Source organism: Puma concolor, chromosome B1, assembly GCF_028749965.1.
Source record: "Puma concolor isolate L17-30 chromosome B1, mPumCon1.1.hap2, whole genome shotgun sequence".
NCBI lineage: Eukaryota > Metazoa > Chordata > Mammalia > Carnivora > Felidae > Puma > Puma concolor.
This window is the reverse complement of record NC_141670.1, coordinates 201,840,151-202,325,542: the sequence shown is the minus strand read 5'-3', so window position 1 is coordinate 202,325,542 and position 485,392 is coordinate 201,840,151. Positions and strand designations below refer to the sequence as shown.

At 47.1% G+C, this 485,392-nt stretch overlaps 2 protein-coding genes and 2 long non-coding RNA genes across 11 annotated transcripts; 2 read left to right on the top strand and 2 right to left on the bottom strand.

Moving 5' to 3' along the window:
* Positions 1-23,921: 23,921 nt before the first annotated feature.
* On the bottom strand, positions 23,922-417,918 carry STK32B (serine/threonine kinase 32B). 7 transcript variants are annotated; one of them, XM_086705467.1, is made up of 12 exons: positions 417,706-417,913; positions 325,322-325,377; positions 293,525-293,676; positions 155,698-155,871; positions 99,580-99,617; positions 83,722-83,811; positions 57,855-57,958; positions 49,153-49,269; positions 47,163-47,288; positions 44,280-44,411; positions 43,501-43,565; positions 23,922-25,819 (listed from the first exon to the last, which is right to left on the bottom strand). In XM_086705467.1, exons 1-12 carry the CDS (start codon positions 417,755-417,757, stop codon positions 25,681-25,683), a joined length of 1,245 nt encoding a protein of 414 aa, XP_086561593.1. In that variant the 5' UTR covers positions 417,758-417,913; the 3' UTR covers positions 23,922-25,680. The 7 variants fall into 7 exon arrangements, with proteins under 7 accessions (XP_086561593.1, XP_086561596.1, XP_086561598.1 ...); XM_086705470.1 differs by lacking the exon at positions 417,706-417,913 and adding an exon at positions 414,315-414,597; XM_086705472.1 differs by lacking the exon at positions 417,706-417,913 and adding an exon at positions 409,358-409,473.
* On the top strand, positions 204,299-205,316 carry LOC147582123 (uncharacterized). Its single transcript, XR_015249850.1, has 2 exons — positions 204,299-204,898; positions 205,168-205,316. It is a non-coding gene; the product is annotated as an uncharacterized LOC147582123 (long non-coding RNA).
* Positions 417,919-443,805: 25,887 nt separating the features above from the next.
* On the top strand, positions 443,806-447,595 carry CYTL1 (cytokine like 1). The gene is made up of 4 exons (XM_025922354.2): positions 443,806-443,996; positions 445,580-445,624; positions 445,757-445,885; positions 447,026-447,595. Exons 1-4 carry the CDS (start codon positions 443,847-443,849, stop codon positions 447,107-447,109), a joined length of 408 nt encoding a protein of 135 aa, XP_025778139.1. The 5' UTR covers positions 443,806-443,846; the 3' UTR covers positions 447,110-447,595.
* A 2,058-nt stretch (positions 447,596-449,653) lies between these two features.
* LOC147582122 (uncharacterized) lies at positions 449,654-454,298 on the bottom strand. 2 transcript variants are annotated; one of them, XR_015250607.1, is made up of 3 exons: positions 453,809-454,298; positions 451,636-451,721; positions 449,654-451,364 (listed from the first exon to the last, which is right to left on the bottom strand). It is a non-coding gene; the product is annotated as an uncharacterized LOC147582122 (long non-coding RNA). The 2 variants fall into 2 exon arrangements; XR_015250606.1 differs by having other exon boundaries at positions 449,654-451,361; positions 453,809-454,295.
* Between the last annotated feature and the right edge of the window lie 31,094 nt (positions 454,299-485,392).

Below are 485,392 nucleotides of genomic sequence, written 5' to 3'. Positions count from 1 at the left end.
TACCGCTCTGAAGCTCAGCCTCTTCGTCTGTAAAGCAGGGGTCCTAATACCTACCTTAGAGTAAAGATGCCGTAAAGAGTGCGCATAGTGGCTCTTAGGTCTATCGCGTCCAATACCCTGTTGGCACACGATACATGTAGCTTCTTTGTTTTATTATATTTTTACCTGCTCACAAAATTGAGCTTTGTGGCTCCTTTCATTCCTGTTGACTCTCTAGGTGAAGACAGTGGCCCGGCTAGAAGGGCTGTTCCTGCCACCATACATGGAAACCTACTCGTGAGTGAGAAGCTCCAGGGAACTTGGATTGAGGGGACTTAGTTCAAGTTTGAGCTCCTTTACTTATAAGCTGCATGAAATTGAGAAAACGGCTAAACCTGCCTGCAGCTCGGCGCCCTGTGGATTCTGTCTACGATGACGAGTTTAGTCTGAGAGAGTCGACAGACACAAAAATAAATAAGTATTAAATACAAGGGATTAAATAGATATATGAGAACCATGCCGTGGGATTTGGGATTGAGAGCCAACCTGACCGGGGATATTTGGGAACAGCTTTATGTTTATGACCCCAAATCTTTGTCTCCAGGCTAGACTTCTTGGGTTCGAGACACTTACGTCTGTTGCTTGCTGGACATCTCCTCCTGGACCCCTCGTAGATGTCTCAACCTCAGCATGTCCAACCCTGAACTCTTCAGCTTCCTATAAAACCCGTTTCTGCATGGATGTCCCCTCTCTGGGCGGGTGGTTCCAAGCTGTCAGCCTAGACACCTTCCCATTTCTGAACCCCCAGCTATGGTGTCCGAATCGTGCTGATTGTATCATTGCATTAGCCTCGACATCTGTGTCCTCTTCTGCCCCCTATTCTGCCCAGGCCAGGGTATCACCACCTCTCTCCTGGTTGGAACTAGCACCTCCTTCCCTCCACACTGGCCCCAGTCACTTTGCTCCATGGTAGCCATATCTAAGTCACTCCATTGCTGAAAGACCTCCAAAGACTCTCTGTTTCTTCTAAGACCTCCATGAATTGTCCTCTGACTGCTTTCCTGGCTATGTCTGTAGAAAGAGCCCCTACTTTCCAAGGAACCATTGAGTGACAGTATGACAAAGGATAAGGTGGATCTGGGTTTGGATCTGCCATCCACTGGGTGGCCCAAGGGAAGCCACCGATCTTCTGTGGATCTGTTTCCTCACCTATTTTAAAGAGTTAATGAAATGATACCTGTAATGTGCCTGACACAGGGAACACACAATAAACGTTAGGTATTGTTATTGTCATAGAAAGCTTTTCTTTTTAAAGTTTTTTTTTTAATGTTAATTTATTTTTGAGAGAGAGAGAGAGAGAGAGAGAGAGACAGAGCACAAGCAGGGGCAGGGCAGAGAGAGAGAGAGGGAGACACAGAATCCAAAGCAGGCTCCAGGCTCTGAGCTGTCAGCCCGGAGCCCAGCGCGGGGGTCAAACCCAGAGGCTGCGAGATCATGATCTGAGCCAAAGTCGGGCGTTCAACCGACTGAGCCACCCAGGCACCCCGAAAGTTTTTATTTATTTAAAAAGTTGTTTTAGTGTTTGTTTATTTGTTTTGAGAGGCAGAGAGAGAGTGTGTGAGAGCAGGAGAGGGGCAGAGAGAGAGGGGAGAGAGAGAGTCCCAAGCAGGCTCTGCACTATCATCACAGAGCCCGATGTGGGGCTCAGTCTCACGAACCACGGGATCGTGACCTGAGCCGAAAGCAAGAGGTGGACGCTTAACTGAGCCACCCAGGTACCCCCGTCCTAGAAAGTTTTTAAACAGAGGAGTGCCGTTATCCAATGTGTTTCAGGAGGGTAAAGGCCTTGTGGAGGATGGACCAGAAGCAGAGACAGTTGCTTAGGCTTTTCATTGACTTCCATTCTCCAACACGCAGCTGCAGGTAGGGAGCGAGAAGGACCGGTCCTGTCCCTGCCTTGTGCGCACCCTTGCTTCTCTGGCCCTCGCTCACCAAAGGCAATGCCAGCCGCCACACCACGGACAACCACAACACTGACCGCTACCACCGAGTTCACCTTCATTTGGGAATTGTCCTCAGGGAAAGGGGTTTCCTCCCCCAGCCCCAGGAGATGAACCACACTGGCTCCCCGCAGACCGTGAATTTCGACAGTCTCTGAATTCTAACTGGGATGTGTGGACCGTTATATTTCATGTGTTTCTTGGATACAGCTGTGACTGTGCTTCAGTCTACCGAGTTGCTGTTTGGTTTTTCAGTCTTTAATGTTACTTTTTCCTCCATTCCTGCCTTCTTTTGAGTTGGGCATCTTTTATGATTCCGTTTTATCTTCTCTATTGAATTTCTGTATGTCTTTTTTTAGAGGCTGCCCAAGGGTTTACAATATACTCTTTTACTAAAGATTTTCCACCTTCAAATAGTCCTATCTGCCTTCACGAATAATATAAGAATCTTACACTGTATACCTAGGATTCCCTTTTCCATCTTTTCTGATGCTATTTGCCACATTTTGCTTCTATCTGTGTTCAACTCCCATATACACCAATATCATTTTACTTTTCAGAAGCAGTTATCTTTTAATGAGATTTAAAATGAGAAAATTGTATTTTGGGGGCGCCTGGGTGGCTCAGTCAGTTAAGCGTCCGACTTCGGCTCGGGTCATGATCTCATGGTTCGTGACTTTGAGCCCCACGTCGGGCTCTGTGCTGACAGCTCGGACCTAGAGTCTGCTTCCGATTCTGTGTCTCCCTCTCTCTCTCTCTCTCTGCCCCTCCCCCACTCACGCTGTCTCTCTCTCTCTCTCTCTCTCTCTCTCAAAAATAAACATTTTTAAAATTTTTAATAAATAAAATGAGAAAATTGTATTTTGTGTTCATGCAATATTTACAACTTCTGGTGCTTTTTAAAAAATGTAGATCCAGGGGCGCCTGGGTGGCTCAGTCGGTTAAGCGTCCGACTTCGGCTCAGGTCACGATCTCACAGCTCGTGAGTTCGAGCCCCGCGTCGGGCTCTGTGCTGACAGCTCAGAGCCTGGAGCCTGCTTCAGATTCTGTGTCTCCCTCTCTCTGACCCTCCCCCGTTCATGCTGTGTCTCTCTCTGTCTCAAAAATAAATAAATGTTAAAAAAAAATTAAAAAAAAATTAGATCCGTATTTCCATCTTGTATCATTTTCCCTCTACATGATGTCTGTAACATTTCTTCTAGTGCAAGTTTGCTTGGTGATGAATCTTCTCACCCTTTATGTCAAAAGTCTGTTGCCCTCATTTTTGAAAATATTTTTACTGAGTATGGAATTCTAGGTTTGCAGCATTTAAAATGTTCTCTTTCGCTATTCTAACGATATCCCTCTGTCTTCTGGCTTCCATTGGTTCTGACAAAACGTTTGTTGTGTTGGTTTAATGGTCCTCTCCATAATCTGTATTTTTTTCCCCTCTGCCTGTTTGAAAAATTTTTAATGTAAGAGCAGCCTCTTTTTTTCTTTTCTTCTTCTTTTTTTTAAATCAGAGGTTTTCAGCAATTTGGCCATGGCTGCCCTTGTGTGGTTTTCTCTTTGGGGTTTGCTGGCCTTTGGGGGACTTGTGCAGTTTTCATCAAATATTAGAAACATTTCGGTCTTTATACCTTCAAATAATTTTTTGTCCCCCTTTCTTCTCCTCTCCTTTGGGAGCTTCAGTGCCACCTGATCTGCCTTATGTTGTCCCAAACGTCACTGCGGCTCTGTTCTTTTTTCTCACTCAAGGATATCACATAACTTGCCATCATCATGTCTCTTTAAACTCCCCTTGGCTATGAGTTTCTTAGATTTTCCTTATTTGTTTTATTATTTTGATGTTTTATTTATTTATATATTTTTTAAATTTATTTTTTTTTAATTTACATCCAAATTAGTGAGCATATAACGCAACAATGATTTCAGGAGTAGATTCCTTAGTGCCCCTTACCCATTTAGCCCAGCCCCCCTCCCACAACCCCTCCGGTAACCCTCTGTTTGTTCTCCATATTTAAGAGTCTCTTCTGTTTTGTCCCCCTCCCTGTTTTTATATTATTTTTGTTTCCCTTCCCTTATGTTCATCTGTTTTTGATGGCTGTGGCAGTTTTGAGGAGCACCGGTCTGATATTTTGTCGAATTTTTCTCTGTTGGAATTTTCCTGATGGTCTTGTCATGATTAGACCAGGGCTATGGTTTCTTGAGAGGAAGACCACAGGGGTAAAATACCGCTTCATCACATCACGTCAAGGGGAGAGACCATCCACTCGACTTCTCGCCGTTTGTGTTGCCCTCGCCTGCCTGGAGGAGAGGAGGGCTTGGCAGGATTCTCCACTAGAGAGAGTCACCGTTCTGCCCCTTCCATACTGTACCCTTTGGAAGAAAGTCACTAGGCACAGACCACACTTAGGGAGTGGACAGTGGTGCTCTTGGAAGGTGGGGTGTTCGTATAAATTATTTGGAGTTCTTGTGCTGACAGATTTATCTCTTCTCTCCCACTTTCTTGTTTCTTTGAGTATGTCTTAATATCCCTATGGACTCATGATATTTATTTTAGACTTTGGGTTAGAACACAGTGCTCCTGTATTTATTTTGTTGGTCAGATCGTTCCAGCTCTGGCCCTGGCCACCGGGACCTATTTCCATTGGCTGCTGTGTCCCTTTGACATACCCCCCATCATTGCGGGTGTGTTTGTTTGTTTGGGTGCAGTTCCTTCCTTTCTGGCACCACGAGATTCTCCTGGCCCATCGTGGAAACTGGCCCAGTCTTAGAATCAGCCATGTCTCCAAGGAGTCCTACTTCCTTTTATCGGTGTGAGAAATGACTTGTCCCTGGAGAGTTCTTTACAGATGATTTTCTTTTATTTATTTATTAAAAAAAAATTTTTTTTTAACATTTATTCATTTTTGAGAGACAGAGAGAAGAGCATGAGCGGGGGAGGGGCAGAGAGAGAGAGAGGGAGACACAGAATCTGAAGCAGGCTCCAGGCTCTGAGCTGTCAGTACAGAGCCCGACGCGGGGCTCAAATTCATGAGCCGTGAGATCATGACCTGAGCCAAAATCAGACACTCAACCGAGTCATGCAGGCGCCCCTCTTTTCTTTCTTTCTTTTTTTCCCCTTGTGCTTTTCAGGAGCTTCCAAATTTGTTAAAATTTGCCTCTCTTGCCTCTGTAATCAGCTCAGAGTACAAAAATGGTATCTAAAATCAGAGAGTTGGGATAAAGAAAATAGTTTCCATAATTTACATTCTAATCATCTTCCTGGTTTATGAGTATCTAAAACCCACTTTCCATAATAATCATAAATCATAAAATTAAGTCTTCTTACCAATTCTTGCACCGTGGACTGCATAGGGAGATGTGATTGCTCTGTAGACAATCATAGTTTCAGAGACTGAGAAAAACCCAGATATTAGTGATTTATTTATTTATTTATTTATTTATTCAATATATGAAATTTATTGTCAAATTGATTTCCACACAACACCCAGTGCTCATCCCAAAAGGTGCCCTCCTCAATACCCATCACCCACCCTCCCCTCCCTCCCACCCCCCATCAACCCTCAGTTTGTTCTCAGTTTTTAACAGTCTCTTATGCTTTGGCTCTCTCCCACTCTAACCTCTTTTTTTTTTTTCCTTCCCCTCCCCCATGGGTTTCTGTTAAGTTTCTCAAGATCCACATAAGAGTGAAACCATATGGTATCTGTCTTTCTCTGTATGGCTTATTTCACTTAGCATCACACTCTCCAGTTCCATCCACGTTGCTACAAAGGGCCATATTTCATTCTTTCTCATTGCCACGTAGTATTCCATTGTGTATATAAACAACAATTTCTTTATCCATTCATCAGTTGATGGACATTTAGGCTCTTTCCATAATTTGGCTATTGTTGAGAGTGCTGCTATAAACATTGGGGTACAAGTGCCCCTATGCATCAGTACTCCTGTATCCCTTGGGTAAATTCCTAGCAGTGCTATTGCTGGGTCATAGGGTAGGTCTATTTTTAATTTTTTGAGGAACCTCCACACTGCTTTCCAGAGTGGCTGCACCAATTTGCATTCCCACCAACAGTGCAAGAGGGTTCCCGTTTCTCCACGGCCTCTCCAGCATCTATAGTCTCCTGATTTGTTCATTTTGGCCACTCTGACTGGCGTGAGGTGATATCTGAGTGTGGTTTTGATTTGTATTTCCCTGATAAGGAGCGACGTTGAACATCTTTTCATGTGCCTGTTGGCCATCCGGATGTCTTCTTTAGAGAAGTGTCTGTTCATGTTTTCTGCCCATTTCTTCACTGGGTTATTTGTTTTTCGGGTGTGGAGTTTGGTGAGCTCTTTATAGATTTTGGATACTAGCCCTTTGTCCGATATGTCATTTGCAACTATCTTTTCCCATTCCATTGGTTGCCTTTTCGTTTTGTTGGTTGTTTCCTTTGCTGTGCAGAAGCTTTTTATCTTCATAAGGTCCCAGTAATTCATTTTTGCTTTTAATTCCCTTGCCTTTGGGGATGTGTCGAGTAAGAGATTGCTACGGCTGAGGTCAGAGAGGTCTTTTCCTGCTTTCTCCTCTAGGGTTTTGATGGTTTCCTGTCTCACATTCAGGTCCTTTATCCATTTTGAGTTTATTTTTGTGAATGGTGTGAGAAAGTGGTCTAGTTTCAACCTTCTGCATGTTGCTGTCCAGTTCTCCCAGCACCATTATTTAAAGAGACTGTCTTTTTTCCATTGGATGTTCTTTCCTGCTTTGTCAAAGATTAGTTGGCCATACATTTGTGGGTCTAGTTCTGGGGTTTCTATTCTATTCCATTGATCTATGTGTCTGTTTTTGTGCCAATACCATGCTGTCTTGATGATGACAGCTTTGTAGTAGAGGCTGAAGTCTGGGATTGTGATGCCTCCTGCTTTGGTCTTCTTCTTCAAAATTACTTTGGCTATTCGGGGCCTTTCGTGGTTCCATACGAATTTTAGGATTGCTTGTTCTAGTTTCAAGAAGAATGCTGGTGCAATTTTGATTGGGATTGCATTGAATGTGTAGATAGCTTTGGGTAGTATTGACATTTTGACAATATTTATTCTTCCAATCCATGAGCAGGGAATGTCTTTCCATTTCTTTATATCTTCTTCAACTACCTTCATAAGCTTTCTATAGTTTTCAGCATACAGATCTTTTACATCTTTGGTTAGATTTATTCCCAGGTATTTTATGCTTCTTGGTGCAATTGTGAATGGGATCAGTTTCTTTATTTGTCTTTCTGTTGCTTCATTGTTAGTGTATAAGAATGCAACTGATTTCTGTACATTGATTTTGTATCCTGCAACTTTGCTGAATTCATGTATCAGTTCTAGCAGACTTTTGGTGGAGTCTATCAGATTTTCCATGTATAATATCATGTCATCTGCAAAAAGCGAAAGCTTGACTTCATCTTTGCCAATTTTGATGCCTTTGATTTCCTTTTGTTGTCTGATTGCTGATGCTAGAACTTCCAGCACTATGTTAAACAACAGCAGTGAGAGTGGGCATCCCTGTCGTGTTCCTGATCTCAGGGAAAAAGCTCTCAGTTTTTCCCCATTGAGGACGATGTTAGCTGTGGGCTTTTCATAAATGGCTTTTATGATGTGTAAGTATGTTCCTTCTATCCCGACTTTCTCAAGGGTTTTTATTAAGAAAGGGTGCTGGATTTTGTCAAAGGCCTTTTCTGCATCGATTGACAGGATCATATGGTTCTTCTCTTTTTTTTTATTAATGTGATGTATCACGTTGATTGATTTGCGGATATTGAACCAGCCCTGCATCCCAGGAATGAATCCCACTTGATCATGGTGAATAATTCTTTTTATATGCTGTTGAATTCGATTTGCTAGTATCTTATTGAGAATTTTTGCATCCATATTCATCAGGGATATTGGCCTGTAGTTCTCTTTTTCTACTGGGTCTCTGTCTGGTTTAGGAATCAAAGTAATACTGGCTTCATAGAATGAGTCTGGAAGTTTTCCTCTCTCTCTTTTTTCCTTTTTTTTTTTTTTTTTTTTCACTTACTTCAGGTTTAATTTGCTCTTTTTTTTTTTTCCAGTTCCTTAAGGGAGATTTGGAGTAGAGATCTTTTTTCTTTTCTAATCTAGGAAGTTAGCGCTATAAACTCCCCCCTAATGAATGTCGAGTCCAGTTGATTTCTTACTTCTCACCCTCATTTTACATTACATTTCCTGCTTCTCTACATGCCTGGTATTATTTAGTTGAATGACAATCATTTTAGCTTGTTAGGTGCTAAATATTTTTGTATTCATATAAAAAACCCTTAAGATTTGTTCTAAGATGCAGTTACGCACTTGGAAATATTTTGATCCTTTCCATCTGGTTTTTAAGATCTATTGGATGGGGCCACAATGGTGTTTAGTTTAGGGTTAATTATTCCCATATCATTGGGAATACATCATATGATGTAAGTACTCTACAGGATGATTCCTGAATTTCAAAGTTTTCAAGTCTGGCTGGCACTATTCCCAGCCCCCTGTGGGCACTGAATGCTAATCCCTCTAATCCTTTTGGGTGGTTCTTTCTCTGGCCTCAAATAGCTTTCTCACAGGCACCTGCTGACAGCACTGTACTGAGTAGTTGAAAGTGACCTTTTGCAAATCTCTGGAGTTCTCTCCTCTCCTCTACTCCTCCCAGATTCTGTGGACACCTTGAACTGTCTGGCTTCTGAGCACTGCCTCCTTAACTCGGGGAGCCCCAGGGCCCCACCTGGATTCCCTTCCCTGCAGCAGTGCCTAGCATGTCTCTCAAGGCAGAAATTGAGGGCAATTGTAGGGCTAACTTCATTTATTTCCTATCTGTCAAGGTCACTGTCCTTCATTGCCTAGTGTCCCTTGTCTTGAAAACTATTGTCTGTTTGTTGGTTTAACATTTTTAATGTTTATTTATTTTTGAGAGAGAGAGAGAGAGAGAGAGAGTGCGCAAGCAGGGGAGGGGCAGAAAGAGAGGGAGACACAAAATCCAAAGCAGGCTCCAGGCTCCGAGCTGTCAGCACAGAGCTTGACGTGGGGCTCAAACCCACAAACGGTGAGATCGTGACCCAAGCTGAGGTCCGGTGCTTAATGGACTGAGCCACCCAGGTGGCCCTTGAAAACTATTATTTGTACCTTTTGCCTATTATTTTTTTTTTTTCCAAGCGAGTAGGCTAATCTGGTCCTTGTTACTATAGCCTGGTTGTAAGCTTTCGACTAAAGTAGCTTTAATTTACCTGTCTCATCTCAGCAAGATTATGCATCTTTTCATACAATTATGATTCTTTTTGTCTTTCTGTAAATTACATATTCATTTCTTGGCTCATTTTTCCCTAGGGTGTTTCTTCCTCCTCTAGTTTTGGTGAACTCTATAGAGATTTATACACTAGAGATAATAACTCTTTGTTATTAATATGAAATTAAATTCCAGATATTTGCCAAGTATAACATTTGTCATTTAATTCTTATGGGTTTTGTCATGCACATGTTTTTGATTTTTATGTAAAAATATTTTCCCGAATTGCTTCTCAATTATTCAATGTATTTCTTAAAAAAACGGCTTTTATGTAAAACTATTTTTCCTTTTTGCATCTAAATGATTCGATAGATTTTTAAAATAAACAAACAACATAAATAAACACATCTGGTGGAAATCAAGCCATACAGATGAGCTTTATAAGCCCCCCCACCTTGGGTAAGGGGCACTAAGGCTCTGACCTAATAGCCGGACTCTTAGTACTCAGATTTTTTTTTCAGGGAAAATGTCTTTGAAATAAACTTGCATTGATTATCTGCACGTGTCTATATTTGAAATCAGTTGCTAAAGTTGGGTAAGGTGGAGCTCCGTATGCTGAATTCGGTTGTTCGTCACCTCCAAGCTCTAGTTTTGGAGAACTAGTCCCTGGGAAGAAACTCCAAGCGCAGGAAGGGAAGCAGAAGATTCCCATCCAGCTAAGACCCCGTGTGGGAGCAGGGAAGCACGGCTAGGGGAAAGAGGTGCCACTGTTTATTGAGCACCCGCTATGTGGCAGCCACTGTGGACGACGACGTTTGTCCAAGAGAAGGGCTGCAGCGGATGCAGCGGATATCGTGCTGTTTGCTGCTGCTTCGTCTTGGGGCCACCGTGCCTGAATTCGGAAACCCTCCCACCTTACCACCCCCGACTCCCAGCACTGGAAGTCAGTAACTCGCTTTCCCAGCTCCCCTTGCGATTCAGGGCAGGCGCGGGATCCGGCTCCACCAATCAGATGCACGGACGCAACCCTCTGACTTGGAGGAGCGAAGTGATTGGAGGAGGCACACGCTGCGGGAAATCCGCTTGCGCGTGAGAGTTACAGCCGAGGCTGCGTTTCGGAAGAGCAGCGGTGGGGTTCCGGGGCCCGGCCTCCTCCGTCCGCCCTGTGAGCCGAGATGTCTGTGCTCAGCGTGGACGTGGCACTGGGGGACCTTCACTGGAGGTGACCCGCGGGGGGACTGGGACATTTAGCCACCACCCCTGATCCACAGGCCCTTTGTGGGGGCTCGTCCGGGAGGTCCCTAATACCTTTACACTGGTGCTGGGGGAACCTCTGGCTGTTGTTGCCTGTTTTTTCAGGCTTGTCGGGAGGGAGACACGGTTGAAACTTGCAGCTTCTTCACCGCTGGCAAAGGGGGGGGGGGGAGGGAAATCAACATCTCTCCTTGTTTGCCGTAGAGAATCGGGTTGGCAGACGGTGAAACCATTGTGCTAATGGCCACCAACACTTCCCTTTGTTCATTGGAATAGGAGTCCAGCCTTTCCCCCCGCACCAGATGCTGTGCCTGGTGACAGATGATCGTGAGATGCAGGAGGAAAACCGGGATATCAAAACTCGGTGACCAGCGAGGCTATCAAAACGACAAAAGCCCCCCACCCACCACTCCGTGCGGTCTGGTCTGGAAGGTAATTGTGGGCGGGGTGCGCAGGGTGGGGTATTTGACATTACATGAAGCCCGACCATGTGAATTTGATCAATTAGTGGGAAGCGATTCCCTCCAGCCCCCCGGCAAGATCACAGGAAATTTGTTAGCCCTGAACGGGAATGCTTCACAGAAGAGAAGTCCCTGGAAGTGATATCCCCGGAACGCTTTGGCTCTGTTGTCAAGGGTTAGGGTCTCTTGGGAAAGGCTTTAGGGTTTAACGGTCCTCTCACCGTTATCTGGCGCCTGTATATTTAAAGCTTCTGCATTCGTCCATTCCTTCAACCAATACTTAATGGACGCCAGGCACTCACCGTTATCTGGCGCCTGTATATTTAAAGCTTCTGCATTCGTCCATTCCTTCAACCAATACTTAATGGACGCCAGGCACTGCCCCAGAGTCCGTGAACGGCAATGGAGACTGCTTACAGATTCCTCCCTGCGTGGGGTTAACACACTCACATCAGTGTCTCACACCACAAACAGCTCCCTTAAATATGTACCATTTTCCTTATGGAAACTTGAGGTTCAGGTCAGGCAGCCTGTAAGCCCTTCCCCAGCTTGTTCTCTGCAGAGCAGCAAGACTGATCTTTTAAAAACTGCAAATCACTCCCTGCTTAAAATCCTCCACTGGTTCCTCATCATTCTTTCTTTTTTTTTTTTTTAATTTCTATTCATTTTTAAGAGAGAGAGAGAGAGACGGAGCGTGAGTAGGGGAGGGGCAGAGAGAGGGAGACACAGGATCCGAAGCAGATTCCAGACTCTGAGCTATCAGCACAGAGCCCAACGTGGGGCTCGAATCCACAAACCACGAGATCATGATCTGAGCCAAAGTCAGACGCTTAACCGACTGAGCCACCCCAGGTGCCCCAGTTCCTTCCTCGTCACTCGTAAGAGTAAAATCCCAATTCCTTAACATGGGCTGTGAGGCCTTGAAGGATCTGGCTCCTCTTTGACCTCGTCTTGAACCTCTCCCCGACTTGCTTACCATAATTCAGTCACGGTTGTCTTCCCTCTATCCCTCCAGTGTGCCAGGCTGGATCCTGCCCCAGGACCTTTGCACCACCTATTCGTCAACACTCTACCCTCCATGAATTGCCTTGTTACCATTCAGATTTCAGTTCAAATACTACCTCTGCGAGAAGGCCTTCTGAGACTTGGCCTTAAATGAACTCACACCTATCGTTCTTTCCTGCAACGTTTGTTTTATTTTTCACATAGTGCTACCAGTCAGCTTTCTTGGTCACAAGCAATGGAAACCGATTCTGGCTGATGTTGTGGTGAGGAGGGAATCAGCCTTCACAGTTAGACATACTAGTCTGTTCTGTCCCTTACCAGCTGCAATGGCCTGAGACAAATTTCTTAATCTCTTTGATCTTATAAAGATGTGAGTCAGAACGCGTGCTTTCCCTGCTCAGTCCTCTAAAGCCTTCTCATCTCAAACAGAGAGAAAGCCAGGCTCCTTTCTCTGCCCTCGAAAGCCATACCAACTGGACCATTTCTTGCCTGACCTCTTCTTCCATGGTTTCCCTTTCGCTTTGCTCCAGTTTGTCGCAGTCAGACTTAATGCTGCCTCAGGGCCTTTGCACTCACTGATCACGCTCTCTGCAAGGCTCTGCTCTGAACATCAACATGGTTTGCTCCCTCACTCCTTTTACGACTTCACTCAAATGTTGTCATCTCTGTGAAACCTTCCCTGGTTGAAATTTGCAACCCCGTCCCTACCTCCTCCATACCCACCTCTGCTTTATTTTTCTCCACAGAACTCGTCAGCTTGCAACGTACTGTGTCGCTGGCTTGTTGGCTTATTTGCCTGTCTCCCCTCCGCACAGTGACCGCTCCGTGAGAAAGGATGCTTCGTCACCAGGGTGTTCTGGCAGCTGGAACACAGGCGCATGCAGATCCGGTGAGTGAATGAGTGAGCAGGGCTCACCTGCTTTCTCCTCCCCTCCCCGCCTTTAGCATTGTGAGGACTGAAGGGCTTAAGTCGTTAGAGTGTTTGGCACACGCCTGCAGGAGCTGGCGGTCTCGGGCTCGCCCCGTGCGGTTCGCAGGCGTGGCTACCCACTCAGGACGAGCAGCCCAGGAAACAGATTGATTGACACTCTTTGCCTCGAGCGGCCCGAGGGCTGTGTTTGAAAAAGTCTTGAGGCCAATAACTATGAGCAGCTGAAGTCAGTCCACTAGGTTAGTCCGGAGACAGCACTGGTCACATGGACGTTGCCCCCCCGGGGAGAAAGGACAGGGACACTCCGCTTTTTTTTTATTATTTTTATTTATTTTATTTATTTTTTTTAATGTTTATTTTGGGGACAGAGAGAGACAGAGCATGAATGGGGGAGAGGCAGAGAGAGAGGGAGGCACAGAATCGGAAGCAGGCTCCAGGCTCTGAGCCATCAGCCCAGAGCCTGATGCGGGGCTCGAACTCGCGGACCGCGAGATCGTGACCTGAGCTGAAGTCGGACGCTTAACCGACTGCGCCACCCAGGCGCCCCAGGGATACTCCGCTTTAGAAAGAAGCAGGACATAATCAATCCCTGTTCACCTGCGGAGCGGCTGGGCAGCAGAATCAGTGAAAACAGAGCCCCCCCCCCCGTTCAGCTTTTAAGAACACGGCTGTGCGGTGCCCCAGGAGCCTGGGTCCTAGATCTTACTATGTGACATCTGGTGTGATGGTTAATTTTATGTGCGACTTGGCTGGGCCACGTACTCAGGTATTTGGTTGAACATTATCTTGGATGTTTCTGTGAGGGTGAGTTTTGGATGATATTGACGTTTAAATCAGTGGACTTTGGGGCGCCTGGTGGAGCGTCCGACTTCGGCTCAGATCACCATCTCACCATTCGGGAGTTTGAGCCCCGCGTCGGGCTCCGTGCTGACAGCTCAGAGCCTGGAGCCTGCTTTGGATCTGTGACTCCCCCTCTCTCTGCTCCTCACTCACTCACACTCTGTCTCTCTCTCTCTCTCCCCCCTGGGTGTCTCAGGTTCTGCAAACAGGGCCGGTAATCGTGGTAAGCCTCGCTGGGTTAGCGTGAGCCCTTATGAGCTGGTGCGCATGCGTGCTGAGCGGCCGGAGATGCGGGGGCCACTACCAGCAGGATAGGGCCGCCCCCGAGCGCGTGGGGCCTGAGATAGTGCACGAAACCACAAAATGTGGCGGAGAGCACGTGAGGGCGGCAGGCTCGCTGCGAGTTCTCAGTGCCCGTCAATGGCATCGTCAACGTTTGTCAGTTGGTGGGATCTGATTCACAAGATGAGCATAAATGTAGCTCAGACCATAAGACGTCTAACACACTTTTTAAAATAGGAATTTACTTTTTGAGATGGTCAGGTGTCTGGGAACCTCAGTCACATGGAACCTCAGTCACATGGAACCTCCTGGCAAATCCAGGAATTGAGAGATCCTAGGGAAATGTGGGGCAGGGGGAGCCGGGAACACACAATCCAAAGCCAGAGAAATGGTTCTGTGGGAAGCGTCCCGGAAGGTATTCAGGTCCCTGGGCCCCCAGGCTGCCGGATCAGTGTCGTGTGTAAAGTAAAGCATCGGAGAATTAATGGACCTTCAGCCCCTTGGCGTTTCATCTTGTTCAGCTTTAGAATCCTGGTACCCAGCCCAGTGCCCGTCCTATGGGAAGGACTTAGCACTTCTGTTGAATTGCATGTAATGGCAAGAAGTTAATATCAAACGCAGGGGACTTGATGGATCTTGAAAACTAAAAGAATTTTAAATCTATTTAAAAGATGGCCTAGGGCCATCTTTATGAAGCATTAATCAGCTTTCCCCGTTTCTGTCTCCATCGAGGGCATCCATGCATCCTATAGAAGTTCTGGAATGCATATTTCAATTAATATTTTCTTTTCAAAGAGGCAGAGTGGTGTAAAAACTGAGCCATGTGAGAATGTTTGTAACTATTAGGCTCTCAGTGTATTTTATTTTATAAGCGTTTATTTTATTTAAGAGAGAGAGAGAGAGAGAGAGAGAGAGAGAGTGTGTGTGTGTGCACGTGCACGCACGCGTGTATGAGGTGGGGGAGGGGCAGAGGGAAAGAGAGAGAATCTTGGGCAGGCGCCGCACTCAGCACGGAGCCTGACTCAGGGCTTGGTCTCATGACTCTGTGATCGTGACCTGAGCCGAAACCAAGAGTTGGACGCTTCACTGACTGGGCCGCCCAGGCGCCCCTATTTTATAAGCATTTATTGAACACCTACTGCTTCCGGTAGCAGATGAAGGGACAGATGACGTTTAGAATATGCTTTCAGCCTGAGGGAGCTCATCGTGTAGCTGGGCTCCCGTATCTCACGGTATATATGGGTATACAAATAAGTCTGCTGCTGTCAACATTCACAGGTAGGTGAGATCCCTGTGGGCCGTAGAAATAAGGGAAGAGCCTCTTTGGGGAGGTGAAACTTAAACTGAATTATATCATGATGAGTTTGTAGGTGTCTTGAAGACAAAATTCACATCCAACTTTGAATGAATTAAGCTCCCGAAGTGTGACAGGTGGCAATGAGAACGTGTCTTCAAAGGCCGGTTTGGTCCGTGTCCCTGAGCTAAGTGGCCCCACAGGTTTCCTCATACCCTACCGGCCACGTTACACGGCGATTCACACATCTGAGACGGGTGTGCATTTAACCCAGACCCGGTCAGCGGTGCTGCCGGGAGGGCGCACCGTGGGCAGCTCAGGTCCCCGGGAAGCCTGCCTGGTTCAGGGATGAGGCGGAGAGGCGCTGGACTCTGCTGTCATAACGTCACCTCTTGGGAAGTGGGAGAGAAATTCTCTTGCCTGTGCAAACACCAGGCGCGGGGCACCAACCCCTCGCAAAGCTAGCAAATCCCGGCTGGCCGGAACGCGGGTCGGTGCGGAAGTCGGTAGCAGAGGCAGGGAAGGCGGAAGGGTATTTTGGCGCCGCCACCGTCACCGGCACGTCGGCCGCAAGGACAGTGACAGCAACGCCTTAGAAACCACAGTAGCGCGGCCGGAACTCCCCGGGGCTACGGCGTGTTTCCTTAGCTTGCGTCACCCCCGCTTAAGCCTCACGGGGTATCTGTTACGCACGCACACGTACGTACGTATACGTAGGTAGCAAGTATAAACTATCCTGAGATGTCGTTGCCGGACGGAGCGAGGATGCCAATAAGCCCTATTGCTTATTTTATCGATGTTCCACTGTGCCTGGAGACTCTCATTATGGAAATGAGCTGATTAGCCCCTTGCAGTTCTCCCCGCGGCTCCCCACCCCCCCCCCCCCCCAGCTGCACGTCCGACTTCTGTCTGCTACACCGCAGTCGGTTGTCTTGACTGAATGTAGGGAAGGTGGCTGTGCTCTGTCCGTGGTGTGATTCTAAAATCTGTAAACCAACGCAGTCACGCTGATTCTGTTTCTGTGACTGTAACGTCCTATGAGGCCACGTGGTTTGGTGACCAGCTGCGACAGTAGCCGAGGGGGAGGGGAGGGGAGGGGCGGGGGGGGGAAGGATTCTGGCCTCGGTCTGAGGTCTGGTTCTCTCCTTCGCTGGCTGCGTGCCTTCCACAAGTCACGCCCCCTCCCGTGCCTCAGTTTCCCCGCCCATAAGACAGGAAGTGACTGCGTCCCCCTCACTGGGTTGTAAAAGCTGTGTGAGCGTGTGTCGGCAGGCTGTCCCGCGTGTAGGGATCGCTCTGCACGCTCACTGTCACCACAGTCACAGGTCCCGTGTGTCACAGCCTCTCCACCCGATCCTGCTCCAATTCTCTTTACCCTCAGCTCTGGGAGGCTTCCTCCGCTTACTCCTCCAGCCCCCCGTTGAATTTATTATTTTGGCAATGATTTTTCTTTTCCAGGAACTCTTCCGTGTTCTTCCCGTGTTTTCGGAATAGCTTCTTCTCAAGTTCTGTGGCTGCGATACCATCTCAAATCTCTCTGAAGATACGAGTTCAGCCTTTCAGGGGTCTCTTCTCTTCTCTGAGTGGGCGCTTTCCTTTGGGGGGGGTTCTGTGTTTATCCCGCTCCCCCCCCCCCCCGGGGTGATGTTTTCCCCAAGGTCTGCCGATCCCGCCTGTCCTTCTGGTTTATCCGTGAAGGACCGAGCTGGCGGATAGAGGGGGCTCCGCGGCTCTCTGCCGGGTGCGTGTGTGACTGAGTTTGATCTTTCGGCTTCCCCCACGGAGGGCAGGTTGAGGCGGGCTTTCACCTGTGCGTGGGGTCTGTCGGCCAGCGGCTTGACGTCAGTCTGTATGCACTGGTACAGACAGAGCGCCCCTCCTTCCGAAGGCAAACTCTACCCTAAGCACCAGCCATCTGCAATTAGGAGGTGTAGCCTCGTCGGGCTTTTCTGTTTCTTTGGAAAGTGGAACTCAGCTGCAGTTTGGAAATAAATGCAGCAGTTAGTGGGGTGGGTGTGGAGGTAACAATGCTGGGGGTGCTGATACCCAGCTCTTTTGCTGACATATTTAAACATTTTTTAAAACATTTTTAAATGTTTATTTTTGAGAAAGGCACAGCATGGGTGGGGGAGGGGCAGCAAGAGAGGGAGACAGAATCCGAAGCAGACTCCAGGCTGTGAGCTGCCAGCACAGAGCCCGACGTGGGGCTCGAACCCACGAACCGTGAGATCACGACCGGAGCTGAAGTCGGACGCTTAACTGACTGAGCCAGCCAGGCGCCCTAAACATTTTTCAAATAATGATTTTAGATTTATAGAAGAGCTTCGATGGTAGACATAAAAGGATTCCTGTATACTGTCCGTTTGCCTCTTCCTAATGTCACACGCACGCTGCATTTGTTAAACTAAGAAATTAGCATTGCTACCTTACCATTAACGAAACTATAGGCCTTTGGGGTTTTTTTTGGATTTCACCAATTATTCCACTAATGTCCTTCCTCTGTTCCATGGGCCAGCTGAGGGCACCCCATTTCCTTTGTCTCCTGCGATCCGTGACACTTCCCCATTTCTCACGGCCACGATGCTTTGGCGAGCGATGGTCAGGAATTCTGTAGAATGCTCCTCAGTTGTGGTTTGTCTGGTGTTTTTTTATGACTAGACTGGTGCGGGGAATAAGTTAGGAATTCTCTGAGCTTGCACCAATGAGTTAACAAGATTTAGGATGAAAGCATCCGAGATTAGGTAAACAGGGCGGAAGCGTCCCCAGCAAAGTACAAAAGCAGAAAGCTGCTTTCACAGGACGGAGGGTCCAGAATAGGTAAACAGGGAAACAGGGCCAGAGACCACGGCAGGGCAAAGTTGCCCAGAGTAGAGCTGATCAGTGAAAGAAGGGAGCCTTGTGGACCCTGAGGTAGCATGCTCTATCTGCCTTGTTCCCTGGGCAAGTGAAGGTAAACAGACGTGGCATCTCGTGCCTGCCGTAAACAACCGTCTGCTGGGCGCTGCGCTTTTGTTTTGTATTGCCCTAAACCCTCACACCGGACATCTTCGAAACCCCCCTTCTCTCACACACACGAGTTAACGTTCACTGTTTCGTTGTCTCTTTCTGTGCGTCCATCACGTTTGTAAGCCTTCTGATCCTAATAAAAGCAGAGCAAGGACCCTTACTCTGGGCTCTCGTCTCCCCCTGGACATTAGCCTCTCTCGCAATTAATTCTGCGTCCGCTCTCTCGCCGGACAAGAGACAACTCCAGACTCAAAGTCTGCGACAGACTGGAGTTATGGATTTGGGGGAAGTCCAGTGTGGGAATGGAGTGCGCTTCTCATCACGTCCCGCCAGTGTCACCTGATACCAGTGTGACTTTTTGCAGGTGTTCTCTAAGCACCTGGTTTAGGTGGTGCCTGTCAGGTTTCTCCTCCACCACATCACTGCCTTTCCCTTTCCGTGTCCCGTCTGTGAGGAGTGAGTCTCTAGGTTCCCCCTGGCCGCTGTCTTCATTGGGGGCAGACTGGGGTCTCAGCCAAGTTTGGTGCGTTCTCAAGGGCTTTGGGGCTTGGGGGATGCAGAATGTCAGGGCAACCTCTTCCTCCAACTCATCTTTAGCATTGGAGATGTATAGGGGCACTTTTTCAGTTCATCACACGGAAAGCTACTCTGTGATTTGGGAAGAGGCCACAAAATAGGATTTCTCTGGGTCCCAGTTTGCCTCTTTTGAAAAGGGGTTGATGCTTTTGGCCTTGCAGAGATCTGGGGACCCAGTGGGACGGTCTGGGCAGAGGGGCTGGCCCGGGGCCTGGCAGGTGGTCGGCTCGCAGCAGATGCCGGTCCCCCATTGCCCCAGCCATCAGCGCTGTCTATCACCGCTAACATTTTAAAGTCCTGCAGTTTACTGTCACTGCAGAGGACAAACGACTCTGAGGAGTGCTTTTCACAGGACAGAATTTTTTCAATCTTTTTTTTAATGTTTGTTTATCGATTTAGAGAGAGAGAGAAGTGGGGAGGGACAGGGAGAGATAGAGGACCGGGAGAATTCCAAGCAGGCTCCAGACTGCCAGCACAGCCCGATGTAGGGCATGAACCTACCAACCGTGAGACCATGACCTGAGCCAAAATCAACAGTTGGATGCTCTACTGACTGAGCCACTCAGGTGCCCCTCATAGGATAGAATTTTAATATGGAAGAATGAAATATGAGATCACTATTTATGGCCCCTCTTGTCTCTCTTTGGCAAATCAGAGCCAGAAAGTTGTGTGTGTGTGTGTGTGTGTGTGTGTGTGTTTAAATATTAAAACTATAATATTTTCTTCAAATCCAGTGAAATTTGAGTTTCCCTTTGCTAAGAGCCCTGTGCTTAGCCCAAACCCGTTCCCCCCTCCTCTTTCCTAATGGACTTTCCCTTTTGTTCACCCATGTCGCTCACTCCTTCATCCAGCCTAAACCACTCACAGCACTTCCTTCGCCCATGCCAACGCTTGGTTCAGGATGGGCATGAGACCAGATTTTGACCAATGAGTCATCAGGGAAAGCTTGGGGGATTCTGGGAAAGACTTCCCTTTTTTGAGAGAAAGCTCCGGGAACACAGGATCCATCCTACCTCCCTGAATGCTCTTGTGTCTGGTGTGATGTGCTCAACTGTGGGGTCACCAGCCTGAAGATGATGCCAACCCATTAGGGATATCTGTGCAGAAGGGCGGACGAAACCTGGACCCTGGTGGTATCATTGATCTGTGGACCGTTCTGTGCCAGGAGGTCCCCTCCCCTGGACTTGCTGGGGATAGTACTTTTTTGTGTGCCAGGTGGTTAAAGTCGGGTTTCTCAAGTAAGAGTTTACTGAATGCATGAGCAAGTGTGCAAGTCCTCTGCATTTGTGTCTTGCTCTTCTGTTCCACAAAGGTTTTGAGGTGGCTTATATGGAAGAAACCCAATCGCTTAAAAAATAGACTTTAGGGGCGCCTGGGTGGCGCAGTCGGTTAAGCGTCCGACTTCAGCCGGGTCACGATCTCACTGTCTGTGAGTTCGAGCCCCGCGTCGGGCTCTGGGCTGATGGCTCAGAGCCTGGAGCCTGTTTCTGATTCTGTGTCTCCCTCTCTCTCTGCCCCTCCCCCGCTCATGCTCTGTCTCTCTCTGTCCCAAAAATAAAATAAACGTTGAAAAAAAAAATAGACTTTACAAGATAAAACATGAGAAATAGAGAAATGGTGAAATTAAGTTACAAGATCAACACCAGATACTCAACGCCACGCTGTTCTCAAAAATGAGCCTAATCTTGTCTCTTGGGTCCCTGTTAGCTAAATAAAGGCATTAGTAAATGTCACAGTGTCTTAGATCTGTCCTTCCTGCCCACACGGCCTCACCTGACTGGTCCAGGAGTCTCTGAACTGAGCTGGACTATCGCACTCTTCCGCTGGGGAACTCGTACCAAGGGATACACAGGATTCAGACAGGTGGCCATAGGCTCCGAAACTGTGAGATGATGAATCTTGGGAGCTGCGCAGGGTGATGAAACGGCTGGAAAAGCAAGTGTGCAGAGCAGGGCAAGAGCACAGCATGCGTATGTGAAGGTGGGGCTGAGGGGGGAGCTCTTGCAGCTTCAGAGAGCAAGGTGGCAACTGTGGCTGCCGGCTGACCCCCCAGTTCCCACGAGGGCATCTGAAGTGCTCCAGATGGCATCAGTAGGATTCCTCCTGGTCCTTCTGACAAATCTGCTTTTCCTTGAGCTTCTGGGTCTCTGTTCTCGATAATCATTGTTCTGAGACCAGGACTGATGAGAGGCGATAGCACCGAACCAGTCAGAATAGACTAGCTTGTGTGGCAGTAACAAATATCCCCCAAATCTCAGTGGCTTCAAACAGCAAAGACCTACACATAGCACACATCCATCACGGGTGGACTGCCGTGCTGCTACATGTCTCCTCTCTGGGACCCAGACTGACGAAGTAGCCTATAGCTGAATCATTACCAGTCACTGTGGCAACCGCCCAGTGGATTAAAAGTGGTTGGAAAGAGGAAATCACTTATTGTGGCAATGTAATTTCCTGCTTAAGCCATATTGAATTACTTGCTCTTCTTGGGAGGTGACCAGATTTCTTTGATGCCTTTGGGACTTGGCAAAAAAGACCTTAGCAACAACCTATAGGACATGGAACTAATTCTTCAAGAGGTATAGACATAAAGCATAATACAAGAAAGCAGGTCCGCCATTACATTCTGGTTGCGACCTCAAAGAGTGGGAAGTAGGTGAGAGTGGGGAAATTCTATCAAAAGAGATGTGGAGGAGGCTAGTGCGTAAAACTTGGGCTTATTTGATTTTGGTCTCCAATAGAGTAGGACTGTCCAAAGGTGATTTTCACATACTCTCCTCTGTTAGGTGTGGCTGTGATCAAAGCCTGCCCATTTCCCCCACAAAGAAGGAGGAATTTCTCTTCTGAATGGTTAGAATCTGAGTCACTGATGGGGCCACTATTACTAATGGCTGGAGCTGCTGTGCTTGGCGTCCTTGAATTGGATGGTGCCAAGGTCAAAATTTGAGAAGAGTCAAGGGTCTTGCTAAGACCCTAATCCTGGTCTTCTTGCTTCAACTTGAGCTTCTCACAGGGCTCTGCACTGGGGCTTTGGTGTTGATAGGGACGCTTGTTCACTGATGCCTATTTTGCTATTGTTTCATGAGCTCCTTTAAGAACCTGTTATAATGGGGTTTGGGGACATGGCGAAGGGCTGTCAGCACAACAGGATTCAGGTATTTCTCACCCTGCCCAGAACATCATCTGAGAGCGCCCCACTCTCACCCTTAATTGTTAAGAGTTGGCTAAATGTGACCTGTGAAATGAATTTCTATTAGGAAATGCCATTAAGTATAGAACATGGTTGTTCAAATAGCTTCCAAGAATCAGGACAATACAAAATGGCGGCCTTGACGCCTGGGAAGAGTCTGCGTGTAATGTGTCACTCTCGCTGCGGAGAGGAAAGGATTATAAAGTGTGTGTTTGGGGAACGTGGAATCAACACGAGGTGCAGAGACACTGAGAGGGAAATCCATTAATCATGTTTGTCCGTGCTTACCCAGGAAGAAAAAGCTGTGTGTGTTTTGTTGACAGTCAGTAATTAAACACGAGAGAGGCCTCATCATGATTTCATGCTCCCGGTAGGAAGAGGAAATGGTGAGAGACACAGCGCATGGGCTGAATCATCAGAGTGATAGGCGTTTGCTAAACGTGGCCAGAGCTGGGCGCCGAGGTGGAAGCGTCTGCACTCCTTCCACATCCATTGAGAACCTGCTGAAAGGCAGTTCGGTGCTGGGGGCCGGCAGAGCACAGCCCGCCCTGATGGTTTCAGAACCTGGCGTGGGAAAGAGGGTTTGGGACAAGATACTGTAATATCTGCCAGTGAACAGGAAGGGATTCACACCATCCAGCTTTGGCTTTACTATTACTCTAAATATGCACCATTTTTACTCACTGGCACAAGAAGCCTACGAGGTATTTCCATGGAGGCAAGGAAACCCTGTTGCCACCACCCGTCTCCAGTTTGTCCTATCATGCCCAGATTGCATATCACGATCCTCCTGCAAATTCTTGCTTCGGTGCAAATTTCTCTGATCAGATTGCTTGCTCAGCAGTATTGGGCTGGGCTACTCCTTGGGAATGGGTGTTTGCATGAGGGAGAAGGGAGGAGTCTTTTGGAACTTGGAACTCAGGGGAGATGGCTCTGAGGGGGTGGGTAGGGACTGCGTACTCCACTGGGTGGAGGGTGGAGAAGGGCAGCCCCTGGGAGTGCACTGGAGAGTGGAGAGAAAAATACCCAGGAAGTACAGTGGGGCCAGATGGCAGGCAGGAGGATGCCCAAAGCAAGCTTCACCCACCCCACCCCACCCCACTTAGCGTTGGGCTTGCTCTCATCTCATTCATTCCAAAATTACTGATTACCTCTTATGAGCCAGCAGAGTTGGGCCTGGAATATGGAGGCTGAGACACAGACACAGCCGTGAATAGGTCTTGGCCTCTCTCGGCTTGAAGGAGGATGAGCCATGGGCAAAAGTCGCCTTACTGTGCAATTAATGGCCGTCAGAGCCAAGGGAAAGTGAAAGTGCGTGAGCAAGCACGTGGAAAAGGTCATGTCTGGCTCGGGTTAGTCAGTGTGGTCAGGAGACCAGAAGCCATCGTGGAAGGGGTGGAATTGACCCCGGAGAGGCATGTATTTTGATGTGCGGGTGTGGGAGTTGAAAGGCATCCCAGGCAGGGACAACGGGGTGGGCAAAAGCAGGGAGGCGGGAAATCCAGAAGTCTGTGCTTTAGAGTACATGGTTTATCAGCACCCGCACATGTGCTGTATAGAGGTTTGAGCTGTGTAATTTGAAATTTTAAGAGTTTTTTTGCTCTAGGTGGAAAACTTTCTGTATTTTTTCTCTAATAAACGGATTGCACCTTTATAGTGTAAAATAATGATGGTGATGATGAGAGTAATAACGATGATAATAATACAAATTGGGATCGAGTTTGATTTTATTGGGAGTCAAGTAAACACATTACCAACTTGGTGTCCTCCCCCCCCCCCCCCCCCCGTCTCTATGTTTCCAATTCAACTAGAGCCTTTTGGCTCTAAGAGGAACACGGCCCCTCCCCACCCAACCCCGAACAAGAACAACGTCGCAAGAAGGAATGCCCAAGAAATAGTTTATTCTGAACAAGAAACAACATCAACTTAAACACAGCCAGGAAATCTGGTGTCTCTTGGGCTTACTTCTAGCTCCTGCCCCCTAATTCATGAACTCAGCCCAGCAAGAAATCCTAAGTGCTGCCCGGGTCACAGTGAAGAGAGAAGCAGCCCTGCGATTGCCTGGAGGGAACAGGACAGTGCCGGTGGGGGACGGAGAATGACGAGTGCGCAAGACAAGCAGACTGACGTGGGCAACGGAATCGAGGAGTAGGCTTGGCTGAAAGGAGGACTCTTAGGAGCATCTCCTTTTTGAAGGTTAAAGACAGAAAACCACACCTTCCGTTAAAATGTCTCTTAAGATTTCGGAGAGATGGCACGGACGGCCCCGAGGGTGAACTGATGATGTAAAAAGTAAAAACCGGAAGTTGGAAGGAAAACTAAAACCACAGCGGAACGTCGACAGGGATGGACGGAGTTCCAAGACTCCGGGAAGAAAAGCTCAAGGAAGCCAAACCACCGGACTCGTTTCTGTGGAAAGTGACCTGCCAAACGAGTGGCGTAGGGAAGTCTCTGCAAACGATGACGGTGACGCGGGCACAAAGTGCCTACCATGCAGTGGGTGCCGTGTGCTGGGCACGGGACACGCAGAATGCCACCGACTCCCGTAACCACCCTGCAAGGCTGGCTTCATCACCGCCGCTCTGAAACAAGGAAACGACACTGAAGCGATTATGCCGTTTGCCTAAGGTCTTCCGGTTGGTAAACAGCAGGGCTGGGTTCCGAGCACGAGCCTGACGCCGCGCGGAAGCTCGGTCCCCGGCGCTACGGCGTCTCCCCATCCAGAGGGCAGAGTGCTGCCCGCACAGGTCCCACCGCCGTTTGTTCCTTGTGCGACTCCACCGTCCTCCTAGACTCAACTTCTTGGTGACCCACGCTTCTTTGTTCCTCAATACAGAGCCACCTCATCCGTGGCACTTGGGGACCCTCTTTAAGACAATGCTGAGGAGGCCACTTCCCACCCTTCACAGGAAAGACGCCCAGAAAGGGGACGGGGACTCAGAATTTGGCGGTGGGACTGGGTTTGGGAGGAACTCTCAAAATGGTGGTCAGTGACTTGACCTTCTGAAGGGCATCCACCTGCCACGCCAGTGCGGGGTGTGGGGGGGGGGACCTGCTGGGATTACAGGTGGGAGGCGGTCTTCTGTGAAGAAGGGCAGACATGCACCTGTAGCATCAGGACCTAGGGGACCAGGCTGGTGCGCGGCCACGCCACCTTAGAGGGTCAGAAAGACTGGCCTCCCAGAGGCGGCAAATGAAGACACTTCCGGTTTTGCTCCAGGATGTGGGAATCGTGGGAATGGAGGGGGTGCCTAGTTGCCTTGTGGGATGGGAGTGGACTTCAAATATCAAGGTTCTATTTTGCCTGTGTAAACAATTTCATTAATGTCACAGATTTTGCATGTCTCCTACCTATTTGGTTTCTCCCAATAACCTTGTAGAAGTGGGACAGACAGCTGTTTTAACCCCTTTGGCAGATGCAGAAAACTGAGGCACAGGAAGGGCAAGGTTGTCCGAAGTCACGCAGAGAATCCGTCAGGCACCTGCGACCAGAACCCGGGCTTCCCAGCTCCAAGCCCAGGGCTGTCTCTGCATCTGGTGTTACCAGGAGTGAGATAGGGACCATCGTGGCACAGAGAGGGGCTTCCGGTGGGCAGGACGGGAATGCGCACAGTCCCGTCAGGCGGCCGCAGGCGGTGGCTTAGCTGCTGCAGCCCCGGGAGCAGGCGTGGCCCAGGATGTTGTTGTTGCAGCCATCCTGGAGCTTGCCCTGGGTCTGGCTCCCAGCTCGGCCCTCTGTGTCCAAGAGCTGGCTGGTCTGCCCCTGCTGCCTCCTCAGCCTGCAAATGAATACAGCACAGACCTGAGTTGGTGGCATAGAACGGAGGGTGGCGGGAGGTCCGGGAGACGCGTTTGGACAAACCGGGCAACTGGGAAGCCCTCGCCCACGCCGTCCCCTGGCTTGGGAGGCACAGCTGCTACGGGCCCAGAGTGTGGCGTCCTGGAGCCCAGGCGGGCCTGGGATCGAAGCCTGGGTCGGGTGCACTCCGGTGAGATACTTAACACACAGAGCCTCAGTTACCCTATCTCCGGAAAATGGGGATAATGATTCCTGCCTTATGACTCCCTGCGAAGTCTGCGGGAGATCATGGATGCGATTTGCAAAGCTCACACCGTCGGTGTCGGTGATGAGCCCCCGCGCATCATTCATTCACGCCTGTGATCGAATGCCCACCGATGTATCAGCCACCATGCAGGGGAGCAGGGGAGACCCTGGCCAGCAAAGTAGTCCTCTTGTCTGTCCTCTCGGAGTTTACCATCTAAACGGGCAATGGCCACTAATCAACTTATACCCCAAATACATATCCAAACAGATGAGCACCCAGCCTTACAAAATGGCCCACGACAAACTGTTAAGGGGGCGTGAGTCTCAGCCCTGCATTTCTTCACAGCTGGCCACCTGGTCGCCCTCCACAGCATCTAAGACGTCAACATCCTTCTCTTTGTGACCTGCAAGTTCACGTTCACGCATGATCCTAGAACTGTCACCGCGTGCATGGTGCAGGCAAAAAATAAAATGGGGACCTTCAGGGAGGGAGGGAGGGAGGGAGAAGTCTGAGACCAGGAAGAACACAGCTCTCAGCACTTGCTAGTTGGGCACCGTGGGTCAAGCTGCTGTCTTCTTCTGGGCCTCGGTTTCCCTCTAAACCTGGGATTATCCCATTCACTTGGCAGGAGGCTAAGGGAATCAGCATGTGTGTGAAATATCCACTATGGGGCTGGAAATAATAATATTGCCACAATTCTCTTTTTAAATTTTTTAAAAAATATTTTTTTAATGTTTATTTCTTTTTTGAGAGTGAGAGAGACAGAGTGCAAGCAGGGGAGGGGCAGAGAAAGAGGGAGACACAGAATCCGAGGCAGGCTCCAGGCTCTGAGCTGTCAGCACAGAGCCCGATGTGGGGCTCGAGCTCGTGAACCACGAGTTCATGACCTGAGTCAAAGTCAGTCGCTCAACCGACTGAGCCACCCGGTGCCTCTAAATTTTTTTTAAATGTTTATTTATTTTTGAGAGAGAGAGAGAGAGAGACAGAGTGCGAGCGGGGGAGGGGCAGAGAGAGACACACACAGAATCCGAGGCAGGCTCCAGGCTCTGAGCTGTCAGTACAGAGCCCGATGTGGGGCTCGGACTCCCGAACTGCGAGTTCATGACCTGAGCTGAAGTCGGACGCTTAACTGACTGAGCCACCCAGGTGCCCCATATTGCCACAATTCTCCTTGTTCTGAAGGACGCAGGTTTCAGACTGAATTTACTTTTTAACATTAGTAGCTTCCGTCCAGCAGAGTGTGGACCTATGAAAGATGTAAACGACAGCCACTTCACTCGGCAAACATGCACGTGACTACCACACAGTCATGGCCTTGACAGGTCACAGTGTGTGTGTGTGTGTGTGTGTGTGTGTGCGCGCGCACGCATGCTTGGTGGGGTCTTCTAGTGTCTGCAACAATGTGAGGGCTGGAGTGAGCTCTTCAGGTAATGCTGAAGTACCAGCAACAACACAGTATTTTTAAGACGGGAAACTCGGTGGCCACTGCCTCCTACCCTTGGGCCACCCGCAGGGCCGAGGAGCAGGTGTGCGGTCCCTGTGCCCCTGTGGCTCGCAGCTGTCCAGCTAGCACACCTGGGAAGGATGGTTAGGGCTCGCAGTCATCATCCTATTGAAGGAGGCGTCAGCACCCAGAGGGCGGCCTGGGGTCTAGAGGACAAAGTGGGTGGGGCAGGGAGAGTCTTTCTAGGATGAGGAGAGGGGGTGGTCAGACTTCCTGGGCAGGGCTGGGAACTTCCCGGGAACCTTCCTCCCCTGTCCCTTCTCTTTCCTCTCCTTTGTTTTAAGGGACTCTCTCAGGCACTCCTGGAAAGAAAATCAGATAAAAACTAGGGAAAAGTCGAAAACTCAAATGGCTAAGAACCTAAATGGCAGATGCCTGCACTTCCAAAGCAGGACGTTCCTCTTTGGTTCATAACTATAATACCATGTAATTCTCTGGGTGTATCACAAGATAAACACGAATCCCATTACCACTTTCTGTTAAATGTTCAAACACAGCAGAGGTAGCATTGCTGTCTCTACACCCCAGTCCTTCTCTAATTATAACACAAAATATAGCTTCAAAAGTTGCATAATAAAGAATGGAGCAGATGAGGGAGAGGTGGATTTGGAAATCTTGTTGGGGCAGGGAAGGTTTCCTGTAGGAGGCAGCATTTGAGCTGGGCTTTAAGGATTTGTATGGAATGGGGGTAGCGGGAGGGAGGCAGGGGTTCTGAAATGAAGGGACAGGAGTGAGGTAAGGCACAGAAATAGAACAAACAGAACACTGCTGTGTGGACCAGCATCCTCTCTGGAGCTGATGGTTTAGGCACTCTGGCCCCTTCTTTTGGCCAGAGTTGTTTCACGAGTAGAACCAGCAGCTTCAAGTCCACCTTCTTCTGTGGAGCGTCATACATCAAATACTGTGACCGTGAGTACCGGACCCTACAGCACTAACTGAATGAAGTACGGGTCATGCGTGCCCCTGGCAACCTACCATCAGATTCATTGTGAACCAAGGTGGCCGAATCAAGGAAGAGGGACCCTTCTCTGGGCATCCCCCCATCCACCTAGAGCCTGTGGAGCTGGGATTCTACTCGAGTTCCGGGAGACACCAAAGCCTGCATTCTTCCAACTACATCTGCAATGCCCCTCACCCACCAACATTCATCATCCATTCTCCACCCACCCAGGAAAATCCATCCATTTTCCACCCACCGATCCATATATTCATCCACTTATTTACTCATCTGCCTATTCACCTACCCCATCCGTCCATCCATCCATCCCCCATCCATCCACCCTTCCATCCATCCACCCTTCCATCTGTTCATCCATCCATCCATCCCCCATCCATCCATCTACCCATCCATCCATCCACCCTTCCATCCATCCGCCCTTCCATCTGTTCATCCATCCATCCATCCCCCATCCATCCATCTACCAATCCATCCATCCACCCTTCCATCCATCCGCCCTTCCATCTGTTCATCCATCCATCCATCCATCCCCCATCCATCCATCCATCCACTTCCATTATGTCCACCCATCTGTCCCACCCCCAACCCCACCTATTCATCCCTCCTCACCTGTTCACCCCTCACACCCTTACCGATTTACCACCCAGCCACCCACCTCCCATATACACACCCAACACCCATCCATCTGCCTCATCCATTGATCATCCCCCCATCCACCTAATTATCTACCTAGTCATCCATCCATTTCATCCATTCACTATACACTGATCTGTCGATCTCCTGATTTACCCCCATTTCCCCATCCACCCCCCTCCCATCTATCTCCTATTCATCTACTATCCATCCACCCATCACCCTTCTGCCTATCCATTCATCCATCCACTCCCATATTTCCATTCATCATTGCCACCCACCCATCTGTTCAATACACTTCCACCTACCCACCCACCACCAACCCGTGCATCCCCCTACCTTTCCACTAGCACTGTCTGTGGCTCACAGTTGAAGGGGCTGTGGAGCAGGGCAGAGAGAAAACAGCGAACATTCACTGTGATGAAGTCTCTGCTGGAAGGAAGTGCCACAGTGTAGCACCAAGGGTCTGGGCTTAGAGCCAGCCTCCATCCCTGGGGCTGCCACTTACGAGCTACGTGACTTTGGGAGGCTGGACTCCCAGGGCTATCGTTCTTCAAGACCCATGCTCTTTCCGTTGACTCCTATGCCGTCCAATCTGGACCTGGAGGGAAGAGAGCGTGGAATGATTTTTCCACGCTCTGAAGGAATTAGAATGGCTTGTGTTGCTGAAATAGGAATCCGTGAACCGAGAAAGAGATACGAAACCATATGGTTGTGGCCCTGAGAGCTCACTTCTATGACTAGCCCACAGCCCGGTTTTATCTGTAACGGGAAGAAATGAAAAAGGCTTTTACATATCCTACTAGGCAGAGCTCAAGTCTGCTGATGCAAATTGGCTGGTTATCCCTGCAATGGCAGGAACATTTAATTTTCTCAGCCAACTTGTCAAATTAATTGTCAGCTTTGTGGCCAGAATTCCGAGTGACAGACACAAGTTCCCTCAACCCCCCCCCCCCCCGAACTCCACCATTAGATGCTAGAAGGAAGCACTCTAGGATAGCAAACCTTGCCCAAGGAGAGGAGGACACACATTAAAATTCGTAATGAATCGGGCTGGAGGCATTTTTCAAAGGCAAAGCATCTGAGAAGAGTAAAATAAAATGATTAGCAATCAAAGTAATTTAAAATCAAGCTATATCACACAGGCTGGATGCAGTCGGCTTAATACCCAACATCCATCCAGTACGGGCTTTCCGCAGGTAAGGCCCTGCCTCTGACATGAGAGCCGGGTTTTCGTTTGTGCCATCAGCTTCGAGAAAGAAAACCATTTTAAAGCGTTTTCACACCTATTGATATCATCCCACTGGTTCTCCCCGTGTATGTTTCCTGGATTGTGTAGAAAGGTGGATGGAGAGGCAAAGGGGTGTATCGGGAGAGTGCAGGCTTAGGAGTCTCGGCAGAATTAGATCAGAGGCCAAGCTTCGCCATCACTGGCCGAGTGGCCGGGGACTTGCAACTTCTTCAAGTCTCTCTCTCTCTTCATCTGCAGCACAGGGACAGGAGAAGATGAACCACTGTGTGCCATCCGTCTGTCCCATAGCAGCTACTTTATAAAGGGCAGCTATTTAAAAACAAATTTTAATGTTTATTCACATTTGACAGAGAGAGAGAGAGAGATAGAGCACAAGCAGCGGAGGGACAGAGAGAAAGGGAGACAGAATCCAAAGTAGGCTCCAGGCTCCGAGCTGCCAGCACAGAGCCCGACGTGGGGCTCGAACTCACAAGTCACGAGATCATGACCTGGGCAGAAGTCAGATGCTTAACCGACTGAGCCACCCAGGCGCCCCTAAAGGGCAGCTATTTTTGCGATGATGATGATGATGATGATGATCGCATTGTGGAGATACTCTCATTTTGCAGATCGGGAAACTGAGGATCAGGAAGTAAAAGTTAACTGCCTGTCATAGTTCTGATGGAAGTCTCCAAGCATGGAGGCCCCCAGAGGTGGTTCTGTAGGCCACGTCCTGGGTGGGGAGGGGGTGAGGGCGGAAGAACTGGAGGAGTGGAGGGTACTGGGATGGGGTACACACGGAATGGCTGAGCGTCAGGACCCAGAAAGTGGGTGAAACAGGACAACGGGCTGAGTAGGACAGAATCCAGGCCCAGGAGTCACGGCGGGGTGCAGAGGGGTCCACAAACCAGGGAAGACCAGGGTGTGGAACCAGAGACCGGAACCAAGTCTTCTGCCTTGTTATGTTGTCTCTCATCCACTGGAAACGGCTGTCTGTGTCTACACAATACCCGGCACACGGTCAACGTGCCGGAAGGATGGGTGGGCCAAACAAAGGAATAAATGGCCACCCTTCATTAGCAGGGTGCTTGCCCAGAGGTTGGCAGGCTCTGTGTCACCGTCAACAAGGGGGAAGGAAGGCCAATTGTAATTAAATGAAACAACAAGTGTCCTCACGGGACACAAACTGGATTGTCATTTGCAGAACTGGTGAGTCTCAGCCCTTGTGGGCAACAGTTCACCTGAGTTAACATGCATGAAGCTCTTTTTTCTTGTAGCTGAGGGAGTTGGGACAGGTTGTTATTGTGTGTGTGTGTGTGTGTGTGTGTGTGTGTGTGTGTGTGAATTAAAAATTATGGCAAAATCATGTTTGACCCAGCACCTAATGGACATGGGCTGATAATTCTGTATATAATGAATTACATTAGCCAGCACTCGTGTGGCGTGCACGGATTACGTAGCAGAGGCCGTTAAGTACTTAACACGTGTGAACTCACTTGTCCCAGCAACCACCCTAGGAAGCTGGCATTTACATCCCATTTTTCAGATGAGGACACTGGCGCCCTGGCATGAGGCCCAAGGTCACAAGGCTAGCAGGGATCAGTATTCAGACCCGGTGAGTCTGACTCCAGGACCTGTGCTCTTAGCTGTTATGTATATTGCCTCTCTGTGGTTCCTAAAAACCAGAGTTGAAGTTCCAGGGAAGTTCTGGAAGAGCCCATGCCAAACCGAACAAAGGTTATCGGGTGGGGTTGGGAGGTGGATGTGGAAAGGAAGATAAATAGTCACTGGCGTGTACTCCGCAAGAATCCCTTCTCTGGCATCCCTGGCAGAGTCCACTCTGGGCAGGACCTTGCTGCTCGCCCCGCCCGAGATTTCCCGCACGGGGAAATAGCTCAGACCCTTAGAACCTTCTCCCACCTAGAACCGAGACAAATCTGCCGTATGCCAGCTGCTCTCCTTTGGCCGTTGGGGCGCTCTCTGGAATTCTTCTTTGTCTTCAATTCTTAGGAGCCCCCGGGGCTGACCATCTCCCGTTGTCCCCCCAGATCCACTCAACCCAGCTGGGAGCCTGGGAATCTGCAGCCTAGGAATCTGGTGGGGGTGGTGCATATCGAAGGCTCCCACGCCCTTGGCTTCAGCGAGCTTAGCCAAGGGGTGGGGGGCTGCAGAGATCAGGAGCAGGGGGAGTCAAGCTGGGGTATCTGTTCCCCAGGGGCTCCCTGCACCGTCTCCTTGAGCAGCTGGGAACACTGGAAGGTCACTGTTCCAGCTGAGGTGGCCGTGTCCCCTCTTCCCCCTTCTTCCAGTGTCCAGGTGGAAACGCGGTGGCTTCCGTGTAGCCCCAATCCACCGCACTGTGTGCGCGGTGGGACATACGGAGGGGCCTTTTCAAATAAGTCTCCTGGGAGTATTTCCTCTGGGATTCGGGCTGAAAAAACAGCTTTCCGGTCTCTGTAAGGTGTCTCTTCCTTCGGTAAAAACTCAGCGTAACTGGCTGTTCTACTTTGAAACCTCATCACTTCCTGGGAAGACAGCCTTCTCTGCAATTCTTATCTCACACATTCAATAACAGCCTTTGGCCAGAAGCCTAACAATTCTGTTTTATCTGCCGCTGCCTGAAGCAAACGTAGGGTGTGCGCCAAGGGTGTGAGATAGCAAAGTGGAGCGGATTGTCTTACTGTCCTCCCCCTCTCTCCACCCCTTTGCAAGCAGATCGGCTTGGGGCAAACAGCAGGGACAGCCATCCCGTGGGGGTGATGGGGATTGAGATGTATCGGGTGTGCGTTCTCATTCGACACCTCCTCATTCAGTGCCTGCATCCACCTTCTGGAGAAGAACCAACAGCACCCCCGGTGAGGAGAAAGGGCCGTCAAGATATAGCAGCTGGTGGTAGGTCACACGCTTTTCAGACCTGAGCCCAGACTCCAGTGAAGGACCCCGCTCTTCCTGCCTTCCCAGCGCCGTGCTTCTTCCTGCCCGAGCAGATTCCTCTCTGGGTCTAGAGGTGAGGTTGATCTTTTGTGTCTGAGCAGGCTGACGGGAGAGACTTCCCGGGTCCCCACTGGCTTGGGTGCACAAGAAAGGCCTGAGCCAGCAGCCTAGTGGATGGACAGTCACCAAACGTTCTGATCTGCCCGCTTCCAGGCGCCTGGCAGGATCTCGCTTCGGGGTTCCCGGGGCTGGGCGGGCTGTGTGACTCATTCTGGCCAACGAGTGTGAGTAGAAAGTGCGACCAACAGACTGGAGCAGTGCTGTTGCCAGACCCTCTCAGAGTCTCTTTCCTCTGTCACTGTGATGCTCCAGCGATGCTGGGGCTGGCTGGGTCCTGAGTGAGGAGGATGATGGCGCTGTGGGAGGAGCACCCCCGCCCCCCGCCCCGACCTGCCATAGACATTCGGTGCAGGTAAGAAACAAACCCTCGTTATGAGCCGCCGAGATGCGGTGTAGGCTCAGAGAGGGGATCTGGGGGTCCAGCCACCGGTCTGTTGGTGAATAATATGGCCTCAGTCTGGTTCTGGGTTGCAGAGTTGCCATGGTTGGAAACCCTGTGGCTCCAGACGGGAACGAACTCTTTGACACTTGAGGGGCCCGAGGGAGAGGTACACTTTGGGGCCGCTCACCTCCGTGCCTGGGCCATCAGCCCCGTCTGTCCGCTTATCCTCCCCACCCCCATCCATGCACGGTCGCCATGTTTCCCCCTTCCCAGAGGAAGAGGAGGTCAGATGGGAAGTCGAGGGGGATCACCTGCCCTTTCTTTGTTAATCTGCCCTAGCCCTCAACATGCACCACTCCTCCTTCTCTCCTCTGCCGGCCTCAGTTAACTCCACCCTATCAATCCATTTTCCAAGTGGAGAGCACTGCCTTTGTTTTGCCTTTGCACAACTCGGCCAAGACAGGAGCCGACGCCTTTTTATAGACCTTACCTTCCTCCTCTTAGCTATTGATGGGGTAAGGGCAGGCACTTGATGCAAGCGGTGCCAATCAGAATCCTCCTCCAGGGGCCAGACTTGATTGGTCCAGGGAATGTCACCTGACCCAAGTGGGGCCAATCAGAGCCATGTCCTGGGATTCTCGCATTTGAGATCCAGCAAGCTTTCTCCTTGGTGACTTTCCTTCAGCTTCCTCTTTTGTCTGCTTTCCTGGGTCTGGTGCTAGAGGTGGGAGGCTCGAGGTCTCCGCACTGTGTCTTCCACTGTGTGGAAAGAACGGGTTTACTGTAAAAGAAAACGACCTCAATGTACAGAGAAGCAGGACTCCTTGGAAGGAGGAACGAGCGAGAGTCCCATTTCACCTCAGCCATTTGCTTTTTTATCTCCAACCCTAGCAGCCACGAGGGCCTCAAGAGAATTCACCATTTATGCTGGTGTCTGTCTTTGTGACCTCCCAGGGCCACAAGTCTTCCAGGGGAAGCAATGGCACATAAGTGTATGGTTATTAAATGTATTAAAATATCACTAATTCATTTACATGTCAAACGTCCATACTTCAGAAGTCACTACAATTTTTAGTTTGCACTCTTTGTAAAATAACTTTTCTGAGACTAATAGGCACGCTTAACATTTTGGTTAAAATTTGGGAGGAATCAGGGCGCCTGGGTGGCGCAGTCGGTTAAGCGTCCGACTTCAACCAGGTCACGATCTCGCGGTCCAGGAGTTCGAGCCCCGCGTCAGGCTCTGGGCTGATGGCTCAGAGCCTGGAGCCTGTTTCTGATTCTGTGTCTCCCTCTCTTTTTCTGCCCCTCCCCCGTTCATGCTCTGTCTCTGTCCCAAAAATAAATAAACGTTGAAAAAAAAATTTTTTTTTTAAATTTGGGAGGAATCAAGGGTTAATGACTGCCGAGCACGGAGCCTTCACTGGTCCCTGGAAGGCGTGTATGCTCCTCACGGCTCCCTGGTGATGTACCAGCAACTGCGTGAAATATATTCCCTCAAAGTTTCGGAGACCAGACGTCTAACACCGAGGTGTCCGCAGGGGCCTGGGGTAAATCCTTCCTTGTGTCTTCGGGCTTCCAGTGTTTGCCAGCGATCCCTGGCATCCCTCTCAGATTGTGGCCACTTCTGTCTTCAAATGTCCCTCTCCTTAGAGAGACCTGTCATTGGATATACCTAGTCCAGTTTGACATCATCTTAACTTGATTACTTCTGCAAAGACCCTATTTCCAAATACAGTACTGGGTGGGGGGCGGTCAGGAGTTCATCATATCCCTTTGGGGGACACAAGGCAACCAACAAAAGAGCCATTTCAGGCGGAAAACATGAGGATTTTTCATAAGGATTCTGGGAGCGGCCCAGAGCTAGAGAAAGCGGAGGGCATTAACATTAAGGACCCGCAGAGAAGTTGCCAGTTGCCTCTAAGCACTTATTTCAGACCATCTTACTGTTTGTATTCTGTTTTTATTTATTTATTTATTTATTATTTTTCTGAATATGCAATTTATTGTCAAATTGGTTTCCGTACAATACCCAGTGCTCATCCCAACAGGTGCCCTCCTCCATTGTATTCTGTTTTTTACATACATTCTGAGTGACACCATTTGTTTGCTTCCCTTGGATATTTTAATTAAAGTTCTGACATTTAAAACAGTTAAAGGTAAGAGTCAGTGGAAAGAATACGAGCTTGAGAAACCCCGGACTATGTGGGATCCCAACTCTGCAAAAACACTGACTGCTGACTTCAGGCACCTGACTCCTTCTCTCTAGATGTCAACATTCACAAATCAAGGTTATGGTGAGGATTTATTTCAGATGAAATGTAACTGTACCAAGCCCAGCACATGGCATATAACAGGTTTTCAATATATTCACAAAGCGATAGTATTCTTTCATTTTATCGGCTGGCAATGAGATTCTTAGATGGCACAGAGAGAAAATTAGACCAGGATTAAAACAACAACAGTATTTACTTCAAAACAGACCATTAGATCCCTGTTTCTAATTTTCAAATTCATACACAGCCTCCTTTCACAAAGGACTTAATAAGGCCTATAAATATTCCCATACAAAATGGGCATATTTTACTCTGGAGAACTAATTGCAGGTGAAAGAAGATGGGACTTTAAATAATCGAAGTCTGAGGATACCAGTGACAGCATGTGCTTCTAAGAGAAACAGGGCTGTATGGATTCAGCTATTTGTGAGGGACCGTGTGTTGCCTCTTGGCCCACTGGAAACCTGCCATGCTGTATTTTCCGGGGTCTTTCACTGGGGGGTGAATGTGTCAGGATCAGTAGCCCTTAAAATTTTTTTTAAATGTTTATTTATTTTGGAGAGAGAGAGAAAGAGAGAGAGAGAGATAGCACAAGTGGGGCAGGGGCAGAGAGAAAAAGGGAGAGAATCCCAAGCAGGCTCCACACCATCAGCACAGAGCCCAACCCGGGGCTTGAACCCACGAACAGTGAAATCATGACCTGAGCCAAGATCAAGAGTCAGACGCTTAATGGACTGCATCACCCACATGCCCCAGGATCAGTAGCCCTTTTTAAACCAGGCTTCAGTTTCTCTTAAAGGATTTGGCAGAGGGCCCCGCCTCCCGTGTGACTTCCTGATCCAGAGTTTTCATGCAACTATCAGGATTCTGCAATCCAAGCACCTGCCGGGCCCCCTTCAATTGTGGCTGAAATTCCTCCCACTGTTCCAGGTCGCTGAGCTGATCTTCCCTGACCGTCTTCCTGGGCTTTGGAAAGGCGCCACCTTGTTTCACGGAGCAGCGATCCCGGAAAGCCTGGCCTCACCCACCACGGTCGTCTGTGCTCTTCTTCTCTGCCTCAGTGGGCAGTAAAGCCTCAAGACTCTTCTGAGATTCAGAGATGACACGACAGAGTTAGGCTTTTATCGGTTTCTCTGACTGTGAAATGGTATGAAAAAAAAATCCTATGAATGGAGCCGTGATGAGAACGGAATGAGCAGAGGGCTGCGGGTGCTCCCGCCACCCCATGGTGTAGAAAGGAGGTGCTCTCAGCTCTTTGTTGGCTCCCTGTCCTGGCTATGCTCACCTATAAATGACGTCGGGGCCACACAGACTGGACCGAAGACTAGAGAGAACCAAAATGCACTGGCCTTGACTTTGGAAGGCGGGGTCCTTGAAGTTCACCTCTTCCTAGCAAAGGGGGTAGAGGACATGCCAGTGGTGAAGGTGAAGGTTCCTCCTTTACTGATTAATTCACAAGATGCAGATATAACCTTTTCCTGCCTTCCCCATGGGGAAGAGATCAGAGGGGAGTCAAAGTCCTCTGCAAATGGCACAGACCTTGTAAAGTCAAGGCCAGCCCTTGATGCGGAGGCCGAGGGGCAGAGAGGCCGGGACCTGCCCCACCCCACTTGCCCCCCGTGCTCACAGCCCCGAGGGCAGCAGGACCAGGGCCTGCCCCGTTCATCCAGTTCCCAAGCCTGAAGTGAATCGTAACTTCACGCTGCTTAACCTCCATTCCCCCAGCAGTTCCAGGCCGCAATAGAGGGTCCCTATCTCACTGCCTGGGGTCTCCAGGGAGCCCCCCCCTCCCCGAGGAAGATGAGGTCACCAAACTTTAATCATGTTTTGATTATTCATCTGTCATTGTTCCAGGCCTCCCACCTTCGTCCTCAGCCGAGCCTGCAGTGGCTCGCTGTTGTGTTTTCTCAGGATGGGGAAGCAGGACAGACCGCTGTCACGTTAACTTGTACCATCTTGCACCTGGAACGTGTCCGGATTCACCAACACACGCCATCTACAGAGCTAGTGGAAACTCCTTGTTCCACATTAAATGTGCAGGGCGATGGACCGTTTTGCATTTCGATTTAGTGCTTGGACCCCGGAGCCTGATTACCTCCATGGAACCCCAGCCCTCTTAGTCATGTGCCCTCGACTCACGTTTCGTCTGCCCCTCTTCCCCTGTTACATGGGGGAGTAAAAGCGCCTGGCCCACAGGATGGACGTACTGACTGCATCGCATGGAGCAGGTGCCCAATAAAAAGGTGTCGCTACACGCGAGCCACTGCACCGCCTGGACGCGCTGGAGGCACACCTCAAAGACGCCGCTTAGGGAAAGTACCCCCTCCCTTCAGGTCCTCAATCCACCTGAGCGTGAGCCCCACGAGAACAGGGCCTTGCTCCCGGCTATGCCCGCTTGTATCCAACCCCCGGGAGATGCTGAGTAAACCTCTCCCGGACAGCTGGATGAACACACACGCAGCAGAAAGAGCCCAGGGTCTGGGGTTGGAAGATCAGATTTCAAATCCTTCATATCCCAGTTCAGACCTGCAGACGTTGGGAACGCTAATATGCCCCTCAGGAAAAGTGTGGCAAGTAAGGAGTAAGCAGTGACCCCCAACTGGGGGCAACTGGTCTGTTGGGGAACATCAGCCCGTGTCTGGGGTCAGTTTTGGTCGTGCTACTGGTGTCTAATGGGCAGAGGCCACGAAAGCTGGCAGGGCAGTCCCCACATCAAACAACTGACGTCAGTAGTCATCAGACGTTGACAGGGCCGAGGCTGACAAATCTGGATTAAAGGAACATGATCTGAAACCATAAAGTCCTACAGCAACGTCACTGACCATCGTTAACAGTATTAATAAGTACCACACATGCAGTAGCCCACATCTTTTTTTTTAAATTTTTTTTTTTTTCAACGTTTATTTATTTTTGGGACAGAGAGAGACAGAGCATGAACGGGGGAGGGGCAGAGAGAGAGGGAGACACAGAATCGGAAACAGGCTCCAGGCTCTGAGCCATCCACCCAGAGCCTGACGTGGGGCTCGAACTCACGGACCGCGAGATTGTGACCTGGCTGAAATCGGACGCTTAACCGACTGCGCCACCCAGGCGCCCCGCCCACATCTTTTAAATACAACATTTTTAGGGCCTCCAGACGTGGCTTTAATGTGATTTTTAAAATGCTGATTTCTTTACAAGATGACACAGATAGATAGGCAATTCAGCTCCTGAAACTCCTTTCTCACCAGGGGCTCCTTATTCTGCAAACCTCCGCCAAATGCTATTGAAAAGACCTTCTGGAAAGACTGCGCTCGAATCTCTGGCCAGAAATAGGAGGACAGGACCCACGGCGCCATTTCTCAAACTAATGGGAGCCTCAGCTGCCCAGGCCTTCGCATCCCTGGACCAGTCCCTGAAACAGATGCTCCACCTGGCTCGGCGGCCTCTTGCCAGTTGAGGTCTCAGCTCAGCAATAAAGTTGTGTTTCTAGAATATTAGGCAGTGCTAATTTGAATTTTGCCCTCTCTTTAGAAACTGAGGCCCAGAGAGGTCAGGCCCAGGGGCACGTCCTCCGCATCCCCACAGTGGCCTGTGCTAGCTACGAGCAGGCAAGGACACAGGGCCCGCTGGACCCACTTTGGTGTTTCAGGGTCCAGGCCGAGATTAGGGCACATCTGTTAAAGGACTGAGTGCGAATCTCCTCCAGGAGCTGGCTGATGCCCCCGGGTGCTGCCTGCTGAGGACAGCTTCCTCATCGCATGGGGGGAGGGGAACTTTTGTCTGCTCAAGAGCTCGTTCTAGCTGACGAAGCACACATCCAGGCAGCCGTGCAGGGGTGAGGCCCCTGGGAGCGCCCTTAAGCCCGTGAGGGCTCGGAGATGCAGGTCACCAACCCCAGAGCAAGGGAGACAGACGGCTGGGAAGGTCTGCAGTTTTAGATCGGGATTCTTGTGGCCAGCTCAGAACCAACCAGAAGAGGCCCAGTGTGGGCACGCTTGGTCTTTCTTAGCAGAAGTTCTCAAAGTACGGATCAGCATGACACCAAGAACATGTTAAAATGCAGATCGCCAGGCCTATTATTCTCTCAGCTTCTGGCTCAGAGGGCACTGTATCCGTTCCCTAAGGCAGCTGTAACACATCGCGAGCGTCTGTGGGGAGCGTCTGGTCCAGGCCCCTCCCCTGGCTTCTGGAGGCTGCTGGCGAACTTTGTGCCCTTCTCCCTGTGTCTGTGCCTCGTCTTATCAGGACACCAGTCCTATTGGATGATGGGCCCCTTACTCTGACATGACCTCATCTCAGCTGACCACATCTGCAACAACCCTAGGTCCAAATGAGGCCACGTTCTAGGATACTGGGGCTAGAACTCCAACATATCTTTTTGCGGGGTGCAATTCAACACATAACAGGTGTGGCAACCCTACATGCTAATACCCCCTACCCCCGGCTGGGGGATTTTAAAAAAAATTTTTTTTTAATGTTTTTTTTGAGAGAAAGAGCATGAGCAGAGGAGGGGCAGAGAGAGAGGGAGACACAGAAGCAGGCTCCAGGCCCTGAGCTGTCAGCACAGAGCCCGACGTAGGGCTCGAACTCACAAACCATGAGATCAGGACCTGAGCCCAAGTCAGATGCTTCACCGACCCCCCCCCCAGCCGGGAGATTCTGATGTGACCACGCGCTCCCTGCTGATTCCCTTTGCAGCCCAATGCACAGCGGCAGCCTGGCCCAGTGTGCTGTGAGCGGATGGCCTGGTCTACCGACAAGGAAAGCGACAGCCGCTAGCCGCTGGAGGCTGCCGGGGTCGGTGAGGCCCCAGGGAATGTGACGGGGAGCCTGGCTCAGCATCTCCGGGTCCCCTACCCAGTCAGGCCACTGGCCACTGGCTGATGTCAGATAGGAAGGTCCTATGTGCCAACGGGGTTCAGAACAACGTTGTTTCAGAATGGGGTGGGCGACAGACAGGTCCCATTTTTTTCTCTTGGTTTAGAAGGAAGACTCTTGGTTTGGGGCACACCGTGCTTGCGAATGGAGACATTGTACAGATGAGAAACTGCAGCAGAGAGGGTGGCGGTGGATGCCACGTGGTCCCCTTCCCACGTTCATCGTGGAGCAGGGATGCGGCTGGACCCGGAGGGGCCCACGCGGTGCTCAGACAGCATCCCGGGGTACGCAGCCGGGCCCTTCATCTGGATACTTGCACATGGCAGGTGGGAGCTAGCCTGGCAGAGCCTTCGGGGCCTGGGGAGGGAGAGGGTGGGCAGCCCAGGTGAGCAGGGAGGCAGGGATGCAGCCACCCCTGAGGCCAGCCGTCTACTTTCCTGTCTCCTGCTTCTGCACATGCCCATCCGCCCCCCACCCCCCGCCCCATCTGGAAAATGACTCTGTTCTCTCTCTTTGCTTTGCCAACTCCTGTCAGCCGCGCCAGCCTCCCTTTAAATGCATGACCACAGATCTCTGAGGAGTCTTCTGCATGGCCGGGCGACTTCCCCCATCAATTCACTTTTCCCTGTGAGAAAGAACATCTTACTGGTCAAAGCCACTATAGGGTGGTGGTTCTGCTAAGAGCAGCCAGATGCGACCCGTAAATAACCCAAGGAGGGGTATCTCATTTTCATGTTCATTTAAAAGGAAATGATCTGGGTTCTTTGGATTCCAGATGAAGCGTCTCCTGGCACACGGGACGGTGTGGCCGCCACGGCTGCCTATTCGGGTCCGTCACCGCTCAGCCTTTTCACAGGCTCACGTCTGCCATCGGGTGCTCTCTGAGGACGCCTCAGTCCATGCTTGAGTGGAGGAAGGGTCCAGAACGAGGCTGCCTGGAGCCCCGGTCCAATGTGCTCGAGCTGGTGTGAGCAGAAGTTCCTGGGGCCAGAGTTCTAGGCCGGGGAAGGGACCCTGCGCCCCAGAGGCGGCGGGACCGCAGGGAAAGGGTGGTGAGCTCGGAAAGCACCCACACATTGGCTGCCACCTTCCCCAGGTCTGACGGACTGTGGTCACAGAGGCCCTTCGCGTCCTGCTGGCCAGAACAGGGGGACTGGACAGACACGGGCCCCCAGTGGCGAGGCCTGCTCTTCTGGCCTGGTGTGCCCGCCTGGGCTGACCTGGGCACCTGGCCGCTAGTCGGAGAGCTGTGGCCGCCCGGGACAAATGTCGGGTTGCTGCTCCTTCGCCCGTCCCAGTGCCCCGTGCAGGATGGGGCCCTGCCCTGCCCAGCGGTCCACTGGCCAGAACCCACGCAATCCTGGACGGAGTCCCTCACCTTCCACTGACACCGTGATGTCCCGGGAGATCAAACTTCTTCACCAGCTGTGTCCCTTCGTTTTGCCTTTCTGTGTACCATCCTCACTCCTGGGGCCCCATGCCCTTCCCCTCCCCCCCCGCCTCAGGACTCAGTGGGGCATGGCAGCTTGGGAAGCTTCCCCGACGCCCGGCTGAGCCTGGCACCTGGTGTGAGAGCCGCTGCCTGGGCTGCCCTCTGGCACACATTCCTGCTGCTGTCACCTGCTGGGAGCAAACGTGGTGCCGTCCTGTGATGTCCAGGGCTCAAGCTGGCACTTCCCCACCTGGCTCTCCCGGAGCGTGGGAAGCACATCCCTTAGGCTCTGCAAGCCCAAGGCCTCGTTCAGTGTCGGTCACATGGAACGGGTCTGCGTCCAGTCCCATGTGTGGGGCTTCAGTCCCCACCCCACGAGCCCACTCCTGCCCAAATCCTGCTTTAATCAGTCCCAGTTGGATGAGCTCCTGACAGCATCCTGCTGGGATCGAGCCTGAGCCGTCTGTGTCCTTTGCTGACTGGCCCCGGTCATGCCGCCAGCTCAGAACCCACCCGAGCCCCTCCTAACCTGGTGTCGTCCCGGCTCCCGCCAGCCCGTGATGCCAGAGTCCCCGTCCGGCCCACACCAGCTCACCCCATTGAATAATAACGGTAACGGTAATCTTTGCATGAGGACTCCGACCTTGTCAGGCATCGTATCCACAATCTCATCTAATCTGCCAACAACCACACCGCAAGGAGAGATTTCCATTTTGTCAGTGCTGACAATGAGGCTCAGTGAGGTGTAGACTTGCCTCAGTTTACTCTGGAGGTGGCAGGCCCGGGGCGATTTCCATCCAGAGCTCGGGCACCGAACTGTCGGAGAGCCTGCGCCCTCTGCACCAGCCTCCCTGTGTGCCAGCTCAGCGTGCTACCCACCCCCCTTCCCGCGAAGACCCCGGGGCCCAGACAGGTGAAGTTGGCGCCCGGCTCGCACGGCGGAGGCGGGATTAGAACTCGGGGCCACCTGCTGCTTCCCTTCCAGCACCATGGCTGGCTTCGCTGGGCTCCAGGGACCACCGTTCTCCGGGGAGCCCTCGTGCCATCTGGGAGGGCTCTGCCCAGCAGCTGCCGGAGGGGGACTTACTTCTCTCTGTTGAATATGATGAATTCCTTCCGCACGGTCTCCAAGCACTGCTGCAGGTGTCCGTTCTGTCAAAGAGCAGAGAGGTGAGAGTAAATGACGGGGCACCATCCAGGGAGCCATACGACAAAGGCTGTGACGACCAGAGCTTGACCTCAATGGGGCTGCAGATGCTGGGGGCGGGGCACGAGCGACGTGCCTGGAGGGGCCCTGACTGCATGGGCGGCTGTGCTGAAGGGAACCCGGTCGATGAGGATGTTCATCTCGACCTAAGTCTGCAGCCATTACATCCAACCTGAAAGTCAGGTTAGAATGGAATATGGGTGGAAAATCACGAAGTGGCTTCCTAATCGCTTGAATGTTCATGAGACCTGATGAAGAAGCGGGATGGCGGGCGGAGCAGAGAATCTCAAGAACGTCCTGCCAAGGTGCCCATCCTCTTTGACAACAGATGCCAGACAGCTCTGTGCTCACAGGGGCGCTATTCCTGGTGCCCTAGATGCTGAGCTGTGAGCACAGAGCCCGACGCGGGGCTCGAACCCACCAACCGTGAGGTCAAGACCTGAGCCAAAGTTGGACGCATGACCGACTGAGCCACCCAGGCGCCCGGTCTTTCCGTTTTGTGCTATGAAAAGCCACCCAATCGCGGAGGCATCTTAGTGACTGCAAATGGAGGCATCTGGAGAGGCAAAGTGAGTTGCCTCCGTTAGGCTAAACAGCAGCCCCTCCCTCCTTTAGGCTCCCTGGACCCTGCGATTCCTGCCCCCGGGGGATCTGCTCACCAGAGGACAGCTGTCCTTTGTGCCGTCTTTGGACCTGTTCTTTGCCAGCCTCTTCTTCTTTTTGTGAAGTGGCCTGGATTCAAGGATCATTTCTTCAAGTTCAAATGTGGGGTCACAATTCAATCTCCCCTTCTGAGAGGAAGCAGAAAAGCAAACACGGTCTGTCTTGGTTGCACCCACCACTGGATTGTGTTCATTCATTCATTCATTCAGTCGATCGTTCATTCAACAAGTAATGGCTAACTACCACTGTGGGGTGTGCTGCTTCCGTTTTATTTCTGGGGAAGAGAAGCAACACCTTCTCGCGGCAGACATGTTCATTTATCCCCATGTCTCCTCCCCCGGCCCTGTTAACATCCACACTCCTCCTCAGCCTCCTTCCCACGAAGCTTCGTGTTTTGCCAGGCCCCAGTTCAGTCTCCCAATCTGATGCTATTCACTTATCACACACACATCTTCATGTCAGGACTACCTCTTCTATAAATGTAATTTTTAATAATTTAATTTTAAAATGCTATTTCTGGCCCATATCTGCCCAATTCCCCAAGCTGGTTCCCTCCTGCCCCTCCGCTGGAGCCAGGCGGGGCTCCGCCCACTTGGGTCAGGAGGAGTTTTGTGCCCCTGACTTCTGGGCCGTGGACCCAAGATCCAGCTGGTGGCTGTCGCTCAGGACGCCAGTCCTGTCAGGCAATACAGCCTAGTGGTTATATCATCCACAGTCTGGAGGTGCACGGGGACTTCTCCCCAAAAAGCCACTCGGATTTTAGGCCCAAGTCTTTCCTGGCCTGATTTATCTGCCATCCGTTCGTTCGTTCGTTCATTCATTCATTCTAATGCAGGCTCTGGATACAGATCCCTGAGGTTAATTTCTCACTGAGTAAATGTGGGTAAGTTCCTCAACATGAGAATACTTCTTGTAAGACCACTCCCCTGTTATGGAGTCTGTATGAGATAATGCTTGCGAAACTTTAGGCCGGTGCCTGGAACACACAGCACACTGAGTCCTGGAGGATTATGATCACTCGTTCACTTAAGACAATGACATGTTGAGAGCTTCTAGTGCCTTCTAGGGCTACCCATTGCTCTGGAGTGTGTCTCAGGCAGAGGCCAGCCGAGGCAAGTGGGCCCTGCCCTCTGAAGCTCTCGGGGGGACAGCAGAGTCACTGTAATAGAATGATATTAGCGGCCAGCGTAGACAGGCCTCTGTGTAGTGCAGGATCAGGGAGGCTGCGATTCACTCCAGGTAAGTCGGGGGGGGGGGGGAGGGGAGGGGGACTGTCCCATCGTAGACAATGCTTAAGTTTTTCTCTCTTCCAGAAGGCAGTTACTGAGACCCTCAAATGAGCCAGTCCCTGGGTTTGATGCTGTCTGGAAGGAGGGACGGGAGACTGCCGGGGGGACAAGGAGAGGAGCCCCTGTCCCCCCAAGAGGAGGAAGCAGCAGGAGCACAGGTTCACAGCTACGAAACAGTGTGGCCAGAGGGGACAACCACAGGCGTCTGGGTGTGGCCGAAGCAGGGTCCTCTGCCTGTGATTGTGTGGGAGTGTGCATGAGTGTGAGCATGCATGAGTATGAGATTTGCACGAGTGTGTGCGAGTGTGAGTGTGCATGGGTGCGAGGGTGCATGTGAGTATGCACGAGTGTAAACGTGCATGTGAGTAGGTGAGTGTGCACGACCGTGCTTGTGTGCGGCTGGGGAAGGGCAGCAGGTGAGGTCTACAAAGGCTGACAGGCGATCGCAGGCATTGGCCCCGAGGGTCATCCGGGCATCCTGCGCCCAGCCTTGGGGACGGCTCACGTGGCCACAGGGAGGCTGTTTGAGGCAATCTGTGCTCCGTATAAAGGACCACATCAAGATCCCTGGGTTTCATCCACCTGGCCTGAGCATGGCGGAAGGGGACCACCAAGGATGCTAGCGTATTTCTCTGGCACATCCAGAGCGAACATTCTGAGGGAGCCAACTGAGGGAGCCGAGACCAGAATCCCGGCGGATCTGTTAATAAAGTAGCGGTTCCGAGGTCGGTGTGGACCGAGGGCTTGCTGCTCCGAGCCTTTGGAGGCCTCTTGGCATTTACTCCGCCCAAGCGTGGGATGGATCCCTCTCGTCTCCTCATTTTGGGTAAAGAACCCCACTCCCGAGCACACCCGAGGTCACAGACGTGGTAGTGAACCCAAGTCTCCAGCCTGTGCTCCTGGCTGAGACCCCGCACTGTCCCTCAAGGACCCAGCTCTGGGTCACTAAATGTGCCTTTGTAGGTTTATTGGCTTTTTCTTTGCACAAACCCTTACTTAGCCCGCAGGCTGTCAAGGGGGTGGGGGGCAGCTGTCCCCAGGGGATGCCCCGCAAGGTCGGGATGTTTTCGGTGTCACAGCCGAGGAATGCTACCGGTATCTGTGGATGGAGTCCAGGGATGCACAGGACGGTCCCCCCCCCCCCCACAAAGAATCATCTGGCTCTAATGCCCCCAACAGCACAGTTGAGGAGCCCTGCTCTCATCTGCAAGCCCCCTGACAACAGGCACCAAGAGTGTTTTCTTTCCAGTCACCTCCTCAAGCCACACACACGGCCTGCGTCCGTAGGCGCTCAGCGGGTACAGGCTGGTGGGGCGGTGGGTGGCCGGATGAATGGGTAGGTGACGCACACGGTGGGTGTGACTCCATAAAACAAAGAACACTCCGTGCCCACAAAGACCTTCTGCAAGGAGAGAAACCTGGCAGATGAGGTCCAAATCCACACTAAGTCTCACTGCAATGGGCACGTTCCGGCACTCCTGTGGCCACGGCCGGCAGAGGCCTCCCGGACCAGCTTCTGTGTGTTCCTTCAGAGCAGGGCAGGGGACCCTGCAGAGGGATGGTGTGGCATGGGATGAGACCCTCACTCACACTGGGCACAAAGCCGGGTGTCAGCGCCTTCTCGAACACCGCATCCCAGTTCATGTCGGCCAAGTAGGGCGCGCTCTGGACGTCACCAAGGCTGGACAGACGGCTCTCGGGGTCCTTGGTCAGGAGCTGCGGGCAGAAGGCAGAAGTGCTTAAACATGTTTGCTTGAGGTGTGCGCCCCGCTGAGGTTAGCGGGGACTCTGAAGGTAGGAATCCTGGGAAAATGAAGGTGCCTCTGCTTTTTTTTCTTTTTTGAGAGAGAGAGAGAGAGAGAGAATGAGAATCTTAAGCAGGCTCCACGCTCAGTGCGGAGCCTAACCTGGGGCTCCATCCCTTGACTCTGAGATCATGACCTGAGCAGAAGTCGTGTCCGACTGAGCCCCCAGGCGCCCTGAAGGTGCTTCTGCTTTTCGTGTGCCATCAACACTGTGCTCTGGGTTGCTCTTGCCGGGAGCGTCACCTACACTCACCTCTTTGAGTGACGGGGAGGAACCGAGAGGTCAGGCTGCTTCCTCACGGTCACCCAGCAAGGGGCTCTTTGGCAGGGACTGGATTTCAGCCACCGCGCGGTCCTCAAGGACTGGCGCCCCATCACAGCCCATGCTCATTGATGTCTGCAGAGGCTTCCAATTAAATAGAAAGAGAATTGGCCACCTCATCTTGAGAGGGTCAGCTTGGTGGTGGAGCGTTCGAAAGTGTAATAAAATTTATCCCCGGACGGCTAAGCGGTGACCTCTGTGGCCTGATGGCGTGGCCTCATTTGTGGCCAAGGGTATGATTTTTAGTGTCTCCTCAAATAGAGTTTCTACTACTAAGGGGTGGTGCAGCATAAAAAGCAGCCCAGAGTTATGACCTTGCACCCACACGGGGCTTTCAGCTTTTCCAAAAACATTCCGGCTTGCCTTGCACAAAGAACTCCGGCGGGCTGCGGGAGGCTGCCTGCCTGTTTCCTCCTCTCAGATTAGGAAGAGCAAAGACACGCAATTCTTCCACGTGCAGATCACAATTAGGGTGGGACCCCAGGAGATTGGTAAGGACGTGGCATGTGCTAAGGGGGGGGGGTTGGCACCCGGCTGCCCACAGGTGGGAGCTGGAAGTCGGAACTCCACTGCCGGCTTGCCCCGCCCCGCCCCGCCCCCCCGACACTGTAGAAATGTCCCAGCTGCGCCCAGCCGGTGGGCTGCGGTCACACCAGTGTGAGGGCATCTGGCAGGGTCACCTCTGCTGGTCATGGCAGCCTCCTCCTCAGGGCCGCCCCAAACCATGGGTGCAGATTTAAACAGAGCCTGTAGGGGCGCCTGGGTGGCTCAGTCGGTAAGCAATTAATCTGTTGATTTTTGCTCAAGTTGTGATCTCACGGTTCCTGAGATCAAGCCCCAAGTCGGACTCTGCGCTTATAGCACGGGGCCTGCTTGGGATTCTCTCTCTCTGTCTCTCTCTCCCTATCTCTCTGTCCTTTCCCTGCTTGTGCTCCCTCTGTCTCTCTTTCTTTCTCTTTCTCTCTCTCTTTTCAAAATAAATAAATAGGGGTGCCTGGGTGGCTCAGTCAATTGAGTGTCCGACTTCAGCTCAGGTCACGATCTCGCGGTCTGTGGGTTGGAGCCCCGCATCGGGCTCTGTGCTGACAGCTCGGAGCCTGGAGCCTGCTTCAGATTCTGTGTCTCCCTCTCTCTCTGCCCCTCTCCCATTCACACACACTCTCTCTCTCAAAAATAAATATTTAAAAAAAATTTTTAAAAACCCCAAATACATAAACTTTAAACGGATACTCCACTCTAGTGCCGCATGGGAGATCCCCATTCAGGATAGCGGTTCTCCAACTCACTGGATGGGTGCCCACGTTCACGATGTGGCGTTAGCGCTCTACTGACTTGATCAACTCCACCACTGGCATTCTGTTCCCTCTCTCCTTCCAGAATTTGGTGGGATGCCTGCTTCTGCACTAAATGACTTTAGCCCCTGGGATTGGCAGGCTGGGGGCTGTCCCCTTACCTTCTTCAGCAGGGCGACCATGCCTCTGCACCACGTGGAGGAGTAGTGGACACGCTCCACCTTGAACATGTTGAGGATCTCATCAATGGGCGTGGCCGAGTGGATTTCATACGGTCTCTGCAACCAAAGGACCAGAGAGGGAATCCGAGAGAGGGCCAACCAGAAGACACCGCCCATGTGGTTAAACCTGTATATTTACAAGGGGGTGGTTTATTCTCTCCCTTTACGGAACAGTGGGTGTTCCTCTTTCACGGCAGAGCAGGTGGCCCAGACCCACGTGCCAACAGGGATCAGACCTGTAGGGTAGTGCCCGAACCCGGCAGGTGGGTGCTCTGTTATGGCCACAGGAGGTTAAATGACTTGGCGAGGGAGGTCAGGTAGCCACTAAGTGTGACAAAGGCGGGATCCGCATCCAACAGCCTAACTCCCGAGTCCCGACTCCAGGCTTGGGGCTGGGGTGGCTCTCGTCATCCACTGGACTCCCAGCCTCACCTGCGGTCGAAGTCCCTGCCTGCCGGTGGGCCTCAGCTCCACCTTTCCCCACGCTGGCTGAACCAGCTGGGAGTGAGCGGGCTGGAATCACCCAGGTCTGGGTCTGGCGGGGCGGATGGATGTGGGGAGGCAGGGCTTCTATCTACCACCCTCCCCCCGCGCCACCCCGACAGTGACAAGGCCTAACTCTGTTCTCCGACTGACCAGCTCAGCAGAGCATCAAACCTCCTGACTTGCTTTCCAAACATTGCCCTGGGCAGTTTGTTGCTTCTAAGAACCTCTCAAGACCTGGAACTTGGTTAGTCTTTCTTGAGTGGGACCCTGGGGACATGGCTGGGACAGTGTCTGAACATCAGCTCACCCCCTCTGCCTCGACCCCCTCCCAATTCCCTCCCCTTCTTTACCCTCCCCCCAGCTTCATGGGCCAAGATGCTCTGAGGTTTGCATACGGTCAAAGGCTCAGGGCTGGCATCGGCAGTCACTTCGGAGCACAGGTGGCGTAACAACTAGAGAAACTGAGAGCGAGGAGTTCATCGCCGTCCCTGTGAACCTGACTGCTGTGGGATTCCTGTAGGGGTGGGGTCCTTGAAGGTGGGCCCCGGCGGTCCAGCAGACCTCAGAGCCCAGTGACGGGCATGATGAGCCTGTCCATCCACAAACACTGACTAGAGACCAGCTGTGGGTCAGAGCCCGTACTGGGCTCACAGGGTGTGGGCTCCAATCCCGTGGAACTTGAATTCCCACGGGGCTGCTGCCACTAGGAGCCGCCAGCCAAGAAGGTGAGGGGGTCCTGAGCCCTGGGTGCACGACCGTTCCCTGGAACGTCTTTATCTTCACCAAACGGGGCTCCCCTGGGGAACATGCCTGCCCACGGGAGCGTGCCTGTGACTTGCGATGTGTCCACCCAGAAGGGCACCTTCTCCGGACTGGCTGCCTCCTCTTTCATCTGCCAATCAAGCTGGGAACTCTCCCTTTTGCCCTGTTAACATGTAGATCAAAAGCAAAACCTGGGGCTGCCTAGAAAGGCCGGCTACCTAGATGTGCTAACATTATTTACTGTATGTCTTCAAACACCGTCTTCCAATTTAATGGGAAGTGGAGGATAGTTCCAGTAACGGACGTTTCAGAATTTCCTCCCGAGGCTGCTGCCTGCCTCTGCCTTTGCCCCCATAACGGCTACCATGATTAGAAGTCGCAGGAATGAGCATTAACTGAGAGCGGAGATGTCGGTTTCTGGGCGGTTCAGGATCGCTTCTTCCCATCTTTTTGCCTTTGGAGAAAACCATGCCTCCCACCCTGTCCCAGCCGCACCTGGAAAACCAGCTGCTGGAGGCTGGAGGACCTCAGGCGATGGAGCATTCCCGCCTCCGCATCTCAGGAGTCGGGACACTGAGGCTGCGAGACCCACGGGGACCTTGCCGCGTCCCACAGAGATGCAGGATCTCCTTTGCCGCTCTTTCCTCGATGCCACCAGAGCTCACCATGCCGAGTGCCCAACCGGAGAACCAGCCAGCGACAAGCGTGATCCATCTGCCTCGCCACCCGACCTCCAAGCCGGTCACTCTCTAACTCTGTCCTTCTCTCCACTTCCGGAGGGAGCCAGACCAATAATAATGGTAACCCCGACAGGCCACGAGGCCAACACAGCAGTTAAATACGTTCCCAGCTAAGCGCGGAACACCGTGCGCAGAATACGCTCAGCGGCTTTAGGTTCAGCCTTTGTCCGTTCGGACGGCTGTAGAGAAACCCAGCTCCCTCTACAAGGATATCAGCAAATACTCAGATCGATATTCCATCTACTTGGGGTAAAGACTTCTATGGAAGCTTAGTTCGCACGCACCGGCCTTAGGATGTGTTGACTCAGGAAAGCAAGTGGCATTTCTAAGGTAAAGCGATCACATGAACCACTGGTGAAAGTGATTTTCGCAGCGGGACACCGGACAGACTCGTTATGGAGCACATGTGTGTCTCCATTCCAGAACCCCCGGTTTACAGAAAACCCCAATTGACTGAGAAGTGGAAGGGGGGGAACAGAATTGTTGCAGACTTGTTATTTGGACAGCCAGAGCTGAGCTGGGCTTTGGGGACCGTCCAATCCAATGTGTGTGTGTGTGTGTGTGTGTGTGTGTGTGTGTGTGTCCCACACCTCTTCCCTCCAGATCTCAAACGCGGACCAGATGAAAGCAAAGAACAGGTCCTCGGGCTATGAAACGTCCAAAGCCAGAGACATCACGTCCCCCTCCTCAGAACTGTTGAACTACCTGTGCTGGGTGCCAAAGGTCCAGGAAACGTGGCCTGAAAACCACGCGAAACCCCCGCTCCTTCCCCTCCCTTAATGGAGACGTAAAACCTGGAGAGTGAGGTCACAGAGTCTGTTTCCTCCCAGGTCCTGACTCCTGGCACAGTGCTCTCTCTGCTTTACCAAGGGACAAGACATCAGCGTTCAACCCCAGGACCACCTCCCTCCTTCCTTCAGGTTCACGTGCCAATAATTCCCCGGTTCTGCGGTCGAGCCTGCCCGTCCCGCGTACCCCAAGTTCTTTAGTTCTGCGCTCCACCCTCTAGGGGAGCTCCACACACCCTCCCTCTTTATTCTTCCCCTCTCTGCACCCCCAACCTTCTCTCTCAACCCGGCTGCAGGGAGAAGTGCTGACTGGGGTCAAAGACAAGGTCAGGGAGGTGGTTGGGATGGCACCACGGGTGGGGTTTGGGGGCTCACCCTTTGTCCACATCGAGAGCCCCACTCTGTGCCATGCAGTGCACGCGGGGCCTCATTCGGTTCTGGTTACCACACGGCAGTGGTTTGCAAACAGGAGCGATTTAAATTGGGTGATGTTTGGAGATATTTTTGGTTGTCGTGAGGCAGAGGGGAGATTTCTGCCGGCCTCTGGTAGGTGGAGGCCTGGGGTGCTCCTGAACGTCCTGCGCTGCCCAGGACGGCCCCCATCACAAAGCACACCCGGCCCCCCAGCGTCCACAGTGCCGAAGTCGAGGAACCCTGTCCCCTCATCCGATAGATGAGAAGTGGGCTCACCGCCGATCGTTCAGAGACTGCGCAGCAAAGCCGGGAGGTGAGCCCAGCAACGTGTGATTCCGAAGGACACCCTCGCTCAACCGTTGTGCTGACGCGGCCACAGACAGCACCATGATGCCTACAGGGTGAAGCCCAGTGCCTCCGGCTGTTCTCAGGGTCTTTTACGGGCCGTCCTCTGACTGTCCTGACTGCTGGTCCGTCAGAGATGTTTGCTGTGTCCACCTCAGCGGCCCTTCCCCATCTATACTCACACTGTTCCCTCCAGCGGCTCCTATGTGACCCGGCTTAAGCGTCTGCTCCCTCACACACTCTCCCATGCTCCTCTGAGCAAGGCCTCAGCACTTTATCTTCATCGACCTGTCTCAGGAGCATACTTATTTGATAATCAGCAAGCTTCCTGGGTGCCAGACGCTGTGTGTGCTCTGCCCACGTTTTCTCACGTCATCCCCGCCGTGACCCTGTGGGTCGGCCTCATAATCCCCATTTGATGAAGGAGGAAGCTGGGACTCAGAGGAACAAAGTGACCAAGCCGGAATCAGAGCACCGAGGTGCCTAGAGTGGGGAAGGGATGCGGACCTCTGTTCCCCAGGCCCCTGGGCCTTCCCGCCGGGGCTCACCAACCAGGCGGGACCCAGCCTCCACTCCCCGTGCCCTGTCTCCAGCTGTAAAGGGGCTGAGTCAGAGAGGACGCAGGCCTGCTGCTGGCAACCCCCCCCCCCCCCCCCCCCCCGGGGCAGGAATCACAGCAGGAAGCAGACAGTTGCTGACATTCATCAGGCACATGCAGGGTAATTTGCATCATCGAAATGACTTAATTCTCAAAGCAACCCTGTTGGGTAGATATTATTAATTTCTTTTTTCCCAGTTGAGACATGAGGATTCTAAGCACCTGATCTGTTTATTGGCTTTGGTTAAGATCACAGACGAGGCACCTGGCAGGGCCAGGGTGTGACCCTGTGAATTCCTCTAGGATCCTCTTTGTCTGCTAGGACAAAGTGGCTTTCAGGTGGGTGAGAGGAAACACTTTCTAGCCTTGCAAGCTGTCAAAAAATGAAACAGGTTCTATGAGCTCCCTGGATGCAGAGGGGAATCAGCCCGTAGGTGGTAATCACCTGTCAGGGATGCCTGGGGACATCGGCCATGCTGAGATCCCCAGTCCCTTCTCTGAGTCTGTGGGCAGGAAACCTCCTTCTCACACCTCTCCTCCCCCTGTTCTAATCAGAGGGTGTGGTCACCGTCTGGGGTGACCAAGGTGCCTGTGCTCTAAGAGGGTGACACTTTCTTGATCTCTCTTTCACTTAGCGTGCCTGCAGGGTGAGGACTGGGATCAGGCTGAGAGAACCTCCTTATGATCCTGGTCCAGGCTGCAAGATCCAACCAGGCTCCCGGATGCTCTGCATTTATGCAGAGAATGACACTCGATTAATGACACTCGATTCCTGGGCTCTCCCTACAGAGCACTGGGGGAGAGACAGCTGTTTCCCAGGTTGGGTCTAGAGTATTTCTGGGTCCCTAGCCAGCAGGCTGTATTGGTCTTATCCATTTCCCACCCACATATCTCATCCTTTCCAGCTGTAGATCGGAGAGCACACACTGGAAAGTTCCCATCATGACTTCCATCTTTTGGAGGTGAAAAACTCCCTGGCTTTGGAGGCCATCAAGGAACAAACAGGTGGATAATGACAGTGTCACTGACACTGACACAGTGTTGGAATTTGAGAAGGAAGGACAACCCCTATGTTTACACACTCCAGAGGTAAACTTAGGAGTGTTTTCTGGGATAGCTTTTTTTACTAAATGTGATTGTTTCCGGTATGAAAAACAGAGAGCTGAACAAAGCTGTAATCATCAAGACAGCATGGTATTGGCACAAAAACAGACACATAGACCAATGGAATAGAACAGAAACCCCAGAACTAGACCCACAAATGTATGGCCAACTCATCTTTGACAAAGCAGGAAAGAATATCCAATGGAAAAAAGTCTCTTTAACAAATGGCGCTGGGAGAACTGGACAGCAACATGCAGAAGATTGAAACTAGACCACTTTCTCACACCATTCACAAAAATAAACTCAAAAGGGATAAAGGACCTGAATGTGAGATAGGAAACCATCAAAACCCTAGAGGAGAAAGCAGGAAAAGACCTCTCTGACCTCAGCCGTAGCAATTTCTTACTCGACACATCCCCAAAGGCAAGGGAATTAAAAGCAAAAATGAACTACTGGGACCTTATGAAGATAAAAAGCTTCTGTACTGCAAAGGAAACAATCAACAAAACTAAAAGGCAACCAATGGAATGGGAAAAGATAGTTGCAAATGACATATCGGACAAAGGGCTAGTATCCAAAATCTATAAAGAACTCACCAAACTCCACACCCGAAAAACAAATAACCCAGTGAAGAAATGGGCAGAAAACATGAATAGACACTTCTCTAAAGAAGACATCCGGATGGCCAACAGGCACATGAAAAGATGCTCAACGTCACTCCTCATCAGGGAAATACAAATCAAAACCACACTCAGATATCACCTCACGCCAGTCAGAGTGGCCAAAATGAACAATTCAGGAGACCATAGATGCTGGAGAGGATGTGGAGAAACGGGAACCTTCTTGCACTGCTGGTGGGAATGCAAACTGGTGCAACCACTCTGGAAAACAGTGTGGAGGTTCCTCAAAAAATTAAAAATAGATCTACCCTATGACCCAGTAATAGCACTGCTAGGAATTTATCCAAGGGATACAGGAGTACTGATGCATAGGGGCACTTGTACCCCAATGTTCATAGCAGCACTCTCAATAATAGCCAAATTATGGAAAGAGCCTAAATGTCCATCAACTGATGAATGGATAAAAAAATTGTGGTTTATATACACAATGGAGTACTACGTGGCAATGAGAAAGAATGAAATATGGCCCTTTGTAGCAACGTGGATGGAACTGGAGAGTGTGATGCTAAGTGAAATAAGCCATACAGAGAAAGACAGATACCATATGGTTTCACTCTTACGTGGATCCTGAGAAACTTAACAGAAACCCATGGGGAGGGGAAGGAAAAAAAAAAAAGAGGTTAGAGTGGGAGAGAGAGCCAAAGCATAAGAGACTCTTAAAAACTGAGAACAAACTGAGGGTTGATGGGGGGTGGGAGGGAGGGGCGGGTGGGTGATGGGTATTGAGGAGGGCACCTGTTGGGATGAGCACTGGGTGTTGTATGGAAACCAATTTGACAATAAATTTCATATAAATAAATAAATAAATAAATAAATAAATAAATAAATAAATAAATAAATTTAAAAAAAATGGAAAAAGAAAAAAGAAAAAAAAGAAAAACAGCCGAGTATTTGCATAAACCTCTCCAAGGTGAAGCCAGACCAAGACATCTGTGAGAAAGGTTTACACGAGCACATAACAGGTGTCCTTTCACTGAACCAACCACTCTGTCCCCGTGCCGAAGGCTCCAATCCCACTGTGTGCCTGTCCTTCTTCTCCTGAACATGGCATTTGAATCTCTGAGTAGAAAACTCAGTCGAATTAAAAGTGACACAATTCATTCTGGAACCAGCAAGAGCCACTCTATCCTTGGGCCTTTTTGTCAAGTCCTCATCTTTGACTGCTCTGACCCGTGAGGAATGACAGATGTTAAACAAAAATGAAAACAAAAAGAAAAAGAACAAAAAACCCCACGGGCCCAAAATGTCGTCACTTAGAAAACGATAAAGCCAATTAGATCTGCAAATGTACCTGACTGATTTTTATTTAACACAGACAATGGACTTTCCGCTGGTGAACACCCAATCATGCCTGGGGCAACCGCTCGCCCAGGGTATCTGTGTGACTGAGAATATCAGACAAAGAGCATCTGAATGATGCCTGTGTCCTGTGGTCATACAGCGTTAGGGACTCTCAATGAAACCAGCACCAATGAAACCGGCAGATGACCAAGGAACCACCCAAAAATAAGATGGATTTTTTTCATTCAGTGCCTGAGAAAACTAACAAGTTCATATATATTCACATATATATATTTTAAATTCTAGACACATCACATATAGTAATTATGTTTTTGAGGCATTCAGAGGAGGTCACGGAGATCGGGAGCACACAATAGTTGCTTAAACTACAGGATGGAAAATAATAATATTTGCATTCCCATGGCTTTGACAGCTTGCAAACTCCTTCCTTCCTTCCTTCCTTCCTTCCTTCCTTCCTTCCTTCCTTCCTTCCTTCCTTCCTTCCTTCCTTCTTCCTCCCTGTCTCCCTTCCTTCCTCTCTCTCTTCCTTCCTCTCTTCCTCTCTTCCTTCCTTCTTCACCCTGTATCACACACACTGGCGCCCCCTGCCTTCAGGGAGTGCACTTCCGCTGGCCTGGATGTGCGTGGACACAAATGACTGTGACGCACTGAAAATCGTGGCTCTGGGCAGGGACACTGTTGCTGGACAAGGCAAGTGACACGCAAATCCCACGTCTCCTTCCGGCAGCACTGAGAGACCCTGCGGTAACCGCAGCTCCATGAAACCGACCGAAGGCTGTTACCCCGTTGCACCAACAGGGAAACCAAGGTCAAGGGGCATTGTTGGCAAACGATTCTTGTGCAGAGAACAAACGCCTCGAAATGAGCTCGTCATAATTCTTTCCGCCAAAGTAAAAATGAGTTATTAGTCGCCATTACTTGTCTTTGGCTATCGCATTCAGTGAAATACAAACAAAAGTACGTACCGAACGCCCCGATTTTATGGGACATCTACCTCTGTGCTCAGGGCAGATACAAGGGAAAACACATAAAGAGGAAAGGAACATGGCCTTATACTGAAAGAGCCTCGAAATGAGCTGGAGGGTCAGGCACGGATGCAGCGTCGTGGGATGAAAGACGGCAGCGTCTGAAACCACGATGCCGAGGTGCTCGGGGCATTCGAGCTGCTGGCCTTGACGGAAGATCTTCCCCGCTGGGACGTCCTTTTCCCGCCAGCAGAGTGAGGCGGCTGGACCAGGAGCTCGCTCGGGGCCCCTCTAATGCTCAGGGACCCCAGGCACACAGACGATCAGGACGGAGACCCGGGGCCTCTGACTCCTCACGCGTGCGCGCCTCCCCAGCCAAACGGCTGGCCGACAGCACCCCAGTCCGGGTGGACCTGAGCCCCTGCTCCCCGTGCTCCCCGTGCAGGCACACATCTTACCCAGCCCCGCAGCAGCTCGTAGGCCGTGATACCCAGGGACCACCAGTCGACGGGGTACGAGTAGCCGGGGCCTCCCTCCACATACACCTGGAACACTTCCGGGGCTGCCAAAGACAGGACAAAGACGATGTCACTGCACGTCACAGTTTACACTCACCGGCCCTCAGAGAGGGGACATGGGGACAGTAACCCAGCTTCTCGGAGGGCGGAGCCAGGACTCTGTCCACTGCACCACGTGGTTCCTGCCCTCTGTAAGCCACAAGTGGGTTCAAGAACAAGATGCGGGCATCCCCAGAAACACAGGTGTGTCCCCCGGGGAGGTACCCAAATGGGGTGCTCCGGAGCACCCAGGTGGCCCAGTCGGTGGAGCGTCCGACTTCGGCTCAGGTCATGATCTCGCGGTCCGTGAGTTCGAGCCCCGCGTTGGGCTCTGTGCTGACAGCTCGGAGCCTGGGGCCTGCTTCGGATTCTGTGTGTCCCTCTCTCTCTGCCCCTCCCCTGCTCATGCTCTGTCTCTTAAAAATAAATAAACGTTAAAAAACTTTTTTAAATAAAAGGAGTTTTCAAGAAACATTTAAAAAAATTAAAAAATTAAAAACCAAGTGGGGTGCACCAAGTGCGGGGTGGAGGCGGTCTGCTGGGGGGAGGTGGGTTGGGGGAGCGGGAATCCCAGGCAGCACGAACACGGGTGGGGTAAGATCTCAGCTAAGAGGAAGAAACCACACCTTGACAAATGTCACTCTGCTTCTGGCACTGACGCCGGGTCAGGCATGCCGACAACCGGGGACGTTTGGGACCCTTTGAGCCTGCTGCCAATCTCAGGAAACCGTTTTAGTTTAGCATAGGTGGGATCTACGAGGACCTCCCCGAGTTGGAAAATCCAGAGACAGAAGGCAGATCGCGGGTGCCCCAGGATGGGGGAGGGGCAGATGGGGGGTGACCACTGAATGGGTGTCCTCCGGGGGACATGACGACGTTCTGGAACTAGACAGAGGTGGTGGCTGGGTGGTGCTGAGAATGTACTCCATGCGACAGAATTGCTCCTTTAAAACGGCAAGTTTTGGTCTGTGAATCCATCTCACCTCAGCTGAGCGAAAAGTGAAGGCTGGACGGCCGAGTGTGCTGGGCCCTGATTCTTATTCTTCAGGGCACTGCGGTGGTGCTGGGGGGTCCCTTGGCCCTGAGGCGCCCTAACGTGCCGAGTGGTGGGGTCATCTCACTGCCTCGCCCTAAAATCAACGAGGCCAGGAGGGCATCTATGCTGTGATTGCTCGTCTCGGCTTCCAGAAAAACTTTGGGAAATGTGGATCCTTTCCAGCAAATTAATTTGCAGACGTAATTCCATTTTACAGTCGTCACAGCAGCCGAAATCTGTCCCTTGGAACCACAATGTGCTGTGATTAAAGAGGTCGCGACTCAGTTTTCAGAATGGCCTTCAGTGAGCATGGGAACGGGGAGGGCTGGACGAGGCAGGCGACACGGACGCTGGAATCTGGGCCCTTGGGCTGCTGGACACTTGCCCCCAACCAGCCGCCACACACCAGCCGCCCCGGCGATGCTCTCCACTTGCTTCGTATCTTAGAGGGCACACTCACCCATGGGTTCTCCTTTCCTCTTCACAAGAGCCCCCAGGGTCACATTTGCATGGGGCCCATTTTACAGATGAGGCTCAGAGAAGGACGGAGGCGTGAAGGAAGTCCCACAGCCAGGAGGTGCCAAGCTGAGGTGTGCCTTATACACTGGCAGAATCCCTGTTTGAAGTAACGTTTGTATCGATGTTTCTTTAAGCACAAAAAGTCACTCAGCCTAAATTGGGGGGAGGCAGGACTGGGAACCTGAGCAAATGTCCCCTTGGGTTATTTGAGCCTCACGAGGGAACTGACGTGGTGTGCTGGGAAACCGAAAGCAGGTCGGTGTGGCTGGAAAGGAGTTTAGCAAGTGACTTAAGCGTCTCTGTCTCAGTTTGGTGAAATGCGGATAATAAGAACGGTTTATTCACCGAGCCGTGATGAGGATTAAATACGACACTATGTGCCAAGGGTTCAGCCCGATGCCTGGCTGGTCCAGAGTGAGCGCTCCGGAAATCTCAGGCATGGCTTGCATTGGTAGAGTTGGCATTCAAATCTCTTCTCCCTGTCAGGCTTAGCCTCAACGCCGTCCACCCCATCACCCCGAAGCCTGGGGGCCACCCTAAACTTCATCCTCATGACCTATTGGTCTCCAGACCCTGACGTGCACATTTTTAGCATCTTTGTGTCTGCTCGTTCTTTCCGTTGTAGATCGACCTGCCTTCAGAGGTGGGGATCTTGCCTGTTCATTAGGCATCCTGTGAGCAGATACTTGATTCCTTTGCAGGTGCTAGCACCGAGCTGTGCTCCTCTGCAACCCACTGGATCCGACCATGAGCCTGAGGCTGGGCTCCGATCTTGAGGGACTTCCTTCCCTGCATCTCAGTCTGTGCACCTGGCCTCTTCTGTCTGTGCTGAGTGTTCTGGAACATGGCGCTGTCTGTGCGTTCCCAGGGCCTGGACAGCTCCCGGCCCAGCCCATGGGTTCAGTGAGTGCAGGAGGCAGGGACGCGCCCACGACTGCAGCGATGGCTGTGTGCACGGACGTGCTCCCCATAAATCCCTGACAGGTCCAGCAGCCCCAGCCCATTCAGAATTCAGGGTACAAGCAGCATTCCGTCCTGGCTGTCATGACCCATCAAGTGACAAATGTCTGTGGCCCGTGACTGCACTCCCAGAGACAGTGACATTCTTGCCACCCGTGCACGCTTGGTGCTGACGACAGAACGTGAAAAACATTTTTGTCATAATCCACATGCCACCGAAATGAGCGCTTTGGTGTCCTGGAATCACAGTGCGTCGAAGCGAGAGCATCGGGCAGATGTAAAGCTGGAGGTCAGGTACGAGACTCCTCCCGAATGTGGATGGGGGAAAAAGAACAACCAGCTGTCCAGGGTCCAGGCCGAGGGTCTTATGATGCCCCAGGCACCCAATGAGGCAGGTGCTATAATGATCTCCATTTTCAGAGGAGACAGTAGAGGCATGAAGGGGTGTGGTGGGTTGAATACTATCCCTCCAAAGCTATATCCAAGTGCTAACCTCTGGTACCTGTGAATGGGACTCTATTTGGAAGCAGCCTCTTTGCAGATATAATTAAGGACCTCAAGATAAAATCATCTCAAGATAAATTGTAGGGCCCACGCTAAACCCAATTACTGACGTCCTTATAGGAGAGAAAAGAACGGGGCTGGAGACACAGAGAGGGCCATGGGAGCAGGCAGAGACTGGAGAGGCCACAAACCCAGGAACCCCTAGAGCCAATGGAGGCCAGAAGAGGCAAGGAAGGGTCCTCCCCTAGAGTCTCCCGAGGGAGCACAGCCCTGCTGACATCTTGGTAACGATTTGGCCTCCAGAACGTCGAGGGAGTGACCTTCTCTTGTGTTTGTGTACTTTGTTGTACAGCCCAGGGAGATCACTAAGAGGGGCCATGGACTTGCCCCAGGCCATCTAGCTGGTGTGGCAGAGCTGGGCTTCGCCTCCCTCGGTCTTCTGACTCCAGAGTCCTTTCTCCTATACTAAGGTGACTGCCAGGAGTTACGTGAGGACGGGTCCTGATGCTCCCTCATGCCTTCCTTCCCTCCCAGGGCCTGGTGCTCAACCAAGTATACAGTAGGCATATAATAATGCACATCTGTTGGCTCTTTCACCCCTGATGCCATAAAGCCGGACCATGCCTCAGAAGTATAGATGGCTGGTGGCCTTAGAGTGTCAGCACGACAGAAGCGAAGGGTCCCTTGGAAACCATCTTGCATCGTCCCCTCCCTTTTGGAACTGGCCACAGGGCTTGAGGGGGAGGAATGGTTTGCCTCGGCCACCCCCTCGCTAGCCCTGCTGTTAAGTCTAGAACCCTGATCCTGACTCCCAGGTTCAGGGGATGCACCACTGTAACAGTTAAATTCCACCATCAGAGCCAGGTGACTCCACCAGGCACAGCTCCTGTACCCGCTTCCTCCTCTGTGTGGACTTACAGCCCTTGCTCAGATCTCCTGCAGCAGCCTCCCCACCAGTCCTCAGGCCTCCAGAGTCGTCTTCTCCAGTCTGTCCTTCTCAATTCTGACGGGGGAGCTGGCTTTCTGATCCGGGACGCAGGCCACGGTTGCACCCAGCTTAAAGGTCTCCCTGACCTCACGGCTGTTTTATGATCTGTGCTCCTGGGAATACCATCAGCTCTGCATGAGGCAAATACATTTTGGAGGAGGAAGGATTCTGAGGTCAAACGTGTCCGGGAAAAGACGAGGTTCAACCACGTTCCTTCCTGCTGGACTTCTCAGAGTCTTTAATGGGCTCATGTGCTTTGCTGGCTCTCAAAGGGGACCAACTCAATAGCAAACGTGGCTTGGAAATTTGACCTGATCCTGGAGTCTTTTTTTAAGTTTTAGTGGAGCGAGAGAAGGTACTAGGGCTGGGAACCTGTGCGGTTAGGTGAGCTGGACTTCTGGGGTCTGGCACTCGGGGTCCTTAGTGCTGCCCGGAGATCTTCTGAGCTGTACCATGCCCCTGGGGTTGCCCACACCACCCCGGCCTTTATCCGCACGCTGCTCGATGTTCCTAGAACTCCCCTTCTGTCTGTCTGTCTGTCTCTTGCTCTCTCCCCTCATTCAGTAGGCTCTCCCACAAAGGGTGCAGCTCCAGAGACACCGCCTCCAGGAAGCTGTTAGGTACCAGATGCTGCAAAGTTCTTTACATGCGTCCTGTACTCCTCAAAACACCTCTCTGATATCATTCTTTCTTAGGACCCCCCCAGATTAGATTTGGTTTTCCTCTTCACCCCACCTTCCCCAGGCATCTCTCCTTGACAACATTCCCACCCGCCATGCATTTTTGCTTATCTGTCTGCTTTTCAGGAGACTGTGAGCTCCCCGAGGGCAGGGCCTGTCACGGTCTCTGGCCTTGGTCTTCCTGTATCTCGGGTGTGGAGAAGACACGTGGGAAGGGTGTGTTGACTGACCAAATAAAGGAACGATTACAATACAAACAGCAAACTATGTACCTTGCTATGTGCCAAGCACTGTTCTTTTTTTTTTTTTTAATGTTTATTTATTTTTGAGAGAGAGTGAGCAGGGAAGGGGCAGAGAGAGAGGGAGACAGAGAACCCCACGCATGCTCTGTACTATCAGTGCGGAGCCCGACACGGGGCTGGGACTCATGAACCCTGAGATCATGACCTGAGCTGCCGAAATCAAGAATCGGACACTTAACCGACTGACCCACCCAGGCGCCGGGCCAAGCACTGTTCTAAGCTCTCAAAACATTGCTAATAAAAGTGGCTAATCTTTACGGAGCATTTGCTTGTACCAACAAGCCTTGTTTTATTTATTTTTCTTATTAAAAAAATTTTTTTAATGTCTATTTTTGAGACCGAGAGAGACAGAGCATGAGTGGGGGTGGGGCAGAGGGAGAGGGAGACACAGAATCCGAAGCAGGCTCCAGGCTCGGAGCTGTATGCACAGAGCCCGACGCGGGGCTCGAACTCACAGACCACGAGATCATGACCTGAGCGGAGGTTGGACGCTCAACCGACTGAGCCACCCAGGCACCCCCAACAAGCCTTGTTTTAAGAATTTGGCAAGGATAAAGTTATTTAATCTTCAAACAGCACAGAATTTGAGCTAGCTGCTGTTGAGTCTGGCTCAGGAAGGAATGGGATGGGTCAATGCTGCCACAGCCAGGACTGGGGTTTCCCTGGAGGACAGTGAGTGATGACAGCCCCGTGGAGGGGCAGCCCTGCCTCCCCGGGACAGCAAATGACAAACCAAGCAGGTGAGAGGAGTTGGTTATGACCTTGCCTAGAAAGGATGTCCAGGATCCAAAGTCTGAGTACCCCTATATTGGATTAGAGATGAACGGGGGTGCCTCTGCGGCTCAGTCGGTTAAGCATCTGATTCTTGGTTTCAGTTCAGGTCACGATCTCCCGGTGTGTGAGTTCGAGCCCTGCATCAGGCTCTGTGTTGACCGCGCAGAGCCTGCTTGAGATTCTCTGTCTCCTTCTCTCTCTCTGCCTCTCTCCTGCTCTCATTCACTCACTCTCTCTCTCAAAATAAATAAACTTTTTTTTTTTTAAGAGATGAACGAAATTCCTCAAGTCCTTCTTGATTAAAACTTCTGGCAATGACCTGGTGGGGAAAGGGCCACCCCCGAATCTATTTTCAGCCACTGGAAGCGACACCTCTAACCACCATCGCGATGCACAAATCAGTCACGCAGAGCTTTCTAGGGTGCAAAGTTCCTTCACACGTTATCCCCACCCAGCCCCAAAGCACCCAAGCCACAGATGGAGAAACTGAGTGGATAAAGGGGTAATTTCAGGGCCGTGGAGATGGTGAGTGGAAAAGCCCGGACGGGATCACCATCCCTACCACTTCCAGCCCAGGGCACGGTACAGCTGTTCGTTTGTTTCCATGAGTTGTGATTTTACTTACGACACCAAGAGCTGCAATACTAACGTGGCCATTGATTGAACATCGACCACGTGCTATAAGTTCTTCAAGGTTTTTCACATAGATTATTTACTCCTCAGCAAAGCTAATATTTACAGAGCATGAACTATAGTTTCACACTCCACTTGATCCTCGGAAGGGCCTTGGGAGGCAGCGCTATTAGGATCTTCAATCCTGGAAGCTGGGGTTTGGAGTAGTTAAGTAACAGGCCTGGGGGCACAGCCGGGAGACTCAGAGCCTTATCTGAACCCAGCGTCCCCTCCCCCTTTCTCTGGGGTCATCCAGAACGATGATCGGAACCTTGCTGGGTCTCCCTCAAAATCCAGACATCTTCCACCAAATTACACCATGTTTATGCTGAAATATGCTGAAAATAAAAATAATCCACATGCATTCATCCACATGCATAATGTATACTTTATATGTTTAAAAAAATTTTTTTTAACTTTTAAAAATGTTTATTGATTTTTTGAGAGCGAGAGACAGAGCGTGAGTGGGAGAGGGGCAGAGAGAGAAGGGGGGACACAGAATCTGCAGCAGGCTCCAGGCTCTGAGCTGTCAGCACAGAGCCCGACGTGGGGCTCGAACCCACAAACTGTGAGATCGGGACCTGAGCCAAGGTCAGACGCTCAACCGACTGAGCCACCCAGGTGCTGCTACTTTATGTGTTGTATATTCCAAAATCTCTACAAGGTCATTGCATTAAATCTGTTAATTCAACCGGGACTGAAACCAAGAGCGTTTATGAAGATCCTGGGATTCTATGTTTGAGGAAATTAGGGTTACAACTTCACCCGAAAGAAAAATAAATAAATGGTTCACCATGAACCTGCACGTTGATAAAAAAGGACTTAAAATCCTCGAATCACCTTCCTTGACAGCGTCTGTTTCCTTTCCTGTTCCATCCCCAGGAGCTTTCACAAGCCCAGAGCGTGTTGCACACTCCATGAACACTTGTGAGCGCACAAAGAAGCACGCTGGGCAGGCTTGGGGAGCCACGCAGCCCAGTGGCTCGGAAAGATCAGCCTCACCTCCCGCTAACATCTCCCCTTCCCCGGCAATGTAAACACGCATGTGGTGGGACCTGTCACCCCACGAGAACCACGCAGACTAAAAATATGGAAAAAAAATACCATAACCTCCTAAGTTATAATTATCACCCTGCTGATTTAGCTTTGTGGGTATGGCTGAAGGCTTGGACTGCTGTCCTGGAGTGTGACACACTAGCCAATGTCTAGCCCACAAGCCGACGGGCTTCCGGGATCTGTTCCTAAACCTAACTGCCTCCTTGACTGGGAACATACAATTGCCATGTTTCTGCCAAGAGGGGACCTTCGCGGTAATTTCCTCCCTCCCCTACGTTTTCTAGATGAAGGAGGTGAAGCCAGTTGGAGGGGTTCAGTGACTTCCAGTCCGGCTGGGACCAGAACCCAGATGTCCTGCCCACTGGTCCTTTCTTCGTTGGCAAGACCCCGTCTCCAGCTTGGAGGTCCTGGCCGGTGGGATGGCCAGATCTGTGCAGCCAACTGCCTCCTGGACACCTCCACCTAGAGGTCCCACGGGCACTGCACTCAACCCACCTGAGCAAGCTCTTTCCTCTCCAACTGCCCTCCTCCTGGGGTCTTAGCTCCAGCCCACGGTCGGCTCAGTTGCACGAGTCAGAACCACGGAGTCCCCGGGCTCTGTGCCTCCTTCAGTCTCTGCTTCTGATCATTTGATTGGCTCAAGACTTGTCACTTTATCTTCCAGAAACTTCCTCTCTACTCTGTTCTTGTTTTGTCTCTACAGGGACTCACCAGGGCCCCTCACCCACTCCAGCCTGGCATTCGAATCCCACCTCCATCTGAGTCAGTAGAACCAACGGAGCAGAGGGGTTAAAGGTGTGAGTGTAGCAATTTTTCAGGCCTGACAATGAACCTCAGTTCCCACACTTATGGGTCCAGTGGCCTTGTACAAGCTACGTCACCTCATATTTGTGCCTCAGCGTCCCTCATCGGCAACAAGGAGAAACAGTATTTGCTCCATAATCTTATCGTGATGACAGAATGAAGTTTCATCTGAGCACAGATTAAGTGCCAATAAATGCCACCTAATTTTACTATTGTTGTCTTGTCGTTATGCATGAGTTCAAATCTCTGAATTAAAATCACTCCAAGTTTTCTATTTGCTACAGAATAAAGTTCAAGCGCCCCAGCACGAGAATTCCTAAAATCCGGCCCCGACCTCATCCTGGGGCCCTGTCTTGATTCTGCTCATTTTGCCCAACTGCAAAAAATAGGATATACTTTATTTTTAATTTTCTGTGGCTTGTCTCATAATCTTTATTCTATTTTTTATACTCACAAACTCCTACTTATCCTTCAAGACCCAGACCAAATTTGACTCCCCCTGTGGAATGTTCATTGAGTACCATGCTGTTCCTCTGTTCTTCCCTATTACCCTCTCCTATTCTAGGGTCTCAGCAAACCCTGGTCTGTACCTCCCTGCAGCATTGATCATGCTATATTTTAATTAATGGCATGCATTTCCACCTTCCTCACTGGGATGTGAGCCCTTGGAGGGCAGGGATATATGATTAAGTCAGCCCCTGATGCTCAGGGATTAGCACGGAGCTGGTCTAGAAGTGGATGCTCAGTGCATCCGAGTAGCAGAGAAATTGGTCAGAGTCCTAGCTTCCAGTCTCAGTGGCTACCATTGCCAGCTGTTTGTCATTGGGCGAGGACTCAACCCCTGTATGAGTCTCAGATTCCGTGGAATAATAAAAGCCCCTACCCCATGGTGAGCTAACATAAGCGATGCATTTAATACAGGGACAGACACACAGCAAGTTCTCAACAGACGGGACCCAGTTATCGTTATACCAATTCATTATTGCATGAGCAATGAAATGCTTGCGAAAGTGAAAGCCCAGCTCACGGAGGTCCATGTTTTACGTGTTCCCCAAATGATTCAAGAGCTTCCTCCTAATTCTTTGCGTTAAAGCGTGCTGAAAAGCTGTGGGAAGCAGAGATAAGCAGCGTCCCCGGCTTTTGCCTGGATCCCTTGGGGGTCATTTATATTTCTTTGGCTCTCAAGCTAGCCAGATGAATTCAGGTGTCACATACTTGGAGAAGAAACGAAACTACGGCATCAGTCTGATCAATTCTCTCCTTCTGGAAACACCAGCAGCATTATTAACAACTGAAATGAAAGCATGTGAGACACTGTTCAGGTGTTGACCATTAGGATTTCATAAGTCTACACAAGAAGAGGAATGGAAGGGAAGTGTGATTGGCTAATAAGGAAATATGAAAATAAATGACATGCCAGAACCAGAAAACGACTTCATGCTAAACATGTCAGAATAAACTAGTCGCTTAAAAAGAAAAAGGACTTTGGAAGTTTTCCTAGAGAATGGTGTTCTAACTGGAAGCACAGAATTAGACTCAGGGCATTTTACACAGTCAGTATGTGAAACTGGGGATCTCACAGCACGTTATGCTGACAGAAAAGTTCACGGGCACCTCTATGGCTCAGTCGGTTAAGCATCTGACTCTTTACTTTGGCTCAGGTCATGATCCCACGGTTTGTAGGTTCAAGCCCACGTTGGGCTCTGTGCTGACATCTTGGAGCCTCCTTGGGATTCTCTCTCTCTCCCCCTCTCTCTTTGGCCCTCCTGCTCTCTCAAAAATATAAATAAACTTAAAAAAAGAAAAGTTCATTTATATAGTGTCTGTCTCTTAAAGGATTCCAAGATTCTCTGTTTATCCACGAAAATTAATGCTCTTAAAAATTTTTTTTAATGTTTTATTTATTTTTAAGAGAGAAAGAGAGACAGTGTGAGCAGGAGAGGGGCAGAGAGAGAGACACACACACAGAGAATCCAAAGCAGGCTTCCGGCTCTGAGCCGTCAGCACAGAGCCCGATGCGGGGCTCGAACTCAGGAACCTTGAGATCATGACCTGAGCCAAAGTTGGATGCTCAACTGACAGAGCCACCCAGGCGCCCTGAAAATTAATGCTCTTTAAAATGCCCCCCCGAACCTACCATAGGGTGAGAGACTTCTGTTACAGTGATTACCGAATTGCTGAAGGTTGTGTGCAGGCTTAAGTAAGAGAATAGAACCGCTGTCCAGATGCAAGGGGAATTCACCTCTCCTCACAGGCTCTTCTCTGCTGACCTCACTGTGTATTCATGAAGAGACTAGGAGGCTGTTGAAAGCTTCCCTTGATGCAGGATTGGGGAAGAGAAAGCAACTGCTTCTGGAGGGCACAGAGCTCTTCCAAGGTCCAGCTCCCCATGCCCCTTTGGAACAAAAGCCTTATAAAGCAGGAAGGGCGGAAGATTCTGTGACCACAAGGGCACAGGTGAATTCTCACTGAGCGTGAGAGGCAAGGAACAGAAAAATAAAATCTCTACCTCTGGGAAGGGACAGAAAATCATCCTGGGCTCAGACAATTCATGGTTGAGGCATGGAGAGAGGCAGGGTCAATGAGAAAGACCCATCCCCGAGACAAGATGTTGGGCGAAACAGAGCCCAGCGAAGACTGGCTGAGCCAAGACAACAGGGAACATGTAGTCCCCTGTGCCCTGCTGCCCCCAACCAGACCAAGTATCGAGTAACAAGAAGGAAGAGAAGGAACAGGAGTGAGACCTTCTCTAAGGCACAGGCCCATAGAGAAAGCCTGAAGCGGAAGGTAGAACAGGAACATTGAGGGAACACTAACTCGGGAGGAGGTGTGTTGAGAGTAACCATACTGACCCTGACTCAGCTCAACCCCTGATTAGACTGACTCAGTTCTTCCATACACACAACACTAAAGGCACAGTCGTGAGAGAGACACATCCATTTCCAGGTATAAACACTGTCCTACGTGAAATGTCCAGTCTTTCACCAAAAGCTGTAAGACACACGATGGAAAGAAAAAACAAAAATCCAGTGTGAAGAGACACAGCACTCAACAGAACCATGTTCGGATATGAACCAGATGTGAGAACTAACAGACAGGGAACTGAAAACATCTCAAAGATCTAGTGGAAAAAACAGTGCACATTAAAAAATGGGGATTTCAATCAAAAGATGGAACCTATAAAAGAATCAGATGGAAACTCTAACAATAATAAAAACAAATCAAAACATAGTGCCAGAGATAAGGCATGCTTCCAACATGCTTCACCAATAGACTTGAAACAGCCAAGGACAAAAGAGGTGAACTTGAAGGTAAGTCAAATGAAATTATTCAAAGTGGCACAATAAGAGAAAAAAAAGTGGGAGAAACAACAGAGAATCCAACTGCTATGGGGAAATATGGAAGGTCTAACATACATGTAACTGAAATCTCAGAAACAGAGAGAGAGAGAGAGAGACCGAGGGAGAGGAGAGAGAACGGGTCAGAAAAAATGTTTACAGAGATAATAATCAGGAATTGTCCAAAGAATTATGTCACCAAACCACACATGTCTAAGAAGCCCCAAGAACACCAACCAGGATAAACACAACATGACAAAAGAAACAACATGCATAAGCACATCGTACCTAAAACCAAAGAGAAAGAGAAAATCTTGAAGGCAGCTGAAGAAAAAAGGCATATGACCCACAGGAAAGCAAAGATAGGGATTATGGCAAATCTGTTGTCGGAAACATTGCCATAAGCGAGAGAGTGACATATTTAAGCACCGAAAGAGAAAAAAAAATTGAATCCAGAATTCTGTTAAGATCTCTTTTTAAAATGTACACAAGGGGCGCCTGGGTGGCGCAGTCGGTTAAGCGTCCGACTTCAGCCAGGTCACGATCTCGCGGTCCGTGAGTTCGAGCCCCGCGTCGGGCTCTGGGCTGATGGCTCAGAGCCTGGAGCCTGTTTCCGATTCTGTGTCTCCCTCTCTCTCTGCCCCTCCCCCGTTTATGCTCTGTCTCTCTCTGTCCCAAAAATAAATAAAAAACGTTGAAAAAAAATTAAAAAAAAATGTACACAAATGAAGACTTTTTGCAGCAAACAATAAAAAAATAAAAAAATGAAGGAATTCACTACCAGCAGACTTTCACGATAAGAATTGGTGAAGAAAGCCTTTCAGGTAGAATGAATTTGATATCCTGTAGAAACTGAGGCTGCACAAAGAAACAAAAAATACCGGAAGTGGGTAAAAGGAATGTAAATGTAAAATCAGTATTTTTCATTTTTAACCACTTTAAAATATAATTTACTGTCTGAAGCAAACATAAAATCAATTATTAATATATCTACAGCACAATAAAACAAAAGATAGGTGGGAGGAACTGGAAGTATATTCCTGTAAGATTTAAAACATTTTTTTTAACATTTATTCATTTTTGAGGGAGGGAGGGGGAGAGAGAAAGAGAGAGAGAGCGCACATGAGTGGGGAAGGGGCAGAGAGAGAGGGAGATTCAGAATCCAAACCAGGCTCCAGGCTCTGAGCTGTCCGCGCAGAGCCCGACGTGGGGCTTGAACCCACAAACTGTAAGATCATGATCTGAGCTGAAGTCAGACGTTTAACCGACTGAGCCATCCAGGACCCCTGTGAGATTTCTTTAAATGTTTATTTTTGAGAGAGAGGGAGTGCACGTGGGGGAGGGGCAGAGAGAGAAGGGGACAGAGGATCCAAAGCAGGCTCTGCGCTGACAGCAGCAAGCCTGATGTGGGGCTTGAACTCATGAACCGTGAGATCAGAACCAGAGCTGAAGTCAGACGCTCACCTGACTGAGCCACCCAGGTGCCCCTGCTGTAAGATTCTTACATTACACATGAAGCAGTATGATTTCAAGGTAGATGCAGATTAATTGATGGTGTATATTATAAATATAGGACAACCTCTAGCTATGATTTTTAAAAAAGAGGTAGGAATAGTAAACCAATAGGGAATTCAAGTGGGATCATACAAAATGGTGAACGAATCCAAAATAAAGCAGAAGAGCAGCAAATGAACAGAGAACAAATGGAACAAAGAAAAAGCAAGGTGATGGATTTCAATCCAACCATCTCACTAATTACATTAAGTGTAAATGGTCTAAATATCAATGGAAAGCAGAAATTATTAGATTGGATTAAAAAAAGGCTGCCTACATAACATGTACTTAAAATACAAAGATACAGGTTAAACATGAATGGATGGAAAAAGATATTATCAGGGGTGTTCTGGAACAGGCTTATCCCAGCTCATCTCTCTCCTACTCTGTGTTCGATAATGTCACACTGATAACTTGAAGTCAGTCATGGTGGGTGGACTTACATCACAAAAATCAGCAAAATCTACAAATCAGTGACTTTCTTCCTCTTTACCAGAGAGCTAGTTGTTAAACATTTACCGGCACCCCACTGGAAATACCATGCAAACATCAACAAAAGAAAGCTGAAGTGGCTATATTAATATCACACAAAGACACTCTTAAATACAAAGAACAACCTGAGGGTTGCCGGAAGGGAGGAGGGTGGGGCGATGGGCTAAATGGGTGATGGGCATTAAGGAGGGCACTTGGTGGGATGAGCACTGGGTGTTACACGGAAGCGAGGAATCGCTAAATTCTACTCCCGAAACCATTATTACACTATATGTTAACTAACCTGAATTTAAATAAATACATTTAAAAATAAATAACCGAATAAACAAACATTAAAAAGTTCATTTAAGGCCAACTGAAAAAAAAACAGACTTCAGAACATGGAAGAAGATGTTATGTAATGACACACGCAACAATTTAGCAAGAAGATGTAGTAATCCCAAAAATGTACACACCTTACTGCGGAGCATCCAACTATGTGAGACAAAACTGTAATGCAAAGAAAAATAGGCAAATTCACAATTACGGTTGGGGATTTGAACACTTAATGATAAATAGACAGAAAATCAATAAGAATAGGGGCGCCTGGGTGGCTCAGTTGGTTAAACGTCCAACTTTGGCTCAGGTCATGATCTCGCAGTTTGTGAGTTCGAGCCCCATGTCGGGCTCTGTGATGACAGCTTCGGGTTCTGTGTCTCCCTCTCTCTCTCTGCCCCTCCCTGGCTCATGCTCTGTCTCTCTCTCTCTCAAAAATAAATAACATTTAAAAAAAATAAAAAGAACAAATTAAACCCGAAGCAAGCAGAAGGAAGTTAATAAAAAAGATCAGAGCAGAAATCAATAAAACAGAGAAAATCAATGAAACTAAAAAGTGGTTCTTTAAAAAGATGAATACATGTGATAAACCTCTAACCAAAATGACCAGGAAAATCACAGACAAAACACAAATGACCAATTCCAGAATGAAAGAGGAGACATCACTGCCGAATCTACACTCATTACAAAGGTAACCAGGGGATATTACAAATGACTGTGAGCCCAAATATTTGCAAGGTTACATGAAATGGAGAAATTTCTTGAAAGATGTAAATGACCAAATCCTAACCAATATTTACTTTCTTCTTCTGACTTAAGGAGAAATAAACAGAATAGACCATCTTTATTAAAGAAATTGAATTCATAGTTTAAAAGCTTCCTGTAAAGAACTCTAGGCCCAAATATCTTCACTGGCCAATTCTACCAATTCTATATGTTAGAAAGAATACCAATTCTACAGTTTTTCCAGAAGTGGAAGAGGACAGAACATTTCCCAACTTACACTGCCAGTGTTACTGTGGTACCAAAATCATACAAAGATGCTACCAGAAAAAGAAAACTAAAAAACTCATAAAGCTAGGGGTAAATATTGTAAATGAGGCATTAGCAAACTGATTCCATCATTATATAGAAGGGAAAATACATTATGACCAAGTGAGATTTATTATGGAAATATAAGGAAAGTTCAACCTTCTGAAATCAGTCAATATCTTTCAACAGATTATAGAAACCACATGAGTGTCTCAGTGGGTTGAGAAAAGATATTTCACAAAATTCAACATGCATTTATGATTTTTAAAAACCCCAAGGAAGTTGGAAATACATGGAACTTCCTTAACCTGGTAAAGAATAACGAACTACAAAGAACCTTATAGCTAATACCAACATAAGAGTAAAAAAACGAAATGCTTTCTAAGATCAGGATCAAGGCCAAGTGTATTGAATGTTCTAGCTACAGCAACAAGACAAGAGAAAAATAAAAGGCATGCAGATTAGGAAGGAGGAAATAAAACTACCCTGATTTGCAAACATGATTACCTACATAGAAAGCCCAAAGAATTTACTGCCAAAGCTGCTAGGACTGAGAAATGAGTTCAGCAAAGTTACAGGATACAAGGTCAACATACAAAACTCAACTGTATCTCTATAGATCAGTAATTAATGATTGATAACTAATTTTTAAGGTTTTTATTTAAATTCCAGTTAGTTAACATCCAGCATAATATGGGTTTCAGATGTACAATATAGTGATTCAACAATTCTATACAACACCCAGTGCTCGTCATGGTAAGTATAGTCCTTAAGCGCCATCACCTATTCCAACCATCCCCGTAACCACCTCCTCTCTGGTGACCATTAGTTCTCTGTAGTTAAAGTCTGTTTCTTGGTTTGCCTCTCTCCCTCTTTTTTTCCCTCCCTTTGCTCTTTTGTTTGTTTGTTTCTTAAATTCCACATGCGTGAAATCATATGGTATTTGTCTTTCTCTGACCTACTTTTTTCACTTAGCATAATACTCTCTAGCTCCATCCACATCATTGCAAAATGGCAAGATTTCATTCTTTTCCATGGCTGAGTAATACTCCATTGTAAATATATATGCCACATCTTACATGCACCCCCATGTCTATAGCACCATTATCTACAATAACCAAGTTATGGAAACAGCCCACGTGTCCATCTGCTGATGAATGGAGATGGTAACTAGGTTTTTTTTTTTAATGTACCATTTGAATAGCACCAAAATCCATAAGATACTTAGGTATAAGTGTAAAAAAATATGTACAAAATCTGTACGTTGAAAACTATATTGATGGAAGAATCCAAGAAATCCTAAATCTATGGAGAGATACTCTGTGGTTGGAAGGCTCCACACTGTTTGGGTGTCACTTCTGTCTAAACTCATCTGTAGATTCAGTGCCATTCTAACAAAAACCCAGAGGTTTCTTTGTTTTGTTTTTGTAGAAATTAACAAGTGTATTCTAAAGTTTTAGTGAAAAGGGAAAGGATCTAGAATAGCCAAAATGATTTTCAAAAGAAGAAAAAAGTTGGAAGACTCTCCCTACCTGATTTCAAGGATTATTGTAAAGGTATGGGGAAAATATGATCTCAGGTAGGGCATAAACAAATAGACCAATGGGACAGGAAAGAATCCAGAAACGGATGTACACATTTATGGCCAATTGAGTTTTGACAAACTGCAAAGTCAACCCAGTTGAGAAGGAACAGTCTTTTCATCAAAGCATGCTGGAACTATTGGACAGCTGGATGCAAATGAAGCTTGATTCACACCTCACACCATATGAAGAACTAAATTAAAAATGCATGTAGCTTTAAGTAGAAAATCCAAAAGTATAACACGTTTACAAGAAAACAAAGGGAAAAAAAATCTCTGTGACCTCATGTGAGGAAAAGATGTTTAGATACAACACCAAATACACAATCAACACATTTTTTTTTAAATTGGACTGTATCAAAATTTAAAGCTCTGCTTCTAAAAATATTCTATTAAGGTGATAGAAAGACAAGCTACTGACTGGCCAAAATTTTTGCAAAACTTGATATCTAATAAAGGACTAATATGCAGCATATATAAAGAATTCTCAAAAAAGCTTGATTAAGGAAAGTCACTATGGCCAAATCATGGCCAAATGATATGAACAGAAGGTGTCTAGGTGGAAAATAAGCAAATGAAAATATGTAAAACACCATTAGTCACTAGGGAATTGTAAATTAGAACCACCACCTCCGTAATAGAATGATTAATAGGACAACAATAACCACAGGATAATAACCAGCATTGGTGAGGATCTAGAGCAACTGGAGCCCTCATGCGTTGCTTGTGGGATGTAAAATGGTCCAGTCATCCTGGAAAACAGCTCGCCAGTTTCTCAGAAAGTTCAACATACCCTTACCATATGACCCGGCAATCCTGCTTCTAGCTAATTATTCTAGAGAAGTGGAAACTTAAGTTCATATAAAAACCTGAATGCCGATGTTTACAGTGGCTTTATACATAATTATGTAAAACTGGAAACAATTCAAAAGTCCTTCAGCTGGTGAATGGATGAAGAAATCATGTATATTCATCCAGTGGTATTCTACTTAGCAATCAAAAGGAAAGCTACTGATACATGGATAAATCTCGAATACATCATTTGAAGTGAAAAAAAAAAAAAGGAAAACAAAACAGATTTGAAAGGCTATAGACAATACAACTTCATTTCTATGACTTTCTGGAATAGTCCAAACTGATCACTGGTTGCCAGGGATTGGGATGAGGGAATTTTGGGGGTGATGGAACTGTTCCAGACTCTCTTGCGGTGGTGCTTATATGACTGTGTCCAAATTCACAGAACTGTACATTAAAAGAGTGTACTTTCCTGCATGAATATTGTTACTCAAAAGTAAACATCTCGAACTACAGATTTATCAGGTTGATGATTTTTAAAGTGATTATCTACCTTACAAATAGCCAAGCCAATGCATGCAGGAAAATTATGTTTGTTCTCAGATGTATTTTGGAGCCATAGAACACTATTTGGCACATAGAAAGTGCTCAACAGATTTCTGTTGGATGGATGGATGGATGGATGGATGGATGGATGGGTGGATGGATGGATGGATGGGTGGATGGATGGATGGATGGATGGGTGGATGGATGAATGAATGAATGACAGGTTCTCAGGAAAGACACTGGGCACTGGAGCCTCACTGGCCTGGGTCTGAATGCTGGCTCTGTTACTCCCTCTGACACAAGAGTCAGCAAACTTCACTAGCCTCAATCATTTCAACAAGAAACATACTCCCATCATCATGATGGCTCCAAAGCCACACTTGTCTGCTCACTGCAGCCTCCTGCGGAAGGGAACTAACATTTGGTGAGTGCCGGCACTGGTCCCCCAGTGCACCCAGCATCCTCCAGCCAACCCTGCTCTGATCGTGAACCAGGAGCTGTTTAGGGTCCGTTTTCCCCGCTTGACTGTGAGCTCCGTAAGGCAAGGGGATTCCCAATCCAGGCTCTGGATTCCCAATGCTAAGCTGATACCAAATAATCAACCATCTAAACAATAACGACAGAAATAATGGAAATAATAACAATAACGCTACCAGCTACCAGTAGTGTGCATCTACTGTTTGTCAGGCATTACGTTACGTGCCTTCTACAGCCACGGCACGAAATCTTCACAGACAACTTACTAAGGCAGATTGCGAACCATCCACCCCATCTCTCAGATGAGGAAACTATCAGTTGGTCTGGCGGCCAACACTTCTTGAGGACTTGCCATGTTGAGCATGTTAACGTGCATATGTTGGGTAACGAGATCGGCCACTAGTGTGAGACACCCAGACTGCCCCACGCTGAGGCCACACTTCACCTGGGCCCACTCCTGGCTTTCAGCTCGTTCCGCAGTCCCTACCATGGCACTCAAGACCCTCATCTTTGGCCTGAGTACTGTCAACTCAAGACCCTCATCTTGGTTCCCACCCCACCCTGTCTTTTTCCATAAGCTATAAAAAAAATAAAACTGCATATTTCCCCCCTACACCATGCTGTTGCCTCCTCTGTGCCTTTGCCCTGGCTGTTGCCCCTGCCTGAAACGGCCTCTCCTTGTCCTTACCGAACAGGCAAACTCAGAACGCACCCTCAGAGTCTAACTCAGATTGTCACCTTCTCCAGGAATCTGTCTTGACAGGGTCCTGTTTACACCTGTGCCCACGCATCTGTCTGCCCCACTAGCCGGGGAGTCTCCGAGGCCCCGGAGAACATCACTCATCTCTTGAGCCCTTCATCTCCTAAATGTTCTGTAAATATTCGCTGAATGAACACTTGACTCTTCATTTCACCACAGATGAATAAACTCTGAAGCCCTGGGCGGCCGCTGGAACATTTCTGACTTCTAATCTGGCACATTTCAGAGAGATTTCTATTTTTCTCTGATTGTGAGTGCCATCTGCTCTTTTAATTAATGAAAATTCAGTTCCATGCAAATGCCTCTTCGAGGATCATCCTTCATGAGCAACCTCTGGGAGCTTACTCATCAGCCTGTTCTCTGAATCTGTGTTTGGAACATTCTGGGAGCTTGTTATTGGGCCTTTGAACTGAATCACGCAAGTGAACAAAATCGACCAAGCTGCCACTTGACCTCAGGAGTTTACAGCCGTGGGAGCTGTAGGGTTTGAATTTATTGAGAGAGCTCTCTCCCTCACCCCGTCCTCCCCAGTAAACTCCCATGGTGTCCGAAAATAGATCCACTGGGTAAATCAGTTGTGCCCGCTAAATCCCGTAAAACTCTCTCCTGTTCACGTGTTCATTAACATAGGGCTGAAGCTCCTTTAAATAGAAGGAAACCAGGAGCCCCGAATCCCACATACACTTGGGACGATAGACTTTTGTCTTGTGTGAGAAACACGGCTTTGCAACGCAGGAACTCCGAGTCAAAAGGCAGCTTGGTGTGTGGCAAAAGTGCGGACTTTGGATCCGAACAGACGTGGCTTCAAATTCTGGCTCCTTGACTTGCCAGCGGTGTAACTCTGGGTAGGTGAATCAACCTCCCTGGGCCTCAGCTTCCTCATCTATACAATGGAGAGATGTAGAAACCTCACATGGATCTTCCGAGGGTAGCTCAGGTGGTTAAGCGTCCAACTCTTGGTTTCGGCTCAGGCCACGATATCACGGTCTGTGAGTTCAAGCCCCGCATTGGGCTCCGCACTGACAGTGCAGAGCCTGCTTGGGATTGTCTCTCTCTCTCTCTCTCTCTCTCCCCACCCCCCGCCCCTCCCCTGCTTGTGCTTGCTCTCTCTCAAAATTAAATAGATAATTGCAATGACAAACATGTAGCAGGGTCACAATACGTGTTGGTTTTCTTCTCCCTTTTGGACGTGGGGCCCCTGTGGAGAGTGGCCAGCTGGGTCACCACTTGCCTGCTTCCCCAGAGGCTGGGAGCCAGGACATCACTGGGCAGTCAGGGAGTGAGGCTGGGGCAGGCCCGGTGGCATCTCTGAGGAGGTGCCGGAAAGTCTGATATGCATGGCGATGGAGCAGAGGCAGAGAAGAAAGGGCTGGTACAATACTAACCTGAATTTCTCCTGTGGCCTACGGTCTACACTCCTGGAGATCAGTCTGCTTTTTGGGGAATAGCTTAAAGGAAGTCAGAACTAACTTACAGGGTTACGAAGGCGGCTCCAAATGGGACACATTTCTCCTTATGTCCTTTCTGCCTCCTCACTGCCCTTCTGGAGATGATGGCTCGTTCAGTTCTATTGGCTGCTCCTGGCATGGTGTCCCCTGGGCCTCAGGCTTGGCACTCTTCCTCTCTTCTGTGTCCTCCCTGGGGGACCCTGTCACTGCCTCGGCTCTGCCGAATCTCAGTGCTGGTAACTCCCCAGTCCGCAATCCTGTCCACATCACTCCAGGAGCCTGGACAGCATTTCCCAGACACCTCAATTTCAAACTCAATTTCCTGGAACCCCACACACCTGTGGGCCCCGTTGTGCTTCCCACACAGAGGACATCACTATAGTCTACATCGCTGTGCAAGACGGAAGCCTGGGAGGCAGCCCTAACATCCCTCCCACTCCTGTTCTCCCACCCATTTGTTAAGTCAGTGGCCTCCTTGGACAGACTAGCCTCAGCTCTGGAACCTTCTGTAAAGGGATATCAGAAAGACCTTCAACAGTGAAAGCCGTATCGGTGTGAAGATTCAGCGTCCCAAGGGGACTATCTGAAGTGAACAGGCTCCCTTGAATGCATGCCTTCTGGTGTTCACACTGACGTGGGTCTGACCCTCATCACTGACATCTTTCCTCAGCTCTAAAATGGGAATGAATAATTGTGCCTGTTTGTGACATTAAATAAGACTGTGGATGGAAAGCACTTAGCTCAATGGCTGGGCACGTAGCAAATACTAAGAAGGACTATTTTTACCATTATTTGTGGCCAAATTTCACTTATTTAATAAATAAAAGATGAACGACACACGTAGTGAATTCTCAGAGGTGATGACATAGTTTTGAATCTCTACACATCGACGCATGTGAACTGACAGAGCAGATAAACAGCTAAGCCAAAACCCATGCGTGACACTTCCTACAAAACTAAGTTGTCTCCCCACAAGTCCCTAAGTGTAAGTACGTGAAAACAAACCAGCAATAGTGACAAGACTCCCGTGGTAGTGATTTCTGAACAGAGGGAAACAGAGAAGACACAGGACTGGATACGATGGGTTAGAGAACAGAGAGTGCCAACACAGCCTGCAAGAATTTCCTGGAAGGCCTAGCTGGCCAGTTTGAGAACAGTGGCTACAGTATGGAAGAGCCTATCCAGTCCAGTGCTCTGTGGGGGCAGGTCAGTCTGGGACCCCAAATGTCTGTCGTCCAGCTGGAGCTCCCTTCTAGAAGGAGCCCCAAGGAGAAACTGTTGAAAGTGGAATCAAAAGCTCAGTGGGACAGGGGCCCCCATGGACTAAAGAAAGAGATGTTCCAGATCAAAGTGGGGAAGGAGAACAGATCAGGAAGTCCCAGATAGCAAGTCCCAGTGGATTTGGACACTCTTGAAAACAACAGAAGATGTTCGATTAGAAGAGCTACCCTGGGGGCACCTGGGAGGCTCAGTCGGTTGAGTGTCTGACTCTTGATATTGGCTCAGGTCGTGATCTCAGAGTCATGGGATCAAGGCCTGCATCAGGCTCTGTGCTGAGCATGGAATCTGCTTAAGATTCTCTTTCTCCTCTCTCTCTGCCCCTGTCCTGCTTGTGCTGTCTTTCTTAAAATAAATTAAAAAAAAAAATTCAAATGTTTTTATTTATTTCTGAGAGACATAGAGAGACAGAGGATGGGGGCGCAGAGAGAGAGGGAGACACAGAATCCGAAGCAGACTCCAGGCTCCGAGCTGTCAGCACAGAGCCCAACGTGGGGCTCGAACCTATGAACTGTGAGATCTTGCATGACCTGACCTGAAGTCGGATGCTTAACCGACTGAGCCACCCAGGTGCCCCAATAAATAAACCATCTAATTAAAGAAAGAAAGAAAAGAAAAGCTCGCCTGAACCACATCATCATCCAAAAGTTTAGGAAAACTAATTTCACATTAAAATAAAGAAACAGAAAGGTATTGAAGTCAAATTCCATGCAAAGTTATCCTAAGAGGAAAGAAAATAAAGAGCAGAATAACTCACTTAACAATGACGATGGATCAGAAAGATGCACGACCCTCCATCCCAAAACAGAGGAAAACCGTGACCTACTATTTCAGAAGCATTAAAAGATGTGATTGGTTGTTTCATTAATGGTTACCCAATGAGTCAGCCCTTCTGGTATCCATGCCCCCTGCAGTCCCCTCCCACATGGTCTCTGGTCGTGGTCATGTGACTTGCTTTGGTCAATTGGATGTCAGGAAATGTGAAACAAGCAGAAGCTTGAAAGCATGTGGGAAGTGGGTTCTCCTTCTGGAAACCACTGCCACCACGTGAGCAAGCTCACTCTGTCCCCCCAGTGATGCAAGGCCACATAGAGAAAGACTCATTGAACTCAGCTGTCCTAGCTGAGCTCCGCCCCCAGTGGACCCCCCCAGTGGATGAGTGAGCCCAGCCTAAGCCAGCAGAGGAACCATTCAGGCAAATGGTGGGTTGTGAGACACAGCACGATGTCACTCCTCTAAGCCACTAAGTGTTTTTTAAAACAATGTTCATTTATCATTCTCCAAACTTATTTTTTTGTCATCTCCAAACTTCCTTTCTTTGTTTTTCATTGAAGTACAGTTGACACCCAGTGTTCCATTAGTTTCAGGTGATTCCACAATGCTATACACTTTATGCTGTGCTCACCACAGGTATAGCTACCACCTGTCATCATACAACGCTACGCAAGTGCCATCGACTATGTTCCCTATGCTGTGCCTTTCATCACGTGACTCATTTCTTCCCTAAGGAGAAGTGTGTACCTCCCCCTCCCCTTCCCCCATTTCCCCCTCCCTCCATCTACCTCCCCCTCTGGTAACCATCAGCTTGTTCTCTGAATGATGGGTCTGTTTCTGCCTTTTGTTTGTTTGCTTGTTTATTTGTTTTGTGTTTTAGATTCTACATATGAATGAGACCATATGGTATTTGTCTTTCTATGAGTTATTTCACTTAGCATAATACCCTCTAGGCTCATCCATGTGGTTGCAAATGGTGAGATCTCATTCTTCTTTATGACTGAGTAATACTCCATTGTGTATATACACCACATCTTCTTTATCCATTCATCCATCAATGGACGCTTAGGTTGCCTCTGTATCTTGGCTATTGTAAATAATGTCGCAATCCAGGAAGGGAACCTATATGTTTTTGAATTAGTGTTTTTGTTTTCTTTGGATAAATATCCAGTACTGGAATTACTGGATCATATAGTTCTAGTTTTAATTTTTTTTGAGGAGATTCCATACTGTTTTCCACAGCAGCTGCACCCGTCCGCATTCCCACCAGCAGTGCACAAGGACTCCTTCTCCACATCCTCACCAACACTTGTTATTTCTTGTCTTTTTGTTACTAGCCATTCTGACAGGTGTGAAGTAACATCACATTGTGGTTTTGACTTGCACTTCCCTGATGATGAGTGATGATGAGCATGTTTCCATGTGCCTGTCGGCCATCTGGATGTCTCCTCTGGAAAAAAATGTCTATTCATGCCTTCTGCCCATTTTTAATGGAATTATTATCATTATACAACAATAGAAGTTCTTGGATACAAACCCTTCATTAGATATGTCATTAGCAAATGTCTTCTCCCATTTTGTAGGTTGTCTTTTCATCTTGCTCATTGTTTCCTTCACTGTGCAGAAGCTTTTTATTTTGATGTAATTCCAATAGTTTAATTGCCTGAAAAGACCTATCCAAAAAAATGTTGTTATGGCCAGTGTTTCTCTGTGCTCTCATCTAGGGGTTTTATGGTTTCAGGTCTCACATTTGGGTCTTTCACCCATTTTGCGTTTATTTTTGTGAATGATGTAAGAAAGGGGTCCGGTTTCATTCCTTTGCACGTAGCTGTCCAGTCTTCCCAGCACCATTTGTTAAAGAGACTGTCACCTTCCTATTGTGTATTCTTGCCTCCTTTGTCATAGATTAATTAACCGTGTATGTGTGAGTTTAGTTCTGGGCTCTCTATTCCATCCCATCGACCTCTGTGTCTGTTTTTGTGCCGGTACCATACTGTTTTGGTTACTGCAGTTTGCAGTTTGCAGTATAGCTTGAAATCTGGGACTGTGATATTGCCAGCTTTCTTCTTCTTTTTCACGAATGCTTTGACTATTCAGGGGCCTTTTGTAGTTCCATGCAAATTTTAGAATTATTTCTTCTAGTTCTATTAAAAACGCTATTGGTATTTTGATAGGGATTGCACTGAATCTGTGGATTGCTTTGGGTGGTATGGACATTTGAACAGTCGTAATTGTTCCAATCCGTGAACATGATATAAGCCACTAAGTTTTGACTTGCGTTGCTACACAGTCATCAATAACTCATATAGACATTAAGAATTAATAATTAATATAGACATTAAGAAAACTATGCAAGACAAGAAAGAACAACATAAATTGGAATTTAAAAAACTCAGAAGTCAGGCAAGAAAATTCAGGAAAAAAATAGAAATAAAGGGAAAATTACTTCTGTAATAAATATTTTTCTAGAAAGCACACAAAGCAAATAAACACAACAATCTTTAAAAGAAGGAGAAAGAGAAAAATGAGGAAAGTTTTAAACAAATAAAGGAAGAGATACAAAATATTTGAAAATCACAAAATATTGGAGATTTGTAAAGGCCCCACATTCAGACAGTAGGTGTCCCTGGAGAAAACAAAGTAAGGAGATAGCATGCTTACTAAAAATGATACTTCCATCAAAGGTCTTAAAGAAAAACCAACTTGAAAAAACACATTGGAAAAACACTGTGTACCTAAGAATATAGACCCCACATGACCAATACCAAAGTTATATTTTGGCAACACCACTGGACATTAATAAAAAAGAAAAAAATGGTTTTGTCTGCTTTTTTTTTTTTTTTTTTCCCTGAAGCAAGGTTTTCTATCTGGGTAGGAGTCCTCTAGAAATCACAGGAGGAGAAGGTCTTCCTGGCAGGGAAGACAGCAAAGACAAAAGTGTGAGAGCGCCTGGCACCTACCGGGAGCGGATGGGGCCTGGTGTGGGGGTGGCAGGTAGGCGTGGGGGTGGGGGTGAAGCACAGGAACGCTGATGCCTCAGGCACTGGGCCTACAACACCCCAAAGGGGCCTGGAACACTCACCCATGTAGGGCTTGGTCCCAGCCATAGAGGAAGCCTTTTCTGCTCCTTTCACGATCGTCGCTATGTTGAAGTCTGTGATGTGAACATGTCCTGGAGATAGAGAAACAGAAACCCCAGTTAGCAAGAGCTGCAGACGGCTGGGCTATTTCCTTGTCTACTTAAAGCTGTGGGCTGTATGGTGGGTACAAGAACATATTAGAACTTCTACACAGAATACTATTTTTATCTGATACTTTGAAAATGTCTAGTTTGGGCAGCATTATTCACAGTAGACAAACTTAGACAAATTTAGGACAATGTAAGGTCCACCAATGGCTGCAAGGATAAGGAAGATGTGGTGTGTATAAACAATGGAGTACCATTCAGCCATGAGAAGGGAGGACATCCTGGCGTTTTTTTGACAACATGGATGGATCTGAGGATATCACATGCTAAATGAAATAAGCCAGATTGAGAAAGACAAATACAGAATGTATCACTTCTATGTGGAATCTACATTAAAAAAAAAAAGCGCACAGAAGCAGAGAATAGAAAGTGGTTGCCAGGGTCTGGGGTTGGGAGGAATAGGGAGAGTTTGGTCAAAGGTATAAAGTTTCAGCTGTAAGATGAATAAGTTTTGAGAATTTAATTAATAACATGGAGACAGTTAATACCATTTGAATGTGTAGGTATATATACACATACACACAAAAAATGTCTCAGTGATGTGCAAGTTTTTTTTTCTTGTTTGTTTGTTTAGAGAGAGAGAGAGAGAGAGAGAGAGAGAGAGAGAGAGAGAGATAGTGAGAATCTCAACCAGGCTCCACGCTCAGTGTGGAGTCTGATGCAGGGCTCGATCCCACGACCCTGGGATCACAACCTGAGCCGAAAGCTAGAGTTGGTTGCTCAACCGACTGAGCCATCCAGGCGCCCCTCTGCCAGTCTTACAATGTGAATTTTTGGTGACATATGCATATTACTTTTAAGTAAACAAATCTAATGAGGACATGATGCAAACGTTTATGGATTAAAAGTTTGGAGGCACTGACCCAGAGAGTAAAAGCTCACGGTAAATAAATGAAAAGGGTCAGTCTGGACTCCCTCACCCAGGAAGTTGAGTGGCCATGGCGAGGAGAGAGGGTGGAGAGAGGGTTTTCATGCCCAGAGGACACTCTCGTTCTGCTGTTTGCTATGGTCAGTGGGGGCCTGAGGAATCCAGTGGGGAGGTGGCTGGGTATTTGAGACCACCTTCCATTGAGTAATGGCAGCAGATGGGACACAGAGAGGCTGGGCGCACCCATATGTAAGTGTTTAAGAAGCCTGAGAAGGAAGTAAGAAGGACCGAGAAGGAAGGAGACAGGAGATGTGGGGTAAAGGGGGTGAAGAGAAGCAGGAAAGGAAGGGGGTGAGAGGGACAGAGTAGCATTCTGACAGTTAGTACTGGCCTCCCGGGGAACTTGGTACATACCAGAGCCAACCCTGAGACCCCTGAACGCCAGACATAAACGCAATCACATTTCTCTGTTTGTCATCACATCATGTGAAAATGGTTGGATTTGCACACCTGAAAGCTGTGTTCGGGATGCTGGGACTTAAACACCCAAGTGGCTTGCGTACAGAAAACTGACGTTGGGAGGGCCTGGAGGGAACCCCCAGGAGGTGCACAGACATCCGCCAGAGCAGGTGCCATGAGGCTCACTCGAGACGCGCGCCTGATAGCATCGGACGCAGTGGACAGAGAGAGCACCAGTGGGTTCACGTGCAAATCCCCAATCTCAGGCTTAGCTGCCAGCCCTGATGTGTGGGCAGGCTTCTGCCAGACGCTGTGTCCAGAGCTCCTGGGTGGGATGCGGCAGCCGGGTACTCCGTGAGGATGTCCAATTCCCTTCGGGTGCTTGTGGGTGAAGCTTAAGTCATCTAGCCAGGCCCTTGCTGGGAACCCCTTAAGGCCGGACGCAGCATGTGCCCACCCAGGGGGCTTCCTTAGAACATGCAGCTGCTGCAGCCTCTGGGGCTGGACTTGGCGTCTGTGCCACGTCCTACCCGCAGGGAGGCAGCATGGCCTAGCGGTGGGCACAGACTCTGAGCTACACTGACTTGCTTTGGGTCTCAGCTGGGCTGTGATTAGTTGTCTGATCTTGGGCGAGGCACTTAGTGTCCCTGGGCCTCATTTTCCTCGTCTGTAAAGTGGGGAGGGTGGCAGCGAAATACCCATCCCAGAGAGCGGCTGGGAGGAGGCAGGGATTAAGAAAAGCAAAATGCTACAGCGGCTGGCACACACGTTGGGTGGTTTCTCGTATGTGTTTGCTCATAGCTGTGTTATCCCGCCTCGGTGTGGCTCAAACCCCACCTTCTGCAGCCAGGGCCGGTCCGTCCCCCGCACCTGCCCAGGCCCCGTTTCTTTTTTTTTTTTTTTTTTAATGTTTTATTTATTTATTTTTTTTAAAATTTTTTTTTTTTCAACGTTTATTTATTTTTGGGACAGAGAGAGACAGAGCATGAACGGGCGAGGGGCAGAGAGAGAGGGAGACACAGAATCGGAAACAGGCTCCAGGCTCTGAGCCATCAGCCCAGAGCCTGACGCGGGGCTCGAACTCACGGACCGCAAGATCGTGACCTGGCTGAAGTCGGACGCTTAACCGACTGCGCCACCCAGGCGCCCCTGTTTTATTTATTTTTTAAAGAGAGAGAGACAGAGACAGAGACAGAGAGAAAGAGCACAAGCAGGGAAGGGGCAGAGAGAGGGAGACACAGAATCAGAAGCAGGCTCCAGGCTCCAAGCTGTCAGTGTAGAACCTGACACGGGGCTCGAACTCACGAACTGCGAGATCATGACCTGAGCCAGAGTCAGATGCTCAACCAACTGAGCCATCCAGGTGCCCCTCCCAGGCCCATTTCTAATACTAACAAACAAATCCACAGTCCCGTTGTTGACAGTGAGGCACGGGAGGGTCTCGGTCATTTCTGCCCGCGCACCTGTAGGCTTCCATGCAGAGCCACCACACGGAGAGGACCCTGAAACCCTCCAGTATGGCTTTAATTTGGTTTTCCTTCACTTCTCCCTTTCTTTAAAAAATATTAGTATTTGCATTATGAAAGTGACACCAGCTGATTAGAGTAAGTCAAAGACTGCAAATGTGCATCTGAGCCGCTCCCCCACCCCCACTCGTAACCACCAGGAGTCACCTGGTTCTCTGTCCTTTCTCCCTTTTCTGCATATGTGTCTCCACACATATTGGTTTGTCCTTACAGTCATGAGATCAAAGTCCATGGGCTGTTCCAGAAGTTACTTTTGCATTTAGCCATGCATCATGACATCTTTCCATTCACAGGTCTATGTACATAGGTCTGTCCTCAACGGCCTTACCCTTGTTCTCCATTGGAAAGAAATCCAATAATTTTGATGATTACTTGGTGATAAAACTTGACCTGAAACTTCCCTTCATAGTTCTATTTATTCCACTTACGGTGAATATTCATGTTTTGCTATAAAATGTTAATATATTTGATTACCAAATATATTTGATCCCCCTTGGTGATTCATTTAACCCCTATGGGGGTGTTACAAAATATATACTATGTGTTGCTTTTAAGTATTTTTATCTATTAGACATATATTCTTTTCATATTACTAAGGTATATGTTATTTAACATAAATATATTTTTAAGCTGAAAAATTCCGAGATATGAGAACATACCTGGCCCCAAGAGTTTCAAATAAGAAATTGTGGCCCTATAACTGCAAAGCATCCCATAGTGTGGTTGTATCATATTTTATTCACCAATCACCCTATAGGTTTGCAGTTTGGGTTGCTTACTTGTTTGTCTTGTGACTGTATCGGCCCTAGCGGTCTTGAGCATAGCGTTACATACATACAGATACTTTCATTTGACCGGATAAATCCCCACAAGTGGGACTGCAGGATCAAAGGGTTTGCATATTATGTTCTAAAGTTGTCATTTTTGGTACCCTAAACAGGATATGGGAGTGAGTATTTCCGTGCATTGTTACCAGCACTGTTCTCAATGATTTTACTTGTTGCAAATCACATGGCAAGGAATAGTAGTATCTCACTGAAGATGAGTCTGCACATTTTTTTAAGGTTTTTTTTTTTCCCTTTAATGTTTTTATTTATTTCTGAGAGATGGAGAGCATGAGCAGGGGAGGGGCAGAAGGAGAGGGAGGCAGAGGATCGGAAGAGGCCTCTGCACTGACAGCAGAAAGCCCGATCTGGGCTCGAACTCCCGAATGGTGAGATCAAGACCCGATCTGAAGTTGGATGCTTAACTGACTGAGCCGCCCGGGTGCTCCGATGCTGAACATTTCTCACATGATCAGTTACTAACTCCCTGGGAACTGTCTAGAATCCTGAATGATTTTCTTTAAAAAATTTTTTTTTGAAAATATTTTGAGAGAGAGGCAGGGAGAGGGGCAGAGGGAAAGAGAATCTTTTAAAACAATTTTTTTTAATGTTTATTTTTGAGAGAGACGGAGACGGAATGCGAGTGGGTTAGGGGCAGAGAGAGAGACCCACACAGAATCCGAAGCAGGCTCTGGGCTCCGAGCCGTCAGCACAGAGCCTGACGTGGGGCTCGAACTCACGAGCTGTGAGATTGGGAGAGAGAATCTTAAGCAGGCTCCACGCTCAGCACGGAGCCCGATGTGGGACTCCATCCATCGCATGATCCTGGGATCATGACCCCAGCTGAGACCTAGAGTCGGACGCTCAGCCGGCTAAGCCATCCAGGCCCAATAATCAATTTTCAACAAGAGCTGTGTCTATTAGACACATTTACACTGTGCTCTGTGTACTGCAAATATTTGCTCCTAGCTTGTTGTTTGTCTTTAGACTCTACTGACAGTACCTCTTGCCACATGAAAGTTTTAAAAATTTAAATAATAATAAGTTAATTTTATAGTTTGAGTATATTGTCCTTCTAATTTTCCAGAAACCTATTCCACCCCCAAATATTTTGTACAACCTTCTTTTTTTTTTTTTAATTTTTTTTTTCAACGTTTATTTATTTTTGGGACAGAGAGAGACAGAGCATGAACGGGGGAGGGGCAGAGAGAGACGGAGACACAGAATCGGAAACAGGCTCCAGGCTCTGAGCCATCAGCCCAGAGCCCGACGCGGGGCTCGAACTCACGGACCGCGAGATCGTGACCTGGCTGAAGTCGGCCGCTTAACCGACTGCGCCACCCAGGCGCCCCAACAACCTTCTATATTTTCTTAGAATACTTCTAGATCTTTTGTGTTAAAATCTCCCAGGGGCGCCTGGGAGGCTCAGTCGGTTGAGCGTCCGACTTCGGCTCGGGTCATGATCTTGCGGTTCGTGAGTTCGAGCCCCGCGTTGGGCTCTGTGCTGACAGCTTGGAGCCTGGAGCCTGCTTCGGATTCTGTGTGTGTGTGTCTCTCTATCCCTTCTCTACTTGCGCTCTCTCTAAATAAATAAACATTAAAAAAATCTCCCAATCATATAGAATAATTTGTTGTAACATTCTAGTTTTATTTCTTACAAATGGATGGCCAGTTGTCTCACCAATATTTGTTGAAATATTTCACCTTTCCCAATAACTTGTAATGTGACCCTCATTTTCTATCAAGTTCTACATATACAAAGATAGGATTATGGATTCTCTCTTGTGTTCCACTGACCTACTGTTTACCGCTGGGCCAGGACTCTATCAGTTTAATTACAGTAGATGTGTAGGCTGTTACAATATTCGATAGGAGTGCCTCACCTGCACTCGTGTTTCCTTCCAGTGTTTTTGTAGTGACTCTCAGGCATTTATTCTTCTGAGACGAGTTGTGCCCGGTTTTAGGAAATCCCTCCATGAAGTGTGACGGGAATTCCATTAACGTATACATTCATTTGAGGAGTGTGGACACGTCATTTTTCCACCCAGGGTCATGCCCGGCTTTTCATCCAGATCTTGCTTGATTCCTTCAAAATCTGTTGAGTGTTCTCTTCATTTACGCTCTGTAAATTCCTGGGTACATTCGCTTGTAGACAGGTATTACGTAGTTTTGGTCACTTTTTTGAATGAGGATATTTTCCATTTCTTTTTCTCCCTGGCTGTTTTCGGTAGAATGAAAAGCTACTGGGTTTTGCTTCCTCATCTCCAACTGGCTTCTCTGTTAATCTTCCATCACAAAAGCTTTGGTTATCTCTCAAAATCCCATCTTCCCTTCTCAGACAGCACTAGGATTGGTAGCTGGGTTCAGGGCTACCCCGCTAAAGGCTTGACTTCCAGCCCCCCTGCAGCTGGCTGTGGTTACAGGACCAGCTTCTGGCCAAAGGGTGGCAAGCAGAATGATATTTGAACTTCCAGGATATCTCCTTTGAAAGAATTCTCATTCCCTCCTTCCTCCCACCTTCCTTCCATTTGCCTATTACGTGGGTTTGGGAGAACATCCTTTGCCACACAGATGAGGAACAAGATAGAAGGAGGCTCCGCCCCTCTGAACATCATGGACTTCTAACAGAGAAAAAAGAACTTCCATTTTGTTTTATTTTATAGTCTTGGGAAAGCAGTTCATTTGTCTCTTAATGATAGCTCTCGAAGTGGAGTCTTGGTGTTTGTAGGCATAGAAGCACATTATCTGCACACGATGATGGCATTCTTTCCCTTGTTAAGAGGCTTGGAGCAGAGTGGTTAAGAACATAGCCTTGGGAGTTGGGTTGCCTAAGAACCAGTGGTTGGGCTCCTTTGGTAGGCATATGCTGTTTGTGGTCACTCCTACCTCCTGTCTTAGCAATTACTGGTCCTGGTACATCCGGCTTTGGGTCAAGTTGACCTTACCCTCCACTTTAGCATTTGACTCAGGATTATGCATATGACCTAAAAACTGGGGAGATAATTTTCCAGGGAGTTCAAGAAATGAAAACTTTTCAGTTCTTTTTTTTTTTCAGGAGGTACCTAAAGTAATATTCTGTCTTTGGCCAGTGTAAGGTGGGGATATGACCCCCAGAACTGTTAAAAGCCATTTGCTACCATAAAGAAAGGTAGTCTGAAGATGAAGCCTACCCATGGAGAAGGTAGAGCTGCAAGCATAGATGAGAAATGGTGCCAGAGCCTGATCAAACCCTGCCTGAAGCCGCATTCCAGTGGATTTCAGCTGTATAAGCTGAAAAACATCCTTCATTGCTTGGGACTATTTGAGTTCCTCTTTGCCATACATGACTGGCTGTGCATCACGGTTGACACAGCCACTTATGAGATTCGGGCAAGTTATTTCACTCTGGAAGCTTCCAGTCCCTCATCTGGTGAGTGGAACTAATATTAGTAAGTACATCATGGGGTAGCTGTAAGCACTAAACAGAGCAGTTAGGGACTGAGAATGTGACATTTGAACAAGGCCAGAAGACAGGGGTTGAGGGGGAAGCAAGCCATTGGACCATCAGGGGAAGACCGTAGTTGGCAGAAGCTGAGACACATACAGACCCCTCCGAGGGGCCAGCGAGGACGCCTGAGAGAGAAAGGGGGACAGGAGCTCAGACAGGGCAGGGTGGGGCAGACTGTGCAAGACTCCAGGGCTGGGGAGACGACAGTGGCTTTTCCTCCAAGTGAGGGAGTTCTGAGAAGGAGCCACATATCCAACTCACTTTTGAACATCGCTTTGCTGTGAATGGACATGGGGCCAAGCACCAAAGTGGGGAAGAGAAAAATGCAGCCTGTCTAGTTTGAGCCACTGGTTTTTAGGGTCGCATGACTGGAACAGACTTGGTGCCAAACCTCACGGTAAGCTTTGAAGTACGCTTGTCAGGAAGGTCTGACTACCCTCATTTTTTAACAGGAGAGTAACCTTAAGTCCCAGAGGCCAGTGTGCTGTGCAAGGTCACACAGCTGATCTGGGAGGAAGCTGGACTTGGGTCTCAGGCCTCATCCTGGTCGGTGAGCGTTTACCTCTGCCCCACACTGCCCCCTGCATAGCTGCACCAGACAGCCCTCTGCAGGGGCGGGCGGGTGAGGGCTCTGGGCAGGCCTGCTGAGGTTCACCTGGGACTCACGCACAGCAGGTGCGACAGACAGCAAATTCCACTTTCTGGTCCCTCCTCCCAGCCCCCAACAGTGCTAATTGATGAGCTGTAACTCCCTACTGGGCTTCCTTTAACAAACGAGTAAAGATGTGGGAAAGTGAAAATTAGTGCCATATGAGGTCTCCTATGGGTTCCTTCCCAGGAGAATGGAAATTTACGAGAAACTTGGCAAATATGAACTGAGTTTCAGGCTATTTGCTTTCCATAAATCGAAAACATTCAAAACTCAGCAAGAGAAGGAGCTCAAGATGTTGTGTGAGGCCCATCAGCACAAGTTTTAATGGTGGCAGCAACAATCAGAAGCCATGCTGCAGCCAAGGTTCCCTCCTTTCTCTGAATGCAAGGGAGCTCACACATTTGACACCATTGGAATGCTCGGCCCTCTCTTCTGCCTTGTAGACTTTCATTCATCCTTCAAAACCTGCCCCGAGACTTTGCATCTACCCTCTGCTTGTATCCTTCCACCAACAGGAAGCTCACTACCACAGGGGGTGGCATCTCTGACTGTGTCTTGTCTGCTCAGGTTCCTATGAGAATATCATAGGCTGGTGGGGGGTGGGCTGAAACATCAAACATTTATTTCCCACAGTCCTGGAGGCTGGAAATCTGAGGCGAGGGTGCTGGCACGGTCGGTCGGGTTCTTGGTGACGGCCCTCTTCCTGGTTTGTATGGCTGCTTTCCTGCTGTAACCTCACATGGTGGAGAGGCACAGCTCTGTCCTCTTCCTCCCTTTATAAGGGCACCGATCCCATGGTGGTGGCTCCAACCTCATGACCTCATCCAGATCCAGTTACCTTCCAAAGGCCCCAGCTCTGAGTATCATCACATTGGAGTTAAGGCTTCAACATATGAATTTTAAGCAGGGGGTGGGGGGCACAGCATTCCGTCCACAGCAGACAGATTCAGGCCTCTCCCCCCGGCCCTCCACGGCCCTCCACTGTCACGTCCCTCCTAGCATCCACCACACTGTATCTGTCACTTTGTCCGTCCCCTTGAGGCCAGGAATCCTGCCTTGTTCATCTCCGCCTCCAGTACCTTAGCAAAGGGCTGTCCTGGGAAAGGAACCCATCAAGTGTTTGCCGACTGACTGATTGACCAAATGAGAGACTGAATGAAAGAGATACGATAAGTAAATCCTGTTCCCTTTTCCCCCCCTTACTGCCTAGAGTGATATTTACAGGAGCAGATGACATCCCATGTCAACTTTTGGCTGCTATGACTGTAGTAATGTCACTTTCTCAGCCTGACCTCAGCTGGTGGGACCAGCCACCCCCTCCATGACTTCCGTAAACACAAGTGCTAATGTCAGAGCTGGTGCTATAAGGAGTTGTAACCGGGGCTATTTTCTGAGTATAAATACACAACAGCCATGTGACTTTCAAGTCACTTTCAAGTCTCACTCATTTCTTTATTCATTCAGCAACTGTTTATGGCCCGCACCCTGCCTGCATGTCTCGGGGAGGGGCTTGAAACCCCAATGTCGGTTATCTGTGTCATGAACTTAGGGGTGGGGATGGTCAGCGGTGCTGACGTCCCACCCACAGTCCCTCACTGGGGCTATAATTGCCTTGTCACCACCCAGAGTCACCTGAGCGTTACCAGTGCCATGACTATCGCTTTGCAAGTGTCTCTGGCACCTTCCCGATCCGTTCTGGGGAAAGGCACCCAGAGTCTTCGTGAAATGCGCTGCCTTTTCATTTACCCCCTCTGCAGCTACACTGCACAAACTTCTACTTCTGTTCCGCCATGACCCTTGCTTCCCTTCTCCCCTCTCAGCCCCTATAATGAAGTGACCCCACGTGGGTATTAACCAAATGCACCCGGGCAGCACATTCATCTCACTGGGACCTATGAGCCCACGCCTGGGGTTGCTGCTCAGAGGGGACAGTCAACCCCCGAATGGCAGGCTGTGTCTGGGAGCACAGTGACTTCTCTCTAGATCTGTCTCCTGGACGCCACGCCTCCCTGTGAATTCCCGGGAGTGAGTGTTAAGGCAGTGCCCACCAGGGGGAGCTAGACCTGGAGAGAGAATGGAAGGCAGTCCAGTCCACAAGAGGGGATCACCTTCCACATTACCCCCCCCCACCTCCCCCCCCCGTTTCCCTTTCATGAGACTTGGATTTGGAGCAAAGTCTCTTGTGAACATGTCTCTTCCTTCGCTGGTTTACAAGGTCTACATCATGCCTGAGCAGGGGCCAGACTAGGGCTGTGGAACAGAAGCCGCCGGATGAAGCCACGGCCGTGGGCTGCAGCCCCCTCCCCAGGGCAGGCTCTGGTGCACCCGCTAATCATAACTGTGCTTCTGAGATGTCACTGTGACATAACGCTGGCCCTGACCTTTCGCTTGGGATCACACACCCCGTGCGCTCTCCCCTCCTCCTTATCTTCACGGAGATCATAGCGGACTTACTGCAGGACAACAGAAGAAAGAAAGGGAGAAAAAGAAACCAAATCAAATCCCAGGGCACGAGCTTATCCAGGCTTCATCTGGCTGACGGCAGCAGGAAGACTGACTGTTTCAGAACATGTCTGCCTGATGAGAAGTGTGGTTTTCTTCTGCTTTGATTTGACCTCCTCCCGTGTCTTGGTCACGGGGCGGGGATTCAGGGCCATAGAACCTTCTGTGTGCTCCAGGCCCCGCTGTGCGCAACCAACAGCCTTCTGGGATTTCCTGAGCCCGTGGCGGAGATGTGGGGCCCTCTCACGCCCCGACCAGTTCAGGGACTTCCCCCAGGATAGACTGGGACTTCGTAAAGCCTTCCCCGGCATTTGCAGCCTGGTTCATCTGATGCCCCAGGGAATCCACCTCGCCCAAGGCTTCTGTGGGAGGGGTTCTCCATGGTTCTGTCTCTTCTTTTCTCTCCAGCCACCACGTTTCTGGGTGAGTCCCTGCAGGGTAGCCAAGGCTACTTGGCCAAAACACTCTCCTTCCACACTCTGGCTGGGCATGTAATTTCATGCAATCACATAAATTAATTACAATGAACACCATTCATAGGGAGGTTTTCATAGTGCTTTTCCAGCTGTGATCTGCTCTGTACGACTCTGTAGGACCAGGCTGGCGACGATCTCCTGACATTTAGCAGCCTTTCTTTTCCTTCCTTCCTTCCTCCCTCCCTTCCTTCCTTTTCTTTCTTTCTTTCTTTCTTTTTTTTCTTTCCTTCTCTTTCTTTCTTTCTTTCTTTCTTTCTTTCTTTCTTTCTTTCTTTCTTCTCTCCCTCCCTTCTCCTTCCTTCTTTCCTTTCTCCCTCTCCCTCTCTCTTTTCTTCTCTTTGCTTTTCTTTTTCCCTTCCCTTCCCTTCTCTTTTCCTCCCTCCCTACTTCCCTTCCTCCCCATAGCTAACACACAATGTTCCATTCGTTTCAGGCGTACAACTAGCGGTTCACCAAGCGTATACATTGTGCTACGTTCACCACATTCCACTCCGTCCTTTGCTACTTCCTGTATTCCAAGGGCCAGAGAAAGGGGAGATCCACATTTCCTGACTCTCTTACACCTTGGGTTCTGGATGAGATTTGTGTTCTGCCAGCGAGCTCTGCTCAGGAGAGGTTTGGAAGGTGGAAAGAAAGCAGAGGTCAGCTGTTTGGGGCAAAGCCAAAGGATGGATGAGCTGGATAGACAGGGGTCTTCGCGGAGGCAGGACTTTTGTTAAGGTGGCCTCATCACTGGTGTGAGCAGCTAGGAACTGAGTGTCCAGCCCAAGGTCTTAGAGCCAGAATCCAAGCCCCAGGCGGGTTTGACCCCGAGGCTCACCACCCCCCTTCTTCACCAAGCCACTTTCTCACGAGGGCACTGCCACCCAGACCGGTGTGTGCACAAGGGGTGTGCTGCTGGCCAGTGATGGAACTGCCTTCCCTCCAAGTCAGGGGATGGTCAGGTCGCCGCTATCCCCACAGGTCACCCTCCTGGACTCACTCCAGGATGAAAGCCTCCCCTCCACACACATGTGCACCCTGAAGCCGGGGGCCAGGCCACATGGGCCTCCAGCCCGGTGTCCAACACTGTTCTGGAAATCAGGAGCAATTAAGGGGATCATCAGGCAGAGCAGGAATTTGGACTCTGTGTCCCCAGAGACCTAGAAACTCATGATTTCACAAGGAAGGATCTCACGTCCGTAGACCCTTGGCCCTTCTCCACCCCTTCCTCACTGTCCCCCAAAGGAGGAAGAGAGGTTATGTGAAGGGTCATTTGGGGATGAACAAATTAGCTTTACTCAGTTTAGCTCTGCCCAGGCAGATGCAGGCCCCTCTGCTGGTCTTATATGAACAGTCTCTTACCCCACGTGGGTGTGGATCTGGGAGGTGAATCTTCCCCTCGCTGGGGTCTTGGAGAAGGAAGCCCTTTTGACTCACACAAAGCCAAGCTTTTGTCAGCAAAGAGGTGATATCTTGGCCCCTATCTGCCACCTTCTTGCTTTATTTTTCATTTGTTAAAATCCCATACGGAGACGATGGGGCTGAGATGTTCCCCCGCCCTCCAAATTCGTATGTTGAAGTCCTAACTCCCGTTAGTTCAGGAGGTGACTCCATTTGGGTAGGGCCATGGCAGATGTAACTGGGTAAGACGAGGTCACACGGAAGCGGGTGGGGTGGGCCCCTGATCCAGTAAGCCTGGTGTTCTTACACACAGACATGCACCTGGGGAGAATGCCACGCAGAGTTTGGAATTACGCTGCCCCAGCCCGGGGACCGGCAGAAGCTCACGGAGAGAACAGGAACGGACCGTCCCTGGTGCCTCAGAGGGGACACAGCCCCGTCCACACCTTGACCTTGGACTTCCAGACTCCAACAGTAGGAGACAATACATTTCTGCTGCTGGAGCTCTCCATCTGTGGGACTTTGTTGCAGCAGCTGTAGGAAACTGAGACAGGGGCTGTGTACTGGGGGCTTTCAGAGACTCCCACGCTGAGGCTAAATGACTCTCCCCTGGCATCGTGCTGCACGAGGACCGACCCTTCCCTGTGGCCCTTCTGAAAAGAACCACATTACCTACCACCTCCCAAGGACCCCCAGAGCAGATCTCAACCCCACTCCCGCACTCCGTCCTGAAACGCTCGGGACCCTGTCTACATAATGACACGCTGTGGCCCCTCCGACTTGGAAAGACCCCCGGCCCCCCACACTTCCTTCTCCACTCTCCAGTCCCTGGATCCGAGGCTTCAGAAACAATGCGCGCCCACCTTGTTGCTGCCCTGGGGTCTCTGCCTCCAGGGGCGACGGAGGAAGCCTGGAAAGCGTTTTGACAAGGGAGGGGGAGAGTCTGTGCTCCTGTCTGCTACCGTTTCGGGGAGTGCCCCTCACAATCATCAATAAATATGTCAGCAATGGAGGGTGAATTCTTTGAGACGAGTTCAGTTAAGGACTGCTCTAAAATACATCAATTAACGGGACATCTGAGGTACAGTAAGGCCAACAGACCAGGAGACAACTGCCACTGAAAGGATAGTTTGTTCTTGGACGTACCCAAGAGAAGGGGGTCCACCGTGCCATGGGGGCCGTGTGGAGGAGATCAGGGTCGGCCATGAGGCTGAGGGAGAAGGGCAAAAACGTGGGCAGGGGGCTTTCTGGTGGTTTCTGTGGGAAGGAGTAAGTGAGGCAGGGCAGGCAGGGTTAGGACTGGTCGGCCTGCATGATTTCAGCAGCTCTGGGGTGCAGGGACCGTCTCTGCTCGTCTGGGGCCTGGCCCTGGGGTGACTGGGGCAGGTGGATAGTGGCCCTGAATGTGAAGAAGTCGGGCATCAGAAGTCAGGAAGAAAAGGCACGGTTAATACAAGGAGAGGAAAGCAAACTCGGCTGCCGTGGCTGCTGTGTCACCTGATGCCCAAGATTGAGGGCAGGTGTCTCCTGCCCACGCGAGCTCCACCCTCCACCGCCAGTTGTGAAAGCGTGAACTGTGTGGGGTCTCATGGCCTCCTGCAGCGGAGCGTCCCCACTCGCCCCCAAGTGCCCTGTGAACCCCCCTCCCTCACACAGCAAGACCCAGGAAGCCCGCAGCCCAGTCCCTCCGCTTTCGCATGGCCCGGCCCCTGCCCTGGCCCAGCACGGACCTCAGGACCACCAGATACCTTGAAAATCCCCGAGGGGTCCCCCTCAGGACCCCTGAGAATGAGCGTAAAAGGGAAGGAGGAGAGGGATGGATGGAGATCCAGAGCTCAGGAACAAGGAGACACAGGGAAGGCTGCATGCCTGCGTCTCTGCGTGCAGTGGCCACAGGAACCAGTGGCCAGATCACGTATGAACTGTGGAGTCGCACAGGCCTGGGTCTCATTTCCTCACAGATAAAATGGCTGAGTTCTTCCGGTTAAGTCATGTTCACCTGCCTCTGTGATCCCACCCACCCTGCCCTGAGCAGAGAAGGGGCAGGGAGCGACTGAGGGAGCACCTTTTAGGTCCTGCTGGCGTGACAGGGGCGGACCCTCACTGTCTGTCTTCCACGGTCGCCGTGCCTGCCACGCCGCCCCGCTTCTGCCTTACTGCTGGGAAAGCCAGGGCCCACAGAGGTGGAGTGACTTGCCGAAGACACGCGGAGAGCCGGGGGGTCAGCTGAGCTCCACATCCAGGGATTCTGACTTGTATACGCTCACTGGAGCCGCGACCTGTATCCTCAGCTCTGCCCAGGCCCCCTGGTGTCCTGAGGTCATCACTGACCCTCCGGTCCGGAGCACAGCATTTCAACCCACCGCCCCAAAGCACCCAGGCCGGTTTCAGCTCTGGCAGGAGGTTCGAGCCCAGGTTCCACCACTCCTGCTCTCCACCTCCTGATACCAAGGAGCTTACACAATGAGGTAGGATTCCCTGAGCCTCACCGGTGACACAAACAGGCTTCCAGAGAGGCTTCTAGAAGGAGCCACAGCCTCCACCTCCTGGGGCCGGGGAGGGAGGCTGGGAGGAGCTGCGTAGAAGAGGCAGCAGTCTCACCCCTGCACGACACAGGAGCACCTCAGAAAACTCCCCAGCTGCTGACTCCACCCCGTCTTCCCCAAAGCCCTTGGGGGCTGAGGCCCCAAAGCCACGTCAGCAAAGTCAGTGTTCAAGGCTACAGGTGACTGTCAGATTGGCCGAACTGTGCATTGTTGGGCCACGCCCTGGAGTTACGGCCCGACTCTGATGGGCGTCACATCCCTGGGAGTGAGCCAAAGCAGAGGCCCAGGCCTGCCGAAGAAAGACAGGGAATGGCCTTTAATTCTTACCTAGTCCCCGCAGAGATTCCCAGGAGACCAAAGTTGGACATAGGAGCCCTCCTTCTCCAAATGGGGTCCACTGACCAGTAGCGTTGGCTTCACCCGGGAGCTCTTAAAATGCAGAATCCGGGCCCCACCTGAGACTTACTGAATCAGGGTCTATACGCACATGAAAGCTCGAGAAGCCGGGATGAGGGAAAGCGTGGCGGATTACGGATTACAGATTACGGATTTCTGGCTTGTGAGGCACATATGATGCCCTTTGATCTCCGTGAGAATCTGGAAGGCGGACACCATTTTATGTTTTACAGAAGACGAGCTTGAGGCTTGGAGAGGTAAGCACATTTCCTGAAGCCGCAGGTCCACAGGTGGGGGAGCTCTCCAGCCCTACATCTCATTCCCACCTCTGCCCCGTCCTCCTCACATCAGGACAAGAACAGCTATGCGGTCGGCCATGAAACCTTCAAATATGTTGGGCTCGGCTCACTGCTCAGGACATGGACCGGAAATTACACAGATGTTCACCCACCAGAATTAAACCAAAAAAGGCTTTCTAGCCAACCCTCAAATCCAACGCCCCAGGACCCCGGTTTCCCAGAGCCTCAAACTCCCCACTGCAAGTGTCCCTATAAAACACACGTAACAGGCTTACCGTGTTCATCCAGCAATATGTTGTCTGGCTTGATGTCTCTGTAAGAGAAAACAAAAAGGCTGAAAATGTGATTCCTGGAGTCTATTGATGAGCACATAACAAACATGACACTTGGGGACAAACGCCTGACAACACCCAGCATGCCTGTCTCTCCCTTGGCACGACATCTCAGGGAGCAGGGGAGTAATTACTATGATGATAGAGCACCTGTGCTCTTGCTTCCTTCTCGTTTCCTGGAACTGCAAGTCGACTGTGGGAATACCTTCTTCCTGAATGTTGTTGACAATTTCTGGTTTTGAGACTCCTAGGAGTATCTGCTCATTGAGCACCTGCATAGACGCTCCCCCCTCCTGATGGACTGTAGCCCTCCCACCTTGTTATGTAACCCCCCTGGAGGTGACGGTCTCTGCTCTACAGACACGGGAAGGAGGTTCAGGAAGACTGTCAACTTGTTTAGGTCAGAGATCAGCCACACCCAGCCCTCAGCCAGTTTTTGTGCAGCCTGCGAGGCTAAGAAGGGCTTTTACATCTCTCAGGATTCATAAAAACAAAACACGCACAAAAAGCAAAACCAAAAGGATGTACTACAGAGACTGATGTGGCCCCGAAAGCCTAAAATAGTTATTATCTGATCCTTTGGAGAGAAAGTTTGCTGGTCTTTTTTAGGGTGGGGGCGGGCGAGTTTCTGGAAAGTTCTGCCGAACATCGCCATTAGAGCGAAGGGCTTCCGACTCCAAGTCATGCTTATTCAAGGTGGGAGCTTGCCTTCTTCACCTCTGCACCACGTGCCTAGCACGATGCCTGTCGTCAGTAGACTCTGTCAGAGAAAAATCAGAGCTGGACAGTAGTCAGAGTGCAAGAACAGACTATACTCAGGACAATTGCAGCAGGGGAGACCTGGCCTCAATTCTGAATGCATCACGGACAAAGTGGGAATTTACAGCCAAGGAGCAGGTGGGGGTCATGGATACAAAGTTACTAACTGGAAACATCAAGGGAGGGGGATTCTGGGTAAAGCCACCCGCTAGAGGACTCTTGCCAAAGGCAGGCTGGGGCACTGGACATCACCTGGAGGATGAGGCACCTGACCAGATGTGGAGGATGGATGCTTCTGGCAAAACCAACATCACGGTCCTCCCTAAGACTGGACAATGCAAAGGTGAACAACAAAGCCCGAAAGCGGAGGACGAGTTGCAGAAGAACTCAGAAGAGCCTGCATGAAGTTTGGTTGAGGAGAAGGAGTCTTTGTCAACACACAGGAAACACGGATGGGGGAGTAATGGAAGAATAAATGTAACAACAACAACAACAAAAGCCTTTGAGAAACTCAATTGACATCTTCAGCCCCGATGTACTTATCATGAACATGCATACACTCCCCGAAGCTCGGTATTAAAACCACAGCCTTTAGAAATGCAAACCCCACTCATTCATTTATAATAAATGTCCAATCCTCTGAGACTAATAACAACTTGCTTCAAAATAGAAAACATTTGCTCCTGAGTTTATCAACTAGTAACTGTACCTGAAAACAGACGCTGGTTATTTGTAATCATGCAGTGCAGTGTCTATGGCTTTGGGGATGAAAGAAACACTCAACCTATATATTTAAACTTTTAGTTCCACTGTGACTTTTTGAGCTTTGAATATTGATGAGCATTCTGAAAATGGAATTTACCGCCCTGCCCCCACCACTGCCGAGTTCACAAAACATCCACAGTGGACAGAGATGATTCATGGAATCCCCATGGGAAGGATAAGCTTGAAAACTTATGAAATTAAAACAAAGGGCAGAAGACCCAGGGTCAAGGGTTTGTGCTTCAAACCAACAAACACTTGGTCCCCATGGAGGGCACCTCCCAGTAGGGCTCTCAAGAAAAGGGGAACTATTTGCAAATGTTGAACCAGCCCTGCAGCCCAGGAATAAATCCCACTTGATCATGGTGAATAATTCTTTTTACATGCTGTTGAATTCTATTTGCTAGTATCTTATTGAGAATTTTTGCATCCATATTCATCAGGGATATTGGCCTATAGTTCTCTTTTTTTGCTGGGTCTCTGTCTGGTTTAGGAATCCAAGTAATGCTGGCTTCATAGAATGAGTCTGGAAGTTTTCCTTCCCTTTCTAATTTTTGGAACAGCTTGAGAAGGATAGGTATTATCTCTGCTTTAAATGTCTGGTAGAGTAGAATTCCCCAGGGAAGCCATCTGGTCCTGGACTCTTATTTGTTGGAAGATTTTTGATGACTGATTCAATTTCTTTGCTGGTTATGGGTCTGTTCAAGTTTTCTATTTCTTCCTGTTTGAGTTTTGGAAGTTTGTGGGTGCCTAGGAATTTGTCCATTTCTTCTAGGTTGTCCAGTTTGTTGGCATATAATTTTTCATAGTATTCCCTGATAATTGCTTGTATTTCTGAGGGATTGGTTGTAATAATTCCATTTTCATTCATGATTTTATCTATTTGGGTCATCTCCCTTTTCTTTTTGAGAAGCCTGGCTAGAGGTTTATCAATTTTGTTTATTTTTGCAAAAAGCCAACTCTTGGTTTCATTGATCTGCTCTACAGTTTTTTTTAGATTCTATATTGTTTATATCTTCTCTGATCTTTATTATTTCTCTTCATCTGCTGGGTTTGGGGTTTCTTTGCTGTTCTGCTTCTAGTTCCTTTAGGTGTGCTGTTAGATTTTGTATTTGGGATTTTTCTTGTTTCTTGAGATAGGCCTGGATTGCAATGTATTTTCCTCTCAGGACTGCCTTCGCTGCATCCCAAAGCGTTTGGATTGTTGTATTTTCATTTTCCTTTGTTTCCATATATTTTTTAATTTCTTCTCTAATTGTCTGGTTGACCCGTTCATTCTTTAGTAGGGTGTTCTTTAACCTCCATGCTTTTGGAGTTTTTCCAGACTTTTTCCTGTGGTTGATTTCAAGTTTCATAGCATTGTGGTCGGAAAGTGTTCATGCTATGATCTCAATTCTTTTATACTTATGAAGGGCTGGTTTGTGACCCAGTATGTGATCTATCTTGGAGAATGTTCCACGTGCACTTGAGAAGAAAGTATATTCTGTTGCTTTGGGATGCAGAGTTCTAAATATATCTGTCAAGTCCATCTGATCCAATGTATCATTCAGGGCCCTTGTTTCTTTATTTATCCTGTGTCTAGATGATCTAGCCATCTAGATCCCATGTAAGTGGGGTATTAAAGTCCCCTGCAATTACCACATTCTTATCAATAAGTTTGCTTATGTTTGTGATTGTTTTATGTATTTGGGGGCTCCCATATCCGGCACATAGACATTTATAATTGTTAGCTCTTCCTGACGGATAGATCCTGTAATTAATATATAATGCCCTTCTTCATCTCTTGTTACAGTCTTTAAATCTAGTTTGTCTAAGTATGGCTACTCCATCTTTCTTTTGACTTCCAATAGCATGATAGATAGTTTTCCATCCCCTCACTTTCAATCTGAAGGTGTCCTCAGATCTAAAATGAGTCTCTTGTAGACAGCAAATAGATGGGTCTTTTTTAAAAAATCCATTTTGATACCCTATGTCTTTTGATTGGAGCATTTAGTGCATTTATATTCAGTGTTATTATAGAAAGATACGGGTTTAGAGTCATTGTGATGTCTGTAGGTTTCCTGCTTGTAGTGATGTCTCTGGTCCTTCGTGGTCCTTGCAACATTTCACTCACAGAATCCCCCTTAGGATCTCTTGTAAGGCTGGTTTAGTGGTGATGAATTCCTTCAGTTTTTGTTTGTTTGGGAAGACCTTTCTCTCTCCTTCTATTCTGAATGACAGACTTGCTGGATAAAGGATTCTCGGCTGCATATTTTTTCTGTTCATCACATCGAAGATTTTCTGCCATTCCTTTCTGGCCTGCCAAGTTTCAGTACATAGGTCTGCCACTAGTCTTATCGGTCTCCCTTTATAAGTTAGAGCGTGTTTATCCCTAGCTGCTTTCAGAATTTTCTCCTTATCCTTGTATTTTGCCAGTTTCACTATGATATGTTGTGTAGAAGATCAATTCAAGTTACCTCTGAAGGGTGTTCTCTGTGCCTCTTGGATTTCAATGCCTTTTTCCTTCCCCAGATCAGGGAAGTTCTCAGCTATGAATAGCCAAAGTAATACTGAAGAAGAAGACCAAAGCGGGAGGCATCACAATCCCAGACTTCAGCCTCTACTATAAAGCTGTAATCATCAAGACAGCATGGTATTGGCACAAAAACAGACACAGAGACCAATGCAATAGAATAGAAACCCCAGAACTAGACCCACAAACGCATGGCCAACTAATCTTTGACAAAGCAGGAAAGAACATCCAATGGAAAAAAGACAGTCTCTTTAACACTGGTGTTGGGAGAACTGGACAGCAACATGCAGAAGGTTGAAACTAGACCACTTTCTCACACCATTCACAAAAATAAACTCAAAATGGATAAAGGACCTGAATGTAGACAGGAAACCATTCAAACCCTAGAGGAGAAAGCAGGAAAAAACCTCTCTGACCTCAGCCGCAGCAATTTCTTACTAGACACATCTCCAAAGGCAAGGGAATTAAAAGCAAAAGTGAACTATTGGGACCTCATGAAGATAAAAAGCTTCTGCACTGCAAAGGAAACAATCAACAAAACTAAAAGGCAACCGAAAGAATGGGAAAAGATATTTGCAAATGACATATCAGACAAAGGGCTAGCATCCAAAATCTGTAAAGAGCTCACCAAACTCCACACCTGAAAAACAAATAATCCAGTGAAGAAATGGGCAGAAGACACAAATAGACACTTTTCTAAAGAAGACATCCAGATGGCCAACAGGCACATGAAAAGATGCTCAATGTCACTCCTCATCAGGGAAATACAAATCAAAACCACACCGAGATATCACCTCACGCCAGTCAGAGTGGCCAAAATGAACATATCAGGAGACCCTAGATGCTGGAGAGGATGTGGAGAAACAGGAACCCTTTTGCACTGCTGGTGGGAATGCAAACTGGTGCAACCACTCTGGAAAACAGTGTGGAGGTTCCTCAAAAAATTAAAAATAGACCTACCCTATGACCCAGCAATAGCACTGCTAGGAATTTACCCAAGGGATACAGGAGTACTGATGCACAGGGGCACTTGTACCCCAGCACTTTCAACAACAGCCAAATTATGGAAAGAGCTAAAATGTGCATCAACTGATGAATGGATAAAGAAATTGTGGTTTGTATACGCAATGGAATACTACATGACAATGAGAAAGAATGAAATATGGCCTTTTGTAGCAACGTGGATGAACTGGAGAGTGTGATGCTAAGTGAAATAAGTCAGGCAGAGAAAGACAGAGACCATATGTTTTCACTCTTATGTGGATCCTGAGAAACTTAAAAGAAGACCGTGGGGGAGGGGAAGGAAAAAAAAAGAGTTAGAGAGGGAGAGAGCCAAACCATAAGAGACTCTTAAAAACTGAGTATAAACTGAGGGTTGATGGCGGGGTGGGAGGGAGGGGAAAGTGCGTAATGGGCATTGAGGAGGGCACCTGTTGGTGAGCACTGAGTGTTGTATGGAAACCAATTTGACAGTAAATTTCATGTTAAAAAAAAAAGAAAAGGGGAACTAAGTACTTGTCAAGAATGGAGAGGGGCGCCTGGGTGGCTGTCAGTTAAGTGTCCAACTTCGGCTTGTGTCATGATCTCGCAGTTCATGGGTTTGCACCCCGCATCGGGCTCTGGGCTGACAGCTCGGAGCCTGGAGCTGCTTCGGATTCTGTGTCTCCCTCTCTGTCTACCCCTCCCCCGCTCAGACTCTCTCCCCAAAATAAATAAACATTTAAAAAAAAAAAGAATGGGGGCGCCTGGGTGGCGCAGTCGGTTAAGCGTCTGACTTCAGCCAGGTCACGATCTCGTGGTCCGTGAGTTCGAGCCCCGCGTCAGGCTCTGGGCTGATGGCTCGGAGCCTGGAGCCTGTTTCTGATTCTGTGTCTCCCTCTCTCTCTGCCCCTCCCCCGTTCATGCTCTGTCTCTCTCTATCCCAAAAATAAATAAACGTTGAAAAAAAAATTAAAAAAAAAAAAAAAGAATGGAGACAGAACAGTGAATGTTAAAGTGATCCTGTAAGGCCTGGCGTGACCTTGTTTTGGGGATGGGGGAGGAGGTGGCCGTGGCCCTCGGAGCATAAGCCCCAAAATGCTTGCAGGGACCATGGCCTCCTCTGATGCTAAAGGTGCTCTCTCGGGACTTTGCACCTACCCCCTTCTCTTCATCACTCTCTCTCTCCTCCTCCTCTTCCTTTTCTTCCCACCAACATTTTGCAAACGCCCGAGAGCTGGGGTTGCAGGGACTCAGCACACAGCCCCTCCCACACGAAGCTCAGAATCCATGGGGCTGAGACATGCGTGGGCTGGGTGCCACGTGCCTCAGCAGCATAGATGGTGTAGTGCAGGAGTGAGTGAGGCCACGAAGCCGGGAAGACTGAAGGGGGTTGCTGGAGAAGCAACAGCCAGGTACATTCAGACAGTAGGGATCAGGGTGTCAGAGCCAACGCGAGATGGGGGCAGACCTAAGGAGACGTCACCTCATGGAGTGGGGTGAATAGTGTCCCCCCAATATTCGTATCTACCCAGAACTTGAGAATGTGACTTTATTTGGAAACGCCACCTTTGCAGGTGGAATTAGTTAAGGATCCCAACATAAAACCATCTTGGGTTTAGGGTGGGTCCTCAGTCCAATGGCTTCTGTCTTTGCAAGAGAGAGAGAAGGGAGATTTGGACACACAGACATGAAGGACAGAAGAAGAGCTTGTGAAGACACGGCCAGCATTTGGAGAGACGTGGCCATAAGCCCAGCAGCACCAGGAGCCACCAGAAGCTGGAAGAAGCAGGAACGATGTCTCCCCAGAGCTTCAGGAGAGGCTCGGTGTGGCTGACACCTTAATTTCAGTCTTCTGGCCAGAAGTGTGAGATAATAAATTCATGTCGTTTTATGCCACAGGTTTTGTGGCAATTAGGAAGCTAACACAGCCGGCAGAAGGGGAGCTGACGGAGGGGACTGGCCGATCTCCAGTGGCAGCCGGGGTCCCCCCCAGACCACAGGGTGGCCTCAGACAGGCCCCTGCCCACAGAGTCTGCCGCCACCCCTGAAAAGCCCCGTTCACCGTCTCTCACGTCAAGAGGACCGAACAGGGCACAGAGGTGAGCAGCCTGGCAAACTAGAGAGAGAGGCTATCTGTCCGGTGAGTCCTTCTCAGGAGCAGACAGCCTGGGCTCCCAGCCCTGCCCACTGGGGCCACCCACCAGGGTGACCCCTGCCTGTGCTCCCGCGCCCTTCATGCTGCAGGGTAAATCTGACACATGCACACGTTCCCTCTGTGCCGGCTCTTAGCCTGGAGGTGAATCAACGGTTCTCCAGCATTTATGGGGTGTCCCCTCTGTGGTCACGGGGGACACAAGAGCCAACAAGACGGATCCAGCTGAATGGAGCTTGAGCTCCAGGAAGGGAGACGGGCCAGGAAGCTCGTGAATAAATGACCCGTCACAAGTTGGGACAAGTGCTTTGAACATCTAGAAACCAAAAGCGGTCCTGCTGTTGGTGGGAGGTCACAGAAGGACTTCCAGAAGAGCTGACGTTAGGTTAACATCAAGAAAGCATCAGTCATGGGCAACCTGGGAGCAAGCCCTCATTTTGCAGGTGAGGTGTCCGACTCTGTCCGAGAGAGAGCGGATCATTTGACCTATGACGCGGGTCCAGCCAAGGGAATGTGACGAAGGAGACAGGTGTCACCCCCAAGGTTCCATTCTCTCCGACTCCGTTTCCATCAGGCTGGAGTGAGGGATCCTCCCTCGCTGGCTCTGAGGATGGGCGCTGTCATATGTGCGCGGGACCCAGGGCGGGAGTCGCGGGTACCTCCAGCGGCTGAGAGCCAGCAAGAAAACGGGAGCTCAGCCTGCAGCCGCAGGGACGCGTTCTGGTCTGTCCACGACCGTGGGAGCTTGGCGGAGGTCCAGGAACGAGCACAGCCCGTGGGTACCTAGTCTGCAGCTTTGTGGCACCCTGAGCAGACGGGCCAGCTCGGCCGTGCCGGGGGCCTGACCCACAGAAGCTGAGGGAATAAATGTGAACCACGTGAGCTGCTAAATTAGTGGCAATGGAAAACCGACACACTATGATCTGGGGCAACATGAGCCTCGCTCCCTCACCGGAAAAATGCAAATCGCCCCCTCTCTGACTGTTGCTGGAAAAATCCAACGCGGTCCTACTGACGGCAGGCCTCCCTGTGCCGAAGGAGTGCAGAAATAAGCGGCAGGTCACTATCCCTGCTGTTTATTTTATTTTTTTTAATTTTGTTTTTTTCAACGTTTATTTATTTTTGGGACAGAGAGAGACAGAGCATGAACGGGGGAGGGGCAGAGAGAGAGGGAGACACAGAATCGGAAACAGGCTCCAGGCTCCGAGCCATCAGCCCAGAGCCTGACGCGGGGCTCGAACTCACGGACCGCGAGATCGTGACCTGGCTGAAGTCGGATGCCCAACCGACTGTGCCACCCAGGCGCCCCTATCCCTGCTGTTTAAATGGAGCTGGGGAGCACTCGGGCCCGTCGCCCGGCTTCTGGGAAAGTGAATGCGATGTCTTTCAGAGGAGCATCACCAGGCACACTCTGGCAAAGCCACGCAGAGGAGCCAGAGAGCCCGAGTCACTTGGGATTTAATAAGAGCATTTTATGAGCAGAGCATCTTATCAGAGCCCTAGGGCCGCGGGACTCAGGGCCGTTCCCTCCCGCTCTATTTTTCTCATTGATGATATCTCCGTGCCAGCACATCATCCCCTTCCAAATGGGCTCGGGCGTTCGGAACGCGCGTCAGGAGCTCTGCGTGGATGGGAAGGCCGTGACGATGTTTTCTGAGGACAGGCCCATAATTTCAGAGCCGGGCAAAATGGCACTTTGATGGAAAGGACGCAGGGGGGCTATAAAACCTGGTTCTTGCTCCTGAATTATTCTTCAGCCCCCAAATAAAACAAAGCATAAAATGTCAGCTGGGCTATTTTATTTTATTTAATTTATTTTTTTAATACGAAATTTACTGTCTATTAAAAAAAAAAAAAACAAAAAACAGCACAGAAGTGGCTCTGATCCTGACTGCAAAGGAGGGCGGAAAGGACATTTCTGCATGTGTCCCTCTGCAGGGACTTCAGAAGGCCCTCCGTCAGCAATCCTCCGCGGCAACGAAGAAAAACCGGATGGAAGAAGGGCCACGTTTGGGAATGAGAGCTGCGGCTATTTCACCGCCAGAGGCGGACGCGGGAGGTGTGCACGGAGGTGGCAGGTGGAGGTGGGAAGAAGCGAGTCCTGAGTGCCCCTCTCGCCAGCCCCGTGGCCCCGGCGCTCCACCCGCCACCGCGGGCCCGCTTTTCCTCACTCCAAGTCGGATGACACACAATCCGCGTAGTTACGGCAAGGATTTGTCTGCTTCAGTCACTTTCATTCTTGGTGTCGTTAAAGCACCTCGATGTACATCCTCTTGCAGGAACTGCCCTTTATTGTAACACCCAAATTCAACAAGCCCGTCGTCTGATCCAGAAACTCCTGTGACTCCCCGCTGTTCACCAAGGAGGACATCTGGGCAGCTCTGGGCACAGGGAGGACAGACCTGGCCTGACCCGGGAGGTGGGGGGGGTCGGCAGAGGCTGTGGTCAGGGCAGACGAGCTTACAGAGGCAGGCGGGGGCCACCTGTGAGGGGCATTATTTGAGGAGGAAGCCAACTTTAGGTGGTTAGGATGCAAAGCGAACTCTTGGGCCTTCCTTCTGGTCTGGCCGGACACTCGTGACCCACTTGATTTCGGTGGGGATTCAGGGGAGTGGTCAGCACAGGGCCATCCCCATGGGTGCCATGCTCTTTGTTAGCAGAGTGAGGCCCAGATGCTTCGAAGGTCAGGCTGGGCTAACACAACAGGCCCTGGGGGCAGATAAGGAGCCATCTTTGGGGCTCAGGGTGGGTAGGTGGGGGTCACCCTGACTGCTGACCTCCGTCTTAGCCGGCTTGAGCGGAGCCTGCACCCACCCCCCCAGCTAGCGGCGTGCCGGGGGCAATTCCACGCACATTTCGTGGCTTTAACACGGACTGCGCTTACTCTGCATCAGTACAATGGCAGCGTTTCGTATGTCACCTCACTTAGTTCTGACACATCTCTAGCAGATGTCACTGCTCCCATCGTACTGATGAAGAAAGAACTATTCACAGAAGGTCAGAGTTCACATGTTAGCAGATAAGACCCCAGTTGCATGTGGCCTGGTCTGTAGATCAATGTTCTCTGCCTGAGAGAGAAAAAAAACAAATCTCAAGAAAAAAAAAAAAAAAAACACGCAGGAGTTTCCAGAATCGATACTAGGCAGTAGTAAGTAATAACCGGAGAAGCACGCGCGTAATAAACATCTGATTTGATAAATACAATTACGTTACTGGTATTACAGGATACGTTTCCTTATAACAATGCCCGCACACGAGGACGCACTTCTTTTCTACTATGACCCGAATGGCTTTACAAGGCATAAATCTGACTCTGTCCCTTCTGACATAAATCCCCTTAATGGCCCTCTGGTACCTCCGGTGCCACTGGCCAGTTCTAACATAATCTCAAAAATAAAAGGTGAACACTGAGATGTGGTTGTCAACGTGGGCATCCATCAGCCGAGGGCATTAAAGAAAACTACCAAGGACCCCAGTGTAGTTGAACAGCAGGAGGAAGAGAAGAGGAGACATTGTAACCTAGAAAAGTCAGTCGTCAGGACACAACTTACAGCGTGATTGTCACAGACCCAGGCCCATGCGTGGACACGCGTCTAGCACACCCCACCAGAGGCCAGAGGCCAGGGCCCAGCAGAGCAGACCCCTGTGGCGCCCTGTGTCCTCCAGCTGTCCCCGGTCTTGTCTCTCAGTGGCACAGCCTCCCCCATACCCAGCAACCCGCAGGTTTTAGGACACGGTTCGACTGCAATCCCCTCCCGCACTACTGCCGTGGATCAAAGAGTGTCCCCCAAGTTCGTGTCTACCTGGAAATGGTGTCTTTGCAGAGGTCATGAAGAGGAAGGGGCACTGCTTGAGGAGAGCCCCACACCCAACAACTGGTGTCCGTATACAGAGAGGGAAAGACTCACATCCAAACAGAGAAGGCCGTGTGAAGACAGAAGTGAAGACTGCAGGGGAGATCTGCAGGCCAAGGTCGCCCGGGACGGCCAGGCACCGGGAGAGAGGGAGGGGCTGGGTTCTCCCTCTCAGCCCCAAGAAGGAACAAACATGTTGACATCTTGATTTTGGACTTAAAAATTTTTTTTTTTAATGTTTGAGAGAGAGAGAGAGAGAGAGAGAGAGAGCGCGAGCGCACAAGCAGGGGAGGGGCAGAGAGAGAGGGAGGGGAGACACAGAATCCGAAGCAGGCTCCAGGCTCCGAGCTGTCAGCACAGACCCCGACGTGGAGCCCGAACTCATGAACCATGAGATCATGACCTGAGCCGAAGTCGGATGCTTAACTAGCTGACCCACCCAGGCGCCCCGATTTTGGACTTTGAACCGTACGAGAATCAATTCATGTCTCAGGCCACCCAGTTTATGGGACGTAGTGTCTCGTTGGCCCACGGACCCTCCCTTCTGCCCCGTGCTCCAGACTGATGTCAGTCTGGCTGCCTCTTCCGGGCACGTAGCACGTGCGGCCCCATCTGCCCTCATAAACCTGATGCGCTTTCTGGGGCAGCCGTAACAAGTTACTGCAAACCTAGTGACCTAAAACAAAATGGATTTCTTTCTCGTACAGTTCTGGGAGCCAGAAGTCCAAAATGAGCCTTCAAAGGCTGAAATCAAGTGTCGACAGGGCTGTGTTCCTTCCGGAAGCTCTAGGGGAGAAGCTGTTTCCCTGCCCTTCGGCTTCTAGAGACACCCACGTTCCTTAACTGGCTCCCCCTCCTCGCCTCCCCTCATCCTCTTGCTCCGCAGGTACACCCCCTTCTCCTGACTCCGAACCTCCTGCCTCCTCCTCATAAGGACACCTGCGGTCATATTGGACCCACCTAGACCATCCAGGATAATTTTCCCAGCTCATGATCCTTACCTTAGTCCCACATGCAAAGTCCCTTTTGCTGTATAAAGGTGTCACACTCACAGGTTTGGGGGGATTAAGACATGGCATTGTGGGGGCGGGGGCATGATTCAGTCTGTATTGTGTCCCCCCGCAGAGTCAGGTGTTGAAGCACTGACCCTTAGGACCTCAGAGTGTGACTGTATTCAGAGACAGGGTCTGTAAATAAGCAATTAAGTTAAAATGAGGTCACGAGGCCAGGCCTGAATCCAATTGAACTGGTGTCTTTATAAGAGGAGATTAAGACATGCACAGAGGGGCAATCCTATGAAGACACGGGGAAAAGGCAACCACGTACACGCCAGAGATAGAGGCCTCAGGACAACCAACCTTGATCTCAGATTTCCAGCCTCCAGGACCGTGAGAAAGTAAATTTCTGTTTTTTAAAGCCACGCTGTCTGGGGCTATTTTGCTATGGCAGCCCCCACGAACTCATACTCATGGGCAATATTGTGATCCCTCTGGTCCCGGATAGTCAAACAGGCTGAGCACAGTGAGACGTTTCCCTGAGCCACAGTCAGTCCGTGGTAGAGCCAGGATAGACCAGTTAGAGACCCACGTCTTGGTTTAACAGAAGCGTTTTTTAAATGTGCACACAGCCTCGTAAGGGAGTTCTGTCTTGCATCTAGCTAAAACTTCATGCTGCGACCCCAGCCATTTTCCTTTCTCTTCATTATCTGGGGGAGAAAGAGCATCCGGTCAAACCGTGCGTGGGGGTTGTTCGTTTCCCTTTAATCCTGCAAAGAACAAACACCAGCATGGTTGACATTGATTAATCCAGTTCAAGAGCTGTGTCTCTCCATGGGGCCTCGATGTAAACTTGGTTACTACGGCAATTGCATCCAGCTAATTATCCCCAAGTATATCTCGTGGAGGTTTTTGAAGCTTTCAGCATTCACAAACATGGTCAAGGATGCACCGGGTTCAATTAATTCCTTCATGGACGGGTGAGCCTGACAACATACCCAACATGCCACCCTAGACGCAATGAGGGGGTCACGTTCCCGGTCAGGTCAGGAAGGGTCCATGAAGACCTTGGAGACCCATCCAACCCAGCGTTATCACTTTCCAGTTGCTACTAGAATTCAAATTGTAACAGTCTGTCCCGGAGTCAGCACGCTCCGCCAGACTGCCAACTCAAGGCAAGAGCCACTGCACGGCAAATGGAAAACAAGAAAAGCGCGAAAAAGGACAGGACGCTTGCCCAGACATCCTGTGCGGATGGATAAAACTTTGGTCCCTTCACACACGGACAATGGTTTAAATCCTTACTCTGTTACCACCTGGGTCTCAGTTTTCCTCATCTGTAAAATGGGGATAAAAAGAAATCATGTACACAAAAGACCTGGCTCAGTCCCTAGCATACAGTAGGTGCTCAATAAATGGTGATGATTACCCCCACCCCGAGGGAGTTCAGAGGAAACAGGATGCAGCAGAAAGGAAGACAGCAGAGCGGACCAACACGATTAGGAGCATCTCTCGGGTGTGCGCGGTTTTACAGTTCGTGAAAGCCCTTCCCATGTGTAATTCACTTAATCCACCTCACAGCCCTAGAGAACTGGCATTATCTTCTCTTTCTGAACAAGGAACTGAAGTCTAGAGAGCACCAGCAATTCCCCCTTCGTACGGCTCAGGTCATGATCTCGTGGTTCGTGGGTTCGAGCCCTGCGTCAGACTGTGCTGACAGCTCAGAGCCTGGAGCCTGCTTCGCGTTCTGTGTCTCCCTCTCTCTGCCTCTGCCCCTGCTTGCGCTCTGCCTCTCTTTCTCTCTCTCAAAAATAAATAAATGTTAACAAAAATTTTAAAAAGTAGCAATTGGATTTGAACCCAGCTCCTCTGATGCCCACCTCCGGCTCTTTCTGGTCCACGTTCTGGGTGAGGCAGAGCCTCTTGACCCACCTGCCCACGTGTCTGCACACGGTTCCTGTACCTGGAGCACTGCTGAGTCTCCGTCTGGTCAGCCCTCTGCCTGCCGACTTCCATGGGTCCCCCCGTGAAGGGCACCACGAGTGGGATTTGAACTTTGTTTTCCCAACTGTCATAAAACTAATAGCGTGGATTTTATCTGAGTCACTGACAAAGGTATTTCAGGGCTAAAAGACACCTAAGAAATAATTGTGTTTCTTATTATAATGAGAGGCTCAACTGCTTTCTCTAAATCACAAATAGGTGCATTTCAATGGGGCTCAGGTCAGGGTTGATCTGTCTCCAAGGCCAGTGCTCTCTGTACCTCTGAGAACTTGCTTTTCCTAAGCCCACCTCCCTGCAGACCACAGTTTACCACCACACAGCGGGCCGGGCTCTGGGGTCACACCGGATGTGAGCTCTTGTGGGCATTCTAGCACATTTATCGACATCACCCTCTGACAGCAATGGTCCGGGTGCTGAGGGTACGGCAGTGAACAAAACAAGGTACCCAGAGTCAATAAACAATGGCTTACATTGTAGCCATAAGGAGGTAAACAGGCAGAGTCAGACCGTGCACCGTGGCACTGGGGGAAAATCAGGGGAGAGCAGGGGAGGGTCCTGTTTGAGAGAGACAGTTGGGTGGGGGTCTCTGGAGACTGTGGACAACAGGGGGGGATGGCATGGGGGGGATGCAGCGAGGTGGGGGGGGGATCAGAACCTTCTATCTTTACTCTCAGTGTGACGCAATGACCCGGGGATCCTCGAGAACAAGAAGGCTGTGATCTGACTGCACCTCATAGCTTGTCCCCACACAGCCCTGGGACAAGGGTCATTATTCCCAGTTTCTGGTTGAAGAACATGGAACCTAATAGTGTTTGGTAAGTTGCCCAGAGTATGGCGGGACTCTGGAAAAGTCCCTCTTCCCTGATGTAATCACCCCATTTGTAAGAGTGGAGAGGGAGCCCCAGAACCTGCCTGGCTCCCAGTCCCTCCGCTGCCCCTTCTAGAACTCACAGCTCAGCTCTTCCTTGGAACATGTCCTTCACTGCCTGCTGTAACCCCAAGGGCTATCCATCGGGGACACTGCCCCCACCCCAGTCCTCTCTTGTGGACACTTTCCCATCACCCCTGGGGGCTCCAGGCTGGAGGAGGGCAGGTGTCCCCTGGCTCCCCATTTTCCTGTCCCTCCTTCTGCCTCAACTCCACTGCCATTGAAATTGGGGCCATCTGACAACTCTGTCTCCTCCCTTCCCTGCGTTAGGCCCCTGTGTGGGACTCAGTCCCTGGTTTCCTGCCTCCGTGCCACGCACCACAGGTGTGAGTCTCGTGATGCAGCAGCCACGTGGCTGGGCGCCTAGAGTCTCCAGTCCCTGACCTCCCGACCCGCAAAGGTCTGGGTGCCCACTCTGCCTCCACCATTCACCCCACAGTCACACCCCCGACCACTCGGGCACCACGCTCTGGACCACCCACGGCCACCTTCCAGCGCACCTGCCACTCTGGCTGGGTGCCCGGAATCTTTGGTCTTTCACCCACCGCATCCATAGTCTCATGATCTCGCTGCCCCCTCACTCTCCGCCCGCCAGGCCCCGTGTCCCCAGCTCTCACAGCCAGAAGTCCTCCGTCCTCATCCACACCAACTCCCCCAACCCTCGGTTCCCGATCCTGGTACAGCAGGTCAAACCCAGACCCTAGTTACCTTCTGCTTTCTGACGGCTGCCCTCCTGCACCTCCGGCTGAACACGGCTGCAGGAAAGCGCAACCACGACCCAGGGTTGGCTCTCAACTCCCTTCCCACTGCCCCCTGGCCCCTGATGGCACCCTCCCCACCTGCTCCCTCTCGCTCTTTGGGGCTACGTTATGTGCTTCTCTCTTCAAACCCCCAACACCTTCTGCCCCAAAGCCTGGGTTGGGGGGGGGGGACGCCACTGGCTCTGAAGTTTCTCACACCCGCCCCCAACGTGAGCGCCTCCTCAACCCTGAGGCCCCGCCTCCCCGCGCACTTCCTCGTAGCAGCCACAGGGGGCGCTCTCGGCTCACCGCCCTCTCCGGACTCCCCCGCAGCAAGACCACTTAGGATCAGCCCGCTCCCCTCCCCTCCCTTCCCTGCACTCGGCCAGAAGGGCTGCCTGCCCAGCAGCAAGGTCCCACCGAGCCTGGGCCTTGCGGTCCCCTGCCTGGAGGCCCGTCCCCCATACCCTGTGACTCCCCCCCTCTGCTGGCCCCTCCCGCTCACCCTCCTTGATTCCTCTCCATACCCCATCACCACCTGACCTTCTTACCCACTTGCTCTCGGTGTGTCTTTCTTGTTTGCGATGTAAACCTCAGACGGCAGGGACGTCCCCCCCTCCCCCCCCCCCCACGCTGATATGTCACCAGCACCTAAAACAGCGTCTGCCACAAAACGCACTCGGTTAACAGCTGTCTGGATGGTGGAGCGGACGCAAGCCCCGGCGCTCCCGACCACCTGCCTCCGCGGATTCCCCTTCCTCGTTTCTCACCACTGCCCCTCAGTCTGGCAACTTTGGGAACCAGGATCCTTAGGACCAACGCAGCCTCATCTCCATCCCAGACCAGGCGCAGCCTCAGCCTCCGAGGGCGAGGCCTGGGAACCTGCATTTTGGGGACAAGCCCCAGTGGGGGGGGGGTCTGATGCCTCCTGGGGCTTGAAAGCCCTGCTCTGCTAAAGGAGCAACTCAGATATCTGAATTGGCTCGCATCGGGCGGGGCGGGGGTGGGGGGGGGGGCTGAGTTCAGGGGAGTGCTGTGGGGGAACTTTTAGTCTTAGGAGACCTGGTGTGTCCGCACAGGGTCACTAAAACACAGGGCCCCGGTGGTGGGCTCTGATTCCTTTGGGAACCAGTTGGGATGCTGGTGTTACAGCTGCTGAGCCCTGGGGCTCGCTGGGAGCAGGAATGTTCAGTTCGATCGATGGGCTGGGGGTTGGGGAGGCGATCCTTGGCTCGAGGCAGGGGTGCACGAGTGACAGTGGACGCAGGAGTGACTGATTTCCCGGAGCTCTAAAGCAATGCTGATCCGCTGGCAGAGGAATCGCATACAGCACTGACACCCACCCACAGGGGAGGGCAGGACTCAGGGTGGAAACAAAAGAGGAGGGAGTTCCCTTCCCTGGTTGCACTAGGAACGCGGGAGCCCTGGGTAGAAAGCAGCACACACAAGGAGCATTACAGTGAATTAGTATTTCAAGAGTTACTATTTTTAGGGCCCAGTCTCTCTGTATCTTGTCCAAGGGGGCATACAGCCAAAAGGTGTAAGAGCCACAGGGGCCGAGTCTGCCACCCCTGGAAGGGACCCTAAATCTATGTGAAACAAGCTGGCCCTGAGGCTCATAACCTCTCTGTACCTCAGTTTCCTCTTCTGTAAGGTTGGGCAGTCATCACGCCCTCTCGGGATTGCTGTGAGGATTGAAAATGCCACAGGGTAAGAGCACCTGGGTGACTCGGTCGGTTAAGCGTCCAACTCTTGATTTTGGTGCAGGTCATGATATCAAGGTCGTGAGATCAAGCCCCATGTCTGTGCTGAGCATGGAGCCTGCTTAAGATTTTCTCTCTCTCTCTCTCTCTCAAAAAAAGAAAATGGATACAAAAGAATTAGCCTAATCTGGGCACCATGGTGAGAGCTTAACTAATATATCAAAAAATTTTAAGTAATTTAGAAATAAGAAAACCATCCGATTAGTTGAAGTCCTGAATGGAATGAAGTCTGACTTCCCCTGGCTAAAAAAAAAAAAAAAAAAAAAATTCCACAACAGTTTTGGACTTGAACTGTAACTCTTCACTGAGTCTCCATCCTGTAGATTTTGGACTTGCACCTCTACAACTGTGTGAGGCAATCCCTTAAAATGTATACATTATCTATCTATCTATCTATCTATCTATCTATCTATCTATCTATCTATCATCTGTTTATCCACCTATCTATCCATTAGCCCCCTGATTCCAATCTAGGCACCTGTTGCCAGAACCTGTGCCAGTAACCATATTAGCAAGGTCCCAAGGACATCGGGGAGCCACAAGGTGGAGGCAGGCAGGGGCAGAGAAGCTCTCAGAAAAAGAATTCAGAATTTGATTACAAATAATCCAGGTAGGTGCCATTTCCTAAAATCTATACCTCTGGGCAAGGCAGGTGTGAGGCAAGAGTTCCGTATAGGATGGTGGGAAGGGTGCAGGAGACAAAGGTGGTCAGCATCTAACCTGTATTGACCACCTTTTACATGCTACACACACATCATCTCATTTAGTCTAAAATCCCTTGGGGGTGGGGCGATTTTTCTCGGGTTCATGCTACAGATGACAAGGCTGTTGCTCGTTGTGACCCCCAGGTGACCCAGCATACCACGAGCAACTGATCCTTCACGAGCACCAGAGAGATGTGGGTTCAAAGTCTGGCTCTGCCACTGATGAGAAGTGTGACTTAACCTTTCTAAGTCTTAGAGTCCTCACCCATCAGTTGGGGACATTTGTCCTTCCTTGAGGGATGGCTGTAAAGATTAAGATCGAAGACCTAAAGTGACAGCACAGTTCCTGGCAATGGAGTCTTGAGAAATCACTGATTCCTTGCACTCACCACACATGTTCAGAGCTCACTATGTGCCAGGTGCTGCTCTCTACTCGGACTAGAATGGACAAAACCCAGGCAAGTTCTTACTCTCATGGAGGTTGCCTGCCAGTAGGGAGAGACAAGAAATAAAAACAGGTGATAAATATGGTCATTCACATTGTGTCACTGCAGTTCAAGATCTGTCCTGGGCAATGGGGCAGAGAGCTGGGGAAGGGGTGGGCTACCAGAGATGATGGTGATGGTGACAATGGTGGTGATAGTGTTAATGGTGTTGGTGATGATGGTGATGGTAGAGATGATGGTGATGATGATGGTGGTGGTGGTGGTGATGGTGATGATGATGATGATGAGCTATGGACCATGAGCTACCAGAGATAATGTTGGTGATGGTGATGGTGATGGTGATGATGGTGATGGTAGAGATGATGGTGATGATGATGGTGGTGGTGGTGATGCTGTCAACAGGCTGTTGGGCTATTGAGCAGGCTTATGAACTTCTCCAAGTCTCAAGTTCTTTACCACAAAGATCTTAAGCTCCATTTTGCAGGATACTGTGAGGATTACATGACTGGACTAGCTACATAATTGGTGGCGTCTAGTGTGAAAAGAAACATGCAAGGCCCTTGTCCAAATCTTAGCAAGAATTTCAAGGTGGTTACAGCAGAATGTTATACTAAGCACAGGCACTACTGAATATGGTGCCCCAGGTGGCCCAGCCATCCCTAGGTAAAGGCACCTGCACGTAGTAGGTTCTCAGTTGATGCCAGTCCCACTGTGAGGTGGGAATTGCGCTTCCTGCTTCCTATGAAATAATGAGGCTTGGCGAGTAGTTGCTGGCTCAAGAGCATATTGATTAGTGAGTGGTTGCCTAAGTTGCCCTCACCTTAGACATGAAGCTTTTCTCTACAGTATCTGTTCACACAATTAGACAAAGCATCAGTACAATTCCCCAATTCCCATATATCTTCAGAGCAACATCCTTCTATCTCATAGTATAATTTCAATGCAAAAGTTTGGCCTCTTTTGTTTTCTTGACTAGCACTGGAGAACTTCGGGAGAGGCCAGGAGGGTCTGGATTAGACACATAGGGAGGGATGTGTGGCCACAGGGTCATGGTGGCTCAGAAGCAGCCTACCTCATTCCATTTTCTATCTTACTTGATAAGAGAAGAGCCCATGAAATCGCTCGTGACCAGCTGGAGGACAGATCTATTTTGGGATGGCTTTACTAGAATAAACATAACCAACTTGTCCTTGAAAACCAAGAAGTGGGCTTGGGAGATGCCCTGGGCATGAGAATGTGGGTCTGTGACTCAGGCAGCCTCACGGTGAGCAGTTTCGTGACGTCCTGCTGGGACGATGGTGGCTCCCGCTGTACTCCCAGTGGTGCTAACACGATCAGTCCCTGGAACATGCACTGAGTGGTTCCCAGCATCAGATTCAGCTCCAAGATCATCCTAAGGACGCGCCAGAGGACCACCAGCCTTCTGTCTAGGTCTGCTGGGCTGCCACAACATAACACCACAGACCAGGGGGCTTGACAACAGAAACTTATGTCCTCCTAATGGAGTGTCTTCATATCCCCATTATGGAATGGAGGCTAGAAGTCCAAGATCAAGGTGTCGGCAGGTCGACTTCCTTAAGGCATCTCTCCCTGGCATGTAAATGGCTGTCTTCTCTCTGTGTCCTCACATGGTCATCCCTCTGTGTGCATCTGTGTTTAAATATCTTCTCATAAGGACACTAGTCAGACTGGATTAGAGCTGAGTCTGAAGATCCCATTTTACCTCAATTACTTCTTTAAAAGCCTGATCTCCAAATATAGTCATATTCTGACTTATTCTTAACTGCTGGGGTTAAAGCTTCAACATATGAATTTTGTAGGGAACACAGTTCAGCCCCAAACACGCTCTCATGGGATTATGTGAAGAGGAGAGAGCCCTCTTGACCTTGGGGTACAGAAATGGGGGTGGGAGCTGCCTACTCTGGACAGTTGTAAGAGAAATAGGGGTTCAGGAAAAGCCAGTTTCCCTGAAGTCAGGAAGGAGGCATGCAGTGAGCTCTAAGGATAAAGATATCAGAGAGAATTGTAGACTGAATAGTGGAGTTCAAGGGGACCCTGGTGACAGGTCTGGGAAGATGGAGAACAGAGAGTGGGGGGCAGCCAGGCTAGTAGAGAAGCTAACACCACAGGCTGGTTTGAATCCAGCCTATGAGATTGGTAATTATCTCATAAGGTAATGACAACTGGTAATTATCTCATAAGGAATAGTGAAAGATCCATATAGCATCGCAATAACTGGGTACTCTCAGCCTCATGGTTATCACTGACCAGCAAACGTGGGGAGGAGAGAGCTTGGTTCGGGCTGAATCCAGAGGTTTCTTCCTCTTGGTGTTCCTTTCCTACTGACCTTAGCATTGACCCCTGAAGTCTCTTTGAGGTCTATCAGCACAGCCCAGAGCTACCCAGTGGTTTCACTTGGCTGCACAGAGCCTATCACCTGCCCTCTCCCAGATCTCCCAATGGTTGGGCAGAACTGTCATACTCCTGTAGGGGAAGCATCTTCCACTTGGGGACGGGCATCAAGGTGCTGAGGGCCCATGCCGGAGAGGGTCAGAGATGGAAATGAAGCCTGGGGCTTTGGAATGGGGCTCCACAGAGACTCCTAGCCACAACCCCACCTGCTGGACCAGTGTTTCTCAAAGAAGGCTCCACCGACCAGCTGCAGGCATGCTGATCACACATGCACACTCGGGGGCCCCAACCCAGACACAGGAAGTCTGGATCTGGAGACCTGGCCGGTGGTCTGCTCTCCTAGCGTGGATTTGCACCCTCAAGTTTGAGAACCATCACAATGACCTCTGGTTCTACTCTCCTCTTCACCACTTTTTTCCTTGCCTGTGTTCCATTCCCACTTAGCCAGTGTTTCACAAAGTGTGTAACATTCCCAGTGGCCAGTATGATTATTTTGGGTGCTATGTGGACAGGACCCTACCAGACATTTTAGCTCTTTAGATTCTCCTGATCATGTCAAGAAGCAAGACTCAACCTGGCGGCCCTATATCTGCAGTATTAAAAAAATTTTTTTAATGTTTATTTATTTATGAGAGACAGAGGGAGAGAGAGAGAGAGACAGGGAGGGGCAGAGAGAGAGGAAGACAGGATTGAAAGCAGGCTCTGCACTGACAGCACAGAGCCCGATGCAGGGCTCAAACTCATGAACCATGAGATCATGACCTGAGTTGAAGCCTGACGCTTAACTGAGCGAGCCACCCAGGTGCCACCCTGTGCCCTTTTTATACAGAGAGAGTAGGACTCTGCTTATACTCTTGGTGGGTTCCCAATCTAACCCAAACTTTATAGTACTATTTCATTTTCATTTATTTTCTTTACATTTATATTAAAAGCAAGTAATATTGGCCATTTAAGATACTTATGTAAAGTCTTTTTAAAAATACATGCATTAAATGAAAGACAAAGAATCGGCAAAGAAAAATACCAAGGAGGCATTTGGTTGGAGGTGTGACAGGACACACACTGGATCTGAGGTTGGGAACCGTTTCTCTATCAGCCTGGAATGCAGTCTGAGAAGCTCAACCCCACGAAGCTGAGCTCTTAATGTTTTACCCCTTCTGCTGCTGTTTCAAATTTGAGAACTCTTTGTTATGCCTCAATAAGAAATATGAATTTTAATGGTGAAATTTTAGGCATCGGAGACATATTTTTTAAATTTGAAGGTATTTCTGAACACCCCACACCACGCAGAAGTCCCGCGACCTCCTAGAATGAAGCCTGACCGCGGTACGTAGAGGAACGCCATCCACATGCTCCATCAGCACAAAGATGCCAAAAGCTGGCCGGAAGCAAAGGGGCTGTGGGTGTGCCTGGGGGGGGTTCACAGCCCTTCTGAGGATGGACATGGGAGCTCACAGCCCCTTCCGAGGGTGGACAACTCAGAGGAGACTTGCTGCATTTTGGAAGCAGGGGGTCAGGGGACTCTGGGTAGACTGGGAGGAAGCGGGGAGCCCCATGAGCAGTGGGCGGGGTGGAGGGGGAGGCAGGTGCAATGGGGGAAGTGTCGGGATGAGGAGTGGGCTGGGGTGATACCTGCAGACACGGGCATGGCCAGCTGCTGCCTAACCAGGCCCGGGAGGCACCTGTCTGTGCTGCACTGTGGGCCCCCCCCGAACGGCCCCTGCCACCAGCCAGCCTTTTCCCACCTTGCCCTTTATTATGAGGGAGCACTTACCAGTGGCCAGCATTCATTAAAGGAAAACCTTTAAAATGAAAGACAATGACCAAAATAAACAGATAAAAGGCCCTCAGAGGACAGAGAAACAAATGTAGGGGAGAGGGAACTTGGAAATAACCGTAACTAATATCCTCAGAGAGGGAGAAGAAGATATTGCGCCCATAAAACACAAGATGCTATGGAAAAGGAACAATCAGAAAATGAGAGAGGCTCTAGTCGGAGAACTGCAAAACAAACCAAGAGTCGGGCTCGGAAGATTCTGAGGTCAAGGACATTTCCCAGGGAGGAGCCTAAGAAGTCCTGGAGATGGAAAATAAGGGGAGAAAGAGAAGCAGAGGGGATAATTCTAGCAAGTCCGACACCCAAATATTTGATAGGAGTTCCAGGAAGACAGGAGGTGAATACAGTAGGACCTGGTTCTCCTGGGGAGGAGGCTGGGGAAACAGATGTGCATGGGGAGGGAGGGGGAGGGTGTCCTGTGGGACCGCAGATAAACGATCTGCACAGGCAGAGAGGCCTGATGTGGGCGCAGAGTGCTGGCACTGAGGCTGGAAATGGGCAGGCAGGATGGTGTAGGCTGGGCCAGTGCAGCCCAGACATCCACCACGCAAGGCTATGAGGACCACAGGCCTTGGGCGGTGACTTTAGGCGCACACATGACCTCATTCTGTTGCACTGGATCACGGGGTGATAAAGTTCTTCTCTACCAATTCTCATTAGGTCAAAAAGCTTTCTCAGTTGGATCTGGAATCTTTTTAACATCAGACACCTGCTAATCTCCGTTTAACAAAGAGCAGAGAGCAGGACCACTGCCTTCCGCAGCAGGTGACAAGGGGTCAGCAGGGCTCTAGGGGAGGGTCCTTCCGGTGGCTCTAAGTGTTCTCTGGCTTGTGGCTGCATCACTGAACTCCCTGCCTCTGTCTTCATGGCCTTCTCTCCCCTGTGTCTTTGTGTGTTCAGTTCTGTCTCTGGTAAGGACACCAGTCATTGGCTATAGGGCTTAAGATGATTAGTTTTATATGTCAACTTGCCTGGGCCATGGGGTGCCCAGATAGTTGGTGCCCAGATATTCTGGGTGTGCACGTGAGGATGTTTTTGGAGAAGAACGACATTTGAACCCATACGCTGAGTAAATCACACTGCCTCCCCAATGTGGGAGGGCCTCCTCCAATCAGGTGGAGGCCTGACTACAGCAAGAAGGTTGCTGACCTTTTAGGAGAGAACTGTTTCCCACCTGACTGCCTTTGCACTTGAACTGAAATATCAGCTTCTCTTGGGTCTTGAACCTGCTGACCTCTGGACGCTAACTATACTACTGGCTCTCCTGGCTGCCCAGCTTGAGGACTAACCCTGTGGATGGGAGGCCCTGCCCACCTCTGTAGTCACGCGAGCCAGTTCTCTATCTATCTACCTATCTACCTATCTACCTATCTATCCATCCATCCATCCATCCATCCATCCATCCATCCATCCATCCTATTGGCTCTGTTTCTCTGGGAGCCCTGACTGAGACGGATGGGCAAGCTATATGCAAGAGTACTCACAAACTGAGGCCTCCTTATGATTCTCTGTTTCCTGGATGATTCCTGCTGATGCTTCAAGCCACAGCTAAAGCTCCCCACCCCCCACCAAGAAAGCCTTTCCTGTCCCCAGGGCTGACCCTACCGAAGCTCTAATCACATCTCTCAGTTGGTGTGAACAAAATGTGGGTCTACTAGGCAGCATTCAGTTCATCTTTGTTGACCTCAGGTGAGTGAAACGAGGGCTCACCACACCAGCTGTGGGTCTCATGTCTTGAAGGAGCTCAACTCTGTTGAACCCAATCTTACGCTTTATTGGGCTCATTGCAAAAAAACCCCTCTGCTTTCATGCTCTGGAGCATGAAACGCCCTGCAAAAATCAGTCTGAATTCAGGAAAGAAATACAGATGTGTGGTGGAGAGGAAGAGCTGGGACATCAGCCTGAAAGAATCTCCTTTCTCCTGCTGGAGGCTTGAGCCAAAAGTGCGGATGCAGTGACTGCAGCAATGATGGGGATGGAGCCGAAACCTTATTAAATAGTCCACTGACCCAGAAAAGATGAGAGCAGAGCTATCATCTTCTCCCAGTTAAACACTCCGAATGTCCTGCTCTAGCCTAGGATGAAACATTAGATTAATGACAATTCCCACCATAGGACGCCAGTACAGAACAGCGATGGCAAGGTCTCAAATGTGAACTAGAGCTAAGAGAGCAAGATGCCTTGAGTCCTGGCCTGCCCGAAGCTTCAAGACTCCTGCACAAAGAATGGATGGCACCGTGCTGTTCTCAGCAAATTAACCAAGTCCACGCACAACCTGGCTGAACGGAGGGGGCAGGAACCTGGGGGGTGGGGTGGGGGTGGAGGACCAGGTGGCAGTTTCAAAGTCTTGTTCATCGGCCAGAAATTCACTGAGATCGGCCCCCTACCCTTTGCCTCCACATTTCCCGCCTCATGCTGGCTACCATGGTCCCCAGTGCTCTGTCTTCCATTCTCAAATGTAAGTCCTTCTGACCACCAGTGCTCACCTCTCCTCAATGAGGTCAGTCCTCTCATTCTGGACCACTTGCTCTATCTGCTTTCTTGTCTGCAGGGATGAGTGGGGTCAACTCAAGTACAAGCCACCTGTTGGCCTATTTCCAAGGACAGAGAGAAGTGTCTTGTGGCTCCCAGAGGACAGCTCTATCATCGTCTGGCTGTGTTCTGCATGGAGGGGATGTCATCCCTCTACGGTACTGTCACCTCTTGGGACCCTGCCCCTCCCTGCCCTCCCTGCTCTCCTTGCCCCAAGTTCCAGAGACCAGAATCCTGGGATCATCCCACAAGATAATATGTTTGAAAAAATGTATATCCACTTTATTGCATAAGGGTTTGTGAAGTGGCTTCTACTACACATACATTAGGACTGGATTATAAAAGAAATACTGATAATCATGATAATGTGGGGGAAATAGAATGGGGGCCCTATGAACACTGCACCTACACAGCACTTTTGTATTAATTAGAAAGGCTCCCCTCCCTCTACAGACAGGGGTCAGCAACCTACCTCTTGGAGCACAAATCCTGTTTTTGTACATCAAGGTTTATTGCAATGTAGTGACTTCCACCAGTTGTCAGGTGGTCTATGAGTATCTCCACAGCACAGTGGAGGCACTGAGTGGTCATGACAAAGCCCCTCCAACCTAAGGGCTGGAATCCAGCCTCCTCTTTCCCATCTACTGCCCCGCCTTGTGTTATCTTCCCAGCCACCCTGTGAGGGCCGTAAGACAAGAGACAGCCCAAGAGTGACGAAGACTGTCTTCTTGACTCAACTTTAGATTGGCTCCTCTGAGCCCTCTTTTGCACCAGACCTTGTCCTGGGGCCCTGTGTTTGGCCCACGGGGTCCTATTTCAGCAGGAATTCTGCTGAGACAGTTTGGCAATAACTCCCATCCTTGAAAGCTGATCCAACTCTTCATGCCCACCCCTCATATCTGATCATGCTCATCTGTCTTCAGCGAAAATATCGTTGAGTTGGTTCAGACAGAAATCTATGTTTCATGTTTCCTCTTAGCAAATTTTCATCCATGATCCTCCATTCTGCTTCTTAGCTAGAAGTCCCCATCAGTCCCTTCCCGTATTTGGAGTTAAGCCCAATCCTTCTTCTTTATGGCAATAGCCTTGGCCTCTTGCAAAAGACCTGCCCAGAGTCTTTTTTACCATTCTAACAAGTGTGCTGTTCTTTCACAGAGATGAACACCTTACCTGAGGTCCCATGGCCAGTAAGTGGTGTCTCCAGGGTCCCCACCCAGGTTCTACGGCGGCCAGTCTAGTGACGTTGCCCTATGGCACCTGCCTCTCCAGGTAGGAATCCAAGCTCAGAAGCTGTTTGCACATCCTGAACTATGGAATTGAGTTGCAGGGTCACTTCTGCTTGAATAAAAAGTTGTTTCTCACCCCAGAAGTGTAAACCAACCTCTGACTCACTCTCCAGATCACAATCTTTACCGTCAGATGCCATCAGTCACTCTTTAGGATTTAACTCTCCCTCAAGGGTTTCCAAAGGGTTTCACTTGTTATTCCTTCATAAACATGGCATGCCTCCAATATAGCAGGTGCTGAGTTAGCCATGAGAGTGCCCCAGTGAGGGAGAAGATGCCTGTAAGAACCATCACTGATCTGCTTAACACAATCCTATTCAATGTGCTGGTTCGCAGCTACATAGGCATTAATCTTGGCCCATATCTGGGGAATTCCCCTCATGGGATCAGGATTGAGATCTTCATGCTGCCTGAGAAATGGCCACCAGGCCCAAGGAGTGGATGTGCCCGTTGGCACAAGTGGTCCGATCACCAACAGCCATTGGGCTCACCAAATCCTCACATAAGCAACAGAAGAGAGCAGAGTGGGGGAGTCATCAGGTGCAACATGCCTGCACAGAGAAGGGAGCTGTACTTTTTCCTCTCCTGCCATGAGCTGCATTTGGCCAAATACAAGTCAACTTCTGGAGGGAAATGTGAGCACGGCCAGTGTCTTATGTTATCTCTGCTTATCAGGCTATTTAAATCAGGTCATCTTTATTCTCAAATCCTTGCCCATTTGTGCCATAGCGAATGTCCTTTCTCTGTTGCAGAGCAGATTCCCATTTTGGGGAAAGTCCATTACGTCCCAGGAAAGGTTGACAATTAAAGTCCAATCTAGAGTTTAAAACTCCATTCTCATATAAGATTCAGAGCTTTGCCTTCCCCCATCACTGTAGGCGTGACTGAAGGACACAGAGGTAGGAAGGGGCTTAGCTGTGCTGTCCTTTGTTTTCCCTCTCTGCCCAGGAATGTGAGGGTGGAGGGAAGGGTCTGCCTCTGATATACCCCCAGTTCCTCTCTTTCCTGGGTCTCCAGCATGTGGGATCAAAGAAGGAACTTACATAATCTGTGGTTGAAGTGTGTGGGTATGGACAAGTCACCTAGCATTTCATTGTTGGTACAGGGGGGCTGCCAGCCCTCCCGCCTAGGTCTCTATCCCTGGATGCACCTTCTCTCCAGCATCCTACTCAGTGGTCCTCCAGCCCCCGATGAAATGGGGTCAATGAAAGCCAACTACATACTTACTGCTGGGTGAGGCTGCCGGCCACAGGGCTGGACAGCTCCAAATCCTTCTTTACGTGATGGAGAATCCAACCAGCCTCCTGCCATGTTCACTGTCGTGTTCCACTTCTGACCCCTGGGACCACACAATTTAAGCATCTTCCATCTGACAAATGGAAGGGCATAAAGAGCTATCCTGGGGCTCCCCTGGAGCATTTCTGAATCATGGGCCTTTCGACGGGCATCGACAAAATAAACATCGTCAATGTCTTATAAAAAGCCCGTGTGTTGCTTTTTTTTTTTTTTTTTTAATCTTAGTTCTAGGGGAAATGTGAATTATTTCCAGGCGAAAAGGGTGCTTTTCTTTATTCTTCTGAAACTACAATCTAAATATGGAGGGAAGGGGAAGGGCAGAGTCCCTGCACTGAAATCGGCAGATGCGGGCTTAAACTCCTCCCCCACTTAAATTAGCCTCATCACCTCCCACAAGCTACTTCAGCTCCCTGAACCTCCATGCTCAAAGCTCCTTAAGGGAGGGGAGTGGCAACTAACGCCCAACAGACATGGTGGGCGCGAGGGTTAACAAGATGGCGCGCGTAACAGAGCCAACAGACCCCGTGGTGCACCGGGTGTGCTGTCACGGGCAGCTGTCACCAGGACCACCATCTGTATTGCTTATTGCAACCTGTCTTCTGAAATTAGTAGTCCAGGAACTTGGCATCAACTTCGACAAAGACATGGTCAGGATCTGGCCCCCGGTCCATCTATGTAAAAGGCCAGGTGCTTCTACTCAATGCAAAACACTACAAGAGGCAGCCAGGAAGTCAGGTACGACTGATGCCATTTGAGTTGTCACCTGGGCCATGGGAGGGGGCCATCTGTGCTTCTTGTCCCCTTTAGTGGGACTGATATGAGAATCTCCTTTTCCTGCACGTGTTGCTTGGGTACCTCCCAGGCACTGAGCATCTTCTCACGCACGATTTCACTTCATTTCCACTACCAGCCAGGAGTGACCAATACTCACCCCGTTTTGAAGATGAGGAAAACGAGGACTGAAGAGATTGATAAACTTGTTCCCGTGACCCAGGGAGAAACTGGAAAACCAGCCTCCAAACTCAGTTTTCTTTAATAAAGATTTCACTCTGCTTTAATCTATCTGCCTGTCCAAGCCTTCAGGAAGGTAACAGGTGGCTTAACTCAACAACTGGACCAAGCAGCGGACAGGACACATGCTAGGAATGTCCTTGCAGCAACCCTGAGGTTCCCAGCACCATACCCACTTTCGAGGAAGAAAATGGGCTCGAGGCTCGGGACTGAAGCAATTTTCTGTGGAGCGCACCACTGGGTTCAATCTCCGAGGCTGGATCCCCCGCTCATGGCTTCTCATGTTCTCTTCCCATTTATCAGCCACCCAGCCTCCTCTGGAAGTAGATTCGGGGGATGCATACATCTTACAGAAATAAATACACAGCAAGAGGATACGTCCACATCGGTACGACTGTGAGCTGTCCAGAAAGTCAGCACACATCAGCAAACATCGCTGAGCACGACAGTGTGGAGTCCCAAGTTCTAAATCAAGACCTGTTATGCTGCCCTTTACAGTCCCACGCCCTCCTCGGTCTAATGTGTAGAAACACACCTCTGCAGTGAGCACACGCGCACATACGTGCGCATACACGCCCACTCTTTCCCTCACTCTTAAGAACTTCCTCTTTCCCCCCTGACTCACTAATCCATCTCGAAAAATGAGTAGTGCCAACCTTGGGAGGAGCTCCCAGGTTAATGTTCCAATACCCTCCGGGCATATCTGTGTTAAAACGTTAGGAATGGCACCTGCTGCCCGCCCCCCCCCCCCCCCCCGCCATGGGAATTCTCTGGATTTTCATGCAATTGGTGAAGTGGAAGGTTTTCAAACATGAAAATCTCTTCCCCAGCACAGCATCGAATTTCGCTGTAGAGAACAGAATGTGACTTCATATGCAGCTTTTTCAGAATGCACATAAGCAAGCTGAATGGTGCAGACAAGTAAGGAATCTTTCAATGAGAATGAAAATAGCTTGTATTTAGGATTTAATTTCAAGAAATCTTTGAGAGTCTTACTGTTCAATTCATTCACTCTTTCTAGGTCTTTCTAGAACCTACTGTATGCCAGGCACTGTGTTCTACCCTGAAGGGAGCAAGGTGCATAAAGGGTTCACACTAAGCCCCCAGTCTGGTGGAGGAGGCAGATATGTAAATAAGTCATTGTTGTCATAGAAATATGCAAAAGTTCAGTGGAAACACAGAAGAGGAAACAACTACATTGTTGAAAAGAATCTGGAAGGTTTCCCAGAAGAGGCAGTATTTTTTCCCCAGGAAGCGTTCATGGAAGAGAGGCATTCAGGCTGAGAACACTGTGAACAAGCCCTAATGGTCTGTGTGTGTATGTACGTGTATGTGTGCATATGTGTGCGTGTATGTGTGTATATGTGTGTATGTGTGGGTATGTGCATATGTGCTAATGTGAGTATGTGAGCACGTATGTGTATATGTGTGTGCATGTGTATATGTGCGTGCATGTGTATGTGTGTGCATATTTGTGTATGTGTGTGCGCATATGTGTGTGCATATGTGCAAATGTGTATGTATGTGTGTGCATGTGTGCGTTGTATGTATCTGTGTGTATGTATGTGTGTGTGCGTGTGGACTAGAGAACCATGTGTTTTCTGCTTAGCATGGCCTCCTGCCCTCTTCTTCTGGTTGCTTTGGGGAGCTCCTACCCCTCCCACTGTGGCCCCAGAGGGGCTGCCCACAGAGCTCAGAGGGGGTGGATGCATGGTTCAAGTTGGCTGCATCACAGTCTTCCATCCCTCTGGCTACCAGAATTACTTAGCGATAGTCATGTGACTCAAGCAGAACCAATCAGATGTTTCTCTGGGATTAATATATGAATTTGGTGAAAAGAGAAGACCACTTTCAGAGAGAGGATCTCTTTTGCACTGCTGGTGGGAATGCAAACTGGAAAACAGTGCAGAGGTTCCTCAAAAAACTAAAAACAGAACTACCCTATGACCCAGCAATTGCACTACTAGGTATTTATCCGAGGGATACAGGTGTGTTGTTTTGAAAGGGCTCATGCACCCTAATTTTTTGTAGCGCCACTACCAACAATAGCCAAATTATGGAAAGAGCTCCCAATGTCCATTGACAGATGAATGGATAAAGAAGACATAGTATACACATACAACAGAGTATTACTCGGCAATCAAAAAGAATGAAATCTTGCCATTTGCAACTACGTGGATAGAACTGGAGGGTATTATGCTAAGTGAAATTAGCCAGTCAGAGAAAGACAAATATCATATGACTTCACTCATATGAGGACTTTACGTTAGAAAACAGATGAACATAAGGGAAGGGAAGCAAAAATAATATAAAAACAGGGAGGGGGACAAAGCATAAGAGACTCATAAATATGGAGAACAGAGGGTAACTGGAGGGGGTGTGGGAGGGGGGATGGGCTAAATTGGTAAGGGGCACTAAGGAATCTGCTCCTGAAATCACTGTTGCACTATATGCTAACTTCGATGTAAATTAAAAAAATAAATTAAAAAAAAAAAAAAAAAAAAAAAGAGAAGACTCACTTGCACTGTGGTGGTCCAGCTGGGCAGATGGTAGTTTGGGGTTGCTGCCCATGGAAAAGAGCCAGTTCACCAAATGAAGCTAGCAGAGACCTACAGAGCAAGATCTCTCTCTGTCTCTCTCTCTGTCCGTCTCTCTCCCTCTCTCTCAGACTGAGCCTCAACAACATCAGATATGCTGAATTTCCAGATTTTTTAAATCAAATTTCCATTTTTTCTCAAACTGGTTGGGTTTGGGCTTCTATCAGTCTGAACTCAAAGCAACTTTGACAAGTTGCCATACCTTAGGGGCTTAACAGGATTCGAAGAAAAAATGCGAATTAGGATCGAATCATGACGGTAACAAGACATTCAGACTTTACTCTGAAGGCAGGGGGAGGCAGTGAACAATTTTGAGAAGCACAGTGACACAGTTCTATTTGTTTTATTTTTAATTTTTTTTAAGTTTTATTTATTTTGAGAGAGCGCAAGTGGGGGTGGGGGGACACACACACACACACACACACACAGAGAGAGAGAGAGAGAGAGAGAGAGAGAGAGAGAGAGAGAATCCCAAGCAGGCTCCATGCTGCCAGCACTGAGCCAGATGCAGGGCTCGAACTCACAAACTGGGAGATCAGGACCTGAGCCAAAGTGAAGAGTTGCTCAACTGACTGAGCCAACCAGGCACCTCCACGGTTCTATTGTTTTAAAAAGACATCTCCAGCAGGGGGATGAGTCAGGGTATCTTTCATTCATTCATTCGTTCACACAAATATTGGGGGAGCTTCCACTTACCGAGATGGGGTGGAGAGAGAAGGATGCGTATTTTGAAACTGATAATTTCTGATTCGTGCCAGGATGCAGTTTTCTGCTTTAGTAACTGAGATTATTTAATTAGCAAGGAATGTGGAATTTTTCTATGTTAAATGATGGAGTAAACACTTCAAAGCAGCGTCTCTCACGCCGCAAAAGCTCGCAGGTGATGGGACATGTGTCACAATTAGCAAGCACATCAAACGATAAAGAAAACAAAGAACAGTCACGAGAGGGGGGCTGGCCCACTGCATTTCTCCACGTCTAACTCTGGCGGGTTGCAGCAGCTCTGCTCTGCATGATTTCTTCTTCGGAGCCTTGAACCGGAAGTCATTCTGTGTTGGCCTAAAAGCCTCAACCTCTGACAACTCTTATAGTTTCTAAAAGAGGCAATGCCAGGTACAGAACCCGAGCCAAGGCCATGGGGCTGGCTCCAAGGCTGGAGTCCGTGTTTAATGTGCAAAGTCTGCCCAGAGCCCACAGGAGACACGTCACCGAGGCCCTGGACCCGGAGCTGGCACACGAGTGGCAGGACCTGCTTCCAGCCTTGGCTAACTCCGTGGTCGTGGCAAGTCACAGCCTCTCCCTCAACCTCCATTCTATCTGCAAAATGAGCGGAATCATAACATTTAGCCCAAGCTGAAGGACTGTTGCATGAATTAGATGAAATAATATAAGATTCTCTAAAGTTAAAATTCAAGCTATGAAAACATTTATGTAAAGCATGTATTTATATAAAAGGTGTATAATTGTTTTTAATTCAATTAGAATTAACAGCAAGTGTTATATTAGTTTCAGGTGTACGATATAATGATTCAGTAATTCTATACAGTTCTCAGGGCTCATCATAAGAGTAATCTTAATTTCCCTTCACCTACGTCATGCCTCCCCCCACCCACCTCCACTCGGGCAACCACCAGGTTGTTCTCTGTATTTAAGAGTATGGTTTTTTGTTTGTCTCCTTTTTTTTCTTTTTTGTTTCCTAAATTACACAGATGAATGAAATCATATAGTATTTGTCTTTCTCTGACTTATTTCACTTAGCATAATACACCCTAGGTCCATCCCTGTTGTAGTAAAAGCCAAGATTTCATTCTTTTTTATGGCTAATACTCTATTATACACACACACACACACACACACACACACACTCCATTATATACACACACACACTGTATATATATACAATGTAATATACATTATGTATATATACACATTATATATTATATATATATACATTACACACACACACATCTTCTTTATCCATTCATCAGTCAATGGACACTTGGGTTGTTGCAGTAAACATAGGGGTGCCTATTTCTTTTTCAATTAGTGTTTTAGTTTTCTTTGGGTAAGCTCAGTAGAGAAGTTACTGGATCATATGGGAGTTCTATTTTTAATTTGTTGAGGAACTTCCACGCTGTTCTCCATAGTTGCGGCACCAATTTACATTCCCATCAACGGTGCACTAGGGTTCCGTTTTCTCCACATCCTTGCTAATACTTGTCCTTTCTTGTGTTTTAGATTTTAGCCATTCTGCCAGGTGTGAAGCAGCATCTCATTGTGGTTTTAATTTGCACTTCCCCGATGATTAGTGATGTTGAGCATCTTTTCATGTGTCTGTTGGCCATCTGTGTGTCTTCTTTGAAAAAATGTCTATCCAGGTCTTTTGCCCATTTTTAAGTTGGATTATTTATTTTATCTGGTGTTGAGCTGTAGAAGTTCTTTGTATATTTCAGACATTAACCCCTTATTGGATATATCATTTGCAAGTATCTTCTCCCATTCAGTAGATTGCCTTTTTGTTTTGTTCATGGTGTCCTTGACTGTGCAAAAGCTTTTTATTTTGGTGTCGTACCAGTAGTTTAATTCTACTTTTGTTTCCCTTGCTTCAGAAGATACACCTAGAAAAATGTTTCTATAGCCAATGTCAAAGAAATTCCTGCCTATGGCTTCGGGTCTCAAATTTAGGTCGCTAACCCATTTTGAGTTTATTTTTGTGAATGAGGTAAGAAAGTGGTCCAGTTTCATTCTTTTGCATGTAGCTGTCCAGTCTTCCCAACACTAGTTGTTAAAGAAACTGTCTTTTCCTCACTACATATTCTTGCCTCCTTTGTCATAGATTAATTGACCATATAATTGCTTGTTCCTAGGCTCTCTATCCCGTTCCATGGATCTATTTTTGTGCCAGTGCCATACTGTTTTGATTGCTACAGCTTTGTAGTATATCTTGAAATAGAGGACTGTGGCATCTCCAGCTTTGTTATTATTTCTTAAGACTGCCTTGATTATTTGGAGTCATACAAACTTTGGGTCTATACAAACTTTGTTTGGGTCTGTACAAACTTGATTATTTGTTCTAATTCTGTGAAAAATGCTGTTGGTATTTTGATAGGGATCACATTAAATTTGTAGATGGCTTTGGGTAGTATGAACATTTTAATATTAATTGGTGCCTCCGATCCATGAGCATGGAATATCTTTCCATTTATTTGTGTCATCTTCAATTTCCTTCATCAATGTTGGACAGTTTTCAGAGTACAGGTTAAGTTTATTCCCAGATATTTTATTTTGTTTGGTGCAACTGTAAATGCGATTGTTTTCTTAATTTCCCTTTCTGCTACTCTTATTACTGTACAGAAATGCAATGCATTTCTGTATATTAATTTTGTATCTTGCAACATTTCTGGGTTCATTTATCAGTTTGAGTGGGTCTTTTGGTGGGAAAATGTGTACAATCTTATTCAGGGATTCTAGGGTCATGTGTCACACATTCTTGATAGTCAAGCACTGTGTTAGGCCTTGGGGCTACACTGATAATGGGAACATGGCTCCAAGCTTGTGGGGACAGAAACCAAGGGGGAGAAAGACATCAACCAACTATAAGGATGGACATGTGATAGTGGAGGACTGTACAAGCTACTCTGGCAGCAGAGAGGGCAAAACATGGAACTTCAAAGCCACGTGCTTCCCTCCAAAGTCACAGCCATTGTGGAAAGGATAACACTTGAGCTGGAAGTGACATCATAACAACAATGTTCTAGGGATAACTGGAGAGTGGGAGTTGGGGAGAAGCCAGGATACCACTCTGGGCAGAGCTGCCTCTCTCTGTGTTTTCATCCCAGCCTGTGGCATATAGTCCCTGCCTCAATGGTACTGCTGAGCTCCAGCTCTCACCAAGCCGGTCCTCTGAGGGCCCAGCTGCTGCAGAGATCTGGATCCAGGGCTCCATGACAGCACCTTCCCCATCCCTCTGTCCCTGTGTCCCTCCAGCTTCAGGGTATGTAGCAACTTCCTGCTGCTGCTAATTTCCATGTTGCCTCATCATCCATTTGCCCCTCAATATAGAAGAAATACATCCATGTCACCAATTCCCTGAACTAAGTTCCTCCTGTTTGAGATACTCAGGTGGTCTCTATTTTCTGCCTGCATCCTAACCTATATATACATATATATGTACGTGTGTATCAATTAGGCCAAGTGAACAATGATAACAGACAGAGGCAGAGAGGTGAACCAGGATTTTGAACCTCAGTGAACATGGAAGAGAGATTTGGGTGGGGGGGGGGGGTTCCCACAATGACAGTACCTGCTAATGTGCAAACAGCTCATGAGCAGATAGGGGCTTAAATGTATCCATTCGACTTCTGGGGCTTCACTGACCGTGTATGATTTGTTTGCGCCTTCGTATCTGCGATACCCATTTGAAGTCAAGGAACCCACGTAAAATTCCTGCTTTCAGCTCTGAAAGTTGCTCCCTGCGATATACAATTTTTATTGCTTTTTCGAAAAAATAGTTCACAGGGCTCCATATATCTTGATGGCGATGAAATCTGTCACGTTAAAAGGAAGTCTGTTTACCACCGCAGAGGAAAAAAAAAAATCTGGTTCCTGCCTCAAACCACTGAGAATTTGCAAGTTCCTTCCACGGTGGTAGAAGGAAGCAATCTCATTAGTGTGAGTACCAGAGGTTAATTCTAATGGTTAGTATCCTGCAAACTGACACATTGATTTCAAGTTTTCCTTTCACAGAAGTATCACACGACTTTAACACTCGTGGCCATATCCCCGGCTGCCCTGACCTAAGCTTCTCTCTCTTAGAATGTCTGCTGCATGTGGCTGTTACACGCATCTTCCCTGAGTGTGCTATTCCTCTCCCCAGGGTCTACAGAAGAAAGCCTGAATCCTTTAGCCCAGCAGTGAGGCTCCTCATCAGAAAACTCCAGCCCATGATGGCTCAGAGCCTGGAGCCTGTTTCAGATTCTGTGTCTCCCTCTCTCTCTGCCCCTCCCCCGTTCATGCTCTCTCTCTGTCCCAAAAATAAATAAAAAAAAAAAAAAAACAAAAACAAAAAAAAAACGTTGAAAGAAAACTCCAGCCCAGACGGTTTCTCAAAAAATTAAAAATAGAGTCACCCCACAATCCAGCAATTCCACTTCTGGGCATCATCTCTCAAAACTGCTCGGAGCAGCATTGTTAACGATAGGCAAAAGATGGAAGCAAACCAAATGTCCGCAGACAGATGAATGGATAAACAAAATGTGGTCTACCCACGTAATGGGATATTATTCAGCCTTCAAAAAAAGAAAGGAAACTCCTGGGGCACCTGGGTGGCTCCGTCCATTGGTTAAGCATCTAACTCTTGATTTCGGCTCAGGTCACGATCTCACGGTTGCGGGATCGAGCCCTGCACTGGGCGCTGTGCTGAGTGTGGAACCTGCTTGGGATTCTCTCTCTCTCCTTCTCTCTCTGTCCCTCCCCTTTCGTGCCCTCTCTCTCAGAAAAATAAAATAATATAAACATTAAAAAAAAAGAAAAAAAGGAAATTCCTACAACATGGATGAAAACGCAGGGCATTACGCTAAGTGAAGTAAGCCACTCAAAAAAGGACAAATCCTGTATGATTCCACTTCCATGAGATACCAACCAGAGCAGTCAACTTCGTAGAGAGAGAAAGTAGAATGGGGGTGCTGGGGGCTGGCAGGGGGGAGGGGCGGGGAATGGGGAGTTGTTATTTAATGGATATCTCTGGATTCTCAGTTTGGGAAGATAAAAAGTTCTGGAGATTGGTTGTAGAACAGTGTGAATGTACTTAACATTACTGAACTGTATAGCTAAAAATGGCTAAAATGGTAAACTTTACATGCTGAGTATTTTACAACTGAAAGAAAAACCATGAAAAGGACTCCAGTTCAGCCTTCCGGCTTCACCCTCTATTGGCTCTAAAGCTATCTGGTTGACACCCACCCAAAGTACCCGGAGCCTCCAAGCACATTTGATCCCGCTCTGCCTGCGTTGGTTACGCCCTCCCATACGCAACAGCTGCAATTATCAGAAGACAGCCGGCCCCTCACAGCAGAGCACACCCCCTCCTACTGCGCAAAGGGTTGTCTGATCTCAGCCGACACCTCCTCCCTAGGGTGGGCCCACAGTGACACTGTCCCTGACTTAGGGCTTCTTGCAAAGCATGCGGAGGTCGCTGCCTTGTTTTGTTGTAATTTGTGAGCCTGTCGGATCTTCCCCGCATTAGGTGTGGAGTACTTTGAGGACTGGCGTGGTTCTGCCCCAATTCTGTCACCCCAGAACGAGGCATTGGATCTGGCATCTCGAAGCAGGGCTTGCCAAATGGACCACAAGTGTTCTTTTGAGTCTCTCTTTCCAGGTAACTGAACTGTGGTTGGTGTGGCCAACAGGGGTATTAGGGCAGATCATCTGAGCCTCCATCGACTTGTTTCTCTGATGTCCAACAAGAGCCTTGCCTTCTCCTTGTCTATAGGAGGGAAGGCTGCCCCCCCCCCCCCCGCCAGTCCAGCTCCCACATAGCAACCAGAATGATCCTGTACAGAGCAGCAAGCACCCACCTCCACTGAACATATAGATCAAGTCATGCCACTGCTATGTTGAAAGCCCAGCAATAGCTCTCCACTCTCTCAGGATAAAAGCTGAAGCTGCTAAATCCCATTACCCTCTGTTTCACCTCTCTCCCTGGCCTCCCCCCCACCACTCTCCCTGTGCTCATACTGCTCCGGTCATGCCGATCTCCTCGCTGTTCCTGAGACACACCCAGCACGCTGTCATCTCGGGGCCTCCGTGCCGCTGCCTTCGAAAGGGTACCTCAGGATTGCCACACCTCACCCCTCACTTCCTCCAGCTCCCTGCTCACACGCCCCTGTATCAGAGATGTCTTCCTCTGACCACTCTCCTAAAGCCGAAGCAAGCCAGACCCCCACCCGTGGTTCACTCTGTGTTGCCACAGAATTTGACAGCACTTGTCATCCTCTGAGATGTTACATATGTATTTGTTTATTCATTTTCTGCATCACTCCATTAGAACACATGCACAAAGAAGGCAGAAACTTGATCAGGTCAAATGCACTGCTAGTGCTGCATCCATAGCCTGACATGATGTAGGTACTTAGTAAGTCACTACTGAGTGGATGGATGGATGGAAGGATGGATACATGGATGAACTGATGGATGATAGATGGATGGATGGATGGATGGATGGATGGACTGATGGATGGAAGGAAGGAAGGTAGGAAGGAAGGAAGGGTGGATGGGTAGATGGAAGGAAGGATGGATGGATGGATGGATGGATAGACTGATGGATGGACTGATGGATGGATGGATGGAAGGAAGGAAGGTAGGAAGGAAGGAAGGTAGATGGAAGGAAGGATGGATGGATGGATGGACTGATGGATGGGTGGAAGGAAGGAAGGATGGATGGATGGATGGATGGACTGATGGATGGATGGACTGATGGATGGATGGAAGGAAGGAAGGAAGGAAGGACTGATGGATGGACGGACTCATGGATGGATGGATGGATGGACTGATGGATGGATGGATGAATGAATACCTGTGGTGACTGCATAGTTGTCAGGTTTAGCACAAAGGAGTAATGCCACACCAACCTGTAAATATGGAAAATCTGCACCATCTTCCTTTCTTCTTTCCTTATCTCAATCCCCACATAACATTAAGGAATGATTTCAACAACCCTTGTGGTAACCGTCACAAGATAGAGCCCACATTTAATAATCTTGCACTCAAGGTCCTGCACAAAGAGACTTGAAGTAAACCAACCTGTTTTCTGTGTTAAGTCCTCCTGGAAACATGCTCTCCGCCATCTGTCCCTATTGTTAAAATGCTGTTCAGACTTCAAAGCCCATTTCCTCCCCAAACCTGAGCAAGGCATAAAGCATACGTGATCTCCCACTTCTCAGAACTATTGCGTTGTGTCCCCACCTATCTCTCTTATGATTCATATCTTTCCCACCCCTGTCTTTTCCTCATGTGTAAAAGGGGAGAGGGACTACACTGAGTTGTAATAAGATCCATGCACTGGCAACTGTGTGTACATATGTGTGTATATGTGTGCTTGTACATATACATATATGCATACGTACACATATCCTGGCACATGGTGGTGAGGTCCCAAACATGCTAACTATTCTTACTAATAACAATGTGCTCCTCCCATAGGACTGAGGCTTCTTGAGAGTTTTGTTTCTGTCCTTAATGCCCAGGCTCTGACCTTTCTCTGGTACTGTTTTTTGACTGACTGAATGAAGGATACCAGTTAGGGAAGGGATTCAGAGCTGAGGGGAACAGCATGGGAACAAGGCTTCAGAAATCTTCGTGTTTTTGCTGCGTGCTGACATTTCCAACGATGCTGACCCGATTTCCTGACACTGCATTCATTGAATTGGTTTTGAACTTCTTCTGTAAAACAGCCTCTAATTTATTGAATCCATTTGGAGGCTTGCTTTCTGCTTTCATATTCTGCTCCCAGATTTCATTCCAGTTTCTCTGACGTTAAGTTGAGACCCAGGTCCTTATTTCAAAAATTTATTATCGAACATAAACACTCTCTGCCCAACTGCAGGAGCAATTTACACCCAGCAGATGGAAGAGTCCCTTTAAGGGATAAATTAGATTCTCTCGTACATCACTTTTATATCATCACGGAGCCATAAATTCTCACAATGCTGGCCTGTAACAGAAGGCAAACCAAGCTCCGTGCCCGGAAATAACCAGGTTACTCCTGAAATTGAATTGGAATTTCCATCCCAAGTGACTCTTCTGCATGCCTTCCAGTTTTTTCCATCGGAAGATTTCTTTCCAGTTGCTACGACCCCAGTACCACGGTAATGAAGAGGCACGGCTGATGTGGGCCCTCTTGGACCTGAGGAGGATGGCAGGTTGTTCTTGGCACAGTGACGGCAGGGAAGGGTTGGGAGGACATTTAGACCGACAAAAACAGGTCCTATCGGTTTTATCGTAGGCTTATTGGTCATTATTGTTTTACTATGGATCTCACCGAAGGCTTGGAGTGTGCCAGACAGGCACTATGTCAGGAGTTCTAAATGGCTCGTTCATTCCATTTCCATGTAAGCCAATTTTGAAGGTGACAAAACTGAGGCATGATGAGATGAATTTTTCTGAGCTCTTACAGCTGGCATGAGTGGTGGCGTCAGGACTCCAAACTGGGCAGTCCAATCCAACGCGCATGGGTGACAGACATGACACGGGACAGAGCTGAGTCCAAGCACAAAGTGCCAAAATTTAGGGTGATGTTAAAGTGATTTCTATAACTCTGAATTTTTATCAAATGTATTTTCTTTCCTTCCAAGATACTGCCTCTCCTCAATCATGTAGTTTTCAGCAAAGAACTGGAAATATATGTATATGAAACATAATTTTAATCAGCATTAAAAATACACTAATTTCTATAGGAAAAAGGGACACTGCATTTGAATTCACAGATTGACGTATGCATAAATAAAACATTGCTGCTATAAAAATACAACTAACAAAAAATAAAGCTCCGGTTTGAGAAGCACCTTCCCTTTAGGGAGAAAGTTATTTACATCTTGATTTTCTTCATTAAAAGGGTAACCAGCTCTATTCCTAGGTATTTTACGATTCTTGGTGCAATTGTGAATGGGATCGGTTTTTTTATTCGTCTTTCTGTTGCTTCATTATTAGTGTATTAAGAATGCAACTGATTTCTGTACATTAATTTTGTATCCTGCGACTTGGTGAATTCATGTATCAGTTCTAGCAGACTTTTGGTGGAGTCTGTGGGGTTTACCTAACCAAAGATGTAAAAGATCTGTATGCTGAAAGCTATAGAAAGCTTATGAAGGAAACTGAAGAAGATACAAATAAATGGAAAAACATTCCGTGCTCATGGAAGAATAAATATTGTTAAAATGTCAATACTACCCAAAGCTATCTACACATTCCATGCAATCCCAATCAAAACTGCACCGGCATTCTTCTCGAAGCTAGAACAAGCAATCCTAAAATTTGTATGGAACCACAAAAGACTCCGAATAGCCAAAGTAATATTGAAGAAGAAAACCAAAGCGGGAGGCATCACAATTCCAGACTTTAGTCTCTACTACAAAGCTGTAATCATCAAGACAGCATGGTATTGGCACGAAAACAGACACATAGACCAATGGAATAGAACAGAAAGCCCAGAATTAGACCCACAAAAGTATGGCCAACTAATCTTTGACAAAGCAAGAAAGAACATCCAATGGAAAAAAGTCTCTTTAACGAATGGTGCTGGGAGAACTGGACAGCAACATGCAGAAGAATGAAACTAGACCACTTTCTTACACCATTCACAAAAATAAACTCAAAATGGATAAAGGACCTGAATATGAGACAGGAAACCATCAAAACCCTAGAGGAGAAAGCAGGAAAAAAATCTCTCTGACCTCAGCCGCAGCAATTTCTTACTGGACACATCCCCAAAGGCAAGGGAATTAAAAGCAAAAATGAACTATTGGGACCTCATGAAGAGAAAAAGCTTCTGCACTGCAAAGGAAACAATCAACAAAACTGAAAGGCAACCAATGGAATGGGAAAAGATATTTGCAAATGACATATCAGGCAAAGGGCTAGCATCCAAAATCTATAAAGAACTCACCAAAAACCACACCCGAAAAACAAATAATCCAGTGAAGAAATGGGCGGAAAACATGAATAGACACTTTTCTAAAGACATCCAGATGGCCAACAGGCACATGAAAAGATGCTCAATGTCACTCCTCATCAGGGAAATACAAATCAAAACCACACTCAGATATCACCTCACGCCAGTCAGAGTGGCTAAAATGAACAAATCAGGAGACCACAGATGCTGGCGAGGATGTACAGAAACGGGAACCCTCTTGCACTGTTGGTGGCAACGCAAACTGGTGCAGCCACTCTGGGAAATAGTGTGGAGGTTCCTCAAACTATTAAAAATAGGTCTACCCTATGACCCAGTAATAGCACTGGTAGGAATTTACCCAAGGGATACAGGAGTGCTGATGTATAGGGGAACTTGTACCCCAATGTTTATAGCAGCACTTTCAACAATAGCCAAATTATGGAAAGAGCCTAAATGTCTATCAACTAATGAATGGATAAAGAAATGGTGGTTTATATACACAATGGAATACTACGTGGCAATGAGAAAGAATGAAATATGGCCTTTTGTAGCAATGTGGATGGAACTAGAGAATGTTATGCTAAGTGAAATAAGCCATACAGAGAAAGACAGATACCATATGTTTTCACTCTTATGTGGATCCTGAGAAACTTAACAGAAGACTATGGGGGAGGGGAAAGGGGGAAAGTTAGAGAGGGAGGGAGGGACGCAAACCGTAAGAGACTCCTAAATACTGAGAACTGAGGATTGGTGGGGGGGTGGGGAAGAGGGGAAAGTGGTTGATGGGCATTGAGGAAGGCGCTTGTTGGGATGAGCACTGGGTGTTGTATGGAAACCAATCTGACAATAAATTTCATATTAAAAAAAAAAGATTCCAGATACAAATAAAAAAAAGGGAAGGGTAACCAGCTCATTGCAGAAAATTTCAAAATGGAGAAAAGAAGGAAAGGGATTTGATGAAATCTCCGTTCAATGCCAGCACAAGGGAAAACCTTCTTCGAATCTTTTTCTGTTTGATAACAGTGTTACGCAATTTCATAAGCTATAAGTTTTCTCTAAAGATCATAACAATAACTGCTTTTAATATTGCTTCATTTTCTTTTCTTTTCTTTTTTTTTAAGTATATTTCATGCCCAGTGTGGAGCCCAACACGGGGCTCAAACTCACGACCCTGAGATCAAAGCCTGAGCTGAGATCAGGAGTCGGACACTTACCGACTAAGCCACCCAGGCTCCCCAGTACTGCAGGGTTTTCACAGTTAGTGTTATACATACGGGTGCACAACCGTCTCAAGTCTTCAAAGGGGAGGTATACCGTTTACGAAGCCAATTTCTTTCCTTTGGGTTATTTTAGAATGATCAATTATCATAAGTAGTGCTGTGTTAAATATCCTCACACCTCGTATGCAGGCCAGACTGGAGCCATACCATACATTCCAAGAAGTGAAATCAGTGGGTTGAAGTGTATGAATATTCACAAAGTGCTTGAAACTTATTCTCAAATATATTTCCAAAAGGGTTGCTACAGTTTTTGCCACCAGCAAATATAGATTCAGACTTCCCAGAGAACGTTTTTCTAGAATGCTTTGTCTTGGGAAATACCCAAAAGCAAAGCCCAACCTAGGTACCATCATCCCCCCAAAAGTCTGGATGATCCTCAGGGACAAATTTTATCCTGGCTCCTCTGTGTTCTGAATCGCTTTCCACATGGCTCTTACCGAGCACTTCCCACACTGGCTGAGATGGTCATTATTTACGTCTGTCACCTAATCCAGCTGTGAGCCAGGGGGGAGGCGCACAGTAGGTGCTCAGTGCATAATTAAGAAGCATTTGGGTTCTGAAGAAAGGGACCACATACTTATGTATCAGGGTTTCTATCGCGCTGTCCCGCACACAGTAAATGCCAATTAAATACAGTAAAACCTTGGTTTGCGAGCATAATTCGTTCTGGAAACATGCTTGTAATCCAAAGCAGTTGTATACCAAAGCGAATTTCCCCATAAGAAAAAATGAAAACTCAGATGATTCGTCCCACAACCCAAAAATATTCACATAAAAATGGTTCCAATACTGTAACACAATACAAAATAATAAAGAAAATACAAAATATAAAGAAAAATAAATTGACCTGCAGTTACCTTTGAAAACCTTTGTGGCTGGTGCGAGGGAGACAAGAGAGGAGGGTTACTGTGTAGGATGACTTTCAGCATCACTAACGGAATCACTGCTGTCTATTAGCTCAATGGAATCTTCTTCTGCATGGGGGCCCTTGTTTATGCTCTCCTGGATGTTGACTACAGTATTAATAAACTCTTGTCATACACTGCATTTAATGTAACTGGCAATAAGGCAGCAGAGGAAAGGGTCTCTATCTGCAGGCAGCCTGACCTAGAACGGAGCAAAGCACTTCTAAGCTCACTCTTGTCTGGAAAAGCAAAGGACTGTCCACAGGTGCTTCGAAGTGACCAAAAAAAAAAAAAAAAAAAAAAATACACTAGTGTCAGTTGTGGGCACCTTCCAACGCTCTGAAAAATCACTGATTTCTGCCAAACACCACACCTGACACTGAGCATCCAAGCATGGGAGACGATCACCCACAATCCCACAGTAAGTGAGAGAGAGAGAGAGAGGGAGAGAATCATTGACTCAGTTGTGGTCATGTGACATTCGGCATCACGTAGTACTCGTATTACAAGACACCACTCGTTTATCAAGTTAGAATTTATTAGAAATGTTTGCTCGTCCTGCGGAACACTCGCAGAACAAGTTACTCACAATCCAAGGTTTTACTGTACTTACTAACTCAATGAATGTCAACCAGGGATTCGATGTACTTCAAAGCCTGCCAGGGCAGAAAGAACCAAGTCTCAGGATATGTTCTTTCAATTCCTTGGGCCTCACTCTCTCATTGAAGGTATAAACACTTATAAATACCTACTATGTGCCAGGACCTATTTTAGGTAACCAGGAAAGAGGTGATTCTGAAAGCATCTTGTGGAGCAGGTGCCCTGTACACAGTAATTAGCCTGAGAAAAATCCTCACTGAAGTATGAACAGAGCTCACGTGGATGCCCCGAGGAGAAGTCACCCAGAGAAAGGTGGTGTCTTCACACAGGGGCGGCCTGGAGCTGGAACGTGACTGCGGTCGGTTATACTGTGCCCTCCCGCCCCCAGAAGGTATATCCAAGTCCCAACCCTGGTACCTGTGAATGTGACCTTATTCGGCAATAAGGTCTTTTAAGATGTAATTCGATTAAGTAATTCGAGATGTGATTGCCCTGGGTTTAAGGTGAGCCCCACATCTTTCAGTTTCCCGGTAACCCTGTGGGAGGAGATCACTCCTCCTGTTAACACAGACAAGCCCTGGGGCACCTGGGTGGCTCAGTCCGTTAAGTGTCTGACTTCAGCTCAGGTCATGATCCCATGGTTGGTGAGTTCAAGCCCTGCGTCGGGCTCTGTGCTGACAGCTCAGAGCCTGGAACCTACTTCCGATTCTGTGTCTCCCTCTCTCTTTGCCCCGCCCCTGCATGCATTCTGTCTCTCTCTTTCAAAAATGAAGATTTAAAAATTAAAAAAAAAAGAGAGACAAGCCCAAATCAGAGAGGTAATGGACTTGCCCAAGGTTGTTTGCACCTGGCACATGACACAAGACCTCTCAGCGCCAGCCCTCACGGTGGTGAGTGGGGGACCACGACCCTGCCTACACATGGGGTGCCCTTGACCCCTCACCCTACGGTCAGGTGCAGAGTCTGGGTTTCTCTTCCTCACAATCACATTTCCCGCGTCCAACCACTCGGCAAGCTTAGGTCAGAGGCTTGGTTTGTTTGTTTACAAATTCCACTGGTCATCAGATATGACCCAAACTGGGAGCCAAGAAGGGCAGTCTACTGCCCACAACTCAACTAAAGCCCCTGAAGCCACTGGTTCAGAAAATCTTGGCTCTTCCCATCTTTCACCTACATTGCCATGACATGAGTTATGAGCCTTCGCCAAAGGAGGACATGGGGATGAGCAGCCCAGCCATATTTCCACACTTGGCATAATCTCTATTCCTATCACTTGGACAGACTTGATTTCCCAATTCACTGGGATTGGCCGACGAAAAGCATCATCCCAGCCTCATGTTGCAAACAGTTTCTTGGGAAAGGCACATGGGCAATTTTCCCAAATTCTCAGTTCACCTTTACAGAATTCAGAAGGTATAAACCTAAGACTGTGAGTCTATTTACCAAAAAAAAAATTTTTTTAAACCATAAACACACAAGCAATCCAAACTAAGGGCACACTTTCTCTCCCCATCAATTCATGCAAAACCTACTGGATGCTGGTGCCGTGCGCACAAGAAAATAAGCAACTCGCCAGGGAATGCCAAGAACTTCAAGGAGGAAGGAGGTTGCATACGATCACTTAAAGTAAAAGTTTTATTTGCGTGTGCGAGCAAAAACCAAAGAGTTTCGCCTTTCTATCCGTTAGTCACAGGACGTTTCCTTCATGAAAGCTTGGGTAGTGGACAGATTTTACTTGTAAATGAGTGGAGAAGTGGGCTATCAGTGAGAGTGTGGTGACGGGGCGGGGGGTACCTACTGTTTGCTCCCAGGTTAAGTTACTTTTCTCCATGAGACCCAGTGGTCTCGCCTGTATAAGGCAGCTGATAACGGGACCCACTTCAGTTGGCTGTTTTTGGGATTAGATGTGGCCACACCTGCAAAGCACTTTAAACAGAGCTGGCACATGCAAAGCGCCTGGCAAATGTTGATGGCCATGATGGGGGTAGCATCCGAGAAGCACGCTGGTTTCTGTTTTGTAACTTCCAATGACATGTTCTAAATATGGGGACTACCCACTACATTTAAATGCTAACTGCACATAAATGTGAACAAGGCTCAGTTCCAAGCCCCGCCCTGGAAAGGACTCACTTTCTCATCTTATTCCCACCCAAAGACACAAAATGTCAAAAATCTCATGGGTATATGCCTTCTTACATGCTAATATTTTTAAGATAAAATTGTCCGTGGCGAACATGAACGGTGAACTTAAAGAGGGAGTTTGAGGCATGTGATTTATTTTAATGGTTTCTTTATTTTCAAAAAGAGAGAGCGAGTTGGGAGTGTCAGAGAGAGAGAGAGAGAGAGAGAGAGAGAGAAAGAGAGAGAGAGAGAGAATTCCAAGCAGGCTCTGTGTTGTCAGCGCAGAGCCCAACGTGGGGCTTGAACTCACGAACTGTGAGATCATGACCTGAGCCGAAACCAAGAAGCGAATGCTTAACTGAGCCACCCAAGTGCCCCAAGGCATGTGCTTTAAATCAGTGGAAATGCTCACACTAATGGAAGGATTGTCCCTTATCTTTCACGCACATTCTTTTGAATCTTTTGAACTTTATTACACATATTATTTATTAAAAAAATAAGATCTGGGTGTAACCCTACACTCCACACCAAAAACAAATAAGTAAAAACAAAAATTGAAAAAAAAAAAAAGGATTCACTTCTTTATTTCCTCAGTGTATTCAATGAAGTGACAAAAAAAGATACATTTTATAAAAATCAGTATTTGTATACTTTTAAGCAACTTGTAGCAAAAAGGGTTGATAATGCTAGTTTAACTAAAGGAAGAAGCTTTCTGGTGTTTCAGGATTAAACTATTATTGGTCCTAGAGATAAAAGGTTTTTCCCAAAGTAAAAAACTTTACAAACAAATTATTCCTGGGAAAAATCTGACAGTAAGCAGGTATTTTGTTAAGGCTGAGTCCATTCAGCCCCCAACTCCAAGGCAAGGCTGGAGAGGTTTCTCTAGCACCTGATGGGACTCCTGTCCTGGGAAGAAGGACAACTGTGGGCCCGATGAGGTGAGCCATCGCTGGGACTTCTAAGTGTTGAGACTGTACATTCATTTACACATGAGGCAAAATCAGGGCCAAAAGCACAGGGATGCACAGTACAGACCAGCCACGCTTCATCCGGGGAGCTTCCCAAGGGAAGAAAACCCCCTGTCCTGGGGGTTTCAGGCAGGCAGAGCAAAATCTGATAGAAGTCACCCCACTGGAGAAAATTTTCTCCAAAAGGAGCTTGAAGATGTTGCCCCAAACCCACTCTGGTCAGCATTTAGACCACCTCTTGGTTCAAAACACCAATCAAAGGGCTGCCCTTCATAGGCTCGTATTTGTGCCACAGAATTGGATGTAAAACAGCCAGAAGAGGAGAGAATTCCTGATGACCTGACCCTCACCTGAGCCACAAGTTCCCTTCCAATCGGCTCATTTTCCCCGAGTGGATGGACGGAATGCCACAGCTCCTACCACGGACCACGGAGACTCTAAGAAGCCATTACTATTCATTTCCTTTTTTTTTTTTTTTTTTTTGGATGAAAAGTAAACTATCATACATCAAAAGAATCACGACTACATAATGGGGTAGACAGGAAAACATCAAGACGTTTTTACCCTCAAACATGAGATTTCAAAGGAGCTGCACGTCTGTGGCCCACGACTTTGGGCCCCAGCAGAGACCTTGGAGAGGCTGGCGTCTCAGATGTCAAGGGACCCACGGGCAGAAAAGTTACAGGAAGCAGAGCAAGGAATGGAGATGGACTTATCGAACGGGAACTTGTATTTGCGACTGATTTCAAGGAAGTCTGTCTTTCCTTCCTTTCTTCATTACTTCACTGATTCAGTAAATGGTCATGCTGGGCAACGGGTCAGGTGTTGAAAATCCGAAGATGAACAAGGTAGAAAAGATATCTGCCTCCAGGGAGTGGGCAGACAGGCAGGTTTCTTCTCTGGTTACCTAGAAACATGGTAAATGACTCGGTCACCCAGCTGGGATTGCATCCCAGGAAAGAAGTGGACGGTGGGCTTAGCAGGGTGGGGCACGGGATAAAGGCAGTGGGGACTCCCTCTGAGGAAGGGAGCGTCTGGTCCTTATTCTGGCTCTGTCTAGGGGTCACCCAGACAGGACATCAGTTAGTCAGGACATAACCTTGGCTTGCCTCTTGCGTCTGGGAAGGCAGAAAGGTGTGATGGAGAGAGACTCTGACTACAAGCCATATTCCAACTTCGAACCGCAATCCTGCTGCTTTTTAACAGTGTGACTTGGGGGTAGGAGCTCAACCACCAGAAGCTTCACACACCCATGGAACAGAGCCTGCCTTGGGGGCATTTGTCGTTAGATTCTCAAGTGCTTATGTTCACGCTTATACGTTCATGAACACTCATTCATATCAGCACGCTGTCAGCAGTTCAAGGCCATCTGAACAATAAATGGCGTGGCGGGGATCGGCATGGGATCCGGGGTCAGACGGTCTTGGCTTAACCCTGGTTCCACCATCTCCGGTTGGGGGCAGGGGGCAAATCACCCAATCTCTCTGCAAAATGCTGGTTGTAGTACCTAGCCCATTTTATTTTTTAAGAGTTTATTTTGAGAGAGAGAGGGAGAGGGAGAGAGGGAGAGGGGGAGAGGGAGAGGGAGAGAGGGAGAGAGAGGGAGAGAGGGAGAGAGAGGGAGAGAGTGCTGTTAGCACAGAGCCCAAAGCGAGGCTCAAACCCTCGAGCCCTCAGATCATGACTTGAGCTGAAACCAAGAGTCAGATGCTTAACCAACTGGGCCACGCAGGTGCCCCTAGCCCATTTGATTGATGCCAGGATTAAATAAGCTGATATTTGTGTGTGCTCTATCTATCTATCCAACACACACATTTGCATACATATGCACACGTACACATAAACACACGTGTGTGCATATGTGTGTATATATGTATATATGTACCGACATACAGAAGTTCAATAAACTTGATTCATTGTGACTTCTGCCATTCATTTGATCTTGTATGATTGGTCCTTCTGGACACCTCGTCCAGTGGCCCTGCCCTGGCTGAAGATCCTTCTTGGGAAGTGCTTTTGGGGCCTTCAGAAAGGCCATTCTCAATTACCAGCTGGACCATGTCACTGCCAAGCTTCAGCCCATCTGTGGATGACACCAGCAAGGGCCTCAGGGTGTGTTCCTCACCAACCTGAGCAGGGCAGGCTCTCCCCCCCACCCCCCCGCCCCCGCCTCTGCCCAGGCCTCCCACATCCGGGTGCTTCTGCCCGGTGCCTCCTGTATTCCTCCTTGGGGCTAATCCCTCCTTGTCCTCAAATCACTACAGGTCAAATGTCCCAGAGGAAGCCTCCCCAGCTTCCTCTGTGTCCCCTGCCCCACCCTGCATCCCAGTCTGGGCTGGGTGCCTTCCTCGGGGCTCCCGTAGCCACTGTGTGGCCCCCTGGTGTGGGTCCCCATCCTGAATTGCAATAATTTGACCCCCAGAATGGTTGCCTCTTCCATCTAGGAGAGCTGCGCATCATTTTTTCCCAAGGGCTGGCCATCTTCCTGGGTGAAGAACGAAGGACCGACACATACACTCTAAAAAGTAGATCTCTAATTGCTTGAGAACAATGGTTTATCTTCAACACTAAATGATATTCCCCTACTCAAGACACTTTCAAACTCAAGGGGTATACTCCGAAATACCCTGTGCTTTCTATAGATCTATAACGCCATCCTCAAAGGTGGGAGATTTGTCACCACCGAGTATATGAGAAAAGAGTAAACACCAGGTTCCATAGTCAGTTCTCCAGACAAAGCAAAGAGAATGAAGCTGCTACAAGTTGCCAGGCACAGCTAAATGCTTTATGACCTCTTGCTCATGGAATTTGCACAACAGCCCAATGAAGTCGGCATCATCAGGTCCGTTTTACAGATTTGAAAACTGAGGTCCAAATAAGCAGCTGGAGTTCAGTAACTTGCCCAAGGCCACCAAGACGGAAGACACAAGTTTCTGGTGATCCAACCGAGGCCTGCATTGGCAGAATGATTCTACAACTTTCACGTGTGGCAACTTTCAAGAAAGCAACATCCATTTGTCTGTATAAATATGGCAGCAGGGGTCGTCTGGCTGACTCAGCCGGCAGGCGGCGCATCTGCCGACTCTTAATCTCTTAATCTCAGGGTCATGAGTTTGAGCCCCACCCTGGGTGGGGAGCTTACTTAAAAAAATGTGGAGGGGCGCCTGGGTGGCGCAGTCGGTTAAGCGTCCGACTTCAGCCAGGTCACGATCTCGCGGTCCGTGAGTTTGAGCCCCGCGTCAGGCTCTGGGCTGATGGCTCAGAGCCTGGAGCCTGTTTCCGATTCTGTGTCTCCCACTCTCTCTGCCCCTCCCCCGTTCATGCTCTGTCTCTCTCTGTCCCAAAAATAAATAAACGTTGAAAAAAAAATTAAAAAAAAAAATGTGGCGATGGCAATGTCTAGCACAGAAGGAGCGGGAGATTCATAAATTCATCTGTTGAATGAACGCAACACATTGCACAGCATTATCATATATCCTTACGCCCGGCGTGTACAGCCCATAATTTCAAGTCTGAACGCACGTTGATGAAGGGACTTGTTGAATTACACAGGAGGGAAAAAAGTGGACTCAAATCCCTGCCAAGTCTACCATTTTAGAAATGGTAAGGTAGGTGGATTTTTAAACATTTCTCTACGTTGTGAGCTCGCTCCTTTTCTCCAGGGTAGATCTGGAGTCTGAGGGCAGATGATCTGATTTTTAAGTACAGTGACTTAAAAACACTGGCTGAAAGAAAACGTGGTTCCCGCCATCACGCTCATATGTCACAGTTCCAGTTCCTGCCTATCTTTGGCTCTGCTCTGGGAGGCTGGTACCTATATCTCACCAACATCCACGTGACTCCGTGTCTGGGGCAAACGAGGCCAACTGATCATCTTTTGCACACTAGTGCAGCAGCGGCTGTGATAATTCACGAATGACGTTTGTAAAACGGACCGGTCAAGAACGTGGTCCTTTGAGCACCTTCAAAGAACCCCGCCGGTGCAGAGGCGACGGCGGCATGGGGTGACCTTCCTCAACAAATACAGCACAGCGCTTACAGACAGAGTCTGGAGCCAGGGTTGCTGCGTGCAAAGGCCGATGAATGGCCACATAAATGGACAGCGGGCCTGCAGCGAACACGCAGCATTACACTGAACAACCCCTTTACGACTACGTATGACTACTATCATAACTTCCTCTTCCTCCTTCCTGATCTTGTTCGTTGTGTGACGCTAGCCATTTGTATCAAAATTAGGGATGCAAATAATCCAAGGAATCAATGGTTCTGAAAGTGATCTAATATAGAAACAACCCCTATCACTTTCTCCCCATCTCTCTCTCTCCATCCATCCATCCATCCATCCATCCATCCATCCATCCATCCATCTTGTCCAGGTGACAATTTTGGTAGACATAGCTCCTTTTCTCTAAATAATAGATAACTTTTGCATTTCAGGCTCCATCTATTGGCCTCCCACTGTGGAAAATGAGGATGTAACACTCTTCCCCCCCATCCCCCCGGCCCCCAGAAGACACGGTCATCTTCCCCTCTAGCCATTCCCCAGTGGAGTGTTGTATTTCTGGTTAGACTGACCTTCAGGGCTGCACGGATTATGATTGTATGGAGCGAGTTCACGTAATAAGCTGTGCTACAAACAGACAACATCCTGTGCAATGCCTCCATTCCCTAGAGTTAATAACTGTCTTTTATGTATTGTTGAGCTTTTTCCTAAACTTCTCATTTATTCAACTTCAGATGTTTCACCAACTAAATAACTTCCTCTCAAGGCATCCAGAGGCATCAGGAATCCCACCAGCCCATGATTCCTGGAGAAGTCTGCCCCAGGGTATTTCGATCCACTCCAGTCAGCACTGGTCAGGGTCTACACCGTGGGCACAACCGACAACCTGGGACCTCCCTTTATCACCATCCTGGAGACTCCCTATGCCTCTCTCCTCTGCTGGAGCCACACATTTTCCATTCCTTCCCCCTTCCTGATTTATTCCTTTATTTTAGTGGAGTCCACCTTTTTCTGATAGTTCCTCGAGAAAAAGGAAATGTAAGGTACATTTTTTGGAGACCTGAACTTCTGGAAATGTACACCCTCACACTTGATTGAGAGCATGTGTCCGCTGCCTTCTAGCACCTGATAAACCCCAAACACGTCTGATTCCTCAGCCTTCATAGACTGCTGTTCATCTGTGGAAGCTTATGGGACCTGGGGTTTGTCCTGATGGGCATCTTTCAATCTGGAAACTCAGCTCTTTCAGGTACAGGAGATATTCAATAATTATTTCATTGATCATTTCTCCCACTGTTTTCTCTCTTGTCTCTCTCTCTCATCTGAGGTTAGGATTACCAGACGGTTGTCTCATTTTCTTCTATTTCCTCTTGTATTTTCATTTTTTTAAATTTTTTAATGTTTATTTATTTTTGAGAGACAGAGAGACACACAGAGAGAGAGAGAGAGAGAGAGAGAGAGAGAGAGAGAGAAGGGGAGGGGCAGAGAGAGGGAGACAAAGAATCGTAAGCAGGCTCCAGGCTCTAAGCTGTCAGCACAGAGCCCGACGTGGGACCTGAACTCACAAACTGTGAGATTATAACCTGAGCCGAAGTCAGACACTTAACCAACTGAGCCACCCAGGCACCCTTCTCGTATTTTCTATTTATCTTTCTATATTATGAGGGATGTCAACTTTCTATAGTATGAGGGATGTCAACTTTGTATTCTAACGCATCTTTTGAGTTTTTCATTTCTACTGTCATATTTTTAATTTAGAAGAGCTCCAATGTTTTCCAAATTTTATTTTTTTAAAAAATTTTTTTTCAACGTTTTTTATTTATTTTTGGGACAGAGAGAAACAGAGCATGAACGGGGGAGGGGCAGAGAGAGAGGGAGACACAGAATCGGAAGCAGGCTCCAGGCTCTGAGCCATCAGCCCAGAGCCCGACGCAGGGCTTGAACCCACGGACCGCGAGATCGTGACCTGGCTGAAGTCGGACGCTTAACCGACTGTGCCACCCAGGCGCCCCTCCAAATTTTAAATAAACATGGTGATTCTTATTATGTATTTCTTATTATATATACATTTCTTATTATATAATTGCAAAAATCTTTTTATCCCTCTGGAAACACTGACCACGGTTATTTTGCTATTTTCTCCTCCTCGCATGGTGTCTATTTATTCCAAGATTTGTTTTTCCTCTTTCCATTTCATTGTTTGGACCTCACTGTTTGTGCCAGGAGATTTCCATATGTCTTATAACCCTTGGTCATTGGTTACCTAGTTGGCAGCTTACGACAAATGAGTGGGGCTTGTTGGCTGTGAACTACGTGCTAAGTGGTGGTGGGGAAGCTGTGAAGTCAAGTCTCTTTGCTCTTGGATCACCCCTTACTGAAATCACAGTTTCCTGCCTGGAGGAAGGTCTGAACATGCCACTCTTGGAGCCCAGCTGACATGGGGAGAGGTTGTGTATTTTAGCATCTGGTTGGTATACTCTTTCCTTCTAAGCTTATTTATTTATTTGGAGAGACAGAGAGAGCACGAGTGGGGGCGGGCAGAGAGAGAGGGAAACATAGAATCCCAAGCAGGCTCCGCGTTGTCAAGCACACAGCCTGACACAGGGCTTGAACTCACCAAGGGCGAGATCATGACCTGAGCTAAAATCAAGAGCCACACGCTCAACCGACTGAGCCACCCAGGTCTCCCAATACACTCTTTTCAATACAATGTCCTAACTCAAGTAAGCTTGGTGTACTTCAGTGCAAACCCTCGCTAATTTTTGCATCTTTAGGGAGCAAACATTATTTGTCTGCTTGGGCAAAATTACTCAGATGATTCCTCAGCCATCGAGTTATTCACAATGGACAAGCAGCTCTGGGTTCTCAATACTTCCTAAAAGGCTTTCAAACAGTTCACCTTACTTTAGCCTCCTTTTTACTTCCCTTCTTCCTTCCATATATACTGATGACGGTCAGTCCCTGCCCCTAGGGAGCACTCTTCAGCATCCATCAGCGCTCGGCTGTCCCCAGTGACAACCTGGAATTTACGTTCTTGGACACTAATCATCCACCACTCTCCGTTTTCCTTCAGAACCTCCCCCTGCCATGTTTTTCTCTAGTCTCCTCTTTAGTCTTCCCCATCTTTGTGAGTTTATCATTTACCGAACCTTCTTGCTGTCGTTTTACTGGAGTTCCAGGAGGAACACACTGTAGATGTGTTTGTGTGTGTATGTGTGTGTGCATGCTTAGTCTACCATTTTTACCTAGAAGGTCAAGTCTTTCTTTGCCATGTCTTCCAAAATCACACGTCATAAGGAGAGCAGTGAGGCACAGCGCAAGACCCAAGGTGAACAAGTCTGGAGCCACTCACGCCAGCCCCCTCCTCTGGAAAGAGCGAGAAGACTTTGCTTGGGACACCATCACTTTGGGAAGCCTCTGGCTGGCCTCCTGCCTCTGCAGACAAACTTGCTTTGCCGGCCTGCTTGGAGTGGCAGAGCTGTGCACGGGCAGCGGGAAGCAAGGGTCCTGAGCAAGGAGCAGAAACCCAGAGCTTATACCCAGAGCCCAGGGCCAGCCCCGAGGCGTTCCCAGGAGAAAGAAATCCTCCCCGCGGCACAGCACCGATTTCACGTATGGAAAGGAAGACAGTACATTCCCTCAGACTCCCAACTAATGCCACGTGACCTTTCTAACGTGAGACTGGGGGGCCAGAACATTCCAGCCTCCTGAAGTCACGTTGCAACGGAGAAGCAAAGGCCAACTACCAGCCACGTCTCTCCCCAGCGGGGTGGTTGCCTCAGATGCAGGTGACAAGGGAGTGGGCTGCCTTCCAGGGCGGGAAGAGGCTGTTCTGATGTTCCTGAGCTCCACCTGCTGCCCCTTCGGACAGACGTCGGTGAAGAAATGCCCCGCCCGGCCTCCCAGCGGGCCATGGCCCCCAGGCACCCCTCCGGCAGCCCAGGCACCTGTGGATGATGTGGAACCTCTGCAGATACTCCAGGGCCAGCGCCAGCTCGCAGATGTACAGCTTCACCGCCCCCTCCGTGAAGTGGACGTTCTGCTGCAGGTGGTAACGCAGATCTCCGCCCAGGAGCAAGTCCACCACCATGAACATGTCCTCCTCGTCCTGGAAGGAGTACCTAGGAGTGCAGAGGGACAGAGCAGGTTAGGGGACAGAGGTGCTCCAACGTCCTCTGGACCGATGCCCCCGTTTTACAGAAGCGTAACTTGAGGCTCAGAGAGGCACTGGTGTCACCGAAGTCACAGGGCTCTCGCAGACAAATGGCATTTTAACCAATGCCAGACATCAACACATGACTTTAAGTTTTAAGATGTTTTAGGGGCCCCTGGGGGGCTCAGTCGGTTGGGCGTCCGACTTCGGCTCAGGTCACGATCTCGCGGTTCGTGGGCTCGAGCCCCGCGTCGGGCTCTGTGCTGACAGCTCGGAGCCTGGAGCCTGCTTCGGATTCTGTGTCTCCCTCTCTCTCTGCCCTGCTTGAGCACTCTCTCTTGTCTCCTCAAAATAAATCAATAAACTTTAAAAATAGAATAGAAAATTTTTAAAGTTTTTATTTAAATTCCGGTTGATTAATATACAGTGTAGTGTTAGTTTCAGGTGTCCAATCTAGTGATTCAACACTTCCATATACCAGGTACTCATCACAACAAAGTGTCCTCCTTAATCCCCATTCCCCATCTCCCCCAGCCCCCTAACCACCTGCTCTCTGGTGACCGTAAGTTCGTTCTCTACAGTTAAGAGTCTGTTTCTTGGTCTGCCTCTCTCTCTCTTTTTTTTTTCTTCCTTTGCTTGTTTGCTTTGTTTCTTAAATTCCACATCAGAGTGAAATCATATGGTACTGGTCTTTCCCTGACTAATTTCACTTAGCATAATACTTTCTAGATCCATCCATGTTGTTGCAAATGGCAGGACTTCATTCTTTTTTTTTTTTTTTAATGGCTGAGTAATAGTCCAGTGTATACATTACTTTGTCTTTAGTACCTCCTTTAACTAGGTGTTTTTGGGACCTGAGGTAGGTACTCTCCAAAGCTGTACCCCCCTCCCCGACGTCCCTCTCTTCCCTCCCACCACACGCGACTCCCCACACGGAGCCTGGTTCTGCGCCCACTGAATGCAGTGATGTTCTGGCAAGTCTGCATCCAGGCCTGAAGGGAACCAGCAGCTTCTACTCGAACTGCCTTCCAGGACCTGGCCAGAGCCCAAGCCCCACGGAGAGGCCACGAGAAGGAAAAGAGGAGCTCCAGCCAACCGCCCTGGCTGAGCAACCAGGGACAGCCAGCAGCGACCGGCAGCTTGGGAGTTTTTTTTTGGGGGGGGGGGGAGGGGGTTGTCCGTTTGTTTGTTTCAGCAACAGAGAATGACACATTACTCAATTCATTTTTACAAAATGCATTCAGGCTTCTTCAGGACTAAAGAACCTCAGAATGGTGTTCAAACCTCGAAAGAGGAATCTCACCCTTGTAAAATGTTTTCACATTCCATACAGAACCGTGGGAAGTTAAGGGAATCCTGAGATACAACCACAGAATGACAGACTGTTTTCATGGGGGCTTAGACCTTTGACTCAGACCCTCGGAGATTAGACCTGGGCCATCCAGGCTCTTCCCCTCGTTCGACAGAAGAGCAAACTGGGGCCCAGAGGGAAGAAGGGACCCAGCGAGTCAACAAGAGGAGACCTGGGCCATCCAGGCTCTTCCCCTCGTTCGACAGAAGAGCAAACTGGGGCCCAGAGAGAAGAAGGGACCCAGCGAGTCAACAAGAGGAGACCTGGGCCATCCAGGCTCTTCCCCTCGTTCGACAGAAGAGCAAACTGGGGCCCAGAGGGAAGAAGGGGCCCAGTGAGTCAACAAGAAGAGGGGCACACGAACCCCAGACCCAGTCTCTCCCCAGCGCATTTACAACCACACACCACTAGGTGGTGCTGTGACGCACACACTGTGCTCCCCCAACCTGGGTGTGTTTCCTGGATTCAAGCGGCCAATATCTCATTTAGGATTTTGCATAGTGTTCCGATGGCACTAGCCCACATTTTCCTACCTGCCACTGCGCTGGCCCAGATTTGGCATCATGGTAATACCGGACTCTACGTTGAAGTGGGGCTCTTTGTCTCCATTCAAGAAGCGTCTGTGAAAAGCATCGCTAGTTTGTGGAAAGTCTGGTCTCAAAATGCCTGTCATGCCCACACTTCGGGTTCGCTGGGGATTCTCCCTCTCACTTCAGGGGCTCCTGCTGGCGCTGTCTAATGACTCCCGCTCCTCCCCTTCAGCAAAGAGATGAGCAGATGAATGGCCCCGGCTGACTAGGAGGTGTTTACACACGTCCCCTGGCTGCTGGTGTCAGTTCATCAGGACCCCTTGGGGTGCTCCCTGAGACGGATGAAATAAAAGCCTTCTCCTCTGGGCTTGCCAGGCTAACGCTGTGAAACCCTCTTGCCCCAAATGGGGGTAACAACCCACCTGCAGCGGGAAGTGGCAGAGGGTCAAACAGGGTGAGGGCTAAACACAGAGAGAAGCCTTGTTGGAGATGCTGGCTCCAGCCTGGACCTCAGAAGCCTGAACCTTACACTCACCATGCACAATGACGCGCCTTCTGACCTAAGCTACTCGACACGGTCTTTCTGTCATTTGGAACCCAAAGAGTCAGCTGGTACATCTCTCTGTGTATTTGCTACTGGAGAGGAGGGTTCAGATGCTCAAAAAGGAACCACAGGAATTAGCTCTAAATGCCTCCTACAGATGCCCAATTTGTATTCTGAGAGTTGAAGGACTATTGAAACATCACATGAATAACCAGTTGAGTTCTGCACCCTTGTTCACAGCTAAACTGTCAAAGGGCATCTCATTTGATATTCCGTCAGAACTCTTTGGAGGGGCAACGTGAATTTCTAGGAGAGAAACTTGCAGACCGGAGTGAATTTTAAGAGGAAATCCAACATGCGAAGAGAACAGAAATTTAAGCAATAACTCAGGTTGTTGTGGCTTTCTCTCACCACAGATCCAGTTTTTGCCCTGGGCCATGGACTCTACATCCCCAAGGAGACTCAGCACTGTTATTGGAGAACAGAAAATGACCTTTCATTTATCTCTGCAGCTTTGTGCAATGCTTCCTTTTGCCTCCTCTTGGGCTGGAATGATAAGTATGTTCTCACAATAATGCTGCACATTGTCATGGAAATGGAGATCACAAATGAGAAACCTGCACTCTATCCTGGTAACCCTGAGCCATGGAGAAATCAATTAGGCTCTCCTTCCAACATCAAAGAAGTTCAGGAGTTTGGAAGGCACCAGTTTTGGCTTGGATGCGGAAATATACCAGCACGCAGAACCCTGTGTCTGGTTTAAAAAAAATTTGTTCCTTAATTTCCAATCTTGCTCCAAAAAGCTTTAAAGGTTACTTGCAAAATACATATCATTTAACAAAATTAAAAGTAAGTAAGCCATAGATCGGGTCAAAGAATAAAAAAGGGATTCAAGAAACTGTAAGCAGGCAAAAATACCCCAATTCATGGTCAGCGAGCTCATGTGTTGGCCCCAAACAGGCCATAAATGTGTGTCTAACCTTTCCGGCAAGCAGAGAAACACAATCAGCCTTATGATCCAGGGTCAACGTAGAAACAAGAAATCAGTTGTTTAGGAAAAGCATGATTATTCCTGGTGCGAAGCCAGAAGGAACTTTCTCCCAGTAGATTCTTACAACGATGGCATTTTGAAATGTGGCAAACAACGATCTGCATGAAGTACCTCTACAGAGTAACACACTTAACAGGGATTTTTTTTGTACGATGTTCAAGAGACACTGAAGGCATCAAGGTCCGAGTCTGTAAAAGCAGCACCGCATGGAAAAAAGAGAGGTGGTCTGGTGTCATGCTCACGGAAGAGCTTTCTTACCCGAAAGATACATCTAGAGGAGACACCCGGTGAATGCCCTCAGGGACCGCGTCCCAAGTGTGGGATGGCCCACGCATCCACGAATCCTCAGAAGGCTTCTCTCACGCATCAGCCCGGTGCCAGAAGCTGGGAGTCAGTGGAAGAGGTCGCCCTCGATGGCTCGCCTGAGTTTGGGGTCATCAGAAGGGGGCTGGGATTTGATGTCATGGCCATGACTAGTGCCCTGGATCAACCCACTGCTGCAGATCCAGATTCACCCTGGACGTGGACCCCGCGCTCCCGCGTTCCCAAGGAGCTCAGTGTGGTCCCTGCCACCACCTCTCTGCTCTCGTCCACCCTTCTCTTCTCAGTGCGGAGCAGCGGGTCCCAACCAGGGGCATAGAACAACGTCTGGAGATGCTTTGGGTTGTCACAACTGAGAGGAGTGCTACTGGCATCTAGTGGGTAGGGGCCAAGGATGCTGCTAAGCCTTCTCCAAGGCACAGGGTGGCCCCTCACACAAAGAATGGCCCGGCCCCAAATGTCCACAGGGCTGTGGTTGAGAAACCATGGTTTGGATTCATGCTCCTGTTCTTAGAAGCCCTCCTCCCTAACCCTGGAAGACTGAGTTGGGGGACACTCCTTTTGGTCCTTGGTGCCCTATAATAGCACTGATAAGGCGCCTACCACGGGCCAGGTACTGTTCTACGTGCTTTATGTGTGTTAATTCATTTTATTCTCCCAACAGCCCTTTGAGGTAGGTACTAGCAGGAGCCACCTTGGACAGACCTGGACACGGAGGCTCAGTGAGGTTAAAGAACATTTCCCCAGGAAATGGAAGGGCTGGGCATTGAACTAACACAACCCATCTCCAGAATCTAGAATCCCTGCCTGAGGCTCTGGCAGCACTTTCCTCGTGGCTCGGGGACCCTCTGTCTCCTGGTCTCTTCTCCCCACCAGCCAGCCATCTCCGTGCACAGGGATCAGGCCTGTTTGACACTGTCCCCCTGCGTTTAGCACATTGCCCAGAGCATCATACACTCGGAATGAATGGGTCACAAACAGAGTACCCGTGGCCTGGGTGGCACGTTAAGTTAATCTGGTACTCCCTCCACAGGAGGCTGGGGCGAGGGGGAAGGCAGCACGGAAGGAGACAGGGAAGGTGGAGGGATGACTAGAGGCAAGTCTCTGCTGGGTGCTGGGCTCTGCATTTGGTCAAAGTCATTGCTTATCAGAGCCTCCTTTTCTCTGGCCTCCCCCCTCCTCACAGAGACCAGGACCTCCCACTGGCCTGAGAGCGACTCTCCCAGTCTCCCTCCAAAGCCTCACTCCTGTGCAGGGAGCAGAAGTGAACCGTCTGGTGAGCTGTTGGGAAGCAGCTGCCAGTGGGCTCAGCTAGCTCCTTCTGGGTTCCCGCCGGGCTTCTGGGTCTTCCCACAGAGGGTTTATACTCGGTCTGCTCCCTGTAATGGTCAGAGACCTGGCCAATGGAGAGGGGGCTTGCAAGGTGACCCCATATCCTTAGGGTGATTCCATTTCAAAGCCAAAGTGTTAGCAAGCCCTTGGGTGCAGAACGAAAGCCAAGTTCTTCAATCAACCGTGTCTGCAACAAAGCTGATACTTTCACTTCCACGTGCCTGAGCCCCAGGGCGTCTCTTGAGTGGTCCCAAACTCAGGTGGGAAGGAAGGGTGCTCTCCATGGACCTCCCATCATCCCTCAGCCCTCACCCCATTTAACCATGCAAGGTGGGCATTACGCCCCTCATTTTTCCAACAGAGGAAGCCAAGGCCAAGAGAGGCTGACCTGTCCCCAGTTGGGTGACACCCTTTCTTTAATAGCACGTCGGGTCCTCTAGAACCGGTGTCGGGAAGCTTGTGCACTGAAGGTCAGCCACGTTAACCATGGTGAGAAGACACATGAGTGCGTACGAGAGTTGCTGTGTCCAGGGGGAAATCCGAGTGGGAACACCTGACCCAGCTCCTCGTTTCTTTCTTTTTTTTTTTAACACTTATTTATTTTTGAGAGAGGAAGAGAGAGAGAGAGGGAGCGAGGGAGGGGTGGGTAGAGAAAGGGAGACAGAGAATCTGGAGCAGGCTCCAGGCTCCGAGCTGTCTGCACAGAGCCCGACGTGGGGCTCGAACTCATGAACCGCGAGATCATGACCTGAGCCGAAGTCGGATGCTCCACCGACGGAGCCCCCCAGGCACCCCCTCCTCTTGTTTCAGCTAACCTTGCTCTTACTTGGCGCCAGGAGGCCACCAGCCGACCACGTGTTGTCGGTGGCAGGGGAGGCATGGGAAGGAAAGGGCAGGAAGTCATAAACCTTTCTTAGTGCCCCAGCACCATGGTGCCACTCAGCCATTTAAGACACACGCTTTTCTCTACTTTTCTTCCCTGGGTTAAAGGGGCCAAGCCGGGGGACGCCCTGTGGGTTAGTCTTCTGGAAGCCCTAGCGGCCGGGACAAGTCGCGGGTCTCTGACATTTACCTCCTGCGTCCTTGTTGCGTGGCACCTGCCAGGACAAGGAGCCGAGCATCTCTCAGACCATTTCCTGTGCAGTCCAATCTCCAAGGGGGAGCAGACAGGGAGGAGGGCTCGCCGACCACGCTCACTGCCGGTGATTCTCAGCGATTGAATGTGCAGCAAGAGAAGGGCTAAAAATACCGTCTGAGGCTCAGGCATCCAATAATGGGATGCTGGGCCTTCCGTCCGCTCATTCTGTACACGTAACAAGGAGCTTATCAAATCTGAATTGTGCTTGATACACAGAAGTCTTTAATAACATCCACAATAACCTTTTTTTCGAAAAAAAAAAAATTCGAATTGAGCCACACAAGAGCTCAAGCCATTCATACATCCTGGCCCCCATTGTTCTCCACATCAAGCTGATTCTGTCCCTGTCCCCTTCCCAGAAGCCAGTGTTGCTGGTTGGCTTCCACCTGCCCCCTGCGGGCCAAGTGGCAGCAAGGGGACACTCTCAAACGCCATCCGGCTCCCCAGGTCCAGGCAGTTTGGGGCAGGAGGACTCCTAGGACCATGCGAAGGTGAAGGGAAGCCCAGGTTTCCTACCAGCTACCGCTAAGCATCAGAGCTTTGCAGACCATACCGTGTGTCGACCTGTGTAAATGCAGAACACTGTTGCTGTAGCTGCATCATTTCATGTCATTTGTATCCCCGCATGATTCTCAAGGTTTGCCAGTGGCTAACAAAGCAAGACTGATGGAAGAGACAGAGAGGAAAACTGTGGAACGGAGAAGTACGTGTGCTGAGCACCCGGACAAGCCGTGAGCAGGTAGCCTTGACCTCCCCAGTCTGAGCGAGCACAGGGCAGAGCAGAACCCAAACCTCTCCCTCGGGGGAGTTCCAAAAGAAATGTATAACCTGCATTTTTTTTTAAAAAAAGGGGCATTGAGTAAAAGAATGGGAAGTGAATTATGGTAATTCACACCGTGGGGGGCTTCCCATACACACTTGTATTCACGAATGGTCTGCAGCATTCTCTTAACTGTCCTGTCGTTATCTGCTTTGGGCGTCAGAGGAATACAAGCTTCATCAAATGAACTGGGACGCATTTACTTCTCTTCCATTTTCTGGAAGAGACCGCATAAAAAATTGGTGCTAATGCCTTAAATATTTAATAGAATTCTCCAGTGAAACCATCTGGGCAGGGGATTTTGTTTTCAGGAGCTTTTAAATTATGAATTCAATGTATTTCCTCGTTACAGGATTATGGGGTTAATTTTTTTTCTGGGCTCGGTTTTGGTACTTTGTGGGGTTTGAAGAATTGGTCCGTTTCTTCTACGCTGTCCAATGTGTGAGTATAAAATTGTTCCCAGTGCTTCTTACTCTCCTCTTCATGGCTGCGAGATCTGCAGTGATCGCCTGTGTTTTATTTCTGATGTTCGTGACTTGTCTCTTCCCTCAGCTTACATATGTCAGTCTCGCCAGAGGGTTATCAGTCTTTTTAATTATTTTTTGAAGAACCAGCTGACTGTTCCATTGATTTTTTTTTTTTCCTATGGTCTCCTATTTTCAATTTCATTGATTCCACTCTTGATTATTTCCTTCCTCTGCTTGCTTTGGGTTTATTTTTCTCTTTGTTTTTAAGTTGTTTTTTTTTGAGATCAACACTAGATGATTAATTTGAGACCTTTCTCTCTTCGAATGCAAGCATTTAGAGCTATTGACACTGCCATCCGTGTCGTAGCTGGATTCCACAAATTTTAATATGTTGTGTTTTCATTTTCATACACATATGTATCCTTATTTCTTTTAAGCCTTCTTCTTTGACCCAAGAATCATTAGAGGTTTGTGCTTAATTCTCAGTATTTAGATATTTGCTTGCTGTCTTTCTGTTACTGATTTTACTTTGTTTCTGTTATGGGTGGAGAACATGCTTTGTCATTTCATTTCTTAAAATTTGTCAAGGTTCCTTCTGCGGCCCAGGAATTGGTATATCTGTATGAATGATCCGTTGGGCCCTTGGAAAAGACGCATATCCTACTGTTAAATGATCTGTAAATGTCAGTCACGTGCTAATGATTGACAGTGTTTCAGTTCTTATATCTTCACTGACTTTCTACCTAGGAATGAATGTCCAAGTCCCCGGCGAAAATTGTGGATATTTTTTGCTTCTCCTTTCAGCTGTATCAATTCGCGTTTCATGTATTTTGAACTTGTGATGTTTGACTCATTCACAACTCATTCTTACTTGGCTCATTTTTAATATGGTATCATCCTACATCATATTATCATGCATAAATTGTTTTTGCTTTTTCATTGTTGTAAGTAATGCTACAATGAGGCTCTCGATACATTTCTTCTTGTGCTTACAGACACAAGATACTTTACTAAACAAATATTCACTGAGCACCCATGACATGTCAGACACGTCAGTCAGTCACAGGTCTATGTGTTTTAGATAATGCACATACAGAACAGAAACCATGTTCCCGTCTCCGTGGGATCTCCATAGGAGACATTAAGGCATGCTGATTAGGAGAATGAGGGACACTCTCGCCACTGTTATTCAACATAGTTTTGGAAGTCTTAGCCTCTGCAATCAGACAACACAAAGAAATAAAAGGCATCCAAATTGGCCAGGAGGAAGTCAAACTTTCACTCTTTGCAGATGACATGATACCCTATATGGAAAACCCCAAAGATTCCACCAAAAAACTGCTAGAACTGATTCATGAATTCAGCAAAGTGGCAAGATATAAAATCAATGCACAGAAATCAGTTGCATTCTTATACACCAATAATGAAGCAACAGAAAGAGAAATCAAAGAATTGGTCCCATTTACAATTGCACCAAAACCCAGAAAATACCTAGGAATAATCCTAACCAAAGAGGTGAAAAATCTATACACTGAAAACTATAGAAATCTTATGAAAGAAATTGAAAAAAAGCACAAAAAAAGGAAAAATATTTCATGCTCATGAATTGGAAGAATATTGTTAAAATGACAATACTACCCAAAGCCATCTACATATTCAACGCAATACCTATATTATAACAACACCAGCATTCTTCACAGAGCTAGAACAAACAATCCTAAAATTTATATGGAACCACAAAGACCCCCCAAATAGCCAAAACAATCCTGAGAAAGAAAACCAAAATTGGAGGCATCACAATCCCAGACTTCAAGATGTATTACAAAGCTGTAATCATCATAACAGTATGGCACTGGCACAAAAACAGACACCCATATCAATGGAACAGAATAGAGAACCCAGAAATGGACCCACAAATGTATGGCCAACTAATCTTTGACAAAGCATTAAAGACTATCCAATGGAATAAAGACAGTCTCTTCAGCAAGTGGTGCTGGGAAAACTGGACAGTGACATGCAGAAGAATGAACCTGGACCACTTTCTTACACCAGACACAAAAATAAACTCAGCATGGATGAAAGACCTCAATGTAAGAGAAGAAGCCATCAAAATCGAGGAGAAAACAAGCAAAAACCTCTTTGACCTCAGCCACAGCAAATTCTTACTTGACATGTCTCTGGAGGCAAGGGAAAGAAAAGCAAAAATGAACTCTTGGGACATCATCAAAACAAAAAGCTTCTGCACAGTGAAGGAAACAATCACAAAACTAAAAGGCAACTGATGGAATGGGAGAAGATATTTTCAAATGACATCTCAGATAAAGGGTTAGTATCCATAATATATAAAGAACTTATCAAAGACCACATCCTCCTCAAAAATAATCCAGTGAAGAAATGGGAAAAAGACATGAATAGCCACTTCTCCAAAAAAGTCATCCAGATGGCTAATAGACACATGAAAAGATACTCAACATCACTCATCATCAGGGAAATACAAATCAAAACCACAATTAGGTACCCCATCATACCTGTCAGAATGGCTAACATTAACAACTCAGGCAACAATGGATGTTGGTGAGGATGAGGGGAAAGAGGATCTCCTTCACACTGCTGGTGGGCAGGCAAATTGGTGCAGTCACTCTGGAAAACAGTGCGTAGGTTCCTCAAAAAACTAAAAATAGAACTACCCTACGACCAAGCAATTGCACTAGTAGGTATTTATCCAAAGGATACAGGGGTACTGATTTGAGGGGGCACATGCACCCCAATGTTTATAGCAGCACTATCAACAATAGCCAAAGTATGGAAAGAGCCCAAATGTCCATCGGTGGATGAATGGATAAAGAAGAAGTGGTATAAATATACAAAGGAATATTACTCACCTATCAAAAAGAAAGAAATCTTGCCATTTGTAACAATGTGGATGGACCTAGAGTGTATTATGCTATGCAAAATAAGTCAGTGAGAGGAAGGCAAATATATGATTTCACTCATATGTGAAATTTAATATACAAAACAGATGGACATAAGGGAAGGGAAGCAAAAATAACATAGAAACAGGGAGGGAGACAAACCGTAAGAGACTCTTCAGTATAGAGAACAAACTGAGAGTTGATGGTGGGGTGTTGGGTGGGGAAAAGGGCTAAAGGGGTGAGGGGCATTAAGGAGGGTACTTGTTGGGATGAGCACTGGGTGTTATATGTAAGAGATGAATCACTAACTCTATTCCTGAAATTATTATCACACTATATGTTAACTAACTTGGATTTAAATTTAAGATAATAAAAAACAAATAAACAAACTTAAAAAAATGTTAGTGAATAAACAAAATAGGAAAAATATAAAGAAATAGGAGACTTGAACTGCATTAGATCCTAAAGAACAAAAACAAAAAACTCCAGTACCATTGATAGAACACCCAGGCAATAATAGCCAAATATACATTCTTCTGAAGTACACATGAAGAATTATCCAGGCTAGACCATGTGTTAGACTATAAAACAAGTCTCAATAAACTTAAAATGACTGAAATCATATAAAGTATGTTCCATGATGACAAAGAAATGAATTTAGGTATAAATAGAAGAAAAGTTTGGAAGTTCACAAATTCGTAGAAAGTCAACAACACAATGCTAAGCAGCCAGTGGTTCAATGAAGAAATCACAAGGAAATTTATCTTTAAGTTTATAAACAGAAAACATTTTGAGATGCATGGAAACAAAATTGCAACATATAAAAATCGGGATGCAGCTTAAACACTCTTTAGTTACAAACATCTACGTTAAAAAAGAAGAAAAACCTCAAATCAATAACCCAAGCTTCTACTTTAAGAAAATTGAAAAAAGAAAAGCAAAATAAACCCCAAACAAGCAGAAGGAGATAATAATGATTAGAGCAGGATTTAATGAAAGGGAAAGTAGAAAAACAATAGCGAAAAACAACAGGAACAAAAATTGGTTCTTCGTGAGAGCAACAAAATTGCCATCCTTAGCTAGACTAAGGAAGGAAAGAAAAAAGAGACAAAGTATTACATTAGGAATGACAGAGGAAACATCACTACCAACCTTACAGAAATAAAAAGATTATAAAAGAATACTATAAAGAATTTTATATCGGGGCACCTGGGTGGCTCAGTCGGTTGGGCGTCCGACTTCAGCTCAGGTCATGATCTCATGGTTTGTGCATTCGAGTCCCGCATCGGGCCCTATGCTGACGGCTCAGAGCCTGGAGCCTGCTTCGGATTCTGTGTCTCCCTCTCTCTCTGCCTCTCACCTGCTCACGCTCGGTCTCTGTCTCTCTCAAAAATAAATAAACCTTAAAAAAAACTTAATAAAGAATTTTATATCAACAAATCAGATAACCTAGATGAAATGGACAAATTCATAGAAATATGTAAAGTATAAAATTTATTCAAAAAGGAATATAAAATCTGAACATTTTTATTCAGAGTTTTATTTAGAGTTTTAGTGAGTGAAGAAACTGGATTAGCAATAGTAATAATAACCACCCACAAAGTAAAGTTCAGAATAATATGGCTCCACTGGTGAATTTTACCAAACATTAAAGAACAATGAGCAACAATCCTTTGCAGATTCTTCCAAAAAATAGAAGAGGAGAGAATACTTCTCAACTCATTGTAGGAGGCATGTTTTACCCTGGTACTAAACTCAAACACATCACAAGGAAGAAAAACCACAGACCAATATCCTTTATAAATACAGACACAAAAATCCTCAACAAAATACTATGAACAGAATCCAGCCACATACACAATTATACATCATGACCAAATACAATTTATGGCAGAAATGCAAGGTTGGTTTCATATACAAAAGTCAACATGAAATAGGATATTAATAGAATATGATCATCTCAGTAGCCACAGAAGAATTTGACAACATTCAACACCTTTTCATGATAAAAGTGGTCAACAAACTAGGAAGAGAATAAAGCTCCCTCAACGTGATAAGAGTCATCTGCCAAAAACTCACAATCAAATCAGACTTAACAGGGCAAGACTGAATGCCTTCCCTTTAAGGAATAAGGAATAAGGACATCGGCTCTCACCACGTCTATTCAGCACTGTACTGGAGCTCTAGTCAGGACGATTAGGAAAGGAAAAAAGATACCTATATTAGAAAGGAAGTGAAATTATCTCCATTCACAAATTACCTGATACCTCACATGGAACATTTTAAAGAATCTACAAAAAGGAAATTCTTTCAGAATGAACGGGATCACGAAGGTCACATGAAACAGATCAGCAGACAACAACTCCAATGTATTTCTACATGCTGGAAATGAAGAGTCTGAAAATGAAGTTAAGAAGACAATTCCTGAGCAGGTACGGGGCGTGGAGAGGTGAATTTGGGGAGCAAGAAGGCGCGGAGGGTAGGGAACCGCTTTTGCCGGCGGAGAGAGGACAGAGACTGGGGAGGGGGGAGAATACGGGAAAAGCACCCCTCCCCAAAAGCAGCTGGAGAGAAAGTGGAAAATTGGAAACAGCCGCAGGGACAAAACTAAAAAGGGAGAAAGGAGAAAGGAGAGGGTTTAAATTCCATTAAGACTGTAAACAAGTGGAGCGCAAAGTCTGCAACTCTGCAGCTCCATACCTGGCGGTGCTCTGGTGGGAAGGGCGAATCCCCAGGAGCAGAGTGGGGTCCGGGTGGGTCTCGGGCCACACGGGGAAAAGCGGTTCCACCGCTGGAAGGACATTTGGTAGAGTATGCTGAAGCCACCTGGTGCCAGCAGACCCCAGAGAATGGCCACATTCGCTGGTGCCGGAACAAAGTCGTGGAGGGCGAAGCCTGGTGCCAGACGTATGTTGTGATTTTGCACAATCCCTGAAACGCTGCTGCTACAGTGTCTCGCGAACATTTTCTGGAACAGGCCGGCACCTGGCTGCAGTCTAGGGGCACCGGCAGCAGTAGGGTCCAGAGGGCATTCCTGGGTGCAGCCAACATCAGACCATTGCTCGGTGAGACCTTCCCGCAGAGGGGCGGAGACGGTCAAAGCCACCATCCTTCGGAAGTAAGGGGCCGGGGAAAACAGCCACATCTGAGACAAAACTCGGGAGAGAGGTACTGCCTGGGGCCTGGTCACGGAGAATGGAAAAGCGGGGCGTGGAGGAGAGCTGAAGACAGAGGACGGGCGCGCGATTGCTGATCCGAGAGAACAGACTGGGTGGCTGGGTGGCGCCATTTTTACCGCGCATGCGCATACGCACCTACAAGCGCCGCAACACTCCACCCCAGTAGGCTAGCAGCGCCATCTAGTGGAGAGCGGAGGAGTTACACCGAGCCCCGCCCAAATGGGCCAACTTCTCTCCTCAAGAACACAAGCCTCACCACCAGCTTAACTGAGTATAAAGAGCTACATAGACTGACCTCTAGCGGAAAATGAAGCAGTTTCAGTCCTACTTCAATCTGTTAGCAGCTTCATCTATTCAATTTGCTTTCTTTCTTTTTTTTTTTTTCTCTTTTACACTTTTCTTTTTCTTGAATACAGAAAGAGAAAAAAATCATTTCATTTTCAATTTTTATTAAAAACACTTTTCTTTAATTTTTATTACTATATTTTTTACTTTTGTGTACATTTTTTCAAATTCTATTTTACTTCCATCATTTTAGTTAGTCTACTTCAGTGTATTCACCTTTTCAAATTTTCAATTTCCTTTTTTCTTTCTTTCTTTTTTGTTTCTTTTCTTTTTCTTGAATGCAGAAAGAGAAAAAACTTCATTTTTATTTTCAATTTCTATTAAAAATATTTTCATTTAACTTTTGTACTATATTTTTTGCTTTTATGTAAATTGTTTCAAATTCTATCTTACTTCCATCATTTTATTTTAGTCCACTACAGTGTATTCACTTTTTCCAATTTTCAAATGATTTTTTTTCTTTTTTAGTATTTTTCTTTTTTGATTCTTTTCATTTTTCTTAAATACAGAAAAAGAAAAAATCCATATTTATTTTCAATTTCTATTAAAAATATTTTTATTTTGTTTCTACTATATTCTTTACTTTTGTGTATATTTTTTTCAAATTCTACTTTACTCCCCTCATCGCATTTTAGTCTACTTCAGTGCATTCATTTTTTCAAATTCTCAAATGATTTCCTTTTTTTTCCCTCCATCCCCTTTTTTTCTCTAATCTGTCAAACCACTTTCAACACCCAGATCAAAACACACTTAGAATCTAGCATCATCTAGTCAATTTTTGTGTGTGGGTGTGTTTTTAATTTTTAATTTTAGTATTTTTTTAATTTTAATTTTTTTTAATTTCAATTTTTCTAACTCATCAATTCCTTTTCTCCATTCAAAATGACAAAATGAAGGAATTCACCCCAAAAGAAAGAGCAGGAAGAAACGACAGCCAGGGACTTAACGAATGCACATACAAGCAAAATGTCTGAACCGGAATTTAGAATCACGGTAATAAGAATACTAGCTGGAGTCGAAAACAGATTAGAATCCCTTTCTGCAGAGATAAAAGAAGTAAAAAATAGCCAGAATGAAATGAAAAATGCTATAACTGAGCTGCAATCACGGATGGATGCAGCGGCAGCACGGATGGACGAGGCAGAACAGAGAATCAGCCATACAGAGGACAAACTTATAGAGAATAACGAAGCAGAAAAAAAGAGGGAGATTAAGGCAAAAGAGCACGATTTAAGAATCAGAAAAATCAGTGACTCATTAAAAAGGAACAACATCAGAATCACAGGGGTCCCAGAAGAGGAAGAGAGAGAAATAGGGGTAGAAGGGTTATGTGAGCAAATCATAGCAGAAAACTTTCCTAACCTGGGGAAAGACAGACATCAAAATCCAGGAAGCACAGAGGACCCCCATTAGATTAAACAAAAACCAACCATCAACAAGCCATATCACAGTCAAATTCACAAAATACTCAGGCAAGGAGAGACTCATGAAAGCAGCAAGGGAAGAAAAGTCCCTAACCTACAAGGGAAGACAGATCAGGTTTGCAGCAGACCTATCCACAGAAACTTGGCAGGCCAGAAAGGAGTGACAGGATATATACAGTGTGCTGAATCAGAAAAATATGGAGCCAAGAATTCTTTATCCAGCAAGGCTGTCATTCAAAATAGAAGGAGAGATAAAAAGTTTCCCAAACAAAAATTAAAGGAGTTTGTGACCACTGAACCAGCCCTGCAAGAAATTTAAAGGGGGACTCTCTGAGGGGAGAAAAGATGAATTTATATATATATATATATATATATATATATATATATATATATATATATATATATATAAATCAACAGCAACAAAGATTAGAAAGGACCAGAGAAAACCACCAGAAACTCCAACTCTACAAGCATCATAATGGCAATAAATTCATATCTTTCAGTACTCACTCTAAATGTCAATGGACTCAATGCTCCAATCAAAAGACACAGGGTAAAAGAATGCATCAGAAAACAAGATCCATCTATATGCTATTTACAAGAGACCCACTTTAGACCTAAAGACACCTTCATATTGAAAATAAGGGGATGGAGAACCATCTATCATGTTAATGGTCAACAAAAGAAAGCCAGAGTAGCCATACTTATATCAGACGATGTAGACTTTAAAATAAAGACTGTATCAAGAGATGCAGAAGGCCATTATATCATAATCAAGGGGTCTATCCACCAAGAAGACCTAACAATTGTAAACATTTATGTGCCAAATGTGACAGCACCCAAATATATAAATCAATTAATCACAAACAAAGAAACTCATCGATAGTAATACCATAATAGTAGGAGACTTCAACACCCCACTCACAGCAATGGACAGATCATCTAATCAAAAAAATCAACAAGGAAACAATGGCTTGGAATGACACACTGGACCAGATGGACTTAACAGATGTATTCAGAACATTTCATCCTAAAGCAGCAGAATATACATTCTTCTCCAGTGCACATGGAACGTTCTCCAGAATAGACCATATACTGGAATACAAATCAGCCCTAAGTAAGTACAAAAAGATCGAGATCATACCATACATATTTTTCAGAACACAATGCTATGAAACTCAAAATCGACCACAAGAAAAAATTTGGAAAGGTAACAAATACTTGGAGACTGAAGAACATCCTACTAAAGAATGAATGGGCTAACCAACCAGTTAAAGAGGAAATTAAAAAGTATATGGAAGTCAATGAAAATGGTAACACCACAACCCCAAACCTCTGGGATACAGCAAAGGTCGTAAGAGGAAAGTATACAGCAATCCAGACCTTCCTAAAGAAGGAAGAAAGATCTCAGATACACAACCTAACCTTACGCTTAAGAAGCTGGAAAAAAACCCAGCAAATAAAACCCCAAAACAGCAGAAGCCAGGAAATAATAAAGATTAGAGCGTTAATTAATTAATGCTGTCGAAACAAACAAACAAAAAAAACCACAGTAGAACAGATCAATGAAACCAAAAGCTGGATCTTTGAAAGAATTAACAAACTTGATACACCACTAGCTAGTTTGATCAACCTAGCTAGTTTGATCAAAAGAAAAAGGAAAGGACCCTAATAAATAAAATCAAGAATGAAAGAGGAGAGATCACCACCAACACAACAGAAATAAAAACAATAATAAGAGAATATTATGAGCAATTACATGCCAATAAAACGGGAAATCTGGAAGAAATGGACAAATTCCTAGAAACATATACACTACCAAAACTGAAGCAGGAAGAAATAGAACATTTGAACAGACCCATAACCCATATAGAAATCGAATCAGTAATCAAAAATCTGCCAAAAACCAGGAGTCCAGGGCCAGATGGCTTTCCAGGGGAATTCTACCAAACATTTAAGGAAGAGTTAACACCTATTCTCTTGAAGCTGTTCCAAAAAAATAGAAATGGAAGGAAAACTTCCAAACTCTTTCTATGAAGCCAGCATTACCTTGATTCCAAAACCAGACAAAGACCCCACTAAAAAGGAGAATTATACACTAATTTCCCTGATGAACATGGATGCAAAAATCTTCAACAAGATATTAGCCAACTGGATCCAACAATACATTAAAAAAATTATTCACCACGACTAAGTGGGATTTATACCTGGGAGGCAGGACTGGTTCAATATCTGCAAAACAATTAACGTGATTCATCACATCAATAAAAGAAAGGACAAGAACCATATGATCCTCTCAATAGATGCATAGAAAGCATTTGACAAAATAGAGCATGCTTTCTTGATAAAAACCCTCAAGAAAGTAGGGATTGAAGGAGTATACCTCGAGATCATAAAAGCCATATATGAACGACCCAACAATAGTATCATCCTCAGTGGGGAAAAACTGAGAGCTTTCCCCCTAAGGTCAGGAACAAGACAGGGATGTCCACTCTCACCACTGTTATTCAACATAGCATTGGAAGTCTTAGCCTCTGCAATCAGACAACACAAAGAAATAAAAGGCATCCAAATGGGCCAGGAGGAGGTCAAACTTCCACTCTTCGCAGATGACATGATCCTCTATATGGAAAACCCCAGAGATTCCACCAAAAAATTGCTAGAATTGATTCATGAATTCAGAAAAGTTGCAGGATATAAAATCAATGCACAGAAATTGGCTGCATTGCTAAAAACCAACAAGAAAGCAACAGAAAGAGAAATCAAAGAATCGATCCCATTTACAGCTGCACCAAAAACCATAAAATACCTAGGAATAAACCTAACCAGAGGTGAAAAATCTATATGCTGAAAACTATATAGAAAGCTTATGAAGGAAATTGAAGAAGACACACACACACACACAGAAAAAAAAAATGGAAAAACATTCCATGCTCCTGGATAGGAAGAACAAATATTGTTAAAATGTCAGTACTACCCAAAGCAATCTACATATTCAGTGCAATCCCTATCAAAATAACACCAGCATTCTTCACAGAGCTAGAACAAATAATCCTAAAATTTGTATGGAACCAGAAAAGACCCCAAAGAGCCAAAGCAATCTTGAAAAAGAAAACCAAAGCAGGAGGCATCACAATCCCAGACTTCAAGCCGTACTACAAAGCTGTCATCAAGACAGTATGGTACTGGCACCAAGAACAGACACTCACATCAATGGAACAGAATAGAGAACCCAGAAATGGACCCACAAACGTATGGCCAACTAATCTTTGACAAAGCAAGAAAGACTATCCAATGGAATAAAGACAGTCTCTTCAGCAAGTGGTGCTGGGAAAACTGGACAGCAACATGCAGAAGAATGAACCTGGACCACTTTCTTACACCATACACAAAAATAAACTCAACATGGATAAAAGACCTCAATGTAAGATAGGAAGCCATCAAAATCCTCGAGGAGACAGCGGGCAAAAGCCTCTTTGATCTTGGCCGCAGCAACTTCTTACTCGACATGTCTCCAGAGGCAAGGGAAACAAAAGCAAAAATGAACTACTGGGACCTCATCAAAATAAAAAGCTTCTTCACAGTGAAGGAAGCAATTAGCAAAACTAAAAGGCAACCGACAGAATGGGAGAAGATATTTGCAAATGCAGATAAAGGGTTAGTATCTAAAATCTATAAAAAATTTATCAAACTCAACACCCCCAAAAACAAATAATCCAGTGAAGAAATGGGCAAAAGACACGAATAGACACTTCTCCAAAGAAGACATCCAGATGGCCAACTGACACATGAAAAAATGCTCCACATCACTCATCATCAGGGAAATACAAATCAAACCCACAATGAGATATCACCTTACACCTGTCAGAATGGCTAACATTAACAACTCAGGCAACAACAGATGTTGGCAAGGATGCGGAGAAAGAGGATCTCTTTTGCATTTCTGGTGGGAATGCAAGCTGGTGTAGCCACTCTGGAAAACAGTATGGAGGTTCCTCAAAAAACTAAAAATAGAACTACCCTACGACCCAGCAATTGCACTACTAGGCATTTATCCATGGGATAAAGGTGTGCTGTTTTGAAGGGACACATGCACCCTCATGTTTATGGCAGCACTATCAACGATAGCCAAAGTATGGAAAGAGCCCAAATGTCCATCGATGGATGAATGGATAAAGAAAATGTGGAATATATATACAACAGAGTATTACTCGGCAATCAAAAAGAATGGAATCTTGCCATTTGCAACTATGTGGATGGAACTGGAGGGTATTATGCTAAGTGAAATTAGTCAGTCAATGAAAGACAAAAATCATATGACTTCACTCATATGAGGACATTAAGAGACAAAACAGATGAATATAAGGGAAGGGAAACAAAAATAATATAAAAACAGGGAGGGGGACAAAACAGAAGAGACTCATAAATACAGGGAACAAACTGAGGGTTTCTGGAGAGGTTGTGGCTGGGGGGATGGGCTAAATGGGTAAGGTCATTAAGGAATCTACTCCTGAAATCATTGTTTCACTATATGCTAACTAATTTGGATGTACATTTTAAAAAATAAAAAATAAAATAAAAATTTTTTTAAAAAATTTTAAAAATTTTAAAAAGAAAATGAATAAAATCATATTCATCCATTTAAGTGGAAGTAAAAATGGGTCAGAGACTTAAATGGTGCTTCAAAAAAAGTGAGACTATACAATTGATATATATATATATGTAACTACTGTATTTATATATAATTATATATATGTATGTGTGTGTGTATAATGTTACAATGTTTAGCCTCATTAGAGAAATTAAAGTATGACATCTCATCACGCTCAACGAAATGGCTAAAATAGGAACTACTGGCAATATTAAGACTTAAGAGTTGATGACGATGTGGATCAATGCTGTCTCTCATACTACTAATATAGTGTAAGCTGGAAAACTGCTCAAGTTGAACATCCATAAGCCCAATGATCCAGCAGCTTCATTGCTTCGTATGTGCCAGCAAAAATGTTTACCTGTCTGTACCAAAATGGATGCACCAAAATGTTCACAGCAAGAGTATTTGTAAATGCCAGAAAGGGGAAACAGTCTCATTTTTGTTATTTCAATAGACTAAACGTCCATTAACAGAGGAATGCCCCAATAAATAGTAGTGTAAATATATCATGGAAATACTGCTATACACAACAAAATTACTGGATCTCACAGATATAATATTAAGAAAAAGAAGCAAGAAGAATACGTACATAATACTGTTTCTAAAAAATTAAGAAACAGGCAATTTAATTTTTAAATTTAGAAGTCCCCAAAGTGGTGGCCTTCAAGGAAGGGGACACTAACTAGAAGCGAAACAGGACTTTGGAGGGCTGCAGAGTCAAGGTACATTCTCATGTGAAAATCAACGTGGACAAAATTTGTGTACTTCTTCACAGGCCTTATACTTGAATACAATTTATGTTAATTTCTCTGCTTTCCCACATTTTATGAATCACTTGATGTGATTAAACATTCTAGTTTTACTGCCAATTTGTTGGTTGTGCAATGTTCCTCAATGTCATTTTAATTGGCAAGTCATGGCTATGAATGTATTAGTTTGTAGGGCTACCGTAACAAAATACTGCAGATTGGGTGGCTTAACCAACAGAAATTTATCCTCTGACAATTTAGAAAGCTAGAAGAAGGAGATCAAGGTGTGGGCAGAACTGGTTTCCTCTGGGGTCTCCTTGGTGTGTCGATGGCCATCTTCTCTCTATGTCTTCACATGGCCATCCCTCTGCGTACGTCTGTTTCCAGACTGCCTCATCGTATCAGGATACCAACCCAACCTAATGACCTAAGTTAACCTTAATTACTTCTTCAAAGGCTTCATCTACAAATACAGTCACATCCTGAGATAATGGGGGTTAGGACGTCAACACATTAATTTTGAGTGGACACAAGGCAGCCCATAACAACGAATGAAGCAGATATCTATCCACAAATTCATTTGCCACTTGGGCCTTGTCCTCTGTGCACTGACTGTCTTTACTTGCTGCCCATTTATTTACAGGACTTTTTCATCTTTCCTTTGCTATTTATATAGTGGAGACCAACCTCGTGACATGGACATACATGGATAGTGCCTTATTCCATCCAATGCATTGACTCTTCCCTTTGTTTCCTGCGGAATTCTATTTCTATGCATTAGCTCTACTCGTTAATTTGTGTCTTACTAACCCTTTGATTGATTCACCAATGAGAGAGGTGAGCTAAGAGTCTCTCACCAAATGTTGGGTTTGTTATTTTTCCTTGTAACTTCAGCAATTTTTGCTTCACATATTTTTCAGTTTTATATCAGGAGCATACAAGTTCAGAAACGTGAACGTTTCTTACCATTATCCTTAAAAAAGTGTTTTGTGCTGGGATATCAATTTTTTCCTATATTCTTTTCCTGGTCTATCTTTTTATATCCTAGTATATTCAGTTTTTTACTGTCTTCATTTTTTTTTTCTGTGACTCTTGTAAATAGGCTATACGTAGATTTTTTAAATGTCCAAATGGAGGGTTAGGGAATTTTTAGTGAGATCAGCTTGCTTTCACCTATGGTGGTAACTGATACATTTTGAATTATTGTGATCTTTTCGTACAGTGTTTTCTATCATTTTTTTTCATACTTTTTTCTTCTCTATGTCTGCTTTGAACTTTATTGATTTTCTTTCTCTTTTTGGCTATATGGTCTATTTCTAAACTTTTAGTGCTTACATTTAAATTCAACATCCATACCTTACTTAACAAAACACTGAATTATATGAAGTAGCTTCACTATAATTATCTCTTCCTCTATATCCTTTATACTATTGTTACCTAGTCTGTTTTAAAAGTCTAGTTATTAGAATTAAATTTTATTTTTATTTTATTATTATTTTTTTAATTTTTTTTTTCCAACGTTTATTTATTTTTGGGACAGAGAGAGACAGAGCATGAACGGGGGAGGGGCAGAGAGAGAGGGAGACACAGAATCGGAAACAGGCTCCAGGCTCTGAGCCATCAGCCCAGAGCCTGATGCGGGGCTCGAACTCACGGACCGCAAGATCGTGACCTGGCTGAAGTCGGAGGCTCAACCGACTGCGCCACCCAGGCGCCCCTTTATTTTTATTTTAATCTTGTTCAATTTTTTCATCACATAAAAATATTTCAAATAATTAAGAAATATATATACCACATGTATCTGTGATTGGTGAATAATAAACCATGTAGCCACTACCCACCTTAAGAAACAGAACCTGATTCTGGGAAGATGGTAGAATATGGAGAACCAGAAATCTCTATCCCCACCCAGACAACAGTTGCGATGGGAGAATCTACCTAATGGAACTATTTTGGAACTCTAGAGTCTCATGAAAACGTACAACTTCCAGGAGAAGGTTTGGATGGTAAATTGTGGTTAATTTCAGTCAATTTTAGCTCTTATCATAGTAGTAGCTACCCATCCCCTAGCCCCAGCCCCAGAGTCCCCACCCCACTGCTCACACATTCCAGAAGTGACATGCACAGGGCTTGCAAAAGCCAAGATGGGCAACAAGGAGCCTGTTCTGCAAATATTGCAGATCTGTGCTCTGACTGCTGATTGCTGCTTCAAATCAGAGAGGTGTGAAGAGGTGGGTGGCACTGTTATTGCCTCTTCCCCCATTATTTTCAGCACCTGCCCCCTGCCCCCCAGTGACTGAAGTGACTTACAGGGGACTTAAAGGGCCAGTGCCCATACCACCCCCCCATTTTATTTTTCTCTTTTCCTCTTTTGGGATCCAGAGATTAAAGACTAGCCATTTAAAAACCACATATGCAAGGGGACATTGAAAAGTCACCATGCATGCACAGGGAAAGGTGCAGGCTCAGAAACAAACAAACAAACAAACAAACAAGCCTGAGAAAACCTTAAGTTTACACTTGGGGCTGATCGTTGGCACAGAGACAGCCTATGTGGGGGTTGGGGGACAAGATATCCTGAGGAAGGGGAAGGATCTGATTCCAGAGTTACCACATCATTAGACTTAAATGTCCAATTTTCAACAACAAAAAAATCACAAGGCATATGAAGAAATAGGAAATTATGGTCCATCAAAAGAGAAAAAAATAAAACACAACAGAAACTGTCCCTGTAAAAAGATCTGGTGGCAGACCTACTAGACAAAGACCTTAAAATAAGGCCTTACAGATGCTCAAAGAACCAAAGGAAAATGTGGAGTCAAGAAAACTATACGACAAGATGGAAATAGCAACAAAGGGACAGAAACCCTAAAAAGAATCCAGAAAGAAATTATGGAGCTGAAACATACAATAAATGACATGAAAAATCCACTGGAGGGATTCAGAGGCAGATTTGAGCAAGCAGAAGAAAGAATCAGTAAACCTGAAGATAGGACAATGGAAATTATGGAGTCTAAGAAACAGAAAGAAAATAAAAGAAAAGCAAACAGAACATAGTGACCTGTGGGCGACCATCAAGTGGACCAACACAATGTGGGGGTCCCAGATAGAGAAGGAAAAAAGAGGCAGAGAGCATATTTCAAGATGTAATGGCTGAAAACTTCCCAAATTTGATGAAACACAGGAATATAAATATCCAAAACACTCAACAAACTCCAGTAGGATGAACTCAAAGAGACCCACACCAAGACTCATTATAAATTGTTGAGAGATAAGGATGGGGTTCAAAAGCAGCAAGAGAGAAGCAACTTGCCACATACAAGGATCCTCAATAAGATTATCTGTTGGTTTCTCAGCAGAAACTATGAAGGCCAGAAGTCAGGCAGCTGATATATTCAAAGTGCTAATAAAAAAAAAAAACAAACACTAAACTGCCAACCAAAAATCCTATATCCAGCCAAACAATCCTTCAAAAAGTAAAGGAGAAAATAAGACATTCCCTGATAAATAAAAGCTGAGAGAGTTCATTACCACTAGACTCCTCCTCCAAGAAATGATCAAGATAGTCTTGCAGGTTGAAATAAAAGGACATTAGATAGTAGCCTGTACCCACATGAAGAAATAAAGGCTCAATAAAGTAAATACATGAGTAAGTATAAAAGCTGGAATTGTTGTAACAGTTTGTAATTCTACTTCTTGTTTTCTTTTTAAAAAATATTAATTACTTTAGAGAGAGAGAGAGCATAAGCTGGGGAGATGGGCAGAGGGAGAGAGAGAATCCCAAGCAGGTTCCATGCTCAGCACGGAATCTGCCACAAGGCTCAGTCTAATGACCCTGGGATTGTGACCTGAGCCGAAATCAAGAGTTGGACACTCAACTGACTGAGCCACCGAGGCACCCCTACTTCTGTTTTCTAAACAATATAAGAGATTAATACATTTTTGAAAAGCAATTATAAGCCTAAAAGCTAGTATTATGACAATTGGAATTGGCAATTCTGCCTTTTGTATTCTATATCTTTTCAGAGACCGATGTATTTTAAAAACATATTACTTTAAAGGGCACCTGAGTGGCTCAGTTGGTTAAGTGTCTGACTTTGGCTCAGGTCATGATCTCACAGTTTGTGAATTTGAATCCCATATCTGGCTCTGCGATGACAGCTCAGAGCCTGGAGCCTGCTTTGGATTCTGTGTCTCCCTCTCTCTCTGCCCCTGCCCTGCTCATACTCTGTCTCTGTCTCTGTCTCTCTCTCTCTCAAAAATAAACATTAAAAAATATTAAATTAAGTTGTTGGACACACCATGTATAAATATGTGATTTGGGGACATCAATACCTGAAAGGGGCAGGGTGGGGAGGGTGTAAAGGTGCAGACTTGGTGTGTGCTCCTACAGTCAACTGGTATGAACCCAAATTAGAGCAGTACAACTCTAGGATATTAAATGTAGCCCCTATGGTAACCACACGAAAGGCAATGAAACAGGAACTTAAATGTTTACTACAAAAGTTAAACACAAAAGAAGACAGCCAAAGAAGACACAAAGATCTATAAGGCACATAGAGAGCAAATACCAAAATAATAGAAAGAAATACCTTCTTATCAGCCAGCTTTGAAATGGAAGGAAATATTGACACCTACTACAACCGGGCTGAACCTTGAGGGCATTACGCTAAATGAGGTAAGCCAGTCACACAAAGACAAATACTATAGGATTCCACTTATAAGAGATACTTAGGGTAGTCAAAGTCTTAGAGATAGAAAGAAGGATGCTGGGATCCAGGGGCTAGGGCAGAGGGGATGGAGATATAGTGTTTAATGGGGAAAGAGTTTCAGTTCTGCAAGTGGAAAGACTTCTGGAGATGGATGGTGGTGGTGATGGTTGTGTAACAATGTGAATACACTTAATACCACTGAATCGTACACTTAACCATGGTTAGGATGATAACTTTTAGGTGTATTTTACTACAATAAGAAAATTCATATCAGCTCTTTGTATCGTTTTTTTGTTGTTGTTGTTGGACAAGTAAAACACCTCATGTTAATCTTCGCATCACAGCCAGGTAGGCAGGTGAAAAGAGATTCATCCACGTTACAAATGGAAGACAGTGTGTCTGAGAATGGACTTGCAAGCAAATGAAGAATCAAAGTCATCATCTTAATGTCCATTTTAACCAATCTGCTGGCACTCCACTAAAATTATTACTGTCTCATTGTGATGCTCTCATGCTTTGAAAGCAATTTAAGAAGAATAAATTGGGGAGCCTGGGTGGCTCAGTCAGTTAAGCGTCCGACTTCGCTCAGGTCACAATCTCACGGTCCATGAGTTCGAGCCCTGCGTCGGGCTCTGTGCTGACAGCTCAGGGCCTGGAGCCTGCTTCAGATTCTGTGTCTCCCTCTCTCTCTGGCCCTCCCCCCGTTCATGCTCTGTCTCTCTCTGTCTCAAAAATAAATAAATGTTAAAAAAAAAAAAGAAGAATGAATTAACTGAGTAAAAACAAAGACTAAAAACTCCAGACAGGTCGTTTTTTGTTTTGTTTTGTTTTGTTTTGTTTTGTTTTGTTTTGTTTTTGGTCTGGAAATGACTTGTTTCCTAGTAGTTCCTCTGATGCCCTGTACTGAAAATAAAAACTGAGATATACACTTGTACAAACAATAATTCAAATGAAGTCAGCAGGTTGAAGCCAGTCCTGGAATGAGCACTGATGTCACACTGTGCGCATACAACATGACAGTCCTCCAGTACAAAACTGAACGTGTGTGTTATACCCTATTTAAAAACAAAAACAAGTAAACCTGCTGCCTTTCTGATTCCCCACATTTATTACAAGGATTTAGAGTTGGAGAGAAGAAATTCAGTGAGATAAAAGTTTGGAGAAATCCATGCCAATTCCAAAGTCTGGCACTCATATTCAGTGGGAACTAGTCCAAATGCATGGCAATTAAACAAGTATTTATAGAGAATCCTCTATATGAGTCAATTAGCAAGGAAATTGGAAAACCCCACAGGCTTCTGTTCTCACTGTGAGGCAAGGGGTGGTGCTGCAGAAAAACACAGAGCTGGGCTTTTGGATAGAGCAGAGGGGGAGATCACAGCCTACCGTTTGCCAGTTGTACCTCTCTGGCCAAGTACATCAAGTCTTTGAGTTGCATTTCCCTTATTTGTAGTACGATTATTATAAAAATATTAACAAATCACAGTGTGCTTATGAGAAACATATGAGAAGATGCATATGTGGAGATAGTCTGAAAAACAGATGAAATCACTATTCATTAAAACAATAAATGACAGAAAAAAGAATTCGCCTGCATTTTAAGTCCTTCTCAGCAAAGAAGTATGATGTCTAACAATCCTTTCATTGAGTTCCTCCATGATTTGACATAAGAGACTCTGGAAACATCAAATTCTTTGTTTTCCAGCTGCAGCCCCAGAGAAACAGAACTCTTTTGTGACAAGACAGCATATTAATAGAGGGTCCCTCCCTGAACTCCCCAAGGTAGGATGTGAATTTTAACAAGTGCGTTCAATTTTTCAAAAGGCATCAAACTTGATAAGAATTATAAAATGTCTTTTAAAATGTAGGCTGACTGTGTTCTCACTTTCTTCTTAGGTGAAAAGAAATGCTTTGAGACCACTATAACAGATGACAGATATGATGTGCTGGGGCACCTAGAAGAGGTGGGGGGGACCAACGCATGGCCACAAAACTTGTCCTATTTAAAATGCTGGAAATCCTTCACGAGGCCCCTCTTGACTTCTCGAATGTGAGCGCTGACTTCTTGTCCTCACACGACCAGTGTTCTGGGCCCCAGCTATACTCAGTGTGAACCCCTCACATGGTGGTTCTTCCCATAGGGAAGGGCTTCACTTCAGCCCGCAAGCCAAAATGGATGGAGGGACAATGACTGCAGTCAGCAAAACATCAAAGCTAAGATTTGAGGAGTGAACATGAACATGAAGAGGGAACACGAGCCAACAAGGGATTCATGGGGGTTCAGGAGATGGGGAGGGGGCAAAACAATCCTGGAAGAGAGTGTGCCTTCTATGAGAAGGCATCTTCTTACTCCCCTGTACAGGCTGGTTAGAGAGCTCAGGTACTGAGCCAGAAGTATTTGCAATTAGAAGGTACTTGCATAAAAATTGATTAGTGGCAGTTTTAAATAAAATGAAAATGACAGACTCTTGAAGTCATAACTGGAAAGCAACGATCTACCATAAAATATGATCTGACAAATTGGAACAGAACCAATATACTCTATTTCTTTGTGATAATGAAAGAACATTAAGGATAGGTAGCAGCAACTAATCACCACTTAATAGCACCTAACTGATTTATTTATTTTTTCTGAATATTGTCCCTCCTCACCCATTGAAAGCTAGCTTCATGAGGGCAGGGGCCTTGTAAAAATCAATTGACCCTGTATTTGCAGATATATTTTTGCACCCTTGACCCTGTTCCATTGATCTGTTTGTCAATCTTGATGTCAACACTGTCTTGATTACTGTATATTTATAATAAGTCTTGAAATCAGATGGTATTAGCTTTGTAACTATGTTCTTAATTTTTAAAGTTATTTTCACTATCCTAGGTGCTTTGCATTTCCCCGTGTATTTTAGAATCAGTTTGTCAATTCCTACCCTAAGAGTTTGCTTGGATTTTGACTGAGATTGTATTATCTGTGCATCAACTTGGGAAGAACTGACACTTAGCAATACTGAATTTTAAGATCCATGAATAAGATATGCTTATTTAAGTCTTTTCTCTTCTCTCAGCAATGTTTTGTGGTATCCTGTGTTAGGTCTTTTACATGCTTATTCAGATTCATCTCTAAGTATTTCACATTTTGATATTATACATTTTTAAATTTTTTAAAAAATTTTTGATTATTTATTGCTAGCATATAAAAATATAGTTAATTTTAATATCTTGATCTTGTCTGAAACCCTGCTAAGTTCAATTATTAGTTCTGGACTTTTTTGTAGATTCTAACAAATTTTCTATATAAACAATATAATCATGTCATTTGCAAATAAAGAGAGTTTTATTCATCCTTTCCAATCTGAATGTTTTATGTATGTTTTTTCTTGCCCTATTGCACTGGCTGAAACCTCTAGTACAATGTTTAATGGAAGCAGTGACAGTGGATTTTCTTGTCCCAGATTTTAAAAGGAAACATTCAATCACTGTTCATTAAATATGGTATATGTAGGTTTTCTGTAGATGCCCTTTATTGGCTTGATGAAGTTCCTTTCCACTCCAAGTCTGTTAGGAGGTTCTACCAGAAATGGATTTGGTCAAATGCTTCTTCTATATGCAAGGAGATGATCATATTTTCTTTAGTCTGTGTATATGGTGGATTACACTGATTGCTTGATTGGTTTTAAAATATTAAACCTATCTTGAATTCCTGGGATATATATCACTTCGAAATATTGTGCGGTTCTTTTCATATATTGTTGGATTTGATTTTCTAAAATTTTGTGAAGAATTTTTGCATTTATACTACTGAGGAATAGTGATCTGCTCATATATATATATATATATATATATATATATATATACACACACACACACACACACACATACATATATATATATACGTACATATATATATGTACATATATATATATATTCTGTTTTCTCTTATAATGCATTTGTCTATTTTTCATATCAGGGTAAGGTTGGACTCAGAATAAACTGGGAATTATTCTTCTGCTATATCTTGAAGTTCTCTAAGTCCTTTTTCCTGCAATGTCTCATCTGCCATTTGTTCTATCCAATGTATTTTCCACATAAATACTACAGCTTTCATCTCTAGAAGTTTGAAACAGGCCTTTTTTATATCTTCCATGTGTCCACTTAACTTGTGGAACACAGTGAATACAATTATAACTTTTAATGTCCTTCTATGCTTTATATCATTTTTCCTATCTTTGATTGTTTCAGGCAAGAGTATAAATCTGGTTCCTGTTACTGCACTACGGCCAAAGCCCTTAGTTTACTTTCTGATAAAATAGATTTTCCAAAAGAAATGTTTATAGAATTAATTGTAAAATTCTCTAGATGCCAGGAAGGTAGAGTGACCAGAACAGAAAGACTCCTGCACTCATGGAACTTACAGTCTGGTTGGAGATGACAGCCAATCAACACGAAGGAAAAAATAATTATGGAAATGAGACCATTTCAGATAGTGTTAAGCAAATGACAGTGATATGATAGGGGCTGAGAGTGAGTGAGGGAAAACGCTTCATAGATATAGGTCCGGGGATACATCCCTGAGGTGGAGGGATTTGAGCTGAGTGTTGAAGAGGAGGTAACCATGCAGAGATCCTGGGGAAGAGAATTCCAGGCAGAGAGTCTGCAAGTACAAAAGGCCCGGATGGGGAATTAGCTTAGCATGTTGCAGTGCAAAATGAATGTCAGAGGGCTGGCTCTTGTGAGATTGCTGGGGCAGGCAGGGGCCAGATCAGCTGGAGTCTTACACACAAGGGAGGGAGGTATGGAGTGGAGGGCTCCAGCACACAGAGAAATATCAAAGTGAAGCTTTCTTTACCTTCCTCCCTCTAGAATGATGAACAGCAAACAGCAGTGAAATTGGCTCACTCTTCCTTGCGGCTGCAGAGCATTTTCAGCCCACAGGCTGCTGGCAGTCAGGATAGAACGGTTCCTAAAGCAACTGCTGTCCTGCACCTCAGCCAAGGCAACCTCCCGATGCATGCCCTGAGCACAGCTGGCAAGCTGTCCCCGAGGAGCCCATCACCACGCTCCTTACTCTCCATCCCAAGAGAGAAGTTGCAGAGATGCAAGCCGTCTGGCAACTGCCACATTTCCTCCCAAAGATGATGGAACTCAGGGTGGATGAGGTATTCAAGTATTCTCTTCTCATTAGGAAAAGAGGCACAAACGGCATCTCTTTGGAGTAGGTTGCCGTTTACAATAACAAGCAGACCATTTTCCAGTTTCCTTCCCCACACGCTGGTGCAATGTGTTCTCTCTCTCTACACTTTGGCTATGGAAACGGATGAGACATCCAGGGAACTACACAACCAGAATATGTGAATAAACTTGATTTTAGTCCCAGCCATGGGACTTACTTGCTCTGTGACCTTGGACAAGTCATTCAAAGTCATTCGATATATTTCTTCCTTCCTGAGATATGAGGATGCTCTCATCTTCCCACTCTCTCCCTGGGGAGCTGTTAATTAAGCATGTTCAAGGTACAGGATCCTTCCCTACTCAGACTTAAGGCTTAGGCACACACAATCCTCCACGTAAGAAATTGTGTTGCTAAGCTGAGAAAACTAGGGGCAACGGGGGGTGGGGGGTGGGGGACAGGGAAGGAATCAAAGTCACAGTCTGTAACAAATATTTTTCCTTTCATTCAATTCTGAAAATATAAAGACTGACCTGAATTTAAGAGTGTTATCAATGGCACTGCACCCACTGACTCCACCGTAACAGATACTGAGCAGTTCTTTCCCATCTACCACCCACTGCTCCCTAGGAATCGTTCAGATTTTCCTCCTTCCAGTTCAACAAGATGACTGAAAATGTGGTTTGCTCTTTTGCCAACAAGACATTTCCCATGTAAATGCCTCCTTCCAAGCATTCCATGCCCTCAATGTTTCATGATTCAGGGACCCATCCCCTGGATTCTATCTTGGCCCCTAGGAGTTTGGGTATTTGAGATGGGGGCCCCTGTGTCTGGCCTTTATTTAATCTGCTCTGCAGTGGGCAAAATTACTTTTTTTTATTTAAATTCAACTTAGTTAACATATAGTGTAGTATTGGTTTCAGGAATAGAATTTAGTGATTCATCACTTACATACAACAGCCAGAGTTCATACCAACAAGTGCCCTCCTTAATGCCCATCACCCATTTAGCCCATCCCCCCACCCAGCACCCCTCCAATAACCCTCAGTTTGTTCTCTGTATTTAAGAGTCTCTTATGGTTTGCCTCTTTCTCTCTGTTTTTATCTTATTTTTCCTTCTCTTCCCTTACGTTCATCTGTTTTGTTTCTTAAATTCCACATGAGTGAAATCATGTATTTGTCTCTCTCTGAGTGACTTATTTTGTTTAGCATAATAGTTCCATCTATGTTGCTGCAAATGGCAAGATTTCATTCTTTTTGATCACCAGGTAATATTCCATTGTGTGTGTGTGTGTGTGTGTGTGTATATATATATATATATATATATATATATATATATATATATACCACATCATCTGTATCCATTCATCAGTGGATGGACTTTTGGCCTCTTTCCATTATTTATGTATTGTTGAAAGTGCTGCTATAAACATTGGGGTACATGTGCCCCTTTGAATCAGCACTCCTGTATCCTTTGGATTAATACCTAGTAGCACAATAGCTGGATCATAGGGTAGTTCTATTTTCAACTTTTTGAGGAACCTCCACACTGTTTTCCAGAGTGGCTGCACCAGTTTGCATTCCTACCAATAGTGCCAAAGTGTTCCCCTTTCTCCACATCCTGGCCAACATCTGTTGTTTCCTGAGTTGTTACATTTAAAAGTGGGTGTATGATCCAAGTTCAGGCAAAAGATGCTGGAGGTTGAAAGAATTACAAGTAACTTTAGTTTTTTTAATGCTTACTTAAGTATAATTAACATACAGTGTTATATTAGTTTTAGGGTATACAATATAATGATTAACAAGGAAAGTAACTAGATTTGACCAAGCATTTTCACATTCTTTGTCTCATTTATTTCACTCTACAAGGTCAGTATAACTATTATTCCCAATCTACAGACAGGACATGAGCCTCAGAAATGTCAAGGGTAACTGTGGAAGGTCACAAAGACAGAGGGGAAGGATGCACACCCAGACAGCCATTCCAAACTCAACGTCCTCTAAGCCAGCCATGCTAGGAGCGAGCTGTAATTGAGGTAAAACACTAGATTAATATGAGACCATATTATTTTGATGTAGCCTACTGAAAATTTTCCCTTTCACTTTGTGATCCGTGGTGATTACAACAGAGTTCTTTATCTAATTTCTTCACCTTTCCCCAGAGTTCACACCACCATTCAGTTGAGTCCCATCTGTGAATTTAATTAACCAGCTCTGTCCCAGTCTTCCAGATCATTAATTAAGATCTTCTTTGAAACCAGACCTAACCCCTTTACCCTCGGCCATCCCCCAGAGACTTTCAACAGCTCTGAAGATAACTATTTATTTTAACCCCACATTATATGCTCAGTTTGCAAAAGAGAGTTTTATAAGTGCACTATCTCAAAAAGTTAATTTCTCCAGGGACAGATTGTGAGCCAGCTCTGAACATGTTTTGTCAAAATCCAAACACAAGAAATTGCCTCTATATGTTGTTGTTGCTTTTGTTACTACTAATTTTAGGTAATTAGAAAAATTGTTAAATAATTCACTGTAGCATCCTCTTGGTTTAAACCCCAAACGTATTTAATACACATGTATTATCAGGGGACTACATGTATATTAGCAAACAAAAATTACCTATCCACCCATCCCTTTCCCACAGTAATCTAAGATCCAGAGAGTTACCTTAAAGAACTAAGTCAAAATAAGGAGAAAACGTTTATGTACAAAGATGTTCACCACTTTATATATTATGAAATACTGGACTGATTCTATTATCTAACAATAGGAAAATGGGTAATAGGTTTTGGTGCATCCATATTATCGAATATTATCCTGCTATTAAAACCAGCACTATGTAATTACAGAGAAAACACTTGGGGTATGACACCAAGTGGAAAATAATGAGGACAAAAAAAATGCAAAATCTACAACAATTACATTATATAGAAATAGGTCAGTGCAGACAAAGACTGAAATGACCAGAAGCAAAAAAGTGAAGACAGTTAATTTAGAGTCACAAGACTGTGGAAAGGCTTAATGCATGTTTAATTTTAAGTTAGTATATATACATAAAAATATAAATAAATATATTGAGAGAATTAAAAAAAAAAAACAGAGGGAAGGAGGTAAACCATAAAAGACTCTTAAATACTGAGAACAAACTGAGGGTTGATGGGGGGTGGGGGAGAGAAGAAAGTGGGTGATGGGCATGGAGGAGGGCACCTGTTGGGATGAGCACTGGGTGTTGTATGGAAACCAAATTGACAATAAATTATACATTAAAAAAATAATAAAATAAATAAATACATTGAGAGAGTTTAAAATAAAAGGTTAGTATATATACCAAAAAAAAAAAAAAAAAAAAGTAACACTGCCCCAGCTCTAAATATTTCAGAAGTACCTTAGTGTTCGTGGTGTGGTCCAGGATATTTGTAGCAGCAGATCTCAATAGCAAAGGTGTCTGCCCATGAACCTTGGAGCCACCAATTCAGTTCTGAGGTACTTCTAATCGCCAGTATCTACATTTCTGTGCCAAAAAACACTGATCTGGACTTGCAGAAGGCCATGTACGCAACATGTGGGAAGAACCAAAGAATTAATACTTTCTTAGGAGTAGCTCTTGAGTACCCGTAGAGTCCTACAAATGTTCCTACGTTCTCAGGTGGTATAATTCTGAGATGGCTGGTTTGCATCATTCCTCAGATTCTAACAAAAGACCAAAGAAAGTCATTGGAGAAATGTTCTTCTAACATTTAGGACCACAAGAACTTGTTATCTACCACAGGAGATAGATGAGATATCAATTACTGACTCACACCATACACAAAAGATCATTTGAGATAGGTAACAGTTCTAGGAATTGAATACATTTCATAGAAGAAACACAGAAGACTCTCATTTGTGATCTGGAGTAGGTAAAAAGTCTTAGAGAGGGGACAGCAAGCAATGAACATAAAGAAAACTTGGTAAACTGTAGTTGGTCCAAATTAAATCTTACTCATCAAAGACACCATAAAGAAAATGAAAAGCAAGCCACAGACTGGTATAAAGTAGTCGCAAAATATGGAACTAACAAAGAACTTTCACCAAGAATTTAGAAAGGACTCCTACAATGCAACAATTTTTTAAAAAACATCCTAATTTTTAAAATGGGCAAAAGACTTGGACAGGCACATCACAAAGGTATTATATAAAAGCTAATAAGTAGATGAAAAGTTCTTAGCATCATCAGTATCTTAGCATTTCTCACTGGAGAAAAGGAAATGAAAACCACAGAGAAATACAATGCATGCTGACTAGAATGGCGATAATTAAAAAGGACAGGCAACCCTAAATGTTAATAAGGATGTGGAGCAACCTAAATTCTCTTAAATTACCATGAGGAGTGTAAAATTTTATGATAACTTTGGAAAACTCTTTGATAGTTTCTTGCAAAGTTAACCACACCTACTTACAACTCAGTAATTCAACTTCTGAGTGTTTACGTAATTGAAACAAAAGCATATGTTCACTAAAAGACTTCTACAGGAATGTTCATCATAGCCTAATTCATAATAGCCCCAAAAGGAAAACAACCCAAATGTCTACTAACGGGAGAATGGACGATCAAGTGTGGTATTTTCATACAGTGGAGTGCTGCACGGAACAAGAAGGAATGAACTACAGCTACACACACGGATATGCTTGAATCTCAAAAACATTAACATTGATTGAAAAAGGCCAGGCGCTTTCTACTCACATGAAATTCTGGAATAGGCAGAACTCATCCATAGAGGCAGAGATAAGAACAGTGGTTTGCTGGAAAGCAGTGATGGGGATTGACAAGGGAGGTACAAAAAAGAAATTTGGGGGTTATAGAAACGTTCTGTATCTTCATAAAAGTGTGGGCTACGTGGGCACTTTTCTTAAAACTGTTCAAACTCGCTCATGTGTCAAAGTCAAACAGTGCCCCTAAGACATGTGCATACAGCATATGGAAAATCTACTCTCTGGAAAAATAACAAGTCATGCCCTACAAAGACACGCTCTCCTGATAACTCTTCATTTTCCATCATGTGGTGATTTGCTAGTCTGAGTGCTTTTGCACAGATGGACGGAGGTAGTTCTGAGATGCTCGTGTGTTAGGGATAGAAAGTGGGATACCATCTCTGCATGCCTCTGAAGAGGTGGACATGAACACCACTCCAGCAGAATGCTGGATATCTGCAGTGAGAGGCTGCTGGGCACACATCAGCCAGGAGACCTGCCATGGCCTTAGGAAGCTGGACAGAATATGATCTTGTCATTGGCGAGAACCACTGCCTGGTGGAAGCCAAACTAAGTCTGAGGCACTCCATGATGATATGGATGAAATAGATGAGCCTGAATTAATGCCCATGGACCCTCCTCTAGGGAGAGGATCCCTTCTTGACTACCCTAATGAGCACCAACTCACATCAGCAAACATTTTTTTTAATGTTTATTTTTGAGAGAGAGACACACACAGAGCACAAATGGGAGAAGGGCAGAGAGGGGGAGACAGAATCCAAGTAGGCTGCAGGCTCTGAGCTGTCAGCACAGAGCCTGATGCAGGGCCTCAAACTCATGAACCGTGAGACCATGACCTGAGCCAAAGTCGGACGCTTAACTGACTGAGTCACCCAGGTGCCTCATACATATTCTGACCTTTACTGATGCTGGTACTACCCTTTAAAAGCACACAGTCTAGTGGAAAGAGAGCTCCACAATCCAATTTAATGAGATAAAGGTCTAAAACAGGGGTGTGGGTAGGAAATCATCAACAATTTAGGGCAGGTGGGGTAGTCACAGAAGGCTTCGGGGCAAAACTGATCTTTGTGCTAAGTCTGCACAACAATACAACTCAATGGCTTTACCCTGGTTACTAAAATAACAGAGGTTCATTGTGAAAAAAAAAGTAACAGAAAATAGGAAAGTACCTAGTATTAAGTGAACATGAACTTAGCCCCCACCATTTAGAGATACATTCTGTAACCGTATGATTGTGTCTTTCTTGTCAGATCTTCCCATCTTACACGCTTTCCATGTGTTTGATGTGAAATGGGATCATATGACACACGCTGTTAAAAATACTTAGCCAGAGGGGCGCCTAGGTGGTTCAGTTGTTAAGCACCTAACTCTTGATTTCGGCTCAGGTCATGATCTTGCAGTTCGTGAGTTCAAGCTCCATGTCGGGCTCTGCACTGACAGTGTGGAGCCTGCTTGGGATATTCTCTCTCTCTCTCTCTCTCTCTCTCTCTCTCTCTCTCTCTCTCTCTCTCAAAATCAATAAATAAATAAACTTAAAAAATACTTAACCAGATATTGCTGGTAGGTCTTCCTGCCTCTCTATGAGTCCACATGGCCATCTTTAATGGCTGTGTTGGATTCCACACTAGAAGCTGTATCCTGTGTTTAACCAACCTCGTGGGTCATTCACAATTGTTTTAAGTTGTTTAAAACCATTTATATTATTACACACATTTAGCTTGGTCTTGGAGAAAGGGGGGCTTCCTTATGACGTGAGAGGGGAAAGGCAGAAAGGACAGGAGACATGAAGCCATGGGGAGAAAGCACAGGGCAGGCATTTGGGGAACACCAGCCATCCTCTGAGGCCAGGGCACAGGATGCCAGTGGAGTGAAGGAGCCAAGACAGGAGAGGTGGATGTGGTCAAAACACGAAGGGCCTTCATGGCCAGTCTAGGGATTTGTACCACATCCTGAAAGCCATGGGGAGCGAATCAAAAATCTGAATCAGTGAAGGGACACCAGCATATTTGAGTTTTAAAAGGTCATTCTTTCCTTGCTGAGAATTTTGTTGCCTTATGTACTAATTAAAATCCTGGGTATCTATTCTCATCAGTTCAGGAAACACCTCCCACTCAAGACCATAGGCACTGAACATAAGCCAGAGGCAGCCAACAATTCCTTTCATTGAGCTTTGTTCCCTGTGGACATCTTGGCCTTTGAACAGCTGTACTTTGGGGCTTGGCTCAGTTTTCTGCTTTTTTTCCTTAAGCCTGAGCACCTGGCTCACGGGTTGCTTGGCTCAGAGACGTATTGGAGGTTTGGGCATATGTGGTTTTGGCTGACACTCTTTATGTTAGGGGACAACTGTAAGAAGTAAGACTGAGAGAAAGAGCCAGGAGACTAAGGTGACATGGGGTGAATGTTCTCCCAACCCAAGGAGATGTACGTTCTGAATAAAAAAAATAACCCAAACTTCTAAACAATCTGCACAAACTCAAAAGGAAGAAAGTTAAAGAAGGCAAGTGCCAGAAACCGAGTGGGATCTCCACGTCAGAGGGCTGAGTGGGAGATGAAGTCAAAAGGCTCACAAAGAATAGACCTTCAAGGTAAGGTAGAATTAGTCCAAATGGGGGAAGGAGATGGGGTGTTAGGCCCACATTAAATGTAAGAAAATAGGATGGAATGTTCCATGAGGCAGGGGGTCTTGTAGGGCTGCATGATTTAAGGAAAACACTTAAATCACCTCCCATACACATGGGGAAATGCCAAAAAAAACCCAAAAAACACAAAACCCACAACAAAACCCAACAAAAATGAAAACAACAAAAATAAAATAAACAAACAAACAAAACCCAAAAACCTTGCCATCCACTCTGGAAAAGTGGGAGAGGTCTGCAAGAACCAAAAAAGTCTGTATCAAATGTAGCTGGAAGCCTAAATTCACACTATTTGTCTCACAGGAATTTAACATAAAAACTTGAACAAGTGAAAACTCTAAGACATCAGCAAAAGAAAAGGTGAAACATTTCTACATCTCAGAGACGCAGGGAGAATCTGCAGAAGATTGCCTATCACAAACCTCAGCCGCACCTCAGATTGGAAAAAATTAGCATCCCAGAAAATGGAGATAAAGGAACAACCTGAAAAGGAGCTGAAGATAGGTATTTTCAAAATATTTTTAAAAACTAAAGAAAGAATAGAAGCTATACATCCAAAAAGTGAAAGAAATTGAGTATTTAAAAAATCCAAATACATTTGAAAGATAGTGAAATAGCCCATATTCTGTACTGGTCACTGTTCTGAATGATGGGAATACATCTCTGAGCAGAAAAGACAAAACCCTGTCCTCAGGGAGCCTTCATTTAGGAGGGGGAGACCACAAAGAAGCAAACATAAAAAGTAATTTCAGCAGTGCTCAATGCCACTTGATTGTACTACGACCAGTGGACATGTACATTGACCAAACATAAAATTAAATACGTGATACATTTACAGCCCGTGAGTGAAAAACAGGAGGATATTTGGTGGCATGGGTATGACACAGGGCACACTGAGCAGGCTCCTCAGTGAAGGAGAAGTGCTCGTTTCACAAGAATTTCATCAAGACTGCTTAGTCACACCTTCGTAAGCAAAACGAAGTCCTTGATGTCCCAACCTCTTCTGTTCTTAAGTTTGAAATAGCTTCTTCTCAATACAATACAAACCCAGGGTCTTCTCCAGAGAATTCTATCATTAGATGACATTTGCAATTTTTAATTTAAAGTTTATTGAATAATTTTAGATTTATATGATGCTCTAAGGGATAAAATATGGAGAGATCCTATGTGGCCCTTACCCAGTGTCCCCCAAATAGTAACATTTTACAAAACTACAGTGTGATATCAAAACCTGGTGGAGACATTGATATAAAACACCTACTTTACTTGTACTCATCTGTGTGTATATTTAGTTCTATATAGTTTTATTCTATGTGTGGGTTCCTGAATCCATTTTGCCATGAGTTTGGTGTTAGATGCTGGGTTTTTTATAAATGTTCTTTATCCAGTCAAGTAGTTTCTCTTTATTCCTAACTTGCTGATGGTCTTTATTATGAATGAATATGAGACTTTCTTAAGTGCTTTTTCTGTATCAGTTGAAAGATCATAAAATTATTCTTCTTTAGGTTCTTTACATGGTAAGGTATATTGACTAATTTAATGCTGCATGCTGAACTGTGCATGCTTGAGACGGATTCCACTTAGTCACAGTGTATGGTTCTTTCTAGACGTTGCTGGATTCAATTTGCTACTATTTTGTTGAGGACATTCGAGTCTACATTCATGAGCGATAATGATCTGTAGTTTTCTTTGTTTGTACTGTCTTTGTCTGGTTTTGGTATCAGGGTAATACAGGCCTCATAAGGTCACTTGGGAGGTGTTTTACACTCTTTCATTTTTCTGGAAAAGATTGTGTAAAGTTGGTGTTAAGTTTTCTTTAATGTTCGGTAGGATTCTCCAGTGTAACTTTCTGGGCCTGGGGACTTCTTCAAAAAAAAATTTTTTTAACATTTATTCCTTTTTCGAGACACAGAGAGAGTCAGTGTGAGTGGGGGAAGGGCAAAGAGAGGGGGAGACACAGAATCCGAAGCAGGCTCCAGGCTCTGAGCTGTCAGCACCCAGCTCTGAGCTGTCAGCACTCAACTGACAACACCCAGTGCTCATCCCAACAGGTGCCCTCCTCAAAACCCCTCACCCACCCTCCTCTCCCTCCCACACCCCATCAACCCTCAGTTTATTCTCAGTTTTTAAGAGTCTCTTATGGTTTGGCTCCCTCCCTCTCTAACCTTTTATTTTTCTTCCCCTCCCCCACAGTCTTCTGTTAAGTTTCTCAGGATCCACATTAAGAGTGAAAACATATGGTATCGGTCTTTCTCTGTATGACTTATTTCACTTAGCATAACACTCTCCAGTTCCATCCACATTGCTACAAAAGGCTAGATTGCATTCTTTCTCATTGCCACGTAGTATTCCATTGTGTATATAAACCACAATTTCTTTATCCATTCATCAGCTGATGGACATTTAGGCTCTTTCCATAATTTGGCTATTGTTGAAAGTGCTGCTATAAACGTTGGGGTACAAGTGCCCATATGCATCAGCACTCCTGTATCCCTTGAGTAAATTCCTAGCAGTGCTATTGCTGGATCTATTTTTAATTTTTTGAGGCACCTCCACACTGTTTTCCAGAGTGGCTACACCAGTTTGCATTCCCACCAACAGTGCAAGAGGGTTCCCGTTTCTCCACATCCTCTCCAGCATCTATAGTCTCCTGATTCGTTCATTTTAGCGACTCTGACTGGCGTGAGGTGGTATCTCAGTGTGGTTTTGATTTGTATTTCCCTGATGAGGAGTGACATTGAGCATCTTTTCATGTGCCTGTTTAGCATCTGGATGTCTTCTTTAGAGAAGTGTCTATTCATGTTTTCTGCCCATTTCTTCACTGGATTATTTATTTTTTGGGTGTGGAGTTTGGTGAGTTCTTTACAGATTTTGGATACTAACCCTTTGTCCAATATGTCATTTGCAAACATCTTTTCCCATTCCGTTGGTTGCCTTTTAGTCATGTTGATTGTTCCCTTTGCAGTGCAGAACCTTTTTCTCTTCATGAGGTCCCAATAGTTCATTTTTGCTTTTAATTCCCTTGCCTTTGGGGATGTGTCAAGTAAGAAATTGCTACGGCTGAGGTCAGAGAGGTTTTTTCCTGCTTTCTCCTCTAGGGTTTTGATGGTTTTCTGTCTCACATTCAGGTCCTTTATCCATTTTGAGTTTATTTTTGTGAATGGTGTGAGAAAGTGGTCTAGTTTCATTCTTCTGCATGTTGCTGTCCAGCTCTCCCAGCACCATTTGTTAAAGAGACTGTCTTTTTTCCATTGGATATTCTTTCCTGCTTTGTCAAAGACTAGTTGGCCATACTTTTGTGGGTCCAATTCTGGGGTTTCTATTCTATTCCATTGGTCTCTGTATCTGTTTTTGTGCCAAAACTAGTCTGTCTTGATGATTACAGCTTTGTAGTAGAGGCTAAAGTCTGGGATTGTGATGCCTCCCACTTTGGTTTTCTTCTTCAATATTACTTTGGCAATTCGGGGTCTTTTGTGCTTCCATACAAATTTTAGGATTGCTGGTTCTAGCTGCAAAAAGAATGCTGGTGCAATTTTGATTGGGATTGCACTGAATGTTTAGATAGCTTTGGATAGTATTGACATTTCAACAATATTTATTCTTCTATGCGCCAAATACGGGAGCCCCCAAATATATAAAACAATTAATCACAAACATAAGCAACCTTATTTATAAGAATGTGGTAACTATAGGGGACTTTAATACCCATCTTACAACAATGGATAGATCATCTAGACACAGGACCAATAAAGAAACAAGGGCCCTGAATGATACATTGGATCAGATGGACTTGACAGATATATTTAGAACTCTGGATCCCAAAGCAACAGAATATACTTTCTTCTCAAGTGCACATGGAACAATCTCCATGATAGATCACATACTGAGTCACAAACCAGCCCTTCATAAGTATAGAAGAATTGAGATCATAGCATCAACGCTTTCCGACCACAATGCTATGAAACTTGAAATCAACCACAGGAAAAAGTCTGGAAAAACTCCAAAAGCATGGAGGTTAAAGAACACCCTACTAAAGAATGAATGGGTCAACCAGGCAATTAGAGAAGAAATTAAAAAATATATGGAAACAAAAGAAAATGAAAATACAACAATCCAAACGCTTTGGGATGCAGCGAAGGCCGTCCTGAGAGGAAAATACATTGCAATCCAGGCCTATCTCAAGAAACAAGAAAAATCCCAAATACAAAATCTAACAGCACACCTAGAGGAACTAGAAGCAGAACAGCAAAGAAACCCCAAACCCAGAAGAAGAAGAGAAATAATAAAGATCAGAGCAGAAATAAACAATATAGAATCTAAAAAAACTGTAGAGCAGATCAATGAAACCAAGAGTTGGTTTTCTGAAAACATAAACAAAATTGATAAACCTCTAGCCAGGCTTCTCAAAAAGAAAAGGGAGATAAAAATCATGAATTAAAATGGTATTATAACAACCAAACCCTCAGAAATATAAGCAATTATCAGGGAATACTATGAAAAATTATATGCCAACAAACTGGACAACCTGGAAGAAATGGACAAATTCCTAAGCACCCACACACTTCCAAAACTCAAACAGGAAGAAATAGAAAACTTGAACAGACCCATAACCAGAAAAGAAATTGAATCAGTTATCAAAAATCTCCCAACAAATAAGAGTCCAGGACCAGATGGCTTCCATGGGGAATTCTACCAGACGTTTAAGGCAGAGATAATACCTATCCTTCTCAAGCTGTTCCAAAAATTAGAAAGGGAAGGAAAACTTCCAGACTCATTCTATGAAGCCAGCATTACTTGGATTCCTAAACCAGACAGAGACCCAGCAAAAAAAGAGAACTATAGGCCAATATCCCTGATGAATATGGATGCAAAAATTCTCAATAAGATACTAGCAAATTGAATTCAACAGCATATAAAAAGAATTATTCACCATGATCAAGTGGGATTCATTCCTGGGATGCAGGGCTGGTTTAACATTCGCAAATCAATCAATGTGATACATCACATTAATAAAAGAAAAGAACCATATGATCCTGTCAAGCGATGCAGAAAAAGCATTTGACAAAATTCAGCATCCTTTCTTAATAAAAACCCTTGAGAAAGTCGGGATAGAAGGAACATACTTAAACATCATAAAAGCCATTTTCGAAAAGCCCACAGCTAATATCATCCTCAATGGGGAAAAACTGAGAGCTTCCCCCCTGAGATCAGGAACACAACAAGGATATCCACTCTCACCGCTGTTGTCTAACACAGTTCTGGAAGTTCTAGCATCAGCAATCAGACAACAAAAGGAAATCAAAGGCATCAAAATTGGCAAAGATTAAGTCAAGCTTTCACTTTTTGCAGATGACATGATATTATACACGGAAAACCCCACAGACTCCACCAAAAGTCTGCTAGAACTGATATATGAATTCAGCAATGTCACAGGATACAAAATCAATATACAGAAATCAATTGCATTCTTATACACTAACAATGAAGCAACAGAAAGACAAATAAAGAAACTGATCCCATTCACAATTGCACCAAGAATCATAAAATACCTAGGAATAAACCTAACCAAAGATGTAAAAGATCTGTATGCTGAAAACTATAGAAAGCTTATGAAGGAAATTGAAGAAGATATAAAGAAATGGAAAAACATTCCGTGCTCATGGATTGGCAGTTAAATGTATTTTAAAAGTTGTCTCTGAGACTCACTAATTGATCCACGGGTTATAAATGAGTTTGTTGTTTAACTTCCAAGTGTTTGAGATTTTCCTTTTGTGTTTTTTATTGATTTTTGGTTTGATTCCATTACAATCAAATTATATTCAAAATGATTGTAATTCTTTTTCATTGCCCTAAGTATAGTTTATCTTGGTAAATTTTCCATGAGTGCTTGAAAAAAAAGCATATTTTGCTGTTGTTAGTGGTTGAATGTTCTATGTACATCAATTGGATTCTGCTGATTAAATGTTTTGTTCATATCTTCTATGTCCTTCCTGATTTTTGAAAGGGAGTTATAGTAAGAGGGATGTGGAAGTCCCCAACTATAATTATAGATTTGTCCATTTCTCCTTCCAGCTACATAAGATTTTGTTTCGTGTTTTCTGAGTTTCTGTTGTTTGGTGCATACATATTTAAGTTTGTCATGTATTCATGCTGGATTGATTCTTTTATGCTTATGTCAGGCTCCTCCTTGACGCAAAAAAAAATTCTTTGCTCTAAAGTCTACTTTATCAAATGTTAACATAGTCATTCTTTCTTTTTTAATTAATGTTTGCCAGGTACATCTTTTGCCATGCTTTTACTTTCAACCAACCTTTGCTGTATTTAAAATGAGTTTCTTTAAAACAGCAGATGGTTGAATTGTGTTTTATTATGCACTCTGTCATCCTTTTCATTTTCAGTGGTGTACTTCAACTATTGACAATTAAGGTAATTATTGAGATGTTCGTGCTTAAGTCTACATTTTTGTTTTCGGGTTACTTCTGGTTCTTGTTTACCTTTTTTCTTGCTTACCCGTGGCTTACTTGAACATTTTAAATATTTCATCTTTACTTATATGTATGGTTTTAAAGAATGTACCTCTTTGCATAGTTTCTTACCGGTCGCTCTGGCTAGTATAATATACATACATAACTTCTCACAGTCTACTGTTATCATAATTTTACTACTTCGGTGTAGGGTAGAAACCTCACACTTTCCTTTGAGGCTCCTTTACCTTACCCATTTTAAATATCATTGTCTTGAGTATCAGATGGTGTTGTAATTTTTGCTATAATCACCAAATATGATTTATAAAACTCCTGAGGAAAAGGATAACCTATTATACACACCCATATTTCTGCATTATTAACTCTTCCTGGTGCTCAAAAATTCTTTTATCATTTCCTTTTTGTTTGGAGAATTTCTTAAGCTAACCCTTAAGGGCATGACTGCTCATTAACAATTATTTTGGTTTTACTCCATCTGAAAAAGTCTTTCTTCCCCTCTCATTCCTGAAAGACAGCTTTATTGGTTATAGAATTGGCAGTGACCATTTTTTCCTTTCTTCACTTGAACAAACTTGTGCCACTTCCCTCTCCCCTCCACGGTTCCAGAGGACCAACCTGCTGACACTCTGATCAGTGCTTCCCTATAGGTAATATGACATTGTTCTCTCACTGCTCTCAAGATTTTTTCTTTGTCTTAGTTTCAGAAATTCATGATGTGCCTTGGTGTGGGTTTCTCTGTGTTTATCCTATTTGGAGGTTCTCACAGTTTCATTGTTTAGGTCATTTGTCAAATTTTGGAAAAAATCAGCCATTTTTTCTTCAATTATTCTTTCAGGCAGATTCTCTTTCCCATTTCCTTCTGGAACCTTGTCTTTTTCTTCTTTAAAAAACATTGTTTGAGTCTACTTTCTCTCTGATGTCCAGATTGGGTGAATTCTACTGATTTGTCCTCGAGTTCAGGGATTCTAATCTCTGACACCTTGAGTCCACCCAGTGACTTTGTAATTTGTGTTACTGTATTTTTTAGTTCTATAATTTATTTTGGTCCTTTTTCATGACTTCTGTTTCCTAGCTAAGACTTTCTATTTTACTTTTCATTTGTTTCAAGAGAATTTGTCATTGATTGCTGAAGCATTTTTATGAAGGCTGCTTTAATATCCTTATCTAATAATGTCAACATCTGATTCATCTCACCTTTGGCATAATTTGATTGTCTTTCTTATTCAAGTTGTAATTTTCCTGGTTCTTGGTACAATGGGAGAATTCCGATTGTATCATGGGCATGTCGCCTTATACTTGTCATCTTTTACTAGGAGACTCTGGGTTGTATTTAAATATTTTATTCTGGGAGATCGTCACCCTGTTTAGATTTAGCATGCAGGCGGGTCTTGGTATTCTTTTTCAGACTGTGATTCCAGTGACATTTTGGTTTTCAGAGCCTTTGCAATGTTTGGGTCTGCCTGATTCATCTGATGCTGCTGGGGTTCCCATGGTTCCTTGCTGTGGTTCCTGAGGGGATAGAAGGAGCTTCTCTAGACCAGAAACTGGGTGTCTCTTGGTGAGGGAGGGAACCTTGGGCCCACAAAGATAAAGAGACTTACTGGACCAGACTACCTGCTGCTCCCAGCAGTTTGGTCCTTCTCCTCCAGGGATGAGTCTCAGGCCTTGCAGTGAAGGAAAGCACCTCTCCTGGCCACTTATCTTAGTGGGGCTTCTGATTGGTGATTGATTCCTCCTCACCAGTTCTGCTGTGGTTACTGTGTATATTTAGCCCAGGAGGGAAATGAGCCTGGAATGCCTGCTGTTTCTAGGTTGGAGGTCAGGAGACAGAGTCTGGGTCACCTTGTTCATTGGATGAGGAACAAAAGACATTCTGCTGCTGTGCTGTTCCTTTTCCCTGGCTCCCAAACCAGTTTTCCTTCTTCTTAACACTTTTCAGAGATATCTTTTAATTATCTTCTATTATTCCAAGGACTTATAGTTGTACTTAGTCCTTGCTAAGTGGGAATAAATGAGTCTATGCCATTTTATCTGGACCAGAAGTCTTGACTTTTATACTTTTAAATGGAATTTTTTGTTTGTACTTATGTTCAATCAAAGACATACCAGAAAGCACATAGCAGTGCTATCTGTTAATAGCCCAAATTTGGAAACCACCTATAGAATTTTCATAGTAAAATAACTGTGGCATGTCCACATGATAGCACACTACTCAGCAATAAAAATGCACAAAATACATTTTGCTGCACAAAATACAGAATGCTGCTTGTTAAAGCAGCAATATGGGTGAATTTTTCAACGTAGTGTTAAACAAAAAAAGCCAGAGACTGAACAGAACATGCTTTGTGCTTCCATTTTATATAAAGTGCACAAAACGGATAGAAGTTGTCTATGCTTTGGATGTCAGGCTAATGGTGCCCTTGGGAAAGGGCCAGCGAGGTTGAGGGCTGTAAGAAGGGCTCCCACAATGCCAGTAATATCTCGTTCATGATCTGAATGCTGGTTACATGAATGTGTTCAATTAATCAAGCTGTACATTTACAATAGGTGCAATTATATATAGATTTCCCTAAAACATTTAAACAAATTATATGTCTGCTGGAAACTATAGGTTTTAATAGGTAAAGCATATAATAGATTCCCCAACCAGCACTGAGCTGGGAAAGAAGCTCTAGCTTGGGAGCTATTATGAACTCCACTGGCTCTTTGGATTTCAGTTCCTTTATGTGTAAAGCTATTGTCAGTTTAAACAGACTCCCTGAGAGCCTGATCCCAGCCAGGCACTGTGCTGGGTGCTTTCTGTACCACACTAGTCCCCGTAACATGGCTGCAAAGAAGATGTAGCCGATTGTCATCATTTGTGGTCCTTATGAAGTTGCTGTCAACATGGAATTAACGAATACCAAAGCACTGCTTCTACAGAGTTAGGTTCCTGTGAGCCTCTGGCCACAACATTCTCAGCAACCAATCAATTCATAACCATGTTTTTGTGAGTTTCTGTTTAAAGATACCTTTCAAATATGTATCATTCATTAACATTGAACTCACAGCCAAGCCCACCATACCTCATGCCTGAATGACACTTCTCTAACACAGGCAACACTCTGTCAGTCCTATCTTAACCTTCTTGTGATTACGAACACTGGACAGCATTGCAGCACTAGGCTGGGGGCCATTTAAAATAACAACAGCAACAATAAAAAGCATACACCTGTGAAAAGTGTGGCCCAAAGGAGACTCCAAGAAGGACACTTGTTGACAGTATGGAAGCTGACACAAAGCAGAGTGTCCCCTTGTTAAACCTCAGCTGGGAACTTGCATGCCAGGTTGACTCAATTTTTTTTTCTTTCTGTTCATATCCATGAAGGACCATGAAAGTGCCATAAATATGGGTTTGGGGGTTTCAAATAAATTTTAGTGAGTAGGCAGATTTGCAAATACAGGATCCATGAATAATGAGGATTGCCTGTATTCTCATCCACACTTTACACAGGCAAAAATTCAGGGTCAAATTTCTTCAGACACGGACCCAGTAAGTGGCAGAGTATGTTCCTTCCACAAGACAAGCGCAAGGTACTGTCCTGTCTCAGACGTTCTCTTGCCTTTCTGAACTCAGTAACTCCTAGGGTAGAGGGGCAGCCCTTCCCTCCTCTGAGTTCCAAAAGCAGTGATAAGGACATGATCACATTAACTGAGCACTTGTCATGTGCTGGCTTCTGTGCTAAGTGCTGTTTGAGTACTGACTCATTTAATCTCACACCCACCTTTGTGAGTCAGTTCTGTTGACATCACTACTGTAAATATGCACAGAGTGGGTAGTCAGTGTGGCCGCTGTCACCCAACTTGTAAGAGAAAGTTCTAGGATCCTATCACAGGCAGCTCAAGCCTTTGGCAGGTGCACTGCACACACAACCTTAGTACCTAATCCTAACCTCTACTGTTCACGCAACATGCTGTGTGGAAGTTACCTATTTGATTCTCTGCTTTCCTCCAAAAGACCGTGAGTTCACTAAAAACATTAGCCTTATTTTATTCCTCTCTGTGTCCCCGCCGCCTGGCCCAGATGCTAACATGCACCAGGAGGTCAGCAAGTAATTAGCAGATAAATAACCAAAGAGATGAACCAATGCACCTCCACCTCCGCCTTCCTGGTACCCAGCACAGGGCCTGGCACACAGGGGTTGTTCAACAAATATTTGCTCAAGAGGATGGTCAACATTTTCCACGAGCAGCATTACTTTCCAGCAAGAGAGGATACTACGTTCTCCAGTGCTTCTGTCCACCAGCTCTAGGCGGGCGACAGTGCCAGCCCCTCCTCTGAGCTGTGACAGGATGCCTCCTGGCTCTGAAAGAGTCCAGCTAATTAGACTCGTGTCTGCCAACAGAGAGAGTGGTCAAATACTGAGAGGAAACTGTTAGCAGAGAAGAGGAGGGTAAGGAGGCGGGGGGGACGGGGAATCAGCAATTTGTTAGAGGCAATGAAAAGGATCGCGTTATGCCTTCCGCTAAATTACTGCGTGTACTAATTGTATATGCACGAGTAATTGTTGGTGCTGCTCATTTACATTTGATTATTATATTTGTAGTTTTTAATTGCATTTGAATATGTGTGCTGCTAATACCGTCAGGATCATCATTAGCTGTCAGCAATCCTCAGTGCTGGTTCTGCTAATGAAATGCACATCTGCTACATTTTATCCAGATAACGCGCTGGCGAGAGCAGTGAGGAGAACAATACAATGACTACCACTCTGAGCGTCTACCATGTTTGGGGAGCTGTCCTAGGTGCTGATTCATAACAAACAGTGAGGCATGTTAAGCACGATAAAATCGAGGTTTATTCCTAGCTTGGTTCTTTACTACTGTGTGATTTTTTTTTTAAGAAACGGAACCACTCTGATCCTCAATTTCATCCTGTGTAAAAACGCATACTTGGCATAATTACTGTGAAAGTTGACAACAGGTTCAAGAGTCTGATGCACGGCAGGCCCCTAAGGAATGGTGACTTAGTACTCTCATTTATCCAGAAACCTGTGTTTCCACTGGAGCCAGCGTTGCTAAGGGCCTCATCAGCACTCACCCAAGAAGCCATAAGTTGTTAACCGATCTCACTGCTTCTTTCCTCTCTCCTCCACCTGAGCCACAGAGGCTCTAACAAATAAATCTGGAAGCATGTCTTTTCCATGTTCACAGGCTGTTGATGGCTCTCTGCAGCCTGCAGGGCAGAGTCTTCCTGTGCAGGGCCAGGCTGCAGTGATGGAGGCCAGGACACAGACCCCCCACAGAGGACAGCACTCTCCCCTCTAACTGCTGTCTGCCACCAACCATCAGCTGTTTTTAGAATTGCCTCAGCTAAAAAGAGCTGCTTTAACCAAAGTCACCCCTGCTGGGGGAGCCCACAACCACTGACGGGCCAAAGCGTGGGCATAAAATCCTGGCCCTGTCACCCCCAACTCGGGATATACCTCCGAAGAGCTGACCAGCTTCAGAATGCCCAGGGGGTCACATGAGGCTTCATTAGGACTGCACCCAAGCCAGATGCTCCTCTGTTCAGCCCTTTCTTTTCTTTCTTTTTCTTTCTTTCTTTCTTTCTTTCTTTCTTTCTTTCTTTCTTTCTTTCTTTCTTTCTTTCTTTCTTTCTTTCTTTCTTTCCCTTCCTTCCTTCCTTCCTTCCTTCCTTCCTTCCTTCCTTCCTTCCATCTGCTCCCCTCCCCAGAAGCTGATCCCCAGGGCATTCCCTAATCAGGTGCTCCCTAATAAAGCTCCCCCTTGCTAATTTCTACCTCAGACTCCGTGACCTAAGAAACAACTTGCAACACAGACTACCTCTCTTGACTTGTGCACCACCTCGGCTGTCTGACATGTGTGAAACATCTTTCCTTCCAAATAAGCCATTTGCTTCCCCAACTCTCTGCTGTTACATCATAACAGTCACCCGTACCAGAGGCCCCTTGAAACTTGGCAGCCTCGGGGTGCCTGGGTGGCTCAGTCGGTTGAGCGTCTGACTTCGGCTCAGGTCATGATCTCACTGTTCGTGAGTTCGAGCCCCACGTCGGGTTCTGCACTGTCAGCTCAGAACCTGGAGCCTGCTTCAGATTCTGTGTCTCCCTCTCTCTCTGCCCCTCCCCCGCTCACACTCCATCTGTCCGTCTCTCTCTCTCACACACACACACAAGTAAATAAACACTATTAAATAAAAAAAGAAAGAAAGAAACTTGGCAGCCTAGAGAGCTCCAACTTCTCCAATAGCTTCAGAACGAACGGTACCTCCTCTGAGAAGCCTCTCCTGATTGTCCCAGGCAGAGTTAAGTTCTGAGTCTGGAAGGCCTGTTTACGTCTCTGTACAGTGTTGATTGCACTATATATATTTTTAATTTTTAAAAAAAATGTTTTATTTTTGAGAGAGAGAGAGAGATAGAGCACAAGCGGTGGAGGGGCAGAGAGAGAGGGAGACACAGAATCCAAAGCAGGCTTCAGGCTCTGAGCTGTCAGCACAGAGCCCAACGCAGGGCTCGAACCCACAAACCATGAGATCAGGACTTGAGCCAAAGCAGGACGCTCAACTAACTGAGTCCCCCAGGCACCCTGAAGCTTACACTCTAAATAAGGTAGACAGTCAGTAAAAAGATGAAACTAAATATGTCTTTATTAGGTGCTATAGGGAAAAATTTAAGGGGTGTGTGCAGAATTTTGGGGTTGCTGTTTTAGCTGGGGTGGCCAGGCAAGGTCTCCTTGAGAAGGTGCCATCTAAGTGAAAACCTGAAGGAAGGGGGGGGGGGAACCCCTGCAAACAACTGAGAGAAGAGCATTCTAGAAAGAAGGCACAGCAAGTGCAAATGCCCTGCAGCAGGCATGTGCTTATCATGCCTGAGGAACAGAAGCCAGCAAGCCTGGAAGAGACTGAGCAAAATGGAAGATGAGCCGGAGCGACCACAGGGCCAGAGCATGCTGGGGTTTGCGGAGCACTGCAGGGAATTTGGCTTTAGCTCGTTGGGTGGCGAGCAGAGGAGAAACGTGACTTGGCTGAGGTCTTAATGGGATTGCTCTGCACACTGCACTGGGAATGGACCGACACGGGCCAGGGAAGAATCAGGACAAACAGGCAGGAGGCTGTGACAACCACCGAGGGGAGAGATGATGGTGGTTTGGATGATGGGAGCTGGGAGGCAGTGAGAAGTGACTGGACTCTGGACATCATAAAGAGAAAGACACGGTTTCCTATGGATTGGGTGTGGGGTGAGAAAGAAAAGAATCAAGGATAAGCCTGACATGTGGGGCCTCAGATGGGGGAGTCAAGGCTACCTCTATTGAGAGAAAGGTGCCTTCAAAAGAAACTGTTCCAGTAGAAGTTCAAGAATTTATCTTATATGTGTAAAGTTTGAGACAGGAAACCAGGAGGGGGCGGGGAGGCAAGTTCTGTAAGCCTGGCTAGCATACAGAAGCTAGTAAAACAGACACAAATCAACAACACTTACTGAGAGCTGGGTGTGTGTCGTGCACTGTTCAAATTACACAATTCTCCCCAAACCTGCAAGGAACAAACTATGACTCTTCCAAAGTGCGAGGAGGAAACTGAGACTCAGCAAGGTTACATAACCTGCCTGAGGTCACACAGCAGGTAAATGGCAAACCAGGACTTGAGCCCAGCATTGTACAGCCTGTACTTTTCACCCTGAAGCTCTGATACTTGTCAATAATGTCACCATTTTTGTTTTTCTTCTCTGACTCCATCCTCTCCACGCCAATAACTACAGTTATTAAGCACTAACTATGCTGTGGCACTGCTCTAAGTGCTTCCTATTTAGTATTCTCAGTGAACTCATCCGTAGGCACAGAGACGCAAAGTAAATTAGCACAGTCACACAGCCAATACAGAGGAACGGGTATTTGAACTCAAAGTCTGACCCCTTGGCCCACATTCGTCCTCATTTTATATATATATATATATATATATATATATATATATATATATATATATATATATATATATATATATTTTTTTTTTTTTTTTTTTTTATATGAAATTTATTGTCAAATTGGTTTCCATACAACACCCAGTATTCACCAACAGGTGCCCTCCTCAATGCCCGTCACCCACTTTCCCCTCCCCCCCACCCCTCATCAACCCTCAGTTTATTCTCAGTTGTTTAAGAGCCTCTTATGGTTTGGCTCTCTCCCTCTCTAACTCTTTCCCCTTCCCCTCCCCCATGGTCTTCTGTTAGGTTTCTCAGGATCCACATAAGAGTGAAAACATATGGTCTCTGTCTTTCTCTGCCTGACTTATTTCACTTAGCATAACACTCTCCAGTTCATCCACGTTGCTACAAAAGGCCAGATTGCATTCTTTCTCATTGCTACGTAGTATTCCATTGTGTATACAAACCACAATTTCTTTATCCATTCGTCAGTTGATGGACATTTAGGCTCTTTCCATAATTTGACTATTGTTGAAAGTGCTGCTATAAACACTGGGGTACAAGTGCCCCTATGCATCAGCATTCCTGTGTCCCTTGGGTAGATTCCTAGCAGTGCTATTGCTGGGTCAATGACATGGGAGCCACTGAAGGATTCTGAGAAGAAGACTGACATGATATGAGGTAAAAAGGTCCCATTGGCTACTGTGTTGACAAGAGACTGCAGGAGGCCATGGACAGAAGTAGGGAGACCACTAAAGGCTGAGGTGATGGTGCCTAGAAGAGAATGGTTATGGTGGACTGGAGAGGAGCTGCATGTTCTGGGCAGCACCTGGCATTCGTTCACTTGCTCATTCATTCATTCACTCACTCATTCCTTGGGTGTCTGCTTTGGGCCATTCATAGAGGCAGTTCCATTCCCTCCTGCATGAGGCTCCGTACTAGCAGCCGAGGATTGAGTGGGGTAAAGACAGGCACAACCCGCACCCTCACGGGTCTTACCACCTCACCAGGAAGGAGACAGGAAACTAACGACTACATGCATGCATTTGAAGGAGGTCAGGTTCAATGGGGCATGCATCAGGGGAGCCAATCCACTGTGTGTCCAAATTGAGTTCAGCTAACATATGGCCTGTAGGAACCCAATGAGAGAGTCACTCACTCAGGGGACAGCATGTCCGAAGGTAAAATTAGAAAAGTGGTGAACAAGCACTCAGACAGCAGCTGGGCCGCCAGAGAATTTGCGGTAATCTAAGTCTGCACTGAAGGACACCTGCTGGAGGATTTGGTGGAGAGGTGGGAAAGAAGGGTGGGGTCAGAAGGAGGGCCCCTGATGGACGCTCACCATGGGTCCACGCTTCTATGTATCAAACTCCTTCCTGCTCCATGCCCCCCACTTCCCTAGAAAACCTCAAGTCCTCCTCCTGGAAGTCCAAGTATGGACACTCTGTCAATAGTATTCAGTCTGCAAAACTTTCTGTCAATTGAATTTCACAAAGGACAAGTTTGCGAGGTGAACCATCGGCAAATTCCTGGGTGTTCCCAGGGGTGGCACGTTCTCTCTCTGGCTCCGTGACTACACCTAAAACACGGATGGGAGGCCTAATGAGATCAAGTGTCATCTCCAGAGCTCAAAGTCTCCAGTTTTCTTCCTCTAATCCAGAGTAATAGACAACTGCAGTAACATTCACATACCACATGACACTGGGGCTCACAACATCCTCACACGCCTTACGTACCATGCATACGACACTCCTTTCAACAACACCCTATGATGTACAAATTTCCCAGGAGACATGAACACACGTGTCTGCCATGGATGAGAATATTCACAACAGCTCCAAGTTATAAGCAACCCAAGTTCCATCAGTAGTAGAATCATTAAACAAATAATCATACAAAAGAACAGTTCGCAGCAGTGGAAAAGAACTGTGATATGACAGGTGAATCTCAAAGACATTATGTTTAGAGAAAAAAGCAAACAAAAGAATATGTATCCCATGATTCTATCATATAAGTGTAAAAAAGAGGACACACAAACATCTAATGATACAGACTGGGAAAGCAATAACCTCTTAGTGGGGTATTGACTGGAAAGGAACTTGAGGGAAACTTCTGGGATGGTGATAATGCTCCACATCTTTTCTCTAATTTTTTTTGTATTTATTTTTGAGAGAGAGAGAGAGGCAGAGAGGGAGACACAGAATCCAAAGCAGGCTCCAGGCTCCAAGCTGTGAGCACAGAGCCTGATGAGGGGCTCAAACACATGAACCGTGAGATCATGACCTGAACTGAAGTCAGACGCTTAACCGACTGAGCCTCCCAGATGTCCTACTCCACATGTTGATTTGGGTGATTGTCACTGAAGTACATACATATGTAAAAATTCATTCAGCTGTACGGTTAAGATTAATGTAGTTTGCTTTATGTCTGCTATCCCTTAATTTAAGAGTAAATTTTTTAAAAATTCTATAAGGTGATTATTAATTAACAGAAGGAGAAAAGCATATGATTGTAATGGTCTCAAAATAATACAAAACCTTTGCTGATGCAAGCTATTAATGTTGTCTTTTACACACCAAATCCCATTAGTTTTTCTACACACAATGACAACTTGATATGTAACAGACCTGCCCCCTCCCCAACCAACCCTGAACAGGCAATATTCCCTTGGTATATGATCCCAGAGAACTGTGTGCATTTTCCTCAGAGCTCTTACCTCAGTTTAAAGTAGCACACCATTATGCTGATTATTTAATTAATGTCAGTCTGCCCCACTGGGCTGTGAAATCTGGGATGACGTCTGATTTTACTCCCTGGGATCTCCAACCTCTTTACTCAGTGCCTACGGTGTGGAAGGTGCTCAATAAATATGTATTTAGTGAATGATGGCAACTAGGAATAAACTGAGAAGTCTATATATGGAACATTTAGCGAGGCTTGAACAAAACATTAAAGAAAAGCCAGGATCATAACACCCATTTCATTTCATGAGTCTTATCTTTTACCTTTATTTTTTGTAATCTTTAAAAAATGGGGAAAAATATGAAAAACTCTATCAAAGAACATAGCACATGTGAGGTCAGACGGCAAGACCCGACTCTGGTTAAGTCTACCGAAACCATATAGACCACATGCTGGCTACGCTTAAATTAAGCTCAATCTTAATAAGGAAATATTAACTAGAAAACCCCCAGATGTTTGGAAATGTAAAAATATACTTCTCAAAAATTCATGAGTCAAGTGGAAATTACCATGGAAATTATAAAGTAATTTGAACTGAATAATAATGAAAATATGACATATTAAAATTTGTGTGGGAAGAGTAGACTCAAGATGGTCACGCAGGAAGCTCCTGAACTCCCCCCTTCCCACGGACACAATACACCTAACACTACGTATGGAACAATTCCCTCTGAAGGGAACAAAGAAACTGATGAACAGAGCCCCCAGCACAAGGGGCAGACCAACATGGGTAGAAGAGGCAGAGATACAGTCATGCTAAGAAACAAAACCAAACCACAGGCCCAGAATTCCATGGCCACGAGGGATCTCAAAGGAATAGAACTTTCCCCAAGGAGCGAGAGATTCAAGATCCACAGTAGGCACCCCAACCCTTAGATCCTGCACAGGAGAGACAAGCCCCCACAACAGCTGGCTTTGAAAACCAGTGGGGAGAATGTCCAGGAAAACTATGGAACATAAGGAAAAGGAAAATCCTGTTCTTCAAGGGCTTGTGCAGAGATTCACTTGACCCAGAAACCAGTGCAAGTATCAAAAAGTACATAGGCTATAGGTGAAGGAGAAGTACCTACTAATCTTGAAGTGCCTGCTTAAGAGGAAGAAAGCAAGTGGGCCTCTCTCTGGGGACTGAGACTCCAGAAGCAGCCATTTTAGCTGCCATTTTTGTTATCTTGTGCCTTGCTGATCTCGGAGGTGGCAGATGCTATTCCAAATCCTCCCACTGCTAGTGCCCAGGAGTGCATCCTGTTGAGAGCCCTGCATGACCTTGTGCCTTGGCCAGGCCTTGCAGCCAACAGGATGATAACCCCACCCACCAGCATGCCCACAGCAGCCACAGCTGAGCCTTGAAGCCAGCTGGGTCATGGGCCACCCTTGCCCACCAGCATACCCACAGTACTTATGACTCCGTCACAACAGGAGGGTCCATGTGGCCCACACAAGAGACATGTTTGGAGCACCCTGCTCTGGTGGACAGAGGGGATAGTGCTTCTGGGCCCCATAGGACATCTCCTACATGAGACCACTCCTTCCAGATTAGAAGATGTAGCTAAACAGCTAACACACAAAAATACAGAGAGTCTGGCAAAATGAGGAGATAGAGGAATGTGTTCCAAACGAAAGAATAAAACAAAATCTCAGAAAAAGAAGTAAATGAAATGGAGATAAGCAATATACTCAGTAAAGAGTTCAAAGCAATGGTTGTGGAGATGCTTACTAAAGTTGTGACAAGAATGGATAAACAGAGTCAGAAGTTCAGACAAAGAGAAAACATAAAAAAGTACCAATCAGAGCTGAAAAATGTAACAATAGAAATGGGAATAAACAACAGATTAGATGATGCAGAAGAATGATCAGCAATCTGAAAGACAGGGTGGTGAAAATCATCTAAACTGAACAGCAAGAGAAATAAAAATTAAAAAAATAGATAGTTTGAAGGATTTCTGAGACAACATCAAGCACAGAACATTCACATTTAAGGGTCTCAGAAGGACAAGGAAGAGAAAGAAAGGGGCAGAAAACTTATTTGAAGAAATAATAGCTGAAAGCTTCCCTAACCTGGGTAAGGAAACAGACATCTGGGTCCAGGAAGCACAAAGATTCCCAAAAGAGATGAACCCAAAGAGATCCACGCCAAGACACATAATAATTAAAATGTCAAAAGTTAAAGATATGAAGAGAATATTAGAAGTTGCAAGATTCCCGTGATTCATTGTGGGAATCTATCCCCAAAACCAAGAGCACACTTTACACATTGTATGTTAGCCAATTTGACAATAAATTATATCAAATAAATAAATAAATAAATTCTAAAAAAAAAAGAAAGTCAGTGATTCTTAAGTAAATTCCATGGATTGAGTCCATAAATCTGAGTAAATATTTTGATTTCACACCACACACACACACACACACACACACACACACACAAAGCTGCAAAAGAAAAGCAAGTAGTTATGTATCAACCAACCCCATAAAACTGTCAGTTGATTTCTCAGCAGAAACTTTGTAGGCCAAAAGGGATATACATGATATACTCAAAGCGCGGGGGGAAAAAAAAAGGAAAAAAACAAGCAAGAATACACTACCTGGAAAAGCTAGAATTGAGAATTGCAAGGGACACAGAGTTTCCCAGACAAGCAAAAAGCTAAAGTACTTCATCATCACTAAACTGGCTTTATAAGAAATATTAAAAGTATGTCTTTAAGTAGAAAGGAAAATCCCATTATTAGAAATAAGAAAACATATGAAAGAAAAAATCTCACTGCGAAAGGTAAACATACAGTGAAGGTAGTGGTTCAACCACTTAGGAAGCTAATATGAAGGGTAAAAGCCAAAAAGTAGTAAAATCAACTATATCTACAATAATTAAGGAATGCACAAAATAAAAATATATAGAATATGACATCAAAAACATACAATATGGAGACAGTAAAAATGTAGTGCTTTTATAATGTGTCTGAACTTAAGTGATTTCTAACTTAAAATAGATTATTTGTTCTAGTGATTGTGTTAGATTAGTTGAGAAAGTACTGGACACCATTATTTAAGAACGATTTCAATTTCACAAAGGCAATTCAACTGTAAATACTATATTTGAAGTAATTTTTCTACATACGTAAAATTTGACAATAAATAAATACTGCTGTATAATATGTTGTTACATATGAATCTTACGATAATCACAAACCAAAAACCTATAACAGAAATACAAGAGAGAGAGAGAGAGAGACATCCAAACCTAACACTAAAGAAAGTGATCACATGATGAGGGATGAGAGCAAGAGAAGAAAAAAGGAACAGTAAAGAGCTACAAAAACAACCAGAAAACAATTAGCAAAATTGCAATAAATACATATCTATCAATAGTTAACCTTCAATGTAAACGGACTAAAGGCTCCAATCATGTGCCTTTGTGCATACAAAAGACTCACTTCAGATCTAAAGATACACACAGACTGAAGGTGAAGGGATGGAAATAAAATATTCCATGTAAATGGAAATGAAAAAAAAGAAAAGCTAGGGTAGCAATGCTTATAACAGACAAAAGAGAATTTAAAACAAAGACTGTAACAAGAGATAACAAAGGGCATTACATAATGATAAAGAGATCAATCCAAAAAGAGGATATAACAATTTCAAACATGTATGGACCCAATATAGAAGCACATAAATATGAGCAAATTTAATGAACACAAAGGGAGAAATAGTAATACAATAATAGTAAGGGATGTTAACACCCCATTTACATAATCTGGATATATATTCCAGACAGAAAACTGATAAAGATACATTGGCATTAAATGACACATTAGACCACACGGACTTAACAGATAAACACGTAACATTCCACCCCAAAACAGCAGAATACACATTCTTCTCAAGTTCACATGGAATATTCTTCAAGAGAGATCATTTGCTAAACCACAAAATAAGTATCAATAAATTTTAGGAAGGCTGAAATCATATCAAAGATCTTCTCAGACAACAATGATATGAAACTAGAAATTGATTACAAAAAAAAAAAAAACCTGGAAAAGGCACAAACATGTGATGACTATACAGCCAATGGGTCAACACAGAAATCAAAGAGGAATCCAAAAAATACCTGGAGACAAATGAAAGTGAAAACACAACATTCCAAAATCTGTGGGATACAGTTAAAAGCAGTTCTAAGAGGGATGCTTATAGCAATGCTTATAGCTCAACTAATAAGAAAAATCTCAAATAAACACTCTAAACTTACATCTAAAGGAACTAGAAAAAGAACAAACAAAACTCATAGGAAGAAGGAAGTAACAAGTATCAAAGTAGAAATACATGAAATAGAGACTAAAAGAAAAAAAAAAACAAGAAAAAAGATTAATGAAACCGAGAGCTGGTTAAAACAATAAACAAAACAATAAACACAATTGATAAACTGTTAGCCAGACTCATTAAGAAAAGAGAGGGCCCCAATAAATAAAATCATAAATAAAGAGAATTTACAACCAATACCACAGAAATATAAAGAATCATGAGGGTACTATGAACTATTGTATGCCAACAAACTGGGCCATCTAGAAAAAAATGGATAAATTGCTAAAAACATAAAATCTTCCAAGGGTAACTCAGGAAGAAATAGAAAATCTGAACAGACTGATTACTAGAAATGAAATTGAATTCGTAATTTAAAAAACTCCAAAAAACAAAAGTCCAGGGCCAGATGGCTTCACAAGTGAATTCTACCAAACATTTAATAAAGAGTTAATACCTATCCTCCTCAAATTATTCCAAAAACTTAAAGAGGAATGCTTACAAACTTATTCTATGAATCCAGCATTACCCCAATAACAAAACCAGACAAAGACACTATTAAAAAAAGGAAATTATAGCCAGTATCTCTAATGAATCCAGATGCAAAACTCTTCCTCAACAAAATATTAGCAAACTAAATTCAACAATACCTTAAAAGGATGACACACCATGATCAAGTGGGATTTGTTCCATTTATGCAAGGATGTTTCAGTATTTGCGAATCAAATAATGTGATTGCCACATTAAACAATAAAGGGTAAAAACTATATGACCATCTCAATAGATGAAGACAAAGCATTTGACTAAATTTAATAGCAATTTATGATAAAAACTCTCAACAAAGTGAGTTTAGAGGGAACTAAACATACTTCAACATAATAAAGGCCGGATATGACAAGCCCACAACTAACATCTTAATGGTGAACAGCTGAAAGCATGTTTTTCTAAGAAGGATGCCCACTCTTGCCACTTCATTCAACATAGTACTAGAAATCCTAGCCAGAGCAATTAGGCAAGGAAAAGAAATAAAAGACATCCAGATCAGAAAGGAAGAAGTAAAACTCACTGTTGTAGATGGCACAATTGTGTATGTAAAAAACCTAAAGCACCCACCAAAAACATATGAACAGGACACAAAATTAATATGCAGAAATCAGTTGCATTTCTATACACTAAGAATGAACTTAGAAAGAGAAATTGAGAAAACAGTTCCATTTACAATTGTATCACAAAGAATGGGATACCTAGGAATAAATTTAACCCAGGAGGAAAAGAACTGTATTCTGAAAACTATAAGACGTTGATGAAACAAATTGAAAATGATACAAACAAATGGAATGATACATAACGGTCCGTGGGTTAGAAGAATTAATATCGTTAAAATGTCCACACTACCCAAAGTAATCTACAGATTCAATGCAATTCCTTTCAAAATACCAATGGCATTTTTACAGGACTAGACCATATAATCACGACATTTGTACAGAACCACAAAAAGCCTAATTGGTAAAGTATTCTTGAGAAAGAAGATCAAAGTGGAGGTATCATGCTCCCAGATTTCAGACAATCCTACCAAGCTATAGTAATCAAAACAGTATGGGAGTGACACAAAAACAGACACAGAGATCAACAGAAGAGACAGCCCAGAAATAAACCCATGCTTATATGGTCAATTAATCTATGACAAAAGAGGCAATCATATACAATGGAGAATGATAGTCTCTTGAATAAATGGCGTTGGGAAAACAGGACAGCTACATGCTAAAGAATAAAACTGGACCACTTCCTTACACATATGCAAAAATTAAATCAAAATGAATTAGTGACTTAAATGTAAGATCCCAAATCATAAAACGCCTGGAAGAAAACTTGGGCAGTAATATCTTAGTGATTTTTTTGGTTCTATCTTCGTAGCTAAGGAGAGCAAAAGAAAAAATAAACAACTGGGATTACATTAAATGAAAAAGCTTTTGCACAGCAAAGGAAACAACCAACCAAATGAAAAAGCAATCTCCTGAACGGGAGAAAAAAAATTGCAAATGATACACTCAATAAGAGGTTAACATCCAAAATATATAAAGAACTCATATAACTCAATATAAAAAATCAATCTGATTCAAAAATGGGAAGAGGGCCTGAACAGACATTTTTCCACAAAAGATATGCAAATGGCCAACAGGCACAAAAAAAGATGCTCAACATCACTAATCATCAGGGAAATGCAAATCAAATCCATGGTGAGATATCTCACACTTGTCAGAATGACTCGTATCAAAAGGACAAGAAATAACAAGCGTTGACAAGGTTGTAGAGAAAAATGAACCCTTGTTCACTGTTGGCGGAAATGAAAATAGGTACAGCCACTGTGGGAAACAATATGTAGGCTCCTCAGAAAATTAAGACTAGAACAACCATACAATACACCAATTCTATTTCCAGGTATTTGTCCTCAGGAAATGAAAACACTAATTTAAAAAGACATATTCATCTCTATAATCACAGTGTTATTTAAAATAGCCAAGATATGGAAGCAACCTAAGTGTCCAGCAGTAGGTGTATAAATAAAGATGCTGTAGTATATATGTGCGAGGGAATATTACTCAGCCATGAAAAAGAATGAGATCTTGCCATTTACAACAATATGGACAGAGCTACAGAGTATTATACTAAGTGAAATAAGTTGGACAGAGAAAGACAAATACCATATGATCTCACTTATATGTGGAATCTAAAAACCAAAATGAACAAATGAAACAATATTCTGTTTAGAAGGTAGAGAATATTCTATATAGAATATAGAGAACAAACTGATGGCTGTCAGAAAGGAGAAGGTGGAAGAATGGATAAAATAGGCGAACGGTGGGGCGCCTGGGTGGCGCAGTCGGTTAAGCATCCGACTTCAGCCAGGTCACGATCTCGCGGTCCGTGAGTTCGAGCCCCGCGTCAGGCTCTGGGCGGATGGCTCGGAGCCTGGAGCCTGTTTCCGATTCTGTGTCTCCCTCTCTCTCTGCCCCTCCCCCGTTCATGCTCTGTCTCTCTCTGTCCCAAAAATAAAAAAAATAAAAAAATAAAAAGTTGAAAAAAAAAATAGGCGAACGGGATTAATAGGGTCAATCTTCCAGTTACGAAAATTCATGGTGATGTAATGCACAGCATAGGGAATATAGTCAATAAAACTGTCACAACTTTGTATAATGACAGATGGTAACTAGACTTATTGTAGTGACAATTTCATACTGTATATAAATACAGAATCACTATGTTGTATACCTGAAATGAATATAATATTATCAATTATTCTTCAATAAGAATAATAAAATTTGTGATTTAGATAAAGCAATGCTTAGAAGAAAATTACAGCCTTATGTGCATTGTTAGGGAAACAAATGCTAAAAATCAATGATACACTACACAGCTAAAGAAATCAGAAAAAGAGCATTAGAAGTCACAATTATGAAATAATTTTGTAAAAGGCAGAATCAGTGAAACAGAAACAAATGCCCAATATTAAAGACAAATGAAAATAAAAGTTAGTTTTTGGAAACCACATAAAATTGATAAACCTCTGGTAACATTTATTTTAGAAGTAGGAAAAAGACCCAAACAACATCAGGAATGAAAGAGGCATCCTTACAGATCCTACAGACACTAAAACTATCATAAAGAAGTTTCATAAATTAACTTGTGACAATAAATTTGAAAATCTTAGATGAATTTAAACTCTAGAGAAACATAGCTTACCAAAACTAATACATGAGGAAATAGAAAATCTGAGTAGTCCTATATCTATGAAAGAAATTATAAACATTTTGCCAGGTTCAGAGGATTCCAGATGAAAAAGCCTCTGCCCTTTCCCCAGAGAAATGCTCTGTCTCAAAAATAAATCTAGTCAGAGGAACAGGCTTAGTTCTATGAAGGCTTTCTTCAGACAGAGGTGGAGGGGAGGACACTCTAAGGCAGGGGGAACATAACCATCCAAGAAGCAACAGCAAGTGGATGAACCCTGTGCAGAGTCCTGGGTTCTCCAGAGGATTTCCAGGAGATAGCACTGGAAAAGGATGTTAAGACCAAATTTTGTAGATCCTGACAAGTTAGAGTGAAGAGCCTGTAATTATCTTGGTAGGTGTTTTGGAGCCCAGGAGCAGAACAAGAAATCCTTAGGAATACAAAGGTGGAAGTAGTGGCAGAAGGATTAAAAGAAGAAATGATTAGAGAGAAAGGGAAATGGTGACCAGGCATGAGGTTACAACAATTAGGGTGAGACAGAAAGAAACTAACATTAACTCAGATCCTAGTGAAAGCCAGGCAATATACCAGGCACTGCATTAGTCACGGCATGTAGCTCTCATACTGATTCTATGATATTACTGCCTCTGTTTTGCAGGTGGGGAGACCAAGTCATGGGCTAAAAATAGCTTGCTTAAGATCATACAGGTTTAGAAGTGGGACGACTGAGATTGGTATCCAGGGGTGACTCCGGCCCAGGTTCTTTCTCTTCATTCTTTTCTCCTCTCCTAAAAGTGAATGAGTGACATTAACAGCCTAGGGTAGATGGCGTGGGTAAGTATAACAGAGTGGACAGGCAGGAAAAGAGATCAGCGAAAGGGCTAGGGACAAAGGAAGACACAGGGCTGAAGGAGGTACACATCATCTACCTGCCCAGTATCATTCTCGGAGATGAAGTACAGCAGCACTGGTGGTTGTTACCATGGGTACAGAAGATGATCCAGCTTCTTCCAGTGGGAACAGATAATGGGACACTGTACCCATGAGTTCATTTTTCCTTTCTGTAAAATGAGGATTGGAGCTGCTTTCACAGGGTTCTTGTAAGGAGCAGAGACTCCTTGCCCAGCATGTCTAGTACAGGTCCCAGCACAAGGCAGACACTCACAAAATGGATCTATTGTGATCAATAATAACAGATGTCCAATAGGAATTTACGTCAGGGGAAAAGGGATAAAGGGCATTGACTCTGAGCATAGAAAAGCATCTCATCACAGAAACTCCTCCTTTCCTGTCCTGTTTCTGGAAGTGAAGAGGGAGCACTGCAGCCTACAGTCACCTGGGTTAGGCTTTGCCATAGACTGGTTGGAGATCTCCGGACTGAAGAAGTTCAAAGAGGATGAACTTGATAACATAATTCTTAAACATACCCACTTACAACTTGTATCCCCCCATGGACATCACCTACCCTCTGCATAACCTACTGAGAAGCAGCGAGGGAAGGATTATCAGTCTTATATCCTAGGTAAGGGAACCGGTGCTTATGTAAGGCTTGCCCTCTTATCAAATGTCACAAAACAAGTTAGTGGGAGAGCCAGGCTGAGAACTCAGGTGTTCAGACCCTGGGAAACAAGGCTGTTAACCTACCCCTGTGCTTGATATCTGGATCAAAGAAGAGTGAAACCATGCTGTGAGAATTATTTTGATAAACACTACGCCTATGATTTATTATGAGTTTTATGTTGCTTTGGGCTTTTGCTAGCCCCTGAAGATACAGATATATTTCCCCTTACTTCAATAGAATAACTGCCATCTTATCTTCTTGCAATTTTGTAATTAAATTTTCTTCTCACTTCCATTAAGCTGTAAGCTCCTTAAGAGCCAGAGCCACACTTAAGTGGTTCAACCACACTATGTCCCTGGTGTTCAATATAGGCTCTGACACACAGCATCCATTGAATAGTTTGCAAAGAAAGGAAAGAAAAAGGGAGAGAGGAAGGAAAATGGAAGGAGAGAAGGAACGAGGAAAGCAGAGTTGTTGGAGTTTGGGTTCTAGAAGCAGAATTCCTGAGTCTGAATCCCATTTCTCACCAATGGGAACCTTGGAAAGGCCACTTATCTGCCTAAAGAATCTAGACGTTCAGGGACCAACCTCCAACCAGCACTGTAGATGCGCTCCGCTGAATCTACCTTGCAGACGAGGGCACAGGCTCATGGGATTTTGGAACACACTGAGGTTTTATGGTGAGGCTGTGACGGAGCCTGGCTCCAAAGCCTTTGCTCCCCCATCTCAGCCTACAGCCTCCCCAGTTATGGTAGAAAACAGACAGACCCTTTCCCTATTAACTGCACTTGGGGGAGGCAGGTTTTCCAAGGTGACCAAACCTCCAGTGACAGAGCTGACAGCAGAATATTTGGGACACTATAAAGGCACCACTCAATTTAACATGAAAGTCTTCAGTGACTCATTTTAGGAAGAAGGCCAAGTACTTGCTTCTATCAGCTGGGATTAGGAAAAGGAATCAGAGTAGGACAGTCCTGCGAGCAAAATGATAGCACACGAAATACTGATGCCTTTATTCCTGACCATGGGCAAGAAACACAGCATTCGTTCATTCCGATCCATCCTTTGAAAGTGAATAATGAGGCTGAGAAGTCTTCGAATGTGACGATGACACCTGCTTCTTTCACCCTTCCCATCAATTACAATAAGACATCTTTTAATGAGCTCTACTATACGGAAGTTTCATATAAATTAGAAACAACACTCGCCTCTGGCTCCTTACTTCTGAATAAACCATGCTCTTTGCTGCCTGAGACATCTCACATATCACAGTGAATGGATCACGGACTTGGAAGCTCCCAGTTGAACTCTAATTCGGAGAAGGATGAGTCATTCATTTGCTTATTCATTACTGGTCTCTGCTCTCAAGGAGCTCAGAAACTGGTGGAAGTTTCGGATAGGTAAGCCAGTAGTTTTTAGAAGGTGTGGCGAGTGACCTGATAGAGGCGAACCTAGGGGACTCTGAGAGTTCAGTGGAAGCAACAATGAAAACAAGAGTTAGTGGGGTTGGGGTGGGCAGTCAGGGAGGTCTTCCTGGAGGAAGTGAGGGACAGATGAACACGAGTGGACTAGGAAAAGAAACAGACCAAAAGAGACTCTTACATACAGAGAACAATCTGAGGGTTGATGCGGGGAGGGTGGGGGAGAGGGGAAAATGGGTGATGGGCATTGAGGAGGGCACCTGTTGGGATGAGCACTGGGTGTTGTACGTACGTGATGAACCACGGGAATCTGCCCCCAAAACCAAGAGCACACTTTACACACTGTATGTTAGCCAATTTGACAATAAATTATATATTTTTTTAAAAAGTTAAAGTGGGCACCTGGGTGGCTCCGTCGGTTAAGCATCAACTTCGGCTCAGGTCATGATCTCACAGCTCATGAGTTCGAGCCCCGCGCCGGGCTCTGTGCTGTCAGCTCGGAGCCTGGAGCCTGCTTTGGATTCTGTGTCTCCCTCTCTCTCTGCCTCTCCCCTGCTCGCTCGCTCTCTCTCTCTCTCAAAAATAAATAAAACGTTAAAAAATAATAATAAATAAAAAAGTTAAAGAAACAGAGGGCAAGGCATTTCAGGTGGAGGAGGAACACACTGAAAGGCAAGAATTTGAGCCTCGTTACCCTGGAGGATATGCGTGGGGAAGGGTTGCAGCTGAGGAGAACTGCAACGACCAGATTACTTGGGATCTAGAATGCCTGCTCAGGGCTTGGACTTTATCCTGTAAGACACAGCGTCCCAGCAGATTCTGAGGGGGTGAAATTCGATGAGCACAATTGTGGTCAGTTAGGTGGGTCACTGTGGAGGCATCTGGAGACCAAACTGGAAAACATTTCAGTGCCCTGGGACTGGGAAGGATTACAAGCTTTGGAGCTGTGATAATCTAATTAAGGATGTTACACAGAAATGGAGAAAAAAGATCACATCCCAACATCTGCAAAACTGTTTACTAAGGAGTACATTAGATAGAGCAGAGATAGTATCGGGAAAGGAGTTTCCAGTGAGGCACACAAGTAAAAGAAGATTTTAAAAAGGTTAGATGTAATCAATTTAGCTTCAGATGTTTACACACCGATGCTAGAAGGAAGAAAAGAAAACACGCTTTATGGTCACAGACCACAGGTGCTTTCCTCTCTGCTAGCTTACAATTTCATGTCATCAGCAAACTGTCCGTGATGCTTTACTATTTTTCAGAGGAGAGAAGTGGAGCTTGGAGAAGTGGCCAAGGTCACCTGCTGAGCAGGCTGCAGAGCCAAGACCAAGGAAAGGAAAGGTTTATGTGACTGGAAATCCCATTCCCATCCCTTATGCCACTGCCACAGGCAAAGAGGCACTTTATAATGGACTGGGTGCAGCAATGGCCCCTATGTGTTGATATCCCCTCTCCCCACACCGTAACTCCCCACACCGACCTCCAGCCGCCATGTGACCTGCGCTGGCCAAGGGGATCACAGCACCCGTGACGCTGTGGGACTTGCAGCCTGCTCATGTGCCGGGGCTTACCCTCCACTGACTCTGCCCTGGGAGTGATCCTGAGCTAGCCGGCTGGAGGGGCGGGGGACACGTGGCCCAGGCTCCCCAGCCAACAGCCAGAACAACCCCCGGAAGCAAAGTCACTTCGCTGACTGATGACTGAGCGCAGAGATAGGAGAGCCCCCAGCTGGGACCACTCGGGCCACAGCCCAGTCAAGTTAGCCCCAAGTTCTGACCCACAGCATCATGAGCTCCATCAACGGCAGCCATTTTAAGCCCTAGTTTGTTTCGCAGGGGGTTGTTCTCTCACAGTTACTGGTGAATCTCAGCTGGTTGAATGCTCTACACTGCTGAAGAGTATAGGTTTGAGGCAAAGGAAAATCCTCCCCAGCCATTTGACTTTCCAGATAAAACTGTACTTTGGAAGCAGTTTTGCCAGCATTGTTTCAAGAAGCAATCTAGCTGGCCGACAGGGAAGGGGTGAATCCTTTCCCAATGATTTGAAAGAATTTTATCTATCCTTTCCGGCACCTGTTGTGCCTCCAGAGGCAGGGCCCAGTGGATTGTGGTTCGTTAATTATGAATCGTGGATCGTAGCTCCTGAAAAGCCCATGGAGCCTCTGGATATGAGATCGGCTGTGAGGGATATGCTTTTCTCTTCGTGTTGACTTAAGCCAAGCAAAGCTTTGTGTTTCCCCTCACAGAGTTGCTTCCGAGCCCATAAGTAATTTGATTCCACTTTTCATTTCCCTAAGAATCTAAAAATCATAAGGTCTGATCACATCCCCAAAGACTATGGTCCGTAGGCATCTCTAGGGTTAACAGAAATAACCTCATTGAACATTCTATTCTCTGTTTCCTCAAAAATACCATGTAAATGGAAGTACTTAGTGAACAGAATTGTTGTAGGGTTTAAAAATTTTTTTTAATGTTTTATATATTTTTGAGACAGAGACAGAGCACAAGGCAGGGGAGGGGGCAGAGAGAGAGGGAGACACAGAATCTAAAGCAGGCTCCAGGCTCTGAGCCATCAGCACAGAGCCTGACACATATCTTGAACTCAAGAGCCGTGAGATCATGACCTGAGCTGAAATCGACCTGAACTGACTGGGCCACCCAGGCACCCCATAGAATTGTTGTAGGGTTTAAAGAAAGTGTGTGCAAAAAATTAGAATAAATGCAGATGAAACCCTCCATAAGATACCATCTCACACCCATTAGGATGGCTTCCATCAATGAGTCAGGGGGATGAAAAGTTCAGCACAGGGAACATAATCATTAACATTGTAATAACAGTGTATGATGACAGATGGTAACTGCCCTTATTGTGGTGAGCGTTTCATAATGTATAGAATTGTCAAATAACTATGTTGTACACTCGAAACATTATATGCCAGCGATATTTTAAATTTTAAAAAAGAGACAGGGGCACCAGAGGGGGTCAGTTAAGCGTCCGACTGTTGATTTCTGCTCAGGTCACGATCTCACAGTTCGTGAGATCAAGCCCCACATCACGCTCTGTGCTGATGGCACGGAGCCTGCTTGGGATTCTCTCTCTGCGCCTCCCCTACGCCCTCACTCTCTCTCTCTTTCTCAAAATAAATAAATTTAAAAAGAGAGAGAGACAGAGACAAAATTGGCGACAGTGTGGAGAAATCAGAGCCCCGTGTCCTGTGGGTGGGAATGTAAAATGTAGGACTACTACGGAAAACAGAATGGAGATTCTTCAAAAACTTAAAAGTAGCATTACCATATGATCCAGGAATTCCACTTCTGGGTATGTATCCAAAAGAATTGAAAGCGGCATCTCAAAGGGATGTTTGCGCATCTGTGTTCACAGCACCGTTATGCACAATAGCCAAAATGTAGAAGCAATACAAACTTCATCTGGATGAATGAATGAACGAAATGTTGTGTATATACATGTACACACACATATATATATGCACACACGCACACAATCAAATATTATTCAGCCTTTAAAAGGAGGAAATTCTGCCATCTGCTATGGGATGGATGAATCTTGAGGACCTTATGTGAAATAAAGCCAGTCACAAAAATACAAGGGCTGCGATTCCACTTATATGAGGTCCCTAGGATAGTCACATTCACAGAGAGGGAAAGTAGACCAGGGGTGGCCAGGGGCTGGGGGAAGAGGGGGATCAGGAGTTGGTGTGCAATGGGGACAGAGTTTCAATTTCCAGTTTCACAAGACAAAAAATGTTCTAGAGATGGGTTGTACAACATTGTGAATATATCGGACTCTGTACTTAAAAATGGTTAAGATGGTACACGTTATTTGTTTTTTTATAATTGGAAAATGTAAAATAAAGATTCGAGAGACTGTCTGCCTTTAGTGCTCTGCAGATATGTATTAAGTGAAGAAAGGAAAGAATGCAGAAAGGCAGGAAGGAAAGGAAGGAGGGAGGGACAGTAACACCAGACCGCTTGTCACAGTTCCTTCATTAACCCACGTATACAACAAACTTCTGAGTCTCAGCTTCGGCTCTTAACATGTCTGACCTTAAAATTATCAACCTCGCTGGGACCCATTCTGGCAGCTGTTATATTTGGGTACCACCCAATGGCCTGAATTCTTTTGGGAAGGGAGATAATTAAGGTGGAACCTTCTGGAAACCACAAAGTTCAGTGAAAAGCCTGCCTACAGCAGCAGCAGCCATAGAAGGAGGAAAAGCAAGAGCAGTGGTGGCCACGCATGACAGAAATACTATTGTAACAGGGCACGGTATTTTTATACTTGGGAGTTTGGAAAACCTCTAAAATATCCAGCGTTAGCACTCACTGCATGAAAGGGTAAGTGTCTCAGGGCGTCTGGGTGGCTCAGTCAGCTGGGCGTCTGACTTCAGCTCAGGTCACGATCTCATCACTTGGGAGTTCGAGCCCCCCCACCTGGCTCTCTGCTGGCAGCACGGAGCCCGCTTCGGTTCCTGTCTCCCTCTCTCTCTGCCCCTCCCCAGCTTGTGCTTTCTCTCTGACTCAAAAATAAATAAAAGCATCAAAAAAAAGGGGGGGGTGTGTGGCAAGGGTCTCCCAAATCACCAATTCAGCTAACGTGAGCAATGACACTGACCAGCATCATTTTGCGGTGGCGGTCCTATATTTAGAAAGAAAAAGCAGAAACACCTGAATTTCTCTGACTCAAAATAGCAAAATAAGGAACATAAGATACACAAGGGCACACTGTGTCTCCAGGTCCCCTTCTTTGCAACATGAGAGTTCCAGAAGAGCATCGCAGCTGCCCCAGGGGCATAACTGACCCTGAAAGCACAGGACATTTGCACACCTGAATTCCTCAGTGTGGGAGACAACAGGCATCACCGAGGGCATGGGTTTTGGACACGTAGCCGCCTAAGTCTGTGTTCCACCTACTCCAGTCAGCAGCTGTTATACTTAACAAAGCACTTTATATCACTTTGGGCCTCATTTTCATACCTGTAAAATGGGAACATCAAGATGTGGCTTCTTAGCAATATGGCAGGTTGCATGTCCCAAAGACACCCACGGCGTTACCTTAGCAATGCTGGATGAAATAAATACATCCATAGCTGAGGTTTCCAACACGGACGAGATAGTTGGAAATAAGAGAGGTAGGTTGAAACTCAATCCCTGGCTGGCCCGGACACATTTGCTGATCTCAGAAAAAAAGAGACATGTGTTTCCATCATCCAATAGAGCCAAGGCCTTGGGCCCATGTGAGAAGAGTTGGAACTGAGATCCAATAAAGCCAGGCCTCTCTTAGGGCTACATTCTCAGTGATATAGCAGTATAGGAAAAAGAAACCTAAGAGCTACACAGAATTCATCGGGGAAAGGATACCCAAAGGAAAATTATCTTCCTTGGCCAGGACTCTGGAAGGAAAGAAACAAGGCACCTCCAAAAGCATAGAACGATAGGCCTGCCCTCCTACACTTTTGGTATTCAAAGGTACTCCCCCTCGTGATTGCCACCCCCTAGGTTCAAGAATTTACTTAAGTTGTTCACACTCTTTAGTGCCTGTCAGAATTGAGGACGAACACCTTTTGGAGGGAGAAACGATTAAAAAAAAATTATAGGTGAAATTTAAGTGTTTATAGATGAAAATAATGAGATGTGGGGGGAAATCCTCAAATATTTTTTAAAAGAAGTAGCCTCTTATGTATGTATGTATGTATGTATGTATGTATGTATTTTTAATGTTTATTTCTTTTTGAGAGAGAGGAAGAGAGTGCAATCAGGGGAGGGGCAGAGAGAGAAGGAGACAGAGGATCCGGCTCTGTACTGACAGCAGAGAGCCGATGTGGGGCTCAAACGCATGAACTGTGAGATCGTGACCTGAGCCAGTGGTGGATGCTTCACCGATTGAGCCACCCAGGTGCCCCCATCCTCAAACATTTTTATGAGGCTAGTAACATCTTGATACCAAAGTCCAGACAAGTGCACTCTTGTTTACAAGCGTAGTTAGCAAAAACTTCCTGAAGTGGAAATCAAAAAGAACAGCGCACAGAAAAATAATACCACAGGAACAGGTTGGGATTGACCCTATGCAAATGTTTCAATATAATAAAAATCCACTCCTACTGGAAAACACAGGCAGGACGCTCTTGAACATGGTCTCAGCAATATGTTTTTGGATCTGTCTCCTCAGGTAAAGGCAACAAAAGCAAAAATAGATAAATGGAACTACATAAAACTGAAAAGCTTTTGCACGGCAAAAGAAACCATCAACAAAATGCAAAGGCACCTTGCAGAAGGAGAGGAGATATCTGCAAATGATACATCCAATTAGGGGTCAATATCTAAAATACATAAAGAATTCCTACCACTCCAACTCAAAAAAACACTCTGATTAAAAAATGGGCAGGACCTGAAGACAGACTTCTTCAAAGAAGGTACACAGACACATAAAAAGATATCTGATGTAACCCATCATCAGAGAAATGCAAATCAAAACCACACTGTCACCTTAAACCTGCAAGAGTGGCTATTATCAAAAGGACAAGAGATAACAAGCATTGGTGAGGATGTGGAGAAAGGGGAACGCTTTTGCTCTGTCGATGGGAATGCACACCAGTGCAGCCGCTCTGGAGAACTGTATGGGAGGTCCTCAAAGTGAAAAACAGAACCACCATATGATGCAGAAATTCCACTTCTGGGTATTTATGCAAAGAAAACAAAACCACGAACTCAAAAAGACAGTACACCCTTATGTTCGTTGCAGTATTATTTACAATAAAGAAATGGAAGCAATGTAAGTGTCCTAATAAATGAATGGATAAAGATGTGGTTCATATAGATTATACATATTATATATGATGGAATATTACTCAGCCGTAAAAAATAAAACCTTGCCATTTGCAGCAATGTGGATGGCCCTAGAGGGTATTATAGTAGGTGTGATAAGTCAGACAGAGAGATAAATACCATATGATTTCACTTACATGTGAAACGCAAAACAAACAGAACAGAAACAGACTAAAAAATACAGAGAATAATCTGGTGGTTGCCAGAGGGGAGGAGGGTGGAGGGGAAATAAATAAGACACAGGCATGCAACATACTGCACAGGCAACATAGTTCATAATACCGTAAGAACTTCCCATGGAGACATGGCAGCTAGCTTATCTGTTGATTTATTGTCGATGATGATATTGATCATGGTGATCACTCCACAACATATATAAATGTCAAATCATTCTGCACTGCACCTGGAACTAATATAATGTTGTATGTATACCATAATTCCATGAAAATAAATAAACAAATGCCCTCCTCAACGGAGGGCACCTGTTGGGATGAGCGCTGGGCATTGCGTGGAAACCAACTGGACGATAAATTATATTTAATAAATAAATAAATGTAAAAAATGATGTTATAATGATGGTTGTGCAACTATATACACTAAAAGCCACCGAATTGTGCACTTTAAATGTGTGACTTGATATCTCAGTGAAACTATTATAAAACAGACAACAATGAAATCAATCAATGCAACAGGCCATATTCACAGAATAAAAGAGAAAACTATGATAGAGATTTAATGGATGCAGGAAAAATTTGCAGGATCCAACCCTCATTCATAATACTCACAAACCATATACTAGGAATTTATCTGATGAAGGGTTTTCTTTTTTCTGAACCTACAAGTATAATATATTAAAATCACTCTATTTAAGATCAGATTAAGACATTGTACCAAAGATCCCAGCCAAGAACAGTATAATGAGAAATAAAAACAAAAACCATAAAAACTAGTGAAGGAGAATCATCATTATTTGCAGGTAATATGATTGCTTACCTAGAAAAACCCAAGATCATCGAACATAAATTATTAGACTATTTCTGCATGCAAGACCAATGAAGGAAAGTAAATTGCGCTGTTGTCACAGGCAACAAGCAATTCGAACATATACAGTTTTAAAAAGATACACAAATATGAGATACCTAGGAATAAATTCCACAATTGGCATACAATTGTTTGTGGTGAAAATTATTTACGGAGAAAATTATAACGCTGGATGAAAGGCATTATAAAAGACATAAATAAATGGAGAGAAAGAACATGTTCATGGATTCAATAACATAAAAGTGTCAGCTCTCCTCAAATTAATCTATAAACTCAATGTGTTTCCCGTCAAAACCAGTTTTAATGGAACTTGACAAGTTGATTGTAAGTCTGTATGGGATTATGATGATATCCAAGATAAAATCTGAAGATGGACAGGATGGAAAGTCGTTACCAAGCAGAACCTGAAACTTCTTACAAATAAAGCTATAATGAGAAAGCAAGTGAGTGCCTAGCGGAGGGATAAACAAGCAGACCAGAGGAACAGACCCAAGCAGTATGGAAACGTGACAAGGGACAAAGGTGACATTTATAGGTCAGTGAAGCCAGATGTGGAAAAGTACAACCAACAAAGGAAAAGACTGGTAAATTTACTATATTGAAACGGAAACTTCTTGGGGCGCCTGGGTGGCTCAGTAGGTTGAGTGCCAGCTCTTGATTTCGGCTCAGGTCACGATCTGATGGTTCATGGGATCGAGCCCCACATCAGGCTCTGTGCTCACAGCTTGGGGTTCTCTCTCTCCCTCTTTCTCTGTCCCTCCCCCACATGCCCTCACTCTCTCTCTCAAAATAAATAAATCAACTTAAAAAAAAAACAAACCCTGAAATTTCTATGTGTCAAAATGCAGGGTAAAAAAGTTTAGGGGCGCCTGGGTGGCTCAGTCAGTTAAGCTTTTGAGTTCAGCTCAGGTCATGATCTCACAGTTCGTGGGTTCGAGCCCCACGTCAGGCTCTGTGCTGAGAGCTCAGAGCCCAGAGTCTGCTTGGGATTCTGTGTGTGTGTGTGTCTCTCTCTGCCCCTCCCTCACTCGTGCTCTCTCTCTCTCTCTCTCTCTCTCTGTCTCTCTCTCTCTCAGAAATAAACATTAAAAGAAAAATTTTTTAAAAAGTTAAAAAAAATAAGTTACATTCTTCAAGAATGCATTTGGAGTACCCCTGACTGACAAAAGATCCATATCCAGGTTGTATAAAGAACTCTTTGTTAATAAGGAAAAACAAAAACAATGGTCTAGAAAAAGAATTTAAAGTATAAAAGGGGTATACCACAAAGGGGTCAGCCTCGGAGGTCCTTTGGTCGGTAGGATATAGAGCTTCCCAAGAGACCTCCCTCGACTCAAATGTCAAAAATAATCCCGCGACGCGGTTAACATCATGGCTTTTCTAAACTGTGAGAAAGAGCTGAGGTGTAAAGAAACGTATCTGAACCGAGTTCCAGAAAGTGATGAGTCAGCACTGCAGAGGCGAACAGCACAGCTGTGCTCACGCCTGGCAGGGCACCAGGAGGAGGAGGACCCCCCCACAGATGGGAGTCGGGGGGAATGAAGTGAAGCTTTAGGGAACTTGGAACAGCCGTGTGTGTGAGCTGGTACGATGCATTACAACCTAAGGAGCACCAGCCACCGAGCGTGTCTGATCTACCCACCAGCTCTGTCCCAGGGGGTTACATCAAGCTCAGGGGACAGCTTGATGGGGGCTGCGAGGCCCTTTCTCTATGAGGCACACGGGGCCTTCCCCAAGTTCACTACCATTGCTCTCTGAAGGCGGCAGGGCAGCAGAACCGCCAGAGACAGGTCACAGGCATCCTAGACATGAGGTACTGGGGTGGGGGAAGCCCTTCTCGGGCATGCAGGGTGAAGGGACATCTCCCTAAGTACAGAGGGCTCGGGACAGCCATGGCGGAGGAAGAGAACCTCCCAGGGATACAAACAGCTAGAAGCCAGGCTGTGAAGCAAAGAGAGAACTCTCCCATTGTCCAGAAAGCTGGAAGCTCTGCTGAAGTGGAAAGAGGTTTCCAGAATCTCACTAGTGCTTAGCTGCCAAGCACAACAGAAAGGCAAGTCCTGATCCCGCAGCCAAAACATCTGACGCCAGGGGTGCACTGCGCCAAATTAAACTCCGAGAAAGCTGAGATCCCACTCAGCTATAGACCAAATTACTTCAGACTGTAATTTTTTTTTAAGTTTATTCATTTATGAGAGACAGAGAGAGTGAGGAGGGGCAGAGAGGGAAAGAGAGAGAGAATCCCAAGCAGGCTCCACACCGTCAGTGCAGAGCCTGATGCACGGCTCAAACTCATGAACCGCAAGACCTTGACCTGAGCCGAAATCAAGAGTCGGACACTCAACTGACGGAGCCACCCAGGCTGTAATTATTATGGCCTGTCATAAGAGCATACACCTTTCCGGACATAAATATTAGTTAATTCAGTACCTCCTGCTCTGGAACAATTTCTTGTAAATACTTTCAGTATCTACTGCTCCTGTAAAATTTCTTTGGATGCAATAAAATAACTACAAAACACACAAAAAATTAAAAAATGCTTATGGTTGGGGAAATAGTCTATGGCAGCACATAAAACATGGCCCAGAAGCTGGATGTATAAGAGAGACACTTTAAAATAATTATGGTCAAAGTGCTCAGTGATTTCACGTAAAAGATAGGGAATGTGTGTGAGGGGATGGGGACTTGGAACAGACGTACGGACTATAAACAGGGAGCCAAATGGAAAAGTTGGATATAAATGATACAACGTCAGAAATAACAGGCCATTATACGAGCCTAGGAACAAACTTGACTAGGTAGAGGAAAGAATCAAGTTAAGTTTAAGTCAGGGCAACAGGAAGATCCAGACTAAAATACACACATGTGCAAAAACAAGGGATAAAATTTTTTTAAAACACCACCAGAAGCTTCAAGGTCAGAGGGACGACGTTAGTGGATTAACATACATGTAATAGGGGTCACAGAAAAAAGAAGAGAGAGAACAGGAAGGAAGTATTGGAAAAGAAAGTGAGTAAGAAGTTCCAAGTCCCCTGAGAAGGGCAAATACGATGAAACCAGGTCTATGCAGTTACCAGGTGAGGAGGGGTGTGGTTTCGTGTAGGTGATTGATGGGAGGGGGGCGGAGGAGAGGGGGAAATGGGTGATGGGCATTGAAGAGGGCACTTATTGGGATGAGCACTGAGTGTTGTATATAAGCGATGAATCACGGGAATCTACCCCTGAAACCAAGAGCACACTGCATACAATGTTTGTTAGCCAACTTGAGAATAAATTATATGAAAGAAAGAAAGAAAGAAAGAAAGAAAGAAAGAAAGAAAGAAAGAAAGAAAGAAAGAAAAAGAAAATGAAAAAAAAAATTACTTCAGAATCACACACACAAAAATAAAAAAGAAAGAAAAAACCCCCAGAAACCAGGTCTAGGCACAAGAGAGTCAAACATCTCAAGGCCAAAGATAAAGAGAAACACGTCAGAGAAGGTGGGGAGGCAGACAGGATGGCAACTCAGTTAACTCTCCCATGAGGGCAGCTGACTTCTCACCAAGAAAAACGGAGACCGGAAGACAGGAGGGCATGTTTCATGTGGCAAAAAAAGAAACCTAAGTCAACTAAAGCCACATCCAATAAAAATACCATTCATAAAAAAGGGGAGATAAAAACATTCCCAGAAAAACGCTGAGAGAATTCATCCTCAGCATACCTGCACCTAAGAAACACTAAAAGAAGCTGAGCTAAAAGAAAGCTCCAGGGAAATGCCTACCAGATGGAAGGGCCAGATCAGCAAGAAGGAAGGATGAACACCCGAAGACACTTTTTGGGACGAGCACTAGGTATCGTATGTAAGAGAAGAAACACTGGGTTCTACGCCTGAAGCCAAGACTACACTGTATGTTAACTAACTTGAATTTAAATCTTAAAAAAATGACACGTTGGTAAATATAAAATATATAAAGGAAAATTTCAAAATAATTGCATACTTACCTGTCTATCTAATATGGTATACTTCTTTAAAAACCATCAACTATTTTTTATATTATTTTTTGTTTATTTATTTTGAGAGAGAGAGAGACAGAGCATGAGTGGAGGAGGGGCAGAGAGAGAGGGAGACACAGAATCTGCAGCAGGCTGCAGGCTCTGAGTTGTCAGCACAGAGCCAGATGCAGGGCTCAAACTCACAGACAATTATTAGATCATGACCTGAACCCAAGTTGGAGGCTTAACCGACTGAGCCACCCAGGCACCCTGAAAGCCATCAACTACTTTAAAATGAAATGACAATGACTGTGGGACTTAAGACCACATATGGAAATATACTCTAGGCCAACAAAGGCCAAGGGCAGGAGGGGGTCAGCAATAATTTAATAGTGTAAGGTTCTTATGTTGTTAATTCAGACTATAATAAAATTTGAAAGCAGACGGTGATAACTTAAAAATGTATCATCTCCAGAGTAACCATTAAAAGGAGCTACGGGTAAAAAACAGATGATAGAGTGGGATAAAAAAATTATGTTATTCACCCAACAGAAAGCATAAAAAGATAATAACAAATGGAATAAATATTAAACAAATGCCAAAATGGGAGACTTAAATCCAACCATATGAATAACTACATTAAATGCAAGTTTCACTGAACATGCCAGTCAAAAGGAAGAAATTGTCAGAATGAACAACAAAGCAAAACTAACTACATGGTGATTATAAGAAACACACTTTGTATGAACAGCCAAAAAAGTTTAAAGTAAAAGGGTAGGAAAACACATAAAATGAAAATGTCACCTTAAAATAAATGGAACAGATCTAATCATATCAGACAAAGCAGACGTTAAGATAAAGAATACTGCTGGAGATAGAGAAGACATTTCACAACGATAAGAAGACAAATTCTTCAAGAAAACATGGCAATTCTGAACCTGTATGCACCTAATAAAAGAGCTTCAAGATGCATGAAACAATCTGACAAAATGAAAGAGAGAAATCGACAAATTCACAAATATATGTGGAGATTCTGACAGCCTTCCTCAGTAATTTTTAAAACAGACAGACAAAAGAATCAAGGATTAGAAGACGTGAACATCATAACTAACCAACTTGACCTGATGGCCATTTGTAGAATACTGTGTTCGACACCTCAGAACACGTCTTCATTCTGAGTGCACGCGGAATATCCCCCAAGATGGGCCATATCATAAGCCATAAAACAAGGCTGAATAAATATCAAAGGGTTGAAATTAAATAGGCTATGTTTTTGATCACCACAGACTGAGTGAGAAGGCAATAACAGAGAGTTCTCTGGAAAACTATTTTCAACAACATGGATGGACCCAGAGGGTATTAATGCTGAGAGGAGTAAGTCAGAGAAAGACAAAAACCATGATTTCACGAATATGTGGAATTTAAGAAACAAATGAACAGGCCAAGAAAAAAAAAGAGACAAACAGAAAAAACAGACTCAAATAGAGAGAACAAATTGGTGGTTGCCAGAGGGGAGGTGAGGAGGGCAGGGGTAAAATAAAGGGTAATTAAGAGTGCGGCGCCTGGGTGGCTCAGCCGGTTGAGCATCTGACATCAGCTCAGCAGGCCGGATCTTGCGGTCCGGTCTGTGATTTCAAGCCCCGCATCGGGTTCTGTGCTGACAGCTCAGAGCCTGGAGCCTGCTTCGGATTCTGGGTCTCCCTCTGTCTCTGCCCCTCCCCCGTTCATGCTCCGTCTCTCTCTGTCTCAAAAAAAAAAGTAAATGTTAAACACAAATGAAAAACAAGCAAACAAAAAAAGAGTGCACTTATGATGAGCACTGAGTAATGTATAGAACTGTTGAGTCACTGTATTGTACACCTGAAACTAATGTAATGCTGCATGTTCATTATACTTCAATTAAATAAATTAAGGAGGGCACATTTTGGGATGAGCACTGAATGTCATATGTAAGAAAAGAATGGATTGGTTCTACTCCTGAAGCCAAGACTACACTGTATGTTAACCAACTTGAATTTAAATAAATTTTTAAAAAGAAACCAAAAAACTAACTAACTAACTAACTAAATAAATAAATAAATACTTAAACAATGCACCTAGGCAGTCATCAACTATTCAACCCCTCATATAAAGGAGAAATTATAAGGAAGAAGTTAAAACACTTTGAACTAAATGAAATGAAAACCAACACATTACTTTGTGCAGCTAAAGGAGTGTCTAGAGGGAAATGCATAGCTTTAAATCCTTGCATTAGAAAAGATGAAAGGTGGGAAATCCATGCTGTTTCCACAAGAAGCTGAAACGAAGGAGCCAATTAAATCCAGCATAAGGAGGAGAAGGGAAATAGCAAAAATAAGATTTTAAAAATCAATTAAGTATAAAGGAGATGAAATAGAGAAAGCAAATCAAAAGACCTTTATTTGAAATGACTAATGAAATTGAAAAATTCCTAGCAACATTGATCAAGAGGGGAAAATGGACAGAAAGCGGAATTTACCATCAAGAATAAAAACGGGAATACTACAAGTCCTAGAAACATTTAAAAAAGATAATAAGGGAATATTACGACCAACTATATACCAATAAGTTTGAGAACTTAGATAAAATTTCTTTAAAAATACAATTTACCAAAACTGACACAAGAAGAAATGGAGAATCTCCATAAATAAATTTCTTTTTTAATGTAAAAACAAATCCTGCAAAGAAATCTCTAGGAATAGATGGCTTCACAGGTAAATCTGTACAAATATTTATGCAAAACTCAACACCAGTCATACACAAATTCTTTAGCAAACAAAGGAGGAAGCATTTACAAATTAATTTTATGAGGCCAGCATAACTTGGGTATCAGAACTTTAAAAGATGTTAAAAGACAAGAAATTACTGAGGGTGCCCACATGGCTCAGTTGGTTATGCGTCCAACTCTTGATTTCGGCTCAGGTCATGATCTCATGGCTCCTGAGATCAAGCCCTGCATCAGGCTCTGTGCTGGCAGTGCAGAACCTGCTTGGGATTCTCTGCCTCCCTCTCCCTCTGCCCCTCCTCTGCTCGCCCCGCCTCTGTCTCTCTCAAAATAAGTAAATAAAAACCTAAATTTTTTAAAAATAAGTAAATAAAAGACAAGAAATTACTGGTAAACATCCACATGAACATAGATACAAAAATACTTAACATAGGGGCGCCTGGGTGGCTCGGTCGGTTGGGCATCTGACTTCGGCTCAGGTCACGATCTCATGGTCCGTGAGTTCAAGCCCCATGTCGGGCTCTGTGCTGACAGCGCAGAGCCTGGAGCCTGTTTCAGATTCTGTGTCTCCCTCTCTCTGACCTTCCCCCATTCATGCTCTGTCTCTCTCTGTCTCAAAAATGAATAAACGTTTAAAAAAAATCAAAAATACTTAACATAATGTTTGGAAATTGGATCTAGCCAAAAGGACAATACACCAAGATTAAGTGTGGTTTTCCTAGTAACGCAAGGTTTATTTAACATTCAAATTCTCATCAGTGCAATTCGCCATAGTAACAGGCTAAAACAGAAAACCTGCATGATCATCTCAGTACATGCAGGAAACAGTATTTGCCAAATTCAGGATCTAGTCATGATCTCAGCAGGGAGCAGAAGGGACCATCCTCAATCTGATCAAATGCATGCATGAAAAACCTATGGTTGACGCCATCCTTCAGGGTACAAGACTGAAGGTTTTCCCCAGTATCAACAACAAGGCAAGGATGTCTGCTATTACCACTTTAACACTGCCTGAGTATTATCGTCAGTCCAAAAGAGCAAAACAGCACCAGCACCGGCACCACCACGACTACTACAATAAAAGTTAAACAGACTTTGAAATACAGAGAACTGAGGGTTGCTGGAGGGAAGGGGGGTGGGCTAAATGGGTGATGGGCATTAAGGTGGGCACTTGTTGGGATGAGCCCTGGGTGTCATACGTAAGAGATGAATCACTGGGTTCTACTCCTGAAACCAAGACTACATGATGTGTTAACTAACTTGAATTTAAATAAATGAATTAATTAAAAAAAAATAAAAGGGAGCAGGAAAAAAAAACATACAGATTGCAAAAAAAGTAGTAAATCGTCCTTAGTGACAGATGACATGTAGTGTAGAAAACCGTGCAGAAATTAAAAAGCATGAAAACAAACACTAGAACTAATAAGTTAACGAGCAGAAAGTTCCCCTTTCTCCACATCCTCGCCAACATCTGTTGTTTCCTGAATTGTTAATTTTAGCCATTCTGACAGGTGTAAGGATGTACCTCACTGTGGCTTTGATTTGTATTTCCCTGATGGTGAGTGATGTTGAGTATCTTGTCACGTGTCTGTTGGCCATCTGGATGTCTTCTTTGGAAAAGTGTTTATTCATGTCTTTCGCCCATTTCTTCACTGGATTATTTGTTTTTTGGGTGTTGAGTTTGATTAAGTTCTTTATAGATTTTGGATACTAACCCTTTATCTGAGATGTCATTTGCAAAGATCTCTCATTCCGCCGGTTGCCTTTAAGTTTTCTTGATTGCTTCCTTCACTGTGCAGAAGCTTTTTATCTTGATGAGGTCCCAACAGTTCATGTTTGCTTTTATTTCCCTTGCCTCCCGAGACATGAGGAAAAGAGGACTTATAACAACAATTTTAAAAACATGAAAATAGGAGTAAATTTTAAAAAGATGTGCAAGGTCTCTTCCTACAAAAAAAATACTGAACAACAGCAAATAAGGCTTCAATAAATGGAGAGACACACCATTTTCATAGACAAATTCCCATATTCAAAAACATTTACGGGAGTCTACGCTTGAATCACTGTTCCAGCCACAAAAGGAAATCTCCATGAACCATGGACCCTATCTCCAGTGAGCAATTTACAAAGTAGACAAATGCAATACTGTGTAAGTGCTGTGAAGGAGAGATACACAGATCAAGGACACAAACTAATGCAGCAGCCTGAGGGAAAGCAAGCCTCCAGGAGGAGGTGAAGAGTGGGGGGTTAGCCTTACAGAGAATGGGGGAGTCCAGACAGAGGGAACAGACAAGATAAAGGTGCAGAGGTGTGAGAAGTCATGACGCATCAGAACAGACCATGTAGTTCAAATTGCTGGGACCAGATGTGCAGCTGGGGAATGAAGTTGGAGAAAAAGAGATCAGTGTCTAACCTTCAGGGTCACTCAGAAAAAGAAAACCCTGCCTCTGATTTATTATAGCCATATAAATAAAGTTGACAGCACCCAAGTTCTTTTAAGCTGTAGCATAATATTTATTTTATGACCCACTTCATATTAAACATTTTAAATGGGTATGCATATATGTATACAAAAATCCATAATTATAAAACAATTTTTAATTTATTTTTTCATGTTTATTTTTGAGAGAGAGAGAGCACAAGCAAGGGAGAGAGAAGGAGAGACAGAATCCGAAGCAGGCTCTGCACCATCAGTGAGCACTATGTGGGGCTCGAACTCACGAACCTCGAGACCATGATCTGAGCCGAGATAGAGTTGGATGCTTAACTGACTGTGCCACCCAGGCACCCCTAAAACAATCTTTTAATAGCGGTTACTTCCTAGGAATTCAATTGTAGGGCAGTTTTGGTTTCTACTTTGTGTAGTTCTTTATTATATATTTTGTATATACTTCTTTTTTTACATGTTAACAGAAATTGAATTATTTTTATTTAAAAAACACCTATCTTCCAAAATAAAACTATGTAGTGAGAAGAGTGGATCTTTTTAACATTTTGCATTTATGCAAATTGCATTCCTGTCTGTCTCATTATAAGATTGCTGGATTTTCATATCTGCTTGTATTTAAGTTGTTATTTTGGTGGATGTATTTGAAAAAAAAATCCAGCTTAACATAAATATGTATGAGTATTTTAAATTACCTTTCAGATAATTGTGGATATTCGTCTATGATATTAAACAAACTATACGATTGGATATACTTAAAAATATTTTTTTAGCGTGTATTTATTTTTGAGAGACAGAGAGAGAGAGCATGAGTGGGGAGGAACAGAGAGAGAGGGAGACACAGAATATAAAGCTGTGAGCACAGAGCCCAACATGGGGCTCGAATCCACAAACTGTGAGATCATGACCTGAGTCGAAGTCAGACGCTTAACCGACTCAGCCACCCAGGTGCCCCACGACTGGATATACTTTTAAGAAATATGAGTATAGGGGTGCCCAGGTGGCTGAGTCAGTTAAACGTCCGACTTCAGCTCAGGTCATGATCTCGCGGTCTGTGGGTTCAAGCCCCGCGTCGGGCTCTGTGCTGACAGCTCCGAGCCTGGAGCCTGCTTCAGATTCTGTGACTCCCTCTCTCTCTGCCCCTCCCCTGCTCATGCTCTGTCTCTCTCTGTCTCAAAAATAAATAAAACATTTTAAAAAATTAAAAAAAAAGAAATCTGAGTATAGTTGACACACGATGTTACATTAGTTTCAGGTGTACAAGATTCAACCTCTCTATGTTATGCTGTGCTCACCTCAAGTGCGGCTACACCTGTCCCCACACAGCGCTATTACGGGATCACTGACTCTATTCCCTGTGCTGCGTCTTTTGTCTCCACGACTTACTCATTCCACACCTGGAAGCCTGTGTATCTCCCCCTCCCCTTTACTCCCCGCTCCCATACCCACCCCTTCCCCTCTGGCCACCACCAGTGTGTCCTCTGTATTTATAGATGTTTCTGCTTTTACTTTGTTCATTTGTGGGGTTTTTTTAGATATCACATGAGCATGGTATTTGTCTTTTGAACTTGCCTTCGAGTCTCTTTCCCACAGCACCTGCGTCACCCCTCGGGACAGCCTGAGAATGGATGCCCCCTCCAGACTCAGCCCTGCCTGGCAGATGAGCGGACAGGATGTCCCCTGCATGTGCTCAGCATCCCATCTGGAGAGCCCTAAAATCAGTCTCTCTCCCCAGACCTCCTATCGCCAGGATGCTTAGCAGGACTCACAGGCTGGTACTTCAACATGGCCATACCTCCACATGGGGCTGAGCTCTGTTACCCTTAACCATCCCCCCATCCTCAGGGTACCAGCCCAGCTCTACCCGGGGAGGATACATCATCTGGAAAGAAATGATGCTGCCTTCCAGCCTGTCAGTCACTTGACATCTGTCCCCCCGGCAAACCTAACCTTAACCCCAACTCACTCCAATCCATCATTCAGCCAGCAGCCAGAGAAAGCTTTTCAAAAGAAAATACGATCTTCTCTCTTTGCTAGCTAAAACCCCCCAATGGTTTCCCAGAATAAAATCCAGACAGCTATCCCTGCTCACTTGTCCTGCTCTCTGCCTCCCTCTCTCTGTCCTCGGTGCTTGGCTTCAGTAACCCCAACCCTTCACGACTCGGGATAAACATCATCTCTTCTAGACAGATCCAAACTTTCCCCCAAAGCATTAACAGTTCTTTACCTGTTTTCCATAGTCTCTTTGTCATTTTCTGTTATCGCACTCAATTTATTCCTCATAATTACTTACTCATCCATATTCCCCACTACTTGAACTCCTTGAGATCAGGGACATGGGCGTGTTCCTATCCGCATCGTCTGATGCTGGCACAATCTGAGACACGCATTTAGAGCTGAGCACACACTTGCTGAGTGAACGAATAAATGAATGAATGATTTATTCTGCTCCGCTTTCTGGACACTACCTCCTTCCACTTGCTTAAATCATGCCTGAAGCTGTGACATCCAGGGGACACTCACTGCATACCGCCAGGACCAGTGACGGACGTATGTCCATTTCCCCAACCCCATCCTGGGTGCCCAGGCTTGCCTTCCTCTCTTCACACTGGCCCAAGAGGCCACTGTGCCCACAGACCAGGTGTTCTGGTCATCCCCTCCCGCTATTATGCCATCTGATTTGCCTCAGTCTCCCGTTATTAAAAGAGAGGGTTCAATTTCTTAGACGACTTGTAGCCCCCCGTCACACTTTACCTTCCTTCAGTGCAATGTCCTACCAGGAGGCTCCCTAGAATTGACTCTATTTCTGCCATGGAGGCCCCTACAGAGCAGAACACTGTGGGCACAGTCACTGACCTCGATTTGTTGGCCACTTCCCTACCCCTTCCCCAGAGGATAGATACCTGCCTCCTCTGTGCACAAGTATGAGCCTTTACAATGCCTCCTGCAAACATCAGCTACAGATGTGTGCTGACCTGTTTGCTGACCCGTCTGCATCCATCACCAGACGAGGCTCCTTAATTTAATCCACGGCCAAGAAGCCTTGTTGGGTGCCTGCTCCCCCCTCCGCGGCAGGTAGGGCTCACGTGTAATTCTTCTGTCTCTAGAAGGTCACCAGTGTCTGACAAGAGCAGACATCAGAACGTTTGCTCAATGAATGACTCAACAAACACCTACTTGGCAAGGACTGTGTGCGATGACGTCTTTGTTAAATGTTTTATGAGCTATTGCCAAGTCAGGTCTTCCCACCATTTTCTGGGCAATTAATTGTTTGATTCTAAGTGCTGAACTTTATATTTATCACAATGAAATTTTAAATGGCTGGGTTTGAACCCAGGACTTAAGCCAAGCAGGCACAAGTGAATCTCGATTTTTCTAGCCATGGTGTAAACAATTCCTTTAAAAAGGGTGTCACTTAAAATTTCTGTAGGGGGTTGAATTATGGCCCTCAAAAAGACATGTCCACATGAAATCTGTGAACACGAACTTATGCAGAAAGAAGATTCTTTGCAGATTTAACTAAGTGAAGGATCTCATGGTGAGATCTTCCTGAATTAGGGTGGGCTCAAAATCCAATGAAGCATCTTTTTTTATGTTTATTTATTTTTGAGAGAGAGAGAGAGAATGAGAGAGAGAGCACGAGCAGGGGAGAGGCAGAGGGAGAGAGGGGGACAGAGGATTCAAAGGAGGCTCTGTGCTGACAGCAGATAGCCCGATGCAGGGCTCAAACTCACAAACCGTGAGATCGTGACCTGAGCCAGAGTCAGACGCTCAACCGACTGAGCCACCCAGGCGCCCCAATGAAGTATCTTCCTAAGAGACAAAAAAGGGAAGAGAAGAAACAGAGACAGCCATGGGAAGATGGAGGTAGAGACTGTAGAGGTGTGGTCACGAGTCCAGGAGTGCCTAGAGCCTCCAGAAGCTGGGAGAGGCAGGAAGGAGCCTCCCCTGTAGCCTCAGAGGGAGCCTAGCTGTGCTGAAGGCTTATTTCGGACTCTGCCCTTGACAACTGTGTGAGAACGTGTGTCTGTTGTTTTACAACATCCGGGTTGTGCTATGGCAGCCAGAGGAAACCAACCCAACGTTTTAAGTCTCCTTCCACGTTTCCATCAAAGACTCCCACGTTCACAGAATGTGAACTTAAAACCACCTCGGATAGTTTTTAAAGTCTGTTTGTTTGTTTGTTTGTTTTGAGAGAAAGCGAGCACAAGCAGGGGAGGGACAGAGAGAGAGGGAGGGACAGACAGAATCCCAAGCAGGCTCCACACTGTCAGCGCAGAACCCGACACAGGGCTTGAACCCACGAACTGTGAGATCAGGACCTGAGCCGAAATCAAGAGTCAGACACTTAACCAACTGAGCCACCCAGGTGCCCCGACCTTGGATATTTCTAAATTAAACTCTTTCCTTTTCTACTGAGAAAGCCATGACCTAGAACAAGAAATCTGTGGGGTGTGGGATGCCCCGTGACTCTGATGTGGACCTAGTCATTCTGGTTCTCCTTCCATCCTGTCCCGGGGAAGACTCCAGGGGGCCCCTCACCAGAAAACTCACTTTAATTCCCCAACATCGCCAAACACGCCACGTGGCAGTAGAGACAGCCAGCAGAGACCCCACCCCGACATGCTCATCTCTGGGGGGCAAGGTGGCTCTGCTGTGACACGTCCTCGGTCAAAGCGTGCCGCTGCCTGGTCCCCTCCATGGAGACAATCTCTCATTAACCCTCACATCTGGATCCCGCCCGCATTTCCCTTTTTCTTTCGAAGATGCCCTTTCCATCCACCTACATTTGCAGTCTTCCAATTTCCGGCAAGGCCTCCGAGAAAACAGGTGCATGCCCTTCGCTCCCCGACAGTTCAACCCAGCCGCGCCTGCAGACCTCGTGGAAGAAGCCGGGTTCTTTCTTATGCGCCTCCTGGGGAGGAAAAGTCTTCACGGTCGCGGACGGAACGGAAGCAGGACGTTAATCACTAACGCCTGTGGATGTTCTCCTTGTTCACGCAGCATCTTCGGATCCGGTCCCTCCTGGGATGCTCCCGAGGGTGCCCCCCACCCCAGGCAGCCTGACTCAGGCTCGCTGCAGTGTCGGAGGACCCTGGCCTTCTGAGGCTGCGGTGGCTGTGACAGAAGAGGTCTGTCTGCTCAGCACGGCCCCTAGTCGCCTCTGGCTACTTGCTAATGCGAAGGAAGAGACAGCAGTCCTCTCTCCTGATGCGGCTGCCAGGCACAGGGTGCGGCCCCCCGCAGGGCAGCAGGGAGCTGGCAGGACAGCATGGCTAGCCACTCGGGTGATCCCATCCCGCTGGCCACAGGGCCCGGCCCAGAGGTGACCAAGACACGTGACCAAGGCCGGCCAGAGAATGCCCTTTTGAGGGCTGCAGGACTGGGCCTTCGTTCAGGCTGGACGTCCCTGGCAACCCCTGGAGGTTCTGAGTGATTCTTTTTCTTCTTCCCGCTTATGTGTTCCATGTCTCCTCCGACAAACCAGGTTCACCAGGGAGCGTCCTGGGCAGCGCAGTCCTACCAAAGGGCATAAAGAACTGATGATGTTGTACAGCTGCTTTTGACAAAGTGCGTAAGAGTATCTCTTTAAGCTGGGGCGCCTGGGTGAGGTCGGCGAAGTGTCCGACTTGCGCTCAAGTCATGATCTCCTGGTTTGTGGGTTCGAGCCCCGCGTCGGGCTCTGTGTGGACAGCTCAGGGCCTGGAGCCTGCTTCACATTCTGTGTCTCCCTCTCTCTCTACCCTCCCCACTCTCTCTCTCTCTCCCAAAAGTAAATAAACATTAAAAAAAAATTTAATATAATTTATTGTCAAACTGGTTTCCATACAACACTCAGTGCTTACCCCAACAGGTGCCCTCCTCAATGCCCATCACCCACTTTCCCCTCCCTCCCACCCCCCATCAACCCTCAGTTTGCTCTCTGCATTTAAGAGTCTGTTTTGGTTTGCCTCCCTCTCTCTCTGTTTGTAACTTTTTCCCCCCTTCCCTTCCTCCATGGTCTTCTGTTACGTTTCTCAAGATCCACATAGGAGTGAAAACATATGGTCTCTGTCTTTCTCTGCCTGACTTATTTCACTTAGCATAATACCCTCCGGTTCCATCCACGTTCCTGCAAATGGCATGATTTCATCCTTTCTCCTTGCCAAGTAGCAGTCCATTGTATATATAAACTGCATCTTCTTTATCCATTCGTCAGTTGATGGACATTTAGACTCTTTCCATATTTGGCTATTGTCAAAAGCGCTGCTATAAACACTGGGGTGCACATGCCCCTATGCATTTTTTTTTTGAAACTGAACATGAGTACATTTCCACCCATGTGTCGTGACCCACTGATTCCACTTCAGGGCATGTACCCAACAGAAATGTGTAGATATTTGCACCAAAAGACTGTGGCAGAAGATAATAGCAATACTGTTTGTAATAGCCCCCAACTGGAAATAACTCCAGAAAAGCCCATCAATGGTCGAATGAATAAATAAATCACGGTGTACCCACACAACGAAATACTACGTGGCAGCGAGAACGAGCGATCTGAGACTTCCTACACCAGCCTGGAGGAGCCTGAAAACACAGTGTCGAATGAAGTGATGCAGACACAAGCCTCCGTCCTGTGTGCCAGGCATGGTGCTGTGGGCACTTAGTCTCCATCTCATACCCACGGTATGACTGCACTTATAGAAGGTACAAAGGCAGGCTAAGCCAGTCTATGCTTTTCCAAGCTAGGACAGTAGCTATCTTTGGAGAACAGAGCCCGGAAGGGATCCTGGGGGGGGGTGCTGATATGTCCTTTCTTGTTCTGGGTGCTGGTTATACAGATGTGTTGTTCAGTTTTTGAAAATTCTTTGAGCTACAAACTTATCATGGGCACGCGTTATGTATTTAATTTTTCTAAAAGCTAAACAGCTTGATTTGATTTTTTAAAGCTTATTTGCATTTGAGAGAGAGACACAGTGAACACAAGTGGGGGAAGGGCAGAGAGGGAGAGAGGAGAGACAGAGAATTCCAAGCAGGCTCCACATTGTCAACACAGATCCCGATGTGGGGCTCGATCTCACAAAGTGCAAGGTCATGACTTGAGCCAAAATCAAGAGTCGGACATTTGACCAACTGAGCCACCCAGGTGCCCCCAGGCTAAACAGTTTTAAAGAGCAAAGGCTATTCGTCTGGGAAAAGGGGAGAGTTGGTGAGGAGGCACAATTGTAGGTCTTTACATTATCTGAGAGAGTGCCAGGGAGAAGACAGCATGAGGTTCAGCACAGTGAACGTGGAACAAGGAGAAGGGCCCAGAGACAGGCTGCAGCTGAGGATAAGTGTAAATTTTGAGAATCACAACTTCCTCGGTACGAACCAGGCGGCCCTGAGAGATGGTTCTGTCCACACCACAGCGGACGGCCAGTAAGAGTGCAGATGACCCCAGAGTCACCCTGCCCCATCCCCGTCTTCCTGGAGTCTTCTTCTCTTCTGTCTCCTCCTACTGGCCTCCTGGGTGTCCTGTCGGATGCTCAGCCCTCCCTGCCCACTGGAACAGCCGTGTGTGACAAGGACAGGGCTCCAGCCCACGTCTGCCTGCCAACAGCCCGTCTTCTCTCCTCTGTGTCCAGCTGCTTCTCTGTCTCCCTTCCAGAGACTCCCTTTCAAGAGGAGGAAGTTATATACCCAGGACCTGATGTGATGAGTCTGGTTAAGAATCTGAAGTACTGTTGGGTTCAAAGGTTCAAACTGAAGATTCTATTTTTAGGAAAACGAGATGGGAGCAGACTGTTCTTCACAGACTCTCCTCCACAATGACAAATACTGTATCCAGTAAAAATAACATGTTGTGTTATAAGTTGGCTTTATAAGATAATGATGCCAAGTGTGGGCAAATCTCTGACCTATCTGGCTAAGGTGTCACCTTCCATGCGTCTTTAATCCTCGTTGTGGGGACAAGACGTCAGATAAATCTGCTCAGTTGTTTGACATGGAGTCTACGATGAATAATCTAAAGAAGGAGGACAGAGGCGTCTGGGTGGCTCAGTCAGTCGAGCGTCCAACTTCAGCTCAGGTCACAATCTCACAGTCTTGAGTTCGAGCCCCGCGTCGGGCTCTGTGCTGACAGCTCAGAGCCTGGAGCCCGCTTCGGATTCTGTGTCTCCCCCTCTCTCTGCCCGTCCTCTGCTCATGCTCTGTCTCTGTCTCTCTCAAAAATAAATAAACATTAAAAAAAAAGAGGACAATGTTCTTTTTCTACACTAATATTCAAAAATTGTGGCTACCCTTCAGATGGTCCAGAAGGGCACTGGACAGTGTTATGGTAAAACCTCTAAGAGGAGAGAGGAAGGCACGAGAAAAAGGTCATCTACTTATAGAGTGCTATCTCCATACCTACCGCCGTTCTAAGCACCTGCCACACGCTACCGTGAACACTAAGACGAGACACACTGTCATCATTCCCTTTCCAAGGGGAAACAAAAATGGCAGAGCTGGGATTCAAAATCAGGTACTACGGTTCCAGAGAACAGGCTCGTGACCACCAGGCTAGGCCGCCCTGCACCGGCTGGATGTCAGGCGCCATAGACAGCAGCCTGCAAAACAACCTCACACAACAGGCAGCAAAGTACCCACTTCATACAGGAGGAATCTGACGTTTACAGAGGCTGAGCTTCTGGCCCCAAGCTGCCCACTACTAAAAGATGGCACTAAGTCTACCTCACCTCCACATCCACGCATGACAGGGACACATTCCCATCCTTTACCACGCCCTCTCAAGCAATCAGCACAAGACCTGTCACATAGCAGGCGCTCAGTTAATATCTGAGGAGTGAATGAATGAATTCTTACCACCCTTATTAAAGGACTCCTTCTACCTTGTATCTTTGTTCTTTCTCTCTCTCTCAGCTCCTTTGTCTCAAGATAGAATTCTACCGGTCCCTCCCCTCTTAAAAAAATCCTCTCTTGTCCCTACATCTTCATAAGACTATTGATTTCTCTCCCTCTTCTTATTCCCAGTCACGATTCTTTAAAGATTTGTGGACACTTGTTTCCTCTGCTTCTTCCCTGACCATCAGTCTTCAGCGCTTTCTAATCCGGCTTCTCCTTTCCACCCATGGGCATTCCATCAAGGACTAGTCTTTCTAAGGTCACAACCACCCATTCCTTTGATCGATCAATATTTACCGAGTGTCTCCTGTGTGGGGGGCAAGGCAGCTCGAGCACAGCAGAAGTCATTTATGAGCTTTTCACTTCTCGGAGCTCGGAAAGGCACAAATGAAACCAGTAACGGCAGGTGCGATGAGGGGTACGAAAGACGGGCATAAAACCCTTGCGAGAGAGAGACTTTCATGGGTGGCGGGTCCTCACTCTGGCAAGTATGTTCATTGTTGCACACCCCACAGGGAACTCTGGAGGATCTGGGAAATCGTGCCTTCGTCAGCAGGCTTACTTGATCACCTTTACTTTTTGTTCTCTGTCTCCACAAGTTTTTATATCCTTTTCCATGGAATCTAGATGTGTTGGTTGGCAGTTTTCCACCCATCCCTATGACAGCCAAACACTCTTTCCTAGTGTCCTCTACCTCTGCCATTCCAGAATCTTCTAGTTAATCAATTCCTTAAATGCTGAGCATCCGGAAGGTTCCATTCTGAGTACTTTCTTTATTGTCAAGTAATCTTATGGAAAATTTTCTGTGGATTAATCTATCCTTTGAAATAACAGCAGCTAATGTTTCTTGAGTGCTCTGTGCCCGAACCTGCTCTCAGTGTTTTACATACGTACGTGCGTACAGATGCTTCTTTTTCTTTTCTTTATTGGACTACGGTTATTTTTTTTATTTTTGCTTTTGAGTTTCTTTTTTTATTATTTTTTTAATTTTATTTTTTATTTTTTAAAATTTACATCCAAATTAGTTAGCATATAGTGCAACAATGATTTCAAGAGTAGATTCCTTAGTGCCCCTTACCCACTTAGCCCATTCCCCCTCCCACACCCACTCCAGTAACCCTCACTTTGTTCTCCATATTTAGGAGTCTCTTGTGTTTTGCCCCCTCCCTATTTTTATATTATTTTTGTTTCCCTTCCCTTATGTTCATCTGTTTGTGTCTTAAAGTCTTCATATGAGTGAAGTAATAAGATATTTCTCTTTCTCTGACTAATTTCACTTAGCATAATACCCTCCAGTTCCATCCACGTAGTTGCAAATGGCAAGATTTCATCCTTTTTGATTGCCGAGTAATACTCCATTGTGTACATATGCCACATCTTCCTTATCCACTCATCCATCGATGGACATTTGGATTCTTTCCATACTTTGGCTATTGTCGATAGTGCTGCTATAAACATGGGGGTGCACGTGTCCCTCCGAAACAGCACACCTGTATCCCGTGGATAAATGCCTAGTAGTGCGATTGCTGGGTCGTAGGGTAGTTCTGTTTTTACTTTTTTGAGGAACCTCCATACTGTTTTCCAAAGTGGCTGCACCAGCTTGCATTCCCACAGACACTTCTTAAATCCCGTATCACTATCCCAAACAAGCTCTCTAAGCTCTGCACCAGCCGTTCTCAAACTGTGGTCCTCCAATACCCTTTCAGGGTCTGTTCAGGTCAAAACTATTTTCATAATATTAAAATTTTATTCTCATGAGCGTATGGTGAAGCGTACTCTCATGAGCATATGGTGAAGTTTTCCAAAGGCTCTATGACATGCAGTGATGCCAAATCAAAATGAATGTGTGCTTGAATATTCTCATGTTTTCTAGAGTTTTCTAAGGCAATAGGTTTGATGTAGAAATATGTTCCTTTTCAGAGATGGTCTCAGTTTGTTTTAAAAATTTCTACCATGTCCTTATTAGCCATTTTTGGGTAATCCGCAACTCATTATCATCCAATAAATTGTTCATTTGAAATCCTGAACTTTTCCTTATATTTGGAAATACAAAAACTGTACTTTGTTGGGGGCGCCTGGATGGCTCAGTCGGGTAAGCATCTGACTTTGGCTCAGGTCATGAGCTCATGGTTTGTGAGTTCAAGCCCCACATCAGGCTCTGTGCTGACAGCTCACAGCCTGAAGCCTGCTTAGGATTCTGAGTCTTTCTCTCTCTCTCTCTCTCTCTCTCTCTCTCTCTCTCTGCCCCTTCCCCACTTGTGCTCTGTCTATCCCTCTCTCTCAAAAATAAACATTAAAAAAAACACTATACATTGTTGTCCTGTTTTGGAATAGTATTTAGAAAATGATTTCTACGTAGTTTGTAGAAAATAAAAAATATAAAATTCTAAACCTTATCTATAACTATTATTTTGTAACTTTGTAATATTTTGCTCTAAAATAAAGGAACATGAATTTACAACAGAGTTGACCCTTGAACAGGCAGAGGTTAGAGTACCAGCCCCCGTGCACTTAAAAATCCATGTGTGGGGCGCCTGGGTGGCGCAGTCGGTTAAGCGTTCGACTTCGGCTCAGGTCACGATCTCACGGCCCGTGAGTTCGAGCCCTGCGTCGGGCTCGGGCTGATGGCTCGGAGCCTGGAGCCTGTTTCCGATTCTGTGTCTCCCTCTCTCTCTGCCCCTCCCCCGTTCATGCTCTGTCTCTCTCTGTCCCAAAAATAAAATAAACGTTAAAAAAAAAAAAATCCATGTGTAGCTTTTGATACTCCCAAAACTTAACTACTAACAGCTTACTGTTGACTTGAAGCCTTGCTGATAACATAAACAGTTGAGGGGCGCCTGAGTGGCTCAGCTGGTTAAGCCTCCGACTCAATTTCAGCTCAGCTCATGAGCTCATGGTTGGGAGACTGAGCCCTGAATCAGGCTCTGCGCTGGGCATAGAGCCTGCTTGGGATTGTCTCTCTCTTGGGAGTGCAAACTGATATGTCCACTCTGGAAAACAGTGTGGAGTTTCCTCAAAAAATTAAAAACAGAACTACCCTATGAGCCAGCAATTGCGCTACTCGGTAGTTATCCAAAGGATACAAAAATGCTGATTCCAAGGGGCACAGGCACCCCAGTGTTGATATAGCATTATCGACAGTAGCCAAAGTATGGAAAGAGCCCAAATGTTCATCGACTGATGAATGGATAAAGAAGATGTAGTTTATATATACAATGGAATACTACTCAGCAATCAAAAAAAAGATATCTTGCCATTTGCAACAATGTGCATGGAATTAGAGTGTATTATGCTAAGCAAAATAAGTCAGAGAAAGACAAATATCCTACGACCTCACTCGTGGAATTTAACATACAAAACAGATGAACATAGGGGAAGGGAAGGAAAAATAACGTAAGATAAAAACAGAGGGGGAGGCAAACCATAGGAGCCTCTTAAAGACAGAGAACAAACTGAGGGTTATTAGAGGGGAGCTGGGTGAGGGGATGTGCTAAATGGGTGATGGACATTAAGGAGGGCACTTTTGGGGATGAGAACTGGGTGTTACATGTAAGTGATGAGTCACTACATTCTATTCCCAAAATCATTATTACACTATGTGTTAACTAACTTGAATTTTTTTTTAATATGTATTTATTTTTGACAGAGAGAGAGACAGAGCATGAGCGGGGGAGGGGCAGAGAGAGAGGGAGCCACAGAATCCAAAGCAGGCTCCAGGCTCTGAACTGTCAGCACAGAGCCCGACGCGGGGCTCGAACCCATAGACCACGAGATCATGACCTGAGCCCAAGTCGGACGCTCAACCAACTGAGCCACCCAGGTGCCCCTAACTTGAATTTAAATTTAGAAAAAAAAAGAAAAAAACAAGAAAAACAGTTCCCCCATTCTCTCCCTCTTTGCCCCTCCCCCCTCAAAAAATAACATAAACGTTGATCAACATATATTTTGCATGTTATATGTATTACATACTGTATTCCTGCAATACAGTAAGAAAATGTTAAGAGAATCATAAAGAACAGGAAATACATTTATAGTCCTGTGCCGTAAAAAATCGACGTGTAAGTGGACCCACACAAGTTCACACCTGCGTTGTACAAGGGTCAGCTGTGTATTTTTCTTATGTTTAAGGATAAATAATTAGCTTTAAAAAGTTTAGGCTACTCATCTCCTCAACCCCTAGCTGAATCATCTAGGTCTAAAGATGCCAAAAAAGACGAAGCTGTCATTTCAGAGAGCTCTGACTCATGGAAGAAAAAATCTACTGGAAAGGAATGAGGCAAGAATAAAAACAAACAAAACTGGGGCACCTGGGTGGCTCAGCCCGTTGGGCAACTGACTTTGGCTCGGGTCATGATCACGCAGTTTCTGAGTTCGAGTCCCACGTCGGACTCTGTGTGACAGCTCGGAGCCTGGAGCCTGCTTCGGATTCCGTGTCTCCCCCTTCTCTCTGCCCCTCCCCTGCTCACGCTCTGTGTCTCTCTGTCTCTCCGTAATAAATAAACGTTAAAAAAAATTAAAAAAAAAAAACCTGCTTTCACTCCCTCAAGTTCATAGATATCAATCATGCCTCTTATTGTGTTTGATGGAATACAGTATTTTGAGAACAGTACTGTGGTGCCAAACTATGGAATCATTACAGACCATTCAGAGTTGAAAGAAAGAAGAACTAATTATTTTAAACTAATTATGTTAACGTTCCGCAAAAGCCAAAAGGCTGTTTATTAAAGTTCTCCAAACCTTAAAATCAAAAAGCCACGGAGGCATGTTACGAGATATGTTAACATATTTCATTGGCTGGGGAAACATAGACGAGGGTTCAGAGGCTAACGGAGCCTCACGCCATTGACATTACTGAACACCTGCTGGCTGAAAAGGCAGCATTTCCAGTTTCCAACAACACAGCAACCCTTTGAATTAAATATTTAGTTGCAAACATGAAGACGGGAGTCAACCAACCAACTGTAGGACTGTACTTCTGTCTTACAAATGGCTGAGATCTATAGACACGGCTGGACTTAAACAGCTTTGTTTCTATTCCTCTGGTATCAGCACCAACTAATCATCCAAGAACGTCTTTGATGTAAAGACCTTGCAACAGTGGTCCTGAAATATCGTAAGCACTGGAACACTTTTGAATCCTGGGACATACTCTCACCGACAGTGCGAATGTAACGATGTGTAGAACCGATGGCACTTTGGCACAAATCAAAGTGACACCAAACTGTAGCCGTTCTCATTGTTTCTCACTGCCATGCACTCACAAATAAAAGCCAATTTCACTTAAGAGCGCACTGATGAAGCAGGGAAAAATACTAACCTCACTAAAGTATCTTTGATACATCTTCTGAATATCCTGTGTGACAAACGGGAAGTATGGGTAATACATTTCTTCCCAGAAAAACAGAACTGAACACTTCTGCAACTCAATCGCAAGCTGAACTAGACTCTTTTTTCAAGGGACACCACCTTTACTTTGGAAACTGACTGACTTACAAGACTGGGGATGAATGAGGTAACTGTCATCGCATGGAAAAAAAAAATGTCTGACTGTATTTGTTGCCGATGATAAAACTTGAGTTCTCAAGTGAAAATTAGACTTTTGAGAAACTTGCGTCCGTCACATGTTTGACAGCTTTCCAATAGTTAAAGATGCTGCTGGTGAGTTTAGTAGTGAAACTAATAAACGTGATTTTTAAATATTATATAATGGAGGGTGCCAACACATGGCGATTCTAAATAAACCAGTGGCAGGTTTCCAAATTGCCAATGTGTTATGTTACAAAATCATGCATACTTATGAGGGCCACTTAAATTTCAAGACAGATTAAAGGATTTTAAGGTAACAAAATGTGAGAAGTTCAGTATTCGGCTCAGAGATCTTCACTAGAAAGCCCAATGTGGCCTCAGCAGGGTGACCTAGGTGTCCCCTCCCTGTACCTTCTATCTGATCACTCATCACACCGTCCTGGCATTTCTTGCCTATCTGTGAATCATCACAGAAGAACTGTGAACTTACTGAGAGCTGGAACCATGTCCTATGAGTCTTTATCATATTGTTTTTCAAATTTTTATTTAAATTCTAGTTCACATGCAGTGCAATATAGGTTTCAGGAGTAGAATTCAGTGATTCTCCACTTACATACAACACCCAGTGCTCATCACAAGTGCCCTCCTTAATGCCCTTTGCCCATTTAGCCCATCCCCCCACCCACAGCCCCTCCAGCACCCCTCAGTGTGTTCTCTAACATTAAGAGTCTCTTATGGTTTATTTCCCACTCTTCTCTTTTCTCCCCCTTCCCATATGTTTATCTGTTCGGTTTCTTAAATTGCACACAGGAGTGAAATCATATGATATTTGTCTTTCCCTGACTGACTTATTTCGCCTAGCATAATAACGCACTGTAGCTCCATCCACATCGTCGCAAATTAAGATTTCACTTTTTTTGATGGCTGGGTAATATTCCATTGCATTTATATACCACATCTTCTTTACACACTCATCAGTCAATGGATATTTGGACTCTTTCCATAGCTTGGTTATTGTTGATTATGCTGCTATAAACATCAGGGTGCATGCACCCCTTCGAATCTGTATCTTCGTATTCTTTGGGTGAAGAACCAGTGGTGCAAGTGCTGGGTGGTAGGGTGGTTCTACTTTTGACTTTTTAAGGAACCTCCATATTACTGTCTTCCAGTGTGGCTGCACCAGTTTGCATTCCCACCGGCAGCATTAAGAGGGTTCCCCTTTCTGCACATCCTCACCACCCTCTGTTGTTTCTTGTGTTGTTAATTTTAGCCATTCCGACAGGTGTGATGGGGTATCTCATTGTTGTTTTGATTTGTGTCTCCCTGACGATGAGTGATGTTGAGCATCTTTTTCACATGTGTGTTAGCCATCTGGCCGTCTTCTTTGGAAAAATGTCTATTCGAACCTTCTGCCCATTTCTTAACTGAATTGCTTTTTTTTTTAGGATGCTGAGTTTGATAAGCTCTTTATAGATTTTGGATACTGACAGATGTGTCCTTTGCAAATGTCTTCTCTGATTCTGTAGGTTGCCTTTTAGTTTTGTTGACTGTTACCTTTGCTGTGTAGAAGCTTTTTACCTTGATGAGGTTCCAATACTTCATTTTTGCTTTTGTTTCTCTTGCCTCAAGAGACATGTCTAGTAAGAAGTTGCTCCAGATGAGGTCAAAGAGGTTGCTGCCTGTTCTCTCCTCTAGTACTTTGATGGTTGCCTATCTTATATTCAGGTCTTTCATCTTTTTTTTTATTTGTTTTTGTGTATGGTATAAGAAAGTGGTCCACTTTCAACATTCTTCTGCATGTTCCCATCCAGTTTTCCCAACACCATCTTTTGAAGAGACTGCCTTTTCTCCATTGGATATTCTTTCATGTTTTGTCAAAGATTAGCTGGCCGCTTAGTTGTGGGTTCATTTCTGGGTTTTCTGTTCTGTTCCACTGATTTATGTGTCTGTTTTTGTGCCAGTACCATACTGTCTTGAGGACTACAGCTTTCTAATACAGCTTGAAGTCTCGAATTATGATGCCTGCAGCTTTTCTTTTTGGGATTGCTTTGGCCATTTGGGGTCTTTGTGGTTCCGTACAAATGTTAGGATTGCTTGTTCTAGCTCCTTGAAAAATTCTGGTGCTATTTTGATAGAGATTGTGTTAAATGTGCTGATTGCTTTAAGTAGTATAGACATTTTAACAATGTTTGTTCTTCCAATCCGTGAGCATGGAATGTTTTACCATTTCTCTCTGTCCTCTTCAATTCCTTTCATAAGTGTTCTACAGTTTTCAGAGTGAAGATCTTTTCTCTCTTTGGTTAGGTTTATTCCTAGGTATCTTACTGTGTTTGATGTAATTCTAAATGGGATCAATTCCTTGATTTCTATTTCTGCTGTTTCGTTATTGGTGTATAGAAATGCAACATATTTGTATACGTTGATTTTATAGCCTGCAACTTTGCTGAATTCATGTATTAGTTCTAGCAATCTTCTGCTGGAGTCTTTTGGGTTTTGGATATATAGTATTATGTCATCTGCGAATAGTGAAAGTTTGACTTCTTCCCTGCTGATTTGGATGCCTTTTATGTCTTTTTGTTGTCTGACTGCTGAGGCTAAGACTTCCGGCACTATGTTAAATAGCAATGGTGAGAGTGGATATCCCTGTCCTGTTTCTAACCTCAAAGGAAAAGCTCTCAGGTTGTCCCCATTGAGGATGATATTAGCTGTGGGTCTTTGGTATATGGCCTTTATGATGGTGAGGTGTGTTCCATCTATACCTACTTTGTTGAGGGTTTTTATCAAAAACAGATGCTAGGTGCACCTGGGTGGCTCAGTCGTCCAACTCTTGATTTTGACTCAGGTCATGATCTCACAGTTCATGGGGTCAAGCCCTGCACTGAGCTCTGTGCTGACAGTGCAGAGCCTGCTTGGTATCCTCTCCCCCTCTCTCTGCCCTTCCTTTGCTGTGCCCTCTTTCCCTCTATTTCTCTCTCCCCAAATAAATACATAAACATTAAAAAAAAAAAAGAATGGATGCTGTATTTTGTCAAATACAGCTTTTTCTGCATCTATTGACAGGATCATATGGTTCTTACTCTTTCTTTTATTAATACTGTGTATCACATTGATTGATTTGCAAATATTGAACCACTCCTGCAGCCCAGGCATAAATCCCATTTGATTGTGGTAAATAATTCTTTTAATGTACTGTTGGATTCGATTTGCTGATAACTTGTTGAGAATTTTTGCATCCGTGTTCATCAGGGATATTGGCCTGTAATTCTCCTTTCTAGTAGGATCTTTGTCTATGGGTGTCTGTACTCCCAGTGCTGATCACAGTACCTGACACAAAGACCGAGGCCACTAATGGATGAACAATGGAGGGAGTGCTTCAGGACCCTGGACAGTTCCCAGGGAGCATTTCAGCTCTAATGCTTTCTGAATATCGAGAGTTCTGGGGTTAACCCTATCTTCTCTTTGGGATTCTCAATTATTAGGAATCCCTCACATCCCATAGACTGGCCTTTGTAGTTCTTCACCTAGAGACCGAATCCATTATCTGATTCTACATTCAAATGTATGTCCTCTCAACTTATTTATTACACACCTAATCCAAGACATAATCATCTCTCCCTAAAGCCTCCTAAATAGACTGCTTGCTTTGGCATCCCTATCTGTCTTCCACACAGCAGCCAGAGCAATCTTTTAAAAATACAAATAAGCGTGGTGAATTAAAGATGGACACAACTTTGTCACTGCTCCCATCAAGAGGTGTGATACGTTTCCTCTTCCTTGAGTCTGGGCTGGTCCATTGGCTTATGTTAACTAACAGAATGCAGCCTAAATGTCTCTGTGTAACTTCCAGAGCTACGTGTTAAAGAAGTCATATAGGTTAAAGGAAAAAATACAGAGAGAGAGAGACAAGCTGAGAAACAGACACTGAACTATAGAGAACAGATGGTCACCAGAGGGGAGGGAGGTGGGGGGATGGGTGAAATAGGTGATGGTGATTAAGGAGTACACTTGTTGTGATGAGCACCGGGTGATGCTGAATCACTATATTGTACATCTGAAACCAATATAACACTGTCTGTTAACTGGAATTAAAGTAATCAAAAAAGAACAGTCATATAGATTTAAGCAGGTTACAGAGCCCTGAAAGGTTGCTGACAAGGCACTTGACCCACTGATACATCACAGGGGAAAAGATAACAACAAAATATAGTAACAATAATAATAATGATAAAAATTTCCATTTAAGAAGGATCTTCAGAAGAGCCCAGACCTTCTCAGATATACAAATTTCATTATGTCTTAAAATCTTGTGAGTTTGGTAGTACTTTCCTTGCTTTTCCAAGCAAAGGCTGTGGCTCAGTAATTTTCAAATCTAAGGCGAACTGACACGGACCCTCTAGCTCCTTCCACCTTCCCTACCTGAAGGAGCAGCTCTCAGGTCACTCTTCCTCTCTATTTAGAAGTCATAGCAAATGCTCTCTCCAAGTCCGGACAGTGACATTAAGAGACAAGCCCAGGATCCACATAAGAGTGAAAACATATGGTATCTGTCTTTCTCTGTATGACTTAGCGGGAGGGGAAGGAAAAAAGAAGTTAAGAGAGGGAGGGATCCAAACCATAAGAGACTGAACACTGAGGATAAACTGAGGGTTGATGGGGGGTGGGAGGGAGGGGAAAGTGGGTGATGGGCACTGAGGAGGGCACCTGTTGGGATGAGCACTGGGTGTTGTATGGAAACCAATTTGACAATAAATTTCATAAAAAAAAAAAAAGAGAGAGACAAGCCCAAATGTTGATGAGATCTTATTTTCTCCAAATTATTAAAACCATATTTCAGATGCCACATGGTATGCCTGTGATTTCTGTCCTACCCTAAGAAACTCCCCATTAAGTACAAGGGCCAAATCCTGTAATTAAAGCCATATGTTAACCAATGCCCTAAACACATTTGCACATCCCCTCTTTCCAAGTTTTGTTGCTTTTCAAAACACACTAATGAGATAGAAAGGGACTGGCATCCCCATATCGCTTCAGTTGCAAAATCTGTGGTCAGTGCCACCTTCTTAAATGCTTCCTTCCCCACTGCCCCATGACCTCCATGTTCCCCACCCCTTCCTTCTCATAAAATGCAGAATGACCTCCCAGTAAGAGCGAATAAAAAATATTTTGGTTTTGTAGGTCAGCAATATTGTTATGAACTGTAAGTTACACTACAATCATCATCTTGCCTTTAATTCTGAAAGAATGCAAAACTATGTCTCCTATAATTTGAATCAGTGACTGCTTAAGGGAACCAGTGCCATGGTGTTATTAATGGAACAACACAATCAGCCTCAAGCAACCTGACCATTAGCAGTTCCCACTACTACGTAAGCCGGGTTTGTTGTATGTAAGCTATTTATTTACCGTGCCATTGGCACACACATACATAGAGAAGTCCTAAAAAGCTGCAGTGTTCAACACCCACACACATACGTGCACACATGCGCGCGTGCGCGCGCGCACACACACACACACACACACACACACACACACGCATGCATCCACCACCTTTGGGGAACTAATATTTCTGGATTACTCTCAATGCACAAAGAGCATCTAAGCTTCTCCATGAACCTACATTAGCTACTGGAAAAGAGTTCTAAATAAGACTTGATTGTATAAATGAAAACAAAATCATACCCACTCCACCTGGTTTAAAACCCCATGGCATTTTTAATGGCTTCCTATTTCCCTTGGAATAAAAACAGCCCCGTGAACTAGTGCAGAAAGCATCTCCAACTCCTGTAGCCCTCCCCTTCCTTTCTCCGTGTCCACGGCCCTGGCTGTCTACACATCTCACTGCCCATCTTCCCCCATGCTGTGCTCTCTCCAGAGAACCCTTCTTTCTCCTGCCCCAACCTCCTCCTTCACTTTTACAAGTCCCAGCTTCTTTTTTTAGGTCACAGCTCAAAACTGACTTCTGCAAGGAGGCCTCCCTGACTCTGATCCTTAGATTAGATAAAGTCCCCCACCTTATATTCCCAGAGTTTCTGAACCTTTCTCTGTCATAACACACACCTCGCCTTACTGTTTGTATTTCCAGTAAGTCCCACTGGACCATAAGCTCCATGAGTGTAAGAGCTCTACCTGTGCTGTTTATTGCTTATCCCTGGCAGCTAACAAGATGCCTAGCACCTAGAGAAAGGGATGCTTTGTCTTTAAGAGAAGTTCTCCAAGTGTGGTCCCCAGACCAGTGGCATTAGCATCTCCTGGAGATGTGTTAGGAATGAAACTTCTCTGGTCCCATCCAGACTTATGGCTCTGAGGTGAGAGCCAGCAGTCTTCAACAAATCCTCCAGGAGACTCTGAACCACATGAAGTTGGAGAAGTGGGTCTGTAACACGACAGGTGCTCACATTCCAGGAAGTCAGACTCCCACCTGTGCAACCACAAAAGGCCAGACTAGAACCAGTACGTGGATAGTCTTTGCTGATTTTGGATAAGGGCTGGGAGGGAATTTCTCATAGTGAGGAAAGTTTCATGACAGAGCGCCCCTGAGAAAGTGACCGGGGCACAACAGGCCCCTAATTGTGCAGGGGTCTTTTCTGGCTTGGAATTAGCACTCAGTAAATGTTGGCTTGAGCGCTGGAGAGGAGATTCCTGAGTTAGGTAAGAGAAGCTACTTTCTGAGTTCCTAGCATCTCTAAGACTCTGGAGACTCTCAGGGACGCCACAGTTATTTATGTTCTGAAGGTTTAAAGGAATGTCGCAAAGCTTGGAGTCGTTTGGGTTAAAACAACATCTACGGTTGAATGGAGATCACAAAAACACCAATGCTGGCCCGACCTACCCCAGGAGAAACCAGGCAATGAAGATTTTATAAATGGCTATAAATAAAAACCCCGATTAAATCCAAGAAGGAAACTACCTGACAGAACAAGGAAGCCCTGTGTTCAGGAGACTTGAAGGAGAGAAGTTGCCTCTTCCAGAAACCCCACACGCCGAAAGGAGTACGCTCCCACATGAGAGGTTCTCCGAGTTTACGCTTCGTCTCCTATTCGGAGCGGACTTAATAGCTAATCGTTTGGAGACGAAATGATGTTGGAAGCCCCGCAGTCAAATTAGAGAAAGATGTAAAATCGGACTGACATGACTAATACCTTTAAACTGCCCCCCCCCCCCCAATAACAACCAACACATCAACTCCCTAATTAGAAATCACAGTTCACACCATTGCCCCTGAAGCTTCCGGGATGGCTCCCTGCTGACTCAGAACTCAGCTGAGACACTGCTTCTCCAGAGTTCTTGACCCCCCTGCTGAAGAGACTTCAGCATCTTCTTGTGTCATTGGTTGCTTCTGAAATAAATAGTTCAGTGATGGTCCCATACAACGAATGGCTTGCTTCCACCGAAAGGATCTGCAAGATGTTGAGACCTGAATACATCTGCTACCCCATACGCCTCAGTGTCAAGCTTCTCAATGGATGACCCAAGCCATTCTGTGCATTGTTACAGTTCATGAACCAACAAGAAAAGTACAATGTAATGAGGCCTTTCGAGATGTGGGGTCTCTCGACTTGAAAATACTCTCTGGCTTCCCCTTAAAATTTTAACCCTCCTTCACATCTTTCTCATAATAAAAACATAAATTTGGAGCATTTGCCAATATGCAGCAAAACATACGGAAAAACCAAAATTCAAATGTGAAGAAATGAAAATTCAAATACACACACACACACACATATATATATATATATATATATATATATATATAGACACACACAGTCTCTCCTGAACGTATGAAAAATGCATAAGCAAAAGACCAAAAAGAAATGCTAAAACCCCTGTGATACAGACAGCCATTATCTGTGGGCTCATGAAAGATGTAATTTCTTCTTTTTTTCGTTTTTTTTTTTCAACGTTTATTTATTTATTTTTTTTGGGACAGAGAGAGACAGAGCATGAACGGGGGAGGGGCAGAGAGAGAGGGAGACACAGAATCGGAAACAGGCTCCAGGCTCTGAGCCATCAGCCCAGAGCCCGACGCGGGGCTCGAACTCACGGACCGCGAGATCGTGACCTGGCTGAAGTCGGACGCTTAACCGACTGCGCCACCCAGGCGCCCCAAAGATGTAATTTCTTCTTAATCTTCTTGCATTATTATCAGATTATAATAATTCATACAATGTGACTGAGATAAGGGTTGGACTTATAAGGGTTCTCTATAAGGAACCAAACGTCACTGGATCTAAATACCAGCATATCCGAAATCAGTACCTCACACCATACACGGAAACCTCTTAACTTGAAGTATCTAACGTGAAAAGCCAACCTTCAAAGTTCCAGAAGAAAATATAAGGAGATCTCATTATGACCCTGTGATTGGGAAAGATTTGTCAAAGCAGACATAAAGTACGCTAACCTTAAAAAGGAAAGAGATTGGCAATTTAATTCCATTAAACCTAAAATCAACTTTTCAAAAGTCACCATCAGATGTAAAAACTAGCTACACATGTTAAGAAGATATTCAACATATATGACCCCTTCCCCATCAATCAATAAGGAAATAGACGATCTTGTTAGGAACGAGCATATGGCGGGGCGCCTGGGTGGCTCAGTCGCTTAAGTGTCCGACTTCGGCTCAGGTCATGATCTCGCCGTTCCTGAGTTCGAGCCCACGTCGGGCTCTGTGCTGAGAGCTCAGAGCCTGGAGCCTGTTTCAGTTTCTGTGTCTCCCTCCCTTTCTCTCTCTCTCTCTCTCTCTCTCTCTGCCCCCCCCCCACTCATACTCTGTCTCTGTCTCTCTCTCAAAAATAAACATTAAGAAAAAAAATTTTAATAAGCAAATGGGATGAACATAGATGGTAGGGTTACAGTCAGAAACAAGACAGAGAAGGCTTTCCTGACAAGGCGGCCCTGTGATTTTAATGAGGCAGGCTTCCAGGAGCAGAGAGAAAGTGGAACTGGGGGGTGTTTTAGAAGTCCATCACTGAGCAGACGCCAGCTATGGTCTTCAACAATGACCTCTTGATCAGCAATAAACATGATAGTTGGATCTCATCAGTCTCACTTCTGGCTTCATTTCTCAATTTGTTCTAAGCCAGGGCAGGAAAAGAGAGGCAGAGGTACTATTTATTAGACTCAAACCCCAACAGAAAGGAATTTGGGTTTTAGTCTGGATGGTTTTGAACAAGGAGGGATGGCATGACCGGCTTTAGCTTTCTTTCTGAAGTTCATCCTGGTGGTTCTACGGAGAAGAGACAGCAGGGGCAATCGTGGAAGCCCAAAGATCACCAGTCGGCTTTCGCCACAACCCAGGACAGGTGTGAGGGTGGCTTTGTGACACAGGTGCAGGAGTAATAACCTGTCAGAGCCAAGAGGCTTTGCTGGGGCATTGGATGGGGGAGGGGCGGGGCGGAGGGGAGCAACATCCAGGATGAGCTCTGGAAGGAAATCAAAACCAAACAAAATCACGGATATGAAGCATCTGAAGACAGAGGCGCTAACTCACAATAGCTCTTAAATCACATCTATACATATATAATATACGGATTATGTATAGGGAAGGCATGAATGAATACTGCTCTGGTTTGATCTGTCAGAGCAGGGCGACAGAAAATACTTTGTAGATACAGAATAAGAAAGGGCAGAGAGAGGAAGCATTTGCTTGTAAGAGAACCAGGGCGAACCTTCTGCCTGCAATAATTCACGTCTCTCTGTCTGGGTCACCAAAAGCTGCTTTCCTGTCGTTCACCAAAATCTCTGGTGGGTCTGCTCGTCACTCGTGAACATTTCATCCTTACAACCAGCAGCCCCGGTCTAGTGCAAATATGACATTTATGCCCAAATTGAATGTGCATAAAATGTCACCCTACCCTCAGCCCCGCACAGCAACTTCCAATTATATCGTGTTTTAAGGGACGATGACAAATGTGGGAGAAATTGCCTAGTGGCCTTTGCTAAGATAACAAAATTGTAAAGTTGGGATTAAATCACAGGAAGGGCGTTCGGACTTGGGGAGATGCCAGTTAACTGATTAAGCAGCCACTGTGTGGCTTCTTCAGAGGGGCCACGGGGAAGGGGCTGGGGTTCACCCACATCTTTTGCACCCTTTGTGCCATCTACACATCACCCCTGCAGAGCAGAGAATCGTGAACCATGTCCTAAGAGCTCTTTATTAGGCTGACGGCAAGGCCACCAGCTGTAGAGAAGGAACGTTTGCTTTGAGAGGCGTCACAGCTGAGCGTTCCTTGGGCACATGACCCTGAGCCCCTGGGCCTGGATCCTGGTCTGCCACCCGGTAGCTGTGTCTGCTCGGGCAAGTTTTTCTGCATCTCATGCCTCAGTCTCTCCATCTGCTACACGTCAACACGAATCCCATGTGCGTGCCTACGAATTGTGAGGATTAAAAACGATGACCTATATATAAAACACCACTTCTTTGAGCTGTGATAACAAAACACCCTGGCCCAGGGGGCTTCAACAAGAAACGTTTACTTGTCTCACTTCTGGAGGCTGAAGTCCAAATCGAGCTGCCGACAGACTCCGGGTCTGGGCGACGTCTGCTTTCCGGTTCATCGCCACTTTCTCACTGGGTCCTCGAGTGCAGGAAGGGGCGAGGGAGCGCACTGGGACCTCTTTTTATAAGGGCACGAATCCCACCCACAAGGGCCCCACCCTCATGACCAAATTCCCTCCCAGAGGCCCCACCTCCAAACACCATTGTGCTGGGGATTAGGTCTGAACATACGAATTTTGGAGGGACACAGTCATTCACATCAAAAGAGTGCCTGATACCCGTGTATGCACAACAAAGACTAGCAGGTAATATCTTTTTCTAAAAAAAAAAAGTTGTTTAATGTTTTTGAGAGAGAGGGAGAGAGACAGAGAGAGAGAAAGGGCAGACAGAGGGAGACACAGAATCCGAAGCAGGCTCAGGCTCCCAGTTGTCAGGACAGAGCCCAACGCAGGGCTCAAACTCAGGAACCCGGAGATCACGACCTGAGCTGAAATCAAGAGTCAGAAGCTCATCCGACTGAGCCACCCAGGCGCCCCCAGCAGGTAGTATCTTTAAAGAAGCTCCACCCAGGGCATATTCTATGAGAGCTCCTGACACCCAGTAGAAGCCAAGCAATGGTTTATTGCACGGAGGTTGAATGATCATGACCTTCTCAATTTCAGTTTCCACACTGGTAAAAGGGAGTAGGAACATTAACCCCCAAGGTCGTGAGGAAGGGGGAAGGAACGTGGCAAGTAACAAATACCTGCTGGTTTATAAAATGGAATTTAGAAGCCCCACTCACGGAACTAAACACAAAATCGGGGAGACCTGCCATTTGGTTACTTGAGAGCTTGCCTGATTCAGTGCTGAAAACGCAAGTCTGTTTACTTTCCGAACAGCAGACTTTGCATTTTAAACTGTGACACAGAGATTGTGTGTTCATTTGTTTTTGTTGATTTCTCCCTGGAAGGGGATGATGCCTACCTCATGGGGTCATTATGCAGAGGAAGCGAATTAACACAAGAGAAGCCAGGCAGGTAGGAGATGCTGTGTATTGAGCAGTATCTCCTTCCCAAAAAACAAACCAAGAGACAATGTCCTCCAGGGAACCATGGCTGTCTCTCTCTCTCTCTCTCTCTCCCCCCGTCTCCCTCCCCTGACTGAGCCCCACAAGCCAGGGACCCAAGGTCCCCTGCTCCTCCCTCGTCCCTCCTAGTGACCCCCATGGTTTGACCTCAAATCACTGAAGGGGACGTAATTCTTCGGGTCATTCCACTATTGACGAGGCCACTTCTGATGGGTGCTGATATGAATCTTTCCACAGGACAGCTGTACTGCCAGAAAGCTGAAGATGAAGAAAGCCCTCTCTTTCTCTCTCCACCAGAATTACCAACCTTCTCCATTAGCACTGAACCCGAAAAGCCTTATCTGCTTAACTTCTTACAACATATACAAGGAAGAGGTCTGCAGAGTAATGGGCATCTGTGGAAAAGAGATTAATAGGCAAGTTAAGTTTCCTAGGTTGGAATATCAAAGTGGGTTCTCACTGCAGGACTTGTCAGAGCCTTTGGCATGTCACTATTCACATGGCTCTTCGGGAATGGGAATATAAGAAGTACTTCTAAAGCTTACTTGATCAGGCACACACCTCTCGGTAGAATACAGTTTTGCACGCTGTGGATCGACAGTGTTCCGAGGAACCGATATAAGAATGTATTAAATGCCCATCTACTGCCTTTGAATGCCTGTGGTACCTCCTGCTGGGCTAGGGACGACAGAGAACTCAACAGGTGGTCCCTGCCTTCGGGAAGCCGGAGGTCTAGTAAGGGCATGACTGACAAGTCAGTAAACCCACAAGTAGAGTTCATAACGCACACACACGAAGGATGCAAATGGGCCACAGTTCAGGCTTAGTTTGCGGAGAGGGCGGGACAAACACGGTTTCCGTGGAAGGGAAGTATTTGTGATCTGGATGAAAGGTGATCTGGCTAAGGTGGGAACGGGAAAAGACCGGGAAGTGGGAACAACAGCACAGACAAGGGCAAGAGGACTGGAGAACACAGGGCCCGGGTGGTTGTGCCGCACGAGGAGGGGCAAGGTATGCACGATGGGTCAAGGGCATTCTATAGAGAGAAAGCCTGATGATGCTGAGAAGGAGGGGGAGGAGGAGGAGAGGGAGGAGGAGGGGAGGGGGAGGAAGGGAAGGGGGAGGGGGAGGAGGAGGAGGAGAAAGGGGGAGAAGGGGGAAGGGGGAGGAGGGGGAAGGGGAGGAGGGGGAAGAGGGAGGAAGGGGAAGGGGAGGAGGGGGAAGGGGAGGAGGGGGAGGGAGAGGGGGAGGGGGAGGAGGGGGAGGGGGAGGAGGGAGGGGGGAGGGGGAGGAGGGAGAGGGGGAGAGGAATGGGGAGGGGGAGGGGGAGGAGGAGAAAGGGGGAGAAGGGGGAAGGGGGAGGAGGGGGAAGGGGAGAAGGGGGAAGGGGGAGGAAGGGGAAGGGGAGGAGGGGGAGGGAGAGGGGGAGGGGGAGGAGGGAGAGGGGGAGAGGAATGGGGAGGGGGAGGGGGAGGAGGAGAAAGGGGGAGGAGGGGGAAGGGGGAAGGGGAGGAGGGGGAGGGGAGGAGAGGGAGGAGGGGGAGGAGGAGGGAGGGGAAAAGACATGGAGGAGGGGGCAGAGGAGGAGGGGGAGCAGCTGATAACCATAACGATAAAAGTGCTTCCACTACTATGTTTGAACACCCACCACAGTCCACACCTGTGACAGGTGTTTGACAATTTCAGATCCTGTTTAGAGCTCTCAAGAACCCTCTGGGGTATGACAGGCTCCCCTGTGGCCGTGAGGAGTATGGGTTTTGGAAACAGAAACACCTGGGCTCGAACCCGGCTCCGCCATTTACTGACGATGACATGGGACAATGTGCTTAGCTCCTCTGGACCTCGGTCTCCACGAGACACGGTTTGTTATCTATTGCGTAGTATTGTTGGAAGCTGCCAGATAATATATCGAAAGCACTTGGCAACGTACCTGACATTTAGAAAGTCCTAGATCAATGCGCACTGGGCGAGGAAACAGAGGTCCAGACAGCATGAACAACTTGTCTAAGGTCTCACAGCTCATCAACGAGAGAGTGGGCATTTGGCTCCAGAGTCAGTGCTCACCCCACAGTGAGCTTTCTGCACTGTGACGGTGACGATGGTGACGAGGACGACGACGACAAACAGCCGATACGCACTGAGAGCTTGCTCACTGCCCCGAGTGCCTCACGTGTATTTATTTAATCTCAGCAACCATCCAATTCAGTAGGTGCAGTTATTACATCCACTTAACACATGAGGAAATGAGTCCAGCTCCAAGCTGCTCCCCATCCTGAGATGAAGGAAATGGCTCGCTGAAGAGCGAGCCGGGGGGCACGCCCATATTTCCCATTACTGAGCTGCCCCGATGAATGAGGCCCCTTTCCCTGGCGCCACACGCCTGTGGCTATGGAAGGAGGGGTGCCTCAGTCCTCACAGGGTCATTGGTCCTGACCAGACTGCATTCCTTTCCTCAGATGCACCTACATTTGCATACGTAGGCTGGGGATTCGGTCTGCGACATTATGCCTTTGTAACAAGATGCTATTTTCAAGGAAATGGCTGCTAGAGTGCATATGTGCTGAGCTGTGGGTGTGTGTTTGACATTTTAACTTTCTAATGGAACTGCTTCAGTGATGCATAATTTAAGCCTTCTAGGAATTTTGCTGTTACATGCAAACCAGGGAGTTGGCCTCTAAAAATTCACGTATTTGACCTAAATTCCTTGCATCAGCAACAAGAAACATATGGTCCTGGGAGAGGCAATGGCACAGGGGAGAGGGTCTGGGTTTTGGAAGTAGACAGTGGTGGGGTCCCATTCTGACTCCGTTTCTTTGGAGAAGGTTTTTTAAGTTTCCAAACTATTTTCTCATATGCAGACTGGGGGTGTTATACCTGCCCCGGGGGAGTGGGGGGTGGATGGTAATGAGGTAGGATGATGTAGATGAGGGAAGGAGCATGGAGATTAGAGCACAGTAGGCGTTCAACATAGACTGCTATGGTTGTCATTTCACCCTAATCAAATCAGTCCACTTCAACAACTGTTTACCGAATGGCATGATGAATTATGTGCCAGGCACATATACAAGAGAGAAGGGGAAACAAAGGTGGGTCCCTGCCTCCTTGGGACATGGGGATAAGGCGAAGCTAAAACAGCCTTACGAGCTCACTCTCCTGCACCTGTAATTCTCTTCATTGTCTTCAGCATTTCCACTGCCTGTTGTCCCAGTCAAGAAATACACACTCCACTTCCTCATACGAGGTCCCCCAGTTTCTCTCTCTCTCCATCCATCCCACTGTTAATGTCTCAGCCCTGCCTTGCACCTTCTCTGCCCTGAACTTCTGCATCTAAGAAACATGGAGGGGTGGAGGCCGGGACAGAGACAGAACACCCTGAACAAGGAGGAGGGGAGGGGAGGGGAGGAGGAGGAATGCCCCACTGAGCAGGACCTCAAAACCCAAACAAAGACATTTAGATTTTATGCCTGAAGGTAATTGGGAGTCATGAACAGTTCTCACAGAGGGAAGGAAGCGGTTTCTAAAACTGGAATTTAATGAAGGATGTTTGTGAAGCATTTCGATGATTTATCCGACATTGAACAAAATGATATTTACCAGATGGGATGATTTAGGTGAGTCAAGCCAGGATTCGGCTCTCTCCTCACTACCCACCGTGATCAGTGAGTTCCTAAGTGGATCTTCCCCCCGCCCCGCGCCACCTCCATGGCCAGTGGCTGGGACACCACAGGCAGAAATCCAAAGCCAGAGCTATAGACAGTGAGACTGAGTAGCCTTGTGCCATCACGGACAGAGCTCTCCCTCTGAAGTCAAGATTATGCCATCTAGACCTATGAGCTGAGTGACTCTAGTCAGGTCATTTAGTCTTGCTGGGGCTCAGTTTTATCACCTGTAAGCAAGAAAACTCCCCATGGCTGTGTGAAGATCAGACGTCATGACAACCACAGAGCGTTGTGTTTGCAGTAAAAACTCAGTAAGTCACATGCAAAACTTGGTTCTGCTCTAGGGCACAGACTGCAGTTTGTTCATATTTATCTCTGTATCACGTGTGTTTGGTGATCATTCATTCTACTGAGTAGTATCTGGTCCTCCTTCCTTTCTAGGCATGTGGTAGAAATACATTTTCGATCTCCTTGTGGCGGAAAGGAGCCCGATAATTCTGAGTTATCAGCAGAAATGGGTGTATGTCGCTTCTGGGCTGAGCCCTCTCTCTCTGGCCCCGACATGGACAATGCCCAAGATGTGCCACTGACCTACAGACCTGGGTCACTGTGACGACCAGGACCTTCTGCTAGGCCGGGTTGGATTACTGTAGCGTGAACAACCAAGAGGGCTTTGCTGTTTTAAGCCACTGAGAACTGGAGGTTGTTTGTTACTGCAGCCTGGCTTAGCCCCTCCTGACTGATACAGCAGTGCCCGTAACATAACAGCAAATCAGAATGTGTTCTTTTTGAATAAATATATATTAAAGGAATTGGGGACAAGAGAAGAGCGGGGAGGGAAAGGAAAGGAAATGTCCAGATGAAGGACAACAAATGTATGACAAAGGTCACATGACATCTTCTTCAAACTCCCAGAACAGGCAGGAAAAAGTGGTCACCATCCTCTTTTCCTCTTTCTATGTAGACCTGGACCTTTTCTCAGTGCTTCAGGCAGCTAAGACCAGCCCTTTGCTGTTGGCTAGAAAAAATAACAGGTCCGTTTCCCTCTTGGGTCTACTCCCACCAGCCTGGGTTGGGATAAGTGGCAGGGTGGCTGGGTCCTAGGCCCGGGGATAATCCAAAGGGCTTTAGTCCTCCACGAAGTTGGAGAAGGGAGACAGAGGAAGGAGGGGAAGGGCCAGATTAGGTGCCACAGGCCAAATATTTTAGGCTCTGCAGCCATACGGTCTCTGTTATGACTGCTCAACTTTGCCTGTGTCAAGTGAGAGGAGCCATATACAATATATAGACAAATGAACATGGCTGTATTCCAGTAAAACTTTATTTACAAACACAGGAGGCACTCCAGTTTTGGCCTGTGAGCCACAGTTGGCTGACCATACCCAGACTGAAAGCCAGAAACATCTAAAGCAGTTTGGAATCAAGAACGAGTTGAGTCTACAGTAGCACGTTGGCCCCGGCAGTAGCTGGCCAGAGTGGGAAACATTTAAAGATAACTAAGAAGAAAAGAGCAGAAGAGCCTGTGAAAGGGACAGAAGGCGGCCAAGGAACAAAGACAGAGGTGCTCCAGGCTCACCGCCCCCCCCAACCTGCTCCTTTCCTAGACCCCTGGCTCTGCCTCCCCTTCACAAGTGTCCCTGCCCATGTAGGTACAGAGTGGTTCTGGCTCATGCTGCCTTATTTCCGCAGAAACAGATCTGGGTTTATGAAAATGCTCCACAGATGGGCCTCTTCCTATCCCCCTCCACAGCTGCTCCCACTCTGCTCGTGTGCGTATGACTCACCGTCGGTCATTTCGGTTACCGAGGCCCCCATCCTCCAGCCCCGCCAGCCCCTCCATCTGCCAGGGCCCTCGCTCGCCAGGCCACCAGCTACTACCACTGAGAGATAATCACTGTGGTGGGAGATGACGTGCCTCCGCTGTTAGCTCAGGCCTGGAGAACTGTGGTGACGTCTCCACGCGATAACCACCATAAACGACTGACCACCGTACTGTTTCCAAGAAGCAGCTGTGTGATGCAGCACAGAGGCAGGGGATGCTGGAGGTGCATATTTGATAGGATGTTCCTGAAAATACATGCACGTGGGAAGCCACCGCCTGCCCTACAGCTAAGGCTATCCTTTTGTTGAGAAAATGTTGAGATCAAAAGGAAGATTCCAGTGAATTTCTACAAGAGAAGAAGGTCAGAGCTGTCACTGGAATATAAGGGATTTGTTCGTGTGAGTGGTTGTTCTTCTGCTGGGCACGATGGTATGAGAAGACTTTGGTTCAGAGTCTCTAACGGCTCTGTATCACTGTCACAGACTTGAGAAGGAACCAGCAAAGGGGACACTCCGGAACCAATCATTTGGCTTAACACCACAGCGCTTTTGATCTAACCCCCCAGTGGGAAAGTCCCGGTCCCTCACAGCCTGGATGGAGCTGAGCCCCTGGGAGCTAAGAATATTCCTTTTGGCCTAGGTAAAGACAACCCAGGTGGCCTGAATGAAGCCTTTGCCCCCAACCCGACCCTAACCTTGCATCCCAGTATCTTCTGATGGTGAGAGCATCAGGAGGGAATTGGTCTAAGGCAGGAGGGATTTTCCCCAAGGCCCAAGGTGGAGGGTGAGGGGTCTGTATAGTCCTAGGCTTCCCGAGGATTCGAGCCACCCAGAGGCACACGGTCTACTGTCGTCTCTGCCCCCAGGTCCCCCACGGTCACATCCATCTCTCCACACTCAAACCTCTGAAATCACAACTCAACTAAGATGAAAAATCACTCCTGCCATCACCAGAGCCCATGGAGGCAGAGAGCGGCCAGCCGGAGAAGCCCTCAAGGCTCCAGCCACTGAGTTGGGGCCATGGGCAACACCCCTCCTCTTCCATGTCTCCATGTGGCCCGGACACTGACTTGCCTTTGGAGAGAGGGAGGGAGGGGAGGAATCTTGAGAGCCCCACCCCCAACCTACAGCCACCAGAGTTTCCTAAAGGAGGAGGAAGAACTTAGAGCCAAGGACTGTATTTTTCCCAGGAACCAGGAGACTCAGATTCTTGTCCTGCCACTACCACTCATGTGCTCTGTGGTCCACATCCCCTCTCTAGGCCTCAGCTTACCCATCTGTAGCCCATGACAGTCCCAGCCCAGGGCACATGTTCAAGAAGATGTCCAAAGAAATGGATTATGGGAATCTCACCGGTTAACATCTAGGACTCGGTCCAGCTCTCGAGTTCTAGGTTTCTACCCATGATTCTACCCTTTCAGAAATACATTTTCTTCATTGGGCTTTTCCAGATACAGACCCTGAGATAAGGATTCATCCGCAGGTGATTCATTAAGGAGTGCTCCGAGGAAAACCAGCAGGACCGGGAGGCAAGGTGACATCAGGCACGTACGGTCCCAGCCTGATCCCACGGGAAGCTCCAGAGGGCACATCATACTTCAGTGCTAGAGAGCTGGGCGATCACAGGCCTGGGACCATCAGTCACAGGCTACAGGGCCACCGGGGAGGCACTTCTGGTTCTGCAAGCCACCACAGCAACTCCAGGACAAGGACAGCCCTCTGAAGAAGGTTGGAGGTGACGCATAAGGAAACTGGGGGGGAGTGGGCAGACAGAACGGACAAGAATGATCTCAAACTGGGGTGAAGAGCAACAAGATTGGGCTATAAATACAAAAGTTAGAAAGGAAACACAGAATTTGTAGGTTGCAGTGAAGAATTACTCAGTACCTACTGTGTCCCAGCAGTGTGTCAGGCACTGCGGATACAGACGTGGCAACAAAAGGATCTTGTTTCTGTCCTCACGGAGCTTAACACTGAGAAGCAGCCACTAATGGAAAGCGTGACCTAAATGCGTGTAAAGTCATAACAGCGGTTAAGTACTGTAAGGAAGAGGCAAACTCGTGTAGGGAGAACACATAAGGGGGGGGAGGGGAAACAGGTGACGCACACTCCCTTTTGAGAGAAGAGGTGTGTTCAAGCAAGCACAACCACAGTGGGCAGAGACAGATCAACCCTCCAGGCAGAGGGAACAGAGCGGGCGACCTGTTACATGAAAGACTGAGCGAGAAACCGTCAGAGACCAAACTCCTGGTCACTGAATCGTTCAGGAGGGAAAAACAGCACTAAAAGATCATCTGAACAGATGCATCTGGGGAAGGCGGGGAGATTACAGGTTGTGAAACACCTCTAAGGTCGGATACACCGTGTATAAATTATTTAATTTATTCATCCCAACAATAGCTTCATCTTTTTAGGGAAAAGTGCAGCTGAAGCCAGAAAGGTTGAACTACTTACCCAAGGCCACGCTGATTCGGAGTAGAGCTAGGATGCCATTTCCCATTTCCCATGTGTCAAAAGGCCAAGCCCTTTCCACAATTCCAAACCAAAGCATTGTTGCAAGTCGGGGGCATGCTAAGCCGAGGCTAAAAACAAGCTCATGTGTGTGTTTTTCGTAATCACTTTACTGAGGTGTAATCAACACGTAAAAAGCTGTACACATTTAAAGTACACAACTGGACAAGTATGTGCGTAAGTATACGCCCGTGATATCACCTCCACCATCAGGAACATACCCATGTCCACCACCTCCCAAAGTTTCCTCCTACTGCAATGATAATGATGATGATGACGATGAGGATGATGGTGATAACAAAGACGATGATGATGTGGGTTTAGAACACGTAAGATCTACCCTTGCTGCAAATTTTAAGTCTTCAACACAGTATGGCTGGCTACTGGTGCTTTACCATGTAGTGGATCCGCAGAACTTATTCATCTTCATGGGTGAAATTCTATCCACTTTGACAATCACCTGCTCCTTTCCCCCTGGCCCAGTCCTCGGCACCATCATCGTACCCTCTGCTTCTATGAGTTTGACTTTTAGATTCTACACGCGAGTGAGAACATACATACTTAATCTTCTGTGTTTGGCTAATTTCATGATAATGTTTTCCATAATGTTTTCCGGGTTCAGCCATGTTGTCACCAACATCAGGTTTTCCTCCTTTGTAAAGGCTGAAGAATATTCCACTGTGTGTGTGTGTGTGTGTGTGTGTGTGTGTGTGTGTGTGTCCACTTGAACGATTTCTGCTCTGACCTTTATTATTTCCTTCCTTCTGCCAAACTTGGCGCCCCTAGTTTGTTCTTTTTTTAGTTCCCTGAGGTTAAAATGGTTTGAGGTCTCACTTTGGTCTTCGCATAGACATTTATTGCCGTAAAATTCCCCTCTGACAAAGCTGCCTTTGCTTACATCACCTACGTTCGGCTGTGTTTGCTGTGTTTCCGTTTGTCTCAATATATTCTTTTATCTCCTTTTTGGTTTCTCTTTGGACCCACCGGTTGTCTGGGATCATGCTATTTCACGTCTATGTAGCTGCAAATTTGCCTCCCGTGATTCATTTCTAGTTTCATACCATCACGGACGGTAAAGGTATTTCGTATGATTTCAATCTTCTTAGCTTTGTGAGACTCGCTTCGTGGCCCAACATGTGGTCCTCCTGGAGAACGATCTGTGTGTGCCTGGGAGGAATACATAAGTCAGTCCCATGAGGAGCCACAGAGCCAGAAGCTGACGTCGACATCGGCCTCGTTAATTTAGCACCAAGCTCAGGTGTTCATGCCCAAGATGAACAGTAATAGTTGAAGCTGAGCTAACGGATGCAGAGGAGGGTCCTGAAGGAACAGACATCGGGGGACAAATAGGAACAAACAGCCCTGTGGCTAAAGCGCAGGACCTGGCAGATCCTCCACTTGGGGAACGTTAAGCACCACACGTAGGGACAGCGCCACGTTTCCCACCGGTCAGCTTAAGCAACAGAAGCAGGTGGACAGCCACACTGGCTTTCGCCCCAAAGCGTCCGGCACGGGAGAACTTTGCTTCCTTTTCTCGCCCTTCCTCGTACTTTATGACCAGGCTACAATCAGCTGGGAGGGTAAAGTTGGCCCCCCAAGAATCATCAAGCCACATGTGGACATCAAACAGAACTTTTCCTCAAGCAAGATGCTGGGCTGACAGCTTCCTCGGTGGCAACCACAGGACTGGGATCTCCCAAGGCCGGCGGTGAGGTGGGTGCAGGAATGCTCGCTTCACCCTCAGACACAGGTGTCCCCCTTGAGCACTGTCACCTTTCTGGACAGCAAGCTCACACCCCTGCCACTCCAGAATGTCTCAAAGAACACCGTTGGTCTCTCTCCTCCCCACTCACTCCCATCTCCTTAAAAGGTGGGGAGGCTCCTTCTACCTGGTCAGACCCTGACATTCATCCGATGGGTCTCAAAAAAGCAAGCCGGTGTGTATCCTCCTTTTGATTATTCCTCCATCCACAGAGTCCCACAGAGGGTCTGGCCTCTGCTTCCTGCACCCCTTCAATACGCACCACCTGGTGTTAAGGGGCCTAGGGGCTCAGTAATTTCAACCCTGCCTGGACTTAGAATCACCCTTTAAGTCTGGGTCCTGGTCAACCGAAAGCCCGCCGAGTGGGGTCCCAGCACCCACAGCTGGTAAAGGCGCCTCAATGATCCGATGCTCAGAGGGACTGTCTGGGCAAGTATACTCAGGGTCTGCCCACCACGACTCTTCCTACTTCTGCGGCTACGTCTGAGCTCACGGATCCCCACATCTCCACGAGCTAGAGGAAGGGGTTCCCATTTTGGCCTCTAGTCCAGTCCAAGCCCAACTTTGCAAACCTGCTTTTCGCAGCACCATGTGACGAGGCGCGGGGCTTCTGCCAACATATTAATAAAGCAGCACTCGTCCATCTGTCTCGGCATCCCTGTGGACCGCTCCATCATCGCCCCAGCCCTGGAGGGAGAAAAACAGCGTGGGAGGAGCCTGGGCACCGTGACTCGCTCGCAAACCGCATGGGACCATTTCAACCCCTTCAAAAACAGAGCAGCCTATTTCGGGGAGTCTTGGCCAGTTTCACAGGTGAGTTTAGGTAGCTTACAACATAAATGCAGAAAACAAAATGATAAAAATAGAGATTTGGGACCAAGGAATTTTAATGTCGAGGAGAAAGCAAGACAATTTTTAACAGGAGACCGGAGAAATACAGATCAAATTGGAGCAGGAAATGAACACAACCACTGGAGAATGAATGTTCGTCAACATGTCAAGAGCTCAAGCACCGTGTCACTTAACTAATGTTCATTTAAAATCTAAGAACTAGGGGCACCTGGGGGGCCCAGTCGGTTAAGCTTCTGACTTTAGCTCGGATCACGTTCTTGCCGTTCGTGGGTTCGAGCCCTGCGTCGGGCTGACAGCTCAGACCTGGGAGCCAGATTTGGATTCTGTGTCTCCCTCTCTCTCTGCCCCTCCCCTGCTCATGCTCTGTCTCTCTCTAAAATAAACAAACATAAAAAAATTTTTTAATGAATAAAATAAAATCCAAGAACTGGACATTAGTCCCATTTTACAGACGATACATGGAGTCTCAATAGACTGTCCTGAAGCCAGTGACCTGGGACTCAAATTCAGGCTTGCCTGTCTGGGGGTTCTCTACTGTCATGGCACCACGTGGCCTCTCTAACGTGGTTTAGCTCTGAGCTTCCTTTTAGTCAGAGGGGAGAGGATGACGCACAATTTTCATTATCAGAATGAGGGAACATTCCAGCTCCTTGGTAAAAGCAAATATCTTTTTCATGCACTAACTTCAAAAAAGGCATCATTCGGGTAGAGTCAGAGAAGGCTTCACCAACGAGCAAAGGGCGCGGTTTGGTGGTACAAAAGAGAGCTCGCCCGGTGAACAGGCGTAGGAGGGATTCAGGGACTTGGAACAGCACGTACAAACACCTGGACAGCTGTCTGGAACCACCCGATGCTGGCGCGTGGCTCCGGGGAGTCCAGCCCTGGTGGCGGACCATGTGACGTTACCTAATTTAATAACGTCATAAAGCCTAGTCAGGTTGGAAAACCAAAGAGGAGCGGAGAGAAAATTTAATTTAAAGGAGTGGAATAAAATCTTATTACAGCAGGCTCCACTAATTTGGAACAGGCAGTCTTTCAGCGAGGTAAAACGGAGCATTTCAGGAGCTGATTTATACCGTAAGCAAGATCGGAGATAGAGCTGATGTATAACGTAAGCAAGATTGGAGGCACCGGTTCAAAGCCGCAGAGGCTGGTAATTGGTTTTCAGATATCCGGGAGTGCACGGTCACATAGCAACAAAGATAGGCTAATGACAAACACTTAAGATATTCATTAAAAGAGGTTCCCATAGTACCGCTCCTGTCTACACCTTATTAGGCTCTCTACTTCCCGCACGTTGCTGGTGTACATAGGTCTGCCTCCCTGGGGCTCTTTCTGTACAAACAACCACCTTGCATCCTTAATTAAAACGACACTCATTGCGTGCCCCCGACTTTAGCTGGGCCTGGGGTAGAGACGGGTATCACACGCCACGCATCTGAATTCTACCGCCCCATAAAGGATCTCCGGAGGCTCCAGAGTCCTTCGAGATTAACACCTAGACACAAAACCTGGGACTGGCTCATGGTTCATGAGAAATCTCATTACTCCCAGTACAGACCTTGAGGGTGTGGGCAAAATGGAAATTGTCAGAGTGGTTTAGGCTGATTTTCCCTCTCGCTGCACCTCATACAAAAGTGCGTAACTCGGAGGGGAAGCAGGATTAACCACCTCTGTGTCAACGCGGCGCACGGCAGGAACGTTAAACCAGCTTGATGCCAAGACCTGCCATTTTTGTCTCCCACATGACCTATTCAACCTAAACGCGAAGTGAGGACATGTTGTGTTGTGTGCACGTGCCGTGAAGCCCAAGCTCTTGAACCTGTGCTCACGCTGCCCCTGCACCCAGGGCTTCCTTCTTCCTCTTTTCTGCTTCCTGAAATCCTGCCTCGTTGTTAGGATGGAGTGCAACGTCGTCACCCCCTGGACTGTCAGAATAAACGTGGACCACAGAGCTGACTGTGCTGGGGTAGGAGTGTGGGGCCCATTCCTACCCCCGCTCTTGCCACATTGACCATTCCCCCACAGGGTGAATTTCAATGCTTTCTTCTACTTGTCCTGCAGGACCCACCTCAAATATTCAGAAAACCTTTACTGAAATCATGATCAATAATCTTCTAAAAAAGATCAGTCTTACTGGGAATCCGAGATGTGTACTCAAACAATGTACCATCCAATTCGCTGCAGGGAAGGAGGTGAAGGAGGCATTCCTGCAGACTGCTTATCAAGAGGGCACATGCTAAAACGCAGTTATGGGGGGGGCGCCTGTGTGGCTCAGTCGGTTGAGTGTCCGACTCTTGATGTGGGCTCAGGTCATGATCCCGGGGTCACGGGATCGAGCCCTGTGTCAGGCTCCACACTGAGCGTGGAGCCTGCTTGGGATTCTCTCTCTCCCTCTGCCCCTCCCTCAGTCATGCACGCACTCTCTCTCTAAAATATAAATAAATAAATAAATAAATAAATAAATAAATAAATAAATAAATAAATAAATAAATAAAAACAGGGGCACCTGGTTGGCTCAGTTGGTTAGGCATCCGACTTCAGCTCTCGTGGTTCATCATGATCTCGTGGTTCGTGGGTTCGAGCCCCGCATCGGGCTCTGTGCTGATGGCTCGGAGCCTGGAGCCTGCTTCGGATTCTGTCTCCCTCTCTCTCTGCCCCTCCCCTGCTCATGCTCTGTCTCTCTCTCTCTCTCAAAAATAAATAAACATTTAAAAAATTAAAAATAAATAAGTAAAGAATAAACTGTAATTTCGCAGTATTTTCCAAAAACCTTTCAATCCAGTGTGCTCACTTCTAGGAATTAGTATTTGAAGAAAACCATCAGAGATGCCATGTTTTATAATCACAATAACAGCTAACTTTGGGATTTAACCATTGTTGGGCACCATGCCTCATTATACCTAGAGTTTGTGAGCTCTCCATCCTGAGAAGTGCTCAGGATGACACAGACGAGTATATGTCAGCCACCTTAAAGAGAAACTGACATGAGCAAGAATGCAGTGTGCTTTAGACATGGCTATTATTGTCACTCATGTCCTCTGGAAAACAACGACACGTGTTCTACCATGGAACATAACCCAGCAGGACTTCCCCCAGGTGGGATCATGCACTGTTGGTAAATTTAATAACACAATTAACCATACCTCTAGGTCAAGAAAACCAAATCTCTGAGCATCTTGGTAATTCTTCAAAAGGCATCTGATGAAATTCAAAATCGATTCCAAAGATAAAAAAATTCAAAATCGATTCCGGGAATGAAAGGATAATATCCTCAAGGCCATCAATGCAACCAAAGATGCGAACTAGTCAAGAGGCACAACTATTGGAAAACCAGACTCTGTTGACTTCTCAGTCAATTCTTCATTCATTCTCATATTTCCGGAGTGAATTCTTTGTGATCAAGTTCTCGTGGCTCAGAAATGATGCATTCATTTTGGAGAAGGAAGTAAATACACAACAGAGCAGATAAATAAACAGGATAATTTCTGACGGTGACAAATGCCCAGAAGAAAGCAGTAGAGAGTGGTGAGAAAGAGACCAAAGGACTCCAGCCACAGTGGAATCTCCCCACTGCACATTCTCCTTCTCCCTCCAGGGACCAAAGGGGCTCCCCAAAGTTCAGCGTGAAAACCATGGGTCAGTCTACCTACCCCCATGCCTTGTAGCAAAGTGCGACCGAGAGGAAGACCAGTGATGACAGAGGGTCAGCCCCGGACAGCAGGTGATCTACAGAGCCGGGCACCCCTACCAGCCCTGCCCTGTGTGATTTGCACAGGGCGACAATGCACCAAGGCCCATCAGCAGTATGAGCTCTCTGCCTGCCACACTCCCCACCTCTCCCTATCGCCCCACCCACATCCAATCCCTTCATTCATTTCTTACGTGCCCGCCCATGCAGGCATCCAAATGTGTAAGTTCTGACTTGGCATGGCTCTTGGCCCCAAGAACCTGAGGGTAAGACCATTTCTCAAGCCCACTTGTTCATGGTTTCTTCCAAACCAACTGAGGTCCCAGGGGACTGGGTGCCTGCTGCTTCTAAAGAGGTTTGAATGGGGCGTAGGGAGAAGCATGCCTCCCTTGGCACCCGCCGTTACTGTGGGTGTTGCAGATAATCCTGAAGAAGAGCAATGCTGCCCCAGCCCAACTCCATGCAGAGGAGCGGCTGCTTGTCTGCCCAGGACGGAGTCTCTGGGACGCTGCCTGCATTCCCCACAGGAGTTCTTCCTTCTGCTTTCTCACTTCCTGACAGCATATCCTACGTTGAATTTCTAAGAGTTGGTGTTAGTGGCTTTAAGCCATTTGGGGGGCAAAACCATAGGGTGGGAAAGGAATGAAAGAAAGAAGACGGAGGGATGGGGGGAAAGAAAGAGAAGACCCTTGCAGAGTGGTACCCGGCCCACAGCAGGCTCTCAACATCCAGTGTCACGGGGGCTGTGGGCCATGGATCGCAGGTGCCGCCACTGAGACGACCCCAGTGCCTTTGGCACGGCACTGAATGCCGTCAAAGGCGGAACAGGAAGCCCACTCAGTCCCACTCCTATCGCGCTTCCATCCTGATCATCGCGAGGAGAAAGACTGGCTTCGACGCTGGCCTGTCTCCACCACTCTGCCACTACCCATCAGTCAAACAACAAAACACTTGGTCTCAAGTTCACACCCTTGGCAGACGACAGTACTTAGCCGTAACTTAAGGACAGCGTGTAAGTTTCATGGTATATATTTCCCATTACACGAGAAATCGAATGGCTATGAAAATGTTAAGTCTGTAACATGCCCGCAAATGGTCCTCCGATACAAAGATGGTGTGCGTGTGACCGTGAGGGTCCATGAGGAACCAGCACGAGGCCTTCGCTTCCTTCTCCGTGACCTCACAGAGTCAATTTACCCGCTAGAAAGTGGATAATCGCTTTGCGGGGGCATTTCAACAACTGTTTTACTGGTTGCGATGTGCCTGGAACATGCCAGGTTGCTAGCATAGGAAGGAGGTCGTGGGGGCAGGGCGACAGCAGCCCAGAGGCTGGAGGAACAGGAATCTGGTAGAAATAGGTTTTACAAATGCCCCATTTCCCTCTTTAGTGTGAGCTAATGGCCTCAGACCTATCTTTCAGAAACCACAGTGGCAAATCAAACGTGCATGCCCTGCCGACCAAAAAAATACCATTCTGTAATGAATGAGGGGGGGAAATAATTAAAAATAAAAGCGGAAAAAGATTTCTGAGAGCAAGAAGCATTTAAGTGCATTGTTCTACTGCTGTGGCCCATATGCTTTGTGTATTAAACTCAGCATGTTAGGGGGGTAATTTATCATGCGTGCAAAGCGTGTTGCACTCTGCTAGGAGCTATGGGTAAAGACATGAAAAGGCCTCATCCCTGTCCTCAAGGACCCACTGGGGAGGACAGGTGGCTCCCTCCTTCCTTGCAAACTTCCCTCCCTCTTTTCTCTTCCAATCCCTTGAGAATCCGCTATGCCCCAAGCCATGGACTGGGTGCAAACATCCAATTCAACATAACCCATTATTATCAAGCGCCCACATATGCCTAATACTGGTTTAGGGCCTTTTAGACACTCTGAAAAACAAAAAGTCTACAAAGAAATGAGCAAACACGCTAACATCAGAGACAGACAGACAGAATATTTCTTTATTTACAAGCAAAACAGGACAGCACGACAGGCAAAGCCTCGAGCTACAAGAAGCTCACAGTCTGGCCCCGCCTCCCGTGTACGAACCAACGAGCCGCGGACCCCTCTTTCAAGATGCTCCGACGGAAGAATGACACGGCCACACGAGCAGGAGCCACGTGCTGCGGGAACAAAGATTTCTCCTTCTGAGAGGAGGCGCTCGGCAGGGATGGCTCTGAAGGATAAGGCTTTCTGAAAGTGGCTGCTTTTGTAAGTTTGCCGTTCAGTGTATCAACAATCCAGCTAACACGTTGGGCTTCTGAGTCAGCAGCCTTCCTGAAATCCCTTCTTGCACATGTGTCAGATGGACTGGGCTCGAAACACTGACTCTCCACCTTACTGGCCCCACGATGCCGGGGACGTTACTGTACCCACCATATCTCCGTCATGTCATCTACAGATCTACAGACCGAGCCAACCACTGCGTCCTTCTTTTCTCTTTTGCATGGGATGAAGGTTCACGATCTACTGGAGGGAAGGGGCTCGGGAGGCGGGGAGGGTGAATGAGGTCCAGTCTTGCAGAGGTGAAGTGACACGAGCAGAGAGCAGGATCCACCAGCACTGTGGAGGCCAGGAGGCAGGGAGGGGAACAATGGCCCACAGAGACCTGGGAAGGGCTCACCCCATGGCTGTTACCCAGGGAACCACAGCCAGAGTCTTAGAAAGGGCAGCGGCTGTGGGCACAGCTTCTTCAGGATCAGCCAGGCAGGGGACACAGTGGTGGGGAACAGGGGAGAGCAAAAGGCTCGACCTTGACCTTCCGGGGCCCTGGGGGCCAGGATGTTATGTTGTAGGAAGAGATGTGTGGAGACACGATGGTCCCACAGCAGGCATGCAGAGCAGAGGTCTGGCTGGGGATCCAGGAGCAGGAGGAATGACCCTCACGGTTCCTGGGGATGGGCGTTCTAAGAAAAGAGCACCGTTTTGGACGGGAGACCCTGTAAATCCCCACTGTGCCCTCCATGGGTTGTGCGGCTTTTAAACTGATACTTTCGTTTACTGCCACCTCTGAAACTGCTCCCCCAGCAGAAGCACCAACACCGTTTATCAGTAAACACACTTTCCTGAGAGCAGATGTTTATCACAATCTGTTTTCTGGTCTCTACTGCCCGCACTTCCTTCTTGACTTCTTGGGCACCGCGGGGCACCCGGCTGAGCGGGAAGCACGCACAGTGGCCCTTTCCTGTCCCCTGTGGTTTCTGCCACTGGCCTGGGGCACATGACTTAGCACGGGTGCAGAACGCAACACGCTTCTTCAACCACTGACGAGCTGCCTTTGATTTTACAAGTTGAGATGCATTTTCATTAAACCCGTTCTTTTGTGAACTTGAACACAGTGTCTGGGTCATGCCTCTCTGCTTATCAAAGCTGGCTGCGCCTGGGCCCAGCTCTTAGCCCACAAAGCAGCCTGTGGGTTGTCAAAGCTGACTCACAGAGCAGGAGACACAATCTAGACTCCTGGCTGTCAAATGATTAAGCAGCAAAAATCCTTCCTTGACTGAAACCAAAGGTAAAACAGTAACACATAAGTATAGGGAAAGCAGGGGCGCCTGAGTGGCTCAGTGGTTAAGCGTGGGACCCTTGGTTTCCGCTCAGCTCATGATCTCAAATGGTTCGTGAGTTTGAGCCCTGTGTCAGGCTCCACGGGGTGAGTGCAGAGCCTGCTTAGGATTCTCTCTCTCTCTCTCTCTCTCTCTCTCTCCCTCCAAATAAATAAATAAACTTTAACAATAAAGGCTAGGAATGTAGAAAGTGGCAGGATGGAGCCTGGTCCCTACACACTCAACCCCATCAGCTCCAGGACCCCTAAGGGACTTCCTGGACCCCCTGTGGAAACCAAGGGAAAACCAGTGGATGGAGCCCTTGGCTTCCAGTCCACAGCTGAGAAGACTGCAGCCCGGAGGAGGAGAACATCAGTTTTCCAGTTAGTGGATAAGATCCCAATGGCAGGTCTGTTTTCCCTTCAAACTTCCTTCATGGCTTCAAGCAACGTTTATGGCACCAGCCAGAAAAAGGAAAGCAGTGCCATGTTCTAGACACTGTCGCCTCTGGAGTCAGACAGGCTGGGCGTGAATCCCGGCTCCACCCCCTAGGAACTGTGGGGCCTGCACAGGGAGCCGCTCAGCTTCTCTGAGCCTCAGTTTCCCCATCTGTAACAATACCTGCCAGGGAGAGCTGCTGTGAGTCTTTAGGGCCATGAAACCCCAAAGCTGCCACCTCCTTGGGGAGCATCCCTGATGCCACCAAGGGATGCCAAATGTCCCCTCACTTCTCAGTCCCAGTGGCCTGAGCCTCCTTCTCAGCGCTTGCCAGAATCTTGAATTACACATACTTTTATCATTATTTGATTTTTGCTCGTGTCCCCCTGTAGACTGGGGAAGGGAACGTTCCACGCAGGCGAGGTCGTGTCTATTTTGCTCTGCACGTTATCACCAGCACGCCCACCCGACAGGGTCCTAGGGAAGAACGAATAACCCACGTGAAGCACTTGGCACAATGCCAGGTATCCAGCAAGCGCTTAATAGATGTCAGCTCTCCGAATCGCCACCAGCATTAACCCCCAGAATAGAAAAAGGTCACCTTCCTTCCCTAGCTCCACAAACTCACTCCGGATCACAAGGAGGGGGATGGAAACATCATGTGTTCGGCCGGTGCACAGATCAGCAAAATAATTCCTGCTGGGCTTGGGGGGCTGAAGTGTTCACCGTTGATTTTGGTTTCCAGGTCAGGGTGGGTCAGTGAAAAACCAAAGGAGCTGGTCACCTATGGCTCTCAGTGTAGGATTTCGGGGGGAGAAGGGGACATTGACCCATGCAGTTCACCCATTCAACAAGTACTTACGAAGCCCCTACTGGACGCCAAGACAGGCTTCCGAGTGCTGGAGACAGAGCAGGGAACATGCAGACGGATGTTCCCCCCGCCGGCCCCCCGCCCCGTGGAGCCAGCCTTCCTTCCCGTGTGCATGTGACACAGACACGGAAAGCAAGCAAGATAGAGACATCACATGCATTTTGTGTTGTAAGGCGAACCACGTGCCATAGCGGGTAAAGCAAGGAAGAGGGCTAGTGGACCAGGGACAGGCAGGGCGGGCTGACAAAGACTCAGAGAGGAGGTCACGGCGATCAAGATCGGAAGGAAGTGCGCCTGCAGGTGTCCAGAGATTGTCCCAGGAGAGCAAACACCTGGGGTGGCGGGGTGGGCGGCCCCCGGCTGCTGGAAGGACAACAGGGAGGAGCTAGAGAGCCACAGCCTCCGACTTAGTTACGCTCCCTGCAGCAGGTGAGTCCCCCCGCCCCCGCCCCGCCCCGCCACGAACGTGCATGACATCGCAAGGCGGTGTTTGTGTCTCTCTGGGATGTGAACTGCACACACCATTGCCGGGCTTTCACCCGCCGGACCTCATCTGCCTTGGCCTTCACAAAGCAGGGAAGGGAGGGAGCCACCGTCCCCGTTTCACAGATGGGGAAACTGAGGCTCTCCAAGAACACCATCCTAGGAGGGGAAGGACTTTTGCCACTTTCCATTTTTTTTTGTCCAGTAATACACCCCGCCACGTTCCCCTTCCTAATTCTCTTATGACATCCCTTTCCCTGAGGGTGGGTCTCGCCACTGACTCATTCCTGTGTGTGAGGCTTACCCCCCCGTCCCAGATCCCAGAAGTTGGGTCTGGATAGGGCACTGGCTTTGCTGTGAGATCTGGGACTCTCGGGATCGCGCTGGAGCTGGCTTATCCTGGCTCACGAGAACTGCTACGTTTTCAGCAGTTTTGCAAGCTGGTTGACTTCATGCTGTCAGCTTGAACTCAGCCATGTCTTAGTCCGTTCGGGTGGCTATGACAGAATATCACAGACGAGTGGCTTATAAACCATAGAAATGTCCTTCTCACAGTCCTGGAGGCCAGAAGTTCAAGCCGCAGACAGATCTGGTGTCTGCTGAGCGTCAGCTTTCCGGCTCATAGGTACCTGTCTTTTCACAGCGTCCTCACACAGACGGGGAAGGGGGCTCTTGTGGGGCCCCTTTTAATAAAGGCAGTCGTCTCATTCGTGAGGGCTCTACCCTCATGACTTAATCACCGCCCCAAGGCCTTCTCTCCTGCTACCATCCCACTGGGAGTCAGGCTTCAACATACGAATTTGGGAAAGACACAAACATTCAGTCCACAGCACGCCGTGACATCACAGAGATCAGCGAACTCTGCAATGCACGGCTTGCTCTGTTTCCCCGTGGAAAGCGGGATGTCAAGCACTGACTGCTACGTTCTTGCTTCCAGTCCCAACGCGGCCTCCTGTTGGCTCTGTAGCTTTGCATAAATTATTTAGGCCCCTAGCCCTTGGTTTCTCGAACTTTAAATGGGGCAGGGTAACATCCACCCTGCAAGACTGTGCTGAGGATTAATGAAGATATAATAGGGGGCGCCTGGGTGGCTCAGTCCGTTAAGCGCCCAACTTTGGCTCAGGTCATGATCTCACGGTTCGTGAGGTCAAGCCCTGTGTCGGGCTCTCTGCTGACAGCTCGGACCTGGAGCCTGCTTTGGATTCTGTGTCTCCCTCTCTCTCTGCCCTCCCCCACTGGCGCTCGGTCTTCTCTCTCTCTCCCAAGAATGAATAAACATTAGGAAAAAAAAGGTATAATAGGAAAGGAGCCATGCACCATACGTGATCGATAAAGGTGGTATTACTGATATTATCAGGCACTGAAGAAGTGTGGGCTGAATTCATAACTCCCGCACGCGCCAAGGACACTCCTAACTACAAAAAAACACGTGAGGGGCAGTCAGAGACATGGGCACATGAAGGTGTCTGTTGGGTCAGAAGGTGGGGAGAGCAGAGAACCCCAAAGACCATCAGCAGGTCTGAGGCATGTCTTCGCTCTTCCCATGACCTTGGGCAACCCCCTGACCTTCTGGGTGGATTGCAGCATCCCCCATTCACCCACAGGGATTGTCTGAGACGCCAGGGTCAGTGTCCCGGGCCCGGCTCCTCCCTGCCTGCACCCTGCGTCTGCACAGCAAGACCTCCGTCTCCTCACTCCGCCCTCTCCACAGGCCAGTGCCCACCCTCTGGATGTCCGAGAGCAGCCTGGGCCATCCTGCAATCCACAGGCACAACCCCAACTCTGTCCCCTTCAGAAGAGCAAACCTGTGGCCCTTAAACATAAAATCTGGGAAATCTGTCCCCTTGAAAGCACAAGCCGAAGTTACAAGCGATGTTAACAAATCCAAGAACAGTAAAGTTTGCGAAAAGGATCCAGGACGAGACAGCATCACCTCTTGCCCCCTTTTATTAAGGGAGTTTCCATGGTGATGGAGACTGAAGAAGCTACTGTGAACATTTTCCATCTGCGTGTCCCGGGTGGGCCAGGATATCACCTGACTCCAGCTCACGGGGGACATGAGTAATCTGTATTTTTTAAAGTTATCCTAGGACCCTAAAGGCTGACAGTAGTTACTCAAGACGTAAGGAAGAGGGCAGGGGAGCACATCAGCCGTGGCTTGATGTCTGTCCTCTCTCGTCTGCAAGTTCTGTGAAGGCAGAGTGACTCTCGCTCACTGTTCCATCACCAAGGCAGGCACAGCGTTGGCCGTATTGCATGTTGGCCCTTGACACTGAATGAATGAACTTAGCGAGCCTCAGGTGCTGGGGAGAGGCGTGGCCCATTCCCCAGGCGGCTGGCTGCTGATGGTAGAAACAGACACACAAGCACACAAATGGGACAGGGCTGTCCTGTGCTGTAACAACGTCCGGGAGGACACCAGCTGTGGGCGTGGCCAGCAGTGCCGAGGAGGCTTGATGCCTGGCCTACAGGATCCAAGAGGGCAAGATTTTCTTCATCCCTGGACCCTCAGAAAGTAATATAGTACCTCGTACACAATAAGGGTCCAATTAATACCCATTTAATGAGCGGATACTTGGGGGAAGATAAGCAGTTCTCACAGTGAACAAAGGAAGATGGTCCAGGCAGGAAAGAAAAAGCATGTGCAAAGGCCCGGAGACACGGAAACAGCAAGACGAATGACAGGTGCCACTAATCGATAGGTTTGGCTGGAACAGAAATGGACCAAGATGGCAGCAGAGGTTGGCGTCAGTGGGGGAGGCTGGTGCGCTGTCAGAAGCCAGGTCACGAGGTCACGGGGAGACATTTAGCCTGTGGGGTTTGGGATGCCATTGCCGGCTTCTGCGCAGAGATATGGCGACCTCGGATTTGCACGTGGATAAGATTTGCCCTGTGTTATAGGCTTAACGATTGTGTCCTCCCCACCCAGTCCCCAGCGGGATGGGATTTGGAGATGGGGCCTTTGGGTGGAGCCCTCATGATGGAATTAGTGCCCTTTAAGAAGAAACAAGAGAGAGCGTGTTCTCTCCCCCTCGCCCCGTGTGAGGACCCAGCAAGAACACTGATGGACAGCAGCACACCAGGAGAAAGGCTCTCTCCAGAACGTTCCCAGGCCGGCACCCTGACTGCGACCTCCAGCCTCCAGAACCACGAGAAATATGTTCTGTTGTGTAAGCCGCCTCGTCTGTCATAATCTGTGATGGCAGCCGGGAAGGACTAAGACACGCCAGGAGGGCACAGTGGTGATGGATAACCGTGGCTGAACGGAGAAATGCCGAAATGCCAGTTGGGAGGCTGTAGCAATAGTCAAGGCCAAGGATGATTATTTTTATGGAAATGAGGCTGTTCAGCGACTGATGACTATAAAGGGCTTTTATCCTTCACCAGAAGTTCCCGGTGGGGGCGGGGGGGGGTGCTTCCAGTCTCTATCCTCCCCCCTCCTGCAAAGTCCTTCCCACCCCCCTGCTTCAGCCAGGGCAGTTCCACATGTAAACACCTTGCACAGTTTCACTTCGAAGTCTCAACACTCAAAGATGTATCAGCTTCTACTTCAAGTGGTCCTTTCTTGGCTCCAAGTGGTGCACAGAGACCTGTGTCTTGACTCAGTCCGTGGCTACTCAGGGAAGGTTCTAGAAATCCACACTTGCTACGAGGACTGTTTAAAATGGGGCGGTTAAGCGTCTGACTTGATTTTGAGTCCGATCTCAGGGTCGTGGGAATGCGCCCCGCATCGGACTCCACGCTGCCCCTCCCCCAAGTTCGTGTGTGCTCTCTCTCTCTCAAAACAAAATTTAAAAAAATGAAGTAAAGTAAAGTAAAATAATTGTAGGTTGCCTGTCCTCATCCTGTCCTGCCAGGACATTCCCACAGTGACGTCAGCAGTAAAATGGGCAGGGGAGTCACCGGAGACATCGTAAATGCCCCATTTTAACAGCTACTCTAGTAAATACAGACAATCGGGTGAGAGGGAACGGGTTTTGAAAATAGAATGAGGGCACAGGTAAGCAGTCCAAGCGGCGGAGGCCAACCCGAGGGAGCAGGTGCTAAGAACATCAACGCCAACGGAGACCTGAGACCCAGTGGCCGCCTCTCGCCCAAGAGCCTGTGGGCACCTGCTCGGGAGGACCCCCACTGGCCCTTACAACCACCGTACGACATAGTTATCCTTCCTTCCCCATTTTACAAGTAAGGAAACTGAAACACAAAGAAGAGAGTCAGTTTGCTCTCAAGGGCTCCGTATTCCCCTGCCAGGGACACCACAACACAATTCCGGGACCTGGAAGGCTTCGGCCACAGAAGGTCATTTTCTTGCAGCTCTGGAGACAAGTCTGAGATCAAGGTGCCGACGTGGCTGGGTTCCGGTGACGCCCTCCTCCCTGTTTGCAAACAGCCGCCGTCTTGCTGTGTCCTCATGGCAGAGAGACACGTTTCATCTTCTAAGGCCACTGTCCATTCTGTCCAGGGACCCACCCTAATGACCTCATGTCACCTAATAACCACCTGAAGGCTGTCTCCACATACGGTCACACTGGGGGACAGGGCATCAGTGCACGGGCTGGAGGACAGGGGGACACGGTTCAGTCCATTGCAGCCTCGAAGCCTGCAAGAGCAGGGCCGCTCCAAGAACCCAGGAGGTCAGACCCGGAGCCCAGGTGCCGAAACGCGGCCCCCCGTCTCTCTCCTCCCCACGTCTTGAGGCCTCCCACTCACACACCTCCCGCACCCTCCTCCCCAGTGTCCCCTTTCCCCTTTGCCCTGCCCCAGAGAGCAGAACAGCATCGCTTCAGGACCCCCGGAGAGCACCCTGGATCATCCCAGGCTCGGGAGCACACAGCCTTCTTCATTCCTCGCACGCAAAACTGCCATGCAAAGAATCCGTCCCCAGCCTTCACCTCACCAGGTCGGGAACACGCCAGCAAGTGAGAAGGGGGCACAGTGAGGATTTCCGAGGCTGCAATAAATTCACCCTCCTCGTAACCGAGATGAAAAGCTGACCTGTAATCGATACAAAGCGGCAGCGTCCTCAGGACCCCGACGAGCAGCTCCACACGGCACTCCCTTCCAGCGGGGGCCAGAGAGCCAGCCAAACAGAGGCCCCGGCCCGAGGGTGTTGGGCAGGGGGCCGGGGCCTTCTCACAGCCGCTGTGGGGTCTGGGCTGACACCAGACACCCCGGGGCTCCGTCCTGTCTCCTCCACTTACTGGCGGTATGAGTCAGTGACCCCACCTGCATGATGGGGACGACAGTGTTAGGATGATAGTCGGAAACCAAAGAGGCCGTTCGGAGGACTGGGAAAGTTAAGGAAACTCCTCAAGACATGCTCGTGGTCATTCCCCGGCAGGAGCTGAAAACCTCAGGGCACGGCGGGATGGTCTTGAGTTTGAACTGCAATTCGATGGATTCCGGGAGGTAGTGAGCTGCTTTGAGCCCTGCTCTCCCTCTCTGACAAAGGGAGCCCACAGCCCTCACCTTGCAGAACGTTAGGACGACGGCAGCCTGCTGACAGGAAGCACAGGTGGCAGGCCCTGTACGCGGCAGGCACGGTCTCTACCACTCTCTGGAGCCAGGTGCCAGTCTCCCTCCGCAGGTCTCCGTAGCTCCTCCCTCGTCCTCCCTTCCCAGACGTACCCACCCCCTCCCCCCGCCCCACTGCTTCAGGAATGGGCACAGGACCCGAGCCAGGTCAATCCCACCATGACCTCGGCCCTCTGCCGGGCGGTTCCACGAACAGAAGTCAGGGCAACCCGTGGGCAGCACGAGCCGGGGGAAAGCAAGACGTAGAGGCCACAGGCAGTGGGAATTCTAGACTTCCCAGCTCTACAACCCAAGGAATTCTGTCGCGCGCGGGGGCAAGGTGAAGTTTCTGCATAAATCCTGAGCCATTCGGAACTCCGTCCTGCCCAACGGACTGGTGGGCATGGCACTCCTTTTCACTCGGAGCTTGAAGGGGCTCTGCCCACCCGTCATCTTTCTACTATCACGTATTCCCCACGCGCGCACGTACTCTCTTACTGTCAGCGGTATTTCCGTGCACGGAAAGCACGCCTTCGCTGCGCTCACTCAGCGGATTCTCCAAACAGTCCTAGCAGTAAGCCAGGGCATTTATTATCGCCATTAATGGGACATAGTTCAAGACGTGACTCCAAAGTCCAGCAGCCATTCACTGCCTCTTGCTCCCAATGGAAATGCAACACCACCAACGCCCAGCAACTGCACAGAGCTCCCTCTTACCCTGCGCATTCACGTAATCATGGGGGTGTGACATTTACCTGGGACTCGGAGCACATAAACACAGCATGGAAAGGTGGTGCCTTCCGAGGGGCCGAACCTAACACGTATCGCGCGTCCAGGCGTCCATCCGACCCCTGTGGTCCCCTGTAAGGAGTCCCCTGGAAAGGCTTCAGCTCAGACCTACCCATCTAAGCATCATTCCCACTGGAAACAGCCCTAAATCGCCCCTGTGCCAGGACACAGGCTAGACGTCTCACTGAACATGTCCATGGTGGAATGTTATGCAACGTTATGTAACTACTAAAAATCACTTACAAAGAATTCGCAATAATAAGCAGATCATGCCCCTACCGGACTATTAATTTGAGAAAGCAGAACACAAAATTGTCATGCATTCAGTCTTTTTTTTTTTTAATGTTTATTCATGTTTGAGAGATGGACAGACACAGAGCGTGAGCAGGGGAGGGGGAGAGAGCGAGAGGGACACAGAATCCGAAGCGGGCTCCAGGCTCTGAGCTGTCAGCACAGAGTCTGATGTGGGGCTCAAACCCACAAACCCCGAGATCATGACCTGAGCCGAAGTCGGACGCTCAACCGACTAAGCTACCCAGGCACCCTGTCATGCATTCGTTCTTCTACCAATAACATATATGGTCATATCGATACGAGAAAAGAAATACAAAGAGAATTACACACCAAAATGTAATCCAGGGGAGGTGGGATTCTGAATCACTGTTACCTTCATATGGATTTTATTTCGTGTGTTTTGCAATAAACGTATGTTGCTTTTCTGATTAGAAATTTACTCTTTAGGGGCGCCTGGGTGGCTCAGTCGGTTAAGCGTCCGACTTCGGCTCAGGTCATGATCTCACAGTTTGTGAGTTCGAGCCCCACGTCGGGCTCTGTGCGGACAGCTCCGAGCCCGGAGCCTGCTTCAGGGTCTGTGTCTCCCTCTCTCCCTGCCCCTTCCCCGCTCATGCTCTGTCTTTCTCAAAAATAAAAATAAACATTAAACAAAATTAGAAATTTCCTTTTGAAAAATTTCCTTCTAGAGTGATGCAACACGAGGGGGTTCACTGGTTGTTTCCAAATGACTGAAGTGTCTGGATCCCTCCCTGGATACTTGTACTTGTTACTCAGGCTCTAGCATGTACCACACAGGTAGGCTTGTCCCCATGGAGATGTGCGGCATTGGCCTGCATGGTTTTCTCAAGCAGGACAGCTGATGTCCCCTTGTTCCATCACCCTTGTTCGGAGGGCTCTGCGCGTGAGACACAACGGACATAACGGGTGATACCGTGGGAGGAAGATGAGCTAGACTCGACTTCCCCATCAGGGGTCACTTAGGATGTCCAATGGAGGTGCAGAATGTGTTTCCTGGAACAGCCTGTTCTGTCCCTTCAACAAAATCCCGCTCAGGGAACCTTGAGCAAATGCCTCCAACACGTCTGCAACCCGTGTGAGACTCTCAGAGACGAAGAACCAAGAGATGGCACCCCCTCCTTCAGGGAGCAAGCTATTCCTCGGAAAGCAGACAAGTAAGCCAGCGATTTGGATCCGGGCTCACTGCGGGAAAGGCTGTGCCGGTGGGTCAAGCACAGAGCAGGTGGAGACGGTGAGGGGCACTGAGCTGGCCCGTGGGTTAGGGAAGGCTCCCGCCCCGAGTGACCTCTAAGCAGGATGAAAGTAATGTGCAGGATTTGGTTAGAGGCAGCCGGGGGTGAGACGCACGTGGAAATTTCAGGCAGAGGAGATACCACTGCAAAGACACAGGGGCAGGAAACCACGAGCAGGCAGCATTTCTAGGATGCCAATTTAGAGCAGAGATAGTAGCCAGGGAGGGGATGGAGAGAAAGTTCTAGAACACGGATAATGGTAGGCCTTGGGCGCCATATTCGGAACCTGGAGTTCAGCACATCCACACTGGGCAACCCTCCTGAGGCTTTTTTGCCATCAACACTATGGGAGCTATTTTTTTAAAGAGTTCAATTCCCCTCTATTTGGGCTTCTCTTACGACATTCCACGTGTTTTCTTGGAAATACAAAAACCTTCCCTTCGAAATCTATTTTCAACACTGATTCATCACCTAAGAGAACAGAATTAAAATTAGAGTGAGCAGGTGCTAGGGTGCCTGGATGGCTCAGTCAGTTAAGCGTCCGACTGACCCTTGGTCTCGGCTCGGGTCATGGTCTCATGCTTTGTGAGTTCAAGCCCCACCTCGGGCTCCCAGCTGAGCGCACAGAGCCTGATTGGAATCTCTCTCTCCTCTCTTTGTCTCTCTGCCCCTCCCCTGCTGACGCTCTCTCTGTCTCTCAAAATAAATAAACTTAAAAATACATATTAAGAACAGCAGGCAGATTCTTCCAGATTTCACGAGAGCATGCACCCCACAAGACAGCCATCGGAGTACGCGCTCCGCAAAATACCCCGAAGAATATCCGAGCGCAGAAAGTGTCCTCGCTATGCCTCCACCAGGCAGAAGCTTCCCCCGAGCACGTGGCTCCATAGTGAGGCTGGCACAGGAGCCCCGCGTGCGATCACTCACCACAGGTTGACCAGGAAAGGGTGGTCCAGTCCCCGCATGATCTGCAGTTCCCGGAAGACGTTCCGTACTTCATCCCTCTCGATGCATTTCTGCTTGTTCATGTACTTCATCGCGTACATTTTCTTTGTGTCCCGCTTCTGCACGATGCATACCTGGGCAACGGCCAACGGGGAGAACATTCAGGCCAACGTTTACCAAAATGGAAGGAAAAAAAAAAAGTCAGCCCCTCCCCACACTCCTCCCTCTGGGCTTGAGTCTCTGTCCCGGAAACTTGCTGGCGGAGCAGGGCTGGCCAGGCCACGACCTCTCCTCTCCGCACCTGTAAGACGAGGCCCGGACCAGAAGCACCTGTTGAGCAGGTACTTAGACCGAGCGAGGGCTGTGTGCTGGCAAAGGAGCTGCGGATACAGCCTCAAGGAGCGCCCTCAAGGAGCGCACAGACCGGGAGGACAACAAACGCACCAATGCCTGCAGCCCCCAGAAATGCGGTGTCACTGCCCACCCGCACCCCCAGGCCCTCCCTGCCTCCGTGCGCACCTCTGCCGGCCAGCCCTGCTTTTCTGGGCTCAAGGATGCTCTCCGCCAAAAGTGCCCGCTTTGCTGCCCAGGCAGCAGACTGGCGACACTGGACAGTCAAGTCCTGCAGGAGCAGCATCCCTGCCCCCGGCCCCTTGACCGTCCCGTGGGGGACGTCTGAGGCTCCCGGAGTCGGAGGGAGAGCTGGCCCACGGGGCACCTGGCTCGATGGAACATCCTTACGGGCAGTTTGCTGCCTTTCCTCCCCTGACTCACCTCCCACCCCACCTGCCCCGTGCTGCTGTCACCTCTCCGGTGCCCCGGACTCAAGAGCCTCGGAGGCTGCTCCTGGCGACCCCCAATCTAAGGTGCTTGGGCACTGGGGGAGCGACGGTGGAGCGTGACACAGTGACGGCAGCTCCCCTATGCCGAGCGCTGGACTGCAGGCCGGACGCTGGGCAAAAGCTCTCCCTGGTAATCTGCTCGAGGGCCTCTCCAGTAAAGCCTCCAACTTTCCTCGAGCGGGATGGAGTGCCCCGAGGGCACTGATGAGGACACCCAGTGTCCAACGAGCCCCTAAGTGTCAGGACAGACAGCCAAAGCCAGACAGTCTGACTCTGGAGTGACCCCTTACTGGGGGGAGCAGGGGGCTAGTGGGAGAACAGGCCATCACCGACTGGCGTCTTTACAGTAAGAGAAGAGAAGGGAGAAGGCACAGAGGAGAGGGTGATGTGACCGTGTGGGCAGAGCTTGGGGAGGTGACATGTGAACAAGCCAAGGGACACACAGGTTTGCTGACTGCCCCCTAGGAGAGAGGCACATGATGGACCCTCCCTTGAGCCCTCGAACAGCGAGATCCACTTTTGTTCTAAGCTACCCAGCCCGTGGTTCTTTGTTATGGCAACCAGAGGACACGAAATGGTCTGTACATGTCCCTCACGGCCATCCACCTGTGGCTGAGCGACTCGGCCAAGCACCCCTGTGATCCTCACTCTCCCGCCCGTGGGCATCAGGACTGACCGCACCAGGTCTCCAGGCAGCTCCCCAAGGAGCCCAGCAGAGCGTGTGGTCCACGCAGGCGCCCGCTAAACGTGGGCTGGTGGGTGACGGACAGACCGATGCCTGGAATCCAACCCTGAGCCCTGGAGAAAGAGGAGGGGCCGAGGGCACTCAGCTCCCCAAGTCTGTGCTTCCCAGCACCCCACATTCCAGCCCAACCCCGAGGCCTGCGTCCTCTCTACATGAGTCCCTGTGACCAGAGCGATTCCTGCTATTCGGAGTTTAACGCGTGACATTTCAGACAAGAAAATTTCACTGTAATAGCTTCCTAACCGGTCGGTCCCACCTCTGCTCTGATCTCTGCAGACGTCCTTCTGCCTAGTGGAGGCTTCTGAAAAATGGGACTCGAAGCCCTTCAAGGGCTTTCTTTCGCCTTCAGGAAATTTTCAAGGTCTGTATCTTGGCATTCCTAGCCCTCCCTGCCTCTGTGACCCCTGACATGTGACACACACAAATACACACACCACCCAACTGTCTCCAACCCTTTAGAATTTCTTCGAAGAATGCCTCCACCCCGGCTGCCTTCTTCTTGTCCTTCTTGCCTCCTCCCCTACCATCTCCCCTGCTAACTCTGCCCATTCATTGCTTTCTTTAGGAAGCTTCCTTTTATCCTTAAAGACTGTATTTAGCACTCTTCCCAATGGGCTCCCGAAGTCCCTATTTTTTATCAAGCTACTTGACATGCTGGTTTATAAATCCTGTGCTGCTTCTTCATATACTGGATTAGGAATCACATGTGGCTCCACACCCTGGATTACGAACCCTGTGCTGAGTCCTACATGGGATTATGAATCCTGTGGTCCTCCATACAGGAGAGACAGAGACAGAGACAGAACAGAGATAGAGATAGGGATAGAGATACATATGTGTATTTATTCTTGAGAGAGAGAGAGACAGAATGCGAGTGGAGGGAGTGCAGGGGAAGGTGCAGAGAGAGGGAGCCACAGAACCCAAAGCAGGCTCCAGGCTCTGAGCTGTCAGCACAGAGCCCGACGCGGGGCTCAAACCCACGAAACGTGGGATCATGACCTGAGCCGAAGTCAGAAGCTTAACTGACTGAACCACCCGGGCACCCTGGAAACTCCTTTTCTTAATGTTTATTTAGTTTTGAGTGAGTGAGAGAGAGAGAGAGAGAGAGAGAGGGAGATGGGTGGAGACAGAGGGAGACGCAGAATCCGAAGCAGGCTCCAGGCTCCGAACTGTCAGCACAGAGCCCCACGTGGGGCTCGATCTCATAGACTGTGAGATCATGACCTGAGCTGAAGTCAGACACTTAACCCAATGAGCTGCCCAGGTGCCCCCATACAGGGGATTATAAATCCGTATTCACTGTCTGATAGTCAGAACCCAGGCATCATGAAGGCAGGGGCCACGCTGCCCGGTTCCCTATCCAACCCTAAATTCTCAGGGGCTCAGACATGTGAACTTGTCATCTTGGCCCTCTACTCCCAGCAGGAGCATACTGTATTCCCTCTGCTTAGAATCCTCTCCTGCAAGCCAAGCCCTCCATCGCCTCAGTCCCTGCAGGCATCACCACCTCCTGATCCGAAGGCCTCCCTGGCCCTGACCTCCAGGCCGGAGTTAGAGTCCACAAGGGAGCTGGATTTCATTTACAACTGTGTCCACCCTGCCCCATGTGGCCGCAAGCAGGTTGGCATTCTTGTGCCACTGCATTTGCAGCGTAAGACAAGGGGCTTCTGTTCCTCCCAGCTCCAAATCCCATGGCAACCACATGATGGGGGGGGGGGGTGGGAATCTATTGAATCCGACGCAGCATTTCAGCCTCATGAGCTCATGGCAGGTGCTCCAGAGGAGAGGTGGGCACTCCTCTCCACCATGTGACTGCCAGGGTCCAAGAACCTCCAACTTCAAAATAGAAGAGGTGGGTCCCCAGGGGCACCAGTGTTCCCTCTCAGGGCGGCGCAGAACCCTTTCCAGGAGAAATGACAGCTGATGAGGCAGAGAGTGAGCAATTTGGCCAAAGCCACCCAAGCTGCCAAAAGGCAAGCACCCAATTAACATTCCTCATTATTCTAATTTGATTAGGAACTGATGTTATCGCTGTGAATCACAATTTATCGAGACAAATAAACACATGCTGGCTAGACTGGATTTCAGGGGACTTGCTGGAAGAAAGGCGCATGTCAGGCAGACCATCTCCATCCGGGGGTGAAGGGGGCCGATGCGTACTGGAAACCTCCACAGCCCCGGCTTGGGGGTCCCCAGCCCGACTTCCCATTCAGAGTGCTGGTGACGTGGGTTCTGCAGCAAACCCAGAGGTCTGGGAGGGTCCTGGGATTTTGTGGTTTTTAAAAAGCTCCCCTGGGAAGTCTGAGGTACAGGCTGGTGGAGAATCCCCTTGCTGGACTCCAGGAAAGTCCCTGTCTGGCTGCATCGTCAGTGACCTTGGTGGTCAGCAACTCTAACCTCTACCTTACAGCTCAGGCAAGCCAGCCTCTGGGGTTCAGGTGACTCCAGAATCAGAGATCCAAGCCGAGCTGGGAACTCTGAGCTGTGCGGGTACAAAGGTTGGCACTGCCCTTCCGTGAGCCACCCTGAAGCCGCCCCCCCCCACCTCAGTCCCCTGCCAGACTCCGCTAATCTCTATGTGCCCACCCACCCCCAGCTAAACCGCGCTTAGTAAACGCCGTGGAGTGAATAAATTGCTATACGGTGCATTAAAGCACACTGGCTATGCTCGCAGAAGCAACACTCTGGGAAACAACCAATTTGGGGAAACGCAAGAAAAAAAAATCAGGATGAAATACATTCACTAAAGACAGTGATCATGCTGGATTCCATTGTTTAGACACCCTACGTGACAAGAAGACGATCTCTGGCAGACAATGATGGCGAACGACACAATACGCATCCTCCCCCTTCTTCCTCTATAATAGGACAACAATTTTCTTCAAGGAGGCAGTGTGATCCATAAACACTCACAGCCAGTGGATGCCATAGTTCTGGCCAATTAGATATTATTAGTCTGCTGGAGGCTTCTCGGATGTCTTGCTTTGGGGATAACAGGAAATAGCTACAGACGGTCCCAATTTTTTGTCCTTCACCACTTTTCTTGTCCTTCCTACCTTGAACACCTATGTAATGTCTGGGGCTGCAGCAGCCCTTTGTGACCATGAGGCCAAGGGCATCTCAGAGATGCCAACCCTGTTATCATGGGGTCACCTACCTTCAGATTTCTTGTTATGTGAGAAAAAAACACACACAAAAACAGCACCTTCTTTGTTTAAACCACCGGAAGGCAGATTTTCTGTTTCTTGCTGCTGAGAACATTCCCATCTAATATACAAACGATGTGGACACTTTTCACAGCACAGGAGGCTCATGTGGCGTCTCACCAATGGTGGCCTCACTGGAGTAACCAAAAGTTGGCCTCAAGAAAAATACTCATCTGGATGAGTAACAGTTATTAAATGCTTGCCATGGGCCTGGTACCATGCCAGCTATGAAGATGTGGCACCCTCCACAAACTCGAGGTTAAACGGGACCAGCAGACAACATTCAACAACAACAGCCAAAGTCACTCACCATTAGCCACTGGGCCCTCCGTGGCCTGGCCCCACCTTCTCTCCAAGCACGTCTGTGACTCTATTCCCTGCCCGGCCTCCCTGCCCTTCCTGGACGGGCCACACTCTTCCCCTGCAGATCCCAGTCTTGGGCCCTCACCTCCCCCAGGCTCTGCTCACGACTCATTTTATCAGGCAGGCATCCCAGACCTCTCTCTGTGACAGAGCAGACCCCTCCTCAGTCCCCATTTCCTCTACCACCTGCCCGGCTCCTGTCGCTGAACAAGCATCTTGGTTTATTGGTTTCTCCACAGTCAGTCCCCACTCCTGTGTCATAAACCCCAGGATAACGGGGACTTTTCTCTCTTCTGTTCACGGCTCTGTCTTCAGTGGCCAGACGGTGCCCAGCACACGGCAGGCACCTGGTTGATATGGGTGGCCCGCTGAAGGACTAAATGGATAGATAATGACCATTTAGGAAAAGGCAGTGATGTGGGGGAGGTTATGAGGCAGAAAGACCCAGAAGAGGGATCCTAACCAGGTTATGGGACTGGGGAAAGGCATTCTGAAGAGGCTGTGTCTCAGCCATCAAGGGCTGGCTTCATGAGAATGGAGGATAGTGAGGGAGAGAGGAGGAACTGTATCACCACAACCCCTCTGGGGGTGTAAGGAAACCGCACGTGTCACGGCGCACATTAGCATATGACAGCAACTTCCTCAACTTGCTTGTCTGCAAAATGGGGACAGGAGTGTACTTATCTTACGGAGTGGTTATGAAGGCTGCATGGTAATCGCTTTCTACATTATTTACTAATATCGTGATGAGGATCGTCATTCATATGTGTTCTGAGGGCAAAAGCAGAGAATGCCGGGAGGATGGGCAGAAGTGGTCCAAGAAAGGCCTTGGGAACAATTTCACAATTGTTATGATGGGGAACTTTATGTGTCAGCTGGGCCGGGCCATGGTGCCCAGGTATGTGGTCAAACATTATTCTGGATCCTCCGGTGAAGGTGCTACTGAAGGTAAAACTCAAAAGTGGATCCCGGGGATACAATTGCGACCAACTGAATGAGGGACAGAACAAGCAAGTCACGTGGAAAACCTGGGTTTGGGGAGGAGGGGAGTCTTTCTGACAGCAGGCGGAGGAGGCTTTGGAGGTAATTCCAAGAGCGGATCCTGTGTTTTGTAAATCAATCAATGTCACTGCTTATGTATTCGCTGATCCCCTCTTCCCCCGCCACGAGTGACAGGGGAGACCACAGTGTCAGGAAATGCCAAAAAAAGTCATGGGAACAAGTGCCCCAGGACACCCTTACTGCTGGAAACGTGGCCTTTCGGGTGAAGCAAGTTTGGAACCACTCCATGGACGAAGAAGGCCGGAAAACGCTCGTCCAGAGGACAGAATGAGACATCCTTATGGGAAGATGTCAGCAAATGCAAGATAGCTGGGAAGTCTGTCTGATGGGCCAGTAATGGCTCATTTGCTCTGGTCGATGCTTGAAAGCCATTCACGAGTGAGCCTGCATTTCCTGCGATATTCAGCTCTTAATAAAGCGATCCCCAGGAGCCGGCAAATTCCTCCAACCTATGCTTCAAGCCAAACACGACCTAATTAATATGAAATGACTAAATATTTCATTAAAAAGAAATGGATTCCATCTTTTATAAAAGATGTCGGCACAAACAATAAAGGCTTCTAGTAAAAGCATCGTGTTTAAGAATTCTAAAAATGACTCTTACATAAGAGGGACAGCTCACGGGCGCAGGAAGTCAGGCAGCTTGCCCAGAATCACCTGCGTAAGCCAGAATTCCAACTCAGCTCTGTCAGACCCTGGAGTCGTATCTCTCTAACCCCCTTGTGCTGTAAATTGATTAACTTGTGCGTTTTCCTAAAGAGAGCAACGATATACTCCGAGCCCTCATGGAGGCAGCCACGGTGCTGGCTGGGCATCTTACACACATCTGCTGTTACCTGCCCCACTGCCCGCTGTCCCTGCCACAGGGCCTTTGCATTCTGCTGTCCCTTTTGTCTACGATGTTCTTTCCCCCAGATCCTCACATGGTCTGTTTTCCTCTCGGCAGGTCTTGGCTTAAATGTCTCCTTCTCAGAGCACCCTTCCCTGTTGTCCTCTCCTCCCAGGAAAGCAGTCTCACCCCCCGCCCCCGCCCCCGCCCCGGGTTGCTGCGCTGTGCATTTTCCGCAGAACAATTATCATCACCACCTCACCGTGTTTGTTTCACGTTTGCGTGTTAGTCTTTGTCCAGCTTGTTCAGCGAACCATCACAAACAACTGGAACAATGCCAGGACAGAGCAGTTACCGTAAACATTTACCGTTGGATTCCTGCTGTGTATGCTACCATTATATTGGAGGCCCAGCAACCTTAAAAGATTAAAAAAAAAAAAAATCTAAAACACTAAAAAAACAAAACAAAACAAACAAAAAAAACCTAAGTCAAATGTTTCTACACATTCAAGTTTACATATAGAAAATCTCATCTGTTGGGGCGCCTGGGTGGCTCAGTCGGTTGGGCGTCCGACTTCAGCTCGGGTCACAATCTCGCGGTCCGTGAGTTCGAGCCCCGCGTCGGGCTCTGGGCTGATGGCTCGGAGCCCGGAGCCTGTTTCCGATTCTGTGTCTCCCTCTCTCTCTGCCCCTCCCCCGTTCATGCTCTGTCTCTCTCTGTCTCAAAAATAAATAAACATTAAAAAAAAAAAGAAAATCTCATCTGTTTATTTCCTGCATGGATTTATTGCAGTCTGGTCACTAAAGGGGTTAGTCTGGTAACAAGTGGATATATATTTTTTTACACCACGAATGTACACGTAGATGAAAGTGTGGAATGTGGAAGGAGACAAATAATAATGTGCTTGGGTATGGAAAGGATCACTGTTGCACAGTAAGGCAGAGCGGAGTCTGGAATCATCATGTGCCTCTCCTGTCCAGTCTTCTCCAGAACCTTCCTTTGAGGGACACAGAGAGCTATTATCATATAACTCGGTGCCACTTCCTGCTATTTTCTGCGCAGACTGCCTCTGGCTATTCCGTGAATTTTAATCAACTCCTGTTCATTTTGCTTCAACCCTGCGGTTCTTCAAGCCTAGGGCCCAATGGCCAACCCGAGAAAGGCACTTTTGAAGCAAACTTCTCAGAAGGGTCTGCCAAAGGTTCCTCTTCCTTCCTTGAAAACAATTAAGCCCCACTGACTTCGAAGGGAACTCAGAGCGGAACACTTCACCCTCTCTCTCTCAAGACACTTCCGGATGCTCTCTGCTGCTGCAGCCTGTGCTCGCTCCACCATTGAGGCGTCAGGGGAGCATGCGGAGGGCAGGGAGCGAGGCTGCAGGGGACCCGAGGTAGCCGGAGGGCCAGATGTGAGACACAGATCTGCAGCCAGGGGGACAGAGACACATCCGAGGACCCCAACCCAGAGACAAGCAGGTAAACGGTCAGCCAACCTCATCGGTCATCTGGCTAATTGCCAAGTTCCTCATTCACTTATATGTATTCATGCGTATGTGTGTATCATATACACAACATATAGGTATAGATATATACACCTACGTGTATAGGCATATACACACTGCTTGGTGGGTGTGTGTATATGTTTATGGATATATGTGGGTATATACGTGTATACACTGCTTGAGGCGTACCCATACATATAGACACGTATGTATGTACATATATATATACTGCTACATGTACATTTTAATACTACATATAGTATTAAAATTATATATTATATATTTTTATACGTCCTATATATGATGTCTAAAAGATATAACTATGATATATAAAATTATATATAATATAATAATAAATATATATTAATTATATTAAACATTAGTATATATAATATTAAATATTATAGTATATATATATATCAGTATACATATACGGTATTAAAACGTACAACATACAGCAGTATATATATATGTATAGTATATACACACACACATACGTATATGTATATACATATATATCTCTACACGTGAAGCAGTATATATTACTGCTTAGAGGGTATATATCTGTATATGTGTGTATATATTCACATACTTTATGTCTGTGTGTATGTATGTATACTGTGTGTATATATAAGCATATGTATCTACAGATGTGTGTATATGTGTCTGTATATGTACCTGTGTGTACGTATACTGCTTACTGGGTGTGTGTGTATATCTATCCATGCATGTGTGTGCATATATATACCGCATGTGTATATATGCATATGTATTTATACATGTGTATATACGCACTTATACATGCACATGTGTTTACATATGCTGCTTACTGGTAGCTGTATATATATATATAATATATAGTGTATATATATATATATTATATATATATACACATATACACATGTACATTTATGTGTGTGCATATATACACTGCTCAGTGCCTGTGCATACGTATCCATACACACTGTTTAGTGGGTGTGCATAGTATGCCTATGCATTAGGCATGCATGTGTATACATGAACATATGTATGTGTATATATACTGTTTAGAAGGTGCTGGGGGACACAAGAGTGAACTGAGGAAAACGCTGCTGCCCTCACAGAGCTTATGTTCTCGTGCATGAGACCAATAACCAAGAGGACACATGAATAAATACACAATGGAGTCCCAGGTAGCAACAGGTGCTCGGAAGCAAAGGGACTGGAACAGGTAAAGGATATGGGACACAGGGAAAGGTTATGGAAAACTCAGGGGTGGGTGGTCAAGTACAGTGGGTGCTCAGGGAAGACCCCAAGGGAGGACACACTTAGGCAGAGACCTGTATGGTGTAAGTGAGGTTTGCAGAGACCCGTGGAGAGCAATTAGGCCGAGGGGACAGCAAGCGTGCAGACGCTGAGTTAGAGTTAAGCTCAGCGAGCTCTGGAGACAAGAAGAAGGGAAGAAGGGCTGAGTGGAAGGAGCAAGAAGATGGAAGGGGCAGAGAGGGGTGTCAGAAAACTAGGCATGAGCCAGACTGTGGGGCCTTGCGGGCTGGCGTGGAAAGACTGGTTGTGCATTCTGAGCGGAAGGGCAGCTGCTGGACGTTTGGAGCAGTGACCACGGGATCGGGTTCATGCTTCACACCCTGCCATTTGCATGTGGACAGGCTCTCTCTTCTCTCTCTCATCCATTCACTAGGCAGCATTTATCAGGCCCTTACCGCTTGCCGAGCACTGAGCCAGGTGCTGACAGCTCGGGGCAATGAATACCACCAGCCCCAACTTCTCAGGAATCTCAGTCTGATGGTGAAGGCAGATGTGGTGTGCGATGACCAGGCACAGCTAGGAAAACCAGGCCTTCTCCCCGACATGTCGCTCCAGGTGGCTGCCCAAACCTTCCAGAACCCACCAGGTCACACAGGAAAATTCCAGGCATGCTGGCTTCAAGAAGACACAAAAGGCATTTCAAAATGCCAACCACGTGCCAGGCACAGTGCTGGGGCTGCACAGTCTCTGTCACTTATTTTCACATGAAACCTTTAAGAACACTCTGGACATCCCGGGGCAAACAGAGGTTTGCAGAAGCTATGTGATGGGTCCAAGTTCACATGGCCAGAAGTAGCAAGGCCCAGACTTCTCCACCTCGCTCACTCCTTCTTCTACGCTCTGCTGCTTCCAAAACAAAACATCATTGCTGCTGGACACTGATGGGGACTCCCCTCTCGACCGCCATGGTTTCCTGCTGGTGTGCATGTGAGGCAAGCAGGTTTCAATCCAACTTCAGTGCTGGGGAGGGACGCGTGGAAACAAGACAGGCTGTGTGTCGCCGTGGTATCCTCTCCAGGCTTCCGATTCATCCCATATGTAAAGGGGAGAGACAATAATGCCCAGTGCACTTGGCCTTTGGGGGAACAGGAGGATAGCAGGTGTCCGGTTCCCAGGACAATGACTCCAAGTTTCTGACCAGTCCGGACTCTGCAGGTGGCAAACGCTGGGAACCCAACATGATCTCAAGTAAGTGAAACAGGATGCCAGTCTTGGTAGCTGGTCGGGACAGTGGAGAGTCCAGAAGATGGCGCCTGTCCGTGTCCCCTCTCATTTGCCTTCACACCCTCCAGGCTGCTCACTGTGACTTCCGGGGGTGGGGGGAAGGGGGGGCTTCTGCTCTGAATGGGACAAGCCAGAGATGCAGGAGGCGTAATGCTTCTCGCAGCAGCCCTCCACCAAGGAAGAAGGAGGAACTGTGCATAAAAAAAAACATTACCTTCCCTACGTTCAGCTGCCCCCAGGGCACACTCTGTGTTGTCTCCCAGTGGTCCCCTGGAGAGGTGAGTCCAGGTGCCGAGCAGTTAAGTGGCTTCATCCCACACTCATCAACGGCTGCCCTTCTTTCCGTGTCTCACTCCCCTTCTCCTATAGGTCTTTTTTAGGGTTCACCTCCCGATAACCTGCTTGCACTTCAATATGAGCTACTGGAAGGACTCAAGCTCAGACGGTCGCCAGCAGGGCCCCCGAGGGCAAGGAAACCAAGGAGCCTAGAGTACCAAGTATGGGACGCAAGTACGCACCTGCACTTGCAGGGCCCTGGGGGCAATGCCTCCTTGAACGTTGTACCCAGGTGCCTCGCTTGCTCACTCTAGTCTGGACCCTACCCAAGGAGGACCCTCTCTTCTCCACCCACCTCTTGTATCTGTTCCGTTGTCCGCAGGCCTCATTCTTTCCTTCTGCAGATAGATTTTTGCCTTCACCAACCACCAACGAACACAGACGTGTTTTCTTACATCACGTCATTCACGAGGGGCAAAGCACAAGCCTTTCATCGCTGATTCCATGGTTACGAATGGTTGGTCTCTGGTCCCAAGGCTACTCCTCAGAGCAAGCACTGGTCTAGCTGAAGATGGTCCGTGTGGATGGCACAGCCACATCACGTGCCCCTCTCGGACGGTGAGCGGGGTGCCCTGGCTGCACGTGGAGTGGGAAGGTGTTCTCATTTAGAGAAAGGGATGTTACGATGGCAACAGAGGGGGCTGAAAAGCACACTGGACGGTCAGAAACTGCAGCCCCTACAGTTCATTATGGTTCTCTGTTCTCCTTCCATCTTGCAGATGAGAAAACAAAGCTTCAGAGTGTTTCCTGTCTCCAGGACCCACAACTAATACATATCAGAGTCAGCACGACCCTAAACCTAAAGTGTTTCCACTGGGTAGATAGACATTAATCTGTTGCACCATCCCTGTCCAAGAATTCAGTCATAGAAGGATTATTATTCTTTAAAAATCTCTGTAAATTCTCACTAAGATCAATGGGTCGGCCACCGCTGTTTGCTTTGGTACCGCACGGAAGAAGCACAACTCCTCCCAGAACGATAGTAAAATGAGATTTCTGTGCCTTCACATGTGCTCTCTCCTGATAACCAAGGCTATTGACATAGTTCAACAATGAAACGTCTTGCTTGAAAACTCTTCACGCCAGATCTCGAAGCTGCCAAAGGCAGGGAGCAAAGCCAAAACATCCATTCAATATGAGGAGGGTGGTTTTCCCTATCCTACGCCAGTCCACCTCCATATTGAGGTTAACAAGTCACCCAGACTTCATCTGCATCTACCATGAAAGGCAGTGATTATTCGGTATTTTGAGCAGAACAAAGCTAGGTTCTATTGCCTGAAAGTAAACGAACATCATCCTGAATCCTGGATGTTTGTGGACATTCTGCATGAATTTGGGTATCATCGAGAAACTGAGGCAACCCAAGAATGACTTCAAAACTGAGCCTCTAGAAAGCCTGCATTTTTCAAAAGATCCATGATCACCATTATTTTAATACATTTATGCTCTGCACTACAGGTTCTGAGAACCAAACCAGCAGGCATTGAACAGCAGCGCAGGTGTAGGCAGAAAATGTAGACAAAACTTTCAAGGATGACGACAGGATATAACCAATTCAGAAACCACGGGGCCACACGCATACAGATTTCGTAGGCTGCCATGAAGGGGTACGGACAATTCCGGACCAAACCGTCAATAATGTGAAGGTAAAAATGATATGCTTCTATGCCCACCGTGCTATGCTTCCTTTTTCCTTAAGCCATTAAATGCTCAGCATGAGGATGATAAACCACAGAAAGTAAAGGTTCAGTAGGATTTGTAAACGCCTGTTGTTGTTATGGAAGTTCAGCCGCTATCCATGAGATCACAGGCAAACTCCTAAGTTCTCTCAGCCACAACTCATCTTCTGAGAAATCCAGAGAAAGGGACCCTCAAACATGGCACATGAGGTCTGTCCAAATCTCTGCCGACCCCAAAGGATCGCTGTATGGGGCAGGCTGTAGTGAAGGAAAAAAACAGGCAGGCTGAGATTTGTGTGCCTTCCTATGAGACACACATGAATCAAACCAAGTTAATTGCTTGTTAACCATACATTTTCTAAGATGACCAAGATGCTGGAATTAGAATAAAGGACATTAAAGCAGTTACAGTGGCCATGCTGCATAAAGCAAAGGGCAATACAGTCGAAATAAATAAAAATACAGGAAATCTAAGAAAGAGAGAAAAATTACTTCTTAAAACCTCACGAACTTCCATTTAGGCACACATCTGAAAGTGAAAGACTGAAGAAAAATCTTAAAAGGAGACACACAACATACCAGATGGTAATGACTCAAAGTTTTATGACTTCTCAGCTGAAACTATGCAGGCCAAGCGACAATGGTACAAAATCTTCCCCGTAATGAGAAAAAAACTGTCAACCCAATAGTCTGTAATTCGGTAGAAATATTCTTCATAAAAGAAAATGAAATAAATAGATTTCAGATAAAATGAAATAGAGAATGCATTGACAGGAGACTTGCACCGTATTAAATATTAAGGGAAATTCTTCAGGCCGAATGGAAATGACATTAGAGAAAAATTCATGCTTTCATGAAAGATAGAAGTAAGTATGAAGGACTATTTTCCTCCCAATTAAAAAAAAACAAAATTACCCATGTTTTTAATATTATATATATGCATATTTATATTTAAAGCAAAAAGCTGTAATATTATATTGGAGATTTATAATTTAAGACACTATAATACAAGTTACTATAGTATAAAGTTTGACTGGGGTGGTAAGTAGACTTATATATAATTGTCAGATTTTTACATTTTATATGAAGTGTAAAATATAAATGCTAAGCAGACTGTGAAGTAAATTAAGGATATATATTATAATCCCTAGAGCAATAATTTTAAAACATAATAGAGAAAGTAAAGCTATAAAGTCAATAGGTAAATTAAATGAGGATTTTATATTCAATTAACCCAAAACAATATGAGAAAAAAGAAACAGAGAGAAGCAGAAAACAAGTAAAATCATGGTAGACCTAAATCAAACCATATCAGTAATGACATTTACTATCAATGAACTAAATACTCCAACTGAATAATGGAGATTGCCAGAATGGATTTAAAGAAAAGCAAGGCCTAACTATATGCTAAATATAAAAACACAGACAGGAGGGATGGGCTACATGGGTTATAGGGATTCAGGAAGGCAGTTGTTGTGATGAGCACTGGGTGTAATATGTAAGTGATGAATCACTAAATTCTACACCTGAAAATAAATGCATGGAAAAAAATATAGGTCATGGAAACAGTAAGCACCAATAAGATAGAACAGCTATATTAATCTCAGAGAAAATAAGCTTCAAAGTAAATACTAGATACTATTAGCAGAGACAAGAAGAACATATCACAACGATAAGAGGGTCAAGTCATCATAAAGACATAACAATCAGACATGTGTGTGTCTAACAACACATTCAAAGTATAAGAAGCAAAACCAACAGAACTAAAGAAAGCAGAAATATCTCCACGATGAAACTTGGAGATTTTACACAACTGTCTCGGGAATAGATAAAACGACAAGGTTTTAAAAATCAGTAAAGACACAGAAGACTGAATAACATTAACCACTTCAACTGATATTTATTGACTATCACTGCCAGTGACTTTAAGGTACATGTTTTTTTCAAGTAGGCATGGTGTATTCTAAAATAAGTCATAGACTGGGCATAAAACGAGTCTCAATAAATGTAAACGGATTAAAAAATATATATGTATATATGTGTATATGTGAATATATGTGTTCTTAGACATATGTGTATGTTCATACATGTATATATGTTCATACCTATCTATCTATCTATAGATAAGTATATCTATCTATAGATAGATAAATAGATAGATAGATAGATAGATAGATAGATAGATATGTTCTTAGACCACAATGGAGTAAATTAGAATCAAGAAAAATAAGAAGTTTAGAAAAAAACCTAAATGTTTGGAAATTAAGGAAACACATCTAAATAATTCATGGGTCAAAGAAATCACAACAGAAATCAGAAATATTATAAACTAAATACTAATGAAAATATGGTATTTCAAATTTCAAACATATCGCACACAAATTATGTGTGATATAGCTAAAGTAGTACTTAGAGGGAAATTTATAGCTAAAAAGTTATATTTTTTTAAATGTCTAAAATCTGTAACTGATAGTTCCATCTTAACAATCTAAGAATATAGAAACTGATCAAGAGAATAAGAGAAAGGACAACAAATTACTAATATTAGAAATAAAAAAGGAATTACCATTACAGATGGTATAGAAATTTAAAGGATTATAATGAAAATATTATAAATTACTTTACACCAACAAATTTATAACTTAGAGAAAGCTGCTAAATTCTTTGAATGTTTCAGCTTAACAAAATCCACACCAGGAAAAAACCCCAGAAAATCTGAATAGCTTTGTATCTATTAAAGAAATTGATTTTGGGGGGCGCCTGGGTGGCTCAGTCGGTTGAGTGTCCGACTTCAGCTCAGGTCATGATCTCACAGTTCATGAGTTCGAGCCCCACATCGGGCTTGGTGCTGATGGCTCGGAGCCTGGAGCCTGGGAGCCTGCTTCGGATTCTGTGTCTCCCTCTCTCTCTGCCCCTCCCCTGCTGATATTCTGTCTCTCTCTCAAAACTAAATAAACATTAAAAAAAATTTTTTTTAAAGAAAGAAATTGATTTTGTTGTCAAAAGCCTTTCCACAAAGAAAACCCCAAAACCCAATGGCTTCATTCATCAATCCTACCAAACATTTAAGGAAGTAACATCAATTTTACACAAACCGTTTCAGAAAATAGAGGAGGAAAATGTCCCGAATCATTTTATGAGACTAGTATAATCCTAAAGGAAGCTGACAAAAACATTACAAAAAACTGAAATTGCAGGTTAATATGCCTTTTGAACAACTGAACATAAATTAAAAATTCTCTACTAAGGTATTAGCAAACTGAATTCAACAATATTTAAAAGGATAAAACATACCCACGTGGGATTGAGCTGAGGAATGGGAGATTGGTTTAAAATCTGAAAATCAATCAGTGCAATTCATCTTAATAACAAAATAAGGAGAAAACAATATGATCATTTCAATAGATGCAGCAAAAGCATTTGACAGAATTCAACAACCATATATGATAAATATCTCCAGCAAACTAGGAATACAGAGTTGCTCAATCTGATAAACGGCATCTCTGAAAACCCTAATAATTAAATTTTGAGTGATTCTTACCCCTTAACATTAAGAACAAGGCAAGGATGTTCACATTCATGACTTCTCCTCATCAATGTACTGAAGGTTATAGCCATTACAATATGGGAAAGATTAAAAAAAAACATTGGGGAGGGGGAGTATTAAAACTACTTCTTTAGCAGATGTCATCATCGTTGACACAGGAAATCCCCAGAAAAATACAAAGCAACTATCACAACTAATAATTGAGTTACTAAGATTTCAGGATAGAAGATTACAATATAAAAATCAATTGTATGTTTATATCTAGCAGCAACCAATTAAATTAAAAACAATCCCATTAAAATTGTGTCTAAAAAATCCTCATGAACTATTTCAGGAAAATTTTAATAATTTTAATACAAAAAAACGGCAGCCCCTGCCCACAAAATTACAAAGTATTACTAAAAGAAAGGAAAGATTATCTAATAATAAGTAGTGGTAAGTAGAAATAAAGACATATACCATATTCATGGATTAAAAGTCTTGACACTGTTAATATGTCAATTGTTTCCAAATTGATCCTAGATTTAATGTAATCCCAATTATAATCCCACCAGGTTTTTTTTTGTAGAAATTGACAAGCAATTTCAAAATTTTTATGAAAATCCAAATACCTAGAATATTCAAAGCAATCTTAAAAAAAGAAAAAATCTGGAGGATATATACAACCTGGTTTCAAGACTCACTATAAACCTACAATAATTAAGGCTTGCATGAGGATCAACAAATACGTGAAATGAACAAAATAAAGAGCCTACAACTAGACCTCCCACTTATACAAGGTATCTGATTTTATACAAGGTCACCAAAGCAATCCAGTGAGCAAAGGCAAGTCTTTCCAAGACCCGGACATCCATCGACAAAGAAAATGAACCTCATCACTTACCTCGCACATACAAAAAGTTTAATTCAAGATAAATCATAGAACTATAGCCATAAAGCTTTTAGAAAATAAAGACAGTAAAACGTCTTCATGACTTAAGTATGTTTTCTTAAGCTAAGTTTTCTTACGCAAGTCACATAAAGTAATAACCTCATAAGCTACAACACTTAACAAGCTGATTTCATCAAAATTTAAAATTTCTGTGTCTCAAAATGCACCGCTAGTGAAGTAATAGGGAAACCATATTCTGGTTTAAAAAAAAAAAGTCTCATATCTGACAAAGGACTGGTATCTGTATATATATCCCTACAACTCAATAATAAAAAGAAATCAATCCCTTTTGATACCCTGTTTTCATCTCCTTTGGATATTTACCAAGAAATGGGATTGCTCGATCATATAGCAGTTCTATTTTTAATTTTTTTAGGAACCACCACACTGTTCCCCATAGTGGTCGAACCAATTTATATTCCCACAGACAGCGCACAAGTGTTCTCTCTTCTCTGCATTCTCGCCAACACCTGTTATCTCTGGTCTTCTCCACAAAACCCACTCTAACGTGACTGAGGTAACATCTCACTGTGCTTTTAATTTCTATTTTCCTCGTGATTAGTTGAGCACCTATTCACGATCCCGTTGTCCATTTGTATGTCCTATTTGGAAAAATGATGATTTAGTTCCTCTGCCCATTTTTTAAAAAAGCTTATTTATTTATCTTGAGAGAGAGAGAGAGAGAGAGAGAGAGAGAGAGAGAGAATGAGAATGAGCAGAGAAAGGGCAGTGAGAGGGAAAGAGAATCCCAAGCAGGCTCCATGCTGCCAGAGCTCAAACCCACGAACCGAGAGATCATGACCCAAGCTAAAAGCAAGAGTAGGACGCTGAACCGATTGAGTCACCCAGTCGCCCCACCCTCTGCCCATTTTTTAATAGGATTTTGTTGTTGTTGTCAATGAGTTGTAGAAGTTCCTTTATAGGTTTTGGATATTAACACCTTATGTGATATATGATTTGCAAATATATTCTCCCATTCTGTAGGCTACCTTTTCATTTTGTTGATTGTTTCTTTTGCCGCGCAGACGCTTTTTAGTTTGATGTAGTTACACTTGTGGATTTTTGCTTTTGTTGCTTTTGCTTTCGGCGTCCTACCCAAAATATTGTCGCCAAGACTGGCGTCAAGGTGATTTTCCCTACGTTTTCCTCTGAGAGTTTTACAGTAACAGGTCTCATGCGTAAGTCTTTAATCTGTTTCAAGTTATTTTTGTGTGTGAGCTATATAAGATAGGCATCCAATTTAATTTTTCTGCATGTGATTATTCAGTTTTCCCAAGACCATTTGAAGAAATTATCCTTTCTCCATTAAGTGTTTTTGGCTCCTTTGTCAAATATTAGTGTCGTAAAGGTATCTATCTGCACTCCCATTTCTACTGTAGCATTGTTTGCAATAGCCGAGATGTGGAAACAACCTAAGTGCCCATCAATGATGAATGGATAAAAGAGATGTGGAATACAATGGAATATTATTCAACGCTGAGAAAGAAGGAAATCCTACCATTTGCAACAACATGGATGGACCCTGAGGATATCATGCTTAGTGAGATAAGCCAGAGAGAGAAAGAAATACTGGAGGAGATCACATGGAATCTAAAACAGTTGACCTGGTAGAAAACAGAGTTCAATGGTGGCTGCCAGGGGCTAGGGGTAGGGAAATTAAGGAGATGTTGTTAAAGGATACACACTTTGAACTGGAAGATGAGTAAGTTCTGGAGATCTAATGCACAGCATAGTGATTATAGTCAACAATATTATGCACGTACAAGTTGCAAAGAGACTAGATCTTAAATGTTCTCATCACGACAAAGAAATGATAATTATGTGACATGGCAGACGCGTTGGCTAACGCTAGATGGTAATCACAATGCAATATATAAAGGTATCAAATCAACATGTACACCCTGAACTTACGCAATGTTATATGCCAGTTATATCTCCATAAATTTTTCTTAAAACACCACATGCAATAAAGATACTTGGAGAAGTGGGGAAAAAGACAATCAACTTTTTTTTCAAATATGTTTTTAATCTTTTTATTTTCTTTTTATTTTTAATAAATATTTAAATATTTTAATCTATTAATTAATTAATAAAAATAATTAATTAAAATTAATATTAATTAATCAAATACTTTTAATAAAATTTTAATTTATTTACTTTTGAGAGAGGGAGAGACAGTGCGAGCAGGGGAGGGACAGAGAGAGGGAGATACAGAATCCGAAGCAGGCTCCAGGCTCTGAGCTGTCAGCACAGAGACCGACACGGGGCTCGAACTCACAAACTGTGAGATCATGACCTGAGCTGAAGTCAGACACTTAACTGACTGAGCCACCCAGGCGCCCCTCAACCTATTTTTTTTTTTTAACAGCAAAATGTTTTGAAAAGAAATTTCACAAAGGAAGATACAAGACTGGCCATTAGCACATGAGACAAATGCTCATCAGTATTAGTCATCAGGAAATGCTAACTGAAGGCGCCCTGAATACTACGAAACACCCGTCAGAAGAGAGAAAGCAAAAATGTGCTGGCAAAGATGTAAAATGAGTCAAGCTTCTGGGAAGAATACAAAAGGGCACGACCGTGCTGGAAAAAGCCTTTGGGCTGCTGTGTACAAATCCAAACATACACCTAGTCCATGACCCAGCAAGCCAGTCCTAAATATTTACCCAAGAGAAATGAGGCCGTATGCTTACCAAAACAGACGACACAAACGTTCACAGCAACTGCATGAAAAATAATAAAGAGCTAGGAACAGTCCTAGAGTCTAGCACGATGAAAATGGATGACCAAACTGATCCATGAATAGAGTGGACCAAAAATTTTCCATAAAAGGAAGAAAGCACTGCTGCGAGCAACACAGGTAAACCTCACGGAGTGAGGCTGCAACGCCGTCACGCAAAGCGCAAAACGTTGGGAAGCCTTCCAAAACAGAGTGCTTATGGTAGGACTCCATTTGCAGGAAGTTCTAGAACAGGCAGATCTAATCCATGGAGGAGGAGTGGTTCGGGTGAAGATGAGTTTTGACTGGAAGCGGTCAACGGGGGAATTCTGAGCGGTGGTAATCTCCTACATCTTTGGGGAGATTCAAGTTACACAGATACATGCCTCTCTCAAACTTTGGCAAACGCACACAAGATTTGTGCATTTCACCATATGTATGCTTTCCATCAGATGAAAAACTAGACACATCTCTTGGCCAAAATAATTGGGGAAGGGTGCAGGGTTGTAGGTCGCGATCGCTTATGAACTCCGGACAGCAAAAACAGGATCAAAACAAGTTTATTACGGCCGGGCCAGACAGGGAAATACAACAGGTTCCAGCAGTCTGGCCCTGAACAAGCTTTGGGAATGTCTTATAAAGGCTGTATCAACCAACTGGGTTGCAAAGGGTGGCAGCTGGACATGGTGGGCACCAATTACACAATGTTATAGGTTTTTTAAATATAAGGCGGGCACCAATCACCCAGTGCTGAAGAATCTTAAAATATAACTTGTTGACTCTAGCCAGTTGAATGCCAAATCATGTGGTTTACGATATTAGTCTTCTATCTATTCGAACAAGACGCGGTGCCCGAGAACGGGGAAGGGTGATTACGCCAAGCAGGTTTACAGAAGCTCAAACAAGCAGTTAAGAGGAAGTTCTATTTCTCAGTAACTCGGCAAATGTGGTTTTAAGCAGAACTAATACCCAGGGAACAGAAACAGCACTTCTAGGAAAGCCCAAAACAAACTCTGGTTCAGCATCTCATACTCTGGGGTCCTTCTAAGCTTACACAGGTCATAGTTTACTCCTGGGCTACAGGAGGCTAGCTAGGTTTGCCCTTTACATGCAAATATCTGCAATGGACTACGAAACACATAAGAAAACAAGATGGATTAATAAATGGACGGAAGGAAAGGTATTTCCTAAAATACATTTGGTGGAATGTTACTGGTTGCACGTACGTGGTGGCTATGAGCGTTTACTATAAAATTCTTTCAGCCTGAGGCACCTGAATGGCTCAGTCAGTTAAGTATCTGACTTTGGATTTCAGCTCAGGTCATGATCTCACGATTTGTGGGCTCAAGCCCCACATCGGGCCCTGCACCGACAGCTCGGAGCCTGGAGCCTGCTTCGGCTTCTGTGTCTCCCCCTCTCCCTGCCCCTCCCCTGCCAGCACTCTCTCGGTCTCTCTAGAAATAAATTTAGAAAACCAAAAAAAAAAAAAAAAAAGTAAAATAAAGTCAAATTCTTTCGGCTATGCTGTATTTTTTTGCACATTTTCATACTAAAGTGATAGAAAATATTATACAGGCATCCAGTCAACCCTGTCCTTTACAGAAAGGGTACTTTTTGAAGTCTGGATTCGGCACCCTCCAAACCCACCCCTGTACACCTGTACCTCCCGGGATTTTCTCCATCAGTGTTCTTCAGACTGGACCTTCAGTATCGCTTTCTTTCTCTGCATCCTGCATGTATCCGAGAGATCCTCGAAAGCAGGCACCACATCTGGTCCATTTTTGTGACCTCGGAATCTAGACCAGGTCCCAGAACGAATGAATCCCCCGTAAGACGGGTGGGTGGGCAAGTGGATTGGTGGGAGAACGGATGAGGGAACAGATGAACAGAAGAAACAGACCTAAGCTGGTTAGGGTTCTCTCAGCCCCAGACAACTGCCAACAACTGGACAAGACTCAGGGACAAGAAAACTAAGAGAAAACTCAATGACAAGGGTAATGTTAGAGCCAGATCTAGACGGTTTCCAGGAGAATGACTGCCAGGCAAGATCATGACCCTTGCCAAGCCTGGTCCCGCCACTTGTCAACAGTGACAGATGTCATGCGCGGTGAGATGTCCCGGGAACGTAAGTGTACCTCCCAGCCCTGCCTGCCCTAGTGCTACACTTAGGTCCCAACACATGGCCCTTCATGCAAGAACCGTGTCACCTGCTTCCAAAAAAGCACATTCACTTAAAGCTCCCCCTACTCGACCCCCCGTCCCCTCGGAGGAACACTGCCTGAGCCCTGAGGGGTCGCCATCTACCAAGCAGCATTTGGGATTCTGTGCCGGGTACTCCACTGTGCCACCCCATTGAGACCTCCCACAGCCTGACATGGAAGATATGACACACCTAGTTCACACGAGCAAACGGAGGACCTGACTGTACAAGGCTGGCATTTGAACCCTGTGTGCCTGACTCCTGAGCGTCTGCGCTGAGCTGCCCTGTGCACCCAGAAACCCTGGCTGGCTGATGTCCCAGGGGTGGTAGCCATCCCAGGGGAGATCCTTGTTTGCCCGAGGATGTCGTGCAAGGATGGGGTGCTCCCTATGCACACAGATGGATCAGTCAGCCCTGGAACACCCCTCTCAGAGCCCAGCCCAGCCTTTTGAAAAAAATTGACAGAACAGGGGCATCTGGGTGGCTCAGTCGGTTGGGCGTCCGACTTTGGCTCAGGTCGTGGGTTCGAGCCCTGCGTCGGACTCTGTGCTGACAGCTCACAGCCTGGAGCCTGCTTCGGATTCTGTGCCTCCTTCTCTCTCTCTGCCCCTCTCCTGTCCATGCTCTGTCTCTCTCTCTCAAAAATAAATAAAAATTAAAAAAATTTTTTTAATTGATAGAACATATTAGTCTCAGGCATAGAATTTAATGATTTCATATTTGTAAATAGTGCAAAATGACCACAATAAATCGAGTTACCATCCATCACCATATACTGTTGTAGTTTTTTTCTCATGACAACTTTATTGTTTTTTTTTTTTAAGGTTTTTTTCCAGAGGCAACTGTACTTTATTTATTTTTTAAAAATATAATTTATCATCAAGTTAGTTAATACAGTGTGCTGTATAGTGTATACAGTGTGCTCTTGGCTTCGGGAGTAGATTCCCGTGACTCAAAGAGCCAAATTATGGAAAGAGCCCGAATGTCCATCAACTAATGAATGGATAAAGAAGATGTGGTTTACATATACAATGGAATACTACTTGGTAATGAGAAAGAATGAAATCCTTTCATTTGCAACAACGTGGATGGAACTGGAGGGTATAATGCTGAGTGAAATAAGTCAGAAAAGGACAGATATCATATGTTTTCACTCATACGTGGAATTTGAGAAACTTAACAGAAGACCATGGGGGAGGGGGAGGGGAAAAAATAGTTTCAAACAGAGAGTGAGGGAGGCAAACCAGAAGAGAGACAGCAGGCTGAGAGCAGGGGCGTGGGGACGGGCCAAAGAGGAGTCCAGGGGTGCATCTAGGAACTGGCCTGTGACCCGTGTGTCAGTCTGAAGGACCATGTGGCTCCCCCCATGAAACAGCGCCAACCTTAGTGACACTCTACCCTACAGTCCAGGCCTGGGGGACCGGTCATCTCTCTCCTGCAGGCCTGCCCTGAAGTATAAGTTATGGAAAGGGGGCCCAGGGGAGTGGGGGGTGGGGGGGGTGAGCCCCAGAATAAAAGCAGGAACGGAGGGTTTCACCAGGATTTCTAAAGCGGCACATGTCACATCTAGAGCACTATGTCCGAATAATCATTCACACGGTCAGATGGGGTTCAAAGTGCCCCCAAGCAGAGTAAATGCCTCTGAAACCGTTTCCTATGGCTTTAGTTTTGCTCTGGCCTCTTGCTAGTAAGTTCTTCCCAAACCTTCCTTCTCCCCACCATGGCTACCGCTTGCCCCTGCTCCTGCCTTTCTTTTTTTTTTTTTTTTCCAACGTTTATTTATTTTTGGGACAGAGAGAGACAGAGCATGAACGGGGGAGGGGCAGAGAGAGAGGGAGACACAGAATCGGAAGCAGGCTCCAGGCTCTGAGCCATCAGCCCAGAGCCCGACGCGGGGCTCAAACTCACGGACCGTGAGATCGTGACCTGGCTGAAGTCGGACGCTTAACCGACTGCGCCACCCAGGCGCCCCAACTCCTGCCTTTCTTACTGCACCATGTAGTAATCAGGATTCTCCAGAGAAATGGAACCGGTGAGATCAGAAAAACAGAGAGACAGACAGATTTACTTTAAGGACTTGGTTCCACAATTGTGGCTGGTAAGTCTGAATTCTGCAGGGCAGGTGAGCAGGCTGGAAACCCAAGACCTGGAGTTGCCACCTGGATGGAGGCAGAATTCCTTCTTCTTTAGGGGAACCTCAGTCTTTCTCTTAAGACCTTCAACTGATTGGATGTGGCCCACCCACATTATGGAGGGTCATCTGCTTTACTCTAAATCTACTGATTTAAAGGCTAATCTGATTTAAAAATTACCTTCACAGCAACATCTAGTCTGGTATTTGAGCAAATATCTGGGTATCACAGCTTAACCACGGAACACATAAAATTAGCCATCCCACACCATGTCATAATTTACTGTTTTTCATACCTGCTTTTTCAACAAGATTTCTGTCCTCAGGAAACCCCCAGTGTTGTCAGGAACACAATATAATGCAGCACATGGCCCTGCTCAGTGGCCCAATGAATGTCTGTTAAAAATGTTTTTTTTTAAATATTGAAACGTAATCTTTATTTTTGAGTGTCTGTTAACTTTACAAACAACCCAGTTCACTTGATAATGTAAATGGTCAATGATTTTATTTATTTTTTTATTATGACCAAATTTTTATTTTTGGCATTTTTAAATTTAAATTTTAGTTAGTTAAAAATAAATAAATGTTAGTTAATATACGGTACAACATTGGTTTCAGAAGAATTCAGTGATGTGATTCATCACTTACATATAACACTCAGTGCTCATGACAAGTGCCCTCCTTAATGCCCATCCCCCATCCAGCCCATCCCCCACCCCCTCCCTCCATCAGTTTGTTCTCTATTGTTAGGAGTCTCTTGTGGTTTATTTCCTTCTCTTCTCTTCCCCCCCCCATACGTTCATCTGTTTTGTTTCTTAAATTCCACATATGAAAGAAATCATACGGTATTTGTCTTTCTCTGATGGACTTATTTTGCTTAGCATATTCATTCCAGTTCCATCCACATCATTGCAAATGGCCAGATTTCATTCTTTTTGATGGCTGAGTAATATTCCATTGTATACATATACCACACCTCTATCCATTCACCAGTCGATGAACACTTGGGCTCTTTCTATAGTTTGACTATTGCTGATAGGGCTGCTATAAACATCGGAGTGCATGTACTCCTTCAAATCTGTATTTTTGTATCGTCTGGGCAAACACTTAGTAGTGAAATTACTGGATCATAGGGTAGTTCTGTTTTTCATTTATCAAGGAGCCTCCATACTGTTCTCCATAGTGGCTGCACCAGTTTGCTATTCCCACCAACAATGCAAGAGGGATCCCCTTTCTCCACATCCTCACCAACATCTGTCGTTTCCTGAGTACTCAATGTTAGCCATTCTGACAGGTGAGGTGGGATCTCATGGTGGTTGTGATTTGTATTTCCCTGACGATGAGTGATGTCGAGCATCTTTTCATGTGTTTGTTAGCCATCTGGATGTCCTCCTTGGGAAAGTGTCTGTTCGTGTCTTCTGCCCATTTCTTAACTGGGTTGTTTTTTGGGTGTCGAGTTTGAGAAGTTCTTTGTAGACTCTGGATACTACCCTTTATAAGAAATGTCATCTGCGAATATCTTCTCTCACCCCATCAGCTACCTTTGCGTTTTGTTGATTGTTTCCTTCACCGTGCAGAGGCTCTTTATCGTGATGAGGCCCCGATCGTTCATTTTTGCTTTCGTTTCCCTTGCCTTCAGTGACCTGTCTAAATGGTCAACAATGGTAAATGTACCTTGGCCCAGCACAGGGTACTTTCGGTATGGTGGCCAAAGGGTACTCTCAGCATGGCGGCCAAAATGACCTTCTACAAACTTTACAAACAGATCACGTTGTCCAAACCCCAGGGCCTTCCCTTCTCCACCTTCACCACAGTTCACTAGGTCCTACATGATTCGGTCCTTACTGACATCATCGACCTCAGCTAAAGCAGTCCCCCCACCTTGAAGCTCCTCAAAACTACCGACCACACTCCTAGAGTGTTTGCATTTGCTGTTCCCTCTGCCTGGAACCTGCGTGTCTTACTCCTTCACTCCCTTCAGGATTATGCTCACACATCATTTTACCACGGAGGACTTCCTGCCACCCTCTGTGAGAGCGCTGTCCAGGATGGTGGAAATGACCTATAACCTGAACTGTCTAACACGGTAACCACCAGCCCCATGTGGCCACTAGGCACTCAAACTGTGGCGAGTGTGCGTGAGGAAGTGAGTTTTTGTCATTTCATTTAGTGTGAATTAATTTAAATTTAAATACCCACATGCGGTTAGGGGCCACCCTATGACAGCTCAGCTCCGTAAATCAGCAACCTCTCTCTGCCACTACCTCCCCAAACACTATACCCCCCTATATTGTAATGTACTTACTACTATCTTACCAAAGATATCCATATTTACCTGTCTGCCATCCCTCTCCTTTCTAAATGTGAACTCCTCAAAGGGAAAACACTCGGGTCTGTTTAGGTCAGGACTGGATCAAAATCCAGTGCCCAGCACTGGGTAGGCACTCAGTTAATATTCATGCATTGAGAGGCGCCTGGGTGGCTCAGTCAGTTGGGCATCTGACTTTAGCTCAGGTCATGATCTCACACTTCATGGGTTGGAGCCGCATGTCGGGCTCTGTGCTGACAGCCCAGAGCCTGGAGCCTGCTTCAGATTCTGTCTCCCTCTCTCTCTGCCCCTCCCCTGCTCTCATTCTGTCTCTCTGTCTGTCAAAAATAAACATTAAAAAATTTTTTTAAAAATATTCATGCAGGGGCGCCTGGGTGGCGCAGTCGGTTAAGCGTCCGACTTCAGCCAGGTCACGATCTCGCGGTCCGTGAGTTCGAGCCCCGCGTCGGGCTCTGGGCTGATGGCTCGGAGCCTGGAGCCTGTTTCCGATTCTGTGTCTCCCTCTCTCTCTGCCCCTCCCCCGTTCATGCTCTGTCTCTCTCTGTCCCAAAAATAAATAAACGTTGAAAAAAAAAATTCATGCATTGAATTAATTAAATAACAAAAGAAAGTCCATGAAAAGAAGGAAGGGAGGGAGGGAGGGAAGAAAGGAAGGAAGGAAGGAGGGAAAGAAGGAGGGAAGGAAGGAAGGAAGGAAGGATGGAAGGAAGGAAGGAAGGAAGAAGGAAGAAAGAAGGAAGGAAAGGGAGGGACAGAGAAAAAGAGAGGAAGAGAGGGAACAAGGGAGAAAAGGCTGATTCTACCCAATTTCTTAGATCAATATCTCAGTTTAACTCGGGGTTCCGAATGGTCTAATCAAGAGTGTGAAGCTGTTAAAATAGCAGGTGCCTGGTCATCAAACAGGCTTTGGCTCACATCCCAGCTGGGACACTGCTGGCCTGTGTGACAATGGGTGGACTACCTTGTCCTCTGGAGTTACCAAGTCTGGGTATTTCCGTCTAGATTTTTCCACTTGTATAATGGAAATAATAATATTTACTTGGGAATGTATAAGGATACCTGGCACTCAGTACGTACTCAAAGCAAATATTGCCAAAGGAAATTTCTGAGTAAGTGGGAATACACGGGCTGGGCCTGGGGAACCTTTCTTGTTTTGTGAAAGTCCTTGCCTTCTTTTCATTGTGTCCCATCAGCCTGTCACTGGAAACAGTTGAGGATTACAAACATGTACTTTCCACAAACAAATGTCAAACCTCCCAACAAAGAAAGGCCCAAGACAGTTGCCTTCGCCATTGAATCTTACCAAACATTTCAAGAAGAACCAATTCCAGTGCTCTCAAACTCTTCCCAAAAACGGAAGAGGAGGGAACACAACCACTCATTTTATGGGCCCGTAATGAGCTCGATAACAAAGCCAGGCAAAGACACAAGAAAAGGAACCACCGGCCAATCTATCTGATGAGCATGGATATAAAAATCCTCAATCAACTACCAGCAAATCAAATCCGAAGGCACTCACTTTAGGCAGATCGCACACCACGAACAAGCGGGATTTATCCCTGGGACATAACACAGGGAAACCCCAGCACAGGGAAATCAATTCACGTGATATCCCATGGCAACAAAACAAAAGAAAAGTCACAGGATTGTCTGAATAGAGGCAGAAAAGGCACTTGACCAAAGTGAACACACTTTCGCGATTAAAATCCTCAACAAAGCAGGAATGGAAGGGAATTAACTCAACACGGCAAAGGACATATACGAAAAGCCCACAATTAATATTATAGTGAAAAACTGAAAGCTTTTCCTCTAAGGTCAGGAAAAAAGGCAAGGATACCAACTCTCGCCACTTCCGTTCAACACAGTACTGGAGGTCCTAGACAAAGCACTTAGTCGAAAAACGAAAACAAACTAAGATAATTAGAGAAAAGAAAAGAGAGGAGAGGAGAGGAGAGGAGAGGAGAGGAGAGGAGAGAACAGAAAAGAAAAGAAAAGAAAAGAAAAGAAAAGAAAAGAAAAGGCATCCAAATTGGAAAAGAAGAAGTGTCTCTGTTTACAGTTGACGTAATCTAATGTATACAACATCTTAAAGATGCCATAAAAAAATTGGAATTAATACATTCAGTAAAGTTGCAGGCTACAAAACCAGCATACAAAAAGCAACTGTGGGGGCACCTGGGTGGCGCAGTCGGTTGAGCGTCCGACTTCAGCCAGGTCACGATCTCGCGGTCCGTGAGTTCGAGCCCCGCGTCGGGCTCTGGGCTGATGGCTCAGAGCCTGGAGCCTGTTTCCGATTCTGTGTCTCCCTCTCTCTCTGCCCCTCCCCCGTTCATGCTCTGTCTCTCTCTGTCCCAAAAATAAATAAACGTTGAAAAAAAAAATAAAAAAAAAAAACAAAAAGCAACTGTGTTTCCATATACTAATAATGAATTATCTGAAAATGATATTAGGGAAACAATCACATTTCCAATAGCATCAAAGAAAATTCAAATAATACAATGAAAGACTGGTGTACAGAAAATTATAGAACACTGACAAAAGAAATTAAATAAGACACAAACAAATGGAAAGGCATCCATTTCATGGATTGGAAGGCTTAATATTATCAAAATATCCATAATAGCAAAGCAATTTAAAGAGTCAACACAACCCCTATCGAATTCCCAATGACTTTTTTTTACAGGAAGAGAAAAAAAAACAATTATAATTCACATGGAACCACAAAAGATCACAAACAGCCAGATCCACCTTGGGCAAGAACGGAGCTGGTCACATCACGCTTACGGATTTCAAATTAGATTACAAAGTTATATTAATCAGAACAGCATGGCGTTGGCATAAAGACAGACACAGAGACCAATGGAACAGAATAAAGAGCCCAAAAATAAAGTCATGCATACGTGGTCAACTGATCTTTGACAAGGGTACCAAGAATACACAATGGGGCAAGGTAGTCTCTTCAACAAATGGTGCTGGGAAACTGGATATTGACACACAGATGAACGAAATTGAGCTTTACCTCACACCATATACAAAAATCAAGTAAAAGTTGGCTATAGATTGAAATGTTAAGACTTGAAACTATAAACCTCCCAGAAGAAAACATTGAAAGAAAAAAGCCTCGTGATACTGTCTCAGCAATGATTTCATGGATATGACATCAAAAGCACAGGTAACAAAAATAAACAAGTATATCAAACTAAAAAGCTTCTGCACAGCAAAGGAAATAGTCAAGAGTGCAAAGACAGCCTACAGAATGGGAGAAAACATTAGGAGACCATATATCTGATAAGGGGCTCAACTCCAAAATATGTAAGGAGCTCCTATAATTCAATAGTTTAAAAAACCCCACAACTAGGAACCTGATTTTAAGACTTGAACAGACATTTCTCCAAAGAAGATGTTCAAGTGGCTAATAGGTAGGTTAATAGGTGGGTGAATAGAACTAATCATCAGGGAAATGCAAATCAAAACTACAAGTGGTCAGGAAGGCCACTAGCAAAAAAAGAAAAAAATATTGGCAAGGATGTGATGAAATCAGAGCCCTTGCACACTGATGGTGGCAATGTAATAGCTACAGTGGAAAACAGCATGGAGGTTCCTCAAAAAATGAAAACTAGAACTACCATATGATTGCGCAATCTCACTTCTAGATACTTATCCACAGTAATTGAAATCAGGATCTCAAAGAGATATCTGCACTCCCGTGTTCATTGCAGCATGGGTCACGATCGCCAAGATGGGGGAACGATGTAAACGTCCATCAACAGATGGATGAATTAAAAAAAAAAAAATGTGGTTTATAGGTACAATAAAATATCATTTAGCCTTTGAAAGAGAAAGAAACACTACAATTTGCAACAACACGGATGAATCTTGAGGACATCATGCTAAGTGGAAGAAGCCAGTCACAAAAAAGGACAAATACTGCACGATTCCGTAGACACGAGGTATCTAAAAAGTCAAAGTCGGGGGCGCCTGGGTGGCGCAGTCGGTTAAGCGTCCGACTTCAGCCAGGTCACAATCTCGCGGTCCGTGAGTTCAAGCCCCGCGTCAGGCTCTGGGCTGATGGCTCGGAGCCTGGAGCCTGTTTCCGATTCTGTGTCTCCCTCTCTCTCTGCCCCTCCCCCGTTCATGCTCTGTCTCTCTCTGTCCCAAAAATAAATAAAAAACGTTGAAAAAAAAAAATTTAAAAAAAAAAAAAAGTCAAAGTCATAGAATGGAAGAGGGGGAATGGTGGTCGCCAGGGACTGAGGGGCGGAGGAAGCGGGGAGGTAGGTACTCATCAAGGGGCATAAAGTTTCAGTTGCCCAACATGAATAAGCTCTAGAGATCTGCTGTGCAGCATCGTATCCACAGTCAACAATGATATACTGCACATTTTAAAATTTGTTAGGAGGGTAGATCTCACGTCCAGTATTCCTTCCACAAGAAAATTTCCTTACAGAATGCCTACATTGCAGGAAAGCATTGATGCTGGCCATCTCCTAAATTTGTGGCTTTTGTTTCTCTGCTTTCCTCATTTGGATCCTCAAGGAAGAAACAGCATTAGCAATCTTGAAATAATTACCATTGTAATCCACCTAAAACCGGGACTGCCGGGGTAATTTAATTTTCAAAATGCAATTACAGCAGATCCAAAGGAAACTCTTCAGACTTCCCTTCGCATTTCAAACTTGGCAAGCCCGCGTCTTCCCGTCAAGCAGGAAATTCCCAGGGCCCAGCAACCAACACAGAAACAGACACACAGACCCGCGCGTGCGCACGCACCTAGTGGTCGGGACTTTTACATTTTGTTAATGAAGTTTTTAAAAATCCATCATTCTTACCTTTCCAAAACTCCCTTTACCGATGGCCCGCAGGATCTGAAAATGGTCAAAGTTGACTGCAAAAGAGAATGAGGGAAAGAAAGAAACAGATCAGGTTGGCCACACCTTGTCACTGGTTCTCGAAAGTCCGCCCTACACTCCCACCCATTTATTCCGAATGGCTTCTGGTTTCATCTGCCTTATATTTGTCACGGCAGCACCCCGCCTTAGTTTTCGGGGGGTCTCCCCATTCTTGCTACCCCTACTGCCTTACTCTGGTCTGGTTTCCACCCTATCCCTACAGCACAGCAGGCCAACAACACATGGCCACGGACACCTTTTCCTTGGCCACTCTGTCCTTCTCAAAGCACCTGCTCGGCTCCTACGGAAATGCACCCTCTCAGTTTTCCAGTTCATGCTTCAGCTCATGCTTCGCGCGCACTCCGCTCCACCGTCCCAGCCACGAGATACTAAAGTCTGTCAAGCCTCCATCTACCACCTTCCTCTTCTCACCGGTTCCAAAGGCTTCAGTCACACCCTAATTGCCAGGGACTCTCCAAGGAACCTTTTCTCTGGCCTCCAGGCTCTACGTACTGATGGATGCCTACCCCAACTTTGAAGGGGTAGGCATCTTCATCTTTGAAGTCTTGAAGCTTCAAAGCCACTTTGAACCCGACAGGTCCAAAACGGAGCATGGGAGGAGTGCTTCAGCATGCACCCACCTCACGCGCTCAAAGCCTGGAACTCATCCAACACCCCCTGCCCCTCTCTCTCAACCCCCCATGAGTCCTTCATCGGGTTAGGTCCGCTGTACCTCTTGGCTCTCTCTCCCATCTGCCCACCTGTAGTCCAGTCCTCCTCCTCTCTTGACCCTCCCGTCCCGGGATATGTTTTGGCTGCAGGGAGGGGGTCTCGCCCATCCTCTACTCCCCTCCAATATGCCCCATCGCTGCTTTCCAAGAAAAGAGCAAATTCCTACATGGACCATCCAGACACTCGCCTCTTCTGTTTCACCGCCCACATTCCCCATACCCTCCAAGCTCCAGACACACAAGCTTCTTTTCTGTGCCTACGACAGTCATCCCCTGGGCTTTTAACGCTCTTCTCCTGACTGCACGCTTATGAACTCTGCCCTCTCTTCACCCTTCTCCGTCCAGAGCAAACCGAGCTCACCCGCCAGATTTTCGGCTCCCCTGGCCCACTCTCCCAGCGGGGCTTTCCTCCAAAACACCTGGTTCTGTATTACTTTACATGGATTTGATTAAGATCACTTCTTCCCCACTAGACGCCAAGCCCCCTGAGGTCAAAAGCCGTGTTTGCATCTCCCACCGCGTCCCCGGCACCTAGCACGGTGCGAGCACACAGTCAGTATCCAGCAAATACTCATCAACTCAAGGGCTGAGTGAAAGCAGATGTCCACTTGCACACCAGCCACGACTGCTCGTGCATCAGGAGTGTTCGGTAAACAGTTTTTAATGAGGCTGAATTACAGCCAGTTTCCAGTAACTCGGAAAGACACGTCATTTACAAAAGATGAAGTGAATTGATTCGTTCACTCTGCTGCGGGGGCGAGGATGCGGGGAAGTGAACGAACACGGTTCCCTGTGTATGAAAAGGACGTGAAGGAGGACAATTAGGTTGAACTGTGTCCCTACAGAGCCCCAGTCAGAATCCAGCGTGCCCTCCGGTGCCCAGCGTGCTTGGAACAGAGAGGCAGAGTCAATGGTTAACTTGGCAAAACCTTGCTTCTTGGACCTGGATTGGCTTCCTTCGCGTATAGCTTGTCAGGAAAGGAAAGCCTACGCTCTGACCTCCTGCCCCCTCACCAAAAGTCAAAGAAGAGAAAACAAGGTGCCTGGACTGCGTTTGCCAGGTGCCCAGCAGCGAGCTGGGAGATGGGCGCATCCTCTCGTGAGCCCCGAGGCCCCACGGGGCAGGCATCGCTGCCAGGGTTTGCCAGCCACCCCCCACTTGGCAGGAAACATCCCTGCTTCTCCGAGCACTCCCTACAACATCAGGATAACACCCCTCGTTTGGGGGGTAACTCCTGCCTGCACGTGGCTCACCTGCTCTCTCAGGAAGCCTCTCCCTCTTCCAATTCAGCCCTTTCTCTCTGGACCTCCCGCAAGACCGGTCTGTCCAGGCATCAGGAGAACCCAGCCCAAGTCAGACCGCTTAGGTCCAGAACCCGGCTCTGCCACAGCCCTCGGTGAGTCACATGGCCTCCGTGTGCCTCACTTACCCCACCTGTTAAGTAGGTGCGACAGTGCCCACCTCCCACAAAAGCAGAGAATCGTGCCCAGCACAGTGCAACGTCTCAAGAAGCCCTCACTGTTTGTTCTGGGGGACAAAAGGCGGTCCTCCCTGCCATCCAGCCTAGTCCAATAAGCAAGGAAGTACCGATGTGTCTCATGTCTTCTGTTGGAAACCCCCACAGAACACGCATTTTTTGTAGGGGGTACGGATGCGTGAGATTATTTACAGCGTGATAACCCCAATTATGAAAATAATAATAAGTTTAGGCATTCGCCGGTTGGCTCAGTAATGAACACCCTGCTCCAGTTAGGAGACAAGACCAAAGAGCCAAGCCCTCCTAGGAAGGCCGTTCCCTGCACACCCCCCGCCTCCTAGCCCATCAAAGGGGGTGTGAGCCCAGTGCTGTGCTAGACAAGGAGCAGCCCCTGTGTATTTCCGCTTATCCTGCTCTCTCTTTGGAAACTGTCTTCAGGGAGCAAGCTTTTCCTCTGCTCCTTCTTGCCAGAAGCTTCTTAGGGCCAGCCCCCATGTGCAGGGGCCCGCGGTGTCCAGAACTGCCCCTCAAGGGTGGGGGGGGGGGGGGTCTGGCTAACTCTGGGCTTTGGCATCAGGGAGCCCTCGCGGCTGCCCTCCTGGGCCCCAATCCTCAACCCCAGGTAAGACTTGATTCTCCGCCGGCCTCTCCTTCTGTCGCGTCTCCTAACTGGAGAGGGGTGTTCATTACTGAGCCAACTGGCAAATGCCAAAACCCGTTATCATTTTAATAATCAGTGTTAACCGTGCTGTAAATAACCTCACTCATCCGGATCCCCTACAAAAACAGGTGCTCTGTGGGGGCTTCCAACATAATAACATGAGCCAAACAGGTACTCGTTTAATGTTTATTTGCTTATTGGACTAGATTGGATTTAAATGGCTTTGAGCATATGGCCTGTGTTCTCCATTTATGTGGCATCTCCCTGAGGCCTGGTATACTGGTACTTACATAAATGGTGCCTACGTGAACACACTCTGAAGAAGGGAGGGCTCTGCAGTGGCTGGTGAGCAGTCTGAAATGGCTTCAGGGACCGTGTGAAGCCAAAGACGGGTCTAGAAATTGCATTGTCACGTAGGGTTGTTGGCCCAGAGCAGGAGAACTTGGCCGGGGGATGGGAGGGATTGACGAGCGAGTTCAGATCTTGTCCTGGTTTGCCTGGGACCCCCCTGGTTTCAGCACTGAAATTCCCACATCCCTAGGAAAACCAGCATAGCTGGGTCACCTGTCACGTTTCCAGATCATTAAACTGCACCCCCCCCCCCCAAAGAAGTCACAGCATTGCTGGAGCCAGCTTGGAGACGGTAAGATACGCTCTTAAAAAAGGAGTGTCTGGGGGCGCCTGGGTGGCGCAGTCGGTTAAGCGTCCGACTTCAGCCAGGTCACGATCTCGCGGTCCGTGGGTTCGAGCCCCGTGTCGGGCTCTGGGCTGATGGCTCAGAGCCTGGAGCCTGTTTCCGATTCTGTGTCTCCCTCTCTCTCTGCCCCTCCCCCGTTCATGCTCTGTCTCTCTCTGTCCCAAAAAGAAACAAATGTTGAAAAAAAAAATTAAAAAAAAAAAAAAAAAAAAAAGGAGTGTCTGTTCAGACCACAAGACACAGAGTGGCCCAGGGTGACACTGTGACACGTGTGGGGTTAAGGTAGAAACAAGGGGCACAGTGCTGGGCAAAGGTGTGCACGCGACCTCAGCCAAACAAGAGAACAGTGGCATTTGCCTGCAAGACGTCACGTGGACAATGAAATGGCACACGGGCCATGAAACAGCTGGTTGGGGCGCCTCGGTGGCTCAGTCGGTTGAGCATCCGACTTCGGCTCAGGTCATGATCTCGCCGTTCAAGGGTTCGAGCCCCGAGTCGGGCTCTGAGCTGTCCAGCGCCCCGGAGCCTGCTTCGGATTCTGTGTCTCCCTCTCTCTCTCCCCTTGCCCCACTTGTGCTCTGTTTCTCTCTCAAAAATAAATAAATAAACATTTTAAAAAAAGAGAGAATTGGTTGTTTGCCTGGCTCAGCTCAACTCTCTCTTCTTCCTTCATAAGGAAACCTCAGGTCTGTTAAGGGATCAGTGTGGCCGGCCCCAGGCAATGAGTCACACCTGGCCTAGTCCAATGGTGTTCATCAGAATCATGGGGAGGCTTCTCAAGAAAGATCATGCCCCCACTCCTGAGCTTCTGGGGAGAGGCCGGAGCATCTGAATTTCTAACAAGTTCCCAGGTGATACGGATGGTCCAGGGGCCACCACATTTATCTGGACAACGGTGCACCCCACTTTCCCAGACACTCGCGCAACTGGCAATGACCTTGTGACACAGGCCTGGTGAACAAAATCTCAGCAGAGAATCCTCCGCTGTATTTCTGGGAAAGCATTTTTTCCTGATGAAAAGGGACCGTTACAAGTGGAGTGGCCCTTCAGCCCTCCTGCCTCTTCCTGCCATGAATATGGATGTGAGGTCTGAAGCTGCAGCAGCCACCTTGTGGTTATGAGACAACGAACACAAGCAAAAGGCCAAAGGTGCAGAGAAGCCATTCCCTGTTGTAAAGTCCCTGAGGCCATACCAGCAACTGCCTACCTCTCGACTTACTACGTTAAAAAAATACATTTTTATTTGTTCAAGTGCCTGTGAGTCAAGTTTGCTACTAATGGAAGCCAGAAGCATTCTTTTCTGATACACAAAGCCAGCCACACAGGGGTTCGGTATATGCCAACTATTTTATTGTTGGATTTCCAGCCTCATTGTAACCTTACTAGAAGTCAGAAGAAGAAAGTTGTTTGGGGTATAAACATAAGGACCAGGCTGCCTGGATATGAACTCTGACTCCACCACTCACAAGCTGGGTGGCCTTGGGGAAGTCACTTAACCTCTCTGTGCCTCAGTCTCTTTACTTATAACATGGATATACTAAAATACAACGAATCCACACAGGTAAAATATTTAGAATAGTGCTGGCCCTGAAGTAAAGGCAACCAATAGTAGGTATTATCGCCGTTAGAATTCTGCATGCGAGGTTTTTTCCCATTTTTCGCTTTTATGAGACACGACTCTCATTAAATCATGACCGAACATCACAGGGGTGATGAAGCCAGAGCTGTATTAGCGCCCATTAGTTACTGACCGTGACTAGCACCCTGGGTAAACCTGGTTGATGTACCTTTCAAGCCAGTGGGCTCTTTTCTCATTCCCATCAAACCGATTATTTCTAAGGAATGTCACGTTTTTCTTTCAACACGCTATATTCACGAAGCAGTTTATTCAGAGGCAAATGTGAATTTTCAAGATGGCTAATTACTCTTTCAAACAATCTCTAATGGCAGGTGACCCCCAATCACCATCCCATAAAAATGTATGCATTTCAGTATCGCACGCATCAGGCAGGGACAGCAAGAAACCGTCCCCTTTCCTGCCTCCCTGAAAAGCTAAACGGGTGGCCGTATGCCTTCACCCAAAAATGCTGATTTCCAACATCGTTTCAAACATCTGAAGATCTATGAAAAACGGCCCTGTGAGATGCCCTTTGGCAAGAGAACAACAGTCTCCTCTCTGATTCACCACCGTCCGAGCCAGCTCCATTCACGCATCTCTACCTCCGGCCTGACCCTGTAAGCATTTGAGTTTTGGCCCCGAGGATACCCAGGGGACGGTTACCGCCGGTGGAGGGAAAAGCAAGCGCAAAGGCCCTGGGTGGAAATGTGTGTGACGGTCCCCGGGCACAGCAAGCAGGCAAGGCTGGGCGGAGCGCAGCCTGGGGAGAAGAGGGACTGGGGGAGGGTCACCCGGGGCTGCGGTAGGGGCTTTGGGAAAGATCCCAATTTAGTTGTGAACTCAGAGAGACCAACCTGCCACATGATGGTAATCCAGGTCCCGGGGTCCCGGCAGCTGTCACAGCCCTGCTAAATTAAAGCGAGCTTCGCCGGCAGATGCAGTGGGCACAGAGGATTTCCAGGGAAGCAAAGATTCCCCGCAGGATGCCATGAGGGCAGACACCCGTCACACATTTGTCCACACCCACTGGATGCCCGACAGCAAGAGGGAAACCTCACATAACCTACAGACTCGGGGTGACGATGTGTCATATAGGCTCATCAACCGCAACAAAGGTACCACCCTGGTGGGGATGCTGATGATGGGGACGCTCCGCATGTGTGGGGGCAGGGGGCATGTGAGAAGCCTCTGCACCTTCCCTTCAATTTTGCTGTGAACCTGAACTGTTGTTTTTTTTTTTTTTTTAATTTAAATTCAAGTTAGTTAACATACAGTATAGTCTTGGCTTCAGGAGCAGAACCCAGGGATTCATCTCTTACATACGACACCCAGGGCTCATCCTGACAAGTGCCCTCCTTAATGCCCATCACCCATCTAGACTATTCCCCCACCCACTTCCGCTCCAGCAACCCTCAGTTTGTTCTCTGTATCTAAGAGTCTCTTGTGGTTTGTCTCCTTCTGTTTTTATCTTACCCTTCCGTCCTTTCTCCTCTGTTCATGTTTCGTTTCTCAAATTCCTCGTATGAGTGAAGCCATATGATTTTTATCTTTCTCTAATTTCGCTTAGCATAACACTCTCCAGTTCCACCCACATTATTGTAAATGGCAAGATCTCATTCTTGTTGATCGCTGAGTAGTATTCCATTGTATATATATGCCACATCTTCTTTATCCATTCGTCAGTCGGTGGGCATTTGGGCTCTTTCCATAATTTGGCTATTTTTGAGAGTGCTGCTATGAACATCGGGGTGCAGGTGCCCCTTCGAATCAGCATGTTTGCATCCTCTGGATAACTTCCTAGTAGTGCAAGTGATGGGTCGCAAGGTGGCTCTATTTTTAATTTTTTGAGGCACCTCCATCCTGCTTCTTTAAAAGGTCTACTGAAACAAAACAAAAAACCAGATGGAGTGGGTGGTCAGCCAGCAGCCCAGGAAAGGGAGAAGCAAGCAAGCAGCCTGTCCACATGTGGGAACCAGGGACAGGGGCATTCCCATCACGAGACTCTGGCCCACTGTGCGCCCACTTCTAGGACCACCTCTGTGTCTATGGTGCGCTGGCCCTGGTGGGAGCAGAGACTTCGGAGGGGACACACTCGGCTCACGAGGAGCTCGCAGCCCAGCAGGGGACACGGCCAGGTCCCGCAGACACTGATGCAGGCACCGGGGCAGTAGCAGGGTGAGGACCAGGCCCTAGGGAGGGACGTGCTCTGGGCTGCAGGGACGGTCTGTGCAAGTTTTCAAAAGCACAAGACCCCGAGTGTGGGTCTGAGGGATTACAAGTGTTCTGCAGGGGGTAAGGAGAAGGAAAGACCCCAGGAAAAGCTCCCAGAAAAGCAAGAACCCAGTGGCATGAACCAGCAGGACGAGGCCCCAGAACAGCAGGACCAGGGTGTGAGTGGAGACGAACGAGGAGGGTGGTTAACGCACTAGCTCACTGGACATTTCTTCAGGACAAGGATGCACCAGGCCTCAGCAGAGGTTGGAAAAGCATTACTCCAAAGGGCCCATATCTCCTTGTTTACCAGGGGTTCCCAGGGGCCGATTCGGGCTCACAGGGCATTCAGTAGGAGTTATTTTATGTTACGTTATTTTATGTTACGTTATTTTATTTTATGTTATTTTATGTTATTTTATGTTATTTTATGTTATTTTATGTTATTTTATGTTACTTTTATTTTATTTTATTTTATTTTATTTTATTTTATTTTATTTTATTTTATTTTAGAGAGAAAGAGCGGGGGACGAGGGCAGAGGGAGAGAGAGAGAATCTCTAGCAGGCTCCACACTCAGCATGGAACTCAATGCAAGGCTGGATCCCACGACCCCGGGATCACGACCTGAGCCGAAATCAAGAGTCAGACCGTCAACAGACTGAGCCACCCAGGTGCCCCAGTAGGGGGGTGTTTTAAAGTATGTTTATTTATTTTGTGTGTGAGAGACAGGGAGTGCGGGAGGGGCAGAGAGAGACAGAGAGCAGCCTCCACGCTGTCAGTGCAGAGCCCGACACAGGGCTCGAACCCACGAACCGCGAGACGGTGACCTGAGCAGAAATCAAGAGCCAGACACTTAACTGAGCCACGCAGGCACCCCAGTAGGGGTATTTTAGACAGGACGTGAGATCACCGCAGCCCTCGGAAAGAGAGAGCCTTGCTGCGAGCTCACCTGTCGGCTCCGGGGTCTGAGACGGTTCGCAGGCCCGAGAGCCAAAGAAGTGCTTTCTTCTCTCCTTTGCCCGCCATCCCGAGCGCTCCCACCCCAAGTCCTGTCTAGGCTGCTCACTGGCATCCCAGAGGTAACACATCCCCACCCCTCACCCTGGGCCTCACCTGCCTCCCGGCCTCCCCTGTGCGCTCTCCCTTCCCTAGAAGCACGTCAGCCTCCCATCCACCCCAGGCACTGTCCTGCTGTTCTTCCTGCTGCAATGCTTGGTCCTGCTTCACCCCAACACCAGCTCTCTCCCCTCCTCAGGTGTCTCCCCCCTGGAGAAGTAAAAGATCTTCCCTGACACTCCACCTGGGTGACCTCCCCCCCGGGTGTCCCTACCTCATCACATGGTCACCTCCTCCCTAGTAATTCTCAAGACCTGAAATATCTGTTCTTGTGTCACCTGTTTGTTGCCCATACCCCCATTTTGGAATGTCAACTCCCCAAGGGCTGGGGCGTTTGCCTGTTTCGTTCGCTACGGTATCTCTGGAGCCTAGCACGGTGCCTGGCATATAGTAAGTGCTCAGTAAATAGCTACTGACCATGAACAGATGAGTCTTGAAAGGGACAAGTCCATGGGAGTACATGAACAATGACAGGGGAGTAGGCACAGCTTCCAGGAAGAGGCAGCCCTTCACTTCTCAGCATCTCCCACAGTCATCTGCGAAATGGGCACAATGCTACCTGCCTTGTAGAGTTGTTAATGGGACAATAATACAGTGAAGGTAGCAGGACACTCTTCTCAAATTCACGTTCACACGTAACATCATCATAATTGAGGTTGTTCCCCAAAACTGACAGAGTCACTCTTAGGAGAATAAATAGGTGAGAATAGGGTCAAAGGTCCCATGAGATAAGTTTGGAAAAAACAAAGCCTTCTCCCGGCAGATATAACAATACACCGTGTATTCACTCCTCCCACAAACAGACGTTGCTCATGACAAGATGCCCACAGGGAACAAAGACATAACCCCCAGTGATGTGCATTCTACTAAAAACTGAGTCATAAGAATGTCCGCAAGGAATTCAGGATGGGTTGGAGGGAGGGACACAGCCTTGCAGGTTAACACACACTGGCTGGCCTCCAGTAGAGACAAGAATAGCTATTCTGTTAGCAGTACTGGAGGGATTGGTTACTTACTGGACAAAAACAAAATTGGGGCTCCTGGGTGGCTCAGTCGGTTGGGCATCTGACTTTGGCTCAGGTCATTATTTCACGGTCAGTGAGTTCAGGCCCTGCATTGGGCTCTGTGCTGATGGCTCAGAGCCTGGAGCCTGCTTTGCATTCCGTGTCTCCCTCTCTCTCTGCTCCTCCCCCACGCGCACTCTGTCTCTCAGAAATGAATAAGCGGTAAAAAATAATTTTTTAGGGGCGCCTGGGTGGCTCGGTTGGTTAAGCATCTGACTTCAGCTCAGGTCATGATCTCACAGTTTGTGGGTTCAAGCCCTGCGTCGGGCTCTGTGCTGACAGCTCGGAGCCTGGAGCCTGCTTCTTCTGATTCTGTGTCTCCCTCTCTGTCCCTCCCCTGCTCATGCTCTGGCTCTCCCTCTGTGTCTCAAAAATAAATAAACATTAAAAACATTTTTTTTCTAATTTTTAAAAATCAAATGAATACCTCTCTGTTCACTAGATCCCCAAATAATATCTGAGCAAATCAGAGTTCAATGTAACAATATCCCGAATGATAAAGCTCAGTGCCTGAAAGGGAAACATTTGGTGGATATACCAGGCTCCCCTCTTTCCCATAAGTCAAGGAGGTGAGCACCCTGGTGCCTGACCTCCTCCGCCAGCAGGTGAGCTAGTTATTCAAAGGCCACAGGCTCACAGGCTGCACCAGGGCTGGGACAGACAGCCCCCTCCCCAGAAAGAGTATAGTGAGGAACCATGTGTACATAATTAACTCTAAACACCCAAAACTACTGGTTGCTCCTGGGAACTCTCATGGCATCCCATTCGTGGGTGTGTCCCAACACTCAGGGCCTGGGTGGGACCATCTTGGTACACAGCCGCCCTGGTTCCCTGTCCCTAAGGTGCAGGTCTCAGCCATGATTACGCAGAGGACTCACAGTCAGCTTAAGACACAGACCCAGGTCCTGGCCAGTATCCGCTCTGGACATTCTGCTGTTCCCACAGACTTCTCACACACTCTTGCTTGTGTCCCCAGCACAGAGGTGACGATGGCATCTGCTAAACTGAGCTGCAGTCACTGCTTTTAGCCTCTTAAAAACTGTTTTGTTTTCTAGTTGATAAATGTGTTTCAGAAAGCCCAAAGGCCTTTTTTTTTCCCTCACTCTGCACTGTTATCAGCAAAAACACTGTATCGAAAAACATTTAGGAAATCACATCCCTAATTCATACAGGAAAATATTATATGGCAATAATCTCAGGACAGAAGCTCATTTGGATGCTGGTGGAAATGTGGAATCTGTGATAAGGGAAGCGTCAAACACACGTTTGAGAGAGGAGACTGAGAGCTAGGTTAATAATTCCTTGAAAGCAGTACTGTCTCAGACAATCTGCTTCCTCTGCCCCCAGTGTTAGTTTCCTGTGGCCACCATAACAAAGAGCCACAAACGAGGCGTTTAAAACAACAAAGATTTACTCTCTTACAGTTCTGGACACTGGAAGTCTGAGATCAAGGTGTTGACAGGACTGTGCTCCCTCCAAATGCTCTAGGGAAGAATCCTCCCTTGCCTCCTATAGCTTCCTGGAGGGTCGGGCAACCCTTCTCGTGCCTGGGCTTGGGCTCCATTGTCATATGGCCTTCCTGCTGCTCTGTCTCCATCTTTCTTCTCTTCTTACAAGGACCCTAGTCATTGAATTAGGGCCCTAGTCCAATATGACCTCATCTTAACTAATTACATCTGCAAAGACCCTGCTTGCAAAGACTGTCACATTCTGAGGCTCTGGGTAGACATGAATTTTGGAGGGATGATATTCAACCCAGAGCACCCAGAACAGCACCTGGCCCAGAGAAGAGGATAAATAAATGATGGCTGAATAGATGGATGAATGATGAATGGATGGATGGATGGATGGATGGACAGACAGATGGATGGAAGGAAGGAAGGAAAGAAGGAAGGATAGATGGATGGATGGAGAGATGGATGGAAGGAAGGAAGGAAGGAAGGAAGGAAGGAAGGAAGGAAGGAAGAATGGATGGATGAATGGATGGATGGATGGATGGGAGGATGGAAGGATAGAAGGATGGATGGAAGGATGGAAGGATGGATGGGAGGATGGGAGGATGGGAGGAAGGAAGGAAGGATGGAAGGATGGAAGGATGGAAGGATGGATGGGAGGATGGGAGGATGGGAGGATGGAAGGAAGGAAGGAAGGATGGATGGATGGACGGACGGAAGGGTGGAAGAAAGATGGATGGATGAATGGATGGACGAAAGAATGAATGACCACACAAATGAGCCCACATTCATGTGTACCTGTACCTACACACTTGTATCTGTCTGAGTTGTAGAAACAAAAATATATTTTGGGCACACTGTGTCATCTTGGCTCTTCAGTCTGGTAGGGCAGAATCAAAGCTAACCAGGCTTCAGTCGCCTCTCAAAGTAACTTCCAGCTGTGCAACCTTAGAACAAATCCCCTGGGAAGATGTGACACAACCAGATCATCTGTTAGGTCCATGCCGGCTCTCAGGGCAATGCTCCACAGAGGGCGCTTTCCAAGTACTTAAAGCACGACCATTTCTCCTGCAAACAGAGTTACCAATTTCCTGATCTGTTTAGGGAAAGAACAGTGCAGGATTACAAGCCTAACTTGTGGTTTAGAGTCCACGGATACTTTTCAACTTACCTACTGGCCAGCAGAATGAGGAGGGGGTGATAGCCAATAATCAAGAAAATGTCTGCTGCCTCTGCTTTTCACACAGAAGATAGTATTACTCATCTAATGCTCAATGCTGAGATAAAGGCGCCCTGGACACTGCTTCTGCCTAACTGCTTTGCTCATCATGAACACTGAAAGGAACTTACCCAGACAGGAGGAATAAACAAGCCAATATTTGCACTCAGCTGATTATGTTTTGATTTATCTTCTCATTAAACGTAAGCAAACATTCTCCATGGGCGTATCTTTGAGGTCCTGGAAATTTTAAATGTCCTCAGTACCTCTGTTGGGTATTCACGACGGCAAGACTCTAAATTTCCAACTCCTGGGGCCCGATTTTTAATGGCGAAGTTGGCTGGGCTGGGAGGGTCTGGTGGGCAGGTGCAGGATAGCTCTCAGAAGGCAGAAGCACAGGGAGAAGCTGAGGGCTCCAGAAGAGTGACACTGACTGCCCCAATTTTTGACCCCTCCCTGTACCCATGTCCTCTGCAAGGTGACCTTCTGGCTCACGAGGTAAAGTGTCCTTCTCCACCCGCTCCTTCTCCATTCAGCCACAGCACGTGGACTGATTCGGCCAACGGGGTGTTAGCAGGCTTGATTCAAGCTGAGGCTCGAGAAAGTGCTTGTGCATATCTGCCTCCCCCTTAGTCATCTACCCCCACCAGAGGACACGCGGGCCTACCTTCCAAACAATGACACCCTGGCAATGCCAGTAGCCCAGGACTCAGGTGAAGCCATCCCAGAGTGACAACCAGCCAATCCCCAGACGAGCGAGAGGGACCAGCTGAGACGAACGGAGTCAACCTGCAGGGTAGCGAGGACGTTCAAGGCTTGCTGGTGGAAGCCACCGGTTTGGGGGCAGTTGGCTCCATGGCATTACTGACAAGGAAACCAAGAGGGACAGAAGGAGGGAGGGATGCGAGCAGGAAAGAAAAAAGGCAAGAAGGGAGGGAGAGAGATACAGGACTAAGGACCAATCCTAAGAGTGAGGTGTGTTGGCCATAGAACAGCTAAAACAATCTTCACGAAGAGCAAGAACGTGGGAAGACTCAGTCTATCCCATGTCAAGACCCACTACAAAATTAAGCTACAAAAGCCAAGACCAGGTGTAGTGAAAGAGGGACAGAACAGGGACCCCGGAAATTGATCCACATCATACGCCCAACGGATTTTTGACAAACGTGCAAAAGCAACTCACTGGAGGAAAAACAGCTCCAACTGATGGCCACAGGCCAAAACCCGGCCCTCCGTCTGAGGCAAGGCAAGAGCCTTTTGGCAAAGGGCTGTGGTCAGATCACTGAGCACTTTGCCTGCACAGGAACAAGAGGCAGGCCCTGCAGGGAGGTGTCAGGAAGGGCAAGGGCAAGGGCAAGGGCGGCCTGGAGGCAGACTTGCAGGACTCAGCTCCTTGTGGTTGTAGGATGGAGGTTCCTCCTTCTTTCCTGGCTCCTTCAAGATTTTTCTAAATGTTTATTTATTTTTGAGAAAGAGAGGGAGACAGACAGTGTGCGAGCAGGGGAGGGGCAGAGAGAGAGGGAGACACAGAATCCGAAGCGGGCTCCAGGCTCCGAGCTGTCGGCACAGAGCCCGACGTGGGCCTCGAACTCACGGATTGTGAGGTCACGACCTCAGCCGAAGTCGGACGCTTAACTGACTGAGCCACCCACGCGCCCCGCGTCCAGAGGTTTCTAATAGTAGACTAAATCTTTCGCATGCACCAAATCTCTCTTACTTTCCTTTCAGCAACCGGTCAGGAGAGAACTCTCTGCTTTTAGAGGGCTCGTGGGGATTAGGTTAGATCCATCTAAACAATCCTTTTTTTACGATATAATGTAACATAATCATGGAAGTGAGGAGGGGTAAGAAGGTCATGGGCCCATCATAAAATTCTGCCTCCTACAGGGCCAAATAAATGATGACTTCGCCATCACGAACAGCTAAAGAGTAGTGATGTCCCCTCAAACACACACGTGCACAGTCGTGCTTCCTGATTAGCCTAACACAAACCAGAATAAGGAGATGAGAAGCCTCCTTGACACTCTCAATACCCATGGCCTCTGGCTTTACAAGATCTTCTGTTTGTTATTTCCTTCTGGATCTTCTTGGAAGTCCGGTTCTATTCCAGGCCCTGGACCAGAAACAAACAAACTCGATGCTAGTCACCATGCCCTCCCTACCAAGAGGGTGAGCAAGCACCCTGTAAGTGCTAGAATGGGGTGGAGGGGGAACTTGGGAGGCTCTGGGGTGGGGGCAGGGAGGGGACTGTCCTCAGAGGGTGTTGGGAGGCTTCAGGGCCAAGGAAGTGCTGATTGGTTTAAAGGAGAAGAAAAGAGGGGCTCCCGGGGGGCTCAGTCGGTTGAGCGACCGACTTCAGCTCAGGTCACGATCTCACGGTTCCTAGGTTCGAGCCCCGCGTCGGGCTCTGTGCTGACAGCTCGGAGCCTGGAGCCTGCTTCGGGTTCTGTGTCGCCCTCTCTCTCTCTGCCCCTCCCCTGCTCATGCTCTCTCTCTGTCTCAAAAATAAATGAAAACATTAAAAAAAATTTTTAAAGGAGCAGAATAGAGATTGTGCATCTCTTGAAAGCACAGGGAAACGTTTTGCTCGCTCAGACATCTCGTGAACGTAGTCAAAAGTTCAGGACTGTTTCCCTCTGACAGAGCCAAATTACGTAAGTCGGAAAAATGAGTCTGGTTTCCAAGCTGATGGGCTGCATGGCGGCTCCCCTGGCCTACAGACTGAGAAGATAATGACATTTTGACAGAGCTGGGGCACGAGAGAGCTACCTTCTTGAGTAGGCAACATGGGGGATTGGTCTCACTTCTCTTCTCCATCCCTGAAAAATGCACGTAAATCATGGGTGTGCCGTGAAAATCCAATGAGATTGTGCATAAAAGGCTTTAGGCCCAGCTCATACTACATGACCCATCAATGGTCATGGGGGAGGCAAGGGGATGGTGACAAAGGTGGCATGATCGTGACGATGGTGATGGTTACGGGCTGAACCACGCCCCCCAAAAATCCAGGGGTTGAAGCCTGACCCCCAGCACCGCACATGTGACCACGTTTGGAGACAGGGTGATAAAATGAGGTCACTGGGGTGAGCTCTGATCCTACAGGCCTGGTGTCCTTGTAAGAAGAGGTGATCAGGACACAGACGCGCACAGAGGGATGACCCCGTGAGGATACAGAGTGACGATGGTCATCTACACACCGAGAAGGGAGACCTCAGAAGGAAGCAACGTGCCCACATTTTGGGCCAGGGCTCCCCAGCCTCTGAGACCGAGAGAGAATACACTTTTATTGCTTCAGCCCTCAGTCGGTGGTGCTTTGTGATTTTGGTCCCAGCACGCTAGTACGACAGCGATGGTGACGTGGATGCTGCTGCTGGCAAAACGCGGGATGAGGCGTCCTAAGGGACTCTGGCTTACGGAGGGGAAACTGCATTCCGTAATCCTCTATGCCCATCACAGTGGGTCCACAGAAGATAGCCAGGAGCGCAGCGAGTCATGCAGCACCCAGGCAAGGGAGTGGAGTGGCATGCCTGGACGGGAGCAGGACAGGGGGAGAGAAAAGGCGAGCTGAGAAAGACACAGGACCCACATCATGAGAACCCTGGATGTGGCCAGAGGGGAAGCAGGTGAGGGAACCATGATGATTTCTGGCTCCACAGCACTGATGAGGTGCAGACAGCGAAGGCTCCAGAGGAGGCAGAGACCAGGAGAGAAAAGAGGACCACGTGTGGGGAAAGAAGTGAGCTTGGTTTGGGGGATGCCGACCCGGGGATCCCTGTGGGAATAAAGAACGGCAGGAGGATGCACCTGGAAGGGAGCCGGAGCACCATTGGAAGGAATGAGCTGGTCCCGGTGGGGCACGCTGAGTCGAGAGCAGGGGTTGGGGACAGAACCTGGAGGATGCTGACAGCTGAAGGCATGGAACCCCCAGGAGAAACAGAGCCCAGAGGGGTGGGAGAGACTCGGGAGAGTGTCATGGGACCTGTCGTAGTCAGCTTGGGCAGCTATAAGCAGCCCCACAGCCTCGGGGGCACAAATGGGAGACAGATACTAATCGTGGTCTGGAGGCCGGGAAGTCCAAGATCAGGAGGACAGCAGGTTCAATTCCTGGTGAGACCGCTCTCCCTGGCTCAGGAAAAGCTCTCTCGTCACCGCGGCCTCACATATGGCCTCACGGTGGACACAGAGAGCTCTCCTCTCTCCCTCCGCTTACCAGGGCACTAATCCCACCATGGAACCCCACCCTCCAGACTTGATCTCCACCTAATCACCTCCCCATACCCCACCTCCAAATCGCATTAGGGGTTAGGGCTTCAACATATGAATTGGGGGTCAGGGTGGGGGTACACGATTCAGTCCATGAAAGACCCCAGGGGAGGAGGGTCCACAGAGGGGTCCATCAGGCCAAATGCCAAAGGCATGAGCTGGTCAGCATCCCTGGTCAAATGATGGTAAATGGACCGACAAATGAATGAATGAATGAATGAAGAGCCACAGGGAACACACAGCCGCTTTGCCACATTTCTGTGGATGCGTCTCTCTTCTCCTGCTGGCCTTTCCACTGGCCCAGGAGATCTGCATGGACAGGCCTGGGCGTGTCCTTCTCAGCTGCCCTGGCCCCTTGATGTGGCTGGCCACAACGTGGTGTGTAGGACACGTTTCCTGAGCGGATGGCGGTCTCCTGCCTGTGGTCGGTGGCGGGGCGGGGGGTGGGGGGCGGTGTCAGCCTCCTCAGCTCTCACAAGGCGACCCAGCACAGACTCAGGTGCAGGCAGGCACAACCCCGAGACCCATCCCCTCCATCAACACGGCTTGGCCTGGGGCTCCCTTAACCTTTGCGGGCTTTGTTTCTGTGTTCGCAAAATAAGATCATTTACCTTCAAAAAAAATTTTTTTTCAACGTTTATTTATTTTTGGGACAGAGAGAGACAGAGCATGAACGGGGGAGGGGCAGAGAGAGAGGGAGACACAGAATCGGAAACAGGCTCCAGGCTCTGAGCCATCAGCCCAGAGCCTGACGCGGGGCTCGAACTCATGGACCGCGAGATCGTGACCTGGCTGAAGTCGGACGCTTAACCGACTGCGCCACCCAGGCACCCCAAGATCATTTACCTTCAAACTCACGGTGAAAATTAGGAAGCTGACATCCAGCATCCTGCCTGACTGATGGGACCTGTTCTATGTTGTCCTTTGTTCTTGGCATCATTACTAGAGAAGGGGGACAGGGAAGAGCTCCAGTAGGGGTGGGAGAGAGAGGGACAGAAGCCTAAGCAGGTTCCATACTCGGTGCAGAGCCCAACTCAGGGCTCGATCCCACCACCCTGGGATCACGAGCGGAGCTGAAATCAAGGGTCGGTGCTCCACCGACTGAGCCATCCAGGCACCCCCTCGATACTCATTATTCTAACGATGTGACAACACACACAGAATGTGAAGCCAGCACTTCCCTCCCTAGTTCTGGGGCCTGCTGCCTCCTCTATACAAGGGGAATGAGAGCATCAGCTATACAGTAGGTTGCTGTAGGATCAAATTATTTACTATCTATAGGGCACTCAGAGCCAAGCATAGCACTTGGCGGGTTCCTAATCACTGTCCCTAGCCGTTTAGTTGTTCTGTCACCAACAGACAGGCAATCTCAGAATTTCTCCTGATTTCACACATTATCCCTAGACATTACACGCATCCAGCCAACGAGCATCTACGCATATGTGAGTCCCGCATCTCGACGTGTGGGGATTCTCAAACGACTGCATATTGCAACACGGGCACGTGGATGCAGGCATCATTAAAACTTCAAGGAAATTATGGAGTCTGTGCAAAAAAGAAGCAACTTCTGTGCTCAAGTCACCACGTTATTTCCAGCATATAAAAACATTACTCGGGACGTGGTCGCCTCATGTACCACGTGCTTGCCTCCCAGCGAGAAGCTGAGTGCATTCCTTCAGAACTGAAAGTGTCCTTACCTAATTTATTTTAAAAATGGAACATTTTGTAACAGAATCGCACAGCCATAACGCAAACTGCTGAGCTTACGCCTGGGTTGTATCAGATTGTTGGAAGGAGATAAAACCTTGAGAACAGAAGTCAGGAAGGAAAAAAAAAAAGCCCAGACAATATTTGAGAGCAAAAAAAAAAACAAAGGAAAGCTCCCTGGACTTCTCATGTTTCCCACTGTCGAGCAGAGCTCCAAAGCCCTTCTTTTTAGAGAGCTGCTAAGAAAAAGACCCAACGATTTCCTTTCCTGTCCACATGGAAATGGAAACCGTTCCCGCCTGGCATAAAATCTCCCCAACGCCCCAGTGGTTAGAGGTGCTCCTGTTCCTTCCATGAGCTCTCCCAGCTAACAGGGCACGAAAACTTCTCATTCCTAATGCCAACAGGACGTCCTATACAAGACACAAAAAAAGCTTACGGAAGCATGGAGCCCGCCGAAGGCGCAGAAGCGCCCCGCCCCCAGGGAGGCCTACCGCATGCAGTCCCCACAAGGTGAAGTTGGTTCTGGGGGCAAAAGAGTCCTACTCTGGCTCGTGCAGAGCACGGCCGGTACATGGCACATAGGCAGGTTTGCGGTACATGTGTGGTACCAAGATTCCATGAGACGTTGAGAGTAGGAGAGGGGATTCCGGAAGCAAACGTGCCAAAAGCCTCTGAAATGTCCAAAAGGCAGGGGTGAGGAAGTGAGAGTGCAGGAGAGGTAGAGACGCACAGGCCTCTGGAGACCAGATGGTACGGGGGGGGGGGGGGGGCGGGGGAAGCTATGTGCCATCTGGCCAGGCGTCCGTAAGTCACGCTAGCTCTTTGTGCACAAGTCCTTAGACAGGCAGACAGTCCGGGTGCGTGGGAAAGAACAGTGGCCAGGACAGACCGGGCCCCCACCCCTGTGGGACTGACCTTCCAAGCAGGAAGACTGAGAGGAAGCGAGCAAATAACTAGGAGTATTGCCAGTGGCAAAACGCTGCATAAAGAAAACAGAGCAAGGGCGCAGTCAGCCAGTCGCGGAGGAAGTGATTCTCCAGGTGGCTAGGGCGGCCAACTTTGAGCAGGTGGCCTCTGACGCTGGACCCAGAGGGAAAGAAGCCTCAGGCATCCAGAAACAAGGAAGCACATTCATGCCCAGCTCGAGGATCAGCATGTGCAAAGGCCCAGAGCAGGAACAAGCTTGGTGTTCCCGAGGACCTGATAAAAGGCGTGTGTGTCCGGAGCAGAGTGGTGGGAAGGGCAGGCAAGAGGCGAGATCCAACAGGCAGGAAGGCAGGTCCACGCAGGCCACACCAGCCACCATGTATACAGGTTGCAGTGAACCTGAATGCCAGGGGAAGTAATGGAATCAATCAACGTTTGATGTAGAAACCGTGTCCTTATACTGTGGATGCATTCACCTCTCCAATCTGAAGGGCTGACCCTCCTGCTTCATGAGAGAAAGCTGGGGAGGGACAGAATTAAGATGAGTGAAGTCAGGCCATGAATCAGACCATTTACATCCCTCAAAAAACCCACTGAGGTTATTATTATGGTGACTGGTTTTACATGAGAATAACTGAAGAGGCGAATTAATACCATCAATTTCTCATAGACAATGATGTCGCACGCACGTATGGTCGTTTCTGCTCCAGAAAGTGTCTTCACCCTTGTCTGACCTTCATGGCAGCCCTGGGGGGGGGGGGGGGGACAGAGCAGAGATGCTTGTCCTTGATTTACGAGGAATCAGGCAACCTGGCCAGGCTCCCGTGACCAGCAAAGCCACAGCACCACAGTGAGAGCCCGGCGGCCATCCGCCCCCGGCCAGGAGTCTCTGTGCTTCTCCTCAGCACCATGTCTGGTTTCCCCATACAGATCTGTGAAATGGGTACCAGTCCTGGTTGCACCCTTCCCACTGGCCGTGAGGGAGCTGAAATCTGCATGGGGGCCTTGAAGGTACACGTTTCAAGCTTGGCCCCTGGTGCCATTTCTGCCCCGTCCTCGTTTTTCTTCTTGGTCTTCACTCATGTTTTCACTGGTGCCATCCTCTTGCACTTCAGGTGCCGGCTGAGCCAACTTAAATCTTTCCTAGAATCAGCTAGGAACACAACTTTCAGACTTGCGGTTTCCTCCCAGGGCAGGGGGCCGTCGGGGAGATCTGGTGGTCCAGGGATTGGAACTGGGCTTGGCTCAACTGGATGACTGTGTGCAAATCGACAGGAGAGGCCGGAGGGCACAAGGAGAGCCCATTCGGACAGCAAAGCAACATGACAAAGCTAACCAGCCACACAGGACGGCTTGTAATGAGACACTCACAGAGAGGTGGCCTTGGGAACTCCCCAAATCCCTGAGCTCCCAACCAAATTAAAGCATAATGATCCCTGAAAACATGTGACAGCGGCTCAGGGAAGATCCCCAGCTACTCTCTTACTTGCAGAGTACGTTTCTGGCAGACTGTGGCCTCACCAAGTTGCTGGAAGGGTTGGGTCTCTCCCTGATGTGGCTCATTAATACGGCGTCGGGGCTGTAGGAAGAGCTGGGGATGCCAAGTATTCCCAGACAAATGACAAGCTCCAACCTGTGACATGCAGCATGCCACCAGCCCACAAAACAACGAGCCTGTGCTGCTCCCAATTAGAGTGCCACCGGCCACTGCAAGAGGAACGGCATGTTCTGAGGATGCGCTTCTCAGAGACTAAAGTCTTTTCACGGGAAGCCGGAAGGGAGTTCTTTGAAAAGATGTGAACAGAACAAGAGGGAGTCCAATGTCTCTGCTCGAGCCTCCTTTTGAAAGAAAATCTGGCGTTTAATAAAAGCATTCTGGGGGGAAAGGTCAGGAAGATGTTTTATTTATTCATTCGATACGTGTTTACTGGGCGCTAATGATTCGACATTGTCAGGGCTCTGTGCTCTGTGCTGAGACGCCAGAAAAAATAAGACAAACATCATCCCCATCTTCCAGGAGCCTAAAATCTAACAGGAGTCCTGACGTTGCGTAGGGATTTCACCTGTAGTTCGGAGAAGTGCTGAGTGGTGTAAGACATGTTGTGGGAAGGAAGGTACACAGGGGCAGGGAAGGCTCTTACGAGGAGGTGAATTTAAAACCGAGACTGGATGGATACATGGAGTTGGGCAGTGGTGAAAGTAAGGCAGGAGGGGTGGGACTGGGGAGAGTAGGGGACTCCTGGAAGCAGAAGGAACAGGGGGTTCAAAAGACACTGAGACGGGGGGAGTGGCGAGAGACGGCCGTGGAGAAGAGGCAGGGGCCGACATGCCGGATCTTCAAGGCTTGGACAAAGATGCTGTTCCTCATCCTGAGGGTGATGGGAAACCCTAAGGGTTTTAAGTGACAGAGGGGGCTGTGTGTGTGTGTGTGTGCGTGTGTGTGTGTGTGTGTGTGTGTGTTCAAGGGATGGAGTGAAGTAAGGGTCATTTAGCAAGATGGCTCACGCACCAGCATGGGCTAGGTTTTGCTGCGTAACAAGCAAACCCCAAATCTTGATGTCTTATAACAATGAATGGGTTGGGTTTTTTTTTTTTCACTTATATGTGTCCACACAGATCAGCCAGTGGCTCTGTTTCCTGCACTCATTCAGGGACCCAGGCTGACAGAAGCTGCGTCTGACCTACTCTATTTCTACCCCTTTCACTATTGTCTGCGTCTGTCCTTAAAAACTAGCATGTTTGCATGTTTCCTTCATTCCCTTCTTCCCAGTGGCTGGCACACAGTAGGCATTCTACTGTATCTGTTAAATAAATTAATCCTGTTCACTTCGGTGGGTCACAGTCATTAGTTGGCCCCTAGAACCAGCCAAGCTCCTCCCTTCCTACTCCCAGATTCCTCTTCTCCAGCCCTCTGAGAACTCCACCTATGGCTCATTTTTCCAGTCTCATCTTAGATCTCTCGTCCACAGAAAAACCTTCTTGGGCCACATTTGTGATGGTCAACGTTATGTGTTAAACTGACTGGGATATGAGGTGCCTCGAGATTTGGTCAAATATCACTCTGGGTGTGTCTGTGAGGCTGGTTTTGAATGAAATTAGCAACTAAATCAGCAGACTGAGTAAAGCAGCCTATCCTTCCTAATGTGGGTGGGCCTCATCCAATCAGGTGAAGGTCTGTTTAGAACAAAAAGCCAACCTTCACCTAAGTAAGAGAGAACTCCTTCTGATGACAGTGTGGAACTGGGAAATCAGTCCTTCCTCCATTCAGACTCAAACTGATACATCAGATCTTGGGTCTCAAGCCCGCCGGCTTTCAGACTGGAACTTAAACCATCGGCTCTCCCGGTTTCTCCGGCCTTCTGACTCAGACTGGAACTACATCACTGGCTCTCCAGCTTGCCAACAGCAGTCTTGGGACGTCTCCGTCTCCATAATTGCATGAGCCAATTCCTTATAAGTCTCTCTATGTATCTACCAACCTGTATCTATCTGTCTGTCTGTCTATCTATCCGTCCATCCTATTGGTTCTGTGGCTCTGTGTTCCCCGAATTATACAACCTTGTAGCAGACCCTGTTGGTGCCCCACCCATTCCCCTTCGGTCCTTACCATCACAACGTACACAATGCAAACAGCCGCATCATCTGGCTGGAGGGCTTTCTCGGGCGAGGAGACTCTGTCCTGCCCTGCACAGCGGGTGGGGAGTGCCCAGAACTGAGCAGCCCTCAACCCACAACTGGTGGGCATGGGCGGATCACTATCCCACGTCCCTTCAACACAGGGCTGGACGACTCTGAGGCATGGGCTATGCTGCTCCCCAACGTCTGCAGGTGCCCACGGTGGTAGCTGACTTGCTCAATAACACGCCTCACTTCCCTTCCTCCCAGGTTTCCTGAGATCATCTCCTACACAAACCGCCTGCACAAGGTTCCTCCTTTCAGGGTTAATTTCTAGAGAAACCCAAACTAAACCACACCTCATCAAGAAGGTCCATACACACCATTTTCTATCACAGCACCCTGTGTATCTGCTCCCTAACATGTATCATATTCTCTCATTTTTATGTATTTCTCAGCTCACTGTCTGTCCCAACAAGGGCATTGCCTATTTTTGTTTCTCTCATGCCCGAGGTGAATTAGTTGTTCAATACATATTGATAAATATCTGTCGAGTAAGTGAATGAAGGAAGGATCAAGCCTGAACATGTGCCTTCTTCCCAGACCTCGGCTCCCTCATTAGGACCATGAGACGGTCGTACGCGGCATCTGGAAGTTTGCTCTGGCTTTCGCGTCCTGAGACTCTGAGATGTCAGGGGCTGGCGAGACAAGAAAGCACATGGTGTTGTTGCCGGACAAGACTCTGGATAAGAACGTGGCTTCGTCTGCATTAATTTGACAAGGAAGCTGGGGGTGGGGGGAGGGATGGCAATTAGGAGGGGAAAAAAGAGAGGGGAAAAAAACCCTCCTTCGAGGTGGTCTTTGGTGGCTAATGATGGAGTGCAGGCGTGTGGAGCAGGAACATTGGGAGTGTTTGCATATAAATTGCCTTTTAAGGTTTCCATTCTTCAAGACTAATGAGTGTTTCAGACTTAAACATAACTATTCTCTACTAATTACTGTTTTGGTCGCTCTCCTGTTTTTTCCCCGTGATTTCTACTTGTGATTCGAGGAGGTAGAAAGATGACCGTGCTTCCTGGGAGCCAACCACCCTCAGCATCGGCACATTTCAGGTTTGCAGGTGATCCTGAAGCCTTGGCATGTAAAGATGCGTAATGTCACACGAACTTGAATTTGAACATGAACTTGAATCACCCCTTCTGCAAGTCACTTGACTGGTTGACAGACAAAAGAATAAATAGAAAATCTGAATAGTCCTGTATCTATCAGGCAGCTGAATCTACAATTAACTATATTGCCACAAATAAAACTTCAGGTCCAGATGGCCTCAATGGTGAATTATTCCATGGAAGTATAAAAGAACACCAGAATTATGTAAATTCTTCCAGAGAACAGAAAAAGGGGGAACATTTCCCAATGTGTTTTATGACATCAGCATAATCTTGATGCAAAAACATGAGATGAACATTACAAGGAGAAAATTACAGGTCAATCTGGCTCATGAATATACATGCAAAAATTCTAAGCAAAATATTAGCAGATTGAATCCAGCAACATGTAAAAGAATTATTACATCATGACCAGATTCGGTTTATCCCAGAAATGAAAGAGATAGCACTAACAGACTGAAGGGGGAAAAGGCATTTGAACGAATTTTTTTTGACGAATAAAAAATGTTTGCTAATGGCCAATACCCATTCATGGTAAAACACAGTAAATCTAAGAGTTGCCTTTGAATCTGATAAGGAGTATCTATAACACACCTACAGCAAACATTATGCTTAATGGTTATGCATTTAAAGACGCTAGAAAAGAGAAAAAAGTTTATCACCACCATTTCTATTCAATATTTTACTAGAGGTCCTAGACAATTTCTCAGACACACACACACACACACACACACACACACACACACACACACACATAAAAGGTATGGGTTTGGGGGCACCTGGGTGGCTCAGTTGGTTAAGCGTCCGACTTTGGCTCAGGTCATGATCTGATGGTTTGTGAGTTTGAACCCCGTGTCGGGCTCTGTGCTGGCAGCTCAGAGACTGGAGCTGCTTCAGATTCTGTGTCTCCTTCTCTCTCTGCCCCCTTCCCCACTAGCGCTCTGTCTCTCTCTGTCTCAAAAATAAAAAAATATATATATTAAAAGGCATTTTTTAAAGGTACAGGTTTGGAAAAGAAAATATCAAACATTCTCACTCACATAAGTCACAATATGTAGCAACTCAAAAATAATCTACAGACTAATACACTTAGTGAGCAAACTTAGAAAGGACAGAGAATAGATCAATAGGCAAAAAAGCAATTATATTCCTATGTATCACTTTAAAATCACATTCAGGGAGCATTAACTAATTCCACATCTTTAAAAAGATGGGCAAGATCTCTCTACAAGCCTCGTGGGAAAAAATACCATAAGACTTCAAAACAGACATGCCATGTTCACAGACTGGAAAACTCAGTATTTTAAACATGTCAACCGACTGCCAAACTTTTCCACCCGTTAACAAAACCCTAGCCATTTCTGAAAGAAAAATGGACAACCTGCTTTTCTAATTATGTGGAAATGTAAAGGGCCAAGAGAAACCACTGCAATCTTGAAGAGTAACTGAGAGAAGTTAAAATGACACATCTAAACTTTGAAATTTAGGGGAACTGAGGCTTTATATTATTGGCAGAGGGACTGACACACAGAATAAAAAAGAGTAGAGTCCGGGGGCGTCTGGGTGGCTCAGTAGGTGAAGCGTCCGACTTCGGCTCAGGCCATGATCTCACACTCCGCGAGTTCAAGCCCCGCATCGGGCTCTGTGCTGACAGCTCGGAGCCTGAAGCCTGCTTCGGATTCTGTGTCTCCCTCTCTGTCTCTCCACCCCCCTCAAAAATAAATAAACGTTAAAAAATTCTTTTAAAAAGATGGTCGATATACATATAAAAATGTGCTCAAGCTCATTAGGCATCAGGGAGCTATAAATGGAAATCATAGTGGACTGTTACAACATACTCATAAGGATGTCTAAAATTATAAAGAATGACCGCACTCAATGTTGGCAAAGATGCGGAAAAACTAGAATTCTCACATGTTGCTACTGGGAGTGGAAATTGGTAAAACACTCAGGAAAATCAGAGCTGAGCGTTTGCATGTGACCTACCAATTCCATTCCAAAGTAAATATCCAAGAAGTTGCAGAAACATCAAAACACAGGCGCATGACATACACAAGGCTTGTTCCAGCCCCAAACTGGAAACAATCCAAAACCCTTCAATAGAACAGACAGATTGTAACATACTCAAACACTGAAATACTACCCACCAACAAGAATAAACAATCTACCACTAGGTGAAACAGTAACAGTGATCCCCAGAAACGTAATGGTGAATAAAAAGTCACATACAAAAGAAGACACTGGACAGGTGTGCTTTCACACAAAGTTCCAAACCCGGAAAGGTCCAAATGAAAGTGATGAGGTCAGAGCAATGGTCACCTTTTGGAGCAGGTGAGTGGAAGAGAGCAGGAGGGGGGGTTCTTGGGGCCAGTAACGTTATATTTATGCTATTATTTTTTGGTGTGCCAGAGACTCAACTTATTTTTCTTCTGTTTGCTTTTATTTTTTGTGGTAAGAACACTTCACCTGAGATCTACTCTTTAACAAATTTTTAAATGTACAATATATTGTTGTTGACTACAAACACAACGTTGTAGCAGACCTCTAGAACTCACTCATCTTGCATAAGTCAAACTTTACGCCCATTGATTAGTAACGCCCAAATCCCCCCTCCTCCCACCTTCTGGCAACTACCACTCCACTCTTTGATTCTATGAATTTGACTATGTTAGATAACTCATAAAGGGAATCGGGCAAAATCTGTCTTTCTGTGACTGATTTATTTCACTTAGCATAATGTCCTCAAGGTATATTCATGCTGTTACATGTTACAGAATTTCCTTCTTTTCTAAGGCTGATAGAATTCAAATGTATGTATACAGATCATTTTAACTTTTTTGAAAGTTTATTTCTTTTGAGAGAGAGACAGAAAGAGAGAGTGTGTGGGAGGGGCAGAGAGAGAGAGGGAGAGAGAGAATCCCAAGCAGGCTCTGCACTGCCAGCGTAGAGCTCAATGTGGGGCTCGAACTCACAAACCATGAGATCATGACCTGAGCCAAAGTCGGACACTTAACTGACTGAGTCACCCAGGCGCCCCCACAACATTTTTGTATCTATTCATCTGTTGACAATCCCTAATAACCACTTACTCTTTTCTAAGTTTTTATTTAAATTCAGTTAATTAACATACAGTATAATATTAGTTACAGGTGTACAATATAGTGATTCAACACTTCCATACAACACCCGGTGCTCATCGTGACCAGTATAATCCTTAATCCCCATCACCTATTTCACCCATCCCCCACTCCCCTCACCTCTCATAATCATCAGTGCATTCTCTATAGTTAAGAGTCTATTTCTTGGTTTTCCTCTATTTTTTTCCCATTGCTCATTGTTCCTTAAATTCCACGTGAGTGAAAATATACAGTATTTCTCTGACATATTCTGCTTAGCATAATACTCTCTAGATCCATCCATGTTGTTACAAATGACCCCTGAGTAATATTCTAGTGTGTGTGTGTGTATATATATATATATATATATATATATATATATATGCCCCATTGTCTTTATCCACTCATCAGTTGGTGGACACTTGGCCTGTTTCTGTAATTTTGCTGGTGTAAATAATGCTTCTATAAACATCGGGGGGCGTGTGCCCCTTCGAATCCGTATTTTTGTATTCTTTGGATAAATACTAGTAGTGCAAATGCTAGATCATCGGGTAGTTCTATTTTTAACTTTTTGAAGAACCTCCACACTGTTTTCCAGAGTGGCTGCACCAGCTTGCATTCCCACCAGCAGTGCAAAAGAGATCCTCATTCTCCGCATCCTTGCCAGCATCTGATGTTGCCTGAGTTGTTAATGTTAGCCATTCTGACTGATGTGAGGTGATATCTCATTGTGGTTTTGACATGCCTTTCCCTGATGATGAGCGACACTGAGCATCTTTTCACGTGTCTGTTGGCCATCTGGATGTCTTCTTTGGAAAAATGCCTATTCACGTCTCCTGCCCATTTTTTAACTGGATTATTTGGTTTTGGGTTGTTGAGTCTTACAAGTTTGTTACAGAGTTTGGAGACTGGCCCTTTATCCGATTGGTCATTTGCAAATATCTTCTCACATTCCAGAGGTTGCCTTTCAGTTTTGTTGATTGTTTCCTTTGCTCTGCAGAAGATTTTTATCTTTTTTAAAAATTTGTTTTTTTTAACGTTTATTTATTTTTTTTGGGACAGAGAGAGACAGAGCATGAACGGGGGAGGGGCAGAGAGAGAGGGAGACACAGAATCGGAAACAGGCTCCAGGCTCTGAGCCATCAGCCCAGAGCCCGACGCGGGGCTCGAACTCACGGACCGCGAGATCGTGACCTGGCTGAAGTCGGACGCTTAACCGACTGCGCCACCCAGGCGCCCCTAAGATTTTTATCTTGATGAGGTCCCAATAGTTCATTTTGACTTCGTTTCCTTGGCCGTTAGCAACATGTCTAGTAAGAAGATGCTACAGCCAATGTCAAGGAAGTTACTCTGTTCTCTTCTAGAATTTTTATGGTTTCAGGTCTCACACTTAGGTCTTTAATATATTTTGAGTTTATTTTTGTGTATGGTGTAAGAAAGTGGCCCTGTTTCATTCTTCTGCACGATGCTGTCCACTTTTCCAAGAACCATTTGTTGAAGAGACCGTCTTTTTCCCAGTGGAGATTCTTTCCTGCTGTGACGATTAGTTGACCATGTCCGTGTGGGTCCAGTTCTGGGTTCTCTATTCTGTTCATTGGTGTATGTGTCTGTTTTTGTACCAGTGCCACACTGTCTGAATCACTACTGCTTTGTAATACAGCTTGAAGTCCGGAATTGTGATGCCTCCAGCTTCCTTTTCTTTTTTAAAATTGTTTTGGCTATTTGGAGTCTTTTGTGGTTCCATACACATTTTAAGATCGTTTGTTCTAGTTCTGTGAAAAATGTTGGTATTCTGATACGGACCGCATTAAATGTGTAAATTGCTTTGGGTAATATGGGCATTTTAACAATATTTGTCCTTCTAATCCACGAGCATGGAGTATCTTTCCATTTCTCTGTGTCATCGTCAATTTCTTTCATCAGTGTTTTATAGTTTTCAGAAAGAAATTGGATCAGTAATCAAAAAACTCCACACAAACAGAAGTCCGGGACCAGATGGCTTCACAGGTGAATTTTACCAAACATTTATAAAGAACAGTTAGTACCTATTCTTCCCAAACTATTCCAAAAAAATAGAAAAGGAAGAAAAGCTTCCCAATTCATTCTATGAGGCCAGCATTACCCTAACACCAAAACCAGGTAAAGACACCACTAAAAAAAAGAGAGAACTACAGGCCAATATCCTTGAGGAATACAGACACAAAAATTCTCAGTAAAATACGAGCAAAACGAAGCTAACAACACATGAAAAAAATCTTTCACCACAACCGAGTGGGATTTATTCCTGGGTTTCATGGGTGGTTCAATAATTGCAAATCAACCAATGTGATACACTACATTAATAAAAGAGAAGGTAAGAACCCTATGATCCTTTTAATAGACACAGAAAAAGCATTTGATGAAGTACAACCTACATTCACGATGAAAACCCTTAACGAAGTAGGTTTGGAGGGAACACACCTCAACATAATGGAAGCCATATATGAGAAAACCACAGTTAATATAATCCTAAATGGGGGAACACTGAGAGCTCTTCCTCTACGACCAGCAACACAACAGTGATGCCTCCCTCACCACTGTTATTTAACACAGTACTGAAAGCAATCAGACAACAAAAAAGAAATAAAGACATTTCCAGTCAGCAAGGAAGGAGTAAAACTTTCACTATTTGCACATGACACGATACTATACATAGAAGACCCGAAAGATTCCACCAAAGGGAAAAAAAAAACCCTGCTAGAATTGATAAACGAGTTCTGTGAAGTTGCAGGATACAAAATCAACGTACAGAAATCTGTTGCATTTCCATACACCAATAAAGATGCAGCAGAAAGGGAAATTAAGCAATCAATCCTATTTAAAACAGCACGAAAAACAGTAAGATATCTAGAAATACACCTAACTGAAGAGGTGAAAGACCAGAACTCTGAAAATCACCATCCTATTCGGATCTGTCGCTTTATAACATTTTGAAACCAAAAATTTAAAAATAGAACTACTCTACCGCCCAGCAATTGCACGACTAGGTATTTATCCAAAGGATAAAAAAATTCAAAGGGGCGCATGCACCCCAATGGTTAAAACAACACTATCGACAAGAGCAAATTATGGAAGGAGCCCAAACGTCCACCGACGAATGAGTGAGTGAAGAAGATGTGGATGTGTGTGTGTGTGTGTGTGTGTGTGTGTGCGATGGATTACTACTCAGCGATCAAAAAGAATACAATCTTGGGGCGCCTGGGTGGCGCAGTCGGTTGAGCGTCCGACTTCAGCCAGGTCACGATCTTGCGGTCCGTGAGTTCGAGCCCCACGTCGGGCTCTGGACTGATGGCTCGGAGCCTGGAGCCTGTTTCCGATTCTGTGTCTCCCTCTCTCTCTGCCCCTTCCCCGTTCATGCTCTGTCTCTCTCTGTCCCAAAAATAAATAAAAAAACATTGAAAAAAAAATTAAAAAAAAAAAAAAGAATACAATCTTGCCACTTGCAACAACGTGGATGGAACCGGAAGGTATTATGCTAAGTGAAATAAGTCAGAGAAGGACAAATATCGTATGATTTCACCCATATGTGGAATTTAAGAAACACAACAGATGAACACAGGGGAAGGAAAGGAAAAATAAGATAAATACAGAGAGAGAGGCAAACCACAAGAAACTCTTAAATATAGAGAACTGAGGGTTATTGGAGGGGAGCTGGGTAGGGGAGGGGCTAAATGTCTGATGGGCATTAAAGAGGGCACTGGTTGGGATGAGCACTGGGTGCTGTATGGAAACCAATTTGACAATAAATGACATTAAAAATTTTTTTAATTAAAAAAAAGTATGTCTCCAGCTTTGTTCTTGAGAAGGCTGATTTGGCTATCTGTGACTTTTCGTGGTTCCACATGAATTTTGGAACTGTTTTTCTATTTATGTACAAAATGTCTCTGGGATCTTGGTAGGGATAACAACGAATCTGTAGGTTGCTTTGGACAGTACGGACATTCCAGTACCATTAAGCCTTCCAATCCATGAACACAAGATGCCTTCCCATTTTGTATTTCTGGACATGAACAGTGTCATACAGGTACGTTCACCCTGTGAAGACACCTTGAGCTGTACATTAATGGTTCATGCAACCACCTAGATGTAGATTATGCTTCAATAAAAACAGCCATAAAAAATAAGACTGTGATGAACAAAATGCCCATGCATTTTGTCCATGCATATATGAAAAGCAGTGAGTTCATAATGAGCCTCAATAAAAATGGAGAGAGAAAAAAAAAAAACTCACGGGAAGGACAACATTGAAACTTGCAAAGACAACAACTCTTCTGAAATTTGCTAGAGGGAAGGAGTTACACATTTCATCTACCATCTAATATGAATGTTACTTCAGAGTAACCAAGTATCAAAGAGAATGAAGGAAAGTTCTTTCACTTACTAAACACAGAAGGAGTGGTCAAATTAAAATTTACATTTTTTAATGTTTATTTATTTTTGAGAGAGAGAAAGAGAGAGAGAGAGAGAGGGAGGGAGCATGAGCAGGGGAGGGGCAGACGCAGAATCGGAAGCAGGCTCCAGGCTCCTAGCTCTCAGCACAGAGCCCGACACAGGGCTTGAACCCATGAGCTGTGAGATCATGACCTGAGCCAAAGTTGGATGCTCAACCGACTGAGCCACCCAGGCGCCCCTAAAATTGACAATTTTGCAATTCGTCAGTCAATAGTGGACTCTGGCAATGGTCATGGACAGGTGGTAAAATTACTAGGTAGACAGTTAATAAGGACTTTCACAAGGAAGGGATAAGACTGTCACTACCCAACCCACATGAAGCTTAGCATCACTAAACATAACTAACTCCAAACTGGATACGGGGCATAGCACCACCGGTGAAAAATCCATGCCAGAAATTATGAGAGTTACACCTAATCCACCCTTCCTATCTAACTTGGGATCTATTAGGGGGAACAAATTAAATGACAAATTAGAGGACACCACAATGAAGCAATAATAAAACCTGATACACGAAGCATTTTTCAGGACAACTCACCCCCTTCAAAGAGTAAATAGCATGAAAAAGTAATTTTTTAAGATGAGCTTTGTTTGGATCCTGATTTCAACAAACAATCTACAAAAGCCATATTTCTAGGCAATGGAGGAAATCTGAATATGGACTGAATGATATTAAGTACTGATTGTTAATTTTACTAAGTGTGGTAAACATCTCTATCTTCCACTTTATGCAAAAATTCGTTCCAAGTAGCTTATAGATCTGAGCATAAATGGTAAAAACATACATTTTCTAGAGGAAAACTGGGCTATATTAAATTTCCTTAATGTGATCACAGGTTAACAATAAAACACTTTAGGGGGGCTGAGCAGCTCAGCAGATTAAGCGTCCAACTCTTGATTTTGACGCAGGTCATGATCTCACAGTTGGTGGGTTTGAGCCCCATGTCAGGCTCTGCACTGACAGCTGACACACAGAGTCTGCTAGGGATTCTCTCTCTCTCTCCCTCTCTCTACCCCCCCCAATCCTCTCTCTCTCTCTCTCTCTCTCTCTCTCTCTCTCTCTGTCTCAAAAATAAATAAACTTTTAAAAACTTTGTCCCTCTCTCTACTCCCCCCCATCCTCTCTCTCTCTCTCTCTCTCTCTCTCTCTCTCTCTCTCAAAAATAAACTTAAAAACTTTAAACAAACATAAATTGTAATATTAAAACTTGAGAAGTATTGCCACTGAGGTCTGGAACAAAACAAAAATGTCCTCTATCCCTGATGTAATAATTCAATCTGCTAGAAAAAAAGGACAAAGGATATCAATGGTCAATAGGCTTTGCCATCTGAAATATCTTCATGACCTTACAGTAAGCAAAGATTTCTTATGCACTAGCCATAAAAAAGACTAATAAATTAGATTAAATTCAAGAGTGTCCATTCATCAAAAGATACCATTAAGAGGTAAAATACACAATATAGAATGGGGAAGTTATTTCTGTAAGAGAGCTAAAACCTCCATGGTAGAGCCTTATATCCAGAGTATACAGAGTATATGACCTATTGGTCAGCAAGAGGCAAATTCAATCAAAAAAAAAATTGGCAAAGAGACTTGAATAGGTATTTTGCAAAAGAAGCTACCTAGAAGAAAATACTCATAAAAAAGATGAAAAAAATCGTATCGCGAATGATAGACGATGTAAATTCAATCTGCAATGAAATGTCATTGAACACGTACCAGAACAGCCCAAATCAAAACTGACAGGCAATGACCACTGTCATTATCATATGTGTATTATCATAGTATCATATGTGTATCAAGTCAGAATAGAAAGATACAAAGTAGAACAGCCACACAATGGAACATAGCAACAATGAAAATAAACGACAGCTACATGAAGCCAAATGAATGAAACTTACCAACAATGTTGAGGAAATGAAGTCAGACACAAAATAACTTCTGTCTTGAGTCTATGTCCATAAGGTTCAGAAACAGGAGAAACTAAGCTACAGCTTTATAATTCATCATAAGGATTATCTTCGAGGGGCAGACACACGGTAGAGGCGTGAAGGGGTCCTAAGGGCTACTGTTAATATTCTACTCTTAATTGGCTGTTGATCACATGGGTGTGTCCACTTTCTGAAGACGTATCAAGCTTTCCACTTAGGCCTTGTGCACTTTTGTAGGTCTCACATGTCAATTAAAAAGTGAAAATTAGGGGCCCTTTCTGGCTCAGTCAGAGGAGCATGTAACTCTCAATCTCAGGGTCGTGAGTTCTAGCCCCACGCTGGGTGTAGCAATTACTATAAACAAACAAACAAACTTTCTTTGTTTTTAATTTTTTAATGTTTACTTTTGAGAGAGAGAGAGAGACAGAGCATGAGCGGGGGAGGGGCAGACAGAGAGGGAGACACAGAATCGGAAGCGGGCTCCAGGCTCTGAGCTGTCCGCACAGAGCTCGATGCAAAGCTCGAACTCACAAACTGTGAGATCATGACCTGAGCCAAAGTCAGATGCTCAACCGACTGAGCTACCCAGGTGCCCCAACGTATCTTAAAAAGTTAAAATTAGCACCCATTCATAGAGCTTTATGGAAGTCCTAGCAAACTCAGAATATAGTGAACTTCTTTAACCCGGCCATACTTAAGATCAAACGTCTACAATACACATCATTCTTACTGTGAAATCTTTAGAAGCACTTCCACTGAAGTCAGGAATAAGACAAGCATGCCCTCTATTACTGATGCAATGCAACAATTCAACCTATTGGGGGAAAAACGGGCAAAGGGTATGAATAGACAATGTACTTACTCATTTTGGGTATCTGAAGAAACAATAAATATCTCAAAACAGATTCAACCTCACTAGCGCCAGAACATGCCATTTAAAAAAATTCACCATACCGGCAAAAATTTAGGGTTTGATAATACCAAGTGTTGACAGGTGTAGGCGACTCTCAAGACTTGTGGGTGGGAGTGCCCATGACCCTTCAGGGGAATGATCTGTTAGTATCTGAAAAATTCCAAGATGGCAAACCCTACGACCCAGCAATTCGAGAATTCTTCAGTGCGTATCCTGTGGAATGTGTCTTTCAGAAACTCCCACGGGTGCGCACAAGGAAACCCAAGGAAGAATGCTCACATCTCCCATCAATAAGGGGATGAGTCAATAAATTGTAGCATAATCGCAGGGAACACTCTTGTAAAGCAGTTAAAATAAGTGAACTGCATCATATGAATAAACATAAAGCATAATGGGAAGTAAGAAAAGCAAGATACAGAATGATCTGACTTCATTTGGGTAGAGTTTAAAAATAGGATACATTGCTTTGGGTTACATAACCTTAGGCAAATTATACAAATCCCCATGGAAATGTGTGCGGTCATCTCTGGGGCAGGTGAGGAGCTGTCCAGTGTGACAGGCAAGGGGCTTCAAATGTGTCTCCATGTTTCGTTTGTTACACCGGGGAAGGAGACACTGGTGTGCGACACTGGTGTGCATTATACTATTTCCATACCTGTCTGTGTTTGACACATTTCACAAAAAAAAAAAAAAAAAAAAAAAAAAAATCAGTAGCAAAACAGCGACCTTGTTTCTGAGCCCTCAAATTCATGAAGGACCCTAGACAGACCCCTTGGGAATGTCCGGGCTCGGCTGTATCTGGTCACCTCTTAGGCGTCACAGTTTTCACACAGGTCTAGAGAGAGTGGTACACCCTTGAACATCTCCCCTTCTGCTAGTTGGTCACAGCAGTCAGCCAGTTGGTGGAACCACAGCCAACCCCAGATGATGCTGGAAAGGGTAAAGGACAGGGAACAGAAACCCAAAATGGCGAAGGCTTATTAGGACAGAGCAGGTGTATTTCCGAGAACTCCAACTCTGTGGTTCGCTTGAAGCCAAATTTTGCTTCTTCCTCCCGCAGCTGTTCCCGTGGTATCACTTGCCTGTGGAAAGTCATTTACATCTTCTTCCTTCAGAACACACGTCTGGAGCCTGATTTCTGCGTTCGTCACACTGGAACACTGATCTGGAGTCGAGTCAAGGGACCGGGCCGGACTCCAGCTCTGAGAGCGGACTAGCTCCACAGGAATGCTAGCCAAGTGGCAGGTCGTAGGTCCCGTCACTGAAGATGCTCCTGGCTCCTCCAGCAACACCTGCCTGGACACTGGGTCCACTGGGAGGGTGTGTCAGTGCCCTGGGGCAGCAAAGTACTGCAGACTGGGGGGCTCAGACAACAGAACTTTACTCTCTCAAATCTGAGATCAATATGTTGCAGAGTGAGTTCCTTCTCCTTTTTTAAAAAATTTATTTGAGAGAGAGAGAGAGAGAGAGAGAGAGAGAGAGACGTGGGAGGGGCAGGGAGACAGGGAGAGAGAGAATCTCAAGCAGGGTCCACACCATCAGAGCAGAGCCCAGTGCAGGGCTCAAACCCACGACCCATGAGATCATGTCCTGAGCCGAAACCAAGAGTCGGACACTGAACCGACTGAGCCACCCAGGCGCCCCAGAATGCACTCCTTCTAAGGCTGTGTGGGCTGGGGGTGGGGGTGGGGGTGGGGAATCTGTCCCAAATTTCTCTCCCAACTTCTGCAGATGGCTGGTGATCTTTGGTGTTTGGGGGGACTGTAGAAGCATCCCCCCAATCCCTGCCTTCATCTCCGCATGGGGTTCCCCTTGTGTACGTGTCTGTGCCCAAATTTCCCTTGTTCGTGAGGGCACAGACGTATCAGATTAGGGCTCACCCCGCTTTCACCCTATTCTGTAAAGACCCTATCTCCAAACAAGGTCACAGTCTGAGGCCTTGGAGGTGAGGACTTCAGCATTTGGATTTCGAGAGGATACAATCCAACACATCCCCTGACTTGTCTCACTAAAGCAGAGACTGCATGGGGGCCTCAGCTACATCATAGCACGGTCAGGCCATGTTAACGAGGGACTGCTTCTTGTTCACGAGTGAGTCCCCAGAACCCAGTTCAAAGCCTGGATTTGGTAGAAAACATGTAAATTGTTTGTTAAACAAATGAGTAAATTTTTTCTAATGCCTTTGGAGGGGCGCCTGGGTGGCTCAGTCGGTTGAGCGTCCGACTTCGGCTCAGGTCATGATCTCCCAGTTTGTGGGTTCAAGCCCCGCGTCAGGCTCTGTGCTGACAGCTCAGTGCCTGGGGCCTACTTTGGATTCTGTCTCTCTCTCTCTCTCTCTCTCTCTCAAAAAATAAATAAACATTAAAAAAAGTTCTTAATGCCTTTGGAGTCTGTCATTTTTGGTGCATATTCCTTTCTCCTTCACTGGCTGACAGAACGTCTTTGTGTTGCCTCCTCTCCTCCACACATTGGATCAGGCACAGTCCCCTCCATCCAAGACAGGTACTGAATGACAACAACTAACATGTTTCCAGCTCGCTCTCTCTGTGCCAGGGACTCTGCTACGAGTTTTGCAAGGAATGGATCATCTAATTCTCATGACAACCTCGCAAGTTAAATATAACCAGCAGTGTTCTACAGGTGAGGAAACCGAGTCAAGGTGACTTTCAGTAACTTGCCCAGAGTCATGCAAAGCGGTGGGGCGACTATACTGGCAAAGGGCAGGGATGCGTCTGCCCTGTCTACCCCTTTCCTCTGGGCTTAGATACTGTCTGCGGCACAGCAGGAACTCCAGCATTAACACGGCCAATGTGCTTTTTATTTTTTTTTAAATTTTTTTTGCATTTATTTAATTTTGAGAGACAGAGAGAGACAGCGGGAGCAGGGGAGGGGCAGAAAGAGAGGGAGACACAGAATCCGAAGCAGGCTCCATCCAGGCTCTGAGCTGTCAGCACAGAGCCGGATGTGGGGCTCGAACCCATGAACCGTGAGATCATGACCTGAGCCGAAGTCGGATGCTTGCCCGACTGATCTTTCTCTTTTTTTGTTGTTTTTAATTTTTTTTGTTTTTAATTTTTTTTTTTGGCCATGTGCTTTTTAGTGTTAGAAGCAGAACACTCACGATAATAAAAAGGGACACTGCATTGAGGGGACACTGGAAAAACAGTGCAGCTCTGGGCACACTGGGACGTAAGGTTACTTTATCAACAAGTATCTGTCAAATGAAATGAACTCGGACCTGTCCTACTTGAGGGTACAGAGCTTAATCACCACATAGCACTTAGCAAGATGGATTTGCAAACACATGGGGCTTTTGCTAGAAAAGCCTGCTCCTGGATGTAAATCTACAGCAGTTCCCATCAGATAGGAATTTCTGTTGCAATTCTACCATTGCACAGACAGTTATTCAGCTCAAGAGGGTGGAAATGTAAATTAAAGAAAAAAAATTAAAAAAAAAAAACCTCTTTGAGAAGGCTAAGTCATTATGATCTGTAATTGGGGTACAAGATGGGATAAAATTTGTATTCTATCAGAGATGATGATAAAGGAGTCATTTCTATCGCTCCATTCTTGAAAACAATAACGGAGTTTCCATTGAACGTTCATATCAATAATGGTCTTAATTATTCACTCCCTTTTTGTGAGCCAAATGCCTTTTCTTTCGGCATACACAAAAGAGGGAATTTTAGTTTCTTTCTTTCTTCATTCTCTTCCTTCTTTCCTCCCTCCCCGCCCCCCACCTTTCAGAGAAACAACATGAATACATAAAGTCCGGAATCCGTGCACCGGATCCCCTGCTGCGGAAAGGTGCAGACCCTCCTGGGAAGCCACGGGGCATGCCCCAAATCTTCCTGCCGTGACAGCATCTCGGGATTGAGAGGAATCTCATCCCCTTGCACCCGTGTTCCTGCAATGCCGCCTCTCTGATCAGTGGCCATTCTGGGTTGAACACTTCCCGTGGCCCATGCGAGCTGTCCTTCCAGCTCTCCAGAGGATGCTTAGCTCCGCTCATGTAATTTGGACCTCGGTAGCAAGAACCCAGGGACCACTGGCTGTACCGGCCTTGGCACTTCACAACCGTGTGGCCCTGTGCAAATAACTCAACCTCTCTGTGCCTCACCTCAGAGGACACACATGGAAACCCTCTGACTTCTCTTTGGCCTATTCAGTGGTTTTATTTTTTTTTTTTTAATTTTTTTTAATGTTTTCACTTATTTTTCAGACAGAGAGAGACAGAGCATGAGCAGATCTCACAGACCGCGAGATCGTGACCTGAGCCGAAGTCGGACACTCAACCGACTGAGCCGCCCAGGTGCCCCTCGGTGTTTTCATTTTTAAAAAACTGAACTAGACATTCAGTTGTAAGATCCAAACACTTCACATAAAAACCCAGATTCCTGGCTTCTTCAGAAGAGCAACGATCTGGCCACCCTTGACAATTTCCTGCAGGGGTGACAATGTGCTGGAGCTGGGGGGTGGCCTCCCGCCCCAGCTGGGACAGATGCCTCCAGAAAACAAAGGCACCAACCACCAGGAAGGAGGCTCCCCTCATTCCTGTGAGTGCCGTCCCCTGAGGGCAGCTGAGCTGGGGACTGTGACATACACTCGACCCTCATCCTGTTGGTGGTAGCTGGGTGTCTGGACCAATCCCTTTGTCTGGGATGTTCTCCCAACTAACTTTACTCTTTGAAAGCATAGCCATCCTTCAAGACCATGTTCACGGACCGCCTCCTCCACGCTGCCTTCCTCTATCCCTGTAACCCCCAGATCCAAGGCAGTCTCCCTCTTTTCACTGCCTCTAACTCCTAGACTCAACACTGCTATCTATGCCCCTTTTCACCTCCCACCTAACCGTGAACGAACACACACACACACACACACACACACACACACACACACACACACACACAACCAGACTACAGGCTTCTGGACAGTACAGGCTCTAATTCATTTGTGTTCCCCAATGTAGCACAATCTGTCAGTGGTGGGCAGAATAATGGCTCCCCAAAGATGCCCACATCCTACCTGCTGGAATCTATGAATGTCGCCTTACGAGGCAAAGAGTAATTAATGTAGCAGGTGGAATTGTGGTTGGTAATCGGCTGACATCTGGTTAGGGATATTTTTTCTGGATTATCCGGGCGGGCCCGAGGTAATCACAAGGATCCTAAAATGTACAGAGAGAAGCAGGGAAGTCAGAGTGATGTACCATGAGAGGTCTCAACCGGCCACTGCTGGCTTTGAAACGAGAACGAAGCCACAAGCCCAGGAATGCAGGCAACTCACAGAAGCTGCAAAAGGCAAGAAACAAGATCCTCCCCTGGAGCCTCCGGAAGGCAGCAGCCCTGCTGACGCTTTAATACCAGCCCAGCGAGACGCATTCCAGACGCCTGATGACTAGAACTACTGGAAAATTAATTTGTGTTGCTTTAAGTCAGTGGTGATGGTAATTTGTTAGGGCAGCAATAGGAACCTGACACACCCACTTTCCACACACGGTAGGTGCTCAATATACACCTACAGAGGCTGACTCTGACAGCATCTTCTTCCCCTGGGTCCCAGAATCCCACAAAGACAAGGATGCTTTGGCCCTCACCCCGCACTGTTGAGTCCCCAGGGCACACAAGTGAACTAATGAGAGACCTACTCGGAACAGAGGGAGCAGCCGGAAAACAGGAGGAGTGTGTGCAATGTGGCTTCAGAAGATGGGGGCTAGAATCTTGGCCCACCACGTCATACCTATGGTAACCTCAGGTCGAGTTTCTTCCCTGGTGAGTCTCAGTCTCCTCGCCTGTAAAAGGGGGCCAGCAGCACTCCCTACAGAATTACTGTGATACGTAGCTGGCACACCCATGAGATTTATTTCAAATGCTTCACACACACGTCCACATACACACCACATACTCATTGTAAACTCCTAGGATAGCATTTCAACCCACTCTCTGCTGCTGACAGTGGGCTCTGTAACCAGGGCAATATTTCTGGCTCTCAACCAAGACGTGCTCGAGTGGTGGATTAGCCCCGGGGCTGTACTTATTCCATGGGTCCTTCTGTTACATGAGTAATACCTGGAGATCTTAACACCCTGACTCTTGTCCTATACTACTGTGACAAAAACAACTCTCTGCTCTAAGTCACTGACTTGAACACCCATTGTACCCATCGCCATGCACACCTTTTGCACTGCAACTTTTTGGCTCCTCCCATGAAGGGATGGAGCCCATCTGCCCCCTCCTTGCATCTGAGCGGGCTTGAAGATTTGACTTAGCCAATGAAATGTGGTGATAATCATAGTGTGCCCCTCACCAGGCTGGGCCAAGAGGCCTTATACAACAAAGCCCCTTCTCCTGGGACCTTGCATGATCTATGAACAAACACAGGCTAGCCAGTTGACAGATGAGAGACCGTGTAAAATAGATTATTCACCCCAGCCAAGGCCATCCCAGACCAGCCACTGTCTAGCTGAGCCTCCAGCTGAATGCGGACACCTGCGTGAACCCACACAAAATGAGCTGAGCCTAGTCCAAATCAGCAAAACTGCCCAGCCAACTTGCAGATTCTTACACAATGATAAAAGTTTATTGTGAAAAGCCCCTGAGTTTCGGGGCGGTTTGTTATGCAGCGATAGCTAACTGATACACATCGCTTTCTTACTCATTAGTGACTAGAGAAGCATCTAAATCGCATATCCAGATGACTAATGAGTGAGTGACTGGGTGCCACTGGCATACTAACCTTTAAAGCCTTTAGAAACTATAAACTCTACTCCTCTGAAAAGAATCTGATCAGAATCAACCAAGTTAGAGACGAAAATTCACATATCGCTTCATGAAAATAGGCCCAGCTCCCAGATTCCCCTTCCACCTGTACTTTAGTGCCTGGAGTCTGGAGCATCGGTGACAAAAACAGGATTGGCAGGAACAGGGGGTGCCTGGGAAGACCCTAACAGCCCACTGGGGGGCAGTCGGAGATTCTTCCTTTGTGGATATGATGACTTCCCACCGAAACGGCCCCCTTCTAGGTGGAGCTAACGTGTCTTCTTGAGCAAGGGAGGAGTCAGACAGTACCATTTACATTCTACAAACGCGGCAAGTGATGTCATCAACAAGTCAGAATAGCAAGTCCTGCATCCTTCCCTGGATCTTTCTGCCCACAGACAAGCTGACTCATCAATAATTCATGGCAGACTGCCTTTCTGATATATCCAAAAACTAACTGAAAGGCTACTGTGCCCCGGGAAGAAGCGACACCAGAATCACAGAAACAGGCAGGGAGATCTGAGACATCCTCTTCCCAGAATGCCTCCCCCTCCGCCACGGCGCCACAGGATCAGGGAGACCACCCAGCTCCCAGTTTCTTCCATGGGAGGGTTGACTCACATATCCAGCGCCCCAACTTTTTCAAGGCGGGGGTGGGAGGGGGTCCCTGGAGAACTGGCTCTTGTCTTTCCAGTCTTGAATACCACTCTGGCAAGTCTAGCCACCTGAGGGAAAATAAAGGTAATGGTTTGGGCTGGTAGATACCAGAGACCCACTCCTCTGCTCAGCACAGAGTGTGCAAACAGAGCAACCATCTCTCTGCTTCCTCCTGGGGAGAGAAACAATTGATGTGTGCATTAAATACACCAACTTCTCCAGGGATCCCCAAAGAACAGGCATCTGACCTTCCAGTCTTGAAGCCCTGACAGGTCTGGTATAGTGTAGTTACCTAGGAACAGAGTCGGCGGTTTGGACTGGTAAACATCTCCCGGCTCAACAAGACAAACTCGACAAAAGCCACAGCTGCAAGCTTCTCCCTGTCGAGGGAAAGAATGGGTAGAAACCCCCAGATTATCTGCCTAGGCTGATTGGTGAAGTCTCCTACCTGTATGAGGCCAGTCGGTAAATACTGGGAGAGTTGCCTGCTTTGTGTAATGCACAGACACCAACAGAGAGTCAAGGAAAATAAAGAATCAGGCAAAGATGTTCCACATAAAGTAGCAAGATAAACCTCCAGAATCTGACCATAATGAGGCAGAGTTAGATGATTCATCTGACAGAGAAGTCAGACTAATTGTCATAAATATATTCACCAAGGTCAAGATAACAGCACATGCACAATGTGAGAATTTTAACAGAGACAGAAAATATTTTTTTTAAATTTTTTTTTTTTTGAACGTTTATTTATTTTTGGGACAGAGAGAGACAGAGCATGAACAGGGGAGGGGCAGAGAGAGAGGGAGACACAGAATCGGAAACAGGCTCCAGGCTCCGAGCCATCAGCCCAGAGCCCGACGCGGGGCTCGAACTCCCGGACCGCGAGATCGTGACCTGGCTGAAGTCGGACGCTTAACCGACTGCGCCACCCAGGCGCCCCGAAAATATTTTTTTTAAATACCAAACAGAAATCATGGAGCTGAAGGACACAGTAACTTACCTGAAAATTCACCCGAGGGGTACAGCTTTAATTAGATAAAGCCGAAGAAAGGATCAGTGAATTCAAAGACAGGTCATTGGAAATAATTCAATCAGAGAAGCAAAAAAGAAAAAGAGTATGTATTAATAAAGCCTTAGGGATTTATTTTTGCCATTTTTTGTTATTTTTTTTATAACTTTTTTTATTTGAGAGACAGCATGTATGCACAAGGTGGGGGAGGGACAGGAAGAGAAGCGGACAGAGGGTCTGAAGCGGGCTACATGCTGACAGCAGAGAACCTGATGCAGGGCTCAAACTCACAAACCACAAGATCATGGCCTGAGCTGAAGTTAGATGCTTAACCAACTGAGCCACCCAGGAGCCACCCAGGCTCCCCAAGCTTTACAGATTCATAAGATAACCCCAAAGTAATGTATGCATTACAGGAATCCCAGAAGGAAGAAAGAAAGGGCCGGAAAGATTATTTAAGGAAACAATGGCTGAAAACTCGCTAAGATTTCTCTCTGGGGGAAAGAAATGAACATCCAGATCTAAGAAGCCCAAAAGATAACACATAAGAGGAACCCAAGGAAATCTACACTGAGACACATTATAATCCAATTGTCAAAAGTCAACGATAAAGAGACCATTTTGAAAGAAGCAAGAGAAACGTGACTTGTCATGTACAAGGGGATTCCCATAAAACAATCAGCAGACTTTTTGGCAAAAACGTTGCAGGTCAGAAGGGAGTGGCAGGATATATTCAAAGTGTCCAAAGGAAAGAAACCATTCCAACCAAAAGTACTATACATTGTCCTTCAAAAATTAAGGAAAGATAAATACTTTCCCCAAAAAAACAGAAGCTAAGGAGGTTCATCACCAGTAGAACTACCTTACAGAAAATACTAATGTCTTTTGTCCTTCAAGATAAAACAAAAGGACACTTAAGAGTACACCATGGCATGAGAAAATATGAACCTTGTCAGTAGAGGTAAATACATAGACATATACATAGACGTATACAGATGAGTGCACTACGACACAGCGGTGAGTAAATCACTTTTCATTCCAGTACAATAGTTAAAAGACAAAAGTATTAAAAACAACTATAATGAAAAAACATCTTGAAAGGTAAACAGTATGAATAGATACAGATTGTAACCACAATAACATAAAGCATGGAGAGGGATAAATTAAAGTATAGCATTTTTGATGTGCACTTGAACTTAAGTCGTTTGCTTAAAACGCTGTTATAATTGTAAAATAGTTTATCTGGTCCCCAGGGTAACTACATCACACACAAATACGTACAGAAGTTACACAACAGATAAGGAGAATCAAAGCAGATCAATGCAAAAATATCAACACAACACAAAGGAAGACAGCAAGAGAGGAAGACAGGTAAATGAATTGCCAGACTGACAGAAAACCAACAAACTTTCAATAATAAATACTTTCCTATCAATAGGTATTTTAAGTGTAAATAGATTAAACTCACCAATCAAAAGATACACAGGAGCTGAATGATTTTTTTAATTTTTTAGTTTAAATTTTAGTTACCCTACAGTAGAGTATTGGTTTCAGGAGTAGAATTCAGTGATTCGTCACTTACATACAACACCCACTCACTGCTCATCACAAGTGTCCTCCTTAATGCCCACCACCCATCTAGCCCATCCCCCACCCATCTCCCTCCATCAACCCTCAGTTTGTTCTCTCTTGTTAAGAGTCTCTTGTCGTTTGTTTCCCTCTTCTCATTACCCCCCTTCCCCTATGTTCATCTGTTTTGTTCTTAAATTCCACGTATGAGTGAAATCATATGGTATTTGTCTTTCTCTGACCTATTTCAGTTAGAATAATTTAAAAAAACACAATTATATGCTGCCTATAGGAAACTCACTTTACACTTAAGAACACATTTAGGCTAAAAGTGAAGAAATGGGTAAATATAGTCCATATAAAAGATAACCAGAAGAAATCAGGAGTGGCTGTGCTTAGACAAAATGAACTTTAAGTCAAAGACTGTCACAAAAGATAAAGACTAAACACTATATAATGATAAAACAGTCCATCCACGGGGCGCCTGGGTGGCGCAGTCGGTTAAGCGTCCGACTTCAGCCAGGTCACGATCTCGCGGTCCGTGAGTTCGAGCCCCGCGTCGGGCTCTGGGCTGATGGCTCAGAGCCTGGAGCCTGTTTCCGATTCTGTGTCTCCCTCTCTCTCTGCCCCTCCCCCGTTCATGCTCTGTCTCTCTCTGTCCCAAAAATAAATAAACGCTGAAAAAAAAATTAAAAAAAAAAAAGTCCATCCACAAGGAAAATACAATTATAAATGTATACACACCCAACATCAGAGCACCTAAACACGGAAAGCAAACATTGGCAGAAGTGAAGAAAGAAACAGGCAGCCATCTAATAATTGCAGGAGACTCCAACACTCCACTTTCAATTATGGACAGAAAATTGAGACCAAAGAGCATTAAGGAAATAGAAGACTCGAGTAACACTGTAGACAAATGGACCTACCAGACATAAACTGAATGTTCTACCCAGCAGCAGCAGAATACAGATTCTTTCCAAGCACACAGAGAACTTTCTCCAGGATAGATCCCATGTTAAGTCATAAAACAAGTCCTAACGAATTTAAGAAGACTGAAAGCATATTAAGTATTTTTTCTGACAAAAATGGAAAACTAGAAATTAATAGCAGAAGGAAAGCTGGAAAATTCACCAGTATGTGGATATTAAACCATATATTTGTGAGCAATCACTGGGTTAAAGAGGAAATCAAAAAGGAAATTAGAAAATACCTCGAGACAAATATGAAAATATATCAAAACTTATGGGAGGCAGAAAAAGTAGTGCTCAGACTGACGTTCATAGTAATAAGCACCTACATTAAAAAGGAAGAAAGCTCTGAAATAAAAACCTAATTTTACATCTCAAGTTGCAAGACAAAGAAGAATAAATGAAGCCCAAATTTAAGAAAAGGAAGGAAACAACAAATATTACAGCAGAAATAAATGAAATGAAGCATAGATCAAAACAGGAAAAAAAAACAATGAAACTAAAATTGGTTTTTTGAAAACATAAACAAAATTGGCAAACCTTTAGCTACACTAAGTATGAAAAAAGAGAGAAGTGTCAGGTTAAAAAACCACAAATGAAAGAAGAGACATAACACCTTATGCCACAGAAATAAAAAGATCGTAAGAGACCAGCAGGAACAATCATACATCAACAAACTGGATAAACTTAGAAGACAGGGATAAATTTCTGGGAACATACAACCTACCAAGAATAAGTCATGAAAAAATAGAAAATCGACACGAATCTCTAACTAATATGGAGACTGAATCAATAATCAAAACCTCCAAACAAAGAAAAGCCCAGGACCAGATGATTTCAATGGTCAATTCCTTTTTTTTTTATTTTTTGAATTTTTTTTTTATTTTTGAGAGAGAGAGACAGCACAAGTGCTGTGAGCCAGAGAGAGAGGGAGACACAGAATCTGAAGCAGGCTCCAGGCTCTGAGCTGTTGAGACAGAGCCTAATGTGGGGCTCGAACCCATGAGCCGTGAGATCATGACCTGAGCTAAGTTGGACCCTTAACCTACTGAGCCATGCAGGCGCCCCTCAATGGTCAATTCTACCAAGCATTTAAAGAACGATTAACACCAATCCTTCGCAAAATCTTCAAAAAAGCTGAAATGGAAGAAACACTTCCAAATTCATTTTATGAGTCATGCATTACCCTGATACCATAGCCAAAGACACCACAAGAAAACTCCAGGCCAATATCCCTGACGAATATGGATGAAAAAATCCTCAACAAAACACTATAGCACAGTAAATACAACAGCACAGTAAAGGGATCATACACCATGACCAAGTGGTTTTATTTCTGAGATATAAGAATGGATTAACATAAACAAATCAACTACTGTGATACTTCAGATTAACAGAATGAGAGATAAAAATCACATGATATCTCAATAGATGGAGAAAAAGCATCTGAAAATATTCAACACTCTTTCATAATAAACGCTCTGATAAACAAACTAGGAACAGAAGTAAACTACCTCAATGTAATAAAAGTCATACATGACAAGCCTACAGCTAACATCATCCTCATAATATTCAGTAGGTATTATGCTAAGTGAAATAAGTCACACAGAGAAAGACAAGTATCGTATGATTTCACTTATATGTGGAATCTAAAAAACAAAACAAACAAAAGCAGAAACAGACCAATAAATACAGGGAACAAACTCATGGTTGCCACAGGTGGGTGATAGGCAAAAAGGAGTGAAGGAGAGTGAGAAGCATAGGTTTCCAGTTATGGAATAAATAACTCATGAGGATGAAAGATACAGCATAGAGAATATAGTCGATGGTATTATAATAGCATTGTATGATGACAGATAGTAGCTATACCTGTAAACGTAGCATAATATATAAAGTTGAATTACTATGTTGTACACATGAAACATTGTGTGACAACTATACTTCAATAAAAGATACATACATACATAAAGCGGGGGGGGGGGGGGGACTGAAAGCTTTTTCTCTAAGATCAAGAGCAAGGCAAGGATACCCCCCATCACCACTTGTATTCAACAGAGTAGTGGTGATTCTAGACAAAGCAATTAGGCAAGAAAAATAAATAAGAAGCATCAAAACTGAAAAAAAAGAAAACTGTCCCTGTTTGCAGATGACATGCTCTTAAATATATTTAAAAAAAAAACGAAGTTTTACAGATTTTAAGTTTTGTAAACTACGGTTTTATGGTTATATAGTAAAAATAACCTTTAGAACTAATAAATCCAGTAAAGAATACAAAATCAATATACAAGAATTGGTTGTGATTCTATACGCTAATAATGAACTATCTGAAAAGGAAATTTGAGAAATAATCCCATTTACAACAGTACCAAAACGAATAAAATACTTAGGATAAAATTAACTAAGAAGGTGGAAGACTTGTATCCCAAAAACTACAAAACACGGAATGAAAGAAATAAAACACGACACAAATGGAAAAGCATCTGTTTCATGGATTGGCAGACATTATTATCAAAATGTCCTTACTACCTAAACCAATCTACAGATTCAATAAAATTCCTAGGAAAATCCCACTGGCAGTTTTTACAATTTTAATATTCATATGAAATAATTTCAGAAAAAACAATTTTAATATTCATATGAAACCACAAACAGCCAAATCAATCTTGAGAAATAAGAACAAAGCTAGAATTTACTAGCATAAAGACAGACATAAAGACGATAGAACAGAATAGAGAACCCAGAAGTAATTCCATACATATGACCCACTGATCTTTGACAAGGACAAGAATACACATCTATGACATCTCAATAGATGGAGATTGGAAAAGGATAGTCTCTTAAAAAAAAATGATGTTAGGAAAACTGGATATTTATATGGAAAAGAATGGAATTGGACCTTTATCTTACACCATACACAAAAATCAACTCAAAAGGGATTGTAGACATAAACATAAAACTCATAGATTGTAGAAGAAAACATAGGGGAAAACTTCTTAACAGCAATCTTTAAGATGATATGTTGGATATGCCACCAAAAGCACGGGCAACAAAAGTAAGAATAAACAATTGGGAGTACATTAAAAATAAAAAGCTTCTGCACAGCAAATAATCAACAAAGTAAAAAGGGAGAACCCACAGAATGGGAGACAATATCACAAACTATATATTTTTGATAAGGGGCTCGTCTCCAAAATATGTAAGGAGTTTCTACAACTCAATAGTTTAAAAAAAGTCTAATAACCCAATTTTATTTCTTTTTTAAAGTGTTTTATTGTTTATTTTTGAAAGACAGAGAGAGAAAGAGAGAGACAGACAAAAGAGTGTGAGCAAAGGAGGGGCAGAGAGAAAGGGAGACAGAATCTGAAACAGGCTGCAGGCTCTGAGCTGTCAGCACAGAGTCCTATGCAGGGCTCAAACTCACGAGCCATGAGATCATGACCTGAGCCAAAGTCAGACACTTAACCAACTGAGCCACCTAGGCGTCCCCCTAATAACCCTATTATCAAATGGGCAAAAGACTTGAGTAGACATATCTCCATAGAAGGCATACAAATGTCCACAAGATATATGAAAAAATATTCAACATCACTAAACATGAGGTAAATGCAAACCAAAACTACAATGAGATACCATTTCACAACTGTCACTATGGCCGTTACACTAAAGCAAAAAACAAGACCGGTGAGGATTTGGAGAAATTTCAACCACTGGCCACTGCTAGTAGGAATGCAGAACAGCATAGCTGCTATGGAAAACAGTATGGAGGTTCCTCAAAAAGTTGAAACCAGAATTACCATATGACCCAGCAATCCCACTTCTGGGCACTGATCCAAAAGAATTAAAAGTAGAATCGCAAAGAGATATTAACACTCTCATGTTCATTGCAACACTATTCACAGTAGCCAAGAGGCAGCAACAACATAAATGTCTATCAAGTGATGAATAACTAAAATGTCGTATACAAGTACAATGGAATACTATTCAGACTTTTTTTCTGCAAATTCTTATTTAAATTCCAGTTGGTGAACATGTATTATAATATTAGTTTCAGGTGGACAATACAGTGATTCATCACTTCCATACAACAGCCGGGGCTGATCACAAGTACACTCCTTGATCCCCATCACCTAATTCACCCATCCCCCTCACCCACCTCCCTTCAGGTGACATCAGTTTGTTCTCTATGGTTAAGAGTCTGTTTCTTGGTTTGCCTCTCTCTTTTTTTTTCACCCCTCTGTGTTCATTTGTTTTTTCTTAAATTCCACACACGAGTGAGATCATATGGTATTTGTCTTTCTCTGACTTATTTCACCTAGCATCATACCGTCTAGCTCCATCCACATCACTGCAAATGGCAAGACGTCATTCTTTTATGTGTAATATTCCAATATTCCATTATATGTGTGTGTATGTATATATATCATATACCACATCGACCTTGTCCATTCATTAGTCAATGGACGCTTGGGATCTTTCCATAATTTGGCTATTGTGGATAATGCTGCCATAAACATCGGGGTGCATACATCCCTTCGAATCGGTATTTTTGGATCCTTTGGGTAAATACCTAGTAGTGCAATTGCTGGATCACAGGGTGGTTCTATTTTTAACTTTTTGAGGAACCTCCATTCTGTTTTCCAGAGTGGCTGCACCAGTTTGCATTCCCACCAACAGTTACACTGTATGAGTTCCCCTTTCTCCACGTCCTTGTCAATGTTTGTTTCCTGTGTTGTTGATTTCAGCCATTCTGAGCGGTATGAGGTGGTATCTCATTGTGGTTTTGATGTGAATTTCCCTGATGATGAGTGATATTGAGCATCTTTTCAGGTGCCTGTTGGCCACCTGTACGTCTTCTCCAGAAAAATGTCTATTCATATAGTCTTCTGTCCATTTTTTAACTGGATTATTTGTTTTGGAAGTGTTGAGTGGTATGTGTTCTTTATGTGTTTTGGATACTAACCCTTTAAAAAAAAAAAAGGGAAATTCTGTAATATGTGACAGTCTGGATAAACCTTGAGGACAGTATGCTAAGTGAATCACGCCACTCATAAAAAGATAGATCCTGACTGATTTGACTTATAAGGTATCTAAAATTGTCAAATCCACAGACTCAAAGAGTAGAATGAATGGTGGTTGCCAGGGGCTGGGAGAGGAGAGAAATGGGGAGTTATAAGCAAGGGGCATAAAATTTATTTATGGCAGAAGAATAAACTCTGGGGTTCTTTATGCAACATTGAACCTAGAGTCACCAGTAGTATACTACACACTTAAAAGTTTGTTTAAAATTTAGCTCTCATGTGAAGTGTTATCACAACAACAAAATTAAATACACGTATGCATGCATACATACATACATACATACGTATATGAGTATAACAAGAAGCAACATTTGTACCATTTTTATGGGTTATGCTTTGAAGTATATCATTCATTCATTCAACCAACATTGATGGAGTGTGACCACACCCACTTAAGGCAGAAACCAGGCAGGCTTCCCCAGTTAGCGACACAATGGTTTTCATGTTCCCTTTTCCATCCCACAATAAAAGTACCATTGGGTAAGAAAGCCAATTGGATTAACTAAGACTTCATATACATAAAGCACAGTCTGGATAAGAAGAAAACACAGGGTTTTAGGATTGAAACAACGGAGGTTCAAATCTCAGCTCTGCCACTTACGAGGTGGGTACATTCCTTATTTTCTCAGCTTCAATTTCACCTTCTACAGAGTGGGCATAAAAACACCTTGTAGGGCCACCGTGATGGTTAAATGAGCATCCACATGCAATGTGCCTGGCGCTTCGCAGGAGCTCAATAAATGTTAGTCCTTCCCCCTTCACAAATTCACTAACATCGTGGAAGTAATTTTAGTTGCCACGAGTGTTAATATTTGCTATTTTCCTGCCCATTGGCAGTCACCCAGGCTTTTTACACAGTGGCCCAGAAGCGGCCATCTCCAAAGGGGTCAGAGTCTTGACCATGGGCTGACACGTGTACTCTACCCTCCCTCTTCCCACAGTGTCAGATAAACCACAGGGGGCTCCCAACTGGCTTCCGCAAGTGCCAAGATGCCAAGTTTCCAAAAGCTACGACACAACAAAACACCACTCAGGCCTATAGCTTGATTTAAAAAAAAAAAAATAAGGCACTCCTCAAATTCAAAGTGAAAAACCTAAAAATAAAGCAGCCCCTTCAACAGATCCGGGGTGAGATGGGGGAGTCTAATTGAGCAGGATGTGTGCCGTGACGGTGTGGATGCTTTATCTTTATTGTCAAAATGCCATCTGGAGTGAGGGAAACCCGCAGATCAATTTTCTTGGATAACGTGGTCACTCTCAACGGTGGGTGTGCAGAATCGCGGATCACCTGCTGGTTCCTCCAGCATCACAAACAGCTAACCATGCTGAGAGAGGAGAGGAGATCTTATTATTATTTTTACAGGAAAGTACAAAAATTCAAAAGTGCAAAGACAGTACTCTCCATCCTTCAAACCAGCCATGTGAAAATTCTTGAAGAGCATTGTAGTATAGATCCAAAGGTTTAGCTTTTTTAGGAGTATTCTGAGTGAGTTAATGGATTTTTTTTTAACTATGTGACTGCACGTGTTATAGAAACTAGTTTCCTACTTAAAAAATTATAGAAAAGTATAGAAAAGATGATGAACATTATTTGTGTTTCCACCAAAAGGAAACTAGTGATATAATTCTCGGCAGTCATTTCTTTTCATCAGTGCTTCTCAGTAACCTGCTCTGTCACTTACATCTTAAACATCTCCCATCAAAATTACCAACAAACAAAGGGGCGCCCAGGTGGCTCAGTTGGTTGAGTGTCTGACTTTGGCTAAGGTCATGATCTCATGGTTCGCGAGTTCAAGCCCCATGTCGGGCTCTGTGCTGACAGCCCAGAGCCTGGAGCCTTCTTTGGATTCTGTGTCTCCCTCTCTCTCTGCCCCTCCTCCGCGCTCTCTCTCTCTCTCTCTCAAAAGTAAATAAACGTAAAAAGTTAAAAAAAAAATTACCAACAAACATGACTTTGAGTGATTAATAGCATTTCATCACAACACGTCCCCTAGCTACTTAACCATTCTAATAAGGATGGGTTACAGAGGGGCGCCTGGGTGGCTCAGTCGGTTAAGCGTCCGACTTCAGCTCAGGTCATGATCTTGCAGTCCGTGAGTTCGAGCCCCACATCGGGCTCTGTGCTGACAGCCTGGAGCCTGCTTCGGATTCTGTGTCTCCCTCTCTCTCTGACCCTCCCCCGCTCATGCTCTGTCTCTCTCGGTCTCAAAAATAAATACACGTTAAAAAATTAAAAAAATAAAAAAGAATGGGTTACTGAAACATATTATACATGTTCCCCATCATAAATCATGCTGTCACCGAAAAGGACGATGCCTCTTTTACTCAAATGTTTACCCAAATGTTTACCCAAACCAAGTACGGAGGCCTAGAATAATACATACTATCTTAATAAACAAACCCCATTATGTTTTTAGAACGCCGTATCTGTTAATGTTCTTAAAGCCATATAACCTTCAACTTAGCATTAAGTTACAGTTCAAACCCCAGCCTGGCATCTGAGGTCAGGATGATGTTTTCCCAGTGGGCCCTCAGCCGCGGCTGCGTGGACCCCAACCACACCACTCACATGCCTTCAGACTGCCCACTCCTGGTGAAAATGCCCCTACTCCTCATTCCCAAAGCCCTCCCCACCCAAGCAAAGCTGGTCTCTGTCAACAAGAGCACCGCCCTGGAGGCCGTGAGACCCAACTTAAGTCTGTCTCACCTGCCAAGCAGTGAGCCCCTCCAGGGGGAGCCCAAGCCTCATTTCTGTCTACACCAGAGGGGCTAGAAGCTAGTGTGAGCGCAGTAAATGCAGGCCGGCTGAAGGAATTAATTGCAAGGCTTGCCCTAAGATTGCACTATTGATTCAGAAATAACTGGGAGAAGAAAATAAATACTATATGGCCGCTGCTGATTTCTTTTCTTTGTTCTAGCTGCATTCATCAGGGTCTCCAGAAAAAGAGAATCTATCAGATCTATATTCGTATCTCTACAAAATTTTATTATAAGGCCTTAGCTCACACAATTATGGAGTTGAAGACGTCTTACAATCTGCTCTCTGTAACCTAGAGACCCGAGAAGGCTGGCAATATAGTGGGAGGGCTTGAGCCCCGCAGAGTTGATGGCATAGATTCCAGTCTGCGTCTGAAGGCCTGAGCACCTGCAACCCTGAGGCCAGAAGGTTGATGTCCACTCTAGCAGTCAAGCAGAGAGGACAAATCCTACCTTCATCCTCCTGTTCTATTCACGTCCTCCTTGGATTGGATGTTGCCCAAACTACGTAGGGCAGGGCAATGCACGTTACTCACTCCACTGCTGTTCATCTCTTCTGGAAACACCGTCACCAACATACACGCAGAAGTAAACGTTTAAATGTTTAACCAGACACCCAGGCACCCCATGACCAGTCAAGTTGACACATAAAATTAACTATCATGCTCGTCTGATTATTTTTTACAATACTTTTATGGAGATATAGTTCACACAACATAAACTCACCATCTTACGGTATAGACTTCATGGATTGGAGTACCCTCACAATGTTGTACAACCACACCTCTACATCCAGAGAATCTCAAGACCCCAAAAAGAAACCCCGTACCTGTCAGCAGTCACTCCTGACCTCCCCTCCCCCTGCACAACCCTTTCCCCATTCCCATGGCAAACAGTACTTTCTGTCTCTATGGATTTGCTAATTCTGGATTATTTAAATAAACGAAATCATACCAGATGTGGTTTCTTGTGACCAATCTGTTTCACTGAGCCCAATGTTTTCAAAGTTTGCCCATGGTGTGGGTCAGTGCTTTGTTCTCATCAAGGCTGGAACAGTATTTCCTCATATGCATAGCCCACATTTTGTCTCTCCATTCAGCAGCCGATAAGCATTTGGGTGTTTCCACTTTTTGCGTATTAAGAATAATGCTATTATGAACACCCATGTATACATTTTTCTGCGAACATGTGTTTTCAGTTCTCTTTGGTATATACCTAGGAGTAGAATCGTGGAGTCATACTGTAAGTTCAAGGTTTTGAGGAACGGTCAAACTGTTTTTGGATAGCCCCTGCACGATTTTACATCGCGCCAACAATTTACGAGGGCCCCAATTCTCCACACTTTACTGACACTTTTTATTTTCTGTTAAAAATATTTATGGGGCGCCTGGGTGGCGCAGTCGGTTAAGCGTCCGACTTCAGCCAGGTCACGATCTCGCGGTCCGTGAGTTCGAGCCCCGCGTCGGGCTCTGGGCTGACAGCCTGGAGCCTGTTTCCGATTCTGTGTCTCCCTCTCTCTCTGCCCCTCCCCCGTTCATGCTCTGTCTCTCTCTGTCCCAAAAATAAAAATAAAATAAAAAAAAAAGTTGAAAAAAAAATATTTAATGTAGGGGGTAGCAAAATGGGTGAAAGGGAGGGGGAGACACAGGCTCCCAGTTACGGAATGAGTAAGTCACGAGAATAAATGACACAGCGCAGGGAATATAGTCAACGATATTGAAATAGCATTGTAAGATGACGGGAGCCCCTACACTTGTTATACATTTATAACATATGGTATAAATTTGTCAAATCACTGTGTCGCACATCAGTAAACTAATATAACATTATGTGTCAACCACTCTCAAATTCTTAAAAAGGAATACTAAATAAATAGCTGATTGTTTTTGTTTTTTCAAATTTAATTAAATTCAAGTTCACTGACATACAGGGTAGTGTTGGTTTCACGAGTAGAACCCAGTGATTCATCACTTCCTTATGACACCCAGTGCTCATCCCAACAAGTGCCTTCCTTAATGCCCATCACCCATCTAGACTATTCCCCCACCCACCTCCCCGCCAGCAATCCTCAGTTTGTTCTCTGTATTTAAGAGTCTCTTACGGTTTGCCTCCGTTTTTATCTTATTTTTCCTTCCCTTCCCATATTGCCATCTCTTTTGTTTCTTAAATTCCACATACGAGTGAAATCATATGATACCTATCTTTCTCTGACGGACTTATTTTGCTTAGCATGATACACTCTAGTTCCATCCACATCGTCACAAATGGCAAGGTTTCGTTCTTTTGGGTTGCTGAGTAATACTCCATTGTATATATAAACTACATCGGCTTTATCCATTCGTCAGTTGATGGACATTTGGGCTCTTTCCATACTTTGGCTATTGTTGATAGTGCTGCTATAAACATTGGGGTGCATGTGCCCCTTTGAATCAGCATTTTTGTAACCTTTGGATAAACACCTAGTAGTACAATTGCTGGGTCGTAGAGTAATTCTATTTTTAGTTTTCTGAGATACCTCCATACTGTTTTCCATAGTGGCTGCACTGATTTGCATTGCCACCAACAGTACAAAAAGGTTCCCCTTTCTCCGCGTCTTCGCCAACATCTGCTGTTTCCAGAGTTGTTAATTTTAGCCGTTCTGACAGTTGTGAGGTGGTATCTCATTGTAGTTTTGATTTGTATTTCCCTGATGATGAGTGATGTTGAACATCTTTTCATGTGCCTGTTGGTCATCTGGATGTCTTCTTTGGAAAAGTGTCTATTCACGTATTTTGACCATTTCTTCACTGGATTATTTGTTTCTCGGGTGTTGCATTTGGTAAGTTCTTTATAGATTTTGGATTCTAACGCTTTATCTGATATGTCATTTGCAAATATCTTCTCCCATTCCATTGTTGCCTTTCAGTTTTGTTGATTGTTTCCTTTGCTGTGCAGAAGCTTTTTATCTTGATGAGGTCCCAATAGTTCTTCCCCCCCCCCCCCCCCCCCCGCTTACCTTCAGAGACATGTCGAGTAAGAAGTTGCTGCGGCTGAGGTCAAAGAGGTTGTTGCCTGCTTTCTCCTCTTAAGGTTTTGATGGTATCCTGTCTCAGATTTAGGTCTTTCATCCATTTTGAATTTATTTTTGTGTATGGTGTAAGAAAGTGGTCCAGTTTCATTCTTCTGCATGTTGCTGTCCAGTTATCCCAGCACCATTTGTCAAAGATGAGTTGGCCATACATTTGTGGGTCCAGTTCTGGGTCCTCAATTCTATTCCCTTGGTCTATGTGTCTATTTTTGTGTCAATACCATACTGTCTTGATGATACAGTTTTGTAGTACAGGCTAAATCCAGGACTGTGATGCCTCCCACTTTGGTTTTCTTTTCAACATTACTTTGGTTATCTGGAGTCTTTTGTGGTTCCATACAAATTTTAGGGTCGTTTGTTTTTACCTCTGAGAAGAATGCCGGTGCAATTTTGATTGGAATTGCATTGAATGTGTAGATTTCTTTGGGTAGTATTGATATTTTAACAATATTTGCTCTTCCAATTCATGAGCACGGAATGCTTTTCCGTTTCTTTGTGTCTTCTTCAATTTCTTTCATAACTTTTTCAATAGTTTTACGCATACAGATCGTTTACATCTTTGGTTGGGCTTATTCCTAGGTATTTTATGCTTGTTGGTGCAATTATAAATGGGATCCATTTCTTGATTTCTCTTTCTGTTTCTTCATTATTGATGTATAGAAATGCAATCGAGTTCTGTACATTGATTTTATATCCTGCAACTTTGCCGAATTCATGTATCATTTCTAGCAGCTTTTTGGTGCAGCCTTTTGGGGTTTCCATGTAAAGTGAAACTGGCAAATAAGTCAAACTTTCACTTTTCGACACATATGTTTTAAGATCAGTTTCTCCATTTCTGCCAAAGAGGCAACTGGATTTTTGTATACGGGATGCCTTTAACCTGTAGATCGATTTGGGAACTATTACCATCTTAACAATATTGTATACGAATCCGTGAACATAGAACGTCTTTCTATTTACTTAGGTATACTTTAATTTTTTCAACGTTTTGTAGTGTGCAGTATGCAATCTTATACTTCCTCATGTTTATTTATTTTTGAGAGAGAGACGGCGTGTGACCTGGGGAGGGGCAGAGAGGGAGGGAGACGCAGAATCTGAAGCAGGCTCCATCCATGCTCTGAGCTGTCAGCACAGAGCCCAACATGGGGCTCAACTCACAAACCATGAGATCATGACCTGAGCCGAAGTTGGACGTTCAACCGACTCAGCCACCCAGGCGCCCCTAAATGGAATTGTTTTTTAAAATGCATTTTCGGAATGTTCATTGCTAGTGTACAAAAGTACGAAGGACGTTTTAATATGCATCGTATTGTACCATACAACTTGTACTATACAACTATGCTGAGAGCTTTTTTTTGTAGATTCTGTGGAGGTTTCTCTACATAAGATCATGTCATCCACAAACAGAGATAAGTTTACATCTTCCTTTCCAATCTGGATGCCATTTATTTGCTTGCTTACTTCTTTAATATTTATTTATTTATTTATTTATTTATTTATTTATTTATTTATTGCTTTCCCAAATGCCCTGGCCAGAATCTCCAGAAAATGCTCAATAGAAGCGGTAAGAGCTCAGCGGGTAGATATTGTGACTCTTGATCATGGGGTTGTGAGTTTCAGCCCCACACCGGGCGTAGAGATTACTTAAAAATAAAATCTTAATAAGAAAGTGATAAGAGCAGATATCCTTTTCTGTTCCTAATTTTAGGAGGAAAACGTGTGATCTTTCACCATTAAGTACCATGTTAGCTTTGGCTTTTTATAGATGCCTCTTACCAGGTTGAGGAAGTTCTTTTGTGCTTTTAGTAAGCTGAATGTTTTTTATAATGAGCAAGTATGGGTTTTGGCAAATGATGTTTCCGCGTCTACTGACATGACTGTGTGACATTTTTTATTCTATGAATATGGCATACTACATTAATTGATTTTCTTAAGTTGAACCAAACTTGTTGTCTTTTGGCAAATTTCACTTGATTGCGGTGCATGACCCTTTTTATACGGATTCAGGTTTTAGTATCTTATTGCGGATTTCTGCATCTATATTCATCAAGAGTTACTAGTCTGTATTTTGCTTTTCTGGTGACGTTTTTGTCTAGCTTTCATATTAGGATATATTGATCCCAAAGAATGAGTTGGGATGTATTCCCTCCTCTTACATTTTTCAAAGAGTTTGAGACAACTGTATAAGTTCTCCTTTAAAGGTTTGGTAGAATTCATCAGTGAAGCTATCTGATCCTTAATTTTTCTTTATTCAAAGATTCTGATTTTTGATTACTACCAAATGCTGTCTGCTTGTTATAAGGCTAGCTGGATTTTCTATCTATTCTTAAGTTAGTTTTATAGTTTGCGTGTTCCCAGGAATTTATCCATTTCACCAAGATTTTCTAATTTGGTGGCACACAATTGTTCATAGTACTGCCCCATAATCCTTTTTCTTTCTATAAGGTCAACAGTAATGCCACCACTTTCATTCCCAGTTTTAGAAATTTGAGTCTTCCCTCTTTTTCTCTTGGTCATTGTAACTGAAGTCTTTACAACTTTATCGATCATTTCAAAGAACAAATTTTTTGTTGATTTTCTCTATTATTTTTCTATTCTCTATTTCACTTATTTCCATTCTGTTTGCTTTGTGTTCAGTTGGCTCCTCTTTGTCTATTTTTTTAGATAGGAAATTTACGCTACTGACTTGAGATCTTTCTTCTTTTTTTATTTTATTAAAAAAAATTTTTTTTACATTTATTTATCTTTGAGAGACAGAGAGAGACAGAGCTCAAGTGGGGCAAGGTCAGAGACAGAAGGAGACGCAGAATCCGAAGCAGGTTCCAGGCTCTGAGCTGTCAGCACAGAGCCCGACGCGGGGCTTGAACTCACAAACCATGAGATCATGACCTGAGCTGAAGTCGGAGGCTCAACCGACTGAGCCACCCAGGCGCCCCTCTTCTTTTTTTAAATATAGGTATTACAGTTCTAAAATTCCATCTGAGCACTGTCTTCACTGCATCCTATAAGTTTTAGTATGTTGGGCTTTCATTTTCATTCATATCAAACTATTTTCCAATGTTCATTATTTAGGAGTATATTTTTTTGATTTTTCTGTATTCGTGAATTCTCCAAATTTCCTCCTTTATTGATTTTTAATTTTATTCTGTTGTGGTCCCAGAACATACTTGTATGATTTAAATACATTTAAACTTATTGAAATTTGTTTTGTGTCCAGTATGTGGTGTATCTCAGAAAATGTTCCATAGACAATAAGAAAAATACGTATTCTGCTATTGTTGGGTGGAGTGTTCTATATATGCCTCGAAGGTGTGGTTGTTTTACAGTGTTGTTCAAGTCTTCAGTTCACTTTCTAATTCTGTCTAGTTGTTCTACCCATTATTGAAAGAGAGTACTGAAGTCTCCACTATTATTGTTCAATTGCCTCTTTGTCCCTTCAGTTATGCCCGTTTTTGTTTCATGTATCTAGAGTCTCTATTATTAGATGAATAAATGTTTACAATTGTTAAATCTTCTTGCTGGACTGACCCTTTTACTTTCAATCTATTTATGTCTTTGAATAGAAAGCAGGAGGCAGAAGATAGGAGGATCATATCTTTTAGGCATTCTGCCAATATTTTCCTTTTAACTGGAGAGTTTAATCCATTTCTATTTAATATAACTATGACAAGATATGACTTACTTCTGCCATTTTAATATTTGTTTTCCATATCTCTTATATCTTTTTTTGTTCTTCAATTCCTCCATTACTGCGTTTGTTTTGTTAAAGAGATTTTCCTAGTATACTATAATTACTTTTTTTATCATTTCTTTTCATATATATACTTTTTTTTTGGTGCAAAAAGGTGTTTTGAGTAAAGCGTGGGGACAGGACCCATGGGAGGAAAAAGTTGTACTGCAATTGTGAGGAGTGAGTGATTATATACTTTTAAGTTAGGAAGATAGAGATAAAGAAAGTCTCTAAAGGAATTTTCATATGTTAAAGAAGACTTACAGAATCCTGGAGGTCTATCATCAAGATAACATTGCTTCCTATATATTTTTAAGCAACTTCTTAGTGGTTTCCCTAGGTATTATAATAAAATCTTAATTTACAACAGTCTAGCTTAGATTAATACCAATTTCATTTTAAATATACAAAACCTTTGCTCATACACTTGCCCCTTCATGCTTTCATGTTGTTATTACCACAAATTATTTCTTTAAACACTGTGTGTCTGCCAACAAAGATTTATAATAATGGGTTTGTGTAGTTGTATTTTAGTATGGATGGAATAAAAAGATACAAACAAAATATATTTATACTGCACTTTGTATTCCATTATATAGTTACCTTTGCTGGTGTTCTTTATCTCTTCACGTAGACTGGAGTTATTGTCTAGCATCTTTTCATTGCACTTTGTTTTGTTTTGTTGTTGTTTGTTTTGTTTTATTTTGAGAGACAGAAAGAGAGAGAGCGAGCGCACAAGCCAGGGAGGATCAGAGAGAGAGGGAGAGAGAGAGAATCCCAAGCAGGCTCTGCACCATCAATGCAGAGCCCAATGGGGGGGCTCAAACTCACAAACTATGAGATCATGACCTGAACTGAAACCAGGAGTTGGACGCTTAACCGACTGAGCCACCCAGCCGTCCCTTTTCATTTCACTCTGAATGACTCCCTTTAGTGTTTCCTGAAGGGTAGTTCTGCTGGGAACAAACTCAATTTTTGTTTATCTGGGACTATCTTGATTTCTCCTTCATTTTTTAAGGATAGTTTTGCTGGATATAGAATGCTTGGTTGACAGCATGTTTTTTCAGCACTTTGAATATTTCATCTCACTGCCTTTAAGCCTCCATGATCAAACTGTCTGTTAATATTGAGGACTCCTTGCATATGATGAGTCACTTTTCTCTTTTCAAGACCCTCTTCATCTTAAACCTTTGACAGTTTGATTAACCTAAGGTGTATCTCTTTGAATTTATATTATTTAGAGTTTTTGAGCTTCTTATATGTGTAGATTAACAGTTTCATCAAGTTGTATGGAAACTGTGGAATATATTGGTATATACATATATATATACACACACACATATATGTATATATATAATGGAATATTTCTCAGCCATCAAAAGAAATGAAACCTTGCAATTTGCAATGATGTGGATGGAGCTAGAGTGTACTACGCTAAGCAAAATAAATCAGGCAGAGAAAGACATCCCATATAATTTCACTCATGTGGAATTTAAGAAACAAAACAGGTGAATACAGGGTAAGGGAAAAAAAGAGAGATTGGGAAGCAAACCGTAAGAGACTCTTAATGACAGAGAACAGAGTTGATAGAGGGAGGTGGGTGGAGGATGGCCTAAATGAGTGATAGGCATTAAGGAGGGCACTTGTTGGGATGAGTAATGGATGTTCCATGTAAGTAATGAACCATTTAAATTCTACTGCTGAAACCAATATTACACTATACATTAACTAACTAGAATTTAAATAAAAATTTGAAAAAAAATTTTTTCATCAAATTTGGAAGACTGTTGACAATCAGACCTTCAAATATTCTTTTTTTATTATTTTTTTAATGTTTACTTATTTTTGAGAGACAGACAGAGTGTGAGCACGGGAGGGGCAGAGAGAGAGAGGGAAACACAGATCTGAAACAGGCTCCAGGCGCTGAGCTGTCAGCACTGAGCCCGACACGGGGCTCGAACTCACGCACCAAAATTCATGACCTGAGCCAAAGTCGGACACAACTGACTGAGTCACCCAGGCACCCCAGATCTTCAAATATTCTTTCTGCCATTTCCTCTCCCTTGTCTCCTTCTGGGGCTCTCATTATATGAGTATGTTGATACACCTGATGGCACCCCATAGGTCTTGGAGGCTCTGTTCATTTTTCTTCATTTTTTTCCTCTTCCTATTCCTCAGACCAGATAATCTTAACTGACCTATGTTCAAATTCATGGTTTCTTTTTTCTACTTACTCAAATTCAATGTTGAACCCCTTTAGTGAATTGTTACATTTAATACACAACTCCATAATTTTACTTGGTTCATTGTTATTTCTCTTTATTGATATGCTCTTTGGTGAAACATACTTCCGTTTGGTGATGATATTCACACTTCCTTGTGGTTCTTTAGGTGTGGTTTTCTTTAGCTCTCTGAACATATTTTAAAGGCTGGATTTAAATCAAGCCATTACCTAGAAATCCCAATCTGTTGGCTTCCTTGGAACAGTTCTTATTGATTACTTTGTTTATTTTCCTGTGTAGGGGCTCTACGTTCTTATTTCCTCACGATCCTTGCTAATTTTTGTGGAAAACTGGACACTAAATATTATGTTGTGGCAACACCGGAAATCAGACCCTTTTCACCATCTTAAGGTTTGTTTTTGTTAGTGTTTTAGTTGTCTGTTTCACGACTCCTCTGAACGAATTCTGTAAAGTCTGTATCTTTCGTCATGTGTGGGCATGAAATCTCTGTCCCATTAGTTTAGTGGTCAGCTAACGATTGGAAAATATTTCCTTACACTCTTGGACTGAAAAAAACTCTCCGTCTCTGCAGACGGGCCCCCGTGTGTGTGGTGAAGCACAGCTCCAACACCCAGCCATGCAGTTGATGATGCTCCCTGAGCCTTCACTTCCTGCTGGTGCAGACTCTGAAGGTCCTAAAAGTTTTAGGACCTTCTCGTGTCCTCCTCGAGCATGTGCACAGCTCTGGAAGCGCGTGTGGCCTTCCAGAGTCCCAGGAACATGTAGGAGCTTTCCAAAGCCCTCATTCCCAAAGCATTTCACTGTCCAGCATTTCCACCCAAGACTCTGGGTTAATCTTTATTATCCACTCCATTTTCCATTGCCTCATGCAGCCACGACTACAACATCTGCCTATAAATGATTTTGATCACACCCCAGGTAGCAATGGGAAAGTTCCAAGTCAAGTAAAATAAAGATAAGTCATCCCAGCCAGTCTTCTTCCGGGGAGAAAGCAGATTTAAATAACGATTCTTTGTAAATGAGGTCCGGACTGCTCCCTCCATCACCAGGAACACGGGCTGATATTTTCAAGGCTAGTGCTGAGATGGGAAGTGGGAAATGGGGCTATGGTAAGTTAAAACACGACAGAGCTTGCTGTTCTTACTGAGATTCAACTCTTTTTTTGAATAAATGCCCCCATGGGTTCTACAGATTTCTGCTTAATTTCCAGACTTCCAAAAAGTTGGACGCTTTTGACCAGTTTTATTTTTTTCAGAATTTCAGAGTTCCTTACTCGGCCACTTTTTAAAATTCAAATTCAAATTAGTTAACATACAGGGTAGTACGGGTTTCAGGAGTCGAACCCAGGGATTCATCACTTCCTTATGACACCCAGGGCTCATCCCAACGAGTGCCCTCCTCCGTGCCCATCACCCATCCAGCCCATCCCCCCACCCACCTCCCCTCCAGCAACCCCCCACTGTGCTCCATCATTAAGAGTCTCGGATGGTTTGCCTCCCTCTCTGTTTTTATATTATTTTTCCTTTCCTCCCCCTATGTTCACCTGTTTTGTTTCTTAAATTCCACATATGAGTGAAGTCATATATTTGTCTTTCTCGGACTGGCTTATTTCGCTTAGCATCATACATTCTAGCTCCATCCACGTTGTTGCAAATGGCAAGATTTCATTCTTTTTGATTGCCGAGTAGTATTCCATTGTGTATATATACCACATCTCCTTTACCCATTCATCCATCGATGGACATTTGGACTCTTTCCATAATTTGCTGAAGTTGACAGTGGTGCTATGAACAGTGGGGTGCAGGTGCCCCTTGAAATCAGCATTACTGTATCCTTTGGAGAAGTACCTAGTCGTGCAACTGCTGGGCCATAGAGTAGTTCTCTTTTTCATTTTTCGAGGAACCTCCAGACTGTTTTCCAGAGCGGCTGCACCAGTGTCCATTCCCACCAACTGACTCTGCCACTTTCACTCATGACACGTTGGCGCTTGTTTTGAACGTGGCTAAGGTGGCCTTGGGATTTTACAGTTTGTTCCCACAGAATTATCCTGAGCTATGTCTCCAATGTATGTTCCCCAGAACACCAGCTCCACGGGAGGGCAGCCGGTGTTACATTCTGCGGACAGGCTGCTTACATAGGCTCCTGACCTCAGGATTCCTCAGATTCTGTAACACACTCTCCTAAAGACGCTGCACGTATAGGAGATTGGAGGATATTAAAAAAATGATAACAGCAGGTAACATGTAAACCAAGAAAAGTGCTAGGCAGTTCTATTTATCATCTCGCTTGAATCCCACCATCATATGTATTATTCCCATTTTATAGACATGGAAAACTAAGACCTAGGACGTTTAAGCAAACTATTCCAACTAGTGATTGCCAGAGTTGGGCGCTTAATCCAAGTACTTTCCCGCATGTGCCCTAAGTGAGTAAACCATACCGAAGGATTCCTCTAATTGGACCAGAGAAACAGCGAATCTTGAAGAAGTAGTGTGGCTCACAACACATTCTGGGAAATGCTGAGCTAAAGCACACTTAATAAACGGGGACTCAGTCTGTGCTTTTCCCGACGCTTTTGTTGTCATAAATCATGCCACAACACCCTTGCTATCACACTACAGATTATCAATACATAGGAGCTTCTGAATTTTACTGTGTCCTCCAGGGTAGGCATTAAAGTCGACCTTCACCGAAAGCAAAGCAAAAACAAAACCAGAGGATTCTACCCTGAGGCAGGGTTTAAGAATACAATTTTAATTGATGAAATTGGAGAAGAACTAAGTGAACTGAGTCCATCTTAAAAAGACGGGCTTTCTTCAATTTTTTGCACGTTATTTTTTCCAAGAAAATAATCTGTTAACACAGGGAAATTTAGAAAGAAAATAAAAATAGGTAAAGGAATAGAAAACAAAAATCTTAATTCCGTCTACTCAGGTGCAATTTTTGTCAGCATAGGTTTCCCTAGCATTTTGTGTATCTTATTTTCATTTCATCCTGGGAATCTTGCCATGAATATAATTGTCATTATTATAGTTACTTTCCATACCATTAAAAGTCTTCATAAATATCTTTTTTGCATGCCTTCTAAATATTTTATTACAGGCAAGTATCTTAATTTACAGAATCCTTCCACGAATGTTGACTCTTTAGGGTGTTACCCATCTTGCACTGCTTTACATAATGCTGTGACAAGCATCTAAGAATGACACAAAGGGTTGGTCCAGGCAGCGGGTACAACGTAAAGCACATGCAATAATGCCAGCTAAGTGACAGGTGGCGGCCACGTCTTCAGCCACAGTGAAAGGAAGAAAGGACAAATGCAGCCCAGTGAGAGATTTATGAAAATATTTAAAGAATCCACTGATATATGACACACCCCACAAAACCACAAGGATTTAAGAGCAGAGGTTGGGGGGGGGGGGCGTCTATTACCTGAAAGTATAGTCTTTTGGAGAAATGGACACACAAAACTTCAACAAACCAGGTAAGAGAACGGAAGGTCTCAACATCCACGGAAGCAAAAGGGATGCCAGCCCCTCCTCTCGCTATTTAAATACACGCTGAATAAACACTGTTCCAATTATCATTTCCGGACGTGGGCTAAGTCTCGTCCTTACCTGTCTAAACTAAAGTGGAGGTGCTCGTGTCTACTTGTCGAGAATGTGCCGTCTGTCTTTCTCGGTCACTCATTGGTCATCTCATCTCACTCTCACCACAAAGCGGACAGAATTAACGCACAAGTGACTAAGGCACGAGACGAGATGCAGAAGTTGAGGGACGGGCCCGAGGTCTCTCGGTGACAAGTGGCAAAGTCCACACTGAAAACACATCTCGGTCCAGAGCCTGTTACTTCCCACAACACCAAGTGGCCTCTCTTTGACAAACTCCACAAAGAGAAATGAAAACATCTCGAAAAGCACAAGAGGTGCCTGGGTGGCTCCGTCAGTTAAGCGTCCGGCTCTGCATTTGGCTCAGTCGTGTTATCGTCTCATGGTCTGTGGGACTGAGCCCCACGTCTGGCTCCACGCTGACAGCATGGAGTCTGCTTGGGATTCTCTCTCTCCTCTCTCTCTGTCCCTCCCCCAGCTCGCACCATCTCTCTCTAAAAATAAACATTTTTTTTTTTTTTTTTTCAAAAAAGCACTTGAAGGGGCGCCTGGGTGGCGCAGTCGGTTAAGCGTCCGACTTCAGCCAGGTCACGATCTCGCAGTCCATGAGTTCGAGCCCCGCGTCGGGCTCTGGGCTGATGGCTCAGAGCCTGGAGCCTGTTTCCGATTCTGTGTCTCCCTCTCTCTCTGCCCCTCCCCCGTTCATGCTCTGTCTCTCTCTGTCCCAAAAAAATAAATAAACGTTAAAAAAAAAAACTTTTTTTTAAAAAAAGCACTTGAAGCAAACAGAATACAGAACTTTTAAAGTTTGGTTTTGAGAGAGAATGCACGAGCGAGCGGGGGAGGAGCAGAGAGAGAGGATCCCAAGCAGGCTCCGCGCTGTCCCTGCAGAGCCCCACGCAGGGCTCGATCTCATAAACCACGAGATCATGGCCTGAGAGGAAATCAAGAGTCAGATGCTTAACCGACTGAGCCACCCAGGCGCCCCAGAATACAGATTTCTAAACATGTTTTGAAAGAGAACTATTACTTGAAGCTGAATTTTAGTCGTCTCTCGAACTCCCCAAGGGATGCCTTCAAAGTGACAAAATGAGGGGCGCCTGGGTGGCTCAGTTCGGTCGGGCGTCCAACTTGAAGTCAGGTCATGGTCTCATGGTTTGTGAGTTTGAGCCCCACGTCTGACTCTGGGCTGACAGCTCGGAGCCTGGAGCCTGCTTCGGATTCTGTATCTCCCTCCCTCTCTACCCCTCCCTTGCTCATGCTCTATTTCTCTCTCTCTCTCTCTCTCAAAAATAAATAAACATTAAAAAAATTGTAAATAGTTATGCAGAGAAAAAAAATCTTCCCAGGAAATAAAGTAAAAATTGCACTATATGCTAACTAACTTGGATGTAAGTTAAAAAAATAAATTCAATAAAAATACCAAAAAAAAATTAACACTGGTTTTCTCTCAAAGTTAGGATCACAGCAGTAATTTTTTTCCCCGGTGAATTTTGGACTATTCCCAATTTTTTTTTATCATGAACATGTATTAATTTTATGATAGAAAAAAATTTTAATGGGGACCCCAAACAAACAAATGCAAAAGATCTGAGTAGACCATGCACTGGAGAGGAAATTCACATGCATTCACTCAAATACTTAGCGCTGCTAGTAAATTCCCAGCCGCTAGATCCTTGGGATCCAGGGGCGTATCGGAAAGAAAAAAATCCCTGCCTTACTGTAAATTAGTTTTGGTGGGAATGCCAACAACAATTAACATAAGTAAATCATATACCAGTTAGTGATAAGGGTGAGGTCAGTGTCAGGAGGAATGGGAAGTTTAAAAAAGAAGGCCAGGAAAGTCTCACTGAGAAAATGACATTTCAGAAGAGGCCTAAAGGAAGCAAGGAAACCAACTCATGCAGGTATCTGGGGGAAAAGCATGTTAGGCAGACAGAGCAGCAGGTACAAAGGTCCTGAGGCTGTGCTGGATTGTTTAAATACAAGAAAGCAAATGTTGCAGAAGGAGGCAGTAAAAGCAAAGACCCTGAGGTAGGCATGGCCTTGGTATACTCAAGGGCCAAACAGACAATGATGGGAGAGTAGCAGACAATGATGTCTGAGGGGTGGCAGGTCGTCGGATTCATGAAGGGTCTTGCAGGATTTGAACCTCTGACTTTGTCACTGACTGCAATGGGGAGCCACAGAGGGCTCTGTGCGCTGGAGTTGCAGTTTAACGGGATGACTGGGGCTGCCGTGCTGAGGCCTGACCGCAGGAGCTGTAGTGATTGACAGAAGAGGTGAGCCGCCTGGGCCAGGTGGCAGCGGAGGGGACGGGACAGCAGGGTTTGCTGCAGACTGGTGAGGGCTCAGGTCTGGGACAGAAAACAGAAATGCCAAGGATCACAGCAACATTTGGCCGAAGCATCTAGAAGAGTGGGGGTAACCCTGAACTGCAGACAGGGGCTGTTTAGGGGCGAAGATCAAAATTCCAATTTTAGATGCACAGCCAACAACCGTGGGTAAAAATATTCTAGTTCACTGAGCAAGAGAATTCCATTGAAAACACGGAGATTAGGGGCGCCTGGGTGGCGCAGTCGGTTAGGCGTCCGACTTCAGCCAGGTCACGATCTCACGGTCCGTGAGTTCGAGCCCCGCGTCGGGCTCTGGGCTGATGGCTCAGAGCCTGGAGCCTGTTTCCGATTCTGTGTCTCCCTCTCTCTCTGCCCCTCCCCCGTTCATGCTCTGTCTCTTTCTGTCCCAAAAATAAATAAACGTTGAAAAAAAAAATTTAAAAAAAAAAAAAAAAAAGAAAACACGGAGATTGAATTTTTGCCCTTTTAATTAGCAAAGGTGTAAAATACTATAATTTTCTTTGCTGCCTAAGATGTGATAAACAAACCACCGGCTTAAATTTTCTGAAAAATAGTTTGGGAATAAAAATTAAGACTCTTAGCAATGTTCATGAATTCCACCTTGCTAATTTTCCTTTAAGTAATCTATTCTGAGAAAACTGTAAAAAAAAAAAAAATGCAAAGATTTAGGTACCCAGTGTATACATTATTATTTCTAAAAATAAAAAACTGGAAAGAGCCCAAATGTCCAACAACAGAGATGTGGTGAAACATATTTTTGTGCCCAGCCACACGAGAAAATATTGTGAAGCCATTAAAAGTGTGTATAAAGAGCTTAAAGCATAGTTTTGAAAGCAGCATAAAAAGTAATACAGTACGGCCACAGTGTAAAAAACATTATTTAAAAGACCAGTTAAAAGAGAAGTTTGGCAAAAAATTACTAGGGCATAGCAGTTGTCTCTGGGTGACGAGAATGTTATTTCCTTCTAACTGCAGTCTCTTCATTATTTTAACTTCACGAAGGAAAAACATTTCATTGTTAACAGAGATAGTTTTTCATTTTAAGCTTATTTATTCGGAGAGGGAGGGAGAGAGAGAGAGAGAGCGTGCAAGCAGGCGAGGGGCAGAGAGAGAGGGAGAGAGAATCCCAAGCAGGTTCTGTGCTTTCAGAGCAGAGCCAGACAAGGGGCTCAGTCTCACAAACCGCGAGATTATGACCTGAGCTGAAATCAAGAGTCGGATGCTTCACCAACGGAGCCCCCCCAGAGAGAGCCATTCTAATCTCAGAAGTTGCTGTGAAATAAAACAAGGCACACTAAACTATGGTCATACCGTCTCCACTACAGTGCTTCCTTCCTTATGCTGGCCCTCATCTCAAAGGCAGAGAGAGCCTGACCTCCTGGGAGAACTGGGTGGCAGGGGGACCTGGAGGGGAGACTGAGGCCAGGCAGGGAATGCTGATGTCCCTGACTTGGGACTGGGAGGTGGAAAGTGCCTCCCGACACCCCCAGTGTTGGCCCTCACTCTGACAACAGAAGTGTCCCGGCTGATATTTCATCCGGAGCAAACAAAAGCCACCGGTGGCGGGGGGGGGGGGGGGGGCAAACGGAATCTGGAGCTTGGAAAGACACAGACCGAGGGGATCCCCCACCCCAGAATTTGGACCCCCAGAACTTCCCACTACATAGCTAATGGAAAAGTTCACAGTAATGTGGCCTTACGTTTGACTCAGTTAAATTGTCAGCCTCCACTTTTCACATCATGGCAGGTACAGTATATTTTTTTAGACTGTGCCAGACATAATAGTTTGTCTTTTCTAAGGCCATTCAATCTCCCTCCTGGAAGAAAGTTCCAGTTTCGTGAGCCAGCCCCGGGGAGTGAATCTTTGTTAATCCAGGACCAATATGGCATTTGGGCCAGTGACTGGTCCAGAGTATGGACATGTGGCCTACTTATGACCAATGAGCTACAAAGGGAAATGTGCGGGTAGCTTCTGGGATGGGTTGTCCTCCCTAATAAGAGGCCAGAGGAGAAAAAGCCCCCTTTCCTCCTTCACTCTCTTCTGCTTTAGACACTGCCACTTGGGGATAGGTCATGAGGGGATACACTTCAGCCACCGTCCTGAGACCTTGAGAGACGAGACTGTGAAAAGGAGCCAAGAGCTGGGAGTGCAGGCGGGGGGGCGGACGGAAGGAGCCAGGATCTCAATGACGTCACTGTATCGTGGGCCACATCCTTCTGGACTTCCCCTTAAATAACACGAGAGATGTATTTACAGTTCTAGTTACCATTTGTTGAGTTCTCCTTACTTAACAGGCATCCTACTGGACAAAGGTTCTCTCCTTTGCCTTCTCTCCCCAGGCGCCTCTGAACTTTTCACCGAGGCTTGACTTTTGAGCTGTCACGTTCACGTCTGCAGCGTCCAATTTTAGCTAGAATCCCCCACCCTCCACACGTCTGATCACCCTCAGTACCTGACGGGGTTCCTCACTTGCCAGCATCCTCCAGGGCACGTCTGACCCCCTTGGCCTGCCTTCAGCAAGAGTCCTGTTAGCCTGGTTTAGTGAGACTCCCCCCGCTCAGCCTGCACGGTTCCACTCAGTAATTTTCTGTCCCCTGACCCCCACCCTGCTCCTTGGCTGTCACTTCCCGCTTGCCCGCGATACATTCAGAGTTGAGTCCAATCTCTCTCCCACTGCAAGACCCCAGTGCAATGGTACCTCCACCTCTCACAGTGCTCCTCACTGTATTTAACAAGTGTCTTTGAATATTTTTGGTTTCTTTAGTAAAGGGAGCTCCCGACAGAGTCTGCTCTCAAGTAGGCTTGAGGGGCGCCTAGGTGGCTCAGTCGGTGAAGCGTCCGACTTCAGCTCACGGTTGGTGGGTTCAAGCCCCGCATTGGGCTCTGTGCTGACAGTTAGGAGCCTGGAGCCTGCTTCCGATTCTGTGTCTCCGCCTCTCTCTGCCCCTCCCCTGCTCACGCCTCTCTCTCCTTCTCTCTCTCCTCTCTCTCAAAAGTAAATACACATGAAAAAAACTTTTTTTAAGTAGGCTTGAAACTATTACAATGGTGTGGGTCCTCCAGGGCCCTAAGACACCCTGATGTTAGAAAAGAACCCAATTTCCTGTTTTCTAAGCAGCCTCCCTGCTAAGCACTGCACGAAACTTTGGTTATTGTACAAAGCTTCTCAATGTCTTAGGTGAAGAAATAGGTTGGGAAGAGGAATTTTGAACATTTAACCATGGGCAGAAGGGAGAGGAGAGGAGGTCTTTTGAAGGCAGCTTGAGAGGTGCACCCATAGTGCAGGCTCTATTCAATGGATCAACCAGGGAGAGGCTCGCGACCAGGGAGTGCCTTCTCTGGTCCCTGGAGAGAAGCTACCTGGAGATGTCTTGGGGAAGATTCCGAAGCTGATGTGGGTTCGGTGAGAGTGGTGCCATAATTAATTAGGGGTGTCTGCCCTCACAGCCGGCTGGGGAAGCTGGCACACAAGGACTCTTGGTGGCTGGGGTGAGATTGGGAAGTAAGGCAGGACTAACAAGAGGACAGGAAAACAGACAGGGCAGTGACACATTCTCTTACTTTCACTGGGATTATGCCTATACTCGGTGTCCTGTCTCACAGCCTTGACGTTCTCATGCCATCAGTAAACTGACATGGGGGGACCACACTAAATATAGCAAATACTAGGGGCGCCGGGGTGGCTCGGTGGGTTAGGCGTCTGACTCTGGATTTCGGCTCAGGCCATGATCCCGGGAAGCACGGGATCAAGCCCTGTGTTGTGCTCTGTGCTGAGCGGAGCCTGCTTAAGATTCCCTTAAGATTCTCTCTCCCCTTCTGGCCCTCTCCCCCCGCTCATGCTCGCGCTCTCTCTAAAAAAAAATAAAAACGTGTATGTAACAAACACGAGGAGGCTCACTGATTCTTTCAATGAATATTATATGGGGACTACTATGTAGAGCACCACGCAGTTTTCTAGACGCCAACTGTATGGAGGTGGAATGAGAGTCCAGACCCGCAGCCCAGAAATAGGAGCGCCCTCCAGCATCAGACGGTGGAGACGGTGAGGTCTGAGCAAGTAAGCCCCCCTTTCTCTCTTCCCCTTGACCTGCCTCCCCCAGGGACCTCGCCCTCCCGTAACGATTCCGAGAAAGAAAAATCACTGCCCAGGAAAAGTGTGAATGATGAAAAAAATAAAGATTTCCCTTCGGACCCAGACTTCATTATCAAAAAGTTCCACGAAGCCCATGATATCAGTATCTCCTCCCCTAACTGTGGCCACTGTAACCATGGCAAAGGTTTACACACGCAGAGGCGAGCATCATTACCATCCTGCAACCTGCAATGACTGTGTACACAGTTCACCAGCTTAAAATTCAACATTTTTTTAGCACGTTGTCCCACAGCATTAGGGGTAGATGTCGAATGCAGGTTATGTCAGTTCGGATCAGCCTCGTGAATATGCAAGTACATTTCATTTACTAGTCAATAAGAAAAAAAAAACCCAGTCCCAAAAAAGCCCCTAAAGACCCAAAAATAAGAGACAACGTAAGAAAATTACAGTATATCCACATGACAGGATGATATACACTGGTTGAAATGTAACATTTATCTCTTACTGTTGTAAGTTGGATTATTTGTCTCAATTTCTCACTCCCCCACAGTCGCATTAGACAGACACGTGGATGCGGATGCCTTGGTTTCATGGTTAGCAGAATGTACCCTCACCCCTTGACTTTGGGTTCGCTTGGTCATGTGACTTTGCTTCAGCTAGCAGATAGTAACAGGTGTCCTACACAAGCAGAAGTATGAAGCACTTGTACCGTTGAGCTTGACCTCTTACCCTTGTGCCATTGCCATGAGGCCTTGGCCCGTATTGCTCCCGCGTCTCCAGCCTTGGCTTCAGAAATACGAGCAAGAATTCCCATCGCTTATTGCTGTATGCATTTGAATGATGGGTTGGTATGTTACACCATAAAAACTGGTTAACATTAAGCAAACTTGTAGCTGCATGGAATCTTACACTGGGCCAGGTAGCGATGCAGTAGTAAATATTTGTTAAAAGATGAGAAAAATGTTTATGAGACATTGTTAAGTGAAAAGAGGAAGAAAAATGGCTATTTCCGTCTGAGGGTGGAGGACAGGGGACCCTGTGCTCAGGAAGAAAACACCAGGAAATCCATCGAAATAAAGACTGTTGACCATTTTTTCAAGTTTCCTAAAGTTTTTAATGTTTCCATAATGAGCATGTATTAACTGTAAAAAGAATTAAAATAATGCACCAGAACAGAATTGGGTTAGCTTTCAATGTATCCCATGATAATCTAATCCTAAAAGGAGGAGAAAATAAAATTGGACAAAAAATAGTAACTTACGTGAATTAAGAGCCTATTTGGATGTATCTTTCACTCAAAAGTACCACAGGAAAAAAATGGACAAACACATAAAAAGGCAATTTTCACAGAGAACTTATAAATAGTAAATAAAGACATGAAAAAGGGGTTCATTCTTCTCAGGCATCAATACCATGGACTTTCATGAAACTCTCAAGTCCCGTATCAAATCTACTAAATTGAGAAAACAAATTTAACAATGTTGACACTTTTTGGAGAGAAATTCTGGTGGAACTGCTATGCTTGTGCTGTGCTACCAGCAACAAAACTTAGGGCAAATGCTCTGGAATGCCAACGTCTTACGAGTTATAAAGTTCCAAAGACATTCAAGCTCTTTACTTCAATCATCACACGTGGAATTTATATTCAAGAAATAAGACAACACAATTAATTGCAATGCCCCACAATGTACCTACACATCCTGCCTGGAGTCCTTGGATGACTCTCAACATGGGCAGGAGTGAGACTCCAAGGAGCCCAGTGAAACAACAGGTGGAAAACTGAAAGAGTGGAACAAAAATTCCAGAAGCTTCCCAGAGGTGAGGACACAAATTTTGGAGTTCCAGAGAGGTCCAGGAAGAGTAAGTACCGAGTCCCAGAAGCAAAGGCTATACTCCAGAATGAAAAATGAAACCGAAAGACACCCATCCTAACACAGTCTGAAATCAAAACTCTAAAGATCAAAATGAATGGTCAGCAATTTATTGTACTGATGTAACAAAACTCATATTCTTCATGGGAAGAAAGTATCCCACCAAAGATTCTAGAAATGAAAAATACAGCATCTGAAATAAAAAGTTCATTGAATAAAATGGTGTCGTATTCACAAAACATTTTAAAATAATAATGCTAGCTCCTATTTATTGTGCCTGAGATAAGTTTAGTGTCTTACATGTATCATCTTCTACAATGTACCATCTACAATGCCTAGCACATAAAGAAAATTACTAGGTACATAAAGAAACAAGAAATGTATCCCATGGTCTAAAAAACAATGCCCACAGACATGGACACACACAAATAAAATGTTGAAATTGGCAGAACTGTTAAAGAATTTATAAGGGAAAAAAAAATGAATGTGGTGAACACACACATGAGGAATTTCAGGAGAGAGATGGGAAATCTGGGAAAGCAAATGAAGATCCTAGAACTGAAAAATACAGTATCTTAATTTTCAAAATTCATTTAACTGAAAGAGTAGACTGGATAATGCAGAAGGAAGAGTCTGTGAACTTGAAGACAGACCAATAAAAAACTATCTAAAGCAAAACAAAGTGAGAAAACATATTTAATACACACATAGGAAAAAAATGAACAGATTCCCGAACAATCTGTGGAATGCTATCAAGTGGCATGATATGCATGTTATATGAGTGCTAGAAAATAGAAAAAGAAAAACAGAAAAAATATTGGGCAAAAGTTTTCCAAATTTGCTTTAAAACATCAATCCACAATGCAAGAGGCTCTGTGAACCCTAAGCAGAATTAAATACAAGGAAAAGTATATCTTGGCAAATCACTGGCAAACTATAAAATCAAAAATAAAGAAAAATACTCAGAGCAACCAGAGATAAAAAGACAAATCACATACAGAATAACGGGGATTTGAATGATGTCTGACTCTTCATCAGAAACAAGAATCAAGAAAATAATAGAATGATGCCTTAAAGTGCTACAAAAATGTCAACTCAGAATTACGTATCTAATGAAAATACCTTTCAAAAATGAAGGTGAGATAGAGGTATTTTAGTTAAATAAAAGTGAAAATGATTTGTTATTAGCAGACCTGAATTACCAGAGGGGTAAATGTAATTTTTCAAGCAGAAAGGAAACGATATAAGGTAAAACTCTGAATCTACATGATTGGTTCTAACCAAGAACACTGGAAACAGTACACATGTAGGCAAACACAAAACATTTTTTCTTTTCTTAAAGACAACTGATACATAAAGAGAAATAATAACCAGGTACCATGGTTTTTATATTATATGCAGAAATAAAAACATATGATAAAAACAGGACAAAAATCGGAAGATGGAATCAAACTGTTTTAAGATTCTAACATTATATATGAAGTTATATAATGTTAATTCAAATCAGGCCATGGTAAGTTAAGAATACATAGTGTAATCCTTACAGCAACTACTTAAAGCAATATAAAAAGGGTTAGCTAAAAAGCCAAGAGTCAAAATAGAGTACAATATTAAAATACTAGATGAACAATATAAAAGGGGAAAAAAGAGCAAAAAACAGGGGGAACAAATAAATAACAAGGTGACAGAATTATACCCAACCTCACCAAAAACTGCATTAAACGTAAGCAAACTAAATACTCCAAGTAAAAGGCATAGTTTTTCAGAGAAAACAAAAGGAAGATTCAACTAGAAGCTGTTTATTTTTTTTTTAATTTTTTTTTTCAACGTTTATTTATTTTTGGGACAGAGAGAGACAGGGCATGAACGGGGGGAGGGGCAGAGAGAGAGGGAGACACAGAATTGGAAACAGGCTCCAGGCTCTGAGCCATCAGCCCAGAGCCTGACGCGGGGCTCGAACTCACGGACCGCGAGACCGTGACCTGGCTGAAGTCAGACGCTTAACCGACTGCGCCACCCAGGCACCCCCAACTAGAAGCTGTTTAAATTGATGCTTGCATTCAAAGATACAGAAAATTAAAAATGAAAGGATGGAAAAAGATTTATGACACACACACTGAGCACTAGAAAGTTGGTCTGATTATATTAATCGCAACCACATAGAAGTCAAAGCAAGCGGTACTTTAAGACAGAATGCATCCGTTCATCAAACCAAAATAACCCTCAATGTGCATCTAACTATTAACATACTTCAAAAGTCGTATGTACTGTCAAAACTATGGAGAATAGAAAAATTCACCATCATATCTAGAGATGTTGACACTCCTCTCTCAGCAATCTTTTTTTTTTTATTATAAAGCAACAACTCATTAAAGATACAAGAGATGTGACCGTCCCTAAGCGACACTTCCAGAGCACGGCAGCAAGCACTACAAGACATGTATTCAAGAACACATGGCAAGTTCACCAAAGTACGTCTCAATAAACTCCAAAAGACTGAGAAAAACAGAACTGGGAGCGGGAGCCTCAGACAAATGACAGACCTGAGTCTTGGTGGGTTCCTGCTCTAGATTTCTCAGTGGCTTGGTGTTGAAATGGTGGGCACAGAACAGGACTATGGGTCAGCGGGCAGGTGTAATGTGCCAACAAAAGTCAAGGATGAGCAGGTGTAAGTCAAGAACGACTCCAAAGGTTTGGCCTGAGCAACTGGAAGAATGGAAGTGCCATTTGCTAAAGTAGAGAAGTCAGGAAGAGGAGGATTTGGGGATCAGGCAAGGAAGCAAGAGCTCAACTGAGAAGCACTCAGGGTACGGGTCCTACTAGACAACCCCGTAAAACCCTTGGGTTGGGTTGGCAATTGAAAATTTAAGTCTGCAAGACAGAGCCTGAGACTGGGGGCGGGGCGGGGGGGGGATGAGGGGGTTGTACTCTTGTATCTTATTTGCTGGCTCAGAAAGAAAAATAATCCTAAATCATAGTTTTCTTTCCCTCCCCACGCACCACCCCACAGAAATTAAAGGGATTGGCAAATAGCAGCTCTGAAAGATTTACAATCTCAGTTTAAGACCATGATACCTAGGGAAGAACAGAAACATTTGTTATTTTCGGGAAGAAATAAATGCCAATGCAAATCACTTTCAAATGCAAATCCAAAGCAAGCACAATTCTGGTTTAACGCATGAGAGGTGTGTTCCTGTTAAGCTCCCTTTGATTCTCCGGGAAGATTGATGGAGTAATTATACTCTAGAGAGGAGGGTTAAGAAACTGTGTTGGAACTTATTAAACATGGCATGCAGCGACTTTTCGATTTTGTTTAAAAAGTGTGCTTAAAAATAATTACATTTTAAATGGAATTCATCAATATCTCAGACCACTTAAGTGAACCGCAGAAAATTCAGCTGTGCCACGATTTTGTTAACTTTGATCAGCTACATCACCTGGAAGCAGGAACTCACTGGCACTTTCCACGGGGCGACGGGGCTAGAAAATCTGTAAAGCATCTTTAGCTGTACTTCTGTTAGCATGTACATCAATACGCAGTGATTCAAGTTCACCATCGACACTCACGCAAGCATTTATGACCCTCACGCTCATGCGCATGAGCAGAGGTTACGCGCCCAATGTGGACCCACCCCCCCCCCCCCCCCCCCCCGCCACTCCGCCCCCGCTCCCACACACACCAAGCACCTGTAATGCCACACGGGCACAGAATTCCGTGGATGGAACCACAATGTGTGCAGGTTCAGCAGGACCCAGGTAGATGTGTGTGGTCTACACCTGAGTAGTGAGGGGCACTCACGGCCCTGAGACCACGCATTCTGTTCCAACCAGAACTACCTTGCTTCAGAGGCAGAAAGGAAGCATTCTGAGGAGCATGAGCCACTAAGGAACGCGATCATACCCTCTTCCCCGCGTTACGTCCACGCGTGAGCCAACCACGGACACTGAGATGAAGACCCAAAAGGAAAGGAAAAAAAGGGAACCACCATGGTTCCTTCTTCTCTCTCTCCTTCCGCGCTGGTAGGCTGAAGGCAGAGAGGGCCAGCACGCGTGCACGCAGCCAGGAGTGAGATCGAAACTGCTGAGCTCATGTTGCATAGTGTTTCCACTGTTCTAAGAACGAAACGCAGATGCACGCACGTGCTTTGAAACGTGAACTGTGCAATTTTTCACAGTTCCACCCATGGGCTAAGTGCGTATTTGCATTTAAAACCCGCCTTGCACAATATTCTTTCCGTGACAATTTAAAATTGTAAATCCTGTTTGCCTAGAAAGTTATTAAATAGCAGATTAAAAACATCACCACGGGGCGCCTGGGTGGCTCAGTCGGTTAAGCATCCAGCTTTGGCTCAGGTCATGATCTGGTGGTTCACAAGTTGGAGCCCCGAGTGAGGCTCTGTGCTGACAGCTCAGAGCCTGGAGCCTGCTTTGGATTCTCTGACTCCCTCTCTCTCTGCTCCTCCCCGACTCGCGTGCGCTCTCTCTCTCTCTCAAAAATAAACATTAAAAAAAATCTTTTTTAACACATCACAACAAACTGAGAGAAAGAGAGGCCATGACAGAAAGGAAAAAGCTTCAGATTTTTGTACCTTTAATGGCGATGTTGTGGTTCTTGTACAAGGGACCCCACCCTTTTCTTCCACACTGAGTCCCACAAATTAGGTAGTCAGCCCTCCCGACTAAGAATAGAAGTCAGATTCCTCGGTGTTATGGATCTGTGCGTATTGTGTCCCCCAAAATTCATATATGGGAATCCTGACCCTCAATGGGGCGGTATTTGTAGGTGGAGCTTTCGGGAGATAATCAGGATTAGATGAGGTCATGAACATGGGGCCCCGAGGATGGGATCAGGGTCCTTAGAAAAGGAAGAGACAGGCTCTCCCTCCCTCTCCACCGAGTGAAGACACACGGGGAAGACAGCTGTCTGCAACCCAGAAGAGAACTCTCACCAACACCTTGATCTTGGACTCCCTGCTTCCAGAGCTGTAAGAAACAAATGTCTGTTGTTCAAGTGTGGGGTGTTTGTTGTTGCAGCTGGAGCTAAGACACATTCTAGGCTCTTAAACGCCTGGCGCTGGCCGTAGTCTCCAGCTCCATCTCTAAGGCCATGGCCCCCTACCCCCTCACACTGCTCCCCATGAACTCTGGGGTACCGAACACCCAGTTCTCTCTGCCCACTTTGCCTCTGCACCTGCTGCCTGTCTGCCTTGGAAGGGCCTCTCCCAGCACAGCGGTCCCGGTGGTTTCCTTCCTTCCCATAGTTACCTGTCCCTCCCTCAGGACTGGTCTCAGAATTGGCTTTTCTGGAAACGCTTCCCAGACGTGGTTTGGGGCCTTATCTGAAATGACACATTGAAGTTACTACGTAATGGTAAAACTAGGTGTATTTGTTTCCCAGGGCCCCCATAACAAAACACCCCAGACTGAGGGGGCTCGAAAAAACAGAAGTGTATTCTCTCCCAGTTCTGGAGGCTGCAAGATCACAATCGAGGTGCCATTTCTTCTGGGGCTGTGAGGGAACATCGCATCCCTGCCTCTCTCCTAGTTTCCGGGAGACGGCCTGCAATTTTCCATGCCCCTTGGGCTGGTATGTACGTTACCCAACATCCCAACTTCTGCCTTCAGTTCACATGGCTTTCTAACCTCGTGTGCGTGTCTGCCTGTGTGCCCCAATATCCCCTTTTTATAAGAACACCAATGCTGCTGTATTAGGGGCCGCACTAATGGCCTCATCTCTCTCTTTTTTTTTTTTTAAAGTTTATTTATTTTGAGAGAGAAAGAGAGCGTGCGAGAGGGGCAGACAGAGGGAAAGAGAGAGAATCCCAAGCAGGTTCTGCGCTCTCAGCGCAGAGCCCGACACGGGGCTCGAACTCACAAACCACGAGATCATAACCTGAACCGAAACCAAGAGTCAGACGCTCGACCGACGGAGCCACCCAGGCGCCCCTAAAGGCCTCGTCTTAACTTAATCGCATCTCCGCGTCCAAATGAGGTCACGTTCTGAGATAGTGGGGGCTTCAGTTTACTCATTTTGCGGGACTCCATTCAACCCACGCCACTAAGGCCTCCGGAAATCTTTTCTTCTTTCCCCTAAGAGGATGGACGTTTTCTACCAGGCAGGGGCCCAAGGTCTAATCTCCCTAAAACCCCACTCCAGCCCCCAAGCCCTCTGTAGGGATTTAACCAACAGAAGACTTGAAAGGCGGCTTGACCCACAACAGTGGCCCTGACCGCCAGCAAGAGGGGCCTGGTCCGCGGTCGCTGTTCCACACGACTTGCCAGAGTCAGGCTTCTGAAAACAGGCCTGGCCCTTCCTGACAGATGTAATAAGGACTCGGGCAAGGGAGCTTTGAGGGCAGAGGCTGTCGGAATGGGCTGTTTCCTAGGAGAATGGAAATGAGAAGGAGGGTCCTGACAGCAGGCACGGACAGCCAGCAGGGATGAAGTCACCGCCTCCTTCGGGCTCAGGAAGCAGCAGCTCTCACCTGACTTCCCTCCGCAGACTCGTCCTATCTTATACTGCCCGGTGCTGACATCACCTCACGCCATTCCCATGGCAACCCCACGTTGCAGCCCCATTCTCGAGAGGAGGAAACTGAGGCTTAGAGAGGTGAAGTCCCCGGCCCGCAGTCACCCAGACAATACCCAGGAAACTCGGGGTCTCAACCCGTGTGCCCCCCCCCACCCCGATCCCTGCTTTTAAACCTCTGGGTAGTGACTTTCCTCGGTCACGGAGTGTAACCTTCTTTAGTAAATTTTATACGGCACTTATTATCTGCCAGACGACGTCGTACGCATTTCACACAGAGTAACTCATTTACCCTTCAAAACAATTTATGGAGCAAGGCTCATTTAATCCCCATCTGATAGACGAGGAAACCAACCGGGAGGAAAAGAAACTTACCCAAGGTCACTCAGCCCGTAGGTAGCAGCGCCGCTCAAGGCTCCAAGGAGGCTGACCCTGGGTCTGTGCTCTTAACCACCATGCTAGGCCAGGGGTGTCCCTGCTGGAAGACTCCACGATGGAGCCACGCAGGGGGCCTGGTGTATCCCAGAAACACACACACAAGCCCAGAGGCCCACGCCCCATCTCTGCGCTGGGCTGGAAGCTGGGGCATGACTCTAGAGGAGAGAACTGACGGAGAGAGAGAGCATCAGGCTGGAGCTTCAGCCTGACGGCCAGACTGTGGTGCTCATCTGTCCTCGGGGGCCTGACGTAACCTTCCCACGAACCGGCCAGCACCTGAGCCGGGCAGGCCCTGCCTCCACAGAGCCGCCGTCCGGCACCGCTGAAAACCCGTCCGCTAAAAATCCATTAGAAAAATCCACAGAGGGGCGCCTGGGTGGCTCAGTGGGTTAAGCATCCGACTTCAGCTCAGGTCAGGATCTCTCGGTCCACGAGTTCGAGCCCCGCGTCGGGCTCTGTGCTGACAGCTCGGGGCCTGGATGGAGCCTGCTTCGGATTGTGTCTCCCGCTCTCTCTGCCCCTCCCCCGCTCATGCTCTGTCTCTCTCTCTCTCTCTCTCTCTCTCTCTCTCTCCCCTTCAAAAATAAATAAGAATTTTTAAAAACTTTTTTAAATTCCAGCGAGCAAGTCACAAGCTAAGGATCTACAAAAGGTACGCGTGTCTTGCTACTCTGAGCATCACTGTTTTATATCCACCACTCTATCTTGCTTCCTATTTATAGAAGTTTTAATCCGTTTGCAATGTAAGCTAGAAACATAAAGTTCCTGCGCAAAAGGTTCTGTTAATGTAAAACCAGTCAAGACAGAAGATAGTATGGGGCGCCTCGGTGGCTCAGCCGTTAGGCATCCGACTCTTGGGTTTCAGCTCGGGTCATGATCTCACGATTCGTGGGTTCGAGCCCCCACAGCGTCGGGCTCCACACTGACGGTACGGTTCGATACGGCCATGGTAAAAAATAATTCCCCAGCTGGGGCGCCCGGGTGGCTCCGTCGGTTAAGCGTCCGACTTCGGCTCCGGTCACGATCTCACAGTCCGTGGGTTGGAGCCCCGAGTCTCCACCTGTGCTGGTAGCTCAGTGCCAGCAGCTTGGGGCCTGGAGCCTGTTCTGGATTCTGTGCGTCTCTCTCTCTGCCCAGCCCCACTCGCACTCTGTCTCTCTCTCGCTCTCAAAAATAAATCAACGTTAAAAAAATTAAATAATTCCACGAGTGGGATGCAAATGATCGAGTTGGGGGAAGTCTGGTATCAGGGAAACAGCTTTCCAGTGACACAGAAAGAAGTGAGACCAAGCCCTTATGTTAGCACATAAGGCACTGAGTTAACCTCTCCAAACCACAACATCCCCAGGGATGAAACGGAGCCAACCATCCCTCTCCTACAGCGTTGTTCTTCACATACCAGGAGGGAACCTGTTGCCTTTCCTAAGTTACAACAGTGATTTCTCTTTGTGTTTTCTAAAAACTGCTCAGGGACAAGCAGCTCTGAGGACAGACCTTTCGTAAAGCGGTGGGACCTGGACCAGACACTACAAGAGCCACAGGCCCTGTGCTCATGGAGACTCCGGTCCCACGGGGGGGCGGGGGGGGGGGGGGGGGACAGACACTAGTGAAGTATTCACAGGAATGAAGGTAGAATTACAACTGTGGCAAATGCCAGAAAGGAGCATGCGGTAATTTGAGGGGGGTTGTGACCCCCCCCCCCCCGTGGGAAATCAGATAAAGAACCTTGAAGAAGGACTGAGTGGAAGATAACCAAGCCAAGGGGGGGGGGGGCTGGGGGACTGGGGGAGCATTTCAGGCAGAGAGAACAGCACGTGGTAAGGCCCTGGGGCAGGAGTGGCAGTGAAACTTATCAGACTGAAAGGATGCCCTATGGCCCAGGAGTGTAAACAACAACACTGACTACAAGCAGAAGAAAAGTAGCAATCTGCACAGTCCTGAGAAACTTAACAGAAGACCGGGGGGGGGGGGGGGGGGGGGGGGGGGGGGAACCTTGCAGAGAGGGAAGTAAGCAAACCATAAGAGACTCTTAAAATACTGAGAATAAACTGAGGGCTGATGGGAGGTGGAGAGGGCAAAATGGGTGAGGGGCGTTGAGGAGGGCACCTGTTGGGATAAGCACGGGGTGTCGTATGGAAACCAATTTGACGATGAGTTTCACGTAAGAAATAAAAATTAAAAAAACAAAGTAACCACGTGCCAGGTTTGGGGCTGAGACCTTTAAGGGTGCGAAGCGATTTAACTCCTGCAGTGAGGGAGAACGCAAGCGCACGACGCGATGGGAGAGGTACGCAGGTTCGGGCCCCCACAGGGCCTCGGAGACCACATTACAGTCTGAGTCTGGACCGTGAGAGCAGTGGAAGCCACTAAAGAGGGCTGACCGTCATAGCTGGGACCTGAAGTCGCAGCTCTAGGTCATGGAAGCTGGTAGAAGATGTGCTGAAAGGCAAGAGGTAGATTAGGAGGCGGCATGGGGGCCCGATGAGGGGCGATGTCTGAGTGGGAAGTGGCAGGGGTGCAGCTGGAAAGCTGGGGCAGATTTGGGAGATATTCGGGAGGTAAAATCGACACGGCCAGGTGCCTAACTGGACGTGCGGGGGGGATAAGGCGGGTGGAAGAGTCAAGGACAAGCCAAGATATTTTGGCCTCTGCAACCGGCTAGATAATAACGCTACACGGTAAACCGGGAAACTCCGGAAGCACGTGAGTTCGACTGAGGCTATTTTGAATCTAAGGCATTAATTCTTTCCAGACATCCAAGTGGGATTACATAGAAACACAGACTTGGAGCCCAGAGGAGAAATATGAATGAAGGAAATAAATTACTGAGTTAACGTTAAAAAAAAGAAATGCATACCAGTTATTAATGTACTGTCTCTCGGCTCCAAATCCACTGCTTTGTGACGCGGGGGCGGTGCTTCGCGCCAGGAACCGCCAACAGAGGGCGCACGAGAGGCACTGCCCGACCGGAACAGGGGGCGGGGCTTCCTTGCTTGTTGCAGCCACTGTCCACACCTGGCAACTGGCAGGCCAGCGTGCAGGGGGCCTGGCGGCCCTCCCCTCGGTGGCCCTCAAGGATGAGCTGCACCCTCCGCAAAGGTCCTCTGCCCCCCAGTAGGCTGCCCGTTCCTCTGGCCCCCGGGCCCTCTCCAAAGATGGAAACACAGCCTGTCCAGACAAGGCTTCTGGGATTCCAGTGCCTTCCCTGTTCCCTCACCCTCAGCCCCGCAGGGAGCAGCCGTCCTGCTGAACTTGCTACTTCCGGACTCCCAGAGTCCTCTCTGACTGCTTCTCGTAGTTAGCCTTTTTACTAGATGGCCATCCTTTGTAGTACATTCTTCCTTTCTGAAAACTCCTGACTGTACCTGGAATGATACGGGGTGACTGATACGAGGCATGCGGGCGACGACAAGATCAGCAGGGAGACAGGACAAGGGGCTAAGGAAGAGGTCCAAGGGCTCGGTCCCGAGGAACTCCCAGATATGCCACAAGGGAGAGGAAGCCCCGTTGCTTTCTGTACGAGAATACTCCTCCAGGGTGTCGCGATCCTCTAGCCTCGCTGCTCCTTCTGGAACATTTTCTCCATTTCCATCTGCGATTGTTCCGAGCCCAGATTTTAGACAACTGAGCACTGCTAAGAATATTTTGTTCCTCCCAATTCTCTCAGGAAGATGCCTAAGCTCAGTGCTAGCTTATGCTGTTTGCTCCTCCTAAAATACAGATCCTTTTTCTCTCAAGGCATTTAAACCCTTCCCTCAAGACTCACCAGAAACCCTGTCTCCGTCTTAACACCCTCTTCACCCCAGCGCATGTTGTGAGAAAGCCATCTCCCCTCCCTCTACCTTCCACCTTTCACTCAACAAATAGCTGTTATGCGCCTTCACTGGCCCTGTCCTCAGCCTTGCAGGCACAAAGGGGAAAAAGAAGTGCTTGCTGCTCGTCGGAAGGTCTCATGGGATCAGACAGACGACTAAATGAGATGAGCCAGAGGGTCCCACACCTGTTTCAAAGAACACGCTAATAACAGGTGCTTCTGGCCATTTCACCTGCCTGCCCCTCGTCCAGCTGCCCTTCTGCTCCTGCTGATAGCCGGCAATGCTTGGGAAAATCCTTCACATACTTTCGTAACCCAGATGCCCCAAGTGCTACCAACGCCTGCCCTGAGGTTGGACACGTAACCCAGTCTGGCCACGTGGAGCCTCATTCTCCCCGGTCACAGTGATTCGTTCCAGAATGCTCAGGACTTAACCACAACAGGTCAGAATGAACCCTGGGATTTTGTTCCGCAACAGCTGTGAAAAGAGATGCTCCCTCTTCCGTGAGGCTCCGAGCCCAGAGGTGGTAGGGCCCCCATGATGAGAGAGCCGGCCCAAAGCCATGCAGAAGAGAGCAGAGAATCCAAGGATCCAGAGCCCTGACGACATCCGCTGAGCACCTGGTTCCGCCATGAGATGCACACCTTCATTCATCCATCCTTCAAGAATGTATTGAGCACCTGCTGTGTATCAGATGCCCTTTTAGGTCCTGGGCACACAGCAGTGAATAAATCCCATCACGTCCCTACCTTCAGGGGGCTTGTGACCACACGGAGGAAGACAGACTATACCTAAGGAAGTAAGTAAAATAAACTGTACGGCAGATGATGACAAATTGCCGTGAAGCAAGGCAAGGCCAGGAGGTGGGTTGGGAGTGCCATCGTAAGCAGGGTGGTCCGTGACAGCCTTACTGGGAGGTGACATTTGTGTGAAGACAGAATAGAGACAGGAGGGCGCCCGTGCATCCAAGGGGCGGCAGGGAGGCAAGTGGGCTGGAGAAAGGAGGGAGATGGGGTCAGAGAGGCCGGGCCTGATGGGCATCTGTAAGACCTCCTGCTTCTCCTTGCTGCTGAGGCAGAAGGAGAGGGGGCTGAGCAGGGTCCGATGCACCCCACGCCCACTTATATGGGACCACTCTGGTGCTGCACTGAGGTGATGTTCAGGGGGGCAGGAGCGAAAGCAAGGAGACCAGTGAGGGAGGCTCTTGTAATAGGCCAGCCCAAGGCTTGGACCAGATGGTAGTGATGGAGGTGGTGACAAGTGACCAGAGCCGATCCATTCCCTTCAAAGGACCTCGTGTTGGTTTTCTGTCATTTACTACGGAAGGAGGCTCGTCTACCATGCCACATTCCACCCGATCTCAGGTGCCATCCACGTTCAACGTACACATGGTTTTATGTGCCACCAAGAAGGAAATGCGGCCAATTCATCTACGATGTGAATCTTTCCAGTCACTTGAAAAAGCTCGGTTAGCCCTATTATGTACCACACTAGTGTGAACAGCTATGACCCCATGCACATAAGAAAGTCACATCACAGGGGCACCTGGCTGGCTCAGTCGGTTAAGCGTCCAGCTTTGGCTCAGGTCATGATCCCACAGTTCGTAGGTTCAAGCCCCGCACTGGGCTCTGGGCTGACAGCTCAAGAGAACCTGGAACCTGCTTTGGATTCTGTGTCTCCCTCTCTCTGCCCTTCCCCCACTCGCACTCTGTTTATCTCTCTCAAAAATAAATAAAAGTTAAAAAAAAATTTAGCGCTCCATCACAAATACCACGTTAGCCAAACTGCACCCCCAATTTCAGAGACTGAAAACGTGGAAAAACGAATGCCTTAGAAGCAATGAAATACGATAGTTGGCATACATACGTCTGACTTTATCGAGATGATTGACACCTGTTTTAAGCTTATAAAATTCATACCTATTTTCTATGAGTGTTGTCAGGTAGAGATGGACCCTAATGTTCATTTCTACTAAACCACCTCATACGGGTTCATGGCTATTTTCTTAATCCCCCATGTAGAAGATAAATCAAAACACATTTTCAAGTGAGGTCCAGATCTTAAAAACCTTCAAGTCTAAGGTTTACATCCTAGACTCCTGCATTAAATATGCACCTGCCGGATACAGGTATGAACACGGAGCCCCTAAACCCACATCCCTTACATGGCATCTGTCTAGCCTCCACCTCTATAGAGACTCTAATTAGAAGAGCAAAGTTCGGGGCGCCTGGGTGGCGCAGTCGGTTAAGCCTCCGACTTCAGCCAGGTCACGGTCTCGCGGTCCGTGAGTTCGAGCCCCGCGTCAGGCTCTGGGCTGATGGCTCGGAGCCTGGAGCCTGTTTCCGATTCTGTGTCTCCCTCTCTCTCTGCCCCTCCCCCGTTCATGCTCTGTCTCTCTCTGTCCCAAAAATAAATAAACGTTGAAAAAAAAAAAAATTAAAAAAAAAATTAAAAAAAAAAAAAAAAAAAGAAGAGCAAAGTTCATTGCATGCAATGCTGAACTTTCTCGGAATCTTTTTGGTTTCCACCTCATACCCAAGCCACCGTTGTTACAAGTATGGAAACCAAGCTGTAACGTGAAGGAGTTGGCCTAAAGTACTAAGAAAGTTGAGGCAAATTCACGAGTGAACCCCGCAGCACAGACATCAGATACTTGATGCATCACACATGACTGAGACATCCCAGGTTCAAAAGAGTGTCTCCAGCTAAAGCATGACTGTAACTCTAGGGGGTGATTATTTAATTGCCTTAGGTGTCTGAATATTTCCAGAAGAAAGAGCAACTTTTGCTGTGTATTTAGTTAGACCAAGATGTGTTCACGTTCTAAGCTGCATGTGAAATTACCTGACCCAATAATATAGAAATAACACTTACTATTTTTAATTGTTTTTTTTACACTGATTCATTTTTGAGAGAGTGTGAGTGGGGAAAGGGCAGAGACAGAGGGAGACACAGAATCCGAAGCAGGGTCCAGGCTCTGAGCTGTCAGCACAGAGCCCGACGCGGGGCTTGAACCCACGGACCACGAGATCATGACCTGAGCTGAAGTCGGACATTTAACCGACTGAGCCACCCAGGTGCCCCGAAGTAACGCTTAGTCTTAAATGACCTTCTAATTTATGACATTCTAAAATGAGAATGCCCAGAGCTGGCTATGAGGTTGCTAAATCGATACCCCGCAAATGTGAATGCTGGCCATAAATTTATAGCACATTGATAAAAACCCTTCAGAAACATAATTGACATTTCTGGAGTTCCAAAAAGTATTCAGTCCCTTTGATCCCATAATCTCTCCCCTTATGCTTTATTTTAAGAAATTCATTTAAAAGAAGGAAAAAATGTGCAAAATGTTCAAGAACTAGGTTATAAAGAGGGAAAAATGAAAGTAGCCTCACTGTCTAACAAAAAGAAAATACATAAGTAAATTATAATAGTTCCATTTGGTGGGATATCACAGCCCATTAAAATATCGATTTGAAGACACTGTTGTGATTTAAGCTTCTTTAAACACAAGGCTAGGAGAAAAAGCAGAAATCCTGGTCTCTGCGGCAGATACACTCCTATATAAAAACGTCTAGATGTGGATAAGGATAGTGAGGGGGGAAAAACAACTTGAATGCAATTTTTATATGAATTTGGAACGGGGGAGGATTTTGTTTCCATTCCCAGAATTTGTATTGTGACGTAACTGCCCAACAAATGCTTTTTGCAAAGATGATACGTGAGATGATTACTGTAAACAAGCAAGTACCGTCAGAATATACTGCTACTATCTTCCTATCAACGTCTGTACAAAGAGCCCCGTCGCAAAGCCTGATCTGAGTGCTGGACTCATTCCGCGTGGCCATATGTATCTGGGAGAGCCAAGTTTCCCCTGGGCCTCCAGGCGGCACAGGGAACGCAGTCAGGTGCCAGACTCTAGAAGTAAATAGACCTGGGTGTGAGTCCCAGCTGCCCCCCACACACAGGCCAGGGGATTTTCCTGAGTTCCTCACTTACCTCTCTAGTAAAATGCAGATTCTGAGACCTCCCGGGCCAAGTTGGTGAGGATTCTCAATTCGGTACGAAAAGTAGTCCATGCAAGGCATTAGTAAGTCACAGTCGTTAATATTACCTAGATGCGAGTTAAACTTTTGCCATCAGAATGTAGCGAGCCGTGGGACAATTATGCAATGGCAAAGCTTCAGCCAGGGGGTAGCATTAAATTACTTACAAACCAGACTTGCTTCGCCTGGGTAGGTGTTTCTGTCGTCAACCACCCACCAGCTCTGGTTTGGGACAGCGTGCTCATTCACTGAACCATGTCGCTCCCTGCTTAAAATTCTTCAGTGACTCCAGATGCCTAAATGATCAAGCCCGAGCCGTTGGCCACTTGGCCCTTTAAAGGTGGTCCAGCACTCGGGGTTCCTATCTCCTGTGCCTCCCAGCCTCACAGGCCACACCGCAGGAGTACTAGCCACGCCCCACAACCTCCCCATTGAGCCATGCTTACTCTTCACCTTCTGCCTTAGCACATCCTGTTCCAGCCTTCTAACACACCCTTCCCTGCTCCACCAACCCACCCTTACTGGTAACACCTACCATTTTCACAAGACTCAACAGGAGAAAGTCTTCTTTGCCTCTCCCCTTTGCCCCAGGGTTAAAGACTCTCTTCTAAGATACCATAGCTCTCTGAGCTCCCTGCATCGTCCTGGCCATTTATTTGCCCTAGAAGCTCCCAGAGGGTTAGGATTTTGCCTTCATTTTCTTCATATTCCTGGTGCCCATCATAGGGGTGGGTGCAGAAAAGATGGTCAGTAAATGCCTCCAGGATAATTTGACTCAAACGGTGGCAAATACCAGTGCTTTATTTGCACAGGAAAATAACTGAGGCATACATTGGCAAAATCAAACAAGTTAATGTTTCACTGGGCTGCAAGCTGGCAAAACGAGGAGAGTCCTAACCTTGTATCTCAACAAGCCCTGAAACAGGCAGTCGACCTTGGGCCCAATCTGCTTCTGGAACGAGGAATGACAACAGCAGGAAAACCAAAAGGTTGGTTACACCAGATAGAACTATTTTGCCAATCAATATTATACAGCACATTTTCTGGGATAAAGGACAGACACAGACGTCAATATAAGGGAGGCAAAAAAAAAAAAAAAAAAGACAGAAACAGGCTAAGAACCCTAAAGTACAGCCTTAAAGTACAAGCTTTGATCCAGGCCAGAACCACGAACCCCTATAACTGGAGCTGATGTGTTAAGTTTGCGCTTTCTTCTATGTAGGAAGTTCATGGCTTTCATGAAAGGCTCCTGGTACGGGCTCATTTGTTGTCCTTTCCAAACTTCATGTTCAAGTTCTAACCTCCAAGTGTGACTACCTTTGGAAACAGGACCTTTAAGGAGATAACTGAGGTTAAGTGAGGTCATAAAGGCGGAGCCCTGATCTGACAGGACTGCCATTCTTAAAAGAAGAGAAGGAGACACCAGAGATCTCTCTCTAGCTCCTCAAGCACACGGAGGAAAGGCTATGCGAGGCCACAGGGAGAAGGTAGCCATCTATCTGCAAGCTCTCACCAGGGAGAGCTCTCACCAGAAACCAACCCTGACAGCACCTTGATCTTGGACTTCCGGCCTCTAGGACAGCGAGAAAACAAATTTCTGTTACTGAAGCCACCAGCACCAACAAATTCTGTTGTTTAAGCATCGGTGGTATTTTGTGATGGCAGGCCTGGGCAGACGAATATAGATCCCTTCACCAAAACAGATGGGAGAGCTTTGACTTGTTGCAAATAGAAGGTTTCTGACGCCAGTCACGCTCTCCACCTGTCAATGAGTATATATCTTCCCAGATGCGAGCAGCCCCGAATATAATCTCGAAGGACAAAAGTGCTCCGAAAAGGGGACAGGCCTGTCCCACAGCCACCCCAAGCAGGCTGCCCCACAGCAGAGTACTCCTACAGCGTCAAAATCACTTTCAGTGTCAAGAATGCTTTGACTTCCATGGAGAAGTTCAGGGTCAGTGTGAACTTGGCTGGGGCGCAGGGTCAGCTGCATGGTGTCCAGAATCTTCCTGGGACACCCAAGGGCCTCCGCCACCTCCCTGCCTACCTCTGCTCTGTCCATGCCTGGCCTGCCTGTGCCCCAGACTACAGAACCGGGAAGGCCTCAGGTGTCCTTGGGTGCCCAAGTGCCTACACCAGCCCCACTCCCTGCCCTTATCACCACGGATGGTCATGGATCATTCAGTGCCACTAAACTAGGAATTCCTTCAGAAAAGGACCAAACAGGCCCGACCCGCTTAACTCATGTTAACTGTCTTCACGTATCCTTTTGAGAGGGGCTATCTGGACCAGCATGTGACTACCACCCACATAGCCTTGGCCATTCTAGAAACCGTGATCTGTGCCCACAAGCCTATGCCTGGGTGTCGATGAGATCCACTTGTCTCCAGGGCAGACTATCCACCCCCCAAGCCAGCTCCGCTCCTTAGGAACCCGACCACATCCCTTTCTACAAGAGCAAAATGGAACAACAAAAGTACCTACCTCATACGGTTGCTGTGAACACTGTGAGAACCCACAGAAAAGCCTAGGGCAGTGCCTGGCACATAGTATGTGCTCTGTACATCCTAGCTCTTTTCTGGGGCACGGAGAAGCCTGGAGAAAACCATCCAGGGTTTTAAAGGCAGAGTTAACAGCTCACCAACCCTACTGTGCTGATTACATCTCTAAGGCACTTTGCACACGGATGACCACTGGCTGAGCTTCAAACAATCCCCTATCCTACGATGGTAGGTGGTAACATCACTCTCATCTCACAGGCGAGGAAACAAAGGTTTCAGAGAGGTTAAGCAACTTGCCCACGACCACACAGCACTGGAAACAGGCGTTCTGCCGGCTCCAAACAGGAGCCCTCCGGCCCCGCGCCACAAGGAAGCCCAGCCCTGGAGTTGAGATAAGACTGGACAACCTCTACCAGCGCCCCCCCCCCCCCCAACCCCGCCAGGGAGGCTGCCGCGAGCGAGACGCCTTCTTTGGAATCACGGAGTTTAAGCAAGAAAAGTTTCCCTAGGCTGTCCTGGGCGAGGGAGGGAAGCAGCGTGGAACCTGCCGGCGCAGGGACCAAACGCGTCGTGGACACACACACACACACACCCAGGCCGCCTCCTTCTGCCTCAGGCTCTGATAGAGACCTGGGCTTGGGAAGCTGGAGCCGAGCACCCCCGGGACCCGCGTCCAGCTCCTCCTTCGGCTCCCCAAGCCCGGCTGCACACCCCGTCCGCGCGGGGCCCGGGGGAGGGGGGAGGGGAGGAGGGGGAGGCAGCGGCCCCCGGGACGAGCACACACCCCCCCCCAAAACCCCGCGCCGCGAAGGGGCACCGAGGGATGCGCCCCTCGCCTCTTACCTTCCTCATTCTCGTCGAACACTGGGGGCTTGTGGGAGTGGTTCCCGCCCATATTCCGCCGCGGGGCCGGCCGCCGCTACATGCCCGGCCGCGGGGAGCGGGCGGCGGGGAGCGCGGGGCGCCGAGCGGGGAGCGCGGAGCGGGGAGCGCGGAGCGGGGAGCGCGGAACCGGCCGCGGGACGCGCTGCGAGCGCCCAGCCCAGGCTGCAGCCGCGCGCGCCAGCCGGAGGGAGGGGTCGGGGGGGGGGCGCCGAGCGCCGCGCAGGGGCGGGACCTCGCCCGCCGCGCCCCCTCCCCTGCGAGCGCCCCCTCCACCCCCGCCCGGAAACCCGGAGCTCCCCGCGGCCGCCCAGCCGCCGAGCCGCGCCCCTCGCCGGCTGCGGCGGGCGGGGGGACCGGGAGGCGGCGCGGCGGGCGGAGAGGGCGGGGCGGGCGGGGGGCGAGCGCAGCCCCCGGCGGGGCGGGGGGGCGCCCAGAGGAAGGGGCGCGGCCGGCCGGGCGGAGGTGCGCAGCCGGGGGGCGGGGGATGCGGAGCGGAGTGCGGGGTGGGTCCGGCGGGGGAAATAATCGCGATCCCGGGGGAGGGGCGCTCCCGACGCGCCGTGGAGTGGTTTGTGAGCGCCTACTGTGTGCCGAGCCCAGCCCGAGCGCCTCGTAAACACCGCTCCACGTCACCTCTCAACGCCCCAACGGTCAGAAAAATCGTTGCCGCCAGTTGTGGAGTCAGGTGGACTGAGGTTTGGAGGGAGAGGAGCTCTCGGTCCGTCCTGGACGCCCCACTAGGCTTTATTTTCCGTTCGAGCTGGCACACGGGCAGTGGGGGTGTCTGCCGGCTCTCCGCAACAGACGCCTTTCCTCTTCATGTGTTTCTGAATATTTAATGAACGGAAGTAAAGCCTAGGCCCGTTAGGGCACCTTTCATTCTACATGGGGAAACTGAGGCCCCCACAGGGGCGTGGTTTGCCCCAAACCATTCTGCCTACGCGTGCCCGGGCTTGCACCTCGGGATTCCCTGGGACTGCGCGGCCTCGGAGTCTGATGAAGGGGCGGGTTCGCATCGGGGTGCGTGGGTCCCTGGCGGCGGGAGCTGGGGAGCCCAGATCGGGGAAGGAGACGAGCCTGGGACCAGGGTGCTAAGTGCTGGGTGCTCTGAGTGCACCCCGAGGCTCGTAGGGAGAGCGCAGACCCCCGGGGAGCCTCCCTGAGGGGCGAGCTGGTTACCCGCGCGTTGCAATCCAGCCCGCCCAGCACGCCTGGCTTCGGGGGATCTTTGGCCACATCCTGCCATCTGCTGGCCGCCTTGAGTCACTGTCTGGGCCTTGGTAGAAAGAATGGGTTCTTTTTGAGACTCCCCACCCAATCTTCTCTCCCCCGACCACCCCCATCTTTCGCACTCTGTCTCTCTCTCTGGCAGGCGTTCTGGGGGCCAGGGGCTGTCTCCCTTCTAATACAGCGAAAAACTCCCCAGAGACAAGAGCCAAAAGCTGAAAAAATGGAGCCTGCCCCATTCAGCACGACCCGGCTAGATTTAAGATTGGCCCAAACTGCCAGGCCTTGGGGTCAGACAAGCCTCATTTTCGTCTTGGAGTCCTTATCTGTGAATTGGGGAGACTGATATTAACTCCCCAGGATTGCTGTGAGGATTATGTCAGAAACGATTTACAAAAGCAGGTAACGGTACCTGGTATGTAATAAATGACCAGTAAACATTTCTTGCCTTTGATTCTGCCAACAAGCACGGATTGGACCGTCTAAACCAGGCACCAGACTGAATGCAGCATAAAGCGATATAGCCTCTATCTAGGTCAACAGGCTAGCGGAGGAAATGTTCACAGGCCTGGCTTCCGGGCCCTGTTCCGCTCAGGGTTTATCCCACTCTGCTACTCTCTGGGGAGTTAACTTGGGTAAATTATTTAGCCTCCCCTGGCTTCGGTTTGTTCATCTATAAAATGGGTACTGACAATATTACCTCCCCCTTCTAGGGTTATTATGGGGAATAAATGAATTGATGTTGGTGCCTGAAACATAATAAGCACAAGAGGTGTTTACTGTCTCCAATAATGAGCTATTGTGTAAATACTGACTACTCACAATTCTTCCTGCTCTTCCTGTCCTTTCCGTGGCTCACTGGGATAAGGAGGTGTTTCCTACCTCTCCCACACTGCTCATGTGGGGTTTGCCATAGGACTTGCTTTGGCCAATGGTATATGGGAGGAAGTGTCAGTGTGCCAGTTCTGAGAGAGTGAAGGCCTTAAGAGATGGCCCATGTTTCAGCGCTCTCGTGCTGCTGCTATCCATCATGAGAAGAGCTGGTCCTGGGATCCTCTGTTCCCAGCATGAGAGACCCAAGGAACAGGCCTGAACCCCACACGTATCCCCAAAGCAGAGCGCAAGGCTCCTAAGAAAAATATGTGTTTCTGTGAGCCACTGAGATTTGGGTGTGAGGGATGTTTGTGCCACAGCATTATCACAGAGAGAGCTGACTAATACATATACGAACGGTCCCACACGCAAAGGCTGCAACTGGGGTTTGTGTTGTGGTGGAAGGAAGCCCAGGAGGCTGTGGGAACACAGCAGGCACTGGTTCCAGCCCTGAGAACCAGGGAAGGCAGAAGGTCTCCCGGAGAGGAGTCAGGACATCATTCTTTCCCCTTTCCACCTCTGTCGAGTGGGCACTTTCTGAGCACCTCTTATGGGCCAGGCCCTGGGATATGAGTCAGACAGGGGATCTGCTTTCCTGGAGCTGAAGTTTAGAAGTCTAGTGTGGGGCAAGGACAAGGGCAGAGTGGGTCACACTTTGATGGGGGGCAGTGCAGAGGCTATAGAACCATAGGCTGTGAGGCCACGAGGGAGGCAGCTGAAGCATACTCCAGATCAAAGAGGGCATCCCAGAAGACATGGTGCACGAGCTGAGTCCGGAAGGCCACAGGGGAAGAAGAGAGGCGGCATCTGCAGAGTCCCCGTGGCCGAGAGAGAAGGGCATCCTGCAGAAATTGCGAGCACGTCGCTAGAACACAGCCTCAGCGTGCAGAATGGCCAGGATCGCAACAACTGCGCGTGTTGTATCGAGCGCTCTCGGCTTGCCGTGCTCTGAGCCTCCACTTTAAGGAGCCTCGGCCCTCCAGGCCAGCCCTTCCTGGTTCCTCTCCCCACTGGCGGGCAAGGTGCCAGGCCCTGTTACGTCAAGTTCTTCTGTGGATTGCCCCCTTTCAGTCCTCGCCGCAAACCTGGCAGGTGGACGTTACCATCATCCCTGTAACTGAAGGACAGAGAAGCTATGCCAAGGCCCACTGGTCGCAAAGCAGTGCCCCCAAGGTTTAAATCCATAAGTTAGACGTCACATCAAAACCGAAAGGACCTATGGAATAGTGGTTATTTCTGGAGTTGTACAGCACAGATTATTTTTTTAACTTTATTTAGAGAGGGGGGTGGGGCTGAGAGAGAGGGAGAGAGAGAATCCCAAGCAGGCTCCACGCTGCCAGCGCAGAGTGCAACACAGGGCTCGAACCTACAAACTGCGAGATCATGACCTGAGCCAAGATCAGGATTCGGATGCTTAACCGACTGAGCTACCCAGGCGCCCCTTTATTTTCTCTTTTAAGGGCTTTTGTATTACTGTATAATTGCTATTATGAAGAAGTATTCTATAATCACACTGTTTTAATAAGCAGTAAAAAAAAAAAAAAAAAAAAAAAAAAAAACCACTATTTTCATTTCGAAAACAGTCTTGCAAACGCTAACTCGCACCTGATTTTGCAAGGCGTGTTTCAGACCCAATCTCGGCACTTAGTGTGTAACATCAGGAGGCGCTACTGTCATCCCCGCTTTACAGAGAGACCAAAAAAGGGGGAGCTGGGAGGATCAGATGGCTTGTCCACAATGCCCCAGCTATTGCATTCACCCCCCACGGCTGCCGGGGCAAGTTACCACAATCTCGCTGGCTTCAGTCAGCAGAAATATGTTCTCTCACTGTTCTGGAGGCCAGAAATCCAAAATGAAGTTGTCAGCAGGATGGGATCCCTCTGGAGGCTTCGAGGGGGGCCGCAGGCATTCTTGGCCTTGGGCCCGCAGCTCCCCACAGACAGTTGAGGGTGGAAGATTCCAGAAACCCTAGTCGGGACTCTTCCATCGCCGAAGGAACGGGTCACGTACGACTGACACGGTCTGGCTGAATTACTCTGCGGTGAGCACTTTTCTCGTCCTCCTCCCATACAGTGTTGAGTGCCGTCCAGTCCCCTCAAGAGAGGATGGATGAACTTGGTTTCGGCTGTGTTCCAGAGGAAGCCAGCTCTGGGTATTGCCTCTGGCCTGGCTCACAGACTGATAAGGCTTCGTATGGTCTTCTGACTCCGTGCAAAAATAAATAAATGAAATAAAAGCCATCTGCTTCTCTGTGCCAAGCCTATCTGGCTCTCCCAGAAGGTCAGCTGTGAAAAGATCATGACGGTTACGGTCCTCGGGATGCTCCCGTGAACCTGACAAGGGGCTGAGCACACGAGTCTATGTTACTTCTCGAATCCCGAATATAAGCACAGAAATAAGAACTGGGATTCATTTTCTGCTTTAAATTTTCATGAGTAGATTCCTGAGGCTGCTATTCGTCTCATTGAGAACATGATTAAGCATTCATAGTTGGATCCAGTGGCTGTAACCTTTAATTTTATGTAACACGATCGTGCTAGAGAGGCTAATGTGATTCCCCGGGGCGATGTGTTTTTTGCGCCAAGCCATTTTTTTTAAGAGTCTGCTAGATCAGATTTTGTTATCATTTCTGTTAAGCCTATTTTATTTAAAACTTGATTCTGGTTCACTTAGAGTAAATACCGTCTGCTTGCACTCTGTTTCAATATGTTCTGCTTGGCAGCATTGTAAATTATAAAGGAAAAAAGAATGATAAAGGCTGTTTTGTGGCACACCAAGATAAGGGATGGTTTGCACACCCCGTTCTGTTGTTGGGAACCATCTCACTCGGAGAGCAAATTATCCCTAATGATTTAAAAAAAAAAATAGTAATTTCCAGAGTAACCTTTTTATCGTTAAGAGTCTCGGTGTGTGTCTGTGGGCGCTTACACAAAATAAGGGTCCGTAAATTGCTACTAATGTGGTTACGTTTGCAGTTCTTGGCATTGCAAAACTTCCCTGCAGGCATTTTCATACTTTGGAACGTGGTAGACCAGCAAGCCCGAGCTCCTCCTCCTCGCGTTAAAACAATTTGCATAGTAGCTCCATGGTGACCTCGAATTATGCATTTGCAGAGAGTTCTAGCTGTAATGTGAGCCAGGCTGAATCAGGAAGCCCCGTAGCTGCCAGATGCAGCATCCATGGAGTGCGTTTCTTTGTGTTCCCACGTGGGTTTATAGGGATTCGTAGAGGCTCAGGGGAGTCAACACGAACGCTCTGAAGCTGAAGTTGAACCTGTGTGTGTGCGGGCACACGTTTGAGTATTTTTATGGGGAGACAGTTAAAATCTTCTATAGTTACTCCAAAGGCTCCACGAATCCACCACTTCCGACCAAAGAAAAGGACTGAGAACCACTGATTTATCCAATAATCTCTATCAGGGAGAAAACATTCTTCTCCTAGAAAGCAGAAGTCACACGCTGCAGGACTCATAATAATGATTTACTAAAAGACACGGCGTATGGAGGTGGAAAGTGTGTGGCATTCAAGGCAGGGAACAGGCCGCTACCTTATTGAGGGACCTCAGATAAGCTACTTCCCCTCCCGGGGCCTCAGTTTCCTTATGTGTAAACTGAAAGAATAAAGGAGTCGGGCTGTATGGCCAAGACTATGACTTGATCTTTGGCATCCATCTGTCCCTTCTTCTTAAAACTACAACACACATAGCCGGTGTTAGCTAAGCACGTGGCTACCAGGCAAGAGACTACATTTCCCAGCTTCCCTTGCAGGTAGGAATGGCCATGTGACTAGGGCCCAGCCAATAGGATGTGAGAAGCGATGTGCATAACCACTGCACCCCCCCCCTTGCCCTCTTGTAGGCTGTGTTGCAGACATGGTAGCCTGAGCCAACTTCAGCTTCAGGAGAGGACCACGCCCTAGGAAGTAAGAGAGCAAACAGGAGAAGCCTGGGTTTCTGGTAACCTCATGTAGTCCAAATGCCCTGCTGGACTTGGATGGCCTGCCTACTTCTGGACAGTACACTATCATAGTTAAATTAATTGAAGGGTTTCTTTTGGTTCAGCTCATTACTTAACCAATATAGACGGGATGAATGCCACGGTCATCGTTGTCATTATCATCATCCTCACACCCAGAACAAGCTAGTCACATAACAGGCATCCCACAAACGGAAAGATCCAATGAGCAAATGAACCGGGGAATGGGTTTAACGGGGCATGTCAGAAACGCTACAGGATGATTCACGAACCGGATAGAATGTGGATGAGGTCATGTCTAAGTAGTCTTCCAATGCTAGAATTCTGTTATGTTGTTTCTCAGAACTGAGGATCACTCGGGAACACAGCAGTGACTGGCATTGTCTCAGATGAAGGATAGGGAGGGGAGGTTCTGAGAGAGACCAAAGAGACGTCACATACACTCTTCTCCCTCACTATCTGTCCTGCGCCTTTTCAGTTATTCATTCGTTCACTCAACAAACACCTGTCAGGCACCGGCAGGTACCGAAAGGGGCAAGTCCCCATACCAACCCTCACGAAATAAAAGCAGTGTTACTATGACTGAGTACAAGCTGACACAGGCTGAAACGTGGAGACGTTTTTCAGCTCTGAGTTTTCAGAGCCTCCCCAGAGCTGGTCTCTAGAAAAGAACCGTCTTTATCGTCTCCCACTTTAACATGACCAGAAGTTCCTGGTTCGCTTTAGGGAAGTTCACCTCATTCTCAGAATCCTCAAAGTGTCCGGGTCTGGCTCCGCTCCCTCTCTCTGCACTGCTCACCTGTTAGCGGCGAGCCTGGGGTTCTGGCAGGGTCAGGGTTCCAGGCTGGAGTAAGACCCACCTCTAGCTGCTGGGCCGCTCATTCATGGTTCCATCATTCAGCCTGAGCAAGTCATTTCCTTTCAGCTTGTCAAATGGGGATAACTTTTCCTATCTTATAACATCATTGTGAACTTCAAACCAAAACACCCAGGAGAGTCCTGCTACCTCCCAAGGCTCAAGACATACAAATGCTCCTGATTTGGTTTAAAAAAAAAAAATGAGTAGGGGCGCCTGGGTGGCGCAGTCGGTTGAGCGTCCGACTTCAGCCAGGTCACGATCTCGCGGTCCGTGGGTTCGAGCCCCGCGTCGGGCTCTGGGCTGATGGCTCGGAGCCTGGGGCCTGTTTCCGATTCTGTGTCTCCCTCTCGCTCTGCCCCTCGCCCGTTCGTGCTCTGTCTCTCTCTGTCCCAAAAATGGATGAACGTTGAAAAAAATAAATAAATAAATAAATAAATAAATAAATAAATAAATAAAAATGAGTATATCCAAGATGAGTAAAAGAGGTCAGCTGTTCTTGATACGACTATTTATGAATAAGCAATGAGAAATGGATTCAAAACAAAGGAGGTTTAGATTTCAAGTTTTGATGACATTTTGATGGGCTTGTCAGGAAACTGGAACAGGCTGAAATACTGATCAATATATTAGTGAAAGTATTTTGATAACACTTGGAAGATAATCTGGAAGCTCACTCAAACGCTTTCGGTTACCCCATGATTCTAAAAAAACATGCAAATACTCTGATATAACATGTAAAAAGCAAGTAGCCGTGGCTATTACGTGTGAGATAAGAGGGTGATACAAATATATGAGCGCAATCCATCAGATCTAAATATGCATACTTAAGCAAATGGCATGTCTCGTCTAAGAACATTACATATGGAAACAAAATGGCTTGCCACTTTTTACACCTTTGGGAACAGCCCTCCCTTTTAATTATAAAACACATTTGTCTGAAATAAAAAAAAAAAATATTACTCTAGTCCGGCAGTTCTCAACAGAGGTGATCTCCCACCAGGGGACATTTGTCTCCATTTGGAGACATTTTTGATTGTCCTGAGTGGGGGGATGCAGTGCTACTGACTTCTAGTGGAGAGGGACCGGCTATGTTGGGCAACACGCTACAAGCACAGGACAGCCCCATCACTGGGTGACTCTGCTGTGTCCATCTCAACACCAATTTCAACACGATACATTCACATTCCTGCTAGGGATCTGTAGTGCGCAATTTAAAATGCCCCCCTTGCCGTGGTATTGAATGTATAACCGTAAACCAGTATTTCCGTGACCGTCAACAGGAATTTTGGAAGCTTTCGCCTCAAAATGCCAGCCGCAAGCTTCAGTTCCTTCTGTCCTTGAATGAACTGGTGCTGGCAGAACCTGATCCTCCTCGTTCAAGGTCCACCTGATTGCTCATCAAGATGCATCGCCATCATCTAGTCTGGCCCACACTTGGGGAGTTTCTTTTCTGACTTCAGAGACACCTGGACCCGATTCACATAATCAGAGTCGTAAGGGGCCTGCTGTGTGGAGAAGAAGCGGGGTGTTTAGGATGATTCTTACCAGCGTGAGTTGTGGGGGTTATGGCATTTCTTTTTCAGCCAATATTCATGGGGCACCTACACCTTCCAAGCGCTATGCTAAGTGCTGGGCATTCGGTGAGGAATAAAACACACACGGTCCCTTGGCTTCTTGCACCTAGCTGCTTCCAGGTGGCTTTAGCATGCGTTATATTGTAATTACACAAACCTTTGAGATAGGCAGGGAGGGTATTTGTCACAGGTGACGAAGTTACACTTGCAGACAAGCACACTATCAGGATTCTTTGTCACAAAGAACAGAGCGAACCCAAGGTCCCACAAGCATAAAAGGAAAGTATTGAAGGATAGTCATTAGCTTACGTAACGGCCAGGATGCCGAGAGAATTGAACAGGGCACCAAGCAGCCAGGAGCCATGATTGTCACACGCCATTGAACAGGCTACAAACACGAGCCCATTGCGTCCAGGCTCTGGCATTGGAGATGCTGAGCAGAAGGTACAACTACTGCCGCCATTTTCTTTCTCCTGAAGCCAAATCTCCTTTGGTTGGTCCTGATTGGTGGGATCTGGTCACATGCCTCCATCCTAGCTGCAAGGGGAGCTGGGAAATGGAGTTCTGATTCTCTGCTGGAGACGTAAGCAGGATTCATAAAGGGGAAGTTTCCTGCCCCCATTCAAAAGGTCCTGGGCAGCTACCACTATGACATATGTCGAGTTTCAGGGCACATCCACAACGCAGAGCCCCAAATCCTGTGATGATCAAGGCACGGGCCATTAGGGGTTAAGTAGGTAGATGGTTGTGGCAGTGGCCTCCAATTTGTTCATGCTTTTCTGCATTTCCCACCCACACCGACCAAGAATTCCATAGCTAGCAAAATTATCCCTCAAAAGCGAAGGAAGTAGACTTTCTCCGACGAACAAAAACAGGGAATTCATCACCAGCAGACTTGCCCTACAAAATATGTTAAAAGAAGATCTTCACGGAGAAGGAAAATGTTATAGGTCAGAAACCCAGTTCTACATAAAGAAATGAAGAAGGGGCGCCTGGGTGACCCAGTCAGTTGAGCGTCCGACTTCAGCTCAGGTCATGATCTCGCGGTTCATGAGTTCAAGCCCCAGGTTGGGCTCTGTGCTGACAGCTCAGAGCCTGGAGCCTGCTTCCGATTCTGTGCCTCCCTCTCTCTCTCTCTCTGCCCCACCGCTGCTTGTGCTCTGTCTCCCTCTGTCTCTCAAAAGTGAATAAATATAAATTTTTTTTTTAAAAGAAAGAAATGAAGAAGATTGAAGAAGGAACGAATGATAAAAAAAAAAAAACCCACAAAATATTTTATTTTCCTTATTCTTCATTGATCTGAAAAGGCACTGTTTGTTGAAAGAAGTAATTAGAACAATGTATAGGCTGATGGCCGCCTGAGAATAATGGAATGGATGATGTATCACAGGTGTGGGAGGGGAAGGAGCCAGGGTCCGGGGGTGCTTTTAGCCCAAGTGCACAAACCCAGTAAATGGCTGCACAGAGTTCAAACCCTGACCACTTTGATCCCAGTTCTATGCCTTTTTCTCTCCATGTGAACCTCGGCTAAGCCTCCAAAACTATTTGGGAACGAACTCCAGCTCTTCCTTTCTGAACCCCATTTCCCTACTCAAAGAAGGGAACCTCTGAGCTTTTCCATCATCATTAGTGACAGTGCTGACCTATATCAGCTACATGTCTGTGTGACAGCCCCTGACATGACAGCTCATTTATTGCAAAGCCTTAGAAAGATCTGGGACCATCTGGTAGACCCAGGGCTCTGGACGTTCTGGCTGACACCTTCACTCACCAGTGATCCCAACCGCCACTGACCAAGTGCTTAATGTGTGCCAGGATCTGAGCTAAGCATTTGACACATATTTCAGCATTCAATCCTCTTAACAGCCTATTTTCATCCCTGTTTTACCAAACAGGAAAGTGAATCCAGAGAGGTTAGGCAATTTGCTTGTTAAAGGTTGAATCATGCCCTCTAAAGGATATGTTCAAGTCCTAGGACCTGGAACCTATAAATGTAACCTTATTTGGGAATAGGGTCTTGGCAGTTGTACTGGATTGAGGTCTGATCCAATGACCATTCTTGTAAGAGGGAAATTAAGAGACAGAGACACACAGGGAGAAGTCCGTGTGAAGACAGAGGCAGAGACTAGAGTGATGTATCTACAAGCCAACAAATATCAAAGATTGCCAACGGCCACCAGAAGCTGGGGGAGAAGCATGCAACAGATTCGCCCTCAGAAACCTCCGAAAGGAGCCAACTCTACTGACATTTTAATTTTGGACTCACGTTATCCAGAACTGCAAGAAAATAAGTTTTTATACCAGGTTGTGGTACTTTTATGACAGCCACTGGAGACAAATACATCACTCAAGGTCACGCAGCTGGTCGGATACGGAGTCTGAACTTAAACCCAGCCCCTTAGCATGGCCTGGCCCCCTGCCTTGCACAGTAAGAAGTGTTACAGGCAGGAAGGTCTTTAGAGGTGTTCTCCAAACTGGATTTCTGCAGCACAGCTCTCGATGATGGCACTCTGTTGGCCATGACATCAATTTGGTGGTGTTTAAGAAACAGTAAGTCTTAGGCCAGTTCCCCAGGAAACAATCCTGAAAAGAGGACGTGAATGTAGTGTTTTATTGGGGAGGTGACCCCAGAAAACCCTCACAGGGGAATAAGGGAGTGAACCAAGGAAAAGAAGGTGTCCAGGTGCAAACACTCAGATATCACCCCCTTGGTGAGGCCCTGTCAGATTGACCTGGACAGAGTAAGTCCTTGTCTCAAATTCATGGCTTCCCCCCAGACCGTGCTCACCTCCATATTACAGAATTTATCATGCTGTCTAGAATGTGCAGCCTTACACACTTGCCCCCTGCACCACTAGCCTAAGTTCTTGAAGAGCATTTGCTTCTTCAATTCTTGAGATGGTAGATAAGATGGGGGGGGGGGAGTTGATGATGGACAGACCGTTATACCAAGTAGATCCTAAAGGTTGCGTACCCAGGTTTGGACAAGTTCCACAAAGCTACATGGTGTGGGTGAAGGAACAGAGCTTATTGGAGAAAGAGAAACTTACAAAGCCAAGGTCAGCCCGGAGAGGTGACATCCTCAGAGAGGTGTGCTGAGCCAGGGTCCTCTACTGGGCAGCTGGACCGTGTCTCCCCTCCAACAGAAGGACCCTGACCTCCATGGCTCTTTTGTGCACAAGACAAGCAAAATGGCAACTCCTCCACGATGGGGATAATGTATTTGACCCCTTCTCACGTTCTGGGCTATGCCAGGCTCTGCATGGGGTCCTAAGCAGCCGTCACACCTTGGCACATGGTGGGCCATTGAGATACTTTGTGTATTTGTGCAGTCATCCACTGTATATTCTTCAAGGTCTTACTACAGGCTGTTCAAGGGGGGGGGGGGGAAGAAAGCAGAACAAAATCTTCCTTCTTAGAGTTTACACTCTAAAGGCGAGGGTAGAAAATAAAGTAGTCTTTTTTGTTTGTTTTTGAAAAACAAATCACGCTTATCACCCAGTTAAGCTGAAATAGACTGATCTAGGGATACAGTAACTACCCTCAATCAGAATCTAGTAAAAAAGAAGGCATCCCCTTTGGCCAAGACAAGAGGGGTTCCTGTACTGCCCCCCCCCCTTCAGAGGGCCTGCAAATCACAGACACACTCTCAGCGTGTTAAAGAACTTGCGGGGGCCTCGGTCACTCGGGATCTGGCACAGCCTGCCGCAGTCCTAAACACGCAGCAGGAACCTGGAAACGCTTCTGGGCATCTCCAGTGTCGTCTCCTAAACACAAAGTGTGGCTGCACCCAAATGCTTCCAAGATTTGTAAGAGGCAGAGACCGCTTTGAAGTGTAAGGAGGATTGGAGCAGCCTAAGGATTTTGTCTCAAGAAAAGATAAATTAGTTAACGTGCGGACTCTCTGCTCTGGAGGGCACAACAAGATTCCTGTACAACAAAGCAGTGTTTTCCTTCAGTGCGGGGTAACTTTTCCTTGCTTCCTTTTGGTTCCAAGAAGCAGACCCAGAAGCACTCATGCATCGGCCAGGACCGAGCCACAACTGGCCAGATGATTCAGGAACATTTTGCATTATTAAAATTCATCTTACGCTTATAGCTGGGTATGTGTAAGAGTAGGTATAATTTGTTTGAAGGATGATCCAGATTCTTTATATTGGTAACTGGATGGGCATTGAACGCTTGAATTGCTACCTACCGAAAAGTTTCGTTTTATACACGTATTCAGTGAGATTTCATTACATTTTCAAGGTAATGAATCAATCTTGATTGACAAAATTTTTACTTAAAATTTTTATTCTTGGGGCGCCTGGGTGGCTCTGTAGGTTAAGCATTCAACTCTTGATTCAGCTCAGGTCATGATTTCACGGTTCATGAGCTCGAGCCCCACGTCGAACTCTGTGTTAATGGTACAGAGCCTGCTTGGGATTCTCTCCCTTCCCCTCTGCCTGCCCCTCCCCTGCTCATGTGCTCTCTCTCTCTCTCTTAAATAAACATTTAAAAAATAATTTAAAAAAATAAAATAAAAATTTTATTCTTTCATTTAATGGACTTTCTGCCGCTTAGTTTTAATAGACAATTTTGAGAATTATAGGAGAAAAATAAAACTTTGAAAACATTCATGGAGAGTAATTTTTTAAAAATTTTACAGGGGCACCTGGGTGGCTCAGTCGGTTAAGCATCTGACTTCGGCTCAGGTCATGATCTTGCGGTTCGTGGGTTCAAGCCCCGCCTCGGGCTCTGTGCTGACAGCTCAGAGCCTTGAGCCCACTTCAGATTCTGTGTCTCCTCCCCCTTCCACTCCCCCACTTGTGCTCTGTCTTGTTCTGTCTCTCAAAAATAAATAAATGTTAAAAAAATAAAAGAAATAAAGAAATAATAAAAAATTACAATTACATGAATTTGTGTTTCTCACGCAAATACGTGGTAATTTTGTATACTTTGAATACAAATATTTTCAAAGATCCTTAGCTCAGTGAATATGAGTCCAAGTATCTTCTGGGAATGGCCAGCCCCTCTGCCCTGACTGGGGGGCCATAGGGAAGGTTGCTGAGAAGAATGATCACTGTTGGCCCATGAACTGGCCCGGGACACTCAGAGGCTTGTCACCCCCTCCCCTCTCCTTGAAATGTGGGTTCCTCTTGCTTTCCCTGCTCTGTTCCCAGAGGCTGCTCCAAGGATAAAGCTTTGACACAGTGATGCTGTGTTGAGAATACCTGCACGGTATATGTGACTGAACCTAGTTAAATAAACTTAAGATTTGATGGATGGGTGCAGGGGTCCATTCGTCTTGCTGCTGCCCAAGACAAGCATCGTATGGAAGTTCCCCGGCTTATTAAAACGGCCGCCTACTGGGGCACCTGGGTGGCTCAGTCACTTAAGTGTCTGACTCTTGATTTTGGCTCAGGTCATGATCTCATGGTTCGTGGGTTCGAGCCCTGTGTCAGGCTCTAGGTTGACAGCATGGAACCTGCTTGGGATTCTCTCTCTCTCTCTCTCTCTCTCTGCCCCTCCCCTGCTCATGTTCTCCCTCTCTCTCTCTCCAAGTAAATAAATAAACATTAAAAAACAAAATCCTGCCACCTAAAACAAAACCTGGAGTGGCCCGCCTCTTTCTTCCATCTGTCCCCGCCCTCCATGTTTCACATCACACGCGGGAAATTCCCAAGAGGGTTGCAAGCCACCACGGACCCCTACCCACCCCCCAAGGCCCAGCTCAGCCATCTGGAAATGCCCCCATTCTACTCCCCTACCCTGACAACGTGCAGACTTCCTCCTCTACCTGCCTGCAGCCGTGGGGACACCCCACAGTCAGGCCCAATGCACACAGGGAGCCTTGTCCCCTCTCCCTCCTGTCTGCCTGGCATGCTCTCACTGCTCTGGTCCCTACAAGGAACTGAGAACATTAGCCACCATTTTCCCATTCATTGAGCAAGCATCGCATGCTGAGCATCATAAGAAGCTCGTTAAGAACATTCACGTGATTATTGTAACCGTCCTGTAAAAAGACTGCTTTCCCACCTTTAAGGTGTGAACAGCGCGACTCAGGAACCAGCTCACCCACCACTTCTCCGGTGAACAAGGGTGGTGACCCACCATGAAGTGACCCCTGCTGGCTCCTGTAAATCAGATCAAGAGGGAAAGGCGTGTGGGGCTCGCAATCTGCTTGTGACATGAGGAGCTTTGCTCTGAAATCCCCGAGCTGGCGAGTGATGGAGACGAGGCTGTCGGGGTCCCGACCCCCCACCCCGTGCTCAGCCGCACACTCAGGTCTCTCCCCGGGGGCATCTGTAAAGGGAAGCAGAAGTTTTGAGAGGTCTGTGGAAGTGCTCCTGGGACTCTATAACCGAATTCATGTCTAACCACAAAGGTGTGCGTTTAGCATCAGTGGAAGGGGGCCACAGCTGGCCAGTGGGAAGAAAACTGACTCCAGCAGACAAAAAAGTTCACTACGCCCCGTGCTTCCGAGCTTACTGTTAAGACTCCCGTGATGAGGCTGCAAAATGTGTCTAGAACCAGAGTCGGAGGATGGGGCCTGGGAGGAGAACCCAGGAGTCCCCTCTGGCGTCAGGTCAAGGGCAGCGGCCAACTCAAGAACCGGCTGAAGCAGTATGAGCCTAGGAGGACAGCTTTGCGTGTGTTTGAAGGATGGTTCGAGCAGGAAAATGTGAAGATCCCCCGGAGAACACCTGACACGACACCAAGTTGTTTTTCGGGGTGAGGATCAAGTTTTAGCAAGCGTCAGGGGAAACCAGGGCGTGGTGCTTCCGAAGGCTATTGGTAAAGCCTGTTCTGTTACTCGTTCTTCTTTGGCAGGGAGGGAGCACCTGGACCATTCCTGGGGTGAATCCCTGTATTGGGTGCTCAAAGAACCCAGCTGGGAGCAGCATAGATGTGCTGGTACAGAATTGTAAACAAGGAAAGGTCCGTGACTTGCATTAGGACAGGTAAGTGCCCGAATCTAAGGGAGAACACAGGTGGCTCGTCCTATTTAAAGTCAGAAAATGCGGGGCGCCTGGGTGGCGCAGTCGGTTAAGCGTCCGACTTCAGCCAGGTCACGATCTCGCGGTCCGGGAGTTCGAGCCCCGCGTCGGGCTCTGGGCTGATGGCTCAGAGCCTGGAGCCTGTTTCCGATTCTGTGTCTCCCTCTCTCTCTGCCCCTCCCCCGTTCATGCTGTGTCTCTCTCTGTCCCCAAAATAAATAAACGTTGAAAAAAAAAAAAATTAAAAAAAAAAAAAAAAAAAAAAAAAAAAAAAAAGTCAGAAAATGCCTTGTCAGGAAAAGGAGGATCCAGATGCCCAGGAGTCTGAGTCTGGTTGCCGGGAACGGCTTTCCAGGCACAGGAACAGCATGTCAGAAGCCCAGGTGTCAGAGGGAAAATGATACCTTTGAGAGGTGTGTTTTATATACTTTTGATACCCATGTGTAAGAGAATAGTATAATGGGGCACCTGAGTGGCTCGGTTGGTTGACCATTCGACTTTTGCTCAGGTCATGATCTCACGGTTCGTGGGTTCGAGCCCCACATCGGGCTCTGCGCTGACAGCTCAGAGCCCGGAGCCTGCTTCGGATTCTGTGTCTCCCTCTCTCTCTGCCCCTCCCTCGCTCGCACTTTGTCTCTGTCTCTCTCTCAAAAAAATAAGTAAACATTAAAAAATATTTTTTAAATAAGAGGATATTATTATAGTGCCCTCCGTAAGACTAATAATTTCCATACATTTTCTGGCTCCTCTCTCAACACACCAATTCCGGGGGCACCTAGGTGGCTCAGTCCGTTAAGGGTCTGACTCTTGATTTTGGCTCAGGTCATGATCTTGCCGTGTGTGGGTTCGAGCCCCGCATCGGGCTCTGCGCTGTCAGCACGGAGCCTGCTTGGGATTCTCTCTCTCCCTCTCCCTCTGCCCCTCCCTCGCTCTCTCCCTCTCTTTCTCTCATAAATAAATGTAAAAAAAAAAAAAAAAAAAAAGACCAACTCTGTAGTTGTAAGAGGCATGGTTGCTATGGAACAATTACCTACTGAACGAATGAATTAGCAACCAAACAAGAGTCTGACGCCCCAGCAAGATGAAATGCAATTAGGAAAAGCAACGTAAACAGTGCGAGATCTCCGTGACCGGTCTGGAAACATACTCCTCAATCTGCCTTTTTTGCCTTTTCCCGTCTTTGTTCCGAAACGTCTCAATGGTACAATTTTATAGCGTGCTTAGGGCCCTGCCTCTCCTGTGCCTCTCCTGTGACTTTTTCTCAATTCACAAAACACCCCGTGCCTTTTAGACGCCAGTGATGCGTAGACACCACGTGCAAATGAAGATAGTGCATAGACCACCACCCATAAAGAGCATCCGCTCTGGGATTCAGAAGGCCCGGGTTTTGTCAGCAGCTCACGGGTCGCCACCAGCGCGACTTTGAGCCTCAGAGCTCTGACTGTCGACGGGGATCGGGTGCTCAGCTCTCAGGCGGGCTGTGGAGGGAGAAAGCCCCGGAGAAGCATCCAAAAGCCTCACACATGGCGTCTGCCCTCTTCCTTTCCTCGCGCTGTGCCCTGAGCAAGCCCCGCTCGCGGAGACGAGGGCCTCGTCGTGAAGGAAAAAGGGACCTATTCAAAAGAAAGAGGAAAAGGAGGAGGCGGGCATCCTTGACACGGCTCACCGGTGGGCTCGCCGTGCCAGCAGCCAGGAGGCTCAGCCAGTTTCTGAAATGGTTTCGAAGGGGCCGGAATGCTTTCCGCCCCAGAGCTGAGTTACGCTCACTCGCTTCCTGCCTGGGCCGTGTTGGCTGCGAGGCTTCCTGAAGGGAGACAGGCCAAAGCACTCAGAGAGCTTCCCGAGGGAGGAAGCCTGACTCCACAGAAGCTGGAGGCCCCGGGAACTGGACGGCAGAGGGGGTGTGGGGGCCCAGGCCCGGCTGGTGATGCAGGCTCCTGCTGGCGATGGGGACGCGGGACTCCAAGTGGCCTGCCACGTCGGGGCAGGGGTGGGGAGTGTGTGCACAATAAAGGGCATCGTGTATTCCTTCAGCACCCCTGTATTCCCGGTCCTCCACTAGGCCCACGTCCTTGGCCACTTCCTGGGGTGGAGAGGGGTCCCAGCTGTACACATGTATTGCGTGCACACTGTGTTTCTGGAGCTGAAAGTCCCATAAATTATAACCGTGGCCAACCCACACTGCTTACTCTACGGCGGGCTAAGGGCTTGGCATAGTTGACCATTTAATCCTCTCTTAGCCCTGGAGGCCACCAGCGTTGTCCACAGGCAAGGAAACAGAGAGGTCGAGTCAGGTAGCCGGAGAGTAAAAGCCACGCGGGGAACAGAGCCCCCTCTGCGAGCCAGAAACGCGCCGGGCCCCCCAGTTCTAGCGTGTGAGCCCGGAGTCGGGCCCTCCGGTTTGCCTTCAAACCTCCAAATCAAGCGGGGCCTCTCAGAGAAACGCTGAGTGGTGGGTACCAGGAGCTGAGGGGGGAGGGCCCCCTGGGGGCTCGGAGCTTGAGTCTGGGCAGCTGGGAAAGTAAGTTCTGGAGGTGGATGGCCACACCATGGTGACAAACCGCCTAATACCCCTGACCCGCTCGCTTCAAAACGGTTAAAAGGGTAAAAAAGTTACCTGAGGTAGATTTTACCACAATAGAAAAAGTTTTTTTTTCACAGGTACAGGGGAATCTAGCGTAGCTCTAGAAATGTTCGCCGCATTGCACAGGCAATGGGTCCTCCTTCATTATAAAAGGAATCGTTAGCGATGGAAACTGAGGTATAGATTTTCCGTAGACCGGGAGCCCTCGATATAACCAGTTCCCTGTCTAGCTGAGTCAGTTCTGTTCATTTGTTGGGGGGGGGGGGAATGTGTTAAGTGAAGCATTCAGGGTCCTACCGACAAAACCACAGGGGAAAATCCAGGCCTCTGAAGGTAACACAACGTGCTCTCATACAATGTGCTGTCCTTTAGCAGCAGGAATTTTCCAAGTGCTCTAGAGACAGCGTCTGGGGAGGGAGAGGACTCTTGAGGGAGTGTCCCCCATTGTGCCTGAATCCTCACGTCTGCCTCTGTGTGGGGGCTGAGGACACTGACAGCCAGGGGGTCAATCGCCTTGCAAGGCGGGGGACAGGAGCCTTACGGCCCGGGGCAGAGAGGCCCCTGGTAAGCAGTGAATCACCTCATTTGGAATGGAGAAAAATCCCAAACGTCACCTTAAATGAAGTCACCCCTCATTTCTCGAGGAAATCGAGGTTCCAGGATAGGGTGAGGGGCTGCCCCATGTCACACAGCTTGTTGGCATCTCAGTAAACAATCTTCTTCCTTCTTGCCTTTTCTCTGCCCCTCAACAAATATTTACCAAGGCCCTTCTATCGGGCGGTGGCGTAGGGAGGTGTGTAGGAACACGGATTCGAACCGGCCGGCGGACCACACGATTCATTCATTATGTGACCTTGGGCAAGTTGCTTAACCTCTCGCCTGCCAGTGTCTCATCCGTAACATGGGGATATGACGATTCCAGAACTGGCCTCGCAGGATTCTTACGAGGATCTCGTGGTGTCACAACGCCCTAACACGGGCACCGGGCGTTCAGCAAGCTCTGTAGCTGTCTGCTGTTGGTCGCTCCCGGGTCCCCACCGCAGGCACCATGGGACGTGGGAGCCGACGGAAGAGTTGCATCAGCTTCGCGGTTTTGCCGAGGGTCACCCTCACATCTCCAAGCCTCCTGTCCGGGCCTGGGCTCTGCCTGGGGAATACAGACAGAACCAGCTCCGCTCGGGCCACCAGGAAGCCCTCGTCTGGCAAAGACATTGACAGAAAAAGCATCGTAAGGCAGCCAGCAGGGGGGAATATTACACGTGTGTTACTAAGTGAAAAATTATAACGCCCTACGAATTACCTTCAACAATAGTGTCCTGCTCAGTGTCTTTGCTTCCCATTGCTAGGCAATAAATTCCCACAAAGTCGAAGGCTTAAAACAACACCTGTATTTATTAGCGCCTGGCTCAGGAGGACAGAGACGTCTGGGTGGAATCTGCTGGGATCTCTTCACTGGGTCTCACAGACAGGGACTCACATCTGGGGCCTCTGGGGAAGAAGCTGTCCCCAGGCTCATTCGGGTTATCGCCAGAACCCAAGTCCCTGTGGCTGTAGGTCTGAGCTTCCTGTTTGTTGTCTTTCACCCACGGCTGCCATCTCTCCTAACAGCCACCACGTTCCTTCTCTGCCTTCAAACCAGCAATGCCAGATCCAATCCTTCCCACGCTTGGAACCTCTCTGACCTCCCCTTCGGCCACCAACCAGAGGACACTCCCTGCCTTCAGTGGGTTCATGTGATTGGATCGGTCCCGCCTGGGTAATCTTCCTTTTGATGAGCTCACAGTCTACTGGTTAGTCCCCTCCGGGACACCGACAAGACCTGTTTGGCCCTGTAACTCACCTAGCCACGGGAGTGACGCCTGGTCCTATGCCCAGGCTCTGCCCAGGCTCCAAGGGAGGGGGTCCCTAGGTGTCGCCGGGTTTCACCGTAGGATTCTGCCCACGCACCGCGGTCGGGCTGGGCCAGGTCTTGTGTGGTAACAAGCAAGCATTAGTCCACACCACGGTGGGCTGGGCTGCCGTCCTGGGTCCTCTCCACCTCGGGGTGAGCCTGAGAGAACAGCCACCGTCCATCTATGACTCGGGCGGTCCCACAGCAGAGAGGAAGAGTGTCACCCAGCATGGACCGGCTCCTAAAGCTTCTGCCTAGAAGTAAAGCCCATCACGTCCTCTTCTGTGCCAACGCACGCAATAACTCACATGGCCACGCGCGACTTGAAGGGGGCAGGACGCTCAGTCCCAGCATGGGTCTGGGAGAGAGGAGCCTGGACGGATTTGGCGACCAGCACCCATGACAGCTGTAAGTAGTGAGTCATGGAGAGAGAGCAATGGTCGTGAGCATCGGCGCCGTGCTGGGCACTCGGGTCGGGACTGTGTTAGCCAGAACGCTTCCATCTGCGAGACAGAGAGGAAGCCTCACTGAAGCCAGAGCTAGCAAAACCCAATACTTGGTCCGTAGCCGGAAATGAGCCTGGGCAGCTCACAGAGTCCACCCAGGAATTGCAGGACTCTGCCTCTGGAACCGGATCAGGGATGTAGCTCCGTCCAGACGTTTCCTCCGTCCACCTGCCCGCTCTGCTCATGCACATTCTAGCCACACCTGCCCCTCCGGCGGAGACCCTGGCCCCAGGGCGGGAGACACAGCTGCCTCGGCCACAGTGGAAACTTCGGTGGGATGAGAGAGAGGCTCTCTCCCTGTCCCCGCCCATCAACCCCAGGGAAGCATGTGGGTCCCGTGCCCATCACCCGTGCCCATCACCAGCGCCAGAGCGGCGAGGTAGGAGCTGGCCCAAGACGGAGAGAAAGAGCAAGGTCTATCTAAGCAGCAAAGAAAGGAAAGATAAAGAAAAAGAACAGCCCGGCCCCCACAGCCACCCCAGCTGCTTCATGTTTATTTAATCTTCACGGAAACTCGGCAGTAAATGTTATAAATCCCACGCGTCAGAGGCAGACGAGGGATGACAAGATTTGCACACATAATGCCATTTGTTCACATCATTGCAGAAGTGAGACTGAAAGTCTGTATTACTCCAAAGCCTCTGCTCTTTCCGCTAAGCCAACCGGGACTCTCCTTAAAAGACTCCTTCTGAGTCCCTGCTGCGTAAACAGGCCCGGGGAAAACATTTGGGAGAACTTGTCCGGTACACTGGATCCCATTAAAATTTGATTCCATGTCTTGAAGGCTTATAGAGGGGTCTGTTGTCTAAAACATGGGATTCTTTTTATACTCACTGCCCAAAAGCCAAGCCCTGCCTTAGTGTTTGTCTTCATTCCTTCACTCGGGACCATGCGGGCCAACTTTCCTCTCGGGTTTGCCAAGATCACCAGTAACACGCTCAAAAACACATCACCTAAACAGGGGGACAAGTGTTGCTTTTAATCAAAGGAAAACTGACATCAACAGGAACGCTGGGGGTAACGTTCTGGCTAGTCGTTCAACCTACCCCCACCTCAAATACCTCCTGGCTGTCACTGCCGGGTCAGGGCAGCACGGGCGTCCCCGGATCCTGGCTTCTGACCTCAGAACGCAGGCAGGCAGCGCGGAGACCCAGAGGTGGCCCCTTTGCCAGAGAAGTGGCCTCCAACGCTAGCCTCTGAAGTTAGCATCTCAGACTCTGTTTTCTGAAGAAGGTGTCCCTGGGCACTTCCTTTTGGACGCGAGGCAACGGGGATTTGAGAACAGCCACGGCCATTTCAACCTTGGCTGCCGTCGCAGACACAGGACAGGAACATAGGGAACATTCGGGAAAGGTGCGATTCTGCATCGGAGCCAAGTAACAAGGGGGCAGGAAAACAGCGAGTTGGCTCAGGAATCTCCCATCAGCCCTGGGGCCAGGAACAAAGAGCATTCCCCTGGTTATTACCTGCGTCACTTATCGGAATCTGCCAGTCTGAACAGCGAGAAGGAAAAGGTTACATCCTTTTTATCTAGAAGTCCTAAAAAAGGAGCCCCAGGCTATCAAGGTGCTAGGTCACAAGACAAGCAAGGGCAGGGTCGGCTACCAGCTCCAGCCTTTCTTTAGTAGTCAGGGGCAGACGTTACATCTCTGGACAGGGATGACGTACCATGTGTCCCGCACTCTATCGGCAGCCACTTTGTGACCACACGGGGGCCTGGCTTCAGGATGGAACAGACAATATGCGTGTCAGGAAAGGTTTAACCAAAGAGGCAGAAGAAAGACATAGTAAGGGATTCACTATAAAGAGTTGGCTGACACACTTATGGAGGCCAGACAAGAAAGTCCAAAAGGAGTAGGGCAGGCCATCAGGAAAGGCAAAGAGGAACTCACAGGATGGGCCGAGGCTGCTCCACAGGCAGAAATTGTTCTTCTTCAGGAAAGTTCTTCTTCATTTTCCATTCTACTCTTGATATCATTCAACTGATTGAATCAGGGCCACCCAGAATATCTCGGACGATGTCCCTTCCTTAAAGCCGACTGATTATGGACTTTAATCACATCCACATATATCTTCACGGAGACACCTGGTTTTGTGCTTGACTGAATAACCGGGAACAGTAGCCTCAAGAAGCTGACCCATCAGAAGGCCATCATAGCGTGGAATAGGGAGGCAGGAAAAGATGATTTCTTAATGACGTCATTGAGTCCCTAGATCAAACCATTCCCGAGCTCCATGCTACCATTGCACTTTCCAGGTACACTTTCCAGAAATTTAGCCTTTGGCTTCTCAAGCTGTGTCTTCTGTCACGTGCCACCTACAGTCCTAACTGACCCAAGAGGGACCCAAAATAAGGAGGTGACAGCCTCATTTTGATCAAACGTCTCAAGAAGGGCTGCTCCAGTCTGCGTCCCAGATGGTATGAAACCCAGTGACACACACCAGGGTGAATAAAGGGGTGGTCGTCTCCACTTGGAGGAAGATGTTTACCGAACATGTGCTCCGTGTTGGCCCCAGGCCCCATGCTGTGGACATAAAGACACAGTGGACAGTTGCTCTGCCCATGGGGGATGGGTAAGCAGACAGACAGCAGCCAGAGAGAACAATGCCGTGGCAGAGCAGGGGAGGGTGATGGGTCTGGGGGAGATGGTTGGGCAGAGGGGACCCAGTCCAGCCTCTGTGGGTCAAGGCAGGCTTCCTGGAGAAAGCGGCACTTCAGCTGTGAATGGAAGGGTGAGAAGTAGCAAACCCGGGACACTAGGTGAGGGAACGGTGTTCCAAGAAGAGGGAACAGCATATTTGAAAGTTAAAGGCCACTTGGGTATGGTGACTACAGACCCTTGCGACTACTAATGCTGTGTGGTTTGGAGTAAGTCACTCGGCTTCTCTGGGCCTCGGTGCCCTCAAATGACGACGGTAAAATACATACACTGACATTTGCCCTGGCCTCAGAGCAAGGCAGCACTTCCAGAGTGAGTTATCATCATCGCCACCAGGAAGAGACTGGAGAGGAGGCCGGAGACCTCAGACGGTCTTCCAGGCCTCGGGGAACCAGGGGAGCCCTTGAAACGGGCTGGCGAGAGAGGATTTCTGCTCCAGGCAGAAAGACATTAATCATGATGCGATTGTGGGAAAAGATCCGGAAGCCACTTCCGCGGGAGACGTTTGCTCTGAAAGAGAGCCGACTCTGTCTGGAGGGGCAAGGATGGGTGCTTGAGCACAGACTGAAGAACAGGGGTGGCCTTAGGATCGGGACAGGGCTGTTCTGCGGAAGAAGGGAAAGCAGTGTTAAGCCAAAGATGGGAGCACAGGGGGGTCATCACAACTCACCTTCACCTTGGGGAAAATCTGCATCGGCCAGAGCTGCCCTGAGCCTGGAGAGTGGCCCCAGCAGGCAATGAGTTCCCCATCCAGGGAGGTATGCAAGCAGGCTCTGGAGGCGCACTTGACAGGAAGGGGGCGAAGGTGAGCTCAGCATCTGGAGCTCAGGGTGCAGGAGAAGCTTCTGATCTGCCCGAGGGGCCCCATCCACAACCGCTCGCTCACCGCGTCCCGAGTGAGACAAGGCCGGATCTCCTAGCGACATGTTTATCTGGACTTCAAACGCACTGACGACTCCTGTTTTCCAGCACACCATCCTCTCCATCTGAATGGTCCAAGGACTTGTTTGGGTGCCTGGGCTTGTTTTTCTTCCCTGCTCTGAATCTGAAGCTCATTCGATGGAACCATCCAGAAGCCCTGGAGCCTTTCAAAGCAGGCCTGGCGTCCCTGGCTGGGCCGGCTGGTCTGCCAGGGAGGCCCACGCCGTAGGCACTCCATGCGGGGAGTGAGGGACTCCTTCATCCAGAAGAAAACCACCTCTCTGTTTGCTGCGCGCCCAGCTCCAAACCCACACAGTCCCATCCAGTCCGGGAGGGTGCCCAAGAGACTGTCCCCAGGTCATGTCGATAAAAGTGTTGAGAGAATCCACTCTCACTTGCAAAACAGGAAGGCGTGGCTGTGAGCCCAGCCCAGGGCTTTCACACCAGAAAGCTAGGTAAACAAGACCTCGGGCCTGGAAGGGACAGGGGTGGCGCTACTCTGTGTGTGGACACAGGATGCGCGGTACCTACCGGTCAGGATGGGATTTCTCGGGGCAGATGCCGCAGGGAGAGGCGGGGGCGGGACACCACGCTCCTTTGTACCCTCCCTTGCAGCCCGAGAGCCCTGGGAGACCTACAGACACAGGCCCGGGTTCCTCATGAGCCTTGTGACCTCAACTGGTTTCATGTCCCCCGAGACCTCTGTTTCTTCGTCTGGGAAATGGGAATGGCCCCACCCACTTGAGGGACTTTCCGCGGGGCTCACGGCACTCGTGACAACAGCCAGGATAGCTGTCACAGAAACGGTGTGCAGTGACGCTCGGTGTCGAGTAGGTACCTTCCTCTCTGTGACAACTCCTCTCCTTGCCTGTTCTCTGGTCCCCCTTGGGCAGCCCAAGGGCCCCAAGTGCATCTCTGACCGCGAGGATCTTGCTTCTCGCCGGAGGACAGGGCACAAAGCCCCGCCTCGACCCATTTGCTTCCAGCTTTCCCACCTCGGGCCAGTTGCTGGAATCCTTTGAGCCTCAGTTTTCCCACCTGGAAGATGGGACTGTTTTCGGCGCCCGCGCCCCCACAGGGACACTCGTGTGCGTAGAGACAGTGACATTAGCTCAGCCAGTGACACTAGGTCTGTGTCCTTTATTCCTCACCGTGGGCCTCTGAGCTAGGCGCTCCTGTCACCCTCATTTCACAGACAACGAGAGGGAGGCAAGAGCCAAAACACCTGCCCGAGGGCATCACCGGAAGTGGGCCCCTCTCTGAGGGGAGAGCTCATCCTTAACTGGGTCTCCGTACAGGAGCGTCACCCGTAGAGCCTTGTCACTAAAGGAGCCCCTGCACATTCAGAGAAACCACGCTTCCCGAGGGTCTGCTCTGTACCGAGGCCTGGGCCAGGGGCTTGAAGTGCTCCCGGCTTGGGGGTGCTCACACATCCCCCCAACCACAGGCACGGGAAGAGCCCGTCTTGCAGACGCAGAGGCGCAGCCACTCCAAGGGTAAGTGACCCCCTAGGCTTCCTCTGGGCGGTCAGTGGTGGGTGGACACATCGACCCCGGGCTGCCTGACCCCAAGCCCCTGCATCACTGGTGCTCAATCCCTCACCTCCGGCCCCTCTCCCCCCACCCCGGCTCTGCTCTGGTTTAACAACAGGGTCCCCACCCCAACTGCGGAGCCCGAATGCCCACCCGTCACCCCGTCACCCCGAGCGAAACTCCGTCCTTGTCTTCCTGTGCTCCCCCACCCCCTCACCAACCGGCCCTGCCTTTTCAGGAGCGCCCCTGCCAGCAGAGAAGGTGTGGGAGAGGAAGGGCCCCCCCACCCCCATCCTTTCCAGGTGTCCCCAGGCAGGCTGCTCCTCTCACAAGGCGGTGGGGGGTGGGGGGGGCTTCAGGTCTGAAAGGATCCAGTGTCCAGGGCCAGGTGGGCGTGCTCCGTGGCCTTGGCGGGGGCCCACAGGAAGCGGAGGAGGTGTGGAGGACCACCCCCAAGCCGCCACTTAAAGGGGCGCCTGCCGGCCACAGGGGCGCAGGGAGGCTGCCTTAGCACCATGACGCCCGGGCTGCTCCCACTGCTCCTGCTGCTTCTGGCCGGACCCCCCGCGGCACAGCCCGCTCCCCCGACCTGCTACTCCAGGATGCTGAGCCTGAGCCGGGAGGTCACTGGGGACGCCCAGCGCCTGCAGGCCATGGAGCCCTCGGTGAGTCCCCACCTGCCCTCCGCCCCGCCAGGAGGCTCCCTCCGTGCAGACCCAGTCTCCCAAAACGTGCCTTTGGGCCAGGAAAACACACACCACACACACACACACACACACACACACACACACACGCTCTTTTTCTTTTCTTTTCTGGTCAATGTTTATCTCAAGGGTTTGCATTTTATTCCCATCCTACTAAGTAAGATAACAATGGTTTGCATCTCTTGTGTTTTGACTAGAAGGGAAATCTATCCGAGACCTCACAAGGTCTTTGTTTGTAAGTTGCCAGCAACAATGAGAGGATCTGTTGTAAAATGAAATAAAAGCTCCCCAAGGAGCCTAGAGCTCCGGAGTTGAGGAGGAACACGGAACTAAGCTCATTGCCCTCACCGAGCCTGGAGATGGTGAGCGTGGGCTGAGGGGGTGACCCCCAGAACGGGTCCCTGCTGCAGGACCCTGGGCAAAGCGCTCGGCCCCTGAATCTCAGTGTGCTGGGCTGTAGAGGGGAGGGGGGGGCGGGTAGAGAACCCGCCACCCTCTTCGGGGCGATGCGAGGGTAAAGGCGTGAATGAGACAGGCTTGCGCAGTGCGCGGGGCGGGGGTCGCCCCGGGAACATTAGTGCTGTTATCACTGCTGTTTCAACAGGCAGACCCAGGGCACGGTGGGGGCAGGAGGTTCCAGAAGAGCTGCCCAGAGCTAGAACCCGGGCCCCCTGACCGCTTGTCCAGTAGAGAAACAAATGAAACCTCATTAAGAGTTTTGAAAAAATATAAAGTGTCTCTTCACCCAGCGTAAACACTTCAAACAAAATGTAATGTTTCTCAGATGTGGGATTATGATACCCTGACACCTTTTTTATTTTATTATTTTATTTTATTTTATTTTAAAACTTAAATAATGTGTAATTTTTTCCCTAGTTATGAAAGGCATATATAGTAGATCCCCCCTCATCCGTGGATTTGCTTTGCGGGGTTTCAGTTACCTGCGGTCAACCACGGTCAGCCGCGGCCCCAGAGCAGACGATCCCCCTTCTGACGTATGGTCAGAGGGTCAGTCTATTCTAGTATGTTGCTATCATTGTTCTTTCATTAGTAGTAACTGTTAATCTCTCACTGAGCCTAATTTATAAATTAAACTTTATCTGGGCTCGTAACTTATGTATTGGAAAACAAATATGATCTATAGGGTTCAGTACTATTTACGGTTTTGTGCACCCACAGGGGTCTTGGCATATATCTCCCACGTATAAGTGGGGCCGGGGGGGAATACTGTGCTTTATAGAACAGTTGGAAAAAGCACAAAGGACAGAGAAGAAAATAAATATCACTTGCCATTCTACCACTAGCGGTAACAACTGCCATAACATTCTCGTGGATAGTATTACAGCTTTCTGACCATGCATAGGTAATCAAATCCATGCGTGCGTGTGTGTGTGTGTGTGTGTGTGTGTGTGTGTGTGTAAAATCAGATCAAGGAAGGTGTGTATGGGGTTGTATGGCTGTTGGGAGGGTGGCAGGGAGCCTTCTGTGACCAGCCGATGTTGTGTGCCCGTGGGCATCATGGTAACCCGTATCCCTTCCCGCAGGAGGCGTGTGTGAGGTACCTGCCCAGGCTATACCTGGATATACACGTAAGAGGGTCTTCCTGCCTGGGGGAGGCATGGGGTGGGGAGAGAGCCGTGCAGAAGGGCGCAGGGGCGCGCAACTCCTGTCCCTCTGGCTGCTGACGCCTCCGTGACCCCACCCCTGCTGTCCACCCCCAGAACTACTGCGTGCTGGCCAAGCTGCGGGACTTTGTGGCTTCGCCCCAGTGCTGGAAAGTGGCCCAGGTGGATGCCTTGAAGGACAAAGTGCGGAAACTGTACACCATCATGAACTCCTTCTGCAGGAGAGTAGGTGCCGCTACTGAAAATTCCTTCTCTGCCTGTGATCAGCCAAGATGCTCAGCCCAGGGCTCGTAGAAGAGGAGGGTGGGGGGCGGGGGTGCTCCGGAGATGAGGAGAAAGGAGGAGAAACGTTTATGGGGTGCTTTCAGTTCACAAAGCCCTTCCTCTACCATCGTCACCCTTGGTAAGTGACGGGCACTCAGGACAAGGCCGTCCCCTCCATGAGTCACAGTGGTGTGGGGACAACATCCAGGGCCGTATGCTAAACCTATGAGACAGACTCAGCCAGGAGCCAAATGGGGCAGGGATGGGAAGAGAAGGCTATGAATTCGGGGAGCTCCGAGCACTGGGGTCAGAGGAGACTTTCCAGAAGAGGGGCTTCAGATGCTCTGTGATAGGAGGCTTCTGGTAGGAGAGGGGAAGGAGGCAGAAAAATGCAGAAAACGTAGAACACCGAAGCCTGAGCACTAGACGTAGAAAGCAGAGTCGTGTGATCCCCGGGGGCACAGGCTTCCGCATCAGACAGACCTGAGCTCGGGTCCGGCTTCCTGCTTCCCAGATGGGAGCCACTCGTCCCTGCTCTCAGCCACACATTCCCCATTTGTGAACCAGAGACACAATGATGCCCACCTCACGCCATCATTGGAAGGATACTGGTAATAACGACTCCCCGACCATGGGTGCGGGTCGCTGTAGGAACTCCACTGGTCCTAAGACGTTAGCGAAGTGATCACTCAGAGAATTCCTAGCACCAGGCCTGGGCCCAGGGTAAGTTCTCAGGATACATGATTAGCTATTTGGTTCCATTTGTTTGTTCGTGAATCAAAGATTTGCCATGGATTCCCTCCCCACTCCCATTTCTGTCCTCATTCCCCTCTGCCCTTGGTCTGTGGGGTGGGGTGGGGGAAGACAGGGAGAAGATACAGTTATAATACAGGATTATTTATATTTCTAATGCAGTATGATATCACGTTCTTTGGGAGCGTGAAGACGTGGCCGGTTCTCCTCGGGAGAATAAGGGACGGAAGTTTTCACACAAAAAGGAATAACCGAACAGCCTTTGAAGATAACCAGGAGTCCTATCGTCATGCATGAGCTCTGGGGCCACATTCGGTAACATTCTTGCTCCTTGCACATCTTTTTCAGGATTTGGTGTTCCTCTCTGATGACTGCGATGCCTTGGAATACCCAGTCCCAGTGACCACGGTCCTGCCAGGCCGTCAGAGATAGGACAATCCAGAAAGAGAGCCCAAGGGGACCACAGTTATGTCAGCTGCCCAGACTCGGTGGGCTAAAGCCATGCGCCCTGGCAGGTCTCTCTGTCACTATAGTATAAGAAACTGTCACGTCTCTCCACCTGCTGGAAAGCAAGGTGCGTGCGCCTCCCCCAGAACCTACCTTGAAGACAGAAGTCTGGCTTTCATTTCCGCCTGGTTTTGTCTTGGCCGGATGGTTAGATGCACAAGGATGTGTATTTGATCACTGAGAAGGAAAGGGGAAACCAGCTTCTCTTGTATGAACATCTAGATTGAGAGCAGGCAAAACAGTAGCTTTGTATTACTGCTTTAATGTAGTACCAGTAACATTTTTCCTTCTTGATAGGTTTCTGCATACATGTAGCCAATCTTCTATTTCTTACCCTCTCCCACCATCAACTTTCATTTTTAAAGAAATTTCACTGCCAAATAAAGTGTATCTGCAAGGTTCATAATCACATAGTGCTGATGGGAACCACTTTTTCTTTGAAAGGTGATGAAAATCAAATAGACACTGTCTTCACCGGGAGAAACACGTGTCCTGCAGTATTTGTCCAAGGTGGACATGGAATTGTTTATTTCGCGGACTTTCTAAAAGTTGCCGCTCTTCGCGAGGTGCACTGTTCTCCCTCTTTCCATCAAGCATAGTGTTTCTGGGTCTGTTTCAATCCACCTGCATGAATGTCTGTCCTTAAAGCATTGAGACATGCCCACCATATATATTTGGGGGCAGACTGTACCTTGTATCATACCCACAGGTAGTGCAATGTCTGGCACTTATCACAAACACCAGGTCACTGGGTCCTTGATTCCTGCACCAGCAAGAAAAATAAACACGTGAGATTACACGAGACTCAAAAGCTTCTGCACAGCACCGGAAACCATCAACAAAATGAAAGGCACTTATGGGATTGGGAGAAGATATTTGCAAACCATGTATCTGATAAGGGGTTAATATTCAAACTGAGGAAGGGACTTCTGTAACTCAATGGCAAAACAAAAACAAAAACAAAAACAAAACGCGAACAAGTAATCCAATTTCAAAAATGGACAAGGGACCTGAATAGACACTTCTCCAAAGGAGACATAAAATGGCCAAAACGAACCTGAAAATATGCTCACCATCACAAGTTATCAGGGAAATTCAACTCAAAACCACAAGGAGACATCACCTCATACCTCTTAGGGTGGTTTTTACCAAAAAGACAACAGGGAAGGATTGGTGGGGATGTAGAGAAAGCAGAACCTTGTACACTGTTGGTGGGAGCGTAAATGGGTGCAGCCATTAGGGAAAACAGTATGGAGGTTCCTAAAAAAATTAAAAGTAGACCTACCAGGTGACCCAGCAATCCCAGGATATATAGCTGAAAGAAACAAAATCAATATCTTGAAGAGATATCTACACCATGCTGACTACAGCAAATTCACCATAGCCAAGATATGGAAACAACCTAAGTGTCCATCCATGGATGAATGCCTGAAAATGTGATGTGTGTATGTATGTATATGTACACACACGTACACACACACACACACACACACACACACACACACACTGAAATACTATCCAGCCATGAGAAAGGAAGGAAACTTTCCACTTGCAGCAACATGGGTAGACCTTGACTTGAGGGCATTAGGCTAAGAGAAATTAACCAGATAGACAAAGACAAATACTGTGTGATCTCACTTATATGTGAACTTTTTTGGGAAAGGGGGAGCCTGAATTCATAGATAGAGTAGAATGGTAGTTACCAGGCCCTGGGGCCAGGGGGTAGATGGGGGAGATGTTGGTACAAGGCTTCAGTTACAAGATGAATGAGCTCTGGGGAATCTAATGCACAGCCTAGTGACCCTAGTTAATAATACTATATTGCATACTTGAACTTCACTAAGAGTAGACTTAAGTATTCACACACACACACACACACAAAGTAATTCTGTCAGGTGATGGATGTGTTAATTAGCTGAATTGTAAATATTTTACAAAGTATAACAGATATCAAATCACCATATTATATATTTTATTTTATTTCTATTTAGACAAGAAGTCTGAGCGATGGCACAGAGTACTAGCAACAGGGCTTGAACAAAGCAGGGATTTTTCACTGTATTTATTTATTTATTTGGAAGAGAGTGAGAGGGAGCAGGGGAGAGGAGCAGAGGGAGAGAGAGAGAATCCCAAGCAGGCTCCATGCTGAGTGGTACTCGATCCCACAACCCTGAGATCATGACCTGGGCCAAAACTGAGAGTCAGATGTTGGACTGACTGAGCCACCCAGGCGCCCCTCTATCTTATATATATATATATATTTTTTTCAACGTTTATTTATTTTTGGGACAGAGAGAGACAGAGCATGAACGGGGGAGGGGCAGAGAGAGAGGGAGACACAGGATCGGAAACAGGCTCCAGGCTCTGAGCCATCAGCCCAGAGCCTGATGCGGGGCTCGAACTCACGGACCGCGAGATCGTGACCTGGCTGAAGTCGGACGCTTAACCGACTGCGCCACCCAGGCGCCCCTATCTTATATATTTTAAATACATAGTTTTATTTGTCAGTTACACCTCAATAAAGCTGAAGAAACAAAACAAAAGAAACAAAATCCACTTTCCTTACAAGGACACCAATTATTGGATTAGGGCCCACCATAGTGGAGGATAACCTCATCTTAATTTGACAATATCTGTAAGACCCTGTTTCCAAATAAGGTCACAGTCACACATTTGAGGGGTTAGGGCCTCAACGTGTATCTTTGAGAGATAGGTTTCAACCTACGATAACCATTCTTTTAAGAGAGAACCCCTTCACAGAAGAAAATCATGCAACTATCTCCCTGTCACCACCGCCACCATCTACCACTTCCTGATACCCAGTATTGATGCATGGCGCCATGCACCCTGCACACGCTTACCAGCTGAACCTTCACAACGATGTCACCCCTGGTTGGGTGTCATCCACCCAGATTTACAGCGGAGGAAACACACTCAGGTTCAAAGGTGATGTGATTTCCCCTGACAGCTGGCAAGTGGTGACGGAGGCATTCCAGACAAATAGCCAAGTGCTAGAAGCCTTCATTTCATGGCTCTACTAACCCTTTGCTATTTCTAAGTAGCAAAATAAGCCGTTGAAGACAAGGACTAATTTACGCATTTCAGACATTCATTTGTTTGCTTATGTCTTCAATATTTACCGAGTGCTTATTTATAAACTCAGCAAATATTGAGATGAAAAGTAAAGAATTCTTCCCCTTTGATTAGCAGAGGAGACCTTTTCAAAATCTAGGAAGATGGCAGAGAAAAGAGTAAATAATTCTGCCTGAGATGGGGCAGAAAGGTTTCTGTAGGGTTCAGAAAGTAAGCAGGCTCTTGAAATGTGACTGGGAGCTTGTTACGCGGAAAGAAAGACGTAGCACAGCCAAAGGCAAGAATGGAGTTGGAGTCAGATGGTTCCAACCCCGACGTGTGGTTGGGGAAGACGAGAAGTCAAGCCGAAGACGCTGTGGGGTCAGAATAGAAATGACTTTCATTACGGGGAGGTCTTCCAGGGACACTTCGGCGGGGTGTCTATCCCACACCAGTTGTATAACCAGGGTCACGTAAGGAGAATTCCTTTCAAGGCAGAGAGACTGGAACCCAGTGGTTGGGGGTTATCAATTCCAGAAGGGATCCTTTTGCCTTGGATTTCAAAAATAGCAAATCAAGGACACCTGCTACTCCCACTGTGCGCCAGCCCAACGCCAAGCCAGATGTTAGGGCACCGTCCTCCTTCTTTCTCCACAGCCAACTGGTCAACCCGATCTTCTCCGCATCTCTTGACTTCCCCATTTCCTCTTTACCACCTCCGCATCAGTTCAGAACCTTCTAAGAACACGACACGCAGCCTTTGCTCAAGACTCAGACCGCTGTCGGGTCTCATCCATTATGGGCTCTTTGGGTCCCAGGTCAGAGTCTGGCTGTCACTGGCCCTTTCCCCTGAGGCTTCCCCATCAGAAGAGATGTTTTTCCTCATGGACTTGTTAATGGTTATGGCTGTGAAAGGAGATTCTGAATGGAGTAAGCATGGCTCGGAGAGTCACCCAAAATAGAGTCGGGAGGGAGTCGAGAGGACATTGAGGAAGCAGGGCGTATTCTCCTCTCCTGTTTGAATTCTCGGAACACCGCGAACTTTTGACTTTGGTCAGTCGCAAGCGCCACCACCTCCTGGAACGCATCCTTCTACTTTGGACGCCTGCTAGCCAAAAAAGTCCAACGTGTGCTAGATGGTCAGTTTAAAGACTGCCAGCACCAATCATAATTCTTTCAAAACAACTTATGTAACCTTGTGGGTATTGCCTTCCTAAGCCCGCACTACCCCCTCATGGCAGCACACTTGCCGTGTCTGTTGACTCTCTCTCCTGGATTGCAATCCCTAAAACCCCAAATAAATGCTTCTGGTTGTTTTACAGCCTCAACATCTTGGTGGACAGAGCCCATGTGCTGTTTCCTCAACTGACTTCACTCACCTGGGGAAACAAAGCAGAGCCGCTCCTGTGTTGGCTGTGTGTCAGTAGGCAGTTTGCTCAGCCTCTTTGTGCCTCGGTTTTCCCATCTGTGAAAATGGGAATGACGTTAATAAAACCTTCATAGGCTTGTTTAGGGGATAATGCGAATTCACGCTTTCAAAGCACTTATCTGGCCCCTGGTAAGGTTTCTACTTACTTCTAACTAGCTCTAATAGCATCAAAAGCAAATACAGGGGCACCTGGGTGGCTCAGTCAGCTAAGCATCTGACTTTGGCTTGGGTCATGATCTCATGGCTTGTGAGTTTGAGCCCCGAGTCGGGTTCTGTGCTAACAGCGTGGATCCTGCTTGGGATTCTCTCTCTCTTCCTCTCTCTGTCCCTCCCCCACTCGCTCTCTCTCTCTCTCTCAGAAATAAACTTTATTTTTCCCCCACTCACTCTTACTCTCTCTCTCTCTCTCAGAAATAAACTTAAAAAAAAAGCAAATACAGTCACTGCTTAAGAACTTACGAACTTCTGAAACAATTTTAGAAACATAAAAACTGACGAACTTTTGCTCATCAGAGTACTTTGCAGTGCAAAAGTCTGAGTACTCCCTCTCCCAAGAAGAAACCACAGTTTCTGATGAACCCTTCTCCTAGCCCCCCTCCCAGACCACACCAGTGATGTCCTGACTTCCCCCTCCCTACCTCCAAGTCCCTCCGCCACAAGCCAGAGTGGTGTTTATGAAGTACAAAACCTACTTCCATTATTCTGGGTGCCCCCCCCAGGGGCCCCCCATAAGGTACTCCTGATCCCGATCTTCTCTGGCCTCACCCACTGCTGTTCTGCACCACCCCCCGGTACACACACACGCGCGCGCGCGCGCACACACACGTTTCCTTAGGTTTTGCGCCTCAGCGTTTCCCAAATGCTGCAAATCTTTTCAGATGCTGAGCTGTCTTGCAAACCTGTAGAATTCTCCCATCCACTCAAGTGCAGCTTCTATGAAGCCCTGGTTGGAAGGAGCAACTCATTTCCGCACGACATCTTGCCCGTGCAATTATTTTATGCTTTTATATTCATCACGATTGCCATCAGGCTCCAGCCAGTTGCCCACTTCCTCCTCCTTGCCGTGCTTTCCTTACTTAGGAGCCCGGGACCCCACCCCCGGGTTCTCTTCCCTCCCACCTCACCGGCCCCCTCTTCCCTCTCCTTTGGGGCTTCCCCTCTCCTCCTCTTTACTCTGAGGCTGTGAGATCCAGACTCAGCCCCCATCCTTCCCTCTCCTTCGTCTGCTCTCACTATCTTGGGGACCATCCTGGTGTCATGGCTGTAGATGCCATCTTTACACTGGAACCAAGAAGCCTGGAGTCAAATTTGGCCCTTCTCTGTCTCACTTAATCGGCATCCGATGCATCAAAACTCCCGCTCTCTCTGACTTCCAAATAGACCCAGAATCTGACCACTTCCACTTCTAGCAACCTGGCCCCAAGTCACTCCCATTTATGTCCTATCGCAATAGCTGCTTCCACCCAATAGCCTCATCGAGCTTCTTCTTGGCACGTCGGCCAGAGTGGTCCATTAAAATGCAAGTGGCCTGACACCCTTCTTCCGCTCCGGACCCCTCGCTGGCTCCCCATTTCACTCGGAGTAAAGGCCGAAGTCCTGACGAAGGTCACGGGACCCTTCATCAGCTGCCCCCACCCCCCTCCGTTGTCTCTCTGGCCTCATCTCCCCTCTGCCAGCGTGGCCTTCAAATGACTTGCGGGCTTTCAATTTGTCCTCACTTTCCTGGCCTCAGCTGGAAAACAGTCAGAGTGCCCACCCCAGAAGACAGTGCTGAGGACTCAGTAAAGTAAGTCACGTAAAGTGCTGAGCACAATCCTGACATTTAGCAAATACTCAGTAATGCAGCTGTGATTACTATTATCCTCACTTTCATCCTGGTCATGATGAACATCACATCCTAGGGGGAAGGGGGGTTGGTACAGGCGCAAACTGTGGAGCGCTTCTCCCTTCCATCGACGTGCCTTCTGATTCTGCACGTTCACCTGTGATTTATTGCCCCCCCCCCCGCCCCGACCCCATTGTCCTTGCATTACCTGAACAAGCAAATCTGAGCAGGTAACGCACCCACGGACAGCTCATCAGCGGTTCCCCACCGCCTTTGGGATAAAATCCAGGTTTCTTACCTCTAATTCATTCCTTGAACGTTGCGGTCTGACTTCTCACCATCACACCCACAGAACCACTCCTATAAAGCACCCATGGGGCTCCTGGGTGGCTCCGTCGGTTAAGCACCCCGACTTCGGCGCAGGTCACGATCTCGCGGTCCGTGAGTTCGAGCCCCGCGTCGAGCTCTGTGCTGACAGCTCGGAGCCTGGAGGCTGCTTCGGATTCTGTGTCTCCCTCTCTCTCTGCCCCTCCCCTGCTTGCACTCTGTCTCTATCTCTCTCTCTCTCTCTCTGTCTCAAAAAATAAATAAACGTTAAAAAAAATTTAAAACATCTGTGAGCTCCATGCTGTCAAATCCAAGGTCACTTTTTCTTCCTTTTCTTGAAATTCCAGTTAGTCAACATCCACTGTGACATTAGTTTCAGGCATGCAATGTAGCGATTCAACCCTTCCATACCTCACCCAGAGCTCATCATGACAGGTGCCCTCCCTGGTCCCCATCACCTGTTTCACCCATCCCCCCACTCCCCTCCCCTCTGGTGACATCAGTTTGTTCTCTGGGGCTAAGAGTCTGTTCCTTGGTTCGCCCCTCTCTCTGCTTGGCTGTTCTGTTCCTTAAATTCCACATAGGAGTGAAATCACGTGTTTGTTTCTCTCTGGCTTATTTCTCTTAGCGTAACACTCGCCAGCTCCATCCACGTCATTGCAAATGGCGGGATCTCATTCTCTCTTATGGCTGAGCAATATTCCACTGCATACATCCACCACGGCCTCTATCCGTTCATCAGTCGGTGGACACTTGAGCTGTTTCCATCGTCTGGCCACTGTAGATAGTGCTGCTGTAAACATGGGTCTCTTTAAATTAGTATTGTTGTACTCTTTGGGTGAGTAGTGTGGCTCCCGGATCGTAGGGTAATTCTCTTTTTGGCTTTTTGAGAAGCCTCCAGACCGTTCTCCAGAGCGGCTGCACCAGTTTGCACTCCCACCAACGGCGCCCCAGGGCTCCCCTTTCTCCGCACCCTCGCACCCTCGCCAACATCTGTCGTTCCCTGCGTTGCTTTCAGCCGTTCTGACAGGTGTGAGGCGATCACTTCTGTCTCACCTTCACTCGTCTCTGTGTCTGTCTGGATGGCTGCACCGCACACTTTCGTGGCTTCGTACTTTCCTCTGGTTGACTGTCTCCTTCTCCTCTGCTCGTGTTTTGTCCCGGACCGGCGCCCCTCTCTGCACTTCCTCCCAGGTTCTCATCTGCCCCTGCCACTTTGTCAGCATGTTTACGGCACCCAAACCCACGTCTCCCTCCGCTCAGACTTCCCCTTGAGGCTCAGACTAATTTCCCCAACTGCTCTGTTATCTGAAATCTCCCACGTGGCCCAGAATTAGCTTGTCACCTCTCCTTCCACTTGCCCACGGGCTCTTCTTGTCTCAATAACATGGTCCCGTCCTGCACCATTTGTTTCCACCCAGACCGCAGGCTGGTAAGCTTCTGCACCCAATTCCAAGGTGCATGTGTTGTGTGGGGGGAGAGTTCACACCAACGAGCAGTTCTCTGACATCAGCTGTTGGGGGGCGGGGATGTCACAATTCAACCGAATTCTAACACGAATTCTGTTCTCTCTGCCTGACTGCCTGCAGGGATATCGGCCTTGCCCTGCCCTCAGGCCAGGACTTACACCGCTGACTCGCCTGTTCTCAGTCCTTTGGACTCAGACTAGAACTACACCACCAGCTTCCCAGGGTCTCCAGCTAGACAACAGATTAGGAGACTTCTCAGTCCCAATCACCTGGTGAGCCATTTCCTGATAATAAAACTCTTTACAGGGGCTTTCGGGTGGCTCAGTCTGCCAAGCATCTGACTTCAGCTCCCGTCATGATCCCGCAGTTCGTGGGTTCGAGCCCCGCATCGGGCTCTGTGCTGACAACTTAGGGCCTGGAGCCTCGTTCCAATTCTACGTCTCCGTCTTCTCTCTCTCTGCCCCTCCCCTGCTCACACGCTGTGTGTCTCTCTCTCCCAAAAATAGATAAACATTTAAAAAAAAAAATACACTGGAGAAGCCTGACCATGTCCTGTGAACCTGCGTTCTCGTCTCCATAATTGTTGCCAGTTCCCTGGGCCAAGGTCATCAGGAGCCCCCATCTGGAGCACTGTCTTCACCTGCCTCCTTACTGGGCTCCCAGCATTCAGTCTTGCCCCTCCCATCCTATTGCCACACAGCAGCCAGAACAATCTGCTTCATTTTATTTTATTTTTTTTTTTAATGTTTACTTATTTTTGAGGGAGAGCACGAGCTGGGGAGGAGCAGAAAGAGAGGGAGACACAGAATCCGAAACAGGCTCCGGGCTCTGAGCTGTCCGCACAGAGCCCGACGTGGGGCTCGAACTCACAAACTGTGAGATCATGACCTGAGCCAAAGTCGGACGCTCAACCGACTGAGCCACCCAGGCGCCCCAAGAATAATCTGCTTTAAACATCAATTAGATTGTGTCCTTCCCCTGTTGAAAAATGTCCTATGGCTTCTGATAAAAAAGAAAATTCAATGGAGTAATTTTGTACCTTTAAGTTAAAAAAAAATTTTTTTAATGCTTATTTACTTTTGAGAGAGGGAGACGGGGAGAGAGAGAGAGAGAGAGAGAGAGAGAGAGAGAGAATGAGCAGGGAAGGGCAGAGAGAGAGGGAGACACAGAATCCGAAGCAGGCTCCAGGCTCTGAGCTGTCAACACAGAGCCCGATGCAGGGCTCGAACTCACCAAGGGTCTAAGCCAAAGTCAGAAGCTGAACTGACTGAGACATCCAGGCGCCCCCAACAGAGTAATTTTGAAGACCTAATTGACGTTATTTAACACGGCACCCCACGTAGCAAGTAGATGGGAACCTTGGCAAGCTGTACAAAGTGGAAGGTCTTTATAGGAAGGAGGTTGGGACAAGGGCCTTATAAGGAAAAGATGAGAAAGGATTGTTTCTGGGAGATCACCACACACACACCCCCCCCAACATAGGAGGCAGGACAGGGGTTTTACTATGCAGCTTACCTCCTCTTTCTTTGGGGGATGGAGAAGGCCTGTGAGGGATTACCTCACTGTGCTTAACAGAAAATTCCTGACGGGCAGGTAAAGACCTGTATTTCTGGGGAAGGGTGCTAGCAATTAGGTTAGGTATTAAGCTCAGGTTTAGTGACTTGGCCTGGCCCAAGCAGTGCTATTTTGGGCCTGTGGTTTTCTTTTTAACACTTGCCACTCCGAAGGAAAGTTGAACTTCTCACCTGGGTCTGCAAAAGTCCTGCCTACCCCCCACGGCCTCTGCCATTAGTCTCCGCAAGGCACCCTGGGGCACTGTGGTTCTCCATCCGGGGCTCACTGGCCTACTTACCTGCTGTGTCTCCCCCACTCGAGTATAAACTCCAGGAAGGCAGGGACCATGCCATTCTGGGTCACATTTTGTCTCCTGCCTCTAACAGTGCCTGACACTTAGTGGATGTTCCATAACTATAGTTTGGACGTTAATGGATAGTGGATACTGCTCCCCAGGAAGACCAAGAGAGGCCGAGATCTTGTGATTCCAAGTGGTCGGGGTCCATTCTGTCTTCATAAAATACACACTAGACGCACACGCTCCTAAGCTTATAGGAGCATTCCTGTCTTCGTTCCTGTTTTCAGGAATGGCCGATTCTTACAGGTTTGGTCAACGTCAAAATCTCAGTAACTCCAGGGACACCTGGGTGGCTCAGTCGGTTAAGCGCTGGACTTCGGCTCAGGTCATGATCTCACGGTTCGTGGGTTCGAGCCCCGCGTCGGGCTCTGTGCTGACAGCTCGGAGCCTGGAGCCTGCTTCGGATTCTGTGTCTCCCTCTCTGTGCCCCGCTCATGCTCTATCTCTCTCTCATAAATAAACATCAAAAAAAAATTTTTTTTAAATCTTGGTAACTCTCTCTCACACACAGTGACACACACAGACCCATATCGTATGGGTGCTTATTCTCACAGTGCTCTGACTCAGCCCTTCATAAAACATGACTGTCTGGACCTCAGCCAGCAGTGGAGAGACCGGAACAAAACGTTTATCTCTTCTTCCTGAGAACACCTAAAAGCGTAATCATGGGTTTCGGCTGTCCTGGAGCCCTTGGCCTGCAGAAGCTAGTCCTGCGCCTTCACACCCAGGGGCGATTTAAACCCACAGAATTACTAGGCGAAAATCCTCGGAGATTAAGCCTACCTGATTTGCAAGAGGGCTAATGATGTGAAATTGCCTCCCGCATTTGCAGAACGTTCGGATCTGTAGACTGTCAGGTCAGGTGTAGAGATCACGGGAAAGAGAAAGGGACTGCCCTGAAATTGATGAGGTGCTGGAGGAGAAGGAAAAAATAGAAAAGTACAGCGCAACCATCAGAAAGCGGGCCAGTCCGCCGTCATCCCTTCCTAGCGAAGGATGTCCATTTCTAAAACGTTCGCGGTCAAGTGCCTAAAACGCAGCTCTACTTTTTCGAGAATTTTCTGGCTGCCGCACAGACAGGGAGACCCACTCTGGTTACAGCTTTTTCATTTCCTTTGTCTTGGTCCCAGGGCTCCAGCGTCAACCCAGCTCAAGATGCTACGAAATCAGAAGCTGCTCCTTCTTCAGAAGATGGGCTCAGACCACCGCGTTTCTCACAGCGCAGTGAGCTTCCTCTGGCCCCCGTGCTACGGACATTCTGATGTTGGGAATCGCTCAGCCCAGAGAGGAAGGATCTGGAATTGCGCTCTGACACTGTCCACTGATGCTCCGAGATGCTCTCAATTCACTGATGTGCCTGACGTCTTCAGCACGTGGAGAACTTTGCAATTGACAAAATATTCCCGTGTCTGATTTTCCCTTTGTTCATTTCAGTCCTTAGGCCGACATCGGCGAATGGGTGGATGAAGATATTTGTCTCCATTTACAGATTTAGAAGCAAAGCTTCAATTAAGTACCACTTACACCCACAAACATGCCTAACATTTTAAACTCTGACACCACCCAGCCTTGATGAGGCCACAGAGCAGCTGACATACTGCTCACGGTAGGGGATACCTGCAAATGTGATTTGGCATCACCTAGGAAATTTGAAGATGCACATGACCCGTGACCCAGCAATTCCAACCCTAGAATATATCCTAGAGATACTCTTGCACATGTGCCCCCAACAAATATGCCTAAGGATGTTCATGACAGGATGGTTATGGAACATCTTGGAAGCAATGCAGAAGTCCACCGGTGGCAGAACAGATAAGTAAGTGGTTGGGGTCCTATAATGGTAATGACAATCAATACATCCCAGTGGCGTGTAATTACACAGCTGATTCTAGGTACACAACATTGAGGAACAGAAAACATGTGGTACGGTTCATTTATGCTAAGAACAAAAATAGGCAAAACCTAAAGGATATTTTGCGGGATAGCAGCATATGGGATAAAGCTTTAAAGAATTTCAAGAGAGTGTTTAGAACAAATCAGGACAGGAGCTAATCCCCCTGAGGAGCGGAGGAAGGGGACGGTAGGACAAGGATGATACAGAGGGCTTTGAAAAGAATAGCGTGCTTTTTCTTCAACTAAGCGGTGGGTTCCCAGGGGTCCAATATTTTGTCACTCTTCGGAAACACACACACACACACACACACACACACACACACATAACTTTGTCAATAATGAATAAAGAATAAAAATAAATAGCATTCACATAAAACATCTAAAAATAATTGGAAAGTACAATTAAAAATCAACCCCATTCAGGTGCCTGGGTGGCTCAGTCGGTTAAACGTAAACGTCCGACTTCGGCTCAGGTCATGATCTCGCGGTCCGTGGGTTCGAGCCCCGCATCGGGCTCTGTGCTGACAGCTCAGACCCTGGAGCCTGCTTCAGATTCTGTGTCTCCCTCTCTCTCTGGCCCTTCCCCACTTATACTGTCTCTCTCTCTCAAAAATAAATAAACATTAAAAAAAATCAACCCCATTTACAATAGCAGCAAAACCCTAAGGTATAACTATAAGAAACCATGTTTACAAACTCCCAAAATGACCCACACAAAGGGAAGCACAGAGGCACTCTGCCTATGCTCTCAGCCTTTTAGGAAACATGGAGCCCTGCCTTTGGCCCCATTCACACAAGTCTACAAGGAAGGTGATACTGTGCACCGTCCAGGGAACGGGCACTGTCCAAAACAGAATGGCTACAAATGACACCGCATCAACACCGGAAGAGCCTACAGTGCTACCCGGCACGCGGTTGGCGTTGTAACAAACAAGTTAAGGGCAAGATTCCTGCCAAGACAATTAACGTGTGTATAAAGCCTATTAAGCCTGTAAGAGCCCAGACCGCTTCCTGAAGCGTGTAAAGGGCAATGATCAGAAAAAGAAGGAAGCCAAAGAGAGAGGTACTTGGGTTCCCCTGAAGCTCTAGCCTGTCCCACCCAGACAGCCACGCTGCGACAGAACCGTGGAAAGTAGCCTGGGCTGCTGGAACCCTTTCCCTAGGACTTCATGGCACGATAGGTATAAAAAAAATAAGGGGTGTCTGGGTGGCTCAATCGGTTAAGCGTCCGCCTTTGTTTCGGCTCAGGTCATGATCTCACAGCTTCGTGGGTTCGAGCTCCACGTTGGGCTCTGTGCTGGCAGTGTGGAACCTGCTTGGGATTCGCTCTCTCCCTCTCTCTCTCTGTCCCTCCTCCATTTGCACTGTCTCTGTCTCTCTCAAAATAAATAAATAAACTTTAAAAAAAATGTTAAAAAAATAAGACCTTTGGACTGCAAAAAGTTTAAAAATTTTTAAAAATATTTATTTTTTGAGAGAAAGAGAGAGACAGAGCATGAGTGGAGGAGGGACAGAGAGAGAGGGAGACACAGAATCTGAAGCAGGCTCCATCTGGGCTCTGAGCTGTCAGCACAGAGCCGGACGCGGGGCTCGAACCCATGAACTGTGAGATCATGACCTGAGCCAAAGTCAGACACTTAACCGACTGAGCCACCCAGGCACCCTGTGGACTGTAGAAAATTTCAAAAAAAGAGTTTACAACATCATAGAGACAATACCACAACTTTATCAAAGAACATAAAAGAATACCTTATATAAATAGAGATAAGCTATGAATCTTAAATTAACATAAGTTGATCATATCCAGTGAACATCCCAACAGGACGGCTCTTGATATTATGAGCCTAAAATGTATAGAAAAATATAAAAGGTCAGTAAATTTTGAAAAAGAAGGATGGAGGGCAAGGGAATTTCTCTAACAGGTATCATGACTTGTCAGAAAGTCATAGAAATTAATGTGCTGGGATACTGCTGTAGAAGTAAAAATAGGTAAATGACCAGTGTGGAACAGAAGAGAGAGCCCAAAAAACCAAGTCATGGAAATGTGATAAGCTTCTGAGAACCCACGACAAATCAGTGGGAAAGTAATAGACAACGTGAGAAAAGGTGCCAGAATGACCCACATCCACTTAGAAACAATGGAAATTTGATCTCTTCCTTATACCATCCTCAAAAATAAATTTGAGAGGGTTGACAGACTTAATAAATAAAGCAATATTCTCAAATGCTGAGAACACCTGGCAGAATGTCAGGAAGGAAAGGATAAGGAAAGAATTCTTCAACAAGACCCAAAGAGTGCCTCCGATACAGAGAAACATGGATGAACATGCTGTAAGGCTTTAACAGACACAAGAAACAGAGCTAAAATAAACCCCCGTGCAACGGGAAGCATCATGTGTTAACTCTGCCATTGCCTGTAAATCAATAACAAAGCGAGAGAGAAACGGACAGAACTGCGTGATCAGGAGACCATCACAATGGCTGTTTCACTATATGGAGAGATGCTGAGTTGTGTTTACCGACCACAGGGACACATGAAAACTACAGCGTGGTACAATTTTAAACCCACCAAACAGGAAAAAGATACAGTCTCATAATACCAACCGCTGGTGCGGATAAGAAAAAGCAGGGATCCTTCTGTGCTGCTTACAGGCTGTGCACTGACACAGTGGTTTTTGAGAGCAGTTTCATAATAGTTGGTAAAGCTCTTCCACTTCTGGGGACGTATGTCAGGCAAGTTCTCACAAGGCGATGGAGCGAGAATGTTCATTACCGCCTCGTTATTGGCTATGAGGGAAAAAAGAAAAAGAAACATCCGGACGGTCTTCTTGGAAAAAAAAAAAAAGAATAAATTCTGACATCTTCATTCCGTGAAACATCACACTCCGGGAAAAAGTGATGAATCACATGCCCACGACGCAACATGCGCAGATGGCAAAAACCACTGTCTAATAAGAAGACCAGGCGTGAAAGTAAATGTCCCTTAGGATATTTGTATATTTTTGAGACTCTCACAACTTCTCAGCGGCAGAGGAAGACGGACTGGGAACCCATCACATCCATGAAAACGGTCGCTCCCGGAGAATAAGGAAGAGGAGAAACCGTGGGAGGGAAATAAGACTGTGACTTTATCAGTAACATTGGCTTTGTTGTTTGTTTGTTTATATATTTCTGGAAGAGCACAAGCAGCGGAGGGGCAGAGACAGGGCGACAGAGGATGTGAAGCGGGCTTTGCACTGACAGCAGAGAGCCTGACGCGGGGCTGGAAGTCACGAACCGTGAGACAATGACCTGAGCCCGAAGTCAGACGCTCACCCAACTGAGCCACCCGGGCGCCCCAGTAACATTTGATTTTTTACAAACTTGAGTGCATGACAAAATGGTAACATTTACTAGCTCTGGGTGGTGGGTCCATGGTGCTTATTCTCTGTCTGTTTCCGATGTGTTTCGAATACTCCAGGACTTAAAACGTGAAAATAGCCACCTTATTCATTGGAATGACTCAAATCACCCTCCGGTAAATGATGTCATGATTATTCAGTTATTACCTTTTCCGCACTTTCCAACAAACAGTACCATTTCTTGCCGCAAACAGAAGAGCTGAACTTTCTGATTTTGCACAGAGCCGGACAGAGCTTTGCGGACAAAAGGATACTCAGAGAGGTTGGGTAATTTGCCAAAGGTAACCCAGCCAAGAAGTGGCAAGATTGGAACTCAACCCGAGGGTTCTGGATCCTGAGCCCAGTACTCTTTGAGGGGACTTTGCAGGGCTTGCACGGTGCCCGACAAGGCGGAGGCGGAGACATTTGGTCATGAGGCTCGGAGAAGAGACTGGCCGGGGCTCAGGTACAGGCTCTCCAAAGCCCGAGTACCCCCTCCCCAACCTCAGCTGCTGGCCTGGGGCAGGTGTCAGCACCCCACAGGGCCTGCATCCTGATCCACTCCTGGTACCAGAAGAAGACGCCAGCGTGGGAGGCGCCCCTCCTGGCCGCCTAGCAGGATGTCATCTGACATCCCTACAGCACCCCCGCCTGGCCATCCCGTCTGCTCCCAAGAAAAGGAAGAGCAATAAAGACGGAAGGGTCTCGGGTCCAGGAACGATGCTCCTGACATCTTTGCTGGTCCTGGCATTCCGTCAAACATCCCTCCGGCGATTTGTATCTTCCGTTCCACATATTTCCCATTCTGTGTGTTCCCTTCACTGGGCGTCTTCGATCACCTGCTGTGAGAGACGTCTGCTCCGGGGGACTCCGTGGGATGTTCCCAGCAGGCGGAGTCAGCCCTCCACTCATAGATCCACATTCCTAGGCCAGTTCCTCTGACCCCCCCGCCCCCCGCCCCTGCCCTACATACTCTGGGTCTCCAAGACTTCGCCCCGTCCGCTTCCCACTTGCTTTTCGTCTCTCCCAAACCTCCTTCTCCGTTGTTCGGTTTCAGATGGAAGGTCCTGAAATGATTCGGCAAGTTCACACGCTCGTGCCACGTGTTCTATAAGAAATACACGCCGTTGTTTTGCTTAAAAGTGAGGAGACGGTTAAGCAATCATTACTGTAAAGTTAGACACAGCAACCCGTTCTCCCAAAGGCAGGTGGTTATGGGCCACCGTTAGCAAAGAAAATTAACTCCAGTGTATGGTTTTGAGGCTGGAAAATTTGGGGGGAACCAGAGGACCACGGGGGCGAACCCGAAGCCCTGTTCTGGGGAGAGTCACCACCAGGATTTTAGCCCCCAGGGACGCGGTGCTCCTGACCGTCGCTGGCCCCAGCCGCGATGAGCTCTCCCTTCCTCCTTAGCGGCCGTGCAGGCCTCTGAGACCTCTGAGACCTCTGAAACCTGCTAAGCCTCCCCCAGGTCTGGCCCAGACTCTGGGGCGGCAGCCGGGCCCTGGGGGTGCCATAAAGCTGCGTGGGGCACGCCAAGGGCTGCGATCGCAGGCCCCCTATGTGGATTTACAGCCTCCCCTCATCTCTGGCCACAGGTTGTACCTCCTCTCTCCGTTTTGTGTTTCAAACAACCCCGAGGCGTCTCCAGAACAAAACAGATTGCTCCCATTCTAAAGAGACAAAAGGGAGCCTTCGGAAGGGGAAGTAACTTTCCTGAACGTGCAGGCAGCCTGGCAGAAGCAGGTGGTTGCCCCCCCCAGGCCCCCCCCCCCCCGCCAGAGGTCAGGGAGGGCTCTCCCCGCCTGCACCTCTGGGCTCTCAAGCCGTGGAATCATCGTCACCCTCACGCATGCACGTTGTTAGATACCGTTTTACAATAAAGTTCTTTTGTGGCTCCTGTTCAGGAAGTGAAATGGTGAAACACGACCACTCCTGGGCTGGGGTGGGGGCAGAAGGTGGCCTGGAGACACTTAACAAGGCCCTCCCTCCCTCCCTCCCTCCCTCCCTCCCTCCCTCCCTCGATGCTGCCAGCTCAACCTCTCATTACTCCTCCCTCAGGGAAGGGCAGATAGGATGAACCCACAGACTGTGCTCCGGGATCACACAGGGACTGGAGAAGGGAGGTAGGAGGGCACGTGACAGCTTTGGGAAAGCAGGGGGAAGGCCCACCCGCGGGCAGGAGCCAGGCAGTACAGACAGACAGCGCCAAGCAGTGATCCACCCATGGTGGACGAACCCTGGGTGCAAACAGAATTTCCTTGTCCGCAAGGCGCCCTGAGGTCAGGAAGGCCCCTAGAGGAGAGGGTCTAAGAAGGAACCTGACAGTCAGTTGCAGGGACCAAAGACAAGAGATCTGGAAGGACGTGGGGGAAGAGAGCAGCCAGAGGCGTCGGCAGGATCCCCCCACCCCCACAGGAGCATCCAGTACCTTATCAGATGGCTTCGGGCAGGACTGAATACCACACACAGGGTAAGAAGATACCCTCTTGAGCCAGACTCCTGGGTTCGTACCTTAATTCTGTTCCTTACAAGCATCTCTTGGCCTCAGTCTCCACATCTGTCAAATGGGGTTCATAATAATCCCTACTGACTAGGGCTGTGCCAACGCTTACGTGAATGAGTGATCGCATGGGGAACAGCCGGAAAAGAGGCTGGCACACGGCGTAACATCAGTGATCAGTGACCTTTCAGTGAATGTCAGCAACTGCCTTTACTAAGATGCTTCAAGGAAGCAGGGTGCTGAGCAGGGCAGGGGCCCAGGCGTCGCCTGTCGAAATGAGTCTGGCAGAGCAGACGCTGCTTGGAAAAGGCCAGAAGCTTTGCCTGGACGTGCTGACCTCCAACAGGGAAAGCCGGAGCCCAGGAGGTGGCCTGGGGCTGGGCTGCCGAGGGTAAGTTCTGCCGAATGTAATTAATCATAAACAGACACGTGAACAAGGCTCTCAGCTGGCCGAGCAACTATTTATGCCGGGATTTTGGAAACAGGCATCACATCAATGTGACCTTTTGCGCGCCTTTCTAAAGGGATAGAAGGTCCTCAAAGGTCAAGTTGCAGTTGCTTAAAATCAAGCAGATGCTTAAAAATCAACCCGCTCTCGTTAACGCCGCCAGTGACTGAAGTGAGAAGCAACGTTGTTTGCCTGCCACGATTCATGCTCTCCCCTCTGCGGACAAAGTAAAATAGAGCAGCGCCTGGCCACCAGGCTGCCCCCCCACCCCCACTGGTCTCCTCCCTGGCTGTCCCCTCCAGCCTTGGAGCCCCATCCGCAGCCACAGGGACCTCCTCAGGACGCTGATCTGACCGTGGACACCTGCACAACCCCCAAACCACGCCTCCCAGCGTGAGCCTGTCGGGAGCTCCTGGGGTCACGCACGGGACGGGGTCACCTGGAGAAGGGCTGGAGCAGGTCTCAGAGAACCGGGCAGCCATTCTGGTATCAATTCCCAGGTGACCTGGGCACGTCTTGGCATCACTTTCTCAGATAGAGGATGAGGGGCCTGGGGGAGGGACACTGATGAGGGTCTTGCTGGCCAGCCAATCTCCTTTGGGGTCCTTCAAGTGTGTTCATTGCCTCTGGCTTGGGCAAAGGGTTGTGGTCACCAGAAGGGTGGTCATCATTGGGTCGCTACCTCCCACCGTGGACGTGGGGACCAGACTGGGTGGCTGGGAACCAGCCAAGCGGCGCCTGGAAACTTTGTGAGGAGGGAAAGGCACCGCTGCCCTCTAGTGGCCACTGGGCAGAATGAACCGTGGCCGCGGGAAAGATGCGAAAAAAGCGCCGAGTCCCTGCTGTGCGCGGGGACCCCCGTGTGATCAGTGCGGGGTCCAGCGCTAGGTCCGACAGTCCCCGCCCCAGGAATCTCATGCTGAGGGGGACAGATGCGCAGGCCCTCTGGGCACCGTACAAGAGCACCTTTAGCTCTATGACCCGGGGCACGTTTCTTAACATTTCTGTCTCCTTTTCTTCATCATTAAAATTGGGCTAAACAGAAAACGTCCTCGTAAGTGCAGGCCAGAGTCATGCCTACCTGCATCCCGAATACAGTCCCTTGTCACCATTCCCACCACTGCCACCCGACACCGGGACACTAACGTGCCTCTCTGGGCCCCCTGCTCCCTCCGTTGCCCCACCCCCACCCCACCCCCAAGGCCACACCCGCCCATTGTGCAGACGTCGCAGCCAGAGAAGTTAATCTGGTCCTCCCAGTGCTCTGCTCACTGTCTTCGAGGGATTTTTCATGCCACTCAGAGTAAAAGCCAAAGTCCCCTCCGTGGCCCCAAGCACCTACCCCGGCTGGGAGTTCCTCGCTCACCTCTCTCCCCACCCACTCTCCTCTGGCCATGTCCGCGTCCTGGGACACTCCGTGCGGTTGCCCCGCCCCTCAGTTTCTTTTTGGGACTCGTCCCCACACCCCCGCTCCTTGTCTGGATTTGGCGTGTACCTTACATTGAACGTCTGCATCCCCCACGAGAGGGCCCGCCCCCCAGGGACAGGGATTGCTGTCTGCTTTGCTTACCGCTGTGTCCCCAGCATCTATTGTAGCATGAACTCATTGCCGACACTCTTATAAAGATTTGGTGAATAAATGAACACATGAGTGGTCAGGGTTTTGCTTAGTGTAAAATTAGCTAGTCCTGAGCAGGGCGAGTGTGAACCTCCTAGTATTGTGGCAGGTAGCATAGAAAGTGAAAGGACTCTGAGAGAGGGGTGTCCCAACCACTGCGGGGCACAGAGGTGCCTGTCTCGATGCTCCAGTGTCAGGAGGGCTCCTGAGAGGAGGTGACACACATAGGAGGTAGCTTCGGAAACAAGCAGGAATCAAGTGAGGTGGGTGGGCAGGTGCAGGGAGCCTCAAGGTCAGATGCCACAAAAGGGAAACTTCAGGTGCACAGGGAACCGAGGTACCCAGGGTGCCTGGGCAGAGAGGGTGGATTCCAGGGAACCCAAGAGGCAGAAGGAGAGAGAGGGCGGTCAGGCCACTTGGTGAAGGGCTTCGAACGCAGCATTAAAGACAACAGGCCTGGGGCGTCTGGGTGGCTCAGTCAGTTAACCGTCTGACTCTTGATTTCAGCTCAGATCCTGATCTCACAGTTTGTGAGATCGAGTCCCAAGTTGGACTGCACGTGGAGCCTGGTTGGGATTCTCTCTCTCTCTCTCTCTCTCTCTCTCTCTCCCTCTCTCTCTCTCTCAAAATAAATAAATAAACTTAAAAAAAAATAGAGATCAGGCCTTATCCCAGGGGTCTCGGGGGGGGGGGGGGGCGTGGGGAGTTTGAATTCTGACAGCATCTACCTGGACGCAGTGTCAGACCCCACAGGGTCAGGGCTCAGTCCCACGAGGCTGTCCCCACTTCAGAGGCCAGTTGCAAGTCTAGGTTGTCCCCTGTGCTTCCAACCGACTGGCCATAAATCAGTGGTTCCTACGACCTTCTCCTTGAGTTGGGCTAATTTGCTAGAACAGCTCACAGAACACAGGGACCCATAGACCTACGAGGTGATGGGTTTCTCACAAAAGGGTAGAATTCAGAACAGCCAGAGAAAGGAGACACGCAGGGGAAGGCGGGGGGGGGGGGGGGGCAGGCATGGAGTTTCCCTGCCCCCTCTGGGACGTCACTCTCCCAGAATCAGTATGTTCGCCCACCTGAAGCTCTTGGAACCCCATCCTTTGGGGGGTGTGTGGAAGCTTCCTTACAAAGGAAAGATTGATTAGATCATTGGCCATTGGCGACTGAACTCAGTCTCCAGCCTTCTCCCTTCCCTGTGGGCTGTAGGGGGTGGGACTGAAAGTTCCAACCCTCCAATCCCAAGGTTGTTTCCACCAGCAACCAGCCCCCATCCTTAGGAACCTTCCAAACATCACCTCATTAGCATAACAAAAGATATCTTTAAAGATACCTTTGCTGCTCTGGTAGCTTAAGAAATTAAGAGTTTTAGGAGCTCTGCACCAGAAACAGGCACAAAGACTAAGTGTATATATCTATATCTATATCATCTATCTATCTATCTATAGATATCTTTTTATATATAAATCGCATTACAAGAGGCGTCTGACCACACTCGTGTTCTAGAAAGGTCACCCTGGATGCTATGTAGAGGGTGGGGCGGGGACAGCCCTGGAAACAAGATGAGCCCCGGCAGGCTGCTCCTAGAAGGCGGCAGGGGGCGCTGGAGAGTATAGGAAGGCCACTGATTGGGTCATTTGGTAGAGGGGCAGTTGAGGGGATGGGGATGATTCCTGGATCTAAGGCAAGATGGTCTGGATGGGTAGCATAGAAGCTACCCCCCCCCATGTCCCCAGATGACTTTTCTTCAGCAACCTTTCAGAGCTTCTTGGATTGTGGGCCACTACTCTGATGGAAACCCATGAGAACCTGTTTTATCCTCACTTAGAGAATAATCCAAAGGGCTTCACCAATATCAGTGTAAATGCATTGAATGGCACTGCCACGAAATCTGGCACCCCCACGGGCCACATCAACAGGGGTAGAGTGGCCAAAATGAAGGAGGTGATATAGCTAGAGCACATGTCCCAGCATGCACCCCAGCCCAGAGGAAGGACTTCCAATACACACCCACATTTTCAGCTGCCAAGAGGATCAGATGTATGCTCTGGGGATGTTCAACCCCCAAAGTGGGAAGAGTCAGAACAGAATACCCAAGAGCTCCCTGTGGCTCTGTGCCTCACTGCCATTTGGGGGCTGGAGTGATTATGAGTTTGCTAGGGCTGCTGCCGAAACATAAAATTAAGAGGCAGAAATGGAAGTGGCAGGGAGCGGAGTTCTGCTTGTTCTGAAGGAACAAGGAACCCCGGTCTGAGCTGTCCAGTGGAGAAAGTGACCCACGTGGGCATGGGGTGAGCCCCCGCCCCTGGAGTAGTCAAGAAGAGACAAGACGTCAACTCTCGGGAAGAAAGTGGGGGGCGTTTCTGCATCTGAAGTTGGGCAAGGCAATCCTCAGGCAATCTTCCCAGACTGCAGATCCACAAATCTGTGACTCACATGACCCAAAAAAGGCAGACCTGACTGGGACCTGGGGAGTATCAGGTGTGTCCTCCCCCGGGGCCTTGATTCATGCTTTGCATCAGGAAACGTCCTAAACTGTTGCAGCTGCAGGGCGGAGGGAGCCTGTGTCCACTTGCCCATCTTACTGGGGACACAGAGGGTCAGAGCAGGGAAGACTTGCACAGGCTCGTACGACTTCTTCACGCCCACCCGCTGGAGCCGGACCCTTGCCTCCAGCCCCCAGATACCCAGGCCCCAGCTCTCTGCCCCCAGCCACCAGGATGCCCGGCCTCCAGCCCCCAGTCCCCAGGATGCCCGGCCCCCATTCCCCAGTCCCCAGATACCCAGGCCCCAGCTCTCTGCCCCTAGCCGCCAGGATGCCCGGCCTCCAGCCCCCAGTCTCCAGCCCCCAGCCCCCAGATACCCAGGCCCCAGCTCTCTGCCCCCAGCCGCCAGGATGCCCGGCCTCCAGCCCCCAGTCTCCAGCCCCCAGACTCCAGCCCCCAGCCCCCAGGCCCCAGGCCCCAGGATGCCCAGCCCCCAGCCGCCAGGATGCCCGGCCCCCAGCCCCCAGTCTCTTGCCCCCAGCCCCCAGCTCCCAGACGCCCACGACACACCCCACTTCCTCAGGCTCCACTTCTGATTTTTTCAATCAGAAAAAAGGAGGAAAGAAACAGATATGTACACGGTGAGGGTAGATTCTTATTTCCATTGAAGCAATTTGTCCTCGCTGGATCAAAAGTGAGGAGAGGACGGGGGCTAAGATCCATTAAAATCAGCCTGTGATGCTGGCATTCTGCCTTCTCCCTTGGTCCTGAATAAGTGACCCCCCGCCACCTGCCCGAGGCGTCAGCTCTGTCACCCCCAAGAAGGTCAGGTGCACAGGCACATCACAGGGTGCAGAGGCCCGCTCCGGCCGCCTGGGCCTGGTGAGCCGTGGCACTGACACCCAGCACTCCGGGGTCCCACGGGCACTGCTTTGCATCATGGGAGTCAGGGCCGTGCTGGGGACCAGGCACGGGGCAGCCAGGGTCCTCCGTGCGGGACGTCTGAGCCTGGACACGTGCACACTGGAGGCTGGTGAACCCTTGTTACGGGGGGCCGTCCTGTGCATTGTGGGAAGTTCAGCAGCACCCTTGGCCTCCACCCTCTCTGTGCCAAGAGCATCACCAGAGGACCACCCAGTCGTGACGCTCACAAATGTCTCCAGATCTTGCCACACGTCCCTGGGGGGTGCAAAATCATCCTCTGGTTGAGAACAGCTGAGCTAGGCCGAGCAGCATTTTCCTTCCTTGTCTCGTTCCCCAAATACTTTTAGCAAAAGGGAAAAAAATAGTGTTAATTTTAATGTTGGAAAGTGTGGGTGAGCCCAGGGCCTGGCTTGACTTTGCAGAGGCGTTACGCGCGTGGCCGTCACACATCGCCATCGCCTTGCTGGTCCCCGGGGTGTCCCTGAACCCGCCCAACCGCCTCCTTTCACAAAGGACGCAAGTGTGGCCCAGAGAGGTTAAGCGACCAGGCTAAAGTCACACAGCAGCTTTGAGATCTCGTTCCCTACCCGGTGCTCTTGCCACTGTTCCCACACAGAGCCGGGGTCCAGCCAGCACGAGTCAGGAGCCTGAGACGTCAGGGGAAGGCAAAAAAGTCCTCTCTTGACAGAAACTGAAGGTTACAGGCGCAGCCTTATTTTTCATGCTACAGTGCTGTGAAAACGTGCAAAGCGAAATGTTGTAAAACCACTGGCCGGGGCCAGGGCGGTGGAATGAACAAATGCCATTCGCCGTGTGAGCCGGCTAATAAAAGGAAGAGCCCAAAATTGTTTGTTGCTATTATAAGGGTCCTTTTTTCCCCCTATAAAAAGAGTAATTTTCGTTTACAGGGACCCCGGGCAATTTTCCATCTAATTTGATGTTTTATAACGTCTGCAGAGCCGTGAGGCCTCAGCTGGCTGCGCGGCCACGGGCATTTTATTTTCAAATTTGCAAGGTTATTGGTTCATCAAGAGCAAAGGAAAAATGCGGCTGGGTTTTCACGGGTCCTGCTAAGAAAGGGGGCAGCCGATGGTCGGGTGGGGGGGGGGGGGCGGCTAGAAGCAAAGTGAGGGACCCCCATGCCCACGGGATTCCCTCCCACAGCAGAGTCCAGAATGTCAGGCAAGAGAGGCGGGGGCAGGGGCATTGTCCCAGGTGAGGTCCCCAGGGCACGGCCCTGCCCACAGGCACGGTCCCACGGCCTCCAGGTCCAGAGCACCCCGATCTCTCCACGCCGCACCCCCTCCGTGCACGGGTTCCCTGCTCAGCGCCTCGTGCCGATTTTCTCGCGTGATCCTCACAATGGCCAGTGGGGCCGAGACTGTTGTCATCCTTTTCCTTCTGTCCAGAAGGAGAAGGACTGACAAAGACTCCATAACCTCCTGGCTATGGAGGAGAAAAGCGGGCTTGGAAAAGTGACTCCCCGAGCAGGGCGTGGGAGGCCTCCACCTAAACATAAGCATCAGACCCCGATGTCGAGGTCCAACCACCCTGACTTCGGCACCTCCCGTGTCTCAGGCTCGCTGTTGTCTTCATGAGACTGGACGCCTGCTCCGGGGGCAGTCAGTGCCTACCCCCTGGTTGTGCTCAGAGTGCTGGGGTCACAGCCCTGACCCCCAGTGCTGTCATAGCAGTGGAGACAGACCCCCAAAGTGAACCCCAATGGACAGCTCATCAGGTAACGGGCCTCAGTTTCCTTTTCTGTAAAAGGGGCACGTTATCTATTTCACGGGGATGTTCTGAGGCCTCCGGGAGGTCACACAGGCAGAAAGCGGCTCCGGGAAGACAGACCATCCTGAAGCCTTGACAACAGCAGGGGGTTGTTCCCTTCCTGCCCAGAAAGTGAAATCCAGGAGGGGTCATAGGGGCAAGGACAGAGGTGACAGGACAGGAGGAGGTAGACAGAAGGAAAAGGAGTGACAAAGGGAAGAGGCAGGACTGCCTGCGGAAAAGCTCTGATTATGATACACCTGACCTGGTTTTTATTGAGCACATACTATGCGCCCAGCCGCAGGGCTGGAGCTTCGTGTGTGGAGAGTCATACAGCCCTCAAACTGGGACCGTGGGCACCGTGCTATTTTGCAGATAAACTATACTGCAGAGGCCGTGCCCCAGACGTCTCCCCAGCCTGAGGGTACCATGTCAGGGCTGTGCGCCCCCACGATCCCCCCGGGGAACAATCAGATCTCAGACTCCCAGGGACAGTCTCGTTTATTCCAGAGACCTCGCTTCTCCCGGGACCATCTCTGTGCCGGAATACACACACTTGGGAGGAAGCAGGGAGGGCCCGCTTCAAACAAAACTGCTTTTGTCTCTGTTCTGAAATAGAGACTATCACAGATGAACCCAAGGAAAATGGAGATCACCCCAGTCCCAATCGAGGGACATCGTTGCATACATTTTCAAAAATGATGCAAATGGGATTGTGATGCATACTAGGCTTTGCGAGTTCTTTTATTATTTTTTTTTTATGTTTACTTACTTTTGAGAGAGAGAGGCAGAGCACGAGTTGGGGAGGGGCAGAGAGAGAAGGAGACGCGGAATCCCAAGCAGGCTCCAGGCTCCGAGCCGGCAGCACAGAGCCCGACGCGGGGCTCGAACCCATGAGCTGTGAGATCATGACCTGAGCTGCAGTCGGATGCTTAACCGACTGAGCTACCCACGAGGTCTTTTTTAAGTCAGCAACTACACCGCACGACTCCCCCCGAGTCACTATTCTGTGTGACATCTGCCACAGCAGCCGGGCGTCCCACTGCGTGGCCGTAACAGGACAGTTTCTAACCAAGCCGCTCCAGTTGGCCACTCGGGTTGTTTCTGGCGTTTAGTGATGATGTGGAATGCTGACCGGACAGCCTCGAAAATAAGATGCACATCCTTACTTGCAAGAGCCTTTTAACTGCGGGCAGCAGGGCAGGAATCCCAGGAGGGCCTCGACTTCCAGGAAGTGGGAACCTATCGCCCGCTCACGTGTGGAGCGAGGTCAGGTGCAGTGGGCCCGAGCCCCTCCCGGCCACCCAGGGGCGGGTGACGGCCCTGAGTCTCGGCTTCCTGGCCCTGAGTGGAGGTGCTCTTAACACCTCCTGCCGCTGGCCGAGTGGGACTCCGCGAGATGATGGCATGTCTCGGGAACTCTTTCCAGATCTTTCTCGAGAAAGGTGACGGCCAGGCCCAGCCACCAGCCAGCAGACCTCGAGGCTGCACGTCCGAGGAGGAGAAAGGCAATATGAGATGAGATCTGAGACCCAGAGGGGAAAGACAGAAGCCATGTGGGGAGAGAGAGAGAGCAGTACAGGCCAAAGGGGGCTGGTGGCTTTGCTTGCCATGTCGCAGCTTGTCACAGCAAGAGAGGTAACGGAAGGGTCTGGTGGCCAAGTCTCCTGTGGCCCCGAGCTGGGGACTGTGTGACATTCCCTCCGTCCCAGGGGCTGGGCGGGGGGGGCTGGGGGGTGGCAACCAGTCACCTCTGCTTCCCCAATTCCAGCTGCAAGCCTCCTGGGCGCTGGCATCCCCATACCAACTCCAGTTTGGGTCCCCTATCAGTGCAATAGTCGGGGCCGCATCTGAGCTTTATTTTGTGGTAAACGGGATGGTTAGGAACAAATACATGAGAGACGGTTGAATCTGTCTTTCAGAGAGAGCAAAATCGTTCCGAAGTATCGTGAGATGGTTCCTGTCATCCTGAGCTTTCTATTAAATGGAAATAACATTAAGAACATTATGTTGCTTAAAAATCAGGGAGGGGCACCTGGGTGGCTCTGTCAGTTAAGCGTCCAACTCTTTGTTTTGGCTCAGATCATGACCTCTCAGTTTGTGGGTTGGAGCCCCGTGTCGGGCTCCGTGCTGACAGCTCGGAGCCTGGAGCCCGCTTCCGATTCTGTGTCTCCGTCTCTCTCCCTGCCCCTCCCCTGCTCATGCTCTCTCTCTCTCTCTCTCTCTCAAAAATAAATAAACATTAAAAAAATTTTGTAAATGAGTGAAAAGACATGATCGCTGTCCTGCCCATCCTGTGCCACTGGGGCTGCACAGCCTCGGGGATGAGGACCACATTCGAGTAATTTCTCTACACCACTACCCCCGGCAGGGAGGTGGCGGCCTAGAACGAGCACGAGGGAATGGAAGAATGCATTTTCCCGGCGGGATGCAGAGACGCGTCAGTCGGGTGCACTGAGTCAGACGTGCGGATGCGCAGTGCGGGGTGAGGGGGACAGGTGCCCTGTTCCGGTCATCAGAGATTTGGGGAATTGAGGGATGTTGACTCGGCTCCCCACCCCCCCCCCCCACCCCCCCGCTGCTGATTTATCAATGCTCTCAGACAAGTTACTCCACGTCACTGCTGTTCAGTTTCGCTGTGGGTAAAATGGGATAATGGGGGGTGGCCGGACGGCCAGGGATGACCGTGTGGCATGTTACCGTATGTGATTATGCTTAAGAAAGGAAATCCCCGAGCTGGATGCCTGGCAACAGTGAGCTACTGATTGTTAGGGAATCCACGTGGCGTTTGTTTGTTTGTTTGTTAATTCATTTCTTTCTTTTGAGAGAGACAGAGTGTGAGCAGGCGGAGGGGCAGAGAGAGAGGGAGAATCCCAAGCAGGCTCCGCCCTGCGGGGCAGAGCCCGACGTGGGTCTCGAACTCACGAAACTGTGAGATCGTGATCTGAGCCGAAAACCAGGAGTCGGACGCTTAACCGACGGAGCCCCCCAGGCGCCCCAAGGAATCCATGTGCTTTAAGGGCGCCCAGGATCTGTTTTAATCACGTGTGGCAAGCCCAGGGACCCAGACAGGGCGGTGAAGACCGAAGAGGTTTTATACTCACAGATCCCTAGAAACGTGGGCTGTGCCATCCCACTCAGGGCTTCCCAAAGACCCACAGGGTCGGCCAGGAGTCAGAAAGTGCACTCACGAGTGAGCTCTCCGCTGTCTGTAGGAACCGGCCGGCCCCCAGAGGGGATGTCCCTCCCGGGCCAGCAAGATCCCAGCGGCGAAAGCGTCCGACTAGAGAACAGAAGAGACGTGGTTAACACACCGTGAGGCCCGGCGAGACACAGGGCTCTGGCATCATCCCGGTTCAAAGCCCAGCCCCATCCGTCTCTCACTGGCCGTGCGACTCTCAGCGGGGTCCTTAGTGTCCACCGGCTGTAAAGGGAGGGCGGCCAGTGTGACCTCTAGAGGCATGTCCAGCGTGGCCAGCCAGGTGTCCGCCCCGGGCACCGGTCGAGGGCCGGGTCCGGGTCCTGGCAGACATCAGAAACCCAGCTCCCGTTAGCGCCTCCCGGAGCCCGCAGAGTGGCAACTGAAGCCCTGTCCTGCCAGAAACGAGCCCACGGTTTTCCCCGGAGATGACCCCCCTCCGCTCGCGTTTCTGGACCGTCTCTGCGGGCTGCTATTTCCAGCCAATGGGAGGGCGTGTGGGCTTGCAAAGCCCAGCCGTCTGAGATCCGGAAGCAGAAAGAGGCCTTATACACCTCAGCTTGCCCCAAACCAGGGCTTTATTTTATTATCTACATTTTAGACTCTTTCATATGCCCCCCGAGGTGCTGTCTGCTTTGGAAAATCGCCCCCAATCATGCACATAATAAATCTCTTGTGTCGAACATAGAGAGGCATGCAAGGCTTATTAATGACAAATACGGTTCTGTCCGCCTCCCACCAAATGAAAGAGTATCTGTTGAAGGGATGCCAGTTGGTCAGCGGGCCGGTCTCAGGTCAGCCCTCCTGCTCAGAGGATGTCTGTGGACGAAACGAACGGGCAGGAGTTCTGGGAGGTACTCACATCGGCTCCTGGCCCATCACCACTGGGGTCCTGGCCATCTCCGACCCTGGGCCGGTCTGCCCACTCGCCGTCTCCCTGGAGAAAGCCACACGGGCATATAACCTCTGCCTCTCCTTCCCCCGTGTCCTGAATGCCACCTCCCCATCCTGCCATTCCCGGACGCTCCTGGCTTCCTGTCTCCCTCCGTCCTTCATCGGACTCTGCAAGTTGCCACCCTGAGGACAGGGAGGTGGAGACGCCCTGGGGGTGCCCGTCACTGGGGGACAGAGGGGAAGACGCGAGGTGCCCACATCCTGGGGTACGATGCGGCAATCATAAGGGATGAGTTCACCTCTCCAGAGTAACACGGTGGTTCTCAACACACGGGGCTGGTGGGGGAGTTGGGGGTGGGGAGGAAGAGAGAGAAGGAGAAAATGAGAGAGACAGAGAGAGAGAGAGAGAGAGACAAGGGGGAAGGAAAGAAAGAAGGGGGAGAGAGGGGAGGAAAGAGAAAAAAAACGAGACACACACGACCCAACACTTCTTCCAAAAAAATTTTTTTAATTTTTTTTTAACGTTTATTTATTTTTGAGACAGAGAGAGACAGAGCATGAACGGGGGAGGATCAGAGAGAGGGAGACACAGAATCCGAAACAGGCTCCAGGCCCTGAGCTGTCAGCACAGAGCCCGATGCGGGGCTCGAACTCACGGAGTGTGAGATCGTGACCTGAGCCGAAGTCGGCCGCTTAACCGACTGAGCCACCCAGGCGCCCCCCAAAAATTTTTAAGTAAGTCCAACAAGCAACAACAGGCATCTTGTAAGAACATGCAAATGAGAAGACACATACACGGGGGTGCACGCGCGACGAATGCAAGTGTAAGGCTATAAGGGAGCACATCAGTGACGGGAAAGGCTTTTCCCCAGCCAGATGGAGCCAGGGGTCAGGACACGGGGATCCAATCGCCTCAACATTCGCACCTGACGGCCAACAAGAAGGAAAATTAGGGACCGCTAAACACACACACACACCGCACACCCTCGGAGCAAATCCTACTCTCAACCGGCCTTTCTCCAGCTGCAGAAACAAGCCCACGTCCTCCGTGTCCAGCCTTCGCCATGCTGTTCCCTCTGCTGGGAATGCTGTTCCTCACCCCTTCATGCACTCAGCTGCCCCGTCCTGCGGTGCTCTGCTCCCATGCCCGGCCCTCCCCCTGCCCCCTCCCGGGACAGATGGCCTCGCCCCTCCTGGAGCTCCCCACACACACCGTCGTGTCCACGTGTGTCCTGAGTGCACCCAGGTGGGGACTCACTCACTTTCCCGTCACCTGACACGCTGCGGACTCACCCCCGCCTGCCGGCAGCTCTGTAGACATTCCCGTCGGCAAATCCAAAGGCCCCTCTCAGCCTGACCGCTCAGCCTCGGTGGCTCTGCCCTTCTGGAACCAGCTCCTAGCTCCCTCTCCTCCCCCAGCCACAGCCTCCTGCTCCTGCTGCCAAATGTGGGCTCGAGTCCACTGGGCCACTCTGGGCACCTCCACGCAGCTCCCCGCACCTCGGCCTCCCCCTCCCCCGGCCCGCTGGCCACAGACACACCGCAGGGCCCTTCGACCTACTACACCCCAAATAATTCACCTGCGCCCTCCCCCCGCCAAGCCCACTGCTCTGCCTGCAGCCACTGACGATGAGATTTGAAACTGGGTGTCGCCTGTGACTTCAGCCACCAAGTTGTCACTCTCCTGCCCTAGGGTTGTCGTTGCTGTTCTTTTTCTTAATTTCTGTTGAAGTTTATTTATTTAGTTTAAGAGAGAGAGAGAGCAAGGGAGGGGCAGGGAAAGAGGAAGAGAGAGAATCCCAAGCAGGCTCCACACTGCTGGTGCAGAGCCTGATGTGGGACTCGAACTCACGAACTGCGAGATCATGACCTGAGCTGAAATCAAGGATCAGATGCTTAGGGGCGCCTGGGTGGCTCGGTTGGTTAAGGGGTCGACTTCGGCTCAGGTCATGATCTCACCATCCATGAGTTCGGGCCCTGCATCGGGCTCTGTGCTGACAACTCAGAGCCTGGAGCCTGTTTCAGATTCTGTCTCCCTCTCTCTCTGCCCCTCCCCTGCTCATGCTCTGTGTCTCTGTCTGAAAAATGAATAAACCTTAAAAAAAAAAAAAAAGAGTCAGATGCTTGGGGCACCTGGGTGGCTCAGTCGATTAAGCGTCCGACTCCTAGTTTCCGCTTTGGTCATGATCTCGTGGTTCGAGCCCTGCATCAGGCTCCACACTGACAGCACGGAGCCTGCCTGGGATTCTCTCTCTCCCTCTCTCTCTCTGCCCCTCCTCTGCTCTTTCTGTTTCTCAAAATAAACTTAAAAAAAAAAAAAGAGTCAGGGTTGTATTTGCTGTTCTTGTCTCAGTGCCCACAAGATGCCAGGGGGATGATTGAGAAGATAGTTTGTCACGCTCCCAGATCCCAAAAGGAGGGGACACGGTAGGTCACGACCAGCCGGATGGGGAAGCGTCGGGGGCAGTCGGCAGGCAGAGGGGCTGTCCCCGGTTCTCTGGCGCCTGCTGCCTGGGACAGGTGGAGAGTGGCTCAGAGTGTGGGAACCCCGTAAAGCAGGTGGGCGGAGGGTATGGACTCTGGATTGGTAGGCTTGAACTTGGCCAGTGCGCTTGGGAGTGAACTGTCCGGCATCTGTAGGAACTGGCTAGCCCTGGGAGGGGCACTCCCTCCGGGGTAAGCAAGGCCCCCGAGGTCAAAACACCGGGAGAGAGAAAATGAAAGACGCTGTTAGTAACCCGCACCGAGAAGGAGCCAGGGGACAGAGCCCGCACTCACTCTCCGGCCCTGGTGTCTCCTGCTGATGTCACCCGTCGGCCAAACCCAGCTGGAAGGCAGAGGCCAAGGGTCCCGGTGACACGGTCAGCCTCTTCTTCCGCACAAAAGGAGGGGAGTCGCTGGGCGGGGGGTAGGAGGATTATACTCAGAGCCACTGAAGTAAGCTCACGTGCAGGGAAGGGTCCTTTCCTCGTTTTAAAGTCTCCCCAGTGGGCTTGTTGAGTGGACGACCCAAGGCCGGAGAGGTCAGAGAGGGTGCGCTGGAGGAAGCACGTCCTGACCTGGATTCTGAGGGATAAATAGGCATTTTTCAGGGAGTGCTAGACGAATGGAAGAGCCTATGCAAAGCCACGAGATTAACACAATATGTTTGGCAAGCTGCGAGCTTTGCAGGGTTGCTGGGTTGAGAAATTTCCGGGGAGGAGGGCGGCGGGCGTGTCCTAGAGGCCGGGGGAAGGTCTGTCTCTGCTTTTAGCCATTTCGTTCTCCTCTCAGGCCCGGCTGCAAAGCAGTGTTTTCAGGGCCGTAAAGCGCTTCCAACAGGGGGCGCTACGGAGTAAACCGCTCAGTAACTGTTGGCCATTACCCGGTTGCTTTCATGAGCAGGTGTGATAGCACCTCTTGGTCTACTTCTCAGGGACCCAGGAGGCTCCTATGATAGGGTGATGCACTAGAAAGTTCTTTGCAAATCAAAGGGACCGACACAACGCATCTCGGGGACAGAAAGGCGTCTGGTGCCCGCACAGGGGAGCTGGCGAAGCCGCACCTGACCTGTTTCTCGCTAACCTCATCCATCAAATTATCCAGGGGGCCGAGGGAGAATGCCAGGGTCCGCTTCCCATCTGTGATCGGCCTTGACTCCCAGCCCATACTCCACACCCAGTTTTCTGGAAAAGGGAGAAATAGCCCCCGGGGGCCAAAGAATACAATACCCTTGGATGCCCCTGGCTGTGCGAGACTGTCTGAAAGGGCTTTATCGCCGCATACAGCCACTGCCAAAGCCAGACCAAAGTCCTTCCCAGGAAATTCTTGGCTCGGCCTGTGAGCAGCCCCGTCTGGTGGAATTAATTTTAGCCTATATGATGCTAAAGCCGTGCAAACAGAGACATATAAAACAGCACTCCTAAGCCTTTGCATGGCAATAAACAGTAAACCGCGCTTAATTTATGCACGCTGCAAGTCTGCCCCTCTGAAAGGAAGGTATGAAAGCCACCCCAAGCAGGGGAGCCTAACGTTAAGAGGCTCCTGGGCCTCTCGGGGGAGCACATGCCCTCCTCCCAGGCTCATTCCGTCTTTCTGCTTGGATTGTGGGTTTCCAGGCTCGGGCTCCAGCCTGCGTCGGGAGGGACGGGGGCAGCCAAGGCGTAGGTGATCCCCCCCGGGGGCTGTGCGGTCACGGGCGGAACCATCTCCTTGGCTCCTTGCGAGCCCGCGGGGAAGGGGCGCTTGGAAGGTGTTTGTGAGTCCCGGAGTCACTGGGCTGCAGCCTGTGTGTGATGCTGGAGCCAGAAAGAGGTTTTGAGATCGTGCAGCCCCGTCTGAGGTTTCAAAGGTCCTGAGCGCCTCAGCCAAGGTCACACGACGAGTTAATGGAAGGGCCAGACTTGGACGTGAGGGCGGAGGGGGCCAGCTCAAGTATTTGGAGTCCGAGAGCTGGCTTAGAACCCGGCCTCTGCCAAACCCCACGCCCCCTTCTGACCTCGAGCAAGTTGTTGGACGTGGCTCTTGGGTTTCCTCCTTTGGAAAATCAAGGACAGCTGCACAGGATCATGGGAGTTCTGGGAGGGCGACCGAGATGGTGTGAGGTCATCATGACCCCAGCGCCCCGCCCACCGTGAGGCATGGTGGCTGGAGTTTTCGTGACATCGGTGTAGAGGCAGAACTTCGTCTGGCCTCCTCTAGGCAGAAACAAAGATCGAGGCAGGGGACCCCGGGAAGCAGGAACGGGGGAGCAAAAAGCTGAGACAGGAAGGAGGAAGAGTCAGCATGAGGGTCTGTGGTCGTGGGCACTGCTGTGGGCAGCAGGGGCCCACGTTGCCCTGACTTCATGGAAGATGCTATCAAACTTCATCAAATGATATTGAAAAGGTCTAGGGGGTGCCTGGGGAGGCTCAGTCAGTTGAGCGTCCGGCTTCGGCTCAGGTCTTGATCTCACCGTTCGTGAGTTCGAGCCCCACGTCGGGCTCTGTGCTGACAGCTCGGAGCCTGGAGCCTGCTTCGGATTCTGTGTCTCCCTCTCTCTCTGCCCCTCCCCTGCTCGCACTTTCTCTCTCTCTCTCTCTCTCTCTCTCTCTCTCTGTCAAAAATAAACATTAAAAAATTTTAAAGGCCTTAATAAATGAAGAGACATCACATACAAACTATTGGGAAAACTCAGTGTGGCCTTAGAATCAATCAGGGTTTGATCAGGAAAACAGAAACCACTCCAGGTCCTTTGAGCTAAAGGCTGTGATACAGGAAGTCAAGGTTCCCACTGTCTCTGGAAAGCTGAGGGAGCCAGGTCCGGGAAGGGCACTTGCCAGAATTCTAGGGTTCAGAGATCACAAGGAAGATACTTGAGGAAGGAAGGGTGGGGGGGCGGGGACAAATGCCCATTCTCTGTGACCCAGCAGTCACAGCCCTTGGTCCACACGCCAGAGAAGCAGAGAACCCTCCGCACCAGAGAACACAAAGAAGGATATTCACGGCGAGGTCATTCACAAGGTCGAAGAAGGGCACGCACAACGCGCCCACCCCTCGGCAGGGAAACGGGGAGATCAGGAGTAAGGTATTTACGCCACTGAACCCTACACAGCAGTTAAAATAAAACAGAATCTGTTTGGATCAGCAAGTGTGGAGCTCAGGAGCAAGGCTGAACGGGAAGGGAAAACCCAAACTGTGTAGCAGTATGTTTCTGTACTGGAGAAACCATTTCTGAAAGCCCACACCACAGCGCTGTCTATTATGTAGGCACTCGTGCATTCGCCGTAACAAGATGAAAATCCGGGTGAGAAAGTTCCCCTCGTGTCAGAAAACGGCTGTCACCAGGGCAGCGTGGCAGGACCGGCGGGGGGGGAGGGGTGGCATGGGGTCCCAGTGGATCTGGAGTGCTTCATTTTTTTTCAAAGTAAAATCTGCTCAAACAGGACAAGGTGTTGACATTTCAAGTTCTACTGTGTGGGGGCCCCTGCGGGGCTCAGTCGGTTAAGCGTCCAACTTCGGCTCGGTCATGATCTCGCGGTCCGTGGGTTCGAACCCCATGTCGGGCTCTGTGCTGACAGCTCGGAGCCTGGAGCCTGCTTCGGATTCTGTGTCTCCCTCTCTCTCTCTCTGCCCCTCCCCTGCTCATGCTCTGTCTCTCTCTCAAAAATAAATAAACATTAAAAATAATAACAAAATAAAATAAATAAAATTCTACTGTATGTGTGGATATTCTACTGCATTCCCTCTCAGGACTTTTCATATGTCTGAACATTTTCAAATAAGAATGAAAAAAAAAAGAAAGGCTCATCGTCAGGGCTGCCCCCAGATGGGTGCCCGGAGCCTGCACGGGTCACAGGCACTCCCAGTCCTGGCAGGAAGCCAAATGCCCACTGAAGAAAACCAAGGAGGGCCCAAAACGTGGGCCTGCTAGTCATCTCAGGCTGCTGGAACAGATCCCCAGGCCAGGGGATTGATCAACAGAGATCTATCTCTCACAGCGATGGAGGCCAGATGTCCCAGCTCAAGGTGCCATCATGTCGGGCTCTGATGGGGACTCTCTTCTTGGTTTTTGGACAGCAGACTTCTCCAGGCACCCTGACAAGGGGGAGAGAGAAGCGGGCTCTCTGGTGTCTCTTGTATGAGGGCATTAATCCCATCACGGGGGCTCAGCCCTCATCCCCTCCCAAAGGCCCGGCCTCTTGATACCATTGCACTGGAAATTAGGGATCATCATATGAATCGGGGGGACTCCAACACCAGACCATGGCAGGCCTGTTGGCCCCGCGTCTCTAAGAAGCCCTGTTTCCTATCTGTAGTCTGGGGACAACGTACGTGATGGCCGCATAGGATTGTAGCGAGGAAGGGACCGGCTGGGCTCTGCAGCTCCTGGCACATCACAGTGGCTCAGTCAACACTGGCCCCTTCTGGTTGTGAGCCTTCTACTGTTACCCAGCTCTGGTGGTCGGAGGAAAATCAAGCGTGATAAATACTTTCTTTGCCCTTGAAAACACTCTGGGGCTTCTTAAAAATAAGAAAGTGACCAACAGGGAATCAGCAGTGACTAATACTTGTCACGCCACAGATGTAAACACTGAGGCTCAGAGAGGGACTTACCAGAGATCACACAGCGTAAGACAGAGAACTGGAGAGAGTCTTCTGGGCCTTTCCCTGCCCTGGGGCTGGGACACATCCTGTTACTGTCCTTCAGGGTTCAGGGACTCACTGAATCATATAACTATGCAGATTTCTTCTTCCAGACAAGCTCCTAGAGACCCTTTCCCACCCACCCCAGGTCAGGTGACAAGCTCCAAGCCAAAGGCCCTGAGCTGGGAGGTATGTCCCTGACTCACGAGAAGGAGCCTCCCTGCCCAGGTCTGGCTCCAGCTCAGGTCCCGTGAGTCACTGATGCTTGTCTCCCGGCTGACACTGGGAGGGTGGCATTCCAAAGTTTCTGACAGGAAGCGCCTGGAAGTGACATTCTCAGGCTACACCTGGGTCCCGTGCATGTGGGGCCTCCACGTCGTTGTGCGTCCTTTTGCATGTGTTGAAATGGGCCAAACTTTCTGCTAATTTTGAAGGAAAGGAAGTGGTCACATCTATGCTTTTTTTTTTTTTTTTTTTTTTACCTTTAAAGATTTATTTTACTTTTACAGAGAGTGAGAGTGCAAGCTGGGGAGAGAGGGGCAGAGGGAGAGAGAGAGAATCTTTTTGTTTAAGTTTATTTATTTATTTTGAGACAGAGCAGGGGAGAGGCAGAGAGAGGGAGAGAGAGAATCCCAAGCAGGCTCTGCACCATGAGCCCGGAGCAGGACATGGGGCTAGAACTCACGAACGGTAGATCATGGCCTGAGCCGAAATCAAGAGTCGGACGCTCAACTGACTGAACCACCCAGGCTCCCCGAGAGAGAGAATCTGGAGCAGGCTCCCTGCTCAGCACTGAGCCTGATGAGGAGCTCGGTCCCATGACCCTGGGATCAAGACCTGAGCCGAAATCAAGAGTCAGATGCTCAACTGACTGAGCCACCCAGGCGCCCCGTCTATGCTTTTCTCATTCAGGCTTTCACAGCAGCACTGTAAAGTGAGTATCATAAATCTCCATTCTTCAGGTGCAGGAACAGCTTCAGAGAGGGAAGGTCACCTACCTGTTCTCACAGCTAACGAGGGGCACAGCTGGTATTGGGGGGCTCAGCATCACAGACCTGAGGGCTGCTGCTTTGTCCACTCTTCCCCTGGTGTTGGTCCAGGTCCTCCAAGAAGCAGATGCAAAGACGAGGTCAAGGACATTATAGGGAACCACCTGAATGAGGATCAGGAAGGCCAGGACAAACAAGAACAGACACTCAGATCGATGGAACAGAATACAGAACCCAGAAATGGACCCACAAACGTATGGCCAACTAAACTTTGACAAAGCAGGAAAGAATATCCAATGGAATAAAGACAGTCTCTTCAGCAAGTGGTGCTGGGAAAACTGGACAGTGACATGCAGAAGAATGAACCTGGACCACTTTCTTACATCATACACAAAAATAAACTCAACATGGATGAAAGACCTCAATGTAAGATGGGAAGCATGAAAATCTTCAAGGAGAAAGCAGGAAAAAACCTTTGACCTCGGCTGCAGCAACTTCTTACTCGACACGTCTCTGGAGGCAAGGGAAACAAAAACACAAATGAACTACTGGGACCTCATCAAGATAAAAAGCTTCTGCACAGTGAAGGAAACAATCAGCAAAACTAAAAGGCAACCGACAGAACGGGAGAAGATATTTGCAAACGACACATCAGATAAAGGCTTAGTATCCAAACTCTATAAAGAACTTATCAAACTCAACACCCAAAAAACAAATAATCCAGTGAAGAAATGGGCAAAAGACACGAATAGACACTTCTCCAAAGAAGACATCCAGATGGCCAACCAACACATGAAAAAATGCTCCACATCACTCATCATCAGGGAAATACAAATCAAAACCACACTGAGATACCACCTCGCACCTGTCAGAATGGCTAACATGAACAACTCAGGCAACAACAGATGTTGGCGAGGATGCGGAGAAAGAGGATCTCTTTTGCGTTTCTGGTGGGAATGCAAGCTGGTG

Coding starts and splice junctions, on each gene's coding strand:
- CYTL1 (XM_025922354.2), top strand. CDS start 443,847: ATGACGCCCGGGCTGCTCCCACTGCTCCTGCTGCTTCTGGCCGGACCC. Junction 443,997..445,579: donor TGCAGGCCATGGAGCCCTCG/GTGAGTCCCCAC, acceptor CCCTTCCCGCAG/GAGGCGTGTGTGAGGTACCT. Junction 445,886..447,025: donor TGAACTCCTTCTGCAGGAGA/GTAGGTGCCGCT, acceptor CATCTTTTTCAG/GATTTGGTGTTCCTCTCTGA.
- STK32B (XM_086705468.1), bottom strand. CDS start 417,757: ATGGGCGGGAACCACTCCCACAAGCCCCCAGTGTTCGACGAGAATGAG. Junction 44,412..47,162: donor CACCCGGCTTTGTGCCCAGT/GTGAGTGAGGGT, acceptor GCTTCCTCTCAG/AAGGGGAGATTGAATTGTGA. Junction 41,339..43,500: donor ATCATATTCAACAGAGAGAA/GTAAGTCCCCCT, acceptor CTCCCTCCCCAG/GCCCCGAAGGCTCTGCCAGG.